The 576,716-nt window shown below is 38.2% G+C and overlaps 5 protein-coding genes and 3 long non-coding RNA genes across 20 annotated transcripts; 2 read left to right on the top strand and 6 right to left on the bottom strand.

Annotated features, from left to right (window-relative positions):
- Positions 1–67,923: 67,923 nt before the first annotated feature.
- Positions 67,924–68,964, bottom strand: LOC117674174 (uncharacterized). The gene is made up of 2 exons (XR_004593737.3): positions 68,860–68,964; positions 67,924–68,656 (listed from the first exon to the last, which is right to left on the bottom strand). It is a non-coding gene; the product is annotated as an uncharacterized LOC117674174 (long non-coding RNA).
- Positions 68,965–126,948: 57,984 nt separating this feature from the next.
- On the bottom strand, positions 126,949–411,959 carry PKHD1 (PKHD1 ciliary IPT domain containing fibrocystin/polyductin). 5 transcript variants are annotated; one of them, XM_087882250.1, is made up of 66 exons: positions 411,713–411,959; positions 409,206–409,349; positions 408,660–408,737; positions 407,209–407,335; positions 405,211–405,310; positions 403,809–403,866; positions 401,454–401,532; positions 400,506–400,577; positions 398,497–398,561; positions 398,082–398,121; positions 396,658–396,728; positions 393,845–393,946; positions 393,590–393,685; positions 392,957–393,095; positions 390,243–390,357; positions 382,827–383,102; positions 381,651–381,740; positions 380,959–381,049; positions 380,117–380,256; positions 379,671–379,798; positions 378,598–378,782; positions 377,817–377,955; positions 374,986–375,140; positions 372,641–372,825; positions 370,236–370,358; positions 368,296–368,401; positions 366,726–367,004; positions 366,225–366,355; positions 362,689–362,827; positions 361,591–361,786; positions 360,907–360,974; positions 357,282–358,907; positions 355,696–355,839; positions 348,046–348,265; positions 345,233–345,383; positions 302,796–302,952; positions 295,928–296,140; positions 268,473–268,680; positions 268,007–268,164; positions 266,772–266,966; positions 265,351–265,476; positions 259,690–259,820; positions 257,374–257,483; positions 251,122–251,227; positions 250,430–250,564; positions 246,274–246,412; positions 242,815–243,061; positions 240,276–240,450; positions 239,559–239,754; positions 235,720–235,785; positions 234,251–234,382; positions 223,633–223,773; positions 214,575–214,688; positions 213,407–213,494; positions 209,006–209,160; positions 207,392–207,538; positions 205,913–206,794; positions 203,882–204,050; positions 202,336–202,496; positions 152,697–153,687; positions 144,495–144,630; positions 143,003–143,090; positions 138,786–138,893; positions 135,376–135,534; positions 134,022–134,147; positions 126,949–128,006 (listed from the first exon to the last, which is right to left on the bottom strand). In XM_087882250.1, the coding sequence occupies exons 2-66, from the start codon at positions 409,255–409,257 to the stop codon at positions 127,672–127,674; spliced, it is 12,060 nt and encodes a 4,019-aa protein (XP_087738376.1). In that variant the 5' UTR covers positions 409,258–409,349; positions 411,713–411,959; the 3' UTR covers positions 126,949–127,671. The 5 variants fall into 5 exon arrangements, with proteins under 5 accessions (XP_087738376.1, XP_087738375.1, XP_087738377.1 ...); XM_087882249.1 differs by having other exon boundaries at positions 409,206–409,293; positions 411,713–411,946; XM_087882251.1 differs by having other exon boundaries at positions 246,274–246,409; positions 409,206–409,293; positions 411,713–411,946.
- Positions 225,274–232,597, top strand: LOC117674479 (uncharacterized). The gene is made up of 3 exons (XR_004593875.3): positions 225,274–225,411; positions 231,170–231,235; positions 232,480–232,597. It is a non-coding gene; the product is annotated as an uncharacterized LOC117674479 (long non-coding RNA).
- Positions 411,960–441,247: 29,288 nt separating the features above from the next.
- LOC117674514 (interleukin-17F-like) lies at positions 441,248–444,413 on the bottom strand. Its single transcript, XM_087877921.1, has 2 exons — positions 442,424–444,413; positions 441,248–441,500 (listed from the first exon to the last, which is right to left on the bottom strand). Exons 1-2 carry the CDS (start codon positions 442,711–442,713, stop codon positions 441,248–441,250), a joined length of 543 nt encoding a protein of 180 aa, XP_087734047.1. The 5' UTR covers positions 442,714–444,413.
- Positions 444,414–457,718: 13,305 nt separating this feature from the next.
- MCM3 (minichromosome maintenance complex component 3) lies at positions 457,719–483,575 on the bottom strand. The gene is made up of 17 exons (XM_034432519.3): positions 483,220–483,575; positions 480,647–480,759; positions 478,365–478,573; positions 477,387–477,517; positions 476,827–477,065; positions 476,021–476,129; positions 474,560–474,713; positions 473,748–473,879; positions 471,010–471,218; positions 470,054–470,228; positions 469,717–469,843; positions 468,474–468,624; positions 467,486–467,626; positions 466,216–466,319; positions 465,370–465,461; positions 460,458–460,530; positions 457,719–459,141 (listed from the first exon to the last, which is right to left on the bottom strand). The coding sequence occupies exons 1-17, from the start codon at positions 483,301–483,303 to the stop codon at positions 458,943–458,945; spliced, it is 2,442 nt and encodes an 813-aa protein (XP_034288410.2). The 5' UTR covers positions 483,304–483,575; the 3' UTR covers positions 457,719–458,942.
- Positions 483,576–500,425: 16,850 nt separating this feature from the next.
- On the top strand, positions 500,426–535,328 carry PAQR8 (progestin and adipoQ receptor family member 8). 7 transcript variants are annotated; one of them, XM_087882258.1, is made up of 12 exons: positions 511,089–511,202; positions 513,046–513,231; positions 522,130–522,320; positions 523,291–523,578; positions 524,215–524,364; positions 525,404–525,596; positions 526,162–526,382; positions 527,245–527,385; positions 528,533–528,746; positions 529,684–529,831; positions 530,758–530,971; positions 535,190–535,328. In XM_087882258.1, the coding sequence occupies exons 2-12, from the start codon at positions 513,057–513,059 to the stop codon at positions 535,259–535,261; spliced, it is 2,007 nt and encodes a 668-aa protein (XP_087738384.1). In that variant the 5' UTR covers positions 511,089–511,202; positions 513,046–513,056; the 3' UTR covers positions 535,262–535,328. The 7 variants fall into 7 exon arrangements, with proteins under 7 accessions (XP_087738383.1, XP_034288414.1, XP_034288415.1 ...); XM_034432521.3 differs by lacking the exons at positions 511,089–511,202; positions 513,046–513,231 and adding an exon at positions 521,013–521,112 and having other exon boundaries at positions 522,130–522,346; XM_034432520.3 differs by lacking the exons at positions 511,089–511,202; positions 513,046–513,231 and adding an exon at positions 521,013–521,112 and having other exon boundaries at positions 522,099–522,320.
- On the bottom strand, positions 512,734–520,957 carry LOC117674484 (uncharacterized). Of its 2 annotated transcripts, none has more exons than XR_015731220.1 (3): positions 520,893–520,957; positions 519,808–519,929; positions 512,734–514,989 (listed from the first exon to the last, which is right to left on the bottom strand). It is a non-coding gene; the product is annotated as an uncharacterized LOC117674484 (long non-coding RNA). The 2 variants fall into 2 exon arrangements; XR_004593876.2 differs by having other exon boundaries at positions 519,808–520,042; positions 520,893–520,947.
- Positions 535,329–536,418: 1,090 nt separating the features above from the next.
- On the bottom strand, positions 536,419–575,511 carry TRAM2 (translocation associated membrane protein 2). 2 transcript variants are annotated; one of them, XM_087882259.1, is made up of 11 exons: positions 574,626–575,511; positions 556,650–556,713; positions 555,372–555,481; positions 553,661–553,777; positions 548,103–548,161; positions 546,112–546,196; positions 545,568–545,638; positions 544,372–544,476; positions 543,733–543,876; positions 542,391–542,560; positions 536,419–541,602 (listed from the first exon to the last, which is right to left on the bottom strand). In XM_087882259.1, exons 1-11 carry the CDS (start codon positions 574,626–574,628, stop codon positions 541,529–541,531), a joined length of 1,002 nt encoding a protein of 333 aa, XP_087738385.1. In that variant the 5' UTR covers positions 574,629–575,511; the 3' UTR covers positions 536,419–541,528. The 2 variants fall into 2 exon arrangements, with proteins under 2 accessions (XP_087738385.1, XP_034288420.1); XM_034432529.3 differs by having other exon boundaries at positions 575,258–575,511.
- Positions 575,512–576,716: the final 1,205 nt, after the last annotated feature.

Here is a 576,716-nt window from a genome sequence, read left to right as displayed (position 1 = left end):
AGAACCGCCCAGCCGCCCTGTTTAGGGTGACCCACTCCCTTCTTCGGGGGGGAGTGCGGGAGGATCCCTTGCAGGGTCAAGCTGAGGATTTTGTGCAATTCCTGCACGATAAAGTCGCTCGGATTCGGGAAGGCTTGGACTCCGACTGGGCGAGTCCGGGGGAGGAGACGAGGGTAGGTCTTGAGAATATTATCTGGGAGGAGTTTGATCCTGTGGCTCCCGAGGATGTGGACAGGGTTCTGGGCAAGCTTAACGCTGCCACATGTTTATTGGACCCGTGTCCCTCCTGGTTGGTACTGGCCTCCCGGGAGGTTACACGAGGCTGGCTCCAGGGGATTATAACTGCTTCTCTGAGTGAGGGTGCCTTTCCCGCCGCCTTGAAAGAGGCGGTGGTGAGGCCCCTCCTCAAGAAGCCTTCCTTGGACCCGGCTGAATTAGTTAACTACCGTCCGGTCTCCAACCTTCATTTTGTGGTGAAGGTTGTTGAGAGTGTGGTGGCACGACAACTGCCCAGGCACCTGGATGAAGCTATCTATCTAGACCCGTACCAGTCGGGCTTCAGGCAGGGGCACAGCACAGAAACGGCATTGGTCGCGTTGGTGGATGATCTCTGGAGGGCCTGGGACAGGGGTTGCTCCTCTGTCCTAGTCCTATTAGATCTCTCAGCGGCTTTTGATACCATCGACCATGGTATCATGCTGCAGCGATTGAGAGGGTTAGGAGTAGGGGGCACCGTTTTGCGGTGGTTCTCTTCCTTCCTCTCCGGCCGCTCACAGTTCGTGTTGGCAGGGGGGCAGAGGTCGACCTCGAGGCATCTCACATGGGGAGTGCCACAAGGGTCGGTCCTCTCGCCTCTTCTGTTCAACATTTATGTGAAGCCGCTGGGTGAGATCATCCGTGGTTTTGGGGTGAAGTGTCACCTGTACGCTGATGATACTCAGCTGTACATCTCCACCCCAGACCACCCCAACGATGCCCTTGATGTGATGTCTCGCTGCCTGGAGGCCGTACGGGCCTGGATGGGGAGGAACAGGCTCAGACTCAACCCATCCCAGACCGAGTGGCTGTGGTTGCCGGCGTCCCGATATAGTCAGCAGGTGCCATCGCTGACTATTGGGGGTGAATCCTTGCCCCCCACAGAGAGGGCTCGCAATCTGGGTGTCCTCCTGGACGCACGGCTGTCTTTAGAAGAGCATATGACGGCCGTGGCCAGGGGGGCCTTTTATCAGGTTCACCTGATCCGCCAGTTGCAGCTCTTTCTGGACTGGGACGCCTTGCGCACGGTCACTCATGCCCTTGTCACCTCCCGGCTGGACTATTGTAATGCTCTCTACATGGGGCTCCCCTTGAAGAGCACTCGGAGGCTCCAACTGGTCCAGAATGCGGCCGCACGGGTGGTTATGGGCGCAACTCACTGTGCCCGCGTGACACCCCTCCTGCGCGAGCTCACTGGCTCCCAGTGGTCTTCTGGGTGCGATTCAAGGTGTTGGTTACCACCTTTAAAGCACTCCATGGCATAGGACCCGGGTACCTTCGAGACCGTCTTCTGCCACCAATAGCCTCCCACCGACCAGTCCGTTCCCACAGAGAGGGTCTCCTCAGGGTGCCATCAGCCAAGTTATGTTGGCTGGTGACACCCAGGGGGAGGGCCTTCTCTGTGGGAGCCCCAGCCCTGTGGAATGAACTGCCCCCGGAAATACGCAAGATCTCCGACCTCCGGGTGTTCCGCTGCGCATTGAAGACCTTGTTGTTCCGCCAGGCAGGGCTGTCAATATAATAATTTTAAATTGGGGTATTTTAATTTTTAGAGTTTTAAATCAGCCAAATCTATTTAATTATTTTAATTTTTAATTATTGTTGTGTCTTGTGTTTTTAAACTGGCTGTACACCGCCCTGAGTCCTTCGGGAGAAGGGCGGTATAGAAATAAAATTATTATTATTATTATTATTATTATTATTATTATTATTATTATTATTATTATTATTATTAAAAATATATCATTTCCTCTGTGCCCTCCCCCCCCAACATCTACATTTCTTCTCTGACCTCTTTGAAAAACAGCAAATATAATATCCTTCTTGGTTGCTATAGAACAATTTGAATTTTATTACAGGACATATAGTAGAAAAGATTGACTTGGTCTTTCATTAAAATGCTTGCCACTTAGAGGCCAACTCTATGTCAAAATTCTCCATTATTTGAAATTAAGCATAGTCTAAATTCTGCAAAGTTCAATCGATTTGCATTTCAATATAATCAATATAAAATAGGACCACCTATTTAATATAAAATAGGACTTCCTATTTAAAAAAATGCAGGGAGAAAATTGAAATCTGAAATAATAGAATTAATTGTGAATTAGCTAAATGCAAATGAAGGTTTTGTAAAGGTAAGAAAATATTTTTAAATTTAAAACTCAAACCACAACATTGAAGACCTTTTGATGCATGTTCCAAGAATTTGCATTTGAAATGAAACATCAAATTTTCATCCATCCAATCTGCAGCAGGGTTCCTTTATTTCCAATGCCATCTGGAGACCAAATAGAAGACGAAGAAAAAATTGCCTTATGGACATTCTACTTACAAAGTTTCCCGCCTCACACTGTTTCATTGGCCATCTTTCCAATGATGTGTCCTGGGTTTAACATGTGTGTTTAGGCAGATGGGTTAATTTTATAATTGACAAACTATTTTCAGCTTCAGTATTTTTTGTGCACCACTACTGTACATGTTATGACATCATTTTCCTATTCTTTCAGCATTTCTTAAAGATTATTCTATGTTTCCACTAAACTGAACTAAATTGTTACAGGGAAAAAGACAATATGGTACTAGCACAATATACTGTACTTAAAATATAAACACAATTTTTCATGAATATGATTTTTTTTATTATGGTCACTAACCAGAATTGCAAACAAAATGACATTAATAATAAAAATATAATCAAAACAAAGCAAGGTAAAATATTACATTTGGCGGTGGGCTCATTAGTGGACAATTAAAGTTTAATTTCACAGAGAAGTATAATAAAATTTAGCTACATTCAAGGTGACTGAATCATACTGGTCTAATAATAACTGTACATAAAAAAATTCAGAATTTCCTGGGCGTAGGTAAAAAGTTATAAGGTGGGGTCTTTTTGAGATCTTCTAGTGTAGCAGGACATGAGCTGTAGTTTCAATAGCTCCTTGTCCCCAGGGCATAATCTCAGCTCATATGGAACTTTCTTGTATTGGCCCTTTAAAACTCCTATGGAGAGAGTGTTGAAACCTGCTTAAGTTAGCACTCTTTGGAACAGTTATGTAATATAAATACCTTGCTAGTTTGTAAAAAGGGGGTTGATTGCTCAGAAAAATGGTGTTAGTAAAGAAGATAGATTCTGTTCGGTTTCCAGGACTTTAATACATTAAGTGCACTGAGGGCATGTTCATAACCCTTCATTAGGAATGCCTCCATGCAAAGCCAAAATGTCGAAGTTTTTGGGATGTTTGTAATTGTCCTCAAGAAGTAAAGAACTCAAACCTATCTGAAAGAAGAGTAAATTCTACCAATGTGCTATATTACACACCTGTGTGAACTTCAGCCAACCCTAATCTTCTCTGTAATACTACATTTAGAAAACAGGGGGGTACCTGGACCGTAGCCCTTAGGAACTGAGATTAGACCTTTCAAGAGGATTAAAAGGAGTGTAAGGTCCTAGTTGGGCACTAGTAATTGGGCTATGCTGAATGAAACATCAGTGCTGCTGGGACAGGGGTGAAATCCAGCAGGTTCTGACAGGTTCTGGAGAACCGGTAGCGGAAATTTTGAGCAGTTCGGAGAACCAGCCAATGCCACTTCTGGCTGGCCCCAGAGTCAGGTGGGAACGGAGATTTTGCAATATCCTTCCCCTGCCACGCCCACCAAGCCACACCCACCAAGCCATGCCCACAGAACCGGTAGTAAAAAAAAAATTGGATTTCACCACTGTACTGGGATATGCTATGCTCATTGCTGAAGTGAAAAGCTTGAACTGCCTCTACTTTATTTTTTTTTTAGCATTTTGTAGGACAGACTTTTCACTAGTAACTCTTGTTATCAGCTTTTCAATGCTCTGTTAACCTTCAGTTATTCTAGAATTTGGGATATAGGGGAACATTTGTCAGTCCATTTTAATCTGCCTTTTAAGGGAATTTCACAGAAAAAGCAGTTTTGCTTTCTTTCACTTCCTTACTTTACTTAGAATATTCATTTTGTTCATTAATTTATAAGTCTGGGAGAAAAAGGGTCAACTTGAAAATGTGTACAGTATTCCATGTTTTTTTTTCACCTATATGCACATTTTTGCATTCATTTGAGGTAGATATGTAGTTTTGTATGTAGTTTTATCTTTGTTTCTCTGTCTTTTGGTTCAGGGGTTCCCTATCTATTGGTTAGGATCCCCTGAAAGGTCATGAACAATTTATGGCAGTGAGGAGGGGATGGGTCACTTTTAAAAAAAAAAAAAAATCCTGACCAGCATTTTATAGGCAAAATTTAAATACTGTCAAAACTCACTGAGCTTCTCTTTCTATTTTGCCAGCACACGTCCCCAGTGTTAGCAGACTCTTGCAATATATATTCTAGTTTAAAAATTATTTTAAGTGATATACTGGTGCCACAGCTAGCCCCAGTGATATTGAGAGAGGGTTACACAGATTGACTCAATCTAGAGAGCCATAGTAGTAAAATTTGGGAAGCTCTGCTTTACTGTACTGCATATTTTGCCTTGATACATTTTTGGGTCACATTTACCTTAATATATGAATTTTCAAATGTTTGAAATTCTCTAGAGTTCAGATTTCAGCATTCTGGTTCATCTATCAATTTTTTATTATTATTATTTATATGCCACCCTTCTCCGGAGACTTAGGGCAGCTTACAATGCGTTAAGCAATAGCCTTCATACTTTTGTATATTTTATACAAAGTCAGCTTATTGCCCCCACAAACCAGGTCCTCATTTTACCTACCTAATTTGAGAAATATAAATTTGATAAAGTCACAGAGAAACTCAAGTGCAAAAAATGCTTATCCTTAAAGATAACTTGTGGTTCCCTACGACTTAGCTAAATGATGTATGGATTTGTTGGTATATCTTTCCCAAGATTGCAAACAGTTTTTTTAAATTACTTTGTCATGGAACAGCAATCAATTTATACAATGGTAAAAAAAAAAATTATCAAGAAACATGCCAGAATTGTCCATATTTTAAAATATTTTGGAAATAAAAAAAGGATTATTCATTGCAATACTTGTATGTGCCCATTTAATAATGATCTAGTAAAATATTAAAAGGGGAGCAAAAATGAAGGGAAGATTGAAGCAGCTTGTGAGATTTATCTGTAATGCTGAATTGTAATGTATTCCCAGCCATGGTGGATTGCCCCCGGTTCGCACTAGTTCTATAGAACTGGTAGTAAAATCGGTGGGAGGTTCCACCCACTGACCCCGACATCATCAAAACACTTCTGCGCATGCACAGAAGAGCATTCATGTGCGCGAGCGAAGGGAGCGCGCATGCGTGGCCCAGCTGCAAACCGGTAGTAAAGGTAAGTAGAACCCACCCCTGATTCCCAGGTTATTGGCCAAATCTCCTTGTACAGATTGATGCACATCTTCTTAGCCCATCAATTCTACTTCCATGGCAACAGGGCTACCTCTGTAGATATTTAGAAGGTTCGTTGATAGTGGCCAAATATGTGGCATGTTATAAGATTAGCTGAAACTCAGGTTTTACATTGAATTTTATCTTGTACTGTGTCCGTATGAATCAAAGGCGGGCAACCTGCAGATCTAAAGCCACAAATGGAAATGCACGTTGTATCTGAAAATCTGAGCCACTCCATTCAAGCATGTGACTTGAATTGAGAAATAATGCTAAATGAAGAAAATGAAAATCATTTACTATGGTTACTGAAATATTATTTATGTGAGAATTTAAAGTAGCATTGTTATAAACTGTTGCGGAAAACAGTTATTTTTTTTTGTTAAGACCACTCTTTCTAACATTGAAATGATATTTTAATATGATAGCATGACATAGCTGGTCCAAATATCTCCTCCCTTTGTCAGTTGACTTGCTCATGTGTCCCTGAAGTCATATGTTTGTCATTTTTTCAGGAATCTCATCTTCGGTTCCATTTATTTGCCTGAATAGACTAGACTAGACTAGACTAGACTAGACTAGACTAGACTAGACTAGACTAGACTAGACTAGACTAGACTAGACTAGACTAGACTAGACTAGAATTCTTTATTGGCCAAGTGTGATTGGACACACAAGGAATTTGTCTTGGTGCATACGCTCTCAGTGTACATAAAAGAAAAGATGCATTCGTCAAGAATCATAAGGTACAACACTTAATGATAGTCATAGGGAACAAATAAGCAATCAAATCATATTAGGAAACAGTCAATATAAATCTTAAGGATACCAGCAACAAGATTACAGTCATACAGTCATAAGTGGGAGGAGATGGGTGAAAGGAACGATGAGAAGAGTAATAGTAATGCAGACTTAGTAACTAGTTTGACAGGGTTGTGGGAATTATTTGTTTAGCAGAGTGATGGCATTTGGGAAAAAACTGTTCTTGTGTCTAGTTGTTCTGGTGTGCAGTGCTCTATAGCGTTGTTTTGAGGGTAGGAGTTGAAACAATTTATGTCCAGGATGCGAGGGGTCTGTAAATATTTTCACATCCCTCTTTTTGACTTATGCAGTATACAGGTCCTCAATGGAAGGCAGGTTGGTAGCAATTGTTTTTTATGCAGTTCTAATTATCCTCTGAAGTCTGTGCCTGTTTTCTTGTATTGCAGAACCAAACCAGACAGTTATAGAGGTGCAGATGACAGACTCAGTAGTTCCTCTGTAGAACTGAATCACCAGCTCCTTGGGCAGTTTGAGTTTTCTGAGTTGGCTCAGAAAGAACATTCTTTGTTGTGCTTTTTTGATGACATTATAATTATACATATATTATCCTTCTCCTTCCTGAAATTTTCAAACTACAATTAATGAAAGTTGCAACAAAACATATAGTAAAGGGAGAAGTCTCAATCTGTATGCAATTTAACAAAATCAACTATGAAGCATTATAACATTATAATGCAGCGGTGGGGCTTCTAAATGCCCTGAAAACCTTTCCCCAGCTTTTAATTAACTTTTAATGTTGAATTTTAGCCATCTTTGCCTCTTTTTAAATTTTATGTACAGTTTGTAATTTTTTAATAGAGTTCCTCTAGGAGGAAGATGGACGGTTTCTAAATTTGATAAACAAATAAATCCAATTCTTTGGAGGCGCCCTTTGGTAATGGTAATGAGCTCCAATGTCTTTTCCTTGAACCCAACTATGTTTTTCAAAATCCAAGAGCAGCTGCTGCTGAAAGGAATCACCAAAAGGTGTTATGTGTATGCACTGAATAGACCTAGGTATCGCAGGGCTTAGTACAAAAGTTAGCTTTAGTATTCCTCTCATTCATTTGCACAAAACACACACACACACATATTCCAGAAGCCTCTTGATATACAGCTAATTTAATGGGACTGGATTAATTTAGCAAAACTGGTTTATTTGATTCTATGCATAGATGTTTAGTTTCCATTTCCTCCCATGGCCTTAAAAGGACTCAAATGCTAACTCAGATTGATTGGGAAAAACAAAAGCAAGAAATATTTTGATGCCAGGTCAGGACAGCTGTGCTGATCTGCCAGCGCCCGCTAGTCTGTGGCCTGAAAAGTCATTATGGAAATCAAGTCCAATAAATTATTTGCTTTGTGGCCTCTCTTCCTATACAGAGCAACTGTTCATTGTCCTGCCAATAAAAAAGAAGAGATTTAGAAAGACCAAAATAGCCAGTAATTAGTTTTCTATTTCCTGTTATAAAAATTGGACATGACTGAAGGGCTGAGTCATTTGTATGATGTTCAAAAGAGGGACTGTTGTTGCTCTTAAAGTTCTCTTTTTTAAAGCTGGGCATAATTTTAACATCCTCATTTCTCTGATTGCCATAAATGCAGACAAAGAGAAGGGAGGAGGGAAATGGGAGCCTGCAAGTCAATCAGCTTCCAGTTTCATCTGAAATGACAAGAACAGCCCAGGAAGAAGAAAAAGCTTAATGCGAGGGAGGAAGTTCTAAGAACAAACCTTCCTTCCTTTTGGCAAGGAAACAAATAATCAATAAAAGCAACAAGAAGTCATTGATTGTTGTATAGAAATCTACTTAGCAGGTTCTAGATGTACCCAGCAAGGAGAAACACATTATAGATGCTTGTCACCAAACCTTTCTCCTTTCCAGTGGTAGGAACGTCTGAAAATTAATGAGTCTTATTAATGTAAATTGCACTGCACTACATAAATATCCCAATACCAATGGGGCCTATTAACATTAGGAATTATCAATAAGTAAAACTGTTAAAATGGTAACATAAGCATTACTGGATAAAATGACTGCTCTGTGCACAAGGTTCACGACTCCATTTAGCTCTTCAGATTAATTTTGTTGCAAGACATCCCAATGCATGAAGTTACATACAGCTGAACATGTTTATAGAAAACATTATTATGTCTATTGAAAAAAGCAGCATACGTAGTGTATGGGTGTGTTCATTCATTCATTCATTCATTCCAATACAGACTATATATATATTCTTAAGAGAACTAATTCCATGAAGCTGAGACAAACTCAAGAAAGACTTGTTGAAAGTTTAATGCCTTAAGAGGAAGATTACTTAGTAATCTTGATCAGATTCTTAAGTCTTAAGAGATAACTAGCTGCACTAGTAGAATTAGGCCCTCTGCAAGATATATTGGAACTAGGATATGATGGTATTTCAACATCAGCATGTTTTGAATAAGTTCAAAAGCTCATTATATTTCTGTCTTTCAGTAGATTTAGAAGCTGCAAATACTGTAGGTTGATGTGGCTTTTGACATCCATTGTTTTTTCCAGCTGTATTTTTAGTTAAAGGAAGTGAGAGAGAAAAAAACTTCAAATGCCTTCAGTTGATGCTTCTTATTCTTGAATTTGGTTATGATCTTAATTTTGATTAAAGTTCTACTACTATACTTGACATATTTGTTTGTTTGTTTGTTTGTTTGTTTGTTTGTTTGTTTGTTTACTTGATATGTCAGCCTTCTCACTATTCAAAGTGATTCTGGACAGTTTACAATACAATAAAAACACAAATATAAAAATGTTAATATTAAGAAGAATTAGATAAAACTAGGAACCAAGTACGTGAGTGGTACAGAGTTAGGATCTTCTATATTACTTCACCAACCACCTCCAGCATAAACTGTCCCATTGGGGACTCATGGCAATTGCCAGAGATAGGTTTTGAGGCCTTCTGGAAGGCCAAGAGGGTAGGGGCAGATCTCACCTCTGGCAGAAAGATGTTCTAAAGGCTGCAGGTCACTCAGAAAAGGCTTTTCTTCTAGACCCATCGGGTAAAATTCCTTGGCTGATGGATCTGCAGCATGCTCCTTCTGCCAGAGCGAGTGCTTTAAGGGGTTTTAAAGGTGATAACCATTACCTTCAATTGGACCCAGAAGCAAACTGGCAACCAGTATAACCAGTATTTATCTTTAGATAAACTAAGTCAGACAGATTGGATATTTTGGAATATGTGATTGGACATAGCTCAATTTAACTTTTTAACAAAGCCTTGACTTACTGCCAAAAATATCTGTGTTCATGCTAAATGAATTTCATTGAGTTTGTTGAAGCTGCTTTTAAATGAGCAAGTTATAATTATATTGTCATCGCTTGTCTTGAAAAAATAATTTTTAGCATTTTGCAATTAGTCCGAGCCAGGGTAATTAGTTTGTACAGACAAAACTGCTGAGGTTATTTGATGGCTGCAAATTGATAAATCTAAACTTAAAATCCAAAGTGATAAAAAATTCAGCTTTGTGACTTTAAGAGGGTCGAATCTTGCTGTGAAAATTAGAGGTAGAAGAGATGAAAATTAATGTCTGAATGTTCAAAATGCTGCAGGGTGTATTTCAAACCATATTGATTATGATCACTTTATCATACAGGTGGTAGCAGCGCCTCAGATAGAAGGTCTATACAGAGAGTGATAAGGACAGCTGAGAAGATTATAGGAAGCTTGCTTCTCATTATTCAGGATACTGCTTATAAACACTAGGTGCTTAGAGCTCAAAGTACTGTTAGAAACCCTACACATGCACTTCACGATCTGTTTCTGTTGCTCCCCTCTGAGAGGAAGTTTTGAAGTATCTATAGCAGGATTACTAGATTCTGTAACAGCTTTCTTCCTTATACCATCCGTCTTGTAAACTCTCAGGATTCTTTTTTCTTGCCACGTATATGTATACATTTGAACTAGACTGTGATGTTTCTCTGTGTCATATATGTGTGTATATGTGGATATATGCATAATGGTTATCTTTTGAGAGCTGAATGCACATTTAAAGTGACAATAAAGTTCTATTCTATTCTATTCTATTCTATTCTATTCTATTCTATTCTATTCTATTCTATTCTATTCTATTCTATTCTATTCTATTCTATTCTATTCTATTCTATTCTATTCTATTCTATTCCATTCCATTCCATTCCATTCCATTCTAATTTGTTTTCTTATTTATCTATTTATCCATACCAGTTTTGCTGACATATTAGAGGAAAGAAGGAAGGAAGGAAGGAAGGAAGGAAGGAAGGAAGGAAGGAAGGAAGGAAGGAAGGAAGGAAGGAAGGAAGGAAGGAATTAAGCAAGCAAGCAAGCAAGAAGCAAGAAGCAAGCAAGCAAGGTCTGGGTGATTTTTCAAAACTACTTTCAATCAAGCTGTACAGCACCCTATTTTCAGCTCTAAGACATATAAAGGAAATCCTTAGTCCATGTTGTACAAGCTTTCCATTTGGATCTGTTTCTTTCCCCCCAACCCCGCTGTACCCCAGCAGTACTAGGATTGGAATGGGTTGCATGTCCAGTGTCAGAAGATAGAAAGACACTATGTTTCCTGACCAGTTTCCCACTGAACATTTACAAAAGAATACAAATGCTAATCGCTTTTAAATGAAGGGTCTACTTTTTCCTTGAAGTTTTGACTAGTTTAAGAGTATATTTTGGATAATTTCTTGCCTACTGAGCCTGCTTTCTTTCCTTTCCTTTCCTCTCTTTTTCCTAATAAAAGAAATTATTGTGCAACCATATTTTGTAAATGAATACGCAGGAATATTGACTTGCAATAGCTCTATTCTCTCATAAAGAGGATCTGTGCCAGCGCTTCCATCCTTACATATTGCTGAAGGCTCTTTGGGGCTGCTATTCATTTACCCCACAATATCCTGTTGTGAATCAGAGTGTATTAATTAAGAGAGTGTAACTATTTCCTTAAAAAAGGATAAAAAAGGATTCCATACTAATAGGATTTCTACAGTTTAAAATTTGTAAGGAAACATTGCCTTACCCCCTTAGGAAGTAGTAGTTGACACACTGACATGTGTACATGTACCATAGTCAAGATTTACCCATTCCTTAGAGATGGGGGATGCAAATAAAAGAGTGGCAATATTAGAAAGTACCATACTATGGTACTTACCATAGTACTTTATCATGGTAAAAGGAAGAGCTAAACACAATTTATTCTGTCTTGGATCCAATAAGTAAAGATCTCACTCTAGAAGGCTCTAATGCTGGGAAAGGTGGAAGGAAAGAGACCAGCAGCAAGGTGGATGGGCTTAGTTACAGTGGCAATAAGAGTATTGTTGGAAGACCTGGATCAGTTTAGGGTCTATGGCAGGGGTGGGTTCTACATTTTTTTACTACCGGTTCTGTGGGTGTGGCTTATTTTGTGGGTGTGGCTTGGAGGTCATGTGACAAGGTGGGCGTGGCTAGCTGGTCAGAGTCATTTCTGGAAGGTCCTCGCACTTATGACCAGTCCTCGCACTTATAACCCAACTAATTTGTTTGCTTTTAACACTGATCAGCTGTAGGATGGCCCTTTGAAGCCCCGCGGCAAGAGTTTAAACTCTAAGAGTTTTTTTCCCTCTAGTCATCAGCTGGGACTCAGGAGGCAGCAATAGATTGGGGGTGGGACCAAATAAAAGGTAAGAATAATGTGGGTGGGGGCGTGGGGGTGGGAGGGTGGCGGGGGGGAGAATTGGTTCGGTGACATCATATCGTCACCGCTACCGGCTCGGCCGAACCAGACCGGACCGGGAGGAACCCACCACTGGTCTATGGAGATTCTCAGTCATCCAGGTCATGGTTGTCCCAAAAGTGCTTTTTTAAAAGGCAACTGGATTCCCCCCCCCCCCGAAGATGTTTTGTTTTTCATCCAAGAAGCCTCTTCAACTCGACTGAACGGTGGAGGAAGGAATCAGCTATGACTGAATTTCTTCCATCCTCCACCATTCAATAGAGCTGAAAAAGCTTCTTGGATGAGAAGCAAAATGTCTTTAAGGAAAAAACAAGTCCAGTTGCCTTTTGAAAAGCACTTTTGGGATGATCAGGTTAGGGACAGCTCAGGAGAAAATCTATTCAAGTGGTCACTAAGAGTTGACACCACTTTGATGGCCCATGATCATCATCAAAGCCACTCTAACAGCACAGCTGAATCTGAGGTTTACTAATAACTGGATGCACATATTAGATGAATGCAATATTCTTCTGGTGTATAGTTTTATGAAGTACTAATGTGTTGGTGTGCAGAAGACAGAAAGTGAGGGAAAGAGAAAGGGAGAGAGTCTGGTAGCAAGAAAAGAATATCAACAGGAGACCTGGACATTTGATTTGGATGGTTACACTTCAGCTAACACTTGCTTTAAGGCACACTAAAATATTAAACATTTCTCCGCTGAAATTACAGTAAGGACAGAGGGGTCCTGGCCCCATTTTCAGGGAGCCTCCTTAGAATGTAATTAAGATTGGTGAATGCGGTTTTTCTGTATTGGAAGAATTATTCCTGAAGCATTGAAACTTACTAGTATGCATAATTCTTCTTGATGCCTTGCAAAACTGAGACATTTTTAGTAATGTAACTATATGTAGTAAACAGGATTTAAAATACAACATTTATTCAGTATTGTCTCAGGACACATCTAGCAATGAAATCTAGGATACTGCAGTTACTTGTTAAAGTCAGATATAATACTATAAGAACTATTCTCAGCTAGTGCCCTCCCAAAGAGCCGACAAGGAATCTACAAGTTAGCCATGCATCTGCCTGCATCTGGAAGATATGCAGATACCGTATTTTCCGGCGTATAAGACGACTTTTTAACCCAGGAAAATCATCTCAAAAGTCGGGGGTCGTCTTATACGCCGGGTACCCGAATCTGAGTTGCTGGCACTGACCGATGACACTTTGGGAGCGCCGGCAACATTGAGGGGAAGCTGTATTCTGAATTAGTTCCAACCTACAAGAGGTGCCAGGCAGTGCGCGGCCCACGAGAAAGGAACGCGTCCCCACTCTACCCCGGAATTCGGGTCACCTTCCTTCCTTTCCCAGCAGTCCACGGTGAAAGCGGTGGCGCGGTCGACCTGGGCCAGCGCCTTGCACACCTGGCTCTGAGTCTCCATTATGAGAAGCTCCATGCGACTTCGCATGTCTCCGCCCCAGTCGCGCAGCTCTCGCAATCCGCTCACCGGAGGAGCCATGAAGTGCTCACACCGCCTTGCCAGATCTTCCTCGTCCTCCTTTCCCCACGGCTTTTCCCGTTGTGATTGCTGCTGCTGCTGCCGCCGAGGCTGCTCCTTCATCTCCGCCCACCGCACCAGACCCAGCCCGGCCAGCACCGCCGTGGCTCCCGCAGTCCAAGAAGATCGGCACCTGGGCTCGCAGGCGAAGGGTGGGAGTGCGCAGCGATCGACGCTGATCGCAGCCACCCACCATCGCCCCAACGGGAAGAACCGCCCGGCAGCGATTCCAAGGAGCCCGAAGCGAACATCCTGGAGCAGCACGGGCTGGCCCAGAGGCTTAAACCCCGGGAGCCCAGGTGCCGAACCCCGCACAGCAGAAAAGACATGACAGCCGGTGCCCAGTTCCTTCTGCAGCCATCTGGATCAGCGTCCGGGCTCGCAGGCAAAGGATGGGAGTGCGCAGCGCATTTTCCTGGCTTGGCGCCGATCCGGACGGCTGCAGAACGAACTGGGCACCGGCTTTCTGCTGTGCGGGGTTCGGCACCTATGCTCCCGGGGTTTAAGCCTCCGGGCCAGCCCGTGCTGCTCCAGGATGTTAGCTTCAGGCTCCTTAGAATCGCTGCCGGGTGGTTCTTCCCGTTGGGGCGATGGTGGGTGGCTGCGAGCCTGGAAGAGGTGGTGAAATGCAGAGCAATACCTCGTGGGGAAGGAGTCCGCCGTGGCTCCCGCAGTCCAAGCGACGCCGATCGCTGCCACCCACCATCGCCCCAACGGGAAGAACCGCCCGGCAGCGATTCCAAGGAGCCCGAAGTGAACATCCTGGAGCAGCACGGGCTGGCTCCCGGGAGCCCAGGTGCCGAACCCCGCACAGCAGAAAAGACATGACAGCCGGTGCCCAGTTCGTTCTGCAGCCGTCCGGATCAGCGTCCGGGCTCGCAGGCAAAGGGTGGGAGTGCGCAGCGCATTTTCCTGGCTTGCTTACCTTAGCTCAGTGGTTGGGGGGTCAAACAACCCTTTCACAGGGGTTTTGATGGTGGTGCAATACAGAAAAACGAGCGCAGCCCTCGCCATCCGGAATGAATGGTGCTGTTGTGGTGGTGGGGGAGGGGGCGGCAGAAGCGGGAAGAAGCGGCGTTTGCGATGGCTGGAAGCTGTGGGAGTGAAGCACAACTTTCATTTGTACGGCAGCAGCATTCCGCCTTGGTATATTTGTGTCAGGAGTGGCGCAAGGCAGCCTTTGTTTCCTGCTGCCTGGGACTCAGAGTGGTAAATGGCGTCTGATCCGGAGAGCTGCTGGATTTTGCTCTCTAATCCGGATGCCAAATCGGCCCCCTGCAAACTCTCGTCTCTCAAGGAGCGCTCCCTGAAGCGGGGCTGGAAACTTTGGTTGGACTGCTTGAGAGAGGAGAGCTTGCAGGGGGGCGATCTGATGTCTGCAATGGAGAGCGGCATCCGGCTTTTTCTCTCCGCTGTAAGAGCGCTGTAAGAGTGGCAGCCCTCATCTCCTAATGCTTGGGACTGCAAAATCCAGCTGCTCCCTGGACCAGTCACCATTTACCGCTCCGAGTCCCAAACATTAGGAGATGAGGGCTGCCGTTCTTACAGCGCTCTTACAGCGGAGAGAAAAAGCCGGATGCCGCTCTCCATTGCAGACACCAGATCGCCCCCCTGCAAGCTCTCCTCTCAAGCAGTCCAACCAAAGTTTCCAGCCCCGCTTCAGGGAGCGCTCCTCGAGAGACGAGAGTTTGCAGGGGGCCGATTTGGCATCCGGATTAGAGAGCAAAATCCAGCAGCTCTCCGGATCAGACGCTATTTACCGCTCTGAGTCCCAAGCAGCAGGAAACAAAGGCTGCCTTGCGCCGCAAATATAGCAAGGCAGAATCCTGATGCTGCACTTTCAGCAGACAGATGAGGGCTGCCTTGGCCATCGGCTGGCGCAAATATACCAAGGCGAATGCTCATGCCGCACAAGTTCAAGTAGTGCTTCGCTCCCACACTTCTTCCGGCCCTCAGTCTCTCAGGGAGATGCTTGACTTCCTCTCAGCCCCAAGACACTGGCTGGCCCATGAGATGAGAGAGAGAGAGAATGAGAGAGAAAGAGAGAATCAGAATAAGACAGAGAGAGAAAGAGACAAAGAATGAAAGAGAGAGAAAGACAGAATGAAAGAGAATGAGAGAAAGAGACAGAGAGAATCAGAGAGAGAGAGTGAGAGAGAGAGAATGAGAGACAGAGAAAGAGACAGAATCAAAGAGAACCAAAGAATCAGAGAGAGAATGAGAGAGAGGGAGAGAAAATGAAAGAGAATCAGAGTGAGAGAATCAGAATGAGAGGGAGAGAGTGGGGAGAGAGAGAAAGAGGGGGAGAGAGAAAGAGAATGAGAGAGAAAGAGTGGGAGAGAGAGAAAGAGAAAGAGCGGGAGGGAGAAAGAGAAAGGGGGGAGAGAAAGGGGGACAGAGAGAAAGAGAGAATGAGAGAGAGTGGGGGGGAGAGAAAGAGAGTGGGAGAAAGAGAGAGAGAAAGGGGGGAGAAAGAGAATGAGAGAGAAAGAGTGGGAGAGAGAGAGAAAGAATGAGAAAGAGGGGAGAGAAAGGGAAAGAGTGGGGGAAAGAAAGAATGAGAAAGAGGGAGAGAGAAAGAGAATGAGAGAGGGGGAGAGAGAAAGAGAGAATGAGAAAGAGTGGGAGAGAAAGAAAGAGAGGGAGAGAGAGAGAAAGCGAAAATGAGAGAGAGAGAAAGAGAGAATGAGAGAGAAAGAGTGGGAGACAGAGAGAGAGAGAGACAGAGAGGATGGAGAGTGCCTGAAGGACCCCATCCCGTACTGGGAGTCCAGGTGCTTCAGCAAGCGGGGCACTGGATTCGTATTAGTGGTCTGCGAAATTTAAAATTATGAAGTTGGTGGTCCCTGAGGTCCAAAAGGTTGGGGACCCCTGGCCTAAGACCATCGGAAAACACATATTTTTGATGGTTTTAGGAATAACTTTATCGTTGGGGGTCACCACAACATGAGGAACTGTATTAAAGGGTCGCGGCATTAGGAAGGTTGAGAACCACTGCCTTAGCTGCTTGCCTTGCTTCGCTTGCCTGAATCCATTCCATCAGCAAGCAACTCCCTGCCTACAACCAAGCAGGCAGGGAGTTGTGGACTTCAACTCCCAGAATTCCTCAGCCAGCAAAACAAAGCTGGCTAAGGAATTGTGGGAGTTGAAGTCTACAAGTCTTAAAGTTGCCAAGGTTGGAGACCCCTGTTCTATTGGGTACATAAGTTTTTTTCCCCTTTGGGATCTTTAAAAAAAAATAGTTAATTGGGTTTTTTTTAAGTTCTTTTTTAGACCTAGCCATTTAAAGTTTAGGAAGTTTTAAATTTAGCTTTCATATAAAAATAAAATAAAATAAAATAAAATAATATTTGTGCAGCTTTCTGAGATTTAGTGTGTTTCTGTAGTGTTTCACTCTAACTACACAAACACACAAAATCTCACAAAGCTGTATGTGGAATTTTGTGTGTGTAAAGTGTGAAAGTTGGGTTTTTGGGCTTTTTGTGGCTGTGTGAAGTTCCTGCTTGTTGCAGGGGCCATTTTGGGTCTAGCACAGCTACTTTTACATTGTGGATGAGCCAGTTGATGTTTTTTTAATTTTTATTTGGTGTGCGTTGGAAGAGGGATAGTCTTATACGGCGAGTATAGCCCAAACCCTATATTTTAACAGGAAAAGTAGGGGGTCGTCTTATACGCCCAGTCGTCTTATACGCCGGAAAATACGGTAATAACTCCTTCTTAGCTTTCTCTATAATTTCTATCTTGAAATGCAAAGATTTGAGGTTTTACTTTACATTTTATTTTATTTATTTGACCTGACTCGCAAACAACTCCGGTTAGCCCAAAGGTGCTTTTTCAAGAGGCAACTGGACTTTCTGGTTTTTCTTTGAAGATGTTTTGCTTCTTATCCAAGAAGCTTCTTCAGCTCTGATTCGATGGTGGAGAATGGAAGATGTCCACATTGTGCATCACCTGCTCAATGATTTTCTTAATGTAAACTAGCCTTAAAGCTCTCTGTCTAAACAGGCTGTACCTCTCCAACTGTCATTTAACCTTGCCATGGGAAATCCATGCAGCATCCATTTATACACCATTTCTCATCCACCAGAGATTTGGACATAAATATTTGTCCATACAAATGCACTGAGCTACAGGCTTTCTCATCTATGATCTTTACTTAAACAACTAGGGGCAACATATAGCTGCATATATATGTGTATACATAAATTATATTTTTAAAAGGGGGAGGCAACAGACTATGATCGACCAAAACCAAACTTTCCCAGTTCCCTACTAATAAAAAAGTAATGTTAACTCTGTTCTATTCTATCATTTTCTTTTTAATGCATAGATTTGGCAAACAGTGGGGAATATGTTTTCCAGCTCCATCCATTACTGTGCCAGCCCTACTAAATATCCACCTGCGGATTTTATAATTGACTAGGGAAACATTAAAGATCTGTTATATAGTGTCCTACAAAGACTGCTGATGTGATATGCATATTGAATTTGACTCCGTATTCTTCTTTTGCTTGTGCATGGATGCTCCCTGGCACAGAAGGGGAAATTCGGTCTCATTCTGTTCAGCCTTTAGAGTTGGGCAAGGGGGTGGAATAGCCACGCTAGCCTGGTTTTAGTTTAGTTTAGTTTAGTTTATTTGATTTGTATACCGCCCTACTCCCGAAGGACTCAGGGCGGTGAACAGCCAACAATAAAATACATAAATACACAAAATTTAAAAACCCGATAAAATCAAATTAAATTATTTGGCCCAGACAAATTAAAATACCCCAATAATTTAAAAACAGATTAAAATTTACGTATTTAAAAAGGGAAGAGATCAGGCCAAGCCCGCTTGATGGAATAAAAAGGTCTTCACAGCACGGCGGAAGGAGCGCAGATCCGGGATCCTCCGTATCTCCGGGGGGAGCTCATTCCAGATGGTAGGTGCCCCCACAGAGAAGGCTCTCCCCTAGGGGCCGCCAGTCGACACTGTTTGGCTGACGGCACCCGGAGGAGTCCCTCTCTATGAGAGCGTACTGGCCGGTGGGAGGCTATTGGTGGTAGTAGGCGGTCCCGTAAATAACCAGGCCCTAAGCCATGGAGCGCTTTAAAGGTGGTAACCAAAACCTTGGTTGAGAAACAACTGTTATCCAACATAGAAGAGAATGCCAAACAACAAGGAAACTGCTAGGAAGCTAGAAGGAATATGAAGTAGTTCATGAAATCAATATAATGACTCTGAGAAGGAACCCTGATCTAATCTGGAGATCTGAGATTCAAAGAGGGCAAAGGGACGTAATCCAATCTAAAATTTAATCAGGAAAAAAATTGTACATAGGTTACAGCAGAGAAATATCTAAGTGCCTACAGATGTTTGATTCTTTTCACAGTATAAATAAAAATAGCAGGACTGGTGAGCTCTTTGAAGAGATTAATCCTGGCTTTGGTTGGATATGGCCAAGATACAGTATCTCATAGTCATGTAAGTTTTATGTATTTTGCCTTGGACCTCTTTTTAAGGCAGAGCTAGCACTATAAGAAAAGAAAAACATCACGGTCTCTAAATTGTTCAATGTAAGAACTGAAGTTGTGCTGAATCATTATGGGAAATAATTTATAACAACCAAAAATTTAAAACTCTGGTAAACTTCAAGTTTGAGGTTGGTTCCAAGAAAGAAGCTGGAATGTGAATGAAGCCCAATGCAAACTTAGCCAGGCTCTCCCCTAGGTGGCTCCCTAGGTGGCTCAAAATGTTGAGCTTGTCAATCAAAAAGGTTGGAGGTTCGAATCCCTAGTATAGGTGCATGATCAGGGAACTCAGCTGGGATCGTCATAACATTTAAAAGAAAAAAATCCTTGTTTTCTTTTAAATGCTCTGAGGATCCAAGCTGAGTTCCCTGATCAGGGAACTCAGCTTGGATCGTCAAAGCATTTAAAAGAAAACAAGGGTTTTTTTCTTTTAAATGCCTTCGACGAGCTGCACGATCATCAGAGGCTTTTTTTTTTAACTTTTAAAAGCATTTTTTTGGCCGAAGTTGTAGAAAAAATGCTTTTAAAAGTAAAAAAAAAAAGCCTCTGATGATTGTGGCTCAGCTGGGCATGGGTGTGTGTGGGGATTTTTGCTACCAGTTCTCCGAACCACCTGCCTCCATCGCTACCGGATCGGGTGATCCAGTCCGAACCGGGAGCATTTCACCCCTGCTCCAAGGTCCCTTCCAAGGTGTTTGGGTTACAAACACTCAATGAGCCAAAAGTTGGAGGAGTTTGGCATATAACTTAACTTCCACTTGTCAAACTCAAAGGCAGAAGTGAAGCAGCAATATCACATTCTGCTTGAAACAGCCCCAGAGGAAAAGAAAAGCCACCAAATCACTAAGTTCTTCATTCAAGGGACAAAAAACACTTGACTTCCACTAGTTCAGTTTGCTACTTTTAAAGTGGATCCTTGCTTCAGTTTCAGGGGAATTATTTGACTAAGGTTTTGTTGAATTGAAACATCCCTTAGAAACTGTGAACAACTGTAGTAAACAGGGACTAAGCCACTTAGCTTTGCACCCAACAACACGCAAGCAACGAAGGGCATCAAATATTCACAATATTGATCATACAATGAAAAATGAGTATTCACTTAAAACATTTGCTTCATTAAAATAACATTTTAAGTTCTTCAACATTTTAAATTGTTATCACAGCACAATAAGTTAGCCGTAAGAAGATTTGGTGTGAAGAAAATATGTAATGGAAAAGAAGATTTCACATAATTCTGCTTTTCTGCATAATCTTGTCACTCTTTTCTAGGCATAGAGAGAAGACAGAGGCTAAGAAATGATATCTATCTACATGCTCCTACCTATTTACCATCTATCTATCCATTGTTGTGGCTGCAAAGAGATGAGATGAGAATTTCCAGGACATTCCCTGTGAATTTGCAAAGATGACAGGGAAGAAAGATGATCAGGTTCAAACCCCCACTTTACATAATCTTGTCAGATCTAAAGGAATTATTCCTGGCCTTAAAACAAAGCCCTTCCAACCCTTGCCTTGGTAAAAAGAAAGAAGCATTGCTTGCCATTAACAAAGGAAGAATGAAATTGACTACAAACAAGATTCAGCCCCAAGCAATTGACTAAAGCAATCCTAATAATAAAATTGCATTGAAGCAGCTGGATGATAGGCACCTAATCCCATCAGTATTTCTCTGATTGCTAATAAGAAACTATGGTTATTTCCAGCACCATTGCTGCAGCCAGAAATCAGTGTTTCTTAATAATAAAGCAGCTCTCATTACACAATCACACATATCTAATGTTTCCTATGTGATCCTAAGATCTTGAAAAGTTGGAGCCCTAGATTTTGCTTTCTCACATTAAAATAATTATTAAAAATATTCATTTCTATTGTTTACTGTTCCTTCTTCTTTGTAAACTGGAACCCAATGATATCTATCTGTCTTTTTGTCACTCATATACTTTGATTTTTACCTGAAATCTATATCTATTTAAGTTTTGTTAACCTGTTATTAATTTCTTCTTTTCTTTTTCTCACTTTCAAATGAAGTTTTAATTTATAACAAAATATATAAAATAATGCCACATTGAAAAAAGCAGAAATTGCAGAATCTTAATTTAATTGGGATGACATTTTGTTTCTTATATAGTGACATTCCACTGTCATACAGAAAAAAAAAATCTTTTCAAATTATTTCTGTCCTCCCCATGAACCTTATTAAATGAGAACCTCTTCTTACCTGCTGTTCATAGAAAAAAAATTAAAGTGATAGGGCTTTGAACAATGTTTCAAAGAAAATTATTTATGATCAGTTAAAACCAATTCAATAATGATTCTTTTAATTCTACATTTCTTAATGAAGGTAAGAAATAATTAGTCTCAAAGCACAGTCCTATATATGTGTTCACCAAAATAAATCCCATTAAATTCAATGGTCCTTACAGTTACCGGTAAGTGGGGGGAGGGGAATCCCAATTTATTCTTGCATTATTTAGGTCTGATTATGCCTGTAACTATCCAAAAAACTTTGCCCCAAATTTTCCTATTGTTTAATGTTCAGTATGAAACTTACTGGTAGTGGCAGTGATGGGAAGTTGAAGAGCTGTTGTCATTCCATTATAATTCTAATATAACTTCAAACGTTTTAGAAAAGAATTATTTAAAAGTAGGGAATAAAACAATTCACTGAATGCATAGATTAAGTTCATATGGTTCTATTTGATTTCAACCTGATTTAATGTCCTGATTCAAGCAGGTACATTGGTCAATGTACCCAGTTAAGGCAGTACATTTTCAATGGCTTGGTAGCATTATTTGGATCCGTCTTTCCCACAGTTCAGTAACACATGTTATAGATAAAGAAATGGAAGGACATAATTTATTGAGCAAACCACTCAAAGTTTTTGAGGGAAAGGGAAATAAAGCAAAAACAAAAATAAAAGGTCAGCATAAATGCCATCCAACAATTTCTACTTTGCATAGAATGAAAAAAAGCTAACAATATTCAGACAAACAATGACCAATGACTTGTGGTAGGAGAATAGCAATCCTAGTTTTAAAGAACAATGGACATTTCTGAAGTGCTTATGTTCCTTTCTCGTTTCTTTCCGTTCCCCCTCCCCCTCTTTTTTTTTTTAAAAAAAAACCTCAGTTCTAATTTCCTCTTCCTCCCTCTAGGGCCTTCTAGTTGAACCCATCATCTGATCTGCCACAGCCTGAACCTCAAACTCTTGCTCAAGGGGAGGAAAGTTTTTTCCCCTTTCCCTCTCAAAATGCTAAAATTGGATCTGCTTTAGATTTATTATTTGTATTACAGTAACACCTAAAGGTCTAATACCATCCAAGATTGGGGAGGGGCACATTGTGCTGTGCGGCATACAAACATGTCGTAGGAGAAAAGATGCAGAAGGAAACCATAAAACAATTTGCCCAAGATCAATCATGCAAGCAAGATTCAGTAGGAACTGAAATGGGGTTTGGTGGTCGGGGGAAGCACCACTTTTTGGCTGTATTCCTTAAGCCATCACATTATGCTCCTCGGAGGGATGCAGTGTATATAGCAGAAAGTAAGACGGCTTTGCTGCTTCTCTGTTCAACCACAATGCTTCCATGGATTAGCTTTTTTTCATTAGTCACAAGCGATTACTAGGAACCAGGGGACAGACCAAAAGAGCTTTTGGCGGAGATAACTCAAGCTGAGCAACAATATGGGGGATAGGAATAAATCTTTACTAAGATAGAGAGTGTGTTTGGAAGAGGCTAGAATGAAGTAGAAAAGAGTTCATTGGTCTTTGCTAGGGGTAACTATTTCCAAGGTGCAAATACTAATGGAAAAGGCACTGGTGAGGTAGGCCAGTGTTTCACTGCACAAACATCTGCCCATTTTCTTTAAGTCAACCATTCCTTTCTAAAACTGTTGCAATTCCCTTCAGGATCCTGCAACCTATTTGGGGTTGTAAATATTTGCACACTCATCCAGTTCCACCTTGATGCTTAGCATGACCCTCCTTGTTTTTCACAGTGACGCCTGTTCAGATGGTGGGGTCGTATCTACTGTTGTTACCTGAGAGCCTTCTGTAGAAAAGGTGGTGGAGGAAGACATCCCCTGCCCAAACTGTGCATAAATAAATGGTAGAGGTCTCAAAGAGCCATTTTGGCCCATCTCTTGGTGCTATCATAATTCTCTTCTTTCTAATATAAAGGACAATTAAACTGACATCAGCTAAAGTTAGCCTTGCACTGTCATTTCTGAGGACATTTCTGCTGACAGCTCAGCTTGCAGTCCTTTGGCTGGTGTCTTACACGTCACCATTTTCCTGTCAGTTTTCCATTTCACATGACAGACATCTCTCCTGTCGGCTTCCATTCAGTCTGATAGGTCAGGCTTCCCCTTGCAAGCTGGGCTAGGTCTCCGACAGGATTTGTCACGCAGTGACTGTCACCCAGCTTGGCAGAAGAGCAACTTTGCTACTGTGATTTTTTCGATACTGTTTCTTCCTTACCCTTCCATGTGTAGGTGAAGGTACAAATTTTACAGATTGGATTTGAGTTTGTGGGAATAGATATGGATATGGATATGTAGGATATGGACCTACACACTCACACACAGATATATACATGCATGAAACTCATGCAGCCAGGCATTCTATCTGAAGAGATTTCATTCACCACCAAGAGCAGAAATCTGTCACAGAGGCAGCCCAGACACCCAGACACTTTGGCTTATGAACTGAGAAGTAGAAACAGGGTAGGAAAGATAATTTAGTTTTCCATACAAACAATTTTTCGTGTGACAGAGAAAAACTGGCAAAAAAAAGTGAACAGTTTTGAAAACAACTATGGGAAGAATAAGAATTTTGATAAATTGTAATGGCTAACAAACCAAAGATAGGTCTAGACCTCATTGGTTTATAAAGACTTAACATTTTAGTAAAAAAGCAGTAATGCATGATGATTTTGAGATTGGCTAGCCTATTTTGATCTATGTCAGAAATGTTAGTCTAAGTCAGTGGTGGGTTTCAAAATTTTTTACTACTGGTTCTCTGGGTGTGGCTTGGTGGGCATGGCATGGCTTGGTGGGTGTGGCAGGGGAAGGATACTGTAAAATCTCCATTCCCTCCCCACTCCAGGGAAGGGTTACTGCAAAATCCCCATTTCCTCCTGATTAGCCAGGACTTGGGAGGCAGAGAATAGATGGGGGCGGAGCCAGTCAGAGGTGGTATTTACCGGTTCTCCGAAGTACTCAAAGTTTCCGCTACCGGTTCTCCAGAACTGGTCAGAACCTGCTGAAACCCACCTCTGGTCTAAGTCCTGACGGTTTCTGAATTGGAGCAGGTCACAATCAGGAGAACTATGCTTAGAACAGTAGAGAATGTACTTGAGATATAACCTTCAGATCTTTTAGGAAGCAGAGAAAACATACTCATCAGGTTCATATTACTGCCAATCTGAAACACAGAATAAGAGTCAGGATCTTTAGCCTTTTTCTTAACTCTACCTAAAGGCAGGGTCTTTAGAAATAGAACTATGCACCCACATATTAAATCAACTTGGCAGAGTATAGCAGTGTCCCCAACCCACAGGTCGCGGCTCACTATCAGGCCTTAAGCCATTAGGAACTGGGCCATGGAAGTGGGAGGCAAGCATGCACGCATCCCCACTTCCATGAGCAGTGGGTGAATGTGTGTATGTACATTCCATTTGCATGAGTGGTGGATGTCTGTGTCCTTCACTTGCACAAATGGAGTTGTGCAAGTGTGCATATGCACGTGCTTGCCCGCCACTTGCGCAGAATCATCCTCTCCCACCCCCACCCCTGCTGGTCTGCAAAGCCAGCAAGGTTGAAGAACTCTGGAATATACACATGTGGATTTAAGTTGTATAATGTACAACAGAAGAAAAAGCATCCATTTGTAATTTATATACTACTAAAACTTGCATTGCCATGACCTTTAACTGGATGAAGCAATGCATCATGGGGCAACAATTTTTGAACCAAGATGCTACAAATGGGCTAACTTACAGAATGTGCCCAAACTCTGAAACCCGTAACTCCTGTGGAATTGAAATTTGGCAAATGTTATAAAACATAAAAATATTATGAAGCATTTTATGACATAATAGAAAATGTCATAAAAGATTTCCTGTGCTGATGTTTTACTATGCTATACAGTTCCACATGTTCTATTGTCAGGGCATCTCTGAATGTATCCCAATTTTTCCAAAGAAGGCAGTATATTAGAAGTCTGTCATTGTTGAAGGCATTGAGAAATCTGGTAAATACAGTCTGAAACTGTAATCCAACAGAATACAGGTTGTCTAACATATATTTAAATCTCAAGCACTTGCTTCTTCATTGGTTCCCTGCTGACTAACACTAAAAAAAAATGGGTTGGAAAAAATAGGAGAATTCAGACTTGGCTTTTCTAGCACTAAATAAACTTGCTTTGCTGAGGAATGAAATTGAAAGTAAATCAGTGGTGAAATCCAATTTTTTTTCTACCGGTTCTGTGGACATGGCTTGAAGGGCGTGGTGTGGCTTGGTGGGCATGGCTTGGTGGGCATGGAAGGGGAAAGATACTGCAAAATCTCCATTTCTTTCCCACTCCAGGGGGAAGGATATTGCAAAATCTCCATTCCCTCCCCACTCTGGGGCCAGCTAGAGGTGGTATTTGCTCGTTCTCCAAACTGCTCAAAATTTCCACTACCAGTTCTTCAGAACCTGTCAGAACCTGCTGGATTTCACCCCTGAAGTAAATGCTGTTTTTCTTAATAATCCACTTTGAATTCTGAGCGTTCACACAAAACATCAGTGACAAGTTCCACCAACCATCCCCAGAAAGGTAAAAACCATGAAATTGATATAAATTATACATCTTATATTATGATACAAGTATATAATTTCTGTGATGAAATTATGTTGCACTGGTTTTTGTTTTTTGTTTTTTTGACAACCTCATAGCTTATAATAGATGCCTGTGGCATCTGCCTACACTCTGCCATTTTTGACAATATATTGGCAGACTTTACCTTTTGCATTGCTGAAGCTAACTTCCTCCTCTTCTTCTTCTTCTTCTTCTTCTTCTTCTTCTTCTTCTTCTTCTTCTTCTTCTTCTTCTTCTTCTTCTTCTTCTTCTTCTTCTTCTTCTTCTTCACCATGCCATGCAGTCTGCCTCTTTCTGCAAAGGTTGTTTTCTATAATATTATGTTTGATTGAATATATTAAGAGTATAAGAGCCGCAGCAGTGGTGCAATGGTTAGAGTGCATTACTACAAGCTATTTCTGCTGATCACCAGCTGCCAGCAGTTTGGCACATCGAATCTCACCAGGGTTGACTCAGCTTTCCATCCTTCCGAGGTTGGTAAAATGAGGACTCAGATTTTTGGGGGCAACATGCTGACTCTGTAAACCGCTTAGAGAGGGCTGTAAAGCACTGTGAAGCGGTATATAAGTCTAAGTGCTATTGCTATATTATAATGTCAGGCTAAATTGCATCTCTGACACTTAAAGACAATAGTTATTCGTTGCAAAAGAAGTGGTCCCCTTCCTTCTACTTCATTACAGTTATAATTACTACTCTATCAACCAAGGATTTCTGTGACCATTGTGGTCAGATGATCAGATATTCATGGAATGGTTGGAGTTTAATGTAAATATAAGAAAGAGTGATGAAGAGAACTATGAGTGTGGCACACCATGCCTTCCTAAACTCTTTTTTTTTTAAAGAAAAGAAGTAGCCAATTGCTGAAAGGTAAGGTGATTCAGTGTGCTCAGAACTTCAGACATTTCATTTCAATTTCATACAGAAACACAAACCCTTTCATGAAAAGTTGACCCACAAGCAGCATCTAGCACAACACTAATACTAAAGCACAAAGAACAAAAATGTGCAAGAAGAAGCTCGCTATTAAGCTAACCCTATCTATTTCTCTACAATTGTCAGACATGGGAAATATAAAAACCTTTGCCGATATATCTAGCAGAAGTATATGCTCCTGGATCAAAGTCCAGGTAGATACTTGTAAGTTTTGATAAAATTAAAGACAATATTGTAGAAACACCATGTTTTCTGCGGCCAATTGTTGAGTGAATGTGATCTTTGAAAATGCCACCAGAAATGGAAAGAATCGGAATCATAAATTACTTTGAAACAGTTCTGTTTTTAACAGATGCAGAAGCACAGGGTTTTTTTAATGCAAAATGTCTCTAATCCTGTAATGAATGCAGTCAATATGCAGTGAGTTGAACTGATAGTGTTGAAGCAGTCTAAATTAAAATAAGTCTGTAAACGTGACATACAAATATTAAAATTTCATATGTGGAATACATTTAAAGATTTAGCACTTGGTTACTCACTGAAAACATTTCATAATCAGTATAGGAAGGTTTCATTTATTTATAGGCACCCTGGTTGTTCAAGGTTTTGCCCTCTCACTTCTAAGTATTAATATTTTTAGATACATGGTTGAATGTGATCTGAATAGTAGACATTTTCTTTCTAGGTTCTACCTCTCTCTAACCCTTTTAGGCAAGGAACTAGATCAGGAGTTGGAGGAGGAAGTCACTGAAAAAGCTGCCAGCTTGAGAGAACTGTGAACAAGACACATTCCTGGTTATTCCCTCCAACACGCAAATCCCTTTTCTATCAGTTATCCCTTCCACACCACCTTTCATTCCTCACATGGCACAGAGTTTCTTTCTTTCAGAGGAAGCCAAGAATTCTCAAATGTTTTTCAAAAATCCTATGAGAATGTGGGGGCCAGCTGGAGGCAAAGCTATAAACCTATGCTGGAGATGCCTTTCTACTAAGGTAGGCCAAATTGCTGATGATGGAATAAGGACGGGAGGAAAATATTATCATCCAGAATTATGGGAGTGGATTTTTGAGAGGTTCAAGTATGTCCATGGTGTAAAAGTTGTCAGGGCAGAGGACAGCCTTTTCACCTTATTATATTAAATTATTAAATTTATATGCCACTTACCCCCCAGTGACTCTGAAGTGCTTGTGCCTTGTTTGTTTGTTTTTTTAATCTTGAAAGAATTCTTCTAATCAGGCATGTATGGAATCTGGATACTGTAAAAAATATAGCACCTTATTGCCAGTTCAGTTTGGCTCCATGATGACACTGAAGTAACTGAAGAAGGACATCTACCCCAGCATTGTTTTGATTGGAAATGGGAAAACAGGAAAGAAAACAGGATTGTCACCAGGTTGCCCAGACAACAATCACTCTCTACCTTGGTACTTTTACTGTGTAAATGCAGGGAGGGGAGGGGGGACGACTTCACAGGTTCATTATTTTTTGACAGGCAGTTACCAACTCGAGTTTCTCTACATCCTTTCTTTCTTTTCACCCTTTATGTATAAAAAGACTCTGGAATAACATTGTGCCCTCACTATTTTATAATTGTAGCACGAATTTTGAAAAACCTTGTAGTACTTATGACTATAAGGTGAAAGTGACTGGCTTAAGCTCACCTAGCTGATTTTGCGCCTAAGGCAGGACCAGAACTTACTATCTCCAAGTTTCTACTCTGGTGCTTTAACCACTATGCAAAATGTTGATTATTTGTAGTCATATTGCAATTTGATTCATTCCAGGCTGCTGCCTATCAATGACTTATGTATTTGCCATTGCCTCCTTCCTAGGGCTGAGAGAAAGTGACAGGCCCAGAGTCACCCAGCTGGCTTTGTACCTAGGTAAAGGTAAAGGTAAAGGTTCCCCTTGCACATATGTGCTAGTCGTTCCTGACTATAGGGGGTGGTGCTCATCTCCGCTTCAAAGCCGAAGAGCTGGCACTGTCCGCAGACGTCTCCATGGTCATGTGGCCGGCATGACCAAATGCCAAAGGCGCATGGAACGCTGTTAACTTCCCACCAAAGGTAGTTCCATTATTTATGTGATTTCGAACTGCTAGGTTGGCAGAAGCTCGGACAATTAATGAGAGCTCACCCAGTTATGCGGCACTAGGAATTCGAACTGCTGAACTGCTGATCTTTCGATTGGCAAGCTCAGTGTCTTAGCCACTGAGCCACCGCATCCCAGGCTTTGTATCTAAGGCTCATGGTCTCCTAATCTGTAGCCTAGCCTAATCTGTAGGCTTGTGTGTGTGTGTGTGTGTGTGTGTGTGTGTGTGTGTGTGTGTGTGTGTAATAGTGAGAAAATATTTAAAGTATTGGTTTGTTTTAATTCTAAGAATGAAGTGATTAATTCCTTTTTGGAGTAACTAGCAGAACAGAGAAACCCCCCGAATCCTTTCAGTTTTTATCTCCTTCAGTTACTCATAAGCTATAATTTATACAAGATCAGTAGCACCTTAAAGACAGGAGAGGAAAATAAATAAACTAGATTGATGTCATTACATTTTTCTTCACCCACCAATATTTGTTTGTCTGCTATATGATCAAAATACTGACATGAGTTTGTTGAACTCTCTCCTATTCTAAATGGCTGGAAGTCAAATTAATGAAAGCATGTTAGGAAAGGGTGGGAGGAAGAGAGGGAGGAAGAGAGGGAGGGAGGGAGGGAGGGAGGGAGGAAGGAAAGAAGGAAGGAAGGAAGGAAGGAAGGAAGGAAGGAAGGAAGGAAGGAAGGAAGGAAGGAAATGGTGGGGTAATGACGGTAAGATAGCAGTGGTAAATTAGATCACACTTCCAGTGACTTTAAAAGAGCTCATTCTTTGGGCTGCTACCCTTTCTATTATCCATTATATGGAGAAGTTTAATTGATCTATTGAACATTAGAATGATTACACATACTTAGCTTAATGATAAAACAAGCTCTAAAGTCCAATACATTTTATGGAAGCAACCCTTGGGATTTTATTCCTTTTCCTTTTATCCTTCTTTGGAGGGCAATAAAATAGTGGGGGAAATTTTGATAGAATTGACCGACTTCACCAATAATGAACATATCATATCCTTGATCCAGAGGCAAAAGAAGAGAGAGCAAGTCTTGCCAACACAGCTCTGCTATTATTTTCCCAGTGTTCTGAATTGAATGCAGGGAATAAACACCAGAAGTCTTGTGGCATCTTTTTACAATAGCAAATTTTATTAAAGGACACAATAGAGAAGGTGCTACCAGGCATTTTCTAATTTTTAGTTACCATGGGCTAACATGGCTCTCCTCCTACAATGTCTACAATGAAAAGCAAAGGAACCAGTGTTTGTTGGTAGGTAAGGAGGTAAGGAGTGGGGGAGGGAAGGAAGGAAGGAAGGGAAGAAGAAAGTTACAATGGGATCATTATTGGATTGCAGCATCCATTTGGATCAAGTGAGATCCATATTGCTCATATGGTTGATAACATTGTCTAATTCCAGAGGAAAAAAAGAAGCAGCAACCAGGAGGAAAGTGATGGCGTGAAGGGCATGAAAGGTGGGCAGATGATGTCATTTCCACCTGGCCAAAATTCCTAATTTAACCTGACTTTTGAAACCAGTGAATACTCATTAAAGTCATACCAATAAATGTTCTACCATGCTATGATCAAATATTTCCTGATATATATTTTTTGAAAGGGAAGTGAACTGCTTCAGAGCTTTCAATTGTCATAAGCACTTTTCTCAGGAACTTCCTTATACCCTCTATGAGGCTTTTGGATAAATATATTTTGGTTTGAATTATGTAAAAAGTGGTATTGGCTGACTTGAGCACACCTGAAATTAAGACTATCTTTGTCTACACCCAAGTATGAACACAAACACACACAGAGAGACTACACACGCACCAGTGGAAGGTTAATTTTCATAAACATCAACTACAACTTCAGTTCAGTGTACCATCATGGTTTAAGCTGCCATGTAAAACATTTTCTTCAATATATTAGTTGGGGGACATATGAACAATTCTCAAACAGCTACAGCCATTTTGTCACCTACCCTATCTGGCAGCCCCAAACTTTGGTTTAGCTCAGCACATCCCTTGTTAAAATACCTGCTCCCTAATTTTCTGTTGTGGCCCACCAGCGGCCTGTGCAGCTGGTAGCTGATTCCGACAGCGAGGATGCTGGTGTGGTGATTTGCCAGCAGGCTGTGCAGCTGGTACCTGAGTCAGACAATGAGGAGGCTGGAGAAGATTTGGTGCCAGAGGCGGAGATTCAGCCAGGGCCTTCAGAACCTCCAGAAGCTCCCATAAGTGAAGAGGAAGAAGAGGAGGAGCCTCTTCTCAATGCACGGACATGCAGAGCTGCCAAAAGACAGGAATGGTTCCTCAGGAGGAGGTTTCCTCAAGAGTAAGACTTGGGGCTAATTGGCCACTCCCCTAGCCTATTTAAGGAATGACGACAACTGAGGCAATTTGCAGAAAACCACTTCATTCATATTCCTTCGCGTATTGACTCCAGAAATGTCTGATCGGCTCTTGTTTCTCTCTTGTCATTTTTCCTGCAAATTGCTTCTGGGTATTCTGCCAACCACAGTAAGCTTACGGTTATCTGAAAGACTGTTCCTCAGAATTGAGTTATTATTCCTTGGACTCTTGTCGGCTGTTAATGAAGTTAAATTAACAGCCCTTGTTCAGAAAAGACTAATTTAAACTGTACTTGTGTTTGAACAACTACTAAGAAAGCTCATTAGTAGTCCTTAATTAATAAACTAAGGTTTGTACAGACTTTGTGTGTGCTGCGTTCTTTGTGGTCCGTAGCTGGGGCAGAACATTTTCTTCTTCAAATAATTCTCTCTTTCTTCTGCCCCAAATTCAGAAAAATGCAAATATTTTTATTATTTATTTACAGTATTATTAAATTTATATTGCCACCTATTTGCCCATGGTGATTCAAGGTGGCTTACAGAATATAAAAACCACATTTAAAAACAATAAAACTAATTAAAACTCAAATAAATTAATATAGTAATAAAATCATAATAAAATCATTCCCCACCCCAGCCCCCATCCTGGCAGATCACACGAGCCATTTAATGGGCTCCATCCCAGTCTGGGTTCCCCAGACTCACTGGCAGAACCAGGTCTTCAGCACCTTCTGGAAGAGTACTAGAGTGGGGGCCGTTCTAATCTCTGGGGAAATGATGTTTCAGAGAGAGGGAGCCACCATGGAGAAGGCCCTTCTCCTGGGTCCCACCAGGTATATCTCCCTCAGGGATGGAACCCGCAACATTCCCTGTCTCCCCATTCTGATGGGTCGGGTAGATGTGACCGACAAGAGACGGTCCTTCAGATAACCTGGTCCCAAGCCATGACAAATACCCAAAATATGTGGGTATACCTTGTGTAGCACTTAGTTGCAACTCACATGTCTTAAAGAGTACCAAAAAAAAAGTGACTGCTTTTTGTAGCAGTATATATATACTACTATATATACTGCTATATATCCTCTATATGATACTCAAATAAGTAATAGTGTTTAACATTTGGCAATATTAAGTACTGGAATTTTCTCCTTTTCTCAATGTAGCTGGTTGCAAAGTGGCAACCATAGTTGCCTACCTATGCATAACCAAATACTTCTTTTATTTATTTTATTTTTTTATTTTATTTCGAATTTATATACCGCACCTTCTCCTGAGGGACTCAGGGCGGTGTACAGCCAGATAAAAACATACAATACAAACATTAAAAAACAATTAAAAGGATATATATTAATTTGGCCCCAATTTAAGATAACAAACCAATTAAAAAATTAAAAATATGTTAAAAAATATGCTAAGCCAGCCTAGCTTGCTGAAAAAAGAAAGTTTTAAGGGCATGGCGGAAGGCACTGGGGTCTTGGATTCTCTTTATCTCTGGGGACAGCTGATTCCAGAGGGTAGGTGCCCCCACAGAGAAGGCCCTCCCCCTGGGGGTCGCCAGCCTACATTGTTTGGCTGATGGCACCCCGAGGAGGCCCTCTCTGTGGGAGCGCACAGGTCGATGGGAGGTCATCGGTAGCAGCAGGCGGTCTCAAAGATAACTAGGTCCTATGCCATGGAGCACTTTAAAGGTGGTAACCAACACCTTGAAGCGCATCCGGAAGACCACTGGAAGCCAGTGAAGCTCACGCAGGAGCGGTGTTATGTGGGAGCGCCAGGCGGCTCCCATGATTACCCGCGCGGCTGCATTCTGGACTAGTTGGAGCCTCTGGGTGCTCCTCAAGGGGAGCCTCATGTAGAGAGTGTTGTAGTAGTCCAGGTGCGAGGTGATGAGGGCATGAGTGACTGTGCACAGGGAATCCCGATCAAGAAAGGGCCGCAACTGGCGAATCAGGATAACCTGACAGAAGGTCCCCCTGGCTACAGCTGTCAGATGTTCCTCCAAGGACAGCTGCGTATCCAGGAGGACTCCCAGATTGCGTGCCCTCTCCGCGGGGGCCAAAGACTCGCCCCCGATAGTCAGTGACAGAGTCAACTGACTATATCGGGATGCCGGGAGCCACAGCCACTCAGTCTTGGAAGGGTTGAGCTTGAGCCTGTTCCTCCCCATCCAGATCCGCACAGCCTCCAGGCACTGGGACATCACTTTAAGGGCATTCTCTTTTTAATGCTTAGCCCTTGAATGCTTGTGAAATTTACATTCATGTAAAATGTGTGGGAATCCAGTCTGAGCATCCAGAGAGTTTTAGAACACATGCAATGTTTGTTTGCATATCAACCTTTTCTTTTCAGGAAGTTTCACAATGATAGCTCTTGATTTTATTTTATGTCAGGCTCTCTATGAGTCCTCTGCCTTGCTTGCTTAACTGGTGGATTGTAGTTTCGCATGAACTGGTGTGTTCATGTGAAATGAGACATGTGCTGCCAGGGCTGCTATGATGACACCAGGGAAAGGCTTCCTGCCATTCTTACTGCTTCTCTCTTTTTTTTAAAAAAAAAGCAGCATAATGACAGCCCAACATTACATAGAATCGGTGCCTCAGGGCAAGGGTCTGATCCTACATGTGAGCAGGAACTGTGCCATGCTAACAGATGGGCCACAGTGCAGAGCGCCAAGAAAAACCATGTATATTCATTAAAACAAGAATGGTGCTGAGGGCATGGTTGGCAGTCAAACCCACCAACATCTCTTAGTGGTTTGTTTTGAGCGAATGCTTCTTTCATCAGGGAGGTGCAAGAGCTCTAGACTGAATTCACTTAAATATAAAAATTAAAACAAGCATCTCAGTAGTTGAAGGCCCAGGAAAAAGAAATGTGGGAGGCAGCCCAAGCATCAGGTTGCCAAACAGTGTGGAAATGCCACACGCTTTGTGCAGAATGTAATTCTGCAAGGAATGTGCATTCTTGAACTGGGGCTCCATAAATTTAGGTATCAGCCAAATATGCATTTGCCAGAATCCTGCATTTCTCCCAATGGAGGGAACAGAATAATCTTTATATCATGCTGTTAACATGTTTTCAGACCTAGGATGAATTCAGAAACAAGATACAGCTCCTCTCAACCAGTCTGGGGTAGAGAAGTTAGAGAATGAATGAACATCATTACAACATGCCTACACGAGAAGTCCTTATAGGCCACCTTCCATAACCATGAAAGAGGTGCTTAAGCTTCCATACTCCCATTCTTGCAGCTTGATATCACTTACTCATTTGTGTTGCATTTCTGAGATGCCCTCAGTAAATCGAATGAATTTAGCAGAGACAAGCCACAGCCACCTCTGAATCATGGTTCATGGGTGGAATGTTTTTTTTTAAATCTCTGTAATTCATATGTATGCAGTGTAACACATCTGAGCATCTTCTTTGCATGTGTGCAGATGCTTCATTGCTTGATTTGCAGCAGAGTTGACCATTTCCAATCTTAGGAACTGCAACACTAATGCAGGAAAGGAAATTTTTTCCCTCATGACAAATCTTATAAACTCCCCCAAAAGTCTATTTGTAATAAAAGTGATTTTAAAAACAAAATCAAGACTGATAATAATGCCTATTTAGGGTTCTTCCTTTGAAGAATTTCATTAAGTCATATTCTACATTTTCATGACAATGAAAATGCTTTTCTGACATCTGGAATTATTTGGAGAATATTCTAGAGAGAGTAGTTATGACATCTATGGAAATATCTCAGGCAGGATGAGATATTTCTCATCCTGAGAAATGAGAATTTGGGGTACTAAAACACACTGGAACCACTTTTAAAAGTCTTAATTAACATAGTGCAGCTTGAGCATTGCTTAAATGTTGAACCACCTCACTGCTTTTAAAATTGCACATTTCTCCCCAGGAATGGTATAGAAGAAAGACGTGAGAAGGAAATCAACATTTATCAGAAGGATTGTATCTATTTGCCCTCCCCATCCTAACCAAGTAATAAAGATTGCACCCCAATAAAGCTAATAATGGTTCAGCCTCATCCTGCTTGCAGTCCTTTGATCCTATACTAGGACATGTTTGTGCTTCTATCAGCATGTCCTATTTTTTTTCAGATGGGCCACAGCCCACTCCTCCTTATCTCCCAAATCTCCAATATTTCCCTCCCTCCCTCCGTGGCTCCCCCATTATATCACCCTGTCGGGCTACATCTTTCACAACAGGGACATGGAAGGAGAGGAGGAAGACTTGTGGAGAAATTCAGAATTTGGGCTGGCGCTTTCTAATTACAAATCACCACCTGTGGTAAAATCATGGCAAAACAGATGAACATTTCATTGGCGTGATCGCCTTAAAACAAGCAGCAGTTCCAACTGCCAGGGTGATGTATAGACCCAAGGCAGGGCGGAGGGGGGATTAATTAGGTCTGTCCATGCACATTGCCAGGGGAGCACTTCTGCAGAGGTGATTGAAAACCGAGGGAAGAGTGGCATTCGTCTTCATTGTTGGTTAAAGGCAAGAAAAATAAAGATGCAATTGAGTTGACAAAGCTTCAAGGTATGTGGCTGGGTCATTTTGGAAGGTGTCAAAATGATCAAACTATAATTAATTAGCCCCAATGCTATATTTAATTCTTCAACTTTAATGCAGGCTTCAGCTCTCCCTCCTCCCCAACTCTTTCCAGCTCAAAACAAAGCAACAGCAAATTGGCTCCAGCAATTATATTTGTCTCAGGAAGCAGAGATAAGTTAGCAAAAGTTATCCCCTCCTTTTTTAATATAATCAAATCCTTCTCTTTATCCTTTTTTTCACCATTGGTTTTTGTGACAGAATTATAGGGCTGTGATATTCATTTATACTATATGCATTTATATTATATCCATTTATACATTTATGCTTTACCAATAACAAGAAAATAATGAGACTAATGAGAATGTTTCTGATACTTAATTTAGTTAGACAGGATGTTCTGCATGCCTATCAGTTTTATTTGACTTTATTCTGCATATTTCCAAACCATTTCTATTCTCAAAGAACTGTCATGAAGTTTATAGGGGGTCAGCAGTTTTGAAAAATAAAAATTGTACTGGTGATCATTGTTGCAGTTTGATGTTAGCTAACTCTTTGATTTTTTTTTTTAACTAAACACATCTTCAAACAAAATAAACATTACATAAAATAGAGAGCATGTCAGATGCATGTACCAATACTCATGCTATTTATCCCTGCCTTACAATCTCATTCACTTCAAGTATTCAGAATAGTCCACCATCTATTGAAGGGAGCTGCTACTCAGATAAAATCAGTTCAGAGTTCTGGGCCAATTAAGGAGTTTTCCAGATGGTAGTATCCTAAAGCATCAGACCAGCATGCATGATTATGATTATTTCCTGATACAGGTACTATGGATAGGGACAATTAAAGCCTTGATGTGTTGGAATGTAGTGAGGAAGCGATTCCTCAGGAGGGAGGTGGTAAATTCAGAAGAGTAAGAGGCAATTTAACTCAGCCCAGATATCATGAGTCTGGTGGGTGAAGAGGGTGAAGACACCCCTTCCATAATAGTTCAGGGTATATTGTAGATGCATTTAGTAGATTCTTCAGTCTGGAAAGATTTGGTTTTTCAGTGTGAAACTATAAAGAACATAGCCTAGAAGAATTACCACATATTATTCTTGGTTTTGAGCCTGACACTTGTCTTTTCAATATTAGTACTAATAAATGTTGAAATACCTTACATAACAAATGTGTTGCTTAAACCCATCCCTCCTCCACTCCCAATCATCCTTGAGCCAGGAGGAGAGTCTACTAGTGGGACAGTTGCTGCTCACATTGCAGTCCCTCTATCAGTCTTCCTCTATCCATTGCTTCTCTCCTGACTCTTTGCTCAATGTGGCTATCATGATAATGTATGCATGGCACATGAGGCTTGATTGATTCCTCCATTATTGCTACCCTCTCTCTCTCCAGCACATCAATGGTCACCTGGAAAAACATCCACCAATCATGGTATTGCAGAAGAAATGAGGGCCTGATTCTCCAGGTTCTTATAACTCTAAATCAGGCCTGTCAAACTGGTGGTCCATGGACCGGATGCGTCATGTTCAAGCCACACCCACCCCGGCTCCACAAAGGCAAAGAACCCATTGCGATATGTCACGATACGTCACATGATACGATTGAGTTTGACACATGTGCTCCAGATAGATAAAAAACAACAACCCAAACAGAAGTCATGAACCACACTTCTATTTAGGTTTTTTTCCCCCTTCCTTTCTATTCTTTACTTAAGTAGTAAATGCCAATGTCCAGATTCCTCTGTGCTCTAGTTGGAAAGTGTGGGTTGTGGGATAGTATGGCTATTTTACTTTTTTGCTATTTCAGTCTAGTGCTAGACCAATAAAAGCCCTAAAATGAAAATATACACAGCACTGCTAGCACCATTATCACAAGTTCTGGTCATCATCAATACAGGACTGCAGAATCCAACTCTTCAGGAAATCCACAGTTGAATAGCTGTGGAGGAGGCTGAGTAAGGAGGGAGGAGGAGGTGTAACTGCATCAGACTGCAACAGCCAATGAATGCCTTTCTGATCTCATCTCAGGATAACTTAAGGCTATCTCACTCAGGGATCTGGGAAGAGAGGAAGGTCATGTCATGGAGACTTGGCAGGAAAATATATTACTGGAGCTGGTTTGTGCTGTGATTAAAAGATACAGCCTGCATGTGTTCTGAGATAGCATACCGAATAGGCAGAGCTACCTCTGGCATTCACTGCAGTAGTAGATTCATATGTGTGTCCAGAGTTAAATGTCACATTCCTTCACGTACAACACAGCTGAGCCAGAGAGCGGATAGGAATACTCAATCGAACACTTCTTCCAGGCATTCCCCATTGAAAGAAGGCAGGGCACATTGTTTTGCAACCAACCCACAGGTCCCGATGAAACAACTCAGAAAGAGGCATTAACCTATTATTTTGACCAGTGGAAATCTCTTCTCTGACTGCCCTCTTGCAAACAGAATAACAGAGTTGGAGGGACCTTGGAGGTCTTCTAGTCCAACCTCCTGCTTCCATCCACAGATAGGAAAAAATAATTTAAAACAATGTCACAGAAACAAAAATATTTATTAGGAATCACAGCAGTGCCCTCCTCAACAATTTCATACACTCACTCACAAATATATCCATGCATAAATACTATGGCATAATCTTATATGTCTAGTTCCTCAATGTATTAATAAGGTTTTATTCTAACTTGTCTGTTTTCTATAGGATTATGCCAAATGTTTGTTAATCTGAGTAATGACTCAGTCTAAGTAATCTGAGTTAATCTCAGTCTAAGTAATGACTGAGAATACAGTTCAGTCCATATTTTCTGAAGAAAGTCCCACTTTGAAGCTGTAGATTTAAAGTGCTTTGTTCATATAAACATCCTGTGTGTGTGTGTGTGTGTGTGTGTGTGTGTGTGTGTGTGAGAGAGATTTGGCAGAAAAATATTAATAATATAAAAGTATGTGTGTGTATGTGTGTGTTTGCATGCATGTGTTTAGGAAGGGTAAAGGAGAAAAGGAGGAAAAGAGAGATAGTTTGACAGGAACAGAATCTGTTTACAACAAATATCCAATATCACAAAAGTTCTCAAACTTTCCTGTTTGTCCCAACAACTGACCAAAGAATCTGGCCCCTGCCAAAACAGTAACAAACAAAACTCCCATTTTCTTCCTTTTTCATTCTATTTACCAGTTATGATAAGTTTTACAGACATAAAATGTTGAAATAATATTGTTAACAATAATTTTCTTGCTATAATTATAAAATAATGAGAGTAATTCATACTGAAACAATATTCAACCCCCCTCAAATATTTTTAAATAATGTGAGAGTAATAATTAGCATTAAATTTCATTCATTTCATATTATGATTGATTTTAAACTCAACCCTTCCAGAGGCTGCTCCAAATCTCAACTCCTGCTTGATGCTCACTTTCCTTTGCCTCAGTGTACCCAGCTGGAGACTGGCTGCTCAAGCATCCTTTCTTTACCGTCCTCTTTCTATTACCCTGGCATTTCTATCAATGTGAGAAGGGAAGGCATATTCTACTTCTGATAGGCGGTTGAGAGATTGTAAATATACCACTTGGATAGCTGCTAGAATGAGCCAATCAATTTCATAATTCTTCTAAAAGAAGTTGTACTATGTGTGAATATGTGTATGCATGCGTGTGTGTGGCCCAAAAGCAAAATAAGATTTTCAGTATAAATCATAAGGACATGTTTTATGGCTTCTGTATATTTGCTTCCAGCAATAGTTTACAAACTAAATTAGTCAACAGATGCCAATATAATGGCAGTGGATTTGGGGGAGGGGTGGGGAGACAAGGTTTCTCTGGTAGCTAAAAACTACACTGAGTTTTGCAGAAATACAGTGATGCTGCTGAAAAAACAAGGAGCAGACTTTCCCAACCTAATCTATTATCTATGAATAATCAGATTTAATTTCATTATCCTTTTAATATTTTCTAGCTTGTTTTTATTCCTTTCAGTATCAGTTTGTACTAAGTCTTTTAAACCTTCGTGGCTTCTGTTCTGAGAATCTGGAGGATTATTGGTGCCCACTTGAGCCTAACAACTTTTACATGTTCATGGAATGCATAGCTTGACATAATTTGGGAACCTTTAAATAAATAGAAACTTATTTTTATCCTCCCAACTAGTTAATGTTGCATTTTATAGTGTTCATTTTTAATTATAGCATTCTGAAGATTGTTTGCATTTGTTGCATTGCTATTTTAACTTTTTGCATTCTGTATTTTAAAAAAAAAATGAATAGCAAACAGGTAATATTGGTCTAAGGAAAAATACTTGTAGTAAGAACAAACAGGATAGTAGACTAAGCTTGTCTTTTGGTATCGTATAAATATTGACAATCATATTTTTAAAGAAATTATAAACAGTCTGTATATCATAAAATATTAAAATTGGGAGGGAAAAAAGTAATGGGTAATCTTATAAATATGTATTAATATGTAAATATGTATTAATATACATATTAATGGAGAGTGGGCAGCATAGAAATATGAAAAATAAATAAATAAATAAATATGAACTAAAAAGAACAACAACCAGAAAGTTTGACCAAAGAACCTCTTGCTTACAAGTCTATCAAAAGATTTTAATGTAACAATATCAACTTTTTCTAAGATACCCTAGGAATCTGTTGAAAGGGAAGCAATAAGTATAATCAATAGTAAAATGTTCTTACATTTTATATTATTTGCTAATATAACTGAGTTTTCTATTGATGTATCACAACTGATTAAAAAATTTAAATAATATTATATTTAATATTTATTAAATATTAATATTATGACTATATTTGGCTAATCTGCAGGATTGCTTACTAAGTCGGTATTGGATTTCACTGCCAGAAATCCAATACTTTTGGGGGTTTGAAGTGGCTGAGACAAGGAGGATCTCATTTTGATTATGCTGCCAACATTGGGGAATCAGCCCCTGTGAAAATCAAGCTTTTTGCTAATTTTTCAGAAACCTTTCAAGGCCAAGCTGTTCAGAGAGCCTCTCTTTGTTCTGATCTTTGATCAATCCCATCTTTATTTTTCTTTCATTTTCATTTCTTGTTCTGTTGTTATTTTGCCTTTATGTTCTATACTGGGAGTCTACTTTAAATTGCATTTTTTTTCTCTACATAAGCCACTGAAAGTTATTTTGATTGCGGTGGTGTAGAAATATATTTAATGAATCAATAAACAACATATTCATGGATGAGAATTCCCATGATCTGCAGTCTTGTAGTCACTATTATTTTCAATTATGCTTCCGGAATTTCCCATACAAGCTACAGCAGAAAAAGCCTGTGACACTTACGTTGAGAAGAGAACAAACTTAATTCTGGGTTGGGCAACAGTACATAAATCCAATAATGTATTTCTGCAGTGCACACACGCAGCCGTGCCCTCCGTGGGAGATTGCAAGTTTCCCTGCAAAGGAACCATACTGAATTAACTGGCAATCAAGGGCCATTGCAGGGCGTCTGGGTTATTTATTGTGCTAAACTACAATAAAGAGAGAGAAGCAAAAAATGGAAGGGATTCTTACCATACAGCTGTTGCTTCTATGGTAAAATGGCTTAAAAGCTCACATTGCTGAATGCCACTGGACTAGGTCTATTTCCTGTGCAGTTGTCATTAATATAATCCAACATTTCAGGTTTTATTAGAATATAATGCAGTGAACTTTTTTTTTTATTAGCTAATGGGCTGCCTTCTTGCACTCCTTTGTACTTTTCAATCTCTCAGAGCACAAGCTATAAAACATCCCATCTGGAAGCTATTAAAGATCAATAGAGACAGAATGAAAGAAAGAACATATCAAAACAAATGTGAGCAAAACAATAAGTCAGCTTCTGTTTTCAAATCCCAGTATACTAAAGCACATTGCATGCACGACGTGACATAGAGTAGCATTGGCATGTTAACACCAGAAATGGACAATTTAGTTTGAACAGAGGGTAAATATGGGTAAAACTGACTATCTTCAGTCAGATTTCAGAACTGAAATCTTCCAGTATGTGGGATATACCCCTAATGGAGCTATCACTGGAGGTGCAAAGAGGAGGTGGAGAAAGCTCTCCTAAGTGAGGATTACATGTCAAGCTTTTGAATATATATTTGGAAGGGAAAGGCTAGAGATTTAGCCTTCCAATTTGTCTCCTGCTTTTTCTTTCTGTGATAAAGTTTTGCTTTATCCCATCCCCATATGGTGAGATCAGTGGTGGGTTTCAAAATTTTTTACTATTTTTGTAGTAAAATTTTTACTATTTTTGTAGTAAATTTTTACTAAAAAACCATACTATTTTACGGTTCTGTGGGTGTGGCTTGGTGGGCGTGGCAGGGGAAGGATATTGTAAAATCTCCATTCCCACTCCAATCCATGGGAAGGTTACTGCAACATCCCCACTTCCTCCCGATCAGCTGGGACTTGGGAGGCAGAGAATAGACAGGGGCGGGGCTAGTCAGAATTTTTATTACTGGTTCTCCGAACTACTCAAAATTTCCACTACCGGTTCTCCAGAACTGGTCAGAACCAGCTGAAATCCACCTCTGGGTGAGATATCTGAGGAAGAAGAAGGAAGGTGAGCCAAACAGAATATGCCTTCTGTCATCTTCATAAGTCCCCTGAGACAAACAGACTTGCGGGAAGGATTCAGTTTGCAGCGCAATACCATTTTTATAGCCTAACATCACTTCAAAGTTGCATCTTTGAAGTTAAGATACATATTATTAAATAAAATAATTAAACAAAAATCCAATTGTAATAAACACGAGAAAATTACCACTGAAAAGTTAGTGAGTTAGTATTTGCTGGAGTCATGGGGTCATCAGAATTCTTCTAGCAAATTGCGAGAGAGAGGTGAAAGGAAAGACAATTAAATTAAATTAAATAAATTAAAGAAAGAACTATTAGTATCGCTTTATAATGCCTTGGTAAGACCACACTTGGAATACTGCATCCAGTTTTGGTTCCCATAATATAAAAAAGAAAAGCGTACAAAGAAGAGCAACTTCTCTTCTCTGGAGCTGGGGGATTATTATTATTTATTTATTAATACTATTAATATCTCTATCTATCTATCATCTATATCTATGTTTTATCTTTTTTAATTTTCATTTCTTCCACATTGTATTTTTATTTTGTGTAAGCCACCTAGAGTCGCCATGAGCGAGTAGGTGGCTATATAAATTTTCCAAATAAATAAAGATGATTAGGGGACTGGAGGTGAAAACATATGAAGAAAGGTTGCAGTAATTGAATATGTCTAGGCTAGTAAAAAGAAGAACTAAGGGTGACATGAAAGCAGTGTTCCAGTATTTGAGGGGATGCCACAAAGAAGAGAACCTATTCTCCAAAGCACCTGAAGGCAGGACAAGAAGCAACAGATGGAAACCTATAACAGAGAGATCCAACCTGGAAATAAGAGGAAATTTCCTCACAGTGAGGACAATTAACCAGTGGAACAGCATGCCTTAAGAAATTGTAGTGCTCCATCACTGGAGTTTTTAAAGAAGAGACTGGACATTTGTCCAGAATAGTATAAGGCCTCCTGCTTATTCAGGGGTTGGACTAGAATATCTCCAAGATCCCATCCAACTCTGTTATTCTGTTCTTCAGTCTGTTATCTGAAAAAAAATAGAACTGACCACTCTTTGGTAGCCAGGCAGGGGCATGTTAAAGGCTGGAAAAAGCTTGTATCGCAGAAAAAGCTGAGGCATCTGAAGGAATCATTGCACACACACACAGTGCTATGTCTATCTTAGGGCTTATGTTACAGTTTCTATATGTTTTCCAACTTAAAATAATAAGATAACCTTCTATCAATTTTCAACAATTGTGGTCACTGGGTTATGGGGCTGCAGAAAGGAAGATCAGGAACCATGTGCAGCTCTGGGGGCCAAAATGGTCACTTGTGCTACTGAAGAACCAAATCAAATCAAATATTTTTATTATAGTCTTTGAGCAACTTTTTCAGTAGGAAAAGAGATATATTGGTATAGCAATTCATTATCGGGGGGGAAAAGAAAAGAAAAAGACAATAAAACAATGTATCTAATTAAAAGTTTTGTGCATGACTTGATAAAAGATATTTGGCTACCTGGTATGAGAGTGTAGAGTTAATATCCCTGAAAAAGTAATAAACATACAATTTACCTGCATGACCCTCAAATTTAGATGATTGAGGAAATTAGAACACATCTTGGGGCATCATTAAAAGGACACTATATTTATTTATTTATTTATTTATTTTTTCATATTTGTATACCGCCCTACTCCCGAAGGACTCAGGGCGGTGAACAGCCATAATAAATACAAATACATATAGAAGTTAAAAACTATTAAGAAACAGATTAAGTAATTTAGGCTCAAAGATTAAAAAACATCCAAATTTATCTAAAGAGGTTTAAAACCCAATTTAAAAGCCAGTTTAAAAGCCAATTAAAAAGGGAGAGTTAGGCCAGACCAGCTTGTTGGAATAGAAATGTTTTCAGGGCACGGCAGAATATGCGTAAGTCTTGGATGTTTCGTAACTCCGGGGGAAGCCCGTTCCAGATGGTAGGTGCCCCCACAGAAAAGGCTCTCCCCCTGGGGGCCGTCAGTCGACATTGTTTGGCCGACGGCACCCTGAGGAGTCCCTCTCTATGGGAGCGAACTGGTCGGTGAGAGGCTATTGGTGGCAGGAGGCGGTCTCGTAAGTACCCTGGTCCTGAGCCATGGAGCGCTCTAAAGATAGTAACCAAAACCTTGAAGCGCACCCGGAAGACCACTGGGAGCCAGTGCAGCTCGCGCAGGAGGGGGGTTACATGAGAGCGCCACATTGCTCCCATTACCACCCGCGCGGCCGCATTCTGGACCAGTTGGAGCCTTCGGGTGCTTCTCAAGGGGAGCCCCATGTAGAGGGCATTACAATAATCCAGGCGTGAGGTGACAAGGGCGTGAGTGACCGTGCGTAACGAGTCCCGATCCAGAAAGGGATGCAACTGGCGAATCAGGCGAACCTGATAAAAAGTCCTCCTGGCTACGGCCGTCATATGCTCTTCAAAAGACAGCCGTGAGTCCAGGAGGATGCCCAAGTTGCGAACCCCATCTATGGGGGCCAACGACTCGCCCCCAATAGTCAGAGATGGTGCCAACTGACTATATCGGGACAACGGAAACCACAGCCACTCGGTCTTGGATGGGTTGAGTCTGAGTTTGTTCCTCCTCATCCAGATCCGTACGGCCTCCAGGCACCAGGACATCACCTCGAGGGCATCATTGGGGTGGTCTGGGGTGGAGATGTACAGCTGGGTGTCATCAGCGTACTGATGGTACTTCACCCCAAAACCACGGATGATCTCACCCAGTGGCTTCACATAAATGTTGAATAGAAGGGGCGAGAGGACCGATCCTTGTGGCACCCCACATATAAGGGGCCTCGGGGTCGACCTCTGCCCCCTGTCAACACAGACTGTGACCGGTCAGAGAGAAAGGAGGAGAACCACTGTAGAACAGTGCCCCCCACCCCCAACCCTTCCAACCGGTGCAGCATGATATCATGATCGATGGTATCAAAAGCCGCTGAGAGGTCTAATAGGACAAGGACTGAGGAGCAACCCCTGTCTCGAGCCCTCCAGAGATCATCAACCAATGCGACCAATGCTGTCTCTGTGCTGTACCCGGGCCTGAATCCTGACTGGAACGGATCTAGATAATTCGATTCATCCAGGTACTGAGGCAGTTGTCGTGCAACCACACTCTCAACAACCTTTGCAACAAAGCGAAGGTTGGAGACAGGATGATAATTTGCTAATACAGCTGGATCCAGGGAGGGCTTCTTGAGGAGGGGCCTCACCACCGCCTCTTTCAAGACGGTGGGAAAGACACCCTCACTCAAGGAAGCATTTATAATCTCCTGGAGCCAGCCTCGCGTCACCTCCCGGGAGGCCAGTACCAACCAGGATGGACACGGGTCCAATAAACATGTGGTCGCATTTAGTCTGTTCAGTATCCTGTCCACGCTTTCGGGAGTCACAGGATCAAACTCTTCCCAAATATTCTCAGGACCTGCCCCTGTCATCTCCTCTGGATCAATCCAGTCAGAGTCTAGCTGTTCACGAATCTGAGCAATTTTGTTATACAGATATTGTACAAAATCCTCAGCTCTACCCTCCAAGGGGTCTTCCCGCGTCTCTTGATGGAGCAGAGAGCGGGTCACCCTAAACAGGGCGGCTGGGCGATTATCTGATGACGCAATAAGAGTAGAAAAGTAGTTACTCTTCTCTACTCTTATCGCCACTAGGTAATTCTTAATATGAGATCTTACCAGTGTTCGGTCGGATTCAGAACGACTAGCCCTCCAACTGCTCTCTAGGTGTCTTTTCTGGTGCTTCATCTCCCTCAGCTCCTCAGTATACCAAGGAGCCAGGTGAGACCGGCGCCGGGTCAGAGGCCGCAAAGGCACGACTCGGTCTAAAGCATCAGCCGCCGCCCTATCCCAGGCGGCCACTAAGTCCTCAGCTGAGTCGTGTGCTAGAACCTCAGGAAATGGCCCAAGCTCCATCTGGAATCTCTCAGGATCCATCAGGCGCCTGGGGCAGAATCACCTGGTCGGTTCCGCCTCCCTGCGACGGGGTGTGGCAGTTCGAAGGTCCAGGCGAAGGAGGACATAAGCAACTCCCTAGGTCCACAAGGGCAAAGTCTCTGTAAATAAGAAGTTCCACGAAATCTTCCTGCCAAAAGAACTGATGAGAAGGCATCGAAGTCAGCTCTGGAAAAGATCCATCCATATTTGCTTAGGGTTAAATTCAGTGGTGGGATTCAGCCAGTTTGCATCACTTCGGGAGAACCGGCTGTTAACTTTCTGAGCAGTTTGGCAAACTAATTGTTGGAAGAAATCATTAGGGCAGAGAACCGGTTGTTAAATTACTTGAATCCCACCACTGGTTAAATTGTATAGATACCTTGCTGGAGAAGGCTTGTGGCTATCCCAGATTTGGAGACGGGGCACTGATAATATCATTTTGGTGTTCAATGTCCTTAATTCTTTTTTTTTTTTTTTACTATTGATTTGGCCTTCTCAAGGGTTAATTGGTCTGGTGTTGAAGAACAGTTTGAACATATGAATAAGCTTTGTTCTAAAAAATAGGATTTCCCAAAATAAGAATACAGTTAGCTTAAAAAAAACCACCCTTGCTGCAAATTAATTCCTTCCTGAATTCAAATATAGAAATAGTGGCTCATTTCTCGTTGAGTCATTTAAGACATTTAAAACTTACCAACACAGTAATTTACATAACATCAATGAAAACCAATAAGAAATCAATAAGGCAATAAATGCAGAAGAGATCCCCGGAGTAATAAAAGCCTCATGAAAACAAACCCAAACTTGAAAAAGCTGACACAATAGAGTCAGGTAAATGAAACTCCCTAAATTTCAAGAAGCCACAACCAACAAGGCTCTTTTGTGCCTCCTTCCAACTGAAGAGTTGAAGTGGAACCATTGCTTCCAAGCAAGACTGGAATGCACTTTATTAGATTACAAATTTATTAGAACTTTAAAAGTTCAGGGGGATAAATCACATGGTTGGAGCTACCTCTATTTTTATCAATTCCCCTGCCTAGCATAGGGGCTTTCCCCAATCCTAGAAGAGGAATTAGGTACTTTTAAACTGGAGATTTGAAAAATTGATACTAATCTTTTCTGCACGAAAACTATCTACAATATGATGTAATACATTTGTAATACAGATTGTTGTTATTATAAGTAATAATATAATCCCTTATATATTATTGATATAGATTACAATATAGTATAGTACACAATATAGTCTATTAAATTATATATATAATATAGTATATTATAGCATAGTATTGTAAATAATACAATACAATATACTATACTATAATATTCTATAATCTATAGCAGTATACAGTTTCCACATTTTTATCACATTGATCATTTGAAATATTTCATCTTGCAAACCCATTCCAAAATCCTCTGCAAATATAATTCAGGTTACAAAGCATCTAGTTGAAAATAAATAAAACATGAATGATTTGTGGTGTACAGCTCAAAAATACAGCCTCTCAACAGGAGAAAATGCATTTCTATTAAGGGACTAGGATTGTGCTGTGCTTGTTGGAATTTTTTGCTTGTGCACAGGAATTTAGCTCCAAGTCTATATCTGCCACTAAAATTGACAACTGCCTATGGCTTTGTACAATTGAAATGTAGATCTTAAATTTCACATCATTATCCAAATAAAATATATCTGCCAAAGGGGACTGGTATTACACAGCTATAAAATGGCGATACCAGTTTTATGATTAACATACTGAGCAGAGAATAAGAAATTCTGACCTGTTTTCCAAAGAGAGACTAACTGGGTGGCTAATGGCTGAGACACTAATTGAACATGTTTCTTCTGCTGAGTGGGAATATCCATGGCCATCAAAGCATGTAGGAAAATCCATGGCCATCAAAGCATTTTTTAAGCTGCTTTTTATAGCAAAAACTTTCAAGAGAACAACTGAACAGAAAAAGTAGGGTCTAGGACATTTTTCTTTACTGAATAAGAAAATGTTTCTTCAGCATGTTAAAAGATTCACATGAGCATCACATGGGTGCATGACAAGGTTAGGAAGTACTGAAAAACAGGAAAAATGTGTTTCAATGAGCCAACTCTGAGCTGTAAAATTAAAAAAGTAACACTTTGCTATCTTGCATATTAAAAAAAAAAAACCTCTGCAATCTACAACTGCCACTGTGCACTCTCCCACCCCCTCAGATTATTTGATGGGAAACAAGGACGCAGAATCCAATAGCCCTCCCAAACAGACAGAAAAATAAGGCAGAATTGTCTGACATTCCTATGGTGAAAGAATTGATAATCCTGAAAAACCAGATTTCTTTTCACAAGAGTCCCAGAGTACAGTTAGAAAGTCCAGTCTCAATCTTGGAATCCACTGTAGAAAGTCCTCATTTGCTCAGCAGAAAACAATTATTGTGGTCCTAATTGAAGGAAAAGCTCTGCTGAGTACACTTTCAGCCCTCCCTGGCAAGGAATCACTTTCTCTGACAGGAAAATTGCCCCATTATCTTTAACCTGCTGATAAGGAACACCTTTTGGAGCCCTGGGGAAGAGGAGCAAGAGAGAGATCTACCTCTGTTGTCTATCTGCTAGTTTAGAACTGGTTGAGGGGGAGCAGCAGGCACATCTAACAGCCCTGGCTAAATCAGCCCAGTACTCCTTTGGGTTATCAAGCAGACCAGAGCTGGGAGGCGAAGAAAAACCTTCCGCAGGGGAAGTTCTTGCTGAAAGTGCTGGCACTGCATCTCTGGGATTATCCCCACAACACTAACGTATCATCTGGTTTTAAACTTCCACCCTCTGGCAACGTAGTCCCTAAAAATTCTATTCCCTTCCCTGCACCTTCTTATCCCTGACTTCTGTCTTCTTTCTAATCATGTCTGCCAGCAGACGTTGGCTAAGGCCTGCCCTGCACTACCAAACACCGGGCTGGATTAGCTACAAGCCAATAGCTGGGGGTCAGGATTAAGAGGCCAGCGTGCACTTTAATATAAGCTGCCTATAATTAATGGCATTATTAATAGCTTGACTGAAAAATTCATTAAAAAATCCATTAAAAATAAATACCCTTTTACAAAAGGCATTGCCTTGGGTAAGAAAAACAGGGGGGGAAAGATAAAGCAGAATTGATTGGTGGATTTCAGTTCAGGGAAAGACAGACCATAGTTCAAGCTGATTAAAATTGAACATTTGAGATTAAACACTCTTACCAAAATATTCTCTGTAGTTACTTAATATGAAAATATTATAAGATGTCAGATTTAGCATTTTTTTTTTTTATATAGAGAGGACTGGGCACACAATACACCAATTTGCATGGAGACATTCTAAATCAGAGGAGCTTTAGGAATTGGGTGGGATTCAGAAGTTAACTTCTGATCATAAACTCCCTCTCAAAGGCACTTGGGGCTTTGGGATGTTTCCTCTAGTTATTTACTGAATGATACGTCTTACGAAAAAAAAAACACTCACATCAGAGTTTCCTTTTGGTTGTACACATTTGGTAGTCCTGGCTCAACTAGTTTTTGTTCTATGGATAATCTGGTAGAACAAAGCACGTGAAGCCATTTTAGTTTTTGTGCAGAATATATTCATTTTAGATGCCATGCATCTACCCTTACATGCCTAAAACAGATAGTCCTTTGTAACAAGCTTGTAAAGAAAAGTCTCCAATGTGGAGAGGGAACTTGTGGTACCTTAGATAATACAGCTTTGTTCAGGTGAACACCTGGACAGTTATATGTTCCCCATTCCTGGCCTAAGAGAATAAAAGAAGTAGGCTCCCCATGATTATTTTGAAAGGGTCTCAGAATACTTCTTGGTGGCCTAAATTCTTTCTCAAAGAGTTTGAGCTTTTGACTAGAACACAAAACTTTACTATGATAAAGCCCAGCAAGAAAGCTCCCTATAACCTACATCAAGTAGACATTGGTATTTCTCAAAGCTATTAAGTTGGTATATTCATTTACATCTATTAGGGCCTTCACTCCATCAGTTGCTGAGCATATTGTAAACCGCCCTGAGTCTTCGGAGAAGGGCGGCATATAAATCAATTTTTAAAAAAAAAAAAAAAAAAAGTTCCTTCATTTTTGTCTTGTGCCATTTCAGTTTTCTTCTTTAAATAAGCGGGCTTCCTCTTTCTTTACTGTGCTTTCGATCAAAAAGAATACCACCTCTATTTATCTATCAAGCTACTCTGCAGCAAGCATCCAACCTGGCAGTGCTTAATAAGGGTTTGAAAAATTCAATTTGATACCGGGGTAAAGTTGATACCAAAGTATCAATAATCTCCACATATTTTGCACAAATTTGAAAAATGAGTGTTGATTGTTAAAATTAAGACATGTACTCTAACAATCATACCACATTATCCTTATATGATATTGTACTATACTTCAGGAGTATAAAGTTAAAACATAATTCATTATAATGGATGTTTTAGGGCCAAACTACATGCTATTTTTAGTGATTTTTTTTTCTTTTGAATTACAAGTACATCTGAATATTCTTTCTTTGAATGCAGTGTAGAGTGAAGAGATGTAACTTCATTTTCACTTGTATTCTAATTAAACATCACTCTCACTACATAATTCCTCACAGAACATATCCCTCTAATCCTTAATTCCATTATGAGCTGTAGCTTTGAGCAGTCCAACTGTACGATTGAACTGTAGGACTAACCAAACCAATTATGGCACATCTATTTACAATCCCATTTTCTTCTCTATATTTATAATTATAAAGCAGGGTATTTGTAAAGGGAACTTTTAAATTTTGGACAAGCGGCTTCACAGCGACACCAATAGACTAGTCTTTATTTTCTCTGATTTGCAATATCAGCACATATTGTACTATATTACTAATCTACCACACATTCCACTGAGGCTTTGCCCATACATCAAACTAAGCTAAAGAGCTTGGTAAAGGAGTATCAAGTTATTAACATCCTGTTTTGTAGTTCATTGTGCCACTTGAATACAAAAATGTTCACCCACTGGCATTTTGGGTACTGGGTCTGTATTTAAGATCTGAGGGACTTATTTTTCCCAGTTTCTGGACTTTACATATGGTGACCATTTTGGATCCAGACCACATATAAGTTACAAAGTTTGGTTAAAAACTAATCAAAAATAAAAAGTGCTGGTAAAAGCCTGATCAATAATTATGCCTTTAAGCTTACCATGCTATGTAAACACAGCCTGAAGTATTTTTTTAGTCCAAACAAGTGAGAGTTTGGTCAGCTTAAGAAGCCTAGATTCAATTCCTGCTGACCCATTCTTCATTCATATAACCCACGTCTTTGGAAAACGGTGATACCTTCATCCTTGTAGCATGATATCAAGTATCCTATTTGTTTAATATTTTACTGAAAAAAAATAAAAACTTATTCCCAATGGAGTGTGTTTGAGATTAGTACCTATCCTAGCCATTTTAGATCCATAGATTCTAAATACTATACATTAATTATAAATACACTCTAACTTCATAATACTAACTGTAGAGGTATTCATCAGAAGTCATAATAATGTCAAAATGATGGCACAGAAACCATGATGTCATTCCATAAATGATGCCATTATGTACAACTGCCTTGCTTAGCAATGGAAATTTTGGGCTCAATTGTGGTCCTAAGTTAAGGACTACCTGTATTTACGGGCGAACATTAAAACTAGGAATATATATAAAATTTGGCCATGAGATCAGCATAAATCAGGAGCATCACTACTTGTACATTCAATGTCCAAGCTACGAGTATCAAGTATGGGCTGTCTCTCATATTTCTTCCCAGTAGGGCAGAAATATTGGTTCTTGGTTCAAAATTCTTGGTTCTTTGTGCTACCGGTTATTAGACTGAAAGACAATCAAACTATTTGGATCCTGGAGACAATGTTCAATCCTTCTCTTTCTCTTGAGGAAAAATGAGTCCATGTTTAGATCCCCTCTGTGTCAGATACATAGTATTCTGAAACTGTTTTTATGGTTGTGGTAATAGCAATAGCAGGCAGTTATGAAATTATGTAGAATGAACTAGAGCTTCTATATGCAATGGCCAGATTTTTTGAAAAGTCTGGAGGGTAATTGAATATTGAAAAAGGCAGGCAGGCAGATTATCCACAGACAATACCTACTGTGTATTTTTATTGTATGATGTTACCATATGAATATAATCAATTAAAATGTCAGCCAATTAAAATAGTGTACTTTTGGCTTAAAATTTGCCTTTTAACCAAATGTACATATGCACCTATTTTACCAAAACCTCAAAATGGTTACCATTTTTGCAGCTAAATTAATAAATAGACATCAGAAATAAACTTTGTTACAATGAAAGCTATGCTTTTAAGGCTATTCCTTTTCATTTCTTTATAATAAAAGCATACCACATAGCACACAAACATCACAATATTCATCCATTTCTTGTGATAATCACTAACCAATTGAACTATGTACCATAGCAATTGAACCAAGAGGGACCTAAATGGACATTAACAACTGGGAAACCTTGACCTCCGATCGTTCAGTTTGGAGGCTAAAGACACAGCATGGCCTTCTCCAATTTGAAGAGACACTTGTTCGGCAGGCTGAGGCAAAGAGGTAGTCCCGGAACCAGCGAAATCTGGGGGCTGGGCAGGGGACAGAATGTATCTGCCCTCAGTGTGGAAGGGATTGCCACTCTCGAATTGGCCTTTTTAGTCACACTAGATGCTGTTTTAGGACCTCTTTCCAGAGCATGATACCATAGTCTCTTGAGATTGAAGGATGCCAATGAATGAACCAATTGAATCATATAGCAATGGTTCTGCAGGCAAAATGACTTTGTTTTGTTATTGTAATCTTTGTTTTGTTATTAATATTGTCTTCCTAATCTTACTGCTTAGCAGCAATAGAACTGAACTTTTAAGATAGGCATAAATAAATTGCATAATTCAGAGTGTTTGATAGAATACTCACAGCAAATTCAGAGAGTGCCTGAGCCTCCCAGTCATTCCAGCTAGGGTTTATGCAAGTACAGGATTCATAAGGAAAACTAGTTTTCCTTAAATGAAAATTCAGCTGGGGACCATGAAAACATCCAAATTCCCATGATTCACAAATACCCATGAGAGCACTGTGTGATTGTGGGGAGGCCTCCACTGGAAACTCTCCTCAACTTCAAAAGTGTAAACACTAGTACCACATATTTATAACCCATCATTATTTTGGACATACCTGAAGAGAAAATTGCTGCATTTATTAGAGTCCACCTAATTCAAGCCTTCATCTCTGAAAAATCTATGACATCCCTGCTGTTTGGAAGTAGCCACTTGAAGGTTCCATCAGATTTCGTGTAATGGAGACTGATTTTAGCTGTATTCCTTCTAATTAAAGCCTAAGAATTGTTTCTCTTATATTGTGGACAGTCAAGGAAACAAACCAATAGATTATCAAACAAATCAACTGAGAGGGTTTTTTTTTTTTTTTTTTTTTTTTACTGAAGGCACATATCACCAGACACAAATTACTACTTTGAAACAGTTATGGTGCTAGGAAATCTAGAAGGAAAGAAAAGAAGAGGACAACCAGCAGCAAGATGGATGGTCTGTTACAGTGGCAATGAGTGCACCATCTGGAGACCTAGACAAAAAGGTTAGGGACAGATCATTACCAATTCTTAACTGTTTTCTCTTGCTTTGCAACACATGAAGTTCTTCAATAGAAAGAGGAAAACCTTTTTTTTTAATTCAAAAGAGATGTAAAAATTTTTGAGACATTTCCATGTTTCTGAACACACAACAAAGAATAATAAATCATGCAGATAAAGTTACTAGTACAAAAAGTCTCCTTTAGATTGAAATCTCCTGGTGACATGATGGTTATCTCAATACACATTTCTTGGAAATATCGTGGATGTGGTTTGTCATTGCCTTCTCCTGAGATCTTATTGTTGATAGGATTAAGTGAATGGTCTTCAATAGCCTTAGTCTATCTTAGAATATTCATGTTCCCTAGTAGACTTCCATCCAATTACTAATCCAATCTGTCCTGCTTAGTTGCTGAGCCCAGACAAGGTGAGCAGATGTTATCATCTGTTAATCTGATAACTGACATTTGAGTCAGATTTCAGAAATCACAATAGTTAAGATTTTCTGACAATTAATGGACAATACATTCTCAGTCACTACAGTACTGCAAAGACATGAACTTGTAAAGAAAGGCTTATTTAAGGCTTTTCCAAAGATGGATTAGTCACTTGTTCTTAAAAAGAAGTAGTGATGATAGAGAAAAAATGGAAAAGTTGATAAAGTTCCACAATCGATAATAGAAGCAGAAGTTTTTGAGATATACTAGGCAGAGTTAAGACTGAAGGTCAGTCTTGATGATGGCACTGATGTATCTCTCCCTCTATCCGTTTTGGAGTTATTCAAAAATCCTGCTCTTGAATCAGTAATTTCTATGAAATCGTTTCAATGGGAAGTAAAGCAAAAATTCAGTAATAGTGAATATTTAACATATAATAAATTTTATTATCTGTTCAGGTTTAAATGCCAGTTTCAGTTTTGAATTTCATATTTAAGGTTTGCAAAATAAAAATGGAAGTGGTAGTTGAATTTTGGAAGAATTCATTTCAATATGATTTCTACATTTTTTGGACCAGGAAATTCAGTTCATATTCCCCCCGCTGCTATGCATTCTAGTATTTGGTAAATGTAATCCAGTGATTAGTCTTGTATCTTTTCCTGGATTCCTATGAGTACTGAAATTTAATCAAAGAATAAAGGGGCTCCTCTGCTAATTAATCTTAATCTGATTGAATTTGTTTGCAAGGTAGGTTTTCCCCATCAGCATCACTACAATTTATTTCTCTAAATAATGTGATTCCGTAGAGCTTAAATACGAAAAGGAGCAGCTAGTCTACCATCCTGCTTTGCCAGTGTCTTTCTTTTCAACTTTCCCAAGTAAAAGAATAAGAACCTTCAAGGGCTGAAGCTATTAATTGAGTGAATTGGTACATTTGTAAATTGCACATTAAAAGCATGGATTTTTAATTGGATTCTAATTGGAGCCATCCCCCATGAAAGGGTTCTATATGCTAAGGGCACCAGAAATTATCTTTGTATGCCTCTTGATTGAGACATTTCATTCAAGATTATATTTGTTAGTTTTTAGGAACATTAGGTGGCAATATAATTACTTCAGAAAATAGTAGCTGTGTATGGGAATCTGTTATTGTTAATTCCAGAGGGATAGAGGCATCCATCTACTGCATTTCGCGTTACAGCCTGAGAGTAATGCTGAAGAAGGCATTCGCCCATGTACCCAGATGGAGAGGGGACACCTTCTGAAAGGCCTCTTCTAGAAATGTATAGGCTGGGCAGTTTATAGTTAAGAGACCTAGCCTCTCAAAAAGGTCAGCTCTCAGTCCCCAGTGTGCATTCTGATTGGCCATGTAGTTCAGAACTATTGAGAATTTAAATTCAGCAATGCCTGTAAGTCCACAGGTTACCCATCCTGTTTTAAAGACTTGTTACAGTTTAACCCAGTCTAATTAAGTATTTCATTTTATGTAGCCCGGATAATACTCTGCCCATGCTAAGTAGCAATCATTTTCCCCAAAACAAAAGTTGATTGTCTTAACCATATAGATGTTCACTTCTTTTTAGAGAAAGGCATGGTTGGATTGATTTAAACTAGAGACAAAACCCCCCACTTTTTTTAAAGGAAGTACAAGGTGGTACCATCTGTTGTGCACGCTTCCCTCATTTTTAGACAAAAGAGGCTTTGTGGATTTACAAAGCACATTAACAACATGTAAAATATGCTTCAAAAATACATCTTTTTGAAGGCACAAATTCCAAAAGCAAGTAATTTTTCCATTTTACCAAAGCATGTATCAAAGCCTTCAGATTTTTTTTCAAACAATTCTACCATATTGGCATGGAGGAAAAAAAAAACTCTTCCAAAGTAGGGGTATAGTCCTGAGACTTTATCTGACAAATGAAATGATCAAAAGTGGTGTTGGGGCTAGTTTTTGCCACTTTATTATTAAATCATGTAGATATAATCCCAGAATTGTGAATCATGTACACGATTCTTTACTAACCCAACAGAAGAATACTTCCATTTCCCCACAAAAGAAAGATAATTGGGCAAGCAGAGGCAAAAATTGTCTTGCATGATGTGCTGTGTTTCATTAAGGATATGTTACAGCTTAATTAAAACAATGGAATATTCATTGACCATAACATTTTTTAAAAGGTATCATATAATTTTATTTTAGACTGAATATCCCTTTGGGCTTTTCTTCCTTCCACTTGATAGCTTTCAGAGCTCAACTATGCATCAGTCAGCAAGTCACGTTATCCGAACAGCACATGTGCTGTTCTGTATGCAAAAGATATCCATAAGTATTAACTAAGTTTGCAAGAAGAATTAGGATCAGTAATAAATGCTTTTCCAAAGATCCTTTGGGGAATAAAAATGTGCCTTTAGGCATTTTTTTTTTCATAAAGTAGACATCATCTTGGATTTACAGTTCATGGTATTTTCTTCACCATCTCCATTGTCTTTGCTTTGAGGCTTTTGCTCAGTTTGATATGATTGACTGCCTGCAGTGAGAAGGCAGATCTAGAGGCTGCAGGGAAGTCAATGGACTTACGAACTTGAAACAAAGGAAGACAGGAAGGAACATCTGAAGTGTCAGTTGTGAGGTCAGAAATCCCAAGAGAGAAAAATTCATCAAAAAATATGCTCCTTGAAAACATTCTCCTTAACTAAAATGAACAGAAATGGTTTATAGTCACAATAAATGATTTCAAATATGAAGTTTCTCTTATATCAAAAGGACTTTAATATAGTATATTCTGACCAGATACACCTGTGGTATTGCAGGTAAAGAAAGGGATTTGCTTCATGAATCAATGACAGAATATGGATTTAGAATAGAATAGAATAACAGAGTTGGAAGGGACCTTGGAGGTCTTCTAGTCCAACTTCCTGCTCAGACAGGAAACCCTATACCATTTCAGACAAATGGTTGTCCAATCTCTTCTTAAAAGAGGTTTTTTAAATATGATACTTAGTCACAACTCCTAATCGTGCCAGCAAGAAGTGCTAATAAATGCTAAGGCTGTATCAGCAACATTAGGTAAGCTACACTTTGCTACACTAAAAAGTGGACCAAATCCAGTTACATTGGTACCTTGGTACTCATTGTTAATTGGTTCCAGGAGGCATGATGAGTATGAAATTTTTTTTCCTCATAAGGTAAGTCACAAGGCAGCTGACACCAAAAAGTTTTAGCTTGTGTGTTAAGTACAAAACAAATGATGAATACCGGGACAAAATTTTCACATCAAAATGTATTGAGTCCCAAATTCTATGAGTTTCAAAGCAGTTGCGTACCAAGCTATCACTGTAATCTGCAAGATTGCAACTAGCTATCCTAGTCTTGGGAATTGCATGGATTGCATATTATAACTACACAGAAAAGGTTCTAATAGTGTCAAAGACAAGATTGAGATATAAATACAGACAACATGAATAAAACAAATATAAAGGTGCAGTTTAGAAACTTTGAGGAAAGCCAAGACAATTTTTGAATTTTTCTTCAAATAGCTGAGTTACCAGCTCTGAAATAAAGTTGTCTGCTTGATATTTAGAAATTACGTAGCCAAAATGTGTACCATCTCCTTTTCATACGAGGGGGAAATGAATATGCAGATTTGTTTATCATATCATAATAAAGTGATTTTAATTCTTTGAGTTAACAGCAACAATTTTTCAATGAATATGTTTCAAAAAAATGTATGGGGTGAGCATTCAAGATGTAATTTAAAACTGCAGATTGCAAGAAGAGACCAGTAGCACAATTCTATAATGACCGTGAGTTAAACAGGGCTTCTATTCAATTAAGTGGGCATAGAATTACAGATTAAGTCAGTCATTCATGAAGATCTTGTTTCTTCTCTTCTTTATATATATACTGCAGAGCTTTCTATGCTGACCTTTAATAAACATAATCTTTTATGTTTGGAAAAAAATAATTGAATGTTTTGTTTCAACTGTATACAAAAATAGACTAATTAACATTAAAATTTTATATAATTCAAAGAATTATTTGAATCAAAGATTCAAATCTTTGCATTAAAAATGACTTTTTTAATCCAGATTTTTTTTCTTGAGGAAATTACATCATATTGTAATATGAACTATACTAATATAGTTCATATTATAATATAAGCATTATGACACATTCATACCTAGTCTTCAACTCAATTCAATACTTCTCAATTTACATAGCAGTAATAAATAATTTTCTTAAACAGCCAATCTCAACTACCATTCTAAGTACCATAAAGCTAAAAAGAGAAGGCATAAAATACTGATATTATATTTATCACAATTAATTTATTAATAGCTGAAAATATGATGTCCCAGGAAGATTTAATCGCATGTAGTCACCCAATTACTAATCAGCCAATCAACCTTCTTTGAGTAGCCCTGAAGCAACACCGCAGAGATGGTCCCTAGGCACGGTAAATACAAATTTACTCACTCTCAGCCTGCAACGCTGATTAACAATAAAGCCCCTTATGGCAGACATTCACTACCACCTAATGCTGAGAAGCAGAAAAGCAGCACTGCTGTTAAAATAATAAACCCAAACCATTTGAAGAGGAAAAGAATTACCAAAAGTTTGTTTAGGTCCTGATACAGATTTTTTTTAAAAAGTTGGTCCATTTATAGTTTCAAGGTTCCTAAATGATTATCCAAAATAATCATCTCCCCAAGTGGGAAAGAAGATTTTATATACGCATATTGATCATTGTTTTCTTTATATCACTATATGTTAAAAAATATACAATATTACCTAGTTTGTATTATGAAGAACCTGCATGGGATGGAAACATTGAGCTTCATGAGTTTTATGAGTTTATTTTTAACCTATTTATCTTATTTGCTGAAGTACATCAAGAAATTTGTCATGGAGATCAGCAAGATATGAAAGAGCTTAGCAAATGTTCCAGAATAGAGATTCATTTTTGAAGAGAGAACCATTTGAAAGTCTTAATGTTGTGTCCCGCAAATTAACAGTATCATTATTTAGCAAGCTTTTTGTTTAGAGAAGGAACAAGCTTTTTTTATTCTTTCATGAGGAAGTTGTGGCAAACTTTGAAAAAGTTTGCTGGAAATGAATTCCAAGTCACTAAAGTATATTTATTTCTTATCATTGCTTCATTATTAATCTACTAAGGAGAAATCTTACATTCAGTGGGGAACTATGGCTACTAAAGGTGGAAAGTTTCTATCAGTTTCTCGGTGTTCTTATTAAGATAATTTCCAATGGCTATATAACATTAAAAATAAAAATTGAAAAATAAAACTTTGTCCTTTACATATTTCAAATTTTTCTGCCCCTTTAGAGAGAAACATTTCTGTTTTTAAAATAAATCATTTTTAAAGAAAATTCTTGTCAAAAAATTGTCCTTCAGCAGCACTGACTGGAATCAATGGTTCTTCCCTGCCTGGAGAGGTCAAAGTTGTACGTAAATGCTGAACATAAGGAGAAGAGCCAAAGATGTGACAGACATATGTTAGTGGCAGACACAATTCAAACCCAGACTTTTAAAAACTGAGAGTACTGAAAGAATGCTGTTGGTTTTTCCTTCCTTCAGACTTATTTGAGGTTTGTAGTTTTATTTTAAAAAGAAACTTACTGAAAGTTCAATCCAAATATTTATCCTCCTCTGCTTATCACCTAACTAATCAAAATCATTCACCTATTACACAAAGAGGTACATTTGGACAGAGTGTGTGAAAGAAAAACCATGTCAGTTTGTTGTTTTATGCATTGTAAATGCCATCTATCCAACCCCCAGTGGGAATTTAAACCAAATAATTCAAAATAAACAACCTATGTAGCTGCTCTTTTATGTGTACATTTTCTGTGGCAGTAAATTCCATTAAAATCAAATGCACCTTCTTACCAATGCAACTTTACTCAATGTAAGGTTAAGGTGACATCAAATTAGAGAAGCATCACAAGAAGACTAACTGCTTTGCAATAAAAGAGATTATACTGCAGATCAGCTCTGGGCAGAAACCTGTTCACATCTACTAATTTTCATTGCAGCCTTGAAACTCCAAAATATGCAGACTAGCCATAATACCTTTTTTTATTCTTAATTTTTAAAAATCAGATATTTTGGTTTTCCATATATATCAGTAGTTTTTTGCTCAGAACAGTGCTCAAAGTTAAAATGCCCATGGTTTAATTATGTATTTCTCATTTGCATTTTTCTTTTTAAAAGAGTAGAAGTGCATAAAAGTGACACTTAATGGACTATATTTGATGCTTTAAATACATTACTGCATTTAAATAACCAAACATCTCAGAGTTGAACTTTAAGGGCATTATTCAACCAAACTGAAGTGCTGCAAATTTAAGTCCCATTGATATCAGCACAAGCATTGTGTATGAATTTAAGTCTGGTTTATGCATGCTTACCTTAGAAAAACTACTTCTGAGCAAATAAATGAAGAGTCAGGATGAAGCCCTCTTACCCATTATAATAGCTCCACAAAGTATTTTAACTCTGGTTCTTTGTACTGTCTTTGAGGTCACAATAAGAAGAGCTGCATTGTTCTTAATACCCATCTCAGGGCTCACATACAGACACCTACCCATCTGCCTGTCTCCGGTGTATCTTTACACAATGGAACAAATGGCTTGGGCATTTGATCATTTTGAATCAGCTGCAGCTCACGTGCCACTTGCTTTCTAATTCCTTTTTGTTCTCTTATGAAATTCAGGGCCTCTAACTGCAGGGGGGATGGGACACATGCTACAATTCTCACCTACTGGTGGGGAAAATACATACTCGGTCATTCTGTTTCTTTTCTTTTTCTTTTTCTTTTCCAGCGCAAGAACAGCATAGGATTCTGAGGAAGCCTCCTTTCTGCTCCCACTTTCCCGTTCTCAACTTTCCTTCTGCTTAAAATCCTGCCCCATATGAAATCATGTATACATTTTTGAAATAAATATACTGCACCCTTCTGGTTGCTCTAATAATGGATCAAAATGACATCTTGACCAGAGGTGGGTAGCCCAGGCCTGCGTCTCACACACATTGTGCCTTGACAAATGGTCTGTCTCCTGGAACAAGGCTGCCTTTTAAAAAAAAGAAATGCCCTGAAAGACTCTGCCAGGCGGCACATGTTGTTCTCTGTCTTCTGGGCTGTGATTTCCATATTTGCTTCCCCAACAGGAGCAGAGTTACCCCTGCCGCTGACCCCTCTAAATCGGAACCAGAGAGGTCACCCGGTAGGGTAATTTCTTCAGATCTCCAAGTTCTTCTTTGAAAATATATCCTGAGAAAGGACAAGCCAGATTTCTTCTCCATATACCTAGTGTTTTGCTGCAGGGAGTAAAGTCTGCTTTCTCACCAAGGGAACACAAACTGGGAGATTCATTTCAAATATTTTTAGGCAGCTCTTCAGTGAAATTCTCAGAAAGGTGTCGAGTGAGGATGAAATATATAAAATAACAAGAATGCAAGCTCAGGAATACTGAGCAACACTGTAACATTTGAGGATGATACTTTGAAAAACCAACATTACTTGAAATTGGATATGGATGGATGGATGGATGGATGGATGGATGGATGGATGGATGGACGGACTGATAGATTTGAATGAGGGCATCAGTGATGGCTCCTAGGCCAGCCTGACTGAGAAAGAAATACACATAAAGGTAATAAGGCTGAACTGACCTTCTGTACAGGTTTCACCCAGTTCCCCCAACCCCCGACTCCAACAAACTTTTAGTTGGAAGTTGGATTGATCAAAAATATAACTTTAGATTTGTATGATAGAAGGACATTCTTCAGACAGTCAGATTCTAAACTGTCTATACATCACTTTAATTGACAATTTAAAGTTGTATTTTGTCAAAATTAGAGTATATATGTGTGTGTGTATGTATGTATGTGTATGCGTGTGTGTGTGTGTGTGTGTGTGTGTGTGTGTGTGTGTGTGTGTGTGGGACCTTTCTTTGTTCCAAAGAACAAAGTCCTCTAGGATTTTGCTGTCTTAGGATCTATTACAAACTACTTTGAGCTTTTGCATTCTAAGAACCACCAGCAAATAAAAAGCCAGCAATGCTTATTGTGTTTTTGTTTATGTATGAGTGTGTGTGAGTGTGTGTGTGGACATTCAGAGACATCGATATTAATCAAGGAAACAAGTTTTTACAAACATTTAGAGAAAACTTTATTTCACTTGACAACCACTTCTATATGTGGTGCTTTATTTGAACCCTCTGTGTGTGTGTGTGTGTGTTACAGTAGATGTATGTAAGTATACATGCTCAACTTTTTTTTTTAGATTTTTGAGAAGGAGAAACAATTTTGTAAAAGAATATTTCCATTATTGGCATTCATCGTATGCAAAGTTGAGAGATAAAGATAAACCAGGTTGGGAGTGAGAAACTGGTGACCCATAGGCTCCCCATGGCTTCCCATTCCCTAAATACTTTCATTAGACTTAAACAAAACCTTATGTTGGAAATAGTGGAGGCCCCACTCTTCCCCCCCCCAAGCCTAATTATAATAGTGGGGGAGGAAGCTTAACCCTTCTCTGCCCATGTACTGCATCTCCCCAAAATGATTTCTGGGCAACTATTAATTTGGAAAAGTTCTTGTTGATTTGAATTGAAAACTTTTATAAAGCCTTACTGGAGCAGTTAGGAAGCAGGATACAAAGTTGAGAAGAGATAAACTTAGACTGTTATGATCAGAAGTCACCCCTATTGTAATTTACCTTTAGTGTAAATGCCTGGAAATTCTTATCTGTTTTGAGTGGAAAGGTGCAGATTGGCATTAATCTCAGATCAGATTTCCTCTTCTTTTTTTCTTTTTAATTCCAAAATGCAAGAGTAATTTGCAAGTCGGCTTAAAGGACAATGTCATGGCTGGATTAACATTTCAAATGTAAGAGGGAAAAAAATCATTCTTGCCTCATACAGAATTTGGTTAGATTTATTTAAATATTTATTACGAATACAATGACTGTTACCTGGATTTAATTTCTGCTAGCATTTATCATGTCATGGATACCTTAGGAGCAGAAATACCAAATCTATTCAAGACAGAATTCATGGCTGAATTATTTTCCATCCCTAGTTATTAGATAGCTCGGGTTATGTTTTGTTTGTTTTGATTTTCCTAGATGAATCCTGTATTGAATTTTAATGTTTGCAGATTTTTCAGATTTCAAACATAAAACAAAACTAGTTTTAGTATAAGCAACTAATTGAAATATGGGGGGGGGGGAAGTCTGGTGCAATTTTGGTGTGATTCAAAATTTTATGGATACATTAGTGGAAAAAGATATCCCATTTTAGATCATCTAATTCCATATATTTGTGGAACTAACAAGTCAATAACTGTCTTTAATCATAATTAATCAACATGGAACATTTTAATTCATAGGACAAATAACGTTACCAGAGCCCTAACTCTGAAATGGGGGGGGCAGCATGTCTATACTCTGATTTTAGCTGTTCATCAAGCCACCTAACATATTTGTTTTTTTTTAAAAAAATAGATCAGAAAAGTGTCATTTGATCATCTAATGACCTCTGGTGGATGAATGTAATTGAATCAGAACATACTATAGAATACTCTGAATTGGTCATTATTGGCTTCTGTTTCATTAGTTTTCATTATAAAAAAAATAACATCTTCTATAAGACTTCTTGCCAAATACATCCATCTCCTAACCCTAAACCTAACCCAAGGAAGAAAACAAACAGTGGCCCTACAATCCCCCCCCCCAAAAAATGGATATGGTTCCAGGAGTTAAACCAATACTTTTTATACCCCCTGCAAACTCTGAGGCATTTTTCTACCTTTAAATCTTGCCCAGCCTTAAGACACCCACACAAACATTCTCCCACCCATCTGTAATAATTTCCAAGGAAGTTTATAACAACAATCAAGTTAATAATAATTATAAAGCAAACAAACAAACAAGCATATGCAATGTTTACCACCTAGAGATGCTTTCCAAATAGTAGCTGCCTCCCACCAGGAAACCAACTATCCTTACACATTGAAATTTTCCACTCATTTCCCATCATTTTATTCTTTGACCCTTTACTCCTTCTCTACCTTCTCTCTTCCTTCAATCTAGGTTGTCTCCAAAGGCTGTGAGGGATCTCTTTTACTTTTTACTTTACTTTATTTTGAATTTATATACCGCCCTACTCCCGAAGGACTCAGGGCGGTGAACAGCCAAAAGATAAAATACACATAATACAAAATTTAAAAAACAATGTAAAAGCACATTAAATAATTTGGTCCAAACAATTTAAAACACCCCTATTGTTTTAAAACAAATTTAAAATTAACAATTAAAAAGGAGGTTAGGCCAGGCCAGCCTGTTGAAATAAAAAGGTCAAATCTTGTCAATAAGGGGCAACAACTGTATGAAATCTTACTAATTTGATCACTGCATCAATTCTATTTTTTATAATGCAAAGCTGGCAACGAATCACCCAATAACATAAGTCCTCCAAACAACTGCATGTTCTACTTATTTGCATGTAGTGTGTCATTTGAATGCTGTTGCAAAATGTCCAGTGAAAGACATTTGGCTGGTGGCAAGCACTTCCTCTTGAACAAGAGAAGCACATTCTCCTGTTTTTTCCTTTACCTATTGTAGCTTCCCACACAGCTGGCTCAGTGGCAAGAAGATGCCCTGTCTTGCACAAAGTCAATTTGGATACAACCCATTATTTACTACAAATCCAAACAAGCTATATTTTCATGTGCTGTTTGTATTCTAATTACCTTGCAATGTTACCCAAAAGCACAATTACGATTGGGAAGGTATTACATTTCCAGCTTTTTCAGATATTTAGGAGTACAACAGTTTCTCCTTAATGATGTTTTTATGCACTGATGAGAGATGGATAGGAAATGAAGCTTGAAATCCATTGAACTTCAAATATACAGGCTATAGTGAAATGCCTATGCTCTGAAATTTCCCCTTCTCAGAATGGTGCAGCATGCTTCATGACCAAAAAAATGTGCAAAAATGGGCTCAGTGTGGGCAAATGGATAAATATTTAAGGAAAGAAAATCATTGTTGTATGCTTATAAATAGCGCATGTAGGGAGACAAGTACATAAACATGCACTAGACAGGAAAAAGGGGTACATGAACATTTGCATCAGCTTGATGTGTCAATTCATAAGTAGTGGGGCCAAACTAATTTACAGTTGAGATGAGGAAAAATGTGGTGAAAATAAATTAATGGAATATCTAGCACTAACCTAGGAACTATAATGCCACCATCTTTTTCATGTGATGTGTGAGTGGAACTATCCTTATCTATAATGCTTTTTAATAAACACTTTTTATAAAGGCAAACTTGCACCGTTCACTAAAGGGCATTAGCATAGGAGAGTAGGTACCACAATTAAATTGACCCTAATTGTAGAACTCAAAATTTCAATGATGCGCTAATTGAGGAGCAAGAAAATCATGATTTCCCAAAATCAAATGAAATATTTTTTAAAAGAAAAAGATTTTATATGAGTGGAAAATCCAATAATTTTACAAGACAAGAAATGCCTGGAAGAAATATATCTGGATTGCCATCCAGTAAATGAGGAACATCTGTAAGTGCATCCCCTCTCCTCATTGATCACCTAGCTCACAGGTGTCAAACTCACCCCATCACGTTGCCATCATGTGACATTTCACAACGTTTTCCCTGTTCATGGAGCTTGAGTGACTGTGGCCTGCGCGTGACGCATCCGGCCCGCGGGCCACCAGTTTGACACCCCTGAGTCTAGCTAAATCCAATGTTTGTCCCAGCTCATACAATTTAGCAGTATGCACTATGCTTACTGGTGTATTTATAGTAGCAATAGGGAATAATTTACAACTTGTTTTGTCCATTTTGTAATTCTAACATCTAAGCAAAAGTTTGTGAAATTTGTGATTAAGGCATCAACTGTTGAAGGGGATAGGGAGGAGAAACCGGAAAAAACATATTTTACTTAAGTCAGGGTCATTATTAAAGCAACAGTAGAATCTTGAAGGTCAGCCAAGTTTTCAAAAAAAAAAAAACAGATGGAATGCTGGTGCTCTTTTGCATCACTGCCTTCTGCCAGCTGCTCTTAAATGAGTTTAAGCTATGGTGGCAGTAACTTCAAGCATTTTTGACATGAAGATATAACCATCCAAAATCTGTTTAAGATTATTGGTAGACCTATACCATTATCAAAGAGACTTCATTCATTCATTCATTCATTCATTCATTCATTCATTCATTCACTCATTCATTTGGTTTGAGTCCTCCTTTTTTGTTCAAATTATACAAACATGATACAAATAAAATGAAACCAATGCTAAAGTCAGTCAACTATTAAAAGCTCACTGAAAGATATCCATCCTTACACATTTCTAAAATACTAAGAAAGTGGGGCCCAATGCAATTCCAAAGGGAGTATGTTCCCTAGTCTAGCAGCAATCCAGGTGAAGATTGTATCTTGGTGCGCCAGAAGGGAAAGCCTCTGGAACTACTGTATGCTTGGATAGTCAGATTTGGAGTCATTTAGTGCTTCAAGACTAATAAGAACACCTTAAATTGTGCTCAACTGGATCAATTGTAGACCTGTGGGGTCTTTGAGCTTTCTGAGCTTGGTGGTTTTCTTGCAGACATTTCATTACCAAACTAGGTAACATCATCAGTACATTGTTTGGTAATGAAACATGATCAAAACCTTGAGTGAATGAATAGTTCACTCAATAGTTGACTCAATAGTTCAGCACTGAGCTACAAACATTCTCTTTACTAGTACCAACTGTAGATCTTTAAATACAGACTAAACCTTGTTGTGTGCTTTAAACTGGTACACCTCTTGCAGTCTCTGTGTGCATAAATTATAACTTCTGGGCCATTTTTGAGTGTACTCCATAGTGGGAGAAGAAATGGCTGACATAATGGTTATGTCAGACTGTGATTAACTTTCCTTGGTAGTGTGAAAGAGACATGCAGGAATAGCCCAAGACACAGCGCTTCTCTGAGGTAGAACAGCAAATAGGATCTCCTCACATTCAAATGCACATAGTTAATACTATTTTGTGGAGTGACACACAGCAATTTAGACTAGACAATTTTCCAACCTCAATCTCATAATGCTGCAACCTTTTACACTGCTACTCAACCCTTAATAATACCAATAATTGCTCCTTTACTTAGCTGGTTGGAAAATCTTGCTTTCCAGATAACGTTTAGGACTTGCTCCAGTCCAGCACTCACCATGCTAAATGGTTCAACTTGCTCATGAAAGCATCAGCCAAATTATTATTGGGCAGTATTTATTCTACTTTCAGAATCTGCAATAGTTATGCTATGGCTAATAGCAATTGTTATTTGATGCATGTGAACTACCCATGTTCATTCTGGAAGACTGTTCTCTTGAAGTCAATTAGTTCTGGATTCCAAGAGTTGTGGCGAAAGAGGATTGAGGTGAAGCTCAATTCACCCTGGCTGAAAGGATCATGCAACTCAATATCTGCAATATTTGACCTGGCAGTTTCCAAATATTCTATTTCATCTTGAAACCTCTAGACAAGAAAAGCAGTCCTGTATTTCTTAGGAATGATCTTGATTATTGCCAGAAACAGAATAACAATGAGAACATGATCACAAAGTGCTGGAAGGCTATAGTGTTGCTGGCTTTTTTTTGCCAGATCATGCTTTTGTTCTCCTCCTTTTTGCAATTCCAGTAATATTTATCTAAGCAATGATGGAGGACATTGAACAGAACAGAACTTCTCAACTGCATCTTTCTCCCTCTTTGTTTCCCTCCTTTTTTGAAGAGGCAAATCCATCTTGGTAAGTCCTCTCATCCGGATTCATCATTGCCTTTCCAAAGCTGTGTCTGCCTCCATAGTTCAAATATTTCAAGAGTGCATTCTTAGAATGCTCCCTACCCTGAGGGAGGTACATCGGACTCGGGTCAGATAGCAGGTCTTCTCTGTAGTGGTAGAATATGTCCCTCCCTAGGCATTGCACTTTCTGTCCTTGCATTCTGCAAACCAGCAAAAACATTCTTAATCCACTGGGCTTTGGTCCTAATCAGTTAATTGGGTGTGTCTCGTCTTTATATGTTTGTTACATTTTTATTTTTCTTATTTGCTGTTTTTCTGAGGTTTTATTAAATACTATCTTGTGATGGAGGGTCTACAAATATTGGAAACAAACAAATAAAAATCCAGAGAAAAAGAAACTCACCATTCAAGTCCATTCTTTCTGCCTCAGTGAAAAATAAAACTATTTGGTTGTTATTTCTATTGCCATTTTAATAGTAGTGTTCCACACTTTTTATTTATTTGTTTGTTCTTCTACCTAGCATACAGTAAGAAGGTGTCTTTTTTTTTTTTTTTTTTATTAAATTTGTATACCGCCCTACTCCCTAAGGACTCAGGGCGGTGAACAGCCATAAAATAAAACATGTAGATACAAAATTTAAAATAAAGATAAAACTAATTAAATAAATTTGGCTGAGACATTTTAAAACCCCAATAAATTAAAACCAAATTTAAAATTCCATTTAAAAGAGGAAAAGTTTAGGTCAGGCCAGCTTGATGGAATAAAAACGTCTTAAGCGCGCGACGGAAGGTACGCAGATCCGGAATCCTCCGTATCTCCGGGGGGAGCTCGTTCCAGATCGTAGGTGCCCCCACAGAGAAGGCTCTCCCCCTGGGGGCCGCCAGTCGACATTGTTTGGCCGACGGCACCCGGAGGAGCCCCTCTCTATGGGAGCGTACTGGTCGGTGGGAGGCTATTGGTGGCAGCAGGCGGTCCCGTAAATAGCCAGGTCCTAAGCCATGGAGCGCTTTGAAGGTGATAACCAAGACCTTGAAGCGCACTCGGAAGACCACCGGGAGCCAGTGCAGCTCGCGCAGGAGAGGCATTACATGGGAGCGCCACGTTGCTCCCATCACCACCCGCGCGGCCGCACTCTGCGCCAGTTGGAGCCTCCGAGTGCTCCTCAAGGGGAGCCCCATGTAGAGAGCGTTACAATAGTCCAGACGGGAGGTGACGAGGGCATGAGTGACCGTGCGTAACGAGTCCCGATCCAGAAAGGGACGCAACTGGCGAATCAGGCGAACCTGATGAAAAATCCTCCCGGTCACGGCCGTCAAGTGCTCTTCTAAAGACAGCCGTGAATCCAGGAGGACACCCAAGTTGCGAACCCTCTCCGTGGGGGCCAATGCTTCGCCCCCAATAGTCAGCGATGGCACCAGCTGACTATATCGGGACGTCGGAAACCACAGCCACTCGGTCTTGGAAGGGTTGAGCCTGAGCCTGTTTCTCCCCATCCAGATCCGTACGGCCTCCAGGCACCGGGACATCACTTCAAGGGCATCGTTGAATTTTTATCCTTCTAAAATACTTCTATCAGTTATGCATTTTCTTTCATTTAATTTAAATCAATGATTCAGCATCTCAACATTGTGAATTTCTGTTTACTTTTTCTTCTCTATTTTTAAAAATACAGGTAGTCCTTGACTTACGATCATTTGTTTCATGAGTTCAAAGTTGTGACAATGCTGAAAAAATGACTTACCATCAGTCCTTGCACTTATGGCTGCTGCTGGTCATGTGATCAAAATTTGGGTGCTTGGCAACTGGTAAGTATTTATGATGGTTGCAGCATTCCAGAGTCCATGTGATCAGTATTTGCAACCTTCTCAGAGGGTTTCTCAGGAGGAAAGTCAATGGGATACATGGATTTGCTTAACATGTGATTCCTTTAATGACTGTGGCAAAAGGTCATAAAATCAAGCATGACTCACTTAATGACTCCATTACTTGCAATAGAAGTTCCAGTTTCAATTGTGGTTGTAAGTTGAGAACTACCTCTATATCTTTATTGTATACTACAGCTGCAGGTTTTTCCTCAGAGGGAGATGTTCCATGTCCCTAATTAGTTTACTGCCACCCTTTATTGCCTGCTTTCCAGATCTATCATATTTTTTCAATATGTAGTTATGTACCAGAGCATTACTATAGTAAATAGTAAGGGAGGAAAAACTGCAGCTCTTCTACTTGCAACTCTGTTCCTATGGATTCCAAGTGTGGAATTTACTATATCTAGAAACATCTAGAAATGAGTAAAGTAATAACTAGCAGTCAGCATGGGTTTGTTAAAAACAGATCATGCCAAACCAATCTTACTTCATTCTTCAACATAGTGACTAAATTAGTAGATCAGTGAAATACTGTGGACATAATATACTAAGACTTCAGCAAGGCATTTGACAAAGTAGACCACAACCCAGTGGTGGGTTGCCCCCAGTTCGCACTGGTTCTATAGAACCAGTAGTAAAACCAACAGGAGGCCCCGCCCACTGACCCAGACATCATGAAAACACTTCTGCGCATGTGCGCGCAGCCCCATTGCGAACCGGTGGTAAAGGTAAGTAGAACCCACCCCTGCCATAACCTACTTCTTGGTAAGGTTAGATAGCATCACCACCAAATGGATTCGTAACTGCCTGACAAACCATACCCAACGAGTAGCCCTTAATGGGTCTATGTCTACATGAAGGGAAGTAAGCAGTGGGGTACCACAAGGTTCCGTCTTAGGCCTAGTACTCTTCAATATCTTCATAAATGTCTTAGATGAGGGAATAGAAGGGGAACTTACTAAATTTGCAGATGATACTAAGCTGGCAGGAATAGCTAACACCCGAGAAGATAGGCTCAAGATCCAGAAGGATCTTGACAGACTTGAACATTGGGCCCAATCTAACAAAATGAAATTCAGTGTAGAGAAAAGTAAAGTCTTACATTTAGGCAAGAAAAACCAAAAGTACACCTATAGATTGGGTGAAACCAGGCTTAATAGCAGTAACTGTGAGAGGGATCTTGGAGTTTTAGCAGACAACCAGCTAAATATGAGCCAGCAGTGTGCAGCAGCAGCCAAAAAAAGCCAATGCAATCCTAAACTGCATTAACAGAGGGATACAATCAAGATCAAGTGAGGTACTAATACCACTCTATAAAGCCTTAGTAAGACCGCAACTAGAATGCTGCATCCAGTTTTGATCACCACACTATAAAAAAGATGTTGAGACTCTAGAAAAAGTGCAGAAAAGAGCAACCAGGATGATTAGGGGACTGGAGACTAAAACATATGAAGAACGGTTACAGGATCTGGGCATGGCTAGTCTAGTGAAGAGAAGAACCAGGGCAAGGGAGACATGATAGCAGTGTTCCAATATTTGAGGGGCTGCCACAGAGTGGTCAGCCTATTTTCCAAAGCACCTGAAGGCCAGACAAGGAATAATGAATGGAAATTGACCAAGGAGAGATTCAACCTAGAAATAAGGAGAAATTTTCTGACAGTGACAATCAACTAATGGAACAGCTTACCTTCAGAGGTTGTGGGAGCTTCATCATTGGAGGCTTTCAGGAGGAGATTGGACTGCCATTTGTCAGAAATAGTGTACATCTCCTGCATGGGCTGGGGTTTGGACTAGATGACCTACAAGATCCCTTCCAACTCTGTTAATCTAATCTAATCTAATCTAATCTAATCTAATCTAATCTAATCTAATCTAATCTAAATATGCTGGGCCAACATTTTCATTGAGCACTAAGTAGCTCTCTCTTTCCTGCTCAGTCACGGCCAGCTCACATTCTAATCTACTTCTCTCAATATTTGAGTGAGGAGGCCTTGGTGAGCCCCAGCCATGACATCACCCATTCTAAGAACTTGCTCTATCTGACTCCATATATTTGTCATTTGTGTACATAAACTGCACTGCAACATTGCAAAGGCTCCATCCTCGCAGATGTTCACGTTATAAAGATAGACTTCATAACAAACAAAACTGTTGCTTTTGTTTTGCTTTACTTCTGATGTTCCTGACCTACAGCTTGTTTTTTTTAAAAAATCACCTTGTAAATTCTGGAAGGGAAGGAGAAATCTATAAAATATTTACTTACTTTCTATGCAAAATCCATGGAGAAGTGTCAATTTTAAGTATGTAGTTTCAATCCATAGTTCAGGAAGTATCAGTTGGGTAAATTTGTCTAAATGTTTGTCCAGCATAAATTCTCCAGTATGTTTAGAGAAGGCTGGTTGGGAGTACAAAATATTAAAGAGGGGTGTGTGTGTGTGTGTGTGTGTGTGTGTTGGTGGGGTGGAGGCTTGATAGTCCATCCTTAGGGCATGAGAGAAGCCTTCTTCTAGAGTTAATAATTTAAAATATCCTGTGTAAATAACTTTTATTAAACACCGTTGTTCTGCAAAAAATATGCAACTGTTTGAGAAGGACTATGTGGCAATCTTCACAATCAATGCATACATATCAATTCACCTTTAAATATTTTCTTTAAGGATTTTTTTCTTGGCAGCAACAAGAACTATTCAAAGGCAAAGAGTTACTTTTCACAAATAAGATGTCCAGCATTATTTTTTTGGAACATATTATTAACAACAGAAGGTCCATGATCTAGATCTTATATAAAACTATTCTAATGCTCATGGTAGCTGAAATGAGGTGCTTCCCCTTTCTTTGCTGCTGAGATGTGAATCAATGGAGAGCACTAGGCATACATTTAGAGAACAGATAAGTACTCAGATGTAAATTTTGATTAAGCTTTTAATACCAAATTTCAAAGCTCATTGAATTATTTCCTCCTATAGACAGGTCCTGTGTGTTATGAACAGCTAAGTATCTTATGAAACCTGGGTTAATTACTGCTTATATAAACAGCCTCTTAATTTCACTAGCCACATTTTTTTTTCCTCAGGAAAACTTTTTTTGCATGTGACTCAGTTTGCAATTTATCACCAGCATTATATCTTCTACCTAGTGGGGACAGCTGTGTAAAATGAGCAGTTATATAACGATCACAAAGATATTTTCAAATGCCTGTACGTCCTAACCAACCTGGGTGATAATATATATATATACAACTCTGTCTAAAAAGCAGGTTATGTAAGATAGTGGGTTCCCTCTCCCTTTGCTAAGGAAGAAAATCCAAATGAATAAATCACACACACACACGTTTTTGAATAATTGGGCTTTGGCATAAGCTGTAATTCAAACTACTGATTCAGAAAATCAATCTGTTTTTCTGCAAACTAATATTTGTAATGTTTCTGTGCCTCAACTATGGAAAATTTCTTTACAAGGCTTAAGGCAGGTACAGAAAAAGCATTTCCTCTTTTAAATTTAGTCTGTTAAAATTCTGGAAAGAAGTTTTCTTTTAATTCTCCCATTAAGTATAACTGGAGGCACTCAAGATATGTATATGGAGTGTTGTATTATAGATTACAGACTGTAGTTGAAATTTGAATATTCCATTTTCCTAAGCTAATTATTCATTCATGATAAAGGGTGATTTATTCTCTCCACATACCAAATCTATATGCATATGTGTAACATATACTTTTGCTCAATAAGGGATGCATATTTCCTAGATCATGCTTCAGTTTCAGTGGCAAGTCAGAGGACACCATGACACTGTGCATGAGTTTGTTTTAGGAATATTTTCCTAGATACCTGCAATCTCCAAGTACAATTCAATGTAAGGTACTCTAGGTTCTACCTAGATAACCCACAAATATATGCAGCAAAACATCTAATCCATTGTAGATGCCTGGGAGCCTGATCCAATACTGACATGGAAATCAATTAAGTTTAAAGCTTATTCTGCAGAAAATTGCAGTCCATACGGAACAAGGGAAATCTTTCATTGGACTTCCAGATGTTTTAAAAATTGTACTTCAGTCACAGAAGTTCTGCATTAATTTTTGCCCCGTTTGTGAAACGCTTAGAGCATAAGCGCTATCAACAGATCTCATATGTAGATCCGATTTCTTCTGCAGATATTACCTGCACTCACTAGAGTTAAAAGTGTTTTGGATGGTATGGTGTGCATGTAAATCTATTCCCCCCCCCCCTTTTTTTTACTGGAACCTCTGTTGATATTTATCTACTGTATGAAGTCTGAAGAAAGCAATCTTTGGTTGAACATTTCTTTATGTCTAAGGAGAATGTACATGGACATGTGCTCCTAATCATGAAGCAGTTGGTAAACTCTGGCTCAATACATTACTGAAGATTTTCATGCTCATCAGAGAAAGCTCTGCAAGAAAACAGGAGAAGGACATGGCTTGATTGCATTCACCTTGAGCACAATTAGCCTTCACATGTTGCCTGACTTTCTGAAAAAAAAAAATATGGATACAAAATTTTGAATTGGAGCCATGAACATACCCATACAATGTTTTCAAATAGGCTAAGCAACATGGTCTGGAATAGAAGTTCTCAGTGGGTTTTTTTTTGTTGTTGTTGTTCTTTTGTTTGTTTGTTTGTTTTGCTTATGGCTTCATTTACCTCTGTGACCACTTTCATAGTTATTCTAAATAGATATTTACTGTAAATTGTAGTAATTTTTCAATATTTGAATTTAGCACAAAGAATGAGATATGATGATTTTGAGAAATTAGACATATGCCTGGCAATTAACTTTGGGTGGGCCCCTCAGAAACCTACTTGCCCCCCTAGAAATATGGCATGGCCACTTGGGGATTGACATATGGCCCACATAAAGAACCACTCATCTAAAACATCACAGCATTTGAAAATGTAATGTGCTCTGCTTAATACAGGATCGACAATGAAGGGCGCAAATATTGGATGCTCATCATATATAATCTAACTAGTTACTTTAGTAACTAAAAAGTTGTGTACCCATTATCATCATATTTTAAACCAACATGATCTGGAATAATTATATCTCTGATTAGTTTATTTATAAAATAACTATCTTTCCTCTTTCCAAGCATGCAAGTTCAGCTTCAGTTCAGTTGTTTCCTCTAAAGCAAATATTTGCTTTGAAAACTAATATAAGCCTTTATTTTGATGATGACAAAATTAACTGAAATGGCTCCTTTCTTCTGCACTCAAAGGGTTAAAGTCAAGGCAATATTGAAAGGAGCAGGGGCAGGGGGAAAAAACATGGAAATAAAAGGTTAGTGTTTTCTAACTATTAAAGGGAGCCGGGCTTTTTTTTTTTGCTGAAATCCAATTGGTCATGCATTCCAGCAGCGTTTCCTGGCAGAGAGGAACCAAGGAAAAGCACCTGCCCTTGCCTATTGTGAACAGAAGCTGGGCCATCCCCACTTTGACCTAGCCTTTGACAATTTGTTGAAGTCTGTCATTTATTACACCATTTGTTTATGGGCTCAAAAATGTTGAGAAGAAGAGGGGAAGAGATTGTTTCCTTAACTCCTTATGGAATGCCTCCCCCTTATAATTGAAAATTGTTGTTGCAATCCTTTTAGCTAAGACTCCTGTCAGTCTGTTCATAGTCTCAAGGCATGTCTAATAAAAACTTTTAAACACATGCCTCTCTACCATCCCCAATATAGTTAGTTTTGTACTGCTTCATGCATTAGACTTCGTGACAGAGCTATAGTGCAAATAATTCTGGCAGGTAATGGAATGAGTCTAATAGAAGACAGCTGCAAAGTATCTTGGGAGATGCAACAAATAAAATTTCATCACTCAGTAGTCTGGTGCCAGAAATGTGAAGTAAAGCCTAATTCTTTGAACATTTATTCTTTAGATTCTGGCTACAGGGTTTCAAAAAGTTCCTTTCCAGTTACAAAGAATTGTTCTTTTTTGCCATTCCCCAGGCTCAATTGAGGTACATGTTTACAACAGCAAATTCTATTTTTTAGGAGTATAGTTCCACATTACAAAAAGATTCTTAAGTATAATATTTCTTTCAAAATTGTATTGACACACATTACAATTAAATAAAAAAAATAAAAATAAAGCTGAACAACACCAAAACATACAAGTTGAAGAACCTTCAAATTTCTTGCAACACCAACATAAGAAATGTAATATTAATTCCATTTTAAATATTCTTTGAAAGGTCCAAAAATTACAAAATAATATTTTCTCATGAATGAATTTCATTTTTAAATTATACGAAATATCTCACATTTTTAATGTCTGGATCCATTTAGTCTCCATAATTTTGTATTCTAGTTCTTCCATGATTTAGATATATAATTTATGCTAACTTTCATATTATTTTTAAATGTTTTTATATCATTGAATTATTGGTTTCTGTTCAAGCACTCCTTCTGTTGAGGAACCTACAATTGCAAGTATCTTGGAGGCTGTTGTGGCATTTGAGATATAGTGATCAATTAGTATGCAATTAATAATAATAGTTGTATACAATATATACAATTAACCAATTGTATGTATTGTATATAACTGCATTGTATATTTCATATATAATATGTAATTATTGCAAGTTGTACTCAACACATAATTGGTCAAAATCTTTACAGCAACCCTTAGAAATCAAACTGCTTTAAAGCGCTGATTGTTTATTTAGCCCAAGCATCCCAATAAAGAAACATCCTCCCTGATATTTATAAATTCCACAGTATCAATTTGTCATATGATTTGGGATAAAAACATAATTGCTTGCCTATTAAAAAACCAAATGTGCCTGACAACCTTTAAGACTAGAAACAAATGTCTGCATTTAGTAAAACTTGCCAGAGCTTGTCAGAGCGATATATATATATATATATATATATATATATATATATATATATATATGTATGTATGTATGTATGTATGTATGTATGTATGTATGTATGTATATATATGGATTTGTGTAAAATATCTAATAGGTGTTAACCTTAGAATCCCTCAAGTTATAATGATATAATGTTCATTGTAATTGCATTACTCTTGCATCAATGACTTTATGGTTGTTTTAACAATTCAATGTATTTTGATGCATTTTGAGAAATATATAAATCTAAGCATGTACAAACTATAAATCCTAATGTTTCTAGATGCAGTAACAGATCCCAAAGGCAGCAAATTATACTTGTTCCCATTAGTGGTATAACCAGAGTATAAACCATACTGTATTGGTATATGAATTCAACAATCTTTCATAATCACATTGCATAATTATGACAGATAATCATAATATCATCAGCACATAAGATCAATTTATATTCAGTGTCAAGTACCACCATACCTAAACAAGTGACAAATAACACTTGTTATGTTAAGCTTCAAGATAAGCTGTGGGTCCATTAATATCTGTATTATATTAGTATCTCATGAATTTATTAGTTAATTATTTTCATTGAAGTTCACTGTCTGTGAATCTGCGGAAAAAAAGAAATTTTATATTTGTTTTGGTTTTGATATAAAGGTTTCTTTAACATGGTATACACAATTTCCACAAGAGTATACATTTGTATAAACAGGTTCTGAGAAAATTCCTTGATCTACACATCATTCTTTCTGAAGTTGACTTTGCTTGTGCAACCCATACTGTTTAATGTTACCAATAAATCCACTGGAAAATAAACACATTCCAGTTCATGTACAGATCAGGAAACAGAAATTGAGTGACACCCAAACCAAATGAATGTCTGTACTATCCCCAATATACCTCCCAAATCGCTCCAGCTTTGGGGAAAAACCCAGGAATCTCCTTGCTTTTGAAAAGTTGTAGGCAGGCTAGTGGACAGCTTTGATGCAGCTTTGAAGCAGACAGCATGTCAATGCCATCATGCAATGGTCAAGTGATGGAGGAAAAAACTGATTTGAGGACAAAACTCAACTGAGTGCTAAACAGTCCATGCCGCAAATATGCAATGTGTTGGCCATCAAATATTCATTTGATTGTTGCCTCACAGGTAGCCCTCAACTTACAGCCCACTTAGAACTGTAACTTCCATCAATAAGCAACACAGTCACTGAATAAGTTATTACATGACTACACCTGATTTTATGACCTTTTTTGCTACAGTTGGTAAATAAATCCAGCCTTTACCACTGACGATCCTTGTCAGAAGCTGACTGGAAAAGTCACAAATGATGATTGTGTGACTCCAGATGCTACAACTCTCATAAATACATGCCCGTTGCAAAGCACCTGTGTGAATTGTGATCACATGATCGATCACAGGGACACTGCGATGGTGGTAAGTATGAGGACCTTTTTAAGACACTTTTTTCAGCACCGTCGTAACTTTGAATGACTACTGAACAAATGGTTTTAAGTTGCAGACTACCTATAGTCATATCTAGCAGAAAGAAGGGAGGCTCCAAGAAGCATTAGTATTTCTTATGGAGGAAATTATGCTTCTCAAGTAGGTGATCCCTGGACAGATATATTTGGAGGGATTTTTGAATTTTTCAATCCCATTTCAGATGGGTGGGAGGGAAGAGGGAAGACAATGAATATCTCAGTAATACTAGTAATACTACCTTCTGTGTCTTTGTCAAACTGTACTTTTAGCCTAAAATTTTCTTGCTAAATAAATTAAAATATATGGTTTGTTTCCTAGAGATGTTGTTGTGAAGCACAATGTAGATACTGCCTGTCATAAGAATCCTGTTCCAGTTCATATCATTGGTTTCTCCAGAAGCGGTCCTCCCTTCCTTAATTAAGTTTACTGACAAGCAAACTGACTCAATCACAATTTACATTTATTAACTATTTAGCCATAATATATTTATACCACTTTTCCATAATAATCGCTAAGGTGATATAGGACTGTTTGGAGAAAAATAGCAAGGTAAAGATGAATAAACCTGGTGTGGCAAACTCTGATGAAAGGTCATTTTTAATAATAACTTTTGACTCATGCGCATCACAAAATTGCATTTTTTTTGCATACACAGTGGTGTTGTTTTGTAACCTCATGTGTCACAGTGTTATCTACTGTGTATTTAAATATTACACTTCTATGATCCTAGAGAAAAAAAAATTACTTACACACAAACTGTATCAAAAACCATGATTGTAATCTGCCCCTTATTCAAAATTAATCTACCTCTTATTCAAAATTAAACCACAATTAACCCACATATCAGCACATAAATCACAATGATTAGTAAGAGAAAGGATATTCCCAACTTTGTTATCAAATCAAAACCTGACCATACTAAGAATTAAGAATTATAACATTATGACTACAATTATAATATTATAATTAATATTTCTTATCCTTACCTAATTGGTTAAATATTCAGCTGACCAATGAAATGCATTATATGCTGCTTTTTCTGATTAGCTGTGCTTTTTAAAAACTAGCTGATCGACATGGGGCTGTTGGCAGTAATTTGACATTTATTCAGTAATTATTACTTGCAGAGATCAAACATTTGTCCTTATTCCTGCATGTATTTCAGAAATAAAACTATCACTAACCCTTCAACATTGGCTGTATCACATATAACCTTTTCATCTTGTTTTTATTTATGTTCATGTGTTCTAAGATTGTTTAATTGTTGGTTTTATTGGTATGGGACCCCAAGCCATTTTGTGTGAGACATATACATTTCATAAGTAAATAAACTACCATTACATTTCAGCTTTCAATGCTTTGAAAAGCTTACAAATCAAATACAATAAGCTGGCTAACAAAACAGCAGTTTCAAGACATTTTTCCTGATCAGAATGTCTATGTCCACCATGCTGAAGGCTTTGACTGAATCATAGGCCTACCTCTATTTTTCTTTCTAAAATGTACACCGTTCAATGTTTCCTTTCTCAGAAATCATGGTGACCATGCCAGTTCCTGCAACAAAAACCCTGCATGTGTATAGCAATCATGACAATACTACCTACTTTCCATTCATATCACTACCTTGAGTTCTTAAGTGAAAGGTGGGATCTCAAACTAATATAGAAATAAATGAATGAAAAATGGGACAAAGTAAGACTTAAATGTAACATTTAAATGTTCAATATCCATTGTTCAATCCCTTTTTTAGATCCAACTATTTGGACCTGAAGTATTTGAGGATCTTTCCACTGATGAGATCCAGTTACTTTGAGTATGTGTGTGGTTTGCCATTACCCACCCCTGGATATCTATTTTGATGAATGAAAGGTGTTCTTTGTAACCAAATCCTCTTTTCTTTGGGTGGGAGAAAGAGGAGAACAGGCATGGCACTGTATCAGAAAGCAAGGGCAGCAAAACTACATTTCAGACTGCTAGTTATAAACAGATGTTAATTTATGAGACAGAACAATGAGAATAATGTAGATGGCAACAGTAATTGTCTGTATGGTTCTTTTTATTATCATTTTAAGCAATCACATGTCAGTATTCATTGGTTGCAGGGTTGGCCCTCAGTACATATATAACAAGGCTTTTTGTACATAACAACCCTACATTTTTGTGTTGAGAATGGAAAAAGTGTTTAGGGGGACTGTGAGAAAAAGCATCTGAATCAGAGCTGAAGCAGCTCTGCTTTTAATATTAGTATTCCTTTGATGTCCTCTGAATAAGCTGAAGTATTTGCTAGACTAAGATCTTTAAAAGCTAAACAGGTAATATAGGTGCACATAAAACTAAATACAAAGAGAAAGAATACATCTGCTTTCAAAATTGGATGCTAAATCTAATAGTGAAGTAACCACATTTGCATTATATACAAGTAGCCCTCGACTTGCAACCCAAAATTGAGTCCAAAATTTGTTAAGTGAATTTTACCTCATTTTATGACCTTTCTTGCCACAGTTGTCAAGTAAATCACTGCAGTTCTTAAATTACTGACCCAGTTGTTAAATGAATCTGGCTTCCCCATTGACTTTGCTTGTCAGAAGGTCACAAAAAGGGATCACATGACCTTGCAACCATCAAAAATATGAGTCAGTTTGCTAAGAATCTGAATTTTAGTCACATGACCATGGGGATGCTACAAAGGTCATGTGAAAAATGGTCATAAGTCAGTTTTTTCAGTGCTATTGCAACTTTGAATGGTCATTAAATGAACTGTTGTAAGTTGAGGACTACCAGTACTATTAAATCTCTTGGTTTCATGATCTTTAATTGGGTGAAATGGGGCATCATAGGGTGCCAATTTTTGAACAAAGGCATCTCAGATGGGCTAAATGTGTCCAAAATCTGAGGTCCCTATTACCCAAGAGAATGATGCCCTGCATCTCTCATCTATAACGAAAATATATAAAGTTTTGTTTTATTTATTGAATTTGTAAGGCTGCCCATCTACCTAATGAAACTCTGAAGTGGAGGAAACAAAAGTTTTTTTAAAAAAAAATCAAGAATTGTTACACACAGAGACATAAATCCAGGTTGAGGCTCTAATAAAAGCAAAGGATGCAAAATATTTCTCCAACCAACTAAAGCTAGTTATTATTTTGAAGATATAACTACTTATTGTGAGTTGAATCATGTGGTATAATATAACATCTCAAAACTGAATATCCCTATATCTCCAACCATGTGTAATAAATGGGCTGTATAGGAAGTCCTTGAGTTTCAATTAGTTGATTAGTGATTGTTCAAACATATAATGGACCTCCCCAGGAGTACCTGGTTTCAAAGTTCCAATGGCTGATGGCCCTTGCAGTCACATGACTGCATGTCAGGTTCTCAGCAACCAGGCTGCATTTACAGCTGTTTGCATTCACATTATGTTGTATAATGTTTTTTCCAGCATTTACTTCTGTTTTTTTGGCAAAACCAGCCCATAGTGAACAATGCGTTTGCTTAATGACTGCAGCATTGATTTAACACCTGTGTCAGTTGCTTTACAACTGCAGTATTCATTTAACGACCCCTTTAAGGTTGCCATGTCTTAGGACCATGATGGGCAGGCTTTGTTACAGTCATAAGTCAAGGACTAGCTGTAATTGAAACAGGGAAATATTTTTCAGCATCAGTGAAAATTGTGGATAAATTCAAATGTTAAATCTCTTCCCCAGTTAAATTATAAATGATTAAACCATATTGGAAAATGGTGTAAAGCAAATCTAATCTTTCTGACTTTACTTGAGAACATGCCATCAATTGATTTTAAGTTTTCTCCAAGGGTGGCTACTTCAATTAAAGTTATGTGTTGCCAGGGAACTCTTGAGACCTTGCAAATAGATTTGGAGAAATGTGTAATAAATTGCAAGTGTTTTATTAGTAGGTTCGTGTGAAAATCCTACACATTTTTTATACCTGTACTCTCTTATAAATACTTGGTTATCTTCCAAGGTAACAAAAGTATTCAGCAGTTATTTTTAAATTTTAATTAGAAAGTCTGCTGACATAATCATACAGATTTATAAAGTTAAAGATGCCCTTGAATCAAGGTCAGCTTTTGGTAGCTACAAGGATATGTCCATACAGTTCTTCTCAACATGTGCATAGGACTGGTTTACTACTGCCTTCTTTCATACATATTGCTTGATTTTCTAGTTCAATCTTTTGCTGCAGAACTCTATTATTCTTCCATTCAAACACTAACCCATCCCCACTCTATTTAACTACAAAATTCAAACAGGGTTAGCCATCTGCTGAGACAAAAGTCCACAAGCAATGCTGAAATATACCTTACATGTTAAGTGAAACTTTTCTGAATAAATTGAAACAACAGCTATATGGGGCAAGGTGAAGTGAAAATGAGATTGACTTCCAAGGAAGTGAAATATAGTTTCAAGATTGAAGGCTGGAGAGAGGCATGGCACATTTAAAAGTATTTCTTCATGTTTTAAAGAAAAAACAACAACATATTTCTTTACAAGCAGAAAGCTGGTGGAGAAGGGAAAAAAAGTCTGTTGGGAAGATTTTATTTAGGACAAGCACCAAGAATAGTGTCTTCCCCAACCTTAAATGGTGCAATCTGTTAACTTATTTTAGGACTCTGACATAATGCATTCTTCTGAAAAAGTGGGGCTTTTAACATTGACTAGGTGAAAATGTTTACTTTCTAAGATATAATTTTATGATGTTCAATATATTATGCAGATCTCACCCATCTTCTTCAAAGTTATGTTAGGCAGTCTTAAAAAGTCAGAATATTAATGTTAAATATTATTGTACATGTAGACCAATTCAAAATATGTCTTTATTAAAAAAAAATAACCAGTCATACTTCAAAATTTACACTGAAAGAGCAGTAGAAAGGGTTAGGGTAGCTCTTCTTTTTTATATCTTCCTTGCCAAATTATGTCTGGCATATTTTTTCCGCCATTTTGGAACTTTGGAACAAGAAATACAGAGAGGAGATTATTCTTTTCTCAGTAACTAATTTAGCTTCATTTTTCCAGGAATGTACTGTATTTTTGCTTTCCTCATAGCATTCCATTTGGATTTAAGAGACCAAAATTATCTTCTGCCACTTTTTGTCCATAATGATAGATTAGTTCATTAATTTTAAGTGTTAGACTTGAACTGTATCACTGGGTGACTTAAATAGTCATGTTCTCTGGGCCCAACTAGAGGGAGAAAATTAAAAGAGATGGATATTGTCTTTACAATTTATAGAAAAAGCAGAGTATAAATGCAATGAATAAGCAAATGCATATCCAAGGAAAGTTTAAAGAACTTGCTTATTAATGTACCTGGTTCAGATCCCTTTCCTATTCTTTTGATAAATCCATAAAGTTTTCAGTTCTTTAAATATAGGGGTTTTCCCCCCATCTTTTCTCATGTTTATTATATCACTAATGTAATATAATTTTTCACTAAACTACTCATTTCCTTTCTGGATAGATAACATACTGTTGAAAAGATGACTGACTGATTATGTAATTTTTAGTGAATTCAATTAATGCTCTTTCTCTTTTCTAAAACATAGCTCTAAAATTAGGAATGTAGCCCAGATGGTCCTTTTTTTAAAATGCTAAATGATAAAGTTTCAAAAATGGGCTTACCTTCATTTCAAAAAGTTTACAGAAACTAGTTGATCTTTTTTTCCTGAACATCAAAGTTTGTAAACAATGTATGTTTACCCATATTAACATTAATATGCTTTAATACATATTATAGCAAACATTATTAGTGCAGGGGACTAAGAGAAACGAAACAAAAAGCACACACACACACACACACACACACACACACACTATACATACATACATGCATATATATATATATACATACATACATACATATATACATACATACATACATACAATATATATATATTGTATGCACTACACATAAGCTTTTTTTTAATTGTAATATAGTGCACATACTTTTATTGACTACCTTAAATGTAATGGAATGTACTGCAACAAAACAGTATAAATCATAAAGAATACAATATAAAGAACATTTTTGTAGGCTTAATTAAAACAAAATCATGTACATGTGGAGAATATCCTTTCCCCTATAATTAAGGGGAGACTTTGACTTGAACATCTTTGAGAGACAATTCATATAGGCTGAAAGAAAAATATCAAGCTATCAAAACAGAGCTGTTTCAGAAGTTGAAGTGTCTCCCTCTCAAATCCAAGTTTTATTTTGCCTGAAGAAAAGGAAGAATAAAAATAACAACAATCAAAAAGCTAGAGCATGAAACTCTTCCAGGAGTCTTCCTGAGATGCTCAAAGTGCTGTGCAGCAGTTATCCGCCAAGAAACCAAATTAGAATTAATTGTATTGTGGCTTGCTGTTGTGCAATCAATGTGACTTCACCAAAGGAAACTGGTGTTGATGTCACTAGGTGGCATAGTTCTGACACATTTACAGATCATTACCTAATGCTAATAACATTTCGCAGCGAGCCTGGCTAGGGAAGGAGGGAGTCCTTTTAACGTTACTCAGCTGCCTAGGATCTCTGAGTGAGAGCTGCATCTCGGTTCCCAAAGGGTATGGACTGAAGCAGGGTTTTATCATTAGGGCTTGAAATTAAACAACAACAAACAGCCTGCACCTTGTAGAACGATGCTTAAATGTGGCATAACAACCCTAGGGAGGACGCCAGGACCTTGATCTTGGAAATAATGATCCAACCAACTAACAAATGCTTTTAAATCTATAAACTACTATTCTTAATTTAGACTGGTCTACCTTATCTGGGTTGCAAACCTCTGGATGACCACCAGAGGGCAGTAAAGTAATGCAGAAACACCACCTCCTTGCATTCTGGTGTCTGTAGTGTTATGATAGAGTTTGAAGTCAACTACAGTCTTTATCCAGCCATAATCCCTATGATGTTCAGGAGCAGAATACCCCAGACTCTGAACAAGCAGGTCTATAAAGTTGAATCTGTTAAAGCGGTCATGGATTTAAGCACAGTTTCCACTATAAATGTCTACATGAATTTTAGGCATGTCATGTGTCATTTGTGGGACTTATCTATTAGAAATCCATAATCTCACTCCCTGCAGATATTTGGGACTATCACACCCACAATTCCTTTCCATGATCCATGTTGGTGGATACTGATGGGAATTAAAGTGCAAAACTTTTGGATGGGACAAGATTGCCTCCCCCTGATTAGAAACCCATATTCCTCAATCCCTAGTAACTTGACTGAGCTTCTTGTATATATGCTCTTGAAATTTCCATCCCGTATTTTGAGTTTCAATACCTGCCATTGATGAGGGGGCAATAAAAACTCAGGTCAGCGCGCTGACACAAGCCAAACATACAAATTGCAACTGAAGACCCCAACACTCTCTTATCACATTCTGCTACTCTTCCACTCTGATTTACTTCTCCTTAGTAAAAATTAATGAGGGAGATACTTGGAAGAGGAGTTAGCTAAAAACAGTTGTCTTAGCCAGGACCTATTACAGTCAACTCCTCTTGCCTCTGGGGTGAGTGGGGTTTCCTTTGCTGTCTTCCTTGATTGTTTCATTTATATGGCAGGTTAGGCAGCCACAGAGTTTGGTTATTGCCTTTCCTCCGCCTTGGATATTTTTTTCCCCTCAGCTCAAGGCCCCTCAGGGCAGTTCATCCCCACCCACAGCTGGTGTGACAGGAGGAGCTCTTCTTCCTCTTCCTCCCTCCCTCTTGGGTTCAATACTCAGAGCTGAGTGGCAAGAAGATTAACAGCTACACTATTAAGCGGGAAGCGCTGTCTCAATTTCTAAATTGCTCCAGCCTTTAATAAGAGAGAGCAAAGGATGGCAATGAAGAAGAAAAAAAAAACACTCCTAAACTCGGAGCATCTTCTGGAAGCTCATGTTCTATTTCATCAAATGTTAAATTAGTTTCTTCTCTTCTCTCCCCCCCCCTTGCTTTCTTTCTCTCGTTCTTTCATAAGTACATTTTCTTGTTTAATGCCAATCTTTCTGTGCTCAGAAAGGATCCTTTAATCAAATTGCAATGGGAATCCATTTAAGAGGGAAAGACAAGTGGGCTAAGCTTTATACATCAGGAAATCTCAACCCTAGGGCTGTTTTGGGGAGAGTTAGCTCAGAAACTTTTTTTTTTTATCATCAGTTATTTCTGAGTATTTTCCATTAATCTTTTCACAAAACCTGTTGAGAAGAGATGGAAGAAGCCAAGGAAGGAGATTTATAATATGAAGACAGAACAGCAAGATGCGGGCTTTTCCAGGTACACACGTATAGTATATCAGCTCAAGCACTTATGTACACAATGGCTGCATGTTAAAAATACAGCAAACGCAAGATATGTGCTGATTTTTCTGCAGGCCTTGATTGTCTCCAAAACTTGATTCACCCCATTTCTGTTTGCCATACTTTTCCTTGCATTTCTGGAGATATTTGTATAATACAGACCCTAAGTTCATGTCTGAAGATATAGACAAGATCTCTGCAAATGACCAAATAGGAAAAAAAAAATTATTTTCAGACATTCAATTTTGAATGGAGGCTTTCAGGCCAGCAACTCAAATAAATATGAAATCACAAAGGTAGTTCTGCTGGAACTAAATTTGAATCTGTTCATCTCTCCATCTTGATGTAGCAGAATGCTGTGGGTTTTTTTTTCAATTGAAATACCTGCCCTTTGTTTCAACTGGGGCAAGTATTAAAATTCCAATTAGTTTTTATTTCTTTGGCTACAATTAGTTCAAAAACCTATTATTTGTGAAGAAAATAATCTGGGTGTAGTAGCCTTATTGGAAAATTAGGATAATTTAAGGAAGATAATTAGTCCTAACGTTTCATTAATGATGTCCCCTATTTTTAATACTAAAATTTAAATTCAGTAGTAATTAGGGAACTTGTATACATTATCATTTAGATCTTAGAGAGCTTGAAAGGTTTAACGAGAAAATTATGTATCTGTGCAAAATTGAAATAAAAATTGGTTATTTTTTTAATCATTGGAAGCTATTTTCAAATGTATGGATTAAAGATATAACAGTAAGAAGATATCAAATGAAATGGGCAAAGTGATGATGAACATAGTACTAATTATATTTAGTATAATACATCAATAAAATACTATGGATTGGAGTGACATAAAATATAATAATTACATATTTAATGAATGGAATTCGCTTGTTTAATGCATGGAATTCACTATTTATCTCATAAAATAAGATTTTTATTTCATTTTTTAGGTTTATTTCATGTATTTGTTTGCTAGATTTATATCCTACCTCTTCAAGGAGCTTTAGGAGGTTTTTAGGAGGAGAGAGGGAGGGAGGGAGGAGGGAGGGAAAGAGAGAGGGAAGGAGTGGGAGAGAGAGACAGAGAGAAAGAGAGAGAGAGAAAGTGATCCAAAGTCAATCAAGTTTCCAGAATGAACTTGAACCAGGATCTACCTGAGACCAGGCCTTGCCAGCATTTCAGTCACAAACATAACTAGTTCTGGTATACTATATATGAAATGGGCAGCCATAATATGGATTAAATAAATAAATACATTTTAGAAACCTATTCAAATTGTATTGTATATTTTAATCGATATTAATTTACTCTGGTCATTCAAATGCTTCAAGGTTTTCCATAAGCTAAATAACAGAAGCACTAATGTGCCTGATTAATGTGTACATATAGAGGAGCTCAGAATGATAATCTGCTTTATGGACAAGAAGTTCCAAGTTAAATGTCAGATTTCTAAATAAGAGTGGAAAGATTTTGTCATGAAACTTGGAAAGACAAAACTAGTAATCAAGTCAACAGTTTTGAACTAGATGCAGTTCTATTTCTTGTGTCCCATGTTTGTTTACTCTCTTTTCTCCTATCCCCAAACATGGCAAGAATAATAATAGCCTTTGTATCAGTAGTGCTAGGAACAGTCCCTCTGAAAGCATTTTCTTGGTTATTTTTAGGAGAGGAATTGTATCTCATACAGTACCTGTTAAATGAGGAAGTTTCCAAGGTCCAGCCCTCATCTAAAACTCTGAAGAGCTGCTGCCAGAGTAGAAGCACTGGCCAAGAAGGATAAATAGTCTCAGAGCCAAAACTTGATTGAGTAAAATCATGGATGGGATAAAAATGGGATAAGGACAGTCTTTTAAAAATTAGATCCCATATCAAAATGAGGAGATGTTTTTAGAGATCTCATATCTAGAATTATAGGATCTGGATTACAAAAATCCAAATGACTACTACCGGTAGTTTGCAGCAAAGTGATATCACCTAGTGATCATCTGGAGTTTTGCATCTGTTATCCTAATATTTCCCACTTGTACTTCAAAATCCTCTGTTTAGAAATTTATCCCGTCTCATTATTTCAGTAAGCAAAGTCAGTGGAGGTGGTATAAGTAAAGTCTAGAGGAATTATGAAGTTATCACAGCTTTCTTTCCACTTGTCACTTCTATCTTGGCAGTTTGCATGGACAGCTGGGATCTTTAGTATTGGGAACAGTTATCTGAGCTTTCTATGGAGATTCTCAGTCTTCTAGGCCATGGTTGTCTCAAAGTTACTTTTTCAAGAGGCAACTTGACTTTCTGGTTTTTCTTTGAAGATATTTCACTGAAGAAGCTTCTTGGATGAGAAATTAAACATCTTCAAAGAAAAACTGGAAAGTCAAGTTGCATCTTGAAAAAGCATCTTTGGGAGAGTCATCTAAACTACTACTACTCTAGGGAGTGCCTTTCCAACTTCACTGTTTAAACTTAAAGCAAGGTAACAGTTACATAACCTTGCTGGACCAAAATAAAAAGATCACCCAACAGTGTTCCACATTATGAATAAGTAATCTTTAGTTAGTAATTATCATTTGCTAGCAGAAACCTAACATAATAATCATGACAATATCAGCGTTTTTAGACGTTTGTAATATCTAAGGCAGGACCTTAGCTGCAACTCAATCTCAGTTTAAAAGGCCCACAGCACCACTTCATTTCAGATGTTTTAATACAAGTAACTGCCCTTCCTTTAGGATAGTTTGAACTGCTTCTTTTCGGGGTGGAATGGGAAGGCTTTCAATTAATTAATCAGATCAGATAGTTCAAAAATAAAACAAAATAAAAACTACATTTAAAATTCACCAATGTAGGTGAATCTATATGTACGGGGGGGGGGCAGTTCATTCCATATTGATCCCCCCACCCCAATAGAGAACCCATGTCTTAGAGATAGATGAAGGAGAGCATTCAGTCTGATCTCTTTTGAATGACAAAGAGATTGCAAGGGGCAGATATCAGCAAGAACCAATCAAGGAGCTTTCCCCCCCCCCTCCCTGTGTTGGAGCCAGCCTCTCTCTCACCGCTGAGCTTTTGTCCTCTTTGCCAGAAGCCTGCCTGCCTGCGGGCAATATCCAGCTTTCTAATAAAGCAACCCCTTTGTCAATGACAGCAATGATTATCTCCTGCAGCTGCCCAGAGTGTTGCATTTTGTAACACAATTTGGCCTCCTTTGGCCCCTGCTTAGTCCTATTTAAAGTCCTGCAGGGGTTCCCTGTTTGATCTCTAATTGATATAATTGACTGGGAATAATCAGTGTGGCTTTATAGATTTTTATTGATAGTTAATTTTCCTTCCTCCATTGTTTCATCGAGAAGACTATAACCTAATTTACTGCCCCCCAATGGGGATCCATCATTGCCCTTTTTGGCAAAGGCTGTTGGCAGCTTGTCACCAAAGAATCAGAAAGAGCTGTTAAACCTTCAGTGCCTACCATTATTTAGCAGCAATTTAGAGACCTAATGGGCATTATAAATTACAATCAATGACTACATATAAAATACAGTTGTTCAGCAAGGTAATGTCATGTTATTAAACAAACCGATAGGATGTTTGTTTGGTTGGTTTCATATGTTATTTCCCATTTACCCACATGGAGTGATTCTGAATACTGGATAAGGCTGACTGATTAGTAAAAGAGACTCTTGCCTAGACTGAACTGTAAGAAAAATTCCTAATAGATCTTGAAAAGAGAAGGAGAATGGCCAACCATGCTTTTTTTGCTCTATAAGCAACCTGAGGCTTCCAAACACTCTAAGAGAAACCACAGCTCTTGTGTCACTAGATTTGCTCTAGTGTTGCTTCAAACGCATCAAATGTCAGCAAAGGAGAAGCTACTGGATTTATAATAAGAATAAAGCAAAAATAAATATAGTGGTATGTAATACATTACTCAAGGGTTCTCCTTAACCATTCTCAAACCCCAGCATATTTCAGGATAATACTGTGACAAGTCACAGACCTTTCAGTCAAGGGCAGTGCAGTATATAGGGAGGAGGAGTAATCATATCTTGCCAAATACTAAAAAGTTCTGGTGGAAGAGAATATTTGTAGCTCAGGACAGAATTGTGGGGTCTTTGGTGCTCTCTGAGCTTGGTTGTTTTCTTGCAGACCTTTCATTACCAAACTAGGTAACATCATTCTCATCATACCTTTCAATTGGTCAAAAAAGGCATTGTCCTAATATACATTTAGAAATCTTTATCACTTAGAGATAAAGTTTCCTCGTTCATTCAATAAATGTTCAGTTTATTTTATGTGTGAAATATATACACCACCTCAATCCCAACAGACTATACATGGTTTACACATTCTCCTGACTTAAACTTCCATCAACCCTGTTTAGCAACAACAGAGACAATTAAAAATCCACCCAATACCATTTTCAAAGAGTAGAAGAGTTCTTCTATGGATAGGACTGGCCTGTGCAAAGTGGCAGGTTCAATCTTTAGATATCGTTAGTTGGGCTACTTTAACCAGACCTGGTAACAAATTTGTCTCTATACACATTTTCCTTCCCATAGGTCAGTATTTATTTTTTTTTTATTGTCAGGGAAGTGTGAGCATTAGCAGATGGATCTATTGTTATTTAACAAATGATGGCAGTTACAGATGGCTAGAGAAAGCCACATTGGAAAGGACTTCAATCCATTCTAATAAGTCTTGCAGTTCTGATGGCTGCCTCTTGTTAATGGAAGAGCAGAAGCGAGCAGACACGGAGGATAAAGAGAAAACAGAACCAGAATCACCAATTTTGCTAGGAATAAGTCGAGGGAGATTACAAGACAGATGTATAATTCTCCACAGTCCCTAAAGTCTCTTGCGAAAAGGTGGAAATGAACTAATTTATTAGTGAAATCACATCAGGGGCAGTAATTTCATGTTAGTGAATTTACATGTAATAACATTAGATTTCCATCCCTGCATATCATCACAGCTCAGACCTCCCGGATGATGAATGAGCTGCCTAAAGAAAGATGATGGTTTGATTGTTTTCACAGCAAACAGAGCAGCATTTTAATTTCTTGCTTCTGTGTTTATTGCTTATTTGGCCCCTTGCTTAGCTTGTAAAAGCCCAGGTAAGTGGAAATGAATAAATGTAATTACTGTGGGTGACAGTGGTAATCTGTGTGGGTTTTTTCATACTGGCTTTGCCAGCATTAATCTAATCAGAGGAGAAGATATGTCATTGCACTGAAGCACTGACAGAAAGCAGAAGCCCTCAGCCCCTCATTGACTGAAACAGGAAATTTGACACTGACAAAGAGCGGAATAACATGGCATGAGCCTAGGCACACCCAATGCATTGCGCTAGAACCCTTGATCTCCACACCACAATGGCTTCCTTCACTCTGTAATAGTCATACATTCAGAGTAAACTTGTATTAGTCGAAGCTCTAAGCCAAATATTGTCATAACCTGTGTCTGATCATTGGTCCATTACTGAGCATGACTGGAAGCAGAATTTGAGTATTTAAGGAAGGACAGTATACAGTTCTACTTAGAGACACTAGGAATTAAGTAGAGTACTTATAATACAAGCCACATGGGCTAGTTCTGGTTTTTGGTCCTCTTCAGGTATTGTGCAAAGCCACAATGAACTACTTATTTCCAGGGGGAGTGGTGACTGTTTCTTGGAATAACCTCCATATAGAAAAAGTGATTATGAATAGAAAGAAACTTCCTCTATTGATGGAGGTTCTCCAGTGCAGTTGAAGATCTGTGGGGGGAAATGCCAAGGAAAGGACTAATATATTCTTCACTTCTCTAATCATGAATAGAATGTCAGTCCAAGTAATATCAGAAAGAGTGTAATAGCATCTTTTTAGACTAATACATTAAAGACATAAGTTTAAAGACATAAAGACATAAAGACATAAGAGCCTTGATGGCGCAGCAGACTAAAGCACTGTTAAGTAACACCAGCTGCCTGCAATTATTGCAAGTTCAAATCTCACCAGGCTCAAGGTTGTCTCAGCCTTCCATGTAGTATGAAGGCTATTGCTTAATGCATTGTAAGCCGCCCTGAGTCTCCGGAAAAGGGCAGCATATAAATCGAACCAATAAATAAATAAATAAATAAACAAACAAACAAACAAACAAACAAATAAATAAATAAATAACTGCAGCCTATTTCATCAAATACATACAGTGGCTACAAAAAAAAAGGCAAAGGAGTCTCTATGGATTTTACTCTTCTAGTTGGTTCTAACTATAGGGGGCAGTGCTCATCTCCGTTTCAAGGCCATTGAGCCAACTCTGTCTGAAGACATTTCTATGGTCATGTGGCCATCATGACATCATGGATTGCTGTTACCTTCCCACCAAAGTGATACCTATTTGTCTACTTGCTTTCAAACTACTAGGTTGATAGGTGCTGGAACAAAGAAGGGGAGCTCACTTTGTTGTGTGGTGCTTAAGTCTTGAACCTGGCCTGTGGCTTTTTTAGCCGATATCCCAACATCTTAACCACTGAGCCACTGTGCTGCCTGTCTAAACCAAGGTAGAATTTAAATTGCCAGAAGTGAATCTGTAGCTCATGAGCGCTTATGCCTTTTAATAAAATGTGTTAGTTTAAAAAGATGATATTGCATTCCTTTGGATTTTTGGTTACCACAGATTAAGAGTTCTCCTCCTACAATAGTACCAGGATGGGGCTCTAAACTGACTCAAGTCAGATTTTATATTCTGACTTGAATATTCTGTTTTATACAACAGTATTCACAGCTACAGATCTACTGGTATTTAACCTGCTAATGTTTATTCATTATTTAACCTTAAGTCGCTTATAAAGGAAGAGATGGGAATTTACCACATCCTATGTTCAGTACAGGATTTCCTGATTATGTTTTTCTCTGTATTTGTTGAATAGGTGTGTTGAAAAGTGGGGGGAGGGTCCAACTGCTTTAGAAAAAAATTTTTCTCAATGATTGTCAGAAAATGATTGCATTATAGGCAAACTGCTTAGAGATATCATGTGCAGTGGATAATTTTTCAGAACATTTGTTATAGAATATGTGTTTTCCCGTAACACATAATCAGTATTAACCAAGAATTTGTAAAACATGAAACAGGAAAGAAAGAAGATAGAATTTTGATGGGAGAAAATTGACTTCTAGTCAATGGACTTACTCCCCCCCCCCCCAGTGAAATGAAAAGGTAATGTTCCATTATCTGAAATAGTACATCTTATAACATTCACCATATTCTTATAAATAATAATTTTAATTTGTTGCAGTGAAAGGGTTTAGTCGACGAGGTACCAGTGTATGGGACCAAATTATCATGTTGAAGGAAATGAATTGAAGGTAAATAGAAATTAAGTAAATACACAATGGCAAATAGGGATAGAAGAATTAGTTGCTATTAATATTCTCAAACCAACAATGGTTAACAGAAGGCAAGAGACAGAATAAGAAAGTGAAATGAGTGACTAACCCTCCACACCTTTGTATCATCATATAAGTGAATGTGCAGGAGTTGGGAAAGAGATGCCAAAAGGGCACACGGATTTCATACTTTCATTGCTTTTATTTAGTATATTGTAATTCTTCATGGCATTAATGAGGTGAAATGAATTAGAACTTGCCACAACAGATCTTTGGAAGTTCTCTGCTAAATTTGTGGACAAAGAAATTGAGTGGATGATTGCAAATTGGAGAAATGTTCCAACAAGTTCTTAGAAATAAAGACAGGAGCACTGCTATTCACAAGACCCACCAGAAGGCATTCCCCATAACATATTTTGTTGATTAAACTGAAGTGTGGGAAACCAGCAAGTCTACAGACTTCATAAATAAGATTATATAATTACAATCAGGACAATCAGACATACCCATTGGCCATCACATAACCAATTAAGTTGGTGAACATTACAGTTGATTCTTAAGAATCTGCTCAGAACTGATTTCTCTTTTGAGGACTTCCCAATGAGTTTTCTTTCTGTAGAGTGAATAAAAACAGGTTGAAAGAATGGAAGAAAACTTCTGCCTATTTCTTATGTACTTGTTTGAAAAGGCATGTTACATGTGTAGAAAGATTGTATTAATATAAGTAGAACGTGATAGAAGATTTAGGGCAACAAAAGCAACACAGGGAAAATGCACATGATTCAAAATGCTGCATTGAAACACAAAGACTTGAAGTGTTTGAATAGTCCTATTTAATAAAAGGATTCTCTGTTGTACAATTCCTGCTTAATCATCACCATTATTTTCAATAAAGTGACTTACAATAAATTATGAAGTTAAGAACCTAGTAATGAAATAAACAGCAGCAAAAAAGGGAAAAAATAATATCTTAATAAAATTCATATCAGGTTGTTCCAGTTTGTAAATGCATCTACTATAGCCTATAATTGGAAAAAAACATCTCTGGAGCATGCTGCACTTCAATTTGACTATGTTGTCAGAACATTCTCTTGGTGTTCAGTGGCCTGAAGGGAACTGGTCAGTACTGAAGAAAACCTTAACTTTCATATTATTATTGGAAGCAGCTGGTGAAATATGTCTTCGATGAAAAAGAGAAAGGTGAATGAGTTAATTTGAGAAGCGAGGAAAGGGGTTAGTAGATGTTTCCAAATGCTCAGTAAAGGGAAGAAGATGTTTGTAACCAATCAAGTGACAAGCATTGAGGAGTTGATGCATAGAAGTATCCCTGTCCAAATTCAAATATATACATATGGTTTCCATATTACACTTTGCAATATATACATTCATATGCAAGTGCATGTGCTTGTCATAGCCTTTTCTGAATGAATTGTTTTTAAAAGTTTGCAGTTGGTTGCTATGTTCTCAAAACCACACTATATATCAGAGTGAGGTATTGTATTACATTAATATCCATAATATTTCTTTAACCAATATGAAATTGCTTGGGTTTATTCTGATTATGAGCTCTGAATATTTCAGTGATTTCTCCCACCCATATAAAATTTTCATTACTACAGAAGATAAGAAAAGCGCTCATTTTTATGGATTGTCCTGTTGGTGGCAGCAGTGAAGTGAAAGTGTAGCATTGATAGAATTCACATCAGGTAAGGATTTTAAGACAGCATTTGCTATTACCAGAGATTCTCTTAATCCTTGGTGCAAAGCCTGAGGCTGACTTGGGTTTCAACACTTATCTGGACTCAGAAAAAAGCCAGCCATATGCTGGTGAAACATTGTGAACCAGCAAATGTGGAATCAGAGAAAGTAAAAGTCTCCTCTGGCATTAGTCATGTATTTAGACATATGTAAGGAAAATAAAAACTGTTATACTTAGTTTTCGATGTGATCACTTGTCAGGCAAATCCAAACAGCCCAACAGCATTAATCAAATTGAGTTACTTCCAATTAACATAGAATTACAGGAATAGAAATTTTGCAGCAATCATTCGGCTGAACACAATCTGAAAGTCTCCCCTTTAGGCAGATAAATCAAATACCAGCATGGCCCTGAGATATAGCTACTGCTTCCATTAAAGTGGTTTGATCATCTTGGTTCTTAATCATTTTCCTTAAATACAAGCTAAGAATGGAAGCCATTTTGTTGATGCAGTGAAGAATTACATGAGAAACTGGCAACCAGCATTTCTGTTGACTCAGTAAAGTTAAAGAGGATATCAATCAGTGAGCAATGGAACTGATTGCAACAGACTCACCAATCACTTTTTTGGGATGGGTTAAAGAAGCCTTCAGCTGCTAAGAGGATGTGCCAAAGCCACTTCTTTTAAAGTCCTTGTTTTCTTTGGCTCTTTTTCCCTAGTTCAGATTTCATTAGCACCAGGAATGAAAGACAAACTAGGAAAGAAATGTAGGAGCCAGAGAGCAGACAAAGGATAAAATTTGATCTCTAAAGTGGCAGCTATTAAGTGGTACTCCAGATCAACTTTTTAAAATGCACTTCAGGAGTAATGTGCAAATATCTTATTTTTAATATTGATAATAAATTGTACTCTAGTCTTGAGGAAGCAGCTCAGTAATCCCAAATGCTGATGTGCAAATCTATTAAATTTTAGCAGTTGCTAATATTGAAGACAAGTACGTTTTGCATTTCATCAGGAGAGGAAACAGTTTACTGTATTAACATAAAATGTCCTAGTAGAGTTTTATATTTTTTGCCTCTTGATATTAGATAGGAATTGATTTCAGCTGAGATGGAACTCCTTTTTTTCAATAAAAATGGATTAAGTTTGAAATTAGAGGCAGGAGAAAGAGCTTTCTTTTTTCAGTCCATTACTATCATTTTAATCCTGGGGATTGCTCTGAAGAATGCATGCAGGTGCTTCACTAGTCAGATGGTCCAGAACTTGACATGAAATACACACACACACACACACAGAGGAACTTCTTCTTTTCAGAAAAAAAAATCTTTTTCACAAGTAATGATCTCAAGTGAACTTTAGTCAGTAATCCATGTTCAGTATATATGTATCTTTGTGCAATATGTAGATAGATTCTTCTTTGCATGTTAGAGGCAATATCAAATATTTACATATTTGAGCAATATAAACACCTATCTTGTAAATATATTTTGTGATGCTTTCTCCAGTTGTTTTAGTACTATATCATAGTAGAAATTTCAGCTTAGCTGACATCTCAAAAGTTAATATAATAAAGAAAACTTTAAAAAAAAACCCTTCTCCTTCTGCTAATGCTATGCCTGGACTGGAAAACCCACTAACTAGAAATCATTAGATAACATTACAACATTCCATGGAGATGGGATGAATATTTTCATTACTTTCAGTAGAATACAGTAAATATAAAAGATGAAATAAAAGATTCTGGCATCCATCCTGTAAACTGTTCTACTTTCTTTTATAACTCAGATGTTCTTTTCTTTTCTTTTTTGCAGAAGGCTTTTCACATTAAGGGCAACTCACCTTAACCTTCAAATAGTTATGTTTCTGTAAAATTCTGCAACCTTCATGACACATGAGCAATATGCAGATTTTGCAATACTCACCCTTATCATTGTTTCTCATCATGTTATATTATCTGCTTTTCTCCATCCTGTTCCCCAATCAAGTAGTTGATAATGTTCATTAATATGGAGCTGAAGAACTGTAATCATTCACATGTTCAATGGCTTAACTATTTAAAAGTTCAGAAATAACCCTTTTTTGTAGACACTGAGATACTTTTCTAGATGTGTTGTCATTTCAGATGCATTGCAGGACATAAATCTCAGGAGTAATGCAGCTGTACCAATGAATCATTCAGAAATATTCATAGAATCATTGCAAAAAAGCAAGGCTCAAAATGCACTCGAAAGAATCTCCTTGAAAACACACATCACAAGCTGTGTAAACTCACATGACAAAGACAAATAGGTCTGGGTGTTGTTCTTTTAAAAAAAAACATTTTAAAGGACAATCAGGGATTCAACTGGTATATCTTACAGCTGTAGAACTTGCTGAAAAGAGAAAATGGAAAAATCCAATTTTTTTGTGTCCAAGTGTGTTTAAGGGTAATATATATATATATATATATATATATATATATATATATATATATATAGCATCAAACATTCATGTCAGTAATCAGATCTGTGTATACTTTGACCTCTTGAAGTGCAGCAACATATGTAAGAAGAAGGGCACAGGTCCTTCCTCTTAGTTTAGTCTTTCTTTATTCATTGTTCATCCTTAGGAGTGAGGATGTATGTCTCTTAGTCCATAATATAAACCACCTGCTAATCTTCCCATTTACTTTTATTGAGTTCAGTGCTTTCTTGAGTTCATAATGCTCTTCAGACTGTAATGATCATGACTTTTTACAATAGTTGTTAGGACTACTGTTGCTACTGTATATTGATGTTCTTAATACGTTATTAATACTCAGCATTAAAATCCTAAAACCTTGCCAATTTTATAGCCACAATCCAAAAACATCAAAACAAATCATTTCCTGAAAAAGAAAGAGGCATTTGAACATTACAGTGCTTTGATTTAAAATTTTCTGTTATTAATAAAAATGTGGATCTTGCTGCTAATTGTAATAAAAGAATTTCATTTTCTTTAAGAACAGCATGAATATTAGAGCTGTCAGATATGGGCTGCAGAAAATCAGGTCCCCTTCAGAAAAACTCTTAATGCTTTCCTACTATATAATAGCTATCCTGATATTTGCAGCTCAGATCTGGTTGCCCTATAAATATTTTTGCATGAATTCTAGTGAACAGACCTAAGCCAGACCTATCTGCTTTAATTTGTGTATGAATATTATTAGATATGGTAAGCTTATCATGTACACATAAGATCCAGCCCCATGACTATGCATTAAAAAATTATATGGGGTATATATGACAATTTCATTCCAAATGGAGGTAACCTACACCCAGAATAAATTTGTATGAATTTCAGTGGTTAAAGATACTGAGCTTGTCAGCTGAAAAGCTGACAGCCCAGGTTTGACACCTGAGCTCCACCTAATGGGGTGACCTCCTGTTACTTGCCCAACTCCTACCCACCTAGCAGTTCAAAATCAAAATGAGCCATGGTGGTGCAGTGGTTAGAGTGCAGTACTGCAGGCTACTTCTGCTGACTGCCGGCTGACTGCAATTTGGCAGTTCAAATCCCACCAAGTTCAAGGTTGACTCAGCCTTCCATCCTTCCAAGGTGGGTAAAATGAGTACCCAAATTGTTGGGGGCAATATGCTGACTCAGTAAAATGCTTAGAGAGGGCTGTAAAGCACTGTAAAGTGCTAAAGTGGTATATAAATGTTATTGCTATCATACAAATGCAAGTAGATTAATAGGCACCACTTCAATGGGAAGTTAACAGTGTTCTGTATGCCTTTAGTATATAGCCGTGCTGGTCAAATGACCATGGAAATTGTCTTTGAACAACGCTGGCTCCTTTGGCCAAGAAACTGTGCCCTAGAGTTGGAATGACTGACAGGGAAACCTTTACCTTTTTATATATTTTAAAGATGTCAAATAAACTCACTTTCCTGAAAATAAATACATAGGATTCTTTTCCTCTGTGTTAGATGTTTAGGCAGAATGAATCTAGCTAGTCAAGGATTTGGCAAAATTTCAAACATTAGGAAATAAAATAGGCTGGAGAAGCTCCAGAGGCACAGAAGTATGTTCACACAATGTTCTAAAAAGAATTCATCACAAAATGAACAGAGGTTTGAGAGTAACACATGCAGATCCACAAAATACAATTGCTGAGTTAAGTTTTTACTTTTCCATTCTCCAGCATGGATGATAATAATAATAATAATAATAATAATAATAATAATAATAATAATAATAATAATAATAATAATAATTATTATTATTATTATTATTATTATTATTATTATTATTATTATTATTATTTTATTTCTATACCGCCCTTCTCCCGAAGGACTCAGGGCGGTGTACAGCCTATTTAAAAACACAGACAAAACAATGATATAAAATTTAAAATAATTAAATAAGTGGCTCAAATTTAAAACCCCCATAAATTTAAATACCCCAATTTAAAACTATTGTGTTGATAGTCCGGCCTGGCGGAACAACAGGGTCTTCAATGCGCAGCAAAACACCCGGAGGTCGGAGATCTTACGAATTTCCGGGGGCAGTTCATTCCACAGGGCTGGGGCTCCCACAGAGAAGGCCCTCCCCCTGGGCGCCGCCAGCCGACATAACTTGGCTGATGGCACCCTGAGGAGGCCCTCTCTGTGGGAACGAACCGGTCGGTGGGAGGCTATTGGTGGCAGAAGACGGTCTCGGAGGTACCCGGGTCCTATGCCATGGAGCGCTTTAAAGGTGGTAACCAACACCTTGAATCGCACCCGGAAGACCACCGGGAGCCAGTGCAGCTCGCGCAGGAGGGGTGTCACATGGGCATAACGGGTTGCACCCATAACCACCCGCGCGGCCGCATTCTGGACCAGTTGGAGCCTCCGAGTGCTCTTCAAGGGGAGCCCCATGTAGAGAGCATTACAATAGTCCAACCGGGAGGTGAAAAGGGCATGAGTGACCGTGCGCAAGGCGTCCCGGTCCAGAAAGGGCTGCAACTGGCGAATCAGGCGAACCTGATAAAAGGCCCCCCTGGCCACGGCCGTCATGTGCTCTTCTAAAGACAGCCGTGCATCCAGGAGGACACCCAGATTGCGAGCCCTCTCTGTGGGGGGCAAAGATTCACCCCCAATAGTCAGCGATGGCACCTGCTGACTATATCGGGGCGCCGGAAGCCACAGCCACTCGGTCTTGGAGGGGTTGAGTCTGAGCCTGTTCCTCCCCATCCAGACCCGCACGGCCTCCAGGCAGCGGGACATCACATCAAGGGCATCGTTGGGGTGGTCTGGGGTGGAGATGTACAGCTGAGTATCGTCAGCGTACAGATGACACTTCACCCCAAAACCACGGATGATCTCACCCAGCGGCTTCACATAAATGTTGAACAGGAGGGGCGAGAGGACCGACCCTTGCGGCACTCCCCATGCGAGATGCCTCGAGGTCGACCTCTGCCCCCCTGCCAACACGAACTGCGAGCGGTCGGAGAGGAAGGAGGAGAACCACCGCAAAACGGTGCCCCCTATTCCTAACCCCCTCAACCGCTGCAGCATGATACCATGGTCGATGGTATCAAAAGCCGCCGAGAGGTCTAATAGGACCAGGACAGAGGAACAACCCCTGTCCCGAGCCCTCCAGAGATCATCCACCAACGCGACCAATGCCGTTTCTGTGCTGTACCCCCGCCTGAAGCCTGACTGGTACGGGTCTAGATAGATAGCTTCATCCAGGTGCCGGGGAAGTTGTCGTGCCACCACGCTCTCAACAACCTTCGCCACAAAACGAAGGTTGGAGACTGGACGATAGTTGGCTAATTCAGCCGGGTCCAGGGAAGGCTTCTTGAGGAGGGGCCTCACTACTGCCTCTTTCAAGGCAGCAGGAAAGGCACCCTCACCCAGAGAAGCACCTATAATCCCCTGGAGCCAGCCTCGTGTAACCTCCCGGGAGGCCAGTACCAACCAGGAGGGACACGGGTCCAATAAACACGTGGCGGCACTAATCTTGCCCAGGACCCTGTCCACATCCTCGGGAGTCACAGGATCAAACTCCTCCCAGATAACATTCTCAAGACCTGCCCCGGTCTCCTCCCGTGGACTCATCCAATCGGAGTCCAAGCCATCCCAAATCCGAGCGACTTTATCGTGCAGGAATTGCACAAAATCCTCAGCACGACCCTGCAAGGGATCTTCCCGCACTCCCCCCCGAAGAAGGGAGTGGGTCACCCTAATCTGAGGAACAGTGGTCTCCCTCGGACAAAGACTCTCCCTAATGATCACCGCCACTCCCCCACCCCTCCCCTGGGCCCTTGGCTGATGAAATGCACGGAAACCTGGCGGGCACATCTCTATGAGGGGGACCCCCCCTCTTGGCCCAACCAGGTCTCCGTAATACCTGCCAGGTCTGCACCCCCCTCCAAAATAAGATCACAGATGAGGGGGGCCTTATTAACCACCGACCTGGCATTACATAACATCAGCCGCGGACCCTGGGCCTGAGGCTCTACACAACCCAGGACACGAGTCACACATTGGGGGCCGGAGTGCGCAATCGCTCAGAGACAGCGCGTGCGCACCCCCGACACTTGATATGACCCCCTGCGCCCGTCATACCTGCCCCTCCCACTCATGATTTCAATTACACAGCCCTTTCTATCGTCCCCCTGCCCCCCAGTTAAATTTCCTTTCGCGACCCCTCTGCTGCAGCTAACCAACCCATCATCCCGCACAGTCGCTATCTGGACCCCCCCAGGTCCACTTTTACAACCCCCGCCTGTCCTCCCGGGTCCCCTTAAAATTTTCCTTAAAAATTTAGCTAAAAAACCCCTCAGCCCCCTCTTTGCTGCATGCCATTTCTCGGGGTCCCAAAGCCCGTCATCAAGATAGGCCCTCGATAATGTGGAGGGCCAGGCCTGCGAGAGGGGGGAGTCTCGCAGCGCAAGAAGGTCGGTTTTTTGGAGCATCAACTGAGCCAAAGATGGGAAAAGAAAAGCCAGTCCGGGAATCCGTCATAGTCCAAGGGATAACTGAGCATAAAGGTCACAAAATATCCATTTATAGGGCTGGACTCCACTGTCCTCTCACGACAGGGAGAAGGTCCAATGTTCTTTTTCTCCAACAGAGGTTAATGGCCAACCATCCTCTCACGATGGCCGGTCCCGTTACAAAGTTGACGGGAACAATGTTCTATCCTCTCCGTTGGGATGTGGAAAATCCCGCAGCTCTCTCAAATGGTGCACAGTCTCTCCTACCAGCGAGGGCGTGAGTGGAGCATAATAAGGGTCCAAAGTGTCCAAAGTGTAGATGTTAATAACGATGGTAATAATAAAGATGTAATAAAGATGATAATAGACCCACGGGCACAAGATCACTACTTGAGGTGAGAGTAGGAGTAGCGAGACAGGAAAGCCCAATCCAGGGGTGGTTGGCCATTAAGGCCAACACCCACCCTTACCTGGGGGGAAACGGAGGGGAGGAGAGGCCACCCGAGGCGACCAACCAACCAAACCATGGTCAGCCTCCCGCCTCTCCAGCCCCAATTTCCACAACCCCCCAGTCACAGCTTTGTTCTAAAAAACACCCCATCACAGTAAAAATCTACTGTGAGCCAGATGGTAGTCCTAGGGGTGAGGCTGTCAGCTTCTCCCCCATCAACCTGCTGCCTGGCTGTTTCTCTGGCCGGCCGGTCCATGTCAGCCATTGCCTCCGCCGCCGCCGCCGCCGTCGTCGCCAGCTCGCAACCAGGCACCCCAAGCTCCCAAGGCTCACCGGAGCCCCCGAAAACGCCGGAAAAGAGCGCCCCAGGGATCCAGAGGGCTATAGGGAGCGAGGGGGGGCCACTTCCAAGCCGCCGCCGCACAAACGCCGCCCGCCGCTGGATGCCTTGGCCTCCGCTTCCCTCCGACACCGGAAACAGCTGCCGCAGCCAGGCCCATCGCCCCATCTCCCGCGGTGCCGTCCAGCCCTGCCCTGATGTTCTGGAGGGCGAAAAAGCCCTCAACAGGCAGGGCGGATGCTCCCCTCACTGGGACTGGAGCCGGAGATGGACAGGAAGTCTCCTGAAGACCCTGACGACCGGCAACTCTCCCATCCCCGAAACGGAGCTCATTTGGTCGCCGCCATCTTGGAGCATGCGCAGAAGAAGATCCGACGCTGATCCCATTAGATGGAATAGGGTCAAAAAAGAATGTCCATGAAAAAACCTGGGAAGGAGGAGAGTTTCATAGGGAATGAAATATTTTCAGAAATGGACTCAGATACAATGGTATGCAAATTGAAGGATAAAGTTCAGCTAAAATTCCCACATCCTCCATCAAAGTAGTGGGAGATTCTGTAAAGGAAAAGAAAACACATTTCTGTGGCAGAAATATATTCCTGGAATCAAGATCTCTCCTTTATCACAATAGTCTTTAGCAGTTCATTTACTTATTTCTTTAAGAAATCTAGCTCCAGGAAGATTTGCTCAACTGACAGCAGTTATATATTTATCCAAAGAGCTGCTAGGCCAAGGAGTAAAGCTGTAGGCATCCCTCATGCCTGAATCACCTCTTGTTCTGCAAGGTGCACATTTTTAGGAAAGGAGGTCAATCTTACTCCAATCTTCATGTACTTTATTGGCATCTCTTTGGGAATGTCAGTGTGGCCTGGATAGTTTATCTGGACAGAAGAAAGCAAATGTTAATATTGTTATCAGTCAGGGCTAAAGTTTAACTCTAGTGGCCTTGCAATCTTCCTTCCTTCCTTCCTTCCTTCCTTCCTTCCTTCCTTTCCTTCCTTCCTTCCTTCCTTCCTCTAGTGAAGGGAAGAATATAATCTCTTTCAGAGACATGATATACAGAGAAAGAAAACAATCGGTGCTATAGAAGGATTGCCAGTTTACATCGAGAATGTTGCAGTTTAGTTTCAAAGGATAAACAAATGTTCAATCTCACAAATGTGTTTTACTTATGTGCCAATAGCAACATATTATATAGATTTGAAATATATTGCACCATTAAGTAATTAATAATTTGGTAAATATTATATAAAGCTTGTGCAAGGTAGCTTCGCTTCATTTCAATAGGATACTTAACATTGTGGAAACAGTAGTATTTCCTGCATCAGAGTGCTTCCAGGTTGCTCTTAAAAACTCCTCCAGCATTTAGTAGCCATAAGAGGTTTCTGTTTGTGTGCAATAAGTGAGTGTGTTTGTGTGTGAGAGTCCATATGGACATACAGAGGAGCCAGCATGCCTAAGGTGATGTATCAGGAGTTGGTGGACCAGGTTCTTGTCTTCCCTTAGGCACAGAAGGTATATGACTTTGAACTTGTCTTGTCTCTAGACTGGGAAGTAAAAAACAAAACAAAACACCCTATCAGCACTGCACTATCAATCTGCAGTGAATTGGTATGGTAGAAGGTCCATAACCTTTATCCTGCAGTGAATTGATTCAGTGACATATATATACAGACCCAAATCAAGGAGCAACTCTAGTAATCAGAATATGAAACAAAGTAGGAAGTGTTAGTAAAGTAGGTGATAGTATTAATTGTAAAAAACAGGTGTTGGATACACATCAACTGAGCCTTGATAGTACAGTGGTTTAGTGCACCCTGTCATTAACACAGCTGCCTGCAATTTCTGCTGGTTCGAATCTCTCCAAGGCTCAAGGTTGACTCATCCTTCCATCCTTTCTAAGGTAGGTAAAATGAGGACCCAGTTTGTAGGGGCAATAAGCTGACTTCGTATAAAATATACAAAAGAATGAAGGCTATTGCTTAACGCATAACCTGAGTCTCTGGAGAAGGGCGGCATATAAATCAAACTAAAAATAAAAAAAAAATAATAAAAACTGTTCTTTGAGACAAAATTTCCCTGACAACCAGGCCAACAAATATCTATTTTTCAGAAGTGATTATTCTCTCACACCCAGGGTGTAAAGCCAAGCACAAAATGGATACACTTCAACTTTTGGTTGAGAAATATATGCTGATAATTGGGACATCAGTATCTCTAACCATCAGAATTCTTTATCCTTTGCTCACAAGTACTTTGAGTATAGAATTCTAGTAAGGTATTAATGCTGGGAAAGATTAAGGGCAAAAGAAGAATGGGACAACAGTGAATGAGGTGGCTGGATGGAATCACTGAAGCAATAGGTGTGAATTTAAATGGACTCCAGAGGATGGTAGAGGACCCATCAGAATATGATGTGTGAGAGATTTCACTGTATTTTCTGCCTTTACCTTACCAAAAATAATTTACCTTTTATTATATTTTAAATGACACAATTTTGTGCTTTTTCTAGATGTAAATCTGTTTTTCATTGTTATAGGTCTTAACACTTATTTATTTCAGGTATTCATTATTTTATTGTAACTCTGTCTTACTTTAACCCCTAGATGTAATTTGCAATTATTACTAATCATATTATAAATGGAGTGACCCAAAGGCAAGGTTCAAGTAAATGATAATTCTGATGGGTTTTTTAACCTTATTGTAATAGTTCATCTTCTGATAAATACTACTAAAAGTAAGGTCTTCCTTGAGTCAAGCTCATGGGTTCATGGGTGAGCCCATGAACATAACCATGTTTTCTTTTTGCCAAAATTTTGGGAGGGGTTTGCCATTGCTTAATAAAACATGTTACAGCTCAATCAGTGGTCTTATAAATGATTTTTAAAACTCTGGTTAAAAATAAAATATTTGTTGATGTTAATAGGAAGGATTTCAACATACTGAGATGTTCTTGTTATTGTCTGTAAATCATGTCCATCATTCCTGGTATTTATAGGGAAGACTAGCTGTTTAAAGCCTGTGCTTGGTTTGTTTTGTCTGGTTTTGAAGTTATGTTATTTGTTTAATAAGCTAATTAATTTACTGAAACTTGGAAACAGTTGAAATTTTCACAGTAGTTTTGAACCATGAAGAATGTAGTCTTTTTGCACTGACATCACTGAAAAAGCAAGTAGAAGTGCTTCTGGTAATAAAAAACATTCCTGTGGCCTATGGAAACAATTATAGGATATGAAAGTGGCCAGTATCCCATTGCACCAAAGCCATCTATTCTCTGAAGGAAAAGACAGAAATAAAGTCATTTCAATGAACTTTCCATATCTATGATACATCTGTGATAAACAAAACATAAGCTATGGTTCATATAAATCTTACAGAAACAGAATAAGACATCAAATTAGAAAATAGCTGAATGCTTTCACTATTATTATAGGATATCACAACTCTTCTTGTGTGTTCATGAAAAAGGGGAACATGTAATGTTCTCTATAAACTATTCATAGGTTATACAGTATTTATTTGTAGGGCATAGTTTGTTTTGATAATTGATATAGATTAGCTACAGATATTGACAATGAAACATGCTATCATTTATTGAAAGGCTTGTGAAAATATTTATATGCATTTTTTACTAAATGATTACGAAAATATGTCAGAAAAAAACATAATGATGCTATCAAAGTGTGACAATGTAGCAAAATTAAACATTACAAAAATATTAGGGGAATGTAAGCGTAGCGTATACTCTGATGTACGTGTGATTTTTCAATCAAATTAAGTCAGACAGAGGAGATGCAATACATTTCTAAACAGAACAAAATCAGTTTCTTCAAAGTGATCAGTGAGTTGTTTTTTTTCTACTATTAATTCACATCAATAATTAATATCACCAGTCTCTCCAAAATACTGTTTTTTGTGTTAGGAAATCTCAACTGCAAAAAATTATTTAATTGTTTTCTTGATTCAGTTATTATAGCTTTCTTTATAGAATAACAGTTCTCTCAAGTACTTGACAACCAATATAAACAATGGCAAATAAAAGTACAATAAATATTATTTAAAAGAACAAAGCAATGTTCTCTTTCATTATTTGAGTATATAATTACAGTGATAATCACAAAATAATCCCATTATGCAAACAAATTAAGTATTAATTACCAGGGTAAATCATTTGATCTCTATAAACTGAAAAGGTAATTCTCTCAGGACATGCAAAAATCTTATTATCCACTCAAAAGACATAAAACAAAACATACACTAAAGTGTCACTAATTTCTGTGATAAATTAGATACTGATGTGATTCCAGAAGGATTAAGATATTTTGAGTTCCTCATGTGAATATTGCACAACTCCAAGAAGCATATGGATATCTACATAGCCTTCGCAAAAGCTAATAAAAACCAAGAAGGCTTTAGGGAATATTCAGCAGGAATCCAATATATGCCATTAGTTGTTAACTTTGGAGTGTGAAACTATGGGCCTTCTTTTCAAAAAAAAGAAAACCTTTTCAAAATCAGGGAGATACGTACTAACTGTTATGGATTTATTGAATGACGATTATGAGGAGAGCTTTTCTCTCTTATTCAGTCAGCAGTGAATAGCAATAGCATTAGGACTGTGAAAGGAGGAGGTAAAAAGAAATAGAAAAGAAGGAATAAGTACAATTTATTTTTCTGAAGAATCCCTTTTGTTTCTCCTTTCATTAAAACTTGTAAGCTATCTTTGCATGCATTCAAATTTAAAAATTGTGCAATTGCATTACTTTCAAGAATTATAAATGCATTAATGAATGAAACAGGTCTGCAAGATTGTATTCATAGAAAACAAAACAGAATGTAGTACGACTATAGGAGAACTATCCAGAACTCAAATGTTATTTCTAAGGTTAGATTAAGTTGCAACAGATTTTTCCTTTCCTTTCAAAATACAAACACAATTTCCTACAAAAACTAACTTTGGTGAGGAAAATTAATAAAAAAACAAAGTATTCAGCAATAATGGAATATATTTAAAGAAGTATTTCTTGAACATGGATATATTGCAAATGTTATCTAATTATAAAATATTGGCATAAAATGTAATTTGATGGGGACAAAATGTACACAGCAGTCTACCACATGCACTTTATTCCTGTATGAATTATAATCCACAGATTAAAAAAAGAGCCTGTACTGGCAAAGTCTAATCCAATGTTTTTTCTAAGAGATTTCAACAGCCAGTACTTAGACTTTCATAAATCTATTGCAGAACTAGAACGTTTGTATAGAAAGCAATCTAGCATTTCTGATATATGACCTAGATTTAAAAGTTATATTAAAAAAAGGTTTTGAAAGCATTGCTATTTGTGATTATTTCTTTTTTTATTCCCATTTTGTTAAATTTTGTTTTTACCTGTTCTCTGTTCTTTTTTCTGTTTCCATGGGAAATACAATAAAATATATTAACCACGTATCAAAAGGAAGTTATAAATTACATGAAAGCATTGAAAAATTGTAAGACTTCAGGTGTAGATGGTGTAACTGAACAAAAGGTATGGATGAAATTTGCTTATAGAATAGGTGTGCAACTTATTTAATATATGCATGAAAGGTAAATTTGCGCCTGATGGGTAGAAGAATGATGTTACTATTTCCCAATAGAAGTGAGGAATAGATATAAAAGGGGACTTAATTTGCTAAATGTATCTAGGAAGTTATTTGCATCCAGATTAAAAGATAGGGGAGATGACAGTGAGCAAAATTTGGAAAATGCAGTATGTCTTTATGCTGAGTAGGGGATATCTAGATCATATTTTTGCTCTTTAACAATCATTGTGTGTAAATGTGAAATGTATGAATGTGAGAAAATTTATTTTGTTTGTGAATATATAGAAAGTTAAAATGAATAGGTTTGAATTATGGAATGTTTGAACACCTATGGAGGTGAAGCTTGGTTGCACTAAAAGTGTGTGAGAGACTAAATGGAATGCTGATAAAATGATTCAAAATTAAGCAGGGAGTAAGAGAAGAATGTGTGATGCAAGTAAATGGGAACAGTCTGAAGGAAGTATGCTAAAGTGGCTTGGTTGTACAAAGGTATGTATAGGAACAACCACAAAAACAAATATATGAAAGAAAAATTATTACTCAAGAAAAAACAAAACTCTAAGAATGGAATTCAGTTCATATCTTCAAATAAGGAAAATGAGAAATTTATGTATGAAATAGTGGAAGCAAGGACTATTTGATTGGATAGAAAGTTATGGAGAGGTATGGTGAGTGGATAATATGATGTAGATTAGACCAGGGGTCCCTAACCTCTGGTCCATGGCCCAGTGCTGGGCCGCTACCTGTCCAGAACTGGGCTGTGGAAGTGGTGGACAAGTGCGCATGTGCGCATTTGTAAAAGTGGCACATGTGAAAGCATCCCCCCTCCCCCCCACTGCCACTGGCAGTCCACTGCCAGTCTACTGAGCCTGAGGTTGGGGCATGCTGGACAATTATATTTCCTTTCTTTTTTATCTCATGACAGTAATTTTTTGGCTTTTCCTACTCTTTTTCTATGTCGTGTATAATGCTATTTACCTTGAATAGGATTAGAATGATTATGTATATACAAACAAAATATTATCTGAATTTTGAACATCTTATTATACTGTTGACTATTTTTTTAAAAACAATTTTCTTCTCCATTTATATATGTGCATGAGACATCATTGAAACGGGAAAAATATATTTTATTTATTTATTTCATTTAAGGATTATTTTTATCTGACCATTCCAGTTCAAAAACCAAGTTCACATGAGTAAAATAAAATCTTATAAAAGAAAAGAACTCTATATAGAAGAGAAAATTAGAATAATTTAGTAAACTCCACTAACCAGATACTTTAGATATTTCTTAGCTTAGCAAAATCTTTAGTTATGGTAGTAGATAAAAATCAATCAAAGGTTGGTCAAGCAATTCCTCTTTTTCATAGATAGATAGATAGATAGATAGATAGATAGATAGAGATAGATAGATAGATATAGATAAATATAGATACAGATACAGATACAGCTATAGATACCTGTGTTTCCCCCAAAATAAGACCGGGTCTTATTTTCTTTTGGGCCCCAAAATAAGCACTAGGGCTTATTTTTGAGGGTGCCTTATTTCTCTCCCATGTACAGGAAATCCACTTCTTTTGCTTCCTTGTGGCAGGGCAGGAGGCAGTGTGGTGTGCCAGTGCCAGTGCTGCTGCCGTGAGGTAGGGGAATAGAGCTGCCCACATGCCCCACACTGGCTTACTTTAGAGCTCCTGCAGCCAGGCCACCCATTCTCCGACACCTGCCTTGCTTTGCAGCTACAGCACCAGCACACTGCTCAGCCTCTTGCCCCATTGCAGCCACAAGCAAGCAGAAGAAGTGGGCCGGTGGCCACATGGACTCCTGCTGCACATGGCTGCCAGTGCTATCGCCATGAGGCAGGTGTTGGGGTGTGGATGGCCTGGCTGTGGGGGCCTGAGGTAAGCTGGTGCAGGGCACATAGGGCAGCTCCACCACCCCACCTTACCTCATGGCCATGACACCACAAGCAACCAGACAGAATGGGTGGATGGGTGGCTGCTCAGGCACTTAAGTAGGGCTTATTTTGGGGATAGGGCTTATATTAGATGGATATGTAAAAACCATGCTGGGGCTTATTTTTTGGATAGGTCTTATTTTCGGGAAAACTCTGTGTGTGTATGTATGTATGTATTTATATGTATAAGTACATTAAGATACATATACATATGTTAAGATACAGAAGGCTCTTGACAGACTTGAACATTGGGTGCTATCTAACAAAATGAAATTCAATGGTGAAAAAAGTAAGGTTCTACATTTAGGCAAGAAAAATAAAATGCACAGGTACAATATATGTGGTACCTTGCTCAATAGTAGTAACTGTGAGAGGGATCTTGGAGTCCTAGTGGACAACCATTTAAATATGAGCCAGCAGTGTACTGCAGCTGCCAAAAAAGCCAACACAGTTCTAGGCTGCATAAACAGAGGGATAGAATCAAGATCACATGAATTGTTAATATCACTTTATAATGCCTAGGTAAGGCTACACTTGGAATACTGCATCCAGTTTTGGTTGCCATGATGTAAAAAAAGATGTTGAGACTCTAGAAAGAATGCAGAGAAGAGCAACAAAGATGATTAGGGGACTGGAGGCTAAAACATATAAAGAATGGTTGCAGGAACTAAATATGTCTAGTTTGATGAAGAGAAGGACTAGGGGAGATATGATAGCAGTGTTCCAATATCTCAGGGGTTGCCACAAAGAAGAGGGAGTCAAGGTATTCTACAAAGGGCAGGACAAGAAGCAATGGGTGGAAACTAATCAAGGAGAGAAGCAACTTAGAACTAAGGGAAATTGCCTGACAGTTAGAACAATTAATCAGTGGAACAACTTGCCTCCAGAAGTTGTGAATGCTCCAATACTGGAAGTTTTTAAGAAGATGTTGGATAACCATTTTTCTGAAGTAGTGTAGGGATTCCTGCCGAAGCAGGGAGTTGCACTAGAAGACCCCCAAGGTCCCTTCCAACTCTGTTATTCAATGAAACTTCAATGTGTGTGTGTCTGTGTGCATGATATCTTACAATAAATAGTTGTGGATGGTGATGATACACTAACCATTTCTATTCAGGAGAAAGAAGAGAGTTACTTCTTTATTTCAAAATAATTAACTTATTCAAAAACTGTTACATACTGCAATAATTGAACTGACTACTAGTAAGAATATATATGGCAAAACTGTTGGCATTGCATAATCATATCTAGAAAGTCTGATTAATGTATCTTGGAAATCTTTTAGTCAGTTTCTATTCAGCCATATATGACTGATGGCACATTCATATTAGAGTTTTTATTGTTTTAATTTTAAAGCACTCTCGTTTCTTACTGAAAATTGGGGATACATTTTTGTAAAGGGTAAGGAGAAATGAAAGTTAAATTAATGTTTATTTTTATAAGATATTGCATATAATTGACCTATCTTGTAACTCAGAAATAAATATGGGAACCTGATATGTATTATTGATAGAAATAAATCTCCCACTTACATTTTAATAAGGAAAAAAATACTCTGTATTAAAAGATACAGTTTGGTTCCAAGATTCTTCAGTGAAAAGATCTTAGCACCAACTAAAACACAGTTCCCAATTTTTTAATAAGGCTGATTTTTTTAAAAAAAATCAATATAGTGTTATAGAAATTGTAATTGCATTTTTAACTGTAAACCTCTTTAAGAGCTCTTTTAAAGGAAGCAATAGGGAAACATCAAAAAATAAGAAAGCAAACAAACAAATAAATATAAGATCAGCTGTAGTTGTAGAAAACCAGATAAAGTTCTGGAGCTCAGTATGAAGACTTTGAATAGCTATTGTCCCATGTCTGGGTGATTTTAACCTCTCCCAGTTATGCAAACCTTATCTTCCTTCCCAATACACTGTTCCCAGATCATTTGAGCATCAATGTCTGATTACTGATAATATTATGAAAACTTGGACTCTTCTAGTTCTGGTGTTTCTGTTCTGCAGGTAATGGAACTGTCATTCAAATGGCAAAATTATAGCTTCTGTTTAGGAGATGTGACACACAGACATCCTTAATTAATGTTCTTCTTTATTGGATCTGTCAGGAGCAACTCTTATTTTAGTATTTTATAAATTGAAGGTGATAGAATTGCTGTACGGATTGCTGTTCTTAGTGTTCATGAGCAAACCTTGAACCTCCTCCTTGGATTAAGGGAGAAATCCATTTCAGCACTGAGCAGCATCTTTGTTTACTGTTGTTATTACTCTTATTTTACCCTCAGGAAGAAAACAATATGGCACAGTAAATTATTTGGTGGAGGATCCTATGCCAGTCTTGTTTGGAGGGTGGGGGGTGGGCTGCAGAGAGTACCTCTTTCATTTTCCTCACTCTGAATATCTTCCTCATTAAGTCTGCATTTTCCCCCATTGCAACATGAAAATACAGCACTCCCCTTCTTTTCTCCCCATATTTCCTACACTGCAGATTTTTGCATTGTCTAACCCCATTTCAGTCAATTTTCCATATCCTGCCTGCCTCGAATCCGCTGAGGGAACACACTGATGCTGTGTTTATGCTAATTTTATGCTCTCTGAGTTGTGTCTGTTATTCAAAGCAGTTGAAGCAGTTATTGCCAGTAATCTTATTCCTACTGCAGCCCCAGGGCAGACTAGGCCTCAAAATCGAGCCTGCAGACAAAGACGGAGCCATCAGTGCCTGCTGGTAAATAGCAGCTCTTTCCCACCCAATCTGATATCAGTTACTTTGCAAACACAGTAATAAAATGAAACAAATCAGATTTTCAAGGAAATAAACGAGGCTTCAATGGCAGTGACAATAGTCAGGACAACAGGATTTTAATAAGTGATATTATACATTGAGAACTGAGGAGCCTGTCACATCTCCCCTCTCCTCACCTTACTGCCCACCCAAAATTGACAGAGAGACATATGAATAAATGGGCCACAGAAAATGCAGATAAAGCTGAAAATGTGGCTGGATGCTCAATGAGCTTCTTTTTTCTTACCTGGAAAGTTAAGGAAGATTGTTCTCCTTTCTACTTTGGGGCAAAAGCAGGACTCCCCCACTTCCGGCCACCATCCAGCCATTTGAGGGCAGTGAGAAATTGGCTGGCTGTACCCATCTATCTTGATCACTTAGAATTCTCTGTCAAGGCAGGACCCTTTTGCATTTTTTAATGGGTTAAAAATCTTTTAATTGGGGAATTTTATGGGTAAGGGGTTTTAAATTGGGGAAGCCAAAGATTAAATTTAATCTCATTTTAATGTATTTTAATATTTGTATTGTGTGTTTTTAATTTTGGCTGTTCACCGCCCCGAGTCCTTCGGGAGAGGGGGCGGTATAAAAATTTTAAAAATAAATAAATAAATAAATAAATTTTGTTCCCTGATACAAATATCTTCCAAAATATTTAGGCTACAAAAACGGAAAGGTTGTAGAAGGACTGCCACAATAGTCTATGGAGTAAAAAATTATGAGGAATCTGATAAAATCTTTTCCAAATCACGCATTTTATCAAAAGACATTAGTTTTTGCAACTTACTTCATCACACACACATGCACACATATTATAGCTTCCATAATATGAAAAAGTGAGCTTCAGCTCCTGAAAGCTGATATCTTTTAATAAAATATCTTAGCTGAGAAAAAGTCTGACAAGACTTTGTCAGAAAATGTGAAGATGAATGTAGGAGGCAGGAACAACCTTGGACTCCCTTCATCCTGCCATGCAGTTAATTGTGTGGAGAATAATGCCAGCTTTATGTACGTGCAAATGCTTTTTACCTATATTTATCAATGGCTAGGAATAAAAATCTTGTGGCTAATGGCCTGCATATACAGTAAATCCTTAGAGCCATTTGAATGGCTTCTATAACTTCACACATTTTCATCACAGAAATTCGGAGGCAAAATAATTTGCAGTTGTTTTAATAAAGCAAAAGTTAAATGTTTGTTGTATTCAGTCAAACCCACATTTCTTTTGCTTTAATCCACACCTCCAAACATCAAAGAAATAGTTGAAAATTTTAGTTGTGGCTTCTCTGGTAACTTCATTGTCCCTTGTGACACCTCAAAACCCAACACATTAAGGGAAAAATATGATATAGAAATCCAGCTTCCTTATGATATGGAGTTTGAATTGCGGTTATGGAGAGATGTGAGTTAATTTTCATTTCTTATTACCTTCTTCCATGCATAACAAAGCTGTAACAAAAATATCTATGTTGGATTGGGATGGGGTGGGGTGGGAGAACAACTTTAGTCATAAGTAACAAGATAACATAAGGACATTCATTTTGTAAATCTATTTTAATACCATTTACTCTAAATGATTCTTTTCTGTCTGTTTTGTGAGGAGTTCTGCCTTATCTATCAAAATGTTCTATATAAGTAATTTCTGGATTTTTGGTATTATTATTACTGCTTGAAACAATGGGCTACATCTAACAGATTTGCACTTTGATAATAAGACTTCCCTTAACTTTTTTCCTCCTGTGTCCCCCAATCTTTCTCTTTCTTTCTAAAATCTGAGACAAGTAATATGGTTAAAAGTGAGGGAGGAACGCAAAACAAAACTGAGAAAATTCCCCAATAGGAAGGAAAACATTTTATTATGGTACACAGTGCATTGTGGTTTCTACTAACCGTTTTCCTCCACTCTCAATCTTCTCTACTCTGTCTTTATAAAATCTAAGCAAACTGTATTAATTTAGAAATGCTATGAGAAGATGAAATTTTGTGCTGTTTTAGGTATCCTAAAGAGTAGTACAAAGTTTCAGATAAGTGTTTTCTTTCATTAAAGTTTCGTGGTGTTTTACTTTGCCTCGTTTCTGAAACCATCCAATTCCTATAGCCAGAAGACATTTCTGAAGGCTTCCAGGTTTTGAGGTGAAATATACTGAATGGGCATTGGACCCTAACTTGGAAGTTGCCCCATCATAGTACATCCTGCCTCTGATAACATATTCATTGAATTTGTTAATAAATACTCATATTCATTTGAATTTGCCCAGAATTTGCTGCAGGTTGCAGGTGACATCTTCTACTTAATGGTGAACACAAACACATCAGATAATAATATGGTTCAATGAAAAGAGAGGTATTTGATTACATGAGTAGTAACTTCTAGATGCTGATCTATGGATTATCCTGTCCCAGTGTGTATATCTAATAGATTCTAATAGGCATTTGACCAAACTGTGATGTTTCCCATTAAGTAGAATTCATAAATCAGTCAACATAGCAAGTCTTGTTCAATGACTTATAAATATGTTCCTGAAGGTTTGGATAGTTTGTATCCTCCAACTTAGGCCTCTGCTTCTTATTTGCATCCCCAAGATCATTGTAATTCTTTTTCTTCTTAATGTGGCCTCCTTTAACATATATAACAAATACCCTAAGCAAAGATGGGCCCAGCTTCATGAGCAATCCATTACAAACTTTCCAAGTTGCTTTGGTTACCTTGGGATTTTATTCAGCATAATTGATCTTTTTTTCAGATAAGCAGCACAAATATGCTAATTCAAGTCTGCAAGAAATTTGTTTTCATGAAACCTAAAGGAAATCTTTTTCCTTCTTCTCCTTCCTTTTCAAAGGCAATACAGCCTCATTTGTAAAAATTGCCTGGGAGATATCCAGAATCTACAGGCAATTGAGCATTTGGATAAATGGAAGCTCTGTTTACAAAAGTCTATGTTTAAAGTAATCCATATTATTTATTTATTTAAAATAGATGGGCATTCCACCTAAGCATTAAGATGCCTGAGGTGATAGATATCTACAAAGATTGAACTATAAATTTAAAAGCATAAAAATAAATGAAGGAAACATGAACATTTATCTGTTTGGAAAACTGGTGTTCCCAGGAATGATTTTAAGATATTATAAATCTACTTTAGATAGATGTTATCTTTTTAGTGAAATATTTCTTATTTTCTTTTCTTTTTTTCCTTTTTTTCTTTTTGCATAAATATTACTATTGAAGAAGGTAAAAGTAAAAGCTATGGTTATCAAAGTGCACAACTCCAAAAAAAAAAAAATCTAGGTGATAATTGGTTATTAATACTCACATATACAGTACAGACACACTTTTTCCTCACTTCATTTTTATATGCATATTTACAACCAGCATGAAGCTCACTGTTTAGATAATTATCTCATTTTCTCTCAGTGTATTGGTTTTTAAATGCTATACATAGTGAGTATGCCTATGAATAGGACATAAATATATAGAATATATAATATTATGAATTTTCAATGTTGTGCTTAAGCTTTTCTTCTCATATATAGGCTTGGGAAGAATTTAGTGCTAAATAAATGCTGCCTCGAACCAGGCAAGATAAAACATAAATCATTGCATTAAAAACCTCTAACAAGTCTATCTGCTTTTTGAAATGACTAGGAGATGAAAGAGAGGACTCTCATTTAAGAAGGCCCAGCGGAACAGTTCTGCATTTATATAGCTGTTATCAAAAGCAATTCATTTGGAGATCAAATAGACTGACAGATAGGACAAGCTGGGGATCACAGCTGCCTTCAGGCAGCCAAAAGGAAGGATAGTTTCCCAGTACCATCACTAATATTGGGCCTAGCTGATGCGTGTGTCTATTATGGTGCTCAGGCAATGCCAGCAGAATGTTAATGTGGACCCTCCATTGAGGCTGCCTTTCCAGCTCAGGGAATGGAGAGAACAGATTCTTCTGTCTGGAGTTTGAAATAACATCTTCCTTTGAGCCTAGACTGATGATATTTATTTTTGAGAAAAGGTGATGGGGCCATCAGCTGGGAAGGGTAAAAGGCAAAACTAACCACCTTCCTGATGTCCTGTATCCAAAAGATGTGCTGCACTTGTATCTTAGACAAACTTGCTTGGCAAGTCTGCTCTATAGTTCCTTTTACTTAAACAAAGATCAAAATATCCTGAGCGGATGGCTAAATGCAATCTGCTGTTGCTCTCCAGGGACTGCTAGAGATAAGATCATTAGTGTATTTGGATTTTCAGACCAAGGGGACAGTACTTAACATTTCATTCCTTCAAAGCCTTAAGCTGAAAGAAGCCTGATGTCTTCCAGCATGAACTTTTCATGTGCCATCCCCCACCCCCACCCCTATTTTAGGTTGAATTGTGCTTTATCGTTTATTTGACTTGCATTGCTATTACTGGTATGTTTCCCAACCATCTTCTGGAGTCACAACAAATGTTTGCTCTTAAAGAGAAACTCTATATAATTGTGAATTAATAGAATTCGATTATTGTATTGTAATTACTATAAGCTTGAATGGAAGTTGAATGAGAACTATATATCAAATCAGATGCATATATGTTTATATATCTTTATATATACACATATACCAATATTATATATTGATACCACATATGGGCATCAAATGCTTCCCCCACCAGCACTGATGCTGTTCCCCGGTTTGGATAATGAAACATCTGCAAGAGAACAAGCAAGCTCAGAGACCCTCATTTATATATCTATATTTAGGGTTACCAGATATCTGAACAAGCAAAGGAGAACATGGACAATTGGAAAGGGGGGGATGACAAATTGTGGTGAATGGGTGCAAAAAATTAGTATTACAAGTATCGAAAATTACTTTTCCCAGCAAAATGCTAATAGTAATATAGAAGTGAAAATGATGCACTTTTCAAATTTCACTATTGAAATATATGACAAGTCATGTTATGTATAGACCACAATGATAATAGATTTGAAGAGGCTGGATCAAAGCTGATAGTCAGAATCTAGAAATAGATTAAGTAAGGTAAATGTAGGATGTTGAACCTGTTGATGAATGAGAGAAAGCAATTTATAAAGTCCCAGTATATGGATTATATATGTTTGAATGACTACCATTCTAAATTTAATAAAAATCTATGATACTAAAAAGATGGACCACATTGGATTTTAAGGCTCTGCCTAATGGATGGAGAATATGAGGATAAAGAGGAAGACACATCCTCCTTTTCCCAGATGACTGATAACCTTATACAGTATATAGCAATAGCACTTTTATACTACTTCACACTACTTTACAGCCCTCTTTAAGCGCTTTATAGAGTCAGTATATTGCCCCCAAAAATCTGGGTCCCCATTTTACCAACCTCAGAAGGATGGAAGGCTGAGTCAACCTTGAGGAGATCAGAACCGAACACCTGGCAGTGGGCAGAGTTAATCTGCAGTACTGCCACCACAACTCCTATTCTCTTCCTATTGTGAAGAATTCCTTTTAATGATTTATCTTAAAGAAGGTTGGAGAAAAGGAATTAAGCTTGTCTTTTCTGTTTCCCAACTTTAAGTGATTGTGTGTGTGGGGGGGGGTAGTATCAGAATAAATTGAAATGTCTTATAGTAGTGAAGAGTAGCATTATAAACTTTATAAATTAATTTTGGATGACTTGCCACATATGCCAATTTTAGAATAAAATCTTGGCTCCACCAGCCACATTTTATAAACTGGAGAAATATGGGATTATCACTGTTTATAACTTTCTCTTCCATGAATTTGCCTAAATCTTTTTTGAAGCATATGAGTTTATGAACAGCATTCTATCTGGGTAGATGGCTGGTTCCCTTTTGTTTTTTCCTCAATAACAAAACTGTGAAGTAGGACACAGATGCTGACTCCAAAATCCAGTAGTCAGGTACTAATATGAACCTGGGTCAACCATGTCCTAATCGAATTATAGGTAGTCCTCAATTTACAACAGTTCACTTATTGACCATTCAAAGTTACAATGGCATTGAAAAAAGTGACTTATGATTGTTTTGCACACTTATGACTGCTGAAGCATTCCCATGGTCATGTGATCAAAATTCAGATGCTTGACAATGGACTTACAGTATATTCCCAAGTGCCCTGAAGTCATGCGATCCTTTTGCAAACTTCTGACAAGCAAAGTCAATGGGGAAGTCAGATTCACTTAACAACCATGTTACTAACTTAATAACTGCAGAGATTCACTTAACAACTGTGTCAAGAAAGATCATAAAATGAGGGAAGATGTACTTAACACATGTCTCACTTTGCAACATAACTTTTGGGCATAATTGTGGTTGTAAGTTGAAGACTACCTGTATTTAACCACAGTATTTTTATTTTCGGTTCCTTTCCTAATTACTTCTAATGTGCATTTTTACTTTTTCATAATATCTTTACACTGTGATCACATTCATCAGAACTCCAAGTCCTTTTTCAGACCAGTATGTGTCAAATGTAAAATTATTAGGCTTTAGCCAATGTGTATCCATATAAACTCAAACTAAACTATATGTACTATTTTGATGTCCATTCCATTAGTGTGGAAAGATACTTTGGTGTGCAGAGCTAACCCCAAAGAAATGTTAACCTCACCTTAATTCTTTATATAACAGGCAGCAGAAGATACCCTGTGAGATTTTCAGGATTCTATTATTATAGAATATAACAATAAAGCTGCATATAGTTTGCATCTAGAGATTATGATCTCCCTTCCTTCTAACATCTAGTTTCCAGAATTTGCTCAAAATACCTGTACATTATATCTCTCCCCAAATACCTATACAGTACCGAATTTTGACTGCAGTTTTGATTTCTTTAACCCTTCCACGCATTTCCATTTGAACAATCAAATATATTTACATCTTGTTCTGGGTAAATATTTCAATAAACTGGGAATACTCCCAATTTGTGAAGGCCAAAAGTTAACTTTAATGAGCCCATAGTAACAAACAATCTTTCAAACAGACATTCCTGAATGTGACATATTGTTCAATGTTCTAGATTGGCACCTTGTTTGTCTTCTACCACAATAATTAATTTTCAATGTTGTTATTGCTTTACCTTGGAAGCAATGTGTTTCTCTTCTTCCCCTGCCTAGAATCATTGTCTGCCTTTTTTTGTTAAAGCTTGCCTATTATAACTGCTGCTCCTTTCCCCTCCCCTTTGAAGTTGGTTTGCAAACCTGTAACAACTGTAACAATTAGTGAAGACTGCAATCTGGATTAGGTCTATACAATGTCAGTGAAGGGACATTCTCAATTTGTGAGCCAGTCATAAAGATCATAGAGGGTATTCAACACTTTTGAAAGTTAATTAAGGACAATCGGTATTTTTGGCCAGTTAGTATGTCTTGGCAGGAATAGCACCCGACCTGCTTCAATTCTAAAGAGATGAAGGTCTTGGATTTTATATAAAGACAACTCCTATGCCATTTGAATTCACTGCAAAGAAATTTAATACTGCATGCAAACAGGATTGAATGAAATACTAATTATGGTCACTGTTCAAAGCCTCCTAGCAAATCTAATGTGTAACAAAAAACTAAGTCATTGGATTTGAATATATTTCCCAGCAGGTAGGGAAAAAATTCACTTGTTCTAAAAAGTTTCCATTCCTACCTCTGCTCCCATTTTGCGAACAGGAAAGTAAACCTGGAGCGGTTTCACTAGATAATCATGCAAAAGGGGAAAAAATTAGATGTTTCAGCCAGGAGATCAGTGGGGGGAAAAAATCTGAAACTGTTGTAAGTCACATAGGATTTTTTGTAAAAGAATGGAATGGGCATATTAGAGTTAATGCCATATATGATATATGAAGCATGTTGGTACTTAACTTTTTTTCAACTGGTAACTAACTGCAACACAAACAGGTCTCCGTTACTTCTTTCTGTAGCCATGCCTTCAGGCAACCTTAATTCATCCTTAGGTGTACTGATAGTAGTATTTCGTACAGTGAAAGTGTACATAAAATACAGTTTTATTGTGAATACAAACTTATAGTGTTCACCAACCATTAGGTCAGCAATTAGGTTTGCCTGGAAGCTGTTGTCTACTTTAGGTCCCCTTTGGTCTCTTGGAACTGTATTGTGCTCTGGGCAATGGGAATGTCTGGTTCTTTCAAATCAGGATTCATGTATGTATTTATTTACTTACTCATTTGCCATCCATTTTACCATAGGAGAACTCTGGTAGCTTACAGAGTTCATAAAATATGTCTATACATATACAATTAAAAGTTAAATAATTAAAATCAAACATTAAAACCTAAGGACACATGGGGAGGGTGGAGGAGGGGGAGGTGGGCTCTCTTGTTACTCAATCAACCGCCTCTACCACAGTGTTCCCCCACTGGGGCCCCAAGCAAACAGGCAGAGCCACCTCTCTAGGCCCTTAGGAAAGGATAGGAGAGCTGGGGCCAACTTCACATTGAGGGAAAAAGATGTCCAGAGGGCAGGAGCAACAACAGAGAATGCCCTCCTCCTGGACCCACCAGTCAGAATAATTGGGTTGACAGGACCCTCAGCATGCCTCCTCTGGCACAAGTGGGACAGGCCAATCACATTGGGGGTGATTCAGGTCTCTGAGTCAGTCAGTGGTGAGGAAAGAATTGCATTGTGACATGAGAGACTGAGGACATTTCTCTCTCTGGTTCTTCATGTGGAATTCTCCCCATGATAGTAAGCTGTTGCTTGAGCTGTTTTTATAAATGAGTTTGGTATTCTTCTTGACTATTGTGCAATCCACATCTAAAAGAAGCCATACATTTATATGCCACAAGCTGAGTTGTATAAAGTACAACTAAAATTGTTCTACCAATATATCTCTAAGCTACACAACTTTGGTTCATTTACATGGATTTTGCAACAACTGCTTCATTTATTTATTAAACAAATGTATATGGCTGACTCCAGGCAGTTTACAGAATTAAAATTCATGCCTTGAGAATCCCAGAGAATTTGAAACCATCATTTGATCTTTAGATAACTCCATTTCTCCCCAATTGTTAGCTATTCAACAAGTTGTCTGAAATGGTAAAAGTCATGTACAATATATTCCTTTTTTGCAGTGCTTTCTAACACTTGGATAGACCAGTTCCTTAGACCCAATCCTTCCCCACTTTTACCCTTGTTCAAAGCCAAATTCTGTATCTTCCTTTTTTCTATCCATTTCATAGAGCCATATACATATACATACATACATACATACATACATACATACATACATACGTGTGTGTGTGTGTGTGTGTGTGTTCTCCACTGGTTCATTTTAACAAAAAAATTGTCCAGAGTTGTTTGCTACAAGAGGGGCAGCAAATGAATTCAAGAAATAATTGACATCAACTTTTTTAAAAAAAAAATTCACAGACAAAGACATTAGTCATAAAACAATTAGGTCTAAATCTGCCAATAAATTTGTCATTGTGAAAATCATTCCCCCATTCCTCTGCATCACAGTAAAGATAGGGATAAGTAAAGATATCCCTATAGGGATAGGGATGTTTGTAGTGAAAATTACTGGAGTATTTTAAAGGTGCCATTTTATGCAGCATCGAATCAATAATTACTAGTAAGCTATGTCGGTCAGGCATGAAAGTTGGAAAAACACCACAAAATACAATCACAGCTTTTCTTGTTGCTAAAAATATTCATTTTTTCCCCTCCAGGATTAACACGGGGATTATATTTTAATTTTTCAGTTACTAAACAGAACAATATTTTACTAGAAAAGAATGGTATTAAAGAGAAACGATTCTTCATTTGCCCTTAGGCGAAGACAGGATTTGATTTGATGTGTTACTTTGGAATCTGGATTGGTACCCAGAGATGAGAGAAGTGTTTAATATAATTTACATTTCATTTTCTCACTTGACACCAGTCTCCTGTCACTCATCAAATGAAGGGGATTTAGCAAATAACTTTTGTCAGCATGAGAGAAGAGAGGATATTTCTAGCAATTCCCTCCCCCCTCCCTTGTATTATTAATATGCTGGACACACATACAATATCATATTTGGTAGAAACTGATCATGTTACATTGATGGGAAAATATCAGTAGCCAGTCTGAAGGGTATCAACATGACAGATAGACTGATTTTCCTCCTTTGCCTGCTTTTGACCATTAAAACTATTAACATCAAGTCTGCAACCCCAAGTAGATTCTCACAACCAGGAATTCTTTTACAGTATAGACATTTCAAAAGAGCAGCACACTGACAAATCTCTCATTTTTTCTGTTCAAACATAGTTGTATAGGCTAGCTACCCTGCCCATTTGTTTCAAGGGACATTACACATTCAGTTCATATGAAATGGGGTTCCAAACCATACATTTATGCCTATTTGTTGTTTAGATTTGTAGTCCAGGTGGCTAGAACTCAAAGTAGCTTGCATAGAAATCTCCCTTTATTGTATTCCCCACAACAATCTTGAGTCTAAGTGTGACTGGCCCATAATCATCTGTAAGTTTCTATGGCAAAACTTATTTTTTTCTACCCCATGTCTAATAACTGAATTGTTGCACCATTTTGTCATAGTACAAATGTGTACTCCTTATTTGGGATAGAGGGATTGATCCTTATTCCAGTATGGTCCCTACAGATTTAAATGGATTTGATATTTCACCAATGAGAGTCTTTCATAGACAGGGACAGTTAATCATAGAAATATATCTGTAAGTATTTTAAGTAGTTTTATGACAGAATATTATATGTGGGCCTACCCTTGGAAGTTTCAACAGATGAATAATTCAGCTGCTAGAATTCCAACCAAATTTATCAAGCTGTATCTATGTTCCAAGGACTTATCATAATTCTCAATTTATTTCCAAGTCAATTCAGTTCCTAAATAGTTAGTGAAGTCCAACTATCTGAAAGAAAATCTCCTTCTATATTAACCTGCTTAACCAGCCAGGGCTTCAGAAAAAGTATTTTCCATAAAATGTAACTGGAAGAAGGGAAGAAGGGCATCTTTAAAAGACAGTTCCAACAACTTATGTTGCCCTGTGGAAGTATTTTTTGCTGCCAAATTACAGGTAGTCCTCAACTTATAATCACAATTGAGCCCCAAATTTCTGTTGTTAAGTGAATCACTGAAGTTGATAAGTTAGTAACCTGGTTGTTAAGTGAATCTGGCTTCCCCATTGACTCTGCTTGTCAGAAGGTCCCAAAAGAGGACCACCTAACCCTGGGCACTGCAACTGTCATAAATATGAGTCAATTGTCAAGCATCTGAATTTTGTAACTGTAATTACAGCCTTTAACTGTAGGGTTATAAAACTATCAACATTTAACTATGAAATAATTGGAAATAAATAATTAATTTAAACCCTAAACTAGTAATAGTAGCAAAATCAAAAGACTTGTTACCATGGTTTTGGCCACCAACATTTTCTTGAATAAAAAAAGGGGTACAGAAAATATAGATGAGAAACCAAATGGATGCTGCACTCCCCCTTCCTCCCTGTCTTTTGCTTAATTCTATCAGCCCCAAATTGATCCAGCCTGCCTTCAGACAATGCCCCCTGAAATCCCATCTGAGCCTAAGAATTGAAGCCTTCCTAACCCACCACAGTACAACCAGCCAAGTTCTTTAAATGTTGTCAAACAATCAGATCCCTAGGATTTTCCACCCTATAGTTCTCGGTTTCTGTGAAAATCTTTGTTTCCAATTATCGTTGTCATCTTCAAACATCTTCAAAGAAAAACAAGAAAGTCCAGCTGCCTCTTCAAAACAGAGCTGAAGAAGCTTCATAGATGAGAAATGAAACTTATTCAAAGAAAAACAAGTTGCCAGTTGCCTCTTGAAAAAGGACAACTATGACCTGGTTGACTGAGAATCTCCATAGACATTTCCCATTGATCAATCCATTTATTATTGATTAAACAGTTTGCTATTTTTCCTCAGTGTTGGGCTCTGGTCTTCTGAATTTCCCATATAAAATATCTATATTGACACAATCATTTATGTGACAGATTCAACATATTTTTAGTTCTTGCTATCTCTTTGAAATAATGAAGCAAACATAATTTTGCCATTATATGAATGCAACCCAGTTTAAGAAATTAGATACTTATTTACACGGGCATGTAAATAATGGATGTATTGGATTCCAGAGAATAATAGATAACTAAGATGTCTTAGTTATAAAAACTAACTTGTAAAGCAAATGTGCACCCTAATTGTATGCATACACAATTAGCACATATGGATCTAGGATGCGGTGGCTCAGTGGATAAATTGCTGAGCTTGTCGATCGAAAGATCGGCAGTTCAGCGGTTTGAATCCCTAGCGCCGTGTAACGAGGTGAGCTCCCATTACTTGTCCCAGCTTCTGCCAACCTAGCAGTTCAAAAGCACGTAAAAAAATGCAAGTAGAAAAATAGGGACCATCTTTGATGGGAAGGTAACAGCGTTCCGTGCACCTTTGGCATTTAGTCATGCCAGCCACATGACCACGGAGACATCTTCAGACAGCCCTGGCTCTTCGGCTTTGAAACAGAGATGAGCACCGCCCGCTAGAGTCGGGAATGACTAGCACATATGTGTGAGGGAAACCTTTACCTTTATCTTTATGCACATGGAACTACACTCATACAATCTTCACTAGAAATTACGGTAGTAGCATAAAATACTTGCAGTGCTAATCCAATTGAAATTTACATTATTGGATATAATTTATCAGAAATGATGGAATGATTCAAGCCTTCACTTGAAATTCTTTACGTCTATTCATATTGAAAATGAGAAAAGTCACTATATTGATCCCGCTTATTTTGTGAGTTCTAGTGGACTACATGCTAGGACAGTAGTTTTGGGAGATGCTAATTCCAAAGGCCAGTGTAAATTCTGAATCAACTTTTATTCATAAGACTTTGACTCATTTCTTGAAAATGGTGCTGGAAAGGTCTGTCTGTATCATTTCCCATGGCCTTAGCATTTTAAACTATTTTATTTAGTTAAACAATTTTATAGTTTAAATGATTATACTGATTTAATATTATTTTCTGAAATAAGGCCCACAACTAAATAAGCATGTAACAAGGCAAACGAAAACAGCAGTTGATTTACCATTCTACATCTCCTCTAGCAATAGCAGTAGCACTTAGATTTATATACTGCTTCACAGTGCTTTAGAGCAGTCTCCAAGTGGTTTACAAAGTCAGTATATTGCCCCCAACAATTTTGGTCCTCATTTTACTGACCTTGGAAAGATGGAAGGCTGAGTGAACCTTGAGCCGGTCACGATCGAACTGCTGACAGTCGGCAGAGTTATCCTGCAATACGGCATTCTAACCACTGCACCACCATGGCAATATACATAATATGGCTAAAATCAGTAAGTAAGAGGAATAACAGTGATCATGAGATAACAAAACACCACTAAAACCATCTCTAGTGATTTATGCTAGAAACAGCTCATAGGAGCATTACTTGCCCATTGGTCTTTGTTCATTTCACTCTAAAAATTAAACAAATTATCTCCATTTTCTATGTCTCAAAATATGCAGTTACATTACAAATAAGAAGTCCAAAAGCAGCCAAACACTCAGGAACATTTAGATATTATGATACTGTAATTTCCTGTTTTCCCCTCACATCTTCTTCAGATCTTGTCACAGGCATCTCTTTGTGTTTTTTATGTTTTTGGTCTATGAATTGCTCTCCTTTCATTTCTTTATGCTGAACATAGTCAATGATATGATGTTTGGTCTTCTTCCATTCATTAAGCTCCTTGATGTGAAGTTCCTGAAGCTCCAGAGACTCCCTGGTTGATTTCCTTTTATTGAGCCAATGGTCTTGTTCGATTTCATTTGCTGTTCCTGTTAATGTGGGGCTCAATGTTTTTTGATGCAACTTCTTTAATGGCTCTTCTGTAAGTTCTTCACACAGTTTTATATCTGTTAGAAAACACATAGTCTGTCAGTGATGGTAGTAAATGAATACATTCTCAGCTTTCTTAAAAGCTGCTCAACAGTTACACATGATAGAAAAACTGTGAATTGAGCCTAGATGCCAAAAAGGAAAGGGGACTAGCCAAACTATGTTTGCTGTCTTCCTTTTTCATACTTTGTCCCAGTTTAAACTTTTTATTTATTTGTTTGTTTGTTTGTTTATGTATTTATTTATCACAACATTTATTTATTGTGTTTTACATTTAATCATCTGAAAATGGTGATTATATTCCAGAAATAAAACAAAAGAAAAAAAAAGAGGACACCTATTTTCTCATTATGGTGGCCCACATATGGTGATCCTTTAAAACCATGAATAGAATCCAGCTAATTTCCTTTGCCAATGCAAGGCTTCCTTCAGTAGAACGGGGTGGGGGCTAATCAGTGAATTCTTGTATGGTTGGCTTTAGAAAGGATCCTTCTGTAAGAGAATTTGGAAAATGAGCAGAGTCAAAGGAGCGGAAATGGATGAAAATCATATCTTTCCTCAACCTGCTGATTAAAATCTTTTATCAACAAAGAGAAAATATTTGGATTTGGTCCTATGTCATTATGCAGTTGGATGAAAGTAGCTAAATCAAAGCAAATCTAATCTCTTAGATGATTCATGTTATATTAAGTTCTAAACTGGTTTACTCTGTTTTATATCCCTAAACACTAGTTAAAATGCCAAAAAATATATTGGCTCAAATATATTCCACGGAAAATAAAATTAGCTGGCAGAAACGAAGGAGAAATAATTACCTTTGACGGTCTCTCCATTTTCAAAAGCAACAATGTTTTAAAAGGTAGGGGATGTTTAAAAAATTAGATACTTCATGTCATGCATTTTATATTAGCTTAATATATTGTTATTCCTATTTAAAATCTGAATATATCAGGGATTTTTTTTACTGATCTTCCAGCAATTTCTTTTAAAAAATATTCTAAAGGCCTGGATTTTCTTTTGCAGGGAGAGAGAGAGAGAGAGAGAGTGGAAAAAAAAAATCTTCCCATTAATTATTTACACGTTAGCTCCAATCATTGAGGTACCTGTCATCCTTACCAGCTGAAATAAAAGTCCACTATGTAAAGGTTCCAAAGGACTATGACAGTCTCCTACTGTGATTTTATAGACAGAACTAAGTCAGCACACATTATATGTCAGAGCCAACATCAGAAAGAATCAGATCCTTTGATCTCAGACCTCCACAGGAAGCTTAGATCTCAGACAAATTAGATAAAAAATGAATTTATAGCAGATATGTATCCTAAGGCATACAGCTGAATGCTGTATTTTGAAAGAATATAGCAAATATCAAAACATACAAACTGTAGCATTTCCTTTTTTGCTCCTTCTGCTCTTCTGTAATAAATATTAATTAAAATCAGAAAATGAAACTTAAAACTAGCTTCTTTCTGCTTCTTTCATATGCAACAAGTTTGAGTCCAGAAAAGCACTTGCAATTCTTTTTTGCATTCTATCTTAGTCTTACCTTCAGTAGAATAACATACCATTCTTCTCCCCAGTTTATACACACATACTTGTGCCTTCTCAAGCAATATTTTTAGAGAGAGAAAATTGAGGCTAAGCTTTTATTCACAAACTGCAATCTAGCCCTTCTTTGCCTCCAACCCTAGGACATGAATGGAAACCAAACTCTAGCCAGGTGCATTCTTTGAGATCTTCTTCTTCTTTTTGTGCCATATCCATCATCAGACGTTGGCGATCATGTTGGCGATCCTATTTTTATCAACAACCGTACGAAAAAATGCTGTTGAGTTTTGTTCAAACCAGTCCCTTAGATTTTGAAGCCATGATGTTCTTCTTCTGCCTGGACTGTGTTTGCCTTCAATCTTTCCTTGGAGGATTAAGTGAAGTATGACATATTTTTCTGGATGTCACATTATATGTCCAAAGTATTCTAACTTTCACTTTTTTATGGTTTTGATGATTTCTCTTGGCTTTCCCAGGCGGCTTATCACCTCCTCATTTCTGATTTTGTCAACCCAGCTTATACGTAACAGTTGCCTGTGAATCCACATTTCAAATGCTTCTAGTTTCTTCAAGTGGCTTTCTGTCAGAGACCAACTCCCAACTCCATAGAGATTCTTTGAGATACACTATATCAATAGCAGGGGTTCAAATTTGAAAAATCCCCCCACCAAAATGAACAAGAACAGTGTGAAATAGATTTAAAATCATAGAGACATAAGCAATAGTGAAGAATTGTTGGACATGTTTGAAAAAACAGCGTAGTTGACTGAAGTGTGCAAATTGCTAGTTGCAATTTCCAGATAAAAATTGATTTCTATAAATATGGAGTAAATAAATAACTGACACACCTTAAAAAATCCTAACTTTACTTAAATTTCATTATCTACCAGACAACCGGAATAACTGAAAGAACACAAGGAAACAGTATGAACTGATGCAAAGATTCCATTTCACATGCAGAAACAAATACAATAACTTTTCTTTCTAGAGAAAGTCTTTGTTCCATTATGTAATATTGTATGAGAAAAGTGAAAAAATTCTAAACATATTTTCTGCATTTGTAATAAGACAGGAATCTGCTCAACTTCTTGCATAAGAGGAAGGATAAGAAATATCAAATAATCCATCTGCCTTTATTTTGCAAATGATTGCAGAAGGTTTACCAGTGGGGGTCTAGGACAACTCGCCATGGCCAACTCACTGTGGGGCAATTCAATATTATATTAATTGTCTCATTCAGTTACTTTTATTATTGGAGATCACATTTTCATCAAAATCATTGTAACACTTGTATTTCTGGATTTACTTTGTTTTGTTCTATTGAGGATATACAATATACAATCTATTCTAGAATAGAATAACAGAGTTGGAAGGGACCTTGGAGGCCTTCCATTCCAACTCCTTGCTTAGGCAGGAAACCTTATACCAGTGATGGCTAACCTTTTTGCCATCGCGTGCCAGGAGAGGGGGGCACATGATGGCCTGGTAGGCCAGTTTTTCTTTCTTACCTGGTTCCAGATCCTCTCTATTTATCTGGGAATGGCGAAAAAAGCCTTTCTCACTCCCTCAGAGGCCTTCCAAAGGCCTGAAATGGCCCATTTCCCAACTCCCGGTGGGGCAGGAAGTGACTTTTTTGCTGTCCCCAGCCTCCAGAGACTCCTAGAGAGGCTCCTAGAGACTCCTAGAGAGGCTCCTAGAGACTCCTAGAGAGGTTCTGGAGGCTGGGGACAGCAAAAAAGTCACTTCCTGCCCCACTGGGAGTTGGGAAATGGGCCATTTCAGGCCTTTGAAAAGCCTCCGAGGGAGTGGGAAAGGCTGTTTTTGCCCTTCCCAGATGCATAGAGAGGATCTGGAGCCAGGTAAGAAAGAAAAACGGGCCTCCGCCCCCCCAGGCCCTCCGGAGGCAGGAAACAGCCTGTTTCCCTACTTCTGGTGGGCCCAGAAGTCCTGAAAATCAGCTGGCCAGCACGTGCATGTGCCCCAGAGCTGAGCTGACGTGCCCACTGATATGACTACGCGTGCCACCTGTGGCACATGTGCCATAGGTTCGCCATCACGGCCCTATACCATTTCAGACAAATGGTCTCCAATCTCTTCTTAAAAACTTCCAGTGTTGGAGCATTCACAACTTCTGGAGGCAAGTTGTTCCACTGATTAATTATTCTAACTGTCAGGAAATTTCTCCTTAGTTCTGAGTTGCTTCTCTCTTTGATTAATTTCCACCCATTGTTTCTTGTTCTACTCTCAGGTGCTTTGGAGAATAGCTTGACACCCTCTTCTTTATGGCAGCCCCTGAGATATTGGAACACTGCTATCATGTCTCCCCTAGTCCTTCTTTTCATTAAACTAGACATATCCAGTTCCTGCAACCGTTCTTCATATGTTTTAGCCTCCAATCCCGTAATCATCTTTGTTGCTCTTCTCTGCACTCTTTCTAGAGTCTTAACATCTTTTTTACATCATGGTGACCAAAACTGGATGCAGTATTCCAAGTGTGGCCTTACCAAGGCATTATAAAGTGATATTAATAATTCATGTGATCTTGATTCTATCCCTCTGTTTATGCAGCCTAGAATTGTGTTGGTTTTTTTGGCAGCTGCAGCACACTGCTGGCTCATATTTAAATGGTTGTCCACTAGGACTCCAAGATCCCTCTCACAGTTACTACTGTTGAGTGAGGTACCACATATATTGTACCTGTGCATTTTGTTTTTCTTGCCTAAATGTAGAATCAATATTAATTTAACTTTTGTATTTGTTGAATTGCCTTGCAATGAGTTGTCTACCAGTGAGTTTGCCATGGCAAGTTATCCTGTAGCATGTTGGCTGTGGCAAATTGGCCCATTCTGACCAGTGGAGTTCCTTTACTTTAATTCCAGGTACTCCTTTTCCCCAAAATTTTACATATAAAATAGTCTCAAATCCATTCATTTTTCATAATTTTTTCTATGTGGTTTTACATATTGTTTCTCAGTTTCTCTAAGGATGAATTATGACAAAATGTAATGCTTGCATATATCAAAACAACCAGATGTTGTGTTCTTAAGTAGCATTTTAAACAAAAGAATTGTCATGGTCTTTCATAGATAGATTAATAAATGTGTTAAACTCACAAAGGATTGATCAAAACAATTTATAGTGAAGTGTTCATAATATAGATAATATAAAATCTAGCCAATCAATATTTAATATCAATTATTTCAAGTAATATTTTTTGCAATAGTGAGTTTTTAATAACTATGTCATTAAAACAATTTGTGACTTGCAAGTCAAAACAACTCCTGTTTGGTTATGAACATTCAAATTTCAATAAAGGTTGTTTTATCTTTCATAGTAGTTATCAACCTTAGATATCCATTCTTCAGAATAAGTCAAACTGGGCATAATGATACATATTTATAAGAAACTCAGTACAAAAATGATTGATTCATTTTGCTCAATACTCCATAACAGTTCATTTAGTGACATTCAAATTTACAACGGCACTGAAAAAAGTGACTTAAACCAGTTTTCCCACTTGTAACTGTTACAGCAGCCCCATGGTCATGTGATCAAAATTCAGCTGCTTGCCAATTGACTCATATTTATGATAGTTGCAATGTCCCATGGTCATGTGATCCTCTTTTGCGACCTTCTGACAAGCAAAGTCAATGGGAAAGCCAGATTCATTTAACAAAGGTTTGACTAATTTAACAACTACAGTGATTTGCTTAACAACTATGGCAAGAAAGGTCATAAAATGCAGCAAAATCACTTAAGAAATGTTTCACTTAGTAAGAGAAGATTTGGGCTCAATGGTGGTTGTAAGTTGAAGACTAACTGTACGATTCAAAAATCTAAGATTTCCTTTCTGTCTCTTGAGAACCTCTGAAATAAAATGTTGGAAGATCAAATCTATGTTCTGTTTGAGACAAAAGAGACTAATAGAAAACAAAAATTGTTCTCCAGGAATTACCCTCTCTCCCTGAAAAATCTAACTCTAAAAACTACATCTAAAGCAATAATTATAATAGAGGCATATATGTACATGTGCATATGTATATGCATATGTATATGCACATACACCAGTGGTGGGTTGCCCCCGGTTCAGACTGGTTCTATAGAACTGGTAGTAAAACCGGTGGGGCGCTCCGCCCACCGATCCCGACGTCATCAGAACACTTCTGCACATATGCAGAAGCTTCTGCACATGCACAGAAGAGTGCGCTGCACACAAGCAAATCGAGCACAAATGTGCAACCACGTTGCGAACCGGTAGTAAAGGTAAGTAGAACTCACCCCTAACATACACATACACATACACATACACTCTTGCTTTCTCTTTGTATGTATGTATACTTGGTGAAGGGGAAATGTATCAGAAAAGTCCAGCTCAGAGAATTAAATCTCTGCCAGGCAGAGGTCTAAATTATCATAGCTAAAATGTTTCAGATAAAATATGCTTTGTAACGGGTTGCATCCTTTTTGGCATTCAATAAACTCACCTTCTCTCTTAGAAGTGGAATGTTCATTTCCTTTCTCAATGCAGTGCTGATGGAGACCACAATTTGTTTGTTTTTCCTGTATTTGGGAGCATTTTTTATTCTTCTGAGATTGTCTGAGCTTATTTTCTACATCAAAATATTAAAAAAAAAAAGCTTAATGAGAATAACAGTAAACATTCATTAATTCAAATAAATTTAGTATGAATTTACGGTATGTCTATCTAGAACCATTTTTATGTATACATAATTTTTTTTTACAGGAACATTTTCTCCAGAGCAATGAGTTGACAAATAAAAGTATTATAGTTATAAACAGTATCATTAAAAAAATTAAACATAAATGCTTGAATTCTGACATTTCAACTGTTTGAAATATTAAGACATTTAACTTGAACTGAACTGCAAAATTTCTGAACAATACATATGACTATAACTTGAAACACTTGACTATATATCTGTTTGGCAAAAATGCATCTTAAATGGTTTTTAGTCAGCTCACTAGTACACCCAGAGGATTACATTAATAGAGGCTTTGACCAACCATGAAACTTGGGAGAAGACCATGGAAAAGTCCCTATCTTATTCAATACACCATTAGAGTGTTAGAAAAGTAAAAGAAATTCAGGGCAACATGTAATAATCAGTACCAATTACATCATATTTTAAGCAGAATACATTTGACACAGTTGGGAAGTGTGAAGCTAAATAAAATTCAGGTTTATTGTTTCTCATTTTTTCATCCTTGTTTGTTTCTTTATATATCTGCATTGGATAGTCGTTTTTTAAAAAGTCAACAATAATATTATTCCAGGACCTTTTTCATACTCACTGCTTCTAATTTATACTTTTTCATATAAACTTTTTGTACTTGGATTGTTTTTTTCTTCATAGCCATTCTTGTATGTTAACTTTGCCAACATACATTTTGTGTATTTATTACTACTAATATAAGCATCTACATACTTTTTTTTTTTCAAATAGCTGCTTGCCAATTTTTTTAAAAATCTAATTCTGGTTTGTGTGCTGGTTCAAGAAGAAAGAAGTAGTCAATTTTGCATAAAAATGTACAGTGGCTAATTTTTTTCCCCCTTCCACAATTTGTCTCCTGTTCCCATTTGTCTCATTCATTGGGAATGCAGTGCCAATGGTGATAGGAGAAGTGGCCCAAGAGATACTCCATCAAGAACTAGCACAGAAGGCTCAAGGCAAAGCAAATGTGGATCAGCAGAAAGCATTTTCACATCCCTGTTGTAACTGGGGGACTGCAACATTCTTTCACCAGCTATTGCTAATTGCAAAGTCTGATTTTCCTATAAATCATAGTAGATAATCATCATGCCAATTTGTGACTTACTGTTTCTCTTGCTTTTCTTGAGCCAACAAATAAGAACAAATCCCAAAACAAGCATGGAGGCTACTGAACACAGGAGAGCAGTAAAGATGATGGCGGATTTTTCTGATACAGCAACAGGGAAAACAGTAAAAGAACTTGATTCAACAGATAAAGCAGCACCTGAAAAAAATAAATATGTAGCTTAAAGTAATTAAACAAAGAACACATGCTTTAAACAAATATCACAAGAAAGAAAATTGTGTCTCAGGCTGTTTCACACAATAAAACAACGAAGTCATTATGAATATCAATAATAAATATCAACATTGTCAGCATTCCAAGTAACGCACCCATAGGAAGCAGAACTCCGAGGCAGGTAGATTCCTCAAAGAACAATTTATTGGATACATCATATTGGCACAACTGCTGAAAACCAACTGAAAGTTCTTGTGGTTTTCACTTAATTAAAAAGTGAAAGTTCCCCGTTCCCCTAAGTCATCAGTCACATTGTCCAATAGATGTGCTGGCCGGTTGCTTGGTTACTCGACTCCTCCTCTCCCCAGCACCTGTTGGAATGTCCTTGGTTCCCACAGAAAACTTTTTGTTTTGACTACAAACCCCCGCTATCTATTTTCCCCCTCCCTGTCTCTTCTTCTGCCTTGTGGCAACCCTGAAGCCTCAAAGATGGCCTCAGCCAGGTTCGTTTCAGGGTTGACAAATATGCTAATATTTGATTATCTTTCTCAACAGCTGCTTTTACACTTATATAAAAGTCCCAGGGAAAAGTCCTTTTCAGTCTCAGTCGCAACCATGCTCTCAATCTCAGTTATCCCTTTAAGTGAAAATGTCAGCAAATGAAGCTGAATGCACCTGCAAAGACATACTGTTCCATAAAAATGCAATTCAGAAACAGACAATCTGTTTGTCTTATTTTTACTGGTGCAAAGAATTAATTTAATACCTTCAATGTATTGGCCCCTTGGCCTATTTCTTGAATCTATTGCTCTTATAGGGCAATTTTGACTGCCTCTTGGAGAACTCCAAATATTATTTGGTCTTTGATCAGGCAAGTATCTGATTAATACTTTGATAGGATACAAGTGAATCCCAGAGCTATACGCTAGACTAGGAAATTTAAAAAAAATCCTAGAAGAAGGAAATAGGAAACAATTTCCATTGCTAAGGAAACTTCATGGAGGTATCTATGAGGTTATTGGGATTGGAGTTTTGACTCAAAAGAGTCAAAACTCTAATTTGAACCAATAATTAAATATGCAATGTGTTGCAATATTAGTAGCTCCAGTTGGAAGTAAAGCTGTTGGTTTGAGCTCTGAGCTTGGCAATTTGATTGCAAATGTTTTGTCACCATTCGAGGAGATACTGTCAGTGCGTTTTGAATTGTGTTTGGAAATGTAGAGAAATGCACGAGTATATCTATACAAATCAGATGTGGACTGATCTTTCCTTATTGTATTGTTCCAAGAGTAACATTTTATGGTCCTTTGGCTAACTGATTTTTGATGAGGTCGATTCTTGCTTCCTATTTCAACTTTCAGTTACAAGTGGTGTATTCCAACTTTCTGGTAGGCACCAAAATTCTCCATAAGTTTTCTTTGTTTGGCAGGAGCAAGGTGAAAAGTTGATCTCTTCTTGATATAATTATTTTCTGAGAAACAAGGTGGCTTGCCAATGGCTAAGATAAAAGTGGGTTGCTCTTTACCTTCCCTTTTGCAAGATACTTGTCAGTAGGAAAAGTAAAAGATCTCCTATGACAGGTATGCTAAGAATTTCATATGTAAAATGAATTATGTCTCTTGATAAATGTTTTGACAACATGTTGAACCAATATAAATTGTTCTGTCACTCATTAATCAATACTACACACAGAAACCTTCCATATTTCTGCCATTCATTCATTCATTCATCTATTCGATTCAATTATTCAATTTATACATTCACCTATCTCAAATTCATGACTCTGGGCAGCTAACAACAGTAAAAAAAAATCATTAAAACACATTTACTATAACAATGAGACACACATTCAGACTCACACATAGCTGAGGTCCAAAAAAATAAATAAATAGAACTCCAAGAAATCAGCATAACCATTACCCAAGCTTTTCATCAGATTTTTCTCCATACGCACCAAATTTAAAATTCCATATCCAATTTCTAAGATGGAATCAGTTCATTATGAATTTTTTAGAGTTCAATGAGTTTCTCATTTGCCCCCACAGACCAATACTGAAAAAAGCTATTCTGAAATTATCGTATGTAGTTTATTGATATAGATGTACTCTTTGAGTTTCATTTTAACAATATGTAAGTGTACTATCTTCATGTTAAAATTACAGCAACATGGCTTATTTGCACTAGGGAAGAAATGTTTCTTTGAACTAAAGGAATTAAATCTAGGACCAATTATGTTTCTCTTTTAATTTGAATTATCCAAGATAAAAAGCAAAGAAAATGGGGAAAATTCTTTCATTACATTGGGTGTACATAATGTGTGAATCTGCTTTTCCAGCTTTTGGAATCCATCTAGAAACATACAAAAGCAGATTTCATTTCACACTAGAAGTTGAAATATTGATTTATCTAAATTGATAAAAAACCCAAATCTGCCATAAAATAGGTATGTAGATGGATACAGATAGACATAAATACTACACAATTAATGAAAAGTTTTACAAATTGATCACCATTTCTAGTATAAATGAACTATTGTGCAGTTTGGATTTGAAGATGTTAATGAACTGAAATACAAATATATATCTGTTTTTATAATTTCTTAAAAACCATTACTAATGAGATTATTATTTTGCATGTATATATGCTATATATAAGGGATGCGGTGGCTCAATGGCTAAGATGCTGAGTTTGTTGATCGAAAGGTCGGCAAGTCAGCAGTTCGAATCCCTAGTGCCACGTAACTGGGTGAGCTCCCTTTACTTGTCCCAGCTTCTGCCAACCTAGCAGTTCGAAAGCACGTAAAAAATGCAAGTAGAAAAATAGGGACCACCTTTGGTAGGAAGGTAACAGCATTCCGTGCACCTTTGGTGTTTAGTCATGCTGGCCACATGACCACAGAGATGTCTTCAGACAGCGCTGGCTCTTTGGCTTTAAAACAGAGATGAGCACCGCCCGCTAGAGTCGGGAACGACTAGCACATACGTGCGAGGGGAACCTTTACCTTATGCTGTATATGTGTATACATTATATATATATATATATATATATAGTAAGATTGGCATCATATAAATTTAATAAAATAAATAAAATACACACAGACAATATAGTTTTGATATCCCTGAGAAAGCACAAGAGCAGGTTATAGGAAGGCTTTGATCTTATCCGTTGCCCGCTTAATTTCAGAAAATGTTTATTATATTATATCCATTAGACTTTTTACTAGATAAGCATCTTACCTGGAGGAGAAGTAACTTTGAAAATGAGGTGGCAGTCAGAGCAAGAGCTGGACACAATCAAATTCTGAAAGCTAGCCTGTCCATCTTTGACCTTTACTCTTGTGTTACCTGAAAATAATTTATATCCATACTTGGATTATTAATTCCTACTGAATTTCATATATGATAGTGACAATTATTTTAAACGTATTATGTTTATTAAATCAATCAACCATAAAATATGGCTAGTGGAGTTTGAATAATTTATTATATTTTAGAAAACTCAACATAATAAATGAAGATAATCTACCTTTTTCTTCTATGCAATAGGATATTACAGTGAAATCTCAATTTAGTGACCTCTGTTTGAATGCAACAGATCAAATCTGAACAAATAATGTAAAAGCCAATTATATAAATTTAGATTTAATAGTCATTTGGATTTAATGGAACCCTTGCCCCAATTTGTTTATTTAAAATGAGAAGTGAGGTGGCTCATGTGATTAGAACGCTGGGTTGACAATCAGCAAGTCCATGTTCAAGACTAGTACTGCTGTGTGACGGGGTGAGCTCCTGTCCTTCACTCCAGATCCTGCCCACCTAGCAGTTTGAAAGTGCAAACACGAATAGATGAATAGGTACCACTTCAGTGGGCTCATTAACAGGGAAATGAAAGGAGCCTCCAATTGGGCATTCCCTGGGCAATGGTGACGTCACCAGCTGATCTTTTCATCACAGAAGTGCTTCGGTGCTTCTGACACAGAAGTATAGTATTTATTTAAAACTTTTATATAGCCACTCATCTTTTAACTATTTCTAGATGGCTGCCAATAAGAAATTAAAAGACATTTAAAAACATTCCAAAATGATAAAACAGTAACCTGGTGCTGATTTGTTCTAATGTACAATCATCTAATATTCTCCCAATGCTTGCCCATTCTTTAAAAATTACACAAGGCTAAAAGGGTGGAGGCTGCCAAATTTGAGGAAGTAGAATGTCCCATAGGGCAGGGGCTCCAATGGAAAAGACATGCTTCATAGGTCTCAACCAGTGGTGGGATTCAAGTAATTTAACAACCGGTTCTCTGCTCTAATGATTTCTTCTAACAACCAGTTTGCAAAACTGCTCAGAAAGTTAACAACCGGTTCTCCTGAAGTGGTGCGAACTGGCTGAATCCCACCACTGGTCTCAACATCTAGGGAAAGGACTAGAATCATGCCCATCCTATCTGACATGCTACTGGTAGATCTCCTTAAGGAAAGGCAGGCCTGCAGATAGCCAGGCCCTGTGCCATGTAGGGCTTTAAAGATGAGGACCAGTACTTTGAATTGCACCCAGAAAGAAACTGGAAGCCAGTGCATTTCACACAACAGAGGTTTACATGGGCAAACGTAGGGGGCCCCATTACTACGCACACTGCTGCAGTCTAGACCAATTGAAGTTTCCAAGTGTGATCTTCAAGAACCTCATGTACAGCACAATGCATTAATACAGATGGGCTTGTCAAATTAAGACTTTGCAGTACATAGAGGAAGACTAAAGATATAGTTATTTTAGAAAGCTAAAAGCTACGCTGTTGTTATAAGACTGAAGTAAGAGATTAAATTTTTAGATATAACGTCACAATTTTTTCATATTTTTTTTATATCATTGCTGTGGGGCAAACTCTTTTTTAAAAAAATAGCAATGTTTTTTAAGAGGGGGAAAAAAAGAAATAACCATTTCTATGAACACATGATTATCTGTTGAGTAGCTTATTTGGGATTTCCACATCTTAAATTATTGTATAATTATTTGGATATCATAACATCTTGACCACTCATAACATTCTCAATTTATAGAAGTGCCAATTTTCCAAAGTATCCTAACATCAGCATCACTGGAAGGTTTTAAGACTGCCATTTCTGAGACTGACATGAACCCCAGAGTAATATATACTGTATTTTCAAAAGGAGGTGATCTCAGCTTTCTGGCACATATGCTTCAAATCCCAGAATATTATGGATATATATGGTATTCATCTCAAAGATATCCTGGCAAGCTGGTATTTAATGCTGTAGAGAGCTAATTTGGAGCTAAACTACTTTGCAAAAAGCAGTTTGGCGGCTGTCAGATGAAGCAGGCTGAGTATGTGTGGCAGATCATTTTCTTGAAATGCTAGTTACAAGAATCTATAATTGTTATAGGTTTGGGCATTTGTCAAAGGAATAAATGCAGCAAATGATTACATAGCGAACATCTGCACAGCACTCTTCTTTTATTCCTGGAGTTTATTGTCCATTAATTTGATGCATGTTTCTTTTAAAGAATGCTCCCCCCCCCACACACACAGCCTCAATCCTATTTAGTGACTGTCCTTTATTTGAGCCTTCTTCTTCCATTAGTTTTCTTCTTTCCATTCCTTCTTTCATGGACTAATATATTTTCAGTTGGAACAAAGAAGAAAAAGTAATTTCATAATTCAGGAAAAAAATTAAGAAAAAAATATGATGCTGAGTTATTCAAGAGATTGCATATGAAGTATCTTATTGTCTGGATGGTTGTCAAGGCTATGACAAATTGTTAGTATCTCAATTCAGCACCTGTCCAGGGAAAAATGCTCCAGGTGTTTACCATTCTTTCTTAGTAGACAAATGTTCACCCAGTGAAACAAGCAGTGCGGTTGATGTCATCAGCCAGCGTGTAAATCACAATTACCTCATTGGCTTCCTTGGCACAAGGCCAGCTTAATCCAGCTGAGCAACTGCCAAGGTTAATGTCAGTCACAGCAATAAGGCCATTACATTCATTGAGTAAAAGACCACAAGGGGGGCACTGGGGATCATTAAATGTATAATTGAAAGACATTTGCATACTGAATTCCTTTTCTCTATTCTCAGTCAGCCACATATCTACCTATCTGGCCTACACAGCCCTTGGAAAGGTATATTTAGCATGATCAGGGCTCACATCTGCAAAGTCCATTTGCATCTTCAAATTGGTACACAATGGGAAGCAGCTCTGTTGCTGTTGACGACACTTATTTACTTCTTGTTTTTCAATAGCTCAGCAAGCACAGGTGGTGGTGTCACTATGGGTTGTACTTAATACCTAGTAGCCACCATTTTGAAAGAGGCAAAAATACTTCAAATCATTCAGCATGTTTTTATCTTAAGGGTTTAATTAAGTCTGAGTGGGAAGGAGAGGCAGACTTTAACACTAACCCTTTCTGCCCTTTTTATACTGAAATCATTGAGATCACTGTTCTACTCTATATTTGCTTTTGCAATATAACTTTGGCCGAAAAAGAATATTCATTTCCTAGGACCCTATCAAACTGTACAAAGGAAGAATCCTGCCAAATCATTTGTTGCTGGTAATCCCAACACGTAAGAGGCTAAAGAACATTTCACTTAGAATCTACTGCAGGAGAACATTTGTAGTTTTGATATGTGCTTTATGGAATTCAGATAAAATTTCTAAACATTTTATTGATCTTGGATGAAGTATGCCAATTTGGTATTTTTTACAGAGATCTCTAGCTGCTAAAGGTGGTGTCTTGAATCTCTTCAAGCTGCATGGAATTATTTTAGTGACTGAGGCAGCACCCAAACTGATAAAAAAATTAAAAATAATAGCTATAGATTAAGGATTGTTCATATGACACCAAAGTTTGAGCAGTTCTTGGGTTTTACAAGACAGATAACTGAACTTACTGGCATTCCATTTCTGAGTACACTTCAGATTACCTCTTACTATCTTTGAAATGTTATGTGGCATGACATCTGCTTACTTGTTATTTTCCCACACATGAATTTGCTCATCTTTGAAGGAAAATAATAAGTAACCAGATGTCATGCACATAACATTTCAAAGACCTCTTGTAATAAATGTTGCTTTCACAGGTAACAGAATATTTGTAAAGACTTTCTTAATGGTGGCTCCCCTAAAGCTTTCAGATCTGGACTCCATAAATCCAAGTGACTACAAGATGGAAGGAAAGAATGTAGAAAATCCTAACTCTGCTGCCATTCTGGATATCTGAAGCTCAGCTACAATATTCCTCAGCATCCCAGGAGAAGATTTCTTATTTAGGTTATATTAATAAATGCAGCCATTTCTAGTTCAACAAGTGTATATATCTGCAGTGCATATATTGTAATTGCTTGATAATTTTGCATTTGGTGAGTTTCCTCGTTACTAGCTTCTTATATTGCTATTATTTTGTTCATTTCATATCAGTGATGCATATCCAAACCTTTCAACATAATTTCTGGCCAGTTTTTGAGGTAAACTGTCACAATCCATGGTTTGGAAGGGAAACCTAAAGACACAATTCTCCGTCCCTGGAAGGAAGGAAGGAAGGAAGGAAGGAAGGAAGGAAGGAAGGAAGGAAGGAAGGAAGGAAGGAAGGAAGAAAGGAAGAAACTGTTGTTATTTGTTATTTTATCTTTGATACTTTTACTACGGATCATATTATAGGGCTAATCAACTGAACATAGAAAAAAATCTATAGAACAATCCTTCATAAGTTAATTACAATATTCTCTTAAAACTGTTTAGGAAAGTAGTGTTAAAGTATTGTATTATGAAAGGACAAATAGAAACAAATACAATAAATTGTTCTGGAAATGACCATAAATACTGAAGAAGGCTTACTGGAAAAACAAATCAAGACTGTTTCAGTTTCACTTTCTTCTCTGTTTCACAGCTTTTGAGTAAAAAAAAGTGATTTTAATGAAGTATATCAATTCATGCTATTCAACGTAGCTAGTCAAGTTATATTGGAGCCATCAAACTATCTTTTTCCTTTTACACATGAAACATCTCTGCCGCTAATGCGATAGCGGGCTGGGCTGAGTTTCACATTCTGTTTTATTCTACTATGGCTTCAGGCAGCAAAAATATAAAATAGCCATCACTGCCCTGTAGTTATTCTTGTAAATTGCAGGCAAATATTTGCCAGAGTCATTGTTGACACTGGCCTCTTTTAATATAAGTAGCATATATTAGTGATATTGTTTAAAATATACAGTCTGTAAATGAGGAGCAGAGAGAATTGTCTAAACCAGCAGTTGCAGAAGAGAGGAGGCATGCATAATCTCAGATTAAGTAATCCAGCCTCACTCCTCATGTCTTCCAAGGCTTCTGTCTTCTATGAAGATTAAACAAGTCTTCTGCTAATTTTAAGCTTCATGTAATGTCTTGCAGAAAATTTGCTATCAGTTGCAAAGAGGATAAAAGGAAATTATATTGAAATTTGTAGCTCCTCTGTTTCTCTCTCCCTCTCCCTCTCCCTCTCTCCTTTTTCCTCTCCTTCTCTCTCTCTGTCCATGTTTGTTTTTTTTGTGTGTGTGTGTGTGTGTGTGTGTGTGTGTGTGTGTGTGTGTGTGTGTGGTGTCATGAATAAAACACTGGCAATCCTTAATAAAGATGGAGTTGTGGAAACAGTGGGAATGGTAGGTAACATTAATGGGAACCTACAACAAATTTTGGCAGCTAGTAGTAGAATGCAAGATTCCTGAGCTACAATTAATATTACTTCTGAAAGGATAAAAATGAAGAGATTGTGTGGAGCCTGTTGACAAATTTCCTTTATTTCCCTCTGATTACAACATATTCCAATTTAACCTACTTATAACAATATTCAAGAAGGTCAAGATTTTTTTTAAAAAAATAAATCTAGGAGCCCTAGATCCTACATCAGTTTCTAACCTAAAGTATGAAGTGTATGTCTTAGAATTTCATACCTGTTTGTCCAGAAAAAATATTTGTGGTTGCCTCAGCAGTGGCCTTTCCACCACTCCATTGGAGGGTTGAATCCAGACAGAGATGCTGTAAGGACGGACATAGAGGCGACTCCATGAAGTTGGGCTACTTCCATTTCTTCATCAAGGAAAAATATATTAAAAAGAAAAGAAAATCATGATTAATGCTGGTTATTTCAGAAATAATTACATGGTAAGATTGACGGCCAATAAATCTTACAAATAAATAAAAATTATTTGAATTGAAAAATTGAAATTGTCACCAAACAATTGTCACCAAATGGAGAAAGAATGTGTGAACAATATATATCTAGTTAGCATGCCTCAGAACTAAAAGAATGCCAAATACCAAATGCAATTAATTTGCATAGAAATGGCATAGAACTCTGAAGAAACTTTTACTTTTCCATTATACAGCTCAGGGTATACTTCTAAAATATTCTTCTCATAATGTGCCTTACATGCAGTAGTTGGGTTAACTATATTTATTTAACAACACTGTGATTTTTATTTTTTTAGCTGTAGCATGTATATAGGCACCCACCCCACTAAGTTTATATTCCAAGAGTAAATCTGAAGCATCTTGGGGATATCTTTTGCATTTGAATAAAAAATATGCTTCATTTAGGGCCCACATGGCCTCACATCCTTTCCAATTTTTTTGTCATTATCCTTTTTATATATGCTTCTAATCCACTGCTACAGAGTGGTAACTTGGGGTTTGATATTGCCTCAAAATGAAAGTGAAAAGTATAAAAGCTATTTATTCAATTCTCCTGTTGTTTGCTTTAAAATGTCTACAAACAATGGATTTATTGAGAGCCAATTCACTTTAGTTTAACTCAATTTCTTTAACAGAATTCCTTTGCATTCTGAAGCTTTTACCACATTCTTTGCAAGGATTTTGCCCTTGCAAATTACAGTAGGAGGCAAAATAAAACTGAACTCATTTTTAAATGGCTAGTTTAAACACCTATTTCTTTCTGATATAACTATTTAGGAATAATATAGCAGAATAGAAAAGTGGGTTGCAGAATATCAGGAGAGAATTATATATAGGACTTCTTAGAACTACTGTTGAAATTTATCATACATAAACAGAAAAACTATTTTAGTGAGTCATGTAATTTAACAGATTTTTTCTCCCCAGTTGGAGTGGTCATATTAAAAAAGAATTTTCTGTTCAAGAAAATAGTTTCAATATAAATCAGTTCTATCAACCCTCAATAAGAATGTCAATACATCATTTTATTTTTCCTATCTCCACCTAAAAAAAGCATTTGAAAGCCAAGGACTATGAGTAACTCACTATAAATCATTAGGGAATACACAGGGTAGTTATTATCCATGTTATTTGAGTGTAGGCATTCAGAACCTGAAGCTGCTATCTGAAGGAAGGAACTTGGAAATCCCATTGCCTTTGCAAAGACAAAAAAATAGTATTACGGATTTTAAAACCAAATGGCTTTATCTATCGAAACATAATTTCTACTATTATGAATTGTGTTTCTGAAAACAGAAAGAAGATACAGAGATGGAGAAAGAGAGAGAGGGGGGGAGGGAGAGAGAGGGAGGGAGATTGATTCACCACTATTGCAGAGAGAGAGATGATAGATGAAAAATAAATGTGGTATATTAAACTTAAAAACATATGTTTGAATGATAAATTTTAAAATGCATTATAGATGGATAATTTTCTATAAGGATTTCAAGGACAAATTTAGGGGGCAAGAATGAGACATTCCTTCCAATTCTAAACCCTTTAGACTTCCTCTAGCCTAAGCAAACAGAATCAGTTCCTTGCATCCAATCTAACCCTTCCATGTATTAATGCCCTTTTTGCTATATCTACCAATCTTTATAAATTAAACAGAAAGTACCAATTTTTCTTCCATCTCTTGTGAAAAAGATAGTGCCCCCTGGTGGCAGAATGCATCTTGCACTTGCAAATTTGCTTTAACTTCAATATATTGCAATGACTTTCTTGTTTCTTTCGTTTTTCCATCTCTTTAAAAACTTGTTCTCCTGTTTCTCTTTAAAAACGGTTTTAATCCCATATTAAGATTTAATCCTTTTATGTGTATTGGGAATTCACACTGGAATCAGTATGATGGAATCTGAATGGAAAGAGATGGAATTCTGGAAACTGGATTTGCCATCTTTCTCAAGCCAATTGCTTTAGGTTTCCAAGACATTCTTTTTTGAGATTAGGCAAATGAGATCAAGGACCAGATTCAGTAGTAATAGACTGGAAGGCAATCTCTTCCCTATTTGTAAAGGCCTAAAAATTTTGCAGATTCTGACAGGCTCTGGACAACCGGAAACGGAAATTTTGAGTAGTTCGGAGAACCAGCAAATACTACCTCTGGCTGGCCCAGTGGGGATGGAATGGGGATTTTGCAGTATGCTTCCCCTGGAGTGGGGTGGGAATGGAGATTTTGCAGTATACTTCCCCTGCCATGCCCACCAAGCCACACCGTGCCCACCAAGCCATGCCCACAGTAAAAAAAATTGAATTCCACCACTGCTTTGTACATATCCATTCATATTAAATTACAATCCATATTAAGTATGGATATCTCTGGGCAGAGATAAATGATATGGGTAGACTTATTTGAGGCAGATCTTTTTTTGGATTCTAGTAACTGATTCAGATCACATTTGAAGGCTCAGTTTTAAAAAGCCAAGAAACCAATGTTAGCAAAAAATAGGTTATTAAATAAACCGAGCATGAAAATTCCTACAGGATGTTCTATATTCCTGGTCATTTTGTCCAGTTGTTGGTTAGGCTCCTTTCTTTTATTCTATTAGTAGAGTCTTTCTTAGTAGGCAACAGTGCCAGCCTGTCTATCTTGTATTGGCTAAAACCATTTTTGCTGGGTTTTTTCCCCTTCATCTTCTTCTTGGTACTAGACATATCTTCTCATTCTGAAGCACTAAGGTTTGGGTGATAGTGAAAAGAACAATACTTGTGTTTACAAATGAGCTTCAGAACAAATGAGTCTGTTCCCATGGTAGAATTCCACCTCCCTCTGTCTCTCACCCCAGAGTGGTCTGTCCCTTCCAGCCATTCTGTGGTTGCTAATGGTAACCATATGGCCCTCTTTTGCTCCCTCAAAGCATTAAGTTTAACTCAAATTGTATGTTGTACAGATTAACAAAACTGTGGTTTACTCTGACAGTTTTACAGGCCTAAATATCTAATTTGGACTCTTAAAAAGTGGATCTAGGCAGGCCTCTACTTTGCCCCTTAAATTTAGCACCTGAGGAACAATAACTTATTAAACATAAACAGGATTGTGCCATGGGAGAGAATGTGCCAATTGGTGCAGCAGCATATCCCAAGGTAATACCACTTTTAAACTCCGCATAAACTCCTAACAGTTTCCTAACCTAAAACTAGACCGTAGGTGGTAGAATTTTTTACGATATGTTATAATAGTGCAATAAATCTGTTAGCTTAAAATCGAATCTCCGTGGCCTTTTAGAGAAATCATCATTAAATGCAAGGCCCTCTTAATGATGCCATCTTGGTGAAATTGTTTAATCTGCAAAGAGGGTGAAAGGTCACCAAATGAATTTTTTATAATACATCAACTTGACACGCAATAGGGAAAACTGTAATAGATAAAAGCAAAGGAAAAGGGCACTGTCTTCTTCTGATAGGTCAATAGCAGCCAAGAGAGTCACTCATCCTTCCACTTTTCCTTCACTGCTCTGCTCCTTTCCCATTTAATATGGACACCCAATTAATACCTCAGTACCATAGACAACCTCATTTTAGGTGAATTATAGCCATTTCTTTCCCCCTGAAATGAAAGTGATCACAATACATCATAGCATTGTGCGAATTAACGTTAATTGATTCCAGTTACCAAGCATCGATGGGCCACTTATATAACCTGGGCCTTATTGGGAGCTGGAAGGGATGGAAGGAAGATTAGATTGCAATGTCCGTTGCTTTGACGACGGCAGTCAGCTGACGCCTTGTTAGGTGGTTGTACGCTTCTATTGCAAGCCCCAGTGGGGTCGTCAGTAAACTGGAGTGATGTCCAAACATCATTACATGCTGCTTCGATATTAAAGCAAAGGGATTAGCACCTTATTGCAAGCAACCTGGATTTGTCATTGTGCTGTCCTTATCCAATTTCCAGCTGATACTGTGACTATGGCCTGCAGACACAAGGTCCTCCAGCAAAGATATAAAAAATTCCAACTGCCCAACAGCTAAAGTATTTAACCCTTCACCTGCTGTGTTTTCGGCCAATTAGCTATTGCTTTCTTTAAAGAGCTGTGCTAGGCAGCAGGCCGTGGCAAATGTCGTGTGGGCCCTGACGCCCTCCACTGTGACTTAATTTCAAGTTGCTTCACTAATTTCTCTAAATTAGCACATAGAGATACAGTTCTGAAATGTATTGGCTGGATCAAGGACGATGGACAATGCAAAGATCATGTAATTAACCGTTTATTAACAACAGCTGGGCTAACTGCCACAGCTATAACTGAAACTGCTTGGAACTCTGCCTGACAGCTCTTATATTGCCAGCTGTCAGGTGGCTTAACCAATCAACAAACAGAACGTTACTTTAACCAATCAACGAACAGAATGTTACTTCCTACTTCAGCAGACTTAATACATTGCAAGTTCCTCTTCTCATAGGTCTAATGTATGTTGCTGTTAACACATGTTGACTTCTGATATAGATTTTTAGTCTACTGAATCAAAGATGATTGAAAAGTTCTCATGTCAGAATATATTCCTGTTCCCACAGTAATTTTATTTTATTTTTTACCCAAGGTGCACTTTCTGATAGTTTGCACCCACTCTGGACTAGAGGTGGTATTCAGCAGGTTCTGACCAGTTCTGGTAGTGGAAATTTTGAGTAGTTTGGAGAACTGGTAAATACCACCTCTGACTGGCCCCACCCCCATCTATTTTCTGCCTCTCGAGTCCCAGCTGATCGAGAGGAAATGGGGATTTTGCAGTTACCTTCCCCTGGAGTGGGGAGGGAATGGAAATTTTATAGTATCTTTCCCCTGTCACGTCCACCAAGCCACACCCACCAAGCCACACCCACCAAGCCATGCCATGCCCACAGAACCGGTAGTAAAAAATTTTGAATCCCACCACTGCTCTGGACCATTGTAAAATTAGTTTGGTACATGGAATTTCAACGACAAAATAGGTATGCAAAAATTGTTAAATGAATTTATTATCTCAACTGCCTCGATGCATCTAAAAGAAATCTTCCACAAGATTTAGAACTATGCCCATATTCCATAAATACAATAGTAATGATAACAACACAAGGATAGGATTTTGAATGTAGCAGTTTGGGTTTCCCCTTAACTTAGAATTTAATTCGTAATATAAGCAGGTCACAAGAAGATTCCAGTAGGACTTAGTTAATTAATAGATTAATAGCTGACACTGATAATTTTATAGCTATGAAATGGGGAAATATCTATTAATAAGCAGATTAGGCTGATATGGCTTTGTTACGGATAAATATATATATCAACACTTCTGATTCCAAAATTTAGAAGAGATATAAACCACAAATTAACATGGCAATTTTTAAATGAATAAAGCATAAAGAAATCCAGTAAAATTGTATAAAAACAAATACATGAATTTTAAAGAAGAATTAATTTGCATTAACAAACTCTTCCCCATAAGATCTGGCACCATTTAGGGAAAGAATGTTTGGCCCAAGGGAATTAAAGAGAGTTCACAGTTAACTGGTCCAAATAAAAAACACCTGTGGCTCAGAATATGTTGAGTAATACTGAATCCAGAAAGAAGGCCTTTTAAATTAACAATATTGCTGTTGCCAAATATATCTAAATCAGATTCTTATCAAGGAATAATACTGCAAAGAAAAGTGCTGCATCTGCCCAAGTCTATGGACATCTTTGGAGGTCTTTCTTTGGATCTCTCAACTAAGTGAAGTTGGACAAAAAGCTACAAGGAATAGAGTTTTCTTGGCTGTGCCATTACCAGGGAAGCATACACACAATTGTGTCAGTAACAAAAGAAAACATTGATGTTCTCACATGCATTGCTATAGTTTTCAAATCAGCTTGATTTTAAATCCTTTCAAATTCCAATGTTGTGTAAGGTCAGGGGCAGCATTTTCAGAAATGGTTGTCATTGCCTCTTCCTTGGGGTAAGAGGAAGTGATTCACTCAAGGTTACCTAGCTGGCTTTCATCTACCACTAGATCAAACTGATTTTCTAGTATTTTGATATGGTCCATGGAGTCAGCCCTGATACCTGGTAACTGTAGGAACAGCATCACACAATTTTGTGACTGAAGAAATGATATTTTTCCTAAGAATGAGTGAAAGTGACTGGCCCAAAGTAACTTTTATGACTAAAGCAGGACTAGAAATCATGGTTTCCCAACTTCTATTCCAGTGCCTTTCAGCATTACATCAAACTGATCCTCTTCTACTATTTATTAATTGTATTTTATTATCCCACAATATGACTCTCTTACATTAACATTTAATGTTTTAGCCATTCTGTAATCCAACCAGAAAAGTATTTTAATTGAATAGATTAAAAGCATTGTAAATAAAGGAGCATCAGGTACCGCATAAAAATAATCCAGTGATTCCTAATTCAGTTCAAATAAGATTAAGCAGAGTTTGTCTATAACGTACCCAGCTATGCAGTTAATTGCTCCAGCCATTTTAAGGGTGATATTTGTGGGACTTTTAAGAGAACTACTTTTGCTCAAGACTCTGAGGCAAAGAATGCAACAAGCTGCAACCATTTCTCAGTTGAAATCCATCATGGTTGCCATTGTTATAATGTACATTATTTTCTTCCTTTTGAACTAGTTCTCTTTTATTAAGAAATGTATTATTGCATAAAGGGGTGTTTTGTCTTAACTCTTTTGTCATAATTAAGATTGCTCTGAAATGATGTTTATGATGCTAGACAGCAATCTCCACAGTGAAGAACCTTTAACCTACTGTACCTATTGCTGAAGTGTGAAATACTGAGCAAATATCAGAATGGGCAGATTGCTGTTTTGTACTTCATCATACTACTGTGTTAAAAACTTTGTCCCAGGACCTGTCTTTAGTAGTATCATTAGTGCACAGTTGACAACAATAATGGTTGACCACATAGGTCTGAATGTGTTACTGAATCCGTGTAGGGAACTTCTATAGAATGGATAATTAAGTGAGTGACCAATATAATGCTTCCTAGCTATATTATCTTAATAAAATCTTATCCAGCCTACTACAAAAAGGTGGGCAAGGAATAGATTGAATGAAAAATAAAATGAATTTAAAAATGTAAAATAATAAAGGTGGGATATAGATAGATAAAGATAGATAGATAGATAGATAGATAGATAGATAGAATAAATAACTAACCTGAGATGAATGAAATAAAACAGATCAGAAATAAAACAGGTGAGAAACAACTCAGAAAGGGCCTTTTTAGTAATATCTATTGAACCCCCTACCCCATTCTAACAGAACTATGCCTGAGTAGCCAATAAAAAGTCTTTACATTTACTTTTGATTTTGTTTTAATCTGCTTTTATTAAAACTTACTGTCCTTTTTCATTCACTATTTGGGGTAATATGGTACTTTGTAATATTATTCCATTATGTCAGCAGCTAATTTGAAGTGAAAGTAGATGCGGTTGAATGTAGTCTGAATTCCCAAGAGGAAGGGGTTCCATTCCAAAGGGTAAAGAGGAAGGAAAGAATGGAGAGTTTGGTAGGGAGAAAGAGGATTAACACAACTCCTCCCTAGTGATTTCCAGAGTATATCTATACTTATGCAAATAATTGGCAAGCTTCTGTCTATAAGTGAGGAACAATACAGGAAACTATTCAGAAATAACTCCACATTCTTTCTAGGTTCTGGGGGAGGGAACAATATGGAATCTTAAAATGAATATATAACCAAAGACAACAAACCTGAACTAACAAATTTTGTAATATAAGTACATAATGTAAAATGTCTTATATATTCTTACATTCACAAATGAATTCCCTTCTGAAGCTATTTGAGGGTTTATTGTGGATGGTAACTGAGAAATAATCCCCTATTTTGTTCAGTGGCCCTTCATCTAAGAAAGGACAACAATCCTCCGCTTGTTTTTAATATTAGTTTTGACATATTAAAAATATCAGTATTTAATAATTACTTACCTAGAATTTTCTGTTGTTGGAACTGAAGCTGAGGAAACCATCACCACCAGAGAATCAACTGGCAATCTGAGAATATGCTGAAGTGTCCCAGTTTGTTGGGCATCAATTAGCGTACTGGCCAAACTGTTTAATCTGACACTTGAATACAAGGAAGCAAGTTTATATTTTAAAATGTGTAACGGATCACTGATTTCAAGTATCAGCACTCTCAAGCCATGGGATGGATGCAAATTCCCCTGTCGGCTGGTGCTATGATGAGTGAATATGCATGACCTCTCTGGAGGACACTGATATTTCTTCTTCATACTGTTGTCTGCAATAATCCTTAATGTGTCTTCATTTCCTGAAGTACTGGAGACTGCTCTAATTTCATCCTGCCCAATTTGTAAAAAACCTGCCAATTGCTGAATAAGCACTGCATGAGCTTTCTCTCCAATATCCTTTAATATGGTGAAAGCAATATGAAGAGCATTGTGTGTATGTATTTCTATAGGTTCATCCCAGTGAACAGCAACATACAGAAGATTCTCCTGGAAATTGAAGTAATTAGTTCCTGTTGTGGCATTTTCCCAAAAAAGGCTGGGAAAAAACAAGACAGGTTGGATAGTGTTCTCTTTCACAAAAACATGAAAGCTTCTTGGTTCATCATAGGAGATAGCTAAAAGTACTCTGGCAATGCCGTGACCACCATTAAAGTAGAGTCTTAATGACCAAGGAACTGGTCCAGCAAAGCAAATCTTTGAAAGGCTGTTTGATGGCAGTAGAGAGTAAAATATCACAGAAAGTTCTTTGGAGCAGAAAGATCCCTCTGATATGGCTTCACTGAATGTGTCCACAAAGGTACTAGCTATTAATACAGGTGGAGAGAGCTTCCTGTGATCTAAATCCGTGTCCATATTTTCCAAAATCACCATTGCATGATCAGTTTCCTTACAGAAGTAAACATTGGATGAAGGCTTGAGAATGCATTTTCCTTCTTCTCTGTAAATGCCTGTAAAATAATAGTTTTTAAAAAGGATTATCAGCACAGATTTAACAACTCTTATAATTTTAGTTGCCAGTCTTCCAGAACCAAACATTTTTCTCAACACAGTTTTTGAAAAGCAATTGTACGTAATTTCAGTTTCCATCAAATCTGTTAGAAATTCTAGAGATTGGTGGGGAAAGGAAAAACAACAAATATTCATTTATCTATTTCTAATGGGAAAAAAATAGCATAAAGGCATTTTTGTTTTAAAAAGTTGACGTTTATTTTAACTTGTGATATATGCAGTCAGTTAGATTATTAATGTGATCAGACTAGAAGAAATTTATATAACTTTGCCAAATATATCCTATTCATTGGGAGAACTTTAACTCTGAGACATTTTGATGTGAATTTATTCCATCTATTTCTGCATCAATATTTTTAAAACAAACAATGATACCAGAACTGTATTTTTTCTCCCCAACACTTGCATTTTATCCTAAAATAGACCTTGTATTCAAATATACATATTTTCATATGCAAAAAAGAATCTGTATTCACAGAATGCTATAGTTTTCTTGAACCTAAGACTCCCAAAATTCAAAGACATGCAAAAACTGAAGCATAACTATGTTCTGAATCTGATCAACATAAACTGAAAAAATGCAAATCACATTTGTTCATTTATGTAGCTTAAGCAAAAACCTCCAGCATTGTTAGCTGATATTCCTACAAAAAGCAGGATTTGAATGTTATATTTAATGATGAAAATAAATGAGTAAAGATTCTGAATGGAGCAGTAACTAAAGTATGGTTTGGTGAAGAGACTGTGTTTGGAGCAGGGGCTGAAACTGATTTTCCTCATCCTGGGGGAAAAAAGAAGACATTCTTAAGGATAGTTCTAAAATATTTAAAAGTTACCATTAAAAAGAGCTAGTGTGCTTCAGTTTCAACAGTAAATTGTGGCTTAGAGCATATTGGTTCTCAAGAAAAAAAATGCACAGCAGAACATACTACATTTCCCAGAAGAACCTTTGCTAGAGATTGTTATTGTGAAAGAAATTAACCCAGACCCTCTCTAGATTCTTCGTTCTTCCATTTCAATACAGAAGTTTAAATACAGAAAGTACTATAAGGCATAGTTTTTAAGACATTTTGCTTCAAATCATGCTAAGTAAGAGTACATTCACATGCTGCATATATCTGTTAGGTGATCAGATGAAGATATCAACCTGTTGCCTTTCTAGTAGCCTCTCCTTGAAAGATAGATTAGATATTCTTCCTTGCAAAAATAGCATGGCCATTCTTGAAATAAAATTGGAAATTGGTTGGGCTTGTAGCATCACTGCTCCAAATATGCCAAAACAGTGTGGTACCTTCATTTCACTAGCGGGAAATGCTACATGTGGCCAAATGCAAAAAGTGCTGGCAACCTCATTTTACTCTATTATGGGAGACTAAAAACATTATATGAAAGCCAAAACTGACCATGATGGACACATAGAAGGTTAATCACCACGTGCATATTTGGAAAAAAATAATTGACATCTGCAGATTGTGACTTGGAATGTAAATTGAGGAAATGGTAAAGAATATACATTAACAAAGGAAATGAAAGAAACAGAAATTATTTATTAAAGAAATTTATATGGCCACCCAACCTACCCACAGGTGATTCCAGGTGGCTTACAATATCAAGAATTGCTGAATACACACAAGAAAGTGAAACTGTCAGCTTAATTACAAGTGAAAGGACTAAACTGTGTGTCATGAAATATGAATTGGTACCAGCTAAGTTGCTGTGTTGCTATGAGTATGTATAGAATACTCATGGTATATAGAAATCTATAAATTGGTGGTGGTTACATGCTTCATTCTTTTGAATGATGAAAATAGAAGAATCAGAGATGAGTTGGGAGAAAAACAGTGGAACACTAGACAATCTGTGTCCTGTTGGATCATTGTTTCAGATATCTTTCTTTATCTAAACAGAGAAACAGAATGATAATAGGCACACAAAAAAGTGGTGGGAGCAGGAATGACTCCTGCCACCTTCCCCATTGACTTTCTTTGAAGAAAGTTGTCAGGGAGCATTGGAAATTACAATCACATGATGCGGGTAACCGTGGCAGCATAGACACATAGCAACAGTGGAGCAGCCACAACTTCAAACCCAGGGAAATCATGAGTCCTGGATATTGGATGCATTCAGTAATTTAGCCCATTTAGAGTATGCTGGTTCAAGAAATGTTGCTCTATGTTGCATTGTTTTGCCCAATTGAAGGTTACAATCAATCAGACAGTAGTGATACATAGATTCTGAATTACACAATTGATTGTTTGTTGTGTTTTCATACTAATGGATTGAACAGAAATGGGATCCTATGATTTAATATGAAAAAATAAAAATAGTGTAAAAGTTTTAAAACCAATAAAAATATAAGGTATGGATTCTGGGGAAAATTATTCTACAGAGAGGCATGAATAAATAGGTAGAAATGAGATAAAAGAATGCTGAAAAATTGACACACCATTTGGAGAGCCAGGAATGATTGGTATAATCTGCTTAGAAAACGATAGTTTCAAAAACATAGTTGACATATTACTCTCTGAATGAAACAAAGTAGAAATATGAATATAAATATAAAAACTATGACAGATCTGATCACTTATGATTAAAGACTATGATTAAATCAGAAATGACACAAGAGTGAATGCAAAGCAGATAATTGTTAAGAATGAATATTGGGGGCAGGGGGGGATAAATATTTAAGGAAAAAGAAGTAAAGAGAACTAGAATGAAACATATATACAAATAAAAGAACTATATATATACTATATATATCTATATATATATATGTCTTCTTAAGTTTTCGCGGGTGAGCATATGCAAAAAATTAAAATCTCAGGTGCTTTCCCGCGTCATTGTAAATAAGTTGGTTAAAATGTTTAAAATTCTGGTTAAAATCCCATCTTAAAATCTTAACCAGATTTTAACCAGAATTTTAAACATTTTAACCAACTTATTTACAATGACGCAGGAAAACACCCGAGATTTTAATTTTTGGCATATATATATATATGTACCCTGTATAAAAATGTATTAAATGATAAAAGTGACCTCAAAACAGAATGAATAGAAAATGGATGCATAGAAAGAGGATGTAGTAATTGCTTGAAACAGAATTATATTACTTAGTGCCAGTGAAGCATTCCTAATGGGAAGTAAGGAAAATGGACTTGGTGAAATGATGAAGTGAAAGAGGCTATGGATGAGAAAAGGGAATTATTATTGCAAAAAAATGAGGATGAGAAAAATATACTTTAAAAAGCTGAAAAGAAAGTCATAAGTGCTGTGAGAATATTAGAAAAAATGTAAACTGGAGAAATGTTAACTTATGAATGTGATTTGCTTAGCCATGCGACTTATTTAACATATGTGGTAAGATTAGATATTATGATTGAAAGAAGGCTGTTATTGTTCCCCTACATAAAAAGAAAAGTAGCCAGTGTCAAGGTTCTGATCAATGCCCTAATTAAATCATGAGTCTCAAGCCAAGCTTCAAAAGAAATCTAGTTATTTATTAGGAGCTTCATGTTGGCACGAACCAAGTGAAGCCAACTCTGACCTCACTTAATTCACACCTTGGCTCTGACCCTGTTTCCCCCTTCCCCCAAGGTGTGTCATCAGTCACATTCCCCAACAAAGCAATTTCGTGGGTTGTAGAAGTCACTCCCTCTGGCCACTGTGGGTCCCTCTAGAGATGACCTTGACGTTGCTGCTGGAATGTGCTTTATTTTGACTGAAATGCAAGTTCCTTGATGCAGCTGTCCCATCCCCCTGCCTATGGCAAATTGAGAGCAGGTCAAGAATGCTTTGCGAGGGGACAGCCAGAGTAAATGCAAAAAGTATATACCCATGGTGGCAAACCTATGGCACGCATGCCAGAGGTGGTACACAGAGCCCTTTCTGTGGGCACGCAAGCCATCACTCCAGCTCAGTTCCGCCGCATATGCACACAAGCCTGCCACTGGCTAACTGGTCTTTGGGTCTCTCCTGCACATGCGGGGGGGGGCGCATGCAGGGGGCCGTATGTGCATGCGTGGGGGGGTGGGATGCATGTGGGGGGCATGAGTGCATTTCATTTGGGGGGGGTTGCATTTTGGCGCTTTGGGTACTTGGTCCGGAAAAGGTTAGCCATCACTGGTATATACCTTGATGATGTTTCACAGAATTCTGATTGAAATGGAACCAGAAATGCCAGGGGTGGGTTCTAATTTTTTTTATTACCAGTTCTGTGGGCGTGGCTTATTTTGTGGACGTGGCTTGATGGTCATGTGACAATTATTTAGGATTTAGCAGAGGTACTGGTCTACCAGGCTTTTAACTGCTTGCAGAGCTGTACCGATCTACCTATTTATTTTTGCAGGCACTGGTCTACCCATTTATTTTTGCAGGCACTGATCTACTCATGTATTTTTGCAGGTACTGATCTACTCATGTAGGCATCGGTCCTACATCATTTTTGCAGGCATCGGTCTACTCATTTGTTTTCTTTTAACACTGATCAGTTGTAGGGCGGCCCTTTGAAGCCCCTCGGCAAGCGTTTAAACAGTTTTTTCCCTCTAGCCATCAGCTGGGACTCAGAAGGCAGCAATAGATTGGGGATGGGGCCAAATAAAAGGTAAGAATAACTTGGGGGATGGCGGGGGCGGGGGGGCAGAACCGGTTCGGTGACATCATATCGTCACCGCTACTGACTCGGCGGAACCGGGTGGAACCGGGAGGAACCCACCACTGAGAAATGCCAATTAGCAACATTTGGGAAGTGCAGTATGGTATATGCCAGGCAAAAGGTGTCAAGATCCAATTTTTTGCTCTTCAGATATGTATGAATGTCAGAAATAAAACTAATTATATATTAGTTGAGTCAGAGAAAGTGTACTGAAGCGAACTGAAGCATGGAAAGTTTTTGGAAAAATTGGATTTAAAGATCAGAACGTCCATTACTCACTTTGGTATTTGATTTTTGCTGAAATTATTGAGTTAGTTTTATACCATTCTTTGCAATTCACTGGTCATTCATCTTGCTGTGGAAGAGACCATTTGAGCCTCCAGCATGATCCTAGGTCAATGAGGCAACAGGGTTCCCAGGATTGATTCCCTTCTTCAGGTTTCCTGTCACGAGTGTTTCCAGGATTACTGTGGCTACTTGCCTACTCACAAACAGTATGGTTTTAATCAAGCCATCTCCTGTTTGTAATTACCTGCAAGCCTTCCCTGCCCTAGTTAATTGCAGGTTAACTCCCCATATAAGCAAGGACCTTTTCGTTTGCTACTCGGGCTTAGACTCCTGGTTTAGGCCTAAATGCACAGCTCCTGCAGGAAGCTTAGTGCAACGCCGCAGATGGGAGAAGAATGCAGATAAGGACTCCAGACGCCGTTGCAGAGAAACTCCCACGGATGCTTGCCTTTTGCTGTTTTGTAGCACGCAAGCTATCACCGGGATTGCTGTTGCTGGACCTCCTCTCTCCCACAAGCTTCAAGCAATGTTTGCTGTTTGAACTATTTTTACTTGAAGTGACTTTTAGCTGTGAAGTTTGTGCTGCCCCCACTTTGATTGCCTTGATGATGTATCGACGCCGAAGCTGCTTACCTTCATGTTAGCTTTATTCTCCTGTGAACTGTTTCGGTATTGTGGAGAGGGATCTAGGGAGATAGCCTTGCTTCACATACCCAGATAAGACTTTGTTTTTAATGTGCTTTCTTAAAGACATAGTGCTTTTTAAATGTTTTAAAGTAAATTATATTTTTACACAAGACGCCTCTGTCAGAATTATTTCAGTCTCAGTGTGTTTACTCATGAGCTGGTTCACGGTCCGGGGTACCCCTCAACCCCATTCCCTAACATTTCCTTATTTATACCCAGGTAGCAAAGCAACACTTAAAAGGCCTGACTGCTGCTGTCCAAAATACTTCAGATTCTGTAGGCATGATTTCTGCATTGCTTCCTTCATAGAGGTAGAGGTGAGAAAACAGAGTAGGGAGATGAAATGTGTCAAGCCTTAAAATATGCTTAAATAAAAGCATTCTTGATACCGTTGATGGTAGAACACTAGCTGGGGGACTCGGAATAAATATGCTGGGACAAGACTGCATCAGTTGCTATTGCTGCCCCAACAGCACCCAGTTTCACCAGGTCATGTTTACATCCAATTCTCCAGCTTTGCAATTTCATATTCTACCATATCCTGGATTGGGGGCAGAGGCGTTTTTATCTAAAGAAGGGTTTTGCCTGTCACTTTGAATCTGCTTGATCTGGACCCTATGCAATACATGTTGCCACAAACTTTTCTGCATAGGCATGGATGTTCCATGCAGGTGTACATAATACAAAACTAAATAAAATTAAAAAGTAGCTCTCCAGAAAGAGAAAATACAGTTGGCAGCATTTACCAAACTATAAAAGGCTGGACTTGTGAAAATTAATTAGCCTGTATCACATTCCCCCCCACTCCCAACACCCTAAGATTATGATGGATCTTTTAGTTTGAGTGGTTCTTGTCAGGAAGGAAGAGAAAAAACCTGGAAGTCTTCTTGAACTATTCAAGTTAATTGTTGTCACCTGATCCTAGCAAACAGCTGAGCCAACCACTCACGTCCACGCTCCACAACCACCCATGTGACCTGTCTCTTGCATGTCCCACTTTTGAGCCAGCCTCTCTTTAAAATGGCTGGGATCTCCATTGCTCCTTTTGTAAGCAGGTTGCTAGAATCCGGATATGTCCCTTTCTCTTGCATTGCCCCCAGCCCCTCCTCCTTCTAAACGGCCTTATCTGCCAGTCACAATTTTTGTGGCCAGCAATTTTGATCACTTTTCAAATGAAACCCATGCTGGCCTTGGTAATCATAATGTCATTTACAATTTGCCACAAAACACGTTTATTCAGTTAGTAGCACATCGGAGAAAAGAGAACTCCATATGAACTCATCGCTGAAGGCCTAATCTGATTATTTCCTCATGAAAATCCAAGCAGGGGTGCTCGTAAGCGGGGCTGGGAAGGGAAGAGGAAAGGGAGGCCTGTGTGCAGCTGACTCTCATCATCAACACAAATAGATAAGTGACACAGGGTGTCAGGGGCAGCATCTAATTCGCCTGGGGCTCTCCTTGGAGAAAAAGGCCAGAGTGGACAGGCCTTAATAAATACTGATTCACTACTGAGGATTGAGGTGACACAAGCTATTTACATTGAGGATGAAGAACCACACTGATAAATTCCAGAAGCTTCTTTCTAAGTGATCAAAATTAAATCAAATTGGTTATGTTTTTGTGTGCAAAAAAAAAGGGGGGGGTGGAGGTGGGAAGAGGAAGGGAAGGTAAACTGGCATTCACATACCCACTGGTATACACTTGTGCCATGAAAAATCAGAAAAACCAAAATGAAGGTGAACACCAGGAATCAAAGAAATGGGAAATATTTTCAAACCTAAGTGAATGCATAAGATCAGAAAAGTGAATATTTTAAATCTAAGTGAATACATGTGACAGAAGACTTACATATGTATATGGTTTATTGATTTATTTTTAAAAAATAGCATGTATTTTTGTTTATTTACTCACAAAACCCTGAACTTCATGGCAGGATATTTGCACATACTGGGTGAAACAGAAGTCTGCCCTGCATCCAAGAAGAGACAAGCAACAATATGTCTGCTAACTTCATTTCTTTTCTTTTTTTTCTATTTAAGATAGTGCACTCTCGTCTTTGCAATTTTTTTTTTAAAAAAACACATCTTCACATCAAATTTGTTATTTTATTTAATTTACTTTTTAAAAAAACACTCAAATTGCTCGCAGGGTTTCTGACAAATATTAACTTTGTATCAATATTTGCCCTTCCTGTCATGAAATGAGGATTTTCCACCTCATTTCACATTTGAAAAGAAAAATATGCCATGGGGGTCCTCTACTTAGGAAAAAAAGCATCCCACACAACTCATGTCCTTTATTTAGAAAAAAGAGAAGAAGGAAAAGGTTTTTAAAATGTTCCTTAAAAATAGATGTGATACTTAAAGGCACGGAGACCTTTGCTGTCTTCCAACCATTTCTGTCACCTGTTTAAAGTTTTATCTTTAAAACTGAATGAAATACATTAACATTAATGAATTCTCCTTCAGGTTGGCACAAATGTTTCCTGCAACTAATTTCTTCCATATTGTAGTTTTTGATAGATTTCAAAATACATACTTGTAAAGAACAACACAAGCGTTTTTGACTAAAACAAAGAGATGTCATCAAGTTTCTCTAAAAGGTATTTTATCAACATAAAATAAATGTCATACAGTGTTATTTCCACACAGCCAGATTTGCCAGTCATATATTTCTAATGCAAAATACAAATGCAGGTACACAGTAAAAATAAAAGTAGTGACATAATTAATGGGGCGCTAGGTACACATTGTAGTTTGGTTGCCCTGGGCAAGCCATCAGATATATTCCACCATTAGAAAGTGAGACAAATAATTCAGTAAACCATATACAGAATTATGTTTATTTTCCTGCTGTCCATAAACATCACAATAAGATCTTGCTGTGAATCTGTATCCTGGAAAAAAGTAGCTGCTGAATCTGATTTTAACTAAATACCATGCAAACAAGTATTAAACAGCACTTCTTTCAGTAAATATAAATTTGTTTAAGCAGGCAAATTTCCCAAACAAGTATATTTTATCTATAGCTTCCACAACTATAAATGTTTCTGTAACCAGAACACACTTTTTGTGAACGCAACTTAAGACAAGAAATATTTTAAAATGAATGGTAGTGGAATCCAGAAATTATGTGGCAATACAAGTCATAAAATACTTTGTTTTCAATTCACTCAATTGTTCATGCAAATAAATATGGGGCACATTTCTCCTATAGTCTTCATTTGAGTGTGAACCTAATTCAAATCTCAGTTTCTCTGTATCTCAATTTAGCCTCTGTGAAATGCAATAATTCCATACAGGCTGAATCTGTCACTCATTACTCTCGGAAATGTAATGAAAAAGTTAAAATTAATCATTTAGCTGTGCTTAAGAGTTTGTTTCAATAGGCTGTCCAATACATGACTGCTAGGTGAATCTGGGATTCAGCAACAAGTTTGTGCAAGTGAATGGAAATGTGACTTTATTTTTTATTGTTAAGTTCTACACAGATAAAAACCAACTCTGCCTTCTCAATGTGGGAGAAAGTGGCTTAGAAACTTTACATGACTGCAGTATGACCAATACTTTTAAGTGGTTTTTGAAAACAAGTACAATGCAAACTGATAATGGGGATAATTAAACTTTGAATATGATATTTAAGATATGAAAATATTGTAGCTGATGTACCAATATGGAAGACTGCAATAATGACTAAATATTTTGTATAAAGAGCTAACCCTCTCTCAAACGAGAGAGATAACAGAATGATTTATCAAGCAATAAATTTCATGTGAAAATTTCATTTTCAGCAGTATTTTTCCAGAATCTATGCCAGAATCTGACCAAGTTGCAGAAATCTTCCTAATATATAAAGACCATGTCCAGACACGAAGAAAGCAATTGCAATTCATTTTCACATTATTAGTAAGATAACTACATAGACATATCCATGAAGTCACCAGGAATGACATCATTTTTCTTTAGGCCTGAACAGAAGTATTTCTGAATTTTAGTACTTAAAATAGTAAGTTCTAAATATAATAAGACCTTTCATTATTAGAAAGCAAGGAATTCTGGTAAATATTTGTCCTATAAATCCAAATAATTTTTCCAGGCACATGAACCTCTATTCAAAGTCACATACACAGCACCAAATTGGGTTCATCCTTAATTCAGCAGTTCATATTTTATTTCTATGTTATATTGCTTGCTAAGACTCCCTGAACTAATTATATACCCATTCATATAATCCAGGTTATTGTGCAGAGAAAGATGCAGTGTCATAGATATCTCAGAAAGGCTTCATGAGATTTGAATTAGGATCCTAATTAGGATTAGGAGTTTATTAGGCAATGAAGAATTGCTAGCAGCCACAACTTGATAGCTTTCAAACACCCTTATAAACAAACTGGTAGCAACCTGATCTTAAATTTATGATTGGGGACTGGATAAATCTCATACTTGGAATTTTATTTCTAACTTTTGGTTTAAAAAGTTGGCTTTGTTTGATTTCTGCTCTTGACTATACCAATTTATTTTTGTTTGGTTTTATTTTAATCTTTAAATGAAATAGATTTTTTTAATATCTTTGTATATATAAACATTTTCCCTATAATAGTAATAACTGGAGAACCTAGTCATAGATTATATATGGCAGTTAAAATTGGGAGGAATAAAGTTAGAATTACTGATATTTAAAGTTAGAATTACTGATATTTAAAGCTTATGTGAATGGAGGGAAACTTTGGTCCAGGGGATGGGTTCTACTTATCTTTACTACCGGTTCGCAATGGGGTCACGCGTGCACTTCTGTGCATGCGCAGAAGCTTCCTGATGATGTCAGGATCCGTGGGCAAAGCCTCCCGCTGGTTTTACTACCGCTTCTATAGAACCAGGCTGAACCAGGGACAACCCACCACTAGGTTGGTCTTCAAATTTCAATCCCTTCTCAAATCCACATGGCATCCTGTTGATTCCAAGTTTATTTAAACTTCTTCCAGTATTGCCAATAATGGAAAATGATAAAAGAAAGGGAAATGAGATCAGGTGGGATTTTGTGACTAATTTTGATAGCTTCCGATAAGGTCTTACATCACAATAGTTTCTGTATAGGAGGTATTCCATATCTCATTCTTGATCATTTCTTAAAATCTATCAGTCCATTTTATCCTAAAGTACTCTAGCTATAGAATGATCTTCTTTGGATCTTATCTATAGAATTATTTATTAGATTTCCCATTCTCTTCCCCCCCTCCCCCACTTCTTTCTTCTCTTCTGGCTCAGGAGCATTTAACATTTTAATGTTATAGATCATGTGCATTTGCAAGCATTTGAATGACTATGTTTGCCTGTGATTGATGTATATTTTATGAGACTATTTACACACACTGTCTGTAATACAGTATATATGCATCTGTACCCTTTGTAATATGTTACATCTAATTTTTGAATTCCATCAAACCTCAAAGACTGCTTAGGATCCATAAAACTTCAGCTTCTGCAACTGTCATTGGCCTATATCTTTTATACCTGCATATTTTATCAAACTCTGTCACAACAAAAAATTAATAGGTGTTTCTTGATTCTACCATTGTGTGAAAAACATATTTAGTAATTCAAAAAACAACCCAAGAGGATGCTTCACTTTGAATCTGAATTGAAGATTGACATTTACTCAAGGTTTCAAATTTTCATTCTTATTACTCTTTTCTGAGACAGTTCCAGTTTCTTTAAATCCTTCTTGAAGTGATTTAATAAAGTGATATTATTATTTCCAAAGCTAATTATGGTCCTACATTTCTGAGACATTTAAGAGCCTGAACCAAAGGTGCTTTTTCAAGAGGCAACTGGACCTGGATGACTGAGAATCTCCATAGACATTAAGAGACTGAAGTTGCATTTTTTGTGGCAGCCAACACTACTTTGGAACAACTTCCTAATGGAGATTTGATTAGCTTTCTCCCTAGCTCCAGTTTTTAGAAAAATATTAAAAACTGAATTATTTCAGAGAGCTTTTTTAAAAGTTTATATCTGACACCATTTTACTCTTTTTTCCTTCCTTCTTATTTCTTATTTTGATCTGTTATCCTTATCCTTATTGTTATATTTTATTCATTGTTTCTCATGGTTGTAGGCTTGTATTTTTATGTTGTTTTTGCAAGATAACATAAAACTGTTTCGGATTAAGTACTTAAGTGCTGGGTGAATGGCTGATAACAAGAAAACCAAATTTGTATACAGACACTTGAGTCAGAATAATGAATAGTTAGAAAAACAAGTTATCCTAAGAATTGTGAGCTGGAGCAAGAATCCATCTGCAGAGTTATCTACAGTTTCATCCAACTTCTGACAAGTGCTATTTCATCACTAGAAGCTTCAAAAGCCCAGTTAGAAGAATAAGAAGGAAGCTCCCCAAACACAAGGATAGTTTAATATATTGTCAATTAAGTAGGAGTCCCCTTATTGCAGAAGACATCACTTGGAGTTTGAAATAATATACCAATAAATAAATGTCTATTCAATTTGTAAAGCCCCATTCATGCCTAGAGGACAGTCAAGGCAGCTAATTGTAAAACATACAATTTTTCTAATTAACATCTGAAAAAACCACTACCTATATAAAGCCATGTAGTCTTTAATATCTGTTGGTTGGCCACCCTTGTTTTGAAATTGAAGTGTAATATTTTCATCATTTTTATTCTTTTGAAAGATAGGTATTTGTCCTGATAAAAGGAAAAACCAATGAAAAGGGAACACCCTGCAGCAGATTCAGTTTTAATTTTGTTGATTGGAAAGCCAAGAGGGTTGGATTTAAGTTCTCCACTGACTCTAGCATCATAGCCAATCTCACATTTCTGTAACTGCTGGTGCTCTGTGGAACAGCACTAGCATTCAGACACCAAGAGGCCTAGAAACTTAAATGTTTATGAGGCACATAATGGAGATGACTTGTTGGGTGGGGAGGTCATTGTACCTGAACATGTTAAATGAATGCAATGTAAGTTAATTAGTGGGGGAGAAAAGCCACTGTGTGGCAATTAGTATGAATAGGTGATGTCGGAGGGGAGACTGGCCAAGCAAAGGGAGAAGTCAAATGGGGAATTTGTCTGGAATCTTGAGTTGGCACAGGAAAGCAGAGTCCAACTTTATCTAATCTGGCCCAGGTGCAGATTGCCAATCTGGAAAGATTCCTGTGAATCTTTATTGCATGAGCAATAAAGTAGCTAATTGAACTCTTCATGGGTGGATCTGGTTGTTCATACCTGACAGGTGAAGATACAAAAATCATTTCCTTATGGTAGGAATGCATTTCGATAAATCTGCAGTCTTCCAATGCAATTAGTCCTTCATTGTTTCCTCATAAGCAACTTTTTTCCACATCTCGAGCTGAAAATACTCGAAGTCTTTCTCTTTTCTGTGTCACAGAGTTTTAATGTTCTATATTATACTCTCCAGTTATTTCTGCTTTAATATAACCTAAAGCTCACCAGTTTATTTCGACATATCCAGAGACACACAGAGCTGCCTCCAGCCCTTTCGCCAGTTCTGATTGGTTGCTTCCCACAACAGAATGCAAAACTGCATTCTTTTCTAATGCTCTACCAAGCCCTGGCTCCTTCGCCATGGCATGATAAACACATCATTTCTGTTTTGAGGATGAAGCTTTGATTTCATTGGATGCCAGATCTAAAAACAAATGTGGGTTGTGCTCCAAGCTGCTCCAAGCCTTCTAAGCTGTAGCTATAATGGGATTTGAATGGGAAGTCCTGGACACAATAAATCTGTGCCATATGTGACTATTTCCTGTGTCAGTTCCTTTCTCATAACCAGTGGTCTTTCCCCACAGCTCCCCCCTTCTATCTCATCCTTTCTTTCCCTTTCATGACCCCACACCAGGACTCTGAAATCTTGCATGGCTGCTTATCCGCCTGGGGCCCTTCCACAGCAGTTGCATAAATAAATGAATTTGACAGCAAACATCATAACAGTTAGCAAGAGTGTGTGTACTCACCACCACTGCAGCTTTGCTAGAGAAATGGAAGAGGAAGGAGCTTGTTTGTTACTACAAAACAAAAGTGTGCTCTTTGACAAGCAATGAAAGAATTAGTAAAATAAACTTGCAAGAGAATTGTTACCAGGTTTTGTTTTAAAGCAAGACGATTTTAAGGCTCTCATCTCTAAACATACCTTCTCTCTATCTCTTTCTAAAAGATAAACTGTGGAAAGGGAAATAAATTCCCCATTGAAAGTTTCCAGAATACACATTTCCCCAGGTGAAAAACATTAAGTCAAACTCAGCCCTTCCTAAATAGGTCCAGTGTAAAATGGGATTCATCACACATACACCCACTCCTGCCAACTACATCAGAAACTTTTCTCAAACAAGCACCTTTGAAAAGTGAGGATGATGTAGTCACTAAAAGCGATGCTCAAGGCAGGAGAATCTTGTCTCTCCTACCATTCCAAACTGAGCTGGGAGAAAAATGATGCAGGAATGTTCATGAGGGTGATCTTTACTTAAAGAGAGCCAGAAAAGAGCTTCTGCCTGTAGCAATCGTTGATTACTCATCTCATTCTTCTCAAAGATAAGGTATCTTTTCTTAGGAAGGTGAAAATAGCCAGAGAGTGTGCAGATGTGCTGTAAGACAAGCTGCCTGTTCTGCATGCATTTCTTGTGACTAGATGTGAAGTAATTGAGGAAATGTCATAGTTTTCTCAGCACTTTTAAAGGAAAATGGTTTTTTTTCCCCTCAAAAAGAAAAGAAAAGAAAATCAGTATGATTTTTATTTTTTGCCAGAGGGAGTTCTCTCATCACTAATAAATGATCCTGTTCCTTTACAAAAATAAAGTCTGGGAATCAAATGCTTTCTTCAGACTAGAAATGTTATATTTAGTTATTCGAGAATCCTTCTCTGTTAGCATAGTACACCATGAATGGGAACAAAAGGATGTAAAATGTGAAATAACCACAAGCTTAACCACAAAATGTAAACCAGTAATCACAGATGACCCAAGACCACTGCTCCTGGATCTGACTCCAGATATTCACAAAACAACATTAATTTATAGTTATTACACAATATAGACTACCTTTATAATGGTATTAACACTTATATTTTCTAAACATGAATTCAAAGTATATAGAATGCCTTGCATATTAAATAAATAAAAAAATATTGAAATCAGTATCATTTAGTTTATATCAGGGGTGAAATCTACTTCCCTTCCCTACCAGTTCGGAAGTGCACACATCACGCACAGAATAAAACAGTTTCCTCTGCAATGAATTGGAAAGTTAAAGCAGAACTTTTCTCCCCATAGCAGCTTGAACAGGCTTGGCACAGATAATGATCAGATTGTGTTTCTGCCATTACATTGCCCAGTTGAAGGCAATAGAGACAAAGCTTGATCCCCTTTACCACTGATACAATTGTAATTCATGCATTAGTTGGACAGAGCATTGCAGGGTATTTGCACATAGAAAGCCTGACTACTTAATAACATACTGAACAATTATATTAATAATGTTTCATAATTGCTATTCCACATGTAACTGATACTAGTAGAATAATCAATCTGGAATTGCCTGCAGAAATTAAACTTTGGAAAATATCACAATATCTTCTTGATTATAGAATTAGACTTTTGCCTCTCCGGGTCCTCGGTAGTTATTTTTGCCCCTATTGGATAGGCAATTGGCAACTTTCTGACCTCTGAGATGTGAATCCAGGTTTGGGAGCCAATATCCAGTGAACTCTGACACTCTTCGTGCTAATAGATTCTCCAAAAAATTGAACATTTTTTTTTGTAGAACATTATGAACTATCAAAATGCTGAATATATAAGAATCTTTATAAGATTCCCTAAAGAGCTCCCTTTTTAAGATTTTACACTTCAGACTTAACCTCCATTGTGAAATGTTTTTAGTGGAGCTGTCAAAACAGACAAGCAGACTTGTACAAGTTGACAGATAGAAACAATTGAGGGTTATGAATGCTGAGGTCCTACACATTTGGGGCACAATCAAGTTGGAGGAACTGGTCCAAGACTTAATTGATTTTATTGGCAATACTGGCAGCAAAACTAACCAACTACGTAAGGATGACAGTCATTGACCAAGCTTGTGTGTGTGTGTGTGTGTGTGTGTGGTTTATGTTTATGTTTGTGTGTGTGTGTGTGTGTGTGTGTGTGTGTGTGTGTATAAAGTATTTTTCTATTGAGGCACCTGGTCTATCCCAGCACGTGGGAGGGAGCATTCTGCTTCCCTTTTGCCTTTCAGCTCCAATCCAGGAGCCCTCAAGCAGTCGCATTTATGACAAACCAAGTATCGAATCAAAGTAAGGGTATGGCTAGCTGATGAGAGCTAAATAGCTTGAAATAGATCTATACTAGTCTCCCTTTATTTCTTTATCAGCAATATATATATATACAAAGTTTAGCTGTGCAAATGACTAATTTGTAAAACAACTTCTTGGAAATCACTGGATATATATATGGATATCTCCAGTGATTTCCAAGAAGTTGTTTTACAAATTAGTCATTTGCACAGCTAAACTTTGTGGGCAACCTAAAAAAGCCCCATGAATTGTGTTTTGTTATTTTACTTAAGAATGTACACTTTGTCTTTCCAGCAAAAGATGCTTGTTCGCAACTGAAAACCAGAAGCAATGCAGTGAAGTTTCATACCCTGGAGCAGTTTGTGTACTGAAACCATTTGGCATTCTGTACATTTTCTTTGAAAGGAGAAAATAGCATATGATCTACTGTTATATCAGGGCAAAATATATAACTTATTTTCTGCAAACAAGTAATAACCATTTTGGTTCAATAGAAAATAAAGGCAAAACTTCTATTACTAGCTCTAATCAAAGGATTTTGAGGATCAGAATTTCTTACAAATACCAAAAATTTGTTTATAACAATTACAAATAGCGAAAGCTAAATACAGGGAAACAGCGAAAAGGAAAACCTTGAGATTCTGACACAATGGAAGAATTGCCATTCAAATTGTGTCCATATGTTTTCAAATTTTCTTTCAGCTGAAGTTGGAGAATAGTTTAAACAAAGCATTGACATGTTTTGTCTTATATGGGTATCTATGTGAGAAAATAACTCTTCAAAAGAACAATTTAAGATTTCTAGATACATCATAGTATATTTTTTATCAGGATTTATAAGCAGCAAGCAAAATCTGTCACAGAAGGAAGAGAAACCTTTTTTTTTAAAAAAAAAAAACCTCTGAAATATGTCACTTACTAAAGAAGTACTTACCATAGAAGATCAAAACTAATACCCTAAGGAATTTGGCTTGCTTATTTATAATTTAACAATAAATAAGTGAACAATATTTTGTACAGTGCCAACAATCTTGGTTTGTTCATCTATAGCAGCAGGTTGAATCCTAGCATACAAAACTGAAATGATGAATTACTGATGCCGATGCCTGCACTTTCTGTTTTCTATCTTACTGTTCCTAAATTAAGTTGGGAGTCAAGTATTAAGAAACCAAAAACTCCCATAGCAGCATACCTTTTCCTGACACCTCAGTTCTTTGTAATGGGATACTTTCAGCAATAATAACAATCAGCAGTGCTTTCTATTAGCAAACTGCTAATAGCTGAACCTCATAATTCCGTGGGAAGGCCCAAATCTGAAAATGGGAAAGGCGGAAATCATAGAAGAAATGCCCAGACTGCAAAAACATGGCTTTGATGTGTCAGAAGTGTAACAGATAGATGCTAAAGAAATACATACATTTTGATGGGCAGAAAGACAAACTCAAGATTCTGTTAATTTTTTACATTTGGGATCACCAACAATCTGTTCCAAATTGTAGTCCGGTACACTAACCTTTAATGCATAGCAATTTCTCTAATAAAGAGAAATTCTGCCCCTATCCTCAGTCCCTGGGTGTCCTCAGCACAGAACAGCTTGCTCTACATGTAGGATTCCTTTAACCATATTGTGTATCAGGAGCTGGCTGAACATTCAGGTGGAGTCTTTTAAAACCTGCCTAACTTGGCAAACAAGCTTCCAATACTCTATTTCTGTAGAGCACAACAGATATCACAATGTACAGCTGGCCCAGGCTGTGCTGTTTTCCTATGTCCAGACCTTCCAAAGAGGCTCAGCATGGGGGTGATTTCCTGGCATCGCAAAGACACTTCTTCTTTGATTCACAAAACCTGCTTTGAAAGCAGCTGGAGCTGCTGGTGACTTCTGCCATAGGAATTGAATCACCTGAACTTAAATTCTGGCTGACCCAGATTTCTGAGATAGACTACACATTATGCTTGTTATAGGAAAACATAGAAGTGTAGTAGGATTTTTCCAGCAACATGTAAACAGTGGATATCATGCATTAGTGTACTTTTTTGCTCAAAAGCAACAGTGTGAATTGGAAACAGCCCCTCTAAGCTGTGTCTCTATTCTTTTACATTTGAATTTGTCACCACCTCAACAATAGCCTGTCCAATCCCATTTCTGCCAAAATTCAGGCTGGGAAGCAGGGACAGCTAAACACATCAACTTTCTCAAAAGAAAGAATGCTCCTTAAGACAGGTTTGACTCTTGGTTCAGGACAGGATGAAAAAGGTTTTCCTGCCTCCAGTGAGATCTATTAGAGTTAAAAAGGAAGCAGTGGAATTGGCAAGGAAAGGGCCGGTATTTTGTCCACTGGAAAGGTTCCATATTTTCTAAGAAAATACCTTCAAAAGCTTTGAATTGGAGTACTTGTAAAACAATACTAGTAATAATATGATTGATACCATGTGCAAGAAAAATGAGCTGGATCTCTACCATCAGAAACTGTTTTATAATGAAATCTTAAATGTTAATTTTCTTCTTCTCTTGAGTATTATGACTAAACATTACAGCTGTTACAGAATAATGAAGTACCATGGGATAAATTTTAGAAACCAATTGCACAATGTGGACAACAATATGATGCATTACTTGTCCTCAAATGGAAGGTAAGAGTCCATAAAGAATGATGCCAGTATGAAATTTTTTTATTTTAATATCTGACACATTCTTATAGGAAACTAAAAAATATCATTGAATTCACTCTTGAGCAACTTTATCTTCAGTTTATAGATATATTTGCCAGTAGTAGAACATGATAGGCTCTGAGGGTCCTTTAGATACTCCTGAACTCTAGCTTCCATTAGCATCCAACAGTTTGACCAATGTTTCAAAGATGATGGAACTTGTACTACAACAACATCTAGCACTTTGGTATTATATTGCCTTACAAAAATCATAAAATGACTTAAAGATACGTTTCAGTGCCTTGTAAAAATAGACTTCAAGTCTAAGATAACTGGCACTAAAAACCAATGAAATGTTGATGGGTACACATCTTATCCTTTGAATCCTGTTGATTGTTATTTTATGTATAATTCATTAATTACTATTACTTATATCCTGCCTTTCAGAATAACAGTCGTCTGAATCAGCCTCACATTAATACAAAGAATTGTAAATAAAAGTGCAATAAATATTTAGAATTCTCCTCACGGAACAGCTGGTGGTCTGCCGCAAGGGTCGGTCCTCTCGCCCCTTCTGTTCAACATTTATGTGAAGCCGCTGGGTGAAATCATCCGTGGTTTTGGGGTGAAGTGTCATCTGTACGCTGATGATACTCAGCTGTACATCTCCACCCCAGACCACCCCAACGATGCCCTTGATGTGATGTCTCACTGCCTGGGGGCCGTGCGGGTCTGGATGGGGAGGAACGGGCTCAGACTCAACCCTTCCAAGACCGAGTGGCTGTGGCTTCCGGCGTCCCGATATAGTCAGCAGGTGCCATCGCTGACTATTGGGGGTGAATCTTTGCCCCCCCCCCAGAGAGGGCTCGCAATCTGGGTGTCCTCCTGGACACACGGCTGTCTTTAGAAGAGCATATGATGGCCGTGGCCAGGGGGGCCTTTAATCAGGTTCGCCTGATTCGCCAGTTGCAGCCCTTTCTGGACCGGAACGCCTTGCGCACGGTCACTCACGCCCTTGTCACCTCCCGGCTGGACTATTGTAATGCTCTCTACATGGGGCTCCCCTTGAAGAGCACTCAGAGGGTCCAACTGGTCCAAAATGCGGCCGCGTGGGTGGGGTTATGGGCGCAACTCGTTGTGTCCACGTGACACCCCTCCTGCGTGAGCTGCACTGGCTCCCAGTGGTCTTCCGGGTGCGATTCAAGGTGTTGGTCACCACCTTTAAAGCGCTCTATGGCATAGGACCCAGGTACCTTCGGGACCGACTTCTGCCACCAATAGCCTCCCACCGGCCAGTTCGGTCCCACAGAGAGAGTCTCCTCAGGGTGCCATTGGCCAAGTTATGTCGGCTGGCGACACCCAGGGGGAGGGCCTTCTCTGTGGGAGCCCCAGCCCTGTGGAATGAATTGCCCCTGGAAATGCGTAAGATCTCCGACCTCCGGGTATTTCGCTGTGCACTCAAGACCCTGTTGTTCCGCCAGGCCGGGCTATCAACATAATAATTTTAAATTGGGTGTTTTAAATTTCTGGGGTTTTAAATTGAGCCGAATTATTTAATAATTTTAAATAATTTTAATTGATGTTTGTCTTGTGCTTTTAATAGGCTGTACACCGCCCTAAGTCCTTCGGGAGAAGGGTGGTATAGAAATAAAATTATTATTATTATTATTATTATTATTATTATTATTATTATTATTATATCAATTTAATTCCCAAGTGCTGGTGTCATAGCACTGCATCCCTTAGCTTAGTGATTTGCTGTTCTTTGTTGAAATTAATGTTAATTCTCCATGTAAACAAGGAAAATTAATACCTTATATAGAGTCATGGACCAGCTAGTTTCTGTACATAAAAGTCAGGTCTCTGTTTCTAAGATTTCATCAAAAATTCATAAAAATGCTTTGGCTATCCCACTGAAACTAAAAACAATATTGAACATTAAAATATTGCATAACTTAAGTCTTATTAATATTAACTTATTAAAATATTAATAAGAGCCTTGGTGGCACAGCAGACTAAAGCACTGTTATTAACATCAGCTGCCTGCAATTACTGCAAGTTCAAATCTCCCCAGGCTCAAGGTTGACTCAGCCTTCCATCCTTTCAAAGGTAGGTAAAATGACGACCCAGATTGTGGGGGCAATAAGATGACTTTGTATAAATATATACAAAAGTATGAAGGCTATTGCTTAACGCATTGTAAGCCGCCCTGAGTCTCCGGAGAAGGGCGGCATATAAATCAATTTTTTTTTAAAAAAAATGTTTTTATATTTATATTTTACTATTTTGTAAATTGCCCAGAGTCATTTTATTAGAGAGATGGGCAACATATAAATTTAATAAATAAATCTGTAAAGAAAATAAGGGTGTTCTTTAACATTTACAATTAATATGAACCTAATTCTTGCACTTAACTTGTCTGTGACTCTCAGTCCATGTCAGGGTAATGAGGCAGGTATGTAGAGGTTTCTCCTGAGAAACCACAGTCCAGCAACCTTCTGTCTCTGCTCTGTCTCTATTTCATCCAGGAGAAGAGTTATTCTTGGTTCCAAGAGGAACTCTCCTTCTGAGACAATTCAGAGTTTTGATCAATGTGAATTATGTATATACCGTCATGGGGTGGGGGCGGAAGCCACATTCCTGCCTATACCTGATCCTATGGGTTCTTCCTACAGAACCTGCTGCTTAAATAAGCATTCACCCAAATATGCAAAGGTGTATTTAAATATAGTGTCATGGTCCTAATTCATGTTCCCACCTTTCATCTTTCCTGCAGAAACTGATGGACACTTTGCCCCCCCTCCCCCCCCCCATCTACAAAGCGGGGTATATTTCATTTTAATAGCTTTAGAGCAGATTAGCTCCAATTCTACTGTTTTCAGAAAAGCCTTAAAGCTTGGTTTTTGCCATTAAGCATGGACACCTGTGCCAGAGCCAGTACATGGGCTGTGTTGATTATTGTGAAACTAAAATCTTGGCTATGGTTGCATTATTGTCTCTTTTTACATGTTTGACATTGTTTTTGGGGAGCTTTATTTTTCCACTGTTTTTAATTGCTGTGAGCTGTCATATATTTGAGACAGGTAGCTGTATAAGTTGATATAAATACATAAATATGGACTTCTCACACCTCCAGCATTCCCACACAACCACATTTGCAAGCCAGTGGCCTTCAAATGCATACTGGGTTACAAGGCAGAAATCAGATGTCTCAAGTCCCTTTCCAGAAGGTTGATAATGGAGTGAGCTGCTACCTTTCATTCTTTCTCATAATGTTATAAGGCAGATGTCCCCACCCTCAGGCGAGCAGCCAGCCTGCCACTCAGGATTCATTCAAATTACACTAAAACATGGCCCTGAACTGAGCGTACAACCCTCAATCCAGGGGTGTGAGGCTGCCTGTAGAGATATACAATATTTAGTTCTCAGAAAATATCTTGCCTCCAGCAAATGGAAGATTAGAAAGATAGGACAAGGAGGCAAAAGGAAAGGAAAATGATTCCATACTTGTAGAGAAAATGGTAAGGGCAATTAGAATCGCCATTTGAGTTGTGATCAAAATTCTGATTCATTGCTTACTGCTGTTTCACAAAGAAGAAAATAGTGGATAACTAATTGGTTTTTTTGACATGTCCCTTTTGCTTAGCTTGCTTGCATTTAAATTATATACAATACTGCATTGGAAAAAAAAACACTGAGAAGAATAAGGTGGAAAGAAGCATGCATTCTGAATGCCTTTTTCCTCAGTCATGTAATCATGGCTGAAATCTGTTGATTTCATGAACTGCTGTGTGTGTGGTTGACACACACTTATGTATACATGTATTTATATTTATTTCTTTATTTTTCTTTATTTCTCACATATTCCTCCTTATTTAGGCTGAAGCTCCCTAAAAGTATCTGCTTATAGTTGTGAACTTCCCAAGACAAAAAGAACCTAGCCAGATGATCACAAGATAGATGCTGCAAACAATACACTTTTTGATGCCATCTAGTGGTTATCTAGATTTTTGCAGCCCACATTGAGTAAATCTAAAGCTATAAATACCTGGCCTGGATCATCACACCATTTCGGAATGACTTGCTATGTTTCCTTGAGTATTCACTTGAAATAAAGAGCTTGTTTTATTAAAAAAAAATACATATATACATGAGGCACAAAGGCAGCTAAACTATTCAGTGCTAAAACTATCAGTCAGTATTCCATGACAGAGCTTTAGAAACACTACACAGGATACCATTTTTGTTTGGGATGATGAATTCTTAACTTTCCAGTTTTAAAAAGCATGTTGTTAAGATTCCTGAAGCTTTTTCTAGTTTTATCAAATGGATCAATTATCTTTTCAAAATACCATTGTGGTATTTTGTACAACGTTGAAGAATAATTGCAAAATGCACACAACCAGTACCTACCAATCCCTTCTCCACCTAAAACCTTTCTCTCAGGATTGCTTTAAAGATGTAAAATCTGAGCAGAAGACCCAGCTGTTTGTGGAGGTGCTCTGAAACACCTCTTGCTTTTCAAATCTAATGTGCTGCATGTTGATGTGTGATCTTTCTGTCTATTTCTCTATCTTGCAACTTCTATGAAATCACATGCAAGAACATAGGGATCTTGCAATATTTTTCTTTAGCTATTAAAAGAAAAAGTAATGCCTAGCACCATCTGGTGGCGTCATAAGTACCTTGGTGCCTTTGGGTACCATGCCAGTTCTTGCCTAAGAATATGGTTCAAAGCCTCTGCTTGAGGAAGGGGACTTTTCATAAGCAGCGCCTTGCCTCAGGCTCCCCTTCCTCTCTCCATTCCCCTGGCTCTGCCTCCCTGACCTTCAGCAAGTGACTGGTTGCTGCTTTTTTCCTGATTTATTGTGGCTATTTTATATTGTTATAGTTGTTAGCTACACCATGAATCATTCTGATTAAGGGACAAGATATAAATATTTTAAGTACATAAATAAAACTACATTGGATCTTCAAGTTCACATCTACATTTTCTAGCATCCATCAAATAATTAATTGCATTTCAGGCAACAGTAAAAACAAAAATAAATATAAATAGGTAAAATACGCAGTCTCGGTTTTGCTCTAGGATGCATTGCACACCAGAATGGTTATTTGGCTTCAAAAAAGGTAAATTATCCTCATTTCATATGCAGGAAAAGTTTTGTACATCAATCCCTTATTGTTGTCTGTCACAGGCAGCACCTAATAATGGGGAAATACCAAATGTACTTATAGATATGTTAGATAGATAGAAGTGTGGAGGGGAGGAGAGAGACAGAGAGACAGAGATCATTTCATATATTGTAATCGTTTCACATAGTGATGAGAGGTGGCAGGACTATAATTACTAAAGAACTGAAAAACATGAGAGAGAGAGAGAGAGGGAGGGAGGGAGGGAGGGAGGGAGGGAGGGAGGGGGAGAGAGAGAGAGAGAGAGAGAGAGAGAGAAAGAAGCAACATTTGGAACAATCTCAATACAGTATTTATCAAGTATAATAAGGAAAAAAGGAGGAAGGGAAGGATGAAGTTATAACAGCATCTTTGTAAAGACTAAACAAGTTCATCTTCATATATAAGGACAAAGAAGTTTAATGCTTTCTTCCACTGTATACTGTCATTTCATAATGCTTCTCTGGTAAGCTTAATGGGGAGGTCAGAAATGAAAATGGAAATTACAGCACGTGTGGAAGATTGTCCCTGGAAGCCTTCTTTCCCATTTATATTGGTAACAACTCTGTGATTTTAAGGGACTCTGGAATCCTTTCCATTCTGGAGATGCTGCCTTCACAGTTTCCATTTTCACACAGTTAACCAATATAATAGGTCTCCAAATTACAGAAATCCAACTTTTTTTTCCCTTATAGAGAACATACAACCGTCCAGGAAGCAGAATAGCATTTGAGCATAGCGTGTTGAAAAATTAATGTCCAATTCAAGCTGCTGCTTGGCATGAAGGCTGTCCCAAGATCAATCTCCAGCTTCTCAAAGTAGGGCTGCAAAAGCCCTGGGGAGCCCCTGCCAGTCCATGTCAACAGTAGGTGCAGCAATAGGCCAATTCAGGATAAGACGCTTCCTGTGTTCCCCCCCCAAACTACCACTTATTTAAACATTCTTTCTTTTTTTATTACTCAGCTTTTCAACCTCACAAAAAGGCTCCCAAGTGGTTCATAATGAAACGTAAAAAGAAAAATAGACTACATTCAAAGTCAAAACATTTTAAATTGTTTTTAATTATGCTGTTTATTTTATTGATTGATTGTGGTGTTTATTTTATTGATTGTTAGCTGCCCTGGGTTGTGTGTCAATTGGATGGACACACAAATCTATTAAAGAAATAAATAAAGCAGTAAAACTGACAGAAAAATAAAATTAATCAGAACGCAATCAGACGCTGAGGCAAAACTTTAAATTGGATTTTTCAAAATCTTGGCATTGCATCCAAAACTTAAAAGGGGGAAAGCTAATCCAATCTCTTTTTAAGAACTTTATGGAAGAAAAATAAAAAGCTCTGCATCAACCTCCAACCCACCATCAACGGTAGCGGAACAACCTTCCTGATGCTGAAGATGGAAACTGAGACATGTGCTCAAAGTCTCTCTCTCTCTCTCTCTCTCTCTCCCTCCCTCCCCTCCCCTCCCCTCCCCTCTCTAAATCTGTACATTTGTAATAGCAAACTTCAGTGTTTTGCAGGTAGCAACCACCAGCATTTGAAATTGAGTCCTGGAAGCCATTTTGATACAATAAATTACCAGTAAAAAAATCCAACTAGACATTGAAATAACAGAATCATCCTGGGGGCTGCAGAAGAAAAAAGAAGGAAAAGCATTTATTACTGTTGTTGCTATTATTATTTTTTTATCCTCCCTTTTTTATCTATAAACCAAAGCAGCAAAGATACTGAATAACTTGTTCTAATTTATAAAATATTAAGGGATACAAATTCTTATCCACAGGGATTTGTTTGTAGGAGCCTATAAAAACATATTTAACTGATGACTTGGGAAAGATTCTGGAAACTTTTTTTATAGAAAGATTCTTTTACAATCAGCATTGATAGAAAAGGATGGTATTGTAAGCCTCCCAGAGTCACTCAATAGTGAAATGGGTGCATACATACAAGCATGCATACGTAGCCACTCATAAAAGGAAAGTGTGCAACTATTACACAAGGTGAACCTGTGCAAAGGGCTTCCTTGTGCACAGTTGCTTTTCAAGCAGCAACTGTGACTCTAGGAGGATCTCAAAGTTGCACAAGTCTCCCATGGGAACCAACAGCGAAAACATTCCCAGTTCTCGGGGCCAAACAGCCACAGTCACTCAGCCTTACAAGGTTTTAGTTCAAATCTATTCCTCGCCTTGTGTCAATACTATTCAAGCTTCATTAGTACACCCAGGGTTGAGATGTTAAGCTGAGTATCATAAGTGTATTGGGTGTACATAATAAATGTTTATTATTATTATGATTGGTCAAACAGGCAGCCAGAACTTTAGACTGGATTTGGCAATTTTGTCTACGTATCAAGTCCTTCCCAAGCACTTGGGATAGGCAGATGTGTTGCTTGATGTGTTGCTTAAATATATAATTGTGGATCCAAGTAACGCTGCCTTTTACAGTTCAACTGATGGTGAATTTGTCATGGCCAGTGGTGTTGAAGTGATACTCCAAATATTTTGGGTTTGCACCCAAGGCTCCTATTATTATTGGTGCTGTTTTTGCTTTCTTTAGCCACAGTCGCTCTATTTCCATTTGTAAGTCTTTATATTTACTAATTTTCTTCAATTCTTTCTCTTCCACTCTGCTGTCTCCAGGTGCTGCCATGTCCAGATTTTTTTGTCTTTCTTATTGATAATTGTTAACTCTGGATTATTACAGTATGTGGCAAGTGCTTGTCTGTTTGAACTCTAAAGTCCCAGAGCACTTTAGCTTTTTCATTTTCTGTTACTTTGTCTATATTATGGTTGGTTGCATAAGATGGACTAGAGTTTGGGGCTGAAAATGAGCCTTCAGCCTATGTCTCATCACTCATAGCCATACCTTTATTTTAAATCCTTTTTATAAATCCTGCTCCAAACCTAAACCTGTATTAGACACTCAGCTTTGTTAGGAAGTCAGTTTGAACTTCACCCAGTTTTTCATAATTGACATCTGGGAATGAAAGCAACCTTGCTCTAGAGAAAAGAAATAAAGGATTACAGATGAACTCCCCAGGTAGATACTTGTTCTTTACTTTTTGTTACTTGCAATTCAGATAAAGCAGAACAGTTTGAAGAGATTTAAGCACTTATTTTCTACTTCTTATCCAAATTAATCTTTATCTTCATTCCTAACATTTAGCTGAAACAAACAAAAACTTGATTTCAAGTTAATTGAAATGACTTGAGAAATATTCCTTGACAATTAAGCACAGTTCTATGCTTTGCAATTAGCTAAATTAGGTAGAGAGAGAAACTTTAGAATTAAAATGCCATTCTGAACTAACTTGCTTGTCTAGAGCATGTGGTATGTAAATGAATATAATTAATGAAAGCTTTATTCATTTTTAAAATGTACTAAAGAATTGAATTAATCAAATATTCTTGGCACTCTCCAGAAAGATCTGAACATTAAAATTTAGAATTTTACTAGGACTAGGATAACTTAATAACCGTTCTTTTTTTAAAAGAACAGTTGGTATAGGGAGAAATGAATAATTTGGAGCAATGAGTAAAAGGGATAGATTCTGTCACTTGCATTCTCCCCATCTTGTTTATGAAGATGTTTGCCAAATTTAGGGTCTTTTAAAAAAGCCCAGCTGAACTGAATTTTCATCCAGTTACACAAGCCACACAAAGTACAGCTATCCATAACATGAAAAGAACCATGTTGTATCTGCCTTCCATGCATATGATAAAAAGAGGAGCTTGGCCAAGGAATACATGGGGCAACCCTAACCCTTACAAACCAGGGGAATACATAGAATGCAGTCTATGGCAAACTCAGGGCCTCCAGCCAGAATGGATGAAATTTTTAGTTAGGAAACAATTATTTAGTTCAGTTTGAATTCAGATATATTTTACAAGGTATGCTAAACTCACACAGCAAATAGAAGGATCGAAAACCTTCACTACATTAGGAGCCCTGTTGGTGCAGTGGTTAGAATGCAGTATTGCAGGCAAATTCTGCCCACAGCCTAGAATTTGATCCTAAATTCTGTAAAGCATTATGGAGCAGTAAATAAGTCTAAGTGCTATTGCTATTGGGAGAATATCTATTGCTGCCACTTAGTTGATCTAGTGATTTGTGTTTTGCCCATGATTAAACTACTGAAGTATGAGCAAGATTGGAGGGGTACTTATTTCAACAGCTGAATACCCACTTGATACCAGCAAGTTATTTTTCCCACTAGTCATGCACATTTGTACTGAATTCACATATAATTCACCTTCAACTCATTATTGAACTAATTTCCTCTTTTTTCCCATACATACTGTATTTTTCGGAGTATAAGATGCACTGGAGTATAAGACACACTTTAGTTTTTTGGGAGGAAAATAAGAAAAAAGCTGATTGGTGGGTGGATCAGTCTCCCGGAATACCCCCAACCAGCTGTTCCCAGAGGTGAATTTTAGTAACAGGTTCCTTGGTTGTGAGTTCTGTGCCTTGCTTTTTTTTCTGCCTCTGAAACTTCTGAAACTCTGTTTCAGAAAAAAAAAAAAATTCTGCTTCTGAAAGCCTCCGAAACAGGGCTTCAGAAAAAAAGGCTTTTTTTCTGAAGCTCAGTTTGGAGGCTTTTTTTCTGCAGCTTCGTTTCTGAGGCTTTTTTTCTGAAGCTTCTTTCAGAAGCTTCTTTCAGCCTCTGAAATCTCTGTTTGTGAGGATGGGCAGGGCTACATTCGGAGTATAAGATGCACCCAGATTTTCACCCTCTTTTTGGGGGGGGAAAGTTACGTCTTATACTCCCAAAAATATGGTACTTCTTAACTATCCCTTTTCCAAAGACTTTATACCAGCTTTAAGTTTCTTCTAATATATTGAACTTTCAATGTGTATAACTTTCATCATTCCCATACAAATCTTTAAAATATCCTTCCAAGATTCCCCCACTTCAGTGTCATCACAAAGCACTTTTTCACTCTTATTTTTAATATCATTTGTTCTTCTGGAGGCTCCTCATTTAGCTCCTTCACCCACTTCCTAAACTTTTTTTTTAAAAAAAACCAACAAAATCATCCTATCATTTCTTGAGTCTTTTAATCTTAACTGCTTCTTGTTCTTCAACCATTCTTTGCAGTTGTTTTTTTCTCTCCATACACCTATATTTTTCTCATATTCATTATTTGGCAATAATATAATTCCTCATATGCATTTTCCTCATTCACTGCTTTTACCATTTTATCAATTCACCAAGCTATCTTTTATATACTTCCAGTTGGTGGAACTCCACATACTTTTGTGGCACTTTGTAACATAATTGTTTTCACTCTGTTTCAAGCCGCTTTCTATGTATTAAGTATATATATCTATTATATAGTTAATAATGTAATATGTATTAATTAAATATATTATTACTTATTATAATTAACTATATATGATTATTTATATTTTAATGTAATTAATATACATATATGTATTAATTAATTTACTTGATGGGAAGATTAATGTATCTACAAATACTTTTCATCTTTCAACTCAGAGTTTTTCTTGTAATCGTTGAATTTTGTTTCAATTTTCTTTTCTATCATATTCATTTTTCTCAAGATCCATTCTTGAAATTACCAAGAAATAATCTACGTCATGTTTAGAACCTCTCCCTGTATTCTTCACTATTTTCTTTTGCAATATGAAACTATTTCCAACCTATGGATTCCTGCATTTATTCATGCCCATAATATAGGTAACAAAAATGATAATTTCTGATACTTATTTAAGATCTTTCATTCATAATTAATTAAATTAAACCTAATAATTAAACCTACAACTACACCTGCATAGGTTTATTAATGTTAGTCTATAAGATTAGGTCTCCTTCATTTAAATCTATAACAAAATTCTGCTTTCTTTTGGTTGCAGACTAATATAATTATTTTACTTCCTTTTATTTCAGTCATTAATTCATACTCTTTGTTATCAGTCTTCATACATTCAAACTGCATTTTTTGTCATATGCCGTGGGCATTGCAGACAGGCCCATGATTCATTGTTTACATGGAATCAAATTGTTTTTTTTACTCCTAGTGACTACATAGATAGATATTCTCCATGACATTGTATTCCAAAGATAGCCTTCCAAGTTTCCCAACCTTGCACCCATCACCCCTGTAACCCACTTTGCTGCTAGTCATCCTCTTTACTTTACTTTCTTCTTTCCCAGCATTAGAGCCTTTTCCAGAGAGCATAATGTGTCCAGATAGGGTCCTCTGAGACTGATCATTTGTGCCTCAAATGAGAATTCTAGGTTGATTTTTTTTTAATATAATCCATCAGCTTGTTTTCTTTGCTGTCCACAGTATACTCAAAAGTCTCCTCCAACACCAGAGTTAAAGGCATCAACATTCTTCCTATCCTTTTTTTTAAAAGTCCAACTTTCACTTCCAAAAAGTGTCATAAGGAATACCACATCTTGCATTAGTCTGATCCTTTTAGGCATAGACACACCACAGTGATGGCTTACAACAAATAAAAATGGTGTATACAACTATAAAACAAAAATCAAATACAGAAAACCTTTTTTTTTAAATTTGATTTATATGCCGCCCTTCTCCGGAGACTCAGGGCGGCTTACAATGCGTTAAGCAATAGCCTTCATACTTTTGTATATTTATACAAAGTCAGCTTATTGCCCCCACAAACTGGGTTCCCATTTTACCTACCTTAGAAAGGATGGAAGGCTGAGTCAACCTTGAGCCTGGCGAGATTCGAACTTACAGTAATTGCAGACAGCTGGTATTAATCACAATGCTATTAGTCTGCTGAGCCACCAGCCACCAACCTTGCATCAGAAACACACTTTCCTGATGCAACACACAATATTTTCATTTTACCCTAGCCCAACATTTGGGGGAAGAGTCAAGTCCTGAACCTCCCCAAAAGGTTAAAAGGGTGAGGGTCTGTCAGGTCTCAGGGGAGAGGGTGTTGCATAGGGCAGGGGTTGCAACAGAAAAGGCACACTTCCAAGGCCAAGAAGGTGCAATGTTTAACATGTGTCCTGAGAAATCATAAATGACAGCAGCATTAAAACCAACAACCTCAAGTAATTGATCTTGATAGCAAACACAGACTGAAGTTCAAAGTGTCACTAACGTTACCCCATTGACACAACTTTAACTGCATCTTTGGACTTAGTTCTTGCAGTGTTCTTTTTTTTCTCTTTAACTAGCATCACACCATGAGGCTGATCTAAAAAGCTGAATCTTTCTATTTACTTGGCATTTGTACAGTTGTTCTTAAGACTTAGAATTGCTCTCATTCACTAGAATAACAATTTACAAGGATTATTAAACTTTTTTTTTAAAAAAAATCCTTCTTTAGTATAAATGTAGCACATAGTTGTAAGAAAGTAGATATGTAGGGAAGCAGTGAATATTTGGCACAGTCCAATGCACTGATTACCCCCAGCTCTCTTTTTCTACCTATGAAATGGTCCTGACAAGAAAAAATCCTGAAAAATCAGTTTATAATATCAAACTCTAGTCTCACCACACTAATTATTATATCATCATAAGCTATCATTACTGCTTAAATTACTGTACAAGGTTTGCCCTCTTTTGTCAGTAACGCTAATTGTAAATAAAATTATCATAACAAAAGTTATTTAAGACAAAGACAATGCAGGAACAGAACATTTTAAAAATGAATTAGGTCACCTTAATTATTTTCACAGTTGTATTGTTTAATTGATCGCTTTATTCAACACTGCCAATTAACCTGTCAGGCACAGAATTTAAATTGTTAGATTGGCTTAAAAAAATCCTTCCTGTCACAAAGTTAATACAACTTGGATCTTCCAAGGAAGATTTAAAAAAAAATGAAATGAAATACCCAAAATAAGAAGAGAAATTAGTTAAGGATATAAGTAGAGGATATAAGTAGAGTTGGAAAAAAGATATAAGAAGGTTGTAGATACACTGTGCTTAAATGCCTTGTAATACATTTTTTTTAAAATATAAGAAACCTACCTAACATTGTACGCTCTTATAAAAGTCATTTAAATACCCGTCTTTATATTTAATTCAATATTCCTCAATTCTTTAAATTAAGGTAAAAATTGCTATAAATGTCCATTCCACAAAAAACAACAATTCAAATAGACAATGTTTTTCACTCTAGAGAACCAGCTGACTGAACTTCCACCATATTTAGATTATCACTACCTTTCTCATGTACATCACTTTTTTTTCTTTTCTGCTATATATATTACTTTATGTACAATAAGAACCTGCAGTACAATAAGCTTTTTAAAAACATATTTTATCTGAAATATTTCATAATCTTGATCAACCTGGCTTCCTCAATTTCCTATTTTCAGAACAGCTGGCTTCACTGGGTTGGTTTGGGGACAATTTGTAAAGAATAGCTATCTACCTCAGTTGGAAGTATTTCAGATTAGTCAGACTTCTTGATTGCAAATATAAGGATTTATAATAAAAAAGGACATAGTCAAAACAGAGAGAATGAAAAGAAAACAAACTAATAAAGAACCTATCCTATCATAACATTTGAAATTCTGGTATTTGCTGGTATTGGAATATGTTCAAAATACATGAAGGAAATGTGTATTTCATTAAATGGTAATATTTGGAAGTCAACAGAGAAAACAAATTTCCAAATAAAGATACAGAAGGGAACTATGCATGCAAAGCTTCCTTCCGTCTCTCACAATCTTGGCATTATATGTCTGAGACATTTCTGAAAACAAAGCTACTTTTTAAGCCATTAGTCCTATACACTTACAGCTTACATTTTAAAAATAGCTGTTCTGATTGATTTTTCATTTATGCCATGCTTCATTGTCTTTAACACTTCAATGGCACAATACTTACTCTTATATGCAGAAGGATATAACAGAGAAGGAAGTGGAGAAAGTGGCTACCAAAACACAAGGATACTTCTCTCTCTCTCTCTCTCTCTCTCTCTCTCTCTCTCTCTCTCTCTCTCTCTCTCTATCTATCTATATATATATATATATATATATTTGTTTTCTGAGGTTTTCGCGGGTATTTGTATGTAGGTCTTTGGTTATTTGGGTTTTCTACCACATAAAATTGGAAGTACCTTGGCGACGTTTCGACGAAGTCTCATTCGTCATCCTCAGGCTGGTGTCTTCAGCCCTCTGCTTCTAGCCTTGTGCTTATATATTTATATATATATAAACAATATCAGTCTTGACGTCTGCCTCTGAAGACAGATTATGACCAAAATATAATTGTATGTATGTATGTATGTATGTATGTATGTATGTAGGTCTTTGGTTATTTGGGTCTTCTCCCACGTAAAATTGGAAGTGTCTTGGCGACGTTTCGACGAAGTCTCATTCGTCATCTTCAGGCTGGTGTTCTCGGCTTCGTGCTTCCAGGAGCAATGTGAGATCACAGCTGTCTCTTCCTTTTAACTGCTAGTGGGGGTGTGAGCTGATTGGGTGGGAACTTGGCTGTGTTCTGATTGGGTGGAGGTGTGTTCTGATTGGTTAGGGGCTTGGCTGTGCTCTGATTGGATGGGGGGTTGGTTGTGCTCTGATTGGATGGGGGTGTGTTCTGTTTGGGTGGGGGCTTGGTTGTGCTCAGCTTAGTCTGAGTTGCAGGGGGATTTGAGCTGGTGAGCTGCGTTGTTGTTGTTTGGCTTCGTGTTTGTGGCCGTGCGAGCTCTTCATGGTGGGTGTCAGTCTGCTTCATGTATGGATTGAAGGGGTTTAAAGTGGCTAATGATGCAGCTGCAGTCTGGCTTCTGGTCCTTGGTCGTGGCTCATTATCAGTGTGGGTTTGAGTCTGCTTTCTGCGTGGATGTGTGGTGGTGACATCCTGTGTGGCTCTCGTGAGTGTGGGTCTGGTGTCATTCGTCGTGTTAGGGACTCGTTTGTCAATAAGGGCGGGTTTCCAAATGGCTGGTAGGTAGGAGGTATCGTCTCGTTTGTTCATGCTGTGTGGGCGTTTTTCTATCTCGATGGCTTCTCTGATTATTCTGTTGTTAAAGTGTTCAGTTTTGGCGATAGTTCTGGTCTTTTTAAAGTCAATATCATGTCCTGTGGCTTTAAGATGTTGGACCAGGGAAGAAGTTGGTTCCTCTTTTCTGACTGAGTTCTTGTGTTCTTCTATGCGTGCACTTATTTGTCTGTTGGTTTGTCCGATGTATGTGGTGGGGCAGGCGGTGCATGGGATTTCATATACTCCTTGATTTTCTAATTCAATTTTGTCTTTGGGGTTCCTTAGGATGGTGGATATTTTTCGGTTTCTGCAGAATGCTGTCTTGATGTTATGTTTGTGGAGGATTTTGCTTATTCTGTCTGTGGTGCCTTTTATGTATGGGAGGAGGGCTTTGCCGTTTTCTTGTTCTCTGTCTTGGATTTTAGTGGGGGTTTCTTTTTGGATTAGGTTGGTGATCTTATTTCTTTGGAATCCATTGGATGTTAGTACGTTAGTGAGAGTGTGTAGTTCGGTTTTTAGGTGTTGTTCGTCAGCTAAGCGTTTTGTTCTGGAAATGAGTGTCTTGGCTACAGAGTTGATCTGGGCAGGGTGGTGGTGTGAGAGTGCGTGCAGATAGCGGTTTGTGTGTGTTTTCTTCTGGTAGATAGTGTGTCCTAGGGAGCCATTGGATTTTCTGTAGACTAAGACATCCAGGAAGGGAAGTTGGTTGTTCGCTTCTGTTTCCATGGTGAACTGTATTTTGGGGTGTAGGCTGTTGAGGTGTGTGAGGAAGTTGTCCAGTTTTTCTTTCCCATGTGGCCAGATTATGAAGGTGTCATCTACATATCTGAGCCAGAGTTTGGGTTTGTGATCAGATTTTTCTAGAGCTTGGGTTTCAAAGTATTCCATATAGAGGTTGGCAATGACAGGTGAGAGGGGTGATCCCATGGGTGCTCCTTCTATTTGTTTGTATTTCTGTCCATTATAGATGAAGTATGTGTTGGATAGGCAGTGGTTGGTCAGATCTAAGATGTGCTTGGGGGGGTTATATTTGTTTTGGATAACTGTCAAGGCTTCTTTGATTGGTACTTGGGTGAAGAGGGATATGACATCGAAGCTCACGAGTAGGTCACTGGGCTGTAAGTTTTGTTGCTTTATGATATCTATGAACTGGAATGAGTTTTTTACGTATGAGGTGATGGATTCTGCATAGGGCTGTAGTTGTTTAGCGAGAAATTTGGCTAGGTTTTGTAGAGGTGAGCCTATGGAGCTGACTATGGGTCCAAGTGGGGTTCCTTCTTTGTGTATCTTGGGGAGACCATAAAGCTTAGGGCATCTGGATGATTTCTTTCTGGGAATGATTCTTTGCTGAATCTCTTCACTGATGGGGGAGGCTTTTATTTTGGATCTGGTGGTTTTTTCCAGGTAGGTGGTGGGGTCTGTGTTTAGGGGTTTGTATATGGAATCTTGGAGTAGGTTGGTTAATTTGGTTTGGTAGTCAGATGTGTTCATAACCACCGTGGCATTGCCCTTGTCTTCTGGTAGGATTATTATGCTGGCGTCTTCTTTCAGGTTAAGTAGTGCTGTCTGTTCCTCTTTGGGTAAGTTACTTTTAGGTGGCTTGCTGGTGCAGAGGATGTTGGTGATTTCGAGTCTGATTCTGTTTGCGTCGTCGGGGTTGATTTTGGTCAGGCTGGTTTCAACTCCGCATATAATGGTTTCAGTGGGGATGCTTTTGGGAGCGACTGCAAAGTTGAATCCTTTGGAAAGGACATTGGTTTCGGCTTTGGTGAGGATCCTATCTGAGATGTTATGCACTGTTTGTTTCATGTGTGGCTGTGAGGGTGGAGGGGATTGTTTCTGGCGTTCTTGTAGTCTTCGGAGTTTGTTGGTGTGTGTGTCTGTCTTGAGGGTGGTCTGTGTTTCGGCTCTCCAGACGGCAAGTTGTTTGGATTTGTCCCAAAGTGCGGGGTGGATCTTGTTGCTGAGTTTGAGGTGAAGTGTGAGGAGATCCTTGTTGATTCGGTCTAGGAGGAATCTTTTTCTGTGGAGTTCATTTCTGATTACGGCTAGTTCTGTTCTTTTCAGAATGCGTTTGGTGGCTGCAGAGTTGGAGTGGAATTTCAGTTGGAAGCCTGTGGGGATTAAATTTTGATCTCGGCAGTTGCGTAGGAATGCAAGGTCACATAAAATGGAAGCTCTTTGGACTTCAAGTTTTTCATAGGTCCTGGTCAGATGGTGGATTTCCTCCCCGTAGAGGTGCGATATTTGTTTTCTCAGGTTTTCGCGGGTGTTTGTATGTAGATCTTTGGTTATTCAGGTCTTCTCCCACGTAAAATTGGAAGTGTCTTGGCGACGTTTCGACGAAGTCTCATTCGTCATCTTCAGACTGGTGTTCTCGGCTTCGTGCTTCCAGGAGCAATGTGAGATCACAGCTGTCTCTTCCTTTTAACTGCTAGTGAGCTGATTGGGTGGGAATGTATGTATGTATATATGTATGCATGCATGCATGCGGCTCCATTTTTCAAAAGTCTCCCTTATATTTTCAGAGCTATAATGTTTTGCATCATTGTGTAGGTCCCAGTTAATTGACACATGTAGGCTTGTCCATTTTTTTGCCCTCTTGAATCTTTTGCCTCTTTTAGTGTCGTTGTTAAAAACATAAAATTACTTATCTTTGTTATGTTTTGCAAAAAATAAAAGAGATCTATTTCCCATGTAAAATTCTTTGTTCTTTATAATTAAGTTCAAAATCTTATTCTAAAAATTTCTATGCCTTTCTTTACCTCTCTCCCTCCCGCTCTTTTTATAAAAGCATTTCAACATAGTGTTTGCAGTCCTTCTATCTCTAAACATGGCACATTTATCATAGTTGTTGCCTATCTGCCAAAGTTCAAAAAGTGCTGTTATGGTAGTTAGTATCTCCTTTGAGAAACTCTGAACCCATTACAAGTTAAGCTCATGGTCTTTACCTAGCAACATCACAGCAATGTCTGGGGGAAACAACAACAACCTTATAGTTTATATAGATGCTGCCATCCAATCAGACTGTCAGGCTACTTGGAATTTGTAGTTCCCATGAAGGATCTTTTCACCTGAATAATGTCAAAACTATGTGCAGCAGCTTCCTAGGATTTATGGAACTGCATTTTTCACAAAGGTTGATGATTCTACCAGAATGTCAGACTCCTTGGGAAATACTTGCCAAATATTCATCCATTGATCTCTGTCTACTAGACAGTTGCTAAAAGGCATAGAAAAGCTGAAATTCACAAAAACAGTCTTGCTATATTAGGCCTTGATGTAAATCAAGTTAGTCCAATCTGAAGGAAGGAAGGAAGGAAGGAAGGAAGGAAGGAAGGAAGGAAGGAAGGAAGGAAGGAAGGAAGGAAGGAAGGACTGGTTTGCTCCTAATATTCAGCAATTATATTATATTGCCTTTCAATAACAACTTTTAATTTACCTTATTTGGGTAACAATATTTTTGTACTGTTTTTCAGGAATAAAACTGTATAGTCTATATTGCATAAATTCATTATTCACTGCCTGGGAAAAAATCCTTTTATTTGCCCTGTTCCTACCACTAATCAGTTTTATTACTTGAATATCAGTTGTAGGATAGTAAAAGAAAAGGATTTATTCTGAGTAAATTATCAAAATCCCCCAACTCTTTGTAGTTAATTTTTCATAAATAATTAAAATATATGCTTAGTTTTTTTCTTATACCAAAAATAGGTCAACATATTATTTCAATTTAATTTCTCTTCCTTCACCTTCTCTAACAATTAGAAATAGAAACTGTATGCAAGAATATAAATTCTTCCATTTCCCACTATCCTGTCAGAGCTGAAGAAGCTACTTAGATGAGAAGTAAAATGTCTTCAAAGAAAAAACAAGAAAGTCCAATTGCCTCCAGAAAACAACCACCTTTGGGACTCTCCTCCAGTCCTGGCCATATATTGTTGTGGGGATGTTAGCAGATTGGCAAAAAAAATTAACACCAACAGGAGCACTTAGTTATTGACTATTTCCTGCTACCCAATTGAAGCTTAATCATTTGGGCTCTTTAAAAAAATTGACAGGGGTCCCCAGATCAAATGAATCACGGCCTAAGTTGTTTTTTTTTACAGTAGACTAGAATGTACTTCACTGGGTATATTTGGCATTTTCCACAATATTGTAGAATTAGTTAACATTTCAGCAAATCTTTCCACAGCAAAGATTCCAAGCGTCCTAGGTTCTCACAGCCAATTTAGATCTTTACAAACTCCCAATCTGTATGTTTCTGTGAAAAATATGAAATATGTTTATGGAATAGTTCCTCCTATGCTAGCACATCACTGTAGTCTTATTTTCTACTGCTTCATGTTTTCAGATTTTGCAACAAAACATGATCCCAATGCTATTTTGCTAGGGAAATAAAAAGGAAAAATAATTTATATTTTTGTAACATCGTTTTAAATACATATTTAAGAGTTTGCGCATATCACTGAAAACATGTTCCTATTTACATGTAAGCAGGAGATTTGATTCCAAAAATGGAAGAAGATGGGAGATTTGCACCATAATAGCAGCTGAAGGTACACTTTGTCCAATTAACAATAAAGCAAAATAAATTTAATGCACAATTCAGGAGCAGAGGACTGATATAAACACAATTAAGAAATTACATAGGCCCCAAATTGGATTGATTCATTATTAATATATATATAAACACCATTTCTATGCAAATTTCATACCTCCATAGAAAAGAGAAGCTGTTAAGAAATGCTCTTCAAAGGAAACTACTCCCCGAGTGCCTCTATTCCCAGGCTTCAAATATACAGTATACTTGCTTACTTCTGGTCTTATGTGAATTTTAATTACTAGGAAACTCACCCTCTATATGTAACAGCCTGCAGGCAATTCCAAGTTCTTTGTACCTTTTATGAACTCATTTCTTTTATAAAGAGATTTGGGTCATGATTTTTGCTGACATTTTTTCCATGCCATGTTTCTTTAAAATCTCACGACAAGAACAATAAAATCAGTTCCCCTTTCTTTATCTTGCACTTTATTTTCTAGCCTCCAGCTCACTGTGGTCAGTAGTCATTAACAGAAACAGAAAATGAGATCCCATTCACAGATGCAAACTGCAGGTTCTATTTTGAGTATATTTTTTCAGGCTTAGCTAATGTCTCCGTATTCCTTTCGGAAGGATTAATGTAACCCTCCAAAAAGTTTCATTTACTTCATTTTCCTGCCCATCTGCTGGAAATCTTACTAAATCCCAACTTGCATCATACTGAATCCCCAATATGCAATGAATGTGTGTGATGTCATAGCATAAGACTTAGGAGGGACTTGGTTACTGCCGTAACCAATATCGCTTGGGGTCGTAACCAGCATGGCAGATGTGGTAATCCTGTCTAATTTTATAAAATGGAGAGATTTTACTTTCTACAGTTAATAAAAGGAAGTAGATTGGTATAATACTGAAGCTCTTGTGAATGTGGCAGGTAGAATGCTGAAAGGAGAACAGAATAGTAAAAGTACAGCATTGGAAGGGAAACTGCTGAGGCTATCAAGTGAAACTTATTGTGGAGATTTAAATCAATGCATTCATGAGAGATGAGTACTCAACATCTCCTTGAACACATCTAGTGAAATGGAGCTCACTTTGGTAATTCATCATCACTAACACCTTGTTAGGGATTTTTTGAGTGGGGCATCCTGTAAATTTATGGTAATTATTCTGTATTCTATCCTTGGGGATGATAAAAAACAGACCAATATAACACTTTTCAACTATTTGAGGAGTCTAATGAAATCAATTTTCAATCTGGCAATGCTTAGATTCAGTTTCAAAAAGGTGGGGTTTTTTTAGCACCTGGGGATGTAGCACTTGTCTATTGCTGCTTAAAGCAACAACTTCATTTTCTAGGATCATGCAACCAATGTGGAGGCCACATTGTGCTTTTAGTTACTTGCTATTGTATTCAGTCTTGAATCATATGCAGGTCTCATAAACATTGTCTCCTTCTTTTCATCCAATCATTAACATAAATATTGAAGAAAACAGGGCATAGCACTGAACCTTATACTACCTTATGTGATACTTACATTCTACTTTAACAAATAAACACTGATGAGCAAATCTCACTTATGTATTATAGTAACCAGTCCATATTCAATTAGCAGGACAATCAGAATGTCATAGAGCAGAGGTCTTCAAACTTGGCAGCTTTAAGACTTGTGGACTTCAACTCCCAGAATTCTCCAGCAAGCTGGAGTCCACAAGTCTTAAAACTGCCAGGTTTGGGGACCCCTGTCCCCAAATTTGGCAGCGATGATAGAGTATATCATTAATGTTTTGCTGAAATCAAAGTATAGTCTGTCCACTGTATTCGCATGCAGCACAGATACTTCTTTGAATATACAGGTAGTCCTGGACTTTTGACAGTGATTGAGTCTGGAAACATGATTATGAGTCATGTGGCTTGTTAAAATTGGTTGACCATGCTGAATTTTATGAGCCTTTTTGCAGTACATCACAATTGTTAAGTGAAGACAGAGATAGTTAAGCAAATCAATGCCCGAAATTGGTGTTTTTGCCAAACCTGGAAATAAATACTGATTTCCAAGGGAAAAAAAAACATTTAAAATCCCAGTCACATGACTGCAGAGACACTGCAAATGGTTGCAAATGTGGGCTGGTTGCCAAGACGCCATAGGATCCTATGACCATTGGAAGCAGGGGTCACAATTAGAAATTCGAATTCAGGTCATAAGTAGTACTGGGGACTGGTCATAAGTTAAGGACTACCTATAGTCTTGTATGCTGTAAAAAGAACTATCTTAGCAAGGCAAGAAGCTATTTTATGGTTTTTGTTATGCATTTTTAAATTTTAACTTAAAATTTTATCAAATAAATGGTAAATTTTTGGTGCTGCATAGAGACTCATGTCACAGTCCCATCCACACCCTCAGAAAGATCCTGTGATTAGTAGTAAAACTGATATGTGAAAACACATGAAAATATACAAAAAATTGAAGAAAAGAGGGAAATGTAAAAATAAAAAGAGATTAGACTTTGCGGAACAATCCCTGGAAATGCTAATATGGTTGCTCTGCTGTCGCAGTCACATCAGATTAATGTTAATGCAAATGGGGAAAAATTTAAAAAGTGAAGAAGCTGTAAAATGTGTTTGTCTCCCAGAACATTCTAAATGTACCTTCTACAACAACTATTTTCATGCCAGGATTTTCTTTGCCTGCTTCTGATAATTTATAACTCTGGCTTGTGCTCCAAAGATGGTACGCTCTGGATTGCTACACGCTTAAGCTGAGGCAGAGTCTCTTTAGAAGGCTCTATCTGATCCCTATTTTTGTCATTCTGACTGACTCTTCTGAGCTAGAGGGGAAAAACTGGAGAAGGAAAGGAGTGCTTGATTAGGAACAGCACCAGCAGAACATCTGACCGAAGACTGCTTCCAATTATAGAAAATAGCCCAAAGGAGAGGGACAAGACTGGCTGGAGGGGAGAGGAAGATGGTCCTCTCCATCCTTTATGAAATTGTCTCAGGTCATTAGCAAATGTCATGCCTAATTTTCTTGAATTGTTATATAATGCTATCATTTATTTCTTTCACAAATCTATATTAATTTGATATGAAAGTCATTTGGTGAATTAACGCATCAGGCTAGAAACCTGGAGATTGCGAGTTCTAATCCCATTTTAGGCACAAAGCCAACTAGGTGACCTTGGGCCAGTCACTTTCTCACAGCTCTAGGAAGGAGGCAATCAGGGGTGAAATCCAACAGGTTCTGACAGGTTCTGGAGAACCGGTAGCGGAAATTTTGAGCAGTTTGAAGAACCAGTAGTGGAAATTTTGAGTAGTTTGGAGAACTGGCAAATACCACCTCTGGCTGGCCCCAGAGTGGGGTGGAAATAGAGATTTTTGCAATATCCTTCCCCCAGGAGTGGGGTGGGAATGAAGATTTTGCAGTATCCTTCCCCTGGAGTGCGGTGGGAATGAAGATTTTGCAGTATCCTTCCCCTGCCATACCCACCAAGCCACGCCCACCAAGCCACACCACGCCCACCAAGCCACGCCCACAGAACTGGTAGTAAAAAACATTGGATTTCACCACTGGAGGCGATGGCAAGCTACTTCTGAAAAACCTTGCCAAAAAAATCCTGCAGGGACTTGAACAGCCGGGGTGGGGGTGGGGGAAATCCCCATATATGAAAATGTGTTGGTAGTGTCACAAAACTGCATTCCCTTTACCAAATTGATTGCTTTAGTGAACAGGACAATATTTATTTACCTAACTTATACTCCACTGCAATCAGAGTACTCTTGGAACTCACAAAATAAGAGGCGACAACATAAAAACCTAAAAGACAACACAATTAAAACACAGGTAAAGCTTGTTACATCCTTTATCCATTGAAGCTTTCTGCTTGAAACTTCACAAAAGCACTCAAATGTTTCTTTATTTGATAGTTTATTTAATCAAGCAATTGATCATTTTTGTTGCCTCCTGGTTCCTTTGCTACTTTTGCATTTATGAATTTTGATGGAGTTTATGTGCCTATGCCATAATATGGAGGTGGTGACAGATTTTATTTTCCTGCGCTCCAAGATCACCGCAGATGGGGACTACAGCCAAGAAATTAAAAAAACACTTGCTCCTGGGGAGGAAAGCCATGGCAAAGCTAGACAGCATACTAAAAAGCAGAGACATCGCCCTGCCAACAAAAGTGCCTATAGTCACGGCTATGGTTTTCCCAGTTGCAATGTATGGCTGTGAAAGCTGGACCATAAGAAAGGCTGAGTGCCAAAGAATTGAGGCTTTTGAACTATGGTGCTGGAGAAGACTCCTGCGAGTCCTTGGACTGCAAGGCGAACAAACAAGTCAGTCCTAGAGGAGATCAACCCTGACTGCTCTTTAGAAAGCCAGATCCTGAAGATGAAACTCAAATACTTTGGCCACATAATGAGAAGGAAGGAATCACTGGAGAAGAACCTAATGCTGGGAACAATTGAGGGCAAAAGAAGAATGGGATGACAGAGAACGCGGTGGCTGGATGGAGTCACTGAAGCAGTAGGCGTGAACTTAAATGGACTCCAGAGGATGGTAGAGAACAGGAAGGCCTGGAGGAACATTGTCCATGTGGTTGCGATGGGTCAGACACAACTTTACAATTAACACCACCAACAAATGCCATAATAAATAAAGGAAGAAAGAAAAACAGGCACCAAATACATGTCATACCCCAAAAGCCATGAAGATCGCAGCAAGTAAAGAGGGGAACTAAGCGTTTTAATAATTTGCTCAGGACATAGAGGACATAGAGGAAACTGCTGGAGCAACTGTGATCTCCAAACTAATGTTTTCGCTTTCCCATTTCTCACAGCTAGCTACTTCATCTGGAAGACTCATTTCACAAAAAGCAAGGCCTTGCATTCTATCAGATTTCTCTATTATATTAGACAGAAACATTTATAAACCTCTCTCCCTCTCTCTGTCCTTCACCCACTCTCAACCTCCAAATACCTCACTATACAGAAATTTCTCCCTTCTCATAGGATGTGGGTTTTTCATTATAGGCAACTATGTTCTCTGTCCCCATGGTTTAATCCATTCTGTTTACTGTGCCCCCATTCCCATGGATTCCTTCTTCTCCTTCCCATGGTTCCATACACTTAATTATTATTATTAAACATATTGTGCAAGATTGCCCATGACATGCATTCTCTGTAGAAGATCTGTACAAAGCAACGCCAGAAGCGATTGCCTGGATAGCTGAATTGGACATCCAGTTATGAAGCAACTGCGATACCCCCATAAAAGTTTTACCTATAATTACATGAATGTTGTACATCTGTTTATTTCACTTCTATCCTGTTCTCATCATACGCTAAATAATAATAATTCACTTCATTTCCCTTTTTTCCCTTTCTCCTTTTTGGGAGGTTTACAACATACATGCACAAGACTGAAGACTGAGTTTCCCTCTCTCTGGGTATTCAAGAATTCCCCACCCAAATGCCAATAGATGTGGACACTGCAGCACAGCAGGCAAAAGAATTAAATGCAACAGGGAGGTTCATATTAAATTAACAGCAAGCCTTTCTGCTCATCCTTAAGCCCTTCAAAAGCAATAGCAGCATGAAATGAGCCGTCCCCATTGCCAGTCCCTGTCTTGTGTTTATCCCCTCCATTCCCAGTAACTGCACTCCCCTGACTTCAGACCCAGCACATAGAATGAATACAGCAGACCCTGACTGAAACGACAGCAGCCTTAAATCAATATTTATATGGCTTTATTGTATATTGTTTAAAACTTAATCTACAACACACCATTTGTCCTATAGCAAACATGACAGGATTAGAGGAACAAAGCAAAAAGAGGGACTCTCATGACAGAGAAAAAGGAAAACCAGGTTCAGTGTATTTGTGCTGGCTTCTCTTTCATATGGAATTAATGGTGGTTTAATGGGGTATGAAAGAATGTTTTACTGGAAACAATGAGGAACAATTGTCTAGCTCACGTTTCATTTCACAGGTCATTATTGCATTAAGAAGTAAATCGACCAAGTCCGGTAAATAACAGTCTGGGTATTGCTGAAAGCTTCAAACCAAACAATCTTACAGTTTTCACCTAATATCTCTGTCATTTTTAACCCTTACAGAGATCTGCTGCAGGCTAAACAATTATTATCTTCACCCACCCCTGGCAGGTAAGCATTATTCATTTTACCTTCTCTAGCAAGCCCCACCAGGCAAAGGGTTTTGCATTGTTGTTTTGTTTATTAGGCAGCCTAGCCAACTGTGTATCTGGTGGCCTTGAAAAACAACACAACTTTTAGTGAGTGCTGCAGGCATCTTTAAACAGGCTGCTTCCTCTGCAAAATTAATTGTTGCAAAACACAGCACTTCTTCTGTGTCAAGTACTGCGCACTGACACTCAGCAGTTTGTCTTCGTTATGGATATGCCAGGGAAATTTAGGGCAATGCCATTCTTCAAGTTCACATGCAAATCCTGTAAAGTGTGAGGCTTATTCACTCTTGAGAAGGCCGACCTTGTTACTTACTTAATTTTCATCTGGGAACTATAAAGTCTAGCTGTCCTGTCGCCCATCTCTCAATATATAAGCAATTACTGTACTGTTCTTTGAACAACATCAGTCAAATATATTAATCTTAAATTCCTCTGAATTCTATTTTTCACCCTATTTAAAATTCTTTTCTGACACGTCCTTATGAATTCAGTTTCTCGCAGAACAGATGTCTAGAATTTAAGAATTATTTCCATTCACATGTTATAACTTTTCAGGAGGAATTCTTTCTGCTAAATTTATTCGCTTCATTTTTCAAACATGTTTCTCACCTCTCAGTTATTTTACAGTCCAAGGAACCCGAATACCACTCAGAACCTGGATGAAATTTAGTGACCCCTCTGACAAATTAAGGGTAATTACATGTTTCTTTCAAACATGTGTTTTAAAATTCTCATTTTGAATTTATTATGTGCCATTAAGTGATTTTCAACTCTTAGCAACCACATACCCTGTTCCCCCAAAATAAGACATCCCCTGATAATAAGCTCAATCGGGCTTTTGAGCTCATGGCAATAAGGCCAAGCACTTATTTCAGTGTTCAAAAAGATATAAGGTAGGGTCTTATTTTTGGGGAAACACGGTAGATTTTCTCTGCAACAATCTTTCCGTAACCTGCTCTTTCAGGTCCATTTTGAATGGATATATAGTTTTTAATATCCATGCAGAGCATGAAAAGTCCCTTGGAGGGTTATATATAGGTAATCCTTGATTTACAACATTCATTTAGTAACCATTTGAAATTACAACAGCACTGAAAAAAGTGACATAGGAGCATTTTTCATACTTATGGCTGTTGCAGCATCCCCATGATCACATGATCAAAAACCGGATGCTCAGCAACTAAAATTGCAGTGTCCCCGGGTAATGTGATCATCTTTTGTGACCTTGTAACAAGCAAAGTCAATAGGAAAGCAAGATTCATTTAACAACTGTGCTACTAACTTAACAGCTGCAGTGATTCATTCAATAACTGTGGCAAGTAAGATTGTAAAATGGAGCAAAACTCACTAAACAACTGTTTTGCTTAGCAATGGAAATTTTGGGCTCAGTTGTATTCGTAAGTCAAGAACTACCTGTATGTGGGGGCTTAGCAGCCTTTTCCATGATAATACAGTAGCATTCTGGAAAATGTTTTTAACTTTCTTGTAGGCCCCCTTGTTCAAAAATTAACTTCTTTTTGTGTATTAGAGGATATTGTTCCTCAAAACTATTCTGGTTTTTTTATATTGTATTATGTTGATTTGATTGGTTGGTTGGTTGGCTGATTATGATAATAGAGGGAGGAAATTCAGTTAATATCTCTTTCCTATTCTAACACTTCTCAAGGTGCATAAAAAATAGTCATGGTAGCAGGAAAACAGTAAAAACTTCAGTTGCTCTTAGCCCCACAATGTAGACCACACCAGGAATCAACTTCACAGGGAAACTAAGACTACTTTTATTGAGAAGGGCTATAATAAAAAAAATGTAACCAGTCTAATTGTGCCATAGTTCTTGCTTCTTATATTCATATGAAGATGAAGATTTCTGTCTGAATCTCTTTGCCATATTTCTACCTGTTTCGGATTTAAGATTTGCTTTTCCCCTCATTGCTGTATTCATCTTCAGTATCTCCATCAGTGTCATCTTGTCTATGCTCTACAATTGTTTTACATAGATACAGAAAACTCATCTCAACTGAGGAGTATAGATCAATAGTTATCAGGAAAAGAAATTTCCTTGTATGGTGTTATTTTCCATTATCTCAACATTTTACCAAAGAGTTATCATATAATATATGCCATAAAAATCAATATCCCCAATTAAAGCTTGATACCTAAAAATAAACCATAATATAAAAAGTTAACTGGTATATCAGCAAAGAAAAATATGGTGATAAAGCATCTCATTTGTTTTAAGAATTGAACTTCCAGGAATAAATGCTTTGGGACTCACCATAAAGTAGTGCAGCAGATAAGGGACATATTATAAAGCACTTCTATAAATGTTGGGTCATTAAAATTAGGAAGATATGATTCCTGTCCATGGTTTGGATTTGAAAACGAGAAGCCAATAAACAAAGAGGTTCCCAAGATGTACACGTACATTTAAGATAGAAGTGGATGGTCAATTTCTTCTTCTTTTTTAAAAAAGTTTTTACTAATGACACTGATTATAGTTTTTACTAATAATACTGATTATTAGCTCAATGTGAAATCCTTCTAAGGGACTTTTCTCAATGACTTCCATATACTGTATTTTTCAGAGTATAAGACGCACCTTCCCCCCCCTAAAAGGGGGTGAAAATTTAGATGCGTCTTATACACCAAATGTAGCCCTGCCCACCCACTGGCCCCCACCCTTTGGCTCTGCCTCGCAGCAGTTACCTCCTTGCGAGCAAGCAGCAAGAAAAAACAGCTCCTTTCAGCTTCAGCACAGCCTAATTAGCACAAGTTGATTGTATCAGCCTCCTGACTCTCAGCTGATTTGCTCTCAGCTGTTTTGAGCAGGGCTCTGCTGCTTGCTGCAAAGAGGTAAATTGCTGGAGCAGATTTTTTTTTCCTTGTGCTAATCAAGCTATGCTGAAAAGGAAAATGAAAGTAAAGCAGGCTGTTTGCTGTTTGCTGTAAGGAGGCAAAATTGCTCAGAGGCAGAGGCAGATTTCTTTTTCTTCTTTTCGTCATCAAAAAAGGTAGGTGCATCTTATACTCCGGTGCGTCTTATACTCCAAAAAATACGGTATGTCCTTTTCTAGAAAACTCTTCTGGAAATTCTTAAAATGACAAAGATGGTTGTTTTCTGATGACAAATCAAGAAGCTTATGACCTGATATGTGCATGACCATAAAGGCTGATTAAACCTGCCTTTAAAGGTCTATTTGATGGACCTTGGTGTCTGACTTTGACTTGTGATTCATAATCAGGTCAACAAAAGCAGGGGGGAAGATCATGTCTGTGCAAGACAGTGAATTAATCAGCCCTCTAAGCAGCCTCTAAGACAGATCCTTAGAGAAATGCCTTTTACCCTGGAAGACATTAGACGTTTTATTTAAAGATTAAACATTTTGTTTAAAGATTAAAGTTCTTTTTGTGCTTAATCGCTTTCCAGGGCAAGATGGAAAATGGGATTAATTACAGTCCCCTGCATTAAGCTCCTATCCAGCAGAAGTCATAAACGACGTAACTTTTCTGCAAAATGGCCACCATCATGAACAGCAGGCTCCAGAGATAGTAATTGTAATTAAAGAGTTTATCTGGAGTCACAGCACAGACTTAATCAGGATGGGAACTGAGCCTCACTGCATGCACTTTCAGCACACGCTGTATAACAAAATAGCTCTTTTGAAAAGGCAGTTTACTCTAAAAAGTCTAAGCAGGACTTGATGCCGGCGGGCCTTCCGTCCTCTGTGGGATTCACACAAAATCTTATTAGGTCAATTGTTTAGAAAGCATCTCTCATTAAGGGATTTCAAAACACTTGTGAAAAGTGAATAAAATTACCTTGCTCTATTGAAGAATAAATGTGGACCAGGCTGCCGTTAATACATATAAAGGTTATGTTGAATTAAGTTACTTGCCCTGGAACTAGGAGAGACATATACAATTGGAAACTGTACCCCTGAGACAACGACTCTAAGTTCTTTATTGTCATACTGCCATCTTTCTGGAATAAAGACACCAAGTATATATCCAGGAATAATTGTCTTCAAATGGCCACAGTAGCACTGGATTCCTTCTAAGTCCCTGTCTCTCGCATATAAAATTCTTTGGTATTGTTGTCTACCCTTGATTAGCAACTTACCAGCATCCTGGCATGCTTGTTCACAATCCAATTCTGATTTTTGGAAAACTGATACAGGTGAATCCAATCCTAGGGCACTTCCATCCAAATCTTTGAAAAGAGCTTTCCTTGACCTCCCACAAATCGCATTACCAGATGAGCCAGGTATTGATTCATTTACGCTGACAAGAAAGGAAGAAATATGAGACTGAATTCAGCCCAGGGAACATACCAAACATGCCAATTACTGATATACATGAAAGTTAAATAGGAGACAGCATAATAGTGATAAAGGAAAGATTTCCCCTGTCCAAATGTCTGATTCTAGAGGGTGATGATCATCTCTGTTTCTTAATTGAGGGAGCCATTGTTGTCCAAAAACACTTCCATGGTCATGTGACTAGCTTGACTATACACTGAGGCCAGTGGTGGGTTCTAACCAGTTTTACCACCAGTTCGCATCACACACATGCTTTGCGCGCGATCGCCAAACTTGCGCTTTGTGCAAGCGCATTGAATAAAAAAACAGCTGAGGCATGGCAATCCACTCTGCCACACCTAACAACTGAGTTAAAAACAAAGGAATAAAGGTTTGCTCTCATATCAAGATTTCCACTACTGGCTCTCCCAAACCAAGGAGAACCGGTAGCAACCCACCACTGACCGAGGCACACAGAACACTGTTACCTTCCCACCAAAGTAGTACCTATTTATCTACTCACATTTGCATTATTTCAACCTGCTAGGTGAGCAGGAGCTGGGGCAAGTAATGGGAGTTCACCCTGTTGGATGGCACTCGGGTCTCAAACCTGGGCTGCAACTTGTAATAGTGATAATAAAAGATAAACTCTCAAAAAAAAAAAAAAGATGATGATGCATGTATACTCCTTTAATGCTTTACAGATGATATTGCAGGTGCTTTGCCTGAACATAAAGTAATGATTCTAAGTAGTACTCTATTGATGTGAGCTAGAATGGGGAACATCTTCAATCTACTGAACTTCTTCCTGAATCAGTGTATGTATCCAGATATGCACATTCCTTAGGATTCATTTTTTGCTCAAGTGGCAAACATAATGCAATGATATATTTTGTTGGAAATATATACACTGTGAGCTTATGCATATTCTATTCTATTCTGTTCTGTTCTGTTCTGTTCTGTTCTGTTCCGTTCCGTTCCGTTCCGTTCCGTTCCGTTCCGTTCCACTCCACTCCACTCCACTCCACTTCACTCCACTCCACTCCACTCCACTCCACTCAACTCTATTCGTCTAATAATACACATAGTTATGGGAGCAGTACTGTATATACAAACACACACTTATGCAACAGAAAAAAAATGCATATTAAGGAAAGCAACTTGCAAAACATGTATGTGTTACAATACCATATTAAACATTTTTGAATTGATTAACTGGAGCTGAAATAAGATGAAATAAGAAATAGGAAAAAGCGACCCTATGAAAAACAAATCACTGATAGTTTTACAGATTATAAATATATCAAACATAATATTGTGGAAATCTCAGCGTTATCCAAAGTGGATTACTTATAAGTATAAGTGTACCTCATTTGCAGTGGATGGAAATAGAACATATTTTGTTCCCTGATATGGAGCATTCTGGTCTGCTCAGATGTGATCAGATGCAAGATGCCTCCATGTCCGGGATTTGTCATGATGCAGATGTCTTGGTCATCAGTATAGCAACTCTTTTTAAAACCATCAAAGGTTATATCTGATAAACAGAAAGTAAAAACAGTGTAGCATAATAAAGATGGGATACAAATAAATAAACATCTCAGGCTCAATCTTGAAGTACTGTAGCTGCATTGGTGTGTATGGTCTTGTTACTTTAATTGTTCGTACCACTTTTTTCACTTTTTTGACACTTTTTTAAAAAGTCACCTAAAAGTAGAAATTAGAAGTAAAATTTGTTTAACTTCACATAGGTTTGCAAACCTTTTTTCCCTTTTAAATAAAGGATTAATGTTTTAGGATTCAGTTAAAGATCTCATTGATTCCAGTGAGAAGTTTATGTCCCGGGGGCTTACTGAATTGATACTTCAATGTTCTGTCTAAAATTATTCGAAATGTCTTCATTTTTTTTTTCAGGAGAAAATCTTTAGCAAAATAAACAGTTGTGTCAGTTTCCCTTCTATTTCTCAGAAGGGCAGGAGAAAATAGTAGTTGTACATAGATATCATGCTAAGCATAGTTTAGTTCAAGAGTAACCAACCAACTGTTCTCTGTCTGTCCTAAACACCAGATCTCATCAGCTCCAACTGCCATCTCGAATGGCAAATAATTTGAAGAATTGTGATTCCAAAGTTCTAAAGAGAGCCAACTTCTACCCCTATTTTAACAAGACATGAACAAGGAAAAATGAATGGCATCAAGCCATGAATTTCTCCTTTCCTTCCTACCTTTCCTATGTAGCCAAGAGAGGAATTATGGTTAACTACAGCAAGCATGTCAACCTGGCCTATAATTATATTTAGTTACAATTATGGATAATTTAAGCAAGCCAAATAAGTCAGTTTGCCATAATTAAACAAGCAGGTTACTTTAAAGTGAATTATTTAAAATTAATATTTTTTTTCTTTTACTTTTTTTTCTTAATGTTTTCCTCAAGGGCAGGGTCCATTTTTTTATCAATCAATAAATCCTTTGATTGGGACAGGAATTGATTTATTTTGTCACTCAAGCCTGACATCATGGGATGGGAAGAGTGACTAGCTCAGAGTCACCCAGCCAGTTTTCATAGTCTCCTCATTTCTAGCCCTGTGTCTTAACTAGATAAAACTTGCTCTCTTAACAATATTTCATATTAATTATGTTAATATGTTTTGGGAAGAGTATGCAAAACCACATCCCAAATTATTCATTTTACATTAGATTAATCTAGTATGTACAAACTCAGTGAATATATAATATGACCATGGATTCTCATGCTTCCCATGAGATTAGGCATATATACACACACAAAACAAACACACAAGAGAGACACACACACACTTTCATCAGAAGCATATAGACAGATTTGAGTCTTTTTTCCACTAAAATGAGTCTTTCCTTCCATAACTATTTTACATTGAGAAACATAATTACATAATTATTACATAATTGTATATTTTATGGGACAAGTTCTTTGTCTCCCAACTACAACTACTTTTACTTTTTTTTGTTGGTGTCATTTAAAAAATCTTAATAATTTTCTGTTGATTATTTTAGTAAAAATATACATATGTATCTTGAAAAAAAATAAAACTGACATAAAGGCATGTATTTTGACCTAAGACTTTATTAAAATTTGGATTTAGATACAATAGCATACAAAATAAGGATTAGCTGCATTGAAATCAGACCATCCTTAAGAAAGTATTCATAGGACTGGGCTTTGGTCAGTTATAACCTGCAGCACCATAATAGAGCTGCTTGTCTAAAGATTTTTTTTTAATAAAATATGTGAGGTTCCTAAGAATTCTTTAAATAACATTTTAACAACCAAGCACCATTTGTAGTTCCAGGATTTAATATTGTATTTATTATTTCAGTATTTATTAGACCACATTATTTATTAGCTCTTAAAGTACTAACCTTGTAGAGTTGTGACTCCCATAATTATTGAATAATTTCTTATTTTATGCCATGGAGCATCAGGCCACCAATTACAGTCCAAGGTAAAAGATGGCCATAACATGCCAATTCGGCCTCTCCGGGGATTACGTGGAGCTCGGTCTGTAATTGTCACATTGGCTGAAAGAGGATGGATTCTGTCCTTGATGCAATCAAAGGAAGTGCTAGTAGCCACAAAGACAGAGTTTCTTAGTTTCAGGTGCTGTTTTTTCTGGTGACAGTGCAGCTTAGTTGATGGTCCATAAAGTACTGGCAAGAGTCCCACAACATTGTCCACCAATGTCACCTTCTCAACTACTACACTTCCTACAAGATGAAACATTATCCCATAGTCATAGTTTTTGTAAGACAAAAAGCCTATAATTTTAGTGCAGTTTGGAAAGCCATCTCCTTTATATAAATGAACCCCATGAAGGCTTGAATGAGCTACATTGCCATTGTAAAGATCTTCTGCTAAGAAACATTCTTGACCTTTGATATGAAAGGCTATCCGTTCTGAACCTGCCACACTATTATTATGTAGCATAACACTTTCTACTGCATTTGTTTTGATGCCAGCAACCCAGAAATTCGAGGTTTCTGGTTGTTTGCTTAAGACAACAAGATTGCTGATGAGTTTATGATTTTGGCCTTCTAAATGTATACCGTGCCCAATTGTACTGAATATCACATTATCACGTAGCAAGAGCCCACTATTTGTAATGGCTTGAATACCAACTCCACAGCTGTGGTGAATGCTGGAGGAAATTATGAAAGACTTGAAGGATGAATTAGTAATGTCAACTGATGGAGACTGTGAAGATCCAAAGTTCAAAATTTCAACATTTGAAAGTTGAAGCACACCTGCAAGATGGGAGAAAGACACATTTAAGGGGCGGGGTGGGGGGGACAGGATAACCTTCCATATCTTGAAAAATAGAAACAATGGTATTCTATTAACAAAGATATTCTATTGATGCTACTTTAGAAGTTCTTAATTCATAAACCTTTAAGATAATAGTGTTCCAAATTAAAAAAAAAGAAAGCAAATACAGCAACTAAGGTGTTACTCAGTGATCCAGGTTTTATTTTCATTAATACCTATACTTTCCTCACTAATTATTACTATATTATCACACTATTAATCAAATAAAAAATATATTTATAATTCCCACATTCATAAGGTTGTTTTGGGTAAATTGGTGGAAGGAGGCAATGCCAAACTATTTCTGAAAAACCTTCCCAAGAAAACTGCAGGGACTTGTCCAGGCAGTCTCTGAAAATTGGACATGATTGAATGGAAGAAAGAAAAATCACCCACAATGGTAGGTTTGATGTGATAACTATCAAATGAATTCATGTTCCTAAAAATACATGAGAAATCTAAACAATTAAAATATGTTTCTTCTAAACTATAGGGATTGAAAACGATGTGTAAAATAAATATAAATACTTAAGTACCTGCATCTTGGTTTGCATAGCTCCAAGGTCTCACCAGAAGTCTTCCTATGCAATCCATGTCAGATTTAATCTGAATGTTTCTTGTCAGAAGCCCAACCTCTGCAGCCAGGAGAATCCATTGACCATCTTCTAATCTATGGGAATGCCCTGCAGAGATCAAAATGTCAGAAAACAATAGAAGTGGAACAGGTTTAATAAACCAAACATGGGATCTCTACTAATTCTTCCCTTATGAAAAGAGTTCATATATCCAGGCTATGTACAATAGGAGTTCATAATTTATTGCTGTCATTTGGAAAGAGTAATTTACTTTATTATCACTTTTAGCAACATTATTTTCTCCTTATTTCATATAACAATCACTGATGCAGAGAATAACGTATCAGAAGTAGGGAGCATAGTACCTCAGCTGTTTTGTGATCAAATATTTTACAAGCCTAAATCAGTTCGATGGCATCTCAAATTTAAAAGAGGTTAAATGTAAGGTCAGAGTTTATTGCACCTACCTAAAATTTTGCAAGCATTTGTAATTCTAGTAGTATGAGAGAGCAGTTAAATACAAAAATAATTGAGACAATTCATTCATTGTATAAATACTGATTGCCCACTTAAATGTCTTAAGAAGCAACACCAGCCCTTAAACTAAGTTGAGAGGCAAAGATACAAAATGGCAATGAGATCGTACCTGCTGGTCCAATATATGTTGATTATAGTTTCTCTAGAGAAACCTAATGTATCTCTGCCCATGGCTTATAATATCTTCTAAAATTATCCAACCATTGTGCCAAAAGAATATAATGGGAACAGATTTTATATCACTTCAGTGATGGCTGGGTTAAACTAGGTGATACTATAAATCACTGAGGATTGCCTACATTTAGAGTCTAGATCAGGGGTGTCAAACTTGATTTCATTGAGGGCCACATCAGGGTTGTGTTTGACCTTGGGGGGGGTACGCATGGCCGGGGTGGGTGTGGCCAGCTTGAAGTCACTCGTGTCGGGGGTGCCTGTGGTGGCCCAAGTGCTCTGCCAGTGAAAACGGGCTCCTGAACTCCATTTTTGGCTGCCATAGCCTCCTGCACAGGGTTGCAGGAGGCCGTGGCAACCAAAAACAGAGCTCGGGAGCCTGTTTTTGCTGGCAGAAGCACCACAGGCCAGTCCTTCGCTGTTTTTTCCAGGGTGGCCCCGTAGGTCAGATCTAAGTACCCATGGGCTGGATCCAGCCCCCGGGCCTTGAGTTTGACACTCCTGGTCTAGATGCACATATTGTAGTCTTCCCTGCAACATTCTGGGTATAACACTGTACATTCATAGCCTCTACATATGAACTTAAAATCAGTTTGTAGTATTTGGGTCAGGACTCCAACCCTTGCCCTTCCAGACACAAATCTCTATTTCAACTGATTGTCTTCATAAGATAACTACCTTATGAATAACTTGTAATTCCCATTTTGTTACTTAATTAAAGCAATGAAAATGTTAAGGCACCCTAGAAAGAAAACACTATTGAACAATGGCAAGTTTGTTGAGGAAAAATAATGAACGTTAGATAGCCTTTAATGTGCAAAAAAAAAATTCATGATATAATCTAAGCACAGGAGACAAATTGCGTACCAATATGTCTATGGAGAAGATGTTCACGGATCCTAATGCTACGATTGTTAACTTTTTCTAAAGTGATTATTTCAGCTTGATGGGCTTCATATGAAGAGGAACTGACAACAATACTGTCCCCCGGATGCCAGTCCAAGTGATCTTGCACCATAAACCTGTATAGAATGTGAGATAAAGACATATTTAGAAGTGTAGCACTCATTTTTCTCCTGGAATAATTAAGAAAAACTGAAATATAATTAAGGAAAATAATGTGTTAACAAATCTGCCTTCACAGTTACCAGCAAGGTAATGAACAAAGTTCTGGAAGACTGAGGAGTTGAAGGCATTGTTTTACAGTGGTTCAGCTCCTTCCATTCTGTGTTAGTGGGGAAGGAAAGGTTGGCTTGGTGGCCTTTGACTTATGGGATGCCAAAGAGGTCAGTCTTGTCTCCCCTGCTTTTCAATATCTACAGTATATAAAGCCTCTGGGAAGATTCATTCAATGGTTTCAGGTGTAGTATCATCAATAGGCTAATGCAGTGGTGAAATCCAATTTTTTTTACTACTGGTTCTGTGGGCGTGGCTTGATGGGCGTGGTGTGGCTTGGTGGGCATGGCAGGGGAAGGATACTGCAAAAACTCCATTCCCACCCCACTCCAGGGGAAGGATACTGCAAAATCTCCATTCCCTCCCACTCCTGGGGGAAGGATATTGCAAAATCTCCATTTCTGCCCCACTCTGGGGCCAGACAGAGGTGGTATTTTCCGGTTCTCTGAACTACTCAAAATTTCCGCTACCGGTTCTCCAGAACCTGTCAGAACCTGTTGGATTTCACCCCTGGGCTAATGACATCCAACTGGACATTGCCACCCTGAGCTATAGAGAAGATGATGTTGATTCTGTTTCCCAGTGCCTGGATCCTGTCAGTTTTGATAAGAGAGAAAAAACATCAAAATGGAATCTTGAAAAGCTGAAATTTCTACAAATGCACCAAGGTCTTCTATCACCACCAAAAGTTACTCGTGTATGGGTAAACAGGGAGCAAGTCTCTGACGTAGGTGTCCTTCTGGCTTCTGTTGGATCAGCAGGTAGAAATGTGGTCAGAAAGGCGTATGCCCAACTGGTGAGTATGCCAGATCTGGCTTCATCTGTGGTCAGAGGACTTGGAGGTATGACCAACAGCAACTCATGTTCTTATTATCAGCCATCTAGACTACTGAAATGCCCTCTACTTGGGCCTGCCCTTAAATAATGTTTAGAAACTGCAGTTGGTTCAAAATGCAGCAGTCTGTGTACCTGATGTCGAGAGTGCAGACCGTTAGTTTTGTGGACCCTGCATTGGTTGTCATTTGTTTTCCAGGTCCAATTTAAGATGCTGATTTTGACCCATCAAATTCTTTTCTTTCGTGGAAACTTTCTTTGTGGAAACTTTCAGGACTTTCTCTGGCCAACTTCTGCTCATCTAATTTAATCAAGCAGGAGAAACCTCTGCACATCCCACATTTTCAAATAATTTGTGGGGCTGAAGCAAGGGGAAATTGCTTGTTTGTTGTACCTCCCTATGGAAATCAAACTGGCTCTTTCTCTACTGGTTTTCTGCAAACTCCTAAACATGTTTTCAGAGAGCTTTTTCAGAGAGCCTTTTACTGATTTGAATTCTTGTTGCCATCTTTTTGTAGCTTTACTGTAGCTTTCATTTGTATATGGTTTTATATTATATTATATTTTTATGTGTGTGCCATCAAAAGTTGTTTTTAATGTGGTGACATAAAAATAAGTTTAATTCAGAATCATTTTGAAATGTTGCCAGAAAGGTCCTACCATGTCCTGATTTTTTTATTTTTTATTTTAATTATATTTATATACCGCCCTTCTCCCGAAGGACTCAGGGCAGTGAACAGCCAAGATGAGACATAAATATAAAAATTAAAAACAATTTAAAACCAGATTAAATACTTTGGCCCACAGTTAAAAACATCCCATTAAAATCCAATTTAAAATTTAAAACCGTTAAAATTAGGCTAGCCCGGCTTGCTGGAATAACAAAGTCTTCAGGGCACGGTGGAAGGTGTGCAAATCCGGGATCCTCCGTACCTCCGGGGGCAGCTCGTTCCAGAGGGCAGGAGCCCCCACTGAGAAGGCTCTCCCCTGGGGGATCGCCAGTCGACATTGTCTGACCGACGGCATCCTGAGGAACCCCACCCTGTGGGAGCATACTGGCAGGTGGGAGGCTGTCGATAGCAGAAGGTGGTCCCGTAAGTACCCAGGTCCTAAACCATGGAGCGCTTTCAAGTTGTTAACCAACACCTTGAATCGCATCCGGAAGACCACTGGGAGTCAATGCAGTTCACACAGGAGAGGAGTTACATGGGAGCGCCCTGCTGCTCCTATAATTACCCACGCGGCCACATTTTGGACTAGCTGGAGCCTCCAGATGCTCTTCAAGGGGAGCCCCATGTAGAGAGCCTTGCAGTAGTCCAGTCGGAAAGTGATGAGGGCATGAGTGACCATGCGCAGGGAGTCCCGATCCAGAAAGGGACGCAACTGGCAGATCAGGTGAACCTGATAAAAAGCCCCCCTGGCCATGGCCATCATATGCTCTTCTAAAGACAGCCGCGCATCCAGGAGGACACCCAAGTTGCGAGCCCTCTCCGTTGGGGCCAATGACTCGCCCCCAATAGCCAGCGATGGCACCAGCTGGCTATATCGGGACGCCGGAAGCCACAGCCACTCAGTCTTGGAGGGGTTGAGTTGGAGTCTGTTTCTCCCCATCCAGACCCGCACGGCCTCCAGGCACCGGGACATCACTTCAAGGGCATCATTGGGGTGGTCTGGGGTGGAGATGTACAGCTGAGTGTCATCAGTGTACTGATGGAACTGCACCCCAAAACCACAGATCTCACCCAGCGGCTTCACATAAATGTTGAACAGAAGGGGCGAGAGGACCAACCCCGTGGCACCCCCCACATAAGGTGCCTCGAGGACGACCTCTGCCCCCCTGCCAACACAAACCGGTCAGAGAGAAAGGAGGAGAACCACTGTAATACGGTGCCCCCAACCCCCAGCTTCAGCCAGTGCAGCATGATACCATGGTCGATGGTATCAAAAGCCACTGAGAGATCTAATAGGACCAGGACAGAGGAACAACCCCTGTCCCGAGCCCTCCAGAGATCATCAATCAATGCAACCAATGCTGTTTCCGTGCTGTACCCAGGCCTGAAACCGGACTGGAACGGGTCTAGATAGACAGCGTCATCCAGGTGCTGGGGAAGCTGTTGCGCAACCACACTCTCAACAACCTTCGACACAAAGCAAATGTTGGAGACTGGACGGTAATTCGCCAAAACAGCCAGATCCAGAGAAGGCTTCTTGAGGAGGGGCCTCACCACCACCTCTTTCAAGGTGGGAGGCAAGAAACCCTCACTCAATGAAGCATTAATGATCCTCTGGAGCCAGCCTCGTATAACCTCCCGGGAAGCCAGCACCAACCAGGAGGGACACGGGTCCAATAAACATGTGGCTATGCTAAGCCTCCCCAGAATCCTGTCCATGTCCTCGGGAGCCACAGAGTCAAACTCCTCCCAGATAATATTCTCAGGACCTGCCTCCATCATCCCATCTGGATCCACCCAGTCAGAGTCCAAGCCTTCCCGAATTTGAGCAATTTTGTCATGCAGCAAAATCCTCAGCTCGACTCTGCAAGGGCTTCCCGTGCTCCCAGATGGCCGCAAAGGCACGACACGGTCCAAAGCCCCAGCGGCCGCCCTATCCCAGGCGGCCACCAGGTCTTCGGTCGGGCCGTGAGCCAGAGCCCCAGGGAATGGCCCAAGCTCCATCTGGAATCTGTCAGGATCCATCAGGTGGAACTACCTAATTGGTTCTGCCTCCCTGTGGCGGGGTGTAACGGTTAGAAAGTCAAGCCAGAGGAGAGAATGATCTGACCATGACAAGGGCTCAATAACTATATCCCCTATATCTAGATCATTCACCCACTGACCAGAGACAAAAACCAAGTCCAAGATGTGTCCCCCCGTGTAAGTAGGGCCATGAACTAACTGGGTCAGGTCCATGGCCGTCATGGAAGCCATGAACTCCCGAGCTGCCTCAGATGTTTCCCCGATGGATGGCAAATTGAAGTCCCCCATGACCAAGAGCCTGGGGGTATCAACCGCCACCCCTGCAGTAACATTGAGCAGTTCGGGCAGGGCCGCCTTCACGCGGCAGGGAGCCAGGTACGCAATCAGCAGGCCCATCTGTGCCCTATGACCCCACTTCACAAACAGGGACTCACACCCAGCTATCTGAGGTACATCACTGTACCTCAGAATTTACTCTTGAAAAAAAAGGGGGGGGCTTCAAAAAGAAACAAAAAGTAAAAATAAAAAAGAGCTTCCTTATTACCTATAATTTAATACCTACCTTTCATTTCCAGGTGCAACATCATTTCCAAGATGTGTCCATGACTTCTTGGTGTAAGCACTGTGTAACTGCAACTTCCCAAAAACACCTTGAAAAAAGGAGAAGAAACTAGCCATGATTCAAAAGATGCTAATCCTTGCAAGATCTTCAACATGCTAGGAAGGACTTCTCAGTTGTGCCAGAGATGTACTCATCCAAGCCATTTTGTACTGATGGAGATTGTTTGGACATTTCATAAAGTTTCCAAGGCACTTTCCTTAAAGATTACATTAGGAAGATTCCAACTCTAGCAAAAGGGTGAACTGGCTTTCTGGATTACTGTATGATCCATATGCTCAGCAAGATCATACCAACATTAGAATAGGAAAATGATGAGTTACTTGTGGGACTAAATACCTTGAAAAAGATAGCATAACTAGAAAATCTAATAGAAAAAATGGAAAGGGGGGGGTATTTCCTATTTCAAATGAAAGCCTGTTTGATACATTGATAAGCAAACTCTTTGATGCTGAGGGTAGCAAATAGTGCAGGGTGAGGGATTGGAGCTTGTGGATATGCATATCCACAAAGCCTCCATCAGAAGTACCTAATTTACAAGCGAGGTGCATGATCAGAATACCGATTATAACTCTGTTTCAATCCTTTTCCTGCATGTTTATGGGGAAGAGATCTCTTGTAGGAATGTAAATTAATCTGCCTTCCATGCTTCCACAGTGGTCTAAAGTCTCTTCCTAAATACACATATAAACTTCTCCCAACATATACAAATACACAGTCTCCCTGTCCTCTTCCCCCATCTTTCTCAACTGCATTCAATTTGTTGTGTAAATTCATCTGAGGACAGAATATATGCCTTAAACACCCTATTCTTCCAAAAGCTACTAACAATCTACCAAACAACTGATGGGCAGGTTGTTGTGAGATATACCCACACCCCACACTCAAAGAAGCATCAGAAGATTAGAAATCAGAACGGGCACAAATATATTGTGGGCTGCAGGAAAAAATGCTTAAATGTTTTTATGTTGCTTCAGGTTATCCACTCAGTAATTAAAATGCAGACACTATTTAACAAAACAGACAATTGTTGATTGATGCTAAGCATAAGACATTTTCGATCAAGGTTTTCCCAGGCCCCACTGAGGAATTCAGAAGATGATATCCATACCAATGGTTCCAGCACCAACGTTCAAACCATTCAATCGATCACAATTTACTCTCTCAGATGCCCGAAGGAGAATGTGTACCTTTCTCCTTTCTTCTAATGGATACTGCAGTGTGCCTAATGGGAAATTGATGAACATTAATTAATTTGTACGATACATTGGTTTCTCCCCTTTTACATATTAAACATTTATCCAAGACGACTTACATAAAAGTATGAATACACATACATGTAAATAAGAGCCAAATAAAATAAAAGCATAAATATTAACATTGCAGTACTCAAACATTACAAAATGCATAGCAAGAACAAGCTAAACCAAGTGCAACAATAATATTAACATGCATGTTCCTTCTACTTCCAGCAAGCAATTAATTGTGAAAGGCCTGCCCAAGTACATGTGACTTTCAGTGCCCTTCTTACTGTTAAAATCAAGTTAAATCAACGTTCCCCAGTGAAAACATTTGAGCACATAACAGAATTAATAATATCTCAACAGTGAATTAATTTGCCAAAAGAAATGTCAGTGAAGCAAAAAAAAAAAAAATCATGCTTCTTTTTTTACATACTAAAGCTAAAAAGCACCAGGTTTTACAATAATACCAAGCATTTATTCTACTGTAGAATAGAATTTATCCTATACAGAGTTCATTTAGAATCTCAGAAACAATTTTTTTTTCCATAGCAGAGACACATTTTTTTCCAGCTCTTATTTTATGGGATTTTGATTTTGTGATTTTGTCTATGTCCTATTCTAAATCAAATAAGCTCTGGAACTTGCATAACTCACCAGATTTCACTATGGTTTTTTTAATGTATGCTATAAAATTTTACCATTGTTCCCTCCCACAAGGTCAAGTTTATCATATTCATCCAAGGAAGCTGTAACAATTCTCGTGTGATCTCAGTTATATGACGAGCACTGGCATTGCATGCTCATAACAGTGGCTGAAGACGGGTAAAGGCAATCCTGTTTTTCCTTAACCAGAATAATCCAGTTAACCAGGAGAAAGATAAACAGGGTAGGAGAAGGAAGAAAAGCTGTAGAAAATACAATTCTTGTCCAGTAGAAAGCAAAGACAATGGGTTGAAACTTTCTCTTCAGAGAGGATAATCTTTCTTTAAAAAAAAATCTTTGAATCTTTCCTTTCAGAACAGATAATAATTCTTTCTTAATTACTCTGGCTGTTCTGGCACAGATATTTGTTTTGCTTAATAATTTCAGTTTTCCCAAATTTGTTTTAGAGTTTCTTTTCTTTTTTTTTCAGTAGGGGAAGTGTGAAACAGAACTAGTTTAGTAGAGAAAAAAATAGTTAATCTCAAAAATATTTGGCATTTTTCATATATATATTTGTACTAGTGTTCAATTAACATTTTGGAAGAATCACATCTCTTTCAGAGACACAACATCTAAAACCTAAGTGAATTTTTCTGATGATATTGGAAACACAAGAAGAGAATAAAAAAGGTAACAAAGAGAGGATGGAAATAACTCTTATCTCTTAGAATGCAAAGTGAGCTGTATTCCAACTGTGAACCTATTTATTTCACCCAGGGTAGTTTACAGACTCAGAAGAAAATAGTCTAGCATGAAGCAGATACTTGAAGGAAAAAGTAGGGCAACTTCTGCCCTAGAGAAATGTAAGCAGAGTCCAGTAAGAGAATTCAACACTCCTTTAAAATTAGAGATTAAATCAATTATACAACCCCAAACTGCAGCAGATGTAGAATTAAACAAAGAAATCTGTGTAGAATTAGCCATCCTGCCACAATAATTTAATATTCAGAAAACATGCCTTTGGTGAGGAAAAGAGAAAGTATAATATGCATCCACAAGAATTAATCTTAGCAACCCATTTAATGAAGTGTCTATGAAAATTAATCTTCTTAGAGATACAACTAATCTTGATCCAAAATCAGGCAAATGATTTACACAAAGAGACTTAGAAGGACCACCCTGTTCAATCTGGAGGCCAATTCAGGCATCTGGAAATAGCTTGATTTACTCCAGGCTGCTCTGGAGCTGGTCTGATCAGTCCCAGAATCATCATCATCATTATCATTATGAAAAGCAGAACTATGTTATCTCTAAAAGAAGTTCCTTGCTGCATTCAAGAAGATCTTGTCACCTTTAGGGGCATGTCTTTCTCTTTTACTTTTTTTTTTTTTTATCAAAGACCATAGCCAGAGCGAGGGACTAAGGGGCAGCCAGACCTCCTTCTTCAGCTCTCTGTCCATAATTTCTGTTGGGTCAACTCCACTACATAACAGGATAGGGCCTATGCTGTTTTCCAGAGAGGTGCAGTAGGACCATGTTTTCTGTCTCTTGACTAACCAGGCCATAATATTTCAAAACTCCCAGCAAATTGTAATGTTTTCTATCTGATAAAAGAACTGAATCCATGACTCAGTGGCTTTCCTTGATTTGGTTCTATGTTCCCCAATCAAGAATTAAAAGGAACTTTTCCCATCATTTCACTACCAATCCAAAGCATTGAAATTGAGGAAACGGATACTGATCTAATCATAAAGCTCATTTATAAATTATGAAATCCATTCCCGCTCTTCCTCCTTCTCCTACCATTGTATTTTGTAAGATTTTTTTTTTTTTGAAAGATGGAGGATACCCTTATTTAAACTGCCAGCTGTAGTCTTCTCCATGGTCAAAAAACACACACCTGTCTCCTTACTAAATCATAGAAATATTGCCTGGAAAGAAAATCTGTCAATTTTTCTCCCCTACCTAGAGATATATGGGCTTTAAATGGAAAATATAACCCTATCCCAATCAGCACAGCAAATCTTGCTAAAGAAAACTCTGGGACTCATGGTACAAAAATATTGATTTGTTTGTTTCTTTGTTTGTTGTTGTTGTTTTGGTTTAGGCAGCTGCCAAGTATCTTGAAATATTTTATAGCCGTACTGATATATATTGTTTTTAGATAGTTGTTGTGGCACTAGCATCTGCAGCACTTGAACAATGGATTGAGAAATAGAATTTCATGGAATATTTTGAATCAAGACAATTCATTGCATAACAATTTGTTCCAATTATTCAGCATGCTTCAGGATTCAAAATTCAGCTAGGTCCAAAGCATAGCTCCATCCTAATAAATAGTGATATCAGCATATGTTTTATAAACAAGAAACTGTCAAATAAGCCTGCTCCCAAAGCCCAGTTTTCCATGATTTCAGAATCACAACACCTCAATTTGCAGATACATAGTTTATGACATAGCTTTAATAACATTATTTTTAAAAGTGATAACGATAGAAAGCGGAAATTCAAAATATATGGAGGTTCCTTTTATGCCAATTGATGACTTCATGTCATCAAATTGTTGGTGACTCTTGGTGACCATATTGATAGATTTTCTCTATGATGATCTGTCTCTAAGCTGCTCCTTCAGCTCTTTCAATGGTGCACCCATTACCACTGTAACGGAGTCCATTCACAAAGCTACTTGGTGATCTTTTTCTTTCTAACTTTCCCAGTATTAGAGCCTTTTCCAAACAACCAGGTCTTCACATAATGTGCCTGAATTATGATAATTTGAGCTTGCTGATTTGCAAATGGAGTGAGAACTATTGATTGATTTATTTGATGATCCATTCATTTGTTTTCTTGTAATGAGACAAGGTATATCCTCTTAATGCATTGATGCTTTTGAATGTTGGGTGTTGTGGAAGACTCCTGAGAATACCATGGATAGTCAAGAAAACAAACAAATGGATCACAGAACCAATAAATCCAGAGTCACAAATGACCAGGCTCAAATTATTTCACTTGGCCTTGAGGAGAGTGGGTCAGTTTTGAAAACAGTTGACCTTCTCACAAAATTCTTCAGGACATTGGAATAAGCCTCTTTTGTCAACTTAATATAGGAAATGTATCCAGGTCATTCTCATGTTTTGTTATTTGTATATCCCTTTTAATTTGCAATTATCAAACATTATCTGCCCGGCCTACAAAAGAGATACCACTCTTGGTTTTTTTACAACATGTTCACATTTTCACTTTTTAAAGGTAGATTCAGCAATGTTCCTGCATATGAAAAACTCCTTTGCCTAAAGAAAAATAATCTCTCTTGCTCCCTCTCTCACACTCTCTCCTGCCCTTGCCCCTGCCCCTGCTAAACCACATGGGGAGCCAGATTAATAATACCTTCCATAAGCAGTTCTTACACTAGCTGACAGGTCATCAGATTATCTTCAGAATAATAGCTAAATTCGTTGCAATATCCCTTATTATCAGACCTTCAAACTGTTAAAAGTTACCTTTTAATATATCTTTTTCTAAGTGTTTGCTTAATGTAGCATTTCTCAAATTTGGCAACTTTAAGTTGTGTGGACTTCAAGTCTCAGAATTCTAGTAGAAGTCCACATATCTTAAAGCTGTCAGGTTTGAGAAACAATGAGTTTCAATGAGTCTGTTGTCTTCTGGTAGGTTTGTTCCAATCTCTGAAATAAATGTGCAAATATGCATGCATGTGCAGTAATATATTTGAGCAATATGTATATATGTGTGTGAATATACATGTATACACACATATACAGGGAACTGAGTCACAAGGAATGTTTTTAATTTAGGATTTATCTTTTCTCCCAGACAAATGCTGTCTTCCAGATTCTAATGTGTTCCATCATCCTAGAGTCAATGGGAGGTGGGGGAGAGTAATACTAATATACCCATTGCTTTAGTTCAGCCATGGACTCAATTGTATCAGAGTTAAAACACTTGCAGTGTTTTATTCCTGGCTAAACAGTCTAGCAGTATTGCACAATTCTAATCGACCACTGCACTGCGGTATCCAGTACTTCAGAGAGATAACAGCCAACTGGCAGTCCATAAAGCTAACTAGGGACCAAAGGGAAAATGACTAAAAAGCTACCATATTCCCTGATCCCAGGCACTATTGGGTCATCTCCAGTACAACGTGTGCTGAAGCACACAGATTTTATACAACTAGCAGCTGCCCTCTGGATGCTGTTGGTTTAAAACAGAGAACACTTTTTGAAGAGTAGTACTCTTCAACAGACTAGCTCATTCATATATATTGTGACTCTATAGTCAACCCTGAAACAATCCAGAACAAAACAAAGAATTGAACCTGGAAGATGATCTATCTATCTATCTATCTATCTATCTATCTATCTATCTATCTATCTATCTATCCCTTTCTCTCTCTCTCTCTCTCCCTCCCTCCCGTCCTCTCTCTCTTTCTCTGAGCCTATAATCTTCCTCTCAATCTATCCTATCATTAAATTTTATGTCTCTTACTGTTAACTATTATGTTTCTTACTGTAAACTGCCAGAAAGTGAGGCATGTTATAAACTTTTCTCAGTAAGACATGCTTTTAATAGTTTGTTAAAATTTAGATATTTCCGGGTTTTACAAGTTGATTCTGTAAAAACTGTTTCCACTTTGCACTACTAATATGTACTGTGTCCAGTCCAATAAAAATGGGTTATAAAAACATATTTCTGGATTCCCAGATATGTGAAATAATTTATGTACATCTCTCATCTAGCATTTTTGAGAGAAGAACTATTGCTGCTCTAAACAAATGTCCTAGAAGTTCTTAGAATCTGAACTATGTTTACTAATTATGCATCTTTTTAATTTTTTAATGAACAAAGTTTCTTTGCTACCTCATTAAGAAGTCCTGTTAAATTATTACCTCATTATAAGGTAAAATAAATAAATAGATAAATAATAAAAAGTAAAAACAAAAGTTGAACATTAGCAACTACAAAGTTGCAAGATGTATTTCTTGAATTCACTTTATAGTATTAATGAAACGACAATTTTTACAGTTGAAAAAATGATGGTTAGGATGTGTTAGAATTATAGATTTCTATTGCAAGAATAATCTGACTTTTAAATTTTAAATGTAATAAGCTATAAATAATAGTACCATAAATTGTAAATACTAATAGGTATTAGTCTGAAGTTAAATATGGTAATCCATGCTACAACAAATAGCTCTTCTGGAATGCTACTGTTTAAACATTCCAGTTACAGTGATTTGTATTCTATCTACCTATGACAAGTACGTCCTATGCCTTGATTCTTGACATATTAATAAGAAATACACCGTAACACATCCATGGCAGATCTAGAGTGGGTTGAATGATAGCTATATACAGTAGCTTGAATATGTCATTTCACAGTTATAGAGATAGCCAAAGACTGCTATCTACTTTATAAGATACAGTAAGTGAAGAGATGGAACAGGCAGTACTCAAGCTGTTGTTATTGTGGCCCTTTGGTTGGGTACATTTCCCATAACAGCTGCTCAAGATTTCTTTCAACCAAAATAGATTAGTTTTTTAAAGTCCAGGAATGTTATCTTTCTGGAAATCTTTCAATAGCTTTGTTTCCAGTTCTTCCTATAATAGTAATTTCCTTCATTTCCTCTTCCCAAACAGAGCCATGAAAGTAGACCCTCTCATCTAGTTTTCCCCTCCCTGTCTTGATCGATTTCAGAGCCACTCTCTCTCCATTTTTTTTAATTGCCAAATGCTTCGAATTCCTAAACTGACTATTTTGCTCATTTTTCATGAATCCCTATATTCTACTCCACCCTGAGATAATCTGAATGATAATCTTCAAGTAATTCAGTTCTAAAATTCTGCACTGATTCCACTGACATGCGGCTTTCTTTCTTCTGGGTCACATGCAAAATTCATCCCATTTTGCCAAGAAACCAATAAAGAGTAAGTGTTCATGTGCTTCCTTCTGTGTTAATCTGTTGGGAAACACAGCCCCTGTAATAAATCCCTTCTGGACCCAAGCAGCTTTAAAATTTATAAAGTGAGTGCTGTCTCCATCTACTCTTGGATCTTAGCTGAGAAATTCTCCAAGGCTTTTAATTAAAACCGGGGAGGTTGGGATGGCAAGTTTCAAAACTATCTCTGAGTCAAAGGAAAGGACCGACCCCATTTTACTAATTACCAAGCCTGCTTTAATTCTTATACAGTACAATTAGAAGGGACCATTTAGGCCACGGAAGCCAACCTCTGTGCAGGAATCCAAATTAAAGCATCCTAGACAGATGGTTGTCCAGTCTCTGCTTGAACACATCTAATTAAGAAGAGCTCACCAAGCTCTCTGACCCGATGATTCCACTGTCAAACTGCTCTTCTTGTTAGAAGACGTTTTTTAAACATCAAATTAGAATCTACTTCCTGTAATTCCAATTATAATGTTCATTCTAGAAAGAGAGAGAACTGGCCTTGACCCTCTATGTGACATCTTCCCAATTATTTGAAGAGTGGTGTTATGTTCCTCCCACATCTTCATTTTTTTTTTTTTGATCCTCAAGGCCAAACATCCTTCCCTATTTCTGTAGAGTTCTTACTTTCTTGTTCCCTGAGCAACTTCATTACCTTTCTATGAACGTGTTCAGTTTCTTTGAATCTTTTGGAAACTATACTTTTCAGGTGGCATTTCCTTTGTTTGTATCTCTGCTACACTTTTGTGATGGTATTTGGAAATTACCTTGGAGATACCTTGGAGGAAGAGCTAGATAACAGTCTGATAAACAAAATTAATTTGAGTCCAAAGGAAGAGAGGTAGCAAAAATGCTCAGGAGGGACACTCCCTCCCTTTTGGGAGAGTAAAAGTGAAGGATGGCAGGGGTACTTTCAGACTTGAAAGATTGATGTTGGCCTTGCAAAGTAGTCCAGACAAGAACAACCAGGAGTATTAGGTCTATCTTTACTGTAAGATTACTTTTACTTTTTTACTTTTATTATATTTATATACTGCCCTTCTCCCGAAGGATTCAGGGCGGTGAACAGCCATGGTAAAAAACAGTATACAAGACAAAAAAATAACATTAACATTAACATTAACATTAACATAATCTTGCACGCCTGGAAGTACCCCGTCATTCCTCACTTTTATTTTCCCCAAAACACAGGATGATCCTTTCATCACCTCTCCTTTGGACTCAAATTTGGTTCATTAGACCATTGTCTAGGTGCAGCTTTTCCTCCTGTCCCCCAAGATCATTCCCATATACCATTACAACTTTATATTTCCCTCTGCTAAATATTTATTTGTTATTTTCAACCTGCTTCTTTAAACTATGAAGATAAATTTGAATCGTATTTCTGTAGTTTAAGATCCTAATTATACTGTTTTTATATCATCTGCCAATTTGATGAGCTTCAATCCCATGTCTTAACCGGATCACTAATACAAAAAGTTGAAGACTGACAACGCCGTGTATATTTAAATGCTAAGGATAATTTAGGTCAGTATTAGTATTATGCAAATTAAAGTCAGTTCAATTTCAGGATAAAAAAGGATATGAATCCCTTTTAAGTAGTGAACACATTTGGAATGTGAATAAAGAGTTGCAAGCATCACCACAAAGTAACTGCTCTATGACCTTAGCTAATCACAAAAGGATTGTGATGGGGTAGGGACTACTAATCATAAAATATTTGAAGTTCCACATCAGGAGCTTTACTGCTCCATGCCTTAATAGTTTTATGAATGGATTACTGCAATACACTTGATGCAGAGCTACTCCTGAAGATGGTCCAGCAGCTGCCTGATTGTTAAGGAAGGTGGCTAAATCAGTTCATGTCACAGCAGTGCTTAAAATCCTGCACTGAACTATCAAACCCAATTCAAGGTGTTGAGAAAGGATTTTCTGGGCCTAACTCAATATAGGCTCTATTGCACCCCTTATCTACTGGGGGGAAAAATATCAGGTTTTCTGCTCAGTGTGAAACAGCCTTTGATTGCATTCCAATGAGCATTTATCTGGAATAGATTCCACTTCGACTAGAACAGACCCCTTTTGTGCTACAGTATGCCCAGCGTATTGCAAGAGCTTAATAAATGTTAGATAGCACGAGAACCAATTTATGATGTTATTCTTCTTTCTAGATTTCATCATTTGCCCTTAGCATATACCGTATACCTCAACATAGCTTTGTCATGCCTGAGGCTAATTAGACTTGGTTCTCTTTTTAAAAAAATAAATAAATAAAAGATACAACATGCAGCATCTCTTCCAGCTATTATTATTTTTCACTTACCCACTTTCAAGACACCACCAGCAGCAATCACAATACAGGTCACGCTCAGGAGATGGCTGGTGTTTAATGAGAATTCCAATGTGCCCTGGATATAAAGACCTCGTAGGGGTGGAAGATTCATATCCACCAAGACAGTTCTGTCTTAGAAAGAAGGAAATGATGCAGAGCATTACTTTGGTTAATATATTGCTTTTTTTAAAAAAAGTAGCCTCCTTTTTGCATCCTTTTATAAGATTTTAAATTGAACAATAAGACTAGGACTATTACTATGAATTATTTAAGTGAATTTCTGCTCCCCATCAAATTAGATCTGAATTGGGGGAAAAGTTTACACAGTACAGAGAATTAATAAGATATGTCAAAATTTTCAAACCTTCTAATAAACAGCACACTTACGGTACTTAATATATGTGATATAATTGAGATTGAAAAAAATATATTTCTTTTTTGCATTTATACTTTACATTTGCTTTTCTCCTCACTTTATCCTCAAAGGTACAACACTGAATTAGCTTGGGTAGAGAGAGAACAACTGGCCCCAGTGGATCTCCCCGGCCATATAACAATCGACTTGTATGAACGACATATATTCCTCCATGCACCCATACAGCAATCAGGCACATATTAATACTTCGCTTTGGGAACGCTGAGAGAGAGATGGGAAGAAACTATGGTCATTTCTGGGCTGGGGGCTAAGGTTGGCCATTGGAAAGCAAGTAAGCAGGATGGAAAACAACAAGGAGGACAGGACTATGGAGGAGGAAAAGAACCTGTTATTGGGAAAGATTGAAGGCAAAAGGAGAAGGCAAAAGGGATGGCAGAAGATGAGATGGTTAGATAATGTCATCAATGCAATGAACATGAATTTGGGAAAACTCCAAGAGACAGTGGAGGATAGAGGGGTCTGGTGTGCTAAAGTCAATGGGATCATGAAGAGTTGGACATAACTTAGGGACTGAACAAGAACAAGGGACTGAACAAGAATGGAGGAGGAGAATGATGGTAGGATACAGTAGCAGGGAGTCAGGCTAAACTGGGAAGAAAGAAAAGATTGAAGGGAAAGAAGCAAAGAATGACTTCAAAGAGCAGGCATATTGAAGAAAAGGAATGAGGAGAATGAAGAAGTGGTATTCAAACATGGAAAGAGCAAGAATTGATACATATCCGGCTGTTCAGGCAATCCCTGACTTTTTCCTTTTCTCAGATAGGGCATTCAGAGTTTGAACTGGACTCTTCTAGAAACTACTAGACATATGGTAATTCTAATTAAAACTCTGTATTATAAAGGCCTGGTGTTCTGAATGTTTTGGGTTGCATCCAATACTAGCCATCTGTCAATGCAATGGCATCCATAAGAAGAATGGATTACCCTCCCTGTACAGTCCCTAAAAAATCACCTCCAAAGGTGATTCAGGCTGCAAAGGACAGAGAGGAGCTCAATAAGAAATCTTTATCTCAGCAAAAAATGACATACAGTTCAGAAATATAATTAAAACTGGAGCGTTTTTAGTGAAATGTTGAAGTGACAAGATACAGTTCATAAAATATAATAGTATAAAATGATTAATACCTGCTAAACTATGTGTTAAAACAAATCATAGATTTAGCATTAGTTTAGATTAAACATAAAAAAAAATAAGTTTTATTACAACAAAAGGCCAGCCTTAGTGATACCAAGAAATGACGTTAACATAGTCATCTCTTATTAAAGAATCCAGCCATATACTCCAATGAAAAAGAGAGGAATTTTCAGAAAATGTCCTTTCCCTCAGCTCATGGGTAAGTATTATTATTTATGTTGATCTTAAAAATGAAAAACCTTCAGGATTGAAATGTTGTCAGATGTGTCTCCTATAAACTGGATTATAACGGACTTTTATTTATCTCTGGTACCATGCTTTGCATTAAATTGTTATTTGCTTTGGACTCTTTTAAAATCTTAATTACTCAAATGGGAAATGTAAGCTATTCAGAGTAGGTTTTAATTTGAGCAACATGTAAACATTGTAAATAAGTAAATAAAACAACAGCCATCTCCAGTTTGGTTGGGGCAGGTGGTATTTGGCAGAGAGGTGTTTTTAAGAAGAACATTCTAATGGAAAATGAGAATTAAAACAAAAGCATTTTGTTGCTATCTTTTTACTGGTTCTCATATGGAAGAGTGAGAAGACTTTTGACCCCCAGTATAGACAGATTAAACCAACCAAGGCAGAGAAGAGGAACAGATTTAAAACCAATGTTCATCAACACTATTCAGAGGCAAGCTATGTTCTACTAGTATTTAACCTTTCCAGAAGTCCTCCAATATGTAATGTCATTCACTGATTTTTGGAAGCTTTGTTTTAAAAATGTTCATTTATGTTTCTCAGTAGCTCTACTGTTTAAATACCATGATCATGGTCTTAAAATATAAATAAATAAAATAATACATAATAAATATTTAAAATGAGGAAAAGTGGTGAATCAATAGGATCTTTCAGTCTGCTTTCCAGGAATGAGTGCATGAGTGTGCCAAACCAATTATTCCACAGAGGGGCAAACATTTTGTAGAAATTCTCTACAAGGTAAGATAGATAGAAAACAATTTTAGCTTCAAATCCTGGGATAGCAGAATTTATTAGAATTCTTTTCCAAAATGAATATAAGTAAAGGGTTTTTTATAATTTAAAAAAGTACATGCCAAGATATTTAATTATGTTTTTAACGAAGAGAAGCGCAAGATTCTAATTCTGATAAAGGCAAAAATCATATGAAGATAATTAGTTACTAACTACTCATGTTGGAGACAATCCCCAAAATTGGTAGTACAGGGGTTTAAGGCACCCTGTGATTAAGCTGGTTATTAAGACCAGCTGCCTGCAATTACTGCAGGGTTCGAATCTCGCCAAGGCTCAAGGTTGACTCAGCCTTCCATCCTTTCTAAGGTAGGTGAAATGAGGACCCAGTTTGTGGGGGCAATAAGCTGACTTTGTATAAATATACAAAAGGATGAAGGCTATTGCTGAGCACATTGTAAGCCGCCCTGAGTCTTCGGAGAAGGGCGGCATATAAATCAAATTAAATAAAAAAAAAATCATGAGGCCTTGTCTTTCTAATGGGATGAAATAATGGGATGTTGCAAATGTGATTCCACCTCCTGGGAATCAAGGAGATAAACATTGTATTTCTTTATGTAGAAACAAGGCACGGAACCTGAAAAATCTCTCTGTATTCCTCTGTATCAAATAGAAGTCTGTGTTACACCTGAGGAAACTATGTGAGAATTCTATGTGATAGTAAAAGCACTGAGGGAAAGTTAAACCAATCAGCCATCAGATTTCTTATTTCACATGGAAACGTCCAACAGTCTGCTGCTGAAGGGATGGGATAGACACTCCTCCCCAATTATTTATAAATTCCACCCTCCTCCTGAAAAAGTATGGATACAGTCCTTCAGTTGACCTTTTCATCTGATATCTCAGTTCCTGAAATAGATGGGAAATTAAAGGGTGACATTTTTAGCCTGGCTCTAATTCTCAGACTCCAGACTGGCCATGTCCATGGGGGCTTCTCAGCGCTGACATGCTTTGAGGACTTTTTCCAGCTCTGTCTGGTGGCTTTATTCTTTGGCTCTGATTCCCTGAATCTATGCTGGTACAGTTGCCTGCAGTTCTGACCTGACAAAACCGCAGTGGAATATCTATTCCAGGGAGTTAAAGGCAGTCATCAATTCATTGCCGCAGCTCACTGCCTGAAGATGGAGTGGAGCTCTGAGACTCTGAGTTTGCAAGGTTTTTCTTCAAGTCTCTTGTCCAATCAGTTTTAAAGATGTAACAGTCACCAAGAAAAGCTAGGAAAGTATATGGAGAGTATGTATGGAGATCTCAATAAATAACTGTTAACAGTCAGAGAAGTAAAGAAGGAACACACACCAATATTTACACCTACAGACCAGAAGATAATTTTTTACAGTTCAAGACTTAGAATACTACCAACACCCATACATTCAAAAGATCATTATTTCAAAGGCTTTTCTAAAAAGAATTTATCTTTTCCTGCTATTAGCAACAAAGAAAAGAAACGAAGTGGAAAAGCATTAACTCTACCTTCTTATACCATGCTAAGGACAAAAATGCATGTACATCCAAGCAGAGGATGAGAAAATGAAGTAACTATTCTTCCATTCAGACCTACCTCCAATCTCAGTACAGTTTATACCTTTATAATCCAGTATTTGTGTACATGCTCAAATGCATTTTAAAAAGACAAAACAAATGGCTGCATTATAGGAGATGGTGCTGCTAGCAACCTGTAAATGATTTTTCCTGTCATCTCTATGGATGATGAAATGGCTTTAGCAAAAGAAAAATGCATCTCACCCAGCATTCAGAAACCACATGCATCGTAATATATACCTAGTTGCTCTTGTTATTCCTATTGCAGCTAAGGCTAAAAAAAACCCAAAACAAATCTAATTCAATTAATCTTTAAATAAGCATATGGAAAATTCCGCCTACTCCCAACTCTGAGTCTATAAAGAAATTCAGTGAAGACTTTGCTAGTGAATTGTTGCTTAATAAAATCAACTCCTTTAAAACACACACACACACACACACACACACACACACACACCACACACACAAAGCAAAAGGATTATCTTCATGCTTTAGATGAACCTTCTGTGTTTCTTCCACACTGCCTGCCACTGAACTCCAGGGATAAAAATGTTACACAACAACTCAATCTGTTTTGTAACTCAGACACCACATTATCATCAGGTCAAGTTACTAGTCAAACAAACACTGGAAAACAGATGGTTCCAACCTGAATAGAAGGCTTCTTTTCACTCCTTGTGCTATAAATAATCAAAAGAAGCAGAGGTCATGTAGATTATGAATGGGGGCTCAATTGTCCTGTATTCATATGTGCAGTTTGAATGACAGCAAGGTCATTGTTGGGACCTTTATCTGAGCTATCTACTGTCACTGTATTAACAAGTTTTAAATCTTTGAGGGTGTTTAGTTTCTTTTTAGTAAACTTATCCTGTATTCTGCTGAGAAAAACTAGAGAGAAAAAGAAAGAGAAAGACCATTTAACACCATGGCATCATTTTAAATTCTCTCTCTCTCTCTCTCTCTCTCTCTCTCTCTCTCTCTCTCTCTCTATATATATATATATATATATATATATATATATATATGTATATGTATATGTATATGTATATGTATATGTATATGTATATGTATATACGTATGTACGTATATACGTATATAGGAAATATAGGTATATATTTCATACTATCTAACTGAAAATTCTGCAGTCTCCAAAAATAGGGGAATTTGTCAGCCACTTTTTTCAGGCAGTTTCTTTTTTTCCAATGTTATATTCATTTAATTAGATTCTACAGCAATTTCTAAGCTGTTGTTCAATAGAATGCATGTCCGTGTACATTTTTAGTAAGATTTTTGCCTAATATATTTTGGTGGTAAGATTTATATTTTCCCAATACACAGGCAGAATGCACAAGACATCTTATGAGTTTTATTTTGCAGCTACAAAGTTCGCAAACCAAGATATGTGTCTAAATACATCTGTATATTTTATTTCCTAATAGGGGAAATAATGAAGTATGGCAGACCAAAATTAGTGGTGTGTGTGTGTGTGTGTGTCTCTGTGTGTGTGTGTCTGTGTTCATGTGTAATTTCCATTTCCCTTTTGTATTCTCTAGAATACCCTCTGCCCCCATGCAATATTACTGAAAGTAACTTTGCAGGAATGCTGTAGTGATATAGTACAATATTAATGCTAAATACTTTCTCACAATACATTTATACCCATTTGATTCAAACTCATGGATTTATATAGCAAGTGCTTTGGAAAAATCTTCATACTGAAAATTAAAAGGAAACTCAACAGAACACAGATGTAAAGGAAGGGAAAGCCATCACAGAAGAAGGGATGGGAGGAAAGAGCCTACATTATAAAATAATTGCAAAGAATGTGCTTGTAACAAAATGCATGCTGTTGACAAATATTGTTAAGATGGCCAACTGAGTTAGAAAAACATTTTTATAAGACTATGTTTTCATTCCTAATTCTTTGTCCTGTGATACAGAGAATTTCTATTTCTAAAACTTTAAAATACATACATCCTGATTTGTAAAAGTTCCTTATTTCTCTAGTTTTATCCTTTTTGCATAATGTTTTAAAGAGATAGCTAGCTAGATAGCTAGACAGACAGACAGCTAGATAGGCAGAAAGACAGATAGACAAAGGTGTGCTAGATTAGTGAATAGACCAGATTCTAGTCTGGAAGTTGGGATGCGAAATCAAAAATAATATATTTACCAACTCACAATGGACCAGCATGGTGATTATCGTCCATAACCTCTGATGAAGGAGCTTTCATGCCACACACAGTTCATTAATTTGGGCAGATAATTTTATATATAATTATAATGAGCCGCAGTGGCACAGTGGTTAGAATGCAGTATTGCAGGCTACTTCTGCTGACTGCCTGCAATTTGGCAGATCGAATTTCACCAGATTCAAGGTTGACTCAGCCTTCCATCCTTCCGAGGTGGGTAAACTGAGGATCCAGATTGTTGGGGGCAATATGCTGACTCTGTAAACTGCTGAGAGAGAGCTGTAAAAGCACTGTGAAGTGGTATATAAGTCTAAGTGCTATTGCTATTGCTATTTCTGGCATAATGGATAACAGAGGAATATATACCCCAGAACAACAAAAGGCTCCTTTGTAGAATTAAGAAAAGGAAAACACTTAAGAGTATGATATACCTCTGGATATATAGGCCCATTGAGTAGGGAAATCCTCAAGAAAATGACCAAACCTGATACTCTTGAGTTCACAAAATCCTCAGATCACCTTTTGTTAGTTTTCATTCAATATCATCCCCACCCTTATGCAATACTATTCAGAAAATACTAGTGTTTATTTTAAAAGGATATACTTCCCATATCATGTGTTAATTTATTTACAGAAAAATTCAGAAATAATCCAGCAGAATCGTAATGCTCTGACATAAAACAAGCTTTCTAATGACTCAAGTAGTGACACAGAATCTCTTTGATCAGCATTCTTACTTTATAAAATGTCATAAATGCATCACCAAATGCTACACAGGCACAACAGAAGTATTATTACAAGAGATACAAAGCGTGAGCGTCTGTCTCTTCAAACAGAAGTTCAAAGCCAAATGAGAGAGAGAGACAGAAGATTCCACCACTAAAAACAATGCCAGAGGCTACATGACATCATAAATATGCCATCTGATGCAACATACTATGGCAAGCTCCTCATTCCTTCTTCATATATTGTGTCAGGAATTTATTATATTAAGCCCCACAAAATGTGAAAAAAACATGGAAAGCTGTGAATGTTGCTAGAATAAAAGCTGCTTTTATTTGTTCATGCATAGCATAAGAAACTTGTCCTTGATTTCCTTCAATGTTATTAAAATAATTACAAATGTTCCCAAAGAAAGATTCAAATACATGCTAATCTACTGTACTTTCCTGTCCCTTTCTTTTGTAACAGAAATAATCCTAACCCTACAAATGCAGATGGCACTGAGCCAATAGTAACACATGATTCAAATGACAGGTATGAAGTGACTTTTTAAAGATATTTTGATCCTATGAGCAATCAGCTACTTGTCCATAATTGCTCTTATATATAAAACTACCCCAGTATATATTGGGTAGGTGAAGCCCTCTTCACAGTTGCTATTAATATATATACACACCAAAATTACTGTAACAGTATACACCAAAATCAATACTAAAACATGGTTTTGGAAAGGTATTGAGTTACATGTACAGAAAGTAATAATACAGTAAAATCTTAATGTTAAGTAATTACTACAAGACCAAAGTATTACATTAACTAATATCTTGATGTGAATTGTAGTGGTTCTTTTTTCTTTATGTTACACTCAACTTTGGATGAAAAGTTAATCTTAGGCTTGTAACATTGATATCCTAAATGGTAATTAATGCTAGTAGAATTTTTAGGGTTTTTTCTTTTTATTTTCAATACTTTAAGTTTTCTAAATAATAGAATGTTAGTAATTTTAATCATATTATATAAACATTACTCATTAGAAATTGGCATTGAAATAATACAATGTATTATGAATTATAGGAGTCCCTGCAGATTTAATCCACTAGCCGTTTCTGACTACAGGGGGTGGTGCTAATCTCCATTTCCATTTCAAGGCCAACATGACATCACAGAGCTCTGTTACCTTCCCACTGAAGTGGTACCTATTTATCTGCTCGCATTTGCATGCTTTCCAACTTTTAGGGTGGAAGGAGCTGAGGCAAGGACAGGAGCTCACCCCATCACATGAAGCTCAAGTCTCAAACCTGGGCTGCCAGTTTTCCAGCCGACAAGCCCAGCATCTTAACCACTGAGTCACCGCACCACCCCATCATGAATTATAACATTACAATAAAAGGGAGGGGGATATAGAGTTGCCTGCACTGACATGGTGAAACTTAGAGACACTGCAACACAAACCTAACTTAAAGGAACTAGGATTATTCCTACTTTATTGAGTCAAAGGAAATGGGCATGGCCAAAGGATGAAAGGAACCATTCACCAGGCATTCTATTCATTCTGTAGATGAATATTTCCTAGAAATGTTATTATGTTACTTTATAAAATTTATTGCTTGATTTGTTTGCAAATATATGCTTAGTGTATAAAATCAATACTTTACACAATCAATGAAATTTTGTTTATTGCTTAAATTTATTTCAAAATGTTTTAAATTTTGTTAGAAATGGAATTTAAAACTAGTGGACATGGAACTACATATAATCTCTATTTTCACCTGTTTTAGGAAAAGCAAATAAGTAAAAAGTTAATGATGGAAACAGAAGAAGCCATTGACATAAGACTGTGATAAAGAATGTTAAGTATCTTTAACTATTGGAGAAAAAACTAAATTTCAGAAAAAGGTAAGCTTTAAGTTCTAAATACACATCTTACCATACATATGAAAATGGAATACTCTTACTATCAACAATTTTTACATTATTTTATTACCTTTAATAAATCTTTACATTGTATGCTATAGATGAGTTCTGTTTTGGGAGGAGCACAATTGGTTTTTTTATTTACTTGTTTTAAAGGGTTTTAGTCTTAGATAATTGTTTCTGAGTCTGTTTGTACTTGTCTGAAGATTGTTCTTACACAGATCACTATTGTAGAAGTTTGTTACTTTGGTAATGGAGCACTTGTATTTCTAATTTACTATCATTTTCTCTGTAATGAGAATATCTCAGAAATAACCAATAGACTATTAAAACCACACAAGCCATACTAAAGCCCTCCAATACATCTTAACAAAACTGCAATGTATACTGTGTTAAGGACTGTAACCGTTACTGTGTAGAAAAGACAGGCAGAAGACTAACAAAGCACATCTATGAATACCAACTAGCAGTCAGAAGACACAATGAAGACTCCTTAATCTCACAACACATGGGCAGATTTAACCAGGGACCAGTTATGTAATTCTTTTAATAATTTTAAATTTTGTATTGGTATGTGTTTTAGTTCTGGCTGTGCACCACCCTGAGTCCACTAGGAGAAGGGCGGTATACAAATTATAAATAAATAAATAAATAAATAAATAAATAAATAAATAAATAAACAAACAAACAAACAAACAAACAAACAAACCATAGTCTCAACTGGGAACTGTGAGCATTGTAGACTAATCCAAGTCCAAGTCCAGAATTCTATGTTATGTAAAGGCAGGGAAAATCCTCTTCACCTATTTCAACTCAATGTGTACAAATGGTAGTCATTTTCTTTGAAAGTAAGAGTTTGTCTTGAGATGCTAAATGCTATTTCTGAATTGATGCTACATCGGTACAACAAAAATGGATGAAAAAAATGATTCTTTTGAAAATTCACTGTGGGAAAAATCCTCAGTCTAACATTTGCCATCTGATCTCTAATAGGTTTTCCAATTTTGGAAAATCTGAGACTTGTTTGAAAAATTTGCTAAACTGACTAATCATCCAGATCTGTTTATTGATAATAACCAATATCTGCTTTATTGCAATCAAAATGCTTTCCTAAGAAAAACAGTTAGAAAAAGCAACAGATACAAGAAGTTGTATGGATCTTTGAAGCACATTTCATTCAAGTGAAGTTTAGAGTGAAGTGCCCTTCCTCAAAGCAATGTGATCCTAATTTGTTTGCTGTGTCTTTCTTCTGAGGCCTTCTCTAGCATTTTCAATAGCCTTGAGAAAAGTCTACTGTTTTCACATGACTGTATATCCAATTATTACAAAACAGGCAATATTTCTCCCGAGAACATGTAGTTATGTTGGCATAAGCAACCTCCTTTCATTTATTTATACATATTTCATCTTGTGATGTCAGAAGATATGAAAATGTACATGGAGCTGTTGGTTGACAAATGAGTATTTAAATTGCAGAATAAAACAGTAAAGAAATCAGAAATATAATTAGAATATATTAAATTGGCTTTTTCGTATTTATATATTAGATTGGTTATTTGTATCTTTCATGTGCCAAGCTCTATTGTTACAATGGCTTTATTATTAAAATATAGTATATTAACAAAATATAGTTACCTGGTAAAATGATGACATCTTCATCAGCTGATGGTATACTTTTATTGTAGCCGCCCCAGCCCTTTGTCACATCATTCCAGGATTCAACAAGGGACCATCTGTAAACAGGAGGAGAAAAAGAAGAAACTGGATCTAGGAAAAAAGAAAGAATTTATTTTTGTATGTCTGCCTACCTGCCTGTCTACTGCAGGGGTGTCAAACTCAAGGCCCAGGGGCCGGATGCGGCCCATGGGGTGCTTAGATCTGGCCCACAGGGCTGCCCTGGAAATGGTGCCTCTGCCAGCAGAAATGGAGCTTGGGAGTGCCGCATGCGCCCCCCCCCGGGCTCCATTTTCGCTGGCAGAGAAGCCACCATAGGCGCCCCTGGCACAAGTGATGTAGAGTGGCCACGCCCACCCTGGCCATGCCTACTCCAGCCCCCAGAGGTCAAACACAACCATGATGCGGCCCTCAATGAAATTGAGTTCAACACCCCTGGTCTATTGTCTTACTTATCTACCTATCTATCTATCTATCTATCTACCTACCTCAGTACAGATTTTACTGTAGATGTTTAGAAACAATGTTTATCTTCCTTAAAATGGCAACTAGTATTTTAATCATTTGTTTTAAAGTGGATATACACTTCTCAGTAGAGGTTCTCTGAAATGTCTACCTGTGTGATAGGATTGTTGTTCAAGATAGATTAAATGGATGCCAGGCATTAAGATATAGTGAAATCAAAATTATAGATATAAATTTCCCCATTACTACCCTCCTAACCATTTTTATCAACAAGAAAGAAAGCAAGTATTTAAAAGAAATTATCTTAAAGAGCAAAATATTTAGACTGGAGGTAAATAAGGCTTATATTTCAATTAACAGAGGAGTTAATAAATTAATTGCTTAATTGCAATATCATCTTTTCTTCTGAACTTTCTAAAACACACTTTTATAATCTTTTCATTCATTTTAATCTCTCTGTCTCTGTCTCTATCTACTTGGCTTCCTATCCAGAAGTCCAATGGCAGTTGAATGTAGAAAGAAAGAAAGAAAGAAAGAAAGAAAGAAAGAAAGAAAGAAAGAAAGAAAGAAAGAAAGAAAGAAAGAAAGAAAGAAAGAAAGAAAGAAAGAAAGAGGGAGGGAGGGAGGGAGGAAAGAAGGAAAGGAAGGAAGGAAGGAAGGAAGGAAGGAAGGACAAACACTATCCTGGGAAGGGAGAGCAAATGTAGGGTGTCAAAAGCTAGTCCTTTCATTTACCAGATAATTATTTAAAGAAAAGTTATTTTCAGCAATGGGCATAGGATAGATGTGATGCAGTCATGTGCATCATTGGCAGACACTAGACATGACTCTTATATAAATTTTCTATACAGAGAAAACACTAACCAGAAACCCAGAAAAGTTTAAGTATCCAGAAATACATCCTATAGGTTAGAGTGAATAGTGCTCAGTCAAACAAGACTAAATTTTAAACTGAATTTACATACCTGGTTCTGATAAAGGGAATATGTCTTCAACTTTAAGTGTCACTTGGATTAGGCCTCTCCCTGTAACTAAATTTAGAAAGTTGGAAAGACATAAGAATGCTCTATAAAAGCTGAAAATTGTTCTAACTCTATAAAACAAAGTTTCTTCAATTGTGAGGAATTTCATGTTTTGAAATATTCATAATATGATGTGCATTGTATGAATCCATGCATTTTAAATACACCTTATACAAAAACCTGAAAAGAGTCAGATGCTCAGCTAAGGAGAAAAAGTGCTAAGAAAGAGCTGTTTGTTATAGGTAATCCCTGGGAAAGGATGGGTTAAGTTTTCCCAGGCATCTCCCGCTGACAATGCTTTCCTTGTGAAACCAAGCAAAATTGTTCCTCCATTATTAAAGTTCTTTTTATCATGTTTTATTGTTAACGTGATTCAAAATGTGGTTGAAGGACACTATATAAAATACACAAAACAAGATTTAGGTGTTTAACTAGACAGATATGCTCTTTTTCAAAATATTCCATTCAGTTCTGCTTCTGCCTTTTTTCATTTTCCTCCATCCAGTCAATCCATATTCTTAAACCAGTGAACATTTTAAGGTTTTGCCATTTTTGATTCCCCTCTCCCTTAGCCATCTAAGTTTATCCTTACATTTTATTTTTGCAAAACTTTAAGTTTCCACAAAGTTCTTTCTTAATTGCACAATTTCAGTTAGTAATAATCTGAAGTATAACTTGCTGTTAATAAAAGAATTTATTGTTTCTGAAAATTACATTATTGTGCTATACAGAATGCCCAAATGGCATCTTCAAAGTCTTTTCCTGATCTTCTGACCTTGCAAGCACAGAAACACTTCAACCAGGATTGACACCTGGAATGATTGAGAGGACACCCCCTCCAAATGATTTGCAGTTTTCATAATTAATTTCACTATTGAACTGCTCTTGCTATTAGGAAGCATTGAAAAATATGTATAGCCAGTGTAATATAGCAGTGAAGGTATTGGATTGGCATCAGGAAGCCCCAGATCCAGTTTTAAGTCAAAATTCAAGACCCCAGGTTTCCAAGTGGCTAGTCACTATGTCTAGCCCACCCTACCTCCCCAGGAAGTTGTCATGGAGGAAAACATAGGAGGAGGGTTTGTTGCACATACTGTCTTGAGCTCCTAAAGGAAAAATGGGATATAAATCTAAAAAATGCTTACTCCTGGATTTTCAAACATATCTGCAAATTAAAAGCACAGTTTTATGATCTGCAATCTGGGACAATAGCCTGCTTCTACTTCTTGTAGCACCTTTTAGATGCTTGGATAATGTGGTCATAGCGCCACATAGTCATTTTTTCTCAAGCCCAAATGTACCATATTACTCCAAGCTCTTCTTATAAAGTTTAATTTCAAGTTTTCTGATCATTTTCATTGTCCTTCATTGTCTTTGTTTCCGAATTTGACAGGTCAGCTCCTTTGACCCTGGCACATATATCTTCTGCCAGTCTATGGGATAGAAGCAATTGCTCCTATGGACAGTTTTGTAAAATCCCTTTGACATTGTGTATGTCAATAAATAACTAGATTATATACACTTCTCTATATGCTTAAGTTAATTGTTACTGGATAAGAGCTTCTTAATATATTTTGCCTGACTTATCCGTAACTCAGTAGAATATTTTCTAAATGATCAAGGCAAATTCACAAAATCTTTTCAGTATACAATGAATAAGATTGGCCACCTTATTCTGTATATCAATTTTGGTATTGCTTTTTCTCTTCAGACCTGAGAATATGTGTGATACTTCCTAGAGCAACTAAGGATGGAAAACTATAAAGCCTCTAAGTTAACGATGAACAGTTCCTGCTGTGTCTCCACGATGTCTTCCTTCACATGCTCAGCTTTCAGAATAACAATGACTTTTTTTAACTGTGAGATTCGGTTTGAAGCAAACGCTGTGTGAATTTCAGAGCCTGCCTGTGAATGATCTGGCATCTGATCTGTATTTATTGACATTAAATTTAGGGTTTAATGCACTCCTGCCACTTTTCAACAATTCACCCTAAAAGGCTTTTAACTGGCACAAAAGAAGGAGGTCATAAGTAAATTGACCTCGGACAGAATGTACAATTATTAGAGAAGGTTAGGACAAGAGCAGCTGCTGGAGCCCCACTGGCAAAGCAAAGTACTTCCAAAAGTCTGGTTATTAAGAATAGACTCAGGTTTCCCCTCTCTACCACCTCGACAAGGTCCCTTTGGTTTCCCTAAGAAGAATTATCGCCCTCCCTAGCAGCTGCAATAATTGTGTTCCTATTGTTGCACAGACCTCCTCCCGACCACCCCCTACAAGTGTCCATTGTTGAGACAGAGTCAAGTGATTAGATACTCCGGCGGATACGGTTAGGGCCCAGCTGCCTAACTGCTGACACACGAGCATCAAGGGGTGGGAGGGGGGGGAGACCCACGGCTGCAAGATGGGACTCTAACATGCCAGACCTTTTACATAAGTCAAACAGAAACAAATGATGCTTTCTGGGTCCTGCTGACGGAGCAACCTCTCCTCCTTTGAAGTGGTGAGGGCTGGTAGGCTTTTACAGCTTTTCCTCTTCAGCCCAAGCAAACATCCTTCTTTTGATATGAGACATGCTCATTATCTCTGCCCCATTTAATGATTTTTGATTGAAAGGTGGCAGCTCAGTTGCCAAGAGGGTAGTTAAAGAGGCTCCAAAGAGTCAGACCTACAATAAAGGCTTCCCTTATGCAGTGGCCTATATTTGGAATTTCTTAACAGCATGTTCTTGTTCTCTGCTGCAGATAAGGGCTGAGCGTGAAATTCTTAATTAAGCAGTAAATAGTGTATGGGTGTCAGCAGATGCAACCTGTAGCCATGGAGACTGAGTCACATGAACAGGAGAATAGGCACTAAACTAGAGGCCTTAGGCCTAGAAGTGAGTGACAGCTGAAGAATCCTACAAAGCTTGTAAATGGGATTAATTAGCTGACTAATTTTTTTCAGACTATCTCCACAATTTAAAAATAAAGAAAATTTCTGTTTTTATTTTAAAGGATAGTAAAAAGATCAAAACACAGATGGTCTTTTCTTGGAAAGATCTTGGGCCATTAAACTCAGAAGGAACAGAGCTGAGCTCACACAGTCCACTTTTTCTTTCAGCAGAGAAAGCACTTCATGGTTCAAACAATGACACACTTTTATTGATAAATGCAAAGAGACCAAAAATGTAGCTTAGGTGAAATAGTTATAGAGTCTCTGTTTGCAATAACTTCTGTTATTTTTGCAGTTAAGACTCTGAAGTTCTTTCAGGTAAAGAACTATGTAACAAAATTATTTTCTTTCTTGTGTTCAGGGGAGAGACTAAAGCCCACTTCAGGCTTCCTTGAGTTAGAAAAAGATGCTTTTATTATGTGATGCTGTTCATATGAAGGAGCTTCACATCACTAGTCCAATTTTAGTCATGCCATGTTCTTTTTCACCTAATATTTACTACATTGGTTAAAATTGGCACAAATAACTCCAGGATTCAGTCATGCAAATAAGTTCCCATGTATAAAACCACTTATTGTTATGTGCTCCCTGTTTCTCCAAGAACTTTCTGGAATAGCACAAAGAGATTTTAATTATGGAGAAAATTTCACCTTCCTGTAGCAAGTGGCAAGCCTAACAACTGAAAAGCAATTTTCGGAAGAAGTGTCTGACTTCCAAATTGCTTCACAAAGGAACAAACTACTCAATGTGGTTAATGTGTGATGTCCATCACCAATTCCAACATCCGTGTACAGTTGTTCCTTCTCAATGAGCATTATTATCAACTACAACCTTAACATTAAGTTCTTACCTAAATAAGTTAACTTGTTAATTTTCTTGTTGAAAAACCAGTCACAACCCTTGTGATGTCTATGGGAAGGAACAGCCTGGAGTAGTGACCCTTGCCTTCTTCCACAAAGCACTGTAACTTGACTGTGGACTGGCAACCCTTCATGCTCCAATAATAGGTAATTGCCAACAGCAAAATTATCAAATGTAGCTACATACTATGGAGTAGAACACAAGAAACATGCAAACATTTATATTTCCTTTCTGAATTATATCAGGACTGCAATAAAATACACTGAAGATTGTGTAAGAGAGAAGGAAGGAGAGACACGGCAATTTTTCATCAGACCCATAAATGCCAAAGTTTCACCTCTGCCCCTCCCCTAATTTATGAATAATGTTCTTTGGATTTGACTATTTACAGTATTTGCTACTGAGAAATGAGTAATCATTTCAAGAGCATGGCCTTGCCAAAAAAAGCCACATATAATGCTGAGTTACCCAGTGTGTTTCATGCTATCTTATAGCTCCGAAATTGTCTTTCCCATTATAAAATATTCATTCTGACCTGTGAATGACCCATATCACATACGGACACTATGAATCCTATCCTCTGTACCTAATCCTTCCATTAAATTAAAATGAAGTTTTATGATATTTTGGCTTCAAAATTCTTTTTTCTGTTTCCTATAACAATGTGATACTGTAACAGTTGATGGATTAAACAAACCTTCATTACCTGCAAATTTCTTTGAAACAGAGGACTGCTGAATGACAAAGTATAAATTTCTTGATCCAAAAGAAGACTCATCCAGCCATTGGCATTTGATAAAGTGTCAGACATGTAATTGACAGTGATCACCTTATTGCGACTATTAGTTACAGTTAAATTAGATGAAAAGATTGGGGAATTTCTGAAAAAAAAATGAAATTTACCGGTATTTTCTAAATAATATTCACTTTGATACTTACTGTTGCTATGTTGATGCATCATGTTAGCCCACTGTTGCACTTCAAATACTGTATTTAGATCAGATAGTATAGAATGGCAACATATCCCACTTCCCCAAATTTAAGTCCCATAAAAACTTTTCAAGTAGACAACCTACTTGACAATTCAGATTTGCTTGAGTGAATCCTTAATCAAGAATACCAGGCAAACTCCTGGGTACTCAACTTTTTTATTTTGGGAATGACAAGCTCCTTGCAGTTGGAAATAAATCCATCATTTCTAGTTTTACTCATTTTCTTAGTTTCCCTCCAATTTTTGTGTCTTTCTGCGTCAGAAGAAACCACAGAATTTCTGTGTAGATTTTATAGGACTCCTCTTGCTGAATTCATTTGCAACAAATAATAACATAATAATAACATGCCCATATATTTTCAAATTGCTTACCAAGCTCCAAAAAATGCAAATTTTGATAAACAACATATTTAATTCTGAGAGGTCCAAACTGGATAAATGCATTAAAATCAGAATAACATAATTTCACTTCCATCCCTGTTGTTTCAAAACAATGGAGGATAAGATGGATAGGCAGAATAAGACCCTTGAAAGGCAACAAATAGTTTTGATTCCTCAAAATGTCCAGGTAAATCATGAGCTGACTATTATATTGTCTTTCCAAACAATTCTTTCACTTCATACTGTCAAGCTAGCCCCAAAATAGAACTACTATATTGCTAGCATAATTGAGCATTCCTACCACCATAATTAGCACCATTTTAATTTGCTCTAAATAGCCAGTGATTTTCACTGTGCCCTAAATAGCCACCAATCTACCTCTCTTTAATGTTAATGGAGCAGAGGAGGGCATGAGCATTTTTAATTCGGAGGAGCTGAGGGAGCCTGCATGGATCATTAACGGGAAAGTGTTTCATTACCAAAGGAGGAGGTAGTTCTCTAAGATCTGTTCTTCTCTTTCTGAAGAAGAAACCAGGAGGAGGTTACCACAGTGGTAATGTGAAATTAACCCTTGGCTCAAACTGCCAGGAGCCTTTCAAAAGGGTTAAAAAGAAGAGAAAAACCTGGATGACTGATAGGCAGTGCTGCATTTTTATATCCGGAGAACTTTCAATTAAGAAGCAATTTGCTACAGAAATCTGGCATGACTAGTAGATAGAACTTTACAGTCTGCGTTACAATTTACCATCATGGTTCTTTAAGCTGTTATGTAATTTAGCTCAAGTGTAGTGTGCAGAACTGTTGAACATAAATGGCTCACAAAGGGTTTGCTAAACCAATCAACAACTATGAGTAGAATAAATATTAAGTCTCCTGTTTATGTTTACCATTAGCTTACTTATCCTAAGGGGGTTCTCCCCTCCCTTCCCCCCTTTGTATTATGGCAAACACTGCGTTTAGCTCTAAATGCTTTCTGTTTTTACCTTTGTGAAATAATCTACTACAATGATATAACTCAAGAAAATAAAGCAACAATGAAATTGGCTTAGGATGAGGCCGGTGATACATGCATCAATATTGCAATGTATTCTTTCAGAAATAGAAATTTAATAGTATAGTAGACACCCACGAGTGTCAAACTTGCATTTTGCTTAAGGCCTTTCCCAATTGATTTGAAGTACTATTCTCTCATCCTTGAGTTGTCAACACACGTACCAGCATGAAATAATAGACCCATTGCCAATCCCTGCTCTGTCTTTTTTATCTCTGTTCCCAAACAATCACCCAAATTCCCCTCAGGATAATGACTGACAGATTTTCACACATTGAGACTATGCATGGACTATTGTAGAATAAGAGGAGAAGGTGTAGTTTAACACCTGTCCACTAAGAAGAACGTAAGCTTATCTTATTTACACACTTGGGAGGAGTTGAACATAAGGTTATGGAGGCAAGGCAGAAAAAAGATGTGGTCAGGCCATACTTGTTCTGAGGTTTTGTGCAAATACTGAAAGCATGACCGCATGCTGTTATCCCAAAAATAGGAGTGGGATTTGGAGGTTCTCCGAACTGCAGAGAATCTTAGCTAGAGTTTCTCCCGAACCTCTGTGAACCCCCAGCAGCCCACCCCTGCTTAGCATAATCTATTTTTATTTTTAAAAATGTATTTCTTCTGCAATTACACTGTATGCGATTGCTGGATGTGCCTGTCCTATTCATATGTTTTATTCCCCACAATGAAATGACTTTTCTGGTACTGGATGTTTTTTAACACATTGTTTTCTCTTATTTTTGCAACCTATTATTTTGCTAAAGTATGACTTCCTAAATTTTGTACAATTACGCATGAGGAAAAAAAAAAGCAAAAACTTACAGGCTAATAGACATACGATGAAAAGTAACATTTGCAAAACAACAACTGGCATTTACAGCTTGACTGGCATTGACAATTGTCCTACAGGAATCTGGAAGAATATCCAGAGAAGGAAGGATCTGACTTCCTGGTTGTCCGGTGAAAGAGCCATCTAGATCTTTGAGGATGGCACAATGAGGGAATGGAAATGATAGCCAGTTTGGGGCATTGAGGAGGAGGATTTGTTCTGTTCTGACAGTAAAGCCTCCTGGAAAAGAAGAGGAACATACTATATTATAGGACAATTAAGGGAAGCTATAAAATCCTATCCAATGAAAACTGAGAATTCAAAAATTTAGAATGTGATGTTGATGTTGTTGATCAAATCAACAGCAGTTTTCTTGGCAATGTTTTCTTCTTGCTATGTCTCAGAGAGTGTGACTGGCCTCAGATCACCCAGTCAGCTTCTCTGCCCAGGGGTAGATATTCACCATTGTAAATATTGCTTATGATTACACACACACAAACACACACACACACACATACACACATTATTATACTGTTTGATTTTAATGGATGTAAAATGCAAAAAGTTAAACATCAAAAAAGGAATAAGGATTTGTACGTCTTTAAATTAAAGAAAACAAACAGAATCTTGTAGCACCATCAAACAAATCTTCCATTAGTAATGCACTTCCACAGTCTTTTGCACAATGTTTCTAACTATTGACTGTTTTCACACGTTTCCATTAGCTAAAATATGTGAACGGTTTTTAGAATGCATATTTTAGCCAAGAAATTGTTAAGCAAGAGGAAAACTGCTAGGATTGGAGAAAAGACAGTAATGTTTTTTCTGGTCTCAATGGCAGGCATCTCAAATATGCAGGTATTTGAATCTAGTCACTAATTTCATGCCCTGGTTATTCCTGACTTATAGATTTTAAAAACCGTATATGTTCTAGTAATGCATGGTTGCTATTATTAATATTACTACTTTATCTTTGATGTTTGCTTCCAAGAAGGAGTCTTTTATCCCACTCCAGTTCCAAGCTATTTTTATTATTATTTAAATACAATTCTCTTGGAAAGACTACGAATTGCCATGAGCATGAACAGTGAAAGTTAGGCTTATGTGAGGCAGCTGAACAGTACCTTGACAAGGAGCTTTGTGTTCCTAGCACCATTCATCCCCCTGGACGCTTTATGCTTCTGGTGCTTCCTCTGGCCAGAAGAGTCTTCTGAGCATGCCTCAAAATCAACATGAAAGCAGCATTTTCTTCTTTAGAAGTGAAGGATTGCATTGCTTCACAAAACATCTTCAAAGGGGTGTTTTGCTCAGAGCCTTGTTGAAGCAAAGCATCTCTCCCAAGATTTGCTTAGCCAGAATGGAAGCCAGCTAAGGAGAGAACTGTTTAATAATGGGAAAGGATGGATTCCTAAACCTAACTGCAACTATATTCAGTTGTCTTCAAGCACAAAGGTGGGATCCAGCAGGAGATGTCAAAATATTATAATTCCAGATATTAATGGATTGCATTTCAGAGATGTGCAATTTAGCTAATTTTGAGAAAATTGTATATTCTGTTAATCAGAAAATGTCATACTACCTCTGCCTTTTGAAAAAAGTTATTTGACAAGCTGGATGAATTTAGTTTTTCTCTTTAAAGGCTTACAAAATCAGACTGATCAAATTGAAATTACAAATTCTTTCTTGTTATTTTCTTTATGTGTTATTCAATGTGTAATTTTTTTCCTTTCTCTTTTGTGATTGTTCATTTTTATTTTATATATGTTTGTTTGAAAATGTATATATGTATATACATGTATGTATATGTGTGTATATGTGTATACATATATGACAAATTACTCTGGGACTTATATCTTAGAACAGGGATGTCAAACTCGATTTCATTGAGGGCCGCATCAGGGTTGTGCTGTGACCTTGGGGGGTGGAGGGTTGGCCAGGGTGGGTGTGGTCAGCTTGATATCACTCATCGGGCTCCGTTTTTGGCCCCAACAGCCCTCCCCAGCTCTGTCTTCGGCTGTGATGACCTCCTGCAGCCCTCTGCCAGAAAAAAACGGAGCTTGGGGTGGCTGCACATGGCCCTCCCGGGCTCCATTTTGGGCCACAATGGCCTTTTGCAGCCCTCTGCCAGCAAAAACGGTGCTCAGAAGGGCCGCGTGGGCTGGTCCTTCACTGTTTCCAGGGCAGGCCCGCAGGCCAGATTTAAGCCCCCATGGGCTGGCTTGGCCCCTGGGCCTTGAGTTTGACACCTCTGTCTTAGAACAATATATTTTATATGCAGTCAGAACACAAGTATTGAATATAAAATGCAGTCCTTTTAGCATAAAACAGTAGAAATGAGAACTGTGTATGTAGATATGATTGGAGCAAATTGCAATGGTGATAAGGATATATGAATTTAATCTCTGGTTTATTTGTTTTTTTAATAGAATACCAGAGTTGGAAGGGACCTTGAAGATCTTCTAATCCAACCCTCTGCTCAAGCATGAAAACCTATACCAGTTTCAATTTTATTTTATTTTTTGCATTGCAAAAGCAATATGGATTATGCATTATGGCTAAACAATAAAGAGCTTTTCTCTTGTTGTTATTATTGTTGGGGTTGTAATTCAAGTTTCTGGTGGTGCAGTGGTTAAAATGTAGTATTACAGGCAAACTCTGCCCACAACCTGGAGTTCACTCCTGATAGGGTTCAAGGTTGACTCAGCCTCCCATCCTTCCAAGGTCAGTAAAATGAGGACCCAGATTGTTGGGGACAATATGCAAATAAAGCTTTGACATTGTAATCTGCCCAAAGAGTGCTATAAAGTGCTTTGGGGTAGTATATAAACCTAAATGCTATTGCTATTGCTATTCTTTGAGAACTGCAAAATAAGCCTGTATCCTTTTTTATTAAAATGAATCAGGTTGGTAGAGATGTGCGTGCTTGGCTTTAAAGCAAAGGAAAACCTACATATGTTTACTGCATAATAAGCCTTTTGGGGTTTAAAAGCTCTTATTCAAAGTATTACACTTAGAATTTCTATTTTTATTTAGCCAATCTATTAGCTCAATGTCCTCTTGTGGCTCTCTGGATATAGAAGGTGAATTTATGCAGTGTGGGGCTTCCTCTATCCACTATGGCTCTCCACATGATAAAACTCCAGACTTCATTCATGTGAAGAGCATCCATTGATAAAAGAGGCTCTTCATTGTAGACCTTCATTTTTTACATATGGAAAACATGCTTGTCCTCAAGTGACATCAACTCCATGGTCTCTTCTGTTACCATATTCTAGCAAATGTAACGGTCCTGTTTGAAAAAGATGCATTGCCTTTGGATATGTATATATGTAAATTGATTGTTTCTTTTCTATGAACTGGTTTGAGCAAAACTATTTGTAGAAAATCCTCTTTCGTGCTCTTCACACTCACTTCTCATCACAACCATGTTCAGTACTGAAAATCTAACTTACCTTGACCTTGGTAACAGCCAGAACAGGTAGTAATTGCAGTGCAGTTGTGACTGTCAAAGTTCATAAAGGTTGCACGTGAAATCAATAGTTCATGCTTTTGAGGAGTTTTCAGCCCTGTCAACATACAGCTTCTATCCTGCTACAAGAATGTAGGCATTGGCATTATGTTTAAAAAGAACAGTTGTGTAAAGTTAAGTTGTGCATTAGCATGAATTCATGTGGTAATGCTGTATTTAAGATAGTTATTAAGATAACTGTCTTAATTTAATTTAATTTAATTTAATTTAATTTAATTTAATTTAATTAATTAAATTTATATGCCGCCCCTCTCCAAAGACTCAGGGCGGCTCACAATACATTTTAAAAAATAATTTAAAAAACATTGAAAAATTAAAAACATTAAAAACTCATTCACGCTGGATCTCATGGCCGGATCTCGCCAGATCACAAGAGATAGATCAACGGCCCCAGGCCTGCCAGAAAAGCCAGGTCTTCACCACTTTTCGGAAGGCCAATAGGGTGGGGATGGTCCGGACCTCAGGAAGTAACTGGTTCCAGAGAGCTGGGGCAGCCACAGAGAAGGCCCTCCCCCGCAGGCCCACCAGCCGGCATTGTTTAGCTGACTGGACCTGGAGGAGACCAACTCTGTGGGATCTTACCAGTCGCTGGGAGCTATGCGGCAGAAGGCAGTCTCGAAGATAACCTGGCCCTTAGCCATGTAGGGCTTTAAAAGTAATAACCAACACCTTGAATTGTGACCAGAGACCAGTGCAACTCGCGGAGAATTGGTGTAATGTGGGTGTACCTAGGTGCACCCATGACAGCTCGCGCGGCTGCGTTCTGGACCAACTGTAGTCTCCGAACACTTAAACTAGTTTAAGACAGTTGTCTTAATCCATCAAGGTCAGTATAGACACTTTTAGATCCTGCCTTTTTCATGCAGAAATTGGGACATAGAAGAGTGAAGACTGCATTTAGTACAGTACCACCAAGTTCAAGTTTGCTCTGGAAACTGCATAAATGAATACTTGCCATAGTAATCTAAATTTGGTAATAATTTGGAGATCTATGGATCTTCTAGTAATCTCATTATTTATTCATTCATTCACTTATCAAATGTATATATGCTGCTCATAATCTCAATTACTCTTGTCCATCTGCCACATCTGTTACATTCCTTTTCTTCTACTTCCCTCAAATTCACCATCATTTCTTTCAGTTCACACAAATTCATATTACATGGCCCTATTCATTCTTCCCTGCTAAGTACTTTTTACTTTTTTTCCCCTTGTGTTATTTATTTATTATTAAATTTGTACGCAATCAACTCCCAACAGTTCTGTGTGGTTCAGCTTCCATTCACCTTTGTTAAAGGCCTGGGAGAAGAGTTAAGACTTTATAACTGTTCTAAATAACAACAAAGTGAAGGACTTCCTGATTTCAGGGAGAACCTCACTCCAGAGAGCAGACACTGCTACAGAGAAAATAGGCTTCTAGGGTTCTGATAGATGGCACTGTTTAATTGAAGGAAACCAGAGTGTGACAATCCTATCAGACAAAATGGTTAGATACTGTGAGAATTAGGCAGTTGCCCAAGTAACCAGGCCTTATAACATGAACAGTTTTATAGGTAACAGCCAACACTTGAATCATACCCAGAAGCAAACTGACAACCAGTGCAGTTCTTGGAGCAAAAGTGTTATATGGACATACCAAAGCATGCCCATCACTGCTCATTCTGCTATATTCTGGATCAGTTGAAGCTTCTAGGTGACAGCCCCATGTACAACTCATTGCAGTAGTCAAGCTGTGATGATCAGAGTGTAGCAACTGTGTAAAGCACCTCCTTATCAAAAGCCTGTTCTCTGGCTATCCATGATATATGTTTTGTGTTTTTAAAGCTCTCCATGTTTTGCCACAGCTTATCTTTGGGATGGTCAGAAAATAAAAGATGTAGAAAAATCAAAAGTTAATTTTTTTTAAAAAAAAATAGATCTCTAGAAATTACAATGACTTTTAAATTGCTAATAGCTATTTAGCACAAGTACACACATACTCACATTTAAATTCCACCTATTTTTTTCCTATTAATTTGCAGTGGCTGCTGAATCAATGCAAAAAGTAGGATTTTAAAATAAATAAATAATAATTGGTTAAAAGCATATTTTAAACATAAAAGGGTTGGCTGAATGGAAGGTTTAGCTTTCTTGTTAAATTAATGTCATAAAGTTTTAATTTATTTTAAAGAGACATCATTATTAAAGGCTAGAATTACATAAATTAATATGTAAATTATGACAAGAAGATTCTTTATCATGAGATAATCAAAGATAATCAGCCCCCTGGGGTGCTGTAAGGAACAAGGCACAGCTGAGCGCCTCAAAATCTTTTAACAAGTAATGTGGGATAACTCAGTATCCCGAGACAGCAAAACCAAAGAAAATATTTCATTAGTGCTATAAAAGTTAGCTGCATTCTAATCTACCTATCTCCTGTTCCTCTGGTTCTCTCTTCATTCTTCACACTTACAGTAATCAAAATTTAGTCTCTCTTATTCGTAACACTAAAATCTATTTCAAGATTCAATTTTGCATCCATTAGATTCATTTTAAATTCCACTTTCCCAACCTTCACCTATGCAAAACAACCTTACCTCCCTTGCCTTGAGATATATTTTGGCATGCTGAAATTCCTGGAATATATAGAAAATTAGTTTGAAGACATCTTGGCATCTGGAATCTTACAAGCATATTTCTTGCCTCTAGATTTTCATATTCTGGGGTATTTTCGGCATATCATTGCCAAGGCAGTATAGGTCAATAAAAATGGTAGATGGGGTGACAAATGGAGGAGGCAAGAGTAACACTATACACAAAAAATTGTCCTGTTTTTTCATTATTTTGATGAAATACAAGTTTTTATTTTGAAATTTCCATTAAAGTAGAGCTTCCATTGAGGCTATGATGAACTAGATGTCCTCAAAGGAGTGGAAACAGCTACTCAAAGATAGAGCCCAGAGGGCCAGTGCTGGACACTGAAATCTCTCCGGATAAAATAGAGATTGCAAAATAGCCCACTTGTTTTCTGGACAGCTGCTCCTCATAAGTAAATGGAAGGAACAGCTTTTTGCAGTTTTGTTGCAAGTTGAACAGCTGGGAGGCATGGAATGCCATCTATGCTCATAGCCACAATGTAGCCTATATCAGGGGTTCCCCAACCTCTGGTCCATGGACTGGACCCAGTCCGTGGCATGCCAGAAACCACGCACGCGGCACGCCAGAAACCATACAAACAAGTGAAGGCCCATCCTTGGGATGTAGGCAGCATGCAAAACCATGCCCCATCCGGTCCACAGGAAAACCTTTCTCCATGGAACCAGTCCCTAGTGCCCAAAAGATGGGGAGTCGCTGGCCTATAAAGACAATAAACCCAGTAGTCATTTATGGAATTTTGGTTTATAAAACCTTGGGTGAAAAAATTACTTTAGTTGGAACAAAAAACAAACAGAAAAATATTTTTTGTATATAATTTTTTGTGTATAAAATCCTCAACTAAAACCAGAACTTGTATTGATTGATGATCATGGTAGATTTGTTGGGGTGGAGGTTAATTTACATGGGATTGAGACTATTATATTGGGAATTTATGCCACAAATGAGGATTCTGTAAATGTATAAAAATAATAAAAAAAGGATATAAATAAATAAAGTGATATTTTATAAATGACCTATAGAGAGAGTAATAGATTTCTCTTAATGAAAATTTGCATGGGGATTGGAATGAAATGACTTCCAACAAATGAACAGAACTTCACAGAAAAATGTTAAGATTACTCAAGGTAAATTACCCATTTTTTTAAAATTTGATGGAAAATTTAGAGTTTGTTGATGTGTAGAGACAAAAAAAATGGTAATTCAAGATAATATACTTTCTTTTCTGATACACATAGACCCTTTTCAAGAATAGATTTGAAATTAATATGATTTGGATTTCAAAGAATTTGGTTACTAAGACTCTCTCAAATCATAACTCTGTAAGGCTGGTTTATGAAAGGAAATTCAGTTCCTGAATTAGTATCCAGAAAAGCTGTGGTTTTAATTCCGTGTTCTTGGCTCTTTAACTGTGATTCTTTGGGGAAAAAAATGTAACCTCATACCTTTTCATGGAAGCTGCCAATTAGTACACTGTTGACAACGGAAGTGTTTCCAAGACTTTCCACAATGTTGATACCAAAATCTTTGCAGGAAGAGATGTGGAAGTTCCAAAGCTGGAGATTGCTGGTGCTAATAATCTGATAGAATAATACTTTAGAATAGTATATTAGCATTGTTTTCATATAGCACAATGCTAATTACAAAGTCTCTCATTAGTTTCAAAGAAAATGATAAATCAGGAGCCGCCCTGAGACTTCAGAGAGGGGCGGCATATAAATTGAATTAATTAAATTAAATTAATTAAATTAAGAAGGCAAACCTGTGCTCCTGCTTGATAAGATAAATTGAATTTTTAAGAAATCATCTAAAATAATGCCAATTCTATTGATTTAGTTTTGTATGTTAGCAGTTGACAAAAATTAAAGACTGATATTTTACAAGTTTTGCTGCAAAGACATTCACTATTCAGTATTACTACATTCTCTCTCCTAAGCATAATAATATGCTCTGGGATATAGAAAATGAACACAAAAAGGAATTATTTGCACACATTTAATATCATAAAAATAACATCCAACATTATTTAAAATACAGCAATATGATGCTGCTAATATACAATTTTACCATTTTTTCTTCTTTCTAGCTTTATTTTTATCTTTTTCTGTTGTTTCTAGGAAAAAAGAATGCATGGTACCTTCACTCCACCTTTGCACTGCCAGGCAGTAAAATTTTGGAATGTAACAGGTTTTGTATTGTTTCCCTTTTGAGGGTGATATGCTGGATGTATGAGGAGTCCATACCTATTTATAGCAAAGTAAATGATGATTTCATAAACAACAAAAATAATCTAGGGAAATTTCTATCAGATGACACACTTGTTTTAACTACATGGATTGTTTATTTGATTTATTTGATTTTTATCCCATCATTTGTAGAAGAGCTTAAGATATTAGACACAGTGCTTGCTCTTCCTATTTTTCACCACAACGACCCTGAAAGTTCAGGTGGGCTGAGAGCACTTCCATAGTTGAAGGTGGACTTGAATCTGGGGGGCCCTGCTCCCAAATCGATATCTTAAACACTAAACCACACTAGTGCTCATTGAGTAATTTAGTGATTCTAGCACAACAAATGAAGTCCATGGTGTGTATTTGGAGGTGGCAGTTGATGAAATTGAATAAACAATAAACAGAAAAGGCACAATCGGGAGGAAAGAATAGTTAATCAGCAGCATTTGATCATATATAGCATCCAACATATTAGGGCAGGAAAAATGCTCATTTCTAGAGTAAGCAAATATCAAAGTTCTTCAAAAAAAGAGGCAAGAAACTGAATAGTAAGCTTGCTTTTAAATACAAGCATTTCATCTACCGCTTAAGGGTGTTGAATTAAGACCATTGGGAGTGGAGGAAAACAGCACTGTGTATACCACCTTGACCTCTGGAGGAAAGGTAGGCTATAACAAATAATTTAATTAACACAAGAAATGCAATACTTGCAATCCACTTCCAACCACTAAACACATTCAGCCTCAGGAAGACTTAAAATCCTGGTCTAGCCAATCCGCTCCAAAATTACAATGATTCCCTCATATAGTTCTTTGGTTAAGATTATTATAGCTTCTGTTCTCGATCTGTTCATGATGAGAATTTCTGCAAGAATATGGTGTGTGTGTGTTTGTGTGTACCTTCAAGTGAGGTTTGGACTCCTGATAACTGCCTGGATGAGTCCCTGAAGTTTTATTGGCAAGGATTTTCAGAAGTGGTTTACCATTGCCTCCTTCCTACGGTTGAGAGAAAGTGACTGGCCCAAGGTCACCCAGCTGATTTCAAGCCTAAAGTGGGACTAAGGCTCACAGTTTCCTGGTTTCTAGCTTGGGCTCCTAACCACAACACCAAACTTAAATGTGGATAATCAAATAAATATAGATTAGGAGAAAAATACCGTATTTTCCGGCGTATAAGACGACTGGGCGTATAAGACGACCCCCTACTTTTCCTGTTAAAATATAGGGTTTGGGCTATACTCGCCGTATAAGACTACCCCTCTTCCAACGCACACCAAATAAAAATTAAAAAAACATCAACTGGCTCACCCACAATGTAAAAGCAGCTGTGCTAGACCCAAAATGGCCCCTGAAACAAGCAGGAACCTCACAGAGCCCCAAAAAGCCCCAAAAAACAACTTTCACGCTTTACACACACACAACACAACACAACACAACACAACTGGCTCATCCACAATGTAAAAGTAGCTGTGCTAGACCCAAAATGGCCCCTGCAACAAGCAGGAACTTCACACAGCCACAAAAAGCCCAAAAACCCAACTTTCACACTTTACACACACAAAATTCCACATACAGCTTTGTGAGATTTTGTGTGTTTGTGTAGTTAGAGTGAAACACTACAGAAACACACTAAATCTCAGAAAGCTGCACAAATATTATTTTATTTTATTTTATTTTTATATGAAAGCTAAATTTAAAACTTCCTAAACTTTAAATGGCTAGGTCTAAAAAAGAACTTAAAAAAAACCCAATTAACTATTTTTTTTTAAAGATCCCAAAGGGGAAAAAAACTTACGTACCCAATAGAACAGGGGTCTCCAACCTTGGCAACTTTAAGACTTGTAGACTTCAACTCCCACAATTCCTCAGCCAGCTTTGTTTTGCTGGCTGAGGAATTCTGGGAGTTGAAGTCCACAACTCCCTGCCTGCTTGGTTGTAGGCAGGGAGTTGCTTGCTGATGGAATGGATTCAGGCAAGCAAAGCAAGGCAAGCAGCTACGGCAGTGGTTCTCAACCTTCCTAATGCCGCGACCCTTTAATACAGTTCCTCATGTTGTGGTGACCCCCAACGATAAAGTTATTCCTAAAACCATCAAAAATATGTGTTTTCCGATGGTCTTAGGCCAGGGGTCCCCAACCTTTTGGACCTCAGGGACCACCAACTTCATAATTTTAAATTTCGCAGACCACTAATACGAATCCAATGCCCCGCTTGCTGAAGCACCTGGACTCCCAGTACGGGATGGGGTCCTTCAGGCACTCTCCATCCTCTCTGTCTCTCTCTCTCTCTCTGTCTCCCACTCTTTCTCTCTCATTCTCTCTTTCTCTCTCTCTCATTTTCGCTTTCTCTCTCTCTCCCTCTCTTTCTTTCTCTCCCACTCTTTCTCATTCTCTCTTTCTCTCTCCCCCCTCTCTCATTCTCTTTCTCTCTCCCCCTCTCTTTCTCATTCTTTCTTTCCCCCACTCTTTCCCTTTCTCTCCCCTCTTTCTCATTCTTTCTCTCTCTCTCCCACTCTTTCTCTCTCATTCTCTTTCTCCCCCCTTTCTCTCTCTCTTTCTCCCACTCTCTTTCTCTCCCCCCCACTCTCTCTCATTCTCTCTTTCTCTCTGTCCCCTTTTCTCTCCCCCCCACTTTCTCTTTCTCCCTCCCGCTCTTTCTCTTTCTCTCTCTCCCACTCTTTCTCTCTCATTCTCTTTCTCTCTCCCCCTCTTTCTCTCTCTCCCCACTCTCTCCCTCTCATTCTGATTCTCTCATTCTGATTCTCTTTCATTTTCTCTCCCTCTCTCTCATTCTCTCTCTGATTCTTTGGTTCTCTTTGATTCTGTCTCTTTCTCTGTCTCTCATTCTCTCTCTCTCACTCTCTCTCTCTGATTCTCTCTGTCTCTTTCTCTCATTCTCTTTCATTCTGTCTTTCTCTCTCTTTCATTCTTTGTCTCTTTCTCTCTCTGTCTCATTCTGATTCTCTCTTTCTCTCTCATTCTCTCTCTCTCTCATCTCATGGGCCAGCCAGTGTCTTGGGGCTGAGAGGAAGTCAAGCATCTCCCTGAGAGACTGAGGGCCGGAAGAAGTGTGGGAGCGAAGCACTACTTGAACTTGTGCGGCATGAGCATTCGCCTTGGTATATTTGCGCCAGCCGATGGCCAAGGCAGCCCTCATCTGTCTGCTGAAAGTGCAGCATCAGGATTCTGCCTTGCTATATTTGCAGCGCAAGGCAGCCTTCGTTTCCTGCTGCTTGGGACTCAGAGCGGTAAATGGCGTCTGATCCGGAGAGCTGCTGGATTTTGCTCTCTAATCCGGATGCCAGATCGGCCCCCTGCAAACTCTCGTCTCTCAAGGAGCGCTCCCTGAAGCGGGGCTGGAAACTTTGGTTGGACTGCTTGAGAGAGGAGAGCTTGCAGGGGGGCGATCTGGTGTCTGCAATGGAGAGCGGCATCCGGCTTTTTCTCTCCGCTATAAGAGCGCTGTAAGAGTGGCAGCCCTCATCTCCTAATGTTTGGGACTGCAAAATCCAGCTGCTCCCCGGACCAGTCACCATTTACCGCTCCGAGTCCCAAACATTAGGAGATGAGGGCTGCCGTTCTTACAGCGCTCTTATAGCGGAGAGAAAAAGCCGGATGCCGCTCTCCATTGCAGACACCAGATCGCCCCCCTGCAAGCTCTCCTCTCTCAAGCAGTCCAACCAAAGTTTCCAGCCCCGCTTCAGGGAGCGCTCCTTGAGAGACGAGAGTTTGCAGGGGGCCGATCTGGCATCCGGATTAGAGAGCAAAATCCAGCAGCTCTCCGGATCAGACGCCATTTACCACTCTGAGTCCCAGGCAGCAGGAAACAAAGGCTGCCTTGCGCCACTCCTGACACAAATATACCAAGGCGGAATGCTGCTGCCGTACAAATGAAAGTTGTGCTTCACTCCCACAGCTTCCAGCCATCGCAAACGCCGCTTCTTCCCGCTTCTGCCGCCCCCTCCCCCACCGCCACAACAGCACCATTCATTCCGGATGGCGAGGGCTGCGCTCGTTTTTCTGTATTGCACCACCATCAAAACCCCTGTGAAAGGGTTGTTTGACCCCCCAACCACTGAGCTAAGGTAAGCAAGCCAGGAAAATGCGCTGCGCACTCCCACCCTTTGCCTGCGAGCCCGGACGCTGATCCGGACGGCTGCAGAACGAACTGGGCACCGGCTGTCATGTCTTTTCTGCTGTGCGGCGGTTCTTCCCGTTGGGGCGATGGTGGGTGGCAGCGATCGGCGTCGCTTGGACTGCGGGAGCCACGGTGGACTCCTTCCCCACGAAGTATTGCTCTGCATTTCACCACCTCTTCCAGGCTCGCAGCCACCCACAATCGCCCCAACGGGAAGAACCACCCGGCAGCGATTCCAAGGAGCCCGAAGCTAACATCCTGGAGCAGCACGGGCTGGCCCGGAGGCTTAAACCCCGGGAGCATAGGTGCCGAACCCCGCACAGCAGAAAAGACATGACAGCCGGTGCCCAGTTCGTTCTGCAGCCGTCCGGATCGGCGCCAAGCCAGGAAAATGCGCTGCGCACTCCCACCCTTTGCCTGCGAGCCCGGACGCTGATCCGGATGGCTGCAGAAGGAACTGGGCACCGGCTGTCATGTCTTTTCTGCTGTGCGGGGTTCGGCACCTGGGCTCCCGGGGTTTAAGCCTCTGGGCCAGCCCGTGCTGCTCCAGGATGTTCGCTTCGGGCTCCTTGGAATCGCTGCCGGGTGGTTCTTCCCGTTGGGGCGATGGTGGGTGGCAGCGATCGGCGTCGATCGCTGCGCACTCCCACCCTTTGCCTGCGAGCCCAGGTGCCGATCTGCTTGGACTGCGGGAGCCACGGCGGTGCTGGCCGGGCTGGGTCTGGTGCGGTGGGCGGAGATGAAGGAGCAGCCTCGGCGGCAGCAGCAGCAGCAATTACAACAGGAAAAGCCGTGGGGAAAGGAGGATGAGGAAGATCTGGCAAGGCGGTGCAAGCACTTCATGGCTCCTCCAGTGAGCGGATTGCGAGAGCTGCGCGACTGGGGCGGAGACATGCAAAGTCGCATGGAGCTTCTCATAATGGAGACTCAGAGCCAGGTGTGCAAGGCGCTGGCCCAGGTCGACCGCGCCGCCGCTTTCACCGTGGACTGCTGGGAAAGGAAGGAAGGTGACCCGAATTCCGGGGTAGAGTGGGGACGCGTTCCTTTCTCGTGGGCCGCGCACTGCCTGGCACCTCTTGTAGGTTGGAACTAATTCGGAGTACAGCTTCCCCTCAATGTTGCCGGCGCTCCCAAAGTGTCATCGGTCAGCGCCAGCAACTCAGATTCGGGTACCCGGCGTATAAGACGACCCCCGACTTTTGAGATGATTTTCCTGGGTTAAAAAGTCGTCTTATACGCCGGAAAATACGGTAAATAATAATTCATGGCAATTATGCATGACATTTGTTAATGAACTGAAACAATTTCATAAAGGATGGCAGGGACTCTGTGCCAGTCTTTATATTGCAAATGTAATATTTTGCAAAAAAAAAAAAAAAAGATCAGAATACAGCAACATGAGAAATATTATGTATCGATGCCATATCTCTCCAATGAGTAAAACATAAGAGATGAAAATATGACAGAATGGTTTAGAATAGAAAAACACTATATGTAACTGAATATGAAATGTATTGTTTACATAGTCTATGAGAAATGAACCATAGCATATCAATATGTTTTCATCCTGCTGGAGGAAAACCCTATTAAACATCAGAGAAAGCATTAAACACATTTACCACAATTAATTACTATAGAATTCTTGTGTATGTGCATGTTGTATATCTGTTGGCATCAGTGGTGGGTTTCAAAATTTTTTACTACCAGTTCTGTGGGTGTGGCTTGGTGGGCATGGCATTGCTTGGTGGGCGTGGCAGGGGAAGGATACTGTAAAATCTCCATTCCCTCCCCAATCCAGATGAAGGTTACTGCAAAATCCTCATTTTCTCCCAATCAGTTGGGATTTGGGAGGCAGAGAATAGATGGGGGCGGGGCCAGTCAGAATTTTTACCTCTGGTTCTCAGAACTACTCAAAATTTCTGCTACCGGTTCTCCAGAACTGGTCAGAATCTGCTGAAACCCACCTCTGATTGGCATGTATGAGATGACAAAATAAAATAGGCAGAAAGGAAAAAAAGATACCTAGAGCAGGAATGTGCTACATTATTACTGAAGGACATCACCGGTTCTCCGAATTTTGAAGGAGGAAGGTGAAAAAAGTAACCATGTCCGGTGCCACACACCATGTTACTCTGCAATAAAGTCAGGAGAATTTATTATCACAAATGGCACTTTGATATCTCTATCAAATTATTGATGAAATCCATGGAGGTTAAGATAATAGGTCTCTCTGAAAGTTGAGAAAACATATACAAACGTGCCTCCCCCCCCCCACACACACAACTATTCCAAACATTGACCTCAAATCCTGGATTTCTTTTTAATCATGATTTAGATATTTTTTTTAAAAAAAACCTTTGTTCCATTTTGTTTCTGCAACACTTTGAATAGTTTTTCATAATATGGACTTCCTCTATTGTAGCTACTTCTATTTTTTTCAGGGGCTCAAAGTAGTTTCGTTCTCTCACTTTTTAGCACCAGAACTACCCTGTGATATACAGTAGTTAGACTGGCTGTGGTTGGCCCCAGGGATGGGATTCAGCCAGTTCGACTGGTTCGTAGTTGCAAGGACTGGCTGGCCCCACCCACCCTGCCCTCCCAGGTGTCTCCACGCGGCCGTTTTGGATGCCAGGTAAGTGCAGGGCCCGTGCGGAGGCTCTGGGAGGGCAAAAAATGGGCCTCTCAGACATTCCGGAAGTCTGGAAACAGGCCTGTTTCCGGCCTCTGGAGGGCCTGGGAGAGGCCATTTTCACACTTCTGGAGGCTTAAGGAAAGCCTCCAGAGCCTAGGGAGGGAGAAAAACACCCGTGGTGCCGTGGTGCAGGAGGCCAAATAGGCCACGCTCACCATGGCCACGCCCACCCAGCAACCAGGCAGAGAACCGGTTGCTAAAACTTTTGACTCCCACCCCTGGTTGGCCCCAATTTATTCAGTCAGCATTATCGTCAGATGAGAACCTGAACACAGAATTTCCCTAATCTCTTAATCAGTACTACTATTTTTCTTACTATACATTCTTTTGTATGTTTTTTTGGGGTGGGGAGAATATTTGAGTTCTGATTCACATTATAGATCAGGAATGAGAATTAAGGTCAGTTCATCTTAAAATACAATACATAGTGTATCTATTTGAAATAAAACTATTTCATTACCAAATCAAAATTAGGAGAGTCTAAGACAGAAGGCAATTCACTGGGAATATTGCCTAGACATTCAGCACTAAAAAAAAAAAAATCACAATGGAAATCTGATCCAGATGTGCAGTGGCCAAAAGGTGCTCACTGGTGTCATTTTAAATGTTTGCCAAGTGGTTATGTCCCCAAAGGGATTGCAAGCACAACCACCAACTCACTTGCCAGAGGTTACTGGATGAATGGCTTTGAGAACACTAGTTGTGACCTAGATCAAAGAGAATCAGTAGAATCAGTAGCCTGAGAAAGAAAGGCCCCAGATCCTATTTCCAGACTTGTGACCTATCCAGTTTTCTCACTGTCATGGTGCATGACATTTTTCTTTGGGTGGCAAAACAAAGAGATAAGAGTAATGCCTAAAGCACAAGTCTAGGCACCTTGTTACAGAAATATAGCTTTGCATATCATACTGCCCATAGCACAGTTAATGTAGAGCTTCCATTGTCAACTCATATTATGTCACTGGATATTTACCTAGAATGCCAGTGATTCAGTCCAGAAATTATTTTTAAGCCAGGGAAGGGAGGGAAACCTGTATATTTATGCAGAGAAGGAGTAGCTTGAAAGCAGTACTTTTAGGCAAATAGGAAATTTTATGTGGAAATACATTCTTTAGGAACTTTATTTTATAAATTTCATTGTATAAATATTACCAGAAATGCCTTTCCACGTGAATGTCTGATAGAATTTGGAGTACAACCAAGTTACATTTTATTCATAATATTGGCACAATACATACTTGTTTAATGCAATGTTGAAAACTAAGCAATCATTTCTATTTGCTTTGTTTCTACTTGCTTCCTCCTCTCTTTTCCAACGGATGGTTTTTTGAAAACTGAAAGATAGGTAGGCCCCTCTTGCACACTATTTGTTCAAGGTTCATAGAGAAACCCAAAAGGTGCTTTTCCAGAGGCAACTGGACTTTCTTAATTTCTTTTTTTTTTAAATGTTTCACTTCTCATCCAAGAAGCTTCTTCAGTTCAGAACTGAACTGAAGAAATAGAAAGAAATGCAAGAAATAGCAGAACGAGCATTAATTTAATCTATCGAACTAACTGTTGGGGTGAGAAAGCTTCAAGAAAATGTATCACAATGTCATTTGTTTTTTGCTTTCCCATTGTACAATAGCATTGTCTTTATATCTTACCTCTATCAAATTATCAGGAGACTGGATATATATTCCAGCTGGGGACAGAACTTCAGTATTGGAAAGGCCATCAGTGCCCAGTAATCCAATAATTGTATTGTGTCTTATTTTATTATTGCCATGCCATGCTCCTAAAAATACAATTGCAAATTAATAAATTATTGTATAGCAGACTGCTTGTCTGTCTGTCTATCATCTATCTATCTATCTATCTATCTATCCATCCATCCATCCATCCATCCATCCATCCATCCATCCATCCATCTATCATCTATCTATCATGTATCTATCTTTTTGCACCCACCCTATTATTCATGGGCCTAGCTTTTACTGAATGAGGCTTAATGAAGTGATGGAGAAATGGACTGTTCTGAGGACAGCAGCAGATAAACTCAAGTCCCAATAGCAGCTGCATAGCTGCCAATCTGCTTGGTAAATAATTGCTGCTTTAAAAAAAAAACTTTGCTGCAGGGAAGTGAAAGTAAATGTGGGTGAGTTGTAGTTAGAGATCAAACTGAAGACTTGGACCAATATATGGAGCACTTCGTTCTGCATTCTGGTAAAGCAAAGGGGGCGGGTGTTTGCACATGTATTACTACTGTGCTTTACACACAAGTGTTCCTAAAGTTGCTGAGGCTGTATAAATGCAAAGACTACTAACATGGTGTTGATCTGGTTAATTGATTTAGCTTATGTTAAAGTACATTGTGCATGCTTTGTTGATGATGAGCTTTGTGGTGCATTTACAAATATCAAGACCCTGTTTGGCATCCTTTAACAAGCCTTTGTTCTGTTGCTTGGTGTGTGCTGCTCTTCATTTAATAATTGCTGCTGGCCTAGATCTGGTTATATAGTGTGCAAACATTTTTGTCCTGATCAAAATTCTTTTTTAGATGATTTTGATCTATTGGAGCATTACTGTTGTATCAAAATCATTATATTCTATATATTTATGAAAGTGTCATTATAAGCAGCCAGCAGCAGTGCTTATCTTTAATAACTGTTGAAAGCAGAAGAACAACAGATCCCATAGGAATGGGAACATAGTAAATTAAACTCAAATCTGTCTTCCTTTGACTGGATACTGCTGGCTTAGCTGGCTTCTCTATTCTCCAGGCTAAAATGTTCCTATTCAAGAAGCTTGATTACACAAATTCACTTTCACTTGGGGTTTTTCCTCTTGTCCCCCTAACCGCAGCATGAATATGCCCTGGTAACATTTCTTTTTTTTTTGCCATATCTTTCATCTTATTCCCAGCCCATACTTGAAACAGCTTACAGTTATCTTTGGCTGTTCCAGTTTTAAAGTAGGAATTTCCCAATTGTCTAGATATAGTTTTTATTAGGGATAAAAACTATAGCCAGTAAACTAGATGTGATGGTGATTGAAAACTATATCCAGTAAATAGAATGTAATTGCTGGTTTAGTTGTGGTTTATTATCCCAGGTCTTTATAGCCCATTTAGGGACCTGCAGGGATATTCCTTCCCCTCTGGTTGCTGGGAACTGTTCTTCATGATATTTGTCACTTGAGCTCCAGGAGAGACCAGGCAACTGGCTTTTGCAGAAGCATCAGTTTACATAATACCCAACCAATGCATTTGAAAATCCTCTTCAGGTCCTACCTGGCTTCATAAGAAACACAGATCTGTTTGTTGTTGTATTTTAAGCAGATGTAGTGGTCTTTTTGTAAATGCTGGTTATCTGCTGCACAAAGGGTTGATTAAACCTAGGAAAAATCACCTGCATGTGCCAGCTCACATTGCTAGTTCTTCGATTGTTGACAGTATTTCATATTTTTCAAGCTATACATTTTATTGGGTTTTTTTTTACTTTGGTGCAGGAACAGTAACTTTGGTTACTTCATTATGGCTTTGGTTTTATTTGGTGAGGATACAATGGTTATGATGTTGTTACTGAACATCAGCCAATCACAATAGTGTGTTTTCCATGGCTCTACACTGGCTTCCTCTGGTACCATCTGCTGTCAGGTCAGAACTGGACTCCTTGATCACTCACTACTTTGCCCTTCTCTTGAAACACTAGTTGAGGATGGGATTTACTCATTATCATCACCTCCTGTGACCTGATAGTTTGCTGGTTGGTTGGTTCATTGATTGTTTGATTAGACTTGTTTGCTACCCATCTTGCCTACAGGCAACTCTTGGTAGTTTACAAACACTAAACACTGATAAAACATTGAACAATAAAAATGCATAATAATAATTTACAATTAAAAAGATGGGGAGGAAGGGAGCAGGATGTGCATGGGAGAGTTGGGGGCATGACATCTCCAATGTCATTCATGCTGGTGGGGCTCCAGGCCTATTGGCAGAGCCAAGTCTTCAGGCCCCTAGGAAGATTAGGAAGGTGGGTGCGGATCTTGGTTTACTTTTGGACATGTGATTAGCTTGTATTTATAAGAGGAGGGTTTACAACAAAAAGGCACATCAGCGGTTCTCCATCCCATGAATTGCCCCATTCTTGCAATGTATTTGTGCTAGACAGATGGCTATACCTACCATTCTAAACTCTTCCCTATACTTCTACAAAGTTGTTCTTCTCATATAGGATCTTCTTTATGGTTGCCCTTACTTTGTGGTGTTCTCTTCCATTGAAAGAAGTGGAGCCTCTAATTTGTCAGCATTTCATAAACAAATTAAATCTATATTGCTAAGGGAGTCCTTAGCATCATCTGATTTTAACGAGGACACTAATTTGGTATTTGTGCTTTCAGTGTTATGTTTATATTTTTGACATACACCACCACAGATCTTTAGGATTGGGAGGTAAGAAAAACCAAATAAATAAATAAATACATGTGAGAATGATTGATGGCTGATTTCCCATCAGCAGGGGAAATGGAAGAGTAAATGAAATCAAAATCTGTATTAATCCTTTTCTTTAACTTTAATAGGTTAATAAGAACAGTACCTTTTGTCAGTCCAATTCCAGTTTTAAAATAGGCATTAGCCATGGGCACCATGGATTACACCAACATACTTTTCTTTCAATTCAAAGACCAGTGGATAAAAATTTAATGCAGCCATCTGGATCAACTCTTTGTCCAAAAAGCTGATGGCTGCCATATGTTTATGTTTGCTTTATTGCTGGATTGCCATCTTGTGATTATTTTGCAGTTGTTTTGGTTAATTTTTTATATGCTGCTTCTATGTTCATGAGCAGCTTAGAGTGAGAGGGAGGGAGGGAGGGAGGGAGGGAGGAAGGAAGGAAGGAAGGAAGGAAGGAAGGAAGGAAGGAAGGAAGGATTTTAGAAGACATTTGTTCTATTTTGTGGGACCCAAGTCTATTTGGTTTGATATGTCATACAAATTGAATGTACCCGATGTATGATATATTGATTTGATGTAGAGATTACAATGCTGGCATAGAAACCAGGAGTCTAGTTCTAGTCTAGTTATATTCCTTATCAATACGAGTTATTAAATTTTCCATAAGATTTTTTTGTTCAATAAAGAAGGGGTGAAATCCACAAGAAAACTAAAGCATTATGAGGAGATGAAGCTTATCAAATATGGATACCTCTCACAAAGCTACAGTCAGGATGACTACGTGTGCATGTGACTTTCATTTGAAGACAGTTCTACCAATCTCTGAATCCTGGGGATTTACACATTTATGTTGTTTTAGAACCAGCTGCAGATCTATACAGTCACAAAATACTATCTAGTTTTAAGACCTTTTGCTTCCAGAGCCAAGCTGGGTATTCTTGTCAATGCTGTGGGCATACAGCTTTTTCTAGTGAGAACTTTGCCTTCTTGGATTCATAGCAACATAATTTCTCTCACATCCCATACAGCTTCAGTATCCTGTTATTATTTCAATCTATTTCAGTAGGGATTGTTTAGCTTTTATCTCTCGTTTTCTCAACCACAACAACGTGCAATTCCAGTTACAATATTGAGGAAGTGCCTGTTGCAAATCAATAATACATGCTATCTTTTCATTATCACACCTCTTTGGAGCTATTGAATACAGGGAAGGAAAGGTGGCTTTCCTTCCCTGGCTCACCCTATGTAATGTTATATGGGAATGAACTTGGGCATCAGGGGGAAGAGCCATAGCTAGGGAAATGATTAGGTAAGAGGCAGCTTAGCCCATAAAAGGAATGTTTTCTTGGGCTGCAAAGGGAGACATTTACTATCAGGCTTGCAAGATTCTATTAACTAACCTTACAATAAATTAGAATTAGTCCATCTAGTCATGCTTTCTGTCTGGATTACCAGAACTGGTTAGATGTTGTAATGAACTGAAAAATGCACCTATATCTGATATGTAAAGACAAAGTGAGTGGGAGTAGCAATATATTTCCTTTTTATATGGAGTGGATGGTAGGAGACTTGTTACTACAGAAGCTATGGCAGCATAGGTGCTGACTGAATGCCATTTTGCACTCTCCTGTCACAGAGCTGGAACACTAATTACCATATTTTTCAGAGTATAAGACACACCTCTCCCCGCAAAGTCTTATACACCGAATATAGCCCCACCCGCCAGCCCCCACCCTTTGGCCTCTGTCTTCCAGCAATTTATCTCCTTGCAGCAAACAACAAACAGCCCATTTCAGCTTCAGCACAGCCTGATTAGCACAAGCAGTTGATCGTTGGTTGGATTGGCCTTCTGACCCTCAGCTATTTCAGGCTGCAGGGATTGCCATTACCTATTGCCATGCAGATTTTTTTTTTCTTGTGGTAATCAGGCTGTGCTGAAAATGAAAATGATACTAAAGCAGGCTGTTTGCTGCAAGGAGGCAAATTGCTGGGAGGCAGAGGCAGATTTTTTTTTCTTGTTTTCCTCCCCAAAAAAGGTAGGTGCGTCTTATAGTCTGGAGCATCTTATACTCCGAAAAATACATATTTTGTGGTGATCTCTGCATTTTCTCAACATTTTGAAGCTGGCAAGTGTGAACATAACCAAAATCAAGTTCAAAGTGCCTTGGAGGGGCTGGGGGATAAATGGAAGAAGTTGTAGTTTAAAAGTATCTTAATATTAGTGCTCCCCACTGAGATGGTACAGAGTGAAATACCCGAACATTTCCATTCTTAAAATTCCCCTCTGTGTTTGTATGTTTGTAACTGGAGACAGCACAAACATAGCTTCATCTCACCTCAACCGAATTAGAAAAAGAAAAAGAAAGCACCAAGAATTGTCCCATTCAGCTTTGGGCTCAGGGGTTTCAGGCTGTGTCAAATGTGTCTTTTCATTTAGTTATTCATTTGATGGAGGGACTTCTGCTCCGTGATATAGTGTGCCGAAACATATCTGTGATACCACAGTACTCCTTTTGATTAGTAGGCTGCTGACATGTGATGCTTCTACCTTTCATCATTACTGACTGCTTCACAAAAATGCCTTAAATACCTGTTTGCATGAAAATACCCAGACATCCACTGAACCCTTATGAAAGCTTGAGAACCTGCCTTACTACTCACTTCTATTTTGCAATTCTCTAATCTTTAAAAAAATTGCTTGAAATATCATTTTCTGTTTTTATATGAATGATTATTTTTTTCTTGAAAATAAAATCTCTGCAAGGAAAGGGGTTGGGGAAATCCTGAGCAAAAAGAGTTTCTAAAATAATCTTTTTGGGCTGAAAATTTCTGCAAGCCCTGTAACCTTTTTTTTTTTAAATTCACTTACCTATTTTAATTCCATGGCCCATAATGTTGCAAAAAGTATTATTTTCAATCTTGAAATCTGATATTCCTGATAAGCTAACTCCCTGAGCAAAAGAATCCAGTACAACACAATGTTGCATATAAGATTCTAAAAAAGAAAAAAAGAAAAAGACTTGGATACAGAGCAGCAAAACTGGAAAGTGATGCAATTCCATAGTGTTTAAAAGTCTCCTTTTCAGCCAGAATTCCCATGACATATTACAGTGGATTTAAAGACAGCAGAGGAATAAATATCGTTCTACTAGTGAGATGGGCAGCATATACATTTAATAAAATAATAAAATGACATAAATACCATCTTTCCCCGAAAATAAGACTGTCTTATATTTTTTTGAATCCCGAAATAAGCGCTTGGCCTTATTTTCAAGGACATCTTATTATTTTGGGGTGAATGGAGCAAGACGGGGCTCCTCTTGTTATCGTACCTGATTTCCAGCTCTGTCTCCCTAACCCTAACCAGAAGAAATGGCAGGCCCAGCTGTGCATGTGGTTGAATATTTTCGGGGAGGGCTTATTTTCAGGGGGAGGGCTTATTTTAACACATGCGCTCAAAAGCCCGATTGTGCTTATTAACTGGGGACGTCTTATTTTCAGAGAAATAGGGTATCAAAATTAGAATGTACCAATAGTTGTTTCAAATAGCAGCATAATCATTTAAATCAATTATATCAAATGGATGAAAAGCTGAGAGAAAATAGCAGAAGTTTAATTACCAGTAGAAGTACTGAGTGAGTTTATGCAGAGAGTTACTTATTTACTTACTTACTTTATACTTTATTGCGGTCATAGACCAAAGAACCAAAACATCCAAGGCACATAGCCATCATTAAGAAAGTCCTATCAGAAGTGGAGGAAGCTTCCAGAAACAGTTCCTCTTTTAGTTAAACCATTAACTAACAACAGCTTGTTTGTCCCTGGATGAAATTTTAATAGGATATCTATAACCAGCTTACTACTAAGTATAGATACATATACAGTTTATTAATTGGTATCACCTCACCTAAAATTGAATTTTTAAAAGAAATTCAGAGTTGGGGTCATTAGCATACTGATGCTAAAACATACTGATACTGAAATCATACTGAGTATCATTAGCATACTGATGATGAAAACAGAGAAATAATTATTAGCTGCCAAAAATTTGGGGGGGGGGGGAGCAATGTCACCTCCATAACTTTTTCCAGAATTTTCCTGCATAGAATTGAAATAAACATTTCAATCAGCAAGTAGAATTCAAATGTCCAGAAGTAATAAATAATCATCTTTGTTTGTTTTCATCAGTGATGTTTTGATTGCACCCAGATGCAAAATAAATTTAAAACCCTGTTAAGAAAACATTTAACGTAACAATCACAATCACCTCTAGAAATTAAAATGTCTTACTAGTCATTGGAGCATTTCCAACCACGGTCAGTGCACTGAAATGCTTTTGGAATGCTTGTCCCACATGATAGAACTGTACCCCTGCCAAATGTAGCAGACTCTCTTCATCATAATAGGATTCCACAATGACAATACCCCCCATGTCCTGAGACCCAGGTTTTCTCTCACTTCTCTTATAGAGGCACTTTGAGTTATCTGAAAAGTAGCAAGGGAGGTAGAAATTATTCAGAGCTAGAACTGAGACTGCTCAAACATCCCAGAGAAGAGATGAGAATTTCAGCAAATCACAAAGGAAATACATAATCATCAGACTTGAAGTAATACTTAATAGGAATGGTAATCATTGTATGACATCCTTTAAGGCAGAGATCCCCAACCCCCGGGCCATGGACCAGTACCGCTCCATGGCCTATTAGGAATTGAACCATGCAGCTCAGGTGAGCAGCAGGCAAGCAAACAAAACCAAAAGCACCACCACCGGTCCATGGAAAAACTGTCTTCCATGAAATTAGTCCATGGTGCCAAAAAGTTTGGGGACTGCTGCTTTAAGCACTGTTTTTAGACAGTCTCTTGTATCAGTGTTACTGTTACTCACTCATAAAAACAGTAAATGTAGAACGAAAATCATATCTCTCCTACTACAAAAAGTATTTCAGTGACAAGAATCCAATATACTGTTTAATGTACTCAGCATGTGTCTCAAAAATTTACATAAACATAAATTATTCCTACAATTGTCTCCTTGATTAAAGAGTACATTGTAAAACAGCAAATCCAGTGTTCATATATATTAACATTCTCTTCCACAGTCTTTGAAATGAGCTCTTATTTAAATAGTGTTTCATTTTTTTCTGCATGTTGATGCATATTTCTTACAATATCTCAAAATACTTTTTAAAATATTCTTTCCCTTTAAAACTGGGGAAGAAAGGTGTGTGCATGAATCAGATTAATACATTAATCTAAGATATAAAATTATATTCTGAAAATGCCTCCTACATTTAATTGCTCCAACCCTTCCCATTTGAAGCAAACAGAAAATGCCTCAGTTCGGTCTGCTTAATATTTCAATGTCATATACTGAAAAGCGGATTTTTATTTTTATTTTTAGCCTGTACATGAAGTAAACCTCTGAAGTGCCTCTGAAATAATGATAAAAACCTGGAATGTTAAAAACTACAATGCTCTGCTCATTTATTTACTTCTGTTGTGCATGGGCCTTCTTCCTCACTCACCTCCTGAAATAGCTGCTGCTTTACAGAGTTGCAGATGGGAAACTTTTTCACTTGTGACATTTCCTTGGATGATTAGATTCCTACTCAGCAATGCCACAACAGCTCTAAAAGCAAGATGCTCTTCGACAACCTGCTTCTCAGTAACAGTGTAAGAATACCTATAGGATACATAAGAATAAATACTGCTAGTTCTACCAAATTGTGTCAATGATTCCATCAATTTTTAAATGCCAGAAATAAGATGAACTGAAGGCAGAACTTAGCCTTAATAAATCCTCTAGCAGCATTAGCACTGATTCCCCTTTCTGTGATGAGTATTTAATTAGCAGACACCAGTAGTTGTCTGTATATGTTACTGTTCCAGCTGAAATGTAATTGTACCAATGTAGATCCACAGTTGTATGAACTTCAAATTAACATCACATGAGCCTTGCCAACACAACGCTGCCAACTCAGGCATGATTACCTTAGTGGAGATGTAATGTAGAGTTCTGTACCATTTATTTCCTTAATCGTAAGAATTTCCTTTTTCTTTTGAGTACCTTCAAAGCTTCCTCCGCATACCACAACTTCATCTCCAGGTTTCCAATCCACAAAGTCCATTAAATTCAACTTTGTATCATTGGAGTATGCTGCTGATTTCAAATATGTGACTGATATTTTGGGGACACAGCCTGAAATATTAAATAAGATTCACATATGAGGGAAAAAAGGATGACATTTTTAATGAATATTAAGCACAGCCCCAACCAAATCTGTAGTGTTTAAGAACATAATGAGAACAATGTATGGATTAAGAACTCGCCTTTTACTCATCTTTAAGTTTTTAATATAATACTGTCATTTTGCTAGTATTTATAGGTGAAAAATACTAAACATTTTCATTATGTAATTTTTAATTTCATTAAAGTGGGTTGAAAAATTAATATTTTATAACAGGGGTTTCAAACTCGCAGCCTGCGAGCTGGATACATCACGGGCTGGCCATGCCCACCCCCAGTTTAGACAAGGGGGAAAAAGTTGCAATACCTCACGTGACGACAATGTGTCATTGCGAGTTTGACACCTTTGTTCTATAAGGTCCCAGGGAAGAACAAAACAATACTTTTTTGTCAAAAAAGAATTATAGTCAGCAAATCAAAGGAAGGGCACAAACTAAGGAACACAAACTAAGCCCTGTAAAACATCCCCAACACAATATACTGCTCTGAAGAAAATGTTAAGTCAATCCTAATACAAGGACTGTCATAACGACATCAGGTTTGAATTCCATAACTAAAAACATTTGGCCAACCAATTATTTTCTTGTATTGTCTCCAAAACCTACAGTAGAACACATCATTAAAAATATTTTTCTTTTTCTTTTTTTCAGATTGTAGAAGAAAATAATCTCTCCTGTGATGTTAGCCCTAATGATGTGCTATTTCTAGCAGCACACAAGCAATATGAAGATTGCTTTTAACAATACTTCCAATGGCAAAATGAATAGCATATATCCACAATGAAAGCCTAACTAAATTTCAGTAGGAATGATTTCCATATGTACAATGTGCAATAAGGCAAATGCAAACATTTATACTATGCTTTTAAGGTGGTTTAAATGTTTGTAAACACCACCAATTAGAATACAGAAAAAGAAGTGAGAAATGAAATACTTATTTTCCTTTTCTAAGCAGTTCTCTTCTCTTTTCCTTTTAGTATTCATAAATAAAAATAAGTAATAATACAGTGGAGACTTAACTATTAAACTCAAAGATATACAGTTTTTTTCATATTACAAAATAAGTCAGTGCACTTTGTAACTTATCAATGTCATACTAACCAACAACTATACAGTTAGGGCAAATCTATATTCATACCTACTTTGGAAATCATATTTCCAAAATAAATCATCACAGCATTAATAACTTCTGGTTTCTATTTGTACAGACATCACAGTACTCAATCATTATTTGTATTCTACAATGTACTATTTGTATTCCATAACAAAGCAATTAATTTGGGGGGGAATGTATTCCCATTAATATAGATAGAAATGGTTAATCATAAATTTAACCATTCTTAATCAGAAAATAAGTCCAATACTTCCCATTAAATGCAGTTTTCTTTAAGAAAATGATTATGTAGTATTTTCACAGCTTCCTGAAATTCAGGTTTTAATATACAATTCCCTAGAAGTATGAATTTGAGATACTTTTTTCAGGGAAGCAATTTCAGAGAAGAAAAAGGAGAGTAAAGTTCTTCTATTCCACTTCAATCAAAGTGAATCTGAGCAGTTTACAAAAGCAATACAGGTGGTCCTTGTTTAGTGTCCACAAGTGAGACTGACACTTCAGTTATTAAGTCAAATGGCCTTTGAATGAAACTGCAGTTCTGCTTATGATCTTTTTTCAGACCTGCAAAACTCATAAATATGAAGTTACTTCTTCATCACCATCATAACTGCGATGAGGCACAAAATGAGGCAGTCACTAAATGAGGTCTACCTGTAAACCACCAAAATACCAATAAATATCCAAAATTCAAATTTATAACAACAATAAATAGTTAGCATACATCTTCTTGTCTATGTTGTACAATGGTGCAGCTCAGTGGTGGGATTCAAGTAATTTAACAACCGGTTCTCTGCCCTAATGATTTCTTCCAACAACCAGTTTGCCAAACTGCTCAGAAAGTTAACAACCGGTTCTCCCGAAGTGGTGAGAACTGGCTGAATCCCACCACTTGTGCAGCTGTATATGTTGTTCCCAGATATCCTATTAGTGGCTTTGATAAAAGTGTCTCTGAGATGAAAATTTAGCTACAATCTGCTGAATTATGTAGTAAACTGTTCATTTTAAATATAAAGGCAGATTCATCTGGTTAAATTTTGCTTGTTAGAATGCAAAGGGAAAATGTGTGGTTGGGATAGAACAGGAAGTTTGCTGGTGTATTGCTCATTCTTCCTGAACAAGCCAGAGTGGAGGGACATGGTTCATGGTTTAAGGGACATGCTGGAATTTCCACTAGCCTCCACTGAGGATCTTCAAAGTGGACATGCAATAACAGAAATAACTCAGGGCTTAGTATTTTTTATGACAATGAAGAGCCTTCTCAGTTCTTTATATTGGAATATGAAATATATCTTGCTTCTCCAACATTTAACACAATATTTGCATTGATTAATTAAAAAATTAATTATTATTAGTCTGGAAAGCTAAGAACTCTCTCTCTCTCTCTCTCTCTCTCTCTCTCTCTCTCTCTCTCTCTCTCTCTCTCTCTCTCTCTCTCTTTCTCCCTCCCTCCCTGTGGTGTACTGCTGAATCATTTCTACTGTCAGTCAAGTCTTGTAGGCCTCCCAACATTGTGATGGAACCAGAAAGAAAGCCTATCAATCTAATAAATAGTAATGCAAACCTTTTTTTAAGTGGTTGGGGAAATGATGAAATAGTGCATGTGAACTTGGCTTTATCTAAAATGTAAATTATATATACTTATTAGAGGTTCAGTCAATTTCTATGACAGTTGCTGTCAGCCTGCAAGGTAGGCTGGGTCAGGAAACAATTAACCCAAGGAATACTGGAAGTTCTGTTTTATTGTTAAAGGACATCATAACAGAATCTTGAAAGCCTGACAGTTATCCTCTTATACCAAAGAGAAGCAAATAAGGTTGCTGTTGCAATATTTTCAGGATCAGACTCAATAAAGATAATAGGAGTTAGAGATTTAAATATATTTCTCTTTATTCATAGTAGGCATTCTATATTCACTGAATATTCAAGATAGAAGCGAAGAGAATGGTGAGGGTGGCTCCTTATATATACAAGGGGTGGAGCCAGGAATGGGAGTGGTAAATTATGAATACATTAAAGTCCAAAGAATAAGTTAACCCCTGATGTTCCATATATACATTATTTACACATTAGAGAATAAGGCATTTACATCTGACAAATCCCCCTCTAAATGCCGGTTCGTTATACAACACCAATTACATTCAGATTCAGGACAATATAATACATATAATTTAGAAGTCAAATATTTGTGTTGTTTGGAAGGTAAAGGCTTTGTTAATATGTCAGCTAATTGTTCAGAAGTATCACAATGTATTGCTTTGATGAATCCGTCTTGAGACAGTTGTCTTACGTGCTTAAACTTTATATCAATATGTCTGGACCTTTGTCCAATTGCATCGGATCTGGATATTTCAATGGCCGCTTTATTGTCTTCATGCATAATAAATGGTAAAGTAGGTTTCTTCCAAACATCAGTGATCAAATCATTGAACCATACAAGGTTATTTGCAGCCTTGGACAAACAAACATATTCCGCTTCTGTGGTAGAAGTGGCTACCAGTTCTTGTTTACCAGTATACCAGTAAACTGGACAATCATTCAATAGAAAAACATAACCAGAGGTACTCTTTCTGCATGATGTATCACCAGCCCAATCTGCATCAGCATAACAAGTAATTTTTGGTTCTTTGTCATTATTGGGTTCCAATATTAAACAAAAATCTAATGTACTTTTCAGATATCTTAGAATTCTTTTGACAGCTTCCCAATGATACAAGGTTGGTTTGCTAACATATCTTGACAATAAATTGAGAGGTAATGCAATATCTGGCCTAGTCCAATTAGATATGTAAAGGAGTGAACCTATAACTGATCTGTAAAATGTGTTGTCTTTAAACTCAGGGGAAGATTCATCAGTGTTTCTAAGAAAATCAGTTTGCATAGGGGTGTCACAGGTTTTGGCATTATTTAAGTTACATTTGTTTAGAAGTTCAATGATTTTATCTTTCTGTGTAAGTTTGAATCCCCTTTTTGTTTTGTTAATTTGTACACCAAGGTATTTATTCACTTTACCTAGAGATTTCAACGAGAAGTGTTCGTTTAACTTATTTACAAAGATTTCCCTGCTCTCTTTATGCTTTCCAATATATAAAATATCATCCACATAAATTAATACAAACTCAATATGATCATTACTCTTTTTTACAAAGAAACAGTTATCAGCAGTGGTGGCGTTGAAATCCATGGTCTTAAGTACTTTTACCAAGCAATCGTACCATCTTTTGCCAGATTGCTTTAATCCGTACAGACTCTTATTTAATAACCAAATTTCGTTCTTATTAGTGTATTGACTGTGTGGTGCTCTTACATATATTTCCTTATCTAATTTTGCGTGTAAGTACGCAGTCTGTATGTCATATTGAAATACGTCCAGATTGAGTGCAGATGCTACTACAAGAGCTGTTTTGACACTCTCTGTTCTCACTGTGGGTGAATATGTGTCAGTGTAGTCTTCTGGATATTTTTGTGCATAACCTTGTGCAACTAGTCTAGCCTTATATAAGGTATTGCCTCCTTCTAAGTTCTTAATTTTATAAATCCACCTGGTACCTATAATTGTTTTATCCTTAGGTGCGATCGCAGGTGTGAATACATTTAATCCTTGTAAACTTTCCATCTCTTTTTCCATAGCTAGTTCCCATTTTTCTCTTTCTTCACGGGGAAGTTTCAATACTTCCTCATATGTATTAGGTGTTATTTGTTCTCCATCCATATGCATTATGTAATCTTTGTATTTATTTGGTATTTGGTTTCTATTGTTTCTAATAGTTCTTTCAGGCTTGCTATGGTTGTCATGCAAATATCTAGCTTCCTTTTTTGTTAATGTGTCTGTCTTTATTTTATGCTGACTATTTGTCCAAGTTTTGGTTTTGTTCTTACTTTTGTTAATATTTTGATTTTCTGTTGTTCCTTCCTCGCAAGATATCGTATCTTTGCATTTATTAGGAAATATTTCATTAAGGTGCAATTTTGACCAATTGGCCTGCTCATGGAACACAGCTGTTCTGGATACTATAAATTTGTTATTATTATCAATAAATCTGTACCCTTTGGTTCCAGTTTCGTATCCCATGAATCTTAATCTCCTGGATACGTTTTCTCCCTTTCTCCTCAATTGTTTAGGTATGTGTACGTCTGCAGTGACTCCAAATATGTGCTTTAATGTGTAAACAAAACCATAGCGACTGTAGTCATCCACTATTGTTAGGAAGTAACGTTTTCTATAGTTAATTGATGGACTTAATGGACCAACTAAGTCCATATGTACTAAATCAAAAATATTGTTAGTTGATCTGTTAGATTTTTTTGGTCTGGGACTGGTTTTTAGTTTGGTGGATTTACATACTGAGCATTCCAAATAATTTTCACAATTTTTTATTTTGACACCTTCTGCGTGTTCAGTCATTTTTTGTACTACAGGAAAGCTTGCATGTCCTAACTTCCTATGTAAGATGTGAGCACACTCATCATGAATTGGTTTACCTATTTTTGGTTTCTTCTCATTGTGTGTATTTTTGTGATCATGAGTTATTCTACACTCATCATTGTCACTGTTACTGACATTTTCATCATCTGCTTCAATACAGTCTTCCATATTTGAATCAATGTTATGTAACCATCTTTCTTTAGTTATCAGATAGGGTAGACCTCCTTTTATCATCACAGTGCCTACATTTGTTTTGTTCTTTTCTATAGTTGCTTTCCCCTTTGAGAAAACTATATTGATGTCAGATTCTCTGCTTAGTTTTATAGCACTTAGTATGTTGTGAGGTATTTCTGGGATTAATAATACCCCCTCTATTTTCCCTAGACCAGGCAAGGTCACATTCCCTCTGCCTAATACTTGAACCTTTTCTTGATTAGCTACCTTTATCACAAACTTATCTTCTATAAATGAGGATAATATACTTTTGTTGTTAGTGGTGTGATTTGTTGCACCAGAATCAATAAGCCAATTGTTGTTCTCATCCTGCTGTGTTCTGGTGCTGTCTTGTTTATTTAGCCCATTTAGTGACCCAGATTTTCTCTCTTTTGAATTTTCTCTACCCCCTCTACCTTCTTTGTAATTTGGTGGACTTCTATATTTGTGTCTATCTGTGGAAGATTGTCTGTAATTGTATTTGCTCCTATATTCTGGCCTATGTCTCTCCCTTGAGACTTTGGGGCAGTCTCTTCTACTGTGTTCCCTGGATCCACAATTGTAGCATCTAAAGGCCTCATTATATTTATCTTGAAAGACTACTTTCCTAAAAGATTTGTGTTCTGTTTGGTTACTGGATCGATTTTTTCTTGAATTGTCTTCTGCTATCAATTTGTTAGATAGACTTTCTATGGATAAATATCCCAAATTAATGGTATCTAAGTGTGACATAAAGCTATCCCATGATGGATCAAGTGAATTGATAATAACACTTTTCATTGTTTGATCTGAAATCACTTCCCCCCTCAATTGCAGCTCAGCTCTTATTTTGTTTAGATTTATCAAATGCTCACTTATAGAAACCCCTGGTTTTACTCTAGAGGAAAAGAAATCCTTAGACATTCTTGTGGTTGTAGCTACGCTATCGCTGTGAAATAGATTAAACATGCATTGAATTATTTCTGATACAGTTAGGTTTGGTTTGATGCTATAATACATTGCAGGAGACACGCTAGATATTATTATGAAAAATGCTCTATGATGTAAACAATCTATTTTTAAAGTCCAAGGTCTTCTTGGAGGGCTAGTTATAAAGAATAGTAAATTTTCTTTCATAAAAATAACCTGAAGCTGTTGATACCACTCTTGTAAATTAATGCCATCAACTCTAAGTTTTGGGAAGTCACTGGGTAAGTTACCCACATTATTTTGCCCATTACTTACAACCTGAGGCAGTCCGTGATCTCTCAAGTGCAGGAAATTACAGAACGGCATTGGGATGCTTGCAATGAGTCTGCGCGGTTCTCTGGCCAGTTCAGGTCTTTCGGGGCTGTCTACGTAGTTTTGCACATGCGCGTTGCTCATTTCTTCTTTGGCGTCGTCGTGGAAGGTTCTCTCCCTTTCAGCTCTCTCGATCCGCTCCTCCTCAGATGAGTCGGTCTCTGGCTCGGTTTTTGGGGTTCTGGTGGTGGCGACGGTTCTATTCTTTCTTTTGTGTGCGTTGGCACTCGATCCTGTCTGCGGTGTAGGGCGGAATCGGCATGGCTCTCTGGGCTCGGGTGTTGTCGCTTTCGAAGTCAGGATGGGAGCGTGCAGGTCTTGAGTTGTCGGTTTGATTTCTTGCTTCTTCGTAGATGTCTTGGTAATTTTCAATCTTGGCCCAAAAGCAGCAAAAAGCGTTTTCATTGCTGACTTTACTTGAGATTTTGTTAAATCGTCTTCACTTTCTGATTTTGGATCATCTGAAGAGTTTGAGACTTCTTTTTCACTTTCTTCGTCTGATAGTGTTTTTCGCGCCAGAAATTTTGAACTGAGCGTTTTGATTGGCTCTGCTTCACTCTCTTTTGAAGTTCGTTGAAACCAAGATGGCTGCCATTCAAAATTTCGCGCGGGATCACATCTTTTCTTTTTTACAACTATTTTCTCAGTAGTCATTTCACTTACAGTTTTTTGATCTTTGGGTTTTTCTTTAATGACGTTTTTCTCTCTCGCTGCTCCGCTGTTCCTCAGCATCTCCTGGAGGTCCGCGATGAGATTTTCATCATTCTTTTGGCTTTTTAGTATCTTTAATATCTCTGACCTGAGTTCGTTATTTTCTATTTCGATTTCTTCCTGGTTATTATTTTTACTCATCAGTTCTTCTTCTTCAGTGGTGTATTCTTCGGATTCTCTCGAAATCGCATTAGTGGATTCGTTGATCATCTCTTGATCAGTTTCTATTTCTTTGCTGTAGGCCCTGGTGTTAGGCCTATCTTTCTTGGACATCTTTAATTACTTATTGAGTCAATTAACCATCCTCTGCTACCAGCTTGTTGCAATATTTTCAGGATCAGACTCAATAAAGATAATAGGAGTTAGAGATTTAAATATATTTCTCTTTATTCATAGTAGGCATTCTATATTCACTGAATATTCAAGATAGAAGCGAAGAGAATGGTGAGGGTGGCTCCTTATATATACAAGGGGTGGAGCCAGGAATGGGAGTGGTAAATTATGAATACATTAAAGTCCAAAGAATAAGTTAACCCCTGATGTTCCATATATACATTATTTACACATTAGAGAATAAGGCATTTACATCTGACAGTTGCATTGTAACATAAATTCTACCTCTTAGTACTTGCTTATGATAATGTATGTCAGGTCCCAGATATTTCTACAAGGATGCTGGCATTTTGGTGGGAAGAAGAGAGAGAAGAATGGAGGTATATGAAGTTTCTGTTTCTGTTTCCAGTTTCTGTTTCTGTTTCCTGCATTACTGTGTTAATCTCTATATGAAGTCTCTGTTTCTTGCATTACTGCGTTTATATGAAGTTTCTGTTTCTATTTCTTGCATTACTGTGTTAATCTCTATATGAAGTCTCTGTTTCTGTTTTCCTGCAATGATGTAGTGTGGGAGGGGTTTGGTTAGCAATGCTTTAAAGAGCTGGTTTTAAATGAGAAGCTTCAGTTCTTGCCTAGATCTCTTGTTATCACAAATCTTCCAATAAAAGCTCCTTTTGGAACCACTGCAGTTTCAAGAATCCTGCTTTCTTGGGAAGATTGGAGAGGCAAGACCTTACAATGTATCTTGGATGGGGTGGAACTACCACAAACAGACTCTGTGCATGATCTAGGGGTTTTCCTGGACTCACGACTCCTGTTTAAAGAGCAGGTGGCGGTTGTGGCCAGGAGGCCCTTTGCGCAACTGCAGGTTGTGTGCCAGTTATGCCCTTTCCTAGTCACTTTCCGTCTTGACTACTGCAACACCCTCTACATGGGGCTGCCCTTGAAGAGCATCCAGAAGCTTCAGCTGGTGCAAAATGCAGCAGTCCACATGGTTTTGTGCAGACCCTGATGTGCACATGTATCACCTCTCCTGCGGGAGCTGCATTGGTTGCCAATTTGATTCCGGGTGCAATTCAAGGTGCTGGTTGTAACTTTTATAGCCTTTCATCTCTGGGGACCAGGTTATCTGAGGGACCATCTCTTGCCGGTCACATCTACCCAACCCATCAGAGCGGGGAGGCAGGGAATGTTGCAGGTCCCATCCCCAAGGGAGATATACCTGGTGGAACCCAGAAGAAGGGCCTGCTCCATGGTAGCTCCCTCTCTCTGAAACATCATTCCCCCAGAGATTAGAATGGCCCCCACTCTAATATCTTCCAGAAAGCCCTGGAGACCTGGTTCTGCCAACGGGCCTGAGGAGCCCAGACCGGGATGGAGCCAATTAAATGGCTCACATGATCTGTTGTCGCTGGGGCTGATTTTGGTGGTGATTTTGTTACATTGTACTATATTAATTTATTTGATTCTTTTTGTTAGTTTTTATTGTTTTAAATGTAGTTTTATATTCTGTAAGCCTCCTTGAGTCGCCATGGGCAAATAGGCGGCAATATTAATTAATTAATTAATTAAACAAACAAACAAATGAATAAATAATATGATGGTAGTACAAAATGGCAGTGCCTGTAGCATGACATCCCAATGAACATTTCATCCTTTTGGACTCACTGTGGCTAGTTGTGAAGACTTCTGTTCATCCAAAGCCTAAAGAAAATACTGAAATCACCAGGCCCAGGACTGAACCTTGTAGCACACCACTACACCACTAAGTGTCTCATTGAGGAATAATTTCATATAACCATTGTAATAAAAGTCAGTTTAAAATATTAAGAGACTTTTTCAAAGAACATTTCATTCTGAGTTTATTTTATGCAGAACTTCAATGATATTCAACACTGTATTATACATCTTTGTATTGTATTTTGTATTTGTATTGTATTGTATTGTATTTGTATTGTATTCCCTAGAGTCAGGAACGACTAGCACATATGTGCGAGGGGAACCTTTACCTTTTTATTGTCATAATCTGAAACACAATATTGGATCCAGGGAGGCTATCAATTAAATTCTCATCTAAGGAAGAAAACTAGACAGGAAGTACAATTGGATATATAGATTCATTGGTTAAGTCAAGGACTCAGGTGACAGGGCACCATATATATCGACATTCAGGTGTGAGGATGGCAAGATAGTGGTAACCATTAACATATCTAAAGCAAATCAACTAATACTCAAAAGAGCATTTCATATAAATTATTAGAATAACAGTGAAGTTTATCCCTGGTGGCGCATGGTGGTTAGAATGCAGTATTGCAGCCTAAGTCTGCCCACAGCCTAGAATTTGATCCTGAAGGGGCTTGAGGTTGACTCAGCCTTCCATCTGTTCGAGGTTGGTAAAATGAGGAGCCACATTGTTGTGGGCAATATGTTGACATTTGTAAACCACTCAGAGAGTGCTGTAAAGCACTATGATGGGGCAGAATATAAGTCTAAGTGCTATTGCTATTATTTTCCAAGTGAAATAAATTCCTATTTCAAGACCAGCTAAAGATATGTTTCTTGAGACTAACGTCACAATGTTAAGGTACCTTAGATGGATTTTTAGCACAGCCTGTTCCCATGGCAGCATTATTACAGTTTCTGGGAATGCCTGAAATGAAAGATTTATCCAAGAAGGGACAGATCCAGGGGTGAAATTCAGCAGGTTCCAACAGGTTCTGGAGAACCAGTAGTGGAAATTTTGAGTAGTTCAGAAAACTGGCAAACACCACCTCTGGATGGCCCCAGAGTCAGGTGGGAATGGAGATTTTGCAATACCCTTCCCCCAGGAGTGAGGATTTTGCAGTATCCACGCCCACCAAGCCACACCCACCAAGCCACACCATGCTCACTAAGCCACGCCCACAGAACCAGTAGTAAAAAAAAATTAATTTCACCACTGTCACAGATCTTACAATTTCTCTCCAGCAGCAGAGTAAGCAGATATTCCATTATAAAATAAGGCTATCTGACAAGTTAACTAAAGTACAGCCAAAGGGGTGATCTAAAATAACTACATATGATGTCCAAAGAACTAAACATGCATCATATAAATAGAATAAAATAAGTGGAAGGACCCTTTATAATAATAATTCTTATTTTACACTGTTTCAGAAAAAAAGGCATTTTACACACATCATGTTATCTTTATAACAATCTTGTTATACTAATTCTGTTGATCCTGCTTTAAATAGCTGCAGGGCCAACCAACCCTACTATTAGGCACATAGCGATAGCTGAGTTGGACAAATGATTCTGGATGTCATGAAAAGGAAGCACATTGTTTATCATTTAATAAAATATGAATATATTTTTCCTGCTAGAGAAAGATACTTGTGGGAGTTTCTCATAAGTGCCAGAATTAATTATTCAGTTAAAGATATTATATATTGTGACTTGAGGAGAAGGTCACCATTTGTTATTCTACCTCAGGCAGTAAAATGTCTTGGCCTGGCCCTGAATTTCTTCAGAATAAATATTCTTACCCTTATTTCACATATTCTGTAAATGTTGTATATATTTGTGAGGCTACTGATTTCATCTAAATATTTTGATTTAACATCATTGAAGTACATATACCAATGTCCCTTCTCCTGCCTCCAAGTCAGCCACCACTCATCACTCAGGCAACTAAGCAATCTTAACTGTCCCTTCTATTTTGGAGAGTATAAAGGAAATAAAGATTGCAATCTAAAATTTCATCTGGAAAAATGCAATAAATCAGCACTATTCAAACACTAATTCTTCATAAAATTAGCATTATAATAAAAATTAACCACTAGGAGTCTGGATCTTATAGTATAAGAATTCTGCCATACCAAGATACTTTGGTTCAGCAAAGTATTTGCAACTAACATTAACTTATCTCAACTTTCCTCAGGTTGTTCTTAACCGGGGGTGAAATCCAGCAGGTTCTGACAGGTTCTGGAGAACTGGTAGTGGAAATTTTGAGTAGTTCGGAGAACCGGCAAATACCACCTCGGGGCTGGCCCCAGAGTGGGGTGGGAATGGAGATTTTGCAATATCCTTCCCCTGCCACGCCCACCAAGCCATGCCCACCAAGCCACACCACGCCCACCAAGCCATGCTCACAGAATCAGTAGTAAAAAAATTTGGATTTCACCACTGTTCTTAACTATTACAGCTGCAAAACCCTTGGTGCGCTATGTTGTCTGTATGAGACTCGGGGGGCTTACACAGAGAATCTTGAGCCAAACTTTGCTTAGTTCATGCTAGTCAATTGCAAATGGCAGAGAATATAAGCCAATATGTGATCACTTTCTCTCTCAAATTTGGCATTCACTAATCTTATTGCCCCTTCTCCTAAATGCTTTGATCACTCCTTAATTAGATTCTCCCTTATTATCATCATTTAAAAAAGGCAATACATTTCCAGTATCTCCCTCCACATTCAGTATATTCCATTCATTTTTCTGCATTTCTTTGAATTTTATTCCATTGTGTTATTGGCAATTTTGGCATCTTTTCGGAGATAGATAATATTTTGTAGCAATTAACAAATGCACAGAAAAGGTCAAATGGTGCAAGGTGAGCTCTGTTGGTAGTGGAGGGGAGGGGAGCTTCTCTGCATGTTGCAAAGCAACTTTTGTGAACATCAAAGAAACAAACCTGTAAAGATTTCCGGACTTCTCCACAATTGATCAGCTAAAAGCAAGGAAACAGCAAAGTATCCCTCCAATTAGAGAAAATTCATCCAAAGAAACTGGATACACTCACTTAAATTCTCCATCACTGAAGGCAAGGTAAAAGAAAAAGGACCTCATTTTCTCAGGCTAACAAAAAAAAATTTTTTTTTTTAATTGGGGGCAGTTTGTGAAGATAGTAAGCTGCAGCTTCTATCATACGCTGATGATGTAATGAGCTGCTCCAGACCAGGGATATTGTATTATATGCAGATGTATTATTTCTCAAAATACAAGCATTAAATAATATATCCATACCATATACATGTGATGCAGTGGTGGGTTGCCCCCGGTTCGCACCAGTTCTATAGAACCGGTAGTAAAACCGGCGGGAGGCTCCGCCCATCGACCCCAACATCATCAAAATGCTTCTGTGCATATGTCCCGTTGTGAACTGGTAGTAAAGGTAAGTAGAACCCACCCCTGCCATGATGGCGAACCTATGGCACGCGTGCCAGACTTGGCACGCAGTGCCCTCTCTGATGGCATGTGAGCCGTTGCCCCAGTTCAGTTCTGCTGCGCATGTGCACTACTTTCTGCCAGCCACCTGGTCTTTGGGTCTCTGCTGAGCATGTGTGGGGCAGGGGTGCTTCGCATGCATGCACAGGGATGGGGCACATGTGGGGGGCCCACATGCACGGGGCATGCCGCACTGATCTGTCCCCGTACCCACACACACACACACACACAGCTAGTCGAGGGTTAAGGAAACACTTTGGAACGCACCCAGTTCTTATCTCCGACTTGGCAGCGATAGACACACCGTCTGCCAAGTTACTTTATTTTCACAAACAGACAGATAAGATACGAACGTTCAAGAAAGTCCAAACAGAAATAATATTCCTCCCAGCAGTTCCGGATGAGGCTTTAGTGACTCCAAGGTTTTGCTTTGTTCGTCACAAGGATCCTTTGACCACTACCCTCTATTATATAGTCTCTGGGGTGTGGTCCAGTGACTCAGTGCTAATCCCTAGCACGCCTCCCAAGCTGCTGCAAACGTTTATCACGCCTTCGGAGGCGTGCGTCCAGGAATGATGTTTCATTATCACTTTGACTCGAATCAGCTGTCTCCTCTCCCTCGACCGGCACTTGAGACAATGCCAGAGGGGAGGGGCCTGGAGAGGGAGGCCTGGCTGACTCCTCTTCCTCATGCTCGGAGCTTTCTTCCTCCGATGGGACAGGCTCAGAGGGCGGGGCCACAACACTATCCCCCACCGCAGGGCCCTTCCCCCGGGTCTGACGGTCGGGATGGGGTCAGGACGGGAACTGTTCGTGGAAAGCCCGCACCAGGTCAGGGGCCTGAACGGCAGACGCGTCCACCCAGGTGAAATCCTCGGGCCCGTACCCCTTCCAGGCGATGAGGAAGCGCCCCTTCAGCCAACGGGAGTCCTGGATACTGTCCACCTCGTACGTCGAGGCGTCGTCCTCGTCGGCTGCGGCTGGGGGGGCAGGTGTTGGCGGGCGGCGGAGATAGCTCGCGGGGGCCTCAGGGACCAGGAGGGACCGATGAAAAACAGGGTGGAGCCGCATGGAGCGGGGTAGAGTCAATCGGTAGGCCACCGGATTGATGACCGCCTCGATAGGGAAGGGACCGATAAAGCGGTGGGCCAGTTTCCTCACCGGCCGGTCCGTGGGGAGGTGTTTCGTGGACAACCACACCCGATCTCCTACTTCCAGCGGTGGCGTCGCCCGGCGGGCGCGATCGGCGAACCGTTTATAATCCTCTTTCGCCCGGATCAGCTGCCGCCGCACCAGTTGCTGCACCGCCTGCAGCTCTGAGAGGAAGTCCCGGGTCTCGGGAACAGGGGAGTCCATGATGGTCAACGGGAAAAGCCGTGGATGGTATCCGACGTTGGCATGGAACGGGGTCATCTGGGTGGAGGTGTGTTGGGAGTTATTAAAAGCGAACTCCGCCAGGGGAAGGTACTCGGCCCAGTTGTCCTGCTGCTGGTTGACAAAACAGCGGAGGTACTGCTCCAGTATGCCGATGACCTTCTCCGTGCCCCCGTCAGTCTCCGGATGATGCGACGACGACAGGCACACCTGCACCTCCAGCGCAGCCATCAGGCTTTTCCAGAAGCAGGCCGTGAACTGGGCCCCGCGGTCCGAAACCACCCGGTCCGGCAGGCCGTGGAGGCGGAAGATATGTTGCAGGAACAGGCGAGCCGTGGTGCGGGCCGAGGGCAGGCCGCGGCACGGGATGAAATGTGCCATCTTCGTGAGCGCATCCACCACCACGAGGACGGTCGTGTACGTAGCGGACAGGGGCAGGTCTGTCAGGAAGTCCATGGAGATGGCTCCCCACGGTCTCTCCGGTGTCGGCAGCGGCTGGAGGAGTCCGGGAGGGGGACCAGACGCGGCTTTGGCCTGTCGGCACGTCACACAGGACGTCACGTAGGCGTGCACGTCGTGCCGTACCCGAGGCCACCAAAAAGTCCGCGTCACCAGGTTCAAAGTCTTAAAGAAGCCGAAGTGCCCCGCCGCGGGGTTGTCATGGCACTGGTTCATGACGAGGGCTCGGAGCGGACTCGTGGGCACGTACAGCCGACCCCGGTGTCTGAGCAAGCCCTCCTCCATGGTCCATGGGGACGCGGGACCGACGTCCGCTCTCCGCTGCTGCGACCAGTCATCCTGTCGCTGCGCTTCCAGCACCTGAGCCCGCAGGTCCACTGGTTCCTGGACCGTGGCCAAGGAGTCCGCTGGCAGCACCGTCCGGGGGGGAAGGGAGTCCTTGGGGCAAAAGTATTCCGGCTTACGGGATAGCGCGTCCGCCCTCTGGTTGAGGTTGCTCGGAATGTATGTGACGTGGAAGTTGAACCGGGCGAAAAACAACGACCACCGGATCTGCCGCTGGTTCAACTTCCTGGCCGTGGTGAGGTGCTCCAGGTTCCGATGGTCCGTCTGCACCTCCACCTGGTGTCGGGCCCCCTCAAGGTGATGTCGCCAAGCCTCGAACGGGGCCTTGATGGCCAGCAACTCCTTTTCCCAGATGGTGTAGTTGCGCTCGGAAGGGTTGAGTTTCCGGGAGTAGTATGCGCAGGGAAAAAGAGTGCCGCCATCCACCGGAGCCTGTAGCAGCACCGCCCCAATCGCCACGTTGGACGCGTCCGTCTCCACCACGAACGGACGGTGTGGATTGGGGTGCCTCAGGACTGGCTCCGTGAGGAAGGCCTGCTTGAGGACCTCGAAGGCCTGCTGCTGCGGGGGCCCCCACTGGAACGGGACCTTCTTCCGAAGGAGCTGGGTCAACGGCAAGGTCAGGGTGGCGAAGCCCGGGATGAAGGTCCGATAGTAGTTGGCGAATCCCAACAGACGCTGGACGTCCTTCATCCGACGCGGGGGTTCCCAACTGCGCAAGGCCTCCACCTTGCGCGGGTCCATCGCGATGCCCTCGGGGGTGATGATGTGCCCGAGGAACTCTATGGAAGTCTGGAAGAAGTAGCATTTCTCCAACTTCGCATAGAGCTGGTGCTCCCGCAGGCGCTGCAGGACCTGGCGGACATGCTGAAGGTGACTTTCCGGGGTCCGGGAATAGATCAAAATGTCATCCAAGTAGATCACCACGAACCGATCCAGCATGTCCCGGAACACATCGTTCATCAAGTGCTGGAAGACCGCGGGGGCGTTGGTCAATCCGAACGGCATGACGGTATACTCGAAGTGTCCGTACCGAGTGCCGAACGCCGTCTTCCACTCGTCCCCCTCTCTCACGCGCACCAGGTTGTAGGCCCCTCGGAGATCGAGCTTAGTGAAGATCGAGGCCTCCCGCAACCTCTCCATAAGCTCCGGGATCAGCGGCAGGGGGTAGCGATTTCGCACTGTGATGGCGTTCAAGCGCCGGTAGTCGCAACACAGGCGCAAGTCCCCCGTCTTCTTTTTAACGAAGAGGACCGGGGCCAAGAGCGGGGAGGTCGAAGGCCGGATGAACCCACGGGCCAGGTTCTTTTCCAGAAAGTCCCGTAAGGCGGCCAGCTCGGGCTCCGACATGGAGTACAGGCGTCCCGAGGGCAGGGGCGCGTTGGGCATTAGGTCCACCGCACAGTCGTAAGGTCGGTGCGGGGGCAAGCGGTCCGCCTCCTTCTCGCTGAACACGTCGGCGAAGGGCGTCAGCTTCGGAGGCAAGGAGGCGTTTGGGGCAGAGATGTCCTGGCCGGCGCAGGTGTGGCGAAGGTGGTCGACACACTGCAGGCTCGGGAACGAGATGGCGTTTCTCGACCACGCCACCTGAGGGTCGTGCGCCCGAAGCCAGGCCATCCCCAGGACCAAGGGAAAGTGCAGATCCGCCGTTACGTAAAACTGGATCGCCTCCTCGTGGTTTCCAATGGCGAGGTGCAAGGACTGGGTAGCGGTTTTGATGGGTCCCGCCACGAGTTCCCGCGCATCTATAGTTTCGACCCTCAACGGAGGGTCCACTGGAACCAAGGGGACTTTGTAATGGGCCACAAAGGCCTGGTCCATAAAGTTCGTGGTGGCCCCCGAGTCCACCAGCGCGTGCGCTTGGAGCCCCTCCGACCGGTTAGCCAACAACACCCGGGTGTTCAAAATCAGGTGCCGAGGGGGCTCACAGTCCACAGCCGCCGACTCCGGCGGGGCATGGTCACGTGCCTGACCCAGAGTTTCCCCTAGGCCAGGCCTGGCCCGTTTCCCGGCTGGTCGCGTCGAGACTCCGGAACAGGCTTGAGCGGTCCACTCCGCTTCCGGGGACACGAGGTGGCAAAATGTCCCGCCTCGCCGCAATAGAGGCACAACCCCCCTTGACGTCTCCGCATCCGCTCCTGGGCCGTCAGTTGAGGTCTGGCTGCTCCGAGCTCCATGGGCTCCTCAGCTGTCGCCACAAAACGCTGTGCGGTCCGGAGCGCTGTCGGTGCGAAACGCGGGGGTGCCGACGCTGTCGGTGGTTCCGGAAGAGCCCGACGGGGCCGTCGCCGTTGCAGGCGGGCGTCGATGCGCAGGCATTGGGTCACCAGCGCGTCGAGGGTCGGTGGCGCCTCCACACGAACCAGCTCGTCCTGCATCTCGTCGGAAAGGCCGTCCTGGAAAGCGTCCATCAGCGCCACCTCATTCCAAGCCGAATCCTGGCCTAGCAGTCGGAACTCTGCAATATAGTCCTGCAGGGGGCGCTTGCCTTGGCGGAGGTCCTTGATGCGCCTCGCTGCCGTCTGCACCCGGAGGGGGTCCTCAAACATGGTGCGCAGGTGTTGTAAAAAGCCCTGAAAGTCCAGGAGCAAGGGGCTATCTTGCAACAACAGGGGCGTGGCCCATCGGGCGGCAGTGCCCGAGAGGGAGCTGATAACAAATGCCACCCGAGCCCGGTCATCCGGAAAATCCTCCGGCCTCATTGCCATAAACAGTTGGCATTGTCCCAAGAAGGCCGGGAACATCTCCTGCTGCCCAGAAAACCTATCTGGCACGTTCACTGGGCATCTCGGACGGGGAGGGGGAGGAGGTGGAGCTGCAGGAGCATTTCCCAAAGCAAGTTGGGCAGTTAGCTGTGCTACTTGCTGTTGCAGAAGCTGATTGGCCTGCAGTATCTGCTGTAACTGCTGCTGCAGCTGTTGGTCCATCGTGGGTTAACGATGGAGTATGGGGTGACGAACAACATGATCTGTCCCCGTACCCACACACACACACACACAGCCAGTCGAGGGTTAAGGAAACACTTTGGAACGCACCCAGTTCTTATCTCCGACTTGGCAGCGATAGACACACCGTCTGCCAAGTTACTTTATTTTCACAAACAGACAGATAAGATACGAACGTTCAAGAAAGTCCAAACAGAAATAATATTCCTCCCAGCAGTTCCGGACGAGGCTTTAGTGACTCCAAGGTTTTGCTTTGTTCGTCACAAGGATCCTTTGACCACTACCCTCTATTATATAGTCTCTGGGGTGTGGTCCAGTGACTCAGTGCTAATCCCTAGCACACCTCCCAAGCTGCTGCAAACGTTTATCACGCCTTCGGAGGCGTGCGTCCAGGAATGATGTTTCATTATCACTTTGACTCGAATCAGCTGTCTCCTCTCCCTCGACCGGCACTTGAGACAATGCCAGAGGGGAGGGGCCTGGAGAGGGAGGCCTGGCTGACTCCTCTTCCTCATGCTCGGAGCTTTCTTCCTCCGATGGGACAGGCTCAGAGGGCGGGGCCACAACACGCACACAGGGGGGCATGTGCACATGTGCGGGGGGTGGGGCGCATGCACAGGGCCACCCATGCATTACATTTTGGGGGTTTGTGCATGCTCACATTCGCGCCTGCACGCACACGCTTTGGGCACTTGGTCTTGAAAAGGTTAGCCATCACTGCCATATACTATCTCAATCACAATTCAAATAGATCTGGAAGGGGCCTTGGAGGTCTTCTAGACGAGCCCCTTGGTCAAGCAGGAGAGCCTATACCATTTCAGACAAGTGACTGTCCATTCTCTTCTTAAAAACCTCTAATGAGGAAGTACCTGCAACTTCTGAAGGCAGGTTCCACTGGTTAATTGTCTTCACTGTTAGGAAGTTTCTCCTTAGTTCCAGATTGCTTCTCTCCTTGATTAGTTTCTACCCATTTTTTCTTATCCTGCCTACAGGTGCTTTGGTAAATAAGTTGCCCCCCTCCTCTTTGTGGCAACCTCTCAAATACTGGAATACTGCTATCATATCAAATCTAGTTCTTCTTTTCTCTAGACTAGCCAAATCCTGCAACCGTTCTTCATATGTTTTAGTCTACAAGCCTTTAATCATCTTAGTTGCTCTTTTTTACACTTTTCAAAGTCTGAACATCTTTTTTGTAATGTGGTGAGCCAAACTGGATACAGTACTCCAGGTGTGGCCTTACTAAGGCTTTATAAAATGGTTTAATTTTTATTAATTGTAGAAATAGTCCAGAGTGAAAATGATATGCTATCAACTTTCTGAATTATCACAGGTTAATTCACTGATTAACAAAAAAATAACATTGTATTTGCAGAAACCTTCCCTACCATTTTAGTTATTCTCAAATTGCTCTGAAGAAGCCTCCATGTAATTCCCCCTCTTTAAAACAAACTGGATTTCTTCCAAAACTTCAAATTGGTGCTCATGCCAGCAAAATTTGGCACTGAAAAAAAAGATGATCATCTGTAAAGAACTGAGGGATTAAAAGGACTTGAGGGAGAGATGTTTGTTCTGACAGTTTTCAAGACTATGGTCCCTCCGTGACCTAAAATACCTTGGAAGCAAAATAAGTACTACAGTTTATTCATGAGTAGTTAACACATATGATAGCACTAAAGGGCGGGGGAAAAATAAAGCTATCAATCATGATTTCTAACAAAAGAAAGGTTGCTAGAGCAAAACCCCAAGAAATTAAATTTATAATTATGTTTTAATTTACACCCGGAAATATTCCCAAGTACTAAAAAATGGTTGTTCAGTATAATACCTCAATTATTCAGTTCATTTTCTAAATTATTAACTGACCGCTGATTGGGAGAACAACTTCTCTATAGCAAAAAGACTGCTTATATCAATGATACCAAAATGTGAAACTTTAATATAAGGCCTAAAAATGGACAAAAACAAGTTTCTTCAGTTATACAATAAATACTATAACACACACTACTGCTTTATGTAGTACTGTACTGAATGCATAATAGTAATAGTGGTAAGCTCACTTCATATCAACAACTCTTTTCAGTAACAACCCTGTACCATAACCAGATTTTTTCCCCTGTCTCTCAGCATAAATGAGCAATCCAAAACCATAAAATAAATAGAGACAATTAAAGAAGGGGAAAAAAGGAAAAAATGGTTAGCGTGTAATACCCAAAGGAAAAAAATGAATATAACTTTATATTTAGTATTTCTGGCATAGATAATCTATCGATAAAACATAATTATTGTACTTAATCAATTGTGATCAGATTCAAGTAAATTTATCTTTCACTATAGAATTTTTCAAACCTATGGTACCTTTTTAATTTTTTAAGACAGAGAAAGTTTCTACAGTGTTAAGAATCAATGCAATCCAATAAAAGATACATTTTAATTTTCCAATGTTTTTTAATAATAAACACAGCATCCAATAGTATAAACTGGGTCAATTCCATATGTTGCATTCACTTATCAGACCAATGTTTGATGAGTTCCTCATTTAAAAGGAATTTAAAAGTTCCAAGGAGATTCACCAAGTTGAAATTTAAAATCATCTTCAAGACAACCTGTTGAGCTTAGAATATATGATTCAACTTCTGTGACAAGATTTGTTTATTATTAAATGAAAATATAGAGCATTCTACAAATGTTTTTAATAATCAGTGTGGAAGTTGGAAAGTATAAGCCTGTAGCACACATTGATCTGCCAAAAATTATTGGGCATGATACAGATCTTCATTGCCACAAATAACTAAATTGTACAAGTACACAAAACAATGAACCGTTAAAATCATGAAGAAACACAGAATATTCAACTCAAAAGTGCATTTTAGCAGCACTTACTTACTCTCCATGATTTGGGTTCTCAAGGATGTTGAATTGATTAATGAGCAGAAAGAAAGAATTGAAGGCACAGAACAGATTGAATATGAGTAAACTGAGATTAATAATATCAAGGTATCGAGCTTCATGACTATTAAAGTTTACCTTTAAGGCTACATACCATTTTGGAAATTCTACTCTCTGGCATGTCATCCTTTCCCACGTTTCCAATAACAAAATAAGATAGATTTATATGCAATAGTGCAACAGTGTTTATGCTGATACTATCCACTAAAACTCACACATCAAAACTGTGCAAGTTCTTTCAGACCAGTCTGGATCAATTTTGATAGAAAGGACAAAACTATGGACAAGGCCACTGAGCTAGTTTTCTCTTTGGAAACTTGTCAGGAGAGGGTTTTTAGGGAATACATATGAACAGTGCCAGAGACATTGATAAATTTCCCTTCTGAAACAATCAATAAAAAACCTTCCATCCTGTTCAGGCTTCTATTGTGGACGCAAGGGCCATAATTACATTGTCAAAAATTCAAGTTACCCCAGCTGACTGAGAACCCCTTTAACTGTGACGTTGATTGGCATGCAGTTTATGGGCGGTGTGCCCTGACTGGCAGGGGAGCTGGGTGAAGCCAAAGGCAACTGTGAAAATTCTCAATCTACTCTGACCACCCGAGTGCCAAACTGCCACTCAGAGAGAATTCTGGGAAAACCCAGAGTCATATTAACATATCAAACAGAGAAGCTGACACGTTGTTATTAAACAATCAGATTCAACCATCGCTATGGAACAGTTCCTGCAAAATTTACTACTTGAAAGGGAAATAAGTGGGAATTATACTCCATTCTGTCTACTCAGAGACAGCTAAAAATGTTTCAAAAGCTTGTTTGTGTAATGATTTCAATGTGTGCTTAGGTACAACTATTTCAGAAATACAAAAATGTTGTCAAACAGTTCAGTTTGTTTTATTCTATAAGCCAAGTTGATCCTAAATTGTGTTTGGATTTGATGTAAGAAGCATGAAGGTGCAAAATAAGTGGTCTCTTTCCTGTCTAATTTTGAGAGTGGTGTGTGTGTGTGTGTGTGTGTGTGTGTGTGTGTGTGTGTGTGTTTCCACTATGTTCACATTAAATAGTGGATTATATACGTTCATTGAAATTTAATTGTACACAATACACACAGTGGAATCGTGCTCAAACTGCATATAATTCTGCAGCAAGCCCAAGATTTGCGGCATCATTGCTAAAGTATTGAAAACCAAGAAACATTTCCAGTAATGTCTCAGGGCCACACAGCTCTCTGTTCTTCAGCTTCCTTCAGCTGCTGTTCTGATTTCCTACATTCTAGCCTCAGCTGCTAAACCAATGGATAGAACCATTCTGAAAACAAAGTTCTATCTGGTTGGGGTTTTTTTAACTACAAAAGCACAACAAAATATGTTCATTATGGAAACAACTCTATTCTAGACAAGGATATTTTGGCGGGCGGGGGGGGGCGGATGAACACAAACAGACCCAGGAAGAACTAAAGTCAAATACTGCAATCTACCACATAAAATAAATGTTTCTTTTCACTGCTCCAGACCAGCCAAAGCTATACATTCATTGCTGGGGAACAGCTGTCAGGAAGAAGTACCATATTTTTTGGAGTATAAGATGCACTTTTTTCCCTCCTAAAAGAGGCTGAAAATTTGGGTGAGTCTTATACTCTGAATGTAATCCCGTGTGGTGCCCAAAATGGCTACCCAGAACAGCTGCTGCCTTCTCTTACCCCTTCCGCCCTTTGCCTGCTTTAGTCACTGGATCAGCTGTGGTTTTGAAGCTGTTTTTCAGCCCCAATGTGAATGAAGCAATGTTCCATGTTTTGCCTGCTTTTCTAATTGCTGCTCCCTCCGACAATCAGCTGTGCTTTAGAAGCACAGCCCCAACCAACCCCAACCTCAAAACCAGCAAGCGAAGTAATGTGCTGGAACTAGCCAGATGAATACCAGGTAGGCAGAATCCACCCCACCCCCCCCCTTATTTTCCTCTCCAAAAACTAAGGTGCTCATGTGGTCCGCCAGCAGCCTGCAGAGCTGGCAGCGGAGTCGGACAGTGAGGAGGCTGAGGAAAAACATGGGCCAGTCCTGGAGGCTGGGGAAAACCCAGATGAGGGCTCTGTGTCGGAGGCAGAAATGGGGCCAGGGCCATCAAGGAGTGATGTGCAGACTCCGGAGCCTCCAGAGGCAGAGGAATAGGAGGAGCCTGTTCCTAGTGCATGCATGAGAAGAGCTGCCAGAAGGCAAGAGCAGCTAAAGCAAAAAGGATGACTCGAGCATAAGGCCAAGAGAAGATTGGCCCCTCCCATAAGGCTTAAAAGACCAGCAACAGCTCTTGGGCTCTTTGTCAGAAAACAATGTTGATAGATTTATTTTTATTTATTTATTTATTTAATCTAATTTTTATACTGCCCTTCTCCCAAAGGACTCAGGGCGGTGCACAGCCAAAGATAAAACAAGTACCCATATAAAATTTAAAAACAATTTAAAAACACATTAAATAATTTGGCCTCAATGTCATTAAACCAAAAACAACCCATTAAAATTAATGTTTAGGCCAACCCAGCTTGTTGAAACAATAACGTCTTGAGGGCACGGCAAAAGGTGCTCAAGTCAGGGATCATCCGTATCTCCGGGGGCAATTCATTCCAGAGGGCGAGTGCTCCCACAGAGAAGGCTCTCCCCCTGGGTGTCGCCAGTTGACATTGTTTGACTGATGGTACCCTGAGGAGTCCCTCTCTGTGGGAGCGCGCTGGCCGGTGGAAGGCTATCGGTAGCAGAAGGTGATCTCGTAAGTACCCAGGTCCTAAGCCATGGAGTGCTCTATAGATGGTAACCAACACCTTGAATTGCACCTGGAAGACCACCGGGAGCCAGTACAGCTCACACAGGAGTGGTGTTACATGGGAGCGCCGTGTTGCTTTCATAATCACCCGCGCGGCCGCATTCTGGACCAGTTGGAGTCTCCAGGTGCTCTTCAAAGGGAGCCCCATGTACAGAGCATTACAGTAGTCCAGACGGGAAGTGATGAGGGCATGAGTGACCGTGCGCAAGGAGTCCCGATTCAGAAAGGGACGCAACTGGTGAATCAGGCGAACCTGATAAAAAGCTGATAAAGATTTGTTTCTTGTCTTGCTGCATTTATTTCTTCTGCTTCTGAACTTTTGCCAAGAAAAGCCTTTGGCAGTTTGCCACAGTAGACCAAGGTTGGTGATAAGGCTGAAGAATTGTGTTATGAAAAATTTGTTTTGAATTAGTTTGGACTACGCTGAGAATGAGTTAATTCTCAGCTGTTCTAATAAAGTCTGTTTGTTTAGAACTGATTGCGTCTGATAATACCTATTTGAGCCTGAGTCACAACAGGTGCATCTTATACTCCGAAAATTATGGTATAACCCCCCCCCCCATTTCTGTACCATTCCTGTGCCCTTCCCTTGCTGGTTGGTATTAAAGCTAAACAGCTCATTGTTGGAACTGGATTAGAGATCTGAACCTGAGCATTTCACAGAAACATAGCAGAAGGGGAAAATAGGAAAGTAAGAAGTTGTTAATTCTCTCCTTTTGAAATATCAGGTATAGTACAAGAAAAAAAAAGTCAATTTCACAGCATACATTCCCCAGTACTAAAGTCCAACCAGAGTGCTTATTATAAATCATACAGGTTTTGAAGAAGCCAGTTCTTTTTTATTCCAATTAGCATGAAGCCTTCACCTAACATCAAAACATTCTGTGTATCCTGGAATTTAAAATTCAGAATTCTTGCTAGTGAACAAGAATATCTATGACGGATATAGTCAGCTTTGTTCTCTCAAGAACCTGCATGGTATACAGGGTAAGAGCCAAACAACCATTTCTCTTTTTTGCAATCCTCCTATCTCTCTTATTATTTATTAATCTATTAAATTTCTATGCTATCCATCTCACTAATACGGCGACTCTGGGCGTCTTACAATATAATAAAAAGTTTAAAAGTGTTAAACATAATTAAAATTTAAACAAAAAGATTAAAAGTTAAGAAACAAGATGAGGGTGAGAATCTTCTCTACTCCTTCAACCACACCCACTGTAGCAGGCCTATATTGGGAGCCCAGGCCAAGCAGAAGAGCCAAGTTTTTGGGCTCTTCCGGAAGGCCAAGAGTATAGAGATGGATATTGCCCTCTGATGGGAAAATATTGCAGAGGGCAGAGGCCACAGCAGAAAAGGCTCTTGACCTGGACCCTGGGAGCTAAAATTCTTTGGCTGACAGGATCCGAAGTAGGTCCTTTCCACTGAAATGAGGGGGCAAGTTAGTCCCATCAAGATAAAGTGGTTCCTCATATAGTCTCATTGACTTTCTAATAGGTCTTTAACTCACTCTCTCTCTCTCTCTCTCTCTCTCTCTCTCTCTCTCTCTCTCTCTCTCTCTCTCTCTCTCTCTCTCAGGTAGCAAACTACAGAGGAATGGAGGCTCCTTCTTAGCTGAGAATTCAACTAATTTATTGTGGCAGGCTCTCAATAACCAGCCCATGGCCATAGTTTCACTCCATGTGTTTCTTTTCCAAACTGAAGAAACAAGAACCTCCTGGATTCCTGAGAAGATTTTATATACCTAAGATCTGTTAGGTATTCACACCCACTTACATTACATTATTTTTGTATTTTGTTAAATTCGGCTTTCTGTGGCCCATTTTTGCTCCATTTCTGTCAGCAGCTGAAATTTACCATGTGATTTCAGTAACAGAAGGAGGCATTACAACCACAGAAGTATGTAAGTAACAACTAATGTAGCCTTAGTTGAACAAACTGGTTTATTGAAAATTAACCCTAAATTCAGAAATGCCAGATTCAGGGTGTTTTTGTCTGATGTCATTTGGTAGAGTAAGCAATGCAAATCTGCCATTTGAACCCAAATATTCCCTCCATAGCTAAATAAATCCTAAATAAATTTTAAAAATGTACACTCCATAAAGTGGGTCATCTCATACCTCCTATATTTAAAAAGGGAATTTCTGGTAAGGAAGTGGAATTTTTGGACACCTAGAATAAATACACAGAAACATACATTCATTCATGGAGATTCTCTAACACACATAACAATGATCTCGCAAAGACACACTTTTTTATTTGTCTGTAGGTTGTCTAGAACTGGCAGCACTTTCAAAAAGTAAAAACAAACTGTGACAGCAAAATAAAGTGACTACAAATTCTTTTGCAGATCCCTGCTTTATCTTTTGTCTTGCACTCAAGGCTACTATTGCTATGGGTGGTTCCATCCAGTCAAATGTTCATTATTAACTTGGATGTTGGCATTTTTATTAATCTCTTTAGATTCAAATCCACTACAAAGTATTTCCTAATCTATTTCATGAATGGTTAGACAGAACAGCAGCAGGGAATTACAAAAAGAAATCTGTACCCATACTGTAAAGTTACTGTTCTAAAGAAGGAAAACATTCTGTGTATGTTTCTGACAGGAGGTTACAGTAGAGCTCAGATGGTGCACAGGCTGATGGCCATAGTGGCCAAGAGGAGATGTGGTAGGTACAACTGACATTTAAAACCTAAATGGAGGTTGACACACTTATTTCAGATATCATATTACAGTTTCATGTCAACTATCCATTGAAACTTAGCAACAAAATTTCCAGGAGGAAAGCATTGTCTCAGCAGCCTCCTTTCCTCTTAACCAATGACAGTTTAAACTGATGGACCTTGAATTTCAAAAATATCTTGAGGGCCACTTGTTTCTTGTTCTGCTCTAAAACTTGGCAGTATGAATTGTGAAAGCTAAGCACTTCTAAATATCTCATTATTTTTTCATTAAACCTGACCCATATTTGGCACAACTATGAATATTATCAAAATGCATATCCATTTGATAGCAAAAACTTTTCTATATAACTCACCATGCATGGACAGGGTTCCATTTCTCACAGCCAGAAATTTCGCTCCATATGGGAAAATCTCTTCAGAATAGGCACTTCCATGAAGATGGATATGGGCCATGTCACAGAATGGCTTTCTGGGAGATCCAACCTGAAGTGCTCCTCCATCAGACACAAGGATGGAATGAGCATGAAGTTCTAGGGGACCAGGGCCAATAAATGCCAGCTTGCCACCTAAAGTGAGCAACAATAACACTAACTGTAAACAGTCATAAGATGCAAGATCATTCACAGAGTAGTAAAATCTTGATTATTATGATTTTCAGTGAAGAAAGTAAAGTTGGTTTCCTAAAACTGGAGAACATGTTCTCAATGTAACATTAGAAGAAAAAATGCTAGTAAAAAAGATAACAAAATGTTGATTCTGGTGGTGTTGTTTTTTCCTGTTTGACTTTAGCTTACTTTCTTCTTCTAATATAAGATCATATGATCATGAGGTTAATCAAAAGATTGGCCTTTAAAATAATTTTATTTATTACTTTAAACTTTAAGACATTATCTTCTGTATTGTATTCACAGAGTTTGTCTCTGACAGAAAACCACTTGAAGAAACTAGAAGCATTTGAAATGTGGATTTACAGACGGCTGTTACATATAAACATACAAATTTTGTTAAACTGGGTTAACAAAATCACAAATGAGGAGGTCATAAGCCACCTGGGAAAGCAAAGGGAAATAATCAAAGCCATTAAAAAGCGAAAGTTAGAGTATTTTGGACATGTGATGCGACACCCAGAAAAATACAGCATCCTTCACTTAATCCTCCAGGGAAAGATTGAAGGCAAACGAGGCCCAGGCAGAAGAAGAACATCATGGCTTCAAAACCTTAGGGACTGGTTTGGACAAAACTCAACAGCACTTTTTCATACGGCTGTTGGCAAAAATAGGATTGCCAACATGATCGCCAACGTCCGATGATGGACATGGCACAACAAGAAGAAGAAGATAGTATTCATTCAAGTTTGGAAATTTTGCCGCATTTAAATTTTAAATTTACGCTCCTTTAGGTAACCCATGTACAAGTCTTTCAAGTTTCCCTGAACATTCCAGATTGATGTCTTTTTGTGATTTACTTCTCTGAAAAAGTAATTCATTTTTACTGTTTTTCCTCTATTCTTTGGCCTCAAAACCTGTCTATTTTGCTCCTGCTGTTGTTTTCACTATCAAGCTAATATGACTGATAGTCTATAGATAACTTTGTTTCAGTTTCTGCTCCAAGTCTGTTTTCCATTTTCTTGGGATTCTGAATCACTGTGGCAATCCATATGCTGGGAAACCAACATGCTAAATAAGATATTTTCCCTTTCGGAAAGTTAATCATTGTTTGCCTATCATTGGCAAGCACACAAAAATATTTCTATTTGCTTAAGAATGTAAGAACCATGCTGAGCAAATTGATTCACAATGAGAATTAAGTAAACTTTCTCTAAATTAGTGTCTCAAAGTAGTTCCTCTCAGAGAGGAAGATTCAGTTTATGTCACACTTCAGTAGAAAGATCTTCAAATTTCTTCCTAGCCATACTTGTGAACACACATTTTTTAACATGTACCTAGGGATGGAAGACCTCTGACAACAGCTGACACAGCCAATGTCAATGCATGTGATAAAGTACAACCATAAATATACTTTTCAAGTGATATTAAAAATCTAATTTCTTTTTTCCCCAGTGGGCACTTTTTTTTCTCACTGTCATTTTTGAAAAATCCAGACATTACTAAAGAGAAAGCTAATGCCTGAGTGATAAAGATATCTGTAAAGTAAGAGAGGAAGAATTGCTATGACAGGTAAAGATTACATTCCAGTCTGTTAAGCTAATTATAACATTTTTCAGAGTTTACAGGCATTTCTATCTAAACAAGTAAATGACATATAATGTGTCTCAAATGCCAGCCTTCTGAACTCATCCCTTTCTGCACTTTATTAATTTATAATAAATATTCAGCTTTTACAAGGATAATACACAAGGGTACATAATGGATACACACATACACACAACCTGCTTTCTTTTTTTCATAGCACTTGATCTTTTTTTATAGCACTTGATCTGTTTCCCATGAGCAGAAAATAATAAATGCTGATTAACCAAAGTATTTGGCTCTGTTTATTATGACTACTCAAGAAAGCAAAGAATATACTGTCAGGTTATCCTGAAAAATAAAAATGAACTGTACTTACAGTAAATATGAGGTCTTCCAACCAAACTAAATATATAATTTAAATTCAAATATATCACTTTGGTAGAGTAAGAACAGAGATACAGTATTTGCCATCATCTTTCTTTTTTGAAGGAAGGAGATTAAAAGGACCATTCTAGGACTTCCCAGAAGATATCAGATCTAGGCATCATCTCAGAGAAGATTTATCTTGGATTGTAACAGCATTTCGTCCTTTGATGATAAGGGTATAGACCAAGATGAATTCTCTGCTGCCTAGAATCCATGCAGCATCAATGAAGCCCTATCAGGAAATGTGTTAATATTCCTGGAAAGGCATAGGTAATGGGACAGCAAATTTAACTCTCCCTTCTTCCATTTAGTCTTTGTTTTCTCATTCATTTTGGCACCATTGACATAGCAAATATTTATGCTGCTTATAATAACCACAAAATATACACAAAATATATCAGCAGGCAACTGCAATGCCCTTTTGGTTCTACTGAAAGTTTAGCCAAATGGGTCTGCCTGTCTTTCTTTCTTTCTTTCTTTCTTTCTTTCTTTCTTTCTTTCTTTCTTTCTTTCTTTTCTTTCTTTCTCAAGAAGGGAAAAAACCACTTTTAGACATTTGCTTTTAAAATCCATTGTATAGCGCAAGATGAACAGATGAGGCAGTCTCTCTCTAAGGGAATATAGCCCAAGAAAAGGTTCTTCTGTATAGAATGCTTATAGAAGATCTATGGATCATAAGAATAAGGACTTCCATCAGATTTCCATGGAAATAGTATCTGAATATAAACTCTTTGGAATAATTGAAAAGAGAGAGGAATGGAAAGAGAAGCCTAACAATATAATTTAGACAAGAACTTCCTATGAAATATTCAGCATGTCAGTCCTATAAATTCTTATTTATAAGACTTTATAAATCTAGTTATGGGAATTTCAGAGAAAATAAAAACAATCAAGGAACCACCAAGACCACTCCCACCAACATCAACAGGGCAAGCCACTGGAATATGAAATGAGAGCAAACCCCCACTCCCTTCTCACACTGATGATGGTTCCTAGTTTGGTAATGAAATGTGTACAAAAACAAACGAACAAACCCCAAGCTCAGAGAGCACCAAGGACCTCAAAGTAAAGACAACATGATGAAAAATTGTCTGCCAACCTATGAAAGCATCACACATTTTTCATTAGAAATAACAGGGTACCACCAGCCGTTCTAACATTGTACCCTAGTTGAAGGCAGTCCCTATAAAGTCTTGCATTAAAATGAGTCAAAGTGGGTTTTTTTTAATCAATCACACATTCATAATGCAATAACAGTATCAATTCCATTTCCCAATTCATCAAGCATTTAAATGGGTGCTGCATTTTTAATATGCTAGTGTTCTCTCATTAGGATTAATGAAACTCAATGTGTGCTTAAAGTCAAGCAGCGTATGAAAGCACTTTTCTGGATCAAAGCCTTCTTCCCACTCAGAGTTGCATGGAGGCAGCTGCTTGAGCATTCTCAGTCAGAAATAAACTCCCCAAACTGATGCCGATGCTGCTTGGCCATCTGCATGTGTGCCCATCTGTTCTGATGGCATGTGCTCTCCTGCAAGCTGCTTGGACTCTTCCCTGAGAGGGCCAGTGCCAAGCAATGGTGATTTAATCAGCAGCTTGAATAGAGCATCTTGTTTGGAGGAAAACTGTTCCACGTGAACCAAGCTGAAGCAGCATTGTGTTTGCTGCACTTCATCAATTGTGGTTAGGCTTGCCAAAGAAAGCAAGTGCCAAAGTAGAAGGAAGGTTATGACCATTGCATACAGGCATTTATGGATGGCAAGATCAGCAGCAACGGTAACAGCTGCTGTGGAAACCTATTTTTACTCATAGGGACTTTTTTACAGACTTCAGAGAGACAGAATGTCGAATAAGACCAACCACCATGATAGTTGATCACTTCCTTGATTAATGGAGCTACGAGATCTAGTCGCATTTTGAAGTGGAAGCATGGGGACTTAAAGTGACAAAAAGACAATGGAGCAAATAGAAGCCACAGCCACAGGTCCACTTTGTGACGGTCACACATTCTGCATTTAGAAGTATGCCATGATCATTTAAAGCAGGGCCGAATAAGAGTAAGACAAATGGTAGTAATATCTCAACAAAATCCGATCTTGAAAGCATTTAGTTTTTCAGATCAAAGTTTACATGCACATTTTCATAATTTTTCAGTACTTTTTTTGTGTCGTGTCCTGAAAAATATAAATATAATATAGCTCTATATGATAATATTGATATAGTTTGGCAACTAAAAAGAGGAAGAAAAAGTTCTGTCCCGAGCAGCAGTTTATTTCCAAACAGCCGCAGATGAAGCCAAAAGAGCTCATTTCAATGATGATTTTACAGTTTCGTTTATTAAAATGTCCCTATCTAAAATAATAGAGGGGGAAGCAACTTATATGCATAAACTCCTGCCATATTATGACCTATCACAGTTTCTCCATGATGAGTTAAGGCATCAGTGGTGATAAGATAGCAGTTTCTTCCACATGTATTTCTCTATGTATTATTATCCACTGTTTTGATCTGCTGCAGTGTTATTATCTGCCACTTTTTAAAAAAAAAAAAGGTAGGCAAAAAAAGGTTTTATTATTCTTTCAAACTCAAATGAAACCCTTCTAAGGCAATGAACAGCATTGCTTTTCCATAAAAGTAAATGAACTAGCAAGACACTGCGCAGCCTTTCTGCTAGGCTAGAGTCGGCCTGCCTGTAGCACAGCTTCCATTCTCATGGATTGGCACCCCACTTTTGTTTATGAAAGTTAAATCTCTCAGTATGGGGCAAGGGTGGATGTTGTGACTTCAGCAATGCCCCATTTGGTGCACAGCCTGCTACTTGACACACTGCCAGTGGCGAGGCTCATTTTGAACTGCATTATGATAATGTTTTATAGGACAATTTGTGAGCTAGCTCAGATTGTGGCTCATTTGAATATCTCTGGCCCAATTGCTAGTACATCTTCCTTTGTCTCCTCTCTCCTTCCATGTATCTCTCCCATCACCACTCCAGGCTCCCTTTGTTATTTGTTTAGGTAATAACTATTGCCAAGTGGGAGGTACTACAACCATATTTTAAGAAGTAGAAGCAGGTTAGTTGAAAAGTCCAACATGTTAATTTAAAACAGTCTTGAATACCTCTGCTTCTAAAGGAAGCTTCATTGTAAGTTTGCTAAATATATTTGCTTCAGAATACAATGCGGTTCTCTCCATTATGGAATGAAAAACCAGCATATGAAGAGCATATTAATTTATTTAGTCTGAAACTAAGACTGTTTCAGGAACCATTCCTGCATTCCTAAGGCCATTTTTTCACTTGACTGTGTTCAAAAGGCTAATGAGTTGATAAGACAAGCTTTCCTGGGTTCACACGGCTATATCATCCAAATAATACCATCTGAAAAATGTGTTTTACATATCTTTCAGAAAGCCAATAAAAAAATATTACCTCTCTCATGAGCCATTATGTATTCCTAAAGTTAACAGTGCAAAGCACTTAGAGATTTCCTCCATTATACAAAATTCTTATCAAGGCATACTTGAAAATTCTTAACGGAAGGTGGAACATGCCCCACTGCAACCAGTGTATTGCTGTATTTTAATGTTTTACTGATATAGCAATTATTATCTAGATAATGTTACTACAGAATTGTACATCTGTGCCTAAGAAGACATTGGCAGACCCCAGCTACTCCTCCTGAAATGCAGGGACAATTTTCAAATACAGAGATACAGAAAAGGGGATTTGCTGCTGTTATATGAGTTTAATAAAACAGCAGAGCAGGACTGAATATTAAAAGGTTCTTTGTAAAAAACAAAGCAATCAGCTAATAGGGGTTGGCAAGTACTACATAGCCAACAATTTGGTATGATGTTACACTGGATTTCCTACACATAGCAGAGAAATGCTCTTGAATATCTGCAAGGTCCTCTCCAATTTTATGGATTCAACACATCTGTATTCAACACATTGGCTTTAAACTGGAACATAAATTAATTAAATTCACAAGTTCGCAAACTGGAAAGTGTTGTCTTCCCTTCTTCCAGCTCCATTCCATCTTTCTTCCTACATCAGAAGGGGATAGCAAGACTCTAGTGTGGCTTTTGGAGATCTGTGGAAGGGGAACTAACAGAATTTGTCTTTTACTTAACATCCCTTGTATTTATCGTAGGATCCGAAACGCTGGTAATTTGATATAATAAAAGTCAGAGCAGTCACCACAAAGCATCAGCAACATTGTCAGTAATCAGTTCCGTGTTGTTCTATCACAACATGAGTACAGTAATGTTATTGTTATTACTATAGCACTAATATTACATCTTTATATGTTACGTGTGCAAAGATGTTAGCAAGAAAGTATCTTAAGTTAGCATTGAATAATTCCATGGAGGCAGGATATTTTTTGCTACTTTTGCTACTGTTAAATCTTGTTACTTTAGTTTGTGAGTGTATACACACAGATAGGAATGGCGAATAAATATAATTTAGTAAAGTTTAGCAAGAAAGAATTTTCCCAGTGCTCCCTACATTTAGCATGTGCTAGTACTCTCCTTCAGGTTTCTCTAACAATGAAATTCCTTCACCTGAAAAAAAGGATTGGTTAAAAAAAAAAAAGAGTCAAACCTTTGACATGAAGCATATTAAGAATGCTTGTGTTAGTATCCAATAGTAAAATCTGTCCTCTTTCTACTATGACATTATCGCCATCTTGTGGTGGATGTCCATTAAGCCAGGTCAAGTTTTTTGACCATCGTCCACAAAATTGAATTTGGAAGGTGTTCTAAAATGAAACAGAAATCAAAACCATTAGCAACCCAAACATTGTGGTGGAAACAACACATTTGGATAGATCATACAATCCTTACTTTACATATCTTTTTGGATTTGAGTACTTCATTTTCTTATGAATCAATTTGTGGCAAAAGTTGACCTTATATCGGTATTAGTCAAATTCAGCAACCTCCAATGGAACAAAGAAGCAATTTCAAAGGCAGTTTATAAGAATAAAGACTAAACACAAACAAGGATTCAAATGGTTTAAAACATCTATGGAGATGAAATAATTTTCAATAAATAGTTTTAAAATACTTCTGGTCAACCAAATGTATAATAATTTATAGGGCATAAGAAATTTTTTTAAAAAATCAGAGTGATTAACTTGGGATAGGTGGTTATACAAATTGAATAATAACTAAAAATCAACCAAGTAGGAAGTAGGAAAACTTTTCTGAGGAAGGCACTCCATAATTGCATAAATACAGCTAAAACAAACTGCTATCAAATAGTCACCCATTCAGTCATGGCACTGGAACCTGAAGTATCTGAAGGAAGTGGCTGTGTTGATTAAGATGTTGTGTAAAAGCTATACAGAAAAAGGAGAGAACTCTGACCATGACTGACTTAACAGACTTTTGAACCCAAAGAAGTAGCATGACATTAAAGAGAGAAGCAGAGCTGTTAAAATGATTTCGTAGGAGGGGGAGATTGTGAGAAAGAGATACAGAATAACTCTGCCTTAATCACACTAGGTATGCGTTGTGCAGGATAATTTGTTTCAAAATTCTATTACCCTACCAGCAATAAAGATCTTTCCAGAAATCCAACTGATTTTTGTATTTTGTGCTTGTCAGCCTGGCAGAGTTTGACAGGCTGACTCTTCACTCGTATGTGAAGAGAAGGACATGTTTGCAGGCCTCCTAAGGGCCAAGAGATACTGGAAAACTCCCAAATATCTCTTTGTTGCTTTCATCAGATGTGATTTCATGAAATTTTGACGTAACTTCAAAGAGACTTTTTCACTAAAAAAAAAAAATGGCCGCTGTACAGTGGATACAAACATTTTATAAGCTTTATCCCGATAATGAAATATAACTTTGTAAATGATGCTTATCACAAGAATGTGACCCGAGATGCTACTTTAAGCAAAACTGTATTACTGAGCAGTGACGTGGTGGCTCAGACACTGAGCTTGTCTATCAGAAAGTCAGCAGTTCAGCAGTTTGAATCCCTATTGCTGCGTAACAGAGTGAGCTCCCGTTACTTGTTCCAGCTTCTGCCAACCTAGCAGTTCGAAAGCACGTAAAAAATGCAAGTACAAAAATAGGGACCACTTTGGTGGGAAGGTAACAATGCTCTGTGCGCCTTCAGCATTTAGTCATGCCGGCTACATGACCACAGAGACGTCTTTGGACAGCGCTGGCTCTTTGGCTTAGAAACGGGGATGAGCACCGCCCCTAGAGCCAGAAATGACTAGCAGGCATGTGAGGGGGAAATTTTACCTTTATATTACTGAGCAAGTTAAAAGGAGTCAACTTAACACCTGCAAATTTCATTTTAGAAGTTGATCTAAGTTTATTATTTTTTCCTGAAAGTGTTCATCTGGAATTTCCAATGAGGATATGTAGCAAATGAAAAGGAGAGATAGCATTATGGAGATGAGTAGCCAGAATGTTCTGACCAGCAAAGTCTCTCCAGAAAAAGGATATATCATAAGAGCACCCACATGTACTCCAGACAGCTGATGTTTAGGAGTGGACTTCAGGAACTGAGGTTTTGTGGTCAGCTTATAAATCAAGGGATTTCAATCAAGCTCATAGGTGTAATGTATCATGTATTAATAAAAAAAAATTCCCCAAACCTCATATCTTAATCACTTTTGGAAATGGCTTAATTGTTTTTCAGCATTTTCACAGGATGTCATAAGGAGAAAGTCAAGAGCCAAGGAAGAAATATCAAGCTTACAGCCTCATGTAGAGCATGCATTAAGGACATTTCATTTGCCCGAAACACCACTTTCTAGTTCACTTTGGATTACAAATATTCTAAATGTTATAAAGATCTTTGAAGCAGTAAAGCAACTAAATGACCTAGTGAGTTTTCCTTTGGCCCAGAACAAGATTAAAATAAAAACTAAAGAAATAATTGTAAGCATTTAAAAGCAACTAATAGCAAAAAACCTACCAAAGATTTGAAGTATAAAAGCTTAAAAGAAATTAAGACAGCAGTTGAATTGGGAATATTGTTTATTAGAAAGTATGTTTGAATTAATTAAATAAATAAGGAATATCTCCGTGGGAATGAACCACTATTTAAATTTCTTTAAAAGAGATGATTGGCTGATTTTATTAAACAAAGAGATAAGGGTAAATTGTGCAAAATTATATCCCTATAGAACTATGGAATGCTAAATGGGACCAAAGAGTTAAGAATATAAAGAAAGGAGGGAAAAAGATCACAATTTACTTTTTACTTTCCCTTTTTTCATTATAAATTAAAAATAGAAGAATTGCAAAAGAATATTACAGCATCAGTGACTAAATATGTCAAGAGAGATTTGGCGACACTTGAAGAAATAGAGGAAAACTTTGCAAGATGAATAAAAAAATGAAAATTATATAATTAAAAAAATGGAAAGATAAATTAAGGGGGAAAATCTACAAAATTTTGAAACTATGGAAAATAATAAATAAAATGGGGAAAGATTTAGATGCTGTAATTAGGACAGAAACAAATCTGCCCAATTTTGAGGAAACCTGGTGAAGATATTAGGGAATGTGTTGCTGAATCCTTACCATTTTTTTTTTGAATGAGATGGAGCTGTGGATAAAGTGTACATAATTAGTATAAGATATGCAAAGGTAAGAAGGTAAGAATTGGGTGTGAGATCACAGCCCCCAGAAGCTTCCAGTCTCAATGCGAAAAGCATTTGCAAGCTGATGGGAGGGTTGAAGCAATGCGATTTTGCTGCCCCAAAGTCTTGTCTACTTACAAACACTTTTCACACTGAGACTGCAAGCAGGCAAAGAGGCTGGAGAGGAGATAGCTTGCTAGATCTTCACAAGGTAAGTGACCTGGCATGACAGGATGGGGGGGCAGGGGAAATGTAGGGATCCCAGGGGAAGGAGCATGAGATATCTCAGTGGGTCAGAGGAGGTTTTGGATGGTCTGAAGCAGTTGGTCTGTTCCATCACTAGGTTCCCCCCATGGCCTTCCCCACACTGAGATACCTCGTGTGCATTTAATGACCTGCACATTCAATTAGCAAATGTGTGGGCGAAAGCAGGGAGTGATCACGTTCATGTTATGTGATTCACTCCAATGAATCCTCCTGTTATGAATGTAATTGGCAGGCTCCATTACATTCGTAACTCGAAGATTACCTGTATAATAATTCAGATGTAATTTTACTTAAAGAAAAAACTATCAAAATATTGCATAAAAGAAAGGAATTCATCTTTTTGGCTGTCAAATTCAAAACAGAAAAAGGTACATTTCATTGGGATAAATTGGAATGACTGGTTTTAATTTAACTAGCAGAAATTTCAATTTAACTTAGTCCAAACTGTGAAGAGATTTTCTTGAAAGGTTTAAACAGGAATTGGAAGAGATGCAAGAGGATCAAAAGAAAGCAGTTATGCAGCAAATACTGTAAGAGACTGGAAGAAATTCCCATGTTGGGCACTACAGGTATAGACTTTTGCAACATAAATATGTATTTAACTATCTAATGTGGATGTAACTGGGATGAGTACTCCTCAAAAGTAAAATAAGGTATTTCATTATTTGAAAAGATAAAGTCTGCTTACAGTAAACATGTATAAGAAAAAAGGATCAAACACTGATTTATAATCATTTGGAATAAGAATCTATTTCAGCAGAGAAGACTAAGAAAAATAGAAATGTTTTTGTATATAAACCCCCAAGTACAACTAAAACTGATTCTGACTAATGATTAGGGCAGCTATGTGAAGATGGAATTAATTTGAATGAAATAAAGATTCTGATACTAGGAACATATGCCTGAAAAAACAAAGCTATACTTTTCAAAGGACTAATGGGAAAAGCAATAGACTTGCCATATGAAAATTGGAAGATCGGATTGGAATGGCTTACCCTCCAAAAGACAGAATATCTGTGAAAGGAATTAAAACAACACAAGGCAAACTACTGAAAATATTTTTTGAAATGTTAGATAATTTTGAATTTATAGATATATGGAGACATAAAGATAGTGACTATAACAAATACACTTATTTTTCTGAAAGACACGGAACTTTCTCAAGTATAGATATCTTTTGGATTTCTGAAAAGCTGGTTAGGTGTAATACTAAAATGGAGATATTGCCAAAGACTTTTTCCAATCATAACCCAGTGACTTTAACATGTAAGAGAAGAGTTAGAACTTAGAGATGGAGGCTAAATGAAACTTTATTACAAAAGGAATCAATGATGGAGGACTGTAAAGAGAAATTGAAAGAATTTTTTTGAGAATAATCTTAATAAAGGCATCGACGTAACGACAGTAAGGGATGCAAGCAAGGCCTTTATGAGAGGGCAAATTATTAAAAAGAAAGAAGTTGCAATAAACAAAAGAAACGCAGATGGCTTGTGCTGCGGTTCTTGATTGCTTCTTGGCCTTTTCTTACACAGTTCTGACTGATGAGTCATTTTCTTTAGAATGCAGTCTAACATTCTTGAACCTTTTTCCTGGGACAAATGGTTTGCAGTTGATTTGAGCCATCGCAAATGAAGCATTTTTATTTATTTTTTCCTCCTGGCCTTACAAGTAATTTTTTGCCTCTTGCTTTTCAAGCATTATGTAGATTTTATCTTGTAAACAATTTATCACAGAATTGTCTATTTTTTTTAAAAAAAAAATCTTTATATGGTCTACAAGCTTACTAACTTGTACACCATTCATTTAAAATTAAGGCAACTAGTATTTGGAGCTAGTTTATCTACTAAAACTTATTTGTAATATATATGATTTGTATACAGATTTAGATCCCTCCGTTTCCTCCAGACACATGCTTCATATTTTTCTGAAAAGATGCCCTTTTGCATCTTTTCAGTAAACAGACCCCCTTGTGGTCAGTAAGTCATGAGCTATTGTCATTACCACTGGATTTGCAATGCCAACTAATTGAGCCAGGTGAATCCATTTCAGTTGTCCCACATTCAAGCTATATAGACAACAGCAAACACCATTCTCACTGTTGAGGCAGAACAGAGCTCAGATGCTCTGCATATTGCATATTGATGTAGCCACCTAAAAGAGCCCAAAGATTATCCTTTCCAACAAATCTCAAATCTCAAATCAGATTGATATAGTCTAAGTCTAAGATAATAGGTTTGTCCTGAGAATTTCTGGAATTAGCCAGCTACCAGCTTTTCAAGAATCTTGACTCAAACCATCATCTTTTTAATTCAAATCAAATCATTTATATAACATAATGAATTACAAAATATGCAGTAACTATATTTCCATACACTGCCCCCCCCCAATAAAAGTAGAAAGCCTGATACTGAACCTCTCTTTGTTAGGTCTACCATGTTTCCCCGAAAATAAGACCCTGTCTTATATTTTTTTGAACCCTGAAATAAGCGCTTGACCTTATTGCCATGAGCTCAAAAGCCCAATTGGGCTTATTATCAGGGGATGTCTTATTTTGGGGAAAACAGGGTATGAAAATAAGAAGTGAAGAGCTACTCCATTTTATTTATTTTATTTATTTTATTTGTTTAAATTTCTATACCGCCCTTCTCCAATATAGGACTCAGGGCGGTGAACAGCCAAAATAAAACAAGACATACATACAAAACATACAAAATCTAAAAACTGATTAAAATGATTAAATCTTTTGGCCGTAATTAAAACAATTCCAATTTAAAATCAGTTTAAAATTTGACTCAAGCCAGCCCAGCTAGTTGAAATAAATGGGTTTTCAGGGCCCGACGAAAAATCCGGAGGTCTGTTATTATCCGTAACTCTGGGGGGGAGGTTGTTCCAGAGGGTGGGCGCCACCACAGAGAAGGCTCTCCCCCTGGGGGTCACCAGCCGACATTGTCTGGCGGACGGCACCCTGAGGAGGCCCACTCTGTGTGAGCGCACTGGCCGGTGGGAGGCTATTGGTGGCAGAAGGCGGTCTCGTAAGTACCCCGGCCCTAAGCCATGGAGCCATATATTTTATTAATATATTTTAGGTATTTTAGGTTTCTAATAGTATCCCTGTCTGCTTTTGATCTCATTAGTTATATTGAACATATTCTTGGTAAAAAGGCAATAAATAAATAAGCAAATGAAAAAAAATAATTTTTGTCTGTATACATTAGAGACCTTGCCAAGAGAGCTCGCTTATAAGAAATAATTCTTATAAACAGATGATAGAACAAAAATACTGTATTTTGTGGAGGAAAAGAGAGAGAGAGAGAGAGAGAGAGAGAGAGAGAGAGAGAGAGAGAGAGAGAGAAAATAAGAAAGAAAGAAAGAAGGAAGGAAGGAAAGGAAGGAAAGAAGAAAGGAAGGAAGGAAGGAAGAAGGAAGAAGGAAGGAAGGAAAGAAGAAACGATTGGATAAAAATTGAGACTGTAAATTATATATATAACATAAATATCTGTCCACAATATAAAAACAGATTTTTCCATTCATATATTATTCTGTGAAGTCAAATATTCTCTCTTGCATTTCATTCTTCCTTCAAAATTTCATTTAATTAGGATAATTTCTAATGCTAACTGAGCCATATACATTTGGCTGCAGTTTTTATTTCTTAGATCGAAATTAAAATAGCATGTACAAAATAAAACAATTACCTAAATTAAGTAATTTTTAATTTAATTTATTTTAATAAACTGGCAAGCACATGAGCTCAATCAATGTATATCAATGCAACAAATTAAGTACCAAATAGGTAAGATCTGAATCAGATCAGATACATTATAAAAACACTTCAATGGAAAAGAGTTTTAATTTATTAAAGTTTTAACTATGCTACATGGAAATGTAATCATAAATTATGATTAATTTGGAGAAATTATGTCAGTATACGACTATTTCGTGACTCTTGTTCCTGCTTTAAAGAAAATCTTTTTTTTTCTTTCTGCTTCCCCTGTTTCACCAAACAAGAAGCAGAACTGCCGAATTAGGTAATGCAGGCATTAATATCAATCACCAGTAAGCCAGCAGTTGGCTTTGGGTCCATGAGCTGCTATAAAGTCCCTACCTGCTCTCAGCACATCTGGGCAAAATGTGCAATTGAATAGAAAAAGATATATGTGAGACATTCAGATGATATCATAAAGGAAGTCACGTCTCTATGAGAGTGAGAGAGAGAGAGAGAGAATGTGCAGAGCATATGAAAAAAACACACAAATGTATTTTTGATGTCCAAAAGCACTTAAAGCCAACGTTAGTTTTAGTAGCTTTTTGTAAGATTATTTTTCCAATAGTTAATCACTTAAGAATATTTATTACTAGAACAGGGCTTCCGGGGTTTATTAAAATGAAAGGAATAAACTGAGTAGCAAAGTCCCCAAAACAGAAAGAGTTGCTCATGTCACATCTCTGCTCTGCGAGCTGCTGCACTGGTTGCCAGTTTGCTTCTGGATCCAATTCAAGGTCCTGGTTTTATCCTTTAAAGCCCTTCATGGCATGAAACCAGGTTATGTGAAGGATCACATCTCCTTAATTGCATCAGCTTGCCCCATTAGATCTGATATGCCATGGTACTGTAACCTAGGGATGTACGTTGGTGAGACCCAGGTGACAGATCTTTTCTGCCATGGCACCCTCTTATGGAACCTTCTTTCACCCAAAATTAGATTAGTTCCACCCTCTTGATGTTCTTGAAGTCCCTCAAGATCTGATTATATGATCAGGTCTAAGAATCCCAGGGAACCAGAGATATTTCTAGTTCTTTCCACTTCTGAGATAGATACACGCATTCACTCTTTGCCTGGGGTTTATAAATGTTTGCTTTTAATAACAATATTTAGTTTTTAATATTGATTCTTACATTTTTACAATGATTGTTTTACTGTATATGTGTTATTTTTTCTGATTATTGTATGCCACCCAGTTGCTTTTTATGAGATGGGCAGCCATACAATTTGATTAATAAATAAACAAACAAATAAACATTTATAGATTATGGCTGTGCTGGTTGTAATTGATCCCCAAAGACCTTATGAAAGAGTTATGTTTTCACCTACTTCTAGAAGGCCATGAAGATAGAAGTCATTGCCTTAGGGAGAAAGTTATTCCAGAAAAAAAAAGGAAAGCTGAAACAGAGAATGCCTGCTGCTAGGCCCTCTTTTGCTTTAGGTTTTAGTAGACACTCCCCAGTACTTGGGCCCCTATTGGTAGCCAGTTTAGTTCCTGCAGCAGAAGTGTAATCCAGCAATATCATGAATGACCGCTGAGCATGAATATTCTTGCATTCTGGATCAGCTGAAGTTTCCAGGTAGTTTTCAAGGGCAGTCCCATATTGAGTGAGCTACAGTAATCTAATCTAGAGATGACAAGGACTATTGTCATTAGTGATCCTATTAAGTGCCGGGTAAGGTGTCATCTGAAACACTGGGTGAAGCTGTGCAAAACCTTACTGGCCAGAGTTCACCAGTTGCTCTTTGAGTAGCAGCTGTGAGTCGAGCAGATTCCTTAGATTGTGAATCTGTTCTTTTTAGATGACTGCATCAAAAATCATCCAATCCCTGAATCAACAGTCAATCAGTCTTGCTTGGATTTTACCACCTCCAGACCTGAAAGACTCTACACATCAGATCATAACTTTCATGCATATCCCAATGGGCTTAGGGTAAAGATCTATAGCTGAGTATCACCTGCATATTGATGATACCTCATCCCAAACCAACATATGACCTATTCCTGTGATTTTGTGTAGGTTTTAAACTAGACAGGGAAAAGGGCTGAACCCTGATGCATTCCATAATAAATGTCTCTCCACCACAACTCACCTCACCCATTAGGACCTGCCCAATTGGGTGTTCCCATGGTATTACCATGTCCCAAGCTCTCAATCTTTGTACACGGTTCAGAAAGATACTAAGAGATCCAGGACAAAGATGGCTATGCTACTGATACCTGAGTTCCACCATAGGTCATCCACAAAAATGAGAAATGAGGTTTCCATCTCATATCCAGACTGTCAAAAGTCCAGGTAATCCCAGTTTTCTAGAGTCCCCTTCAACTGCAGCTCCAATATTTTCTTAATAACCGCTCCTCCCAAAGGGAAGTTTGAGATAGGACCAGTAGTTGTCCAATTCTGTTGGCATCAGACCTATCCTCTTGAGGAGTGGCAAACCATGGTCTTTTTGAAGCGAACAGTCTCTCCAATCAGTAACATTAGTCAGCATGCCTTTCCAGTAGCACCTTTTCCTATTCCATTTTTTTTTTCGTTATTATCAACCGTAAGACAATCCCTTCAGTTCACTGGTAACTATTTATCTTCCAACATGTACTGTAATAGTCAAGTCTCCACTACATAGTAGTTTCTTACAGAAAGGCCTTGGCAGACAAGGCTTTTTTTTTTTCTATGGTGAATATTTCCTAACATTTTAGGCCAATTGGTATTTAGAAATTTGAATAGCAATAGCACTTAGACTTATATTCCTCAGCCCTCTCTAAGAGGTTTACAGAATCAGCATATAGTAATAGTAATGCCTCACTATATTCATAAAATCACAGTCATAAAGGCCTGGTTAGGAAAAAAAAAAGTTAACTAGGGCTTGAATCTCTTTATATCTCCTTAGATATATTAGCGATATGACTTTTCTCTGCTAATATGTTCATCTACATCAGAATAAATACATACACATTAACCATCTCTCATGTCCCTTAGATTGAAGGTAAAAAGTGCACTGAGATATCTAGGAGTGTTTAAAAGCTATCCCAGCATATATACAAGAAGCAATCTAATTCACAGCCAACACCTGAAATCAATATAGTCTGAAATTGTGTAGAACAATATAGTTAGAGTCAACCAAATAATACAAAAACTGGCTCAACTCAGATCCATACTACAGTCGCTGGACCGTATTTGTATTTCATACTAGCCACTGGACAAAGAGTTGGGGCGGGGGGGGGCAAAAACAACTCTCTTAATTTTATGTATTTGCTGTGCCAAGAAGAGACCTCCTATTATTAGTTATGGTCCATGGATGGCGGGTCAGGGTGGTCAAAGCAATAGGAAATCTGTAAGTAATGTATTAACACTCCCCACCTGGTCCTACAAGAGCAAAGATGTGAGACTTTGGAACATTAAAATCAAATCACAGAGGCTGACATAACACAATAGAGCCTTGCCCCCGCCTTCATACAACCCCACACACACTGACAGATTGCCATTTAACTAGCAAGCATGGAGAAAGTGTTCCTGTTCACAGTCACCAATGAGGGACAAGGTTAACATTTTAAGTGATGGAATACAGTGTATATATTTCCCCATGCCACAGGACTAGGACTCCAACACCACCTTTCAGAACACTTAATTTCAATGATGGAAGACGTTGTGCGTACTTTTCAGGCTGCGAACTCTTGACAGCTTCTCAGATTAATACACCAGAGAGATTTGCTTTCCCTTAGCCTTCTCCTTAGCCACCTGAAGGGAAGCAAAACCAGACATTCAGAAATGATGGAAGGGAGGAAGTACATTTTTGTTGCCAAGTTGCCTTTTTTTTCAAGGAATGTATTAGCAACCATCTGCTCTGATTATCCATATAGCAGTAGCCACCATATTCTTGCAAAAATAGAAATCATTATCTCCTTGAGGATACAACATTATTTACACAAACAAATGCTGATTATTTTTAGCTCTTAGGGAAATGTTTTCTGAAAATCCAGTCCCTAATTAAAAAGCAATTAGCAAAGTGAACAGAGGAATAATTTTAAAAGACAATGTAATAGTTACATCTTCTTCAATATGTATACCTATGGGTATAGGGTATGCACTACAGACAAAAATATGTTTGCATCACTCAGTGCTCTGGTTTGAAAAGAATGCATAACAGAAGTAAACAAGGCTGATGGATAATTATCCCAAAATGCATCAGAAATGGCCAAATATCCTGTTTGTATGATTGTTTCAAGCTTTTATTTAATAGTGGCAGGAACAATTTATGCTATGTTTGATTTTGCCTTGTCTTTTTCTTTTGTGCCATCCAAAACAAGCAATACCAAGAGGAAGATAACATGAATCTCAAGTGGTATAGGACAGGGGTCCCTAACCACCAGGCCGCAGCCCACTACTGGGCTGTGAGCTGTTCAGAACCTGGCTATCTGAAGCAGTGGGCAAGCATGCACGCATCTCCACTTACACAAGCAGGGGGTGAATGTGCATGCTCCATTTGTGCATATGCGCACTCTTGCCCACTGCTCACGTGTAACCATCCCCAGAAACGTTCCCCAAGCCGGAAAGGTTGGGGAACTCTGGCATAGGAAGCCTCACCAAATCACAAGTTACGAGCACCTATGAAAAGCTCATTTCAATCATCCCATTGCTATGCATATTGCTGAGATCAATGCTAGCTTTGTACAAAATTCTACAAAATTGTAGAATGTACTACTGATCCAATACCTATAGATTATTAAATTTACAAAAATATATGGAAGGAATGCAGCTTTGAATGCCATATACTAGGTCAAGACAAATGTTTTAATCTAAAGGGCACTTTTTAAAAACATTTTGTCCTCTGAAGAGTGCAACACAATATCGTAACTGCCAGTTTGATGGCAGTTGGTATGGAACAACTTGTAGAGATGGAAATGAGGTGCAAATGTTTTAATTTATTTATTTGATTTGATTTGATTTGATTTGAATACCGCCCTTCTCCAGCAGGACTCAGGGCAGTGAACAGCCAAGATAAAACAGAACATACAAAATTTAAAAAACAGTGTAAAAGGTAATTAAATAATTTCGGCCACAATTTAAAACAACCCAATTAAAACCAATTTCAAATTAAAACCGAAACGGATGGGGTCAAGCCAGCCTGGCTAGGTGAAATAAATGAATTTTCAGGGCCCGACAAAAAGTCCGGAGGTCTGGTATCGTGCATATCTCTAGGGGGAGGTCGTTCCAGAGGGCGGGTGCCGCCACAGTAATCTTTACTAAAACTCATAGGGTGAAGATTCAATTGGAAATTGAACATTTTGCTGGCAAATTTCAACAGGGTGATGATCTCAAGGTGTTCTTAGGTATCCATCTTTATTTTAAAAACACTGAACACTCAACCTGCATGTAAGAGCCTTGGAGCTTTCTAGTGACACCATTTTCTATTGTAGATACTTATTGCTTAAAATAATATTTATTCATGTTCGTATGAAGTTAGCATATCCCAGGATGATCGCGTGGAAAAGGATTCTCAAATATAGTGATAAATAGTATTCCAATTTGAGCTCTTTGAGTGGAATGGTGGGGAAAAGAATATTAGCCTTATCAGCAGGGAAGAATTTCATTGCTAATCACAAAGACTTAGCTGCTCTCAAAAGCATGGCATAATAATGATTTACAGTGTTCTCTGAATATCATCTTTTTTATGATGACATGCAGATGGTTACCTTGACTATAATGTCAAATACCTCAATTCATCTGCCATCCACATCTGTGCTAACCATTTAGTGCCACTGCTGCTGGAGATCTTGCCACTTGAACACAGCACATCTAAGCCACATTTCTCCCAACTATCTGGGGAAGAATAAATAGCTGCTGTTAATGGGCTAATCCAGTCTTCCCCTCCTGAATCATCCCAGAGACTACAAATCCATGGTTGACGGATATAATGACTAGAACAGATTACTATTACAGGTCAAAATATCTAGAAAGATCCAGATTAAAGAAGATTTAACTGACAAATCATGGGAGTTTGTATATTTCGATTAACTCATATTTAAGTCCCAGTTCAGACACTCACATGTACAACGATAGTCCTCTAAACCTAAGTGAACTTTTGTTAAGGACTTAGATATCAGTGCCTTCAATACTTCACCAGTACTGTGTTACAGTTTAAAGATGTTCAGCATATACAGGATTGCACATTTAATAAGGGTAAAAGAGAAATTCTCTTCCAAGCTATGGTAGTGCAGCCTCCTGGGCTCTTCTAGAAGTTGGCCTGGTATGTTTGCTACTGGACTGATGAATGACACACTCTCCCACCAGCCATTATTGGATAAATCTATTTACACAGAAAATATTGACCTGGACCAGTGAAGTGGGACTGGAAACAGGAAACTAGCAGGCCCCAAAGGTAGAAACGCATTTCCAGCCAAGAGTGTTAGCAACTCAAGCTCATAAACAACAGCACTATCATTAATTACTCAGACAGGGGCAGCCACAAATACAGCCAGAAGATTCAAAAGCCAACTGGAAAGAGTTTCGCTTGTTGATGAGTTGAGAGGAGGGGAGGAAAGTGGGCAGTTTCAGGTCACCACCCATAACATGAGCCAGTTCATGGGTTGAAAAGGCTAATTTGCACATGGACAGAAGCAAAAGGAAAGCATAAATCCTGGATGGGAAAGGGGGGAGGATTGTCTCTCAGCATGGGAGTAATCACTGCAATTTCCAGACACAGAAGGTAAGGCACATCACCCTACTGGTAATTAATTAAGGGAATAGAATGAAATAGAATTTTGGGTTGATCAAATGGTGCTTTCACATATGAGGGCAACAGAGAAGACAAGGGTGAAGCTGTGTGTGGATGCACCGTATACAGAGTGGGAGGGGGAATTTTAACACCATTTCCCTTTGGTACAGGCAAACATCCCCAGCCATAAAGATACAGCCTAAAGTCACTTCTCCAATAAAATTCACAGTAGGCTATTGAATTGCATTATTATTGAATCGTTTTATTTATTATTACATTTTATTTACTTATATTTATAATCGAATTTATTACTTAAATATTGAACCAGGGACCCATAAAAAACAGACATGGCTGGTTAGTTCAAATCATTATTGTTTGTAGCAACTGTGGTTTTCTGTCTCACAATTTTACATTTCTTAGTTTTCTTCTCTGTTGTCCGTGTTATTCTTGCCAGGAACACAGCATTTATTGGTTCAGATCATAGGAAACATTTCTCCCAAGTTTCCTATGGTTCTCTTTGAATCTAATAATATGTAATATAATACAATTATATGAGCTTCCTGGTTTTATCATGCTGCCAACTATTTTTTTTTTTAATTTGATTTATATGCCGCCCTTCTCCGGAGACTCAGGGCGGCTTACAATGCGTTAAGCAATAGCCTTCATACTTTTGTATATTTATACAAAATCAGCTTATTGCCCCCACAAACTGGGTCCTCATTTTACCTACCTTAGAAAGGATGGAAGGCTGACTCAACCTTGAGCCTGGTGAGATTCAAACTTACAGTAATTGCAGACAGCTGGTGTTAATCACAATGCTTTTAGTCTGCTGAGCCACCAGGCCCAGTATATAACTATACATAACTATACATTATATAACTATAATGTAGACATTCCTTTTTGCCCTTTTCCAAGACTTCCTATTCCTTGGCTGATCTGAGCAATTTATTGAAATTATAGATATTATTATCAGCATTACAGGAAACTACATCTCACCTCATTGTATAGGAATACATATAGAACTTCTGCAACTCATATAGAACTACATATAGAACTTCTGCAACTCAAGGTCATTTCTTGCAAATGTAATAGTATCAGTATCCCATCACAATATACACATTTCAAAGAGGTAATATTGTAGTGGGTAAGCTTTATATTAGAGAAACCTGTCCATAATTATCAATAGTCAATAATCGAAAAATGTGAAGGCTATTACTCTTTTGTAGATGCTATCATTGAAGATAGAATAAATGGTTGAGTTACACACATTGTTTTGGACCTTATATAAGTGAGATCACATCATATTGCTACAATATGCTAATGACCAGATATTTATCACTAACTATTATTAGTAAATACCAAAACTAGCATTGGGTTTTTCACCTGGTGTTACATGCCCATTAAATTAACAGAATAACTGAGTTGGAAGGGACTTTGGAGGTCTTCTATTCCACCCTCCTGTTCAGGCAATCTCTTCTTAAAAACCTCCAGTGATGGAGCACCCACAACTTCTTAAGGCAAGTCTTTCCTCTGATTAATTGCTCTTGCTGACAGGAAATTTCTCCTTAGTTTTAGGTTCACTTATGCTTTTCAAAAGAAAAAAGAAAAAGAAAGACTACGTATCCGAGAGAAAGTGATTTGGGCAGAAACTGAATACCATATAGAAGAAAAACTGTAAAAGGAAGGCTCTAAAAAGGAGACATTAAAAAGAACTGAAGAAAGAAAGGCACATTTCTGGATTTATATTAGGCTGGATTGATTCCAAGAACTAGTCAGTAGGTCAATTCCAATAATATAGTCAGACTGTCCTGTTGACATGCATATAAATGTAGAATCGGTATTATTTATTTCCTCTATATTTATCTACTTCATGCTCCAAAAACCAATGATAGTATAAACTTTACTATCTAACCATACATAAAACTCCTTAATAATCATAAACTCCTTACTAAAAATATATAACTCATAATCATAAGCACTAGGCATCCCAAATCATACAGATATTAACCCTTAAAAGCTAGAGGGTCAGTAACACAAATAAAAAGCACTGTTTTCTCTTCCAACCGAGGGAGAATATTCAACATTCTTCCCAGAATGGGTCTACTGAATAGATAGATGTGTACCTAGTTTTAAGCCATATAGATCAAAACCTTGAATTGTACCCAGAACGTACTAGTAACAATTGCAGAATCCATGAAGAATCTTTTAATGTATAGTAGCTCTCATAAGTCAACTGTTGCATTTGCATCAAATACAGTTTCAAAAAACCTTCAAAGTACCAGTTACAATAATAAACTATATAGAAGAGGAATGCTTCTTCAGGAAGATTGTGGCAAGCCAGAGACCTATGTAAACTTAAACCTGATAAGGAAGAGCATAGAAGACTGTACTTGCAATTACTATACATGATCATTCTTCATATTCTGTCTTATGATGGCTTCCCTGATATTTTATATGCTCATCAATAAATATTACAGTACATGAAAGTGAATAATCAAAAAGTGTGGTCAAAGTCTATCCTCTAATTAGCTTTAGAGTAACTGAGGATAATAGAGAGTATATGAATGTTTATATAAGCCTTTTTAACAAAAAATGTTAATTCTCTAATGCTTTCATTTTCTAAATGCAGGTGTTTTTTTGTTTAGTATATTGGGGAGGTAGGCTTATTAAATATAATATGAACAGATAACAATTAGAGTATGCATGTGTAAGCTCTTCATTAATAAAGAATTCTGCCCATCTACTAAAAGTTATTTAATCAGATAGCAATGCTATACCATACTTATTATAGCATAATCATAAACAAGTGGAATAAATTGACAATAACATCAAGTAAAATAATATTGCACTCTATCATACCTTTTCAGTATTTAGATTATTTAGCCAAGTTTCTCATTTTCTACCAATGTGAAACAGATGCACAGACGTACAAAAAACAAACAAACCATGAGTGCTGACCACTCAATTTCCAGCACCTTATCTGTTCACTTCTAACACAAAAACAATATGCTTTCTTTACCCTATCTATATACATACAGAATATGGTGGCCTGATTACAGCATCTTTCCTGAAAAGGTACACAGGTTTAAAAGCGGGCATAATTGCATAATGCAGTTCAGTCTGGAAGCATCAATATAGGAAATTAAAATGAATTCATCAAAACAAGTACAACTTACATAAGCTATCTAGAAAAACCACTACAATCCTAAATTGCACTAACAGAGGTACTACTATCACTCTATAAAGTCTTAGTAAGACCACACCTAGAATGCTGCATTCAGTTTTGGTCACCACACTATAAAAAAGATGTTGAGGCTCTAGAAAAAATGCAGAGAAGAGCAACCAAGATGATTAGTGGGCTGGAGGCTAAAACATATGAAGAACGGTTACAGGAACTGGGCATGGCTAGTCTAGTGAAGAGAAGGATCGGGGGAGACAGTGTTTCAATACTTGTGGGGCTGTTACAGAGAGGGGGAGGTCAATCTATTTTCCAAAGCACTTGAAGGCCAGACAAGGAACAATGGATGGAAACTGATCAAGGAGAGATTCAACCTAGAAATAAGGAAAATGTTTCTGACAGTGAGAACAATCAACCAATGGAACAGCTTGCCTTCGGAAGTTGTGGGAGCTTCATCATCACAAGCTTTCAAGAAGAGACTGGACTGCCATCTGTCAGAAATGGTTTAGGGTCTCCTGCTTGGGCGAGAAGTGGGACTAGATGACCTACAAGGTCCCTCCCAACTCTGTTATTCTGTTATTATTAAAGCATGTTTTAAGGGTGGAGGGAGAGAGAGAGAGAAACACGGGATTAATGTGCATCAAAGAACTATTTATTATAAAGAGGGTAACTCTCCAACAAAACAAAACAAAATAGAAAAAGAACTGAGTCCCCAAAGAAACAATCTTGGATATGATAGCTAATATTGAGGCTACCCTGCTGCTTCCCCCCAAAATGTCCTAATTGTTCATCTAGAAATAGAGCTTTTTCTATGATGCATTTAAATGGAAGCAACAGAAAGTATATATTAGTGTTCAGACTTACTCTCTTTTATTCAGTTTAGTTGAATAAAAGCTCTACCACTGAAAAGTACTTGCTATAACAGTAGCAATGTTTATAGCTAGTTCATTTTTAGAGTTACAGTGGTCTCATTGCAAAATGTTGCGCTATCCACCCATGTGGTTACATGACTGCATCTCAGCAGCTTGAGAACCAGTTCACATTTGGGACTAGTTACAGTGCCCTGTGTACATATGACCACAATTCGCGATATTTTTTGCTGGTTTCTGGCATTTTTTCCCAGGATTTGCACTTATGACCATACACTTAACAACCATTGTAAAAATGGTCATAAAACAGGGTCTGATCACGTCAATTTACCGCTGCAATTCCACTCCCAATGTGGCCATAAGTCAAGACCAACTGTACTTCCAGTAGATTAAGGAGACCAGTAATATAAATCAATTTTGCTTTTTGCTGCAATTTTATATCTGGCTTCTTTTTTCAGGAGTGGCACTCTCTTTACAGATTAAAGTTTCAAAAGGGACAAAGCAGCAATCATTTAAAATATGCACCAGTCAAAACATAAAGTATATAATTCACTTTTCAATGCACACAAAAAGTTTTCATAAAGTACCAGTAGGAGCTATGGCATAGGTTGATGGGAATGTTTCATTTTACTCACCCACATGCTAAATAATACTTTAGCAAACTGTGGGCGATTATGGAATATGAGGAAGCAATTATTCAAGAATAAAGGGAGGCATGGATTAAGGAACTGGAAAGTTTGGACTTTTCATCTGGTGAGGAACGAAGTTTCCCAAGAAATGAGACAAGCTCAAGATCAGTCAAGCTCCTATCATTTTATAAAACAAAGGGTGTATAGATTCTGAATCTTGAGCATGTTTTAGAATTTTGTGAGAAATATTGAGATAATTTAAATGTCACAGACTTTAAACAAAGATGGCATTATATTTCTCTCTCATGCAATGTTTTACAACTTGTTAACAGTGCTGGGTTTCTCAGTTTTGCTCAAAGCCTAACCTTGTGCATCTTCTACTGTATGGGGGAAGAGAGGAGTAGCATATTTTGCGTACTCTGTCCTTACACTTAGGAGCTATTTTCATTTTTTAAAATTTCCTAGATTCCTGTTTTTAAAGCAAGGCTCTTTCCCCATTTAATCTGACAAAGATTGTCCTCTTAAATTGACCTTCTTCCCCCATATTCTCTTCTCTTTCCTTCTCTTCCCTTTCCTTCCCTTCCCCTACCCAACCCCACCGCAGGCTATTGCCCTCATGGCAGTAACTAGATAACACACTCTATCAGAGAGGTGTTTTTTAAAAAAAAAAAAATCATTGGAAAGGCACTGGAGCTGATAGTGGCATCAATCCTAACCTGACACAGGCCAGGGTCAACCATTTATCTCTTCACATTGCCTGTGGATACTGAGGCAGCCATGTTAGCTTTCCTTCCACAGTTTAACAACCTTGCAGAAGTCACATTTCTTGGAAATGCTAACAATATCTGCCCTTATCCTGAGACTTTTCTTCTTGTGGCAGATAAATTGCACTGGCCTTAATGTTCTTATGGGGGGGGCACATTCCAGTGTCATTTTTATTTAATTTTTAAATCAAGTTACACAGAAGATAGAGTAATTGGACAGCAAGATTTAAGAAAAATCTACAAGTTAATCTGGAGGGGAGGTAATGATGGATCTGTATAGTTACATTCTCTCTGCCACATAAATATTGAGGTGATGGAAGTAAATAACCACCTGCCAGGTATAACAGACATAGAAATAGGAATTTCTTATAAGCATGCGCAAGATGGCGGTCGTGAGGTGAGGTGCTGCGGCTGGATGGAGGACTTTCTGGGGCTCGAGGGGGTGCTGCAGGGGAGCTCAACCATCAGCGACCCCTGATTCGGTTGGATGGCTTCGGGGCAAGGGTTTTGTGATCTTCCTCGCCCCTGGATGCCCCCGGAGTCGGAGTCGGCGAGGGAGAGTGTGGCCGTGCTGCTCCGACTCCGCTGACACCGCCAAGAGCTGAGTGGAGAGCGGCGGCGCTGCTGGGAAGGAGAAGGGAGAGCGGAGAGCAGAGAGCGGAGCCAAACTGAGCAGAGAGCAGAGATATGGAGATGTGGCTTGCTGGCGGCGGTGGGGTCAGTCAGCGGAGGTCAGGGCGAGGGTTTTTGAGATCTCCCTCGCCCCTGGACATGCCTAGAGGTGCTGGCGAAGAAGTTGGCCGCGCTGCTCCAACGCCGCCAAAGTGGTGCTATGGTGGTTTGTTTGGCGGCAGTCGTTGGCAGCGATAGCGGCAAGGTGAAGGGGGAAGTATGGCTGTGGGGCAGCGAGTGGTGGCAGCCTGTTGAAATTTCATCTGCCCCACTCAGGAACTTCCTCAGCGGCCCCTGGAATCCGGGAATGGTGGCGTGGATATCAGCGGGGGTGGTGAGGGTAGTCTGGGTAGTCTCAGGGGGAGAGACAGGGGCAGGTCTTGAGAATGTTATCTGGGATGAGTTTGATCCTGTGACCCCTGAGGACGTGGACAGGTTTCTGGGTAGACTGAACGTGACCACTTGTTTATTGGACCCGTGTCCTTCCTGGCTAGTACTGGCTTCCCGGGAAGTGACACGAGGCTGGCTCCAGGGGATTATAAACGCTTCGCTGGGTGTGGGTGACTTTCCCGCCGCCTTGAAAGAGGCAGTGGTGATGCCTCTCCTCAAGAAGCCTTCCCTGGACCAGGCAATGTTGGTAAATTATCGTCCGGTCTCCAACCTTCGCTTTGTTGCGAAGGTTGTTGAGAGTGTGGTCGCGCAACAGCTCCCCCAGCACCTGGATGAAACGACATATCTGGATCCGTTCCAGTTGGGCTTCAGGCCCGGGTACAGCACGGAAACGGCATTGGTCGCGTTCGTTGATGATCTCTGGAGGGCTCGGGACAGGGGGTGCTCCTCTGTCCTGGTCCTGTTATATCTCTCAGCGGCTTTTGATACCACTGATCGAGATCATCCATGGTTTCGGGGTGGAGTACCATCAGTACGCTGACGACACCCAACTGTACATCTCCACCCCGGATCAACCCAACAATGCCCTTGAAGTGATGTCCCGGTGCCTGGAGGCCGTACGGATCTGGATGGGGAGGAACAGGCTCAGGCTCAACCCATCCAAGACCGAGTGGCTGTGGTTTCCGACGTCCCGATATAGTCAGTTGACGCCATCACTGACTATTGGGGGTGAATCATTGGCCCCCACGGAGAGGGCTCGCAACTTGGGCGTCCTCCTGGATTCACGGCTGTCTTTAGAAGAGCACTTGACGGCCGTGACCGGGAGGATTTTTCATCAGGTTCGCCTGATTCGCCAGTTGCATCCCTTTCTGGATTGGGACTCATTATGCACGGTCACTCATGCCCTTGTCACCTCCCGCCTGGACTATTGCAACGCTCTCTACATGGGGCTCCCCTTGAGGAGCACCCGGAGGCTCCAACTGGCGCAGAGTGTGGCCGCGGGGGTGGTAATGGGAGCGACATGGCGTTCCCATGTAACACCCCTCCTGCGCGAGCTGCACTGGCTCCCGGTGATCTTCCGGGTGCGCTTCAAGGTTCTGGTTACCACCTTTAAAGCGCTCCATGGCTTAGGACCTGGGTACTTGCGGGACCGCCTACTACCACCAATAGCCTCCCACCAGCCGGTACGCTCCCATAGAGAGGGGCTCCTCCGGGTGCCGTCAGCCAAACAATGCCGACTGGCGGCCCCCAGGGGGAGAGCCTTCTCTGTGGGGGCACCTACTATCTGGAATGAGCTCCCCACAGAGATACGGAGGATCCCGGATCTGCAGACCTTCCGCCACGCCTTAAAGACCTTACTATTTCACCAGGCCGGCCTGGCCTAATTTTCCCCCTCTTTTATAAAAGATTTTTAAAATTTTAAATATCTTTTAGTATTTTATATATTCAATTTTAAATTGGTTTTAAAAGTTTGGGGTTTTAAATTTGTCGGGGCCAAAATTATTTAATTTGATTTTATTCTATTTTTAAATTTTGTATGTATGTGTTTTTATTGTTTGGCTGTGCACCGCCCTGAGTCCTTCGGGAGTAGGGTGGTATAGAAATCTAATAAAAAAAAAAAAAGACAGAAATCTGCCTCAGCATAGAGTAATTAGCAGCAACCAGCCAAACTACAGCTAAGCTAAAGAAACACTAAGTGTGTATATTAACATGTTTCCTGAAAGCAGGAAAGGGAAAGACTTCGATACCTTAAATTCTCACACGCTCATAACCTTATATTCACCCACCTGCATGTAAACAATGGCAATAGTATGGAATAAAAGACTTGGAGCATCATAGTGGTTTGTAAAACAGGTATTAAGGGACCTATGTTCTCCACAATTATGGGTTACTTACTGTCTTGTATACTAGAATTAACAGAAAACATATGGACTGCTAACTCAATTATTGAACTTTGCACTACATTTTCAGCATGGAAGGTAGAATACAATATCTGATGTTGAAGTTATTATTAACATTATTGGCACTTACAGTTTTCATAAAGTGATGAATGTATATGGAGATTCTCAGTCATCCAGGTCATGGTTGTCCCAAAGGTGCTTTTTTCAAGAGGCAACTGAACTTTTTGGTTTTTCTTTGAAGATGTTTCACTTCTCATCCAAGAACTGAAGAAGCTTCTTGGATGAGAAGCAAAACGTCTTCAAAGAAAAACCAGAAAGTCCAGTTGCCTCTAGAAAAAGCACCTTTGGGACATTACAGTAATGAAATTGTGAATTCCAACTAATCAGTCAATGCTCTTTTCTAGGATAGCCAAGCTATCTACTGTCTGTTCCAGGGGTGGGTTCTAATTTTTTTTACTACCGGTTCTGTGAGCGTGGCTTATTTTGTGGGCGTGGCTTGATGGTCATGTGACAATTATTTAGGATTTAGCAGAGGTACTGGTCTACCAGGCTTTTAACTGCTTGCAGAGCTGTACCGATCTATCCATTTATTTTTGCAGGCACTGGTCTACCCATTTATTTTTGCAGGCACTGGTCTACTCATTTGTTTTCTTTTAACACTGATCAGCTGTAGGGCAGCCCTTTGAAGCCCCACGGCAAGAGTTTAAATGGTTTTTTTCCCTCTAGCCATCAGCTGGGCCTCAGGAGGCAGCAATAGATTGGGGATGGGGCCAAATAAAAGGTAAGAATAACACGGGGGTGGGGGTGGCGGGGGAGAACCGGTTCAGTGATGTCATATCGTCACCGCTATCGGCTCGGCGGAATCGGGCGGAACCGGGAGGAACCTACCACTGGTCTGTTCTGTTTTTCCATTTTTCTCCCCAGCCTCACATGCCCAACAGTAACTCAGCAATCCCTCTTGCTCGTTTTTGCCTTCAATGAATCTTTTATTTCTTTCTTAATTTATGCAAATATTGATAATTACTTTATGAATAGAGGTGATTCTATTTTAATCCCAGATAGTACTGTCATTATTAATAATGGATACCTGCATAAAAAGGACCTGGGCCATTTTTTATCCTGAAGTTATTATAATTAGGTTTTACCACTTTGATTTTCATTGAAAGCAGTAGGGTCCACTGAAGATAAACTGTGCTACTTATAAAATAAAATAATGTCTCGAGTTTCAACACAACTATAGCTGGTTATCAACTTGAAAGTTTAAAAAAGAGAAAGAGAAAATAGAGAAAATAAAATGATGAAAGAGAGAAAAGGCAAAATCTAAAATTCCAGTTCATCACCAGTTATTAGAACAGCTAAATGAGTAGGCTTCAGAGTTCTCTACAACTCCTCCTACGGAACATAAAATGAAATAAGCAATCAAGAAAAAGATTAAGATGAAATTTTGGAATAAATAACTTGGACACTAATGGATGTTGCAGACATTATCACTATTGTTATGGGACAAAAAAACAATCATATATGCAATATATAAATTGGTCAGTTCAAATGTTTCTTTTTTTAAAAATACATTTTTTTAAAAAAGTATTGAGTCTAAGGCATTTACATTCAGCTTAGTTTCACATATCTGGACTCACTAGCCTGTAAATTCCATAATGGAAATCCATTCAGTGTAACCAGCATCAAAGATAAATACGGTACTTACTTTGTTTTTCCTCCAGTAGCTTCATGCATTTGCTCCAAAAGAAGAGAATTTATGTAGGTCAGGGTTGATATGAGAGGTCCTTGGTGCTCTCTGAGCTTGCTTGTATGCTTGCAAGTGTTTCATTACCCAACTAGGCAACATCACCTAGTGAGCGTAGATTTGCTCCTTGTTTGTACATCTAGTAGCTTGCCCTGCTGTATCTACATTGCATGTACATTGAATCCGCCTGGAAACATTCCTTAGCTGAGCCAGTGGTCCCAGATTAAAATAGAAGTCCAGTATTTCTATTAAATAATTTTATATTATTCTTAGATTTAATCCAATAAACTGGACTAATAATTAACTATAATAGTCCATGGTTATTTAAGTCTTACCCAAACATCCCTTAAGTCTAGGAGATAATATAACTCTCATGTATGATCCAGTGGTGGGTTGCCCCCGGTTCTATAGAACCGGTAGTAAAACCAGCGGGAGGCTCTGACCACCAACCCTGACATCATCAGAACGCTTCTGCACATACGCGCAGCCCCGTTGCGAACCGGTAGTAAAGGTAAGTAGAACCCACCCCTGATATGGTCAACATATTTTATACAACACCTTATAATATCTTGATAGTTGACATTTTACTGGATATTGAAAAGATAGAAACTGAGCAATATAACTTTTCAATTACTTTGCTGTGTAATCATAGTACTTACGGTAGCATCTAGTCATGAGCTAATTAGGACTTATGGGACAGGCAATCAGCATTTTTTGTAGGTTAAACTGCGTTATGTACAGAAACATAGGTTCCTCATGTTAATTACATGGTACAGTGAACATGTAAGGGATTTGAAAAGGAATTCTCAGTGGTTTGTGCTTTTACACACAATTTAATTATGCATACATTAATCATGATCCTGCATTAATGACAAACTCAGGTGCTGAATTGCCATGATGAAATAAGTAGCTAAAATTGGTCTCTTGAGAAGCAAGCAGATATTGGCATTCTCAGGGGAAGTTTGAGATTTAAAGAACTGGTGAGGGGGGAGACTTTACAGAGGAAAAGAACAGAGGTTAGTGACAATTAAGCAAATTCAGTGGCTACAGAATGCTAGGTCCTTGTTACCAGTATGAATGGAAAAACGGAAAAATGAGGTGTAGTGAGAATATTAAAAAAAAAGTGTGACAATCTAGTAACTAAATATTTTCTCATATGTTCTATCAAGATATTTTTCAATAAATGTTACTAATTCATTTTCTATAACAAAACAATTTAAAAGGAGGAGCAATGACTGATTTGAGATTTTCCTACTATTACTACAAAATTTTAAATCTGACTTTAGGCAAAATGCTCTGTATAAAGGATTCAGTTTGTATGATCTTCTCATCTTATGATTTATCAAGATATAAAAACTTATGAATTCTGGGACTGAGAACAGGGTCTAAATCTATTATCATACAATGCTACATCCAGTTTTCAATACTGAATTCTAAAATGTGTTCTTTGACAATGTATGCACCACTATTGATGTTAGTTTGGATACAGGAGAAGAAACATCTACTTTGTTTATGATATAACTTTCTGGGTCTTCTTTCTTTGTTTCACTTTAATATCCAAGCACATTGTCAGTATAGATTTTGTATCACATTTTGTATTGGCTAGTTTGATTGTTAAAAATTAAAGTAAAATAAAATGGTTGGATTCTTAGTTCTTTAAGCTTGGTGGTTCTCTTGAAGATGTTTCATTACTAGACTAAATAACATTATCATTACAAGGGAGAGCAGGGTTTCTGACTTTTTATATATAGCAGCTTGCCCTGTCAGGATTTTTTTGTTTGTTTGTTTTTTGGAACGGGGAGGATGGTTCTTGTTTAGGGTAGTTTTTCTGACTGTTTATCTGATGCTGTTTCTGCTTATCTGGCTGTTGGATGGGGTATGGCCTAGGTCAATGATGGCTAACCTTTTTGTCGTTGCATGCCAAAAGTGTGCGCGCACCCATAATGCAATGCATGCTTGACACCCCCCTATGCCCCACCCCCATGCATGTGCACATGACCTACTCTGCCCCCGTGCATGTGAACATGACCTCTGCACTCTCTGTCCCCCATGCATGCATGCACAAGCCCCTGCGCAACCCCCGCCTCCACGAATGGGTGCACAACCTCCACCGTCTCCGCGCATACACATGCACATGCGACCCCCATGCTCCCCTGCCCCCGCACATGCATGCATGACTCCCCTACTCTTCCTGCCCCACGTATGCACTTGCAATCCCTGCGCATGCACACAACTCCCGCACATGTCAATGCGACCCCCACACATGCACGCACAACCCCCACACATGCGCACATGACTGCTCTCCCTCCCATGAATGATGCGCATCTCCTGCATGTGCCCCTCCCACATGTGCAGCAGAGACACGAAAATCAGCTGGCCAGCGGGAGGCGCATGCACATGTGCAGTGGAGCTGATCTGGGGCGACGGCTCGCATACCCGCAGAGACAGCTCTGCATGCCACCTGTGGCACACATGCCATATGTTTGCCATCATGGGCCTAGATGCTTTATTTCCTTCCTAGGCACTTGACTGTATTTTTCAAAGGGATGCTCACCTAATTCTATTGGGAGAAAACAAATTACCAGAAATTGCTAAAATATATTTTTGCTCATATGAATTTGAATTGGACCAAATGCTAACCACAAAATAAATTACTTTTTGACAGAAAGCAACCAAATGCTTTGGACTCTAGAACATTGATAATGAGTAAATCTGCATTTTCTGGTTAGCCCTTCACAGCCTAGATCAACATCATTCTCAGAACACAGGAAAGGACGATATGCTTCTACTCCTACTCCCTGCCCATTGCAAATTCACCCTGCATCCATGTTTTCCAACCAACTTCTATGCTCCAGAGAGTGAGGAGTCTGTCACACTTTGTTCCAATCTGAAAGCAGCCCCAGTTCTGATTGTCTGCAGTGCCTGGCATCTCCTTCCCTCCAGGGGCTGATCATGGCCCTGGGCAGTCATTTGCTCCTGGGCTGCTGGGCTTATAGATACAAAATCTTGTGGTTCATCCAACAATGGCTAAAGAAGTATCTCACCCCAAGGTATTCATTCCCCATTCAAGCCATGACATGCTGCAGTGAGTATTGTTTCAGTGTCTGCTTAGAATGCTTCCTTTGATTTTCAACTCCTGTCTCTCAGTGCTGCAAACCTTGTTTCTCTTCCCTTAAAAATACCTTCAAATTATAATATAGGAAGACTGCTTCCTTGTTTCTGTGAAGCTGAACTTCCATTTCTTCCTTGTTACAAAATTTGTCTACAACTTTGGTAGGAATGGAAAGAATGGAAGAGCAACCTGTTTCTATTGCTTTACTTTACTTTATCACACAGTGGTAGGGAAGGGGAAGGGGAAGGGAAAGGGAAAGAAGAAGGGAGGGCTTGTGTTAAAGGAGATAATGTGAGGAAAGATAACTGTTGCAATATTTTCAGGATCAGACTCAATAAAGATAATAGGAGTTAGAGATTTAAATATATTTCTCTTTAATCATAGTAGGCATTCTATATTCGCTGAATATTCAAGATAGAAGCAAAGAGAATGGTGAGGGTGGCTCCTTATATATACAAGGGGTGGAGCCAGGAATGGGAGTGGTAAATTATGAATACATTAAAGTCCAAAGAATAAGTTAACCCCTGGTGTTCCATATATACATTATTTACACATTAGAGAATAAGGCATTTACATCTGACAAATCCCCCTCTAAATGCCGGTTCGTTATACAACACCAATTACATTCAGATTCAGGACAATATAATACATATAATTTAGAGGTCAAATATTTGTGTTGTTTAGAAGGTAAGGGCTTTGTTAATATGTCAGCTAATTGTTCAGAAGTATCACAATGTATTGCTTTGATGAATCCGTCTTGAGACAGTTGTCTCACGTGCTTAAACTTTATATCAATATGTCTGGACCTTTGTCCAATTGCATCGGATCTGGATATTTCAATGGCCGCTTTATTGTCTTCATGCATAATAAATGGTAAAGTAGGTTTCCTCCAAACATCAGTGATCAAATCATTGAACCATACAAGGTTATTTGCAGCCTTGGACAAACAAACATATTCCGCTTCTGTGGTAGAAGTGGCTACCAGTTCTTGTTTACCAGTATACCAGTAAACTGGACAATCATTCAATAGAAAAACATAACCAGAGGTACTCTTTCTGCATGATGTATCACCAGCCCAATCTGCATCAGCATAACAAGTAATTTTTGGTTCTTTGTCATTATTGGGTTCCAATATTAAACAAAAATCTAATGTACTTTTCAGATATCTTAAAATTCTTTTGACAGCTTCCCAATGATACAAGGTTGGTTTGCTAACATATCTTGACAATAAATTGAGAGGTAATGCAATATCCGGCCTAGTCCAATTAGATATGTAAAGGAGTGAACCTATAACTGATCTGTAAAATGTGTTGTCTTTAAACTCAGGGGAAGATTCATCAGTGTTTCTAAGAAAATCAGTTTGCATAGGGGTGTCACAGGTTTTGGCATTATTTAAGTTACATTTGTTTAGGAGTTCAATGATTTTATCTTTCTGTGTAAGTTTGAATCCCCTTTTTGTTTTGTTAATTTGTACACCAAGGTATTTATTCACTTTACCTAGAGATTTCAACGAGAAGTGTTCGTTTAACTTATTTACAAAGATTTCCCTGCTCTCTTTATGCTTTCCAATATACAAAATATCATCCACATAAATTAATACAAATTCAATATGATCATTACTCTTTTTTACAAAGAAACAGTTATCAGCAGTGGTGGCGTTGAAATCCATGGTCTTAAGTACTTTTACCAAGCAATCGTACCATCTTTTGCCAGATTGCTTTAATCCGTACAGACTCTTATTTAATAACCAAATTTCGTTCTTATTAGTGTATTGACTGTGTGGTGCTCTTACATATATTTCCTTATCTAATTTTGCGTGTAAGTACGCAGTCTGTATGTCATATTGAAATACGTCCAGATTGAGTGCAGATGCTACTACAAGAGCTGTTTTGACACTCTCTGTTCTCACTGTGGGTGAATATGTGTCAGTGTAGTCTTCTGGATATTTTTGTGCATAACCTTGTGCAACTAGTCTAGCCTTGTATAAGGTATTGCCTCCTTCTAAGTTCTTAATTTTATAAATCCACCTGGTACCTATAATTGTTTTATCCTTAGGTGCGATCGCAGGTGTGAATACATTTAATCCTTGTAAACTTTCCATCTCTTTTTCCATAGCTAGTTCCCATTTTTCTCTTTCTTCACGGGGAAGTTTCAATACTTCCTCATATGTATTAGGTGTTATTTGTTCTCCATCCATATGCATTATGTAATCTTTGTATTTATTTGGTATTTGGTTTCTATTGTTTCTAATAGTTCTTTCAGGCTTGCTATGGTTGTCATGCAAATATCTAGCTTCCTTTTTTGTTAATGTGTCTGTTTTTATTTTATGCTGACTATTTGTCCAAGTTTTGGTTTTGTTCTTACTTTTGTTAATATTTTGATTTTCTGTTGTTCCTTCCTCGCAAGATATCGTATCTTTGCATTTATTAGGAAATATTTCATTAAGGTGCAATTTAGACCAATTGGCCTGCTCATGGAACACAGCTGTTCTGGATACTATAAATTTGTTATTATTATCAATAAATCTGTACCCTTTGGTTCCAGTTTCGTATCCCATGAATCTTAATCTCCTGGATACGTTTTCTCCCTTTCTCCTCAATTGTTTAGGTATGTGTACGTCTGCAGTGACTCCAAATATGTGCATGTGTGATAATTTGGGTTTTCTATTGTACATCACCTCATATGGTGTCTTATTCACAATACTGGACCAGGTTCTATTTTGAGTGTAATTTGAATAATGTAAGGCCTCTGACCAAAATTGTTTGCCTAAACCAGCATCCTCTAATGTGCATCTAATCATGGTTTGTAGTGTGGAATTTTTTCTCTCTGCAATTCCATTTTGAAATGCAGAAAATGGATTGGACGTGAAATGTAGCATTCCTCTATCCTTTAACCATTGGGAGAATTCTTTAGACATGAATTCACATCCCCTATCTGTCATAATTTGTTTTATTCTGATATTATGTTGTGTTTCTATGCGTTTGTAGAATTCCTTAAATTTCTGAAAGGTTTCATCCTTGTGCTTTAATGTGTAAACAAAACCATAGCGACTGTAGTCATCCACTATTGTTAGGAAGTAACGTTTTCTATAGGTAATTGATGGACTTAATGGACCAACTAAGTCCATATGTACTAAATCAAAAATATTGTTAGTTGATCTGTTAGATTTTTTTGGTCTGGGACTGGTTTTTAGTTTGGTGGATTTACATACTGAGCATTCCAAATAATTCTCACAATTTTTTATTTTGACACCTTCTGCGTGTTCAGTCATTTTTTGTACTACAGGAAAGCTTGCATGTCCTAACTTCCTATGTAAGATGTGAGCACACTCATCATGAATTGGTTTACCTATTTTTGGTTTCTTCTCATTGTGTGTATTTTTGTGATTATGAGTTATTCTACACTCATCATTGTCACTGTTACTGACATTTTCATCATCTGCTTCAATACAGTCTTCCATATTTGAATCAATGTTATGTAACCATCTTTCTTTAGTTATCAGATAGGGTAGACCTCCTTTTATCATCACAGTGCCTACATTTGTTTTGTTCTTTTCTATAGTTGCTTTCCCCTTTGAGAAAACTATATTGATGTCAGATTCTCTGCTTAGTTTTATAGCACTTAGTATGTTGCGAGGTATTTCTGGGATTAATAATACCCCCTCTATTTTCCCTAGACCAGGCAAGGTCACATTTCCTCTGCCTAATACTTGAACCTAGCTACTTTTATCACAAACTTATCTTCTATAAATGAAGATAATATACTTTTGTTGTTAGTGGTGTGATTTGTTGCACCAGAATCAATAAGCCAATTGTTGTTCTCATCCTGCTGTGTTCTGGTGCTGTCTTGTTTATTTAGCCCATTTAGTGACCCAGATTTTCTCTCTTTTGAATTTTCTCTACCCCCTCTACCTTCTTTGTAATTTGGTGGACTTCTATATTTGTGTCTATCTGTGGAAGATTGTCTGTAATTATATTTGCTCCTATATTCTGGCCTATGTCTCTCCCTTGAGACTTTGGGGCAGTCTCTTCTACTGTGTTCCCTGGATCCACAATTGTAGCATCTAAAGGCCTCATTGTATTTATCTTGAAAGACTACTTTCCTAAAAGATTTGTGTTCTGTTTGGTTACTGGATCGATTTTTTCTTGAATTGTCTTCTGCTATCAATTTGTTAGATAGACTTTCTATGGATAAATATCCCAAATTAATGGTATCTAAGTGTGACATAAAACTATCCCATGATGGATCAAGTGAATTGATAATAACACTTTTCATTGTTTGATCTGAAATCACTTCCCCCCTCAATTGCAGCTCAGCTCTTATTTTGTTTAGATTTATCAAATGCTCACTTATAGAAACCCCTGGTTTTACTCTAGATGAAAAGAAATCCTTAGACATTCTTGTGGTTGTAGCTACGCTATCACTGTGAAATAGATTAAACATGCATTGAATTATTTCTGATACAGTTAGGTTTGGTTTGATGCTATGATACATTGCAGGAGACACGCTAGATATTATTATGAAAAATGCTCTATGATGTAAACAATCTATTTTTAAAGTCCAAGGTCTTCTTGGAGGGCTAGTTATAAAGAATAGTAAATTCTCTTTCATAAAAATAACCTGAAGCTGTTGATACCACTCTTGTAAATTAATACCATCAACTCTAAGTTTTGGGAAGTCACTGGGTAAGTTACCCACATTATTTTGTCCACTACTTACAACCTGAGGCAGTCCGTGATCTCTCAAGTGCAGGAAATTACAGAACGGCATTGGGATGCTTGTAACGAGTCTGCGCGGTTCTCTGGCCAGTTCAAGTCTTTCGGGGCTGTTTACGTAGTTTTGCACATGCGCGTTGCTCATTTCTTCTTTGGCGTCGTCGTGGAAGGTTCTCTCCCTTTCAGCTCTCTCGATCCGCTCCTCCTCAGATGAGTCGGTCTCTGGCTCGGTTTTTGGGGTTCTGGTGGTGGCGACGGTTCTTTTCTTTCTTTTGTGTGCGTTGGCACTCGATCCTGTCTGCGGTGTAGGGCGGAATCGGCATGGCTCTCTGGGCTCGGGTGTCGTCGCTTTCGAAGTCAGGATGGGAGCGTGCAGGTCTTGAGTTGTCGGTTTGATTTCTTGCTTCTTCGTAGATGTCTTGGTAATTTTCAATCTCGGCCCAAAAGCAGCAAAAAGCGTTTTCATTGCTGACTTTACTTGAGATTTTGTTAAATCGTCTTCACTTTCTGATTTTGGATCATCTGAAGAGTTTGAGACTTCTTTTTCACTTTCTTCGTCTGATAGTGTTTTTCGCGCCAGAAATTTTGAACTGAGCGTTTTGATTGGCTCTGCTTCACTCTCTTTTGAAGTTCGTTGAAACCAAGATGGCTGCCATTCAAAATTTCGCGCGGGATCACATCTTTTCTTTTTTACAACTATTTTCTCAGTAGTCATTTCACTTACAGTTTTTTGATCTTTGGGTTTTTCTTTAATGACGTTTTTCTCTCTCGCTGCTCCGCTGTTCCTCAGCATCTCCTGGAGGTCCGCGATGAGACTTTCATCATTCTTTTGGCTTTTTAGTATCTTTAATATCTCTGACCTGAGTTCGTTATTTTCTATTTCGATTTCTTCCTGGTCATTATTTTCACTCATCAGTTCTTCTTCTTCAGTGGTGTATTCTTCGGATTCTCTCGAAATCGCATTAGTGGATTCGTTGATCATCTCTTGATCAGTTTCTATTTCTTTGCTGTAGGCCCTGGTGTTAGGCCTATCTTTCTTGGACATCTTTAATTATTTATTGAGTCAATTAACCATCCTCTGCTACCAGCTTGTTGCAATATTTTCAGGATCAGACTCAATAAAGATAATAGGAGTTAGAGATTTAAATATATTTCTCTTTAATCATAGTAGGCATTCTATATTCGCTGAATATTCAAGATAGAAGCAAAGAGAATGGTGAGGGTGGCTCCTTATATATACAAGGGGTGGAGCCAGGAATGGGAGTGGTAAATTATGAATACATTAAAGTCCAAAGAATAAGTTAACCCCTGGTGTTCCATATATACATTATTTACACATTAGAGAATAAGGCATTTACATCTGACAATAACTTTCTCATAAAGATGCAAGAAAGCAAAAGAAAAACCCAAAGAAACTCTATAACAAGGAAGAATCTAGGCGAAGAAGGAACAATCCCTAAAAGGAGAATAATGGCACAGATAGACCAGTCTGATGAGGAAGCATCCAGACAGGTTTGTCTTCCTTGGATGGATGGAAAGGGCACAAAGCAGAAGACTGACCAAACATATTTTAAAATGATCATTTTCAGATCTGAGCACCAGTCTAGTCTTGTTGCCAACTCATTGCAATGTCCACTGGAATATCTAAAGTTGGCTTTAAAAAAGACAGCTCTGACCAGCAGCTTAGCCTGCAGTGTGGAAGTGTCCTTCGCAATGAATTAATTAATGGGCCAGAAGCAAGAGCAGGGAATCAGGGAACAGGTATCACATGGCTAGATTGACATTAAGATTGTATTTTTCCTGTGAGAAAAACTTATCTGTGAGAGTTGAAGCTGGCAAGCCTGGAAATAAAGAATGTGGGACCAGGCATGGTCCTGGGGATCTTTAGTCCACCTTCTCTAGAAGTGGGGTCAGAGAAATCTCAAGAGTTCATGGCCAGCATGACAACCATGGGCCTCCCTTGGTTATCCAAGGCCTGAGTGGCCAAGGCCTCCCAGATGGTGAAATTTGGGGTGATTAATTTCTCTTTGTCCTGCTGTCTGTTAAAGAGGCAGTGGTTCGCCCTCTCCTCAAGAGGCTATCACTAAACCCTAAAAAGTAAAGGTTCCCCTCGCACATTTGTGCTAGTCGTTCCCAACTCTAGGGGGCGGTACTCATCTCTGTTTCAGAGCCAGCGCTGTCCGAAGACGTCTCCATGGTCTTGTGGCCGGCATGCCTAAACGCCAAAGGTGCACGGAACACTATTACCTTCCCACCAAAGATGGTCTCTATTTTTCTACTTGCATTTTTTATGTGCTTTTGAACTACTAGATTGGCAGAAGCTGGGACAAGTAACAGGAGATCACCCCGTTATGCAGCACTAGAGATTCAAACAGCCGAACTGCCGACAACCTCAGCGACTTAGCCGCTGAGCAACCGTATCCCTAAACCCTAGAGTACTAGAAATTTTGCTCCAGTTTCCAACTTTCTCTTCCTGGAAAAAGTTTGGTAGAAGATGGTTGTGCAGGTGCTTCAGAGAACCCTGGAGGAAATGGATTACCTGGATTCTTTTTAGTCAGATTCAAACCAGGGCATGCGACCAAAATAATATATTTAAGATTGGGTATGACTTCTGATAGGAGTGGGATTGGAGCAATGCATTCATCCTTGTTTTTCTTGACCACTTATTTATTTATTTATTTATTTATTTATTTATTTATTTATTTTTGTCGAGTACGTATTAGATAATATATATAAGTATAAGCATAAATTGAATACCTAAAATGAATACAATTAAAGGAAATATTTAGGGACGGTAGGCACGCTGGTGCTCTTATGATATCGAGAAGGATACCATAAGTAACGGTACTGAAAGAATGGATGGTACTATATTATGCTGAGGGGTTTTTTCCCTTTCTCTAGGATAAATCAAGGAGCCTTGATAGTACAGTGGTTTAGTGCACCCTGTTATTAACACAGCTGCCTGCAATTTCTGCTGGTTCGAATCTCTCCAAGGCTCAAGGTTGACTCAGCCTTCCATCCTTTCTAAGGTAGGTGAAATGAGGACCCAGTTTGTGGGGGCAATAAGCTGATTTTGTATAAAATATACAAAAGAATGAAGGCTATTGCTTAAGGCATTGTAAGCCGCCCTGAGTCTCCGGAAAAGGCGGCATACAAATCAATTTTTTAAAAAAAATAAGTTCCCGTCAGCCTTGATAGGGGAACAGAGTTTCAGCTCCTGGCCCGCTGCTTTGTGGGGTCCTGCAGGTCTCAGTTCTCTCTTCTCTTGGTGTTTAACATCTACATGAAGCCACTGGGTATAGTTATTCAATGGAATGGAGTAAGGTATCAGCAGTATGCTGACGATACCTAGCTCTACAGCTCCATTCCTATCTGCCCAGGCAATGCTATGGACATTCTCTCTTGGAGATTGTGGGGATTTGGATGGGAAAGAACAGACTTTAGTTCAACCCTAACAAATCTGAGTGACTTTAGGTATTACAATCAGTAGTGGATTGCTCCCGGTTCAGTCCGGTTCTTGCAAACAGGTAGTAATGGCAGCGGGAGGCTCCACCCACCTGCCCAGACGTCATCATGGACCACCTGCACATGTGCAGAAGAACACGTGCTCCTGTTGCGAACCGGTAGTAAAGGTAAGTGGAACCCACCCCTGATTACAACTTAAAGGACCCATGGTAGAATGCAGTATTGCAGGCTAACTCTTTCACAGCCAGGAGTTTAATCTTGACAGGCTCAAGGTTGACTTGGCCTTCTGTCCTTCCGAGGTTGATAAAATGAGGACCAAGATTGTTGGGGGCAATATGCTAACTCTGTAAACCACTTAGAGAGGGCAGTAAAGCATTATGAAGTGGTATATAAGTCTAAGTGCTGTTGCTATTGCTACAGCTTCCTGATTGCAGGAATTTTCCATCTTTAATTCTGAATAGAGTCATATTTCCCCAAACAGAACCAGCACATACAGTCTGGGGAGGGGGGGAATTCATGACTCCTATTTGAAGAAAAGTTGGCAGCTATGACCAGAGGGATTTTTACATAGCTTTTTGTTCTTCACTTGTACCCATTCCTAGAACATGAGGCCCCGCTTGCAGTCACCTATGCTCTTGTCCACAGGTGTCAAACTCAATCGTGTCATGTGATGTATCATGACATTTTTTGCCTTTGCGGAGCTGGGGTGGGCGTGGCTTGCACGTGATGCATCCGGCCCATGGGCCGTAAGTTTGACACCCCTGCTCTAGTCACTTCCTGAATGGGCTACTACAATGGCCTCTGCATTTCAGACCTGATGCCCTTGAAGACCACCCGGTGCAGAAAGTAACAGCAAAAGCAGTCATGGTTCTCCTCCTTTGTTGCACATTACATCTTTGCTCCATGAGCTCCATAGATTTCCAGAGTGCTTCTGGGTTCAATTCAAGGGGCTGGTTGTGACCTATAAAGTGATTTGTTCGAGGTTCCATCTATTAAGGAGTGTTATCTGGTAGAAACTCAGAAGAAAGCCTTTTCTGTTGTGGCACTCATGCTTTAGAACATCATGTCCCTAGAAATCAGATTGGTCCTGACCTGCCAGGTTTCTCTAAGTCCTTAAACACTTGGTTCTGCCACTGGGGCTGACGGAAAGAGGTGGAATTCAGTCCATAAATTGGTTGTGTTAATTATTCTTGATAGATTTATTTTCACCATGGCTGTTCTTTGATGTTTTTGTTTTGTTTTTACCTTTCTGTTATTTATATTTTTGAACACAATTAGCTGTTAGAATAATTTATTTGCAATGGGTAGCCATTGCATTGAACTAATAAATAAAAACTCATCAAAACATGAATATGTCCCTTCAATCAATGTCCAATGTCCAAAACACCCAGCAAAAAGTCCCTCAATATGTAATGGCAGGAGAAAGAATGCTTAAAGCAGAAGCAACCATACTATAAGAAATATTAAGAAATTAATATTAATGGTTTGGAGAAGAGTGAGTGGGGATGGTTGGGTAGGTGTGATATTAGATACATGAGACTAAATCCTTGAAAGTTGAATCAAGAGGTGACTTCACTTTTTTGATGCTTAAATCTTCCAACTCAAAAATGCTGATGTGATTTGAAAAAGTAGGCAAAGAGGCAATAACACAATTCAACCCTATTTAATGCTCAATAAGTTCATCTTACAAAAAGTGAACTTGCAAGGAAAAAAATTAAGAAACAGCAGGAAGAATAGCTTTAAGTCTTATACAGGAAGAGAGAAAATGAATGCTTGTGCTTTTAGATTTTATCTTCCCCAAAGTAAGATGTATGGCAGCTACTGCAGAGAAAGCAATCAGATTCCCACTTCAGTCCTTACTAGTACATGCCTAGAAGTGCAAGTTGCTCACTGGTGCTTTTTCCCTCTCCTGCCATCCTAGCAGAAGGTCACTTGCCAAATAACAAAGAAGAAAACATTGCTGGGAACACTTGGAGGGAAGAGAAGGAAAAGGTTGACACGTCAAGGGTTGGATTCTGGAAATCTGTCAGATCTGGGAAAGCCATGTCCCAAAGTCAAAATCAATATTAAATGGATTCTAATAAACCAGTTCTCATCAAGATGAGTCATAAGAGTTTGTATGGCAGTAACAGGAAAGGCCTGTGGAACAAATGCTCGGGAAATACTGTTAAATTCTCCTTCTTAAAATTTTTCTTGTATTTATTATTTCTTACATGTATACAGTAATATTATGGTTTCCAACTAGTTAGTTTTTTCTGGTCTGGGAATATGTATGAAAGATATGCAAAATATTTAACATATGAGTGATAATGCATTGCTGTCCTCATCCTTTGGTCATCATGTGATGGAATAGCCAAAAGAAGCCAAGAAATCAATTTCTGATATTACAACATAATTTCTACAACTGTGTCTATCAGAAGCCTTTAGAAAAAGAAAGTCTTACTACAGTCAACTCTGTTCCATACAATCTAATTCATTACCCAGTTTCCAACAAGCTGCCCTTTCAACTTTCCCCAAATTCATAGTCCAGCATTTGCTGATAATATTTCATCAAACTATTTCACTCATTTAATTTACAGTGTAAATAACAGAAATCAAATGACTATTCACCCAGATGGAATAGCAATAGCAATAGCACTTAAATTTATATATCGCTTCATAGTGCTTTACAGCCCTCTCTGAGCAGTTTACAGAGTCAGCATATTGCCCCCAACAATCTGATTCCTCATTTTACTGATCTCAGAGGGATGGAAGGCTGAGTCAACCTTGAGCTGGTGAGAATTGAACTGCCAAATTTCTGGTAGTTGGCAGTCAGCAGAAGTAGCCTGCAATACTGCATTCTAACCACTGTGCCACTACGACTCCACGGTTAACACTTCAGAGGAAAGTCGGAGACTATTACTTAGCTATGTGTTCATTTGTTCTGCAGGCAGCATCTAACATGCAAAAGATAGATTTTGCTTGGTCAAAACAAAGCAGCAGAATCTGGAAAATGCCACTAAAGCAAAATAATGTCCAGAAATATAAGGACAGTTTCTGGTATTTGCCGCAAGTCTGTTCTCAGTTCTGAAAAAAGTATATTGATTATAATAGGTTTGCAACCGTGCATGCTTACATACTATATATTATACCGTATACATATTGTATACTACATTAGTAAGCCTATAAAATTCTACTTCATATACTTTTACCCCCAAAAAAGTAAAATTAAGTAGACTTATCATTCTCAAGAATTATATAAATAATCAGAATACATAATTTGAAGCAGAGAAAGGAAAGAAAGATCTTTTAAATGGAGTTTAATGAATTGCTACTTGTGGAAGTAAATGATCAGTTGCTTTCTCATAAAGGAAGAATGGTGAAACAGTGACATGTCATTTTCTCAATATCAGAATTTCCCCGAACTATCAACTATGTGTCAACATGAATTTATTTTGCTAATGCCAACAAAGTTAGATGCCAACTGATAAGACATTTTTTGAACCAATGCATGCAGAACTGTCTAAATTCCTTAGAGATGTCCACGTATAAGGAAAAAGGTGAAGTCCCATTACTTTTCTGACATTTTGTACCTCTTGTTAATAGCACCATTATTGTAACCCAACATACAAGAGGCCATTAATGCATTTTTCTGACTGGCACCATTATTTCCAGTGGAAAGGGAAGGGCAGTTTGCATGACATGATTAAAGCCTTTATGTAGAAGCATGCATATACTGCACAGTGCCATAAATCTTAGCAAGAGGCTGTCAAGTAAAATTGAAACCACTTATCTGACCTATCTGCTCCTCCTCAATACATACTTCTACTTAGGCTTCAGTTGACACACTCAAGATTCTGCAATTCATATTTACTTTAGAACAGAATGGCTGCATGTGGTGTAACAAGAAAATGGCAGCATGAACTGAATATAGTTTTCATCTCCAAAAGAACAGGAACTAACTATGTGAGCTAAACCAAATAGCTGATCTGTGTGTGTGTCTGTGTGTATACACACATACCTACACAAACACGTACATTTGCTATTTAATTCATATTCAATATGATCAACAGCAAATATACAAAATACAAAATCATTATGTTTCTAACAGAATGGTTTGGGAATGAGGCAATAAAATGGAGAATATTACTTCAGACTACAGTTTAGTTGTTAAAATCATGAGCTGTACTGGCACAGTGGTTAAAATGCAGTATTGCAGGCTAATTTGTGCTGACTGCCGACTGCCAACAATTTGACAGTTCGTGTCCTACTGGCTAAAGGTAGACTCAGCCTTCTATCCTTCCAAAGTCAGTAAAAAGAGGACCCACAATGTTGGGAGCAATATGCTGACTCTGTAAACCACTTAGAAAGGGCTGTAAAGCACTGTGAAGCAGTATATAAGTCTAAGTGCTATTGCTAAACTGTCCACAGATAATAAAAATCTATAAGGGAAGTGGAATAAAGATAATCATTGATGGCAGATAGAGAATAGATATTTATTCTTCCTCAGAATGAAATTTATGGTGCTCATTCATTAAAACTAATTGGCAGGAAATTTAAATCCCAAATTCACAACTTCAGACTATAATTTCTTTGTATGCATGTATTCTGTGTGGAACCCTTTGCAACATGACAATGAAAATGTTTCAATGATTGTAGTAAATTCTCTGTGCATAAAATTACTCTCTATATGCTTCTTCCCAGGATACAAAGCTATGTATTCCTACTCCTGTTAGATTACCAAAATTTACAGAGAACCCAAATCATTATTTCCAATTCCACAGATAACATTTCTGTTAATTATATAAACCATAACTCATGATTTTAACAATTAAACTGTAGTCTGAAGTAATATACTCCATTTTATTGCCTCATTCCCAAACCATTGTTAGAAACATAAACCTATCTTTACACTCACATGATTCACATGAATAGTCCCTAACTGCATTTCTCAGTGTGAAACTGTCAGCATTTCCAGTCCCTCAGCTATGTAAGGTGACAGACTTGGCAACCATTTGCATCACTAAGAAAACAAGCATTCCGGTAATATATAGTTGTGAAGACAACTACACAATCTTACAGTTTAATTATCTTCTTCACAAATATTTCTTTCCTAGATCATTCACATCAACAGCGCAACACAAGTAAGAGCAGCCCCATCTATTTAATGCTGCCCAGACTCTTTTGTGGCAAATAGAAATGGAACTCTTGATTGCACTCTTGCCCCCAAGCATGGTGTGGCTTCTCGGATACAATAGCAAATAGACATCTTGATTGTTTACTTGTGCAAAAGCTGCTAGATGGTTATCACAGAACCTCCCTCATTTCAGACCTTAATCCAAAAGATGGGAAGGTGGAAACCAGTTGAATACTATGGGTGGGGGAGGGGGACTTTTAAGAGTAAAGCCACTTAAAAGTAGAACACTGGAACTAATCCCTCAGAGAGGCAGTGAGCTCCCATTCATTGAGTGTGATCAAGCAAAGAAAGGACATCTGTCAGTCATGAATCCTTTCTCTTATATTCCTACAGAGAACAGGAGTTTGGACTTGATGGCCTACTAAATGGACCCTTCTTACTTCATTAAGTTTGCGAAGAAAACTTGCCACCCCCTGCCGGCTAAAAAATCTATTTTGTCTGCCTTGTCTCTCATCCTGAATTTGGCTCCAGGACTTCAGGAAAATGTATAGTAGTGGCTGAGATGAGAGATCAAAAATATCAAAAAGTTGATACCTGGTTGTCCCAGGTTTCCCTTCTCACAATATTAATTAAAGAAAGGAATGACAATAAGTAGCACATGGCCAGATCAAGACCTATCTACAAGCCAGGAAAATGTAAAGAAATCAAATTCTATATTCATTCATTCTTGGTATGACTGATGCTAATTAAATGTCTCCCACAGGCTCTATGTAAAAAGGACCAACTTACAGTCCCTGTGCCAAGTTAAAGTTTTATTCTCCTATCATTTCCACAAATTCATTTATTTAAATAATGTTTTAGTTTTAAAGGATCATCCCCAGACTATTTTCTCATCTCCTAACCCTGAAACCATTTTCTACCTATCATTTCCAGAAGATAAAAGGTAAAAGGAATTACTGCTAAACTGCAAAGACCTCTATAATGAAAAGACTAAGTTCATGAGCTGCCTCCATGAGGGAAAAAAAATCTACTCAAACTGAAAACTATGCAAGCAGATTTTCTTGTCATTTCCCCCATCTACCCAAATTTACACTAAAAATGTTTCTGTTTACTTTTATTTACTTATTCAATTTGCTACGCACTGCAATGCAATGACTTGGCAGATTATATGTCTCCCAACTGAGGAAATCATAAGTAGTGTATACACAGGCTGAATTGAGGAAAAATTGGGTATTAATTATGCTTACTAGAATTTAAATACACCCAATAGACATGAATATACCATCTGCATGAATTTATTTTTGGCCTTTGCCCTGAACTTTTTCTGAACAGCACAGAAACAACCAGTTTTTGGACAAAAATGGATCTTTTTTTAAAAAAAATCACTTGAATGTTACACAATGTGCGTGTGTGCGTGTGTGTGTGTGTGTACACATACAGTACATACAGTAGAATTCCTACAGCAGTCCAAATATGGACCAAAGGGAAGAAAGACAGAGAAGTGTAAACAATATTTATATATTTTTATTTCTTACAGGTATTAATGGAATGCAGGGATGACACATCAATTGATTAACTCCATGTGATTCAAAATAACACAACTCAGAAATAGTTTAAATTATTTTAATTCTTTCATAAGGACTGAAGAGGCAACATGATTTCTTTAAAAAAATCTGGCAGTATGGAAGAAGTATCTAACTGCTAGTCCATATTCCAATAAAAGTTATCATCTTCCTGTTTCAACTAGCTAATAGCCCATTGCCTGAAGAACATGAAAAGAGACCATAATAACTCAGGGAAAAAAAATCTGTGATTGTGATCTCTGATTGCAGCAACAGAGGCAGGAAGAAGCATCATTTATAAGAAAGGAGCTTGCAAAAATAAAGAGACAACAGAAAGCAATTAAATACAGCAGGCCTCATTCATATTTATTAAAATGTGGTTAACCATAGTTAAGAATTAGTTCCTTTGCTGTGCATTAGATCGGCTGTTCAGTTGGAAAGCATTTAAAATTATATATTGCCTCTGCCTGGCCTAAGGTTTATTTATTTTTTTCACTTAAATGTACACAATATTACAAATTTAATTTTAAGCTGTTTGAATCAGTCTATAAAAAAGATTTGATTATACCTGAGTGTTCTGGCCCCAGTTTTTCCATATCTCAGTAATCTTGGCGGTAATTGGCTGATTAGGTCCCTCACACTCCATCTCTGCCTCAGTTTCCATGGTAATGTTACAGGAGCTATTATAGATGAGAACTTCATCTCTTTCCACTTTAGGGCTGAAACGAGAAGGGAGGTTAAATGGGGTGTCATCAATCTTAATGAAATGCAATTATTTTTACTCTTATTAATCATCGCAAGCCATTAGCTTGTGGCAACTCCAGACCACCATTTGTCAAACTTTGCAAATTTCTGTAATTTTGTTTCCATTCTTTTATTGTTTGTTTTGCTTCCCCCCTCCCTACACACACACATACACCTTTATCTGCAAACCTTTCCAACAAAAAAATACACATAGGAAACATTTCTTAGAGATGCTGTACTGCCAGCCTCTCAAAATAACACACATACACGTTCACTTCTAGGGCAGAAAACTAAAGAGAATAGACACTGCTTGAGTCAAAGATGGAAGTAAATCCCAAGTAGCTATTTTTTCTTACTCACACTTAATCCTGGGGAATGAATAACTTGCAACTCCCTTAGGGCAAGTGCAGAAATTGGAAAACCATATAACTGGCTAACTGGTCCCTAATTCCAACTGTGAAAAAATGAGCTCATTTAGGGTTCCAATTCCTGCTACCCAGCTGATAGCAATGATGCTTTCATGCTAGCACTGGAACATTAACTTAGTAAATTAATTAAACTTACTTAACAGCCCAGGCTAAGCAGATTCGATATATGTGCCAGTTAGTTTAGTGGGGCCCCTTTCTATACAATCTCTGTTCACATTAGGAAGTGGTAGATGGAGTGAGAGATACTCATAATAATCAGGGGTAAAACAAATAAAGGGTCATTCTTAATTAGCTCTCCTTGTTGACAGCTGCCTATTAGAGTGGCAAGTGTTTAAGATTCTAATATCTATGTCTATATACCGAACAATGATTAGTTTGTGTTCCAAATGCCTTAACAAATTTCAGGTTTACTAATCCTTAAGACTGTGTGAAAGGCAGTCAGAACTTTGGTGCTGAAAGTTTGGCCTTTCCTGTCATCACCAAAACCAGGGAAGCATTTCCTCATTAGAGTTGCCAACTTCTTTTTACTCCTGTGACTTAAGATGTCACTATGAAAAGATGAATCCCCATCCCCACAAGCCATGTTTGTATCTGCAAAAAAGAGAATAGTTGCAAGATTGCCTTCAGCAATAATTATTGTCTCGGTCATCAGAGGAGCTAATAAAACTGTTTATTAAATCACTCTGCAAGCTGGCCACAGGACTGTTACATTCTCACATTTTGCTACTCTTTTTGAAATCTTAACACCCCAAAAATTAGCAGGAAATGTACTAAAAATCTGGCCTGTATCCTGGGTACCCAAATCATTACAGACATCAAGACAAGACATCATTTGCTATCTACTGCAGGCCATCCTTTTTTTTTTTTTTACTAATAAATTAATCCCAATCAAGTAAAATATGCTTATAAACAAATTCATTGGGGGCAAGGAGCATGTGGACAATTTTGGAAATTGTAGAGAAATTGCAAAAAGTATAAATAGTAAGATCTCAGCATGGCAGAAAACCCAGATTACAGTTTACTACATAGATGTCAGGTATACCTTAATTATTGTATATTCGAAACATGGAGTGTTGCACAATTGCAAACTGAATGGTGATAACTTTCAATAATGTAGCCACTTCCCTGAACATCAGGCCAATGTATGCCATTAAGAAACTGATGTCTAGTTAATCAGGTGGGACAGTGATTTGTACCTTAAAACCAGGAATTGGCAACATACTGCTTTCCGAATATGGTTAGTTGCATGAGCCTTAGCAGTGATTGAGTATCATGAGAGTTGAAGTCCAACATTTGAAAGGCCACTGGTGGTCTATCTCTGCCTTAAATCCACAGTGAGTTTGCTTGCAAGATCAATGCTTCATACAATTACTGATATTGCATTTTTTATGCAGTAATTCAACATAATTACTTCTACATGGGGCTCCCTTTGAGGAGCACCCGGAAGCTCCAACTGGTCCAGAATGCAGCTGCGCGGGTGATTATGGGGGCGACATGGCGCTCCCATGGAACACCTCTCCTGTGCGAGCTGCACTGGCTTCCGGTGGTCTCCTGGGTGCGCTTCAAGGTATTGGTTCTCATCTTTAAAGCGCTCCATGGCTTAGGGCCTAGGTATCTATGAGACCACCTTCTGCCACCGATAACCTCCCACCGGCCAATATGCTCCCACAGAGAGGATCTCCTCAGGGTGCCGTCGGTCAAGCAATGTCGACTGGCGACCCTCAGGGGGAGAGCCTTCTCTGTGGAGGCACCCACCCTCTGGAACGAGCTATCCCCAGGCATACGACTGATCCCGGACCTCCGTCCTTTCCACTGGGCGCTGAAGACTTTCTTATTTCAGCAAGCCGGGCTGGCCTAAAAAATTTTTAATGGGTTAATTTTATCGGTAAGGGGTTTTAAATTGGGGAAGCCAAATTGATTTAATTATTTTTAAAAACTATTTTAATTTTCATATTGTATGTATTTTAATCTTGGCTGTTCACCGCCCTGAGTCCTTCGGGAGAAGGGCAGTATAAAAATTTAATAAATAAAAATAAATAAAATAAATAATTGAGATGAAGAATTTTTTTTTTTTGTATACCTGTATTTCATAATCCCTATTTTTTTCCCCCTCTGTGGTATTCTGTAGATTTTGATTTGGACCAGGTGCTATGTATTTTGAAAGAAATGTGTAAGATCCCAGCTAGAGTTAGAAAAAGCTATATCTAACCTGAGAAGGAGGCCAGAAAAGTTGACAGAGGTCTTGTTAGACCTTAAAGAGGAATAAGCCAAATCATCACAAAAGAATAGGAATGGGGTGGCTGCTGTAACAACATCAGCATTTGCTTCAATTTGGATGTCACACTGGATGAGTGTTGCACCAGCTGCTTTGCAGTCTTCGCCATTCTCTTCTGCAGAATATGTCAAAGTACAGAGAACTGCTATAGATGCTGAAAAAGGAGGGTTGGGGAAGTGAGAGGACATCAACAATTAGAGAAATATAACAAGAGTCTCATTTTCCTGATTCCCTTGGTGATGATTTACAATAGCAGTGTGATGGTGTTCCTGAAAGGCACAAGAAGGCCACCTCGAAAATTGTCTATCCCAATTGAACTATTTTCCACACTGACCAATCCTGGATTAAACACATTAAGCACAGTGCTTAGGACATCAAAGGAAGGGGAGAACCACATTTTTTGCCCCTGGGCTGTCATGCCCTTAACTCTTTCACTGCCACCCTTAGTTTTCAGCAGTTATTGAGACTTAAAAATTTTTTATTGTATTTCCAAAGTTAAAACACAAACTTCAACAGATAAGAGGGGAAATAACAACAAACAAAGCAAAAATTATAGAAGACAAAAATATGCATTAAAAATATATACATATATTGTCCCTCCAGTTGAATACTGATATGTACAGTATATTTAAATATATATATAGTTTGCAAAACTAAGGTCTACAATTGATAAACTACAACTCTACTTGCCAGGTAATTTGACCTATCATCTATTTACTGTCAAAAAAAAACCCCAGTTAACAGGCAATCCAACAACAAAACTAAAGTTAAAAGGCCTCTGTTAAATCTATTACTATATTTCACACACAGCAAGTCCCCAATGGCTTCTAATCTACCATAAATCATTGCAATCATTATCTCTGATCTTTCCAAGATCAAATATTTTTGACTGATTATTAATAATAACATTTTTCCTTAAAATTATAACTGGGATCTTTCCCAACAATTACATTTCATTCCCCAAAATCATCATTCTCTGTTATGAATATATCCACAGCATTTGTTTTTCAGAAGTTTTTCATGCAAGTTGACCCACAACATCTCTTAACAGTTGTCTTCTGATTGAATATAATAAATCTAATCCACAATCTCCATCAGTTTTCTTGAGAAAGTCCAATTCATCACTAATCCATATTGCCTTCACTAAACCTTTTAAATCCATGCCCCTTTCAGCCTTCTCCAAAGAGCCTGCAATTCTCAAAGCTCCTTTTCCTTCAATTCTGTCAGCAACAAATTGACTTCCAATACACCCAATTGCAACTTTGATTTAGCTGCTGTTACCTATACTTGAGTATCATCCTTAAGTTGATTTATGACTGTTGTTACATCATCAAGTCTTTTATCTACATTTTCATTCAGAGCTTGTAAGTTGAAAAGCAAGCGAACCGGTAGTAAACCAGTTCAGATTTCACCACTGCTTCCAAGAAGATTTTGACATTAGGTTGATGAGGCTCTCATCTTTCCTTTGTATCTCTTTTTGTTGGCATTGTAAAAGGTATGTAATATATAATGTTAATCCTTAATGCATAGTTGTTTTCATTTTAATATAATCCAAATTTCTTTTATACCTGGACTTTCACAACAAAACATAGGCAATTCCTCTCAAGGACCAAACAAGTAAATGTTCTATAACAAAATATCTGCAGGAAAAATTAAGTTAACATTTCCCACAGTAGAAAGTAAATAAAAAAGAAAGAGAAAATTCCTATCTCTTTAGAATAAAAAAAGAGATCAGAAATATATTCAAAAGTAAAATAAAGCAGCAAAGTTCTTTTAAAAACTGGTAAAATACAAAATCCTTGCAGTAGTCCAGAGCAGATGTAAATCAAATCAGATTACTTTCATTACCAAGGAGAAAGTCTTTACGCCTCGGCTTCCATGAGGTAAAAGCAAAAGTGTTTCCTAACTATAAAGTAAACCAATAAAAAACCAATAAAAAAGGTAAAAAGTTCACAGTCCAGCAAGAGGGTATAAAATAAATTAGTGTCCAACCAGACAATTAATTAAAGTTGTAGTTCAAAAGCAAAAAAAAAAAAAAGTTCAAAAGTGATGTTTAAAACAGGCTACACAAAACAAAAACCACCTTGCTGACAGGTAAAGATGGAGACCCAACCCTCCAAATGTGTTTTTACTGAGAATTGCAATTGTCTAGATCCCTCTTCCCAGGTAAGTACACGATCATCCAAGGGTTATCTTGGGTCATTCCTAGTTGCTCCTGTTCAAATCTGGGGAGTGTGCTGTCAAAGAGCTGGCTTTGGCAGCAAAGTAAGCTGTTTGTGAGCAGGAAAAAAGTCCATCCTGCCACTTGGCATGCCATTTTCTGGAGGACTCCAGCAATGATTAAATCTTGATATCTTTTCAGTTTAGCAACGGAAGGATTGAGGAGCACCATTTGGACTGTGCTTGGGGCATCCATTGGCCTTAATCTGGCCCTGATACTTACATTAATTTTATTCCTCTAATTCTCAACAATATTTTCATAGATAATAGACAATTTTAAAGGGTTCAAAAGGGTGATTTATCCATATAAGCAATCTACATGTACCATATTATGTTCTGCATTTACTTTTTTTTTTGTTGTTTTAAAAATCACTTTAAAAAAGGGAAGCCATTACAGCACCATATTTTGTCCACAGAAGAATGAATTACAGTATACTGTCTTGGTATGTTATCTTCATAGGTGAGAGGGAACAAGTTTAGAGACAGGAGCTCCCATTAATTTAGAAGATGGTCCACCTATAAGTTTTAGCTATAAAAATGAGACAATCCCCATTTTTGATTGCCCTGCAGCTGAGCTGAAAATAAATGGCTCAGGGCCCAACAGGGACAACACTTTGAGATCACTGGAACACGGAGATGATCCTGGAGTTATATAAATATAAATATAGAATTGATCTAAGTAAACACTGGTGTTAGTTAGATAAGCCTTGATATTAATAGTTTTGTTATGAATACCATTATATCAGTCAAAGTGACTGTTTCATTATACTCTCCCATTATAAACCACCATGGAAATAGTTTTGATTAAAAGACAGCATATATGTGTGTAAATTATATACATATGTATGTTATACATATGTGTGTGTGTGTGTGTGTGTGTATGTATACAGACACATAAACACACACTGTATATATACAAACACACCTATACATGTATATACATACTGTATATACGTCTGATTTTGGACTGTTTGATTGGATGGCTGTTGTTACCGAGACATGGTCTTTGGTTTTAAGTACTGTCTGTGTGATGTAAATTAGTGTTGTCTTGTTTGGATGCTTCTGAGTCATGGTCTGGTTTCCGCCTATTTGACTGGCTGGTTGTTGTTAATGAGACATGGTCCGATTTCTTGTGAGCTGATGGGTTATGATTTTTGTTGTTCCGTAGTGGGGTGCCTGTTTGTTCATTTTAAAATGCTATCCGGGATCACGGTTTATGCAGTTCTTTCATTCTCAGCGATTGGTAGACTGGATCAATGTCAATGTGTCTGCTTATTGGCTTATTGGTGGAAAACCAGGCTTCAAGGAATTCTCTTTCTCTCCTTGATTTCACCTGGGTTACAACTATGGTCCCAGTTAGATCAAATTTGTGTCCTTCTGAGTCTTCGTGGATGGACATGAGGGAAAGTGGGTTATGTCTTTTGATAGCCAGGATGTGTTCATGCAGTCTGGTTGATAGTTTTCTTCCTGTTTGGCCAACAAAGTTCTTTTCACAGTTGCTGCACTGGATTCGATATATGACACCTGATCTTTGCGTTGTTTCTGTCTGCCCTTTTGATTTTGACAGGGTCCACTATCCCTCAAGATAAATAAAAATATTATGGAAATAAGATAACTATAAAGCTCTCAAGTCTATTGCTTTATATTATAAATGAAGGAAACTTGACAGTTTCCTATTTGAGGTGCTACAATTTCCAGGATTCCTCAGCACTGGTAACATTGGTTGAGAATTCTGGATCAGCAACATCTGGAAAGTTATGGGTTCCCCACCAGTGATGAACTCATTTTCTTAAAAATACATTCCATTCAATTCAGTGCAATTTACATGTTTGTGTGTGTGCATACCTACACCCAGACACAGTTGCACTGTAAGTTGAATAAAAAGGATAAATTAACTGAATGTAATTTTATATCATACCCTAACAACTGTTGACTATGGAAAAGAAAAAAGAAAAGTCACAACCTCTATACAATTCTTAAAGGACAATAGCAGCATCTTAAATCAGTTACTAAATCTGCCAATTGGAAAGGTCAATCCGGAGCTAAAGACTCTACTTCTGTTCTTGTCTGTGACACACAGTGGAAAAAGGAAGAGACATAAAGATTTCAGCACCTTTGTTGTTAGATCTTTCAGAGTTCTACAGAAAAAAAATCCGGAATCAATCATAAAAGAGGTATATATAACTGAAGCAATCTGATTCCGGGAATTTATTCTGAATATCTGAACTGCAGGGTACTTATTGTCCTTATTAAAAAGCATTTCCTGATTGTTCTAGGATTTTTAGCAGTACCTATTGTACTGATGACATCCATTTTTTTTAACATCACTCTTTTTCTCAGCTTCTCAGCTTCCCCTTCTGAAACTATCAACTCAGGTTTATTTTTATTTTTTTTCTGCAATGAAGATGATGCAAAGTATCCATTCAAGCTTTTCTGTCATCTCTTACCCTTGTTTAGTGTTTCTTTGACTCTCTTCATCTTGATCTCTTGATCTCCTAAAATTTCTTCCATTTTAATCTTTCTAGCAATAGATTTCAGAAAATCTCTTTTTATATCTTTTACTAGGTCCTTAACATTCATCATCAGAAGTTTGTGTTTTAGGGTTTTTTTCTATTTAAACAAAGCTTTCATATCCTACTTCAATGAGGTTAATAATCATAATGTTACCATCACTGATGCACTTTAGGAAGAAGGCAGCAAGAGAGAAGATCAGCAAGGCTTCATATTCTGAGGAATAAAACTAGCTGTAGAATAACAAATGGGGTCTTCCTATCTCTTCAGGCCACATAACCCTGCTAGTTTGAAGCCTAGACAAAATGCTTTTTTGCTATTTGCAAAAAACAGCAAGAGGAGATTATGTCAGCAATCGTCTTAGCCTATTAACTGTTCCAGTACTACAGTGCAATAAACAGATGCCAAACTGACACAAATCTGAGACAGGATGAGCTGTTTCTTACAACATACAGTATTGCTTGATGTATGAACAAGTATCTTTTTCAGTCCATGAAACCACCATCATCATGTATCTTCTCAGAAAAATGCAGACCTAATCCTAACCCAAACAATCTGGGGCCTCAGAATATTTTCTGTTCATTAAAAATATTTTGATTTTCCCACTCTAGCCTTCCCTGTGAGGAAAAAATGGTGTAAAGATTTTGCCTATTCTTGATGTTCTTCCTTGGGTTCATAACCACATAACCAATGTTGACTATTCTTCTTAGCCTGCCTTTGATTTAGCTCAGCTGGTTTATTGTAAACTAAAAACCTCTTGTTACTCAAACTTTTATTTGCAGGCTGTTTCTCAAGTTCTGTCTTCTTCTACTAGCAAAAGTAATCAGTTTGAAGCAACCAGCATAACACATATAATAAAAATAAGGAAAACTCTCAGTGCGGTATCAGTAATAGTAATCAATGTTCATTTACTGACATCTAATGGTAGTTCAAAATATTGCAAGATCTAACAATTAACTACATTTCTTATGAATGAATAAAATCCAACTGGGAAATTCAATGCAATCAATGGTTTTTCTGTTTCATAACTTAGCTGAACTCATTTTATTCTGATCCTTAGAAAAATTATTTTTCTATAGTTTAAAGTGGATGTTTCCTAAATTATTTACCACAAAAAAGATATGTAAAATGTTAAAGCATTGTGGGAATCTTGGCAGAGAACAGTAATTCAGAAATTATATATAATTTATAATGGTGAGTTCACTTGTTTTACTTATTCACTTTGCTGATAAGCTAAGACAGGCAAAGGAAATGTTTTGAAAACTTAAATTTACACTAGCTTACTGTTTCTTCCCTGAAAGTGGATATTTTCCATTTGTTCTTGTTATTAACTCCAGGTTATTTGACATGTTTATTATTTCAGTATTTTACAGATAAAATAAGTAAATTTATCAAATATTTATTCATTATTAAAAACAAATTGTGCTGAATGTTGACCTTACCTTATCTAATTTTAGATATGGATGTTTTTATAAGGACAAACTGGTTTTGTAACATCCTTTATCAAATACGTTTCTGAAAGACAGCAGTCTTCTGTAGAATAAATTGTTTCCTACTAGCACTTGAAATATTCTCTCCCCTTCTTTTTCTTTTTTAGGAACAAATTGTCAGTTAATTGATTATGTCTAATGTCTCTCTCTTGGCTCATCTAGCCAATGGAGGTCTCCCTGGTTTCTTTAGCATTGTATCAAAGAATCAGTTACTCTGGCTTGTTTCTCTCACCAGAATAATCAGAGTATGTACTATATTACTTTGACTTGTCTACAGAAAAATAAAAAAGCAACTTTACATATAATGCTAACGAAACATATTGATATACAATTCTACAACTTTGGCTGCTGATTTTAACTTTTTGGGAAGAAGATATTTATAAAGGGAGATTATGGTTGCTTTAGAAAGGTAGGTATTTGCCTTATCATAATATTGGCAGGATAACAAGAAAGAGTATAACAGGAAAGAGTAACAAATCAAAATGCATGGCTAATTCTAGGGCATTTTTCACCTAGTTTGCCAGGTATCACATTTTCTAGATTCTAGAGAAGGGAAGGGGAGGGGAGGGGAGGGGAGGGGAGGAGAGGAGAGGAGAGGAGAGGAGAGGAGAGGAGAGGAGAGGAGAGGAGAGGAGAGGAGAGGAGAGGAGAGGAGAGAAATTAAGTTCTAACTTCCTCGTACACTTAAAAAAAACTGTGAACACTGTTTAAAAATTATTAAAAATATTTTCTTTCCAAGAAACAAATTGAATAAAAAGAGGATGAAACAGACCTAACAGTCAATAGATATGCATGTGATGTGATAGAAATCAAGATCAGTTTATACTTGGTTAACCCTATAACATTTTTCATGGATATGCCACTTTCTTTCAAGTTCATAAAGGTAAAGGTAAAGGTTCCCTTGTACATATGTGCTAGTCGTTTCTGGCTCTAGGGGGAGGTGCTTATCTCTGTTTCTATGCCGAAGAATCTAAAGACGCCTCCATGGTTATGTGGCCAGCATGACTAAACACCGAAGGTGCATAGAACACTGTTACCTTCCCACCAAAGTGGTCCCTATTTTTCTACAAGTAGCAGGAGCTCACTCTGTTACTCGGCGCTAGGGATTCAAACTGCTGAACTGCTGACCTTCTGATTGACAAGCTCAGCATCTTAGCCACTGAGCCACCGCATCCCTAAATTCATACTGAAGGACAATTCCTAATTTCTTACCAGTTTCATTCATTATATTTAAAATAGCAGCAAGAGAGTCACAGTAATCCTTTGTACCCACAGCAGTGAGAAGCAATTGGTAGTGCAGTCAGCATATTTTCTTCCTCTATCATTCTTATCAGAATTAACACATTTCAGTCATTCAACTGACCATTCAACGGCCCCGTTAAGCAGCTCAAATCAGTTGTGGTGGTCACATTCAGCATTTCACAAGGAGAACCACAAATGGTAACGGAGGTATTTCCTGGAGAAAATCCATTTCCGTGTATATATATTTCTCTTCCATTAAGATTGCCTTGAAAAAGAAATAATGTGCATAGCGTTTCACAATTTGCTATTGCTAAAATTTGTCAGCCACAGTTTCCTATAACATTTTGGAAATACATGTATTATGTTCTGGAAGACAGTCAATAATATATAAAGATAATGACTTCCCTTGTTCCTTTCACAAATCTTTAAGGAAAATAATATGACTGTTCAAATACTTTGGCCACCTAATGAGAAGGAAGGACTCACTGGAGAAGAGCCTAATGCTGGGAAAGATTGAGGGCAAAAGAAGAAGGGGATGACAGAGAATGAGGTGGCTGGATGGAGTCACTGAAGCAGTAGGTGTGAGCTTAAATGGACTCCAGAGGATGGTAGAGGACAGGAAGGCCTGGAGGAACGTTGTCTATGGGGTGTGATGGGTCGGACATGACTTCGCAACTAACAACAAAATATGTACAAATATGTACAAATAAGATGGCATATAAGTATGAAGAGTAAAACCTTACACAAAGTGTAAGCAATTTTCATTGGTTCTTTTCAATTTATTTTCTTTTATTCTGGTCTTGGAGTGGAGCAGGAGAAAATCTTTGTTGGTAGGGGTTGTTTTTGGAAGTTTTTGAGCCTTTCCAAAACTCACCCAAAAAAGAGGCTTAACATGCCTACTTTCAATTTTGATTTGTATACAAAAAAATTGATTTGTATACAAAAATTTAAAAAATCATTCTGTGTATGCAGGATTTTGAGAGGTTTGGGGAGCAAAAAAAAGTAGAGCAGCTTACAGTGTCCTGAGTCTCTGATTGTGCATCCCTGTTTTATCACTCCAGACAACACAACAGATAAACTCTAAAACAGATTACAAGAAATTTAAACTGTAGTATACAAGCTGATTATTAATAATCTATTAGAATCCCACTGTTATCACATGCAGAGCTACTGCTTTCTATGATGTATCTCTTTTAATGTGATGTATTAACACCTTGTAATATCCTTCATTTGACACTTAACACGTGGTCTTGCTAGCCATCTACTTTCATGAAGCATGTTTCCAAATGTAGAATGACTAAGAAAAGTCAACACAAGGTGGTGAAAGTCAGCTATGATACTTGGACTTTGCTTCAAAGCTAGTAATGGGATTTTGAAGCTCAGCTGGTGCAGCATTTATTCTGTAAGTAATGTGATATCACAAGTGTGATTTTTGAACATCAAACGAAAAAAAGTTTCTTACATTTTGTTGCAGGAGAACAGATTGTTATGAGAAAACATAAACATGATCTATGACTTGCAAGGAAAACCATATGTTTATCACTTTGAGGAAAAATTCTAATCTAAAAGAAACAGCAAGTTATTTCACAAAGACAACAAGACTCCAACCAAATATAATTCTGAAATTCTAAGTTTGCCTGCTTCTTGCATCAATTCAATGAGATTACAGACTTCTGCTCCCCAGAAGCATCCACATACAGTACTTACCATGGCTGTTTTTCACTGTGATAACTGTCAGGACTGAAGTGAATACCAAACTGGAGGAGGCCCAGCCCCTCTGCACAATTCCACCTGTCACATTATATTCTCCAGTAGAAAGCTGAGGAAGCACACATTGCAAACTGGTACTTTTGCTAGTAACATTGATGCAGGAAGAGCCTCCAATGAAAACGTACATGTCTTCCATTTGCCTAACTTTTGAAATCATTATTGTGAGAAACTGGCCTGTGAAAGGCAGAAGGGAGAGGAAAACTGGGGTGAATTCTTCACTGTAGCTTATTTCCCCAGCAGGATACGACATATTGTCTATGTTGAGCCCCACGATTGCAATGCCTTGGCCTGAAGGCACAAGGCACTTAAGGGCCCAATATGTGACTTTGGTGAGGAGACACTTCTGATTTCCTATGAGAACTGAAGTGCTGGTCCTGCCTTGAAGTGCTGTACCTTCTAAGGTCAGGAGGCCTCCGCCATTGATACTGAAATTCTGGGGATAAAGATGGAGCACCACAGGAGTAACTCTAAAGATATTGGAGTCTTTCTGTCTCAGGCAGGCTGAACCCCAGCTTCTGCTCAATACTGAAATGCTATGTTCTTTTGCATCAAGGCTGTGCATCTGACATTCAATACTGGTTTTGTTCAAGAAAGTTATATTGCAAGGGAGATGTCCATCCACCTCTATAAGGATTTCATCCCCTGCCCAAACTAATTTTTGAATTCTGATTGACAAGTAAATTAAGATCCCAGAAAACCTCACAGTGACAGCATCAATAACAAGAGTCTTGTTTGCAAAAAGATGAAACGAGCAGTCTCCTAGGCAACAGCTATACATTCCATTGACATTCACTGTGATATTAAGAGCTTGGTGTACATTAGGAAATTGCTGATCATCCAAAACGGGATCACTTGAAAAAAGGGCACATATTATGCTGTGTTCGGTCGAGCGTTGGATATCACAAGACAAGTTGCCTGTCAGATTTACCCAAGCAGAATTTGACCAAGATTTGAGAGAATGGCCAGATATTGTGAGCAACTGCCCACCACACACTGAGCCACGAGATGGAGAGATAGTCTTTATCTGTGGGTATATGGTAAAATGCTGCATCTCAGCCGGTATGTTGGCAAAGCCCATTTGCTTCTGGAGAACTCTCATAACATAGTGTCCTGGTTCTAGAAGACTTAGAGATAAGGAACACTGAGACCAAGTTATAGAGTGGTTGATCTTCTGTACTTCAAGGGGACATTCCACATGTCCCAGGATAGCTACTGAATTTGTTACATTGATTCCTTCTACGCCTAGGTGCACTCTATTGTTCAATATTTCTGTTTCAATGTTTATGATATTTGGAGTTAAAGACCTGTTGTAAAGAAAAGTGTAATTCTTAAAGATTTTCATTTGAAATGGGTCTACCAATGACTGGTTGCCTATGTATACTTCTATATCTGCCAGAAGATTTTTGAGAATGGTATTAGATGGCTGAGTGGGTGGTGGGGTCCGACATAGAATTTTATCTTCAGTTAGGCTGATTGTAGCACAGGGCTGAAAATCAATCAGGACCAAGACCAAGGCTGGGCTGTTGCTAAAACCTGTTCCAGAAATGGTGAGCAATGTTCCACCTAGGAAAGAGATAAAAATGTTAGTGGATGTTAATTTTTTTCAAAATTAATATAATTTGAAAAATTTTATTTCTATTGTATTAATTTGTAGTACAGAATAAGATGCCCAATGAGGCAACCCAGTTAGAGAGAAGCTTGGGATGTTAATTGTTTCAGTGTTTTGTTTTTTCCAGTACTTTAAATTCTCTATATATGTTTTATTGGTGTTTCTGAATTTTAAATTCTATATTAGTGGTTTATTGTTCTGAGATTTTGTCAATTTACTACAACACTGATATAAACAAAACCTTAATACAAAGAGCTGCAGTGACGCAGTGGTTAGAATACAGTAATGCAGGCTGACTCTGCCCCCTGCCAGAAGTTCGATCCTGAGTGGCTCAAGGTTGACTTAGCCTTCCATCCTTTCAAGGTCAATAAAATGAGGACTCAGATTGTTGGGGACAATATGCTGACACTGTAAATAGCAAAAGCACTTAGACTTATATACCTCTTCACAGTGCTTTACAGCTCTCTCTAAGCGGTTTAAAGAATCAGCCTATTGCCCCCAACAATCTGGGTCCTCATTTTACCGACCTCGGAAGGATGGAAGGCTGAGTCAACCTTGAGCCACTCAGAATCGAACTGGCAAGCTGCTGGCAGCTGGCAGTCAATCAGAGATAGCCTGCAGTACTGAGCACTGTGCTACCACACTTCTTAGAGAGTGCTGTAAAGCACTGTGGAGCGGTATATAGGTCTAAATGCTATTGCTATAAAGAATAAAATCATATTCAATCTCCATTTTCACTAACTTTACCTATAAAGCCCTACATGGCATGGGCCCAGGGTACCTGCAGGACCACCTTCTGCCTGCCTCCCACTGCCCTGTGTGCTCACATAGGACTGCCCTCCTCCGGGTGCCATCGGCCAGACAATGTCGGCTGGTGGCACCCAGGATGAGGGCGTTCTCTGTGGGTGCACCGACCCTCTGGAATGGGTTACCCACGGGGCTCTGGATGGCCCCTGACCTCCGCTCTTTCCGCCGTGACCTGAAGACATGGCTTTTCCAACAAATTTGCTGATCTGATGGGTGATTTTTAATTGGGGGATTTTAATTGATTATTTTGGTAGCTATTTTTATTGTTTTCATCGTTTTAATTTCTGTGAGCCTCCCCGAGTCCTTTGGGAGAAGGGCGGCATATAAGTATAAGAAAAATAAATTAAAAATAAATAAATATGAAATAGATTGGGTCTCAAGTCCTTCACCCTTTGGTGCCTTATTTATTTGTTGGGTAACCCAAATTCTCCATAGTAACCCATAGACAACCTGTCCACAACCAACTGAGGGGAAGAAAAAATCAGCACTTATACCAAATAAACTATGAGGCCTAGCCTATGCATTACTGTTCTGAATGGAAAAGGTTAAGGGCAGGAATGAATCAGCCTTGGAAAGTATTTCTTTTCTCTATTCTGACATTAGGTGCTGAGATGCATCTCTTTGCTTTCTTTGCATCTAAAGGAGATGGAAGCCATTTACTCTTTAGGGGAAGCCACCAAAACTATTTTGTTTTCTGAAATAAGATTTAACTCCACTCTCCACACTTATTAATTTTGCTAAAATAATTAGCCCCCATGAACTCATTAATGGTAATTGAAAAAAGAAAAGGAATTGGAAGCAAAACTGGAAAATGAGATTTGAGGATAGAAAATCATATTCTAAAATATTAATTACAAAATAGAAACCAAATGGCTTAGTTTAAGATTTTTCAGTGTAAAGGTGATATATTATATTCATCCCTTAAGTAGCTAGAGGATTTAGAAAAAAATAGACATGATACAAATATAAATATTGGACCATCTGAGCTCTCTCATAGAATAGATTGCAGGCTTCATCCATTAAATGTGAGGATAGACTGCAGGCTTTATTCATTAAATGTGTATTCATATTTTCCAGAGTCTCTTCTCAATCATCCCAAGTTTTTTCTTCTTAAACATATACGTACAAAGCAATGACATTATTTACCTAGGAAGGAGCCACAACATGGTTCTATTCTGAAGATCTCTGTAACATACTGGATTGATGGCTCCAATCTGGAAAATAAATAAGATTCTTATTATTAAGTGAACATGTTCCCCCCCCCCAATCATCTGGAAAAAGTTTTAATTCAGTCTTGATTAACTCAAATATCACTTGCCTCAATGGAAATGGCAGATGTGATTTGCAAGATATTCAGTTCTGGGTTTGGACATGATACTGTATGTACAGAAATGCATATGTTCTTGAACATTCACCAAAAGTCTTGCCTACCCCCTCTGCTCAATTGCATGTGATCCTCAGCTGACTGAAACAAATCTATTTTCCTTCCAGCTTCTCATGCTAGCCTACCAGAAGATCTTAGGTGCACTGTTTTCAAATAATAAATCTATTTCTCCATTTTAAGAGAGAGAGAGAGAGAGAGAGGGAGGGAGGGAGGGAGAGAGGGAGGGAGGGGGAGGGACTGCAAATACAATATTAGACATTTCATAATAACCTAATCAAGAGAAAATTATTTATAGAGCTTTTGGTGTTGCCCAAAATACTCTCAGATCCATCTTGTCAACACATGTTGACAGATAGGCATCAGGTTCCATTCTCATTTGTCTTATTATTTCTCTTAAAATTCTTTTATATTGCAAATTTTAACCATGAAAAATCAGAGCCTCTTACCCACTTGTGTTGAGTGGGAGATGATGGAGGAATATTGAAAGTCTATGCAATCCTTCTGCAAGAGAAGGCAGCAATACACTGATTCCACGATCTGTTACTGTTTGAATTTGAACGGCAGTGTCCCCAATTTTGACCTTCATATCAAATGGAGTATAGTTGGAAAATGAAGAAATACCTATCACAAGCAGCTGACCTCCTGCAATGAAGAAAAAAAACCAAACTAGACAATACTTTTTTGTTATAGCTAGTAACCCGCTACTCTCATAACAACCCTCTTCCACAAATCCCGATGCCCATATTCTGTTTTATTTCCACATTGAAAGGTTGACAATATGTTTGTGTTTTAAAACATTGCCTGAAATAAAACTGTCTTCAGAGAAACCCATTTGGTTCTGCTTTTTATCTCCAAAAATACAGTTCTGTAAGATAAGGGGAAGGTGATAAGCAGGACATTGAGGCAAAAACTGTCTGACAATTTAGCCTTAACACCTGGCAATCAAATGCATCGTGCTCTTGATAAAAATCCCGCAACAAATCTCAGTGGCTGTTATGTCTCCATTCATTCATTCTACCAATATGCAAGTTATATGCTGCACTTAAAAAGTATTCAAGGTTAATATGGGATTTTCTTTACATTGACAATCGTCTCTCCTGTTTGCACTTGCAGCCTTGACAGGTATAATTGGGTATTAGATAGCCTCCTGGATCTCTCAATCTTTTTCCTTCAATGATGTGCCTAAGCAAATCTGCCAATTGGAAGCATAACTAACAGCTGGGAATGTACTAAGCAAGCACAAATGTTTTATCTAGGTCTCATTGAAAGGAAAACCCTGAAAAGGGAGCCTTTGAGACATTAATGAGAGAATCCTGAGGGTAGCACTTTTTGTATCAAAATTATCCTACCTACCCAACATGATGCCTAGTGAACAGAACAGTTGTGATCTTTTTTTATTCTGAAGCACTAAATTTTAACAACTTTATTGCCTAAATATGCAAAACACTTTCAAACAATTCACTGAAAGATATAAATATTGGAAAAATCAAATAAGAATAGAAGGAAAAAACAAAAAAGAAAACCACTTATTTTTCCCTTTTTACCTGTTATGCCACTTTTATTTCTGTTCATTGACACAATGCATGGATTTAGAGAAGAGTTATAGGTAAAAGCATTGGCAAAGACAATCAACTCATGTTCATTAATTAGGGTTAGATGAACAGTAATATCCTCTCCTCCTTTCTAGGAGAAAAAAGAATGACAAAATATTGATAATATGTCTGTCGTCCATGAAATAAACTAAGCACCAAGATTATGTGGGGAAAGCCCACAATAAAGAAAAAAATCTTGCAGAACTTATTCTAAGGTTTTGAAATCAATCTCCCACCTGTTTCTGCTTCTTAGAACTGCTTTCCAAAGCACTCTGACATTGCCAACATTCTACTCTCAAAAACAGTTTGTGGCCAACCTTAGCTCTTCTTCTTTCAGGTCATAAAAAACAAGAATAGCCAACCAGCTGCCCAATAGGAAAAAGTAGGTACATGCAAACACTAAAGCGGGGTGCCCAACCTTGGCAAACTTTAAGACTTTAAACTTGGCTGGCTAGCGAATTTCTAGAGATAAAGTCCACAGGTCTTAAAGTTGCCAAGGTTGATACCTCTGCACTAAAGACAGCCCAAGTGGCAGCTTGAAGGACACTAGCAGAGAGGATGCTGAACTCCCTTTTCCCTATTCTTTGCTCAAGGAATAGGAACAAGGTGGTACAGTAGCCACTAGTGCTATTGTACCACTTTGTTCTCCACTGCTCCCCCAGGTAATCTTTTGCCTCAGCAGCAGTAGTTCTCCCCTGCCTTCTTCCTCTTCCACCTTTCATTATTTGGAAAGCAAGAGAATAAGAGCTGGACCACATGGAAAGAGTAGAGCCCTGATGGCTTCCGCTATTCTGTTCTCACAAAGCTTAAGCCTGCTGCAGTGATGGGGAAGAAGTAGCTCAGAGAGTCATCTCTTCTCTTTCTCCCATCTCCTCTCAATTGCTAGTCTAGGGAAGGCTTGTAAAGGATGTAGTGGCTCAGTGGCTAAGATGCTGAGCTTGTCAATCAAAAGGTTGGCAGTTCAGCGGTTCGAATCCCTAGTGCTGAATAACGGGGTGAGCTCCCATTACTTGTCCCAGCTTCTGCCAACCTAGCAGTTCAAAAGCACATAAAAATGCAAGTAGAAAAACAGGGACCACCTTTGGTGGGAAGGTAACAGTGTTCCATGTGCCTTTGGCATTTAGTCATGCTGGCCACATGACCACGGAGATATCTTCAGACAGCGCTGACTCTTGAGCTTTGAAACAGAGATGAGCACCACCCCCTAGAGTCGGGAATGACTAGCACATATGTGCAAGGGGAACCTTTACCTTTAGGGAAGGCTTGGTGCCTGAGCACTTTCACCAATAGAGAGTTCCTTTGGGGCTCAAAGGGTTTATACCCTAGGAATGTTCAAAGAATAGCATCCTATCATTGGCTCCTCCCATCCAAACCTTGGTTCATGCTATATACATTTGCCATGTAGTTTATTCTGGTCCTCATGGGAAAGGAGATACCTGCTGTAGCCCTATGTATTACAGTTCAGCTACTGAGTGGGTTATGGAGAATACAGAGAAACTGTCTTGTTCTAGGAGTTGGGGGACAAAATGAGGGAAGTTCTCAGCAATGCAAATGAAAAAGTTCTCCTCCTTCTTCTGGGACTGGTTCCAGACAGTGTTGGTGGGAGGAGTCTCTGTATTCTCTTTTTTAGCATCTACATACAGTTGTTGGGAAAGGACATCTGATGATGGAGTGAGTATGCTGATGATACTTGGTTTTATATCTCCACCCTAGGCTATCTGAGTGATGTTTTAGACATCCTGTCCCAATGCCTAGAGGTTGTGTAGGCCTGGATGGGATGCAACAGGCTTCAGCTCAATTCAAGCAAGACTGAGTAGCTTTGGATGTCTGAACATGCTGATGCCTGGGACCTTCCATCTTTGGTTCTGGATGGGGTGGTGCTACTTCAGAACAGACCTAGTACTCAATCTAGAGCTCCTGGATTTGTAAATATAGCTTGAAGAGCAACCATGGTTCAGAGGGCCTTTGCATTCTTCTGAATAACCAAATCCATTTGTTTATTCATTGATTTATTAAATTTGTAGGATTGCCCATCTGATTGAATTGACCCTGGAGTGGGGGGAGGACATTGCTCACAGTCACTCATGCCCTTCTGAATTCTCATCTGGACTCCTAAAATGCATTCAACATGGAACTTCCCAAGAACATTTGGAAATTTCAACTGGTGTAGAATGCAGCAGCAAGGGTAGTTGATTATTTGGTGCATATAATGCCACTATTTAATGAGCTGTGTTGGTTGCCAGTGTGCTTTCAGGTTCAATTAAAGATTTTAGTTGGTACCTTTAAAACCCTGCATGCCTTGAAGCCTTGTTACTCATGGGACCATCTCTTCCCAGTTGTTTCTACTCAACTATTCTGGTCTAGCAAGATCGGCAAATTATGCTATTAGCCAAGAAATGCAGTGCAGCAAGGCCCAGAAAATAAGCCTTTTCTATCCCAGTGCCCACTCTTATGATTCCTCCAGAGATCAGATTGACGCAGCCCTGTTGGCCTTTCATAAAGCCTAAAGACCTGCTTCTGTGATTGGGCAAAGTTCCAGATGCATGAAGGATCAGTCTTCTGGCTATGTGGTGATGATCTGTTTTCTCAGCTGCTGTATAATCTAACTTTTGTATACATATTTGTGTTTTTTTTTTAATTCTGTTCTGCCACCCAGAGTCATTGTTGAGATGGGGAGCTATATAAATTGATTGAACAAATAAATGACAGCTAAATTAGAAATAAATCAGCTCAACGCTGCTGAACATAGAAAATAGTATGAAATTACAGAGGTTCAGAACAGGTTTTGGAGCAGTATAAAGTCCTCAGTGGAAGTTCAATTAGTTTGTATGCTTGTCCATAACTGCATAAGAGAGAATTTGAAGCTTCCAAATAAGAGTTGAAATTTCATTACAGTCATGGACTAATTAAAATAGTACTGAAGGAAATGCTGAAGGAAATATGTGACAACATGTTGAAATTGACAACTTCACATATTCAATTCTCACGATGTTTGTATCTTGACATTAGCACTGTTTATATTCTAGTACTGTGCCCTTGTGGAATAATATACAATATAATATGAAAGGAACTCTATGCAGCCTTGTCTGTTCCAATTACGCTTAATTAAACATATCCTAAATTCTTTTCTGAAGTTACTGATCAATGAGTTATATCAGCCAATTTTATTTATAATGAGGCATGTTTTAACTGTGCCATTATACCCTTTCTTATTATTTCTAATTACAGCAGCATGTGCAACAATGAATAGGAACACATAGAAAGACAAATAAACAATTCAAATAAACCTACCCGCAACTAATTTTATATTTTCATAAGGAAAAGTAATAATTCCAAAAGGGTAAATAAAACACAGTCTCTCTCTCTCCCTCTCTCCCCCCTCCCCTCTCTCTCTCTCTCTCTCTCACACACACACACGATATCATCAAATCACCACAAATGAGTTTGAATTGTTATAGCCTTGCAATATAATTGAAGGTGTTATTTACCCAAGGAGGAAGCCTGCATTCCATTTTCACTGCATTGCTGGCATTAAAATTGATGGGACAAGGTTGAGAACCAAAGAGTACTGTGTTTATACCATCTAAGCCTGAACCTGATAGAATCGCTGTAAGTCCTCCTAAAAATGTACAAGGCAGGAATGAATGAAATAATTTAAAAAATATAACCAAACCACTTCATATACACACACACAAACATATAATCCACGGCTATAAAAGGAGCACATTCTAGAGAATAAATACATTACAAAAACAAGAGATTTATCTTGTTTTTCTTCCATGGTCTTATATACATGGCTCAGAACTACAAATGTGATTTCCTAGAAAGAATAACAAACAAAAAGAGTCCTAGCATTTCAGTGCATTTGCTCATTTTTCAACTCACTCTGCCACTGAAATAGAGTTAGAGATACACACACAATGCCTTTGAATGGCATTTTTTTATATATATAAAAGTGCTTATCAAAAGTAAGTATGATTCAGACATACCTATCTCTGAAGCTGTTGAAGGTTCAACAGAAGTCAATCTAGGTGTAATCTTCAGGAAGATACTACTTTCTCCACTGGCATTGACTGCAAATCCAAAAGGTCTTACCAATAATGTCACCTTATACAATCCAACTTGTAATACATTCATATGACAAAGGACATTAGTGTGGTTTGAAGTTAGGACTTTGCAAGTTAGGTTGTTTGCTTCTATGAGCAATGATTGATGGTCTGCAGTGAAGCCAGATCCTATAATGTGAATTATTATGTGTTCAGTATCATCTGAAAATTCAAAGAAAATAACATTTAATTTATTACATATTACTTTGAGTTATACCAATATAAGACATATAGATATTACATTACATTAAAATCAACATAAAATACAATACAATAAAATAGCAATAGCAATAGCACTTAAATTTATATACATTTATAAATTTATATCCTATAGTGCTTTACAGCATTCTCTGGGTGATTTACAATGTCAGCCCTCAACAATCTGGGTTGTGACTTTTGGCTGACGTTGCGACGATATCGGATGTGAGGGTCAGGTTTCCACACTCCCACACCAAGTTCTCCACATTAGAAGGCTCCGAAAGGAGCTAAAACCACCCTGGAGTAGTGGTGAAGAAAAAAAGGGGTACCCTGCAGGTCACGGAGAGTTGCAATCTCTCCCGCTTGTTCCAGGGGTTTTTTTCCCTGCTCCTTCACAACGAGGAGAAGATGCAGCCAGAAATGGCTGCCATGAAGCTGGGATAGCCAAGGCAACAAAGAAAACCCAGGAGCAGTGTAAAAGAACAGTGAATGGAACTGGGTGAGATGACTCCTTTTTTACTCAAAATCTAACCCTAAAAAGAAAAGAGGGGAAAAATCTGAAAAAGACTCTTAACTATTTATTAAAGCGGTGAATAATCACATAGAAAAAAACTACAGACCCAAAAGAAAAGAACTAAGAGAGGAAAAGTTAAAAATTTCAAAGCACCGAAAATTGGATGACTAAATTGGGTAGGTATTATTTTGGAAAGGCATTTCATAATGCTGCTATCTACTATCTATCTACTTTAATATTTTAATAATTTGCACCACTTAGGTGACCCTGATGACACATATAAACCTCCAGGTAACCTTAATAACTCGCTAAAAGAATGCAAATGACCAGCTGTCTGCAAGGAGTATAAAACTTCCATTCCCCACCATCCAGTCAGAGTTGAAGCTTCTTGGATAAGAAGCGAAACATCTTCAAATAAAAAACAGAAAGTTCCGTCGCCTCTTGAAAAAGCACCTTAGGGACCCCCAAGAGTTGGGAGAATTTGTTAAGCCCCAAGAAAAAGCTTTTGGTTCCCATTCATTGAGGTCATCTTCAGTCATGCTTCTCAGCCAGTGACTTGGCCAGTGACTGCATATATTAATTTCCTAAAGACTAGCAAGGTTCAGATTTTATCATTCAGTCATTAATTTCATGAAAAAGTTAGAGATCTTTTGTGCTACTTCTTCACTTTCCCCCTGAAATGAGGAAAATTCCTATAAACCTTCATGATAATAATAGTATATCCATTTGAAGAAGCATTACCTGATGAATAGTCAATGCTACTGACTAAAGGAGTCATTTCCCTGAGATACTGAAAAGTGCATGAGCCAGAACAATTTGCTGGAATGTCATTCACTGTAACTACAACCTGGATTGACAGAAAATAGTATTAATGAAATAAAGAATAAAACAACTGAGACCTACTGAACAGTTCAGAATATTAAGAATAATCAAAACCCAAAAAATGACAATACTCATTGGTTTTAAAACTTGTAATATAAGTAATCAGTTTTGACTGTGAACTAAAAAATTAATATTTTAATGACGAAAGAAAAATATTCAACACAGAACACAACTATGAGCAAAATCTAGTACAGAATTCCAAACTGATGTAGGAAAGGAAGATTTTGACAAGACTAGGAGGTGGCCTATCTGAAATGAATGTGGCAGTCAAATGTTTTCAAGGGCCTTCTGAGTCTTTTGAATATGTCGCAAGCCCATTGGCCTTCTTTCAATTTAGCAATCCTCACAGGCTTGTTTCAACTTCTAAACATTTCAAATCAGGGCTTGCATTAAACAGGTTCTAGGATTGTAGCTGTTTCTGTTACAAACTTTATTATATACAAACTCACCTAGATTGGGACTAGACCATAAAGGGAAGAAGAGTATAATTCACAGAAGTTCCCTTAATACCTGATAGACCCTTGAGTAAATGGAAGACAGGAGGCAATCTGGGTCAAATCTATAACATTTGGGCTAAAGATCAAGTCTTTCATGTCCATTTATTTTCATCTTTTTTCCTCTTTTTTTGTGTGTTGGGGACTTGCAAACTTTATCTTACCTCTAGAGAGTTCGATAGAGATGGTTAGAAAAATCTAACTTGAACTGGAATGAAAAGAAACTAATTTTGGCTAACCTCTTAGTAGATACACCAATATTCTTTTAAGATTTCATTAGCACCCAACACCACCATGTTTCAATAAACCATGTAAATAATCAGGTAATTTCCTTTCCAATAGAGCAGGGCTGTCAAAATCCCAGCCTGTGGGCCAGACGCATCACACACTGGCCATGCCCACGCCTGGTTTAGCAAAGGGGAAAGAAGTCCCAATACATCATGTGATGCCACCGTGACAACATGAGTTTACACCCTTGCAATAGAGGGCCAAATGGTTTCTGTTGATTACCACCACCAATTTAAGGACATACATAGCTCTTTCTTGACCTAACTAGTTTCTCCAAGTTTAGATGAGATTTTGTTGACTTTCTCTCAAAAGATTTTTGTTGACTTTCTCTCAATTCAGTTGGATCCAAAAGAAAAGAATCCAGATGGAGAAAACATAAAATTCAAATACTGAGGTAAATTAACCACAGCATTGCTTTAATAACTATTTTTAAAATAGATTACAAATTACCTCAGTGACAGTAAAAAGAAAATGAAAATGTTCGATCTATTCAGTTATGCCAATAAACAGGTCTCATCTATGACTTTCTAAATCAATCTTTCGCCTCATTTGAGTTCTTTCCAGCAGATGGCAATTGCTCAGATTTCTGGCATTTGACTTCTACATCAACTGGAGAGGACCCAGTTGAGATCGTGTTCTACAGAAAATAATCACTGGAGAGTAGCGTAATAATCAAACTTTTACTTAAATAGATGTACTCTCATTGTTTAGTATCTATTTTGTTCCTGCTTGTACTTCATATGGATTATTTCAGGAGGAATAATAAGATAAAAATATAAACATCATTATCATCTTCCACACGCATTAGGGACTTGTGGGAATTTGAAATTGCCTGTATGTGGGAATCTGTCATTTGATGTCTCTTTTTCTTCATTCCACTGAAGTGACTGGAGTGAAATGAAGATCCTTTCCCTTCATCCCATATTCTTATAATGAAACAGGCAGGAATTTTTTTTTAATTCTTCCTACATACATGTACATATAAATTCCTTTCAAGAAGACATGTGAATTTCATACCTGTGTAAAGTTATTGGGGGTAGCAAGCATATCTCCAAATATGGGATCAATGAAAACTCCACCATCAAATACTACATAGCTTATTATTGCTGGGTTAAGACCAGTGAGATTTTCATCAGAGACCTTGGAAGAAATAATTACATTTTCTTATTTCAGTAACATGGTAGTGTTTATAATTTCTTAGAATGTTTATTTTTAATGTTTTAATGTTTATAATTTATTTTCATACAGGAATCTCCTGATGTCTGATTCTGGCTATTTGCTGTTGCAGACTAAATTACTATAATTAATTTAGTTGTATACGCACATGGCACGTATGTGTTAATTCCTTACCTTTTCATTGGACATTGTATCTGTGATATTTTTTTTATTCTTTCACAATAATTCAATCACTCCTCCCCCAAACATCAAAATACCAGGAAAGTATATAATAAAGATACCAGGGAAGAAGAGCAGTGCATAGTAAATAATTTTTCTTTTTAAATTTCCTGTCCTATCACAGGACAAACCATGTCCCTCATTGTTGCCAAGATAATATGGTCATATTCATGAAGATGTCAGGTCTCAAAGTGAACTAGAGGCAGTCTTTACTTTGATTTTCCAAGCCTACCTACTTTGTGATTCCACCCAACTATCTCCAAATCTAGCTGCTGTTGTCTTCTCCTTAAAACATATTTTTGTATTCTTTGGATATAGTAGTAATTTCACAACTGCTACTATCTTCAGTACTTAATTTACAAGCAATTCTTTACCAGACAAAATCAAAGGTGACCTCATATCAAGTCAGTTCTTAGTGACTTCATAGACACAAACATGCAGTAGAATGGCTATGGTTTGCCATTGAGGTTTTGATATCCCAGTATAGATCTAGAATGCCATGGGAGTCTCCTATCCAAGTACTACCCAGACTTGACCCTGCTTAGTTTCTGACATTAGGTGCTGCCACCTGCTGAGACAATGTTGTAGAATTTACTGTATATACAGTAAATTTATTTAACATCTTATGCCATATCAGTCTATTCCAACCAAGTGCCCTCCGTTTACATTGGCACTGCAATTACCAGAATTTCCAGGTTTGGGGATTCATTGAAGATTAATGTATCTTAGAATGTGAATTTCTCCATGGCAAAAACAATTCCTGGAGTTTTGTAGATACATTCATGAAAAATTACTTTTTATAGAAGAGAAAATGGCTGAGCCAGGAGTCATTGTCAAATGAGGAATAAGTCTGGAATTCTTATGTGGGCACAAGAAGGCAAAGTGAGATACACACACACACACACACACCAAATGTCCTGTTCAATCTTATCTAGTCTTACTCATGTGCAAACTGCCAAACTGAAACGATTCCTGTATATAGACTTGAGCAATAAAATGTCTGATTGAATTCTGACACATGTAGATCTGATTGTTCATGCCTGAAATTTATTACTTGTTACTAAAAAATCCTGATTGCTGTTCTTTACAAAAAGGGAGGGAGAGAGCGAGGGAGCGAGGAAAAGATGTGGACATATGCATTACCCAACCTATCCATTAATAACAAGCCACAAATACCTGATGGAATTACATAACTGAATATAACTTGATTTTTACTTTGTATTTTATATTTTAATTGCTGTGAGCTTGGATACAGTATCTAGATGTAAAGTGGGCAACAATTTCGTATAATGGTTAAGGTTTAAGAGTAAGACTAGATTTGGGAATATGGTTCAATTCCACTTTTAACCATAAAAGCTCATTGGATGATTTGTAGTCAGTCCATGTATATTCTTAGGTCTGGGGTTTTTTTTTTTAAATGACAGTGTTGTACCATCATACAATATGCTATCCTCCTTTTGAACATTGATGTGATGTCACAATGCAGGAAGCAGAAGTTCTATCATGACACTGTATCACTGCTTCCATTAGACTAAATGGTTTGATACCAGCTCATCTGTGAATACCTCTGAGTTAGTTATATCCCAATCTATGTTATAGATTGATCAATGTGAAGATAAGATGAAAGAGTTATAAGCATCACCATGAGCTCCTGAAAAAAAATGTTGGAAGTCTGTTGGATGCAGTGAGGTGGTCTTTCAATTCATTTCCTCATGTGCCTACTAAAATGATGTTCCTATCAAGCAGAGAGGTCCGAGTTAAATAGGCTGGAAAAGAGTTGCATCAAATAACTGAATGACTCAATAGGCTTTGGCTGTGGGATCAAAATTCTAGGTATGTTGGAGCTCATTGTGGAATTCCAGATGTAGTAAACAGCAAAATTGAAAGGATGAAGAACAATGACAAATAAATCAGCCAGGGAAGCAAGAAAGACTTAGGGCTAGACTGCATCTATGAGAAGATATTGTGAATTAACAAATGTTAACTTAAAACATTCTGAATAAAATAGGTTAAACAATTGGTCTTACCCTGATAAAATTGGGCAAATCACCAATCAGTGAAGTCCAGCTCAGTGTCCATATACTTTGATAAGAGTTGTGTGAAATCTTAGATACAAAGAAGTCACTGGCATTTATGTACTGAGCTGTAAAATTATCACTGAAATTTTGAAGAAGGCTGTGGAGTTGATTGGCAGAGATGGACACTGGGTTTCCTGGAAGAAAATGGAAAAATAGTAAAATAAATAAAGTTGCAGATTAAAATCTGGTTTTAATCTCCAGGCTGAACTGTAATTCCTAATATGATGCAAATGGCATGAGTGACATACGTATAGTCTTTGGGGTTATTTGCACAAAGAAATGATGTATGTGATATGTGATATCATCATGATCAATTCTAATTATCATGACCAATTGTAAATTTCAAGAATTAATCATGGCCCCTTACCATACAGTATGCATTGGCAAAATGTTGATGGCAAGCCTAGATTCAAAGTTTTCGTTTTGTCTGGCTTAACATGCTGAAAGTAATTAAAACAATCTAATACTGCAGACCAGGGGTGAAATCGAGCAGGTTCTGACAGCTTCTGGAGAACTGGTAGCGGAAATTTTGAGCAGTTCAGAGAACCGGCAGCAGAAATTTTGAGTAGTTCAGAGAACCGGCAAATAGCACCTCTGGCTGGCCCCAGAGTGGGGTGGGAATGGGGATTTTGCAGTATCCTTCCCCTGGAGTGGGGTGGGAATGGGGATTTTGCAGTATCCTTCCCCTGCCACGTCCACCACGCCACACCCACAGAACCAGTAGTAAAAAAATTTCACCACTGCTGCAGACTCTATGGTTTGCTTTTCAAAATCAGCAGTAAATCCCTTAGCAATGTGGTGATTTGCTGTCAAATGTTGGTAATAAGTTTTTTCAGGGCCTTGGCAGTAAGAAAAATTGAATTTAATGAATTTTCAGTTGGCCAATCCTACCTTAAATCACATCCACACTAGCTGGTTGCCCCATCAGGAGTATAGGCTAGGCTATCAACCATGTTAGTACTATTTTTCTTTCTCTGCATTACCTACCTTTCCCCTGGACTACTGCTATCAGCCCCTCAAGCTGCATTTCGTTCAGGGCTGACATAGAGAAGAAGGGGGAGCATCTGGCAAGAGACCGTTTGACACTTCACCCAGTTAATTCCCTGGAGAGATTATTCCCTAGGAGATGAGATGGGGGGGTGGGATTCCTGTGAGCTTAGCTAGTAGATAGGAGTAGAATGACTTGGAAGATGGCCAATCAAAACAGGAGAGCAAGCCAGGAAGGGAAGGGTATTGGAACAGGAACTCATTGCTGGCTACAATGAGTTTTGGAACAGAATGTCGTACTAATAAATGAATGGGTTTTCATAAAGAACTTGACTGAAATGCTATTTATTTTGAGACGACTTCGAACCTTGACAACTGCATCATTTCATTGTTTTTCCAGACACCCCATCTCCCCATAGTCAACATGAATAAATACATAGCATTAGGTGACAGGGAAAAGTTAGAGGTTTCCATATCTCTTTGTGCCATCTGATAATTATCCAGATATTTAAAGTCCAGAGTGATCGCCTTAAGATATAATTCATCAATTATAATACTAAGGTATATGAATTTTAGCTTGTTCTGCTGTATTTGTTCTATGATTACACATTTTAATCAACAATACTTTAGAACATGGTTATTCAACCTTTTGGCTCGCCTGGGCAGCATTGAGTGAAGAGGAACTGTCTTAAGCCACATATAAAATATATAATATAGTTTATAATATAAAATCACATAATAATGTTAAAGGTTAACAATCTTGTGAGTCTGCAGTATTAGCTGTCTAGGCAGGGGTGAAATCCAGCAGGTTCTGACAGGTTCTGGAGAACCGGTAGTGGAAATTTTGAGCAGTTCGGAGAACCGGCAAATACCACCTCTGGCTGGCCCCAGAGTGGGGTGGGAATTGAGATTTTGCAATATCCTTCCCACAGGAGTGGGGAGGAAATGGGGATTTTGCAGTATCCTTCCCCTGCCACGCCCACCAAGCCACACCCTGCCATGCTCACAGAACCGGTAGTAAAAAAAATTGGATTTCTCCACTGTGTCCAGGGCTGCATGTAGTCTATGGGCCATAGGTTGGACACGGCTGCCTTAGAGTAATCACTGCGTGTCTACAATGCTTTCTTCCTTAGCTAGCTTTTTTTTATTTTTGGTCATAGCTTTAATATCTGGAATTTATTAAAGACCAAGAATTCTGGGCTTATTGTGCATGAAAAATAGCCAAAATAATTCTTATACAACATTTAAGAGGTAAATCTACATCAGATTTATAGCATATTTATTTTATTTTTTATGATCAAGTTTACCTGGAATCACCATGTCAGGCAGATGAATTTGAAAAGTTCCTCCAAGAGGTGGGCTTGCACCTTGTATCCTTTGGACTGCCAAATTGATTCCTGTCTCATTCATAGACATTAACAATTGATCAGTCCCTTCAGGTCCCTCCAAAGGCATACCTCCGCTACATGAAAATAAATAAATAAATAAACAAAGGCAAGTTTTACAATACCATTCCTGTCTCAGAACGGGGCTACTTCAAATGCAGCTCTAGAATATTTGTTTATATGTGTCCCTTTCCAACCAGAAATCAGCAGGAAATCCATAAACAAGGCACAATGTAATACGATTGTTGCTTTTTTTCCCTCATGTTTCCCAATAAGCGACATTTGGAGACATGGTGCCTCTAATCTTCCACTATGTGTAGAGGAAAACTTCTGGAATGACAGAGGCATTTGTTACAAAACAACCAGAAGTCTTTTATTAAGCACTTTGAATAAAATAACAAGGGCCTGGTGGCTCAGCAGTCTAATAGCAGTGTGATTAACACCAGCTGTCTGCAATTACTGTAAGTTTGAATCTCACCAGGCTCAAGGTTGACTCAGCCTTCCATCCTTTCTAAGGTAGGTAAATTGAGGACCCAGTTTGTGGGGGCAATAAGCTGACTTTGTATAAATATACCGTACAAAAGTATGAAGGCTATTGCTTAACGCATTGTAAGCCGCCCTGAGTCTCCGGAGAAGGGTGGCATATAAATCAAATTTTTTAAAAAATAATAAAAAAAATAAAGAAAACAGAGAAAAATTTAATAGAGATCCTTAAATAAATAATAGGTTTAATTACACATAGCTCAAACTTAATTTTTTTAAGCTTTTGTTATAGACAATTCAAATTGCTTTTCATACGTCTTATGCAAAAATAATTTTCAAATCTCATTCCAAAAAAAGAAAGTTACAGATCCAACATAAATTTTCATTAATATAATTCATATGCAATTAGAAATACATCATAAGAAAAATAAATTAGAAAATATTTATATTCCTACTAACACAGAAAAATACCAGTGATTAAATACAAAAACCTACAAAGGCATAAAAATCAATAAGCAAATTATATATTTATTATTCCTAATTCTTCACATTTACAAAAAATAATTAAACGTTTCAATTCATCCATAGGACCCATCAATCAGCTGTGAAAACCTCAGCAACCACTGGATGGCAGTAGGAAAAGACATAAGACATCGAAATTCAAAGCTTTTACAGAAGCATGCTTCAAAGTTTAGATTTTGGGAGACAGTTGAAGAGTGCATGACAAGTGCTGATTTAAGATATAATGTGGATAGTTACACTTCTAGGAAGACTTCTAGGAAAAACCTAATTTATTGACTGTGTTCAATTACATGTTTGCCATAAAGTCAATTTCCTTAGAACCCTGGATATACTTATAAACTAAGCACATGGGAAAACTTCATCCAGCATGATTAATTAGTTTCTGTGCCAGTATAAAGTGTAAATAAAGGCATCAAATGACTGCCACATACAGGCTGAATATCATCCAGTGATTCTGTGAAATTCTTGTGGAGATTACTAGCTTGTTTATCTTTTCTAAACCTACTACATTCATTTTCAAAACTAATCCAAAGTGTCAAATAAAATTAACACATAAATCTCAGTGTTTTTTCAAATCTAAAGGGTCCCTTTAAAAAAATTCAGTCCATACATTTTATTAATAGTTTAAATTAAGATAACACTGTGGTCTTGGTTATTATATAAGTATACATTTGTTTTGAATGACTTTCTAAGATTGTTTTAGTCTAGTATTTAAATTTAAATTGCATGCAAGATTTCTGCTAGAGCTGATTTGAAAAAAAAATAAAGTTTCAAGATTTTCTCTCTTTTTCTCTCTCCCACACACTTACTCAAGATTCAACATTTCTTCTTAATCTTGTATACCAAATTATCCCACCCTACCCATTACCCAATTTAATTCCATCCAATGAAAAATGCATGTATCCTTATTTCTATTAAAGCTTTCCTGCCTGGGCTGCATCAATCTGGATAAGTTTCAAATATCTCTTGGCTGCAATCTAGGGACTGTCTAGATTTTTTTCAATCCATATGGGATGCTATTTAAAGCCTTTCATAGGCATGCAATTCGCTTAAGTGCCATTCTTTACATGAATCTAATCACAACACAAACATGCCCCAGCAATCTCCATTTTCTGCTCTTTTTTACAATATTGCCTTAACCTGATCCCAGATTATCCCCAAGGCAACCTTAAATCATCCTTGGCTGTTCCAGTGTTAGGGTTTTCCCTGTTATTCCAACACACTTTAAATTGAAGTACCAATTTACCATCTATCAAAACTTGCCTCCTCTTCCCAATCCCAGCCCAATGAACAAGATTATATTGATTAATGTCTTTCTACCAGCTAATATAATGGGGGAACAAATCCAGGGGACTTCACCAATCGCTTTCTTTAACTTGTCCTCAGACAGAAAATAAGGATTCAATCATTTGGCGTCATCTTTCCTGTGGCAGGATAAGGAGAGGAAATAGCAAAAATAACACTGGAACATCTTTCTGAAGAGGAGCATGAAAACTGAATTTAGGAAAAGTCCTAACTGGGTTTCTTGACTTGCTCTGAAAGTCCCTGAAATAAAGATGTTTTACCATATAGTTGGCCTACTTTACACATCTCAACTATTTTTAAAGTCCTAGCTGGCTTTCTCTGATTCAAGGAAGGAAGGAAGGAAGGAAGGAAGGAAGGAAGGAAGGAAGGAAGGAAGGAAGGAAGGAAGGAAGGAAGGAAGGAAGGAAATCAAAGCATAAATGTGTGTGAACCTTTATTCTTACCTGAGTGAGAGAAGAGGAAGGTTCTTGTGATAATTTGCTACAAAAAAAGATACATTAAATACAGGTGGGATGCCAGCAACCAAGACAGATTCTATGAGGTTCCCATGTGGGCGAGATGACCAGGGTTCCTTCTGAAAAACTGGAAAGAAAAACAGTTTTGGGATAATATTGCTATAAAAGACAAGACTTACCACTTGCCAAACTCAATATGCATATAGCATAGATTCTTAAAATAAAAGTAATTGCATTGTAATTTATATCAAAACTTCTCTCTACCACTGAAATAAATATCTCTCTAGGAATTTCAACTTGCTCTTCAAAAATTTCACAACGTTAAGGGAAATGCTCAGATAAATAAGAAGCCTTTACTGCCAATATGAACTAGCCCTAGAAACAACAAAGAACAGATTCTGCGGAATCTAAGAATTTTACTTATATATGTATGTGTAGCCCTGAGTTTAAATCCTTGGTTTCTTAGATAATCGGTGTCTCAGATTGGGATATTGATGATATCTGCATAAGGTTTATGAACCAACTTTGCTTGTTCTAGCTCTTTGCTTCCTTCCCATCTTTCCAGATTGCGTTTCCCACTAACTGGATCCAGAATCTACAACTGAAATGTTTCTCAAATGTTCAATAATTATCAATAACTGTAATTCTATCAAACACTTATTTTTTGATTAAAAAATATTGCTCTTGTCTTGCCCCTTGAAATTCATTCATATTTTACTCTTATATTATCAAAAGCAAAGCAAAGAAAAAAAGCAAAATATCAGATTACCAAATACATCTTGATCTGAAACAATGATCTCATCAATGAAAAACCAGGCATATGTCTCTGTTGCAGCAGCAGGAGCTTCTACATCAATCTGGTGCAAAAACACTGAAGAATTTTTGGGAAGATCATTAAGGAATTCAGAATTATACAGACAGTCTCTCCAAAGGTTGATGCATATGAATTTCCAGCTGAAAGAGAAATATATTTTTGCATTCATCACCTCAATTTATATTAAATGTCTACTTAAAAGGAAATTTACTTTTAAAGGAATTTGAATGACAGGACTATTTTTATAACTGCCAGGAAAGCAGAAATAAATATACATTATGTATATGCCCCCCCACCAAAGATCACAGATGTTTAGAAATATCAGTATCACATTTTACATAGTATTCAGAAAACGCAAGTAGACATTTTTCTTAACAGTCCTGCATATTTGATTCCATGTTCAGATTTTACTATGGGCAACATCTTAAAAGAAGTACACTTGACTTTGATAATTCCCAATCAAGTTGGGAATATTCCTGTGAATTTCCTAAACCAGTTTTCAAATTGTGTTCTGTGGCACCATATATTTCCATGAGAATTTGATGGGGTCCATGAGAGAATAAGGCCAAACAAGCAAACAAAGACAAGTTCACTCAAAGGCTCTCATCAGAGCTCTGTCTCTTGATCAGAATTCTGGAATTGCTTTTCTTCTTTTTTAACAGGTTCCATGACCTGAAAAAGTTTGAAACCCCCTGCCCTACAAAATGACTCTGCCAAATCAAAGTCATATACTCATTGGAATGAAACTAGAGGTTTATGGTTAGGTCTCTATTCTTGAACATAAGAATAGTTTTCCAGATATAGCTGAAATGTAATTCTCAGCTACCTGAGCATAGTCAAATGGGGGAAGGATATTTAGACCTGTATCCCAGAAATATCTGGAAATCAAAAGCATCAAAAGAAGTGATTTTGATTCCTATTCATTAAGTACTTGTCCCATTGCCTATATGTCAGAAGCATACATATTGCAGTTAATTATATTAAAAAGAAAGGGACTGTGCATAAAATGAATGTTTATAGATATAGACCTTTCTGGACTGGATTTCAGATTCCATGGGCAAGTCACATGTTTCTTCACAGTATCTAATAAGGTATTGGAATAAGACACTGCAATGGAGAGGGTATTGCTCATGTAGCCTTTGTATGCAAAGCACAACTGTAAAGAAGGGAAAGAACAAAATTCCTCCTTAAATGATTTGTTTCTAGTATGGCTGCCAATAATACAGAACAACACATTTCTATACTCAGGTTTCTTTTGAACAACGTGCTATCCTAAAACATCTGCCCCACATACACAAGTGTATTACACTTGCCCACCTTGTGTCCCTTACCATGCTTGCACGGATCAAGGCCAAATGAGGCCAAATGAGATTTCCTGTTCCTGATATTGATTATGCCTATCACCAAAGTCATCCTATCGATTCAATATTTAGTCCTTTCACTCCTTGAAATTTCTTGGAAAAACATTACTCACGTGTGTGTATGTAGTGACATCATAAGGAGGGATTAATTGAGATGTTTTGATAAGACTTTTTGGCCTGAGATTGCTGAATCTTCCACAAAAGGGTTCTGTCCAACTGACAAGGACTCCACCATTGACTGGATTCTCAGTATCTATGGCAGATGTGGGGAAAGTAAGGAAAAATTATATGCAAAGTAAGTCCTAGAGTCCTAGACAAACCTGAGTGCAAGACTAACCTTAATAACCCAGTGCTATGAGTGGCAGTCTCAGTTCTGCAAAACAGCATTAATGCCAAAATTCAGTTGCAGCATGTAAAGACTTGCACATAACAAATTTAGTGAAAGAGGGTTCAGGTTAAGCATATAAATTAGAACATTACCCATAATATGTGATACACATTATGCAACCCAAGTGTAGGATGCATAACTAGGTGATTAATAGGAAACCACATGCTGGTTTTGCAGCATTCAAGACCACAAGACAAGCAGGGAGAGAAGAGACATTGTGCAAAAAGTAAGCTAACCTATGTAGCCACATTGCACTTAATCTACTCTAATTGTAGCCTTTGTGACCAATTTTTATAGATTTTTTTTGGTAAACTACCCTCAGAGAGATAGCACATTTTATTCATTTTAAATAAATGAAATAAACAAATAAAATAACCTTTCATTCAATAATATAATGTATTCTTTCTTTATTTCATTTCTGACCAGTATTGTGTGAGTGTGTGTGTATATGCATTTGCGCACGTTTAGTTTTTGGAGAAGGTCTGCAGATGTTCCTTATCTTTTTTTACAGTAGCTAATTTTTTTTTCTGAAATAAAAGTCTTTCAAACTGAAAATGACAAGCTTACTTTGCTCAAACCTTGCTTGCAAAAAAATATTAGCAGATGATGGCTCTATTTCACATTTTACTGAAAGAAGTTCCTCCAGTTCATGCTGCATCTGAAAAATAATTTTTTTTCTTAAAAAAAGTGCAGAGTTCCAAAACCAACCAGGACCCAAATGTAAGACATTTGGCTATCTAAAGCCAAACAACTAATGCTTTTCCCCACTATAAGTCTAGCTGCATTGTACCAAAAATAAGAGAAATTATTCTGATACCTGAAGCAGATTTTATACATACTGTGTGTACAAAGATATGTGCAGTTTTTAATATTAATATTTTTGAAATCATTTACAGTGATCAAGAGTATTTATTAATTTAGCTTGAATTATCATTCCATGTCAGAATTTAGTCTTTGAGTACATAACATTTCAAATCCACTTCTCAAGATAGAAGCTGTGGTTCCTTACTCCTTAAATGTCATGCTTCTGGGGTACCTCAACTAACCATAAAATGTCATTATAGATTTTACACCTATTTATCACTATGATCAACTTTTATGTTCGGATATCTTCCTAATTTTTCCTAATGTGTGATCTCTGCTTATAAAGTGCAGTAATAGTTTTAGAGGTTGAAGCTACTGTTGTACCAATCACTGCTACCATCCCAATTCTACACATTGCAATTATTAATAATTATTTTATATTCAGGAGTCTGTACTTGATCAGCAGTAACATTTGTTGACATGGGATTGCTGGTCACATTGTCCCAAGCAAGACTGAACCATCCTTTGCCAGACAATATCAGCATCTATAAAGCAAAAAGATTAAGTGTGGCTTACAAAGTATATTTATTTCTTCTGAATAAAAATGAAAACAGTACTTTTTAACAACTTGGGATCCTTCATTCTCTCCTTAACCACATATTGAATGTAATATGTAATTCAGAAGAGTTTTGAATTTGATAAGCTTGAGTCCCAGTTTAATGTATAGTTTCAAAGCAGCGAAATTTCTGCAAATAATTTCATTTGGGGAGGAGGGAATTAAGGAACTCATGAAGTCATCCTGCAAAATGTTTGAGAATCCCTGAATTTGTTGTTTACTATTTTGTAATAATCCTAGCATCAAAACATCCATAAAATTATTGTAAGGTGCCGACAGCTGCCTCTAGACCAGATGGGTGGCATATAAATTTGATAAATAAATAAGTAATAAACAAAACCTTTACTCTCTTTGGTCAGCTAACCATAAATTAGGTTTCCTTGCATCCCTTCACAGGGATAAAAGGGAACAGCCTATTTCTCAATTGCTAAGAATGATCCAACATTCAACTGGTGATAAATTTATTAGTGGGTGAAGAAATAAATATGGCTCAGGCCTACCAGCAGTCACATGTAGAACACATGGGCAGAATACAAGCAGAAAAAAAGATGAAGTCTGGTGGCACCTATGTTATGGTGGAAACTTTAATGGCCTAAAGTTTACATATAAATACACTGAGATGGCCAAGATAATATAAGCCTTTTTACTGCCATTTATGAAAATCTGGTATCGAAACCTGATTTAACATAGTTACAATAAAGGTTCCTGACTTTTTTTTTTAAAAAAAAAGTTTTAATAAATCAGAATAAATAAAATAATAAAAAAAGAAAAAAGACAAAGACAAATACACACAGAGAGAAACACACACCACATTTTATAGCAATCATTCACGCAATCTGTGACTTTTATGCAACTTGTTGAAACAGTGGGGCTTCAATTCACAATTTCAACTAGAAAATAAAATTCAAGTAACAACATTAGTTCATTGTTTTATCAATTCAGTTGACAACTGTTATAGGGAAAAGTGTGCAGAAGAAGGAAAAATTTCAAATTCAGATTATATTCTGGAATTTACCTGTATCTCTGGAAGCTGGATAGCACTGGCTTGTATTCTGTATCTCTCTCTGCGATAAGTACCAACCACATCAGGGTTCAGCCAGGTATTGTGCAACTGAAATCCCATGCTCATGCCATTGTTTGGGGATATCCCATGATGCACAGCTTCCACATAGTACATTGTACCAGCAATTAGCTCATATTTCTCTGATTTGGGCTTCCTAGGATGAAACCAATCTTCTTCCCAAAGTGCTGACCAATCAGTGGTGCCAGTAGGAATTGATACAACTTCCACCTGTTGACCAAAAAAAATGAAAACAGTAAAATGGCTGGCTCAGGAATTCTGAGAGTTGAAGTCCACAAGTCATAAAGAATATTTGATTCAAAAAGCAAGGGAAAATAAAATGATTTTTTCAAAATTATAGATCCAAGTATCAAGCATGAAAGCAGGAACATTAATTGAGTTTAAAGGACAGATTTTATTATTTATTACCTCTAATACAAGAATCTAGTCAACTAATGCAGGTAAAGGTAAATAGATGCTAGATAAATGTCAACAGAATTCACAGGGGGGTGAGGGGTTGGTTATTGTGAAAAATGCAATGACTCCAAACTGAAGACTTATTTAACCCACCTTCCAACTCAGCTTCTTATCCTACATCTGGTGATAGTAACAAGGCAATCTATTGTATATAATCAGGGAGAAAACTCCACTCACTAGCACTGATAATGTTGGGTAATGAAATGTCTGCAAGCAAGTAACCAAGCTCAGAGATTATTCCACAGTTGCAAAGATAATTTATTATTAGACTCTATATCAAATGGATTATAATAGAATTGAAGCTGGTCAGTAGCTACTATTTGCTTCATATCTGAAGTAGCAGTTTCAACATTTCTACTTTTCCTGATTGAGTATCACAGATTTTGGTTTCGGAAACTCCACACTGAATGCTTTTCCTACCACCTTTCATAAGAGGTGCCAAAAAGACTGGTGGCAAGGTTTTGGCATGTTTAGGAGCCATCATCAGTGGTGGGTTCCAACTGGTGTTACCACTGGTTCTCTTCGCGCATGCATGCCGAACTTGCGCTCTGCGCAAGCACGTTGGGTTTCTACCCAGTTGAGGTGCGGCAATCCACTCTGCTGTGCCTATCAGCTGGGCTAAAAACCAAGAAATAAAGGTAGGAATAATGCGGGGGCGGGCGGAAGGGCCCAGCTCCCAGTCACAGAGAACTGGTTCGGTGACGTCACATCGTGACCACTACCGGCTCAGCCGAACCGGGCCGAACTGGGCCGAACTGGGAGCAACCCACCACTGGCCATCATGCTTCTGAAGAAACATTCTTAAATTGAACAAATCAAATGGGTGAAGAAACAAGTCACTGTTCTGTCTAGAGAAACAGGGAGTTAAGCTGCAGTGAACAAATAGTAAATATCAAAAGGTTTAGCTCTGAACATCAAATGATTCAATTCATTCACAAATCAATTTAAATTCTGACTGGATGGTGGGGAATGGAAGGACATACTCCTTGCAGACAGCTGGTCATTTGCATTCTTTTAGCAATTGGTTAAGATCACTTGGAGGTTTATCTGAGTCATCAAGGTCACCTGAGTGGTGTAAATTGGTGTGGAGCCTTTTTAGAACTGTTGAAAGGACTCTGTTATAGACTGGAGAAAATGAGGACCCAGTTTGTTGCGGACAATGAGCTGACTCTGTAAACTACTTAGAGTGAGCTGTAAAAGCACTATGGTGTGGTATATAAGTCTAAGTGCTATTGCTATAAGAGATCATTTTTAATTTGATAAAGTCTCAAAACCAATATCACTGGATTTCTTTCCCTTTTCCCAATATCTTTGCCTGTTACATTATAATGAAAACTAAGTCTGCATTTAGAAAAAACAAGGGTTCTATATTGTTCTGGAAATGAATGGAATATAAAAGATTAATATTTGTTTTAACTTTCTGCTTTAAGGATTTAATGTTAACTAATAGCTTTTTTATGACTTCAAATAAATACTTTTGCTTTATCCAAATAAATCTATTGTTCGTATATTCAACAAAGATGTATTCAGAGACCATTTGGCACATGGGTTTAAACTGTAATCAAATAAGGCCATAATCCTGAAGTTATTATAATATCTGTTTCACAATTTTTTTGCATACTGAACAATGAGATACCAGGAAATAGTTTATACAGAAACAATTTCATTCCTCAAAAGACAAGAAAATATATTCAAATTGGGACCCAAATATTAAAAGGGATATTTTTCATCTAGTATTTCTTCTATAATGAACAGTTTAGTACCTAATAAAATATCCGAGATATCTGGGAAATACGATCTTTTTTATGTGCAGCTACTGTATCAGATCAGTATGAAGTAGTTTCTCTGAATGTGGCCAAATTCTGCTATGTTTTATGTAAAATTAGACAAACTGTTAATCCACCACAAATCATAATATATTATTCTGTCTTTTATCGTTATTTTTGATTATTATTTCTGTTTTAATGCTTTTATTTGTGGTCCTGGTCCATGACCATAATAAAGATCGATTGACTGAAGCAGTTTGGAAAATCTACTAATTAAAATTGCAATATTTCTTGCATGCCTAGAATTATTTCTCATCACATCTCCATCATTCAATTTTTCTGTAACAACTTACAGAATAGAAAACAGGCATGCATGAGCTCTATTTATAATGAATAAAAATAATACCAATCCAATAAAATGCACTGATATAAGCTTCCAGGTTGAGAAAAGTTGATTCCAAAAGCAAAAGAAAATAAAATGACTTTTTCCAATTACAGTAAAAATCCTTAATTGCTCAGTATTTGACAGATTTCTGCCATAGTCAAGCCTCATGATTAGTTTAGCTGTGTAAATCAGTTACTTGTTTTTAACTGTAAGCCAGTCAATAAAATTAGCCTCTGTAGGAGAGGAATGCACAATTAAAAAAAAAAGAGTGGGGGAAATTACAGACCAGTTACCGATAAGTTTACATCTGGATATATTTTTGAAGAAGGAGCAGTATAGATTCTGCCATGCTAAATTATATATTTATTTACCTCTTGTGAGCTAGAGGTGATATGCTTAAAAATCCAATTTTCTTGGATTTTCAAAAACTAAGTCTTCAGAAAAGACTCAGACATCATGGAATAATTTCCCCCCCAACTAGTTAAAAACATAGATGATAAAAATAAATGGGCAATCAAGGATATATATTGAGATGAAAATTGTTAATCTATTTGTCAATGACATAGAGTTGGAGCATTCACTGAACTAGCCACATTTGTTGATAACATCAAACAAGATGGTGGCAGAAAAGTTGTTTCAAGTATAGCTTAATTCTTTTTGACTCCCCTGTACATATTCCTACATGGTAAAAACAAAAAGAAACAGAAAAAAATTTCCAAAAATGAATTTCCAAGTTGGGGATGGATGGATATTAAAGTAGTAAAGTCATTTCAATATAAGGAAGTCTGCAGTGATAGATATTGAAGTTGGAAGCCTAACTTTGCAAATACACTATATACAATTTGCTAACATGTCTACATTAGTGATAAATAACAAAATAAATAATCATTTTGGTGGGTGACTAAATGAAAACATTGCACATTGTGAAAAAGGACATTTTTGAGGGCTGCAGGGCCTGAGTGAATAAACTAGCCTTCTTTATATTAGTTCCCACCTTATTTCTCCAGTCTTACTGCAATTCTGGTAACAGAATAAAACAGTTTTATTTCAATGTCCTTTTGGTTCCTGGTAACTGTGGCATAAATCTTGGCTTTATTTGAAATGTATCTTTTCTTTTTGTGTGTTGGTTTTTACATTATTGTTTATTGTTATTTGGGAAGATCATTGTTATTGATGATGATGTTATATGCCACCATCAGTCCCTCGAGGCTGGAGAAATTTATCAGTACTGTAATATAAATGCATTAACAAACAAACAAATTCCAGGAAACATTAAGAAAAACAGGGAAAGTGGTGTAAAATAAAATTGCTAGTATAGCAATGTTTATATACAAAAACCTGTTGCAACTATAAGTGAAATAGAACAAAATTCTTTTAATCAGGGAATTATGGAGCTAAAAGACATGAGGAACAAGGCAACCCAAGTGATCAGAGAGAGAGAGAGAGAGAGAGAGAAAGAAAGAAAGAAAGAAAGAAAGAAAGAAAGAAAGAAAGAAAGAAAGAAAGAAAGAAAGAAAGAAAGAAAGAAAGATCATTTAGGAAAGCTAAGTAAGACATAGAAAGCAATTATTTGCTAGGTCTAATATTTTTAGCAGTGCTGGAGATCATCTCCAGAAGCAAAGCAGCTGGGGAAATGGAAAAATTCTCTTGTTCTCAGGCATGTAGTTGGTATTGTGAAAAATATGCTAGAAAAATAGGGCTGAGAACTTCTTTAAAATCCCCATGATATGCTATCACTACACATTTGTACATGCCCTGAAAGATTCTGCAAAGTACAACTAGTTACTGCATATACTTTCTCAAAGCAGGGAAAGAATACTGTACAGTCTCAGTTATGCATTTTGGAGCTTAAAAAAATAGAATGAAAAGTTAATAGGATGTTAGCCCAACAAGCAATCAATATTTTCTGTTTTGAGTCAAAAATGGTTCTGATATTTTGCAGCAAATCTGAGTTCTGAAGATATGTATCATTTGGAATATTTCCCTTTACAACACTTAACTAGACAGTGAGTCCCCCCCTCTCATGATTTCATATAAGTATCTCACAGTCAAGCATTATTAGGTAGCTTCCTGATCTATTGTTCTAACCAGCCAATCAGAGCACCTAGAGCCAATCCCTCATTTGAATGGCTCCCATTATATAAGTGCACAGCTAGAATGAGATCACTATCATTTGTAAGGGGGCAAGTAAGCTGAACAGGAGGGGTAACAACCAGCAAAGTCATGGCTGCTTTCCAAAGAGGCAGGAAGGCCTACTTCCGGAGGAAGAGGAGGATGCGCCAAAGGAGATACCGAAAGTTCCTAAGTAGACGAAAGAAGCATAATTCTAGGCGAGGTAGGAAAACACGAACCAGACACATAATGAGATGTGCAAGGAGCGGTTATCGAAAGAGGCGTATGCCCGTGTCCCGATATCTGGACCGAAGAATCCGAGACAATGTGCTCTCAGCCCAAAAAGCCAAGCATTCAATGACTTCCTACAGGGGCAACATCTATCACAGGAAGCCCTTGAAGGTAGGTAGACCAAGAAAGAAGAAGCATTATAACCGTACGCGTTCAGCTTTTCTAAAAGCCAAATTGAAGAAGCAAAGAGCTAACAAAAAACGTGCCAAACATTCTGCTCTTGAGAAAAAAGCCAAGAGAAGAACACGTTATTCTGATGAGGAGGTTTTCTATAGTATGGCCAACGCTTCCATGCCAAAACCAGCATCAGAAGAAAGACCAATAAAAAAACACACTGTCCGCTTCACAACTCCTGGCAACACAAAGACCGAGCCCCAAGAGGACCCCTCCCTTGATAATCAATCAAGCCAGCAAACAATAACACCCAAAAAACGGGGCAGGCATTCAGCCACCCCTGTTTGCAAAAGCCGTTAATCTAGAAGAGCATCCCTCACTCTTCTCTGAATAACCGCCTGCAGGGCCCTGGAAAAGTAAGAGAGAAGAAGTAAGAGGAAAATAACATACCGGCCTGCCTTAAAGATCCAAGAGACCTTATAACTGACTTTTGATGTGAGACCACCTTCACCCCTACCAATCTGGAATAAAAATGAATTTGCTTTATCAACAGATTAGTTTGAAGACTAAAAAAGGCATTTGGACAATTGCATGACAATCCACTGGAAACAAAAGAGAATCACTTAAGTAAACCTACTCCGCTTGAGAACATTTATTTCCTTAACAACGAGGAAGCCGATTTAATGAAAAAGCACAAAACTAGAGACTTGCCATAATTTGGTAAAAAAAGGATTGACGTACTGAAGGTGTGTTTTTCCTCTCCAAGGAACATCTTAAAATAGTAATAAAGCTGGATCTTTTGAAATATGTGTTGTGGAATTCCATCATTCCATCCAAGCATGTATGGACAAAATGGGAAAAAATATGGAGAATGGAGAAGTGATTATTCCTTCTCCTACTGCGCTGTATGGTGGCACAGTGGTTAGAATGCAGTATTGCAGGCTAGTTCTGCTGATTGCCAGGAGTTCGATCCTGATGGGCTCAAGGTTGACTCAGCCTTCCATCCTTCCGAGGTCGGTAAAATGAGAAACCATATTGTTGGGGGCAATATGCTGACTTTGTAAACTGCTTAGAGAGGGCTGTAAAGCACTATGGAACAGTATATAAGTCTAAGTGCTAGTGCTAGTGCTATTGCTATTTACAAATCAGCACCACCCACTGATAAATAGCCCTGGTGGTGCAGCAGACTAAAGCACTGTTATTAACAGCAGCTGCCTGCAATTACTGCAAGTTCAAATCTCACCAGCTCAAGGTTGACTCAGCCTTATATCCTTTTTAAGGTAGGTAAAATGAGGACCCGGATTGTGGGGGCAATAAGCTGACTTTGTATAAATATACAAAAGTATGAAGGCTATTGTTTAATGCATTGTAAGCCGCCCTGAGTCTCCGGAGAAGGGAGGCATATAAATCAATTTTTTTAAAAAAAATAACTGCCTATTAATGTTAATTAGTTCCTGACAAGAGTTAGACAGATTTAGTCTCAGTCCCCAGGTACTAAAGCACCATTAAATAGTTTAAAACTATTTATTTATTTAACGTATGGTATATCATACATGGACTAGCAATATAAACATTTCACTTAGTTTCCTTTGAATCACTTGATTCACTGGCAAGGACTGGAATGGGAGTGAGAATGACAACAGTCAATTGTAGACAATCATTTGATATAGTGAATGAAAATCGCTACAAACATCTAAAACAGTTGTGAACTCATCCAGTACAATATAGTATTGGTAACATAATTCCAATCAATTTATATTTAGCAGAGAGAACTCAAGCCTGCCAAAAATTCCATTCCATAAAAGGGAACCTCATCTTAAGAAATGGCGATATGCTATAAATAAATATAGCTTGGTTTCCAGATTATTATATATACATTCAACTCGGTTGCCGTTCTCTTTAGATAAGACCTATCAAAAGAATTGCTTATTTATTTCCTACCCACACATCTTGCACATAAATTATAGATCTGTCTCAGAACTCAGGTAAACTGCCCAATTTTTATTTGTTTTCCATATCTCCTGAAGTTATCCAATTCATTTTAAGTAGCTATATTTGGAAAGGTCCACAGTTAATTAAAAGAGAATCCTTTCATTTCAAGCAAATTTTTGGCTTTTGGTAAGGCCAAAGTTCAAATTCTCAAAAGTGGAATTCTATGGACAGTTAACCAAGGACAATATTTTAGCATGTTGGTTTTTGATAACAGTAGCTTGTCATATGTCATACCTTTTTTCTTGGCTCATCTGAGAGGCTTAGATATAAAGAAGCTTTGCCATCTGCCTGAATCCAAAATGTATAATTATTTGTCTCTGGTGCCACAAAAAAACCACGGAGTCGTGCACTGGATAGCAAAAACAAAGATATTCAACTACTTAATATCAAACAAGATTCTTCTGTTGAGTCTAAGAGGTCTGATTTGAATTAGTTAATTTATTTATTTATTTATTTATTTATTATATTTCTATACCGCCTTTCTCCCGTAGGACTCAAGGCGGTGTACAGTCAAGAAAAATATAGATACACAAACATCATAAAATTGCTAATTAAAATTATTACTTAGTTTGGTCAATTAAATAAAACCCAGAATTAAATAACATTTTAAAAAATAATTCAATTAGTTACCATATAAGAATCCTAACTTTAAATTAAAAGACTTTTCCTTTTTAAAAGAATCATAAAGATGTGTTCACTATTTCGGCCTAGAATATTAGAAATTTCAAGAAATGACTCATGGTGGCAAATAATCTTCTTTATTTAGGAGCCATGGTGGCACAGTGGTTAGAATGCAGTATTGCAGGATAATCCTGTTGACTGCCGACTGCCAGCAATTCGGCAGTTTCTCACTGCTCAAGGTTGACTCAGCCTTCCATCCTTCCAATGATCGATAAAATGAGGAGCCAGATTGTTGGGGGCAATATACTGACTCTGTAAACCGCTTAGAAAGTGCTGTAAAGCACTATGAAGCGGTATATAGATCTAAGTGCTATTGCTATTGCTTTACTGCTGTTAATGTTTTCTTGGTTGAATATGTCTGAGTATCTGAGGAAACAGTTAATCCATACCAAAAACAATGGATAGCAATGGAAAGAAGGTGTTTACCAGAGCCCTTGGTATTCTATTCAAACATTCACTGTATAAAAACATTAGTGTGTAGTGTTTTCGTAACTAAATAGTGATGCGTTTCCTGATCTTGATCATACTAACGTAGTGGGAGAAAATGATCACATTTTAAGGAAAGGATGGACGGTTGACTCGGTAATTTTTACTCTGGAAAATAATCTTAATTATGTTAGTTGTAATGTCTATGGAGATTCTCAGTCATCCAGGTCATAGTTATCACAAAGGTGCTTTTTCAAGAGGCAACTGGGTTTTCTTGTTTTTCTCTGAAGATGTTTCACTTCTCAGCCAAAAAGCTTCTTCAGAGCTGAAGAAGCTTCTTGGATGAGAATGAGAAGTGAAATGTCTTCAAAGAAAAACAAAGAAAATCCAGTTGCCTCTTGAATAAGCACCTTTTTGTTGTGTTAATTAATATATGGCAATTTTATCATTTATATCTATACATTTAATATTTAATTCCAAGATATGTTACTGCTTTCTTGATTTCAACTATTATACTAATCCTTCAACTGATTTGTTACTTATCATATATATTTGTGGATAAACTGAGAATTATACATGCTAAAATACACCCCACAATTAGGTTTGGCTTATCTGCAGATGGGCTTATTAAATAGTACATCCAGTAATACTTTTTTTCAAGGTATCTGTATTTGCCATATTTATTCATGGACAAAGAAATCCTTGAATTTTTAATCAAAGTAACATGAAAAATGCGGATCAGCTTATCTCCAGATGGCAATTTTTTCATGATATTTTGGTTAAAAATGCAAGGGCCACCTTATCCATGAATGGTTTTATATGTATGTATGTATGTATGTGTGTGTGTCTATATATATATATATATATATATATATATATATATATATATATATATATATATATATATATATATATATATATAATTTGATTTATATGCCGCCCTTCTCCGGAGACTCAGGGCGGCTTACAATGCGCTAAGCAATAGCCTTCATACTTTTGTATATATTTATACAAAGTCAGCTTATTGCCCCCACAACTGGGTCCTCAATTTACCTACCTTAGAAAGTATATATATATATATATATATATATATGAATATATAATATTCTACATTTGCATTTTTCTCCTTTACATACATCTATCTATGTTGTTTCTAGGAATCAAAAATGACTTGATGGCACATAATCAATCAATAAATAAAGACAGCTTTCCAAGCCAATTAAAATGCAATTTAAAATTGATTAAATAAATAAAGCAGTGATTAAAATGGAGATTAGCTTGACATTTTATACATATTAGGGCTGTGCAGCACTTCAGATTCAGAAGTAAATGGATGCCTGTAACTTCTTAAAGCTTCTCTACCTTCTCCCAGAACTGTACCTTTGAAAGCTCTCAATGCAACAAAGACTCCTAAAAAGTCATTGTTCTACATCACATAGGAAGCACCCTGGATAGATGGGACCTCCTGAAGCTTTGGCTTAAATACATAGAATACAATAAAAACAAGACAGAGAGAGAAGCAAAATGTAAGTGTTCTTCGGTTACCTTCCTTCCTATTATATTGTGGCAAGTAATAAGTAACTTTTTAGGACACTCCAGGAAAATATGACTTAAACTGGTTTAACAATAATTCCCCATTCTCATTATCACCTAGAAAGTCTGAGTCTTCACTTAGAACTGTCAGGGAAAATCTTTGAGTATTCTAAACTCTCTCACTACCGTTCCTTTAAACTTTCATGGCAGTTGTATAAAGCAGATTAAATGTACAGATTGCGGAATGGTCAGTGTTATGTTATTGCAACTGTTAGTATGAAGATGACTTAATAAAGAACACTAATTACCTGAACGGCTTCTGTTTCTCAGGCAGAAAATTGTATGGAGAACTGGCATTAGGAACAATCTGCCAGCTGTATCCTGGAATCGCTTCAGTGAAATTAGCGTCTGAACCATCCCAAACTTCAAAAAGAAGGCCCCTGTTTCCTGGGAAGTTGGAAAACAAGGATGGAATCATCAGTAAATGAACTGTAAATGTATTAGTTAATTTATAGATGTGCTAATTAACTAGTGATCAAAACCAGTCCATAACAACCTGAGTCTAAGATCTCAGCCCCACCCAGAGGTGGGTTTCAGCAGGTTCTGACCAGTTCTGGAGAACCGGTAGCGGAAATTTTGAATAGTTCAGAGAACCGATAGTAAAAATTCTGACTGGCCCCACCCCTATCTATTCTCTGCCTCCCAATTCCCAGCTGATTGGGAGAAAATGGGGATTTTGCAGTAACCTTCCCCTGGAGTGGGGTGGGAATGGAGATTTTACAGTATCCTTCCCCTGCCACGCCCACCAAGCCACACCCACCAAGCCATGCCACGCTCACCAAGCCACACCCACAGACCGGTAGTAAAATTTTTTGAAACCCACCACTGACCCCACCTCATTTCTCATTTGATCATTTGGATGGGATATAAGTTGAAGATACCTGGTTGAATTTCACTGAATGTTCTATTATTGTCTACTGCTCCAGTTGTACAGATTATCTTTTGTGGAGTAATATGTTTAATTTGGCAGGGAGTACCTGTGGAGAGGAAAGAAGAGCCTGAAAATTAAAAAATCTCAGAGCGTTTGCAACCTTCCTACATACTCACTCACATTCCAAATTATTGTATGTGCTTTTTTATCATATTTCCATTTTCTGAGGCTTAAATGTCATGAAATTCGATTTTATCATTTTTACCTGCAGCTGTGACTTTCATAGGTGTCTCAAAGAAGTCCCCTGTGATGGTGAGATCAGTTCCACCACCTAGGCTGCCTGTAGCAGGAGACACTGAAGAAATGTCTGAGAGAAAAATAAAAAAGGTAATCATAGGCTGGCTTTTTGTCCCTCTTCTCTCCCTTTATCTTCATGAGAACTAAGAAAGGTCAAGAAGTCTGATATGCTTTCTCCAATTATATCTCTGCCTTGGACTCAAGACAAGCAACTCTCCCTCCTGTTCCTCTTCAGACCAGTTCACATTAAGGAAAGTGATTGGTGATCGTCATTGAGGCCAACAAATATTGGGACAGATTAGTTTCCTGTTGGCTCAAGGATTTTTGGAGAGCCATGTACATATCTATGTCCACCTGCTAACTTTTTAAAAAATCCATTTAAAAATAATGAAATAGTTATTATTCTTTATTGAATATGAATGAGAGGGGAAAGAATAGAGATACTTTCATGGCAAAAAGTCACTCTTTAATCTCTCTCTTTTTTTTTAATTAATTGAAGCTTTTCCTCTTGCTGTTGTTTTAACATATCTGTGATATTGGCCAGAGTATCTGGGGCTAGCCTCATTTCTGACTAATCTATCTTCTTCTTTGGTTTAACCACAGGACTAGGGTGGATACCTGTCTCTACCAAAGTAGAGGCCTCTTCTAAGGGAGAATCTGTCATTTCTGCATTTTTCATGTCTACTTGTTTGTTCTAGTTTAAGCCATTTTCACTTGTGTGATTGCCATCTTTTGGATATCCCACTTCTGCCACCACTTTGTCACAGGTTCTTTTAAGTATACCCAAGTCAATGGGTTCCAAAACACAAGTTCCTAGGCATCACAAACATACACACACATTCACAGGGTAGTGTTCACTGCTGCCCACTACTACACTCTTCCCCACTACTCCCACACCTCATACAACTGTTCCTCCAACTCCAACACTATTCCTTGTGAATTCTATTGTAAGAAGTTAGAACCCACCCCTTTCCTAGAGGAATGAAATATTTTGAGAAATATTAAAAAGGCAGAATATTATGTTTCCCTGGATAAGAAATGGAGAAGCATGTTTTAAAGACGAAGCAGCTCCCATCTTTCTGCCCCCACTCTTTGTCAATGGGACAGAGGCAGAAACTCAATCTTTGTCAATGGACCATCATCTGTAACACAATAGGACCCATCTAGCAACAGAAACTAACACAATAGGACCCATCTAGCAACAGAAACTCACCACATGGCACTTGGGAAGATTACATCAGCCAGCAAGGCTAGCTAAGACCCCGCCCCCTGGGAGTCTGACAACCAATCAGGATACTCTTTCTGGGCCCCAGGAAGTTCAAAGCCAGAGAGGGCAAAAAACTCGGGGACTCGCTGCGTCTTACTCCTTTTCTGTTCAGGAATTCAAACATGTGATCCTGTCCACCATTAAACCATCTTTCCAAGCAGTCTCCATGTTTCCAGTGTCTTTTTCCCCACTTGGAGCTGAACCCATAAGGATATTTCTTCCTATACTATTACAGCCAAAAATATTTCTTTCTACCTGGTTCAGGCTGCTTTATTTCCACACAGGAACACACATCTCCCTCCATCTCTCTCTCTCTGTCACACACACACACCCAAAACCTCCAACGGTCTCTCAACAGAGTTTTTCTAGCCAACATTGCTGTGCTGGCTGGGGAGAGGGCTTAAAGAGACAGGACAACAGCTACATAGGTGCTGACCATTTTCTAGGCAGCTTGCCCTCTCACATAAATTCATTCTAAGAAAGTCCAATAAACTAGAAATCAATTTAATAGTTCCAAAAACAACCAACCATGCTACTAGAAAAGACATACTGGATCCTAGTTAAGCACAATTACATCTCATATATCTGGGATTAAACCAAAGAATATTAAAATAATACTATAGATGGTACATGTTCCTTTCCTCTTTACACTCTCAGGCTAGAAAATAATAGATTTTATTTTCATTCTTGATGGAACTTGCCAGGTATAGGTATCTCTATATATTAGATGTTATTCAATGTATGTCCAACTCTATACTGGGATTGAACTCCCACGGTTGTGTATTGATGACTATAATGCAATATGGTATGGTTAAAGCTATCTTGCAAATAGGGGTTAATTTATCTGGTCCTCAACTCTCTAATCTGAGAGAACAAACAAATAAGAAAGGTAGGTGTACCATTCATTGGATCTACAGACTTCTCTTCCTTTAAGCTGCTAAAAGTATCATATAATAGTCATCAACATGCAAGGCCTGGAACTTCAAATATCAGTAAAGGATTGAACATATAACATATAACCCCCAACCCTCTCATCTTTTCAAAAGGGCCTAAAGACGTGACTCTGCCAATCAGCTTGAGGCTCCAGTGGGGGAACAGCACAATGGAGGTGGTTGATTGAGTAATGACAGATCCCACCTTCCACCCCCACTAAGCCCTTGCCCTCCCCATGTGTCCTTGGTTTTAATGGCTGATTTTAACTTTTTATGTTTTAATTGTATATATAACTGTAAGTCGCCCAGAGTTACCCTACGGTAAGATGGGCAGCCAATAAATTTTATGACTGACTGACTGACTGAATGAATGAATGAATGAATGAACACTAACATTCAAGGGCTACCTATGGCCGACATTCCAACAAGAACAATTTAGACTGTACAATGTTTCCTAGTAGTTAGTAATGAATATAAGCATTGAAATATATAACAGTTATTGATTAAACTTGTTTTCACATTCCTTCCACGATCTTTCAAAATGAAGCACTGCAAATGTTACACCAAGATAGAGCACAGCACCTGAGAATGTCTGGTACAAGAAAAGTTCCTGTTTAGCACTTATAAGCCAAGCATCTTTGTGTACTATTGACCTGCAACATTAAAACAAGAAAAATAATCAGAAATACTTAAATGAGAAGAAGGTAAAATTGGCATCCATAGATTATAGCATGAAGGAGAAATTGTAACATTGTGATGAAACACTGAGAAAATTAGTGTTTAAATAAAGGATTAACTGAACCTTTTAGCAAACATATATATATATATATATAGTACGGTGCTTGTAAATCTCTTAGCTATTGATTGTTTCTTTTCCTCTTGTGCTTCTTTTCTTTTCCTTTTACAGATGTTTAATTAAAATCAAAATTCAAAAAACCAACCATTCTCATACCATTCTGGAAATTTGTCAGGTCAAGGACCATTCCCCAGTTTTATAGTTTGTATTGTCTACACAATTTCTTGTAATATCACTGTAGTTGGCAGGTTATTAATTGTTTTTCTGAGACATCTCTTCCATTTCAATTGTTTGCCAATAAATTAATAATTTCTGTTTAATTACTGATATCTCTGATTTATAAAACTGAGCATGAAAATCATAGCACTGGAAATCGATAGATTCTGTCCCAGTTCTTAACTGACAATTATTCGCCTGAATTTCTGATATCACATTTCATTGTTGAACATAGTCTGAGGTTGCAACAGGGGCTACTGAGGAGTCCACAGCAAAGCAGAAGAAATCAAAAAGTAATGAGGCCTAAAACAGCTTTGGTGCACTTGAAAAAGAAAAGTACATTCTGTACATTGTAGATTTAAAAAATGCTGACTATCTTAAAGTCCAATATGTCCTTTTGAAAAGTAAAAAGAGGGTGTTTGGGGAATATTTCCTATAGAGAATCTTTGTTTAAGTTAAAAATAAAAATATGTTGATAGCTTGCAAAATTTCAGGATAACATTTATGAAATATTTCAGGAGTGTTCTTAGTGGAACCATAAAAGTTAAAAGATAGCCAGATCTAGTGGTTAAGGCACCAGACTTTTGCTCTTACTGTAAGTTATTTCTATACTGTGCATTTCTCCTAAGTGTAAATATTATGGTCTCATGCTTGAAATTGAAACCAAATGGGAATGAGAAGGTTTCATGAATGCAGGACATACCTAACATATCTGACATTTGGAACAGATCATTTTTTGACACTCACCTCTCTGTCACTGATGCCCCATGTTGCCTGCTGCCAAACATCTACCTAATCAGTACACCAACCACAGTGACCTAACTCCACACCTCCAGATAGCCTCTTTACTATATCCAAATTGTCAAACAATATGGCCCCAGTTGCCTGCATCTGGGACAGACCACTGCCCTGCCCTTCGTACACAACTACATGAAGGCATTGTAAATTAATAGGAGCTTTATTAAGCCAATGAAGGAACTTTTCTTTTACTTACTTTCCCTTGTTATACACTGAAAAGCTAACATTGTGTGACCCTGTAAGAAAAGAAAACACACTTTCAGTGTAAGAACTTGAATGCATAATTTATAAATGCTATATTTTATATTTTTTGTTTTTCATCAGTATAATAAACTATTTTCAGAATTCTGAATAGAACTTTTGCTTTCACTTTGACATTTTTTTCCCTAGGAAGTTATTTCTGGTCTCCCTAGCTTTCACAATGCTTTTATTTACTGTTTTGTACTAGCTACTTACGTTTTGTCACAGTGGCTAGGAATGTCCACTGGAAATAGAGATAACAGGAAGAGTCAGAAAGGAAAACTGATTCCTTGCAGAAGAAGACCCACACAAAGATGTTTATAACACTGAATAAAAATATAGTAGTGTATTATTTTCTTATTTTTACTAACCAATATAGTTGCCTTCTACTTCACACGCTACAGTTCCCAGGCCATCAATTAGATGAATAGGATAACTGTAAACAAAGCAAAGAAAATATTACTGAAAAGGTTAAAATGTCTTGTTCAACTGAAGAGAGATCATATTTCTTCATTACAAAGATTTCTAAAAAGGCAACAATACATGGATTGCAGGTCATTGTCTTCAGGTATTCATTGAACACAAAATCATTGAAATAATGTTAAATGCTTTTAAAGTTTTTGATCCTAGATTAGGACATACTACATGAACTACTGTAATCTGCAAACAATAAATGTAATGATATTTTTCTTTGCTAAAAGAGAGAATAGATGCATCTGTGTGTGCCAGCATTCAGGACTGTATATTCATGTTTAGATGGGCATAAAGGAGCCATACTTTATAAGAAAATAGCTTCAACTCCTTGAACATTTTGCTTGTCACTTCAACATCTATAATATAATTTTTGAGATACAACACTGACCAGAACTGATTGCAATACTCAGTATGTGATTGTACCAAAGATTTATACCAAAGCATTTTGATATGGCATATGTAAAAAGGGGATGGGGGATAATTAGATAATTAATTATATATCAAGTAAGGATCAACTTCTGGTGATTACATGGACAATGTTTGCTATATTAACCTATCTCTAAGTTCCTCATTCCAAAGACATTGCTATAATTTTTCTGATTCCATTCATCCATGCTATCTGTTGCCTTTGACTTCCCAAGCACATCATTTTTTTTTCTGATCCAACATCTGCTCCTCAGAGTCTGAGAATTGCTTTCTCATCATTGCCTTGAGGGAGTAGCTGGTCTATATTTGTCCCAGACTGTTTCTTTTTCTTGCAGAGTAATTTTGCTTAGTAACCACCTCCAAGTTCATGATTTGATGTTACCTTCTTTCACTTGTTGTTTCTCACTTGCTCAGAAAAATTAAGTAGTTATTTTTCAGTGTACAGCTATGTTGATAACGAAATTAAAAAGTTCTGGATAATGGATTTAAACAAACACCTGCCACATAACACATAGATAGACAGACAGAGTAAGAGAGAGAGAGAGAGAGAGAGATGGATTGCACTTAAAGACTTGAAACTGGCCTAAAAAGTTAAGTGTTACTTTTTTGTTTGTAACCAGATGCACAACACAGCTCTCATTGATGAAAATAATGACATTTTTTTCAATAATGAAATGTTATTATTTATTTTAGCTTTATGAACTGTGCCAATTGGTTTCAATGGCTTTCAGTATAACAGCAATTAAATAATAATAATAGTGTCAAGGTCTTTCTGCCGTCTCCCATCTCCTATTGCCCACCCAGCCTCTGTACACTAACACTGGGACAATGTCTGTAATAAAATATACCAATTTCTGAATCCCAGCCTTGATCTTTTATCTATGAAGGGAAGAAGGAATCCCAATGCATTAGATGGGAAAAGTTTTAAACACATTAACTGAATCAAGTCTAATTATTGTGCCAGAAGATAGCAAAGAATAAGCTCAGGTTAATACTTGACCTATTTTCTTTTCCTGTAAAAAAAAAAAGTTACTATCCAGCCTCAGAACTTCTTATCAATGACTTATTAAAACACTTCACAAGAAAGCTTCATTGATTTCCTGATTCCAAACAAAGGTCTTTTCACAAATTAAAAGCAGGAGGGGTTGAAAACAGACTCAACATAGGTCTCATTGTCTCTGAATCCACACACAATGAAGTCTCGCTGACCAATACTGTAATTGTCAGAACTGATTTCACAATCTGAGATTGCTTCCATCACCATCTAAACTTTCAATACCCAGCAGTCCAGTCCAGAAGGTGACCTCAGTGAATTCCATGGGACTTATTTTCAGGTGAATGAATGCAACCTAAAGTTTTTAAGGCACTTCTAAAACTAATTTATATTGATTCAAAAAAACAGCATCAATTCAAGACTTGTCTGGTAAACTTCTAAACTTTAAAGAATATAGTGTAAAAGAAACAATGATTTATAACTTACATGCTACGTGTCTGCTGACTGGCAAGAGAACAAATAGTTATCCAGCCATTTTCTGCCTCAAGGATTACAGGCCTAGAGATGAAGGGATAAAGTTAATCAAGCCAGGAAAAAATAAGCTCTCTCTCTCTCTCTCTCTCTCTCTCTCTCTCTCTCTCTCTCTCTCTCTCTCTCTCTCTCTCTCTCTCCCTCCCTCCCTCCCTCCCTCCCTCCCTCTCTCTCTCTCTCTCTCTCTCTCTCTCTCTCTTCCTCCCTCCCTCCCCCCACTCTCTCTCACATACAAATACCCTAATGAAGGAACTACCAACAGGAAAACCACACCTCCACCAACACTGGCATGGCAAGTCACATTATATAAAAAGGGAGCTAACCCCACACTCACTAACACTGATGATGCTACTAGTTGGGAAATGAAATGTCTACAACCAAACAGCCAAGCCCAGAGAGCACCAAGGGCTCCACAATTAAACCCTGAGCTACAGATATTTTCTTCTATTGGAACTTAATCATCTCTTTCCTGTTGTCTTAAATTCAGGCACATCTCTCTCCTCTTATTTCTTCACAAAATATAACAAGAAGTTTACAAGGAAGTGAAATGCCCTTCATTTACAGTACTATCTTCCACTAGCACTCTATGAACAAATTAAATATTATGTCCAAAACATTATGTCGGTCAGCAAAAACAATAAAATCACTTGCTTATCAGATGTTTGAATCCCATTCAGACAATTGTGTAATCTAAACAGATTAGCCCTCCTGATCCCATCTTGCACAGCCACATGTCACCATCAAGAGGTCACATCTGCTCTATTCTGCTTCAAATATATAGGAAGGCAGATGGACAGAACAATAGCTTTATATCACTTCAATATCCCTATTAACTGCATTTCCAAAATATGAGAAAATACTACTGGACATTGTAACTCAGAGAAACACTGAACACAGGTTTACCCATCAATAAAGTCCACGTTGAAATTATAAGTTTCATAATCCTGGGCCAGAATCTGACCATAAATTTGTATTACATTTCCTATTGAAAAAATAAAAAGCAGAAATTAGAACATATTGCTTCAAAAGCAAAATGAATCTATATGAAAAATGAGAAAGGGGAGTGATGCATTGATTTGTTTGATGCAAATTCAGACCAAGAAAAATGTCCTTTGTAAGAAATACAACTCAGAATAAAACATCTTTTCATTATGTGTTTTAAAACTCTCATTCATATATATATATATGGTAGACATAAATGAACTTCAAAGTATTCCATTCCTCCCATTTGACATTGTCGTTCCTCCTCTTCTTTATTGGTTTATGATAAGCTTCTTTCACTTCTTACTTTTCACTTCTTTCACCTTTAAAATTTTACATACATGGTATCACATACAGGACTGCTTTCTTCAGCTAAAATTGGCATGCATGATACACACTTTCTGGGGAAAACTGTTGCTCTTCCCCTACTTCTGCAAATTAGGAAGTTGATTCCAGAAAGCCTTCCACTGGAGATTAGATTTGCCTCCAAATAAAGAGTCTTTTAAGAGATGATAATTTTACTGTCATATATTGCATATTATATATTGCAAATTCAGAATTCTTCAAGAAATTCTTGATTCCTGGTGCTCAAGTGTCCACAGAGCCAAGACAAGAAAGGTAAACAATGACACACATGTGTTGATGTCATCATGCAAATGCCACAATTTATATACTTGTATTAGAAATTGTGATGTACAGGCAGTCCTTTACTTACAACCACAACTGGCACCAGAATTTCCATTGCTAAGCAAGGTGATTATTAACTGGTGACCAATTTTACAATCATTTTTGCCATGGTTAAGTAAATCAGTGCAATTGTTAAGTGAATCATGTGGTCATTAAGTGAATCTGGCTTCTCCCATTGATTTTGCTTGGAAAGATCACAAATGATGATCACATGACCCTGGGATGCTGCAACCAATGTGCTAGTTGTCAAGCAGCCATATTGTAAGGATTGCTCTCCTTCTAACTTAAGAAAGTAAAAACTCTTGAAATGTGGTTGTTCAAAAGAGACCTTTTATTAAGGAGAAGTGATAGCAACCCAGTTAAAGCAAGATCTGAATACCCTTAGGCAAGACAAGTAGGATTAAAACAGTAGAGACCCCTCCTTTTAAGTCAGAATGCAGATTTTAACCAATACACAAGTGTGAAGCTGCTTTCTTTACTAGTTTCCCTGAGAACCCGAACAACCATGCATTCACACCTTTATCCTTTAAAGTGAAACAACCCACATGGCTATCATAAAAAATCCTCCATGTAAAGAGGATCTCAGGGCTCTTTGGCGCCAGGATATAGGTTGTAAAATATCTGTTGACACAGGCAATGCTAGTAAATCGAATCCAAGTCTCCCCCTTCTTCCAATTGAATGGCAGTATCACTTTTAGGGATCTGACACATATTTTAATCACGTGACCATGAGGATCCTGTGATGGTCATAAGTGCAAAGACCAGTCATAAGTCATTTTTTTCAGTGCCTTTGAATAGTTGCTAAATGATTGGTTGTAAATTGAGGACTACCTGTATGCTAGTAACTGCTAACTTACACAATCGTATAATTATTGCACACATGTTGCCTATATATGCTGTTATCTTTGTGGCTTCATGGACATATCCATGTAGACTTCTTGTCAACAGTACAGACATGGGTTGTCACTGCTGCCTTCTGATATGTTTTGTGAACTTCCTTCTTTGTGGGGGAATTCTCATCCAAATGCCAACTGAGATTTTTTTTTCAAGATCAGGTTTTCTAGATACTGCTAGTTTGAAAAATTTGAAATTTTCTCCTCTTGAATTTAAATCATTGTAAACTTCAGAATGAAAATTCGTTACTTTTGAATTCACTAAAACACATTAAAATGTCTTTGGATAGTCGGCCATTTCTTTTGCTTGCTTTAAACCTCCATTGTATTATCACAAAAGCATGTGGTGAAATATCATTATGAAAGAACATAATTAAATCATTGTAGAATGTAAAATGTACCTGCATCTTTCAGGAAAACTATGGATACACAGGTTCCAGCAATGTCTTCCACCTCCTGATCTTCAGCCCTATTTTTCCAGCAGTATGAGATGCTTTTGTTTTCTCTTTAAAAGCCTGGCCTTTTTGCTCAACAGCATTTGAAGCCTTTGACAATTTAGCAACTCCTGCATAAGTCCCGGTGAGTTTCCCCCCCCCGCCCCCCAATTTCTCCACAGGCTGAAGACCTGAAATCAAGGATCTTTGCTTGTCAATTGCTTATTAAGGTGGTGTTTACACTTTTAAAGTCATTTCTTTACCTGGGACTCCATATGGGGGATTTACTTGAAACACCACAGGTGTCTCTGCAACAGAGTACTGTTAAGAAAAGAATACATTATACATTTGATAATTCTTCAAAATGGAACACTTCATTCAGTTTCAATGGATTCCTAGCCCCTAAATTGAGCACCTTCTATTCAATAAAATTAGTTTAACATAGCAATGGGCTCTTAATTATAGTTCAGCAGAATAATGGGAATACTGATACTTTCTGTTCGTTATGCATGTTATTGTCCTGTCACTAAATAATTGCAAACACGTAAGCAAACTTGCAGTGCAATGTAGCATGATACTGTTTACTTTTCTGAATGGTTGTGTATTTTTGCTCATAAATAATATATTTATATTAGAGAAAAATGCCAAAATATGCAAAAAAAAAAATAATAATCCCAATTTTAAAAAGCAGCAAGATGAAAATAAATAATTATAATAGATATGTAGATCAAATGTAATGCATTTAACACTGGAGAAATTATATGGGTCCACCCATTCTTAGCTACATAACATAGTTTTCAAGATTGGGCAATTCAAGATTGGTACCTCTATTATGCCAACATTAAAGAACATGTCAATACAAACCCCATTTGGAGACTTTTCAGACTAAATTTTCTTAAGCTTGATTTTTAGCGCCTATATAAATTTTGGTGAACTTCCAAGAGGGCCATCATCTTTTACAGAACATATATTTGTGGATAAGAAGGAGATAAGAATACTCCTCTCATCATGTTGATTATCATGATGGAGATCAGTCTCTCAAAACATTTTTTGGACATGTTTGATACTATGGGGGGTGGGAATCACACTTTTTCCGAAATTGGTCATAGCCAGATGTTGTCTATATTGTCACAACTATTGGAGAGAGAATACTTTTTTTCATGTCCATAGGTCCCAGGTTGCCAAAACAAAAAGCAGCAATTTATGTTTTGTTTACTTAGTATATGTTTCATCTGTATCTCTCCAAGAGTTATCACAATTTTTGTAAGCCAACTGAACTGGAGAATAGGCAATTTAATATGCAATATGTTAATATGTTGTCATGCACAATCAAAATTAGGTTGTATTTGTAGAGAATGCTAGAAGTTCTGATGTACAGAATGTTTTACATTTGTATTTTGCTTTTGTTTATCATTTAAAGCACATTTGTGTTGATACAGTTCCATTATCTAGTTACAATGATAGAAAACCTTAGATGATTTCTCTTTCAGAACTCTGCCCCAAGTATAGGAAAAGAGGTACTACTTAACTTAGAAAAATGATATTCCATGAGACCATAAAGCAAAACTAACCTTGAATATTTAAATTCTTCTTGGAATAAAAATAATAATCTATCACTGGTCCTGGTCATCAGAGTCTTACTACTTAAGTTATTTTATTATGTACCTGGAATGTACAGTTCTCTTCATGTAATTCATCTTGGTTGCTGATACTCTGTCCATTCAAACTCAACAAGAGATGGTAAAATCCTTCCCGTGGAGAAGATCTTCAAGTAAAATAGTGAAAACAGAGAAACATTGTTAATAAGAGAGACAATGAGTTTCTCATTTTACATTATTCAATTAATTTTATAACTAAAGCTAGACCTGAGGAAGCTGTGGTTTCCTCTGCCTGATTTTGTCTACAAAATTTGTTTGCCTTCAACTTTCTATAGTAGAGGATGAATGATAGAGAAGAAACTTCAGGATACAGAACAGCAGGTGGGAAAGGAAACTAACAGTAGAACTGGATGTGAGGACGAAGAATCAATTTAATTTAATTTAATTAATTCAATTTATATGCCGCCCCTCTCCGAAGACTCAGGGCGGCTCACAATACATTTTAAAAAATCATTATAAAAAACATTTAAAAATTAAAAACATTAAAAACTCATTCATGACCGGATCTCGCCAGATCACAAGAGCAAGATCAATGGCCCCAGGCCTGCCAGAAAAGAAGATATGGCAGCTTCAATTTAGCCATGTATAGTCTTATCTATTAATCTAATCAAACAGCCCTAAAACTGACTGGTTTGCATATGGTAAAAAAAGGGAACAATTTTATTATTTTTACTACATGCCAGCTAAGAACTAAGGCTTTTCAAATATACATAAGAGCAAACAACTTCATCACTGCAACAATTGAAGAGATCTTGTGCTTACAGTAGCACTGTACAATTTTAAACAGAGTAAGCTTTTCCTCACATAGAAAAAAAAAGCCCACGTCTTGCTGCATTTCAGTTACTGATGTGGCTTTTTCAGGGGAAAAAAAGCTGTACAAACAAAACAAGCAAAACTGGGTGATGTGATTTTTTTTGTTTGTTTGTTTGGTTGGTTGGTTTTGGTTTATTGTAAGGATGGAGGTGGAAAAAAACAAACTCTATATGGAATACAGTTACAAACTACCAGCAAAGTGCACTAGGTCAATGGTTTAAGTTAGTAATAATTATCCAGAAACCTAATCTTTAGGCTTAAATATTTTTCTGTCACTGTTCAGGTATGTGTTAGACTTGTTAATCATTATTCGTAGGTTTTTAAAATGCTGACTTCCTCCTTGGCTTTTAGGTCAGAACACAGACTAAAACTATTTTACTGTTATTCATCAGTTTCTTAACAGAAATAAGTCACCAGGCCTGGGGAGCTGTAGAGCCTACTCAACAATATGACTTCTTAGTTTTTTGTTGACTTTACCCACCCATCTTCAAAAGTCTTACACCACAGCTCCCCTAACATCCAAATATCAAAGTCACTGGACTGCCTTGCCTTGAAATATTATATAAAACAGTACAATTATTTTACCTTTACTTTAAAATAATGATGACTCATGAGACTTATATTAAGCTTTAAAAACAAATGAATCAGTTAATTCTCATTACAATAGGACTTATTCCATTTGGTCTGACCAGTGAATCGAAAAAGATTTGAAAACAACAAGATAGGAAAGATAGAAATGAATAACATAAGCAAAGAAAACATTAATAATGACAATATAGAACAAAATAATTTTGTAGCCAAATGTCAAGTGAGTATTGTCATCCATATAATTCTAAAACAGGGACAGGCAACATGGTGCCATCTAGATCTTTTGGCAGATAATTCCCCAACTAGTTTTCCATTGATTCTTCAGGCTATGATGATGGAAGATGAAGCCTCAAATATCTGGAGATGACAGCTTATCTGGCCTAGTATTCTAGTCAGAATACTAGGTAAGATGGACAAAGGGATCTGGCACCAACATCTTCCTATGTCCAGTATGTTTCTGGTACATTTTTAAACTTGCTTGAATGCCCACTAAGTTTAAAGGAAACTCAAAACACTGAATGGTCTATAAGAAATGCCTATATGGTCATAGGCATGTAATATTCTTCTCTGCTTCTAGTAATTATCATGCAGAAAATAATTTTACCTTGTTTGGCATTTTATTGTGGACATGAAGAAACTGGCAGGCATAATGTCACACAGCATTACTGGAGGCAGTTCTGGATTCCATAATGCCACTTCGAGCTGTGACCAGTTGACCAAATGAGAGAGACCTAATGGTAAGCAACAAACTAATAAATAAAACCTCAAACATTATTATTATTATTTATCGGATGGCACATTCACATCACATTTCGAACCTGAAATATTTTTTAAGTAAAGATTGTATAGGATAAAAAGTCACTTTATAAGGTGGCATAAAAATTAATAAATAAATATTGATACCCTGTTTCCCCCAAAATAAGACATCCCCTGATAATAAACCCAATCAGGCTTTTGAGTGCATGGCAATAAGGCCAAGTGCTTATTTCACAGTTCAAAAAAATATAAGACAGGGTCTTATTTTCAGGAAAACACAGTTTTCCTTTTCATAAAATGTACCAGGCTCAAATATTACTAGTATACCACACATGCTTTCAAACCTATAATAAGGACAAATATATTAAAATATACAATATATTATCTTTTCTTTTAGCTCTTTCTTCATTCTTCATAACTTTATGGCAATTTACTAACTGATTGCCAAGTCATCCCTAGTTTTCTTTTTTTGCATAATTATAGAACATGTGGCTTACTATTTCTCAGGACCAGTTTTTCTATTTACACACTAGGAATGGCTCTTTGAAAACAGAAAGGTTATGCAGCCTGAGAACAAAAGATCTGTAGTTTTGTTTTTATGCTTGGCCACAAACTTCTCTAATATTTTCAACATTGTCTGATTTCAGCATTTATTTTTTAAGGAATGCTGCCTGAGATTCAGGAGATTTAAAATTCCATCAACCTGAGCTCAACTTCTATTGATGGAAGAATCAGTGCTTGATACTGAATCCTTTTCTAGTAAAAAGTTGTAGAGTTTCTAAGGCATGTCCTTGATTCCACCCACCTACCTGCATGGTTTTCTTCTGTGTTTACTATTCTCAACCTTGCTAAGTATAGTCATTGCTCTCAAAGTCTATTCTCTGCTCACATATTTTACCCAACTTTTCTTTGCCTTAAGGAAACAATTATTTTTTATTTTGGGGTTCTTGCAACCCATGATGTTTTAATAAAATCATATCCATAATTTGAAAGAGTCTACCTTCTTTTTCTCACTCATGCTCAAAACCCAGCTTTCCCAGTCATACATTACTACTGGAATTTGAAATCAAAGAATTCCAAAGTGTATTTGGCAAAGACTATTCTAATGGAATATTTTGCTATTCCATTTTGCTCTGAAGAATCGAATTGCGGATCAGGTAAGCTATAATTCAGCAATATCTGGAGAGCCACAAGGTTCCTAAGATAATGTTGTCCTAAACCATGCAAAGGATCTGCTTATCTAAAAAAAAAAAAAAAAAAAAAACAATAACCAGCAGTTGGAACAGGTATTCAAAGTACCATCAAAGTTTATTGTGATCCAGGTTCCACCACCAAGGCTGCCAGCTTTAGGTTCCATGATTAACTTTTCCAAGTTAACTAAAAAGAAAGAAAATACTGTCTGTTAAATAATGGCAGAGACAGCCACTTTTCTGATAGGTAGTCCTTGCTTAATGTTGGTAATTGGGACTAGAAATTTTGCCACAAAGTGGTACAATTATAATACATAATGTCATGTGATGGCAATATGAGCCGTCCCTGTTGCTCTGGTTAAGTGAGGTTTGTAGGTCTTTAAGCAAGGACTTTCTCACTTTGATTGGGCAGGATAGATAAGTGGAGGAAGGTGCACAGGGACCCACAACAGTGTGGTATGAACACGGTGGAGCCAGAGATGACTGCAATTACCATTCATTTCTCTTATATGTGCCTTGTTTTATGTTAATATTCAAACAAAAGGAATCTCATGAGATTTTCCCTTGCTTGATAGGATCAAATAGGCAGACATACTTCTGTAATGAATATGTTATATAATGATGTTGCTTCATAAAGTGGTTTCATAGAACTTACCCGCAACAAAAAGAAGCAAAGCCTTGAAAAAGAATGACATTAAAAAATCCATCTTTATCCTCCTCCTATGCTTTCAATTTGAGACTTCCTGTTGAGATTGCAACATCATAAATGATCAAAGCTCAGCAGTTTTTCCCATTTTCCCTGCAAGAGAAATATACTCTACATTCCTTTATTCACATTAGATCCCTTTGCAGCATAGAGATAGATGCCCAGTAGACATTTAACACCAGATCAGAATAGTTATATAAAACCAGGGAAAAAACCTGTCAAAGAGAAATTTCTTCTCATGTCTTTAAATCAAAGGCAGAGAAGATACAGAAACATTCTGCTTCCCTGCATGTATGCTTCCCCATCATGCTTTTCCCTTTTGGGATAAGCAACTTTATGCAAAGCACAGAAAAGGAATGAAAAATAGTGAGTCAAATAAATTAAAGGCTGAGATAAGAAAGAAAAAAGGGGGGGAAATATAGCTAAATCTGGCTTGTGCCAACACGATGCATCTCCCTATTGTTCTATCCTTGCAGAATTACCTTTACTTCTACCATACTATAGACAGCTTCATTTGTTGCCTTTTGTCTTTTAATTTTGTTTATCTACTCCTTATATGTTCTGTCCAAATACAGCTTATTTATTCTATAAATATGACCATACTAGTTTCTTTCATCCTTTGCAACATATTAGTTTCTTTTTCTAACAAAATTTTCATGTCTAATAAGTTTCCATTCATTTTTCTGTCTTTAGTAGGGAAAAAAATTCTAACAAAATGCAACATGCATATATCTGTTTTCCTTTTGATACTGATATATAACTTGCAAACTTTCATTCCATTCTATTTCTTCTATCAACACAACACTCTTGGTCTTCAGGATATCATCTTTCAACTCCATACCTCTGACAGCATCATAGAATCTAAAACTTACTGAAAATTGTTTGGATTCACAGTCATCCACTTAGCCTGCTATACAAAATCAAATGCATAATTACATATCAACCTTTAACAAGATCACACAAATTCATTTATAAATAGAGTAAACAACAAACCCTTTCCTTAAGTTTGTTTTTTTCCCCCACTATCTATTCATTTTATTTGGACATTTTCTAATAGCATTCTCAAATACTGTTTCCTACACATCTCATACTTCCTTCTCTTGTACTGCAAATTCATTATTATTTCTTTTACTTCTTCCTTTTCTTTCCATATTCATTTTTCCTAAGTTCCAGTTATGACACTGCCAAACAACAGTCTGTCCAATGCTCAACATTTCTTATTACACTTGCATCCCTCCTTAATTTTCTCAATCTTTCCCCATTAAAAAAAATCAAATGAATCGTGTTTTTAGATTTACATTTATTCTTTTGCCATGAGTACATATGAATAAATTTTATTTATTTAATATATTTAAATATTGTATTGACATATTTAAAATAAAGAAAGCTTTTTTAAATGAACACTTGCCAAAAAGTCTTCATTTTGATGTCTCCAAATAATCCACTCATTTTGTTCTATTCTCATTTGGTCAAATAAGGTTTGCACAGAGTATTTTTTTAAAAATTAAGATCTATCTAGGTTACCAATCACACCTATGCCATGTGCAGCATTCCACAATGATATTAAGGATAGTAGTGGTCACTTGTGTCATGTTTTGGCCAGTATGCCACAAACACAAATTTTTTTCTAAGGCAACTTCCCACCATTCTATGTCAGTAGCTAACATATAGTTACTCTCATCCTAGGAAGTATTTGTAGTGTCTCAGGATCCCGAGAAGTTTTGAATATGATTTAAAACATCTCTCTTCCATAAGAAGATAATCTCAGGCAGATTTTCTGTTTCTATTTGAAGTAGTGGTGCTTATCTATCAAGGCATTAACAGCTTGGACCCCTAACTAAATTCTTATGGTTGTATTAATCTGCCTATATCGGGATCAATCTATTAACGTTTCACCCTCAAAAACCCGGTATTATGTACCTCATAATGAAATTCTCTCCCAAAGAATTAATAAAGTGGCTTCTTTGTTATTATCCTTCTAGTACCCACTACATTGGTTGGTTTTAACAAAGCATTCTGTAGATTTAATGGATTTGTTTAATTTCATTGTCGTTGCAAACAGGTCTAAAAACCAGTTCTATATGGCAATATACAAATTTGGAGTGAGAGGGAGATTTCAATTACTTTCACTTCATTCACTAGCTATATGGAATGTTTTGTGGATAACAATTTATTTCTTTAGGTCAATTTACAATGTTACAAGATTTCCCAGCTTCAGAAAAGAATAACACAAAAACCTTTCTGCTACAAATAATGGTGTATACAGCTGGTATCCTGGCTAGAAAATCTTTCATATTTTTCTAGGTCAGTAGGTGAGCAGCATTAAGACTGGGAAAGCATATCTAGACACCCACATATCCTGGAGACTCTCTCTTTTTCCTTTCAAATCATTAATCTACAGTAAAACAACAATCATCAATATACTTATTTCAAAATTAATAAAATTTGAAACCTACCATTATAGCATTTGTTTTTTCCTCTTTTTTTGATCAAACATTCTGATTGTGGTAAATAGAAATTCAGAATTTGTTGTTCAGTACAGTTCCTTTAAATGCATAAAATTTCATTTTGTTCCATTCTCCTTTCTGGTACTGAATCAAAGATGAAAGGGGGGAAAAAACCCATCCAAATATTACTTTCTTTTGAAAACTGGAATAAGTTGTTCCATGACCATTCTGAATGCTTGTGATAGAAAAAATAAAAGGGGGAGAAAACCCATTTTCCCTCAGGCCAAGCTTAATGATTAACATAAACTACTTATTCTATTAAACAAACTTGCTCCAAGTTTTTCCTTTTTTAATAATCAGAGTGATAAGTAGCTTAGAATATTTTTGGTAAGGCAAGAAGCATCTTATTTGATGATTTTAGCTTTTTTTAAAAAAAATATTGCATTTTAATACTTTTTTTTTGCTTCCTATATATGAACATTAACAGACCTTTATATATTAGACAGGTTGAGTGAAATGACTCAAGGACATGTTTCACTCAGGCATGGTGACCTTATACTTTTTTTAAGTACAGTTTTTTTTTCATTATTCAGAAATATTAACTAGAATGAAGCCACTTTTAAATGCATGCACTCTAAAAGCACTATGCTTGTGTTGTTATAGTAGATGCACTGAAAAATTGGGAGATATTATATGTCTCTGTCAATTCCAGTACTGTGAGTGAATACGGATGGCCATTAATTTAACCCAAGCAAGGCAGAATTGCAGTCAGTTCCAAAGCCCATTGACTCTACGATTGTATCAACTATGATTCCCAATGGAATTGTCCTCTCCCAGGATCAGCATATTTGCAATCTGGGGGAGAGGGTCCTCTTGGACTCACAGCTCCTGCTAGATGAGCAGATGAAAGCCATGTGTCAGTTCTACCGTCTTCAGCTTGGCACCTTGCCAGCATCCTGCCATCAAAGGCTAGGGGCAAAAAACATGTATGGGACAGAGATGGGAAATTGGGAGGGGCTGACATCTTGATAGAGACCCGAGATGCATGAAACTAGCCTGTGCCAGCCTTCAAGGCCACAAAGCCTAAGAATGGAATGTGGATTGCTCCAAACATCCAAGCAATTCTCAAAACACCTTTGTGGGTCTCTATTGGCTAAAGACAAACTGGTCAAGGGGGGAGGGCTGGGATGAGGGGGGAAAGTTTGTAACCTTTTGTGCAGAAATCTTAGTTCCAGCCTGATTTTACTGCAGCCAGTAACCTCTAGTAAAGGACCTATCACTTCAACTAAATGGAGTTAAGGGTCTTTCTTTCCTAGGAACCTAACTGGGGCAGGTCTGACATCATGGCCAGTTCTACCAGATGCCCTAGTTATGACCTTAAAACAGGATGGGCTAAGATGCTTGTCATCTCTCATCTATGTTTAATTTTTTTGTCTACATGCGGATATTCTTCATGACCATTCAAAAACTTCAGCTAGTTCATAATGCAGCTGTACACATGCTTATTAATCAATCATGATACTTATATTACACCAGTATTGTTGGAGCTGCGTTGACTATCAGTGTGCTTCCAAGTGAAATTCAAGATTTTGGTGGCAACCTTTAAGTCTTGAAACCTGGTACCTAAGAGTCCACCTTTTGCAGATACCTTCTGCTCATCTGACCTGGACAACCAAAAAGTGTCTACTAATGATTCCCACCTCCCAGGAAATGTGGCAGTAGGAGCTAAGAATTAGTAGTTCCCTGCAGTAGCTTTTCTCTATGAAATAGGTTGCCCTCCCCGCAAAGTAAGAACAGCCCCAGTCTCATGGCCTCCCAGAAGCTGGTAAAAATCTGGATTTTCCAGAAGGCTTCAGGGAGTGACTGTGAAGCCCTTGACATCAAAATGTTGCTTCATGAGTACCAATTATGTGATGATATCACTGCATTTAATTAAAAGCTCTTCTAGCTCTACTCCAAATAAAAATATATCAGCAGTTTCCAGAGAAATGTGTGTGCTTGCACTGATATAGTGTTTTTGAAAGAAAACAAAATGTTCAATTCCTGCCCCAAACAAAATTTCAAGCTTAACTAGGGAAGATTTAGTGCTTTCTGGGCACTGGGTGGCGGTGCTGAGCCACAATTGAGAACATGGGACCAGTATACTGTATATTCTGCACAAACAACATTGTCTGCAATCAATTTAGAAAATAAGATTTTTGTAAGCGACTAATTTTAGCACCAGGGCAAAGTATAGACTTGGAATCCCCTTCTTTAGTTATAAAACTAATTATGTAGAACAACTGCATTATATACTTGAGAGTGTAGTACTGAATTAGGATACATTTGTTAGCCTTCATAAATATTTGTTAAATAAGTTTATAATAGCTAGAAATACTATTTATGATTAAAATTAAGACCACAAATTATCAAATTCACACAACTGAAAGAAAAAGTTTAACAGTAACAGAGTTGGAAGGGACCTTGGAGGTCATCTAGTCCCACTCCCTGCTCAAGCAGGAGATCTGTACTTAATCCCGCCAAACTGCCGAACTTTCTGATCAACAAGTCCTTTATTACAATGAATGTCCAACCCTTAAGCTTGTTGCCTACTTGATTACTTTTTTGTATGAATTTGGGAAACATTATTATTCTTTAAAAAAAAAACTAGGAAAAATTTTAGTCACTTCAGTTGTTTACCGAGAGACCTCTGTGATGTTATTCGTTTGCAGATGCAGCTGAATATTTTAAAGTAGCGGGGCAGCTCCCCTCCATGTGCAGAAAGAGGGCACTGGGCTGGAAAGCTTTCTGATCTGAACTTCAGTGGTGGTATTCAGCCGATTCAGACCAGTTCAGGCAAACCGGTAGTGGCGACCTGTGGGTGACCCCCCCCGGCACTATGCCATCCTATTTAGCCATGTTTTCTAAGCTGCACGCATGTATGCAAGCAGTATGCGCAAGCAAAGCACATGTGTGGAAGGCTGCACGCATGCTCACATTCTCAGTGTGCAGCGAACCAGTGGTAAAATTCTGTGAAACCCACCTCTGCTGAGCTTCCTTTCTCTGGCCCAGCAAGTTGGTTCCCCTCTCCATCATCGTGCTAGAAAGTTAGAAATGCTCAGTAGTCCAGCGCAGGGAGGAAAGGCACTGCACTACACTGGAGAAATGAAGCTGGGAGAGCTTCCTTTCTCCAGCACAGCAGGCTAATTCCCCTGCCTGCCCTGGGCTAGAACATTTTCATTTCTCCACCTTTGCTTAGAAAGAATGACTACCGGTAGTCCTCAACGTATGACCACAATGAAGCCCAAAATTTATGTTGCTAAGTGAGCCAGTAGTTAAGTGAGTTTTGCCCCATTTTACGACCTTTCTGTCCACAGTTAAGTGAATCACTGCAGTTGTTAAGTTAGCAACACGGTTGTTGAGTGAATTTGGCTTCCCCATTGACTTTTCTGGTCAGAAGGTTGCAAAAAAGTGATCACGTGCACTGCAACCATCATAAATACACTGTCAGACCTGGAAGCTATCTTTTCACCTTTGAGCCTTCAGGCCTGCCACAAATTCTACTGTGGGAAAATGGGAGGGGGGATTGTATGGAGTGAAGATGATATGTAGTCAAAATAACATGAGGACCCAGATTGTGGGGGCAATAAGATGACTCTGTATAAAATATACAAAAGTATGAAGGCTATTGCTTAACGCATTGTAAGCCGCCCTGAGTCTCCGGAGAAGGGCGGCATATAAATCAAATTTAAAAAAAAAACAACATTCTTTCTAGAAAGTCAAGGCCGTTATGCCCTGCAGTGTGCTGAGAAGAATGAGGAGGTATCTTCTGATCCAGAGGGTACCTGATTGGTGCAACCCCCCCCCCAACACAGAATACATCTCAATAACTCAATAAATAAAAGAAAAAAAAATCCCTAAACCCAAATAAGTAATAACTAACACATATTCTCATATACGTAGAGTATATGTATATAACATTATATTATATTACACCGGTATAAACATGTTGTACATTGCGCTGGCCCTGCAAGTCTATCATACTAAACCTAATTATGGTGTTATGTTGTGTTCAGAAGTCTGATGGCCCACGGATAAAAGCTATTTTTCAGCCTATTTGTTCGGGTGGCCATGCTTCTATATCTCCTGCCCGATGGTAGGAGAGTAAAGAAGTGCTGACCAGGGTGTGAATCATCCCTGAGGATTTTCCTCACTCTGTGAAGGCAGTGTGTCCTGGTGATTTCGTTCAGTGAGGTCAGGGGGCAGCCCATGATTTTTTGTGTGGAAGCCGGCAGGGAAGATTGCAAACGGTGATTACATAACTTCAGAGGATTTAGCAACCCATCATTCATGTGAACAGGTTGCCAAGAACTCAGATCACAATCACTTGCCGGAGTGGATGCTGCAACAGCCATAATTTCAAGTACTGGTTGTAAATGGTACGTCTAAACCATCAATTTCCTTTTTTTTAACTGGACGGTTAATTTCCCTCTCATCCATATATAATATCAGATTTTTTTCTCCTATTCACGTGCATGTACAAAAACCGTATATGCATACACATACAAGCACATACACACATCCTTGTCATGCATTCCTTGAAATAACTAGAGATCTTGGAATCAGAACACAAATAGAGCAGTGCATGTAACCTCCAACCTGCCAGTTTCAGTCTTTGTGAATTGAGCAAGAAAAGTTGACAGGAGTGGAAAGCATGCAGAATTCTCCTTGTGGTTCTGAGCCTTCATTTTTGCAAAAGCCTCGATGGGAACTGGAGTGGGAGAGTGTTAGTCATATTCAAGGGGACATGAAAAGGACCTCCTTTCTGAACTTGCTGCTTGCTGCACAGACTAAAAGTGTGAGTGTGTGTGCAGGAAGTGAGGCTTTGGCCGGCATGTGGCATGCTTTCTCTCTAGTTAGAATTTTGCAATGCATAAAGACTTTTAAATCTGCACAGGGACCTTGTCTGTGCCTGTGCCTTTCCATGTAAATCAACCCTCTTCTCCACTAAACAGGTGTGTAAATTGATGGAAAGATAATGACTTGGAAAGAATATTCCTATATGCTGGTCTCAACCAACTGCACAGTTTAAAATTAATCTAGTATTCAAGTATTCCTCCTGGATGTCTCCAGAGGTTTTCAGCTACTGGCATGACATAAAGAAAAACATTGTGTACGTTCCAATATAATCTAATTTGAATAAGGGCAGCTGACATTTTTTTTAAAAAAAAAAATCTGTTATGTCAAAGAGAATATAACATTAAAGGTGAGCTTATTAACACACACACTTATTAACAAACACCCTATTTTTAGATTTTTGATGACATAACTCCAGATTAGGATGTTTTAAAGAACAGCATAATGCAAACAAAACTTTGTGACTTGCTTATGATACTATTTTTATTGTTTCTAGGCAATAGTGCCTACACTATCATCCAAATAGATTGTAAGACACTGCAAGTATTCTTGCCCTTTTCATTTACACCTGTTTGTTTGTCAGTCAAGATGTTTTCCACCTCTGACCTTTTTTCCCTAATGGTACAAGATTTCTGAAATTCTGTACATTTGCCCATTCTGCTTACTGACTAAAGAGCAGCTGCATAAACTTCAAGAAAACAGGTGCTGCTCACTCTTGCCAATGTCTTCAGGCATACAGAAAAAAAGTGCAAACCTTTCACATCTGTTAGTCTGCTTCTTAAAATGCTTGTATTTTTAAATACTTGGAAGCTTTCTCTCTAAAATAGTTACAAACTATTTTATTTATTCCCACAGTAGTCTTATGTCTAAGTATATTTACCCATGGCTGTATTACTTTTATACTTCTTATCTGTTCCATCAACTTCTCTTATTGGTATCATTACTATGCTCTTTATTACTTTGATATTATGATTATTATTACCTTGTTGTTTTGCATGTACACTAAAGCTTCTGCACCGGTGACAAATTCCTTGTATGTCTATCACACTTAGCCAATAAAGTAATCTAGTCTAGTCTAGTCTATTATTCTATTCTATTCTATTCTATTCTATTCTATTCTATTCTATTCTATTCTATTCTATTCCATTCTTTCTTTCTTTTTTAGTTGTTTACATTATTCTTAGCTCACATTATTTAAGTATTTAAAGAAAAAAATGTAAATATAAGGATAGTCATTAATACCCAATTAATTAACAGATTAATATGCAATTCTAGAATAAATTACATTTTGAATATTAACTAGATATGATACTGAATTATGTCCTGATATCTTCCATTTCATTCCAGACATCAGTCTTGGTATTTAAATAAAATAAGTCAATCTGCTTCTTTTTAATCCTTGATCACATTACTTTCTTCAGTTACAGTCTTTATATAGTAGCTGGTATCACTCCCTCACTTGAGATTGTCTTCACTGCAAAGCATAAGTAATGAAATTAAGGGGATGAATGTTACATTAATGAGAGATACGTAAAATATTTCAGTTTTACTAGAACATTTCCAAATTTCTGAGGCAAATCATATACAAAATTCACTCCAAAATGTTCAAGAAAGAGAGCAGCTGCACTGGGTCTCCCATGGCCAAAGAATCTCAGAATTTGTCTTAACCAGCAACTGCTTCCCCACCCTCACAACTGTGCAAGCAGGTGTGGAAAGCCACAATTGCTCCAATACACTCCTACCCTTGAACCTGTCTAGGTTAAAAAAAACAGGTTCTGGGCCAAAAGAATCCAGAAATTTCATTGGGAAAGCTGAATTTTCCAGCCTTTACAGATTAAACAAATCAAGCACATTTATACATTTTAAGCTTATTTGCAATTAAACTATGAAGGCTCATGATATTGATGTATCACTTTCTCATTGTTAATATATGTAATGCATTTTTCAACTGCTTCCATATGATTGCATCTCAAGGAGATTTTCAATAATGTAAAATAAAAGACAATCTTAAAACCATGAATTCAAATATATAAAGTATTTACATTAAAAAGATGGGGCAGGGGTGGAAAGCCACAACAAAGTGAAATCACTTTTCCAACATTCACAAAGGGAAAACCTGGTTACATGTCTTCAACAAGATCCGAAAGATACAACAGTAGGCATATTAAATATTTTAGGAGGATAGGCAGCACGACCACCAGATGGGTTTGTAACTGGCTGAAAAGCCACATTCAAACTATAGTCCTCAATGGAATTACATCCATGCGGAGGGAAGTAAGAAGAGGGGTTCCCCAAGATACGATTTTAGGCTCAGTACTCTTCAATATCTTCATAAATGATTTAGATGAGGGAATAGAAGGGGATCTCATCAAATTTGCAGATAACACTAAGATGGCAGGAATAGCCAACACCCCAGAAGACAAGCTCAAGATCCAAAAAGATATTGACAGACTTGAAAACTGGGCCTATCTAACAAAATGAAATTCAAAGTAGATAAAAGTAAGGATTTACACTTAGGCAAGAAAAACCAACTGTATTGGTACAGGCTAGGTGAAACGTGGCTTAATGCCAGTAACCATGAGAAGGATCTTAGAGTCCTAGTAGATAGTCACTTAAATATGAGCCAACAGTGAATAGCAGCAGACAAAAAAGCCAATGCAATCCTAGGCTGCATTAATAGAAGGATAGAATTAAGATTACATGAAGTTCTAGTGCCGCTTTACAAAGCCTTAGTAAGGCCACACTTGAAACACTGCATCCAGTTCTGGCAGTGGTGGGATTCAGCCGGTTCTCTCTGGATTGCGTGAACCAGTAGTGGTGACTGCGGGAGGCTCCGCCACTTGCCCGGATGAAATGCACGATTACTGGGCATGCGCAGAAGGCTGTCCATGCGCAGAATGCGCACACGCGCTCACATTTGCAAACCGGTAGGGAAGGTAAGTGAATCCCACCTCTGAGTTCTGGTATCCACAATTTAAGGAAGATCCTCTAGAGAGTGCAGAAAAAGAGCAGCAAGAATGATTAGGGGGCTGGAGGCTAAAACATAAGAAGAACAATTATAGGAATTGGGTATGTCAATTCTAATGAAAAGAAGAACTAGGGTAGACATGATAGCAGTGTTCCAAAATTTGAGGGGCTCCTACAAAGACAAGAGGGTCAAATTATTTTCCAAAGCATGAAAAGGCAAGACAACAAACAATGGTTGGTAACTAACCAAAGAGTTGGTTGAAATGTTTTATTTGTAAATAAATTTATAAATGTTTTAAATAAAAGCTAATGGTGCACAATGGATGGAAACTAATCAAGGAGAAAAGCAACCTAAAACTAAGGAGAAATTTCCTAATGGTGAGAACAATCAACCAGTGGAATAGCTTGCCTTCAGAAGTTGTGGGTGCTCCTCACTGGAGGCTTCCAAAAAGAGACTGGACAGCCATTTGTCTGAAATAGATCTCCTGCTCAAGCAGAGGGTTGGACAAGAAGACTTCTGAGTCCCTTCCAACTCTATTATTCTATGTTCTATGAATATTCCAAAGTATAGGCTGGAATACAGAGAAAGCCCTTCTACAACTAACTGGAAAATGATCTTCTTTCACTTCAGATCTTCTTTCATTGGCTTCTGGACTTACACATTTGTTGTATATCCAAAATTTATTAACTTGCTTTTTTATAAAATGAAAGCAGATTTTCAGGAAGATGAATTCTGTATTAAAGCCATGTTTTATGGGAATTATTCCTTGTTTTTAACTGAATACTTTTTCCTGTATTTTATAAAGAGTCATATATAATTAGGTATCAAATATTTGATTCTCATCCTACCTGTGAATTTGAAATTAAGCAAGTAATGCTTCTTAACTATAGAAAGTGCAAATATATTACTCGCGTAATAGAATTTTCAGTCTCCTATTTATTTATTATTTATTTATTTATTTATTAGTTCGATTTATATGCCGCCCTTCTCCGGAGACTCAGGGCGGCTTACAATGCATTAAGCAATAGCCTTCATACTTTTGTATATACCTGCTTAGTAGGCCTTTTTTGCCCCCCCCCCTCCCCAGCAGTGTTCTATTTTATACAAAGTCAGCTTATTGCCCCCACAAACCGGGTCCTCATTTTACCTACCTCGGAAGGATGGAAGGCTGAGTCAACCTTGAGCCTGGTGAGAATTAAACTCGCGGTAATTGCAGGCAGCTGGCAGCTAAGTGCTACTTTAACAGCAGTTTAGTCTGCTGCGCCACGAAATATTCATTTGTTTGTGAAACTGGAAATTGTAGTAGCAAAAAGAATAGCATTGAGTCTATTAAGTCACAATTTAATGCTGATTTAACACTAAGATTTGGCCAACATACATTATATTTGACTAAGTAGCCTTGGTAGTACAGTGGTCTAAAGCACCCTGTTATTAAGACCAGCTGCCTGCAATTACTGCAGGTTCGAATCTCGCCAGGCTCAAGGTTGACTCAGCCGTCCATCCTTTCTAAGGTAGGTAAATTGAGGACCCAGTTGTGGGGGCAATAAGCTGACTTTGTATAAATATACAAAAGGATGAAGGCTATTGCTTAGCACATTGTAAGCCGCCCTGAGTCTCCGGAGAAGGGCGGCATATAAATCAAATTAAAAAAAAAAAAAAAGTAAATTTCCAGAAACTCCAATTCTTTGTTACATTTGTGTAAAAATAAGGTTTTTCTTTTCATCAATGTATATCACTTCATGAAACCTGATTAGGGAAAAAATTAATGATAATCAAGGCCAATTCTGTGCTTAGAGAAATCAATAGAAAGGGAAAGGTATTTCCTGCTGTATATCATAGAGGTAGTCCTCGACTTACAACCTTTCATTTAGTGACTGTTCCAAGTTACAACAGCACTGAGAAAAAATGATTTATGACCATTTTTCATGCTTACAATCATTGCAGCATTCCCATGGTCATGTGATCAAAATTCAGATGCTTGGCAACTGGAATATATTTATGACGGTTGCAGTATCCCACAAGCATGTGATCATTTTTTTCGACCTTCTGACGACCAAAGTCAATGGAGAAGCCAGATTCACTTTAAAACCATGTTACTAACCTTAGAATGGCAGTAATTCACTTAACAACTGTGGTAAGAAAGGCAGTAAAATGAGGCAAAACTTATTTAAGAACTGCCTTGCTTAGTAACAGAAATTTTGGACTCAATTGTGGTCATAGATTGAGGAGTACCTGTATATCAATAGATCATCAAAATCTATTTTCAATGGTTCTTCATTACCATCTTCCCACACTTAGCACACTGTGTGAACTGCACCAATTTGGGTTTAATAACCAAATAATGTTTAAACAAGGAATAATTCAGTAAAATGAGTGAACTCAATCAGAATGTGCTACATGGAATTTATAAATACATTTTCTATGCAGACATGTTTCCCTTCACATTTGAACCTTTCTGTTTGTAGATTCGTATGTTTAACCTCCTTTCCCTCTTTTGTCTACTTGTAAATCTGTTTCTTCTGACTTTCTGGTCCTGACCTATGACATACTGGAAGCCCACCTGTTTAATAAAGAATTTCAGCTATGAAGAATGATGACTGTGGCTTTTATGAAGTAGTTCAGCACTGATTTTTGGATTGCTCATTCTTTGAAGAAAGAAAGATGGCTTGAGGCAGTGATTCTTGGAAGAGGAAAATTTATATCACAAGACAACTGAGCTATATGAAGCAGAATGTATCATCAATATTTGCTACAACAGAGATATTGCTTTAGAGACATTTCTTTTTAGGAGAAGTATTCTGGCATGAGAAACTTCTCTTCAGCAGTTCTCTCCTAAAACATAGAGCTAAGAAATTGAAATATGTATGTATGTATACAAATACATATACCAAAGTAATTGGGAAAAATTGTAGATTCCAGTTTTATACATTTTCTGGAAAATTTCTTTCATTTTATTTAATTTTCTTTAATATTCATTTGTTTGTGAAACTGGAAATTGTAGTAGCAGAAAGAATAGCATTGAGTCTATTAAGTCACAATTTAATGCTGATTTAACACCGAGATTTGGCCAACATGCATTATATTTGACTAAGTACATTTCCGGAAACTCCAATTCTTTGTTACATTTGTGTAAAAATAAGGTTTTTCTTTACATCAATGTATGTTGTTGTTGTTGTTGTTGTTGTTACTATCATTATTGTTATTCAGTATTACCTGTTTTTATTTACACCCTCATTTGCAGTGTGACAAATATTCAAGGTATCTAACAAAATTTAGAAACAAACAAAGGAGTAAAATACAGATAGTGTCAATAAAATAAACCGTAAAAGAATATACTTTTTAAAATGCCTGATAAATGAAATGCTTATTTATACATATGTTTGAAAAGCCATTTTGTTCAATTATGATATATTCTTGTCAGATGTATAGTTGAATCCTGAAATGAAATTATAAGGTTAAAAAAAAAGACTAGATTTTAACTGTACTGAAATTGCCCAATAAACATTCAAGGAAATTCTCAGATCTGAAGAAACGGTTGAATGGATATCCTAAAGCTCCTTGCATTAATTCAATTTATAAACAGATACATTACATTTGTGGGGAGGGAAGGGGTGCCAACTTCTCATTTTATAGACTTCCTCATGTTCTGCTTTTTGCCATGTCCAATTGTCTGTTACTTTCTTGCCTGATTTTCCTCATATAAGTTCATTCCCTTTTTTTAGTGAATTTTTGCTGGAAGTGATCAATATCAAACTGCTTATCCTACTGAATTATATAGCAAAGGAAAATACTTCTTTCTAGAAGCATCTTGTTTGCATATCAAGATGATATCTTATATGAAACAAAATCAAAAGATAGGACAGCTGAAGAGGTGTAATTCAACAGCTCTCTGTGCTGCTGTCACTGCTAATGATTGAGATGGACAGGAGGTGTGGATGTAGCTATGGTCCATAAAGGACGTAGACAGGTGGGAAGCCAAGCTAAGAGGCGGGGAAGTGCATCTAGTACAAAAAAGATCATGCAGGCCTTTCCAAGGCATTCCTTTTTGGAATAAATAAGAGAGAGACAGGAAAAGCTGAAACTTACATTAAGCAGCTTTACAATGGGTAAAGAACTGTTGCCAGGAGCAAAGTTCTATATGGATTAAGAGAAAGGAATATATATATTTTAGTCAAAGCAATAGAAAATGATGATTTAAGCAAACACAGATATCTTAGAGAAGGAAGGAAGGAAGGAAGGAAGGAAGGAAGGAAGGAAGGAAGGAAGGAAGGAAGGAAGGAAGGGGAGGAGGAGGAGGAGGAGGAGGAGGAGGAGGAGGAGGAGGAGGAAGAAGAAGAAGAAGAAGAAGAAGAAGAAGAAGAAGAAGAAGAAGAAGAAGAAGAAGAAGAAGAAGAAGAAGAAGAAGAAGAAGAAGAAGATTAATGTTTTTCGTATTAGTTAAAAACCCTAAAAAAACTCAATTATAAATCTTAAGGCTTCTAGGAGAAATCTTTAAAGATAGAGATCTCTTGGTCTGATTCTCTACAGAAAAAATTTCTTGGCATACTCTTCTACAAACATGGATGATGGAATTATGGGTCCATCAGCATTACAGGAAGCAAGAGGATGACTCCAGTTGATTTATGAGGTATTATCAAGAATGGTTTCATTTAAGCTCTAATTGTTATTTATTGGTTTTACATATAATGCCTTCAATGTGTCTTATTCTTGTACATAATGCATTAATATAGGACTATTAAGAAAGACTAGCTTTTACCTAAATAGAAAATGAAGAACCAGAGGGAGATGTCACATTGTTAAGACAGCAAATGCAGGCTACCATTAAATACTTCTCATTAAGGAAAGTTAAATCATTCTGTCTTTCTGATTATAATACTATCTCTATAGTAAGTTTCCAAACACATTTTGTTTATTCACAACAATAAATATAACATGTACTTTTAATGTAAATAGGGCATTTAAAATATATATTATTGTATAGTTTGTGAGATTGCACTCCCATACTTTCCAAATAGCACATGCATTAGTTGACGGATGATATGGCTTCACTAAGCAAAGTTGTTTGATGTGCTAAAGATACTAGCAATCATGCTTTGCATATTTATTCAGAAGTTAAATCTGGCTAAATTCAGTATTATAGGGCTAACTTCTAAATAGATGTGTATTAGACGGTGCATTCCATTTTGTCCCCAGTATTTAGAGAAGAAACGTCTTTTATTTACCTATGATATACAGTGCCTGCAGTCAGTTTTCCAGATGCCAAGCAAACTACATTATGTTCTGTTTTATGCCTTAAATATATGCATAATTTTATTTCATCTAAAGTATCTTGCATTTCAGAAATATTTCAGAATGTTAGTCAGACTCCTAAATAACACAGCTAGGAGTTAGTGCAGGACTACTAATAATTGAGAGCTTATTAGGCCTGTATCCTGTTACATTAATTTTAGTTGGGGAATTATATGACCACTAGTTGGTTGATCAAGCCTGAATAAATTTATGTAAGAATACAACAGTTTTTGAAAACCAAAAGCAATCTTTCTTTTTAAATTTACATTCAAGCATATATTTTATGCCCATACTATGTTCCAGTAAACATTTTAAAGGAGACATCAAGAACGGTATTTTAATATAATTTATATATAGAAATACATATATATCTATCTATATATATAGATAGATAGATAGATAGATAGATATAGATATAGATATATATAGATATATAATTTATATATAGAATATAATTTATTTATAGAAAGTAATTCAAGGAATAAAAACATTTCAGTTTTATTCCCAGCGCCAGAAATTAAATTATTTTTTTAGCTGACGCTGAAATTGACCTCTATTTATTTAGCTGTTGGATCACCCCATATTTTGCTTGAGGTTCTTTTCTATTGTAGCTGCATATTGCAATCTGTCATTACACTGGTATTTTTCAACAGTTCTTGGATGGCTATCAGAGCTGAGGCACAACATAACCCTTTATCAGTGCTACTAAATTGTAAGAAGCATGAATTTATATCAGAAGGCATTTGTTTGAGGAGCAGCTGGAAAGTTCTTCGATTTCCTAGCTATCTTTGCTGCACTAGCTTTTGGAATTTAAGAACAGTGGAACAGAAATAGAACGAGAAGGGCTTTACGCTGCCAGCATGCCAAGAAGATCCAAGCAATGTACAGTCTACCATAATTCTCATAGAGCAGAAAGGCTACTCAGACCAACACCAGAAATCCCTTGCTGTTTTTATATATTAATAGTATACTAAATGCATTAAATACTAAAAAATCAGCTGGATGCCAGAAATAGCAGAAGACAGGGTTGCTTGAAAATTATTTCTTAGTTGATTTTCAGGAAGAACTATGCTATCAATCAAACAAACAAATAAAACCCTTACCTGAATATGTGGGTCTGAGAGAGTATATTTGTAGCACTTAGCCATTATCTGCAACAAGTAGTCTATTGAGTTTCAGGAAAAGCAAATTGGGTACAAACTGGAGATGTTGGGAGCCAGGAATAATATTGCAGGTTATCTAGCAGCCATACACTGTCCAATTTCATGATTCTCCAGGTGGTCAGAAACCTGGCATGGACAGTAAAAAAAAATTTTTTTTAATTTGATTTATATGCCGCCCTTCTCCAGAGACTCAGGGCAGCTTACAATGAGTTAAGCAATAGCCTTCATACTTTTGTATATTTATACAAAGTCAGCTTATTGCCCCCACAATCCGAGTCCTCATTTTACCTACCTTAGAAAGGATGGAAGGCTGAGTCAACCTTGAGCCTGGTGAGATTTGAACTTGCAGTAATTGCAGGCAGCTGATGTTAATAACAGTGCTTTAGTCTGCTGCACCACCAGTATATTTACTGTATAGAGAGGTTTTAAAGGCAATTCCCACATCTACACTGACCTTCAGGAGTCAAAAGTGGTGGTATGAGAAGTTGTTGGATAGTGGTTTAATGTTCTACATTTCTTATAAAGCATCTGGGGAAAGCTCTATATATCTTGCTTTAAAGAGTATTTAGAGATCAGTATAGTAGGGCCTTAATTAGCACAGATTGAGTAAGCCACATTTCAACCCAATGAATCCAGAAGTTTCACTTGTGCAATCACTTCATAAACAATTGACTCTTTTAAACTTTATGATGATACTTGAGGAGTACTCTTGCCAATGCAGCTCCTCTTCCTTTTCTTCCTTTTTTCATATGTTTTGTACTTTGCCTTTTTTTATTGTGATCTTAAGACCCAAGCAGGTATCATGGGGAAAGGGTTAAAAGGTGATGGGTACAGCTATGATATCAAGGCCATTCTTTCATTTTATGTGTGTCATGGCCACCATTTTTATTTTTACCTCCCCCTATGCTTACACCAGAGCAGGGCCTCTTTTAATTGATGTAAGTCATTTGATTGACGGTCGTTTGAAAAGCAAGATAAAAATACAGTAAGTGAATAATTAAAACTTAGTAGATATAAGTACGTCATTTATCAAACAACCAGAAAGTTTTCTAACTGACAAGCAATAAAAAATATAGGAAATGTTTGGTCGCAATTGCTTAGTACTTAAATGGTCACCCATTTAGAAGGAGTAAGAAACAGCTGCATCTATCAGTCTCCCATTGTATATTACGTGCCAGGAATGGACAGATGTGTCACTCTATAGTCCAGAGATGATTGGGTTACTGTCACCAGATCAGGCTTATTCATTATATAATCACCCCTATTTATAGATGAGAATTCAACTTTGGTGTTAGTAACTTCTTCAATCTGTCCCCTTTAATTTGTTTTTTATGTGCTTATTTTTAATAAGAAAAAAATAGGAGTTAAGTTTATTTTCCATTGGCCTTGCTGTTATATTATTCACCTTTTGGCAAAATCTTCTCTTTTCATTTATATTGTTCCCTGCTCTACTAATAATCAGAATGAGTTAAACCTAAATCCTATAACAGTGTTTTTCAGCTTTGTCTTGGCAACTTTGAGATTCTGTGGATGTCAACTTCCAGAATTTCCCAGCCAATGTGTTTGAAAAACAATATCCTATACTGGTAGACTGATAAAGTTGGTGGAATAATTCATACAACTGCAGTTATTACTCCTCTGCTTTGCCAGTTTGATTTCATACCCAGCTGCAAATGTTTAGACAGAGATGTGATTCATCCTTGTGTGATATATTCGATTGCAATGCTTGGAATAGCCCTCTCTGAGTTTGTTTCAACACTTTTAGAAAATGAGACAATATATTGTGGTGGTAAGGACACAACCTTGAAATGATCTTGAACTACTTAGCTCCACAGAATCATTCTGTTGCTATGCTGGAGGGGGGGGGAGATTTCTTAGTAGTGGGAGTCAGAAAAGTAAAACATTGATTAATCTTGGTGAATGAACTATAGCTACTATTGCTGGGAGTGCTGTTTGCCAATTAGAATCTGCAGGAGAGTTTGCTTTTCTTCTTCTTTTACAGAACTCCCTGCAAGTAAAAGTGGGAGAGAATCAGGAGCCAAGCACTGATGGGAATCCTAGGAAAGGCCTCTGGTCACATGTTGACCATAAATGGGTCAAAACTATAACTTCAAAGAAGCAAGGCTGCTCCCTTTATCTCTTTCTGATCGCCAGGCAGCCTTTGTTTTGGATGGTCTGAAGTTATTAGGCCATTTTTAAAAAAATATTGTATATTTCTCTCCCAAGAAGGATCATACTTCAATTTTTTAGGCTCTGGAGCCCACAGTGAAAGGTGCCGTATACTGTTTCATTTGAGGCAATGAAATATGTTGGCCTGGTGGTTTATCTACCCTGTTTTATCTGCCCTTCCCTGTTTCTGACTTTGACTTCTGAAGGAGGAGCAGTTTGCTTAGCCCTTGGAACTAACCCCTTGCAGAGTTAGGCATAATTTTATTCTATGTCCAAAATAGGATATCCCCTAAGGTCATAACTTGAGTTCTCTCTGAAGAACAACCTTCACTTCCAGATCATGTCAACAACTCACCTCCTTCTAACCTTCTCTCTACACCATGATTAAACCCGGTGGCATATTGGGCTGAAATTACTCATAATGCTAAGAGACTTCTTAATCACGTTTTGATTCTTTCCTTTAAGGAAAATATAGGTAGCACTTTAGTGGTGAAATCTGGGGCATGTTTCAAAACCCGTCGCTACCGGGTGCTCGTGGGTGCTCACGCGCTTGCACGTGTGTGTGACTCTTTTGCACATGTGCAGAAGCATCCGAGCGGGTGGGCGGAACCTCCCGCTACCACTGCTACCGGTTCGCTCAATCCAGGGCGAACCGGTAGCAACCCACCACTGGATGAAATTCAAAAATTTTCCCTACCAATTCTGTGGGTATGGCTTGGTGGTCATGTGACTGGGTAGGCATGGCTTGGTGGTCATGTGACTGTGGTGGGTGTGGCTTGGTGGTCATGTGACTGGGAAAACCAACTATTACACTGTATCCAAAAATAACACAAAAGCTATACAACTGACTCACCCACAATGGAAAAGCAGCTGGACTTCACACAAAATGGCCCCTGCAACAAGCAGGAACCTCACAGAGTCACAGAGAGCTTAAAAACAAACTATCACACTTTACACAAAAATACCGGTTCAGGCAACAGGTAGTAAAAAAAATGCTTGAAAAAGTAAAAAAAAAAAGTTCCGACCATCTTGCTGCACAGCTGATTGTCATAGCTGATTGTCAGAACCTTTTTTTACTTTTTCAAGCATTTTTTTACTACCTATTGCCAAAACCGGTAGTAAAAAAATGCTTTAAAAAAGTAAAAAAAAAAAAAGTTCTGAGGATCAGCTGTGCCGCGTGATCATTGGACCTTTTTTTTTACTTTTTTAAAACATTTTTTTAGTACCGGTTCGGGCAAACCGGTAGCATTTTCACTACCAATTCAGGCGAACTGCCCCGAACCAGTAGCATTTCACCCCGTAGCACTTCCATAATGATGATTCCTCATGTCCAATTATGGTTGTTTGTCGTATTGAAAGCTACATGCAAATTTTTAACTGACTTTCCATAGACTGGCTTTTTCAATCTTCCTTCCTTCCTTCCTTCCTTCCTTCCTTCCTTCCTTCCTTCCTTCCTTCCTTCCTTCCTTCTTTCCTTCCATCCATCCATCCATCCATCCATCTTTGTAATAGCTATGACCCAGTCACATTGTAATTTTTCCCAGTGCTGCTTGGATTTATTATTTAATCATAAAAAATCAGTATGAAAAACTAAAGGAAATGTAGTCATTTGTTTATGTTTGTTAAGCATTCCTATTCATATTTCTTAAGCATTTTTATTTCTTCTTTATAGATGTGGTTTTTGACATGGCACGTGATCTATAAGGCATATATGAATGGGAAAGAAACTAATTCTATGAAAAAAATAAGATAAATTTATTGTTAGAAACCACTTTAAGTGCTTATACAAGGTTAAAAGGATACAAATTTAATATTTAAAAATAATTTTGAGACAATTTTAAATAAAAGTTTAAATCATGTAAAAGTGAATCACCTAATTTTATAAGGTTGTTTTTCAATTTTTTGTATATATTACTAAATTTGGCCCAAAAATGTACAAAAAGTTGTATGCATTTTTCCCAATACATTTCTATATCCTTAACCTAAACTATTTTTCAAAAAACGTAATATATGTTTCCTTTAACACTTTAATGTATTCTTTTCTCTCAATATTCATATTTTGTATGCAGTTTTTGAATTTCAGTCCACATTACAAAATGATAAATAATGTGGAATTCATTGGACATTTTGTTACATTCTGTTTCACGTAGACTGCAGAAAGTGAGAAATGAATTTTATCAAGCTTCACTTTAATACTTATTGGAAGAGTACTCTAATCTGTTGTTTAGGAGCCATCTATGGTAGTTGATCATTTTAAATCACATTCAGTTCTACCGTCATTTAACGATGGGAGCATGGCTACAGACGAAATGAAATCAAAACGTTTTTTAGGATCTGATGTATTTGACATGTGTAGAATTTACAGATCAGATTATATAGGTATGCACCAAAATGAACCAACTGTTCTGAAACTAAGGAAATATAATTATCATGTTCTGGAAAACTGAGGTCTTGCCAGAAACATCGCTTCCCCCCCCCCCCTCTTTTTTTTTTCCAGAAAGAAAAAAAATGAATGATGGCTTCAGAAAAGATGGATACAAAAAATGGAAGGGTTACAACTGAAAAAATATAATCTGAATCTCCAAGAAAATTCTATGTTTGAACATGAAAAGTGATTGCACATTAATACCCTTCTCTAGAAGCATCCTTTTAGTGAGAATGCATTATCAGACAAGCTTCCTGATCATTAATCTTTTTTCCTGACAGAAGTGATTTTTTTTTCCTTTTTGAGACAACACACTTCTTTATAATCTCATATGAATTGCATTACTATGGAATGTAAGGAAGTGTGTGGTTTCAGAAGGATGAATCTGCACTTTGAAGAATCCTTTTCTGCTTATGTACATACCTGGGCTTCTCTCTCATAAAATGGAGGCAAGAGAGAAAGAGAAAGACAGAAACAGAGAAATCAATTATGCTATAATTAAGGTTTTGTCCTGATTTCAGAAATGTGAAATATTTTTGGCATTGGAACGTGTGCAAACAGACTGCAGTTGTTACTAAATAAATTTCTCCAATATATTTTTAAGTATATATTGGAGTATTTTAATTAATGTATTAATGTAGTATTTCATTAATTAATGAAAGCAGTGTATGCTTTCATCAATTTCTTTCTTATTAAATGGCAAATATAAACAATACCTTTTGTACCTTTGGCAAAAGAGAGAGAAATAATAAGTGCAGATGGTAACAAATAATGTCTTTGTGTAGTTTAAAAGGCGGGGGGATACATTTAGCAAACAGAAATTGAGGTTACACATTAAAAAAATCCAAAATATCAAATAAATTGTTTGTGAAATTGAGTAAAAAGACTCAGAATGGGGTCAGAATATGATGAAGTGTTAACACAACTTTTGTGACTTTAATTATGTCAGGACTTTTGATAGCAACAATATTACATCCTAGGGCTGTAACAATGGGAAAACTATAACATATAAGAGTATGATATTCTCCTCTGTGTCTGGTTATTTTAGATCCTTTTTTATATCTAGCTGCTCTAGACAAGTTTTGTTATTTGAAATCTTCTAATAAAGTAATACAGGATTTAAATCTGAAATTGGTCACTTAATGCCAGTATGAAAGAGACCCTATACTGAGTTCTCTGATTTAACAATATTGATTGATTTTATGTTGCTACAGAAAATAGAGGATACATCATAAAAGACTCATCATGCATAATAATGCCTAAATCATAGAAATCCATAAATGGCTTAAGCAATTTACAGAAAGTTGATAGAAAATATTTTTAAGTTTCACCCAGCTCATGATGAGCCTCATACATTCATTGCTTGTGGGTTCCATATAGGCGAGAAAAATGCTTCTTTTGTTGCAGTTACAAAGTTACCACGTGCCAAGGAGTTGAACAGCCCCTGGTAGCTGTCAGTCAGGTACAGCTGGAATAGCTTTACAAAAATCAGTGTTTGAATGACGGCTGGCAGGTGATTCCAGCTGACAACAGTGTTTTCTTCAAGTAAGAGGAAAAACCCATTTCTTTCAAAGGGGAAGATAAGCACTCCTACATGTACTGGTATTGGGTTGTGTCTCTGAATCATGCCAAATCTTGTCATTTTTTAAAAAAAATTAAACTCAGATTATGATTATTTAGCCCAGCTGCCAAAACAGAGAGCTTTTCAACTTGAAGTTCACATAAGAGTAGATAGGTTTTAGGGTCAACCTGTAGCATTTGTATGCTGTCTACTTGTTCTTCTGAGGGTCTGGTGATGACTTCATATGTATTAGCATGTGTATACATACATTAGAAGAAAAGCATTGCTCTGGCTGGTCAAAAGGAACCAAGGCCGTCTCTTCTGGAGGTTTGGTCCCCTTCAACCAGCTATAGAAGTGCTGACCTTATTCACTACTCTACCACAACGTACATTCAATTGATTCATGTTTAGATTTTCCACTTCTGAAATCTCCAGGAAGTTCTGCCCAAAGCTTTCTATGTTAAACTGTTGTGAGGCAAAAGGAAGATGCAGATCCTTAAAACTCATACATGCCAACCCTGTGTGATTCTTTAGCAGGATTAAATGATCTGCCACAAAGCTAGTTGGCTGTTGCTGAGGAGAGCTCAGTCTCTTATTAAAGTGGCAATTTCTGCCTTTTAAATAAGAGACAAATGTAATGTTAACTAAGTCAGTACAATTATTACAGTGCTCTGGGGAAACAGACATCTTATAGATCAAGGTACGTATTCCAAATGTTTCAAATAACAGGAGAGTACTGAAAACACTTCCTAGTCTGATTGCACTTCCTAGTCTGATTGCACTTCCTAGTCTATTCAGTTCCTTTAGTTCAATAGTTCAATTCAAATGTACTTTGAATAGTCCCATTCAAACCATGAATCCATAAATTCTAAAGCCAGGTTTAGAATATTGTTTGATATTCCAAATATTGTTTAAAAAATTAAATTATTGTTCAGAAGTTGTTGAACAATATGACTATACTAAGAAAACCCAACTCTGCCGTATTTCACATACAGTACATACTTTAGAATTATTTCCCTCAAATGTAGTAGAATTACTGTTGAGTAAGCATACGTCAATCTCAAATTAATCTAAATGACCACCAGCTGGTAGCTCCCATGTGAATTACAATGCAGCAGTAAACAGCATCTCCATTTATACTGGAAAATGTGAAAGATCTGGTCCTTGTTATTGTTTTTGATGATCTCCAAATACTGAAGTTGTGGCCAATATTATTCTGTATGTACAACTCACATATTGGTTATTTCACCTGTCTAGAGCCAGCTCAAGTATAGTAAGATAACTATGGTGATATTATCATTTTAATTGTATTGCATGCAATTTTTACAATTATAAGATTAAAAGTGATGTAATACATGCATAAGGTCTATTAGGAAGGGTTGGATACTTTTATTTAATGCAACTCATTTTCATATAGTTTCCTGGTCAAATTTTAAGAAATCTCTTCATAGTCTAAATTGGTTCGATAATATCTGGGAGATCCACAAAAAAACAATTTATCATGAATTAGATCTCTTCTATACTCAAAAACTCTTCTATACTCTTCTATACTTCTTTACTTAAAAACAACCAGTGAAGATATCTTCACTGATTGTTTTTAAGCTTCTCTTAAAAACAACCTCTCTTTTCTGTGCAAAACCTCAACAACAATAAATTCTGTATTTAACAAAAGATCCCAATCTTTTTCATATCACAGTTTACGGTATATGACTACATCTTTGTGTTTTATTTTTATTATTAACTTTTGAAGAATTCAGATATGAAATTCAATAAGCAAGCATTCTTTTTCCTCTTCGGAATTTTTATATTGTTTTCTTTCTTTCATTTCTACTTATTTTAAATGGCATTGTGGTTTCACTTTTATTAATATTTTTGGCTAACATTTTAAATGCAAAGATTTTAAACATTTTTGAATGATAAAGTTACATTTATATACACGTTTTTCTAGCAACTGATTGTTACTTTTCCTTGTTTTTTTAATCAACTAAATTGTTAGCACTTCCATTCATTATCTATCTTATCATTCAGAATCATCTATTTCTTATCATAACCCTAACCCTAACCTCTAGTCATGAATCTGTTAAAAAATAGATCTAAAACAGGAAAGACTGATGCTGCAACTTTCCAGCTTAACTTTAAACTGTGTAACAGGAAAAACACAGTGAGATGAATGAATTTGCCACATAATTTCCTAAAATGAATTTAGGAGGAAGTCCTTTTAACATAGATTTTTTAAATATATATTGGCTGCATTCCAACATACTTTTCCATATATGTTCTCACTGTTTAAAAGGCACATATGTAATTCTATATTATTTTCCTCAATAAATAAGTGAACAAATATAGTGTTTTTGACTCGTTTGTTTAATTAGGTTTTCTTTACCTAGTTTTAGGACTTGTGTGGAGAACACACTACATTTTAGATAATTGTATGCAAACATATTGAAAATTCAAAAGAGTTCACAAATTTTTAAGCACCACTGTTGTGGATAAGGGGAGAGAGGGAGGGAGGGAGGGAGAAATGGGGGGGAGGGAGGGAGGGAGGGAAGGAGAGAGACTTACAGTACCTTTTCAGCAGAAAAATTGTATTACGATCTTCCATTGGGCAAGATCAATTGAGAAAGTTACATATTCTATAGAATATCCTTCTATACAATGAGGATTTCATGTTTTCAGATTTGATCATTTGTCCTATTCCATTTTGTTTATTTGAACTTGAAAGTATCATAAAATGTTAAACAACATACAGTCTCTTTCACTGAGTAGTGTTTTATTTAAAGTAACATGAAACCAAAACATTTCATAAAGTGGTATGGGAAAAACCTCTTATATAAAGCATGAGGATTAACTTTCACATGACAAAGGTCTTGCCAGAAAGTTGGCCAATAGTGACTGAGGATATCTGCAGGTGGCTAAAAGGAAACCATCTTCTTCTGATAAAAGATTTTACATTGGCTGTTGTATTCAGAAATCTATGTATAAATTAGGTTCTATGCTTCAATTTATGTTTGCATATTTAATGGAGCTGATGACTTTATGTCAGGACTATCTAATCTCATGCTAGAATTCCTAAATCTCTTTCTTTTAGACACACATATAGTACACACATTAGGAGATCCTTGCAACATTTGAACCTGCCAATGAAGCCAAAATTTTAATAGAATCATAGCACTCCTGTTAAATCACCAGTATAAAATATTTCTGTAAATAGCAGATGAAATGTTCTCAAGCAGGACTGTTGGGCATACTTTGTCACTCTACATTGATTCTTCACCATCCAAGAAGTAGAGCACTGAATGAATAGGATTCGCCCTTTTCTGTTGGTGAACTGATGGGAGAACTGATAGTTCATGGTGATCTCGTCAACCTCTCAGTATACCAAAGAATAAAAGCAGCCACACAATCAGTTTCCAAATGGTTTGCAGGGATTGGAGAAGAAGTGTGGGTTGTTTGGAAGTTCTCATAGTCAAAGTGCTCCAATAGCGAAGTCACATTTGTTTGGAACATAACATTATACATTCATATTAATACAAAAGTAACATTTTCTGACAGTAAAATTGGAGTTTGAAAAAGCAGGATAGAAAAAGTGTTTGGTGCTTTTGAACTTTGGCGTTAGGAAAACTCTTGAGAATAGCTTGGGCAACTAAGAAAATGAACACATGGATCTTCAAACAAATCAATACAGAATTCTCACTTGGGGCCCAAAGGACCAGATTCAAATTATCACATTTTGAACACATTGTGTGAAGGCATAAGTCTCCAGAGAAGGTTCTAATGCAGGGAAAGGTGGAAGGAAAAAGGAAAAGATGATCAATAGCAAGGTGGATGGACTCAGATACAAGGGTACACCTGCACCATTTGAAGATTTGAAGGACCAGGTTGGGAACAGATCTTCCTGGAGAAAATCACTCAATGGCACAAAATCAATCCATACATCAATCAAAGATGAAGGCCAATCAGACTTCCATTCTTGATATTAGAGAGACTAAAAGGGATGAGTGAAGCATACTGCTCACATTCAGTAGTTTGGTCCCTTGTAATATGATATCTCCCTAGTGAAATGAAGTTTCAGATAGATTTTTCCCAGTCTTTAAAGGTTACGTGTATGTAATAAGAATCTTAATAGTAATCTTAGCCAATTGAATATAAGTGACTCTCACATACCCACTGGGGCAATTACTATGAATTCCATATGCCCCTCTTCAGAGGGGAGAGATTTGTTTTTAAGAGAGAATAGAAGACAGATTACCAAAATGTATCCAATGCACACATACTGCCTCACCACTAAGAGAATGAACAATGGGAACAATTGTCATTTGCTGAGAAGGTGGCCTACACAGAAGAGTCATGTGAAGCTCTGCAGGTACTGGGAATTAAGGCAGAGAAAGTATCCTGGAGTGAAATTCACTGCACCTTGCACAGAGGAAAGAAATAATGTAAATCATTGTGCATGGCAGGGAAGTTTGGAGGTATCCTCTGATCCCTCTAACAATGCCTGGTTATTAGCAGAGATGAATAGTCACCCAAAGAGATTGCTATGTCAGTAGTCCTCCTGCTCCCTCCTGTATCCAAAAGTGGTTTTCATTGATGTGAAATGTAGAATGGGCTGACTAAGCATTTAAACCTCAGTGCTTGAGCAGACGTGAAGGAGAGGTAGATGATCAAGTTGGTCCTTATTTCAAGTATTAGTTGATAAAACAAAACACATAAAGCCACAGGGCACCACAGTCTGAAGCTCTCGGTTAGTGTTCACTTAGATCAGGAGATATTCTTGGAAGGAACTCAAGGACTGTCTGCGGTTTTTCACTTACATCAGTCAAATGAAATGAGTCTTCATTCAACAAAATCAATAGAATGAAAACATGATAAGATACCAAGAAACAGATCAAATGCAAAGCTGGGTTTTTTTGGGGGGGGGGCTACCACATATCTGTAATCCCAGTGCAAACTGGAAGATTTAATCCAAAGAATATCAAAATGATGTTTTAGACAAATAACACAAAATAAATATATCCAAAAAAAAAAATGAGACAAGAAAGAAAGATTCATGTGGATAGTTAGGGCTATGCAAAAGCCGTAAGATACTAGTGCAATGTCCTTATTGTTGCCAAACGGATAAAAGGTAAAGATAAAATGGTCAATTTCTGGTGACTTTGGGGAGCAGGTGTTATGGTGGCAGAGACGCTCATCTGAATTTGTATAGCTTACTTATGAGATAGGCAGTACTAGGTCTTTCTTGTACTCCATCTCCTGCCTTACTTCTCAGCATAATTTGCAGGGGTAGCATAAGTAGCAGGAAATGCTACTGGTTCACTCCAGTTCGATCAAACCGGTAGTTAAAAAAAGCTGCCAGTTCCTCTGAACCAGTATTTCCGACAATCAGCTGTGCTGCGCAGTTTAGCTTTGCTAGAAAGCAGGAAATCCTTCTTTCTAGTGAAGCTAAATCTTACTGCACAGCTGATTTTCCCCCTCACTGTTCTACTTACCTTCCCAAGCCTCCTTTTGGCGTGTACTGCACATGCGCGTGCACAGCATGCGTTTGGTGCACACTGCGCATGCGCGGCCAGCAAACTGATAACAAACCGGTTCAAATTTCACCACTGATAATTTCCCATTGGAATGAAACTTTATTTCCCACCTCCAGTTTTCCTTTTGGCAACACAGGGCACTTTGCTAGGATTAATTTCACACACACACACATACAGAACACACCCAGAGAGCTTTCTCTGTGGCAGGTCCCAATCAGTATTGATAGGGAGTGAGAGGTCCAGCCCTCAGCTGCTATTCTGTGGTATACTGCAGGGCTCTGTACTTTCTCCAGTCCTTTTCAACATCTATATGAAAACGCTGGGTAAGATCATCCATCAGCACTGTATGAAGTATATATTGTATGCTGATGATACCCAACTCTATATTTCCACTCTTAGTAACTGAAGTGATGCTGTGGCTGCCCTCTTGCAGTGCCTGGAGGCTATAGGGGCCTGGATGGGAGACTTCAATTGAATCCTGGTAAGACCAAATGGCTTTGGATATGCTGGGCTCCAGGACGCAGGACTTTGTCATCTTTGACTCTGGATGGGGCACTGCCCCAGGAAGACCCGGTTATCCTGGGCTCACAACTCCTGTTCGAGAAACAGGTGGCAGTTGCAGCTAGCGCAGCCTTTGCACAACTTAGTGTTGTGTGCCAGTTGTGGCTTTTCCTGGATCAGAATTCCCTGAGCTCCACCATTCAGTCCCTTGTCATCTCATGGCTGGACTATTGCAATGCAGTCTACATGGGGCTACCCTTGAAGAGCATTTGGAAGCTATTGCTGGTGTAGAGTGCAGCAGCATGAGTAGTTTTCAGAGCCCCAAGAATGTCGCCTCCATGAGCTGCATTGGTTACCAGTCTGCTTCCCGGTACAATTCAAGGTGTTGATGATCACCTTTAAAGTCCTTCATGGCATGGATCCAGGTTACTTGAGGGACCATCTCAACCCACTGGGATTAGGCCATCCCACTTCTGTGGCAGAAAAGGCATGCTGCAGGTCCCATCAGTCCAATTATTCCGGCTGATGGAATCTAGGAGGAGGGCATTCTCTGCTGTTACTCCTGCCCTCTGGAACATCTTGTCCCCCAATGTGGGGTGGCCCCAACCCTCATATCTTTTCATAAGGGCCTAAAAACGTGGCTCTGCCAGTCAGCTTGAAGCCCGAGTGGGGGAACAACACAGTGGAGGTGATTGATTGAGTAATAACAGATACCCATCCTCCACCCCCCACTCCCTCCTTATGTGTCCTTGGTTTTAATGTCTGATTTTAACTTTTTATATTTTAACAATATATATGACTATAAGCTGCCGAACCTATGGTAAGATGGGCTGCGAATTAAATTTATAAATGAAGAAAGAAAGAAAGAAAGAAAGAAAGAAAGAAAGAAAGAAAGAAAGAAAGAAAGAAAGAAAGATAAAAAATAAAATATCATAAAATAATAAAATAATAAATAAAATAAAATAAAATAAAATAAAATAATAATAAAATAAAATAAAATAAAATAAAATAAAATAAAATAAAATAAAATAAAATAAAATAAAATAAAATAAAATAAAATAAAATAAAATAAGGCAGAGAGGCTTGACCTGTATGATTCCCTACATATCAGGGCCACTAGGCTCATTTGCCATTGCCTCACAGGACTGAAGCAGCCTATTGAGAAGGTCAGAAATACTCCAAAATAGTACCTCCATTCCAAAGCATAGAAACAAGTATGAAGAAAGGAATACAAAGTGAGGTTATTCCAGAAGCCTCTTTTCACTGGATAGTCATGGAAAAAGTATTGCTAAAGCTTTCTTTGTTTTTCTATTTTATTATATCAGACCCAGAATTTCTGCACAGTATATGCAGATTTAGTGAAAACAATAGTCTCGCCAATAGAACTGCAGAAAACTGCAAAAAACAATTACTACCAACCTGCCTTCCACTGAGGACCTGTATACTGCACGAGTCAAAAAGAGGGCTGTGAAAATATTTACAGACCTCTCACATCCTGGACATAAACTGTTTCGACTCCTACCCTCAAAACGACACTATAGAGAACTGCACACCAGAACAACTAGACACAAGAACAGCTTTTTCCCAAACACATTACTCTGCTAAACAAATAATTCCCTCAATACTGTCAAACTATTCACTAAGTCTGCATTATTCTCATCATTCCTATCAGGCATCTCCTCCCACTTATGACTGTATGACTGTAACTTTGTTGCTTGCATCCTTACGATTTATATTGATTGTTTCCTAGTATGATTTGATTGTTTATTTGTACCCTATGACTATCATTAAGTGTTATACCTTATGATTTTTGATGAATGTATCCTGTTCTTTTTATGTACACTGAGAGCAAATTCCTTGTGTGTCCAATCACACTTGGCCAATAAAGAATTCTGTCATTTTTTGCCAAAAATGACAGAAAAGCAGACAGAGATTGGAGATGCACTAGATTGGGGACTGAAAAGACCTTGCAGACAGAGTCAGATCCAAAATGAGATCCTGATGCTTAAGCAGACACTTATTTATCCTGAAACAGGGTCAGATACTATTAACTGTGTCCCTTAGGAAGACCAGAGTAAGATACAGGATCCTTAGGAAACTGAACCAGCATGGCACTTGAACCCATTACTTTGTTTGACCAGAAGACTAACGTTATCAAGGCCATCAACTTTTGCTCCCAGGACAGAGTTTACCAGAACCTTCAAGCCATCTTTGAGCCTCAGCTCTGCTTTCCAACTATTCCATGCTACACTTCAGTAGCTCTTTGTTTTTTCCCTTCAAAAAGATCATAGAGGTAGGTAAATCACATTGTTATCTATATTAAGACATGTGTCTGCTCTGGTTTAGTGTTCTATCCCATGGACTCAGAGCATCGTTTCTAAAAACCAAATAGTTGTGTCACAATGACGATTGTGTCAGAGGAAAGTAAATGGATATTTGGGGAAGCAATGACTATGTGGACAATTAAATATATCAATCTTTTTATTTACTACATAAATTACTGAATAAATACTGATAAACTATAAAATTTTATCCAACAATGTTTCTGCAAATGCATAAATATGGTATTATAAATACATCTTATAAATAGAGACAAAAGCATGTTTCTTCTTTGCTCCTCCTCGAGTTTTAAATATGATATGCATTGCAATTTTCAGGACATCCACGAAGACCAACAAGACAAATAAAAACAGGCTATGAATCATAAAAAATTAGTATAAAGCAATACATTCTTTTTGAAGCCAAAGAGAAGAAGGGCTTCAATGGAGATTTTTTTTTCTGTCTTAGTGGCTGGATGGTGGACATCTGAACTCCCCTCCCTCCCCCCCAATTAAAGAAAATGACCATTTGGTACATTCCCAGAACATTTAAATACATTTTGAAACACTATAAGAGCTCTAAATAAAATAATCTCTAATTCTAAAGGAGGCTACTTTCTGTGACATTCAGAGTTACCAATTTCTTTCCAATTAGCCAAGCAAATGTTGTATCACCCTGATTACTTCAGCCAATAAAGTGCCACCTTCGGCCATTTTTCAACTATATTAGAAAACCTTTTTCTGATAAGCGTTTGAAGTAGGAAAGGCACAGGTGCATCCAACAGTGATCACCTGTTTCTCCAACCAATAGCTTTGCTTGCAGCCAATATGTTTGCGTTTCAGAACCAAGATCTCCTGCTGAATAGGAACAGAGTTCATAGCATAGTTTAGATTCTTCCCCGCGGAATCCAGGCAAACGGTATAACGGCAGCTGGCTTCAGAAATTATGTGTGGAAATCTGTTAGGATCTTCCTTAACACTGTAAATTAACACAACAAAAGACAGAGAAAGATTTGGTTCACATGACAGCAAAACCGTTTCTTCATCAAAATTCATGAAGAATTTGGAACCCTGAATGTTAATCAGCACCCATTAGGAAAAAATAAATAGACTAAAGAGGAATCTTATTTGTCTCCTCAGAGACAGAATCATGTCATCCAGATTTCCTTAATCATATCCTAAAATATGAACATAAACATTCATGGTGAATATTTCTCAGAATTTCCTAGTTCTCTCCTCCATAGAATTATATTTTGGTTATGGTCCTGAACCAAAAAAAAAAAAACAGAAAAGGCTGTTGGGTCGCCTTAACAATTACTACTACATTGCTTTTTACTCAGAAATCATATCTGATATTTATAGCATCCCTTTGTTGATGAGAAAGACAGATTTTGTCTTATAAGAAAGCGCTTGAATTTGTGGCTTATTGTTATCGCTACTGTCAGCTAGAATATATCAATGAGTCAATTCCCTATGTGGCCCTATCCTGAAGAAAGGCCATTCTCATCTCACATAGTAGATTTAAGAAAGGAAACATAAAGAAAATTCTCCTAGATTACTTTTATAGTAATGAATGTAAGTGCAAAGTCTGGAACTGGCCAACTAACTAAAAATCATATTCACAAAGCCATATTATTTTCTTGCAGAGTAATAGGTGTGATCACTAAGGATATAACAAATTGATGAACAATTCAAGTGACATTTGCCTATTCAATTATGAATTTTCCAGTATATTTTTTTCAGAAAATGTGTATAGCTTTTACATTTGCCTCGTAAGATCTTGCAACCTTTAGAAGTTCTCATACCCCAGAATTTTTGAAGTACTTAAAAAGCATTGGGGGATTCTCACTGTCATAATGTATTGTAGCTAATGTAGTTTAACAGTAAAAGGGTGAATAGTACCTGTAATCCCATGGAGAGAGAGATCTGTTTTTAACATCATGAGGCATCCTGTTCATTGATTCTGCCTGAGCAAGAGGTATGTGCACCTTCACTGTCTCTGGGAATTCGGTATCTTCTTGGATTACTGGCTGAGTTGGGCAGTTGTCAGTCATTCTTCCTCTCTGTTTCTTATTGGTTTTATTAGTGTTTCCTCCATGGGCTAAATTCCCCACTGCAAGTACCAATACCAGCAGAACAACCTGTAAAATAATCCATGGATGTATCAGATATAGGTAAGAGTAAAATGTCATCTCTTGTGCAAAAAATATCCATCCTTAGTTGCTTACGTTATTTTAATATTGAAGTTTAGAATTTAAGCATTAAAATAGTTGGTAGGAAGCAGTAATTAATTTGCAAATTGAGGGGCACCACAGCTCAGGATTAACTGAAATGCTGGATTGTATTAAGAATTGTTTAAGACACCAGTGTGGTATTGTGGTTAAAGTGTACAATTAAGAGTGTGGAAACTCAGATTGCAATCCACCAATATCTATGGAAGCAGGACTACTATCTATGTAGTGGGACCACTACAGATACCAATCTGAACTCCTGAATGAAAAGTGGGATACAAATCAAATGATTAAGCGACAAAAAGAGAATCAAGTACAGCTCATCTTTCATATTATCAAAAATGTCTGGGATAAGTATAGTTTTATAGAAAAAAAAACCTTTTTTCAATAACCAATGGTTTTCATTTTTGATATCAAATAGATTGGAGGATTTTCATTTATGAGAAAATATTATAATAACTATAATGTGAGCATGAAAAATTATTAAAGAAATTACAAAGACAGAACAAGTATGTAAATCAAATGTTAGATATCTGAAGATAAAAACACAGAGGCAAAAGAATAGTTTTTAACAGCAATAAATAGTGCACTCACCAATAAGGGCAATCTTTTGGGTGTCATAACTACCCTTTGTGTTGTTATTATCTCAACTTGCTTGATGCTCTACCACTGATATTAGTAGGTCAAACTCTGTCCATGAGTGCAATAGCATCTCCTTTTATATTATCTCCAGAACCTCAGACATTTTTTTCCACTGCAATGCAGAGATAGATTTCCACTTGTGGTTCTGGGCAATTGTGGCTGACTTTTTTTTTTCTTTTAACTATTTCCTTGTAGTTACACACACACACACACACACACACACACAATCAAGGGGATATGAAGGGGAATCCACAGGGTTTCTGGGCCAAATGATTTGTTTGAATAAAATATAGATGTTATATAAGATAATAGCATGTTTTGTGAGTTCACCTGATCAGCTTTCAGGAATACGATGGGCAGTGTGCTATATATTCAGTGATTATAGCCTATTGTTTAAAAAAGCCATTTAGAAAGCTAGCACACATTCATAATCTGTGCAATCTAAAAAAACCATAGCCAATTTGGTCTTGTGGTTAAAGTACTAGGATAGAAAGCAGAACATCATGAGTTCAAGCCCTACTTTGGCCCAGTTCATCTCTCTTAGTCTTTTTAAGCTTCCTTATTTGCTTTTTCATAAAGATGATATTAGCACGTTCAGCATGTCTCCTTTAAAGTTCAAGAAACCATGGTGGGATTTATTTTAGCCAATACTATTTTGTTACTAGCCAACACTAGCCTCTTCAGAAACTGAACAATAGGGATTGTATTCTGGAAGACCTTGAATACACCTGCAAGTATTAAGGAAGATACCAATTTGACCTGCAAAGAGGTTGATGTAACCCATAATTTTCCCAGTTATGGAATTTTATCTAGGATCAATGTTTTCTATTGTTTACTTCTCATATCTAATTAATGTATCTTATAGTTTGATTTGTTGCTTTTTGATGCATCACATATACCAAATGCATGTATCATTTATTACCTAATATAAGGACATGATCACTTTTAATAAATGCTTATCACTTTGCCTGACAATACTCTTGATTTGCACTGTCAAGATGGATGAAAAAGCCATCGTGTTTTCTCTCCCAAATCCAGAAACAGTTCTTCCATCAGGCAACACTGGTATAAAATACGGAGGGTGGCTGAGATTGAGAAAGGCATTTGTGTTGTTGTGCCATGGAAATGAATCCTTCCCCATGATGTGCATGTAGCCATCAAAATGTTAGTGATGAATGAAAATAAATATTTAAGTGGTAACAGAAATGGGCTCTCACTAATTTTCTTCTTCTCTGAAGAATAATCTGGACATCACTAACATACATAAGAATAAGGCCAGATTCCTCTTCAGGTAGCAACAATTGATTACCTTGTCTGGGCTTGAGAGCTTGGATGGGGAAGATCCAGGATTGCAAGTTACACTGTGAAGTCAAAACAGAAAAATCTCAGAAGAAGCCAATGGTAAACCACGATCACTTTGTTGCCAAAAAAACTTTCCAATAAGCCCCCAGGGATTGAAGGAGACTTTTATCTCATTACAGCTTTTGGATAGCACATTTTCTCTAAATGGCTGTTTCAGAACACTGTTGGGGGATAAATCATTTTCTCTCTCTACCCTTAAAGACTTTTTATGTAGTAAACATGTCTGTAAACTAAATAACTGTAATTTTCAGGAAGGGGACAGAATGACAGAGTGACCTATTTTCAATTTTTTTTTCTAACCGAATGACAGACAATGGTGAGTGTCATCAATTTGTTGTAATAGCAGGTAGTGCATCAAATGGAAAGTATTATGACAGGTAGGCCAGTTGGGTTGCCTGTGAAACTTTCCCCCGCACTTTCCTTGGGCTGTGATTGAGAACAAGTTCAGCACAAGCCATTCTGCAGAACAAATCTTTTCCATCCTATTGCTGATGTCAGTTTGATTCATGGCAAATGTAGGGGAGATGGAGGTTAGACCTAATGTGCGTGTACAGTGGGGGAAATGAAATAGCAGCCCAGCAGGATGAGCTCTGTGCCCGCGTTGCAGTTACCGCCAAAATAGTATTATTCATGAGTCCTCTTTTGCATGAATCCCAATTATGCTCTTTATGGTTTTACTTATTTCCTTCAGAAATGAGGTGACCTGTTTGGCACCCTACTAACTGTACTTAAGTGAAATACAAAGCAGAATAAATCAGCAGCTTGTAAACATATTTAAGCATAGCATATTTAAGTTATACAAATTTTTACTTTTTGTTTGGGCTGCTGCTCTTTCAGCCTGACACCTTTGTTCGGTTGTCTGGGTTATTGCACAAATCATTTTTACTGATTTGTATTCTTAGCTATGCAGTAGCTAAGAATACAAATAGCAGTATTGATATTACTTTAGTCATTACTTTATAATCATTGACCTGCTCAATGTTGTAAGACAGCAAGTAAAAAACACAATAAAACCTAATAATTAATTAATTAAATAAATAATTAAAACGGGTATGGTTAAAGTATGTCTACTTTAATTAAGTCCTTCCCAAGGATCTTCAATAGGCAGATGTTGTTCTTGCTTGAGGGTATTAGAGGTATCATTGCATGATGTAAGGTATTTCCAAGTAAAGCTGCCTTTTGCCAGTTGACTCATGGTGATTTTGTCAATGCCAATGATATTCAAGAGGTCTCCAGGTGTTTTGGGATTACACCCAAGGCACCTATTACTATTGGTACTGCCTTTGCTTTCTTTTGACACAGTCGTTCTACTTCTATTTGCAGGTCCTCGTATTTTGTGATATTTCTCCAGTTCTTTTTATTACAGAGACCTGGTTGGGCCGGGGGGGGGTCCTCCTCATTGAGATGTGCCCACCAGGTTTCTGTGCATTTCATCAGCCGAGGGCCCAGGGTAGGGGTGGGGGAGTGGCGGTTATTATAAAGGAAGGTCTCGATCCTAGGGAGGCCACTGTACCTCAGATAGCCGGATGTGAGTCTCTCCTTGTGAAGTGGGGCCATGGGATGCAGTGGGCTTGCTGATTGCGTACCCGGCCCTGCCCGAGCTCCTCAACATCATAGCCGGGGTGGCGGTTGATACCCCCAGGCTTTTGGTCATGGGGGATTTCAACCTGCCGTCCATCGGTGAAACGTCAGAGGTGGCTCGGGATTTCATGGCTTCCATGATAGCCATGGACCTGACCCAGTTAATTTATGGCCCTACTCACACAGGAGGACACACTCTGGACTTAGTTTTTGTCTCTGGTCAGTGGTTGAATGGTCTAGGTACAGGGGATATAGTCATCGAACCCTTGTCATGGTCAGACCATTCTCTCCTTAGACTTGACTTCCTGACCACAACACCCCACCGCAGGGAGGCGGAACCAACTAGGTGGTTCCGCCCCAGGTGCCTGATGGATCTCGATAGGTTCCAAATGGAGCTTGGGCCATTCCCTGAGACTCTGGCTCATGACTTGACTGAAGACCTGGTGGCCGCATGGGATAGGGCGGCCGCTGGTGCTTTAGATCAGGTCATGCCTTTGCGGCCTCTGACCCGGCGCCGAATCGGCCCAGCTCCTTGGTTCTCCGAAGAGCTGAGGGAGATGAAGCACTGGAAAAGACACCTAGAGAGTAGTTGGAGGGCTAGTCGTTCTGGATCTGACCGAGCACTAGTGAGGTTTTATATCAAGACCTACTTAGTGGCGATAAAGGCGGCAAAGTGTAACTACTTTTCCGCTCTTATCACGTCGGCAGATAATCGCCCAGCTGCCCTGTTTGGGGTGACCCGCTCCCTTCTCCACCTGGGAATGCGGGAAGATCCCTTGCAAGGGCGTGCTGAGGATTTTGCGTATTAACTGCACGATCGCTCAGACTCGGGATGGCCTGGACTCTGACTGGGTGGGTTCAGGCGAGGTGTCTGAGGCAGGTCTTGAGAATGTTATCTGGGAGGAGTTTGATCCTGTGATTCCCGAGGACATGGACAGGATGCTGGGGAGGTTGAACACAACCACATGTTTATTGGACCCATGTCCCTCCTGGCTGGTGCTGGCTACCCGGGAGGTTACACGAGGCTGGCTCCAGAGGATTATAAATGTTTCTTTGAGTGAGGGTTTCTTACCTCCCGCCTTGAAAGAGGCGGTGGTGAGGCCCCTCCTCAAGAAGCCCTCTCTGGATTGTGCTGTTTTGGCAAATTACTGTCCTGTCTCCAACCTTCGCTTTGTGGCGAAGGTTGTTGAGAGTGTGGTTGCGCGACAGCCCCCACAGTACCTGGATGAAACTGTCTATCTGGATCCGATCCAGTCCGGCTTCAGGCCTGGGTACAGCATGGAAACGGCATTGGTCGCGTTGGTTGATGATCTCTGGAGGGCTCGGGACAGAGGATGTTCCTCTGTTCTGGTCCTATTAGATTTCTCAGCGGCTTTTGATACCATTGACCATGGTATCATGCTGCGCTGGCTGGAGGGGTTGGGAGTGGGAGGCACCGTCCTATGGTGGTTCTCCTCCTATCTCTCCGACCGGTCGCAGTCTGTGTTGGCTGGGGGGCAGAGGTCGACCTCGAGGCACCTTGTTTGTGGGGTGCTGCAAGGTCAGTCCTCTCGCCTCTCCTGTTCAACATTTATGTGAAGCCGCTGGGTGAGATCATCCGTGGATTTGGGGTGCGGTGCCATCTGTATGCTGATGACACTCAGCTGTACATCTCCACCCCAGACCACCCCAACGATGCCCTTGAAGTGATGTCCCCATGCCTGGAGGCCGTGTGGGTCTGGATGGGGAGGAACAGGCTCCGACTCAACCCCTCCAAGACCGAGTGGCTGTGGCTGCTGGCATTCCGATATAGCCAGCTGGTGCCATCGCTGGCTATTGGGGACGAGTCATTGGCCCCCATGGAGAGGGCTCGTAACTTGGGCGTCCTCCTGGATGCACGGCTGTCTTTAGAAGAGCATATGACGGCCGTGGCCAGGGGGGCTTTCTATCAGGTTCGCCTGATACGCCAGTTGTGTCCCTTTCTGGATCGGGATTCCTTATGCACGGTCACTCACGCCCTCATCACCTCTTGCCTGGACTGCTGCAATGCTCTCTACATGGGGCTCCCCTTGAGGAGCACCCGGAGGCTCCAGCTGGTCCAGAATGCAGTCGCACGGGTAATTATGGGGGTGACATGGCGCTCCCATGTAACACCTCTCCTGCACAAGCTGCACTGGCTCCCGGTGGTCTTCCGGGTGCGCTTCAAGGTATTGGTTATCTTTAAAGCGCTCCATGGCTTAGGGCCTGGATATTTACGAGACCACCTTCTGCCACCGATAACCTTCCACCGGCCAATCCGCTCCCACAGAGTGGGTCTCCTCAGGGTGCCATCAGTCAAGCAATGTCGACTGATGACCCCCAGGGGGAGAGCCTTCTCTGTGGGGGCACCCGCCCTCTGGAACGAGCTACCCCCAGGAATACGACTAATCCCGGACCTCCGTACTTTCCGCCGAGCGTTGAAGACCTTCTTATTCCAGCAAGCCAGGCTGCCTTAAAATTTTAATGGGCTATTTTATGGGTAAAGGGTTTTAAAAATTTAGGGAAACCAAACCAATTTAATTCTGTTTTAATTTATTTTAATTTTTCTACTGTATGTATTTTAATTTTGGCTGTTCACCGCCCTGAGTCCTTCGGGAGAAGGGCGGTATACAAATTTAATAAACCTAACCTAACCTAACCTTTTCTATTCTGCTGTCTCCAGATACTCCAGATTTGTTTGTCTTTCTTATCAACAATTGTTAAGTGTGTTACAGGTTAGTTTTTAGTTTTAATTACTATTATTATTGTAAAACTTCTGATTAAATTGTAGCTGGTACAAATATTTAGAGATGAGAAATTTATTTGAAAACCATTTTAGGCAATTGACACAATGCTAATCAATGCTATATTTAATAAAAATGGGATTTATGTTCCTTTGCAAAAATACCATTTTGTTTGGTTTCCTTGTACTGTGCAAAAGTATTAAGTTACATCAATTTACTGGTGCTTTCAGTTTCAATGAATTTGTCAGAAAGTGAAAACATGCTAGTCAAGCTCATAAAATACAAAGCCTCAGGTAGTGGGGAACTATGGCTCTTTTATGACTGATGGACTTCTACTCCCAGAATTCCTGAGCCAGCATGGCTGGTTCAGGAATTCTGGGAGGTGAAGTCCACAAATCACAAAAAAAATCACAGTTTCCCACCTCTGATGTACATGAATGATGGTTGCCACACAGATCACAACATTGCCATTTTAATCTTGCTCTGATCATACTTAGACTGCAGTAATATGGTCCTTGGTAACTCTGGAACCTTTGGATTTTTCAAATGTCTCCCTCTGAGAATCAGAATGAAATAAATGGGCAATTTTCATCTTGGTGTTAGATGTAAAGTAGAATTCCCCAAAAATCCTTGTTGTAATTGGTGCCTTTTAGTTAGTTTATGAAGAAGAACAGAGGTGACCAAGTTAGTTGAAAGTATCTAAAGTATCTATGATAAGCAAAAGGATCTGAATGAAAAGATAAACCCACCGGATAAGCATGCTGATGAAGAAGGTATCTCCAAAAGGTTCCAGAGTGTTTTCTCTAGAACCTTAATGTGTGACTCCAGACACATCACAAAGAAGGATTTGCCCAGGTTCAAAATAATAAATTCACCTATGATATTTACTCCATTTTATTTCAGAGTCATTTAATTGTACTGGGGGGGGGCAGTCCTGGGAGAAAAATATTGAAGAGGTAATTGAAAGTTATGCCAAGAAATCCTACTGACAAAGAAGTGCTACAGACTACAGTTCTCTCTTCTACTCACCTTGCAGCTAACCTTCCCTACTTTCCTACCACATTTTCTATTAGTAAAGAAAAGTTAATGACAGACGCATGTGTTAGCATGCATACATGTGGGGTTTTTTTTGGCTTCTGTATCATCACATATGTGTAACCAAGAGAATCAAGGTGAGGATCAATTGGAATCTCATGGTAAGCCAAGCTTGGCGATCAGTTTTGGCATCTGTGATTTTACCAGTGGTCCATGGACCACTAGTGGTCCGTGAGTAAATTTTGGTGGTCCGCAGATAAATCATTGCATTTCTCTTGGGGAGCCCAGACAAGGTTTCCTGCGCCGCTCACGCTTCAGCGCTTTGACTCCCAGAGACAGGATGGAGTCCTTCAGGCAATTAGCCTTGCCGCCTGTTAGCAGAGAGAAGCAACTGGAGTCAACCCTGGCTTTGCTGTCCATTGCAGATGCTAGATCAGCCCCCTGTAAACTCTCGTCTCTCAAGGAGCACTCACTGAAGAGGCACGGGAAACGTCGGCTGGGGTCCTCGAGAGATGAGAGTTTGAAGGGGGCTGATCTAGCAACTGCAATGGACAGCAAAGCCAGGGTTGACTCCGGCTGCTTCCCTCTGTTCTAGTGCTTCCTGGATGTGGTTTACTGCTCTGAGCCCCAAGCCCCCCCTCATCAGTCCCCCGCAGCAGCTCCCCTCCAGCCAGCAGGTCGAACCCAGCGCCGGCTCTCGTATGCCAAGCCAAGCCCTTCGTCTACTTCAAGCCATCCCCCATCAGAGGGACCCCACAAAGCTCTCACCACCCCTTCCATCCGTCTGCCCCCGGCCAGCCTTTTGGATGAGGTGGAAATACTGGATCTTCAGAGGTTGGGTGGCTATGGCCGGAAAGAAAAGGAAGAAGAGCAGCACTGGTTCCAGGAGGAGGAAACCTCCCCCTCCTCCTCCTGGAGATATCTTTGAGGTATCTTTGCCTGACTTTTCCATACAAAGCCGACTGGCTCTTTTCCCTTCTTTCCCTGTGGCTCTTTCTGGGGAAAAAAAAAAAGATCCCTTCCTCTTTTTGTATTCAGCTGGCGCTTTCCAAAGCTGGCTTTTCCAGTGTTAGCTGCCCAAATCCCCTTTGATTGTGATTTTTTAAAATTATTATTTACATCGGCCGTCCCTTTCTGGACATCACCAGGCTTTAAAGACTTCTCTTTGTATTAGATTGGTGGATAAATCCCAGACATGAATATGCCTATGTATTTAAAATGGGAATGAGCAGAAATTCTTTTTAAAAAATTAGCATGAAGCGGGGGAACTGAGATTTGTGAGCTTTGCTTTCTTTGCTGCATTGCCTTGATTATGTTGTGCAAAAAATAATAATGGTGCACCGGTTAAGATTCTAGGTTGATGCTGATTAAATTTAAAATAGGACAGTTACGAACAGGGTACTGTAATGTAGGGAAGAAATGATAAAAGGGAAAAAAGCTGTAGTGCTTCCTGGATGCGGTTTACCACTCTGAGCCCCAAACAGCAGGAGACAAGGGCTGCCTTGGTGCCACCAGCTGGCACAAATATACCATGGTGAAGGTGGAATGCTGATGCCATGCAAATGTAAGTAGCACTTCACTCTTGCACCTTCCAGACATCGCCACCACCACTTCAGCCCGCTTGCCCTCTCCCCCCCAACAGCACCATTATCTCATTCAGGCCAGCAAAGGCTGTGCTCCTTTTCGCATGTTGCACCAACTGCAAAGTTGCACATTGCACATGCTACCCCCTATGGTGGAGATTTCCAGTCCCACCATGGCCTGGTCCCATATTCCAAAGCTGTGGTAGTCACAGGACTGGCCCTTTGGTCATCCCGGAGCAGCTCCTCCATCCGGGTGCACTGGCCTGCCAGGGAGCAGGCAGCTCCCCTGCAGGCCGGTGCACCCGGGTGGAGGAGCTACTCTGGGATGACCAAAGGACCAGTCCTGTGACTACTACATCTCTGGAATATGGGACTGACTTTCCCACCAATGTCAGCCAGCCACCGTCAGTCTGCCTGTCTTCGTTTTCCTTCACTCAGATTGACCAAGAGAGAAGGAACACAAAAGGGGTTTCCAGGCTGTGTCCCTGGACCAAGCACTTTCTCTCCGGCCTCCCACCTGAAGGCCTTGCAGAAGCAGACAGGTAGGCTCGAAAGGTGGCTGAGCCTCCCTCCCCCCCAGTGGTCCACGGAATTTAAAATTATGAGTTTGGTGGTCCCTGAGGTCCAAAAGGTTGGAGACCCCTGCCCTAGATGATAGGCTCAAGATCCAGATGCATCTTGACAGACTTGAACCTTGGGCCCTATCTAACAAAATGAAATTCAATGTAGAGAAAAGTAAAGTCTTGCACTTAGGCAAGAAAACCCAAAAGTACACATATAAACTGGGTGATACCAGGCTTAATAACAGTAACTGTGAGAGGGAACGTGAAGTCTTAGTGGACAACCAATTAAATATGAGTCAACAGTGTGCAGCGGCAACCAAAAAAGCCAATGCAATCCTAAATTGCATTCAATCAAGTGAGGGACTAATACCACTCTATAAAGCCTTAATCAGACCACACCTAGAATACTGCATCCAGTTTTGGTCACCACACTATAAAAAAAATGTTGAGACAGTAGCAAGAGTGCAGAGAAGAGAAACAAAGATTATTAGGGGACTGGAGGCTAAAACATATGAAGAATGGTTACAGCAACTGGGCAGTGAAGAGTCTAGTGAAGAGAAGGACAGGGGAGACATGATAGCAGTGTTCCAATATTTGAGGGGCTGCCACAGAGAGGAGGGGGCCAATCTGTTTTTCAAAGCACCTGAAGGCCAGACAAGGAATAATGGAAACTGATCAAGGAGAGATTCAACCTAGAAATAAGGAGAAGTTTTCTGACAGTGAGAACAACCAACCAATGGAACAGCTTGCTTTCAGAAGTTGTGGGAGCTTCATCACCACAAGCTTTCAAGAAGAGACTGGACTGCCATTTGTCAGAAATGGTGTAGGGTCTCCTGCTTGGGATGACCTACAAGGTCCCTTCCAACTCTATTAATCTGTTAATTCAAATGAGCACAAGATAGTGCTGGCTCCGAATGCTTCGTCTGCTGAGTGAATAGCTGCTATGTCCAAATAGGCCAAAACATGTAGCATCAAAATGCTTGGAACAGCATGTTTGTGCAGCTGGGAACTGTTGCAACTGAGAGTAGAGGTAACAGCGAGGATCTTTCAGAGACCCAGATCTGAAGCCTCCTGGCCAGAATAAAAATAAAGACATCTGCAAACAAGGCAGCAAAAGGGAAGCGAGAAAAACATCATTTGAATGTTTTAAATAAAACAATTAGCACTTGTCTGAGGCTCCTCTGAGGTTAAAGGAATGTCCCCTGGGCAAAAGATTAATATTACATACAATATTTCTATTTTTAAAATATTTATTTAATGTTTATATCTCTTCCTATATATTTTTTTATATTTTTGCTTGTATATATTGTATTACACAATTATACAAATTAAATGTACTACTTCTATTATCTATCTATCTATCTATCTATCTATCTATCTATCTATCTATCTATCTATCTATCTTTTTGTAATGTTTGTTTTAATATTTTTTAAAATTATCAATAGTTTGTATCCCACCCTCCTTATGCTCTTTATAAAGATTTTATTTCATTTGAGTCCAGTGGGCCTCTTAACTGCACATACATGCGCGCGCACATACACACACACACACACACACCAAGTCATGGCAGCAGCAGCAGCAGCAACTGAAATGTGCATGCCAGAAAACTTGCAGCAGATGCAGTCTCTAATCTGGCATTTAGGATGCAACAGCATGGCTCTACTGGCAAAGGAGCTAGCTAGAAGATAAAACTGCCACCCACAGACCACAACAGATTTAGCTGACTGTACACAATAAGCGCAAATGCAGAGGGTTTTTTAGATTACTATTTCATAAGCTGAATTTTTGCATATGATAATGTTTCGGTTCAGATTGATATCTAGGAAGCTGATCAATTTAAGACCAGACTGTTTAAAACTGAAAACAGGCAAGCAGAAAAAAAGGAGCGAGACATAGTTTATGCTAAAGAAATAGCAAGCTTTAAAAAAACAGCTGCATGTCTTAACCTATAATTCTAAGTATTTATTTCCATATTAGTAACTCCTGCCTTTAGGCTATTTTATTTTTTATATTTATCATCCTATAAGATTTTATTTATAAATATTTTATATTTATTTATAGTACGTAAAACAAATTTATAGTACATAAAACAAAGCAAGTATTCAAAAAAAGTTCTTGTAGAACTAGTAGTATCGGTATTTTAAAGAAATTTGCAGTTTGGAAATCTAAATGAATATAGAATATTCTGTTCATATAGAAATGCTCTTTTCTTGCTGAGATTTACTATTGTCAGCCTGATGTGTTCAGCATAATTATTCTAAGTGTTTGTATTTTGTTCTAGTTGGTTACTATGGCACCCACACATTATGCTAAGTCATGACTTGTTCAACTGTGTAAACTGAATAAACAATGGCAGGATTCACACAGTAATTAAGCCAAAATGAGAACATTTTATGATTTAGCGTGGTGTGACTCCAGCCAGTGACTGCAGGAGATGGTGGGGGGGGGGGGGGGACAGGACGGACCAAGCACAGGATAAGGTGTGTAGGGCAGAGGGTGATTCTCATAGCTATTTTCAAACTGTGAATTCAAACCATGAATTCCTTATTGTCCCATGGGGCTTAGGTCCCTCACTAATTTTCTCAGTCTGTGCATGCATGATTAAGGTTAGCAGGTGCTGTTTGGAAGATGACAACCTATTCCCAGATGTGAACATATCCCACAGAGGAGTGACTTCCAATCCTTTTTTCCTTCCTGGTCTTCTCTCAATTCTTATTATGTGAGGGTGGGTATAAAAGAGCTGGGCTAGAGGTTCCACATTTCTTCCTTTCCCCCAGAGAAGGCCAAATCTAACTATTCTCTTTCCATAGAAGAACTCTTTGTGCAGTTCCTATGGAAGTAGTTACTGTAACAGTGTACTTGTATCTGATTTTGGGATTTATCCTTTCTGAGAATAGTTCTTTTCTTATCCTGGATAGGACTCTATGTGTGTTACACTGTTTAGGCTTTCTTTCTGGAATGGGTTCCTTTCTGTTTGGGTGGCTTTGCTTACAATACTCAGTTGGGCTTAACCATAAACCATGTTTATTCCACCCAATTTTCTAGTTTTGCTAAAATAGTGAATCATCAACTAATCAGTCAAGCTGGGTCCACATAGCATGCTTGGGTAAAATGTGATTAGTTTTATTAATGGCATTTCTAAATTTCCCCAATATCATGTCTCATTTACAGTAACCATCCCTGGCAAGCAGCTTCTTTATTTGCACAAGGTCGCCAGGGATACACAATAATGGGCATTTTTGAGTTTCTCATCAAGCTTCTTGCTGGGCATAAATGTTCAGCCTATCAGATAGGAACACTTGTTTGCTGGCTCTATCAAGCCACCTTAACCCTATTAAAATGTTTTACATCTGATTACTCAAGTCAAAATATGAGATATTACCCTATATTTCTTGACAGTGTTTCTAACGTAAATTAAGTTTTAATGGTTTGAGGGTTCAGCCAGCATCATTTTGTATGGTCAGATTTAGGGGTCCTTTGCATGCAGAGCTTCCAGTTCTGCCTAAGTGGCAATTGTCATCAGCTAGTCAGTCGTGTCTACCCTTTGGCCACTCAATGGATCAGCATTCTCCATGCCCATCTCACACCGCCTCTTTTAGATCCTCCATGTTCATCCTGGTGTCATCCTTTATAGTGGCCAGCCACCTTCCCCCTTTTTCCGCTGATCACTCCGGGCATGATTGACTTTTTGAGTGAGTCAGCTCTCATGACATGACCAAAGTATGACAGCCTCTCTTTGGTGATCTTGGCTTTAAGTAATATTTTGGTGAGGTTTGGTAAAATCTGGCCCTATAGAGAAAAAGCTACTTGGCCCGTTTTACGAGATATTTATAACAAAGTCGCATTATATACAGATGTAAATATAACCTACCAAACCCTGGCTGATCGGATCAGATTAATACTTGGTAGGGGGTGATTAGGGTTGCCCCTTAAATAGGAAAGTGAATAAGAAAGACAGAATGTTCCATCAGGTTGAGAAGCACACTGCATGAACATGCCACGAAAGCATGTGGAACCTTCGTTTTTCTAGATGGTGAACTTATTGTTAGTTTATCAGGTTACTTTATGTTTTATGAAAATAGAGAAGGTAAGGATGTAGTACTTAGCAGATCAGAACTTTTGAAAAGTCCGAATTTAGTCTTACATATAGAAGTTAGATTCAGCTCATAACAGAAAGCAAGGTAACTTTATTTTTTCCCTAATGAAATACATATGGAAGTCCTTTCAAAACGAATGCAAAAATAAAAGTAACAAAGGAAAAAAGGTTGGAAAATGAAAAGAGAAAGACAAGTCTATACACAAGGGGATAAAGAAATCTAGTTGTAATGTGTAGAAAAGTAATAAGACAAGACAATTTACTAACTCCTATTAAGGCTTCAGAAAAAAGTTGTAAAAAAAATGCCAGGACAGTACCAAAATGAAATATACAGTAATTTAGCAAATGAATGCAAAAGAGGCTTTTGGTAAATTGAGACTATAAGACTCTCTTCATAAGACTATATGAAGAAAAGTGGCAAAATGTGTAACAATCTGATGTGTATCTATTCCAAAGTCCTACTCAATTCAGTAAAACTCTTGTGTAAGATTATCTCAAATCACAATTTGCAAAATAATGTTCTCTGAAAGTGAATCAGAAAAGATAGATACGGAGGTCAAAATTAGTCTCTGTGCAGGTCAACAATATAGTATTTGCTTCTCCTGCCAAACTGAAAGCAGATTAGAATTAATTCAGATTCAGCAAAAGAATTTCAGTGCCATGCAAAATAAGTCTAAATTCAAAACTTTTGTGCAGATCGTTTCCAGGATGTATTGGAGGGCAAATAATCTTGTGAAAGTATAAAAATAGCTTATTGTGTCCATAACAATATTATTTAAATGTATGCAATAAATAAATATCAAATGCATCGCCCCTGAATTCTTACATGAATTTACATTTTACATGTTAGCCTTCAGAGAACTAGAAGATTTCAAACTGAAAACACATGTTTTGTTCTGTGTTTCGCTTAGTCAAGTCCTGAGTAAAAAAATGTCTAGAAATTCAAAGTAGGCTGCTGGAATATTTAATGGTTGAAAACATGATGTATGAAAACTGCCATAAACAATGCATGTCTTATATTTATGTAATTCCATGTATTTAAATAATTATATAAAACTATTTATATAATTTGTATTACTCAAATATTATGGTCTTTTAGGACATTATTTGAAGATCTGAAAGAGATGGAAATATAAACTGACAGTATGTAACAAAACAGAACTCGCTCAGAAATGTTCCCTTTTCTCTGCTGAACATCTGGTCACCCATCATTTTTACAGCTTTTTTAAACATCAAGCTCATCATCTCCTTTCAACCAGTGTCTCAACTTGAACCACTTGGAAAGACCTAGATTCATGCACACATATTTAAAGGTTTTAAATTGAGACTGGTAATTGTACTCTCAGGGGGAAAAAAACAGAGGATATTTCAATCAATTTTATTTTTGAAATGTGATTTATAAAAGGATAGTACCATACAACCTTTTATTTAATATTTAAGCTCACTGAAACTAAATTTCAGATACTAAGCATTGGAACTGCTCCGTATATGTCATGTTTTGGTATACAAACAGAATTCATGGAAAATCTGTTGTAAGATCAAGCAATGTTTAGAAATAGGCTGTTTTATTCTGTATTGTAATGTGCAATGCAAACATTAAAAAGCAAAGCTTTTTGCAATCTTGATATCATAAAAAACACAGGGGCTTTTAATATTTGCAGAAATGTTCGCTAATTCTATGCATTATACTTTTGTGCATGAAAAAAACGCTGAGGCAGAAAGACCCAGCCTATTGCTTTCCCATTTGCCCCTTATCAGTGCTACATTGCATTCCAGCTAGCTTCTCTTGCTTCCATTTGGAGGAAGACATGGTAACTCAGCAGTAAACTAAATGCTCATTAAGAACAGGCCCACTTTCAGAATGCTGGTGCTATTTTCCCCAACAGATAAAAGTTCCTTCTGATAGAAAAAGTTATTTTCACATTATACAATCTATCAAAAACATTTACCTAAAATTTAAAAAATATAGTTCAGGGTAGTAGGGCTTGTTATATAAAAGAGGAGATATGGTACATGTGAGCACTCAACTTATTCTAATTTTAACTTTGCAAATACATTTTTATTACCACACTGGAATTTATAAATCTATCACAAAATGAAAGGAGCATTATAAATTCATTGGTAAAATGATGTGACAAGGCTGAATGTTTAGAATAGCATTACTGTACAGTGGTAGCTATCTCCCTGACCTGGGTGCTTTCCAAATGCAGAGATAGAAATTCCCAAATTTCTCAGCTGTCTGGAGAATTTGGGAACCGCACATCAGAATATTTAGAACAAACACTAAAGAAAGCTGCTCTATACAATGCAGATATTTTTACTAGGGGAGCCTGCATGTATCTGACAAGCAGGTGGAGCCAAAGCACTTTTTAAAAAATAAAACCTGAAGTAGGAAAATAACAAAACTGTCAAGACTTTATTTTCCCCACCCCATAGTTTAGTTCAGAGAAATTTGAATTTGGTATGGAGCAATCAGCTAAGCCAAGATTTCTGGACAAACTCTATTGATGCTGCTGGGAAGAGGTTCCATTCACACCAAGCATCTAAGGGGAACGTAGTAAGTCCTTCTCCTCTCTAAGAGTTGCTCTAGATCAGAAAAATTATATCATCAGACATCATGATCTGGTTATCTTCTTGCATCTGTTCCAACGCTGCTTTGACTTCAGCTGATGAAAAAGGAGTTGGGTTGTCCCGGTTGATGGATTCCAGCAGGCTCTTCAGATTCACAGACTGTGCATGGGCAACTCTGAATACTTCCAGGAGGGCTGCCTTGAATGTTTTAAGCCTATGCGAATATAAGAACAAAGTAAGGATGCTTTGAAGGAAAACGCTGCTACTACAGTGAGTGAATGAGAGCAAAAAGCAATGAAAGGGAATGAATAGGACAAGGGAGAAAAGGTCGAGGGGATCAATCAGTACAATTTCAATTTCAAGTAAGCTTTGGAGTGCACAGAGATACAATTTTACCAGCTGCCTGCAACTCTTTAAAGCAACTGCATCTTTAACTGGGATCACACTGCAGTGTGAAAGATAGCTGCACAGTCGCAGAAGACATGCTTCAGAGCCGGGGTGTCAAACTGGTGGCCCGCGGGCCAGATGCGTCACACGCAGGCCACGTCCATCCCAGCTCAAAGGATGGAAAAAATGTCGTGGAACATCACATGACAGCAATGTGACACGGTAAGTTTGACACCTGTGCTTTACAGGGTTGCATATCAGATTCTGTATACCATATATTCCAAATTACCCCTTCCAAAGTTATGCACGGTCCTTAATAGAGCCTATTTGCTGACTTCTGTATAGTCACATGAATACCAAAAACATTTCATTTGAAACACACTGTTTTCATCTATAAAGACAAAATAGGAAGCTGCAGTCTTCCTATTCTACAGTCTAGAATGTTCTATTTGATTGAAAGCTTATTTTGAAGATTTCACATAACATCTCATGATTTGTAGATGCCATAAATTGAGTTTGCTGGAATCAAACAAGTGTGCAAGTTGAAAGAGTCTATTAAGAACATAAACTCCTGGTTCCATTCAGGAATATAAACTAAGCCATTCATTTAAGATCATCAGTGGATCCATTAGACTCTCAACTTTACTTCCCACTTTACTCCTCTTTCTAATTGACCAGCAGTAGGTAGATGAATATGAGGGAGGGAGGCCTGGCTCAGAAGCAGTAAATCTCCTCAATGGTCTGTGGAGTGCAAGTTATCATACATTATTTGGGGAGGGAGATGGGAGATAATAACTGAAGTAGGGGGATCTATAGCATTCAGTGCTGCCAGTTTCCATCCCCTCTGGTACCCAGGCTGCCTGATTCCCTGGAAATAGCAAGGATAGGAAGGAGTTAGCTACATGTGGACGCCCTGGCTGTCATATACAGAAACAGGATTGTCCGATGTTGGAATACTTTTGGAGTGGTCAGAATACCTCTTTTGAACTTGATCAGAATGATTATTTTGAACTTGAAATTGTGTTTTTCAAGGTCAAAAATAACCTGTTTGGATTAAGTATGTTTTTGCACATCACTATTTCAGATCCTCAAATCTCATTTCATTTTACTCTTATCATGTAAGAGTCTTTGCACGCTTCCTACCTGGACTCGGGCAACTTTGATGTCCTTTCATCAGTGCTTGATGCTTCAGGAACCTTGGAGGGGTGTGCCTGAACTAAAAAAATGTAAAAACAGGAAAATGAAATTAGTTACCAATTGGCATTAACTGATTTGTACCTTCTCTAAAAGAAGCAGACACTGTGGTCTACTGGGGAAGATATTAAAACAAGATTATTATTTATTGCTAAAGTGGAAATTTGAGCTAAGCATATTTGGGTTCCACTTACTGAACGGTAAGATGTGGTTTGCAACTTACATGAAACACAAGCCTATCCACTGTTATTTATAAACTATAGAGGACTGCACAAATTCTATATTATTCCATTTAATTATATTGTTAAACAAATCAATTTAATGTCATGTTCAGTTTATTTTTACCCAAAAAACACAAAAATAACCCCAAGATACACCTAGTAAAATTGCTGAAGAGATAAAATAACAAGCATTTATTGGGTTTGGCATTTTTAAGATTGCCAGGACCATTTCCTTATAGCTGATTAATCTTTTTAATATGCTCATAGGCTCTGTGCACTTGAGAGCAGTCCCATACCAATTTTCCTTAGAATAAGATCCACTGATCACAGATTAATGTATTTCTTTAGAAATGCAGAGGATTATTTCTTCTTCTCTTGATGAGCAGCACCTTTTCCTCCTCTGCTCAGAAAAACCAATCTTTATAATCAAAAGTTTATCAAACTTTTATCAAGTTTATCAAGTTAAAAAATTAATACCAACTAAAAAAAATATAAAAAGTACAGAGGAAAAAGAGAAAGAAAAAATGTTATAAAGGGGGAAAAAGATATATAAAGAAATGACTTCTGCCCCACGGCAAGTATGATTTCAGTAACTAATCACCTTCTCTAATATTTCAGCCAAAGATCTCTTCCTCCTATATCTTACATTTCATAAAACCTGATCATTCAATCTTAATCAGCAAAAATCTATTAAGATTTACAGAAGTAACATATATATATTAACCTTAATCAGATAAAATCAATTTCATTTCCTTTTCCTTTTAATACAGTAATTTACCATTTTCTCAAAAACTACAACAAAAATCCTATATTTTATCTCTTATCTATAAACAAATCTTTAAAACCTCATCATTCAAGCTTGTCAAAAATACATTAACCACCAGAAAGAGCAATGTAGTAAAAATCTTAATAGTTAATCCCTTCAAATAATGTCCCATATTCATTTATTTTCTCTTTCTCTCCTCTCAAATGGCCTTACAAGTTTTACAATGTCTTTACTTTCAACACCATAGCTTATCACTGTCCCCAAAAATACAACGAAAAACTCTTCTTCCCATTATCTTATCTTCAAAAAAATCTTTAAAGCCTCATCATGCAGTTCTAGTCAAGAAAAACCTGTTGAGAGCTACTAGAAAGAACATCATAAATATTTTAACCTTGATCAAATAAACTGACTTCATATTCTCTCCTTTTATTTTTAAAAGTCTTGGTTTTTATTCTCTTTTAAATAAAGTTCTAGGAACTTATTTCTTTTCATTTTCTCTTCTTTTCTTAGGAATTCCTTCATTAGTTTAACAAGTCTCTTTTGCAAGTTCAAGATAAGAAAGTTGTCCAAGTCACTCTTCTGATTTATTATTTGTGTGTCCCTTTTAGTTACTAAGCCATCAGCTGGTTTCATTTGTAAATAGTGTGTAACAACCTTTTCCATATCATTCTTGTATCTTGTCATTTTTAAATCCATATCCAAAGCAATCTGAGTTCTCAAACTCATCTTTATATTAACAGAAATTTCTAAGTGTGCTGTTGCAAACTATCCTTGAATTCTTCCAAAGTTAATACACTTTTCTTCATTCTGCATTAGTAGTTCTCTTCTCCTTTAATTATAGTATTTAGTTCCTGCTGGTTGCCTCTACTGTCCAGCCTCTTACCATGTTTTTCTCTATTCCACCACATTTGGATAGCCCACTGTGATGAAAGTTGTCATTCTGAAGCTTCTTAATATCTCAGAAGCAGTTAACAAGCCATTTACAGAAGTAATTAAGAGAGGAAGCGGATAAACCCAATGTCCATTTGAAGGCCCTGAACTACAACTTGGGCAAACCTGATTTTATTTATTTTATTTATTTATTAATTTAATTTGTATACCGCCCTTCTCCCAGAAGGGACTCAGGGCGGTGAACAGCCAAAATTAAAAAACATACAAATACAAAAGTTAAGATAATTAAAAAGAATTAAATCACTAGCTTCCCAATTTAAAACCCCCAAATCCATAAAATTTAAAATCCCAATTTAAAAACCATTTAGGCTAGGCCGGCTTGATGGAATAAAAACGTCTTCAGGGCTTTACGGAAGGTACGGAGCTCCGGGATCAATCGTATTCCAGGAGGCAGCTCATTCCACAGGGCGGGTGCCCCCACAGAGAAGGCTCTCCCCCTGGGGGTCGCCAGCCGACATTGCCTGACCGACAGCACCCTGAGGAGCCCTCTCTGTGAGAGCATATTGGCCGGTGGGAGGTTATCGGTAGCAGCAGGCGGTCTCGCAAATACCCTGGCCCTAAGCCATGGAGCGCTTTAAAGATGAGAACCAACACCTTAAAGCGCACCCGGAAGACCACCGGGAGCCAATGCAGCTTGCGCAGGAGAGGTATTACGTGGGAGCGCCACGTCGCTCCCACAATCATCTGCGCGGCCGCATTCTGCACCAGCTGGAGCCTCCGGGTGCTCCTCAGGGGGAGCCCCATGTAGAGAGCGTTGCAGTAGTCCAGGCGTGACGTGACCAAGGCATGAGTGACTGTGCACAAGGAGTCCCGATCCAGAAAGGGGTGCAACTGGCGTATCAGGCAAACCTGATAAAAAGCCCCCCTGGCCACGGCCGTCATATGCTCTTCTAAAGACAGCCATGTGTCCAGGAGGACGCCCAAGTTGCGAGCCCCCTCTGTGGGGGTCAGTGACTCGCCCCCAATAGCCAGCGATGGCACCAGCTGGCTATACCGGGACGCCGGCATCCACAGCCACTCGGTCTTGGAAGGGTTGAGCCGAAGCTTGTTCCTCCCCATCCAGACCCGCACGGCCTCCAGACACTGGGACATCACTTCGAGGGCATCATTGGGGTGGTCTGGGGTGGAGATGTACAGCTGAGTGTCATCAGCGTACAGATGGCATCGCACCCCAAAACCACGGATGATCTCACCCAGCGGCTTCACATAAATGTTGAACAGGAGCGGCGAGAGGACCAACCCTTGCGGCATCCTGCAAGCAAGGCGCTTCGAGCTCGACCTCTGCCCCCCTGCCAACACAGACTGCGACCGGTCAGAGAGATAGGAGGAGAACCACCGCAACACGGTGCCTCCCACCCCCAATCCCTCCAGCCGGCTCAGCATGATACTATGGTCGATGGTATCAAAAGCCGCTGAGAGGTCTAACAGGACCAGAACAGAGGAACAACCCCTGTCCCGAGCCCTCCAGAGATCATCCACCAATGCGACCAATGCCGTCTCCGTGCTGTACCCAGGCCTGAAGCCGGACTGGCACGGATCTAGATAGACGGTTTCATCCAGGTACTGTGGGAGCTGTCGCGCAACCACACTCTCCACAACCTTCGCAACAAAGCGAAGGTTGGAGACCGGACGGTAGTTTGCCAAAACGGCCGGGTCCAGAGAAGGCTTCTCGAGGAGAGGCCTCACCACCGCCTCTTTCAAGGCGGGAGGCAAGAAACCCTCACTCAGAGAAGCATTTATAATCCTCTGGAGCCAGCCTCGTGTTACCTCCCGGGTGGCTAGTACCAGCCAGGAGGGGCACGGGTCCAATAAACATGTGGTTGCGTTTAACCTCCCCAGAATCCTGTCCACGTCCTCAGGAGTCACAGGGTCGAACTCATCCCAAGTAACATTCTCAAGACCAGCCATTTTCTTGGCTCCCCAAGCATTAAACCTGCCAGTCTTCCCATGGAGGTCACCTATATGGAGTACTATTGGCAATTCCAGGTGTCCCCCCCCCATTTATCCAGAGAGGAATTTCAAGGTGCCAATCCATTTGTCGGCTCCTTGTTCTGCTGCAGTCATTGGCTCTGTTAAAAGCGAAACTGTCTTTAGTCCACCATTGTTTCCATGGATATCCCAATCTTTCAGAATCTATAAAACCTCTTGGGAAAGGCAGCAATAAAGGCTGACTCACAAGATATGAAGATGGTATGATATTATATAGCTACCCTAACCCTATGTGTATGTGTAGGATATGTGTAGCTACTACACATATCCTGGACAACAATAATAATGAGTAATGAAGATTTAGACTACATCAAGCCATATATATCATTGGATTCTGTGATTGCCATGCTAAAACTATTTCAGTTTGAGGATGTCATGCATTCAAATTCCTTATGGAAAAAATTCAGTTACTGTAGGAAGGATTGGAGATATTAGAAAGTAAGGCTGGCTAAGAACAAGCTGGATATATGAAATAAATACAAATAGTCCTTATTTAGTGATTGGCTTGTTTAGCAACTATTCACAATTATAATAGTGTTGAAAAAGTAACTTTGGGACCAATCCTCACATTAATGGTATTTTCAGGTCTGTAAAGCAAAGGATAGTTAAAGTAAGATTGTAAAGCACAGGTGATTTCACTTAGCAATCCTTCACTTAATGATCAAGTTGCCAGTCACAATTGTGGTTGTTTTAACAAGGACTACCTATACTGGTTAAGAACTACATTAAAAAATCCAAAAGAATGGAAACAGAAAATCTATCAGGCCTCTGAAAGATGTGACCAAACTGATGAAGACCGTCAGATATAAACAAAGCCTTTCCAAACTCCAGAGTACTTTAAAAGTACAAACTCCACTGTACTTTAAAATTCATAGCAAAACAGACTTAGTTTGCCTGAATCTATTCATTTATCAGTCTGAAAGAAATGACTTACTTTCTGGCATTTCTGCTTCTGTATCACTGAAGTCATAAGGATCATGTGTTTCTCCTTCTGTGGGTGATTGCTCGCTGGAATCTGTCTTCCTTCTGTAGAAGGACATCAAGTTAATAGTAAGCCTTTTAATTAATGATCTTCAAAATATATTCATTTAGAAGATTTATACAGCCATTTAACTTGGATGATTGCAACTCAACACAACATACACCAAATTAAAATCTATCCCAAAATATGGTAGTTGAGAACCAAGCAATATCAACACAAGGCAAAATCCAGAAGTCAATGTATCAACAATATGACACCAGGGCTCACTAATCATACAGTCTTGTCTCCCAGATGTGTTCATCTATTGTATTGCCCTAATATCTAGGAGAAAATCCAATTTTTTTAAAGCTTTCTGTTGGCTAAATATTATTCTTTGGGGCTGATGAAAATGCATTCCATTTCTTCTAAAGAGGCCATTCTGAACAACAATTATGGATAATGCCACCCATTAATAAAGAGGAAATGAAGTCTCTACATCTGTTTTGTAACAGGAAATAGTTACTAATCTTAGGATTCTCAAGTACCACGTGGTTCAACAGTATTTGGTGTTAGTATGCAAACCAAGAACAGGTCTTAAAAGCATAACCAGATTCCAAGGTTAGAAATATGCAGCTTCAGGGAAACAACTCAAGTTAATCCCATCTGAACAGGCTGATGAAAAAGACCAATTATTCAATTCCATATTAACCCTAACAGTCTGTTTGCCCTGTCTGCAGGATCAAGGATTTTTTTTTTTTATTAAGGATTTATTTTAAAATCTTGTTTTTTAAGTTCATCTATAACACTTTTCTTATCTACCTCTTTTTCTGTCTTTCTTCCCTTTCTTGGGACATTTCACCATCTGTTTCTTCTTCTGGGTCCTCTTCAGTCTGCTTTTTCCGCTTTTTTTCTTTTTCCAGAACCTTTGAAAGTAGAGAAACCAAAGAGTCCATATCTGGGCCAATCAACGGCTGCTCAGAAGCCTAGGGTGATCGGAGTTTCATAGAGGAAGACAAGAGCCAAATGTTTCTTCCTCCAAGGATGGGAATCCCTAATAGTTTTAAGTATTGATTTCAGCCTCAAAAGAAATAAAACCATCCAGTATTTTAGTTTCAACAGACGTAACTGCCATAAAAACATGGCATCTCCCACAACAGGATTAAAGCTACAAAGAAAAACCTCAAAACAATTACTAGAGAAGTATTGCAATCTCTTTAGCAAGTGTCAGAATGTTGCTGATGAAAGTGAATTGTAAGTTTGGATCAAAACCAGATGGCTATTCACACACTGTGTAATCCTGTCACAAGGCTGCCTACAGCACAACCTCCATCTCTTTCATAAGCACTTCAGACACACCAAAGAAGTAATTAGTCATTCATGATGGGTATAACTTCTACAGACTCTTACAAGTCTGGGCTGCCGGCAATGACTGAAAATGAAACCAATGACCTACATTGGCATCCAAATAAGGAGAGGCAGATTCCTGTACATGCTCGAGTGGGACAGTTCATGCCATCTCTTCTTCTCATATCCTTTGGCTTTGGTTAATTTTATCTACTGATCATGATATAAATTGGGGTATTACACATGACAAGTAATAATATCAGTAACATTGGTTGAATACAGGTAATCCTTGATTTACAAGTTTATTTAGTTCAAAGTTACAAGAAATGTGACTTATGGCCATAGTTCACAGTTATGACTTTTGTAGCATCCCCATGATCACGTGATCAAAATTCAGATGCTTGGCAACTGGTTCATATTTATGACCATTGCTGTGTCCTGGGGTCATGTGATTCCCTTTTGCGACCTTTCGACAAGCAAAGTCAATGGGGAAGCCAGATTCTCTTAACACTTATTACTAACTTATCAACTGCAATGATTCACTTAACAACTGTGGCAAGAAAGTTGTTAAATGGGGCAAAACTCACTTAACCAATATCTCAAATACAGAAATTTTGGGCTCAATTGTAGTCGTAAGTCGCAGACTACCTGTACTGAAGACACTTCTACATTCAAATATGCAAACCAACCACTATTTGGGGTCAGCCCAAATTTAATTTTTTTCTTACAACTCTTGTCTACTTACTTTTTTGAAATAAGCAAATTGTACCAGCTCTACAGCAGCTTTGGCATCCTGCTTCTCGATTATTTTACTCATCCTGGCTTTAGCGTGTGCAGTTGAGAGCCGGATCAATGTCTCTAGAGTTCGGGCTGTAATAGGGGAAGTCTAAAAAGAGCAAGTAAAAGTCTTAATGCTTTTGAGGATGAAAGGATGATGATTGAGAAGATGATCAACATTCAAACTGTTGTGCGCATGTACAGATGTGACCATGTTTGGTGCAGTACAACAGTTCTTTAAGACTGGATCCTATTCATGGACTACAGACTTACCATTCATACAGGTAGTAGATTAGATTGGAATTCTATGAGATTACTGTGTATAAAAATGGGGAGCACGCCCCTCGAATCCTGGCCTAGCACTCTACAACAGGGGTGTCAAACTCGATTTTGAGGGCCCCATCAGAGTTGTGTTTGACCTCAGGGGGACAGGGTGGGCATGGCCAGCTTGATGTCACTCATGTTGGGGGCACCTGTAGTGGCCCGAGCACTCTGCCAGCAAAAATGGGCTCCCGAGCTCCGTTTTTGGCTGCCACGGCCTCCTGCAACCCTCTGCCAGTGAAAACGGAGCTCGCAGCCCTCTGGCAGAAGGTTGCAGGAGGCTGTGGCAGCCAAAAACAGAGTTCGGAAGCCCGTTCTCACTGGCAGAAGCACCGCAGGCCGGTCCTTTGCTGTTTCCAGGGTGCCCCCCCGGGCCAGAACTAAGTACCCTGCGGGCCAGTTTCGGCCCCCGGGCCTTGAGTTTGACACCCCTGCTCTACAGCATGCTAGATGGCCTATTTTATGAGCCTTTCCAATGTACAGAGATCATGAAATCTGCAGCATTTCTGCTTCCCTTATTCCACACAGGTGATTTTCTGTCGAAATGATAAAGGAAGATTTCTAGACTGAATTATGATTCTTAAAGCAGTGCACATTGCAAAGGAAAAAAAAATAGAGCTTGATTCGTGACCTACCCTGGCATTGTCAGAGCTGATCTGCTCCTGACTGCGAAGGGAAGAATATTCCTGGGCTATGAGGGCTGCTGCTTCCTCAGTCAAAACTGGCTTCAACATCTTGGCAAAATGAATGTACTTCCTCATGAACTCCATGCTTACGATCTTCTCTCTGAGTTTGATCAAACAAAATCCATAAACTTCCATTTATTAGAGGATAACAGGAGTCTAATTGCCACCTCTGGGGATTCTTGGCTGGGAATCACTGATTTGTAGCTAAACTGAAACAACATGCTGTTGGCAGATACTGAGAAGCAGAGATAAAGACAGATTCAAAACCAACAGGTTGACTTATCCATTAAGAGAATGTGGCTGCTGGAATTATGCTCCTTGATACTAGTCTTAATATCCTGACAGTGGAAATATAGGATGCAACTATAAAGTGATTCCTGAACTCACACTCTGTCAGACCTGCCTCAGCTTGGGCCTCTAAGTAAGAACCAGAGTGGATAAAAATTGATGATTTAAAAAAATTTTTTTTTTAAAAAAAAGTCAGATTTGTTTTAATTTAAATCAGATTTTTTTTTTATTTTTATCAAATTTATTTTAATAAAATGCTTTGGAGTAAAAATCTATCTAAAGACAGTTTAGGCTCTGCAATACTGAGACTGTCGGTGAGTCAACAGCAGGTCAGAGGAGTAGTTGCTGCGGGACAGAGATGACAGTTGCTCTTTAAAAATTATGTTTTAAATCAAGTTGATTTAAATCAAGCCTTTTTACTAGTGATTTAAATCGTGATTTAAATTGTGATTTAAATCAAATCCACCCTGGTAAGAACTATCCTTTACACCATCGGATTGAGAAAGGTATAATTTACTAGAAGCCAAATGAAATACAGTAGTGAGAAGCCAGAAGTGAAAATAATGCGCCAAAATCCCAAGTGTAACTTTTTCCTCCCAAAAGGTACCTCCCACAGTTGGTCCCCTCATGTCCAATTAAATTTAAATCAAAGAGATGTTTTTAGAACAGCCTCCTGAGGGATGCAGCTGCGCTCCATTCCCGAACAGTTGACCATGGGACTGCGTTTGGAAAGGAATGGTGAACTTTCATTCCCGTGAAATATACTCCCCTCCCACCTGGTCCCCAGAGTTCATGGCAGACTGGCACCAAAAGTTCTTGAAGTGTAGTAGTGGTATCTGACAGAATCTCTCTTCTTCCTGTGCATGCACTCTTTGATAAGACACTGAGTGAAGGAAATACTTACTTCCGCCTCCGAGGTCCATGCAGTAGGTCATCGTGCCTTTCATACACTTGTAGCTCCTGATCTTCCTCCTCGGTAAAGGAAGGGTCCTCAGTTGCTAGTAATTCAACTGCACTGCCTAAAGGCATGGCTAGAAAAGTAAGGGAAAATGTTTCCTCATAACAAATGTTATCTAGAATATATCAATTTAATCAGTAGATTAAACAACACCTTGTCCATTGCAACATATAAAATAATCTGATCTTTGTGACTTTTAAAATAAGCCAGAATAGTTTTATCAAAGATCATAGAGAATATGTTTGACCCAGTTGACAGATTTCAAGGAAGTCAAGGAACTCACCATCTCCATCCTGTTCACCAGCTGCTCTATAACGATGCATTCGCAAGACATGGTCTGAGATTTCCCGATCTTGTTCTGGATCCATTTGATCCAAAACAATGAAGAGCAAATCAAATCGGGACAGCAAAGAATCCTGAAGGCCGATATTATCCATGGGAGTTTTGTATTGGTCATACTGCAAAGATGCAGGGAAATGTTAGTGAATTAGCAGCTCTTAACTGTAAACAGGAGAGGCAGTACTGCTAGAATGTTAAGGGGAGGGGGGGAGGGAAAGAGAGAGAGAGAAGAGAGACAGACAGACAGACAGACCAAAATCCAAATCTTGTACTGCTTCAATATTATACTGTTGTTTTGAGCACAGCAGATATAGAGCAAGGTCAGTCAAAACTTGTTCTTTAGCAAAACAGTCACATAATTCAAAATTTTTATTTTCTGTCTCTCTTCTGCATGCTACACAAGAAGTGATTTTTGTATATGCTGTGCAGTTTATCTTTTTTCAGTTGGGTTTTTAATGTAAGCACAAATAGACTTTGTTTTATTACACAGACTAAATACATTTATGAAACTATGCGATACATGGAGCTGAGAAACATTCAATAACAATGCAGTATGTAATAAGCAAACCCCCCCCCCAAAAAACAATGGAATACAGCATTGAAAAAGGACAGACAATATTCCAGTAGGATTCCAATCTTCATAGATCTGGATTACCAAGTGCAAGGAAATAGTAACATATGGACTAACTCTGGAGAATTCAATGAAGTATTGCTGTGTGCCACAAAAGCAGGCATGGAAACATATAATCAGTTGAAATATCATTCAGGCTTAAAAAAAAATCCTCAGTTTCAGAACTGTGGGCCCACAGTAAGCAACTAAACCAATATGATATCAACTAAAAATATAATGACAGAAAGTTGCCACCTAGCTTATATGAACAAAATCTTTTCCACGCTTACCCTTCCATAGACTGGATTTGCAGCAGCTAATACACTGCAACGGGCATTGAGCTGGGCCTGAATGCCTGCTTTGGCAATAGTAACACGGCCTTGCTCCATCACTTCATGGATAGCAGTACGATCAATATCAGACATCTTATCGAATTCATCAATGCACACCACTCCACGGTCAGCCAAGACCATGGCACCAGCTTCCAGACAACGTTCTCCTAAGGATGGGGAAACAAAGAGAGGGAGAGAAAGTATATAAAGGTTAAACAGAATGCTCCCATGCGTTTCTAAGTCAGGGTTGGACTATTAAAATTCTCAAGGTACGTTGCATGTATTTTTAGAGGGGTGAGCCCCGTGTGGCGGGTCATAAATCACATGTCCACCAGTTTCCAGTTTCAGTCTTTCCCAGTTCCACGCATGTAGAGGTCGTAGCACTCAAGCGAGCCGGTGATGGTGAGAAGACACAAGTCCACAATGTCTCTGCGGCTCAAGCCCAAGGTCCTAAGTTCCATGCCTGATAGTTCATAGAACAATGCCCGATTTGAAATGATTATAGGAAGATGTTGCACCAATACAGAAGGGGTAAAAGCGGCCCAGCATTGGATGTCAAATGATGTCAGGCTGTTTGTATTTTGAGACCTTGATGTCCCAAGTCTCGCTCATTTGGTAACCGGTGACGACGGAGACATCCATGATCCATAGCTGATTCACTGTGGTTTTATGAATGAAGTGCCGGGTGGGATGATTGGTTTGAGACATGAATGGATGCTTTGTTTGCGCAAAAGTTGATCAAGACATTATAAGATGCGATTATGACATGTACATCCCCACATGTGTCACTTCGCAAACTTGCAGGACATGATTAATTGTTTCAAGGATTCGGCAGGCTCTTCTGAAGAGTAAACTGCACCTCAATTGGATTCCCCTAATATATGAACAGGGGAATACTCGAGTGGGGCGTAATAGCCATTCATAGCTGGCCACATTGATATTCAGGGCATTCAGCTCTCGACCATCGATTGAATTCGAAAGCGCAATCTTCTACTTTTCTTGCACTACTGTAGCATTAACTCTGCATGGCTGATTCATCAAGCGCCTCTATGGGCCGAAAACATCTTGGCGCTGCAGAGTTTGAAACAGCGTGGTGGGATGGGATACAATCTTTTCAAGCCGGGTCCCCTGAAGCAGCGGGATTAAAATGGATAAGCAAGATACCCTCAGGCCTCCATCTTTGATGGGCAGCTGCAGCCATCGTCTTACCGCCACCCAGATCAAACAGCCCAGTTTTTTCAGCGTATTCCTATGCACATGAACCAGTATGAGCTCGTGCATAAATTTAGAGACTAAGTATGTTTTCAATAGCTTAAGCTGCAGCTGTAGCTTAAGTGGTGCCTGCGAAAGCTCTTGGGGAGTAGATAATTCAACCTGCCAGTATGCTTGGGGATTACTCTGCCTTTTCAGTTAAACTGGAGGCCAAGATAGCGAATTGAATTATCCGGCCCAAGAGGGTTGATGGTACTTCCCTCACAGTTGTAGGTAGTTGGTAAAAGGGCCATCCACTTATGTTTGCCATCTTTAACGATAGTAAGGCCAATAGACTTCTTGGCATTGAGTGCCATACCAGCTTTACGGAGGCTCCAGACAAAATAAGGTTTTCTTAGAGCCTGGTGGACTTCTCTGCTAATAAGACTAGATCGTCGGGAGAGGCTATGCTGTTGGCCATCAAAGCATACCCAACGTGAGTAGTAAAACTTTAACAATATCTTCAACGACCATAGTAAAGAGGAGTGGAGATCGAGGGTCATCTTGCTGGACTCCCCTGCCGCAGTGGTGGAAGTTCCTGCAAGTTGCACGGTGGACCACTCATACATAAGCACGTTTCTACTACTGCTCCATTCTCTGAAAGAAATAGTAACATTTTCCCATCTCCTACAAAAAAGGCAAGGTAATTCTAAAGTTAACAAACCTCCCCCCCGTACAATCATTTCTCAAAACAGTACCCATAATCTTTCCAAAGTAAAATGATTTAATTTAAAAAAAAATATTTTTAAAAAAGAAAATATCTTGTTGCTTTTAAATCTTAATGTGAGATTAACCAATTCTAGCAAAGTTTCAGGTATTATAGGAAGGTCCTGGACTATCACATAATTAGAGCTAGGTGGCTAAAAAACACGACAGTCCCTGATCATGATGCTGCAACAAAATGAAGGTGGGTTGTTATTGCCGCCCACTGGGGTGAGTTTCATTTTCCAATCTGACCTAAAGTCCTGGAGTTCCTGGTACTTTCCTGTTCAATTCCTAACCAGGACTAACCCTACTTATTTTACAGTCCAAAGCATGACAGGATTTTGAGCTATTTCATCTATAATATACATTAGATGCAATTATGAAGGATTTGATATCTTCACTCTTTTATGCTAAATAATATTCTACTCACCATACCAGTAGCAGTCCAAATGACAAATAATAAGAGGGAATTGTCTTGCCTGCCCATTTCAAATTTAGCCCAATTCACTCTGGCTAGAGATTTAATTTGTTAGCATAATACTGCATCCCGAGGCCACTGTTTTACTTATACCTCAAGCTCTTTGTTCGCTGCTATTCAAATTTTTAAAATAGACAACTCATCAATAGTAGGCATAAATTGAATCAATCAATCCTCTTGGCTGCAGTGAGATTGTCAGCTGCTTTTTCCCTTGACTGTACCACCTGTTCCCTTTGCACATCATTTGCTTCTAATTTCTCACCAGTTTCCTGATCTGTTGTGACAGCAGCAGTCAAGCCTACTCCAGAAGAACCCCTGCCAGTAGTGGGAATGGCCCGGGGAGCTGTACATAAAACATAACGTAACAACTGAGACTTCGCAACAGAAGGGTCACCTGAAAATACAAGAGACACAGGCTGTTTAGAACATAGAATCATAGACCTAGAAGAGACCTCTGAGATCTTCTAGCCCAGCCCTCTGCTAAAGACAGGAGTCTTATACCATGCCAGTCAAATGGTTGTCTAGTCTGTCTATCTATCTATCTATCTATCTATCTATCTATCTATCTATCTATCTATCTATCTATCTATTATTGCAATTTATATGCTGCCTTTCTCCCAAGGGACTCAAGGCGGCTTACAAAATGACAATTTCCAATACAAATCACAATAAAATTAAATTAAAATCAACAGCCCAATTAAAACAGTTTAAAATTATTGTTGGAAACCTCTAGTGATGGATCAACCACAACCACAGGAAGCAATCTATTCCATTGCTTAATTGTTCATTGTCAGAAAATTTCTCATTATTTCTAGGTTGCATCTCTCTTTGACAAGCTTCCACCCATTACTTCTTGTCCTACCCTATGGTGAACTAGAGAATAAGTCAATCCCCTCTTCTTTGTGACAGCCCTTTAAATCCTGGAAGACAGTTATGCCCCCCCAATCCTCTTCTTTGATAGATTAGACATATCTAGGTCCCTCAAATTCTACATAATTGCCAGCTATACTCTCCTATTATAGGATATGATCAGTGTTTCTGGAACATTCCAAATATGAGGCCTCCATTACATACCAATCAGTAGGATATTAATGTCCCCTCGGAGCCGGCTTCCATTCTCCAACACTTTTTCGACTCCTCCCAGGAGCATACACAGAATTGCCTTCTTGATGTACTCATGCCCATGAATGCTGGGAGCCAAAGATTTTGAAAGCTGTTCAAAAACATCCTTGATGCAGGAAACAAATGGGATAATGTTGAAGCAGAATATCCACATAGGAGTAAAGTCAAAAAACAGTATGAAGAAAAGGGGGGGGGGTTACCCTATTATTTCATAAGCATTGCTTCATCAAAAATTAAAATATTTCATGCTACCTCAAAAATGTGAACTTGGGGTAGAAAGACCAAATTCATTTCTTAACAGTTTGCTATTTCACTGAAAATTATATGTATTATATTCCTCTCACTGTTTAGCCATCACACACAGGTTATCTTGCTACAATATGTAAACTACTTGAGGGGCATAATTTTTTTAAAAGGCCAATGGAAAGAAAGAACCCTAACATTAAAAGAACACAAGGTAAAATATGTATACGCTCCAAAGAGAAACAGGTGTATATGCATATGGTATGTATAGTAATGTAACTAAATTTAAGCAAGAATGGGCCCCATAAATACTGTATGTCACACAGCAAGGCAAACGCAAACACTGGTGTATCGTTTCTAAAATTTATAAATGCCGAAAAACAGTTGAAGTTCAAAGAAGGGGGAAGACAGAAATCAAATATTTATCTATATTATTTTTAGTTGTTTAATCCTTTTCTGTTTATTAATTACCAATAATACAATGGAAACTTATACTTTTTATATTGTAACAGTAATTCAATGTGTTTTGAGGTCCTGGAAATCAGACAGCTGTCAACCCTGAAGGTGACCTGACCGGAGCCATCTTGGAGCTTTGGTGTTGCCACATTGGAGCTGAGGTTTGTAGCCAAAATAAAATACTTTCTCTTGGGAACCAAGGACATTCTTACACCTGGACTGTGGAAGAAGGAGTGAGGTTACCAGGCAACCAGACAGTGTCTTGATTAGACACGTGACGGGTTGTTTGGGGTTGAGGGAAAACTTTCTCTTTTAATTAGGTGAAAACCGTGGGAACCTTCAGAGTCGGTTTTCACCAGATTTGTGCTAATATATCTCCAATAAAGCTATTCTTTGAGGAATTTATCTGCCTCAGAATTTTGCTTGTTATGGGTCTATTACTTGGAATCCTGACATTAGTATATAAATTTAATAAATTATTTGTCTAGCATGGTCAACTGTAGTGAGCATGAATTTAATAACCTCAGGTTTTTTGTCCACTTATATATTCTGAAACTTTTTTTAAAAAAAAAAAACTAAAATACAAACATACATACTTTTAAAGTACTTTTAAATTAATCATATTTGTACTTTAAGACATATCAACACTGAGTACGACAGACCCTAAATTTCTATGAACATGTGTAATGAGTCAAATGCCAGCATCCAGTTTACCTTTGAGTGCTGTTTGCTAAATTTTTTAATCTTGCTAACATCTCTAGATGAATATTCAGGCTGGACCTCCTTGCTCATTTGCTTTACTTGGCAAGCAATCAGGATGGTCCTGGAAAGAAAGAAACCAAGACAATCACTCTTTTTCCTTTTATGTTTAAACATTTCCCTGCAGCTTCATAGGAGCACTAATACCTGTAATATGAATGTTATTAGCTAAACAATACCAGATTAATTTAAGACTTCTACTGCATTGAATTTCAAGAGTAACCATTGTGGGAGGAATCTCTGGCAGATTCTGATGTTGAGCAGACAGTCCAACATGAAGACCCTATAGCTGTGTATAACTAAGGCAAATATTTAAAAAATAACAATCTTCCAAACACAATTTTTTTATTTTTAAACTCAGTTTAGAATGAAAAAAAATTCTTTAGCATTATTTTATGTAGATGCCATCTTCACTGACAGACCAAATTATTTTCCTGAATACAAGGTTTGAAAGTCGCTGGAAAAGCAGATTTTAAAAAGTCAAATTTTTAGAAGGACCACAAAACAAAAGCAATGAGGACCCAGATTGTGGGGGCAATAAGCTGACTTTGTATAAATATACAAAAGTATGAAGGCTATTGCTTAATGCATTGTAAGCCGCCCTGAGCCTCCGGAGAAGGGCGGCATATAAATTAAAGCAAAAAAAAAAAAAAAAGACATTGTTCTGGAAAATGGTTTTGTTATAGGAGAGCTTGATGCAACATGGGTTTCAAGGCTTGGTACACCAACCAAAAGCCAATAGGGCAGCTTATGCTACTAACCGAAATGTCCCTGAAGTGTAGCCACCCTTCTTGCTTGGCAGACAACGGAAAGTCCCAATGATCTGTACTCGGTCTCCTGGCTTTACTTTGTCTACCAAGTCATCATCTAAAATAATGTCTACAGAGCGAGGAAGTTGTCCAGCTGGTGCTTTCTCTGGCATCTCCTGGATTGTGATGGTTTGATGATCTTTGTAAGTTGATAGGCCAAATTCTGTCTCGAGAGGATTGTTTTCTTCATCCTACAAAAAAGCACTTTGTTTTTTTTAATTAGTTTTTAAAGTTTTTTTTTGTTTACTTGCTGAAAAAAAAAGGGATTTGAATTTATATTCCCCATATAAATATGCTACCCAGATTACTTGAATTCCTGAATACATGCTGTCCCAGCAGCATTATTTATATTCTAAAGTGGTACATAGCATTAAATACTGAGCACCAAATTTGATGTTGAAGAATATTTAACTATATCATGTCTATATCCTTCTAATATCTTTTAGAATTCTTTCATAATAGTCACAACTTTTCTAGGAGCTTTGAAAGCTTTCTGAATCCACACAGCTCACCTTGGTGGGATAAACAGCAGAGGATGGAAAAGCTTCCAGGGAAGTCAAATCTGTGTATCGCCGCTCAATGGTTTTCTTGGTAGCAGGGCAGTAATGCACACTTCGAACAACCTTTGGGCGCACCAAAGAGCCTACATGGGGATAGAAACAAAAAAGCATCTGGAAATAAAGAAAAGGGCTAGCCAACCTCAGTCTGAACACTCACTTCAGATGTTCCCATGCTGGATTGCAAAACATTGCATGTTTATGTTGATGTAACATACCAGGTCTTTTCACATTAATTGCACACTCAATCCCATTAGATTTGTTTTAATATATTCTTAGACTACCATTTTAAAGATAACAGCTGAGTCTTTAATTAAATGCATTGCAATCAGCTCTAAGACTTTGAAAAATGTAAAGATATTTAACACAAGTACTTCCAAATGATTATTTTGAATAATATTATCAACGGCATAAGAGCCGAGGTGGCGCAGTGGTTAAGAGTGCAGTACTGCAGGCAGCTGACTGCTAGCTGCAGTTCAGCAGTTCAAATCTCACCAGTTCAAGGTTGACTCAGCCTTTCATCCTTCCAAGGTGGGTAAAATGAGGACCCAGATTGTTGGAGGCAATATGCTGACTCTGTAAACCGCTTAGAGAGGGGTGTAAAAGCACTATGAAGCGGTATAGAAGTCTAAGTGCTATTGCTATTCTAATGCTGAATGTTTAGCTTTACTGGAACAATTCTTACTTAAGTATCTATTTCACTCTGTTACAAAACCCTGGAGAGAAAGCCTGTATTCATGGAGTACATTGGATAATACTGTATATTGTTAGCGGGAAAGCATATCCATTCCTCCACCCCCACCCCCCACCCAAAGATTTGTAAAACTGGAAGAATTACTGCTTTTTAAACAGAATCATTCACCAATCATATTCCACCCATTTGGAATCAAAAGCTGCTTTGAACAGCTTTTAGTGCACAGACTGCTTACTCACATTTTGTAACAATACCCTCCACACAGACAATACAGCTGAGAAACTGGGATGTCAACGTCCGAGGTGTCACATGTTTAGATCCAAAGCTGCCTTCTAACCCAATATAAAAATCTTCATACTGCTTTGAATATGTAGCATCCACAGAAGCAACAAAGTCTTTCAAGGCACGCTGGAAAGCCAGCAACTCCTCAAAGGCACTGTTCAGCAAACTGCAACAAAGATGAAAAAGAGTTTTAACAGTCCTATCAGAAAAAGCCTATATCGTAACAGGAAAACAATTCTCATTAAAACCACCTTATCAAGAATTAACAATGTCGTTAATTCCCAATGTTCCTTTCAAAATAAAGATTGTATTGAGTATGCTAACCACCTTTTAAATTTTCCTATACTGCACTTACCTAGAACTTTTACTATCACCCTGAGTCATAGTTAAAGATCAGAAATTAGGCCCTCACTTGCTCAATGACAAGCATCAGAGAAAGTCTAGCCATAAAAACACTAATTTTACAAAGCTAGAAAGGATATTTTGATTATCACTGAGAATTATTATTTTTTTAAAATTAAAAAGGTTTTTTTTTATTTATTAAACATTTAAAACATTGGACACAGTGTAACCATACTGGTCTTAACATATCCATACATATTCTTTCCATAACAACAAATATAATTGCTATTTAATATACAATGCTGCTTTGTTCTTATATACATATCCCTTATCTTCATTTACTATCTATTTACTATTTGTTTACTATTTAATTTATTAACACTATCCAGTACTAATTCTACAAACCCTAAATCTTTTTTGTTTCAACTCCTTTTCTCCTTTCCAACCAATAATACACATTATTTCAGATTTTATAGTATTCTGTCTCATTCTTGCTTTTGAGTTCTAGTGTCAGCCTGTCCATTTCTGCACACGTCAAAATCTTCCTTGTTATTTCTTCTTCCGGGGCGATTTCTTCCTTTTTCCAGTATTGTGCATAAATTGTTATTTTCAATAAGACCAGTACTATAGAAAATTTTGTTCATAGCATGTGCCTTATTGTATAAGAAAAGGAACATATAGATTAATGCCCAGATGGATTAACATGTAACAACAATATTACAACTGTTGACAACATTCCAAGAATAGAAATAAAGATATGGATGCTCTTTTAATGCTTTTATTATTCTATGCACATCAGTGAAATTGGGGAATTAGAAAAGCCTGGTTACAGCAACTGCCCAACTTTATTTGCATTCAAAAACCTCCGAGTTGGCCTTGTTTGTACATGGACTGAAGATTTCCAGCAAATTCTCTGGCAGTATTTTACATACTGAGAAACCAAAAAACTCCTAGAAGGTGACTAGTCCCTAGGAGTCAAATTCACCACAAGACCAACTTCACCATTTTATTTTGCCATCACACAAGCAGATTAAATTTCCCAATTTGTTAACATAATCCAAATGATCTAGCTTTGACATTTAAATATTTCACAGATATTGTATTAAGGACTATTCTTCTGCTTCTTATTTATAAAAGCTAAAATCTCCAGGAGATTCTTCAAATTGAAACTTCATTTCTTCAAGTCACTGTCTAAAAACTTGACATTAAAATAAGACCTGAAACATGGTAAAAGCATTCAACAATCTTCATGTGTAAGCAAAATTATCTCTGCAAATAGTCATTCCTTCCAATGATGGAATTTATTTATGCAATAAAACTGCCATTAAATAACAACATTTTGTCTTGGGATGACATAAGGGCTTATTTTATCTTTAAAGTAGATTACATAAAGTTCATCAGGAATATTTAACAAGGAATATTTAACAAGACCAGGAATATTTAGCAGGGGCTGGGGCAGCCATTGTCTTAGAATCAGAATAAAAGGCACAACTCAGAAAAACTTTCTGTAGCTCAGGGGTGTCAACCTGGAGGTCCGCGGGCGAGAGGCATCATGTGCAGGCCACGCCAACCCCGTCTCCACAAAGGCAAAAAAGTCTCAATATGTCATGTGGCGTGATCGAATTTGGCACCCGTGCTGTAGTGATTCAATTACACCGTAATTACCAGAAGAGAGATGGGTTTGTACGTACAGACTATGATTATTGAGAACTTTCCTTGTTTGGGTCACAAAGAAAATAATGGTCCAGAGTGATTCCAAACACAAAACATGATTGCCTCCAAAAACTCCTAAATGAGACAGGGACTGGAAGACATACATAAGCTACCTAAGGTTCATTTTCTGGAGAAATTTGGGGGGCAGGGAGGACAAATATTTTGCTAACATTCATATTCTTACCGACTGGCTCTTTTCTCATTCTTTCTGCGGAGGTCATTGATATTCACAATCAGACGATGCCCATTGTCATTAATCATGTCCCGGACTTTACTCTGGTAAATTCCCTGATCTTCCTGGAAGGAGGGTAGATAAGAACTGTTTAGACAATATTAATTCATTTATTCTGAAAGTGAATAAATTCCACTTCCTCATGGTTTATTCAATGTTCTCTAAATGAAGCTGGATTGAGTTTCCTGTCATTATTCTCAGTGATACAAGTTGAACTGGATGGAGAATAACTATCACGATGCTTAAAGTTTTGTATCAAGTTTATTTAGTGAAATTTTATCATGCTCAAATTTATTAAACTAAGTACTTTCTCTTTCTGCAGTCACTTTAATAAGACTATGTACTATATTGCACCTGTCTACAACTCCTTAAACCACTTTTTCAGCATAATACAGCAGCTGCATACAACAGCCACACAAACCTTTGGAAAGATGCAGCTGTTATATGGAATGGAAACAGATGCTATACTTGTATTCCTGCATGTTTTTTGCTCTTGTTCTACACAGATTGGTCACCCAATCAAAAAAAGAAAAAGAAAATAAAAAATGTATAGAGCAAACTATATTTGCATTCACTGGAAGAAAGATAATAGAATTCAAGATATCTACAAAAAAATACATGGAACATACAGAAGTGAACCCGAAAAGCTATTGACAATAAATGTCCCATTCACAAAGCTCAGAGGACACCTTTCTAATAAAAGTGCACAATTTTCCTAATTTCACCCAAAAAATGAAACACTACTACTAAGCAACTCTTCAGATTTTTAAAGGTAGCTTTACAATTCTAAATAAAATGAGGACTCTCTACTGGTCTGGAACAATAAGTGATAAAGAACTTCCAACATCACAACAGTTATTCCTCACCCGGTTCAATTTGTATTTACTGAAGACAATGAGGAGAGACACAATTTCACTTTCACTTACAGAAAAGCATTGAATAAGCCATGTGCAGCTGGAAGTTCTCTAGGCCCTTAACCACGGAAAATTCCTGGGTTCACTTATTCTCTCTCAGTGAAAAGAAGGAACTCTCCATATAATGCAAAATAAATAAATAGAGGGTATACAGGTAGTCCTCGACTTATAACAGTTCACTTAATGACTGTTCAAAGTTACAATGGCCCTCAAAAAAGTGACTTATAACCATGTTTCCCGCTTATGAATGTGATAGCATCCCCATGGTCATGTGATCAATATTCAGATGCTTGGCAACTGATTCATATTTATGACTTTTGCAATGTTCCCGGGGTCATGTGAACAGCTTTTGTGTCTTGACAAGCAAAGTCAATGGGGAAGGCAGATTCACTTAACAACCATGTTATTAACTTAACAATTGAAGTGATTCACTTAACAACTGTGGCAGGAAAGACCATAAAATGGAGCAAAACTCTCAAATGTTTCACTTAGCAGTGGTAAGTCAAGGACTACCTGTATTCTATTACTTCAGTAAGCCCTATCCAGATCTTTTTCTCTTTTAAGAGAAGGAATGCGTTTCTTCTTTCTCACTGCCATTATTCTAGAGCAGGGGTGTCAAACTCACGGTCCACAGGCCAGATGCGCCACACATTGCCCACGCCAAGTTTAGCAAAAGGGGAAAAAGTTGCGATACCTCAAGTGACGCCACCTTGACGACATGAGTTTGACACCCCTGTTTTAGGGAGTTAGGATTCCACATGAATTTAAATGGCAGTTCAGGTTGCTTTGGTCTTAAGGAATTTATAACATTCCTATTCTTTCTCTTGTGTGTCATATTGTATATGTTGTGTATCTTGTATACATGTTGTGTTCTTGTGTATCATGTTGTTTAGGTGACAGCAGGCACTTTTCAGATGTTTTGGATTTCAACTTTCATTATTACTTCTATAATTAGCATGGGCAATAGAAAAAGAATCAGGGGCAGTTTTAGCTAAAATTTGACTAGCAAAAACAAGATTTTACAAATTTACAATCAAGTTCAGTCCCTCATGATTTTATTGATAAATTTAAGTGTTAGCCTACAGCACAAGTATTTCATAGAAGTCCTGCATCCAAGAGTTAAGCATTCCAAACCTAAGCCTTTATCAGGTTAGCCTCTATTGATTGCTCCCTTCCACGGGACTGGCCTACCATGGAAGACAACTGTATGAAAGAGGATTAAAACAACGTGTTTAAACTATTATTAAGCAGCTAAACACCATGACTTATTTCATCCTTCGCAAATTATTTGGGGCTGTGGAATTACACCCACATATTCTTAATGAAACAGACTGAAACTCATCAGCTTAAGTGCTACTTCTTCCATAGGCTGTAATAATACAACTTCATCAGAGCAACGGGCTTTATCTCCATTAGAAAATAAATAATCTAATCCCATTTTAACTCCTCACGAAGTAGACTCTACCCATTATTTGGGTAGAGAAAAGTGCTTTTTCTGAAATGATCATTACTCCATTCCTCCCACGACAAGATCTTTCCAATAAGCATTTTTACCGCTTAGCAGCAAGACTATCGCCTGGATTAAGCACAAGCTCTCCGACTCCTGCTCACCTCATCATCCAAAAAGTCCAAGTAATCTCGCTGAGCTTCTCGCAATTCAGCATCATCTAAAGTCGTTGGCGCGGGCGCTGCCATCTCAGACTCGAGCTCAATTCCTCCCTAGGAATTGCTTTTGCTTCTACGCCTAAACAGGCAACCTCGCTACAGCTCTTCCTATTACTCTATTTGGCGCGAAAACCTGACCCTTTTTTCCCGCCAAACGACATGGCAACTCCGCCGTCTCCCCGCCCCCGCCGTTTCATAGTTATTGCACCCAGCGACCAATAAAATCGCGCACATTTTACTCTTTACTTGCGCGAACGTTCCGAAATAATCGCCAATCAGGCGACAGAGGCGGCTATGCGGGTGAGTTCGATGCGTGTATATTTTGGCGAAAGGTATTGTGGGAACTGTAGTGTCTGAAACTCAATTATTCGGGTTTTTGTTTGAATTGTCCATTTTTCCATTTATAAACTGAAGTCTCACTTGGTTTCTTCCACCTAAATTTAAAGAGGAAAAAAAGCACACGGGAGATACAATACTGTCTTTAGAGAGAGACCAAAAAAGTTTATTCTTCAATGGTACAGTCGACCGGAAAAGGCGGAGTGACTTTGCTTTCCATATCTATAATGGGAAGCATAGCTTATTTATGCCTTAATTGTGTGTTTCATGAAATATTATGGTATAATGCTAAAAAAAATACAGTGTTTCAACATTGTAATTCAAACAGGGAAATTTCTACAAAAAAAAACCCAACAAGCTGCGTTATTTCAGCTTTTCTCAAGCATTTTAAACACCTTAGGGTGTTCAGTAGTACTGCAAAACTCATTACAAACTTCGTTATCAAGAGGTATCTGCAACTTACATTGCAGAGTTTTTCATTGTGATTAACCCTGTGATTAATCTAAGTATTAGACCTGATCTGCAAAGATTCGGATACCCACTAGATGTTGGGAATGGAATTTAGAAAATCTAAATTGCTTGCTGCCATCTAGGAGTCGTTTGGATTTTTGAACCCCTTTATTCAAGATTTTGCAATTCTTAACCCAAATTTGTTTTTGAATAAAAGGGAACAAGATGGGGAAAAATAACCTTTATTTCTATCTACTGAAGCAGCTAGTTACTTAAGTGAAACCGTCAGCAATATTTTCAGTTCTCTAAAATTAGTCTCAGTTCCTCTCCAGGAGGGGGAGCATTTCTTCATCTGTTTCTGTTTAAAATTTTAATTTGTATGGGAAAAGGCCAATGGACAGCTCTTCAGAGTCAAACCCAACTGGAGGATGGAGGGTATCAGAACCATATTAATTGGAAGGAAAAATTACTTCCTTTTTTCTGTAATACCTTATTCCTGATCTTATCAAACTGCCTCCATATCTTATTCTACAACAGGGATGTCAGACTCGATTTCATTGAGGGCTGCATCAGGGTTGTGTTTGATCTCAGGGGACCAGGGAGATGTGGCTGGGGGTGTGTGGGCATGGCTAGTTCGATGCCACTCATGTTGGGGGGCACCTGTGGTGGTCTGGGCTGGGCTGGGAGGAATCCATTGTCTCCAGCGGAGGAAGGTGAGACTAGGGAGAGCGCCAAGGCCTTGTCCTCCAGAGGAGTGTCGCCCCTCTCAGGCCACGCAGAAGACCCCCGGGTAGCGGTGCAGGATGTCCAGAGCCCTAGGCAGTGGAGGGCAAGTGCCCATCCCAGCCCTCAAGCTCTCAGGGCACCGGGACCCCACAGCCCAACTCAGCCCCGCTTCCCTGAGGGAGTGCCAAGTTGCGCTTACCTCCTCCTCAAGGCTGTTGTTGCTTTTCTCGCTCTCCTTGGCCAGGTTGCTCATGGTGTGCAGGAGGGCAAAGTGTGTGGATTAGAAGGAGGCCCACCCCCTCTCCACGCAAGGAGACCCGGCTTTGTAACCAAAGCATCCTCAGCGATAGGATGGGAGACCACCAGGAGAGGTCAGGAGAAGGAGACAAGAGAATAGTGAAAGGGCAGCAGGGTTGCTGGTGGCCAAGTGCTAAGACAGGACTTCCTTCAGACCCTCCCTTCCTCTCATTATAATCTTCCTTCCTTCCTTCCTTCCTTCCTTCCTTCCTTCCTTCCTTCCTTCCTTCCTTCCTTCCTTCCTTCCTTCCTTCCCCTCTTTTCTTCTTTTCCTTCCTTGCTCTCTTCCCATCTTTCCTTCTTTTTCTTTGTCTTTCCTCTTTCCCTTTCTCCTTTCCTGTCCCCTCTTGGATGCTCAAATGCAAAAGGGGAAATATTTCTCGATACCTCCTTGCCTTGTGGTCAAATGCCACTTTTGTTAGTAGTTTGTTTTACTAGCATTCTACCAGCAAAAACGGAGGGGGAGGGGCGCACGTGCGGCCCTCTTGAGCTCCATTTGCTGCCGTGATGGCCTCCTGCAGCCCTCTGCCACTGAAAATGGAGCTCTGATAAACGGGTAGGAGATCACTAGGAAATCACAGAATTATAAACTAGACTGAGAAAATGAAAAAAGTTCCCAGGAAGCACGAAATGCAAACCAAATTCTGATAGAAGAAAATATTTGTAGCTCAGGGTTGAACTCTGGGGTCCTTGGTACTCTCTGAGCTTGACTTGTGTAAACAACCTGGAAATATTTTTACTGCAATGAGGGGAAGAGGTATAATGACCATTATCTTCATAGCAATAGAATGATTCAGCAATGAAGCCTGGAGCAACAGAAGCACTTTTAAAAACCAGTTATGGGTGTTTGCATTACAATTCAGCTCATGTTTAAGAAACAGGATAACATCCATTATTTTTCACCTGCTAGGTTTACACTGAAAATAGCTGGGTGTGTTGAGAGATTTTATTTGGAAGAATCATAAAAAGGTCTTGTATGCAATTATAGTGCCTTCAAGTCAATCATGACTCTTTAAAACTTCCGGGACTGGTTCCTGCAGTTTTCTTGGCAAGTTTTTTTCCCCAAAGTACAGTAGTTTGTTTCCTAGGCCTGAGACAGATTGACTGGCCTACGGCCATCCATTTTGTTTTGTGCCTAGGACAGAACTAGAACTTACCATCTCCCAGTTTCTAGCCTGGTACCTTAACCATTATACAAAACTGGCTCTTGTAAGCATTTATAATGCTCTATTTATTACTGAGGAGAGGAAGTGGTGCACTAGATTGATGGCCAGATCAGTGGTGAAATCCTGCCAGCTTGCGCAAGCCAGTAGCGCTGCTGGTGCATGGTTTGGTGAACTGGTAGCGGTGGCAGCGCGAGGCTCTGCCCACCCACCCGGATGTCATTACTTCCTGGTTTTTAACCCTCTGCGCATGCGCAAAGCCTTCTGCACATGCGCAGAGGGTCAAAAATCGTACGTGACGATGGTGCACACACTTCTGAACTGGTAGGGAAGGTAAGCAGATTTCACCCCTGGGCCAGATATGTCAGAGGATGCCCATGTCAGAAGATACTCTATGGTCTTCCTTCGGTATCTATACAGCCTCTTCATACACATCATCTAATTGTCAGTCCAATCAGATTTGTTGATATTTTTTTAGTTGTTGGTCTTTTAATAAGAGGGTCCTCAAAATACTGGCCCTTAATGATACATTCCTCAATGGATATGGTGGTCTTCAATGGTATGTTCCTCAAAAGGTTGTTGAAACTGTTTTCTTGTGTATCTTGCACAAGTTTGCTTTCCTCATTTGGAAAACCAATTTGTTGTAGTGGTTAAGGCCTCCAGCTAGTAACTGGAAAATTTGTGAGTTGTAGTCCTGCTTTAAGCATGAAGCCAGATGGGTTCACCTTGGGATAGTCACTTTCTCTCAGACCCAAGAAGAAGGCAAGGTAAATCACTTCCACAAGTCTTGACAAGAAACCAGCAGGGACTTGTCCAGGCAGTCACTGGGAGTCTATTTGACTCAAAGAAACAAAATAGTGATTATTTCATCATTTGGGCATTTCACTTTCTAAACAAAGTACTCTTTTTCTTGTAACATGACACTGTCATGCATGCATCTATTTTTAAAGCTGATAGTATGTTTTCTAATCCATGGTAACTATTCAACTTGACCTTTTTTTACTATATAAAGGGAACTCCTCCCGCCCCGGTGTTCAGAGAGAGATTAGACCCTCTTGAATTTTTGTTCCAACTTCCTATTTTATAGTCCCTTCATGTTATAATAGTTTCTTATTTAACAGTTTGTGATCCTGCTGAATGTCTTTGTCTGTTTTCCAATTTTATATATTGGTTCAGCAACACACTGTATGTCTTTCACTTTAGATTTGGAATGCATCTTAGAATTTGTTGTGCAGAGATTAGGATGGCTTAGTAGCCTAATCTGAATGTTTGGAATTGGTCTAATAATATTAGCTACTCCATAGATAGTGTGATCTGACTTGATTCCTGGATCTGGAGAGGGATTGAAAAATGGATTGCATTTTTCCATAATGTAGCAAACAAAGGCAACTTTCTCAAAGTAGACCTTTAGGAGGCAAGGTGTGTCAAATTTCATAAAAACATCAGTGCAACAAATGTCAGGCTACATACAGGTAAAAAGACTCCCTTGAGTTGAGTTTGACTCTTGGTAATTTCATATTTATATTGATGGAAGGCTCTTGGCAACAATACAGAAGTGGTTTGCCATTGACTTCCTTCAGAATAATCTGAATTCCCATTCTACCCCACAGCCCTGGGATTTCCAAGCACTAATAGGGACTCTCACTGTAGAAAGCCACGGCGATGGTTTTGGAGAAGCTATGCAGAGTCTGTCACAGAAACACGTTGAGTCTGGGAAACAAGGAAAACATTAAGAACTCAGCCTGCTTCTACCCTAATTCACTGTCGTAGAAAAGGAAAGGAAGGCAAAACAGAGTCACGTTTTCATGATTCTATTACTGTAGCCTATAGAAATAAAGTGCAGTTCCAGTTAGACTAATAGAATTGGCTTCCTAACATGGACTACCCTGAAGAATTGGCATCCATACAAGTGCTAAGCCAGCCCTACTTGCTTGTATTTCACAAAGTCAGTGAGACTATGGCTACCTGCTAAATATTCTATTATTCCTTTAATAGTAGATAAAAATGGCAGGGGTAGAAGGTGACAAGTTCTGGGAAAATAATATAGGGAAATAAGGCAGTCAACTAAAATGCAAATAGGATAGCAAAGGAAGAGCAAATTGGAATGGAGAATGGTTTCAGTGATTTTTAAATAATTACTTGAGAAGGATAAACGACGATTGACTTTATCTGGTAAGTACTCACTCGAGTAGAACTGTAGGTTAATAAATGAATATGTTTTAGAACAAGCAAGACTGGTGAATAAATAGCAAAGGACAGGACAGATCAAATGAAATAAAGAATAAATAAATTGCTAGGATGGGTTGGCCATCTAATGCAGCACTGAGAAACAGACAGCAGAGATAAAATACTAAGAAGCAGGTAGCAAAATTAAGGCTTCTTCATCCCATTATTTCTCAATTTCTGAAGAGACTGGCTTGGATGACTAATGGTGACCTGATTGCAAATCTCACACATCCTTTTTCTAGCCTCCCCCCTCCAATTTTCTGCCCCTGGGTTTTTCAAAAAGCCTTTTTTTCCACTGCATTTGCAAAAACAGTTTCAGTGAGGATGTGAACTAAGGTCATATTGGCCCATTCAATTTTAGGTCCGTGAAAATGGTTTCCCAACTACCCTGCTTCATCTCAGGATTTGAGTATCTGCCCAATCCATCCAATGTCTGTACCTAGAATTGTCTAGACCCCTTGATAAAACCTTCTCTGTGAATTTTTCTTATTTTATTCTCTACCTCAAGATCACTTAGAGTATTTTAGTCTGAGGGAACAAAGCAAGATTTCAGAGTCTTCTCACTAAGAGTGATTTCTTTGCTAGAATCAATCTCTTTTGAACTTATTTTACATTTTTCATTCCTTGATGAAAAGAATTTAGTTTGGTCTTTCTTTTTCTTCATAATTTATACTCAGAGATTGACATATCCCACTGATTTCTCCATTACACCAGATTTCCTGCAAATCAAAAACTCTTTTTCAGAAATATATCCATGTATAATAAATAGTGTGAGAGAGGAAGGAAACAATTTTCATTCATTTTCATTTTATTAAATTTGTATACCGCCCTACTCCCGAAGGACTCAGGGCGGTGAACAGGCACAAAATAAAACACATAAATACAAAAGTTAAAAAAAACAATGATGAAGGATCAGAAGGAGAGAACAAAGGGAAGGAGGGAGAGAGGGGGGAAGGAAGAGGGAGAAAGAGTGAAGAAGAAATGGAAGGAAGGGTGAAGAGGGATGAACAGTGAGAGGGAGGGAGAAAAGAAGGAATGGTGAAAGAAACTAGAAGGGAGAAAGAAGGAAGGTAATGACAGGGAGGGAGGTGTGAGATGACAGGCTACCTACCAAATGGCCAGCACCTATCCCTTTAAGGCCTCTCCCTAGCCAGTTCAGCAATTGTTGGGTATAAAAGCAGAGGCAGCTGGGGTTAATGGAGTTGGTGTGTGGAAGAGAGGGAAAGGTGTGTATGTATAAAGCAATCTCAAGTAGATAGAAAAAAAATACTGCTCTCCAGCAGTAGGATTCACAAGGAATAGTAACTGAAGTAGTAGTAAAAGAGGTAGTAGAAGTGGAAAAGAGCAGAGTAGTAATCAGTGAGTATTCAGCCTTTGAGTGTTTGTGTATGTGTGTTGCATAAGGACCTGTGTGGTTGTCTTGACTGCCTTGAGTTTTAGAGCCCACTGATTTGGGTATACATAAAAGAACTGTGACAGGAAGGGAGGGAGGGAGGGAGATCGAAGGAGGGAGAAAAGGAATTAAGGAAGTGGGAGAGGAGGCAAGGAAAGAGGAAGGGAGCAGGGAGGCAAAAAAGGAAGTAACCTATAACAATATAATATACAGCTGTATGACTTATTTGCATGGTGTGATGAACGCCATCAAAGCACTGTATAGCTAAAATATAAACAGAAAAATGCAATTAAAAGCATATTAAAACATTTTAAAATATTAAAAGCCACTAGTGATTATAAGACAGTTTGGGGCACCATATTTCTAATGATTACATTAAACAAATATTTTTGTGTCTTCACTATGATTTGGAGATTCAGCCAAAAAAGAAAAGTTCAAGTCCTTGCCCAACACCCACAAGTCCATCACATGGTCCAATCAAACATCGTCCCAACTGGGGATGCCTCCCAGGTCCAGCCTCCCAGGTGCAGGGCAAGTTGTCCTTCTTGAGAAAGGAATGTTGTTATGACTATCACCCATACTCCATTCAATCCCCCCTCCCAATTTCCCACAATAGTAAACGTGGCAGGTCTGAAGGCCTAATACAAAAGATGGCTTCCAGGCTTGACATATTGATCCATCCAGAAGTATGAATTTCTGGTGAAAATACACTATTTTCCTACTCAGACTGAAAATTTTCTAAACCACATTGGCTGCATTTTAAAAAAATTGAAGATTACTTGAGAATGTTATAATATCAGAGATTTCCCAGGTTGATTATTAGGTCAAGTCACCCAATTTTTATTAATACAAAGATTGGACTGTCTTTGTAGTGAGTCTCCCAAAATCATTGAGAGTCAGGGGACATATAAATTTAATAAATTATTTTAATTGGTTAGCGAATCAGCCAGATGTTTAGACTGAATTTGGCAATTTTGTCCACCTATCGAATCCTTCCCAAGGACCTGGGATACTAAAATGTTGTTTGATGGAGCAAAAGATATTGTAGCAGGATATAAGCTTTCCAAGTAAAACTATCTTTTGCAATTGATGGATGGGGATTTGGTCAATGCTAATAGTGCTGATGTTTCAGGATTGCACCTAAGGTGCTAATCACTATTAGTATCATCTTTATTTTCTTTGCCACAGTCATTCTACTTCTGTTTGCAGATCTTTCTATTCTGTGATTTTTCTTCAGTCCTTTCTATTCTTATCTTATTCCTATTCTTATGTCCATAGATGCTTTGGGAAAAATGAAACAGTTATATTGTAGTCATTTTCAGTTTCATATCATAGCAAATTTCTTCATGCAAAGAAATAATATATTCCAGAAAGAAAGAAATCCCGATGATGGACTTTAGCATGAACCCCAAAACTTGGAAGAATAAACCTTTGGTCCTGGTGACTGACTCAGACTGGATCTTGCAACAATATCCTGGGACACACATGTGAATGAAGGGACACACCTTCATTCGCGAAAGAAGTAACTGTCTAAACCTTATTCACCAATATTCAATATTCAATAATATGAGCCATGGTGGCGCAGTGGTTAGAGTGCAGTACTGCAGGCTACTTCTGTTGACTGCTGGCTGCCTGCAATTTGGAAGTTCAAATCTCATCAGGCTCAAAGCTGACTCAATCTTCCATCCTTCCAAGATGGGTAAAATGAAGACCCAGTTGTTGGGGACAATATGCTGATTCTGTAAACTGCTTAAAGAGGGCTGTAAAGCACTGTAAAGTGGCATAAGTGCTATTGTTAAGTGCTATTCATCACTCTATGTCAATAGAGAAAAGTATAGCAAAGGGAAAGAATTAGAACAGTAACTGTTCTACTTTGAGATTTCTTAATTTAGGAACCCTAGATAAGCAAACATATGAAAAGAAATTATCTTGCTCTCATGCTGATATGACATTCTGCACTGACTTCAGCATTAAGGCCAAATACAGTCATATCAATCAAGACACACAAAAGTTGGGACCCAAATGTTTGCATCAGCATTAGATTAGTGAGCTGTTCTGTATATTGGTATAACAGGGTGTGAAAGCATGTAGATTGATTAGCAGCCCTGAATGAAAGTAATGATTCAACAATTGTGGGAGACATATATCATGGCCATTCATCTTAGATGGATTTTATAACTGAAAGAAGAGGCAAGCATTGGACTACACAGTCCCCCCCCCCCAAACCTGAGGCTCCTTGGCCTGGATGAATTGAGATAGCAGTTCTCAGAATTTCAGCCAAAATGCAGAAAATTAGTGTCGCAACATATTGCAGTGAGGAAGGCTGTGGAAAGTTGAAAATATATTGTACATAGGCATAAACTGATCAAAAGCATAGTCATGGTGTAACTTCTTCACAATGATGAATTGGATTTTGTTATTTTTAGTGTCAACCAAAATATTTCTCAACTCTATTGAGAAATTGAGAAACTCAAATCAAAAATAAAATTTAAAATAAAGTCCTTCCCTCCCTCCCTGCGCATCTGTAATGCAGCCCTGGACTATCTTCTGCTGTTGATGTTCTCTGACAAGTAAATACTCTGCTCATTTTTATTTAGCTGGGAGTTCCTTTTTGGATTTAAGATTGGCAGGGTTATAACCAGATATCTCATCTTCCTGGATTCAAGAAATTGTATTCTGATTCTGTTTTCAAATAAAGTACACAGCTTCTATTGTTACCATATAAAATTCAACTACCGGTACACAGGCAGACATTACATAGGCAATGTAAACAGTAGACTCTGCTAGAGTCATATACAAGTAAAATGGTTGGCTATATAAATTGACTTAATTAATTGCCCCTATGCTTTTGCAAAAGAAAACTAAGATCATGGCATCTGGCCCTCTCAATTCCTGGCAAATAGATGGGGAAGAAATGGAGGTAGTGACAGATTTTATTTTCCTGGGCTCCAAGATCACTGCAGATGGGGACTGCAGCCAAGAAATTAAAAGACGCTTGCTCCTGGGGAGGAAAGCCATGGCAAAGCTAGACAGCATACTAAAAAGCAGAGACATCACCCTGCCAACAAAAGTGCGTATAGTCAATGCTATGTTTTTTCCAGTTGCAATGTATGGATGTGAAAGTTGGACTATAAGGAAGGCTGAACACCAAAGAATTGAGGGCTTTGAACTATGGTGATGGAGGAGACTCCTGCGAGTCCCTTGGACTGCAAGGAGATCAAACCAGTCAGTCCTAGAGGAGGTTAACCCTGACTGCTCTTTAGAAGGCCAGATTCTGAAGATGAAACTCAAATACTTTGGCCACCTAATGAGAGGGAAGGACTCACAGGAGAAGAGCCTAATGCTGGGAAAGATTGAGGGCAAAAGAAGAACGGGATGACAGAGAATGAGGTGGCTGGATGGAGTGACTGAAGCAGTCGGCATGAGTTTAAATGGACTCCAGAGGATGGTAGAGGACAGGAAGGCCTGAAGGAACCTTGTCCATGGGATCACGATGGGTCGGACACGACTTCGCAACTAACCACAACAACAAATACTTTTGCAGATCAGTGTTATATTTAAGTTTCACATAAGAGGAGTCATAAACTATCATGAAAAAATATTTGGAGTAAAAATACTTTTACACACAATCTAAGTAAATTTTGCAATAAATACTGATTTGTATCAGAATGCCCAACTCCTTTTCTTCTGATCCCACTCATGAAGACAGTCACACCATTAAAGCCTTGGCTGGAAGCATAGTTAGTAACTTTAAATAGAGTGCCCAGAACATTTCCCTCGTGGTCATCATGTCATCCTTGCTTCTTCTTTTTCTCTGCATGTTTGGTTATCATATGAGATTCAGTTGATATTTGGAAGAACAGAAATTCCCTTTTCTTCTTTTTACCAAGGAAAGCAGTTTTCAATAGGAAACTGGAAACAGAATTTTCTATCGAGGGACATTTGTGGGTCAAATTATTACAGAAGCAATACTCTAGTTATCCCCCTTTTAAATTCAGAAGAGCTGCAGTAATACAGGTATCCAGGCTGTATGCTGCCTATCTCTTGGAATACTTTGGGACTTTGTTCTGGTAAGTTGTGTGTGACATTTGAAGTGTGCATCAGAGCAGGATGGCACTACTGAGAACCAAATTCAGTTTTAAAAATCCGGTCTGAGATGAAAAAATACAGAGAAGGAGGCAGTGCAACAATCCAAAGTTGTTGGACAGTGTGTGCCAAAAGTAAAATATGTACAAAAAACACAATACCTTTGGGGGTGGGGGAAAACCAGATGAAAAATAGTAAACAGATGAGAATAATAGAAAGTATCATTCCAGTGTTGAAAAGCTACTGGGATAGTAGAGAAGGAAATGATTATAATCTGTCGCGAAAAGCAGCTATCTTTTCATACCGTTTGTCATGCAAAAAGCCTCTGATATATAATTTTTTATGCCACCATCCATGCTCCCTTAATCAGAAATCAAGTACATTTTCTTTCCAATTTTAAATGTTGTTTTTCTAGTGGAAGGAGAACAGCTCAGCAAATTTCTAGTTTGCCCTATACTCTCTGCTTTCTTGATATGCCTCATGAACTTTTGTGTACAGCCCCTAGATCTTTCCCCCAAAGCTGGTATATTATAATTTTTAATATGATAAAAACTCAAATTAATTTTTAAATCTTGTCTTATTTTGTCATTACTTTGTCCTATTCTCCACTCTTCATATTTTGGAGGACAGCCTTGCAGTTGAACTCAAGGGTGAAGTATGACCTTTTCTCCCATCAAATTATGCAGAACTCCATACTATAGTGTTAATAGAAAAATTTGATCTGATCATGGATTAGATATATAGGCTATGGACTTTTCTTCAGAGGAATGTACAATAGCCTGGTATCAAACTATAATTTCAATTAATCAAAATAATCACAAGACCATACATCCAAATTCCTTATTTAGCCATCTCCCACCTGTTGGTGCAAGATGAATAGGTCTTATCAATATGAAATGTATATACAGTATAATAACAGGGAACAAAGGAAGTAAAAATAAGTAATTAAAACTAAGAAACTAAATTATGGAACTAAAACTAAGGAGCTAACTAAAATTAAAAAGAGCAAATGGCTTAGAGTCAAGTTGTATGATCTTTAGTTGAAATGATTGTGATTGTTGGTTGACTTTATAGTTGGCTAACGGACAACAGATTAGGAAAAGGGAATGAATGCCAGGGTTTAAATGGAAAGGTGAGAATTGGCAAGGATGTGGCCAATCCACTTTTGGGTTATGAATCCCAGCACTGATACCCAAGGGCCAAACATTATACTACTGTAGAGATTGTGCAGGTCTCCCAGGCATCACATAGGGAAATTATAAAAGACAGATTAGTCAGTCTTCTTTCCAGCATTTAAAACCTGATAGAAAATTCAAATGGTGAACAGGATATTCTAAACATTCAAAAATTGTTTGTGGATTGAATAATCTCTACAATAAAGACCCAATGTAATTTTCTAAATCATAGTAAAACTAAGAAATGTTGACAGCTGCCTGCCTGAGTAGATGCCACAGAAATGTCATTGTAGTTGTAAGCATTCAGATGATTGGATTTATTACATCAGTTATTTTTCCAACAAAATGGAAGAAAATCTTTATAGTAAGTAATAGTCAAGGAATGATATGAACAACACACCCTTTGCAAGCAAGATTTTAGAACTGATAAGAAGGCAAAGGCAAATACTCTGCTGAGTCACAGAAATGATCTGTTACAGAGAGGGTTTGTCTTTGTCTTCCAGGAATTTTAGTCAACTTTCCAGTCTAGCTTGTAGTCCTAGGATTAAGCCAAGTCAACAATTCCTACCTTCTGGTTGCTCTGACATCTGTAGTTATGAAAACCTTCAAAAGGTTAGTGTTGGCCCACCTGGAAACTATCACAGATGTGCTGTTAGATTCCTTGAAAATTGCCTTCCAAGCAAATAGATCGGCAGAGGATGCTGTTAATATGGCTCTGCACTAGATCTTACAACATCTTGAATCTCCAAGAATCTATGCTTTTTGTTGACTTCAGCTCGGCATTCAATACCATCATTCCAGATATTCTTCTCACTAAACTGACTCAACTAGCTGTGCCTGACCACACCTGTAAGTGTATTATAAGCTTTCTAACAGATAGGAAGCATCAGGTGAAGCTAGGCAAAATTGGATGCCGGTACAATTAGCACAGGTAGCCCCCAGGGTTGTGTGCTCTATTACTCTTCTCTCTCTATGCCAATGACTGCATTTCAAAGGATCCCTCTGTTAAAGTACTGAAGTTTGAAGATGATACAACAGTCATTGGTCTCATTCAAGATGGTGATGAATCTGCATACAGATTGGAAGTTGAACAATTGGTCCTGTGGTGCGGCCAGAACAATCATGAACTCAACACACTCAAAACTATAGAAATGATAATAGATTTTAGGAGAAGCCCTCCTATTCTACCACCTCTTACAATACTAGACAACACAATATCAACAATAGAGACCATCAAGGTTCTGGGTTCTATAATCTTCCAGGACTTGAAATGGACACCTAACATCAAAATGTCGTTGAAAAGCACAAAAAGAATGTTCTTCCTGCACCAACTCAGAAAGCTCAGACTGCCCAAGGTGCTGATATAATTCTACAGAGGAATAATTGAGTCTGTCATTTGTACCTCTATAACTGTCTCTCTTATGTACTGGAGACAAATTCTTTGTGTGTCCAATCACTCTTAACTAATTAAGAATTCTTATGCTATGCTATGCTATGCTCTGCTCTGCTATCCTTCTAAGTGTCAGGGCTCTAAGTAACACCTCCAACAAAAGAAAACTCAGAGGCTAGCAATTCCTCAAAGTTCCATTTTATTAGAGATGTCATATTGGCACATCTGGGAAAACCCGAATCTAAGAGTTCCAGATTTTCCCCACCCAAAAGGAAGTCAAAGATCCATCCCCTGAACCCACAAGTCCATCACATGGTCCAATCAATTCATCGTCCCAACTGGAGACAGCCCCAGTCACTCCCATCCAGGTCCAGGCTGAATGTCCTTGACTCCCAGAGAAAGGAATGTTGTTATGGCTAATCCTCCACCGACTCCATGTAATCCCCCCTCCTGTTTTCCCAGGCACTAAATGTGGCAACCCTGAAGCTCCAAAGAAAAAGATGGCTTCCAAGGCTAACACTAAGATTATCTAAAGTTGGTTACTTGTTAACACCTACTTGGGTACTCCAAACCTATTTTTATTTTACTTATTTTTTGTGCTTTTGAGTTTGTACTAATTTCTGAGACTGCCTGGATAAATTCCTGCAGTTCTTTTGGCAAAATTTCAGAAATGGTTTGTCTTTGTTCCCCTTCCTAGGGGGGAGAGAGAATGAGTGGCCCAAGGTCACCCCCCAGGTTTTGTGTCTAAAGTGGGACTAGAACTTCCAGTCTCCAAGTTTCTTTCTCTTAAAATTGCCAGACATTTATATTTAAATTGCACTGGTTGTGGGATTAATATCAGTTAATTAGCACAAAACAAATCCACAAGGCATATTGAATCCATTGAGGTATCCATCTCTTTAAATGTAAAAATAGAAGATGCTAAGGTTTCACATTGTAGGATATCCTTTACATGTTAAAGAGGGCCTCATATGAAGATGGGACATGCAATGGCATCTCAATATTGCTCACATTTTATGAAAACAGAATCTTCAATGGTCCTGAAAAAGCCAAGCAGGATCACATCAGGAAATCTTGGGGAATGACGATGCAGGCAAGTTTAGAAGTTTAAAATATCCAAGATATAATGGGAAAACCTGCCCAGTTGCCAAGATAATTATGTGGACATGTTTGTAAAATCATAGTCAACTCAAGGAATCTCACAAGCCTCTGTTGTGTAAATAGAAACTCAACATAGATAAACAAGAAAACTGTATGCAAGAGGAAGATTTATTTATTTATTTATGAGATTGGCATGGCCATCCAACTCAAACAGTTGCAATTCTGGGCAATGTATATTAAACAAAATTAAAATAACTATAAATAGGTGCTCAGCAACCCACAAATTACATTAGAACGCTCTACCTGGGAACTCCAAAGATAAGCAGCTATGTCACACTCTGCTGAATATTACCTACGAAGGAACATCAGCCTTGCTTTTTGGCAGGTACTTCTGTTATGCTAAAAATTGGTTCATTTCCACATTTCAGCATTATTTGCCCCAATATTGTTTTTCCCATACCTAAAGGAAAGGAATGATTAAAATATATTTTTAGCAGTGGGAGACAATGACACTATCTCTCCGACCTCCACGTCCCGAACAAACATAATTTTTTTAGAACATAAAAATTTTTTATTGCAGGGGATGGTTTTTTTCACACATGCTCCTGTGAAATTAAAAATATAAATTCATTCAATAGATATTGAAGGTCTAATAAAAGACCAAAGGGTTGGATAGTCATGGTATTTTTCCTTCCTGTGGGTCTTTTAATGCTGATGATTGCTGATTATTGTCACAGAGCTTACAAATTAGATTTGAAAAGATATTTGGACACATACAATAGGGGCTATTGAAGATTTAACTGTGGAAAAATACAAGCAGCACACCTTTTAAACAATGTAATGAAAGAGTGAACATGTGACTATTTCAAATGCTACACCATGCATGACAATCAACTTTTACTGTGCCAAGGTGAGCGTTTTTCTAGTCTGCTTGTGTCTGTGGAAGACTATGACTCAGTATCCAGCTCTCACATTGCCCTCCACATGATTGCAAAATGTTGATAATGGTCCTCTAGGTAGGCATGCAGGTTTGTTTTAGTTCTAGTCCTATCTTGGTCACAAAGCCAGCTTGGTGACCTTGAGCTAATCATTTTCTCTCAGCCTCGGAGGGAGGCACTGGCAAACCACTTCTGAAAAACCTTGCTAAGAAAACTACAGGGACTTGTCCAGGTAGTCTGAGATTTGGAGATGATTGAATGAAACAAAGACAGAGAGAGAGGGGGGGAGAGAGAGAGAGGTGGGGGAGGGATGGGTGGGGAAAGAGAGAATTTGCTTTTTTTGGATCAACCATGTGTTGATCCCTCGGTTGTAACAGGAATTGACCAACTGGTTTGTTGCCCAAAGCATGATGTTGTGGGATGAGAGAGAGAGAGACTAGACTAAAGTCACCCAGCCAGCTTTCATACCTAATGTGGGACTAGAAGTCTTTATCTCCCTGTTTCAGTCTAGTGCAGGGCTCCCCAAACTTGGCAGCTTTAAGACTTGTGGACTTCAACTCCGCAAGTCCACAAGTCTTAAAGCTGCCAAGTTTGAAGACCTCTGGTCTAGTGCCTTAACCACTATTTATTTTATTATTCATATTTCTATGCTGCCCACTCTCTGGGGACTCTGGGCGGCTTACATCAAAGACAGTATACTAAATAGCATATTGCCCCCAACAATCTAGGTCCTCATTTTACCCACCTTGGAAGGATGGAAGGCTGAGTCAACCTTGAGCCGGTGAGATTTGATCCGCTGATCTGCTTGAACTAGCAGTCAGCTGAAGTAGCTGCAGTACTGCACTCTAACCGCTGCGCCACCTCGGCACTAGAGCAAATTCTCTCCCTCCCTCCCTCTCTCTCTCCCTCCCTCCCCCCCTCCCTCCCTCCCTCCCTCTCTCTCTCTCTCTCCCTCCCTCCCTCCCTCCCTCTCTCTCTCTCTCTCTCTCTCTCTCTCTCTCTCTCTCTATATATATATATATATATATACCAATATATTAATATAGGATTTTAAAGTGATAATTAATCCATGGTGTTCTAGTGCCTGATCACACCTACTATGTGTTACATACTTGTGCCTCTGGGAAAAACCTCTGGTTACATGAGTAATTTCCATCCCCCAGTGCCTTTCACAATGAACAGCCCTCTAATCTCCTATAATTATGATGACCATATTTTCTTGGGAAAAAAGTAAAGGACAACCTCAAAAGGGGACAAATCTGAAAAGCGGTTCATAACAATGAAAAATGTAACTGTTTATATTTGTACCTTTTCTTCACAAAGGAAAATTCAATAGCTAAGACAAGAAAAAACTGTGCAAAAACCCATATTCTAAGATAAGTACATTTGTTTTAAAAAGACAATTCAATTTCCGTATTTTTCGCAAGACTGTGCATTAAGTGGTTCCCTGCCTGTCTACTGTAAAAGTTAAATGACGAAAATAAAGGACAAATGTTGGCTTTTGAGAAAGAAAGAAATCTAAAAGACTGCTTTCTGAAATACAGGACTTTCCTTTTACAATAAAGGGCGTATGGTCACTAGACCTATCATATACAGCTTGCCTCTATAAATCCCTCTCTATGGATGATTTCACCCCGCTAGGCCTCTGAACGCGAGAAGTCCAAGCATCCGAGGGTTTGGCGAACTTCTCAGCGGAGTAGTGCCTGCAGGTGTGCGATTCGACAAAAGGGACAGGTGAGGCAGGGGCGGGGCGCCCTCGTCGCGTGTGGCGGGCGGTGCAGGTGGCCGTTCCGAGCGTCCCTCGCCTTCCTGTCTTCGCGGACTGGGGAGCAACTGTCGGAAGGAGGGTGGGAGGAGTCGGTGTGCAGAGTAGCGCAGCGCAGCGCAGACACCCGGGCGGCCGTGCAAGGCCCCTAGTCTCCGCCGCATCCCTGCAAGAACTAGGAAGGGAGGCAGAGAGAGAGAGAGGCACTTGCCTCGCCTTTCTTCCTCCGGAGCAAGCGCAGGTATTGTCCAGAATCGCCGCTGCGCCTGGAGAAGGTGGAAGGAACAGCCTTACGGCGAAACGGGAGACTGGAATGAAGCGCCTGGAGCAAGAGTCTCCATCCATCCGTCGCCCCGAGTGGAGATGGCGAGTCATCTGACTTGAAGTGCCCGTAATCCCGCTGCTTCTTTGGGGTACTTTTCAGTGAGTGTTTGAACCGGGACTCTGGTTGCCTTTCATTTGCCCCGGTAGCTTTGGAGGCAGCGCTTCGGAGAGTGTGCAGGTTTCCTTCCGTGGTCGCTCCTGAAGCCAGAGCAACACGTTCACTGCCATTTGATCTCCCAAGCCTGTTTCAGTTCGCCCTCCCCGCCGCCCGCAATAAATTAGCTCCTGTTTGAAAGAAGACCTCTTCGTGCTCTTCTGTTGCAAATGATCCTTGTTTGTTTTTTCCCCGGCAGACTTGTTGTTCTGGGTGGGAGTGATTGTGTTTGTGTGTGTATATGCGCGCGCGCCCGCGTGTGTTTTGTTTGTGTCTTGGATTCGTGGGCGGCGGTGACGTTATGCCGCTACATCTTCCAACTGTGATGTGTTGCTTACAAGTAGTTCTTGCAACGGTTTGGGATAATGAAGAATCTGGCAGCCCACAAAGTAAGTACGGGGAAACGGTGAAAACCCTCGTTTTCCTTTGGGCGATTTGGTGTGCTGGTCTGAGCGGAGAACTCAACCTGAGTGGATAAACCCTCCTTTCCCTCGGCTTCGCCGTGACGGGTCCCAGGCAACTTAGTAGAAATCAGAATTCAGAGGCGAGAACTGTAAGGAGGCTTTGTAATCACAGGCAGGCATGTTGGGAGGAAATCCTTTCGAAGTGTCGTTTGCATAATATGATTTACTGCTCCTCAGAGCTGTGATAATTTCTACCCAGAACTATAAGAGAAGAAGGACTTCTTGAATGATCCTAGTGGAGATGAGAGATGCAGCCTTGTTGGAAATTTTTCCTTCGTCGTTCTTCCTTTTAGTTCATTAGCCACAGGAATGCCTCCAGACAAGTCCCTGCAGTTTTCTTATCAAGATTTTAGAAGTGGCTTGTCATTGTCTTCTTCACAGAACAGAGAGAGACTGCTGACACTTAGAACTCACAATATCCTGATTTCTAGCCCTGTGCCTTAAGCACTACACTAAACTGGCAGTCTTGCATCTTAGTTGTTCATAGGGCCTTGGAAAATTCAATGACAGATAAAAGGGTAAAGTTATTCCTTCCTTCCAACAAAATCCACAGCAAGCATAATTAAAACAATTGTAATGGCTGCTTGTATGTTTTGGGGAACAATTTACAGTCAATCAAGTTACCTCAGCTAGTTAGGCATCCAACCTAGAATTAGAAATAAATTGCCACCAAGGGGGTGGATTCGAACTGAGAGAGGCAGCATCAGTTCATGTGCTCCTGTTGTTTGTTTGTTTGTTTTTTTTGCTATAGGTATTAGAACTGAGTTGGTTCAAAGATCTAGCTCCTGAGGAAATGAGTTCAGTTTCACCTTTACTGAATTTGGGGGACTTTTAATAACCTGCAATGTTTGGGGATATGGAGGGATTTTTAAAAATATTGTGTTGGGATATTACTCTTTTTTTAAGAACATGCTTAAATAATAACTTGGAGGTTACTCATGAACAGAAAAGCAATTTATTAATCCTATTAGTTAAATACAGTTATACTGTTCCTCTCTTTTGCGATTGTAGAAAACTACTGCTAGTTTTTCTGAATGACTTCTAGTAGTTTTTTGTTCTTTAGTATATAATCTAAACCTGAGTTCCCTGTTTGGTCCTGAATCTCTTATAGCTTATTTATGACATGTTATTTTAAAATTAATTTTTAAAGTTTAATTTTTGTACTGTTTTTTCCTTAGTGTCTTTACCCAGCTTTGATTAAAGGATAAAAATATTTTAATTTTAAAAAATATTAAAAAATATTGCTGTCACATGGACAAAAAAAAATGTTTGTTTATGCTTCTGGCATTGACTCCAGACAGTTAGTTTAGTGCCAAGTAATTCTTTTTTCTTACTCCCAAACTCTAGTGTAAAATGGACAAGCCTGAATGAAAATTCAGGAACAATCTTAATTTGCAGAGTCTAGATTGGAAAGTCATTAAAGTTCTGGAAAATGAAGCTTGAACTGTTTGGGTACCTAATGCGTAATTCATATGAGCATGGTGCATTACAAGAAAATTGATTCCTACTATGCAGTAAAAAGTTTATTTATTTGATTTATATCTTATCTTTTATTTTGTAGGTCAAGGTGGCATACATACTGTAGGGTTCCCCTGTTCTGTTTTTCCCCACAACAACAATCTATGATTTAGGGTGGTCTAGGATGGTGTGACTGCTCCAAAGTTACCCAGGAAGCTTCTAGATTTGAGGATAGGCTAAGATCTGGTTCCTGCTCATAATCCATCTCCTCAACTACTATGCCACAGTTCAGCTTGGATTAGTTTTTTACTTCCCAATGTAAATATTACTATTGATGGGAAAAGTGGACTGTTAGACATATAATACATGAAGCTATATTCCATGTTTCTGTCTCAATTACCAAACAAATGACTGAATAATAAGTAAAATTAGACGGGAAAACATGGAGCCTTGTTCCAAAAGTTGAACATTTTGGGAGTTGAAATTCCAAACATCTGGAAAGATACTAGCTTGGAAAATGGGACTCCCTACTCAGTACAATACAAAATTATATTCATCCAAATGGGAATTTTTCTTCTTGTTGTTAGGCAGTTTTTGGACAATAGGCATAGAGTTTGGCTTGGATATCCAAGTTTCTTAATCCTTAAAAATTCTGCAATATTCTGTAAAATTCTCTAAAACTTCTGGAACAGGATTTTCCCCACTATAAACAATTACCAGATAATATTGTACATAGAAACATTTGGTAAAGAATGCTGAGGTTTTGCCATGGCAAATCAATTGCTTTCTTGGTAGTGTGGGTCTATGTCAGGGGTCGGTTCAACTTACATTTACTACCAGTTCGCAGCGGGAGTGCGCGCACACTTGCTTTGCTCATGCGCGCGCTTCTGCATATGCGCAGATTACCCACAATGATGTGGGTGGGCGGAGCCTCCCACTGGCTTTACTACCGGTTCTATAGAACCGGATCAAACCGGGAGCAACCCACCACTGGTCTATGTTGAGGTAGAGTTGGTATGGTGGTTAAGGCATCAGGCCAGAAAATGTGAGTGTGTGAGTGCTAATCGTGCCAGCTCGGTGACCTTGAGCCAGTCACTTTTCCTCAGCTCTAGGAAGCAGGCAAGTGCAAACCACTTCTGAAAACTTTGCCAAGATAATTGCAGACATTAGTCCAGGAAGTTGCCAGGAGTTAATAATGACTCAACATGATAGAGAGATATAGAGAGATAAATAATAGATTAGGTTAAATTAGATTAGGATAGATAGGGAGAGGAATAGGGAGAGAGAGATAAAAGGTAAAGTTGAGATTGAAAACATGCTTATTAAAGGTTAGATACTTTGCTGCTTCCCATTGGCTATACTGGTCCTGCATAAAGTATAGACCTCGCCTTCCTGTTCTCTGGAGGCTCAGACAGGATTTGCATAATCCTGTGATGAAATACAATTGCAAGTGAATCGTTGCTCTCATTTGTATTTTTCGCAAATCCCATTTTTTTTTACATTTACATCTCTTTTCTTGCATTTTTCATAATCCTATTTTTTTCAGTTCTTGGGGCTGTTTATATTTGTTTTCTTTTTTCTTTTATTAAAAAGTGTAAACTTATGTGAAAATTCTCTTCAGCGCTATCTCATCATGTTCATCATTCCCTGTCTCCCCAGAGGATATTTAATTGATATACACTACACTTGATCTTAGCTAAAAGACTGAGAAGTGATATAACCATTATGAGCATATTTTCTTGCTATGTGAAAAAAACCCATACATTTTGCAATGAGCTTGTTTGAGTCATCTGCTTACTTGCGTTTCTTTTCTGAGCTACATAGGGGAAAGTTGATTCCTTCCTCAGCCGCAAGCAGTGCTGGGCTTTTCCTTATTTTCTTTTGCTGAAATTTCCTCTGCTGAATTTCGGTGGCTTAATAATGAAATATCATTGACACAATTTCCCATCATGTTGAGGTTGTTTCTTACAGAATTATAAAAAAATGTCCTAAAATAAGCTGATTTTTAAAATGATCATACATCTAGAAAAAACAAATGGAAAGCTCCATCCTCAGTTTTAGGTGGTGGCATTAATTATCAAAATGTTTCCCAACCCAGTTCACAGTCTAGGATTTGACTATTGAACAAAACAGGTATGTTGTTTTCATTTTTTGGCAAAGTTCAGCTCACACAAGTTATGTGTTCAGAAACAAAGTTGGTCAATAGAGTTGAAATAAATGCTAGTTAGATTGAAGGAAATATATGCAATCCTATTTCCCCTTTTGGGGGAATAGAATACGAATTGACATACTTGTATTCCCTGATCTGGAGACTCAGCTTGCAAAACTGAATCCATCAGGCATTTTTATTGGCTTCCTGGTGACACTACTAAACATTAAGTAAGTTTTTACTGCACAAGAATAATGCTGTTTTTCACTCAAAAGGAGGCAAAGAGATACTAAGCCATTATAACTGGAGGTTGCCACCCTATATTCAAAATGCAAAGAGTGATGCAATTTATTGTTCTTGGATTGCCAATTCATCATAATATTTATTTTATTTATTTTATTTTGAATTTGTATACCGCCCTTCTCCCTGAGGACTCAGGGCGGTGAACAGCCAAGTAAAAACATCAAGTACAAATATTAAAATACAGTTAATATATATATATATATACATTTGGCCCCATTAATTAAAAACAATAAACAAAACACTTAAAAACACTTAAAAAAAATTAGGCCAGCCCGGCTTGCTGGAAAAGGAAGGTTTTAAGGGCACGGCAGAAGGCACTGAGGTCTTGGATTCTCCTTATCTCTGGAGGCAATTGATTCCAGAGGGTAGGTGCCCCCACAGAGAAGGCCCTCCCCCTGGGGGTCACCAGCCTGCACTGTTTGGCTGATGGCACCCCGAGGAGGCCCTCTCTGTGGGAGCGCACGGGTCGATGGGAGGTCGTCGGTGGCAGCAGGCAGTCTCGAAGATAGCTAGGCCCTATGCCATGGAGCGCTTTAAAGGTGATAACCAACACCTTGAAGCGCACCCGGAAGACCACTGGGAGCCAGTGCAGCTCGCGCAGGAGCGGTGTTACATGGGAGTGCCATGCTGCTCCCATCACTACCCGCGCTGCTGCGTTCTGGACCAGTTGGAGCCTCCGGGTGCTCCTCAAGGGGAGCCCCATGTAGAGAGCGTTGCAGTAGTCAAGGCGAGAGGTGAAGAGGGCATGAGTGACTGTGCACAGGGAATCCCGATCAAGAAAGGGCCGCAACTGTCGGATCAGGCGAACCTGACAAAAGGTCCCCCTGGTTACAGCCGTCAGATGTTCCTCCAAGGACAGCTGCCTATCCAGGAGGACTCCCAGATTGCGAGCCCTCTCTGTGGGGGCCAACGACTCGCCCCCAATAGTCAGTGATGGAGTCAACTGACTATATCGGGATGCCGGGAGCCACAGCCACTCAGTCTTGGAAGGGTTGAGCCTGAGCCTGTTCCTCCCCATCCAGATCCGCACAGCCTCCAGGCACTGGGACATCACTTCAAGGGCATCGTTGGGGTGGCCTGGGGTGGAGATGTACAGCTGGGTGTCGTCAGCGTACTGGTGGTATCTCACCCCAAAGCCACGGATGATCTCGCCCAGCGGCTTCACATAAATGTTGAACAGGAGGGGCGAGAGGACCGACCCCTGAGGCACTCCACATATAAGAGGCCTTGAGGTCGACCTCTGCCCCCCTGCCAACACGAACTGCGACCGGTCGGAGAGAAAGTAGGAGAACCACCGTAATACCGTGCCCCCCATCCCCAACTCTTCCAACCGGTGCAGCATGATACCATGGTCGATGGTATCAAAAGCCGCTGAGAGGTCTAACAGGACCAGAACAGAGGAACAACCCCTGTCCCGAGCCCTCCAGAGATCATCAACCAACGCGACCAATGCCGTTTCCGTGCTGTGTCCAGGCCTGAAACCCGACTGGAACGGATCTAGATAGGATGTTTCCTCCAAGAATATTAATACTTTTTCAAATTGTTGACCTTTTATATTATTGATTTATAGTACGTTTTTATTGTACGTCACTCAGAATCTGATGAGCAGCCATATAAATAGGATGACTAAATAAATAGTATGTGTGTAAATATTTAACACTGGACATGTGTGTGCCGATGTTGGAGAGCAACTGTCCCAGTTGGGAGGAGGGTTCAAGCAGGGAATTAGTCTGGACTCATTACATAAAAACAAGAGGACAATGTCTGATCTCCCCTGAATTTCTTTGAGCCTTATCTAGTGTTTCCCAGGCAAAGCTGCCAGCCTGGGGAGATTCCTTTGAAATAGGCATAGAACAATAAAGCAGCTAGTTTGATGAACCCTACATGTGTAGGTCTGGTTTGTTCACACCTGACAACCCATAACTGTTAAGTTTTTACTGCTGGTTGCTGGGACAGTGAGGAGTCTTGAAGGGGTACTTTCCTTAGCTTGAAGCAACCATTCAAGACTTACTGACTGTTGAATCTCTTGATATTTACCAAATGTGTGACTGAGCAACTATTTCAAGGGCTTTTTAACTATGTCCATAGATGCAAAAGTAATGTTGAGAGAAAATACCTTCCCATTTCAAGCAGAGCCACTACTACTAATTGAATCCATCTTTTAGTCCAGCTTGTGGTGGCCTTGCAAAGCAGGCACTCTTCTTACAAGTCTACTGGACAGCGGAATCATTATGTAACCTAGATGCTTATGTGAAGGGCAAATCTGAAAATATCCTCCTGCATGTTAATTATTGAAATGGCCCATATATAATTGAGTGGTCATTGTCATTCAGATTCTGTTTTCAGGCGTCTGTGTGCACTTCTGATTGAAGGTATCTACATATCTAGAAAAGGGGTAGAACATAAACAGTTCAAATTGACTTTATTTTTCAAATCAAAATAAATACATAGAAAAAATTGTCAGGTTCAGTTTGCTGTTTATGGAGGTTATTTTATACTACTGATTTGAGAGTGACACATAAAAATAAAATATTTAGAATTCCTTATCAGGAAAAAAAATTTCTAATTAAATAGTTTGTGGTGGATTATATATAAAAAGAAGAAATAGAGGAAAGCATTTATTATCTGAATTCAAATTTATTTTTCTCCTAGAACTATTTTAAAAGTAGGAGAGAAAAGTATTCCAGATCCCAATTATAAAAATAGAGAACTGGTGGCTGGAAACAGTTTAAAAATTAAACAGAGATAAATTCTGAGCCACAAACATTAGCTTTCAGAATCTACTATAGAAGGAAAGAGAAGGGTGAATGATTATGACCTGCATAACTGTCCCTACTTCTGATTAGCATGATGATAGCATGAAAATGTGTTCAAGGGACACAGTTTGTACAAATATAGAACTCAGTTCTTTTTATGTAGAATGTTGATAATGTTCATTATTAAAATTTTTTGCAGGAATGAAAAATCAACATGTTTATTTAGAACTTCTATTGTAGTGTGGTAAAAAAAATAAAAATAAAAAAGGGTACTTGAGGAGATATTAGAAAAAACTCGAGATTTTAAAAAAATTATCACACACTCCTAATTATGTACACCAGACAGTGTCCTTTCCTGCCTGCTTTTTTTTTTTTTTTTGCATTTGAGTTACCAGGCAACTTGCATACAAATGCTGTTGTTTGGGACTGAGGCTGAAATACATGCCCTCTAAACTGAATATAGCTTTTCAGCAAAATGCTACACCCACACAGAAAAGAAGAGAATAGAAGCTTTGTGGAAGTGGAACAGTAAATGCTGACCAAGGATTTTCCCTCTGTAATGTTAATTGCCTATTGCTTTGTTCATCAATGGCACATGACAGCTGAAATTAAGCAAGTTCTTATTTTCTAATACTGTAGCCTGGAATCTGGCATGAAGGAATCTGTGAGTTTTGTTAACTTTCTCTTATTTTCTGTTTATTAAAAAGTTTATTTATAATCCTGGCATTATGATGCTTATTAATTATTGTTGTTTACTGTTGTTGCTGTAGTTGAAGTTTGTATAACTGAAAAATTCATCTAGCTGGTCCAGAAATTTTGGACCATAAGGAATTTTGGATGCTTCAGGAATAAATAAAACATTTCATTGAACCAAAAGAAGGAAGGAAGGAAGGAAGGAAGTGTAGGAAGTTAGCACCCACCCCTCTCCTGGAAGAGTGAAATATTTTAGGAAATATGAAAAAGGCAGAATATTATATTTCCCTGGGAGAAGCATGTTCCCTGGGAGAAGCAGCTCCCATCTTCCTGCCCCCACCCTTTGTTAATGGGACAGAGGCAGAAACCCAATCCTTTGTCAAAGGACATTTGCAACACAATAGCAACAGAAACTAACACAATGGGACCCATCTAGACAGGCTCACCACATGGCACCTGGGAAGATTGCATCAGCCAGCAAGACCCCCACCCCCTGGGAGTCTGACAACCAATCAGGGTACTCTTTTGGGGCCCCAAGAAATGCAGAGCCAGAGAGAGCATAAAAACCCGAGGATTTTCTGTATCTGCCCCTTTTCTGTTCAGGAACTCAAGCCATGTGATCCTGTCCACCATTAAACCATCTTTCCAAGCAGTCTCCATGTTTCCAGTGTCTGTTTTCCCCACTTGGAGCAGAACCTAGAAGGATGTTTCTTCCAACAGAAGGAAGGAAGGAAGGAAGGAAAAGAGGGAGGGAGGGAGAGAGAAAATACCTGAAATCCTGTTAGTTCAGATAAAATCTCAGATATATTTATTTATTGCAAGGTGGAAGAAGTTGTACCTATTAGTAGGCTCCAGCTTTCTTCAGCTTATGAGGATGGCTAGAGTCAAGTTGACAGGAGGAGCTCAAAGCCAGTTACATATGAAGAAACACATCTTAACCATCACTAGGTGATGGAAGTATATGAAACTGATAATGGATAAACACTCTAGATTTTATCTTATTGAGAAATGTGTTTGATGACCAGTTTGAACAAGTATTTGGTATGCAGTATAATTCAGTAAAAAGTGAATCCTCAGTCAAGTTGAGCTAGGGACACATCTGTTCAGTGTTCTTGTCATCATGCATTGCCTTCTTGCAGGACTTTTTCCTCCTGATTTCCTATTCTTGCCCAAAGTAGTTTCCCACTCAAGTGCTAGCTAGACTATTCCTGTATAGCTTTCTGAATTGGTTAAAGTCTGCTGGGTGGTGTCACTGCTGATTCAATAGTTATAGAAAGTACTGTATAATAGACATTTTTTTCTGTTGTAAGTTATTAAATGTAGTAGACTAAAGATAAGTTAGTTTGGCATAAGGAAAAAAATAGCTGAGGTAATGGATGTTGAATAATAGATATTTCTGCTCAGAAAACAGAAAACTATCGAAAACATAAAATGAAGTGGAGTTATATTAGTATATTACTTTAACGTCCCTCCATCAGTGTGCTGTGATTGGAAAACTATGGTAAAATGATTCCCTCCGATTAGAAGCAAGGTGTCACAGTACAAAGCCAGTTGGGTGACTTTCGGCCAGTCACTCTCTCTTAGCCCAACCCACCTCACTGGGTTGTTGTAGGGAAAGTAAGAGGAGGAAAATGTGTTGGATATGTTTGCTGCCTTGAGTTATTTGTAAAAATAATATCAGGATAAAAACAAAAAAAATCACTCTTTTTTTTCACCTTACCCTAATGTCTTCCTTCTTGTGAAATCTTGGATCAGAATGCTACACCTTTGTGGTCTGGTCTGTTTTTCTATTTGTATCCAAATTGTTAATTGAACTTGGACATCTCTCTGAAACAAGCCATTAAGTTGGGATAGAACTAAGCATAACGCATACTCAAATAAATAAATGAATGTGATGTACAGGAACATTTAACTGAAGTTTCTTCAACTGTTTCATCTATTGTTTTGTCAGCAATGAGTATAAAAGAGGGCAAGAGGAAAAATGGGAACTCTTCCTTGATTTCAGTCTATCTAGGGTAAAGCTAAGTGTATATAATTTGTTTTATCACACTGGCATTTTGATAATATAAAGAGCCTCATAAGTATATGAGAAAAAGAGACAGATGGATCCTCCTTAAAATAAATGCTGCAAGACGGTCTCTGATTTTTTTAAACTCAGCTTTTAATTAAAGTGAACATGACTATTAAAATTCCCAATGGCATTTTTTTAATTTGAAGGGAGAAGAGTATAGCAGATGCAATCCTCTTAATCTGTATTTGAAAACAAGTCTTCCCAACACTTTACAAACTCTTAACAATGTTAAAACATATATATGTGTGTGTATGTGTGTTTGTTAAAACAAATATATATATATATATATATATATATATATATATATATATATATATATATATATATATATATATATATATATATATATATATTTAGTAATCATGTCTGTCTGTTTTGTTCCCTCCTTAAGATCAGACATGGACCAAGTGAACTCGTGAGGAGAATGATCCAGGCAAAAATTGTCCCATATGCTATTATCCAAGAAGAATCTCCCATTGGTGCCAGTAGGTTTTCACATCTGTGTATATAGGTATGTGTATATATAGGAAGATACTAATATTAATGGAAGGAAATAGGGAGGAAGGAGTTGAGCTGAGCTTTCCCACTCAAGTGTTACTGTCCTGATGAAATTGAGGACCATCTGCATTTATTAAAGGTAGAAAACAGCATTGTTTCCTAAACTCATTTAGTATAGCATCACATCTAATTTGTTTTTTTAGTGCTGAATGAATGAAATTGGCTATATGGAAGGGGATCAGCATTACAAAGCTTTAAAACAAATGGATAAAAAAATAATTGTGAGATTTCCTTTAATGTATACAACTAATATATGCTGAACTTTAAGACATGAAAGTAGAAAATCAGGCTAGCAGGTTAATAGCACTTGTCTTAGAATAACTGAAAGTAATCTGAGTTATTTGAATTGAAGACTTTTTAATTGGGAATGGTGAGTTACAGTGTGATTGAAATAGATTATGTAGTCTTTTCCCATTTTAAGAAAGGTGGAATGGTTTTACTGAAATCTAATAATGAGATACTATTCAAAAAGTGAATGTTTCAGAAAGGAACTTCCAGAGAACGAGGTCAGTGTAAAAAGCACTGAGATATTAGAGGTAATACAAAACTCAAGAACAAGAATATCACACAACAATATGATCAGCAGAAATATTCTTATTTTCCAAACAAATGAACATATTTTTCTTAAGTATTCCTCATGTTTTATGAGATACGTCTATATCATCTAGCATCATGCTTAAAACATAAGCTTTAGAAATACAAGTATCCGTCCTCCATGCTTGCTATTGAGATATCCGGCACAGCTATTACTTTATATTTCTGAGACAGTCACATTAGTCATTACTCCAGTCATTACTGACTCTGAGATTCAATACATGGTTAGTAACCTATGCACTTTTGTAAATAGGGAGTATTTGAAAAGTATTTGAACTAGGACCCAGGATGTTGAATCCTGCAGTGATTTACTTATATTGAATGTGCTAAACTTGAGATTTCAATCTTTGTATGTTGTTTCATTTTAGCTATCACGAAACTTGTTCTTGACATTTAGGGATGCAGCATTATTTTGGATAATTACATAATTACCACTATAATTATTTTGTAAGAATGGGAGATTGATGATATAAATTTTTTGGAAGTAATTTTTGGGGGTGAATGTGGAAATAATTTGGGGCTACTGTTTTTGAACACCCTTTATACCTCTATACTCGACTCTTTCTCTGGCATTATTTTCTGATGGAAATAATTTCAGTATACCTGCTGTTTTTCCCTGAATCAAAATTTAGGAATAACTTAGATGCAGTACTTTTTTTTTTTTTTGGTAGAACAGTCACAAATGTAAATGGTAGTGATTTTTTGAAGATTTGTTTCTTAAAACTTTGTTGTGGGCTTCAAATTATACACTTCTGAAATACATTAATTTCACAATGGTTGTAATGTATCCAAATATTCTTTTCAGAATCAAGTGACTTTAAAAAAATGGAATAACAATGCTAATTTTGATTAATAAATGGAAATAAACTTGTAAAAAGCAAGGAAGGCAGTTTGACTGTTCAATAAGATCCATTTATGTTCATTGGGATATAAGTCTGTAATACAACACAACATGAAAGAGAACATTATGGATTAAGCATCATTTTTTTTCTTTTTTTAAATGGAAACTGGGAATGCAATTTTGAATCCTAATTGAGTCCCATCTTACCATCCTTATTGCCACCTCCTTCCTCCAGTTGTTTGTCCAAAGAAACTTTGATAGTTTCTCTAAACATGGTGACATATAGAGATTGTAAATATTTGCCTCTGTGTATTCTTCATTTTCCTTCTTATTAATATTGTTCACATTCTTATCACTTCAGGAATCATCTAAATGATGACGGCTATTCTGGAACGGATTAGCACCTTGTCCATCAGTGGACAACAACTCCGTCGACTTCCTCTGCTCCTAGAAGAAGGCTTTCCCAAGATGCCTTGCACAGTTAAAGAATCTGATGTGCCCCAACTTTTCCGAGAACCCTACATCCAAGCTGGCTATCGCCCCACTGGTCAGGATTGGCGCTATTATTTCTTCAGCCTCTTCCAAAAACATAATGAGGTTGTTAATGTTTGGACTCACCTTCTGGCTGCTTTGGCAGTGCTGCTGAGATTTAATGTATTTGCTGAAGCAGAGGACTTGTCTCTGGAGATCCGCTCCTTACCTCTCTTCATCTTCGTCCTTTCCTCTGTTACATATCTGACATGCAGCCTCTTAGCTCATCTTTTGCAGTCCAAGTCAGAAATATCACATTATACTTTCTATTTTGTGGATTATGTTGGAGTCAGCATCTACCAGTACGGAAGCGCCCTGGCCCATTTCTACTACAGCTCTGACCAAGCCTGGTATGACAAGTTTTGGCTTTTCTTTTTGCCAGCAGCTGCTTTCTGTGGATGGCTCTCATGTGCTGGCTGTTGCTATGCCAAGTACCGCTACCGGCGCCCCTATCCCATCATGAGGAAAGTGTGTCAGGTGATCCCAGCAGGATTGGCATTCATCTTGGACATCAGTCCCGTGGCCCACCGTGTAATTATGTGCCACCTTGAAGGCTGTGAGGAGTTGGCTGCTTGGTATCACACCTTCCAGATACTTTTCTTCCTAGTTAGTGCTTATTTCTTTTCTTGTCCAGTTCCTGAAAAATATTTCCCTGGATCCTGTGATATTGTTGGTCATGCCCATCAAATTTTTCACACCTTCCTTGCTATTTGCACACTCTCACAATTGGAAGCCATCTTCTTGGATTACAAGAACAGGCAAGATATCTTATTCAAGCGACATGGATCTCTCTCCATCATCCTGTCTTGTGGCTCCTTTTTTGGCTTAGTTGCTTGTAGTGCTATCACTGCACTCCTATTGCAGCGCAAAATCAAGGAGGAACTGGCCATGAAGGCATCCTGAGAGACTGACATAGAAACAGGGTTCAGTCCTGATGTGCTTGAAGAAAAGTAGGAAGAGGGAAGTTTATTCAAGTACTGTATATAAGTAACTTAACCAAGTGGTTTTTTTTTATAAATTATAATCAAGGAATTGATTACAGGCAGGTACTAATTTATTAAATATGTCTTATGCCCTAAACATTTTTACTAACTGTGCCTATTGCTGGGCAAAGGGCATTTAGGATACTTAATTGAAGGCAGATTTTTCTAAATGGTCTTTTATTTATTTACATAAATTTGTATTATATGAAAGAGGATACTAATCACTAACTAGAAGAGTAGAGGATTGCCATAGACTTGCACATTTATAAAGCTCTTATCTCATTGGGAAATTGAAATTGTGTCTAGGTTATACTACTTCAGAATATAAACTAGGATGGTGTCACATAAAAGAAAAAAATTCCTTCACACATTGGGTCAAAGTTCCTAATTTACTAGTTTACATGTAGGGATTTTTTTTTTCATGTTAAATCGTAAGACTCATTTCTTGCAATCTGAAATGATACAGAGTAGTCATAGTTTATGACTTCAGTGATGATTAGAGCAAAGATTATTGTGAAGGTTGACATAGTTGGTAATCTCATTTGGTCTGTTTCATTTTAGCTGTGGCCTTGATACCACTGGTACAGCTCAAGTAGTGCTGAATCTTCTCCTGAGTTGTAAGCTTCAGAAATAGTATGGTGGTAGAATAACAGTCATAATTTGGTAGTTGTCAGCTGTTAATCATTCAAGCCCAGGTTAGCTAAAGCAAAGAAGGGTAGAATTCTCAAAGGTAGTAGAAGTTACTAGCCTTTTCATGAGTTGTTTTATGATGTTCATGAAGAAATAGTCATCTGAAAACACAGGACAAACAGCACTATCATTGCTATCAAAATAGGATGCTATTTTCATGGTTTATAGTGCTGCTCAAAGGAACTATTTTATCATTTTAACACTGATTAGCAGCTATGACTATAAATAACATCTAGTGTTTTTTCTGTTTGTTGTCCATAAAGCCTCTTTTCTTCCTAATTCATTTCTGCATACCTTCACTCATATTGTCAAAATGTTAGTTTTCCTGGTTCCTTCTTGATTTTAGGCATCATCATGTCACTCAAACAAAGCCATTCGGGACTTTTACAACCTGAATATTATTCTGACAACTAAGATAAGGGTACAGTACTTCTTCCCTGTTTGAGCACCAAGTTAAATAATTAGAAAAGGAGCAGTTTGATTGTAAAAAAGTATTACATGGACAAGTACCATGCCATAGTACCAACCACACATTTTCCTAACCAGTTTTATTTGTGCTTTTCATCACTAGGAGTCCAGTTGGGTTGTGCTTTGAGTCTCATGTGGTATTTAACTACTAAACTTTTATTTCCTCTCTTCCAAACACAAACACCATATCCAAACAGAAATTGCAGCTGTGGAATGTTTTATTTATTTAATGTTATTTCCTGTGAAATGTTACTTGCACATAGCAGACTAGCATATAATTGAAAAGTGTGTGCCAAACTTGGTTTCTGGTGGTGCTGGGAAGTGGAAATCATTTTGCATGTGTGGACATTCATGACAATGAGTAACCCCATTTGCAGTCTGGAAATGGTACACTCAGAATTCTAATTCTAATTTCCTATCTTATTCTCCTTAATATGCAGTATATCAGTTATCTAAGATGTCTATGTTTACACCTACTCAAATTTTGGTGAAAATACTTAACATATAGGTACAAAGACAAGTGCAGTCCAAGCTGGATTCAACAAAAATAATTAATAATAGTTTTTTTTTAATATTAGAAATGGGTCCAGTCACAAGAAATTTAAACCATTTTCTGCCAACATAAACACTGAAAATTTTTGTTAAGAATATATAACTATAGGAAGAAAATAAATAAATCCACCAATTAAATCCGATGGGCTGTATGAAAATTCTTAGTGATTCTATATCACCACCTAGTGGCATAATCAACTAAGATTTTTCTAATAGTTGGAATGGCTTTGAGAATTTTAATTAGGTTGCTACTCAGCAGAGATACTTTTCATTAAGATGAAAACTAAAGTCTAACTAAAATCAATAAACAGACTATGCTTATTTTTTCATAGAACATACATTATCCCTACTGTTAACTAATTTGCATTATTTTCTGTGATTTCATAAATGATATCTTTGTTTCACAGCAGTTCTCATTGAACATGTATTTCATACCTCTAACTTGGTTGCTTACAAGATGACATACATTAAAAAGTTTAAGATACTCCAATTTAATCCATTGTAAAATGTGTACTATAATCAGCATTAGTCAAACTGCAGAGATCCCTCAAATATCATTTTAAAGATGAAAGCACTCTTAAAATATATGGCTGGTTATTTAAGAAAAATTGCTGCGTACTAAGTTTCTTAAAATTGTCCTTCAGACTTTTTCGGATATCTGCCTCTGATAATTCCTAGGTCCTTTTACTGCTAGTTCTGTACATACACAAAATGTTTTAATTAGGACTGATGAATCCAAGTGAATCTGTTACTATTAGAAACAAATGTGATGAATAAAAGGACTGGTTTTTAGGACCTTTTCAAATAGTTAAAGCAGCCATGTCTTGAAAAAGGTTCATGTAGCTATTTCAGGAGCTAATCCTGGTTGATTTTGCATACTTATGCTTGCACAACAACTTTGTTTCCTCCAAGCCCAGTGATGCAGAGATCACATGGAGTACTCCTGAAGCAGCCACATGCCATTTTGAGAGACTTTAGAAAGCCTTACTGATTTTACTTTACAATTACATGGATCTAAAGCAACTTTTTCTAATTATTGTTTTTTCATTCCAAAGTGGTATGATCTGGCTGGTTTTAGATTCTGGAAATTGAAGTCTAGAATACACAGAGAACAGTAGGTTGGGCACTGCTAGTTTAATATTAATAACAATAATTGCAGATACAATCCAAATTATTATTAGAGTTCCACCATTATGAACTTTTTTTTTATAAAACTAGCCTTGCTATCTACAGGGTCATGCTTATTTTGCAGTTGTTAACTTCAGCTTTATTTGGATTTGACATCCAGACATTGTGGTAGCAGACTTACATGTTATTTCCAATACTTCAAATAAAATGTGGTGGTTTCAAGTGTGCCTTGGATGTTTATATCTTTCAGAGGCAGTTTTAAAAATATATATATTTATGATAGGCATTATTTGTTACTAAAATGAAATGATAACTGAGTTTTTTATTTTCTTTCTTTTAAAAAAAGTGTTAGTTTTAGAATTATATGAACAACTTCTGTATTAAATTCTTGAAGTCTGCATTGTTGAGAACATTTGAAAAACTATACTGTGTTATAAACTGTTGAAGTGTAGAATGGGAAGAGGATATCTTAAGTAAAGTTTAAGAAATTGATGTTTTATATGAAATTTGTTTATATCAAAATGTTTATATATCAAAATATGGCTTCTGTATGATTTGCAAGATTAAGGGAGAGTGTTAGTAAAAAATTGTTTGGAGAAAACCTTGATGCTTCTGCAGACATACAAGTATTTAATGCTTTTATCATGCTAAAAATGCCATTTTCATTCAAGGTTCTGATAGATGTAATTATTACAACACTGAGTACAAAGTAATATTGCACTGTTTCCCCCTGTGGAGACCTCAGAAATCAAATCACAATCCATCAGAAAGTGTTAGAATTGAGCAAATATTCAGGTGAGTGACAATGATGTTTCCTTTTTCCATTAAACAAACTCACTGTGTATGTAATAACAGAATATTCTTGTGGTTAAAGCAACCAGGAATGATTGAATTAGTCTACTTTAGAGATTTACACAATGCACTGAATGTGCTAAACAGTGGTGGGATTCAAATTTTTTTAATTTTATTACCGGTTCTGTGGGCGTGGCTTGGTGGGCGTGGCATGGCATCGCATGGCTTGGTGGGCATGGCAGAGGAAGGATACTATAAAATCTCCATTCACTCCCCACTCCAGGGGAAAGTTACTGCAAAATCCCCATTTCCTCCCAATCAGCTGGGACTCGGGAGGCAGAGAATAGATAGGGGCAGGGCCAGTCAGAAGTGGTATTTACCAGTTCTCCGAACTACTCAAAATTTCTGCTACCAGTTCTCCAGAACTGGTCAGCACCTGCTGAATACCACCTCTGGTGCTAAACCATACTGGGTAGCTTTTTGCAGGACACTGAGCCATAAACTATATTTTAGCTTAACACCCAAAGTGCCTTCACATTTCATATAATACCCACACATCTAATTTTGTAACGGCTATTGGAGGAGTTCAGTACATGTAACAATACATTAAAGACATAGATTTACTGTGGATAGAAGGTTTTCTCACTAATTTTTCCCTAAGGCAAGCATGCTTAGATATGAAGCCTTTTTCCAACTAATTCCCAATTTTGTAATTTCCAAACCAAGATTTATTTATTTATTTAATTAATTTTTATTTTATTGAGTTTTTATACCGCCCTTCTCCTGCTGGACTCAGGGCGGTGAACAGCCAAGAATAAAACATCTGATACAAAATTTAAAATTATTAAGAGAATTAAACAAATTTTGGCCCAGATTTAAAACATCCCAACTAAAATTCGTTACAATTAAAATATCTAAGGGGGGGGGGTTATGCCAGCCCAGCTTGGTGAAATAAAAAAGTTTTGAGGGCACGGCGAAAAGCACGGAGATCTGGTATCCTACGTATCTCCGGGGGCAGGTCGTTCCAGAGGGCAGGTGCTGCCACAGAGAAGGCCCTCCCCCTGGGAGTCGCCAGCCGACATTGCCTGGCTGACGGCACCCTGAGGAGTCCCTCTCTGTGGGAGCGAACTGGCCGGTAGGAGGCTATCGGTGGCAGAAGGCGGTCCCGTAAGTACCCAGGCCCTGTGCCATGGAGCACTTTAAAGGTGGTAACCAACACCTTGAAGTCACCCGGAAGACCACCATTTACCCTTGAAGAAAATGTAATTTTCTGCTAATTTTATTTTTTAATATTTTTCTCACTGTCCTGTGAGTGGAATAATCATCATTCAACTTTACGCCTCTGAAAAACTGCACAGATTTTTCATTAAGTCATACAAATGGTAATCCATATAGATATACTTTCTGTGATTCAAAATGACTCCCCTCTTAAAGTTTTATGAATCCTGTGGGTCACACATAGTGACTGGTATGCAAAAATATTATATAACTGTTGTGCACAAATATTTTCCTGAACGCTCATCTAACAGTGCTTTATCATTTTTAAAACAAGGGTTTTCTGTCAACTTCATTTTTTTCTTGAATACTTTTGTACATATTGCTGTGTGGGCCAATATGTGTGAATCTAAAGATAATGACAAAATGGGGGTGAGTTCTGAGATTGGATCATGAAAGAAGGAAATGAGCCTGCTATGCTCAATTAATATTTGAGATCTTATATTACCTGGACAAATGGTGGTTCAGTCCTTTCTTGAAAACCTTCAATGATGGTGCATCCACAACTCTGGGAGTCAAGCTGTTCTGTTGATTAATTGTTCTGTCAGGAACTTTCTCCTTAGTTCCAGATTAGAGGTCTGGAGAAACTTCCTGATAGTGAGAACAATTAATCAATAGAACAGCTTGCGTCCTGGAGTCATGGCTGCACCATTGCTGGATGTTTTCAAAAAAGGATTTGACAACTATTTGTGCAAGTTACTTACCTTCAATGTTCTCGTATTTAACCTCTGCATAGAAGTCTTGATATACGTTCTTCCAATTTTTCTGGTTTTGGTGTAAGGGCACCTCTTCACCGTGCTTCTGGATTTTCTGATTTGGTTTGTTGCTAGTCACATATGGATGTACATGGTTTCAAGAAGGCTATTTGCAATGTTTGAGTTTTCTAGGAGGTTTTTTTTTTTTTTTTTTTGTAAATTGTGATTTTTATGGAGATGAAACCTGTTTATAGCAACCTTGATTTAATCAAAGGATTCATGTGCAACAGAAAATATGCATTTCACTCTCAAATTTCCAAAGTCTATCCAGACATTACATCATTAAATGTAAATTGATGCAAGGGATACAAATTATATTATCGGAATAATTATGCAAATGACATACTACTGTAATAGCATGCATTTAGATTCAGACATTTAGATTTACAGATATTCCCTCCCCACAAATCATCCATTAATTCAAGTTTCACTATAGATAAATTATGGCATGGTAAATAGAAAGGGCAGGTTGGGATGCTACCCTCCTTATTTTCCAAAATGGTCTGTACCACCATGCAAACAAGAAATTAAGCAATGTTATGTTTTGCAAATTGCATCTGAAGAAAAAAAATGACATGGTAGAATATTGGAAGTGGGAAGGGAATACAGCATGATGTTATGTAGCATTGCATACAGCGGACAATCAGGAAGGCTAATAGAGTTCTAAGAGAAATAACGTCTTCCTAAGATAAATTTACATTCTTACCGTCCTAATTACCCAGTTTTTAAACCCATGCACTTACTCTCCCCGTGCGCCCCCAAACTCCGCCCGAGGTAAACTTTGTTGCATTGAATTAGGCTTTGCTCCTATGTCAATCCTCTACATAGGACCAAAGCTGCAACTGCCAAACCACAATAAAAGCATTTACAGTACAACCAAACTTCAAGCCAGCCTGTTTATATCCAGACATTTCTTTCCCTCAATCTAGCGCTACTGAAAGGCGGGGGTGGGAGAGTGGGTGGGATAATCTAGCAACACAATGACTCGAGCCAAACTCAACCGCGGGCTGATGAAAAGCGGCACCTGAACCTACCAACCGAGCTGAGCGCCTCGGTCGCTACTGCGCAAGCGCTCTCAGAAAAAGAAATGAAAGCCGAACTGTTGATGGTTACCGAGGAAACGGCGTTGCTTAGTTACCCGTGGTAGCGGATCTGTCCCTTGCCAAGCCCTTCGCTGCTCGACCGTCCATCATGAGCCTCCAGCCGGTGCAAGGCTTGCCGCTTGTTCCGGGCTCGTCCTTTCGGGACCCGACGGTGAGGAAAATCTCCTTTTTTCTTTCCACATCACATTTCCTCCGAAATAGCTAGCGGTGTGGCCCATTAGACTAAGCGTCTCCCCTGAGTCTTGCGGACTTGGTCAGAGACTCCGATCGACGCCATCCTTTAAGAGTGAGATACTTCATAAATAATCCCACCTTCCTGTCATTGAATGTGGCAGCTCTAGGTCTTTAAAATATGGCTTTACGGTCTCTAAAAGGCCTTTCAAGCCATTTTGTAGCCATCTGTATTTTTAAAAGTCAAACCCCATAGCGCCAACGTTAGAAGGTTTCTTAACAAAAGTTACAGAGGGGCGATAACATTTTAAGAGAAAAAACATTGAATAGCCTCCTGCCTTTTCAGCTCTTACTACCAAATATTAAAATGATTGAATGTTAGTAAATGTTTTTAATGTTTTTAATTTAATATTAAACGTATCAGACGTGGATGTGATACCTCATCTTATACAAACTCATACTTTTCTTGCAGATGTTTCATTATGTTGGGACTGATGATGTTACTTAGTTTGGGTAGTGAAATATCTGTAAGAAAGCAACCAAGCTCAGAAAGCACTAAGGAGTCCTCATACGTCTCATTAAAATGTACATCAATATGTTAAATGTAGTCTAAGAGTATTATTAAAGAGTATTATTAAAACATATTTTACTTCACTATTCTTTTTATTTTTATTTTTTCTAAATATAGTCCTCATTAAAAAAACATTTGAAACTCTATGGTCCTGAAGAGTTTAAAACTGTTCTAGAGGTTGTGAACTATTATTATTAAAATATAATTACATATTTTTGAGGTAAAAAATTACCTTAATGTATTTTTTAAATTGTTACTATATGGGAGGGTCCTAAATGAAATTTAGCTCTAAAGACAAATATGTTTGAGACAAGGCAATTGAAAAATAAATGTGTTATTTTAGATACATCAGTCTGGTCAGCATTTGAGTATGTATTTTTGTTGTTGTTCTGTAGAAAACTGCTTTTCATCGTTCCCAAACTCTAGATTTCAAGAATGGTTTTGCCTTTAAGAAACTTCCAACTGTGGGGATAGGTGGAAATCGGCTTTATGTAAACCAGTTGTCTCAAGCTGAACTTGATGAATTATCCAACAAGAGACCCACCTTAACTTATGGTGAACCTAAACAAGCCCCACCTTCAGATTTCATCCCAGCACACGTGGCTTTTGACAAAAAGGTATTTTCTCAAACATCTGATTTCAGGTACAGGTATTTATTGCAAAATTAAGTGTTTAAGATTAGCTGTTTATTTCTGATATCTATTTGTTAGCCCATGAAAGTAGTCCATATCAAGAAACAAACTTTGAAAAGACTTCTGGGTATCTCTTATTTGCAGGTAATAATCATAACCTGCAAATAATGGTCTTGAAAGACTGCCATTCTTCCCTTTTTATAATATACAGAATTAAAAATGTCTTTCTCAGGCTCACTTCTTTTTATCTATTAACAGAAAATGACATTAAATATCTTGCTTTCCTTCACCATCATTAGTCTACTTTCCTCTATACTATCAATAGTTTATTTACATGTTTTAAGACTTGTAGTGTAGAGCCATATTCAAGTACATCCTCTTCCTTGCAGCACATTTCTGGGCCAATCATTCAGTTTAGCCTACTTAATGGAGACAAAATGGATCAACATATGAGCAACCTCCAAGTTATACTTTGGGGGTGGGGGGGTTGTAGGCAGTTTTAATTCTACAAAAATAAATGTTACAATGCAGAATTTATTATAAGCCGTTAATGCTGTGTAAAAAGACTTCCGCTTCTACATTTAAAGTGACAATAAACTTATTCTAAGTCCAGCATGAACACCTATAGAAAATTAAAACATGTTATGTTGGTTGTATTTTTGTCAGTCAAAAGTTATTTATATTTATACTTCCATTTATAGCTGTATCTTCCACAATTATACCATCATAGGATACAAAAGAAAATTTACCATAGTATTAGCTTGGTGTTAAATAGAAATTCCCTAGCTTCTATAAAGATAGTGCAGCTTTTTGTAAACTTACATTTAATATTAATAGAATATATAGTAATACATTTCTGTCATTTGATGATCTCACACAGCATCAAGTGGGTTTCCTGTCATTTTTATCATTAATATAATTTTCCTTATATAGGGATTTGTTTGTTTGTTGCTAGGTGCTCAAATTTGATGGATACTTTCAAGAAGATGTTCCTATGTCTACAGAAGAGCATTTCCGCATTCGTCAAGTGGGCATTTATTACTATTTGGAAGATGATAGCATGTCTGTCATGGAACCCATTGTTGAAAACTCAGGGATTCCTCAGGGCAAGTTCATCAAGAGACAGCGTTTGCCCAAAAATGATCGTGGGGATCATTATCATTGGAAAGATCTGAATCGAGGAATTAATATTACTATCTATGGCAAGACTTTCCGGATAGTTGACTGTGATCGATTCACCCAGGTACTGTAATCTTGATTGCTAATCTACAGCATTACAGTAATAAAACTATTCCTAATCTGGGGATAAAATAAATTTTAATTATAGTAAGATATATAATTTGAAAACAGAAATTACCATCCTAAATAACATTGTGTATATGTGATTTGTTTTTAGAATTATGAAACATATTTTTACGCATGCTAAAATTATCATCTGAGTTCTCATAATGGTTATTTTTTATTCTTGTACACTTTCACAGTAGTTTTAGTAATTTATTTCATTTACATTTGATTGAGATCTCTGTCTGTCTCTGTCTGCCTGTCCCTCTCTCTATATAGGATAATATAGGAGGTCTGTTTTGAGAATAAAAACAATGGGATCTCTTAAAAAGAGCCTAAACTTCAGTTCATTCGTAGAGTAGCATTTTACTCAGTTTTAGTAAGATTAATAAAGCCATGGCAGATAAGGCAGTGCAGGTTTTTTTGCAAGTTCTGAGGTTTCTTGCCTTATTTCAGTAACATGGGAAGACATTTTTAGTATGCCCACTAAACTGCCCAGATCGCAGTTTTACCCCCAAATGCAACTTTAAGGCAGTCTTGCTGTATGATTTCTTACTGTGCTTATTTGTATATTAACAATGTGATTACTGCTTTACAGACTTTTTTGGAAAGCCAAGGAATTGAACTGAACCCTCCAGAGCGAATGATTTTTGATCCTTATATAGAGCTACGTAAAATGCGTCCACGTATGTATGTCACCCCCTCAGATTTTGATCAACTTAAGCAGTTTTTGGCATTTGACAAAAAGGTGAGCTTTAGGTTTGTTTCATATTACACATAATCTACTTTTTTGTCTATTCAAAACATTTTAAGCAGCAAACAAAATCTATCCCCACCCAAGAAAATAAATAAAATTACAGTAAATGAAGCTGTGAAAAAGTAAGTAGCAAGTACAATTGTAAAACATACTTAAAATGGGAGAAAATTAAATTATAGGGGCTATATAATTTTCATATATTTAGAGCATACCAGAGGAGATGCTCTGGAGTGCAGAAGTGAAACTCCAAGGGCCTCTTTGTCAGTGATAATAAAGCTATGTAATTGCTGAGTGAGTTTTCTGCTTTTCATCTTCAAAGATAGTAAAGATATTTTTGGTGAAGTTTACAAGTCATTTTACTTGTAGCAAAATTTTATAAATAGTAAAATTACAAATAGTTTTCATTTAACAGCATTTGGGACTGAAATTTCTGTTGCTAAATGAGGTCATAAAATGCAATGTCACATGTTTGTGCCACTTAGCAACAGAAATCCCAGCACACTCAGACGCCATTATTAAGCAAATCACTGTGGGTTGTTAAGCGAGGACATTACATGGTTACCTATTGTAACCTGCTGACTTCCCCATTGACTTTACTTGTAGGAAGTTGGCAAAGGTCACAAACTGGGGTGCTGCAGCGTAATTGCAAACCAGGTATCAAGCCTCCAGTTTATGATCACATGACTGGGAATGCAATGCTGTCCATGAGGATTGGTCATACCTACCACTCATTCAGTGCCATCATAAAGTTTGAATGGTCACTGAACAAATGCTTGTTAAATTAGGACCATCTGTATTCATTTGTCTCCAAAATCATATGAGCCTGCACAGTTAATAGATTTAATCAATGGCTTGCTATTTTATGTTGTTTTATTGAAGTTTCAATGTGTCTTAACTGTAATTGTAAGGAAGATATGATTTTTTCCTCTTTATTAAGTTGTGATTCACTTTGATTGTGAGACATCATGCTTATATGAGAAAAGTTTCTATTCTTCCATGAAGAGAATGAACCCTTCACATTTTTTTTCAGGTTCTTCGTTTTTATGCCATTTGGGATGACACTTGGAACATGTTTGGTGAAAGCCGGAGATTTATTATCCACTACTATTTGGCAGATGACACAGTGGAGGTGCGGGAAGTTCATGAACGAAATGATGGCAGAGATCCTTTCCCAGTCCTGATAAAACGCCAGCGCCTGCCCAAAACTTTTTTGGAGAAGAAAGGTAATAACTTTCTCTGGTTGACAATTCTAGGATAATATGTATATAAATAAATATTTTCTAGGATAATATGTATATAAATAAAAAGTTTAGTGCCTTCAAGATCTTCATACAAATATTTTTAGATATAACATGAATTTATTAACATTTGCTACACAAAGTATACAACTTGGGAATCAGCTGTAACAAGATAAGGAAGGCATATGTTTTCAGAGAGGCTGATGTACTAAAATTAGTAAAGTAAGAGTGCATTTATTCAGTCAGTCAGTCAGATGCACTATTGAAGTACTCATTTCTAATTATACTGTTTTATAAAATATTGAAATGAACCCATGCTTGCCTTTCCTAAAATTAATGCAACTTTTTCAGATGCTGGCTAAATGATATTTGGCAATATATTCTCAGATGCTATGGAAATTAGGCCCATGATAATACATAAAACTGATTGTCTTAAAAATGTGAGCAAGCTAAGGAAGGTCTGCATTTTCCAGTGTCTAAATATGTCTTCATTTGGAATAAACAGCAGCAATGGAAATCTTACTAAACTGCCTTTTTTTTTTTTTGCAAGAAAACTTCCCAACCTGTGTGCTGGAGATTTCTGATCAGGAGGTCTTAGAATGGTTCACAGCTAAAGATTTTGCAGTTGGCAAACCCACTACTCTACTTGGACGTACTTTTTTCATCTATGACTGTGATGAGTTCACTCGACAATTCTATCAAGATAAATTTGGCATCACTGACTTCCAGGCAGTTGATGTAAAGAAGCCACTCCCAGAGGAAATCAAACAGGTAAAGGAGAAAAATAAAGAAGAAACTGCAAAAGAGGCCAGTTTTTAATTAAAGGGCAAGGAAATGGAGGTCAGAACATGGAGTAGGACTGAGAGGAAGGACTGACAAGCAGTGGAAATGAGAGTTGATAGAGAAATTCCAGAAAGCAAGTCAGTCTTCATAGACACAAAGAATAGAAGTACTAGGAAGCATCACTTATACTAAGTCAAAGTATTACTGTTTATTCACTTGCCAATGGATAAAAGTTTCAAAATACACAGTAGAGAGTTTAACTTATTATGGTGACAAAGACTGCTTTTCAAATGTTATTTATTTAGAAATAATAAGTAAGAATGTAGTAGAAATTAAAAACAGGTAGGAAGTGTCAGATATCAATTTAGCTAGACTATGTTTTTTATTATCTCTTCCATCTCTTCTTTTCAAATGAAGAATGCTTTTTGCTATTTTTTACTCTCCAAATGCAGTTCTTCCAGTTGGAAGAGTGATTGGAGATGAACATTTCATTTGCATCTGTCCCTTGAAAAAAACTTCCACATTTATTAGAAAATAAACAATTCTACATTGAATTTTTTTGTCAGTGACTAGAGAACTAAGATGAACAGAAACATGTCAATGCTATTTCCTAGGAACAGAATCTCCTAGTTATAAACATAATGGTGTCTTACCCACCCCATTTCTGCTTTTACTGATGCTTCACAACAGAGTACAGTAAGGTTCTTTAAAAAATTTAAAACATTTGAATTTATTTAAATTTATTTTTAAATTTTTTTAAAATTTTTTTTAAAACATTTCATTTTACAATATTGTGAGTGAATATTGGTTCAATATTGTACTTTTTTTCTTGGTTTATTTTTATGTACAGATAATTCCTCCCTACAATGGTTATGGTTTCCTTGAAGACTCTCTTCAAAACTGTTTCAGTTTGATTCCACAACCCCCTAGAAAAAATATTATTAAAATGCTAGAGAATGACCACAAAATTTTGCGCTATGCTGTTAGAATGGTGAGTTGTCATGATTTACAGTTTTCAGAGTGATTATTGAGTTGGGGATTAGAAGTTCTTTTAATTTTACCTCCAATGGTAAAGGTCCAAGGAGTAAAATTTCAGTGTAATAAGAAGTATTCATATATATGAGTTTTTAATTTAAACTCTTTATGACTTTGACAACCTGATGAAATTGCTGAAAGAAGATCAATCCCTAATAATAATAAAAACTCCAACTCTATTTCTCACAAGTCAATGAAAAATAGAAGCAGATGTTAAAATATTATATCAGATAGTTTTTCAATTCAAAGCACTATGGATACATAGAATCTGATTAAAATTTCAAACTAGGGAGTAATGGGAAATACATATCTATTTATGTATACAGTATAGTTTGCCTTGGCTGATTGAGGATATCTATTGGGGTTCTATATTTAGTTCTCAGCTTAAGTAACTATAGTCCTTTTATGTTGCTTTCATTTCAGAACACCCAATCATTTTATTACTATAAGATTGCATTTCAGAAGATTTTCAGTAGTGAGAGCAACTGTAATGTGTATAAAACCAGAAAAAAGATAAAAGATAGATGTCCTGTCAAAGGAATAAATTTCCACTAAGTACTCAGGTCTGCCACATGGTATAGGAGCTTGATTAAATCATAAATTACACAGGGTCCATCAGTGTGATGTGGCTGTTAAATAGGCTAATGAAGTCTTAAACTGTATTAACAGAATTATAAAGTCCAGAAAATTGCCGAACAAAATTTGTTTAAATATTATGAGAAATTTCTTATGACTCAGAGCTATTTAACAGGAAAACAATTTCCCTTTACTCAGAGGTGGTAGGATCTCCTTTCAGTAGAGATACTGTATTTAAGCAGAAGTTAAATAGGCATCTTCATGGAGAGTGATGTAAATGTAATTTGCTTTGAACAGAGAATACATGACTTCTGAGGTCATTACCTGATCTATAATTTGAACAATTTAAATAATGATTCAATTGGCTATTCAGTTGCTTTTTACACAATGGATTAATTCAGTATGACTGAAAATTCTGGGAGTTTCAGTACCTTCAAGAAGATGTCATTTTGGGAATAGCCAAACATGAGCAAGCCCTTTAAGCACAGCATATTTTGCAGCTTACATTTGACCTTTAATCTGTCCAGGAATCCTCAAATCCTGATGACAGCAAGAGGCATTTTGTCCTCTCCTATTGCCTCGCTACTGACATGATAAGCATTTATGAACCGCCTGTGCGCAATTCAGGAATTATTGGTGGCAAATACCTATGCAAAACCAGAATCCCAAAGCCAGGATCTTCTACAGATGATCCTGTTTATTATGAACCTGCCGATTTAACCATAGGCGCTATGATAGAAGGTAAGTAGAAAGATGGAGTATAAATATTTTAGAAGCGAATATTTTGGCACATATTCATTCTTCATTTTTTGCATAAGAAATAATGTTTTTCTCTTTTAGAATTATTCAAAAGAATATAGCAAGCTAGATAAATTTTTTCCAATTTCCCTTGCTTTCATTAGGTACTGTTGAGCTATTTGAGCTGTAAAGTTCACAAGTGACATATCTTTTCAGATTATTTACAACCTGGTTTTTGGAGAGGGATCTGACTTCGATATCCCTTGAAATGATAAAATGCCATTTTACTGACAAATAAACAAAGCACTAAGAAATGGCAGAGGGAAAACATATTGTTAGTACTCTTGCAGCTTATTCCTATAGCCGTACACATTTTCCTCAGATCAGAATAGAAATCAAAATGTTGATAGAAAGCAACTAGTCGCATGGTTCTTGTCCTGTTTTGGCAGGTATGGCTAGCTTGCTTCACATTTTCCTTCAGTTGTTTTGCAAAACAAAAAACAGGTTGTTGAGCTGCAAGTTTAATTAAAACCTTTTACTTCTTGGACTGCAAGAAGAAAACAGCCAGTCATCTATGGCAAGGGTAGTTCCATACTATCTTTTCCATTTATGGAGCTTCAAGGATTCTACCAATGCAATTCAATGGCATGTTGATACTTTCCAGATTTTTATTTTTCATGCATCACTGAAAATGTTTAAAATAAGCACATTATGCTATTGCTAGTCTTAAAGCACCTTTGGGTGCTTTTAAAAATTCCAAAATATTCAGCTTTGCCCCTCCACCAATATTGCCACATCACTACCAGTGTTGTTGAGAATTTAAACGGCTGAAAAAATGTTCACCATCCCCACCTCTGAAAAAGTTGCACAAGTTTAATCTATATTTCTGGAACTGGCAGACAGTTGGTCATGATGATGACAGATTGTCTCTTTTATGCAGTGTTTGGCCACAGGTTCATTATTGTGGATGCAGATAATTATGTGTTGAATTATATGGAAAGTAATTTGGAAAGCTTCCCAGCATCTGTTGTGCAGTCTATGAGATATCATTTTGCACCCCGCATGGCAGCAATAGAGGAACTAAAGAGGTGAGCACTTGAAGAAAATATCCATAGAAAATGTTCCATATCTAATATTAATTATGCTGATTCAGCAGCTATTGGTCTGAGGATGATGGAAGATCTTCCCTTTACCTGATCTTAGACAATAAATCAATAGCTATTATCACTTTACCTTCAAACATCACAAGTAGTCGCAGCTTTCATAAAGAGGGGCTTACACTATGGACCCATCCCAGTTACCAGAGGATAGTATCAGGAAAAGGTACTTGCTTTCATCCTCCACCAAAGATGCACATGGTTATTGTGAGTAAAATAATGCTGGACATGATAAACTATTCACATTTTCTTTCAAGTTCCTAGATGAGTTAACTATCCTTGTAGATGATGTTCAATCAGATTGAATAAATCTGAGATAATCATTACTGAAACATTTTATTTATGTCACTACTACTTGCATGGAACGAGAAGTAACAGTTCTACTAGAGAAAAATTGGAATTGAATTTTAATTTTAATTAAAAAAGACACAGGGGAAAAGAATGGTGATTTACCTGGAAGAGTAAAATCAAAAATCTGATAAATCTGCGAAAGTTATGTTGAAATGGTTTATGATTTGTTTTCAGCCACCTAATTAGTAGGCTGATTAAAAATTTAGTAGAGTGGTCAGAGTGCATTGCAAATTGGGGGTATTCATTGTCGGTGTAAAATGTGCCTGCATTACTGTGACATAGAAGTAAATCTTAAGAATGGCTTTTCTTTTGAACGGCAGATGATAAATTTTGTCCATTTAATTGTAAATCCTAATATCTCCACAGGCCCCCAATGCTATCCATAGAGAATGTGCCTCATCATAGTTAGATTAAAATGCAGGTGATTGATCATAATTTTAAGAAGCATTTCAAGATGCTTGAGTCTTGAGGACATCATATGACATCCTAGTTCTTTCTCCCTCTAGGTTAGCTTCCAATGAGCCTGACCCGCAGGAACTAGCTGCATTATTGGAGCAGATTCAGGAACACATGAGGCGGCATAATTATCTGCCAGACAGCAGTATGCAGGAAGCTTTCCTTCAGCAAGATAAAGATGGCTCAGGGCTTCTAAACAAAGCAGAATTCTTTGCCCTTTGTGACCATTTTAAAATACCAACTGATGACCCAATTTTCCAAAAGGTAAAAGTATGAGCTGGCAATCTGTTCTATCTGTAAGCCAAGATTGATCAACAATGAGAACAATGATAGAAATGTTCAAAAGGAGAAATAACTGTATTTAGGCTTTTGAATTTGGAAATACAGGTAACGGGGTATTAATAGTGTATGGAGATACTGGTACATCTGTTCCTTCCATAATTCTATCCATATGACTCAAGAGACTGGGACCAATCTAAAATCATTGTGGCTATACATTTGCTTTCATTTCTTTCTTTATAGTACCGATAAAAAAGATAATTGTGGCATAATACAGAATAGAATACAGAATAATAGAGTTGGAAGGGACCTTGGAGGTTTTCTAGTCCAAACCCCTGCCCAAGCAAGAGACCCTATACCATTGTGGACAAATGGCTGTCTAATCTTTTCTTAAAAACCTCCAATGTTAAATGTTATATGTCCTACAGTCAGGTCCAGAAATATTGGGACATCGACACAATTCTAACATCTTTGGCTCTATACACCACCACAGTGGAGTTGGAATGAAACAAACACAATGTGCATTAACTGCAGACTGTCAGCTTTAATTTGAGGGTATGTACATGCAACTCAGATGAACGGTGTAGGACTTCCAGCAGTTTGTATATGTGCCTCCCACTTGTTAAGGGACCAAAAGTAATGGGACAATTGGCTTCTCAGCTGTTCCATGGCCAGGTGTGTGATATTCCCTCATTACCCCAATTACAATGTGCAGATAAAAGGCCCAGAGTTCATTTCAAGTGTGCTATTTGCATTTGGAATCTGTTGCTGTCAACTCTCAAGATGAGATCCAAAGAGCTGTCACTATCAGTGAAGCAAGCCATCATTAGGCTGAAGAAACAAAACAAACCCATCAGAGAGATAGCAAGAACATTAGGCATGGCCAAAACAACTGTTTGGAACATTCTCAAAAAGAAGGAATGCACCGGTGAGCTCAGCAACACCAAAAGACCCGGGAGACCATGGAAAACAAGTGTGGTGGATGACCGAATAATTCTTTCCCTGGTGAAGAAAACACTCTTCACAACAGTTGGCCAGATCAAGAACACTCTCCAGGAGATAGGTGTAAGTGTGTCAAAGTCAACAATCAAGAGAAGACTTCACCAGAGTGAATACAGAGGGTTCACCACAAGATGTAACCCATTGGTGAGCCTCAAAAACAGGAAGGCCAGATTAGAGTTTGCCAAACAACATCTAACAAAGCCTTCACAGTTCTGGAACAAGATCCTATGGACAGATGAGACCAAGATCAACTTGTACCAGAGTGATGGGAAGAGAAGAGTATGGAGAAGGAAAAGAACTGCTCATGATCCTAAGCATACCACCTCATCAGTGAAGCATGGTGGTGGTAGTGTCATGGCGTGAGCATGTATGGCTGCCAATGGAACTGGTTCTCTTGTATTTATTGATGATGTGACTGCTGACAAAAGCAGCAGGATGAATTCTGAAGTGTTTCGGGCAATATTATCTGCTCACATTCAGCCAAATGCTGCAGAACTCATTGGACGGCGCTTCACAGTACAGATGGACAATGACCCAAAGCATAATGCAAAAGCAACCAAAGAGTTTTTGAACGGACAGAAGTGGAATGTTATGCAATGGCCAAGTCAATCACCTGACCTGAATCCCATTGAGCATGTATTTCACTTGCTGAAGACAAAACTGAAGGGAAAATGCCCCAAGAACAAGCAGGAACTGAAGACAGTTGCAGTAGAGGCCTGGCAGATCAATACCAGGGATGAAACCCAGTGTCTGCTGATGTCTATGTGTTCCAGACTTCAGGCTGTGATTGACTGCAAAGGATTTGCAACCAAGTATTAAGAAGGGAAAGTTTGATTTATGATTATTATTCTGTCCCATTACTTTTGGTCCCTTAACAAGTGGGAGGCACATATGCAAACTGCTGTAAGTCCTACACCGTTCACCTGAGTTGGATGTACATACCCTTAAATTAAAGCTGACAGTCTGCAGTTAAAGCACATTGTGTTTGTTTCATTCCAACTCCATTGTGGTGGTGTATAGAGCCAAAGATGTTAGAATTGTGTCGATGTCCCAATATTTCTGGACCTGAATGTATATCATGGAGAGTTACATTTTTTTTTTAATTTGATTTATATGCCGCCCTTCTCCGGAGACTCAGGGCGGCTTACAATGTGCTCAGCAATAGCCTTCATCCTTTTGTATATTTATACAAAGCTTATTGCCCCCACAACTGGGTCCTCAATTTACCTACCTTAGAAAGGATGGAAAGCTGAGTCAACCTTGAGCCTTGGTGAGATTCGAACCTGCAGTAATTGCAGGCAGCTGGTCTTAATAACCAGCTTAATAACAGGGTGCCTTAGACCACTGTACTACCAAGGCTCTTCAATCTGGAATGTATCTTTATATAGAGATTTCTTGCCAATTCATGTTGTAATTAATAGAACTTTTCTAAGTTTATCAATGCAGTGGGAAGTTACTGCAAATTTTCATGAGTGTCACTTGCCTGATTTCTGTTAGGAGTTTAGAAGTGACAAATTTTAGAATTTAGAATTTAGAGTGGTTTGTATTAGCCATTTTCTGAAATCCCTTTATATACTCACAATTTAGGTATTATTATATGATATGCTTTTGCAGTTAGTCTGTGGCATTCCATGTTTTTAAAAATTGATTTATCTTATTTGAGTCCCAGTACTGGTGATTTATTATGTGATAATTGTCATTTGGAGCACTAATTATTTAGGTAAAATGTTCCAAAGTCATTTCCAGATTGTTACTTACAAATAGATATGATGGGAGAATTTCATTGCTAAGCAATGTAGTTCTAAAACTTGACATCATGGGACCACGTTGTTTAGCAACAATTCTGGCACTCACCATTGCCGTCATTAACTAAATTCCATTGGTCATTAATCAAGGATCCACCCTAATCCCAGCTTGATCCTTCTCAGCCCCAGGCCTCGGTTCTTACAAGGTAAGGGACTCCCTTCCCTACAACTCCTCTCCCAACTGCGTATTCCCCCAATCTCTGCCCTCTGGGTCAGCCTGCACCCTGTATTGTGGGGTGGCAAGCAGCTTCAGAACCTCACAGTTGTGGACTGCTTGCTATGTTGCAGCTCAGAGGCTGCAAGAAATCCTTGAGCTGCAGCCACCTTGGGAAGCCACAGCCTTGCCCAGCAGTGTGATGCAAAGCCCCAGCTGTCCCAAGAAACTCCAGCCAACCCAGCTTAAGTGACCCTGCATTCAAAGTCCCTGGTGCTGTAGCTGAACTTTGCTGTCTTCCTGCTGCTGCTGCCTGGCCACTTGAGGCCTTCTTGCCCAGGTCTCATAGGGATATTGCAACTTGTGAATTGGGAAAAGCCTCATGTGGCTAGCAGCAACAACCTTGCAAAGCCCGGGCATTCTAGGTCAACAGTGGGAGCAAGAATATGGTAAAGTTCAGGTAGGGTGGTGGAGCCCAGAGGCAGGGGCTGTGGAGAACAGAGAGCCAAAAGGGCAGAAATGGGGAAGATAGGTGGATGACGAGTGTTAAAGTGTCCCTGAAGTTGTGTAGGTAGACTGCTAAACACCTGAATTTTGATCACTGGTGAACGGGGGCCCTGCAACAGCCATAACTTCAGAGACCGGATATAAATACTATTTGCTCAGCACTGCTGTAACTTCAAACAGTCACTGAATAAATCATCATAACTCAAAGACAATCTGTATTTAACTTAATTGTACATGTTCATTACAAATCCTATTGTTATTCATTTTTGTTTCAGTTTAAAAGAACATTGATTACCCCTGATTTTTCCCCCCACTTTAACAAGTATGCTACTTAGATATCAGATTTTATTTGAATAGCAGGGACTTTGTTTGGATTTTGTAACAAGTAATAGATTTGAAAACGAAATTGAAATGTAAGAATGAAAAAGAAAGAAATGTGATTAAAAAAATTATCTGGGTAAAATTGCATTATTTCAGTATTTGGAAGGCATTTGGAATTGTTTCCTTCTCCCAATAGCCTATTATGTCTGTGTTTTCACATACTCCATCCAGCAATTAAAAAAAAAATATTAAAAAAGGAAACAGCCTACTCTGAAGATTAGAAACAAAAAATCTTACTACTGCAGATTAACTGTACATGCTCTTAGGACATGTGGCAATTTTAAAAACATGAAAGTACAGCATTTGCAACTTTTCATTGATTTCTCTCTCTCTCTCTTTTTTTTTTTTTTGCAGCTTATTAAAATGTGTTCTCATGGGGAAAATCAGATAAGATACCCTGACTTCCTCAGAGCTTTCCAGTGTTGATTAGTTCGAAACTAGCAGTTACCAGCTGTACAAGATCAATTTCAATTAAAAACGCTAATTATTGAAAGCTGCTCTGGTATTCCTTCCTTTTTCTACCATATACTCAACTTACTTGACAAAAAGATTTTGTCCAGATTACTTGACAAAAAGAGTCTATTATAGCTCTGATCCTTCTAGTAGAGTGAGGGTGGTTATCTCAATTCATATAATTATGGGTAGATCTTAATTTTATTACCTGGGAAGCAAATGACACTTGTGGGCTTCTGTGTCAATGTAACTATCCTTTAGTCCTTTAGTAATAGACCTACTTTATCAGTTATGAACAATATGCCTGTCTCCCACAGTATATCCCAGCTGGTTCAGTCTGGCAGGGTTGGCGTGCTCTGGGTTCCATCTTTCAGGTCCCTGGAAGTGTGTTCTCTGTAGCAGCGCCTATGTTCTGGAATGCGGTCCCCCTGAGATTTGTATGACTCTCACACTACTCACTCCAAATGTGTGGCTTTTCACTGGGGCCTTCAGTGAGTGCAATTGACACTCCTTTTCTTTCTTTGTTTCCATCCAGAATTGGGTTGTTACTTGTTTTAAAATGTTTTTAACAATTTGTAAACCATCTGGAGTTGCATCGGGTGGCATGTAAATTTATTTTATTATTATAACAAATGCACAGAAAAGTTAAATCCCTTAATCATTCATCTTATGCCCCAGTGAAGTTGAAAACATGTATTACAAGAACCTCAGAATTTAGAACTTTCCAGTCCCTAAAGCGAGGGGGATGGGGGGGATGGGACGGGGGGGGGACACGGATATTTAATGGCAGTCTGTTATTAATATGATTTCCTTTCTGTTGCCTGAAGCAAATAAAATTATAAGCCTTCATTTAAGAAAGGATAAAACTTACTTAAGTTTACATATAAGAACCAAGCAAGCTTTATCTTATATGTTTCAACAGAGCCATTACACTTGTTCTGTCCAGAATTTTCTTCTTTGGGACTTCTTACAATCTCAGCATATTCCATAGGAGTTTCAAACATGTTCAAATATTCTGATATTACTCAGCCAGGCAAGCAGGAAGCCTGCAGCAATGAACACCAAGCTGGTTAAGAACCATATTTGCATAGTTCATGGCGAAGAATAAATTAGTAGTGAATGAACAATGGTACTTTTCATCATTCTATGCCTTTTTTATTTCAGAAAAATAGTTGTATCACAGATTGCTTTCATAAAAGCACTTTAACAATAACAAAAAAATCATAAACAAATTGGATTTTTCAATGGTGAAAATAAAACGTTGAGAAAAAAAAAATCCCCCAAAATTGTCCCTTCCCTCCCTGCAAACCAGGAGACAACAAGATTAAATTTAAATATGCAAAATTAGGCTTAGATTTGGTCCATAATTAGAATTACTAATGGGAAAAAACCCAGCCATGTACACTTCTAATATAACATTTTCTGCACTATACTGTCATTTGTAGAACAATTATAATACTTAATTTCTGAAGAAGGTCAACAAAACAAAGCCCTTAGAAATAACCCTGATGTAGCTGTGGTTTCAGGATAATAAAGATTTTTTTCTTCTTCTGGAAGACACAAAAGACTGTATAGAGGTAAATGGTTTTCCACTTAATAGTATCAGAAACAACAAAATCTTAATTTCAACCAGACTGACAGCAAATTATTTGCAACCTTCACAATGCATTTTACATAACACTACAATTTGTTTAAAAAACAAAGCCTAAAAAAATTGTATGGGTAGGACATTTAATTATTTTGCTAGCTGCTTTATCCCATGGATAGTTCAAAGAAAAGCAAACCATATACTATTTCCAAAATCACAAAGATTTACTACTTACTGAGCTTTGGAACGCTTAGTTAAATCTCAATATTATGCTACAAAACTTTATTAGGCCAGGGATAAGCAAATTTGTGCCCATTGCAACTTCTTGAACCCCATCATGCTCCCTAACTTTTTAAAAACAGTTTCAATTTTTAAAAAAGTTAATAAAATTGGGAAGGTGGCATACTTTAAAGTGAAGCACCAGCCTCTAGCATTATCTGCAACCCTGAGGTCCCACAGGGGTAACAAATAATATCTGGGGGCTAGTTCACCATTTGTTAAATGGGTATTTTGTGACTGACCATATCTAACCTGACACTCATTCTGCAAACATGCTCAGCATATATTCTCAAAATTCCAAACATACTTTGACCCAAAACATTTGCTTACCCTTGACCTAGAACAAGAAAGAAAGGAAAGGCACTATGAGGTTCTCCGCACTTAATCCTGTGTTAAAGGAAAAATAAGTCCCAGAGCTAATGATGTTGCCCCAACCCAAACAAATATAATTACATTATAGAGAACTACTTTTCCCATTTCTTTCCCTCAAGATGAGATCACTCACAACAGATCATAAATCGATACAACCTTTTTTAATTGAGTAGTGGGAGAAGCAGAGTATAGAGGAACCAAGTAAATTAAGATTCAGGCTCTTATTATTTAATTTAGAGTGAGATGCTTAGTGTATGCTTACTCATACAAAGGCAACCTTAGGTTAAAATCCCATTTGTGTTGGTGGGTTGTCTCTCTTTAGATCCACACACAATATCTACTGAGACAGCAATTTGAAGCAGACCATTAGTGCTGGAGAGGAAAGATAACTCCCACCAAGTTATTTTCACTTGTATTGTAACACCAAGATCTTTTATTTTGAGAATGAAAGCACCCAAAGTAAAAGGCAATTCTCCATAAAAGGTGGCACAAATTGGTGATGTCTTACGTATGTGTAACTTTTGCTTAGAATTGCAGTTTCAATGACCGCATAGTGTTTTTTAAAGGCCCTGTTCCTAAATAATTACAAAACTAAGCAGAACATCTAATTCTAGCAACAGACGCTGTGAAAGATGCTCAAAAGCAGTTGTTCAAAAAGTTTTAGAACTACAATGACACATTCAAAATTAAAACCAAGAGCATCTAATCTGCTATGAAAATGTTTGTGATATTATGGATTGTTCCATATTACAAAAGAGATTCTTGCATCTAGAATAGTTCCAACAATTATACTTATCAAGCAACTACTTATGGTCAAAAAGGCATAGAAATTGAAGCAAAGCATCCAGCAAAAGTTGCCCCCTTTTTGAATAGCTAAACTAGTGCATACAGTATAAGTGAACTACAACAATACATATACAAAGAAAAACCAATATTAAAGATAAAAAGATTGGAAAGTCTATTTGATAATGTAAGGCACTTGCACAAAATTGTACTACAATTGAAAACCTGGTGCTGGATGAAAGGAGTTGAACTAACTGGGTCAAGGTAAGGCCTGTTTGGAGGCTTTTTTTGCAGCTTTCTAGAACAAATTCTTTGGGAAACCTAAGTCTTTTGACTGAGCTTGGTGCAAAGTCAGAAAGCTCCATTTAACTAAGATCAGAATTAACAAAAAGGATAAGGAATTCCAATTTAGAATTGGTGATGATGTAAAGAATTGGTATATAAGAAAGCCTACAAATTGCACATATATTTTGGGACCCCCAAAGCACTCCCAAAAAGATGCAAGTAAAATATTTGGATTTTTATTTTATTTTATTTTATTTTATTTTATTTTATTTTGCATTTTGGTAGCTTTGGGGAAAAACTGAAAAGAGTGCAGTGAATTCATTATGTTTCCAGAGACTCAAAACACTTAAAAATCAGGGCAATTTTATTACACCTACTATTGCAAGATGATCATCAACATGCCATAGAGGCCCAAGAGAGGTCCTTCTGGTGGTAGAAGCCATACATATCTGCTTTGCAATAGTGGTAGGCTTTCTGTTAGGCGCAAGCAATAGAGTTATCACATTCACATAAGCATGTAAGTTGGCTCACCATATCTGACCTACTTAGCACCATCCCTAACCCAGTTTACTCCTTCACTCCTGTATAAAAATGATACAGATGAGGTATATTTAGAACTCAATAAGAGCTAAGGAATGACAGGCACACTATGGTATAGTTGATTTCAGCTCAGAAGGGCTCTGATCTGAACATTTCAAGATTTTGGTGGGGGAAAAAATAGCTCTCTGTACAGTATCAAGTAGTGCCAAGCAGCATTAAAGTCCATTGCAAGAGAAGGATAAAAAGAGACAAATGATTCTTCAGAGATACAAATATTGTAAGCAGTTTATAGAGTCTTCTTCACCTCTTAAAGTCCCCCCAAATTTTACAGCTAAGCCTGACTCATGAAACTTACTGCTACTCATTAATCATGCACTGCTGTCTGCTAAGACTGCAGCAATCCCTCTTAACAGTTGATCTAAATGCAAACCAGAGATGCTCTGGCAGGATGAAACTCATGGCTAATGTATTTGGTTTGGCAGGTCTTAACTTATGCAGACCTACTTTAGACACAATAAAAGCATTCACAAAAAGGAGTAGTTGGGTCAAATCCTGGGACACACTACCACTAAGTATGTATTCTATTGATTTCATTCAATCTATTAATGAAATAGATATTTCTATTCCAAATTATGGCAAAAGAGCATTGAAATCCAAAGTTTCTTCTTTGTATTATTTGAAAAGGAGAACAACATTGTAAGATGATCCAGTTACACTAGGGCTTAAAACAAGACATAGTCATGAAGCAACTCTGCTGAATAAAATATGTTTAAGCATACACAAAGGAGAACAGTAGACACTTTTCATTAAAACAAAAAACATTAAAGATGTACAGAGTAACTCTAAAAGTTTTGTTTGAACAACCCCAATTTTTTTGTAGGTGCCAAATCAAGTTAATTAAAAGAAATGTAGGAATGGGTGGCTTCCGAGGTAGATTTCACTTTTTAATATCATCCACCAGCTTTACAAATTGTGCTCTCCCCTTTTGAGACATTATTCCTTCTCTCCCCTCCCCTATCTTTCATAATTGAACCTCATTGAACCTGCTAAGCAACTAGGAACTAAATTGCCTTCAATCTGAATAAAAACAATCTCTATAGTTGTAGAAATAAGAACACCATGACAGGCGTGGATTCAGAACCTATTAGATGCAACTTAGAAAAAGAGATGCTTGGGAAAACAAATGACAGATTGCAATTCTATACCACAATGAAATGGAATAAGCCTATCTGAATTTGCTGGAATTTACTTCTCAGAAAATATGCATAGGAGTACATTTCATAGACAAAATATTACTATTCTATGATTGGATGATGTTAAACATGAATGACTCAAACAACAAGGCTACACTAGCACTTCCTTAAGAAAGTCAACAGATAAAATCTTCAACATGAAAGATATTATCCTATTGTGAACGTGTCTTCTCTTCTTCACTAGTAAAAATGCCCTGAGCTCCTTTTTAAATGAATGGAGAAACTTCTCCCTTCCCTCAAGATGCTATAGGCTGAGACTTCCTAAGCCAATGAAGATGAAAATCATACTTCACTCATACTAAACTGACAGGACAAGTACATTCTCCTTTTTTTAAGGAAAATTCAATTGTTTCCAAGAAAACATTAATTCTGTTTTAGGACCAGAAGAGAAAGATAAGAAAGAGGACCATATCTGTTCCAGTCTTCAGAAGGTAGCTAAAGCTACAAATGAAACTTTAACTTTGAAAACTGAGCATGATAAATCACAAACAGATAAAAGTAACCATCTGTATCTTTCCATCATGTTAGGAAATGGTATCCTAACCATTTTACAAAGCTTACTGAATGGGTAACATAATTACAGAATTCAGATTAGAGGATGCTCTTTGAACAGGACTAAAACTGCATTTCTTTCAAAACCTATCCTTGCAAGAGTGCATTTTCTAGAGAAACCAGAATTTACAGTTCCCCAAATCTACTCTCAGAACCAAATTCCATCATGGGCTAAAGCTGTAATCTCTCCAAGCCAAAAAACAGTTGTAAGGAAGTGAAGGAGAAAAAGGGTATGTTGGGAACAGAGTTCTAACCCCCCCCCACACGCACATTTCTGGGAGCATGAAAACAAGCAAAACTTTTTTTTTTTTTGAATTGCACAATACACAACAGGACAAGGAAAAGCTTTTGGTGTTCTTAAGCCTCTCTGTCAAGGATGAAGGCCTTTTGGTTATTGCAAAAAGAGACAGAGACAGAAAGACATGAGGATGGGGGAGGAGAGAAAGTGAGCTTGTTCACTCTGTGGGCACATCACTTGAGGTGAGCATTGTGAAGACAGAAGAGAGGAAGGTGCTTCGTATTTCCAGAGTCCTCATTCTTGCACCTCTGTCTCCTCCTCAAACATCCCATGTCGGCTGTGCTTTGGCTCTACGGAGACTTGAGTTTCTTGTTCCGTGGTGAGGTACCGTTTTCTGCCTTTACTACTCCATTTTCATGGTAACCTGTAATGGAGAGTGGGGAAGGGGAATAATAACGAGAATTTTGTTTTAATAGATTGGTTTCCCTATCATGTTTCTTGAAAGAGAGACAGTGGTAGCTGATAAAAGACTTCCAGTTAGGACATGGCGACACAGTCTTCTTCAGAAATGTCATGTCACCTCATTGCCCACTGCAGATTTCCCCAACCTTGTGCTCCCCAAATGTGTAGGACTGAATTCCCTAGAATCTTCAGCTAGCAGAACTACTGAGTGAAATCACAGTGAAAGAGGCTCCCTCGCATAACTCACAACACAATAAAGTAGATAGAAGCAGCATCACAGGAAGTATTTCTAGCATAGCAGTAGCACTGATGCCACTGCTGAACCAAAAACCTTGAGCCAGCATAAGTCACTTATTTACATGCTTTAATTCAACAAAATATTTGCATATTGATATGCATTATATTATTCATCACTGCCTTTTATATGTATAATAAAAGTAAATTAAACTGTATTGCATATTCATGGAAATAATTCTTTGAATGAAATGCACACACTTTGGTGCTGGGTGACTAGGTGCAAGTCACAGAAGGTCCATTGCTTAAAGGAGACATTTTCTCTCCCCTGCTTCCAAATCTTTGATAACTCGGTTCTTGTAATTTTTCATTCTTATTAAATACTTTTATTGAAGTATTTAATTAAAAATCTACTTCCCAATTAGTTATTTTAGCCAATCAACATTTAGCAATTGAACTGATTAATAAGAGGCATTCTGCAGCTTTAGTACATGGTCAATCGGGCCGGATGCTCACCAGATTCCCTTTTCATTGTCTTTACTTGCTGTTTGAAGTGGACAGTGGCTGGAACCCTTTTTCTAGTGTTCTGCTCATTCCAGTATTCACGCCAGCGTCGCAACTGAAAATGAATGAAGCGCCACATCATCCAGGCCTGTGAGAAACACACCAGAAGCAACACGCCCATCCTAGGAGGAGGCAAGGCAAACATATTTGGAATAAGCACATTTGGATCTGGTCTGTTCTAGGGTGAGAATCATCACCTGCATGCAGTCACAGCTCCTTCAGGGGTGAGCCACGGGGGAGCCTTGTTCACTCTTCCTCAATGATCACTTGATCAGCCCTCTGTTAACTGAGAAACAGGGAAGAGATGGCTGTTTCTCTGCCATTAATGGCAGGAACCAGTGACCCTGTTTAGCATTACAACTTCCCCAGGGAAATAAGCATGGTCAGCAGGAGGGATGGTAAAGCTTTACTGCAAAAGTCAAGACCAATCCCACAAGTTAAAGCAATTTAACTGTCTAAGAAATGGTTTTCTTTTTGGAATGACTTAAGATAAGATAAATTGAGGTTTAAGAAACCGGGCCCTCTCTACAGTCTACTTGTATATTGGTAGGTAGGATTTTTGTTTTGCTCTGCAACTATGCACAAAATCTTTAAAATCTTTAAAATATGGTAGCTGTCTTTATTCAGATTCGCACAACAAATTATCAAGCTTATTACTTTAAACTTGTTGTCTTCATTTACCTAGAACATGAGTTCTATAATAATATCATTGTTATATATAATAGCTTTAAGCATATTCTTCACACCCATTTTTTGTATGCAATAAAAATCCAGGAATGTAACAAAATAGTGACCAATTAATTTTTATGATTACTTTATGATTAGTCAATCACAGAAGATTGGGCTGGGCTATGCGAGACTTCATGCCCACCCCTTTCTAGAATGAGTTCCTTACATGCCTTCCTATTGATATTAATCCTGGTTAAGCAGTGTATCAAAATTAATGCTACAAAGCAATTTCCCCCTAGCCAGGATTGCTTTGTCCATCAGTTTTAAAACAGTAGTGAAGAGGGGATTCCTCAACAAAGGCCAATCCCCTACCAACAATGGTGTCACTGTACTAGTTAACAACATTAAAGCCATCAAGGCAACCATTTTTACTAAAGAAATATGTACAGAAGAAGAAGCAATAATGCTGTTACTTTTCCCCAATCTATTTATCATGAGTAAGTAATGTGAATAATTACATCTATTCTAAATGAACAGAGAGATGAAATGACAATCCCTATTTTTTTCTAATCATCAAGGCCCCAAGCCATCTTTCTTCAGCACCCAGAACTCATAAAAAACTTACCTGAAAAGCAAAGTGTTGAAGTTTCCTTTTTCAGGGTTAAATGCCTGGTTCTCCACTCGAGCCAGCCCAAAGCCAATGACCAGCACAGAAAGGGTGAGGGTGAAAAGTCGTGAGATGACAAAAACTACTGCCCATGCATTAAACCTTATGAAATTAAAAAAAAAATGATTCTTGCATTAAAATGTGTCATATTTCACTTTATAGCAATTGTCACTATGCGCTGTTCTCTGGAAGATTGTCAAAGTAACTCGACTCCTGCATCAGAAGATCTGACATATCAATCACTCAGAATGCAGATCTTCCAGTAACATCGAAAGCTGAGATCAATCATCTCATTTTTGATAAACAGATTTGCATCAAGTATTGAATGTTTGAGTCAAAAAAAATTGTCCATGTAATTCTTTATCCTCATAGATTTAAATCTACGGTTTTTCCTACTTAGTAGAAAAAGGAATTTTATTCCCAAGCTAATAAGCCATCATATTCAAGTTATGTTAGCAGTTGCTTTATTTTAGCAGTAAAACATGATACTGCACATTAGAAAGGACAATCCAGCTCCAGGATTACAAAAAAGTTTACTGGTGAATTTTAAAAGAATTCTTTGGCCACATTATCCAAAGTTCATCCAAGAGCACTTACAACTTTTCATTGTTTTCATCTGTGAAATAAAAAAGGCGAGCCATGTGGAAGAGGAATTCAGCAACATACTGCAGCAGCAACAAGATTAGTCCCAGGCGTGTGAGGCTAGAGACAAGGAGGAAAAATGTTTCATGTTTGTTGAACTTTCTCCATGAAAACTGTATGAGTGAGCAAAACTAGGTATGGATGATGGACAGAAGTGTTAATAAATCATAGCTCACCCTTCCCTTACAAAATCCATCAATGAATCCTGATGTGTTTTATCAAACACCTGCAACTCTTAAATGAAAATAACATGATATGTGCAATATGGACTAAAGCCAATGGCATTTGTTTCCGAAAACACTTATATTTTAAAAAATGTAAAAGCTTGAGATTGGTCCAAAGTCACTCAGAGACAGCTTTTGTGCCTAAATCGGGATTGGAACTCATAGTCTCCCATAGTCTAACCTGATGTATTAAGAAAAGTAACAGAAAACAGAATAACAGAGTTAGAAGGGACCTTGGAGGTTGTCTAGTCCGACCCCCTGCTTAGGCAGGAAACCCTACATCACTTCAGACAAATATCCAATAGCTTCTTAAAAACTTCCAGTGGTGGAGCATTCACAACTTCTGGAGGCAAGTTATTCTGCTGATTAATTGTTCTAACTGTCAGGAATTTTTTCTTTAGTTCTAGGTTGCTTCTCTTCTTCATTAGTTTCCACCCATTTCTTCTTGTCCTGCCCTCAGGTGCTCTGGAGAATAGCTTGACTCCCTCTTCTTTGTGGCAGCCCCTGAGATATTGGAAGACTGCTATCATGTCACCCCTAGTCCTTCTTTTTATTAAACTAGACATACCCAGTTCCTGCAGCTGTTCTTCATGTTTAAGCCTCCAGTCCCCTAATCATCTTTGTTGCTCTTCTCTGCACTCTTTCTAGAGTCTCCACATCTTTTTTACATTGTGGCAACCAAAACTGGATGCAGTATTCCAAGTGTGGCCTTACCAAGGCATTATAAAGTGGTATTAATACTTCATGTGATCTTGATTCTATCCCTCTGTTTATGCAGCCTAGAACTGTGTTGACTTTTTTGGCAGCTGCTGCACACTGCTTGCTCATATTTAAATGGTTGTCCACTAGGACTCCAAGATCCCTCTCTCAGTTACTACTATTGAGAGAGGTACCACATATACTGTAAAAGTGCTCAGTAACACTTACTTTAAGAGATATGCTCCTGATATATGCACTAGATAAAGGGTGATATATTGCAGCTGACGTGGAATTTCTTCCTAGGAAATAAGGAAAAGTCAGTGTTAATTTTAAGAATACAGGAAACTGGTTGTATATATCTGCATTATCTTAAGTTGCTCCCAAAGCAACTGAGGATTAGAATCAGGATTATTCATAAGCATTATATGAATCCATTTTCAAAACCTTCTGTTCAACCTGATCCTGTGAGTTATCATGGTAATATTATAGCTGAGTAGAGGAGAATGATTCTGTCCGGCAGTTTGGTTTCTGTCTGAGCTACAGGAGCAGGGGAGCTCCCTGTATTTTCTGCCACACTGGCAGATTATGCATTTATTTAACCAATTTGCTAATGGATTAATATTAGGGGTCCCTGTTGTAGGTGGAGAAGTGGTAGTATACTTATACTACAAAAGAACAGTTTTGTAGTAGTGAATTTGGGGGTAATTATTTCAGCCTTTGAAACATATCTTAAAATAAGTGTGAAGAGAAAGCTCCTTGAGTTGGCACTCACCTTTCGCACCTTCTGGAAATATAATTCAGGCAATGTATGCAGCCAGTAGGACAACTGACAAAGGTAGAAAAACTTAACCTGGAACCTAGAATGTAACAAATAATAGCATTGAGCAAACAGTTACTGTAAATATTTTTTCTGTTCTTCCTACTGTGTTATGAACATCTCTTTATGAAGCAGCCTGCTGTGAAGTTGTTTTAGGAAACAGCAACAAATTTACTTTGGAATATAGCAACTATCCATCAATATGTAGCCTCCTACAGTAGTTGGTAATACCTACTCTACTCACAAATAATTAAATTACCAAGCACCAGTGGTGTTATTTGTACCGTAATTTCTTTCTATGATGGAAGGAGAAGGGAAACAAGCTATTTTTGCTAATTGTATGCAATACCCCACTGTATTTTGATTCCACATACAGAGAAGCATATATCCACATTATATTACTATGCTTTCTCTAGGAAGAGATGCAAGTTTCATGCTTGAACAGGTTGTTATCTATATAATGGGCATGAGCTTTTGCTGGACTTCATAAACAAGAATCACAACATTAGTGGCAGTCAATTTTAATTCAATGCAATTGTTTAGTTCCTTATAGGACAAAAGCTTTAGGAACCCTGGGCTAAATATAATCACTGTCTCAAACTACACACTGTATCCAAAGGATATACATGTAGAATCAGGTGGCAACCAAGCATATTAATAATATTTAGCAGTAGGAATAATGAAAGATATTTATGCCCCAGAGACAAGTGCTACCAAAAGTCCTCAGACTAGGAAGATCTTACTTCTATTTTCTGTTCTGAGAATCTTCTGGACAAGTTAAAATCTTTCTACCTATCTGTGGAATACCAACTAACTCAATGACTTTAAATACTAGTGGCTTATTTTGCTGCTGCGTCTACCCACAAAAGAAAGATTAAAGTCCTTTTAAAAAGTTTAAAAATCCTTGAAGTATAAGGAGAAATAATAAGAGCTTCAGATATGGTTGAGGTCAACTTGGCTCACTGAATTTTAGGATTTAATGAAAGGCACATTGTTAGAGAAGTCTGTTAAACAATAGAGATTTATTTCTGAACTAGGCTACATACAGGGTAATATACATTTCTTTTCATTTCTTCTTTTCATGCAGAGTAATTTGTTTTGGAAAAATGTAATGCATGATATGGTACTTGGCTTCTGGTAAAATAATCACTAGAAAAAGTTACCAGAGTAATAACCAAACAAGGGAGGATTACAACTGGAAGACAACACCTGTAAAGTTCTTTGCTTGCACTATAAAATTCTTAATTGGAACACTTTCTCCCTTGGAGTTGTCATAAAGCATGAAAAATTCTTGGAGGGCAAAGAAATGATATTAAGAAGCATATTAAGAAACTGCTTGTTTCTTCGTATGTACATGACTTATATTACTATCATTTTTAGATCAACGTCAAGAGTACCACCTTTTCTTTCCTAGCTGTATGCTCTTTGTGAAGCTGTTGACAGTGCATTAAATGGAGAAAGACATACATGGGTAGAGTCATCCCACTTCTCCATTTAGCCAATGGTGCTCTTCTTGCCATTTTGTCATAAAACTAAAATAAACCTGAGAGAGAGAGAGAGAGAGAAAAGAGAAAACTCCAGTCTTACCCAGATGTGTCAAGTGTCTGTAATTACCCTGTCTCATCCTTCTATCCAATACAACTCCTGTTCCTCTCAGAAACGTGAGGTGCCTCCTCACTGCTAGATAGACTCTGCATCTCTTGGAGCTTGGGATGTCTTAAAAAAGCTAGGTTTGTGCTTGCAATCTTGGGATTATTCACACGAGGGAGCTATGAGATTGCTTTAGAAGCCCTGAAGCCCTGAATGCCCTGTTTTTGCCACCATTACTCACTGCTGACCTCAGACAGCCAAGAGGAAGGAAGTGGTTTTGTTCAGTTGTACAATAGTTATGCTGTGGCTCTCTTGAAAAGTAGAAATAAAAAATTACCAAAGCATTAAATACTTACGGGAGATGAACATGAGGGTAGCTTTCCCACAGACTTTTGGGGTTCGATAAGTATCCTTCCTGGAGAGAGGAAGAAAATCAGAGGAAGACACATAAGTCAGCAGCCATCTTTGCTATAATGACCCTTACACAAATTCTTGTGACTCATGATAAACTATTGTATTTTTCGGACTATAAGATGCACCGGCATATAAGACACCGATTTTGAAGAGGTAAGCAAGAAAAAAAAGTTTGGCCCTCCCTAGGCATTTTTGCGAGGCGCACAGAGGGTTTGGGAGGCCTGCAGAGTGCTCCTGGGGGCTGGGGAGGACAAAAATGCGACGCGTGCGGGGTTTGGGAGACCAAAAATGGGCCTGTTTTTGCAAAAACAGAGGCATTTTTGCCCTCCCCAGCCCACAGGAGCACTCTGCAGGCCTCCCAAAGCCTCTGCACGCCCCATTTTTGTGAAAAACAGGCCCGTTTCTCGCAAAAATGGGACGCACAGGGCGGGGCTTCAGTAGGGCAAAAATGGCTGTATTTGGTGTGTAAGATGCACCAACATTTCCACCTTATTTTAGGAGGGAAAAAAGTGCATTTTATACTCTAAAAAGTATGGTAATGATCAGCAATCCTGATAATCCATCTAGATGTTTTCGATTGGATCTTCTGAACTGGTTCTTAAATTCTCCCTTTTCCTCAGAGGCAGAGGCCCACAGACTCAGGTGAGAGAAAAACTTGTGGTCTCCAGCTGGGCTGCTCATGTGGGCTCGCTTCCTGGCTGCCCTCTATTTGCCATTACTGTGGCAAGGGATCAAGGCAATTCTGGGAATCCCAAGGGCAAGATCCAGAACGAGAGTCCAGTACGTTGGCCAAGCTGGAGGAAGAGGAAGCAAGATGGAACTGGCTGTTGCCCTCAGAACCAATTGTTGCTTAATTCAGATAATATTCCCGCTGATATCCAAGTGGCTGGGAACTTATGTATCAAAAGCTAAAGAGTCTTCTGCAAAGGCAAATCAGTTGTAGATGAGGAGTCTAGCCATTCTTTTCTTTGAGAGCCCAGATAATTCCTATTATTGAATGGTTTAAAAGTAAAGACACTTTGTTTAAAAGAAATGAGAAAGGTGAATTCATCTTGGGGAAGACTCACTGTACAGGTAGTCCTTGACTTATAAACATTGGTTAATGACCGTTTGAAGTTACTATGGCACTGAAAAAAAGTGACTTTGGGATCACTGCAGCGTCCCCATAATCATGTGATCAAAATTCGGACACTTGGCAACTAGCATATATTTATGACAGTTTCACTGTCCCAGGGTCATATGGTCACCATTGGTAACATTCCCACCTGGCTTCTAACAAGCAAAGTCAATGGGGGAAGCCAGATTTGCTTAACAACCACATAATTCTGAAGTGATTCACTTAACAACTGTGGCAAAATAGTCGTAAAAATGGGAGCAACTCACTTAAAAAATGTCTTGCTTAGCAATGGAAATTTTGGGCTCAATTGTGGTTGTAAGTCGAGGACCATCTGTATTTTAAACTTAGCTTTAGATTATAGTAATGATTTCCCAAGCTACTTTATAATCTTAATCACTCATATAAACAATGTGGTGGGAAGGAGTATCTGCAAAGGGTACAGGATACCTCCAAAGATGATAAGGAGTTAAAATAATTATTATTCTCCTTTTTTCCCCTACACTCTTTTTTCCCCATGACACTACGTATGCTGCTTAAAAGGTTTAGATGAAAGGTCTCCAAAGTTTTGGGCAATTTTGGAATTATGAGACCATTTTGAGAGTATCTTCACAACAGGCACTCTGGAAAGGCTTTCCTATTCACAAAATGTATGCAATGAGGATAATGTTACTTGCAAAACATTTATTAAGATTCTGTCACCTCTCCTAGAGCCCTCATCCCATTCTTCAGAATTTTCATTGCTTCACCTTTTGCTGGACAGATATACATATTTCAGAAGAAAGCAATAGAACTCCAGCTCCTATCACATTTGTGTTCTTCTCCATTATTATTACTTTAATCTACATTTTTATATATAACTCAAGGGGACTAACATATTTCATACTCCTACCTTCCAATTTCCCCATAAGAATAACCCTGTGAAATGGGTTAGGCAGCGAGAATGAGTAGCCCAAATTTAGCTAGCAGAATTTCATGCCTAATGAAAGTCTAGAACTCCCAGATTCCTAATTTCTAGGCCAGTACCTTGATGCTTCACCATTACACCAACCCATGTCTCTTGGAAAAACTTAATGCCATTTTTGGAAGCAAAAATACTTATTGGAAGCAAATATACGTGTCCCAGGATAACGTTGCAAAATCAAATCTGGATCAGTCACCCAAAAAACCCCTGATCTGGTGACTGACCTAGATTGGATCTTGCAAAGATACTTCTAGATTCTACTGCTTTGTTTTGCAGCAAGTTACTTTTCCATTTCTTTTAATTTAAATATTTCAAAAGTAGTTATTTATTAAATGTTTCCAAAGAAGAAAACCCAGCTCTATAAGGTTATTTTTTTTTTTGTTATAGGCTACTCTATGCATTTCAGAGCTATTTCATATGTTTGTAGAAGATGATCCAGAATATGATGTAGTTCAATGTGTTAACCCCTTCTGAGTTTTATCAGTTCAGTTCCCAACATATGGGTTTCTGGATACACTGCAACCCCAGAATATGTTCATTTAGGAACACAAAGTTGTTCCTGTTCCAAGCAACCCAAGAGATACACATATCAGCCTATTCCACAGGAAAATCCTACAACATTACATATTCTCATGTGAAATGCTTTGTACATCTCTAACATGTCAGATGGATTGGAAATCTGGTAGGCCCAAGGAAGCGGTTTGGAGGGACAAAACTTTGGAGGTTTGGAGGGACCTTCAGGCATCATTTTTAAGAGCATTGTGTAAATTCATAATACAGATGCCAGAAAAAGTAATCCAATCAAACAGGAAGGAATACAGCAGTTTTTATTAATTGTGTGATCATCAATCATTTGTTCTGATAGCAAATAAGACTGTCACAGTAGCATTTTTCTAATAGATTACCATCGGAAACAAACAAAGGCGATGGCTGCTAATTGTAAGCCCTATTTTTGAGCAGCATCATATATCTGCTTGGAAAAAGAGAAAGTGGGAATAGAAAAAACCCAGCTTTTCATCTAGCAGAACATTCACACACTCTTATGACTCTGTTCCTAGAAAGCAAACAGTAGGAGCTAAACACATTAGTACCTCTTTCTACCCTATAAACACAGGTTTCTACCAGGATAGAACAAAAACTGGGGGGGGGGGAAGCAAAACCTAAAATAGATTGGAAATTTAGACACAAAATCCAGAAACTCCTGAGACCTGAATTTACAACCTCAGAAATGTATAAAGAAGCAATCCCAATTTCTAATATTATGGCTCTATAACTTGCAGATTAACAGCTTTAACCAATTTCTTAGGCAACAAGAGGCCCTAGTTAAGACATCAAGGAATAAAAGGGTGGCATGTGGAAAGTGCAGAAAGGGAAAAGCTTGATTTACAAAAGCCACAAATTAAAGTAATTCAGCTTGTTTGCTTTCAAGGCAGATGGACTGGAAGGTGTGAGAAATGGAAGCAATGGGACAGACACTCCCACCTCCTTCATTTTGGAAAGGACTTTTGGAAGCTCAGCTGTTCCTCTCAGAAGCATCACTTCAACTAATTAAATCAACAAGAAATAGAATGATGATAATAAATGCACTGTAATAACTGTAATAATAGCTGCTTTTAAAGTGGTTTTCCTAGCCATTGCTAAAAACATTTAACTTGCCAGTGTATTTACAGAGCATCAAATAATTAGTGAAACATTAGGAAAAGAAAGCAGAACAGGAAGATTTGCTTGTATTTATTTATTAACTTACAAAAACTTATACAGCCACCTAATTCATTCTTAGTGACTCCATAACTATAACAAAATATTTATTATACACAACCCACATCAAAAAGATCAAGGAACTGAACCAAATGAGATTCCTATATCATTAATAATTGAAAGCATACTTAGTTCACACCACTGCACTCAACGTTTTGCACATTTGGACAGCACTTGAATATATAGTTCCTAATTCATTGGAATATTTGCTCACTTTTAAGTACAAGATGCAAACATAACTAAGATGGGGGAAATATATGTTCATAAGATTTAAAACCAGTTGAATTTCATCTAACAATCCAATCTGACACTTTTATGATAAGACATATGCAGCATTTGCATCCAAAGTAGAAGGTGATTCAAACCCAACACTGGCATGCTAATACCTCCTTAACATGCATGTTATATTTTTTTGGACTAGTCTGAATACAAAATGGCATAGCTTCTTAAGGGCATTACCAGCAGGTAAAACTGGCATGCCTATGATGAAGTACCTTTCTTGCTTTGGAACCAAATGCACACCTCTAAGAAAAAAAGTTTTAATTATGTTTTGAGTTACTAAAATTTATCAAAATATTCAAAGAGGAAGACTACAATTCTTGATTAGCGTCCCCAGAATCTGCTTCATAATAGTGCCACCATCTTTCAATGATATGACAATACTGCACTAATTTTGGAGTGGTGGGAATTAAACACTGAAACTTCCCTTGATATACTATCTGGTATGCTTTGATACTATCTGGTATACTCATTTTTCACATTATCTTCCCCATATTCCTAAACTTGCGATTTCTGTCATGCTTTCTGATGCTCCTGTGTTGCTTTTTTGCTTTACCACTCACTTTCTCCCAGTATTTAATACATTTGATCTCCACCTGCCACTTTGCTTCTTCTACTTTCTCCAGTCATGTACTACAGCTCCTGATGTATTCCACAAAGTACAATCACTAATGCCAAAATAGTTTAATGTTGATGCATCAAAATGATTTCTTCATATACTATTGCTGGGTAAGTTGAAAATATGTCTGTTTCCAACTTCTGAAAAACCATATATTGTGAGCGGTCCAGAGTTAATTTGGATTTGGGTAGTGCCTAAATTTAATTCAGTAAATAAAACCAAACCATGCAGGAGATGGACATTTTCCTCAAATTCATACCTATTCTGACACAGAGGATTATTTAAGCCTCTATACTGCATGCAAATCCTCATTCAGCAAAGTTCTGCTAAGGATTTTTGACATTTACTGCAAGCTAAATTTAGGTCTAAAATACCATATTCTAGGGGAAAAAGTCAAGCAGTAACTTCTGAAACAAAAGACCCACAGATCTGAAATATTTTCACTGGCTACGAAGAACTCCTTCAATCAATTCATCATTGTATTGTTTTTATTGTTCTATAAATCATTCATATTCTGATTAATGTTTTGAAAGATGAAAATTCAGTTCTTTTCTAATCATGTCTTTAAAACTAATATAGATTAAAACCTGTCACATTCTTTTTCTGCATAGATTAACAGCCACTAATGCAGAAAGAATGTGTGTAGTAGCACTCTTACTAGCACAGTTTCGAGGGGAGGGGGGAAAGGAGAGGAGAGGAGGAAATGGGGAGGGGGAGGAGAAGGGAGTGGGAATGAAGGAGGGAAGAATAGATTAAGGTAACTTACTGTTATTATTACATATAAGCACCAAACCATAGAGGCAAGATGAAATGCTACCAGCTGTCCAGATTCATTGAATTTGCTGTGCTTGATTTTGGAAAGATGAAGTCGACGGTTAATTTTCTAGGGAAAAAGAAGAAATCAATAAAAACAGGGAAAAAAAGCCACAAACATTTCACCCCACTACCCAGGAAAAAAGCAAGGAAAAAGCATGAACAGAGCTTGACGGATATGCATTACACCAGCTCAGGAAATGACCTGGAGATCTAACATGGAGTGTCACACATTTTGACCTGGATTATGATTCAGCATCTATTATTGCTGCTGGCCATTCTCCTTCCACGCAAAATGAAACAGGATTCCCAATTTATTCATCCCAGGCTTCCCAGAGACAGGAACAGAATTTTATGCAGGATTTTGGACCAGGACGCAAAGACGTTCATCGTGGGTGATAGTGGCAACTCTCTTTCACTTGGAAATAAGCAGAAGCTGCTGGATATTTTAGTATTGTTTTTATATCATAAATTCCATTTCTAAATTGAACAGTGTGTTTTCTAGATAACAAAATTGCTAACATTAAAATATCATCATGATCATTATGATCATATCAACATACAAACATATAGTAGATACTATCAATCATTGTTATAAAGAATACTATCTTCCATATTAACATCAATTATATAAGCATCAAAATATTTACTAATCAATTTTTCTTTCTCATATAATCCATATAGCTACTGGATATTTTAGAATTGCCTCTAAACTGTAACCAAACATACCAGAAGATGCTTGAAGCAGTTTACAAAGGTCTTTGCCTCCTTTAATCAAACAAGCTACCGTATTTTTCAGAGTATAAGATACACCTACCTTTTTTGGTGACGAAAAGAAGAAAAAGAAATCTCCCTCTGCTCGTTGCAGCAAACAGCCTGCTTTACTTTCATTTTCGTTTTCAGTAGCTTGATTAGCACAAGGGAAAAAAAATCTGCTCCAGCAATTTACCTCTTTGCAGCAAGCAGCAGAGCCCTGCTCAAAACAGCTAAGAGCAAATCAGCTGAGAGTCGGGAGGCAGATCCAATCAACTTGTGCTAATTAGGCTGTGCTGAAGCTGAAAGGAGATGTTTTTCTTGCCGTTTGCTTGCAAAGAGGTTACTGCTGTGAGGCAGAGGCCAAAGGGTGGGAGCCAGTGGGTGGGCGGGGCTACATTTGGTGTATAAGACACACCTAAATTTTCACCCCCTTTTAGGGGGGGAAAAGGTGTGTCTTACACTCTGAAAAATACAGTATCTTTACTAGCGACCCATGGGCAGGATGGAGAAAACAGGGTACTGCAAACACCAGCTGTGACCAGAAATTCTCTCCCACCCACCATATGGGATGGGGGAAGAGAGAAAAAGCTTTCCCACTCCCTCCAACAAGAAGGAACATGCCTGTAGAGAAAACTGACTTTACCCCAGGCAAGGAAAATGAAAGGAAAAAAAGGAAAAACAGAAAAGATCCAAAGGTCTGATAGGTTAAAAGGACAGTTTATATTCAAGAAGGGGAAAATTCACATCTGCCCACCTCATGCTTCAATAAAGTTCACTGCAAAACGAAAACTTTAAAGTTACTTTACAATCTCAGTTGTAACAAAGGATTAGAAATGTGGAGGAAGGGGAGGTTTGTGCCAAAGGTTCATGCACCTTAGGTTTTCTATTGAGCCCGAGGTAAGACTTACATCCAGTGCATATTCCTGCACCACAGCATGCAGAATGATTGCTATGAAGATGTAGAAGAGGATTGTAACCAAATCCTTCAGCCCGTAGTGATAAAGAACAATTTCACCATCTAAAGGAAACGAAACAGGGAGTGGGGGAAACAGATAAAAATCAAAAAATTAAGCTGAGAAACCATTTCGGAACCAAGACTTTTCAAGACAGATACAAAGAAGCAGAACCAAAGAAGGAAAGAGAGAGTTTAACGCTGGCAAGAGACAGAAATTAAACCTGCAAATATTAACCAGTTTGGCTGCATAGGGGGCAACTATGAATGTACACAGGTTTGCCCTGTGCTCCCACTAGTTCAAAATGAAAACTCATTTGATCATCCAAGTTATCTACAAGTATTTGTATGTATAGGTAGTCCTCGACTTACAACTACTGCTTACTGACTGCTCAAAGTTACAATAGCACTGAAAAACAGTGATTTATGGCTGTTTTCCACACTTATGACTGTGGCAGTATCTCCATGGTCATATGATCAAAACTGACGAGGGTTGCTAAATCCCAGGGACATGTGATCAGCTTTTGCAAACTTCTGACAAGCAAAGTGAATGGGGAAGTCAGCTACACTTAACTGTGGTAAGAAAGATCGCAAAATGGGGCAAAACTCACTTAAAATTGTCTTGCCTAGCAACAGAAATTTTGGGCTCAATTGTGGTTGTAAGTCTAGGATTACCTGTATATATCAGCAGGCACATACAGTATATCTGTTGTCAATCTCAGTACTCATTATCTGTGCTACATAAGAATTGTGACTCATTCTAGACTGAACTGTTATTAGACACTGAACAGATGCATTCTAATCTCTTTTTTACATTTTTTTTTTACAGAATTTACTAACTTTGGCCCTGTGTTAGATCACTTTACAAGATTTATAGAGGAAATGACTACAGTACTCATTATCTGTGGTACACATGAAAGCTTCATTGTTTAGAAGCTCCTATGTTGGGAACTAGGGGATATGTAGTTCCAGCACATCTGGAAGGCTGATTATTTTACTCATATGGAAATATTTTTATTTTAAGTTTCCTTGGTTCTGTATGTTTGTGCATACCTATACATGTGAGCATGTGAATGTTTATGTTTGCCTATTAAATGCACAGTAAAGATATTTACCCCACAATTAATAGAAAGCCAGTTTGAGGTTACAACCACATAGGTTTCGAGTTGAGTGAAACCTGAGCACGCTGACTACAAGGCAGAGGTTTTCAATTCAGTGGACTAAATACTCTTACCTGCTGTCAGCACACTGACATTATACTGAGGTAAGATGAACAAGAAGGCAGTCTTGGCTGTAACCTGTGAAGATAAAATACATTTCCAGGTTAGCTTGCTTCATTCCAGTATCATAATGACAATTCTTCTCATCAATCAGTCAAGTATCCTTTCAGGCAGAACCAGGAATTACAATTGTTAAGTCATGCTGATCATTAAGCAGGTCATCACTCGACTATGCCCAATTTTATGACCTTTTTTTGTGGCAGTCGTTAAGCAAACTCTATGGTCAAAAAATGAACACATTGTCCTCAATGTGACTTTTTTTTTTTTTTGCCAGAAACCAGAAGTAAACAAGAAATGAAATTTCATTAATTGTGGTCATGTGACAGTGGGATGCTGCAAACATAAGACATAAATGTGGGCCAATTGCTGAGTGTCCCAAATGCAATCATGTAAAGGAAGGGGGGGTGGCAGCCATTGCATCTTTGAATTTAGGTCATAATTGCCTTTTGGGAGGAGTTCATCGTAACCGCTTGTAAGTCAAGGACTACATGTAGTAGAAACGAAATATAATTTTAGCCTTCATGATTTTATGTTGACATCTGAAATAATATAGTTTCCTTGAACTATAGATTGTAAGAAATGTTTTTACAACCTTGAGTTCTCTGTCCTCCACCACTCTAATCTTTAGGAATGCCTGAGGAATAATAACTAAACAGGAGCTTTCTTTTCAGTATGTAGTTTGCTGCCCCATACAAATAATTAATGAATCATATCAGACTGGTTCTGTCCTAGAAGCTAGCTTTTGGCCCGGAACTACTTTCCGGTAATTCATTTTATTCAAAATGTTAGCTATGTGTGGAATATTATTTAGCTATAGGTGGAATACAGGTCTTTTATATAAAAGTCTCTGAAATACATGCATTTCAAACCTAGCATGCTATATTGACGAATATTAGAAGAACTGAGTGCTACATGGACCCACTGGTCTGATAATCTAGCAATATGAGTTATCAGAAGTTTCTCATCATTGTACATCATTTGAATTTATAATTATTGTCGAAAACTTGTGGTAAATTCTGAATACCAATTTATTAAAATTTTAATAGATTTTAAATTAGTTTCTTTGTTATAGATGCATAAAAATTATTGACTGAAAAGTTTGCAAACTGCTTATCTCATTTTATTTACCCAATCACAGAAGCACCTTAATTAAATTAAATCAACTCTGAAATTGATTTAAACTATTATATTTAATTACATTTCATGTATGTACAAGAAGACATCCTGTTTACTAGTGGTATCCTTTATTCTCCTGCAAAATTTACACAAACAAACATTATAATATTTATTGAATAGAATGGAATAGAATGTATCTATTCTTGATGAACCTATCTTTTCTTTTACCTATCTTTTCTTTTATGTACACTGAGAGCATATGCACCAAGACAAATTCCTTGTGTGTCCAATCACACTTGGCCAATAAAAAAAATTCTTCTCTTCTCTTCTCTTCTCTTCTCTTCTCTTCTCTTCTCTTCTCTTCTCTTCTCTTCTCTTCTCTTCTCTTCTCTTCTCTTCTCTTCTCTTCTCTTCTCTTCTCTTTATTGCAAGGGATTAGCTATCCTGGCAATATTAATCAAGTATTTCCATTACTGTCTGAAGGTCTGGAATGCAGTTCAACAGATAACTACAAGTTTCCAAATTCCTGATGGCTGCACTTCATTAATAAACATATCTCCACAACACAAATACCTTCTCCAGACTTCACCAACTGACCTCGAATCTGGGAGATAACAACTGTTATGATAGATAAACTATTATGCTTATAACCATACAGATTCAACGCAACAGATCTGAATGTTGCCTTGAATCAAAGAAGAGACTTGGAAAGTTAAAATAACATAGCATATGAAGAGAATACTGGCCAAACTCTGTTTGAAGAAAGATAACTGGAGACTACAAACCTGCCAAGTAAGTGTCCTTGAAAAGAACTAATCACAAAACAAAACATTTGCTTTAGATAAATAGTACCAGTATTTAAGGGCCATCCTCGGCCAAAAAATGCTTGCTTGCAAATGATAATTTTGTTGTGTGAAATTTTGGAGGCTTATCCCTAAAAGATGGAATTGCACTTGTAAATATAATTCTTACTTCAAAGTTTCAAGAACCGGCCTTTTTACAAGGAGAGGGGGGAACAAATTCAAAGGAGTTTTGAAACAAACTTGGACCTTTCCCCTTACAATTGAACAGGTCTCATCATCCTAAAAGCATTTATGTGCTTACAATTTTTATCTCATTCACTTAAAAATTAAGAAATTACATCTACTGGTGTTTTCCTAGTATGGGTCAAGAAAAGCCATAGCTCTCATTTCAGTCAAAGTCTTGAGTAACTAGGCCCTGATTAAGCCTAACTCAAATCAGGCATTATTCTAAAGGGTGCAAACCAAATCATAAGATCAGTATTATTTGTTTGTTTGTTTGTTTGTTTGTTTAAATTTGTTTACTGCCCATCTTGCTTGAAAACAACTCTGGAAAACATAGAACATTAAAAGCAATAAAACCATAAAAGACAAATATTTCTAATATTAATAAAAATTACAATCCAAGTGAAGTTGCAGTTAACAGATGGGGAGGGGGGAAGAAGGATGCTGGGGAGAGGGGGGAGATGGGATTTTCTCGTAATTCATCAATAATCTCCAGTGTAACACTCTTCTGTTGGGGCCCCAAGCCAACTGGTAGAGCCAGGCTTTCAGGCCCTTACAGGTAGTCCTCAACTTATGACTGATAACTTGGTGGCCATTCAAAGTTCCAATGGACCCTGCAAAAGGTACTTACAATCCAGTTCTGAAGTTCCAATATATGTCCCTTGTGGTCACATGACAACACTTTATGATTTTATTTTATTTTTTTGCTGGAAACTGACATTTGCTCCTGTTTTTGGCAAAAATGTCCCATAGCAAACAATATGTCCATTTTACAGCAATGGCATTCATTTAACAACTACGGTGTTCACTTAAGAATTGCCACAAAAAGTTATAAAATTGGGTCTGGTCATGGTCTATTACAGTCCTAAGTGTGACTGCAATTTCATTAGTTTCAACTGAATTTAAACTGCCAAGGAAAATCCACAAACAAACTTGCTGCCAAACAATTGGAGAAAATTCTACAAGTGATATTTCCTCAACTGTCCACCTGTGTGGACACATTCTTATCAGGTACACCAGAACTGCCCCACCTGTATACTCCAGATGGTTCAACACCTAGAACTTCCCTGCCAGCATCACCATTGCTCAAATTTCAGCAGCTAACTCCATACATCTGGAAGGTGTCTAGACAGAGGAAAGACTGATCTACATATTTGGACCATATATAGAAATGTGATAGAAGGTCAATGTTTTCTGTAAATAGAGCCTCAGCTTCCTATATTCGTTCAAGCTTCCTTTATTCAGGGAATAAAGCCAGTTTTGGGAGAATAAAACTTGTGACAGTACTGATAAGGAAATGTTGACTTCCACATGTTCAAAATTATGGAACAAATGGAACAACAGAAGAAAAATGCAAACATAAGAAACAGCTTTTAGCAGGAAAGAGATTTGTTTTACTGTATCTATTGCCTAGTGGCTACTACAAGAAGAGGAAATTTATATCATCTAAATATTAAACTAAACTTCTCATAATTCTTTCTTATTGACCCTGCTGGATGGGGCAAATGAGACACTACCACATTGTGTACCCAGGCTAAAAGTTTCATAGCTTTCATCAATTTGGAAAGGAAGGGAAGGAAATGAAATGCAAGAAACTAGCCAGTTTAGATAGTCAGAAATGCTATTTTAAACCCAAGGAAGGATAAAAATGCATTTTTGCACAAAGGATTTCACTCAAAGAATATTTAGTTGTTTCAGCTATCTACCCATACCTACAAAGAAAAAAAGATCATCTGTGAGGAAGGTCACATTCTCTCAGATATTGGAGGGACCTCATCTAGGAGTGAAGAAGGAATCAGAATTAGAATCAGAAAAGAGCTGGAGGTCTAGTTCAACCCCCTGCTCAAGAACGGAGCCATTTCAGACAACTGGCTGTCCAGTCACCTCCAGTGATGAAAAACCCACAACTTCTGAAGGAAAGCTGTTCTCACTGTCAGGAAGTTTCTCCTTAATTCCAGATTGCTTCTTTCCTTTAGTTTCCATCAATTGTTTCTTGTTTCTTCTCTCCTTTAGTTTCCATCAATTGGCTCATATTTAAGTGATTGTCCACTAAGACTCGAAGATCCCTCTCACAGTTACTGTTTTTGAAAAGGGTTTCACCTAATCTGTACTTGTAGCGTTGGTTTTTCCTGCCTAAGTGTAAAACCTTGCTTTTCTCCCATTAAATTTCATGTTGCTGTTCAAGTCTGTCAAGATCTTTTTGGATCCTGAGCTTGTCTTCTGGGGTGTTGGCTATTCCTGCCAGCTTAGTGTCATTTGCAAATTTGATGAGTTCTCCCTCTATTCCCTCATCTAAGTCATTTATGAAGATATTGAAGAATACTGGGCCTAAGACAGAGCTCTGTGGTTAGATATGGAACTTGGCACTTACATTTGTTTTAAGAGAGTGGTTTAAATATATTAGGAAATAGACTCAAACAATATGGGGGCAATGACACTACAACTGATGATTTGCGAGATTATGTTGATGTTGTGCACAGAACCCAAAGGTCATATGAGATTGCAGCCACTTTGTGCTGGTTGCATGCACATCTCCATGTTTCATTTCTGCTGAGTTTGCATATTCTGTAGGAATCCCCATTCCCCAGCACAAAGGAGTTCAATACATAACATGGAATTTAGTGATGCTATCAGCACTGCAATAAAATGTGGCAGTAAGATCCTAATTTTCTTTACATTTTATATTAATTGAAACTTTTTTTTCCTAGCAAAGATCACAGCCGCATTTGAATGCACTGCAAAAGAAAAACATGACTAACATTTATTGAAACCTTTTGGTTAAATTGCTTGTGTGTATTTTTCACTTCCAAAAGTATTACTGTTTCTCATGATAAGACACTTGAAACAGAGACCCACAGCTGCATCCAGTCAACTGTAAGAAACAGATACTTGGGGGGGTTGGGGGGGGGGAAGGAAAGAGGAAAACAATCCATTAGTCCATCACACTTATCAGGCCAAGACATTTCTCTTTGAAAACTACTCCGTAATTAAATATTTTCTACTATTAGCCTTTCTTGTATATTTTTATTTTTTCAATGGACTGTTTCAAAAAAATAGTAACATCACAAATGGAATAAAAAGCAGTCATTTCAAGGAGAACCAGCATACTTCTGAGTTCTCCTAATATTGCTAGGCTATTCCACATCTTCTGAAGTTCAGCCAACATTGAGGCACAAGGAAAATGTTGTGAGTGGCGTTGGACACTTACACAAAGTGAAAATTGTGCTTTGCTCTATGCTCTGATGAAACACTATGTGGCTAAGGAATTCAGTTGGACCATTTTTTGCTGATCATAGCCCAACCAAAGTGGAAGATGGATCATTTAGAAGAAGAGGGGGTTCCTAAATGTTTTACTATCATACTGCCATTTAATCTTAACGTATACAACATCTCTAAAAATCCAAACACAAATGAACAATGAGAAGAATATGATAAAATTTTGGGAAATTTGTACATCCCTATTCTACAACATTAATTTTGAAGCTGAAAAGCTGTCCTAGCTGCTTTGCTCAACCTCCCAGTTTATCAGCTCACTCAGTAATACTTGCTGCATTCAAGGCCATGGCACCTCCTCAGCTTTCTGCTGCCCTTTTGACAATGAGTGACAGGGACTTTTGGATAATGAATTTAGAAAAGGCTCATGGAAGGTTGATCTTGTATATGGTAACCACAGAAAGATTACTATATGCAAAAAGATGGAAGAGTACTGAAAAGCCCACAATGTATGAATGAATTATGACAATGGCAGAAATGGCTAAACTGACCTACAGGAAGTCCTTATTTAGTGACCATTGAAAGTTATGACAGACACCCCCCCCCAGCTACTTATAACCTGGTTCCAGAGTTCCATGGCTGCTTATTCCTCCGCTGTCACATGACCATATTTTGGGCATTGGCAACAGGCTCACCTTTATGGCCTGTTGCAGTGTTCTGTGGTCATGTGATCATGATTTATGGGGGGGGGTGTTTGCTGGTTTCCTGCAAAAATGCCCACAGGAATACATGGATTCACTTAACGACTGCCACATTCAGTTAACAATCACCATGTTCACTTAATAACTGCCACAAAAAAAGTAATAAAATTGGATCCAGTCATATAGGTACCTTGATTTACAATTGTCAAGATTTAGGACAAAAATTTCAGGCTCCATTATAATTGTAAGTTAGGGCAAAAACTTTTCTGAAAAACTGGAAACCTTTTATAGATTGTTTACTAAAAGAAGAATAAAAGTGAAATGATGATTTAATGACTGAAAATGATTAGGATTAAATAAGGGGCTGAAGGGTTCTAAGCAATAGTCAATAGGAAGGAACATAACAGTTAATATCTGTTAAAAAGTGATTTGGAAACAATTTATCTTTTTTTTAGCTTTTTCTTTGTACTCTTTTCTTTTTTTCTTTCTTTTAAAAACTGTATCTTACCTATGCGGAAAAAAATAATAATGAAAATTATTTTTTAAAAAGACATGAGGAACTTGTTTGCCCAATTGCATCATATTGTCCCACTCGGTCAGACAGGGAGAGTACGTTATGTTCTAGATCCCATTAATTAGAGATTTTGCCTGGAGGGATCCAGGAAGAGAATGTTCTCTGCTGCAGCAGAACATCTTAGCCCCAGAGGTAAGGCAGGTTCCCACTCTCTTGGCCTTCCCAAAGAGAGTTAAGACCTGGCTCTGTCAACTGGTATGTCTGTCAAAAACTGATATGCAACCCTGTGGTAGTTGGTGACATGAGGGTCACTTTCCCTCCTTTTAAATTTGTAATATTTTAATATTAATTTTGTTCTTAATACTGTTTTATTTTTGTTTTTTATTTATGCCTTTATGCGACTTTTTATATTTTTGTGGTAACTTTGCAATTGCCTCAACTTATGACAAATATTGTGGCAAGCAATTCAATCATGACACATTGTTCAAAGCACAGTCACAAGTACCCACTGCAAGCTTCCATTTCACAAAAAATAGCAGCACAACCTTTTATCACAGCAACCCACCATCAACTGAAGCAAAAGAATCTATGCTAAAGAACATACCAAAGCTTGTAGAACAATAGCACCTATTGATGACTTATAATGGTGGAGGCACTATTTTTCATTCATACCATATAGAAATAGAGAGCTGATTTGGGAGGGAGGGAGGGAGGGAGGAGATTGTATGTGATCATATAATCTCATTCTGTAGGTGGAATGAGTTAGAAATATTCCAAAAATTTTTGCATGAAATTATTTGAATAATTTAAGTATTTTTAAATCAGCTGTTTGAAATAACATTAGTAGCCATAAATAGTATTAATAGGCTGTTTTGATCCACACTCAAACAGAATAATACTAGCTGTAATAATGTATACTGCATTTTCCTGAATTGCAATGTGAGAAATATTTTATAGTTGAAATGATGTTGTAGAATATAAAATATCTTCATACAGCTGGTGTTAAAAAGGGAAATTCTGCGGAACTTCTATGCTCTTGAAACAAACAAAGCCTTTGTACAACATAGCCTCTTTTCCTCATGCTTCTCAAATTCTTCTGTCTTTTCATCATTCAAAAGATGTTTGATGTTTTCAAGAAAATCAAAGCATCAGCCAAAAAGTAGAGGTATGAGAAGTTCCTTCAATTCATATACATTCTCTTTCCTTAAACTCTAGATTTCAGAGCAAAACTTTAGTCCAAATTAAGGGACCATGCCTGTTTCAGACATGGATCCTGACTGGGGGAAAATTATTATTTTCAAATATGTGTTGACAAATATAAAATTATATTTATACCACATGTATACCTAACTCTATTTATCTAAAACCAAAGTACGGTATACTTGGAATAGCAAAGTGGTTAAAAGAGTGCATTTGGCTGATCTTCTTTGATAACTGTTTCTCCAAAAGATCCAAAAGATCAAAATTCACCCTTCTGCTATTATAACCAATGGTATCAATATTAATAGCTAAAGCATATGACAATTTCTTTCCTGGAACCAGAAGCAGAAGTAGAGATTTTGAAGCTCTACCACCTCATTTTTTTTTTTTTTTTGCTACCAACCTTCCTTCCATTGAGGACCTGTATACTGCACGAGTCAAAAAGAGGGCTGTGAAAATATTTACAGGCCCCTCATATCCTGGACATAAACTGTTTCAACTCCCACTCTCAAAACGACTCTATAGAGCACTGCACACCAGAACAACTAGACACAAGAACAGTTTTTTCCCGAATGCCATCACTTTGCTAAACAAATAATTCCCTCAACACTGTCAAACTATTTACTAAGTCTGCACTACTATTAATCTTCTCATCGTTCCCACCACCCATCTCCTTCCGCTTGTGACTGTATGACTGTAATTCTGTTGCTTGTATCCTTACAATTTTTTTTTTTAATTTGATTTATATGCCGCCCTTCTCCGGAGACTCAGGGCGGCTTACAGTGCGTTAAGCAATAGCCTTCATACTTTTGTATATTTATACAAAGTCAGCTTATTGCCCCCACAAACTGGGTCCTCATTTAACCTACCTTAGAAAGGATGGAAGGCTGAGTCAACCTTGAGCCTTGGAGAGATTCGAACCAGCAGTAAATTGCAGGCAGCTGTGTTAATAACAGGGTGCTTTAAACCACTGTAGTACCAAGGCTCTTCAATTTATATTGATATTGTTTCCTTATTGCTTATTTGTACCCTATGACTATCATTAAGTGTTGTACCTTCTGATTCTTGATGAACATATCTTTTCTTTTATGTACACTGAGAGCATATGCACCAAGACAAATTCCTTGTGTGTCCAATCACACTTGGCCAATAAAAAATTCTATTCTATTCTATTCTATTCTATTCTATTCTATTCTATTCTATTCTATTCTATTCTATTCTATTCTATTCTATTCTATTCTATTCTATTCTATTCCATTCCATTCCATTCCATTCCATTCCATTCCATTCTCGTGTGGAATGAGGACTTGGGCTTAATGAATCACAAGATAAAGAGTTTGTCCCTGGCTGTACAAAATAAATTTTATTCATTTGTGCCTTTAGTAGATGTAATGACTGTCTTTATCTCAAGGGTCAAAGCACAATGGTTGTTCAAGAGAAAGAAAAAGAAACCAGAACACTAGCCCAAGAGGAGAACAGAGTTTGTTCTATGAAGAGAATGTGGGAAGGGTCTGGAGACTAAGCAACACTTGGGTCAGTCTCAGAAGTTATCAAAATCCCATAAGCCTGAAGGACAGAAGAAAACAGACCCTTGGTATCCAGAGTTAAGAACAGTTATGTTCAAAATAAAGAATATTTTGCTGCTATAAAGCTGTACGAACAAAGAAGCAAGACAATAATCAATAAAGATCCAGTACAATGAAGGCAGCCTCAGGGGATTCCTGATTTCCCAGTTTATTTAGTTTTGATTGCTAGAACAATACAAAAGCCACAAAAGTAAATACTGACTGGAAAAATACACGTTGTCACGAGAGCTGCCCCAATAGTACTTTGATAAAGGGATCATTCTCGGAGACGGGAAAGCTTCCAAATTATGCAATTTTTCCAGTGAAGGCTATATATCAATCACCTTATCAGTAGTCAGGTGGTGACCATGCAGTTAAATACATATTTGCATAGATCATAGACCACTTAATGTAATCAATAATGGAAAACAAAAGTCTTATTAAATTAATCAAATCAATAGAGAAAATGAAACACTTATGATCTGACCTTTCTACAATAATTTGGTATATTATTCTGTAAGGATGGAAGTATATGATGCGTCCATTTTTTTAATGAAAGAATTATGTTATAAAACAAAAACGGCCAAGAATTTATGAGTACAGATAGTCTTCGACTTGCAACCACAATTGAGCTCAAAATTTCTGTTAAGTAAAACATTTGTTAAGTGAGTTTGCCCCCATTTTACAATCTTTCTTGCCATAGTTGTTAAGCGAATCGCAGTAGTTGTTAAATTAGTCAAACTGTTGTTAAATTAATCTGGCTTCCCCATTGACTTTGCTCGTCGGAAGTTCAGGACTGCCTGTATTTCAGCTTGGCAACTGACTCACATTTATGACGGTTGCAGTATTGTGTGGTGATCTTTTGCAACCTTCTGACAAGTAAAATCAATGGGGAAGCCAGATTCACTTAACAACTGTGTTACTAACTTAACAACTGCAGTGATTCACCTAACAACTGTGGAAAGAAAGTTCATAAAATGGGGCAAAAGTCACTTAAAAAATGTCTCACTTAGCAACAGAAATTTTGGACTCAATTGTGGTCGTATTTTGAGGACTACCTGTAGTGTATAGAGCTGGTGAAGGAAAGGACGATTTGTAAAGGCAAAAGGTTTAAAGAAATAAAAAAAATTATATTGGTATGTATTACTCTTTCCTTTTCCTTTTTCTTACCTCCTGTTTTCTTCGGCCTAGCATTTTTAATTTTTTTTTAATGTGCTTTTTATGACATTGCTTCTTTGAAAGGATGACAGGCATGTATGCATTACAAACTGTTGGTGCACAGATCTCAATTTAGCAGATGGTGGATATATTGTAACAGGCAAAATCAATTGTAACTAAAATAGTATGAATGGTTTGCATCATTTTTATCAATTTATACTACTGGACTTAGCAACACAAATTGATGGAAATGATACAATATATATTTAACAATTAAACAAATGTACACTGTATCATTTCTACTAATTTATGTTGCCACAGAAATTATGCAAAATGGACAGAAATATCAAAAAATCTGAATTTAACAGACATTTGGGAGTAATGGGCATAACGTTAATGGTCTGTTGAACTGAGGATTTAGTGTATATACGTAGAATTAATTCTGCTTCCATAAGATATCTATCTGTATGGCTCAAAAGTTCTAGACATTTACAATATTTTTGTGATTTTAAATACAGTAAATTAAAGTAATAGAGAAGTCTGATAAGGTAGAACCAATATCTGGAGAAGCCTTGAGTTTTCATTTATGTATAGTGCAGTTTTAAAGAAGGAAAGTATAAGTAATATCTTTTATGCAACCTTTTGTGTTTAAAGTATTTTGCAAGATTTGTTTCCTCATACATAAGTGTCGAGCAGGACAACATTAACCCATTACAGAATTGAGAAGCTTGAAATGAAATTTACTTTCATTTCTCTACGAAATCTCTCATTTTGCAGATGGGGGGGATTCATTTTAAGCTAAGTGTTAGTAATTTATGTAGCAGAAAGAAAAGAGAAGCACCCCAGTATTTTCTTTAGGCTCACCCACCTGACTTTCTGGCTAGTTTAAACTGAGGTAATCTTCCAAGATCAACAAACTACCGGTACTAATTTTTGCTTAAGCAGTTACAAGATCAACAGCACCTTTCATTGGCTGATTAAGTGATTTATCATTGTACATTTCTTATAAGGAAACTTATTTACCTCCTTTTAGTATAAGTAGAAGCAAACAAGACAAATCTAATCAATATTCTAGTTCACAAAGAGAAAAGGTCCTTTGGAATCCTTAATGCTTATTTAAAAAAAAAAAAACACAGTTTTATGCAAAGGATTTCAGAATGAATATCTTTGCTAGCTCAGTTTTCTAATTAAAAGGATCCTGTTCTTCCCTCCCCTTTCAAACCATTAATGTTTCTGCCCATTGGTAATGACTTGTTAATTCAAGGGAATGGAAGTGAAGAGGAGAGGAAGGGGAGAGCGAGAGAGTGAGAGCGAGGAGTAGAGAAATTTCTCCAAGTTGCAAGCTTAAAGCCATCTGTCTCTCCCCCTCCTTTCTCACCTCAGTTTGCTTTGAAACGTGGCACTGAGCTGCAAGGGATGGAGGTGGGGGGGGGACGGGCAGGAGGAGTGTGCATGCATGTTAACTGTCAAGTTCTCAATCACAGACTCCACTGAGCCTCTCACAGAGGACTGTTGGCAGGAGCAGCCAGACTCCAGCCAGGATAGTCTGAAGGACCCAGGCTTGTGTCGCAACAGCCAGACCCCCTCCCTTGCCTGGAAAGCAGTGGGACAGCAAGCTGGAAAGCTGAAGGCGGAGTTCAGCATTCCTGGCATTTCTGTGCAAAGTGGCAGCACTGCAAGGCAAAAGGCCTCGGTCTGCCTGGAGAGAGTGCTTGGAAGGAGCCCCAGTGAGGCAGAGGAGGGGGAGAGAAAGCCTCCATTCACAACTCTCCAAATCTGGTTGCAGAGATGGAATTTGGGATGGTCTGAAGTTCAAAAAAGAACCTTCCAGCTGTAGCCCCAAAAGGCAGGCAGGAACTAGAACCAGACAAGAGTGGAGTTCAAGAAGGGAAATGAGAGGAAACAAAGGCTGAGGGAAATGTGCATTTGGTTTACAAAGAAGTGGCTGGAGGGGGGGAAAAAACAGAAAGCAAAAGGAGGAGGAGGTGGAAATGATTTGGGAAGTAAAGCAAGTCAGCCTTTCTTAAAGCCAAGCCTGTATCTACAGTAGTACTGGCCTTCTTCCCCGTGAAGGGAGTTTGTTGGGCTGGGGGAGACCGGGAAGAACAAAACAAGCAATGAAGAGGAGGAAAAAAAGAAAGGGAAAAAAAAAGGCAGGATTAGGGTCACACTGCACTCTAAGGTAGAAGGACACAACCTGAGTTCCAGAAAGCCTTAGGGGCAAGTAACAGAAGGGGGGAAATTATAAAATCTGTGACGTGTGTATAATCACAGTACTTCTCTTTAAATGGAAATAAATTGAAATGAATATGAGATCTAGGCATTTCCTGGCCTCATCCACTATGTTTGCTCTCTTCCCAAAGTTAATGTGACTCTCATTTCACAAAATCAGCACCTCATGCTAAACTACAGTACAGGTTGGGTTGGGTTTTGGCTTAGCAAGTTGTGTGAACCCAGAAAACTGTGGGCTTTGCGGAATCAAGATTAAAAAAACACAGTTTAGTTTAATCCGTTAGTCATTTCTATAGAAGGCCACCTGGGTCAATATAGATCCAGAGAATGCATCTGCTGCTTTCCAAACAACACAAATTTGAGAGATTAAAATTAGTCTGCCAGAGCTTTCCTACTTGTGCATACAGAATATGGAAGAAATAAAGTTAATATACAGGCAGGGATTTTAATTGCAACTTTACCAGCCTGCATAAGTGATAGAAGTAGTATAATCCACACCATAGGTCTTTTTGCCCACATGACAAGAAGCCATTTGAAGAAAAAAGCCTTTTTCCAGGACATCTGCCACTTTCTGGGTCAGTGCCCCCATCATTTTTTTTAACAAGCAAAAGGCAATCATCCAGATGCCCTAATCCCATGAATCAAACAAGTAAATAGAGCAGACACCCCTCACCCCAGGCAACTTGGTTCCCTCCAATGAACCAGAGAATGCTGGGAGTCATAGCAGAACTTGGAAGGGATCAAGTACTAACATGCACACCTATGGGACCAGTGCCAGTATTGCAACAATGATCAGCATTTTTTCTTGGAAGGATAAAGCAAATACTTCTTGGATTTGCAAATGCTCCCAGACAACCCAGAAAGGAGCCAGCTCCAACTTCCACAATATGCATGCATCCAATACATCTACCTTAAAGCCAAGACTGAGTTGATTACATGTGGAGAGCTGATAGTGTGGAGAGTTGATAAGTGTCTGACTCCAAACCACACTTCAAGGGCATAGACAGGGCAATCCAAAACTGCAAAAAAAATTATGGCCTTAAACTCTAACATTTTTCCTGAGTTCTTGTTGCTGACGTGTTGCTTTAAAACATCTCTACCTCTGTGCATGATACACTCACACTTTTGCTCTCTCTATATAGACTGTCTCTTAATATTGTTGGTAAAGTGATCATTCTAATCATTTCAAGGAAAGAGATTGGCATAACTGGGAAATAACGGGTTTTTAGCCAAACCGGAAAAAGCAGGGCTCATGTTTCATGGTATGAACCATTCAATACTGTCTCTGATATAACCAAATATAAGCTGATAATATTATGGGATGGATGGATTTGGATGATGGGTTTTTTTCCCCAAACTTTCAGGCCACAGGACTTGTTAATTCATATCTGTCTGTCTCTCTCCCAAAATCCCTGATCAAGAGGCAGTCACTCTCTGTAAATCTTCCTACCTCATAAGGTTCTTGTGCGAAAAGCTAGGAAGACAGAATGTAGTATAAACCAATTTAACCCTCTTAAAATAAGGCAGGATAAAAATCTAATAAATATACTAAAATAAAAGTAATGTCTTTCCCTGCCAAAGGAGAGAAAGATCTAAATATGATATGAACACATCATATCAGTGGATCAGCAACTCTTTATCTTTAAAAAATCTCTTTTACTTTCATGCTTTGAGGACAGATTATTGAAATAAATCTTTTCATCCATATCAGTCCTAATCTTGCTTCAATGTCCTTCTGCCAAATCAATTAGGTATACTGATGTAAGGGACAGAGCCATTTTACTAGTAACTCTACAGCTGTGTAATATTTTCTCCCATGACTGCAAAGTTTTAAACAGGTTTTTAAAAATCAATAGTTCAAAATAATGCTGTGCATAACTTTTCATTTCATTCACTAATAACTTTATATAATAATTTTATTTGAAATGTTGTTTTATATGAAATGTTCATATATAATATTGCAGTTAAATAAATCTAAGAGGCTCAATTAAAGGTTGCAAGGCAAAAAATCCAAAAGAATGCTCTTTAGTCCTTGTTGACAGCACATGATAGAATACAATTCCTTAGATTGTAGGATACTATTGCTATGGAGGTGATAATATCTAAGTCAATTTCTGTTGCATTACTGATCTAAAGATCATTACTAAATATTACATTGCTAAAGAACATTCTCAGAATTCTCTGGATTCCAAAGAATATTGAGTGCGACGATCCAAGTACATTAGACAGCAATAAAATAAAAAGATCCAATAACTGAACTCAACCATAATAATCTTGATAATGTAAGGCTGTTGACATCTCTATTCTTATAAGAAATATAAATGATGAGACATAGAACAAAGGTTCTAAAAGCACATACCAGCCACAGTTGCTTGCTACTAGTGATCACATATAAACAATGTTCTTAGAATCCCACAGGGATGCCCAAATAGAAAAATTAATGGAAGACAAGGATAATAATAATGTTGATGTATGCAGATCTCCTGCCCAGATCCAGAGGAGATCAGTTAAAATAAATCAGTGTTCAGATTGAGGTAGGGAAGATTGAAGTAACATACCATGAAGACTGAGTACAGTAGGCAAATGAGCAAAAGAAGCCTAGTCAAAATATGATGTTGAAAACTCAGGGAGATGCTTGTAAAAGAATATTGAGAAAGAGTGACAAGTTGGGAACAAGTGTACAGTATATCTCTTAATGAAGAGTCATGCCTGGCTCAAGAAAGCTGCTGTTACAGAAAAAGGTGGAAATCAGAAAAATCCAGATCTTCCAGGCAGATTTTTTAAAAATCAATCCTCTTTTAATTTTAAGGTTGTACAATGATCATACATTACCCATTACAGAAGTCAAAAAGGGAAAATGCAAAATGGATAAACAAAACTTAATATGACACTGCATTTTCTATCTTTCTCAGCCTAAATCTGCATTTCACAATTTCAGCAACTTTAAGATGTTTGTACTTCAACTCCCAGAATTCCCCAGCCAGCAAGACTAGACTAGACTGGACTAGATGACCTGAATAGAGAGAATACACCAAAATGGAATGCAGTCAGCCAGACCCTTGCTACAGCATGAGTCCCTCTTCTACACATTGCTAGAGAACAGAATTAAAACAAACGAATAAAGGAGATGGCCTGAAAGCTGGGATAAGTCTTAATACTTTCAATCCGTCCCTGTTACAGTATTGCACATAAATTATGAACAACAGGATTTATTTATTTATTTGCACTGGAGTCATTCATTTCAGGATCAATTCTGAATAGTATGTACCTACAGCCAGGATTCTGAACAAAACGAATTCAGGTTTGTCCACATTCTAGAGGGAAATTCAGAATGTGAGCAAGTCATCTCATTACTTCTCAAGACCCTAGCTCCAGATGCACCTGATGCACATCCTGATTGGCAACTAGTCCTCATGTCTAACTTCCTCTGAATAACAGTTGTCAGGGAACATAAACAGAACAGTGTCATTGTACTCATGTCCTGCTGGTGAGCACTGACTGTAGTGAGGCTAGAATGCTAGACTAGGTTGGCCTGATCCAGCAAAGCTCATAAGGGGAGCAGGAACCAGGTTCAAATTGCCCCTGGGTAGTGGAGATACAGGAAAGAAGCCATTAAACATTTAAATGGATCTCAATTCGATGAATTTCTCTTGATGAGTTATCATAGCTTTAAAAAGATCTGTATCAGTTCTTTGCCCTTAGGGCAAGCAACTCTGCCTAATTCTGGCTCCTAGTATCCTGTCAAACAGTGGAAGGAAGAGTTGCTGCCTCTCTGGTAGTTCAATATGAAAGGCTGAACACACTCCATCCAGTCTTAACAGCTGTAGTATGGGTAGGAGAGAGGAGCAGCTGCTTTTAGCCTTTTGCTTATTTGAGTAGACAACTGTGCATTAGAGGCAATTGCTTCCACTGCCACACACCCTCTCCTCAAGGCAGGAAGAATAAATCTCTTCCCAATTGTTTTTTATTCAGGGAAAGAGGACAAAGACTGAGTGGGGTGCTGTGGACTCAGGTCTTCCTTGCTGCACCTCCACAGTTCACTCATGTTGCTTGAACAGGTGAACAGATCAATCCTTCCCCTCCACCCTCCACTTTTCCTCCAAAGGGGGAAAAGCTGCGGTATGTATTTGTTTAACTCAGGGGTCCCCAACCCCTGGCCCCTGGACTCAGGCCATGCAAACAAACAAAACCTCATCTGAGGGATGCAGGCAGTATGAGAAACCACACCCCCTCCAATCCACAGAAAAAAAAACACCCCCTCCAATCCACAGAAAAAACTCTCTCCATTGAACTGGTTCCCTGGTGCCCAAAAGGCTGGGGGCCACTGGTTTAACTGAGCCCTTAAAGAAGCCACCCTTCCCTCTCTCCCTCTCTTTGGACGCTAGGGCTATGTGGAAGTGATCGTTATGTTCACACAACCGGCTTTGTCAGTAAATTGAAAAAGTTAAGGGAGAGCTATGTGCCTTCATCTTAAAACTGCTTCCCTCGCCGCCGCCCCCACCCCCACCCCGCAAGCTTATTCACTACTAGAGCCAGAAACTTTCAAATTATTTTGGGTTTTTTTTCCCCAAATTCAAAACAGAACCAATTCTGGTTCTAATAATCTGATGCTGATTATTAAATCACAAATGACCAGACTAAGGTGACAACGCATAAATCTTTGTTGATCCCTTCTGGTGATTAGTTTGTTGTGCGAACATGACCCAAGCTCGCTTTTCACCCAAGAGCAAAAATCAGCAGAATCAGAAGTTCTTGGCAACTGTCTCTCCTGCTTGTTTATCTAAATGGGCCTATGAGTAACAGAGATGGCTAAAATAAGCTGCTGCCAGTCTCTTCACTCCCCCTAATGGCACAGTATATGAGATTGAATGCAGTGGACAAAATGTTACTCCCCCAGCCTTCTAGAGAAAAAGAGCAAGCAAAGGAAGACTAGTTGTTTTTCACAGTTGCAGCAACATGGCTTGCTCTGTCACCCCCGGCTGGGAATCAGCCATGGAAATGGTCATCTGCACCATCCAAAAGGGGGCTGGGTTCAAACTATATTGTAACAGTTAGGTTTCTGCAGCATATTGAGCCATAAACCAAGGTTTACAGAGCACAGCATCTGGGTTGGATCACAAACCACATCATGACTTAGTGCAATGCTAAATCCATTCATAGGGTGCCAACAACAGGTGTTCCTTACAACTGATGCTCTTCCACTCACCATGGAGCAGTAACCTCCACCATGCCAAACCCAAGTCAACCAAGGGGAAGATGGCAGCTCCTCTGATCTGTGACTCCACTGTCTGCTTTGGTAGGTGAAGAGAGTTGCTGAAGGGACAAACTTCCCAAGAAGCCCTCCTGCTAACAATGACAACCCATCAGTTGCCTAGAAAGTCTGGCTCTCCATGAAAGGCTCTGAATCAGGACAGGGCAAAGATTTAAAGCTTGGGAGAAAGTTCGGAGAATAAAGAGAGGGAAAATCTCAGAATAAAAAGCGGATTTCCAGGCTAGATCTTCAAATCGAGGCAGCCAAGTTTAAACTCCAGGGGCGGGAGGGCTCCCAAGCGGGAAGAATGAATAGCAGTGTTATTCTCTGGTTTAATACCGTATCATCCAGGAATGGAATCCGGGAGAGCGATTGAGAGATAAGAGAGCGAGAAGGGAGCGATGTCCCAAGCGGGAAAGACAGAGGAAATGGCAAAAGCCTTCGCGGTGGAAGGAAATCGCTTGATACCTCCCGCCCCCGGAGCCAGGGGGAGCATTCATCGGGAGAACATGCAGCCGTAGAACCCGGCAGGACCCCCTTTTCCCAAGGAGAAGACGACTGTTATCGCCCCGGCAGGGGCTGCTCACCTCGAACATAAGCGAGATCAACACGCAGAGCACTAGGCAGAAGCCGATGTCAGCGTGGTTGTGGATGAGAAACTCCTGGCTGAAGAGCGGGTGGCTTTTCGCCCGCCTGCGGAACGCCATGGCCGGCAGGGACGCGAGCGAGCGGCCCGGCCCCACCGCCCTTGCCTCCGCCCAGCGCCGCCAACTTCTCCCGGGCCCCTGGACAACTTCGCAAGCAAGGCAGACCGGGGCCAGAACCCGACCCCCACCCTGCGCAGGCGCCGCTCTTGCCGGCTGGCTGGCTGGCTGCTCGGCCCCGCCTGGCTTAACCCTCTATCTGCCTGCCCAGGTTGAGGCGAGTGAGCGGGCCGGAGTCTCTGGTCCTCGCGCGGCGTGGCTGGAGACGCCGCCTCCTGCCAAAGTCCGGCCTTGCAGATTCTCCCAGACCAGGACCTCCCCTGCTGAAGCCCAGCCTAGTTTCGTGGCACCATCATCCTTCCCGGGAGAGTTTTTACTGCCGGGGATGCGAGCAAGTTTGGTGGACAGGGAATCTCTGACCATGGTTAAAAGAACCCCGCAGTTCCATCTAGACGCTACTAGATGGTAGCTGTTGAGATAGCAGCTCGTTAGGGGTGCATGGTGAAAACAACAAAAAAGGATTCAAAAGTTTCAGTGTCTGAGATTTGGGTGTGTAGGGAGAGTCTAATTCTACTCAGGTTTTATTCTGCAGCTAGTGTCATCAAACTTATTCCCAAATGTACATGATCAGTGTGCCTTCCAAAAGTGAACTATACACATTTTCCCGTTGTCGCCCTGTTTTTTAAAAAATAAACTTCTTGGGGGGGTCTGTTAACTTTTATGTCAAACTACCTTAATAAAACATAGATAAATAAGCTATTTTTCCTCCATAGGGATCGTCCCCATAACTATCCAAGTTGCTCTGGATACCAAAATGGGTGGCTTATATATGTAATAAATAAATGTAAATAAAAAAGGCTAATCAGCCAGATAATGTGCCATACAGAAAGGACCTTAGGAGTTAGCTTTCCATGTCAAAAACCGATATAACTTATTTGTTAAAAGGAAAGGGCTTTCTTTTAAAGGCAGTAATGAGCACACATAAAACAAACATCTGAAATATTATTTTTTCCTTGTTCTGTTGTTACACTATTACAGCCACTGTTTCATCTGCCTACCTTTAATACAGTCTTCTATAATATCTCTGCTCCTAATAATTCTTGAGTTAAGCGCTGTTAGTCATGCTGCAGTCTGCTCAAGACAGCAAAGAAGGGAAAAATCTTGAGACAAAGGAGAGGCATGAAAACAGCCTGCATCTCAGGATCACCTTTGAATAGAGACAAGCAAAAAAACCACAGAATATCATTAAGAATTCATAAAGCTAATTTTGCACTATAGGGATAAACTTCACTTACCAATCAACTTGTTTAGTGGCCATTTAAAGTTATAATGGTGCTGGAAA

This window comes from Pantherophis guttatus, chromosome 1, assembly GCF_059756535.1.
Source record: "Pantherophis guttatus breed Tessera chromosome 1, ASM5975653v1, whole genome shotgun sequence".
In the NCBI taxonomy this organism is placed as follows: domain Eukaryota; kingdom Metazoa; phylum Chordata; class Lepidosauria; order Squamata; family Colubridae; genus Pantherophis; species Pantherophis guttatus.
Note: the sequence above shows the minus strand (reverse complement) of the source record. Positions and strands in the feature narration are given on the sequence as shown.

Excerpts from the sequence above, each read along its gene's own strand:
- LOC117674514 (XM_087877921.1), bottom strand. The coding sequence starts at position 442,713 with ATGACATTTTACTCTTACCTATATCTGATACATCCATGGATTATTTTA. Across the intron at positions 441,501-442,423 it reads CTCTCTCCATGGGATTACAG|TGTTAAGGAAGATCCTAACA; the intron begins GTACTATTCACC and ends GTTAATTTACAG.
- PAQR8 (XM_087882258.1), top strand. The coding sequence starts at position 513,057 with ATGATGACGGCTATTCTGGAACGGATTAGCACCTTGTCCATCAGTGGA. Across the intron at positions 528,747-529,683 it reads CATAGGCGCTATGATAGAAG|TGTTTGGCCACAGGTTCATT; the intron begins GTAAGTAGAAAG and ends TCTTTTATGCAG. Across the intron at positions 530,972-535,189 it reads ATGACCCAATTTTCCAAAAG|CTTATTAAAATGTGTTCTCA; the intron begins GTAAAAGTATGA and ends TTTTTTTTGCAG.
- TRAM2 (XM_034432529.3), bottom strand. The coding sequence starts at position 575,377 with ATGGCGTTCCGCAGGCGGGCGAAAAGCCACCCGCTCTTCAGCCAGGAG. Across the intron at positions 555,482-556,649 it reads TGTCAGTGTGCTGACAGCAG|ATGGTGAAATTGTTCTTTAT; the intron begins GTAAGAGTATTT and ends CGTTTCCTTTAG. Across the intron at positions 548,162-553,660 it reads GCTTATATGTAATAATAACA|GAAGGATACTTATCGAACCC; the intron begins GTAAGTTACCTT and ends TCCTCTCTCCAG.
- PKHD1 (XM_087882250.1), bottom strand. The coding sequence starts at position 409,257 with ATGGATTTTTTAATGTCATTCTTTTTCAAGGCTTTGCTTCTTTTTGTT. Across the intron at positions 408,738-409,205 it reads TTTGCTTCTTTTTGTTGCGG|TTAACTTGGAAAAGTTAATC; the intron begins GTAAGTTCTATG and ends CTTTCTTTTTAG. Across the intron at positions 239,755-240,275 it reads TGTTTCAAAGAAATTTGCAG|TATGTAGCTACATTTGATAA; the intron begins GTAATGAAGGTT and ends TCTACTCCATAG.
- MCM3 (XM_034432519.3), bottom strand. The coding sequence starts at position 483,303 with ATGGCAGCGCCCGCGCCAACGACTTTAGATGATGCTGAATTGCGAGAA. Across the intron at positions 480,760-483,219 it reads TGGACTTTTTGGATGATGAG|GAAGATCAGGGAATTTACCA; the intron begins GTGAGCAGGAGT and ends CCCTCCTTCCAG. Across the intron at positions 470,229-471,009 it reads CAAATCCAGTCTATGGAAGG|TATGACCAATACAAAACTCC; the intron begins GTAAGCGTGGAA and ends GCATCTTTGCAG.